Source organism: Marmota monax, unplaced genomic scaffold (assembly GCF_021218885.2).
Source record: "Marmota monax isolate L192 unplaced genomic scaffold, Marmota_monax_Labrador192_F-V1.1 WCK01_AAM20220418_F8-fsc00055, whole genome shotgun sequence".
NCBI classification, from domain to species: domain Eukaryota; kingdom Metazoa; phylum Chordata; class Mammalia; order Rodentia; family Sciuridae; genus Marmota; species Marmota monax.
In genome coordinates this window covers 11,527,597-12,094,419 of record NW_026695205.1, presented here as the reverse complement: position 1 = coordinate 12,094,419, position 566,823 = coordinate 11,527,597, and the positions used below count along the sequence as shown (strand labels likewise).

At 55.5% G+C, this 566,823-nt stretch overlaps 2 protein-coding genes and 2 long non-coding RNA genes across 11 annotated transcripts; 1 reads left to right on the top strand and 3 right to left on the bottom strand.

The window, feature by feature from the left end:
* Positions 1-82,068: 82,068 nt before the first annotated feature.
* Positions 82,069-313,562, top strand: Pbx1 (PBX homeobox 1). 6 transcript variants are annotated; one of them, XM_046430263.2, is made up of 10 exons: positions 82,070-82,469; positions 82,662-82,944; positions 86,156-86,229; positions 266,867-267,111; positions 272,243-272,433; positions 278,993-279,128; positions 283,180-283,339; positions 289,868-289,980; positions 291,153-291,242; positions 313,095-313,562. In XM_046430263.2, exons 2-10 carry the CDS (start codon positions 82,754-82,756, stop codon positions 313,185-313,187), a joined length of 1,293 nt encoding a protein of 430 aa, XP_046286219.1. In that variant the 5' UTR covers positions 82,070-82,469; positions 82,662-82,753; the 3' UTR covers positions 313,188-313,562. The 6 variants fall into 6 exon arrangements, 5 of the variants coding, with proteins under 5 accessions (XP_058430397.1, XP_046286219.1, XP_046286218.1 ...); XM_058574414.1 differs by having other exon boundaries at positions 82,069-82,944; positions 291,153-291,255; XM_046430262.2 differs by having other exon boundaries at positions 82,070-82,944.
* On the bottom strand, positions 94,115-96,959 carry LOC124083538 (uncharacterized). Of its 3 annotated transcripts, none has more exons than XR_006848791.2 (4): positions 96,596-96,959; positions 95,535-95,682; positions 95,201-95,423; positions 94,115-95,113 (listed from the first exon to the last, which is right to left on the bottom strand). It is a non-coding gene; the product is annotated as an uncharacterized LOC124083538 (long non-coding RNA). The 3 variants fall into 3 exon arrangements; XR_006848793.2 differs by having other exon boundaries at positions 96,781-96,959; XR_006848790.1 differs by having other exon boundaries at positions 96,729-96,957.
* Positions 313,563-316,212: 2,650 nt separating the features above from the next.
* Positions 316,213-323,351, bottom strand: LOC124083537 (uncharacterized). The gene is made up of 5 exons (XR_006848787.2): positions 323,138-323,351; positions 320,387-320,922; positions 319,579-319,674; positions 318,172-318,326; positions 316,213-316,992 (listed from the first exon to the last, which is right to left on the bottom strand). It is a non-coding gene; the product is annotated as an uncharacterized LOC124083537 (long non-coding RNA).
* A 199,846-nt stretch (positions 323,352-523,197) lies between these two features.
* Lmx1a (LIM homeobox transcription factor 1 alpha) lies at positions 523,198-527,992 on the bottom strand. The gene is made up of 3 exons (XM_046429975.2): positions 527,923-527,992; positions 525,519-525,689; positions 523,198-523,359 (listed from the first exon to the last, which is right to left on the bottom strand). Exons 1-3 carry the CDS (start codon positions 527,990-527,992, stop codon positions 523,199-523,201), a joined length of 402 nt encoding a protein of 133 aa, XP_046285931.2. The 3' UTR covers position 523,198.
* Between the last annotated feature and the right edge of the window lie 38,831 nt (positions 527,993-566,823).

The following is a 566,823-nucleotide window of genomic DNA, read 5'->3' as shown; positions in this document are numbered from 1 at the left end:
GAAGTTCTGGCCCAGTCAGTGTTCACGTTCTGAAGTGACTTATCAGTTAAGGATCGAAAGATACATAAAGAAGGGAAGGAAGGGGGAAAGAAGGATGGATGTCAGTCCACACCCGAGAAAGGGGAGGGTCGGGGAGTCTCTATGGCAGACATTAACAAAAGCACACTCTTGCCCAGCAGTTGTGATCTCACATTTGCATATGAGTGTGCACACACACACACACAAATTCATCACCATGTTTCCCTAAACTCACCTCTCACGGCACGCAGGGTGACATGCCTGGGTGACAATGTGGCTTCCGCTGGCCTCGTGACCCTCCCCTGAGGCATTTTCCTGGGGCCAGCAGTGTGGAAGGGGAACCAGCACCAGGGAGCAGGGGGCTCCTCCACACAGAGCTGTGCCTGGTCCCTGACCGGCCACCTCTGGACAGTGATGTGCTCCTAGCTGCCCCCTGCTCCACCACATGACTGCAAGGAGCCTTTGCCAGTGTCCCGGGTTTCTACAGACACATTTAAAGAAGGTTATAGGTGAGCAAAGACACACTAGATTAGAGCTCGGAGTCCTTGTCTACCCCAGGACAGTAGGCTGCTTCACCCTCTGAGAAACCGCAGACGTTGGACTCCCCCAGTCTCTTTGATTTTCCGAGCCATTGTCCTGCAGATTCTTAAAGATCACATGCTCCATCATGAAATTCATATGGAAAAACAAAAGACCCAGAATAGCAAAAGCAATTCTAAGCAGGAAGTGTGAATCTGGAGGTATAGCGATACCAGATCTCAAACTATACTACAGAGCAATAGTAACAAAAACAGCATGGTACTGGTACCAAAACAGGCAGGTGGACCAATGGTACAGAATAGAGGACACAGAAACCAATCCACAAAATTACAACTTTCTTATATTTGATAAAGGGGCTAAAAGCATGCAATGGAGGAAGGATAGCATCTTCAACAAATGGTGCTGGGAAAATTGGAAATCCATATGCAATAAAATGAAACTGAATCCCTTTCTTTCGCCATGCACAAAAGTTAACTCAAAATGGATCAAGGAGCTAGATATCAAATCAGAGACACTGCGTCTGATAGAAGAAAAAGTTGGCTACGATCTACATACTGTGGGGTCAGGCTCCAAATTCCTTAATAGGATGCCCATAGCCCAAGAGTTAATAACAAGAATAAATAAATGGGACTTACTTAAACTAAAAAGTTTTTTCTTTACTTAAACTAAAAAGTTTTTTCTCAGCAAGAGAAACAATAAGAGAGGTAAATAGAGAGCCTACATCCTGGGAACAAATTTTTACCCTTCACACTTCAGATAGAGCCCTAATATCCAGAATATACAAAGAACTCAAAAAATTAGACAATAAGATAACAAATAACCCAATCAACAAATGGGCCAAGGACCTGAACAGACACTTCTCAGAGGAGGACATACAATCAATCAACAAGTACATGAAAAAATGCTCACCATCTCTAGCAGTCAGAGAAATGCAAATCAAAACCACCCTAAGATACCATCTCACTCCAGTAAGATTGGCAGCCATTATGAAGTCAAACAACAACAAGTGTTGGCGAGGATATGGGGAAAAGGGTACACTTGTACACTGCTGGTGGGACTGCAAATTGGTGCAGCCAATTTGGAAAGCAGTATGGAGATACCTGGGAAAGCTGGGAATGGAACCACCATTTGACCCAGCTATCGCCCTCCTCGGACTATTCCCTGAGGATCTTAAAAGAGTGTACTATAGGGATACTGCTACATCGATGTTCATAGCAGCACAATTCACAATAGCTAGACTGTGGAACCAACCTAGATGTCCTTCAATAGATGAATGGATAAAAAAAATGTGGCATCTATACACAATGGAGTACTATGCAGCAATAAAAAATGACAAAATCATAGAATTTGCAGGGAAATGGATGGCATTAGAGCAGATTATGCTAAGCGAAGCTAGCCAATCCTTAAAAAACAAATGCCAAATGTCTTCTCTGATATAAAGAGAGCAACTAAGAACAGAACAGGGAGGAAGAGCATGAGGAAAAGATTAGCATTAAACAAAGACTAGTGGGGGGAGAGAAGGGGAGAGAGAAGGGAAAGCATATGGAAATGGTAGGAGACCCTCAATGTTACACAAAATTACATAGAAGAGGATGTGAGGGGAAAGGGGGGGCAAACAAGGGAGAGAATTGAACAACAGCAGATGAGGTAGAGAGGGATGATGGGAGGGGAGGGGAGGGGGGATAGTAGGGGAAAGGAAAGGTAGCAGAATACAACAGTCACTAATATGCCATTATGTAAAAATGTGAGTGTGTAACCGATGTGATTCTGCAATTTGTATTTGGGGTTAAAATGGGAGTTCATAACCCAATTGAGTCAAATGTATGAAAGATGATATGTCATGAGCTTTGTAATGTTTTGAACAACCAGTAAAAAAAAAAAAAAAAAAAAAAAAAAAAAAGATCACATGCTGCATCTGAAAACGGTCCACCTGGTAAACATGGCATTTCTAAAAGGCAAAAGCTACGCTCCCCTTTGGTGCACCATTCATTTTAAATCAGTGTCCAGCGATGGCAGCCAACATCTCCTCTGGTGTCCCTCCCCTGTGGCTCCTGCAGGTCCTCATTGCTGCCAGTTCCTAAGCAGCTTCCCACCTGCCCTTGCCTTGGCCCTTCCCCAGGGTCCAGTCCTGCCCACTGCCCTCAAGCCCCAGCTGCTTCTACCCTCAGCGCTGCTTCCGGGTCCTTGCAGCCCGCTGTCCACTGCCCTAGCCAGTGCTCGCCTCAGCAGGAGCCCTCCGCCCTGGGCAGGCCCGCTCAGTTCTCTCCTTCCCCCCTGTGGTTCGTGCTGGACACAGAACACAGAAGTCCCTGTGGTTTATGTTTGTACAGTCAGTAGGTGTCCAGCGCGTAGTAGGTGTTAGATTGATATTTGCAAAAGAAATGAATCCTTGATTTTTAGAAGCTGTGATCTGTAAGTACAGCCAACTGCCTGAAGCCCGGGGACAGAGAAAGCAGCGACACTGCTGGTGGGTCAAGGGGGCTGAACACTGTGGGGCCTGGAGGAGCCCCTGCTCTCTGTGATCCCGCAGATCTGAAAGGAGGAGGAGACTTGAGGCAGCTCAGCTCTGGAGAGCGTGAGCGGTCCAGGGTGCACACAGCAGAGCAGACAGAAGCCAGAGAGGAAGGGCGCTGGGGTGCAGGAGTGAGGAGCCGGATAACACAGGAGCCAGGGCGCTGGGATTGCAGAAAAGGGCCAATGGCTGTGAAGCCTCAGAACTGCAAGGAGCACTGCCGGGTTCGGAGCACGCCCCTGTTCCAAGGCACACGCCCTGCGTGACGGTGAAGGAGGGATGCTTACCTGTGCCAAATGGGAACCAGGGAGTGCAGGAGAGCTCGCCGCGCACGCGGGGCTAGAGGGTGCAAAGTGCGCGCGCTGGACTAGAGGGGCTCCCCGCTCACGCTGGACTAGAGGGGCTCTCCGCTCACGCTGGACTAGAGGGGCTCTCCGCTCACGCTGGACTAGAGGGGCTCCCCGCTCACGCTGGACTAGAGGGGCTCTCCGCTCACGCTGGACTAGGGGGCGCTCGCCCTGCCCCCTAGACTAGAGGGTGCAAAGCGCGCACACTGGGCTAGAGTGCAAAGTGCGTGAGGCAGTGCACACTGCCACAGAGTACCAGAGGAGCAGGAAGAATAGGCTACAGAGGGCAGACCTGGCTGCCAGGGCCTCGGGGGCCTTGGAGCCTCAGAAGGCGGAACCCTCGGAGGGGCGTGGAAGAGGTGTTCCCCTCCGCTCCTCAGCACCGCCTAGTTCGGAGTCCACACCTGTTGGGATCTTGAGAACCGCCTGACATGGCAGCGGGCTTGTCCTGTGCCCCAGGGTCTGGTGGAAGTGTGCCGGGAGGCTCTCTGTCTCTCTGGACACCTGGAAAGGCCTCTTTGGGGCTCCGCTTTGGGTGAGGTCCTGTAGATGCATTTTCTGGAAGAATAAGTAGCATTTTAGTCTCTTGCTGAATAAAGGGAGCATCAAGGGGGATGACGACAGCTGGCAGAGAGCGGGTTTCACAGGACACAACGGAGGTGAGGCACCGGTGTGGACAAGAGCCAAAGGAGGCAGAGGCACAGGTCAGGTGCGTCCTCGCCTGGTGCCCACGGCCACCGAGGCTCTGCGTGGCCGACTCTGGCCCTCCAGCACGTGTGCAAAACCTGCCAGCCCAACTCCCACTGCCGTGGGGGACCTTGCTCTGGACCCCGACTGTGGCCGCGGCACTCAGCAGCAGGAGCAAGGAGGCCCAGCAGCCACCGGAGGTCCTGCAGCCTGGCCGGGGAGACGGCGGGCTCAGAACCCTGTGCTGCTCCACTCTGCTGGCACCGCGTGGCCACCTCAGTGCTCCGCTGGGAAGCGGTGAATGACAGGCTCCCACACCCACTTCCCATTCCTGGCTCCTGGGTGTCTGTTTCCGACCTGCCACCGTGGCCCTTCTCTCCCTCCTTCTGTAACACTTAATAAGCTTTTTAAGTACAATTATGCACAAAATAGGCCCTTACAGTGGACACTCCGAGGGGTCTGCATCCAGCTTCCACTTATTTTTTCTTTTGTAAGTAAGCTTCTGTTTTTGAACTCAGCCGTGCCCATTTGTTCACATGCTGTGACAATCCGTGTACAGACAGCTCTGTGTACAGAGGTGGAGTCCAGCCGCAGGGGCAGGAACGGGCAAGATAAGCACGCTCTGATCGTGCTCCAAGTTCCCACACACCCCTTCCCGGGAAGTCCACCAGGCCACCAGCCAGCTGCACACGCACCTTTGTCATCAGACCAGATCTGCCCTTCATGCACTTTTCCCTAAAGGGGATCTCGAGGTGTGCCCTCGGTGCCCCTCACTGTCGCGGCCTCTGGGCCCCATCCCTCCCCACAGCAATGTCCCATATATGAACACCTGAGCTGCGAGGCCTGGGCCCACTCAGGGGCAGTGCCCACGGCAGCACAGCCATCCTGTGCCCAGCAGCAGCTGAGCCGGCCTTGCCCCTGGTCCTGGCCCACTCTCCACTGGCCAGTGCTCCAACGCTGGCCATTCCGCAGTGTGTGCGGGGATCTTCATGGTCTTACTCTAGCTTCCCTGAAAAGCAACCACCCTGAGATGGTTTCTTGTCAGGTGGACCTTTCATCTTTCTTCCTTTGTGTGGTATCTGCTCATCTTTTGCTCATACGTATTAGACTGTTTTCTTTTAATTGGAACAGCTCTTCATTTGTTATTAATGTAAATCCTGTCAAGTGCGAGTGGGTGTATATGTAAAGAGATTTAAGTGTCTACAACAACACTTGTTTGATTAAATTAGTGGACTGTTAAAATAGCATCATTGGTGTGGAATTCTAAAATTATTAAGTAAATGTATCTCAGTGAACACTGACTACAAGGAGCCTGTGATTTACAGTTTTGGGGACTACCATCTCCAATGTTTACCATCGATGTTTTCTCTTTCACCTGTATTCTTTAATATTTTTCTAGGAAAATAAAACACACACTTAAACACCTTTACCTGATGAGTTTGACCTTTCCGGACTGGCAAAGAAAACCACCCGAGAGGCAGTTGTTAATTCCCTGTCCCCATGGGAGCAGCTGGAGTCAAGGTCCGGCAGTGAGTGTGTCAGGGCCCGAGGACCATCACGCTCCTGTCCCTGTGGCTCGACTCCACCTTTGTACACAGAGCTGTCTGTACACGGGTTGTCATAGCATGTGAACAAATGGCACGGCTGAGTTCAAAAACAGAAGCTTACTTACAAAAGTGGCAGCTGGACTTGTCTTCCTGACCCAAACTGCAGCATAAGACACACATAGACACTCAAAAGTATGCCACAAGTAATAATGGAGGAGGGAACTTTAGCTTTTCTTTGCAAAGTATGTTCCTAACGGTTCTCTCTATACCTCTGCAAAAGTGGTCAGACTTGGTGGCTGCCGAGGCAAATTTCCAGGTGCAACTTCAGTGTCATCACTTAAGTTTATAGAGAAAAAAAATTCTGTCGTAGGGTCACAAACTGCGGTTAACTCTGATTAGATATGACATAAACCCAGCCAGTCATCACAAGGGAAACTGGGTGGATCGATCTCACCAGTCCCTTCAGGAAAGCCGTTCTGAATGCGTGAGAGTCTGCAGGAGCAGAGAGCAGGCCCCTGCAGGCAGAGGGCCACCTGGAGCTGGGGAAAGCCACAGGAAGCAACTGTCACTGAGAAAGAGCCTTAGACTTGCAAAGAAGTTCTCTAAGATGCCGCTTTCCTTTCAGGACCCTGCAGTTTCCGCGATCCACCTTTCACACCCAAACACCTAGAGGCCCTTGATGGGAAGCTCAGAAGTCACTGTCTGAACTTGTTCTCTAGCAGAGTGTGCCACTCGGTTATTAAAATACTAATTCCTCTTTACTGCCCTGACCTGATTCCACCACAGTCCTATCAATCTTCTGACAGAAACCCTAGTTTTGTGCAGAGGGCACAGGAATAAATTGAAAGTAGGATTTATTTGGGGGCAACTCAATAAGTCCGTGGTCTGAAGAACCAAGATTATTGGAGACATTTCATACCACTGTCAATTTTTACCTCTGCCTTAGACTCAATGTCTGTTTTTATTTTATCAGTAAATACTTATGATCTGGGCACGATGTTACTAGATTTGGGGTTTTTAATGCAAGATCTATCTCTTTTGATCCTTACAACATATAATAGCTGTTGATTATTACTGCAGTTTTAGTTGGAGACCGAAGCTCAGAGGAGTCAGCCAGGGTGTTCCTGTTTAATAGGTGACTGGAGACAGGTTCTGGGGGTAAAGCCCCAGGGCACCAGGAATTGGCCACCTGGTAGAGCCCACAGGCATGTGCAGAGCTAAACACGGAGGGAAACCGTGCCCTAGAGGTGAAGCTCCACAGAGAGCCATGGGCCAAGAGGCACAGCCGCCCCCTGGACGGGCTTCTGCTTGGTAACGTGTGCCTCCAGGTCAGCAGGACAGCAGGACGGTGGAGCTAGCTTTTGTCCCAAGCTGTTGTGCCTTGGGCCTCAGACGCTCCAGGTGGGTTTCAAGAAGACAGGTTTAAATGGAGCTTGATGTAGAGGTGCAGGAGCAACACGGTCACAGACACAGGACCCCTGAGGCCTCCACCACAGTGGCACAGGAGCTCACGCCGCTGCCACACGCACAGGAAAATCAAAATGCGGTGAGGAGAAGGTCCCCATCCAACTGTCCTGGCCTATGTGTCTGCCAATGTGGGTGAGTAACAGCTCTGAGACTCCCAGGGCCAGCGGGGGTCTCCAGGTCACATGCAGTCTCCGGCCACCCCAGTTCCTCCAGATCCTCTGAGAATCCCCCAGCAGCCGCCTCAGCCAGCAGTGGCACCTCTGTCAAATGCTTCACGTGCTGTCACCAAAATGTTTTGGCAGAAGCATCATCTTTAGGTTTTGACATGATTCCGAAGAGAGATTTTGTCAATTATTACTAATGGAACATTTCGCTCCTCTTTGGGAACTCCTGCATGAATAAAAAGGGTCATTAATGACATCTATGCTCAGCCTGGAACCAGGAGTCGGGCGGGCGTGGTGCGAGGTGCTCCAAGCACCAGCATAGCCCTCGCGGGCCCTCCATGGCCCACCCGCGGTCACTGAGCTGAGCTCCAGCCAGCCAGTGTGGCGGCCCCTGCAGGTAGCGCCATTCGCTCTCCCGCGATCCCCGTCTCCTGCTCCCTAAGGTCTCGCGTTCCGGCAGCGCTTCTCACCCTGAGGCTTTTCACAAGGGCTGCTGTTTCCTGCCCCGCAGGGGAAGGAGCTGCTGTGATCATTTCCCTCTGGGAGAAACGCCTCAGGCCAGGAAGGTCAGCCGGTCCACTGTGTCTACAGGACAGTGGCTAGGCAGACCAACGGCCAGCCTGTGGCCAACCCAACATCCAAGCCCAGGCCAGGAAAGGGCAGCCATCTTAAAGAGCTGCTTAAAATACCTAAGGCGATTCCCTCCAGTGAGCAACACCACGCGGGAGGAGTGGTTCAGAAAACGTGAGACTGACATGGCATCTCCTAATTCGGCTAACGAAGCTGTGAGGTGGACAAATGTGGTGGAGCCCTTAGACCAGGGTGTGCAACCTCCTCCCCTACGGTGTTCAGTGTGTGCAAAGGACATGGGTAGAGGTCGTTCCTGGCGATTGTAACTGCTCATCCCTTCCAGATCATGGAATCACAGGAGCACGGCGAACAGTGGGGTTCCACAGGAACACTGCATCGGCCACAAACTTTGGCCCTGTGCGGTGGTAACAGCTTGTGTCTGATAACCTCTTACGTCCCTCACCAAACACATTGCCAAAAACTGCAGGCTACGTGGAGACAGTGGCCTGTTAGCTCAGCGTCAGTGAGACCCACTGATCCCTTCTTCTCCACCATTTCCCTGAGGGTCTGACCAGGCAAACAAAAGGGTGAGTGGGAGCAACTGCACGTGCAGCCGCGGTCTAATCACATGAAGGTGTGCTGGGCATGCGTGACTTCAATATGTTTCCTTAGCAATCAGCAAGAAACCAGGCATCTTTACAGCAAGAAGGGCCCCCAGGCTGGAAGGAGGGCCACGTGGAGAAGATGGGGCACAGCATCATGGGTAGGACGCAGACGCAGGTGCAGACGGCCACGGCTTACTGTCTGTATGATGTCCAGCAGCGTGTGAGACGACCACACCTCCTCTCCTCCCCTGCAGTGAGAGGACAGCAGCAGCCTGGCTCTTACGTATGTGTGATATGGCTCACTGCAGAGCACACGGAAGACCCCTCTGCACACTCGGTGACAGTGGACCACGCCATCACCCAGGTCTCCTCCCAGCTGGGAGGACTCCAGTCGCTGAAAGAGTGTCCCGTCCTATTAGCTTTACTCCAAGAGTCCAGGCCCTGAACAGCACTTGTTCAATGAAAAAAATGAAAACTGGAGATAACATGCTTTTTTTAACACATTCCCCATTTAATAATCCAAGAACAACTCTATGGATAAATATGATTGGTTGAAGAGACAGATTGAAGCAAGATGTTCTGTATATACAGTTTGTTATCTAACTTGGTACCATTTCTAGATGTATTTTATGCACTATAAGGATAAAAGTACCCTAAAATTTGCGATTTTCAGACCAAATAAAGAAGTAATGTATATGCTTTATATATATTTATGTATATGTGTGTGTGTGTGTGTGTGTCATTTTCATGTAGGCAGATCATAATCAGGGAATTTGGAACCTTTTACTAAGGACAAGGAGAAGACATGGTATTGAATATACCACATATATGCCACCGTTGGGTTGCTAAGAGGTTATCTAGAGTATGAATTTCTGCTATCAAATTTCATGTTTATAATTTCTGATATGCAATTTTATATATTCCAGGTATAAATACTGATATAGAGATGATAGGTTTTGGCAAAATATATTTAATAAATATTACTTAACCACTTACTATATGCACTATATTACAGTCAGCCCCAGGAATAGAATGGTAAATAAAATAATAACATCTCTTAATTTACTTAGAATTTAGAGAAGTATGTGGATAAATCAACTGCTAATTGCAGAAAAAATTACAAGAAAAACAAGTATTTTATTTCTGTGTATACAACATGAGTTCTATGACTGTGAAATTGGTGAAAATCATTTTTTTTTTTTTTTGAAGAACATAGATTTACCTACCTAGAAACCCTGGTAAAGGTATATGGGAAATGAAGAGTCATTTATTCAATAAAATCAAGTCTGATGTTTGAATAAAGACCTGCCTCCTCTTCCCTTCTCCTGAAAACTCAAGGAGATGGCATTCCAACCCAGACTGACCAGTGAGACCCTGCCTCCTGCTCATGCAGCCACAGTTGGGAACTGTATTCCCTGGAAGGCAGATGTCAGCCTTTCCCACCAGCCCCAGCCTCCTGTCGCTAAGACTGGTTCCCAGGGAGTGCAGCCAAAAGGCAGGGATCCTTCTTGGGGCCACCCCTATCATGTGGTGGAGGCCCTACTGTGGAGAGCATTGGTGAGTACTCCACCCTGGGGGAGGCAAGCCTAGGCCACTGCCCCCAGCAGTGAGGGCTCTGCTCCTGAAGCCAGGGAGTCATCAAAGGGAAGAGAATCCTCATCCCCACCCAGGTCCAGAGCCAGAGCTCAGGAATTTGCCTGGGGGAAGAAGCAGACCATAAAACAGGCAGGTCCCAGTGTCCTCCTGAAGGGACCCACTTCATTTGGAGCAGACTGTGAAGAAGTTCAAGGACATGCCCCAAACAGTGGGATATAATAAAAGGCAACTGGTAGAACTGCAGAAACTTGGGAGATGTAAGCTGACCCATGGACCAGCTGAGTTACCCAACAGAACTGGGGAAAGAGACCGCAGGGAGGAGCTTCCCAGGGTGAGAGCAAGTCTCAAGGAATAAACCCAACAATTGTCTTTCAAAGGAGTTTAAATGTGAAGCAGAAAGGCATTGTAGAAAACAATAGAATTAACCAGCAATTACTGGTCTTATCATCTTGGAAAAGAAAGCCCTGCAAATCCATAAAACAAATAAAAACCAAATGAAAGTGGCAAGCTCCAGAGAATGTTACCAGTGGCCAGTTTCCACACATTTTCTAAACTGTCCAGCTTCCTACAAAAGCACGAGTCTTGAAAAGAAAATGAAAATGTGACCTGATATCAAAAACACAGCAAGAACAGAAACTCAGAGAGAGCAACCAGATGTCAAATTTAAGATGCAAAGATTATATTTCATGAGAAATATGGCCTCAAGATCATTACATATGTTCAAAGAATGCAAGTTAACAAGATGAAATAAATAAATGATGGTATGATAATATCACCTCAATTAGATGATATTAACAAAGAGATATTTTTTAAAAAGAATTTGAAGGAAATTCTGGAGGTGAAAAGTAGAATAACTGAAATTAAAAATCCATTAAAGGGCCTCAACAATATATTCAAACTGCCAAAAATAAGAACCAGTGAACTTGATGATGGACTGATGGAGATTATTCAATCTGAAGAACAGAGACAAAGAGCAAGAAAAATGAATAGAAAGTCAGAGAGATGAAGGGCATGATCCAGCAGACTGATATGTGATGCACTGAATGTATTTGCAGAAAGAGGAGAGATAAGGAACTGGAAGTTGTTTAAAGAACTTACATCAGAAATCTACCAAAATTTGTTGAAAAACATCAATATGGACATTCAGGACATTCAACAAACTCCAAGCAGAAATTCACAGTCACTTCATAGTCAAAATACTTGCATCCAAAGCAGAAAATCTTGAAAGCGGAAAGAGAAAAATGACCCATCACTTACCTGGGAACCCCAATAAGGTTAACAGCTGACTTCCTATCCAAAACAATGGGAGGCAGAAGGCAGTGGGATAACAAACTCAAAGTGCTCAAAGAAAAACTTCGAGGATTCTATATCCAGAAAAGCTGTCTTTCACAATTGATGGGGAGGTAAAATAATGTTTTGGCTTTTCCCAAGCTAAAAGTGACCACAGATAAGGTGTACAAAGAGGTAAAGTAATTATTTATGTAATTATAAGAGACAGCATAAACATCTATTTCTTTACCTTTATTCTCTTAACTTATCACAAAAACTATTGTTCAATACATAGAAAATATTATGTTGTGGCTACAGAATATATAAATGTAATATTTACCAATAACTGCCGCAGTCTGGCTGGGCACAAATCACGAGCCACTCAAGCAGGAACAAACTTTGTTTCTGAACTCCACGAGCACACTCCACACACGCTCCCCGGGAACTCTCCCGAATGCCATCCACGCGGTTCCTCCAGGAACCACCTACCGGAAATCCCTCCTCTGGCACTTCCCCAACCAATGCAAATTCTCCAGGAATCCCTGGGAGAACTCCAAAGTAGTGGGCCGAGGCGGACAGTAAAGTTCTAATATACAATTGAATCAATCCAGCATCATCTTAATGGCTCGCCTCTCAACCAATACTATTGGCAAAATACCAGGGTCCATTCCGACTCAGCTGTGGCTCTCAGCAAATAACTGTACACCATTTAGGTGAAAATGAAAAAGATGTTAACTTGAATCCACAGAAACAAATGAAGAGAACTGGAAATTATAACTATAGAAAATAAAAAGCAAAATGTACTTTGCTTTTTCTATCTTCTCTCATTGAAAATCAGAAAATTATGTAAAGTAATTATAACAATATTTTGTTGAGTCAACACTTATGAAAAAGTGGGAGATATAATCCACTTTTATTGATAATAGCATTAAATTTAAGTGAATTAAAAAATTCAACCAACAGTCAGAGAATATCATACTAAAAAGTAAAAATGAAAACTAGATATTGTCTATAGTTGTCTAACTTCAGATTCAGATGCAAACAGAGTAAAGAAGATAGAAAAAAACATGTTATGCAATAGAAATCACAAGGATGATAGGGTAATGATAACAATATCAGACAAAACAACAATTTTTAAAAGTTACTAGAGATCAAAAAAAGGTATCTCTAAGTGATAAAAATCCATCAGGAAGATATAATAATAAATATATATTATAAGATATATATATGCATATATGCATATATATCTCAAAACATATAAAGCAAAAACTGATAGAAATTAAGGAAGAATTCAATAATAATGGTGGATTCCTTAATACTCCTTTTCAGCAACTGGTATAACAACTAGCTTGAGGTCAACACAGAAACAGGAAACTCAAAGGACACTTTTTGTAGCATTCCACCCAAACAAGCAGGGTGTACATCCTCTCAAAGTGAACATTAGAAAATGCTTTGTGATGGATGAAAATGAGGACTCAATATACCAAAATGTGGGATGTAGCTAAATAAAGTCTTAAAAGTAATTTTATAGTCATAAATTTCTATATTAAAAAAGAGGAAAGATTTCAAATCAATGAATTAAATTTTCACCTTAATTCACAAGAAAACTAAAAGCAAACTAAACTTTAAAAAGTTAACAGAAGAAATTATATATATATATATATATATATATATATACACACACACACATACATATATATATATATATATAAATGAAATAGATCATAGAAAAATAACAAAGGAAAAAATCTAAATAAAAGTTGGTTCTCAGGGGAGGGGTGGCAAATTAAAGAAATTAACAAATATTTAGTTTGATTGGCCAAAGGGGGAGGGGAACAGACAAGAGTCAAATTACCAGAACCAGAAATGGAACAGGAGACATTACTACCAACCTTACAGCAATAATAACAACTATAAGAAATAACGTACGTATTGTATAGATAAAACGCACAGATTCTTAGACACAAACTGCCAAAAGTGTCTCAAGAAGAAATATTTCATTTAAATTGACCTATAATTGAATTAATAATAATAAACTACTCGCAAAAGGAAGCTCAGACTCAAATAAACTTATGGGTGATTTTTGCCAAACATTTACAGAAGAATTAATACCAATTCTACAATTTTTTCAAAATATGGTAGAGAAAACACTAAACAATTTGTTCTATAAGAACAGTATTGTTGAAACCAAAACTAGGCAAAGCATTACAAGAAAACTACAAACCAATATCTCATAAAAACAGATGCAAAATTCCCAGCAAAATATAAGCAAACCAAATTCAGGAATATACACGATGAAATAATTATGCAACATAACCAAGTGGGATTTATCCCAAGAGTATAAGTTTGGTTTAACATCTGCAAATCAGTAGAATCTAAAATTAAAAACTATCTCAATAGATATAGAAGAGGCATTTGAGAAAAATCCTAAACCTTTTCATGACAAAAATACTCAACCATCTAGGAATAGAAGAGACCTCCCTCAGCCTAACAAATGGAGTCCACAAAAACCCACAGGAGAGACCACCCCCTCGTGGTAAAAGACATGAAGCTTCCCCATAAGAGACGGAGGCCAGCATAACCACTCCTCCCACTCTGCATCCTGCTGGAGGTGCTAGCCTAGGGAGTTGGCAAGAAATAAGAGGCATTCGCATTGAAAATCAAGAAGCAAAATCATCACAATTGGCAAATGGTACATGACCTTGTATGTAGAAAATCCTAAGATACCCACAACTACAGCTAGTAAAATAATTCAGCAGGATTGAAGTGTACAAGACTGGTATATAAAAGTTCATTGTACCCTTGTACGTTTGCAATGAACAACACAAAACTTAAGCTAGGAAAATAATTCCATTAACAAAAAAAATCAAAAAAGAATAAAATGATTTGGAGTGAATTTAACAAAAGAAGTGAAAACTTTCTACTTTGAAAACTAGAAAACATAGTTGAAAGAAATTTAAAAGTCAGTAAATAAGTGAAAAATCATCCCTATTCATGGGCACTGAGAGATGGCAATACTCTCTCTCCATCCACCTACAGTTTCACCTATAAAATTCCAGTTGGTTTCTCTGGAGAAACTGAGCTGATTCTACCACTCATACACAATAAGAGACTGAGCGTTCGAAAGAGTTAAGAAAGACACACAATCTAGAGACCCACACTTCCCACATCAAACTGGCTGCAGGTTTTCCGTCTGCCAGGACGCAGCCACCCACCAGGAGCTGCTTCTCCAACCACGCAGCCCTCTCCAGGTGTTGGCACGGTCCTGCCCCAGAGCTCCAGGACTGGGGCTTGCCCTGGACCCTCTGCTGCAGCTGGTCCCACCTCGGCACCTCCAACGCCACCGCGTCGGTGACTGCTTCCGACACCAGGTTCATTCTGCGAATAGGTCTGCCGCAGATCTGCCCTCCTATCCCAAGCCCTCCAATTGGAGGGTCTTCTCCATCACAAGGGCCAGACAGTATTCACCGGCCTGGAGAACGTCACGCTTATGATCCAAAAGGCCTGGGAAGAGCTGTTCCTCCCTCTTTGAGGTCAAGATGCCCCATGCCCTCGAGACCCCACCACTCCTCCGGGCAACCCCGGAACCCTGGTACGGGGCAAGTCTCCATGTGTGCGTTTCTCTCCCATGGTCTGCAGTGTGTGCTCTGCCATCCCCCAGCGCACCAGAGTCTCCCTGTCCCGTCAAAGCATCATGACCCATTGATGACGTGACTCAGGAGATGCCCTGTGGCCCTTCACACTGTGCAGCGCTTAGATGAGGACTGGGAGCCGAAGAGGTGACACAGCTGAGAAAGCTGGAAGTGAGTGTCTTTCACCCATCCCCCATGGCTGCAAACTGTATCTGACCCTTTATCTGATCGGAATGGGAAATACTACGGCATCCACAAACCAGCCACAGCCAGCAGGTACGGAGGCCTTCATCATCTGCTCTGCCAAAGGCGGCACGCGCCGGACCGCACAGCAGCTGTCAGGAGCAGTGTGTGGCTGAGCCTGTGGGGGTCTACCCTGATTCTCTGGCATCCCCCCAACCTCTGCAGGGGACAAACCAAGACTAGACACAGCACAGGGCCCGGCACTGAGCATCCTCGGAAGCAGGCCTCGCCCCACCCATGCATACCACGTGCTCTTTACTCACCACCGCAGTTTGGGGTGGGGAGGCAGCAGTGTCTAGAGTCTCTACTTAGTCTTGCACTATGACAGGTTTCCCCTGGGGCCAAAGACCCAGTGTGAGAATTCCTCCAGCTACCAAGCACACCAGTCCAATCACGGGGCCTGAGGCTGTGGTCATGTCCACCTGGTGGATCCAATGGCGAGGAGGTCCACTCTGTGGAGGATCTCTCCAGGCCTCCATTCATGGCCTGGCCTCCACAAATCTGCACTCTAGTAGAAGGTCATGGTGACACTTTGGGTCCTTGGGAACAAGTGTGACGTTTAGCTGTCCTTGAGCTGTCCAGGTATCTCTCTTCCCGTGGGTATGGCCCTCTGAGTAGGAGGCCATCGGTCCCTCTGTGAGGACAGGGCCATCGGTCCTGCACATACTTGCAAGAAGATGCAGAGGCCTTCACCTGGGAACCCAGATGGCACTTTTCTTTCAGTGGGTTTCAGACCTGAAAATTGGCTTTGACCCCGACACGGCACAGGAGCCGGGGGTCTTTGATGGCTCTGCTCGGGCTCCTCCACGTGGCTTTCCTCTCAGTGGGATGTGGTCTAGAGTCACGTCACTGGCCGCCTGTGCCTGGTGCCACGTGGGCGCCATGCTCCCCGTCTGTCTGCACTGCACCCTGCAGAGCAGGCCCTGGGCTGGCGTCCCCCCCAGCAGTCACTCTGCTGACCGTCCCCACTGGCTCTCCAGCAGCCGAGCGCACCGCCTGCCACTCATCCTCTGGAGCATTTCAGGTTCTGCGTCCCCCAACGTGGACCCCCAGAGGCAGAGGCCAAGGTGGGATCCGATGGTCACAGCGTGGACTGGAGGAATCACTGGGAGAGAAAGGGGGAGGGAGCACACATCTCTAGGCAGGACTGAGACCCTGGATGGAGCGGGGAGAAAGGGAAGGCCTCAGGGTGGAACTCACAGAAAGCATGGGGCAGGCACTGGCCAAAGCCCTGTGTCGCCAGGACGGCTTCCTTGCTCCGTCCTGGCTGAGGACAGCCCATGGGAACCACAGCTCCGGAGAGAGCACACCCTGGATCCCGGGGCCCAGGAGCCAGTGGAGAGTGATCGGTGGTGCTGCCAAGGCAGGTACTGCAACGGGGATCTGGGCAGGCGTTTCCAAGCCACCACCAGATGGTACCTTTCTTCTTTGTCAATCTAGTGCAGCCCCATGAAAATGCCCATGGAAGCACTACAGATTGTGTTCACTTGAAGGACCATTTTATGAAACGTTACCTTCTGGGCAGTGGCACACCAAAGTCTGCTCACACAGCATTTGGAAAGTCAGTGCTGGGTTTACATAGAAGAGTAAAATGACAGAGTCTATCCAAGTGCCTCTGAGCATTCTGTCAAAGCTCTGGGCTGTTTAGCCAAGCTGCATGGAGCGTGGTGCCAAGTCCAGCTGCCAGGATCGGAGAGCGGATGAGCCCTGAATGAGCACGTCAGACGGCTGTCTCACCAGTGCCTGCCCTTGGTCACAACAGGACCAGGAGGGGTCATTTGACACAAACCTACCCCTTGGATGGCGAAGCTCGTTAGCACCACGCCGTGAGCAGCACCCAGGCAATTAGCTGTGCACCAACAGTCTTCTGCGTAATCCACTGTCTGTGGCAGGGCAGACGCCACAGTCCCGAGGACTCCCTGGTGTCACTAACAGATATCAACCAGCGGTCACACCCAAAAGCTGCATTTTGCACATCTTCTGTCTCAACTGAAAACTAATGTCCACTCCATCACTGCCCTACGGCTCAGGTTTGTGGTGTCAGCCAGCGCACAGCAGGCACCTGTTCACACAGAAGGAAGTCATCCCTCCTCCCATGGTGGTGTCAGGCAGCCCTGATGGGCCACCATGGTTAATGACCTGGTTAAATTAAAACCTGTTCCAGGAAGCTTGATTTAAAGTGACTCGTGATTGTCTCCCCAGTCCTTATTATGAAGAACTCTCAAAGGGCACAGCCAGAGTCAGCTGGCCCAGGGGAGCAGGAAATGGCAAGACCCTCTCTTAGGAGACTCCTGTGAGACCACAGACTCCACAGAGAGCCATGTTAAAAATCGGTCATCAAAGTAAGTGTGCTGGCATATTCTCCATGATTATTTGAGTGGCAAGTGATAAGAATCATATTTGATTAATTATACTTTAAGAGAGAGAAATCCAGGGCTACTCTAGCTGGCTTCAGGCATAGTTGAATTACAGAACTCAGCAATCTCTCTCCCTCTGTCCACTCCTCTCTCTCCTCCCCCACCCCTTTCCCTCTCCTTCTCTCCTCTCTTGACTCCTCTCCTGTCCTTCCTCTGCATGGGATTAATATTAAAGTCCAATCTTGCCATGTGGTCATTCCAGACAGGGAAAGAAAAACTAGACAGGTAGACATTTAAAATAGTGATATATAGTCAGATAGATATAGACACACACACAGAGACACACACACAGACACACACAGACACACATACACACACACACATACAGACACACACACATACAGACACACACACAGAGAGAGAGAGAGAGAGAGGGAGAGAGAGAGAGATCCTGAAGTCTTAGGAGGGCATGATCTGCTAGGCTGGACCGGGGTCACATGCCTGTTCCCAGGCCAACCGTGCTGCCAGGAAGGGGAAGTGCTTGGCACTAGGAAGCCAACTGGGTGGCATGCTGATGGAGATGGAGTGACCCTGGATGACCACACAGACTGAGTGACGGAGGTGACTCCCCCAGAGAGAGGATGAGCAGGGGAAGGGCTCCCGGCCCTCGCACACCCATGGCGATTCAGCCTGTTCTTCATCTCTGAAGCAACCTCCAAGCGAGGGCAGCAATGTCCTCATCTCTAAGGAGCCGCAGGCCACGTGAGGAGACACCTTCTCACGCACCACAGTGGGATTCAGGGGATAGAATGTGCATTCCCATAACTAAGTGTAGGTTCTAGCAGGTGAAGGCTGGAGAGCTCAGAGCAGCTTCGTGAAGCCCTCTGGGTTGGGGTGAGTGACCTCTACCCTAAAGTCAAGGAGACATGGAGATGTGCATTAAAGGAGTTGGATTTCAATCTGCGCAAACCAGAAGTGTCAGAAGTGTCTAGATGTTGAAGGGGCAGAAGTGTCTAGATGTTGAAGACTCACACTTTTTAGTCATAAAATCCTAATTTTATTCTAGAAACTTCCTCCTTGAACCTAAGTGTATTGTTCAACAACAATACCTATAGTAGAAATAGTTGACTTTTATCAAATTCTTTGCCTGCTCCCGAACAATAATGCACACTTCACGCATTTACCCATAAGCTATCCACAGCAGTTCTGAGAGGCAGAGCTCTGGTTAACATTGGTAGTTAGAGAGCAGCAAACGTCCCAGCGCTGGCCACAGAGAAGGCTGGGCCTCCCCCCAGGGAGGCTGGCTGGGGACTGCACTTCTCAGCACCTGCCCCTTCACTCTTCTGAGCCTCATTCACATAAGTGGAAACAAGAAGCTGTACTTAGCCCAGAGGAATTTTATAAAAATTAGATAATGCCAGTGACCCATGGAACGGGAGGAAGTCAGCAGGGGTGCTGATTAGGACTGTCGCGTGAAGGGACTGCAGTGTCCTTTTGTGGTGGGCAGGGCGGGGGCCAGGAGTTTGAGTTAGAAGGGTTTGTAACCTGTCATCGATGTTGACTTTCCCAGTGGTTTAACTTCCCTTCCCTTCATCTGCAAAGTGGGAATTATATCAATGCGAAAATTCTGCTTGTTTTTGTGAAACATTACCTAAAATGAACCCTGAGATGGGGCTGGGGGACTCCAGAGGAGGCACACATGAAAACTTACCATGACGTGCAGGTGCCCAAGGCTTGCTTGTGGCTGTGGGGCAAGTGCAGATGGAGGTGGTGGGTGGCCCCTGAGGCCAGTGCTCCACCCCTGCCCTGCGTGGGCACCTGCGTGCCTGAGGACCCCTTGCCAAGGCTGTTTGCAGATGGCCAAAGCAGAGGCTCTGCGACCCGTGCACCATCCCCTCCACCTGGGTCAGGCCTCCTGCTGCTGTGGACTTGGCCTGTGGCCTCCCGTGGTGGCGCACCTCGTGAAGAGCTGAGGCAGGTCGGGCTCAGGACGCTGGAGTAGGAGCAGAAGCCTTGGTGACTCCCCTTTCCTTCTCATGGCTGCATAGTGAGACAAGAGGAAGGGCCCAGGATGTAATCTGGAGTGGTCACAGAGGTGGTCTGCTGGCCCCAAACAATGTTTTAGACATACACACACATACACACACACACAAAGACTATTTGTGGCTCATTTGAAATTCAGATTCAATTGGGTCACTAGTATTTTCATTGCATGGTTCTGTGACCACAGTGCGCATACACAGAGGGTGCAGTGATGGCTGATCTGTGGAAAAGCCTGCACTCCTACGCCACTTTCTGAATAAGATAGACAAAACAGTCTCCATCTCAGAGCACAAGCTTTGCACGACGCCACCATCACACTGACCTGAGTCCTTAGGACCAGGTCTGGTGAGTGCACAAGGCCATCTCTGCAGATTGTTCAGCCTGAGGTGGCCTGTTATGGAAACACCACCAGCACCTTGTGCTGTAGTGAACCTGTAAACCTGGATCTCTCCTAAAAATGGTTAAATGAACACACAACTTCACAGCAATTAGAGAGGTAGAAACAACACGAGAGCCAACAGACTGAAGTCACGGAGCCAGAGGAGGTACGAGAGGGCAAAATCCCGGAGGAGACAAGGACACAGTCAGTTCGGGTGAAAGTAGAAATTTGGGCAGAGACAGGCAGAGCTGCGACCTTGGAATGACAGGATGTCGTGGGCCAGCCAGTTCTAGCAAAGACCTGAATTTGAAGGGACAAATACTAGAGATACTCTTGGATTTGAGAGCTGCTATTTATTCTGCAGTGAGTGAGCCACATTCCAACTCAGTGAAATTTAACTTTGAGGGTCAGGAGACCATGCACAGTTTTTTTATTTCCCTGTGTATCTTTATAATAAGATGCTGTCAGCAGAGGTTGCAGCATGTCTGTTTCTGGAAACCTTAAATAACATTATGTCCACCTGGATTCTCTAAGAGAACAGTGCCTCCAAAAAATTCATTCTGTGGGAACCTGAGGGTGGCTCCAAGTGGAGTGGTGGTGCTGGTGGTGCTGGTGGTGCTGTGGTGATGGAGGTGATGGTGATGGTGATAGTGGTGGTGGTGGTGATGGAGGTGGTGGTGATGGTGATGGTGGTGCTCTGGTGATAGAGATGGTGGTGATGGTGATGGTGGTGGTGATGGTGGTGGTGGTAGTGATGCTGGTGGTGATGGTGATAATGGTGGTGGTGGTTATGATGATGGTATTGGTCGTAGCATTAGTGATGGTGGTGGGGTGGTGGTGGTATGGAGGTGGTGATGGTGGTGGTGATGGTGGTGCTGTGGTAATGGCGGTGGTAGTGATGGTGATGGTGGTGGTGGTAGTGATGCTGATGGTGATGGAGGTAGATATGGGGATGATGACTGTGGTACTTATGATGGTGGTATTTTGGGTATTGATGGTGGTATTGGTGGTATTGGTATTTTTGGTGGTAGCATTGGTGATGGTGGTGGGATGGTGGTGGTGATGGAGATGATCGTGGTGGTGATGGAGGTGGTGATGGTAATGGAGGTGGTGGTGGTGATGGAAGTGGTGGTGGGGTGATGGTGGTGATGGAGGTGGTTGTGGTGGTGATGAAAATAGTGGTGGTGATGGAGATGGTGGTGGCGGTGGAAGTGGTGGTAGGGTGATGGTGGTAGTGGTGACGAAGGTGGTGGTGGTGGTGATGGAGGTGGAAGTGGTGGTGAGGGGTGGGGGTGGTGAAGGAAGCGGTAGTAGCAGGTGGTGGTGGTGGTGGAGTGGTGATGGGGTAGTGTTAGTAATTAAGGTGGGGGGGGTGGAGGTGATTGTGGTGGTGAGGTGGTGCTGCTCGGGTGGTGGTCCTGGTGGGGTGGTGGTAGTGATGAAGGTGGTGGTGGTGATGATGGAGGTAGTGGTGGTGGGGGGGTAGTGGTGGTGGTGGTGGTGGTGGTAGTAGGGTGGTGGAATTGGGTGGTGGTGCTGCTGTGTGGTGGTGGTGGAGATGGGGTGGTGGCGATGGTGGTGGTGGTGGTCGTAGGGGGGATGTGGTGGGGGGGTAGTTATGGTGGTGATGGTAGTGATGGCCATAGTGCTAGTGTTGGTAATGGTGATATTTTCAGTGATGGTGGTAGTGGTCCTGACAATGTGACAGTGGCACTGACTTTGGTACTGGCCTCTGCTAGTTGATGAAAGCCTGGTCTCGGTGAGGGAAGGAACTCATCGTGGAGGCAGTAAAAGTGACCCCCTCCCTGGTGCTGCTCTGTGCTTTGTGTCCATTCCCAGAAAAATCATTTGAAGGAAGGGTGAATCAGCGCCCCAAAGGAGTACAGTGAATCACTGGCCACCTGGTGAGGGAGAGCAGAGGGAACACGGCATCCTGGAGCACAGACGGGAAAGCCTCTATGCCCTGGAATGACCTATGGCACCACTATTTCTAACTTAGAAAAGTGGATTCCTACAGCCAAGTGGGATGATGTCTGCATGACCAGCTAGGCCACCATTGCATGTTCTCAGAGCACTGGTGCATGCACCAGTAAAGACGCGTCACAGGCACTGGTCACCATGATCCGAGGAGTCCTGGCTCATGCACACCGTCCTGCGGGTGCTCAGTGTACACACTGCCCTAGGGTGCCCCGTGTGCACATGGTCCTGTGGGTGCCCAGTGTGCATGCTCTCCCAGGTGGTGTCCCAAGCACTGGTCACCATGATCTGAGGAGTCCTGGCTCCTGCACACCATCCTGCGGGTGCCCAGTGTGCACACCATTGTTCGGGTGCCTGGTGTGAACACTGTCCTGCGAACGCCCAGTGTGCACACCATCCAGCAGGTGCCCAGTGAGCACACCGTCTGGCAGGTGCCCAGTGAGCACACCATCCTGTGAGCACCCAGTGTGCACACCATCCAGTGTGCACACCATCCTGAAAGCGCCCATGTGCACACCACCCAGTGTGCACACCATCCTACGAGCTCCCAGTGTGCACACCGTCCAGCAGGCACCCAGTGAGCACACCATCCAGTGTGCACACCATCCTATGAGCACCCAGTGTGCACACCGTCCAGCGTGCACACCATGGTCCTGCGGGTGCCCCATGTGCGCGCTCTCCCAGGGCTGTTTGGAATCCAGGCTTGTGCTTACGTGGTGACTTCATCCTTGCCTCTCAGTCTTATCTGAATTGAGGTAGAACCTATTAAATTCTTTCCAAGAGCTGATTTCTAACAGATATTGGGACAGGTAGGACAATGCTGTGCCTGGATTTGACACCAAAGAAGTGTCATCCACATGTCAGCTGCAGCCAGGTGGCAGGCAAGATCATGGTCTCCAGGGCCGCATCAGCACTTCCCTAATGACCTCACGTGTTCCCTGAAGAGGAGGCTGCAGCCCTAGCTTGTGGAGCTGAGGGCCCTGGGGGCAGAAGAGCCCTGGTCTTGTCAGGAGGGAGCGACTGCAGCCATGTCGGCCCGAGGCCACGTCGTTATCTGCCTTCCTTGCTATATCTGGCTCACTCAGCTGTCTCCGCGGTGCACACTCTATCCCACATCCGCTTTGCAGAGAAACACGGACACCAGGGGACTTGCGACTGCTCTCGCCTACAGCCTGCATGTCTGGGGGAAGAGGGAAAGAACTCGGAACATTATGAATTCACACTTACACCCCAAAATGGCAGTTCTCAGCATAATGTCACGGAACTCGGGTAAATCATGATTGATCCTGAAGTTTATTCAAAGTAGTCTGTTACTAAAAATAAAGTACAGACACGTGCAAATAACTTACCTAAAAATAGAGGAGATAGAAAATCAGTCCAATAATAATATCACTCTCACCCACTTTCATTCTGATATGAGTCATGAGGTGGAGAGAAGGAGCAGGGTTTGAAGGGACCTCAGGGTGAGATGCAGAAGTCCCTGCCGCGTGCTTGCCAGCTGTGGGTGAGGGGCACACCACAGCAGGGCCACAGCCAGGGGGAGAGTGGGGACAGGGTGACGGGCACACCACAGCAGGGCCGCAGCCAGGGGGAGAGTGGGGACAGGGTGAGGGGCACACCACAGCAGGGCCGCAGCCAGGGGGAGAGCAGGGACAGGGTGAGGGGCACACCACAGCAGGGCCACAGCCAGGGGGAGAGCGGGGACAGGGTGAGGGGCACACCACAGCAGGGCCGCAGCCAGGGGGAGAGCGGGGACAGGGTGAGGGGCACACACAGCAGGGCCGCAGCCAGGGGGAGAGTGGGGACAGGGTGAGGGGCACACACAGCAGGGCCACAGCCAGGGGGAGAGTGGGGACAGGGTGAGGGGCACACACAGCAGGGCCGCAGCCAGGGGGAGAGTGGGGACAGGGTGAGGGGCACACCACAGCAGGGCCGCAGCCAGGGGGAGAGTGGGGACAGGGTGACGGACACACCATAGCAGGGCCGCAGCCAGGGGGAGAGTGGGGACAGGGTGAGGGGCACACCACAGCAGGGCCGCAGCCAGGGGGAATGCGGGGACAGGGTGATGGGCACACCACAGCAGGGCCACAGCCAGGGGGAGAGTGGGGACAGGGTGAGGGGCACAGCACAGCAGGGCCGCAGCCAGGGGGAGAGTGGGGACAGGGTGAGGGGCACAGCACAGCAGGGCCGCAGCCAGGGGGAGAGTGGGGACAGGGTGAGGGGCACACCACAGCAGGGCCACAGCCAGGGGGAGAGTGGGGACAGGGTGAGGGGCACACACAGCAGGGCCACAGCCAGGGGGAGAGTGGGGACAGGGTGAGGGGCACACACAGCAGGGCCACAGCCAGGGGGAGAGTGGGGACAGGGTGAGGGGCACACCACAGCAGGGCCACAGCCAGGGGGAGAGTGGGGACAGGGTGACGGGCACACACAGCAGGGCCGCAGCCAGGGGGAGAGCGGGGACAGGGTGACGGGCACACCACTGGTCCGGCTCTTCAGAAGAAAGCGTGAGACTGTTGTGCTAAGGTACACAGCTCAGCTTGCGTGTGGATCGTGTTCCAAAGGTGTCTGTGTAACTTGGGTGTTCAGAACTGGCAACCTGAGTTTTCTGCAAGCCAATGGCTCAAGGCTACCTTCAGCTAAACTTACCTTGGGTTTTGATTTAGAAAGACTATTGAAATTTGTCCTTCTGTGGGGACCGACGTGATGCACTGAGGAGGAGGAAGGGAGGAGCCAAGTGATGGAGCCCATGAATCCACGGGTGGTCCTGACGTCCATCTGCCCGGGGAACCTCAGTCACATATGGAACAGGAAACTGTTTTGTTCTCTAGAAATGCTCCATGAGGATCATCCACAAGGAAAGGAGGGTAGCAGAAAACAAGCCTTTCTTCTTCCAGCAGGGCCGGGCCAAGAGGAGTGCGGTGCCCCTCAGGCAGGAGCAGAGGTTGGGGAAGCCACTTGTGAGCTCGGGAGCAACATGGAGGCTTCACAGAGGAAGCAGAGTTGGGGGAAGAGCTAGGCTGACGGGAGGCAGCCAGGGTCAGCGAGGAACTTGGAGGAGCACAGGCATCATCTAGAGGGCCTCCCGGACAGCCTCCTGTTGGGGCTTGGTGAAGCCCCTCTTGAGAACGAGGTAAGCCGGATGCCATCTAAGGCTGGAGCGGTGCCCAGGCTGGGCCCCTGTGGCCCTGCTCACAGTGAGGCCACAGAGGCCTCACCTTTCACATGATGTGAAATCCTCCTCCACGTGAGTAAGGGAACCTCCTTCAAGAGGGCTCAGTGTCTGGACGCTGGCGATTTTCCAGGTCCCACCTCATCCAACTTGCCAAGACTGCGGCTACGTACTAAAGAAAAGTGGACGCCCCATTCTTAGGATCTCGGTGTACATGTGTGGCACAGCAGGCTCCACCAGGCTGAAGACATTTCTTGTGCATATTTGCACAGTGGCACAAGCGGTCAGTGAGTTTGGATCTCCTCTGTTATGTGGAGCTTACAATAACCTGGGACATAGGCAAGGCCAATATTGCAAGATGAAAAACTGAGACTTCTGGAAGTTCTGCTGCCTGCCACCTTCACCATGGTAATCAGATAGAGAACCGGGCCAGAAGCCGTCACTAGACTCCAAATACAGTGACCGTTCTGCCATGAAAAAAAAAAATGTTAGGCTAAAACAGATGGAACCGTGGACTCGGGGAGACAGAAAGTTCTCCCAGTTAGTGAGATTGGTGCAGGTTCGGACTGCCACCCTCTTTTCCACATGTGACCCCTGAAACGGGCCTGGAACCTGAACTGGCTGCCCAGTTCAACTCACACCCACTAGACTAACCAAGGCCTCTCCACTCAGAAGCACTCGTGCCCAACAGTCATGACCTATTGCCAACTGACCTGGATCCTCGGGGCCTTTCCACCACGTCCGACCTCCATCTGTTCCCAGGACCTGCACGTGAACAGAAAATGACCCATAACATAAAGGAGCTCATGAGTGAAATTTCTATTTTGATCCAGCCAAACACTAAATGATCAAGACTTCACCAGGGAACTAATGTCATGTTAGTTGTGAATAAGTGTCTTAAGTGTGTGTTTGCTTTTATACCTCTGGATGCCACTGTGGTCCTCTGGAGCTGAGCTCGATCAGTGGCTCGGTTGATGAACAGCCTGGTGCAGTCTGACCAGATCAGCTAACATACCGAGACTTGTACAGACTTCGCCCAGACCCGTCGGGCAACACTCAGCTTCCCCTTACGCAAGTCAGCGAACAGCACCTAACTTGAAAATTTGTAGACAATTAACTGAGCTCCTATTTGTGAAATTACCTAATACTCCAAGAAAAAAGGGTTGCTCATAAATACAGTGTTGCATAGCTAGTCTTTAGGCTTTTTTCTGGGAAAATAGAAGGTTGGTTCTAGAATTACAACCAGTTCTATCTGTGATCACCCTTTCCTGACCACAGTACCGTTGAGCACAGCGTCTCATTCCCATCCCGAATCCGGCGTGGTGTTGCCTGTGAGCCTTTTATTTAGCTCCGGCTCCCTCCCTTGCAGGGGTCTGAGTGTGCACCAAACTGTACTTCCTTGTCCAGATCTATAAGAGACTGTGTTCCCCTGTGGGGAATCTGTGTGGGTGGACACTCGTTACGGTTTAGACACGAGGTGGCCCCCAAAAGCTCATGTGTGAGACGCTGCGAAAGGTTCACAGGTGACATGATTAGCTCATGAGGACTTTAACCAGTTAGTGGATTAATTAACTGATGCGGGTCAACTGGGAGGTGACCCTAGGCAGCTAGGGTGTGGCTGGAGGAAGTGGGCCACTGGGGACGTGCCAGCACCTCCACCACGCCCTTCCACTCAGCCTGGGCCCAAAGCCATGGACTCAGCCATCAATGGACCGACCTTGAAACTGTGAGTCAGGATAGACTCTTCCCCCTCTGACTGCTCTGGTGGGGTCTTCTAGTCACAGTGAGCTGGTGCTGACCGACAGCCTCCTCCCAGGACCCACGCGTGGCATTGGCCACACTGCCTTGCAGATCCCATGACCTACCTAGTTAAAACCTGTGTTCCAGTGGGCACACTTAATAGTGGGTAAACCGAGGAGATCATGGAGGGAAAGTCCAAGAAAACCAAGTTTTCAAAACCGTGTTCAAAGTTCGGTCTCAAGCTGAATTCCACAAACACAAAAACCGAGAGAAGCTGGGAGAGTGCTCACCTTTCCCACCCAGTCCCGGTCCTCCACAGCCAGGCCGAGCCCTCCCCGACAGACGGCAGCCGGCGCATTCAATGTAAAAGTCCTCGAATCCTCATCTACCGAGGGCCACGGGACCAGGACTCCCACTTTGTACCCAACACAGACCTTCCTGAACATTCTCCAGCACTGAGCCTGTCGCCCAGCTCAGCCCCCACTGCTGTCTGGACGCGGGGTGCCCCCACTGGGGCCAAGGACAGCATGAACTCAGAGCCGGGAGGCATGGAGTCTAGGTATCACACGTCGGGCCACGGAATTCTTCATGTGGATCTTTGGGTAGAGTGTCGAGGACGTGAATTAAAACTCTGCTCTCTGATGTCAAAAGACCTGAAGTTTTCAACTCAGGATATGCTGAAAACAAAATGGGGGCTGGGGGTAGAGCTCAGTTGGTAGAGCGCTTTCTCGCATCATAAGGCCCTGGGTTCGATCCCCTGCACCAAAAGGAAAAAAATAAACATTAAAAGAAAAAGAAAATGGGTAGGAGGCTGTGGTGGGCCCCGTGACCACCTGCAGGTTCTTCTAGGACTGCAGCAGAGCCCCTGAGACCAGGGAGAGACCACTGCCCACACCTGACAGCTGGTCACCCTGGGAATTGTGCTGGCTGGCGTAAGCCACCTGGTCTGAAGTGACACCCCCTCCCTCCCAGACAGCAGCACCTGCTGTAGGTCAGCCTGGAGCGGTCCTGCAGCCTTGCCTGGCTGGGGTTCAGCTGCCGGCTTCGGCTGCTCCCTTCTCCTCACTGTTCTGCAGGGGCCTGCGGCACAGGGTGTCCTGCTCAGGCAGCTGCCCAGGGAACGGGACCCAAGAAGGAGAGGCCCTGTCCTCCCCCCGAGTGCTCTGATAGTCCCAGGGGGCCTCCCCCTTGGGGAAGGCGGGGGCTGGCACAGAACACCCACCACACGCGTCACGTTGTGCAGAACACAGGCTGGTTCCACCCGCTCACCCACAGCCAGCCTGCGCCCTGTTGAAAGAGTAGGAAGCCCTACCTGATAAGATGTTCGGTCTCAGCCACCAGTCCCAAGTCCAGAACTTCAGGTTGCTTATTTTGGGAGCTGAGCAGTCAGGTGCCCCCTGAAGACCCATGAGCAGTGGGGGCATCACAGGGCAGGGCCGCATGCTCACTGAAGGCACCACACTGGCCAAGTCCAGGTCTCTGGCCCACCACTGGTGACCCTGTGGTCTGGGGAGTTGCTCGACCTAGTCTCTGTGTCCTCGTGTTTAAGATGGGCCTAGTGACAACTTGCCATCAGGAGTGACGGGTAACACACAGGAAGGAGTCAGCATCCATCCAGGGACGGTGGGCTCCCAGGGAAGGCTCCGCTCCACTGGGCATCCCTCCTCAGTGTTAGCCATGCCTTGTCCACTGGTGGCCTTGCCTTTCCTTGCTGACCTGGGCACCCGCCTGCCTTGGGGCCTGCTACGTCTTTTTCTGCATCACTGACACAGAGCGGTCCTTCTGAGTCTCATTCACGCAGCTATTTCTTTCTCCTAGAATTCATATTCTTTCCTTGTCTTTAATGACTTTCACTCGTCTGCGGGGGACTGCGTCTCACTGACGGGCCCTCTTTATTGGGAAATAAGCCCGCAAACCCTCTCCCACTTACTGGTCTGCACGGTGAGCTCGGTTCCGGAGCTGCCCCCCTTTTCTGGAAAGGGCCTGCTAGTCAACATTTCAGGCTCCACAGGTCTGGAGATCTCTGTCGCAGTCACTCAACATGGCATTACAGCGTTGGGGACAACGTGTGAACAGATGTGCTGGCAGTGTTCCAGTACAAGGCTATCTTCAAAATAGGTGGCAGAAAACACTTAGCCTCGGGCTGCAGCTCGCTGGCGGCTCCTCCTCCTTTTCCTGGGAAATTGATGTTTATTAAACTCCCCAGGACAGACGACCATCAACTTCATCTCATGGTTTCCTCTTGGCCCGTCTAATAATTGTTTGGCTTAGAATTTATTGATTGATGAGAAGTTTGTGAAGGGCAGGTTGGAAAGCCTTGGAAAAGTTGAGCTTAGGTTATACCCATGATGCCTGCAGAGCCCACCATCCCTGGGAATGCGTTAACAGGAGAGTATAGACCCCGCCACCCAGCGTCCAGCCCCGGCTCCCCCCCACCCCGGGAGGCATGTGTTCCAGGAACGCTGGGGACTTGCCACGCTTTCTCTGCTCCTGAGCACTTGCGAGACCAACTCCACTTGGAATCCCCTCGTCAGTATCCTAGGCCCAGCGCCGGCGCCTGCGCACAGTTTTCCCGAGTTGCTCCGTGCGGAGCCAGTACACATCCTTCCTGTCTCTTGGTCCTCCGACACTCTAGGGGCTTGTCACAGCTCTGGTGAAGACGCAGAGGGGCCAGACATGGCTTCCTGGAGGGACATTCACAGGGAGCGTAGCTTGGTGCACATACCTCTTCTAAAGACTCAGTAAGTCCTGTTCTTTAATCGAGAATTTTTTATGGTATAAACTCTAACAAAATAGCTGTAAACCATCCTATGAAGTGTCTTGTGAAGAGTCCTCTGTTCTCCAGAGAAGCACACTGGCGTTCAGAACAGGCACTTAGAGCCTTAAGAGACCTATAGCCGGGTCCCCGTGCTGCTGTGTGGCTATGCGACTCTGGATAAGCTCTCTCTGCCGTGACTCGGTTCTGTCCTGTGTAACATACATTAAACGCACAAAGCATCCCCCGGGGTGCCCTCTGTGTGCCAGCTACACTGCTGGCCAAGGCCAGGCGTCGGCCGCTTCTCGGTGGTCTCTGCTGGAATCCTGGGACCTGACCGCAGGGCCTGGACCCTCTTTTCTCCTTCCCAACTCCAGGGCTCCTTTCCTCAGGATTGTCCTTGGTGGGAATTCTTTCCAGCCACTTCGGCATGGAAGTCAGGAGCTCGGAATGCTCGAGTGGCTCCTCGGTGACATTAGGGGCCTGCTCTGGGAAGGAAGCGTGCTCCAGGCACGAGCTGCCGGCAGCGGAGGTTTCCTCAGCCCCACGGGGCCCTTTCCAGGAGAGACCCAGGCTGTACCCGCTGGGACAGAGGCAGTCTCCACGGAGTCGAGATCAGGAAGGGAGGGCTCTTCCCGAGTCAGGGAGCCAGAGCAGGGGGTGGTGGCAGGGAAGCGAGAAGCTAAAGGGGAATAAGAGGAAGCAGAGCCAACTGGGAATACAAAAGGCCTAATGGAGCAATGATTGAACACCGAGCCTCTGCAGGGAAGGCAGATTGGAATTCCACAGAGCTCCAATCTTCCTCTAAACGCCTGTGATTGCAGAGACTCCCCGGGGTGCCGCTGCCTCTGGAGAGCCCCAGCAAGAGGAGCTCCCCTACCCTCTGCAGGGGAGGCTTCGTGCAAGGACCTAGGACATCCCACACCAATGGGAGCAAGGACGTTGCCGGCTTTCCAAAGAGGGACTCGGCCGGAGAACCAGGAACAGTCGCCCGGGCTGTTCCAGGCTGCGCCTGATCCGGAAGTTTCACCTTCACTGCGGTTGTCAAGGCAACCAAGCACCGAGAGAGAACCCACGGACAAGCAGCGTGGGCCTCACCAGAGTCTGGCCTTTACCTGCTGACTGCAGTGGAAGAAGTCTGGCACACCCAGACCCGAGCCCAGGGCGCAGGCCGCGGGAGCCGAGGAAGGCCCAGCCACCGAAGGCACTCTGCATGGGGCCTTTCACAGACCCCCAGGGACCTGGACCCCCGAGATTTCTCAAGCAGAGCAACCTTTACAGATAGTTGTCGTTATCAACCATTCCTCCGATTTGGGGTTGGCGTCCTGTGAAGTCAGCCCTGTTCTGAAGAGCAACCAGCCAAGGATCTTCAGAAAATGAAGAGTCTCGTCTGCTTGTTTGTTTGCTTCCAGAACAGAGACCTGTGCTTTCTGAGTTGTGAGTTTGGACATTATGAACATTCTAACTGAAATGGGCCCAACAGCCTGGATCCACGTCCTACAGAGCACAGTCTCGGGACAGCAGCCTGTGAACAAGAGGAAAGTACCCTCACCCTTACAGGAACCAGCCTGTGGGATCCCAGGGCCCTCATAAAGGTGAAGGTCAACGGACACCCAAGTCCCCTGTGTGCAAAGGACCTAAGCCATCCTGCCGTACTGGGTCATGCTCGATTACTCCCCATACCTGACACAGAATAAATGGTGGGTGAATTGTTGTTACACTGTATTGTTTAAGGAGTAAGAACAAGAAAACTGTTCGTGTTTGTATAAATACGATTCTTTTTTCTAATATTTTCACTCTGCAGTTGGTGAAGTCTACAAAGGCGGGGCCCGTGGTGACCAAGGACTCTCTGCCTTCACCTGGCAGTGAATCCCTGCACAGCCTGCCCTGAGGCGGGCAGGGGCTCTCGTCTCGGCAGCCTGAGGGAGCAGAACCTTGCGGCCCTCCTGGGTATGGCACAAGAGCCAAAGATCCACCCTATTAATTCATCTTTCAATGTGGGGAAGAGACTAGGAAAACTTTACATGTTAAAAGCAGATAATTTGCTTTTAATTCAACTATGTGGTCTAGACATGAACTGGAAATGCCATAAAAAGGTGCAATTAGTTACATCCCTGGTTCCAAGGACAGGGGCCATGCAGACCCTCGCTGAGCTCCCCACTGTCACTCTGTACCCACTGTGAGAGCAGAAGCCGCACCCCTCCCAGCATCGAGGCCATTGGGTTTCATGTCTCTTTTGGTCACGCGTCCTCTCTCCTCAGAGACTGCAAGTTCCTAAGGGGCAGCGATGGCGTCCAGCCGCCCTTGCAGCCTCCTCGCCGGCTTCCTGATATGCTCTTCACCTGTGAGTCCACTCGCTGCCCACGAGGCCAGGTCTGTGCCGAAGCCTCGGTGCCAGGAGGAGAGTGTGGATGAGGTCCGCTTCGCGGTACCTGCTTTCCGCAAGGGGGACGCGTCAACCAGGTGCGGGAGTCTCCCGGAGGGCAGCCCGTGTGGGCACTGCGCCAGTGGCAGCAGCTTCGAACCCAGACGGGTCTGTGGACCACCGAGGGCCTAAGGATGTCATCTACGTCCCTCGTCGAGTGCTCCCCGGGCCTCAGCCCTGTGTCCTGCTGTCACCATCCCAGTCACAGAGGAAGCTCCGGGACCAGAAGAGACTCAGTGACGCGGAGGGCCCCCGCCAGCCGGGCCCTCGGTCCTGTGTTCAGGCTCTGGAAGGACAGAGACCGTGGGGAAGGGAGCTCGTCTCCTGTAGAGACAGCAGTGGAACCCAGGCCTGAAGGGAGGAGGGCTGTGGAACTGTAAAGCCCAGGACAGTGTCTGGAGAGGGCTCAGCAGCGGAGGCGCAGGGGACCTCGGTGGCTCTCAGGGGGTGCTGCTGTGTGGAAAGGTGAGGCCAAGGAGGGCCAGGGCCACTGCAGCCTTCTCGGGTTGGCCCAGGCTCTGCGTCTCTTCCTGGAGCCCTTTCCCACCGAGGAAGGTGACTGCTGAATACACGCACACCTCTGGCTCGGCCGCGGGTCTCCTCATCCCCAGAATCCCCTGGAGGGGTGGAGAGATTACTGCAGCCAGAACTCAGGTGCTGAGGTTTGGCTGGGTCCTTCCTGATGGGCATGGTGGGCAGAGGCAGCTGGGGTGGTAAAGGGTGAAGGCCTGGGAGCCAGACACACCGGGGAACCAGCCTCAGTGCTGCTGTCCATGGTCCATGGCGGGACAGGAGGCCCTGCCTTCCCCAGGGGCTAGCTGCAAGGTGAAGCTAGGCGTGACTCTTACCACGCAGCCAGGAGGCCAGCGAGCTCGCCATGGCCATAGGAGCATGGTGCTGGGTGCAGAGGAGATGCCACGGGTGGCTCTGCCCACCTCTGCCCGTGCTGGCCAGTGGTTAGTGAGCATGATGGCGGAGTACAGGCCCCTTTGGCACGAGGGCTGTGTGGCCTGTGGAGTGGCTGAGGTGGGGAGAGCGAGGAAGCAGATGGCCCACCGCCTCTTCCACCCTCTGCGATGCTTGGGCCCCGGGACTCTTGTGCCACCCTTTCTGGATTTCCCAGTCTTCAGTGTGGCTTCCATCCTACCCGAACTTCAAGTGCATTTATGGGGTGCCCACCAGGTGTCATCGATCGAACAGAAATGACGCTGCACGACGCTCCGGGCCTCAGGGGACGCGCCTCCCCGTTCTCCGAGCCGCTCTTTGTTTGTGCCCACGTATGTTCTCTGACTCCTGGAGCACCAGGCCTGAAGTCCCCTCACCCCTGGAAGTTAGCAGACACACGCTGGTAGCTATGGAGAAAGACAAGGGGGCAGCAGGGCCTTCCTCTCTCCCCGCTCAGGAGCCGGGGCTTGGTTCTGTGGCTCCGCCTTCATCTGCAGGACCACCACAGGCCACTTCCTCAAGACCGGGTTCTCACGGTGTGACCCAACACCGGAGGGGTCCAGGTAACCGCAGACTTCGTGTGAATCAGAAATGAACCTTGGTGTGCTAAGCCACGAAGATCCAGAGTGGCTTCTGCGGCAGCATGGCCTGGCTGGTGCTGGCTGTGACATCAGATCAGGAATCTGCAACTCACATGCTCTTCCTCTTCTCAGCCTTCCGTCTCTGCGGTCAATACCGGGAGCATCAGCTGGAATCGGGAAAGGCTGTTGGGCTCATGTTTCCAGGTATCCGTCCACGGGCACTCAGCTCTGCTGTCCTGGGAGTGTGGCAACCAGGCACCCGATGGCAGGAGCAGGTGGCAGAAGAGGCCTGTTCACCTCATGGTGGCCAGGAAGCAGAGAGGAAGAGGGGGGACCAGGGTCCCAAGAGCCCCTGCACAGGCAGGCCCCCGGCACCTACATCCTCCCACTGAGCCCCACCTCTCCAAGCACCAGGTGCCACAGCCGGCCACACGCAGAGCCTTCAGCCCCTGGGAAGTCAGGGGCCGCTGGTCCACACCAGCAGACACTCCCGATAGAGGCATCAGGTCAGACAGGTGCATCAGGAAGAGCTGGACACCAGCACGGGGCGAGAAAGGTGAACCCCAAGAGCCAATGCCTGGATTCCAGACTTGGGAACGCAGCAGGGCTTGGGGAAGAAGACCCTCCAGAGGACAGCTGCCTCGAGTGCCACTGTCTCTGGCAGGGTGGTGACAGGACATGGTGGTCATAGAGATCAGCAAGGTCAGGGAGTCACTTTGGGGAGCTCTCAGAATAGCCATTGTGTCCTCTTTCCCTTCTGAGTTTGGAGTCAGCAAGAGAGAGTCCTAGGAGTCAAATGGAGATTGAAATGCCAACTATAAAAAAGGTGGATTGGGAGGTGTGGGTTGGTCTGCAAGAACAGTGTGTTGTGTGTTGTTTCACTGAAGAATTAAACTGACCCTTGGAATCACAGGTGGATGGACAGCGTCAGCCCTGCCCCTACAGAGGCAGTCCCAGAGCCCCCGGGGTGAGCAAGCCCTCAGAACACTGCATCAGCAGGGTCTGAGCCAGGTCCCCGGGCTCCGTGCCCATCCAGCCAGGTGGGTCGCCCCTTCCCGAGGCCGAGATGAGCGCAACGAACCTTGTCTCCCTCCTGCCTCAGGTGTTCAAAGACGGGGTGGATGCAGCTCTTTCTGGACCTGTGACTCTGTGTGATGTTTAACGTTACAACCAAGAGAAAGCATTCACCTGCAGACAATAGTGCAGCCATTGGGTAGGTGAGAGAGTGCTCACTGGGCTCCGACAGGGCAGCTCGAGGGCTCTGGACAGGCCACCCCAGGATGTGTGCAGAGACAGGCGGTCACAACAAGTGCTCCAGAGCCCGTGGAACTGTAGGTTAGGAGCAGGACTTGACCTGCAGTGGGCAAGAGGCCCAGACTGTGCACTAACCCAAAATAAAAGTTCAAGGCCAGAACACAGCCCATCTGAGCCAGCAGGAGAGATTTATGACCTACTGTAGGACATTGAGACGTTATTTACCATCAATGTATGTGCCTGCTGGTGCCCCCGGGAGCTACCAGTGCTGCCTCACACCATGGAGCTGGTCAGCCTGGCTGACAGACATGCTGTCTGCACCCTGTGATGAGGCAGTGAACCCAGAGGTAGCCTTCCCTCTCTCTGGAAACGGTGCCAGTTACTCAAGTTCTGGGGGCTGACCCAGAGATGGGGATTCACAGCGAAAGGCAGGTTGGCTAGAATTAGACCATAACAGCCTTCCTCCATAGTTCTCATGTGAAACTTCCCACAACAGCTTCCTTCTGCAATTCACCTTTAAAGAACATCTTTACAGAGCAGCTTTGGGTTATCTGCACATTTACTATACAACTTCCTCAACACATTTCTTCTTTTTTTAAACAATTTTTAATGTATTCTAATTAGTTTTACATGACAGCAGGATGCATTTCAACTCATCGTACACATTTCTTCGAACACTGATACAAATGGAATGTCAATAAAGGTAAGCCACTAGTCTAGATGGTGTTAGTCCACTCGCGGTTTAAACCCAGTGATTACGCCATGTGATCTAGGGATGCAAATTGAGAGGATAGAGTGTGAGATAGTTCCTTTCTATAAAATGTAGAATAAACCCTTCCTTGTCCTCGGGGACTCCCTCCTGTGTGGGCAAGAGAAAGCTATTCTTTGATCAGAAACTTACGATCCAGTCCTCTCTCTTATTCCCATGAGTTGGATGAGTTCGACAGAACCTCTCACTCAACACCTCCGCACGTCTCCCGATGCCAACAGCAGCACTGCACACAGCACCCTCAAACAATCCGTAAGACCACCCACCGCCAGGCCAGCAGCTCCCCGCCTCACCCAGTCCACCCTGAAAGGCCCCTTGCCCCTCACAGGACTAGAGTTACAGGCCTGCTGGCCACTGGCTCAGCCTGCTGCTCAGGGAGGGGTCCACCTATGGTGTGGCCCCTGTCTTGGGGCTTAGTCTGCCTGCTCTCTGATTGGCTGCAGCAGGCTCTCCAAGAGGCCCAAGCCCAGACCCAGGTGCTGCTGGCCAGCTGGGGTCCAGCTGTACACGGGCTCCTTCAGGGACGGCTCAGTGCAACAGATTTAGTAAGTGAAGGCACATTGGTCTTTGATCAGGGCCAACGTTAAACCTTAGTCTTGTCAAGTCTCCTGCTGTCACCAGATGGAAGGAGGAGGGAGGACTTTCCATCTCTCCCAGGTGCTGTTCTCCTTCAAGGAATGCATGCCAAAGCAGGTCCCTGTGGTTGTGGTCCCCAGGAGCAGACAGTGAACCCGGGGTGGAAGGTCTCCAGCAATCGCCCTGGGTGTGTGTCCGAGGAGCCTGTGCCCTCACCAGGCTGTCGCCCCGCTGCCTGGATTGCGCTGAGGCCGTGGCTGCTGGATCCGAGAGCTCCTACTTTCCAAGATTGCGGGGAACACAGGTACTGCTGCCTTCCTAAACCTTACACTGGAGTGTTGGCAAGCGATATCCTAGCAGTGACAGCCGGGTCGCAGGCTGTGGCAAGCACCGGGGGGGACAGGGATGTGGTGCCGTGGGAGACAGCAACCAGGAGCCACTGCACCCGAGGAGCAGCGGGAGGCTTCCTAGGAACAAGGAACTTGAGGGGGCACAGAATAGAGCAGAAACCTGGGGCTGACTGCAGTGAAGATGTGGGGGGAGGAGAGCGGGAAGGGCACAAGGAGCACACTGCAGGCCCAGCCTGGCGGCGCTGATGCGGGCGGTGGGGGGTGGTCAGCCCAGCAGCAGCCGGCCTTGCGCAGCCTGGCCCCCCGAGCACCTCTTCTCTCTCTGTTTGCGTCACATCTCCGTCACGAGGGGCCAGATCTTTCCTTGCTCTCAGTTCTGTACAGTCCCTCTCCCCAGGAGGAGCAGAGAGCCTGGGCGGTCGTGTGCCGAGAACTGAGGGTGAGGCAGAAGAGGACACAGGAGGAGCCGTCGGGACCAGACCTCGATGGCCGGATTCTGAGTGACGTGTGGGCCTTTCTTGCACCACAGAGGGAGCGGGTCAGGATACTAGAGCTAGCCAGTGGCCTGCTCCGTGGTGGCCACACGTCCTTCTCAGAATGTCTTCTATGGATTTTTACCACGTCATCTATTAATTACCTAATTACATCGTCTAATTATGGGATTCTTCATGTATTTGCACTGATTACGTAATTGGGTACAATTACACTAATTGGGTTAATGAGACAGGATAACAGACTATAAATTGCTTTAAAGGGACACTGGGAAGGCTGGCAGGCCAGACCCTTTGGAGGTGGGTCAGGATCTATCAGCAGCTCAGAGATCCCCTCTCCCCCATCCTGGTCCTGACCTTTCAGATCTGTTCAAGAGAACCATGTGGAGGGATCAGCCAAGCTTCTGGCCAAGAGCAGGAGGCCAGGACAGAGGAATGGGCAGGCAGGTGACAGCAGGGATCCCCTCTGTACGGACAGAATGACACCTGCCACCAAGATGCCCGTGCGCTAGAGCAGTGCCCCAGCCTGCTCCAAGAGGGAGTCTGCAGACGTGTTAAGGGCGAGGCCTTAGAGGGGAGGTTACCTTGGTTGTTAAGGTCTTCCCTGATCACCGTCCGGCTGAGCGGCAAGACGTGACCACCCAAGGTTCAGGATGAGGCTGAGGACCGCTGGGTGAGGCTCCAACACCCCATTGCTGGTTTAAAACATGGGTGCCCCAGGCAAAGATCAGAGTGTCCTCTGGAAGCCAGGAGCATGGCCAGCAGACGGCCAGGAGGAAAGGAGCGCCTTGTCCCTCAGCAGGAGGAGCTCAGGTCCACGTCCTGGACGATGAGAAAGTGGACTCTGCCCTGGAGCCTACAGCAGGAGCGCAGCTCTCCCAGCCCCTCGGCTCAGCCTGGCCGGTCCCAGGTCAGACTTCTGACCAGCAGAACGGCGGATGATGGATGGCTGTTGTTCAAGACCCCAGGCCTGTGGAAACCTGTTGTCACAACAGTGGGAAAGGACAGCCACGCCGCCCGCTCTTCCCCCTTCCCACCCGCTCGCCTCCTTCATGCCAGCGACTGCCACGTGGCTTCCTGCCGCCCCCCGCCCTTATCAGAGCCTGTTTCTAGGAAGGTCTGATAGCAGTCTTATCCCCACAGGACATGGATCAGGGTCACTGCTCTGTGACATCTGGGTTTCCCTTTGGCTCTAATCATATCATAAAACAAAAATTTGTCCATGAAAGCAGAGACCTTGATCTTTATAGGTAGGTCCATGTCATTTCAGAGCCCAGGTCAGTGTCTGCCAGCTCACAGGCAATAGTGGGAAGGGACATGGAGTGACGTGAGCCTCAGCTCCCCTACAGTGAGCCAGGAGTGACAGCATCACCTGTCAGGTGTCACATCGGGCCATGAGGCACCCACGTGAGGCCTGGTCACTGCCTCACCCATAGGCAGCATTCCATGAACGTCCCTCCTTCCTCTGGAGAGAGGCTGAGCCACCAGTGACCACCATGGAGAAGCAACCGGCACAGGAAAAGCCCAGGGCATTCCACAAGGCAAAGCCAAACACAGGCGGAGCTGTCTGACGTGGCCACGGAACAGTGGAACTAGGAAGAATGAGGTCCAGCCTCCAGGAGGCTGGCTCGAGGAGGCCCCTCAGTCCACACTCCCTGATTCCAGGTCGGAGCTCGGCCTCTCCAGGAGCAGCCAGCTGTCCGCTCTGGATGTTCCCACGGCAGTCTGGAGCCGGGGAAGGTGGACAGGCCCCAAATCTCCACACCAGCTTCAACTTTGGCACAGTCCAGGGAGACAGCAGAGTTCTTGGGCCCAACCTCTGGTACCAGTTTTAGCTCAGTTGCTCCCTAGATGCACAGTCTTGGAGATGGAACTGCTTAACCCAGTTGCCACTGGTAGAACTCGTGGTGGGGTCTTTGAGGTGAAGAGGGGCTCACACATCCCTGGGAGACCCCCATGAGATCTTGTGTGAGCCCCTGTGGCACTGTCCACAGCAGCTGAGCTGGCATGATTAGAAGGAGGCCCAGCCGCCCTCCTCCACCCTCCACGGTGAGCTTGACCTGACGTCAGATCTGGGCCCTGTCCCTGAATCAGGATACTGATGGCATCACTGTGCCTGGACTTCAGGTGGCTGTGCAAGGTGCACCTGTTAGTTGTGCCCGTGGTGTGAACTCCCGGCTGGCCTTGTTTCTGGTGTGGTCTTGCCCTGTGTAGACTAAGGATGGTGATATTCAGTACACGGACATGGTTGGTGTCCATGCACTCTGAAGGGTTATCCTGAGGGACATGTGAACTGATGCGTGTGAAAACTTCTGCAGGAGAACTGCTCTCTGATTCGGCTCCACCTCTCCTGGGGGTCTTCAGGGGACCTTGGACTTGGAGAGAATTGTCATGAACTCCTTTTAGGGAATTCGAGCAGGAAAAGTGGAGATTAAAATGTCACAGCACAGGAAGAGAGAGAGCCCAGGTCCCCCCATGACTGAACGTGCCCCAGGGTTCTGTGACCACCGAGTTCAGTCATCTCCGTCTGACCTTCCCTGTTGGCCCTGTGTGTGCCCTGCACACAGCATGTGCTCGGCCAGCTTTCCCTGAGAAGGAAAAGCCGTGAGCCTGAAGACCACGGGGTGGGGGTGAAGGCTCTAGATGGAGACTTGGCCCGTCTTTGTCCCCTCTCCAGCTCCCAGACGCCAGGCTGGTGGGAGCCCGGCTTCTCTGGGCCCCAGAATGCCCGTGGCTGTCGGTCGGCCATGCCTGGCTCTGCCCACAGCCATCTCTCTGGAGCCGCGCTGGCCCTCCTCACTGCTCCTGGCAGAGTGGCCCTCTGGGCAGCTTCATTAGCAGTGCTGGCTACCTCCTGTTGCAGGACGGAACAGAACCATCTCACTTCCCACTGACTGGGCAGGGAGAGGGCTTCAGAGCCAGGGAGGGGAAAATCCATCACAATCTCTGAGACAAACCCAGGTCACCCTGCAAAGAGCTGTGCCCATACAGATGTGCTGTTGGAACAGATGTTCCTGCAGACAAGCCTAGATTGTTAACAAGATTGCCATCTCCCCGGGGACAGCTTGCTTTGTAAGTGGCTTTCTATCGTGCTTGGGTTTGGTTTTCAGAAGGTGAGGGAGAGGAGGTCCATTTGGGGCAGACATGTCTGCTCCCGTCCTCCACCCGCTCCTGCTGTCTAGGCAGAGCTGGAGGACATGGACAGAGCCGCCGTCCTAATAGGGAGGCCATGTGCAGATCGCCCAGCTGCCCACCACGGACTCTCACTCGTCAGAGCAAAGGGAACCTTTCAGACCATTTCCCTGGGGTCTCGGAGTTCTGGCTCTCAGGGTATGAAGGGAGCTAGAAAGTGAATGTGTGTCCCCTCCTAATTCCTAGGGTGAGCTGATCCCTGATGGTGATGTTTGCAGGAGGGTATTTAGAAGCTCTTAGGTCAGGAAGCCAGAGCTCTGGAGGGTGGACCAGTGTCCTCCTGGGAAGAAGCTCTGGAGCAGGCCACTCTCTTGGTCAGGAGGGGAGCAGGGAGACCTCGGCAGGCTGCAGCCCAGGAGGGGGCCTCTCTCTTGGTCAGGAGGGGAGCAGGGAGACCTCGGCAGGCTGCAGCCCAGGAGGGGGCCTCTCTCTTGGTCAGGAGGGGAACAGGGAGACCTCGGCAGGCTGCAGCCCAGGAGAGGGCCTCTCTCTTGGTCAGGAGGGGAGCAGGGAGACCTCGGCAGGCTGCAGCCCAGGAGCGGGCCCTTGACTGAAGCTGATAACACTGCAGCCAGTCTCAGGCTTCCAGCCCCAGAACCGTGAGGAATTAAGCTCGTTGCTTATGAGCTGCTCAGTCTGGTATTTTGTTAGCAGCTCGGATGGACTTACCCGGGAAGAGCAGAGCAGCACCGTGGTGAGCCCTGGTCAGCCCTCTGTCTCTCGCCACCAGGACTTAACTGCCATATATGAATTATAAGGCTGCATTTCAAAAAGGTGCCCATGGTGAAAGTATTTCAAAGCTGAATCTAAGCCCTGTGTTCAGGGGTTGTCACTGTTCCCCAGGCTGCGCTCACGCCCCACCGTCTTTACAGGCACGCGGCTGGGTGGCCCTCCTCCTGCACAGGCGGACCCCCGTCCTACAGGGGTCCCATGCTCCTCACAGCACGTCCTCTCTCCTGGCTTCAGTGTCTCCTTCTTGGCTGAATCATCAGTCACATGTGAACACCTTCTAGTAAGAAAAAGAAAATCTCCTTGGACCACACCCTACCCCCCCTCTCCTAAAGCTCTGCCCTCCCTGTACAACAAAACTCTTCAAAAGAACTGTCCAGGACCAGAGGGAAAGTGGGGTGCTGGGGAAAACCTGTTCAAACTGTGTTTTGTGCCTGTGCAAACATGTCACAACTTGTCCTATAGCTGTGTACAATTATGACGTGCTAATAGAAACAGAGGGAGGGAGGGAAGGGGGGAGGGAGGAGGGAGGGAGAGAGAGAAGGAAAGGAAGGGAGGGAGGGAGAAGGGAGGGAGGGAGGGGGAAGGGAGGGAGAGAGGGAGGGAGGGGGAAGGAGGGAGGGAAGGAAAGGAGGGGGAGGAAAGAGAGGGAGGGAGGGAGGGAGGGAAGAGAAAGAAATGAAGGAGGGAGGGAGGGGGAAGGAGGGAGCTCTGTTTAAGGGCAGGCAGGGCATGTCCCCACTCCAGAGCCTGGGCTCCCCTTCTTTCCTGGCTGTTCTGTCCAGGCCCTGAGCCAACCAGACTGGGTCCACCCCCATGAATGAGGGGGTCTTCCTCAGTTCACTGGATCTTCAGAAACACCCTCTCACACTGCCCAACACACCTTGAGGTCCCCTGGCCCATCGAGCTCCCATGTCAGATCCCCGTCTCGCTTCACTGTGGCCGTCAAGAGCATGTCGTGTTTAGGGAGGGCTGCTCCTGTGAGTTCCCGGGGCAGATGCTCCCTCCTCGCTTCCCACCTGCCCTGCTCTGCCCCTCTCCCTTTCTCCCCCTCCTCTTCCCAGTTCTGGTTGCTGAGATGCTCCTGAACCGCCTGGGCTCGGCCCTTCTTGTTTTCCAGGTGTGACTACCCCAAGGCAGCCTCGCCTCACCCTAGAGATCACCTGAGTGCTGATCCCTCTCAACTCCACATCCCCAGCTCCAGGGTCTCTGATGGACCTTCTACAGCTGCTCGACCACTGGAGATGTCAACTTGGATATCGGATACGTAAATGGCTTCTGCAGCTCAGCAGGCCCCACACTGAGCTGTGGACGGCTCTCCACCTCCAAACACGCTCCTTGAACAATCCAGAATAGAGGCTGGCAACAGGGGGCCAAGCCAAGACTCCAGAGCCCCCGTGGCATCTTGTAATACCCTGTACCACCCACACCGAATCCGTCAGCAAGTCCTGTTGGTTTGACCTTCAAAATACACTGAGACACAATGCTCCCCCCTGTCTTCCTCAGCCTCTGGTCTGAAGCGCCCTCTCCCTCACATGGCCTGCTGCAACGGCTTCCAAACTGTGACTCCTGCGTCACAGCGCTCACTGGTCAAGAGCCTGTGTCCCCTGCCTCACAACACTCACCTGGTCAAGACCTGCCTGGGGCTCCCAAATCACAGAAGCATGGAGAATCCTCATTGTGGCTACAAAGTCCCCTGGACTCCAGCTCCACCTTGACCTCCAATGTGCTCCTGCTGACTCTCCAGGATCCTCTGTGAGGCCCAGGGGACATGCTCTGCAGACAGGCAACCCCTCGACTCGCCACCAAACCTGGCCTCACACCTCCAAAGCTGACCTCACCCCGGGCAGGAAAACTCTGCATCAGGACCAGCCTCACAAAGGGATAAGCATGTCCCCTCTGGCCCTGATGTAATGGGCAAGCTTCATCCTCAGCCTGGTAAATGCCACAGCCACAGGAGTGACCAGCCCCATCTGGTCAGCCCTGAGAATTCTCTTCCCTGCAGCCTCTTGGCATTTTCTCCCTTGCGGTTTCCCCAAGCATGGCCACGTGCCTGCTCTCGGGACTCCTGGCTCCTGGCTGGGCTGCCTTTGGGTCTGAGGACTTCTCCAGAGCTGGCCTGGTGGGGGAAGGAAGCTGGCTTAGGTTCTCTGGCCTCCCCAGTCACCATCTTGTAGCTCACAGCCTGGCTCTTCCGACCTGGTCTTGGGCCCTTGTGACCTCAAGGTGAGTGACTTCTCCACTAACCTGGGCCTTCCTCTCCTCTGACGGTGTCTTTCCCACAAGCCACCTAAGGTTTGCCAGCTAAGCCCCAGGCTGGGCCCTGAGTTTGGAGACTCGGTTGTCCATCACACGTAATACTCCTCACATGGAAACCGCTTTGCATCCTGAAGCCGCTCAGACCTGGGTGATCTCCGCCACTCTGCTGGTCAGGGCTCTCATGCACTGTTGCCAGTTCAGAGGACACAGATGGGGTGTTGCCTAGGGTGGGGCAGTCCTTGGCCACTGGAAACAAACTGTCTGCCTGGAATTAAAACTGTCCCTGTGCCATATGACAGGCACAGGACTCAGGCCAAATTCAAGCTCAGGCCTCAATTCAGTTCCCTTAAAAGCCAGGCTCAAATGTGTGCTTGTCCACCTGTGGGGCACATAGGAACTTTTACCTGTGCATTGCCACTGGGAATCTCCCAGGCAGAAACAAGTTCAGCCGTCAATCCCAGTTAATGACTTGGATATCGAAATGTGGGAATCTAGCTGGCAGTCATCAAATTAGACAGCAGTAACAAAGAAATAAAGGAAATAAATATCTGGAGGAGCCTGTCATAATTGCAATACAAATTAAAAACAAATCTTCACCAGCACGGATCTCAGAGTGGAATACTGAGGATGAAATCATGGCACTACACGAGTCATCCAGCACACCTCTAAGAGGCTGTCACTCGCCATCACTCCCAGGTTGCAGCCGGAAACTGCGGCATCTTACAAGGTGGGGTGCCTTATTCAGAGCCACATGGCACACTGGGGCAAAATCGGAGTCACAGCCAACGGATCTGTGGTTGTGGAAGTGTTATGTCCAGCTGTGAGGTGTCCCCTGAGAGCTCCGGCAGGAGGCGATGCCAGGAAGTGAGAGGAGAGAGGCAGAGGCTCGGAGAGCTGTGACCTGCGGGTGGATTGATCCATGGACGTGGGTAACTGGGTGGTCACTGAGGGCAGGGGGGTGTGGCTGGAGGAGGGGGTCACTGGGCTGTGCCTTTGGGGTTTGTATCTTGTGCCTGGTGAGCAGAGTGCTCTCTGCTTCCTGGTGTCCTGTCCTGAGCTGCTCTCCCCTGCTGTGTCCTTCTGCCATGATGCTCGGCCTCCTCGGCCCAGAGCAGGGGGGCGGCCGATGGCACCTCTGAGCCCCTGAGCCAGAGTGAACTTTTCTTTGTGTTGCTCTGCTCAGGTCTTTTGGCCTCAGCGATGGAAAACTGACTAACACAGGAACCAACTGCTGAGTGGTACAGATGTGAGGAGGTCAACGCCTGCACACGGCCCAGTGCATTTAGTGGGTGCTCAATAGATGTCACGAAAGGACTAGAAACAGCACAAAAAAACATGTTCTACTCTGCCCGGCCACCGTGCATGCTGAGGACCTGCAGGAGCCGGTCAGCGTGAGTACAGGTGCATCTGGAGGGACGTGTCCACGCCTCATGTCAGCTCTACTCTCCCAGGACACACAGCGCATCCGTCCATCCAGGCAGATCCCTCTGACCAGCGGTGCAGCACACTGGGCACAGTGGGCTTTCCCAGGCCTGCTAAGGCCAGCTCCTCCGTCCAGGAGGTGAGGAGGGCAGGAAGGTCCTCAGACACCAGGAAAAGGGTGCTTTAAACGCGGCTCTCTACACAGGCTTGTCTTTTCCTTGTTGGTGGCTAGTGTGCTCTGTTCTGAGGGTTGGCTAAACTGTCCGGCCATCAGTATGAGTGACACAGAAAACGTCAGCCCTTGGAGTTGCCGGCGGACACTGACACAGCCGCACCCCTCTCTCCTGAGGGTCTTCAGTGCTGCCCGATACCATGGCACCCCGTCATCACCCCACCACATCTGACAGCCCTTCGATGGCATCCTTTACGCCACATTTCCGATGCCACTTCAAACCTTCCTGGGAGTCTATGAGGACCTGCTGCATTTTGTTCTTTTTTCATGGAAAAACAAAAAACAGAACAACGGTACTTTGCAACTCTTTCCTGACCCTGTAGAGTCCTGGGGTCCCCAGAACCAGGCTGAGGGAGGTGACCCCAGGAGTGAGGAGCCTGGCATGGTGAAGACCTGAGGTCCGAGTGGTCAGGACACGGGGAGAGCGTGCCGAGCGCCGCCCTGACCAGAGACCCCAGGATCACCTCCCCGTTCTGAGGGACATTTGATAGTGACCATTTCTCCTCAGGTGCAAGTGGGAGCCACATAATAATAACAAAACTCACTTAATTTAGCTGTTAGTCAGAAAATTTTGTTTTGTTGGATGCTTTATTAGAAAATTGATGTGAGGTTTTTCTGTCTGGTTTATAGTTTCATAATCAATCTAACTGCTGTTGAGTGAGTCAGTACTGCCGGGTGGGCATGAAGCCAGCATCAGGAAGGACAGCTAAGGAGTGGACTAGGGAGACCCTGAGTGCGGCCAGGGACGGTGGTGTTCCCGTGAATCAGTGAAGACTGACTTCGTGGGTCTTTAAGGAGCTTTAAGGAGCGTCATGATGACCCCAGAAGCCTGCTGCCTTCTCGACCGTCCTGCTGAGCCGCACTTCAGGCCTGTCCTTCAGGAACGTGGCAGGGACAGAGACGTGGGGCCTGTGGAGGCCAGTGAGCCCAGACCCTCTTGACCCTGGCCCTCCTGGCCCTCGGCCGTGTGCACAGGCCGATTTTTAACCCGGCAGCTAGGGTCTGAGGTCTGGCTTCCTCTTCTGTTTCTGGAAATGGACTGTGGCTGAGTGAGAGAGCCCGGCTTGGCCATGGTCCTGTCCCACCCGATGCGGCAGGGCCAGCTGGCCTCTCTGTTCCCCTGCACTGCTCCTGAGTCTCCTCAGTGTCATAGAGACTCCCTTCCTGGACCAGGAGATGAACTTCCCAGACCAGCTCTGGAGAAGTCCTCAGACCCACAGGCAGCCCAGGGAGTCCCGAGAGCAGGCACACGGCCATGCTTGGGACATCACCGAGGGAGAAAACGCCGAGAGGCTGCAGGGAAGAGCGTTCTCAGGTGCTGCACAGGACATCAGTCTTCCATGGGGCTTCTCAGCCCTCCGGCTGGGGTCGTGCATGACCATCCCTGAGAGTCGCTTGATGTGCCTTAAGATGGAGCTGGTCACACCCGTGGCTGTGGCATTTACCAGGCTGAGGATGAAGCTTCCCCATACATCGGGGCCAGAGGGGACATGCTTATTCCTTTGTCTGGTTGGTCCTGATGCAGAGTTTTCCTGCTCGGCGTGAGGTCAGCTTTGGTGGCGAGTGGAGGGCTGCATGTCTGCAGAGAGTGTTCTCTGGGCTTCATCGGGTATTGGACCTGAGTGCTGTGCACACTCCCGGGGAGACGTGGCGGAGACCCTGACCTAATGGGGACATTCCCAGCTAATAGAGGGCATCAGGCCCCACCCTGGCCTACAAAGTGATCACAGTCCCATACACTGGGGGCTTCTACAACCCCGTCCTGTGAAGAGCCATTCTCTGTCCCACACAGAGGGAACCTCCCTCACTCAACCCAAAGCCAGGCTACATGGAGAGAACCTAAGATCTCAGCCCACGCTGTCCCAACGCATGCATGGAGACAGGGCGTGGACGCCCTGCGTCAGCTCTCGGGCGTCGCTCCAGTTCTCTCTGTGGACCCTGAGCTGCCTGGCAGCCCGTGGGGAGGAGCCTGCTGCAGACCCTGGCCCTCCTTGCTGCCTCTCGGCAGACGCACAGGCGCTACCTCCTCTCTGCGGAGTGCTCGGCCCCCACAGGACAGGCTAGATTGGATGCCACTTTTGGTGACAGGTTGGGGAGGCAGCTGGGTTTGATGCAGACTGACAGGTCCATAAATTTGGCTTCTAATTTTATGTATTTATTTCTGTTAAAGAAAAGAGGGAGAGAGGGAATACTCAGAGTCATGAAATCATTAAAGCCAATTCCCTTTTTCTCCCCAGCCCTCCCCTGCCCTGAGTGTGTGCGGAACCGTCTTTGCAGCTCCGGAGCCATCCGATGGTATTGATCCTGGTGTGGAAATTGGTATTGACTGCAGCTGATGCTCTGCACACTTCCCCGGCTCTTAAAGACACAGCATAGAGGTGGTTCCACTCTGCACAGGACATAGCTCTGGAGACGTTTGCTGAGACACACTAAATAGTACAAATTAAAACCTGGGCTTTGTGTCTGGCTCTCCTATGTAAGCCAAATGGGAGTTTGGAGAACTCCCAAGCAGGCACCATAGAAAATGTGCCAGCCTCTGAGGACAGACAGGACACCTCCTTGCCCTCTGCATTCACCCTGACCACTGGAAATGTCTGAGTACCGCCCATGTTGTTCAATCTGTAGAGGAAGAGGACCCGAGTGGGAAGCCGGGTTTGCTGGTCAGAGAGGCTGTTGTTCGTTTTCTTTTGCTACCTAAGAGGTTGTCATAGACTCAGTGGTGTTTAAATGCAGATCCATCTTCCCGTCTCTGGGTCAAAAGTCTAGTTTTCATCTTCTTGAACTAAAATTAAGGTATCAACAGCTTTTGCTCCTTTTGAGGGGCTTAAGGGAAGAATCTGTTGCTGCTCCTGGGGATCATTGGAGAATTCGATTCCTTGACATTTTAGAGGCCCACACGCTGGGTACACCCTCCACGGCCCAGAGCGACTCTCTGTATCTCCAAAGTCAGCATATGGTCTCACTCTGACCCACTTCCCCTCTCCCCTTCCGTTTTTTAGGACTGGTGTGGTCAGTCTGTGCTGGTCAGCTGTCCATCACTGAGGAAATACCTGAAGGAATCAACTTAAAGGAGGAAAGATGTATCTGGGCTCCTGGTTCCAGAGGTTTCCGAGCGTGGTCCACTGGCTCCCTTATTCCGGGGTCTGTGGTGAAGAACCTCACGGTGGAAGGCAGGAGGAGCAGACTGCTCACCTCCCACAGCCTGACGGCAGACAGAGAGGACTGGGGACAGAGCTCACCTTCAAAGGCACACCGCAGTGACCTGCCTCCTCCGACACTCCCCTACCTCCCAGGAGCCTCCTAACTTATGGCTGCACCGGGCATTCCTCCCGGAGGAGTCAGAGCCCGCACCCCAATCTCCGTCCCGACTCCCCACCTCTGAAGAGCGCCTCAGGACCCGCCAGCACCTGAGCTTTCAGGGACGTCCCAGCTCCACACCCTGACTGTCTTATTGAGCAGAATGGCACAGGACAATCCCCGCCGAGGTCCTGCAGTTTAGGTCTAGGCAGGCCCTTTCCTTGCGAGAGGCACCTTCCCCGGCCGCGGGGATCAGGAGATGGACACACTGGCACCAGCCAGGGCTCTGCCCCTGAAGCCGTGGAGTCTGCGACTCTCAGCTGCTTCAGGAGAGTCTAGGAGAGTTAGAGGCTGGCGTTTGACTTTAATAATGGACAGCAGTGTCACTCACGGATTGCGTGCCAGTGCGCCTGTGTTCACAGAGTGGTCACCTGTCCAGCCACCCAGGATGCCACGTTCTAATACCAAGCCCCAGTCTCCTCAGAGGCCACGGGGTTGAAGAGGCAGTCACCATGCTTACCAGCGGCCATGCATCTCTAATCCGACTTGGGTGGCCACAGTGAACACGACCGAGTCTGGGTGCTCCAGACACCCGCAGGTGAGAGGAGAGATGAACACGGAGAAGACCCTGAGGGCACAAGGAGAGCCATGTGCTGTGTGGCCTGCACAGAGGGACTCAGCAACGGGCAGTGTGGGGAAGCTGCTGTCGGTCCTGCACCACAGGGTGCTGAAGGGGACCTAGGGACAGGCCATCTACTGCCCCGTCCCATGTGGCAGACAGAAGCACAGAGGCAGGTGTGAAGGGCCTGGTCCTAGTCCACTCGCACCTCGAGAGCTGCTCCCCACAGGACATCAGGTGCCCGTGCTTTACTCAGGCACTCCGGAAACGTTCTGCCTCTTCCTGAGGGGACCATGATGCTGTGGCCTCTGTATTAGAGAGGCCATTTCCCTGCGGCTTCAGCCTATGGGCCACCTTCACCTGCTCTCAGCCACTGCAGGCAAAGGACCTGGCAGAGTCCCGTCGGCCAGCATGGCTAATGGAGACCTCAGGCTGAGCTGTGGGGAGGGCCAGGAGTGCAGCCCTCCAGACAGGGAGGGAAGGCGAGGCCTCATGAATACTTAATCAGATACAAGTAAATATTAATGAAACAATGTATCTTTAAGTGCTTAGATTACCTTCCAGCTCCAGTCCATCTTTACTTCACCATGGCTTATGCATGCCTGTGCGTGCATACACGCGCACGCGCACACACACACACACACACACGCAGACACACACACAGATTATACATTTTTTTACACATCTGTTCTGATAATTTCTGAATGTGATAATCCCCATTTAGCTTAATCTAACCCTTTCCAAGTTCATTCCTGAAGCTGCAGAAGTGTGATTCTGCGTGAAATGCACAGCTCACCCCTTGCTGGGATCCCACCAAGGCCCGAGCCTCGTCTGTGCCGCTGCCGTGGCGCAGAGCGTGAGCCGAGGGGAAGCAGGGAGCTGAATTCGAGCTCACGTGTGGCAGCGGCTCTGTTCTGCACGCAGTTGCTCCCAATTCCCCAAATGAGCCCCGGGCTTGCTCTCCCAGAACAATGAGGACTCTCCTCCCTCCCACAAGTGCCGGGAGCTGCCCAGGGAGCGTTTCCGGACCCTCTTGGTGAACTTTCAGCCAGCTATCTGCGAGTTTCTGCTGCTGCTCTGCAGGACCATTGCCCCGGAGTCGGTTCCCGCTTATCATTGTCACACTGTGTCCCGTCCAAATTGACTCCTTCCATTTGTTTGGTCTGTTGTTCTTTTATCCACTACAAAGTCTTCTCTCTTTAATGCTCCTGCTTTTGCCCTGCACTTTGGTTTCATAACATTTTTCAGTTCCTGAATTCCAGATTTGCATTTTGCATGGCTGTGTTCAGCCCCTTCCAGGGGCACCGAGATGCCAGAGCCCCTTGCCTGCCCCTGAGCTGCAGCCCCCCTTCCCTGCTGGCCACGTGGCCTCAGCTTTGGCTTTCCACCATGTAAATGCACTGCTTTTCCACAATCAAGTAGATAGAAGTCTCTGACCTCCTTGGGGTCCCCCCACCCCATGCTCTGCTGAGACCACACCTGTAGCCCAGCCGTGGTGGAAGAATCGAACCACTGAGGCGAAGCCACTCCTCCTCAGGAAAACCCAGGCCATTTTAAAGCCAATGCTAATGATCCTTTGGATTTTCTCTGCAAAGAAGAGCATTTGGAAGGAGAAGATGTTGTGGCCCCGTGTGCGTCAGAGAGCCTTCTAGAAGGCAGGAAGGAGGAGGAAAGCACCTGACTCACTTTCCCACCTGCATAAAAGCCAGCCCCCCTAGCTCAGTCCTGGACCTGTGGCCATTGCCTCTGCCTGTCCCCATGGACATGACGTCCTGTCTAAGCCAAGCTGCTGGAGCCGCAGTGCACCAATGGGCAGTGCAGGGGATCAGAACGTTCAAAGTCAGGACACTTTCTTCAGCCCAGCTCGGACACAGAGGTCTCCTGTAGGAAGCCGGTAAGTGGGAAGTCTTTGGTGGAGGACATGGCTGCTGTCCAGACAGAATCAAGAGTCAGTCCTGCAGATCTGAGAATCTGTACAGTGAAGTCAGCGTGCTCACACAGAAGCGTGTACAGGAGAGTCAGCTTTCAGAGTAGAATCCTGCTCGTTGAGTAGCCTCACAGTTCTGAGTGGGTCTGTCTTCAGTTGTAGGGTTCTTCATGTGCACGGCTCCTCGTGCCCCCTCTCTGAGCCCCGTGTCCCTCTCCACCCTGCTTCACCTGCAACCTCCTGGTTCTGCACCTGCTCTGTGCTCACATGCCACCAGTGCCTCTGTGACATAAGAGGTTTTCTAAATACTTCCTTTGACCTTAAACAGGAAATTATATTTGATTTGAGAAATGCAGGAAGAAAACTGATAAATAAGCCTGTGCCCCATCTTCTAATAAAATAAATATTTAGCCCTTGGGGAAGAATAACAAGAAAACTATCTCCAATGCATATTTGCTCAATGAGAATGAAGAGCTCGTGGCTGAGCCCTGCAATGGCCCTTCGTCTTTGACAGACACCTGGCCTGTCATCCTTGCCACCTCGGCCTTGCCACATGCTAGGATAAAATCACTCCTGAGTGGCTTAGCCATTAACTCATGCATCAGGCCACCAGCTACGGGGCTGCATCAGGTGACACAGAGCCGATAAAGCTCAGCCCTGGAGCACAGGGGCTGCCAACTCACGCTGGGTCGCAAGACCCCGGTATCTAATCATGGTGAGCACCAATAATTTAATAAGCCCATGGAAGAAGCCTCCCAGGGAGGCAGAGAGCAGCTCACTGTGTCCTGGGGGACAAAGCAGAGCCCAGGAGCCTCCCCTGGGAGCTGAGGCTGGAGTCAGGCTGGGTGGCGTCTCCCCAGCACCTGGCCAAGGGTGCAGGGTGGCGTCTCCCCAGCACCTGGCCAAGGGTGCAGGGTGGCGTCTCCCCAGCACCTGGCCAAGGGTGCAGGGTGGCGTCTCCCCAGCACCTGGCCAAGGGTGCAGGGTGGCGTCTCCCCAGCACCTGGCCAAGGGTGCAGGGTGGCGTCTCCCCAGCACCTGGCCAAGGGTGCAGGGTGGCGTCTCCCCAGCACCTGGCCAAGGGTGCAGGGTGGCGTCTCCCCAGCACCTGGCCAAGGGTGCAGGGTGGCGTCTCCCCAGCACCTGGCCAAGGGTGCAGAGCAGGAAGCCACCGACAAGGAGGCCAGATGGAAGTGCATCTTACCTTCCCCGATTCTACAACACGGAGGAGTTCTAACTCAGAAAGCAGCATTCAGAGCTGCTTGGGAAAGATCTCCTGGCTGTACTGTCAAGGGGGGGATTGGGGAGCAGGGGAGGTGGGCTAAGGGCCCAGGGTCACTTCTGGTCTTGACTTGAAACACTTCAGAGAATAAATGCATTTATTCTAGAGACATTATTACAGCTATGAAAAGAAGGTGGTCAAGGAAAATGCTAATGTGCTGGCTTGGATGACTGGGTAGAGGGCCAAACCCTCAGAAATTAAGAAATCCAAAGGATAAAGCCATTTCTACAGGTAGTTATGAGGAGTGGTGGAGAAAGCGTAGGAAAAACGAGGGTGCTTCTCAGTTGATTTCTTTAGAAATGCGTCTGCATGTTCCCCTTGAGATGTGCAGAAGTCCTGGTCCTTACCTTGGTAGATGTGCTCCAACACCATCAGACGAGGCCCAAGGAAGCAGGGTCAGCCTGGGGGGAGGGAGCCATTCCCTGCAGCCAAGAGAGGCTGCTCTGCGTGCAGATCACAGGAAATTCAGAATGTGGGGAACTGGACTGAGGCACATGGAAGAAATTAAGCTAGAGAAATAAGGTCCCTTAAATGACCTCTGCACCAGCTGACGGCCCACAATCCCAGAACTCGGGGGGCTGAGGCAGGAGGATGCAGGTTGAGGCCAGCCTGGGCACTTATCGAGACCCTGTCTCAAAAGAAAATATGAAAAGTGCTGAGATGTGGCTCAGTGGTATAGCACCCCTGGGCTGGATCTCCTGTACCCCCGGAACTCCTGTGTGTGACAGGAGGACTGGCCTGAGAGTCTGGGTGCAGTGGAGCACCCAGGCAGCACTGAGGAGGGACGAGGGGCCGGCCAAGGGACAGTGGTGGACGGAGAAAGCCCATCTGTCTTACAGGACAGCCTTGAGGAGCAACGAGGTAGGAAAGGTCAGGTGCGTGGCGTGCGCGGCCGTCCCAGTGTGCTCTGCAGGCCTCTGTCACAAAGACGTGTGCTCAGGCCTGTCACTTTGGTTATGTCAGCACTTGTACTTTCTGCTAAGCAGACTCCACTTTATATAATTCCCTTCAAAGTCACTTGTTAAGTCTCAAGTTTGTCACGGGAAGCAGCAGCCGCAGCGACCAAGCCTGGTGTCCAGGGCCTCAAAACTGCTGGCCCTGCCTCGCCAGGGGCCCAACACCCCTGTCTTATTCCAAGGCACCAGTTCCTTTTCAAGGCATGATTTATTACAAAATTAAATCTTGCTGTTCATATTTACCTAATTAAAAGATGACTTAGGATCCTTTCAAGTATCTAAGTGTCATTATGTTATGCCAAAATTCTGCCATATTCAGACTAGCAAAAAGAAGGCCATGAAATGGGCTTAATGGTGCTTTGGTTTTCACAGGAAAAAGGAAATTCAAAATCAAAGTGCTTAAAAAGTGGTACAGGGCTAAAGAAACCAGACCCTTAGAAAGCACCTAATTCCTGAATAACTATTTTGGCAGATTTTTTTTGGAAGTGCTGCCAGTGGCTGGCCCGCATTCTGGCTCAGAGGTGCTGACCCACTGTAGAATCCCTTCAGGCAGGGAGCGGGGAGCAGCAGGGACACCTGGAATCCCAGCCACCCAGGAGGCAGAGGCAGGAGGATCCCAGGCCCGAGGACCCCGGGCCAATTAGGAAGACTGTCTCAGAATAAAAACTCAAAGGGCCGGAGTGTAGCCCTGGCAGAGCAGCCAGCCAGCACCGTGAGGCCCGGGTCTCAGTCCCAGTAGTGCACACACACACCCTCGTGAGCATGCTTATGCAACTCTTGGGGACACTGAGCGTGGGAGAGCCACCACCGGCTCTCCTCCACTAGCACACACTGCAGTGCCGGCCTACGTGGGTCTTCTCCACTTAACCCAGCACCCAGTGGAACAGCCAGGGCTCCTGACTCAATCCAGCATCCACCCCGTCTGCCTGGAGACAAGTCAACCCTGCAGGTTACCATGGCCGTCCCATGAGACCACCCGTCAGGGCCACTCAAGCTCCTCACCGCCACCTGCCTTCCCACAGACAGCTGTAGATCCACCCCTCCCTGTGGCTGGCTGACTTGCAGAGCGGCTCAGACGCAGGTGACCTTCTGACCTTTACCTGTGTATTTAAAGGGTGCACCGCCAAGGTCACCGCCTGCTGTCCAAGGATTCCAGAGCTGAACTCATCCACACACACACATACCTGCATTCACACACACACACCCTCATTCACACACACGCACACACCCCTGTGTTTACACATACCCACACACTTGTATTCACACACACACTCTCATTCACACACACACACCTGCACTCACATACACACACACACCTGCATTCACACACACCCTGCATTCACAAACACAACTGCACTCACACACACACATTCATACACACACCCCTGTATCCACACACACACACACACACACACACACATTCACACACACACCCCTGTATCCACACACACACACCTGCATTCACACACACACACCCTCATTCACACACACCCCTGTGTTTACACATACCCACACACTTGTATTCACACACACACTCTCATTCACACACACACAGACACCTGCATTCACACACCCCTGTGCTCACACACACACACACACACACACCTGCACTCACACACACACACACACCTGCATTCACACACACCCTGCATTCACAAACATAAATGCACTCACACACACACACATTCATACACACACCCCTGTATCCACACACACACCTGCATTCACACACACACACCCCTGTATCCACACACACACATACTCACACACCTGCACTCACACACACACATTCACACACACCCCTGTATCCACACACACACAAACACAACTGCACTCACACACACACATTCATACACACACCCCTGTATCCACACACACACACAAACACAACTGCACTCACACACACACATTCATACACACACCCCTGTATCCACACACACACATACTCACACACCTGCACTCACACACACACATTCACACACACCCCTGTATCCACACACACACACAAACACAACTGCACTCACACACACACATTCATACACACACCCCTGTATCCACACACACACATACTCACACAACTGCACTCACACACACACATTCATACACACACCCCTGTATCCACACACACACACAAACACAACTGCACTCACACACACACATTCATACACACACCCCTGTATCCACACACACACATACTCACACACCTGCACTCACACTCACACACACACAGCAAATGTACGAATAAGAACCTGGACTCAAATGATCCAAGACATCTCTTTTTCTTTTGTACCAGGGATCAGACGCAGGGGCACTTAACCCGGAGCCACATCCCCAGCCCTTTTGTATGTTTTATTAGAGACAGGGTCTCTGAGTTGCTCAGGGGCTCACTAAATTGCTGAGGCAGTCCTCCTGCCTCAGCCTCCCGAGTCGCTGGGATTGGAGGCGTGAGCACCACACCTGGCTCAAGACATTTAAAATGGATCATTGGTTTAAGATAGGTTGCTGTAATTATGCTAGTAAATAGAATGATAGAAAAATGTATTCTATCCTAAAAATGTAATATGATATTTGACAGCAGATTAACAAAAAGTGGATGCTCTCCTGCTTCTGCCTGATGCAGACTCACTGAAACTCCGCAGTGACACATGGCCTATGGCCTATGACTCTCCTCCCCTTTCAGAGACGGGGGACATGCACAGAATCCCGTGACATCTCTAGCTGTCCTACCCAGGTGCTGACACCCGGACGAGCAACGTCTGAAGTATTTTCTTCCCTCTTGCTGCTTTTCTTTTCTTTTTCTCTCTTTCTTCTTCTTTTTTTTTTAACTCTCTTTGTTTCAGTTTGTATCTAGAATGTCCCCCCAAAACTCATGTTGAAAACAAGGTCCCAGTGCAGCAAGGTTCAGAGGTGGGGCCCCTGGGAAATGGTCAGCTATGAGCACCGGGACCTCATGGGTGGACTAACCCCCTGGGGAGTCGTGATGAAGGGACAGCGGGTGGTGACCAGGCCAGTGAGGAGTGAGGGAGGACTGCAGGGGCTGCCTTGGGGACCACATCTTGTCTCTGGTCCCTCTCTCTCCCTCCTTCCCAGCTGCCGCGAGCGGATCTTGACTCTACTCAAATTACTTCTAGGAATCCAATCCCTTGGCCTGAGCAGAAATCGTGGGCTCCAGATCACACCTGGGGCATCTAGCTCGCCTCACCACCGAGGTAGTAAATTATCTGAAGAAGACACAAGGTCAGTCATCCCTCAACCTGCTGATTATGGGTCACGGCCTGGTGGAGAAATGCAGCCACACATCTGTGGAATGCATCGCGAACCCCGGTGAGCACAGCTAAGCCAGACCAGGACTGGGTGGGTGTGGAGAGAAAGTGCCGGAGCCCCAAGTGGCAAACTTTGGGCCAACTGCCCTCAAACAGGAATCGCCTGCTGCGTCTGCTCAACCTGTGTGAGTGCTTGTGGGAACCGTCTTTCAAGCAGTAGAAAACTAGCTTGCCAAGAACTGAATTCCACATATGCCAGCCTTCCTGATAGAAGAACGGGAACTTCCGTAGGCTTAGCATTTAGGAGAAGTGGAGTGGCGATGGTGTTTGTCAGCCCAAGGAACACATTCCACCAAGCAGAGGGTCCAAGGCCAAAATCACAGCACACACAGTTGTCTGAGTTTGCCCTGAAGGAAGAGTAGGGCTTGACAGGTGTGAGAATAAAATCTAAGTGCAGACGTGAGTTTACTGGTGTCTAAAATGCTCCAAAGGAAACAGTGATGCAGAGGGGGAAGGGTGTTAGGGAGGCCCACAATGGCCCCGACCCGGGGAAGCCCCTGCGGTCACTGACACAGCAGCAGAGGAATCTGCAGCTGGTGGGGACAGGGGAGCCGGTGCGGGAGGGGCTAGGGGTCAAGTTGATGAGACAGGACTAAAGGCAGGTAAGTTAAGGAAGGCCACATCATGCATTGTCTGGGGCCCGAGAGCGTCCTGAGTGCATCGGGCACAGCCCAGCCCTGCCAAGGTGAAACTTGGGTCCAGAGCCCAGGTAGCTGAGTCCAGCCACGTGCCCCGAGTGAGAGGGCTGCAGCAGAACTTCCTGCTTCATTCTGCAGAGCTTAGGGAAGGCGGGAGAAGTAACCGAGAGAAGCATTCCCACGGTGAGCAGCAAAGACAAAGGTGGAGGTGACCGGCCCAGGAACGGGAGGGTCCATTAGCTCTTGCTCAGGGTGAGCTGCGGGGGCCGCTCACCTGTCCTGAAGGCAGGGCTGTCTTCAAGAGGACACTGAGCTCAGAGCTCAGGGGCTGGCACCTGGAAGGTCTCCGTCACACCTTGGCCCTGGCCGTCTTGCATGGGACCGACCCTCAGGGCCACCACACCCCCCCGCAGACATCCCTGGAGTTGGCATGGTGCTCCGGCCACCTTTGGGATGGAGGTGGAGGCTGGAGACAAGATTCAGGCAGTGCCGCAGCCGTGGAAACGCAGACCATGAAAGGAAGGAGAGGAGGGGAGGCAAAGGCCGGCCTGGCACGTTCTGGAAGGGTCTGTGCCTGAACAGGAGGGAGGGGAGCGGAGGAGAAGCCAGGGGGCCTCGCAGCCCTGAGGAACTGCTACCTGCGTGTCGCTCTGTGTGTGGCTCCTGCCTTGGTCTTCCAACAACAAGGCAGAGAAGCCTGGCCCGGCACAGGAGGGTTCTCAGCAGGAACTGGCCAGTCCTCCAGGCGTACCTCTGAGGTCTCCCATGTTGGCTACATTCTTAGGTCCTGATGTGTGGATTCCAACCTCCCCTGACCTTCGGGGTCAACTTTAACGTGGACATGTTCTGACCCTCAGCTGCCACCAGATAGGATCTGACTGGACTTGATGCAACGTCCCCTCCAGTCCTCAGCAGTGAGCAGTGGCCAAGTGTAAGGTTGAACAGTGACCAGTGGCCCACACTTGTGGCAAGATGTCTCATAAGGAGAGAGGTCACTCCATTCCCTGACCATGAGTGCTGGCCACCCCTCTGCCCTGCTGCACCTCCAGGCTACTTGCTGCTTACACCCTGCAGACCAGGGCATGCTGGAGAGGCCCAGGCCCCACCAGGCCGGCTTTGGAGACACAGCACTGAAGGGACGTGCATCTGGGCAGGGGTTCCGGGAGACCAGGCTGAGGAAGGGAGGAGAATTCTGCATGGGGCCCTTTCCATGAGTAGCGAGCCCCCTCCACGGGCCCCTTGTGGTGTGCTCGGATCTCTCCTACAGAAAGAGAACCACCACAATGGACTTTCCACCCCAAGCCCTGGCCATCTGTCCTACACAGTGTCTGGGAGAGCTCTCTAGCTCCTGTCCCCAGCCGGCCAACTGCACTTGCCCTTGCAGAGAGTGCCAGTCTCTTCTGTGCTCGCCACTCTGTGGGAAGCGCTGTCACCAGGGGACTCACAGCTTCTGTCCCTGAAGCCAATGGGGATGTTCAGTCCTTGTCATATTTGACCTATAAGCAGCATTGAACTTTCTGCTGAATAAATCCTCTTTCTCAAAACACTCTTTCCAAGGCTCATGGGACAGGACACCTCTCTGGCCCCCCTCGAGTGAGCCCCACATCCTGGTTTCTCCAACCCCGTCTCAGTTCTGCCCTCTCCTGACTCCCCTCCCTGGGCAGTCCACACACGCTAGCCCTCATACCTGAGGACCCACGCTCTGGCCCAGGGTCCCCCGTTGAGCCCAGGACTTGCCTAGCCAATCTACACGCCAGCTCTTCTTCCCAGTGTGGAACCCAGGGCCTGTGTGTTCTGCTCACCACGGAGCCACAGCCACTGGGATCCTGAGAAAGGGTGTCACGGACATGCCCAGGCTGACCTTGCACAAGCAGTTCTTCCTGCCTCCAGTCATGCCCTGGGCCCAGCCACCCCTGGGCAGCTGTGTGTGCTGGAGCACACGGTCACCAGAGCCCTGCACAGAGGGCACCTCCTTGCACTCAGAGCCTGTGCCAACGCCCCAGGGGTCAGCCAGGGCAGGAAGAGCTCAGCAGTTGGCAGGCTCCTACCAATCCAGGTGCCTCCCTCCCTCCCTCCCTTCATCCCTCCCTTCCTCCCTCCCTTCCTCCCTCCCTTCCTCCCTCCCTCCCTCCCTCCCTCCCTTCCTCCCTCCCTCCCTCCCTCCCTCCCTTCCTCCTCCCTCCCTCCCTCCCTTCCTCCCTCCCTCCCTCCCTTCCTTCCTCCCTTCTTCCCTCCCTCCCTCCCTCCCTTCCTCCCTCCCTCCCTCCCTCCCTCCCTCCCTCCCTTCCTTCCTTCCTTCCTTCCTCCCTCCCTCCTTCCCTCCCTTCCTCCCTCCCTCCCTTCCTCCCGCCTTCCTTCCTCCCTTCCTCCCTCCCTCCCTCCCTCCCTCCCTTCCTCCCTCCCTCCCTCCCTCCCTCCCTTCCTCCCTCCCTCCCTCCCTCCCTTCCTCCCTCCCTCCCTCCCTCCCTCCCTCCCTCCCTTCCTTCCTTCCTTCCTCCCTCCCTCCCTCCCTCCCTTCCTCCCTCCCTCCCTCCCTCCCTCCCTCCTTCCTCCCCCCCTCCCTTCCTTCCTCCCTCCCTCCCTCCCTCCCTCCCTCCTCTCCCTCCCTCCCTCCCTTCCTCTCCTCCCTTCTCCTCCCTCCCTCCCTCCCTCCCTCCCTCCCTCCCTCCCTCCCTTCCTCCCTCCCTCCCTCTCCTCCCTCCCTTCCTCCCTCCCTCCCTTCCTTCCTCCCTCCCTCCCTCCCTCCCTTCCTCCCTCCCTTCCTTCCTTCCTCCCTCCCTTCCTCCCTCCCTCCCTCCCTCCCTTCCTCCCTCCCTCCCTCCCTTCCTCCCTCCCTCCCTTCCTTCCTCCCTCCCTCCCTCCCTTCCTCCCTCCCTTCCTCCCTCCCTCCCTCCCTCCCTCCCTTCCTTCCTCCCTCCCTCCCTCCCTCCCTCCCTCCCTCCCTCCCTTCCTCCCTCCCTCCCTCCCTCCCTCCCTCCCTTCCTCCCTCCCTTCCTCCCTCCCTCCCTTCCTCCCTCCCTTCCTCACTCCCTCCCTAACTCCCTCCCTAATTCCCTCCCTAACTCCTCCCTCCCTTCCTCCCCTCCTTCCTTCTCTTTTTTCTGAGACTATCGTCAGTCATTCACAGAACACTGCTGTTAAGCTCTGCAAACCCACTAGTCCAGACCTGACTGCCCTCTGCCCCTCCTGCTCCCAGCCCAACTCTCCTGTGTGAGCCCTGCCCTGTGAATGCAGTGCCGGAAGTCCAGCCCACAGTCAGGCTTGTGGTCTCCTCTCCTCACTCTCCACACCACCTGGCATTCCCGGACATTTCAGTTCTCTACCCAACACTTCTTTCCATTTCTCCCCGTCTCCACCTTGCCATCACCACTTCTAAATCCACCAAAACTATAGCCTGATAAGTGGCTTCCCGCCCTTGGTCCTCTGGCGCTTTCCCCAAGACAAGATGGGAACTGCTCTGATCAAGCCACCCTCTCATGGGACCGGTTTCTGGGTAAGGATTGACTCCTGGCCCGGCCCTAGGTCCTGTCTGGCCTACCCTCCCTCCTCTCCCCTCCCACATCCCCCACTTCCCTCTGACCCACAACCTCTGCCTCCCCTTCAGCAGCCGTCTGTCCTCAGGGCCACACGTGCGGCTCCTGCTGCCTGTGCCACCTTCCCTCCCTCCGTGGTCCCTCTGACGGGCTCCCATTCACCCTCGAGCTCAGCTCAATGTCCTTCTTCAAGGAACTTCTTTGAGCCCGGGCAGAGAAGGCCCAGCATCTTAGCTCCCATTCACAGCCTGGCCACGTCCACTTCTCTCCACGGTGATCACAGACAAAGCCACGCGTTCTTTTCACATCAGCCCCTCCTACCAGAAGTCCCCATGAGGGCGGGCACGGGGTCCCTCTGTTCAGCTTTGTGTTCTCAGCAGCAGGCACAGTGCGTGCACACAGTGGTGCTCAGTCCACCCGAGGAAACAGGCATTTCCAGGGGATGATGGCCTCTTCCTGACCTCCTCATCCTTTCAGAGAACAGCCCAACCAGTTCCCTCAGCCCAACTTCAAGGTACGCAGAGGCCACAGGGGTGGCTTTAGAGTAGATGTTTCTGCACCCAAAGTAAAAACAGCATGAGCAGGAGATGTGGGCACCGTGACCATGTCTGCACCCACAGGGACAGGACCGCGCCAGAAGCCTCACTGAACACCCTAACTGGGCTTCTCCAGAAGTCTTCAGCGTGGCTGATTTTAGGACTGTCAGCAAAAGAGTCTCTACAAAAGAGTTCCATGGAGGTAAACTTCCTATTTTCGAGTTGCCCTCTTTTACTTGGCCACTGGCCGGGAAGAAATCAGCACTCCAGGTGCTGAACGCCCCTTTACTTGCTTTTCACAAAACTGTATCCAGTATAGTAGTTTGCAGAAGTGTGTTTGCAAGTGCAAAATATGATAAAGAAGACAGATCCTTTAACAAGGCCTCTGGCCTTGAGCTGGGCTTCACAGAGAGGTCTATATTTTTAAGATAAGTTACAATTGGGCCCATGGTAACAGCTGGCAGGGGAGGGAAGAAAGGGAGAAGAGGCTCTCCCCTCCTCAGGAGCTGTCCTTGAAGGGTTAACTCGCCCAGAACAGTGAAAGCAAAAGCTGCTTTTATGTGAACTTCTGCAGACTGTGAACTTCTGAGCCCCTCCCCTTACACGCTGGGTATAAAACTCTGAAACTCTCTGAACTCGGGGTTCAGGGGATTGATTGATTACAGCAAAAGCTGTGCCCTCTGAACCTGGCTGCAGCCACATAAAACTGTTCCTGCTCTCTTTGGTGCCTGGCCTCGTCTGTCCCTACAACACTGGGGCAAGAGCATGGTGGCAATTGTAACAGAACCAGCGGTGACCACACCACGTGGCCTGCATCCAAAGAACTGGAAATGCTGCATCCTACTCCTGGGAGACTCTCAGAAAGCCAACTCACTGTGGCATGTCACCCAGCAATTCTGAACAACTCAGATGGGCGCTCTCCCTGACCACACTCCTAGCACGTCTCTGAAAGTCTGAAATCTGGAGAGCTCTGGGAGGAGTTGCCAGGGTGGCTCAAAGGTCCAGCTGCCCGGTACGTCCTGTGTGCCACATGCAACAACACCATGCCAGCTGCTGCTGTTTCTCTCCAGAACCTGCTAGAATCCGACCTACCACATCATTGCTAGCCACTTTGGATATAAAGGAAATGACACTAATTCTGATAATGACGGCAGTCCTGATGACTTCTTTAGATGGTGCTTGGTGTGCACCGTGCAGTCTTGCTCAGGTGGCCTTCATGGCTTGCCTTGCCCTGAGGACACCCCTGCTCAGAGCGTAAGTCATCGGCTCAGGGGCGATCAGTGTGCCCCAAACCCCACAAATCCAGATGCAGTGCGGATCTTAACCCAGGCATGCTAGCTGCAGAGCCCACGTTCTTTACCAGAACATGAGAGCGCACATCTCTGCTTTCCAGAGCCTGGCCTTGGTGAGACCTATCTGGGATTAGAAAGAAAGTCGGCTCCGTCCCTTGGCAAGCAACCATCCTAATCTTATATATGTCTTCCAGCCGCCACCAGGGCTGCAGGGCTTGTTTGGTTGGATGCTGTCTTTCCTTCCCGTACCCCATGCCTGGTCGCCACCCCTGGCATTAGAGTCACTGCTACAGCGTGGGAATCCGACGCTCAGCTGCACAGGAGACCTGGGCTTGCTGTCCACGGGAGCGAGACTGAAATGCCAACGCCCTGGCTGTCAGAGCCCTCCTGGCGCCGTGGCAGGGAAGGAGGTCACCGACTGGAGCCGCCTCCTTCCCCAGCCCAGGACTTCAGCAGTGAACTACACCCACTGGTCAGTTACCCAGAGGCCCGTGAGCAGAAGGGCACCGCCTTGCCAGGGTTGGAGGGTCTCTGCTAGAACGTGCCTTTTAAAGGGAGCTGCTATCTGGTACACACAGAGCCCTCTTCCTCCTTTCATGGGCCGCGATGTTTGTGTTTTGAAGAAAATGATATGCGTTCTGCTCTGTGGTTTTGCTAAACATTAAGAGCACAAAAGAGAGTCTTTCTCCGATGTAACTGCAACAGAAAGAGTGGAGAAGAGAGCTGCGCAGAGGCTGGCAGAGGCTCCTCCGAGCTTTGGGCAGGAGGATCAGGCTGAGGGGACCAGGAGCACCCACCAGGGCGACGCAGCCCGGTGTCCAGCAGCCCCAACAGGCAGGAGCCCGAGTCCCGGTGGCGGTGCCACACAAGATGTGCTGAGTCTTTTCAAACACGTTTGGGGAACCACTAATGAATGTGACAGGGTGGACGCACAGACTGACGGCCTGAGTTCACTAGGAATCCTCACATCTCTGTGTGTGTGTGTGTGTGTGCGTGTGTGCACGCTTCCTCGGTCACGTGGGCTGCTCGCGTCGGGGCCCTGCTGAACAGCCTCAGAACATCCCCGAGAAACCCCCGCCTCCCCAGGACCGAGGCTGGCGCTTTTCAGAGACTTTTATTAAGAAACAGAGGAGAGGAAGGAGCAGGGCTTCGCGCCGTCTGCCCAGCGGCAAGAGCAGGACCCGCGGAGAGCTCTAGGTAGGCCGGGCCCCTGAGACTCAGGCCCCCGGCCCCACCTCGGCGATGTTTTTCCTTCCACGTGTTCCTTGTTTTGTTAGCAAAATCGCTGCCCTGAGTCTTCCCCATCCAGGAGGAGCACAGCCGCCCGCCCGCCCGCTGTCTGGAAGACGGACACACAGAGCCCTCTCCCTCCTGAGCTTCCTCGTCGACCCCCGTCTGCTGGGCTCCTAACTGCATCTCCTTTAGTTCCAAAAATTGATCCTTCAATTTAGGAAGAGCAATGAACTGGGAAGGAAAAAATCTGAAGTCCGGGGCGGCCGCTCAGCCTCTCCAGCAGGCAGGAGCCATGCAGCCCCACCAGCACCTTCCGGGGGTCCGCTTCCGCCCTGAGTGACAACCTCAGGGACACACGCACTCACAAAGGTCCGACTCCCTTCTTCAGTCCCCAAACCTCCCCTGTGGGCTTCCAACGCCCAGAACCACGACACAAAGAAGGGACTTTACTGCCCTGCTTTCACTGGCGTTGGTACTAGACTTGCTCCATAAAGCACCGCGGGGTTTTATGTGATCTCTCACCCTGTAAACAGTTACCACCTTCTCGATACACGGCCTGCCTGGCCCAGAGCCTCAGCCGGCCGGAGCCGTGACAGCGCCCCGGGGCTTCTGCTTCAGATGCGGTCCCCAGGGCCTCTCTTCCCAGGTGGTCTCCAGAGACTCCTGGACCTCAGGCAGCTGGGCCGCTCCCTCCTCGGGCAGCACACCAGGCCATTCTGAGGGGTTGAGGGACGCTCACTGGGGGGCTCTTCCCAAGACCTGGCCTGGTGCTGGGAGCTACTGACCCCCTAGGGAAGCCGCTCACAGCCGCTGCAGGAGCAGCCCCTGCAGAGAGGCGTTCCTGATCCAGCCGCCATCCCAGGCACGGCTCAGGAACCCTCGGTTCTAGTGGTTTGGATCAGTGTTTCCACACTGTGGGTCACTGAGTCAGTTTATTGGCTTATGCAGCATATTTTTTAATGGAATGAGACGGAATAAAAGGGAGTAAGAGAGAAGAGCATTTTGGAGTACACAGCACATAGTAAAAATAAGTCTTCACAGAATTTTCACTTCAGGTGCTCCTATGAACTTGATTATGATGGGACAGATACCAGATATGTATGAATAATATTAAAACGCTCCTCTTAGAAGCCTTTTCATTACTAATATGATACATTTCCAGAGAAGCACTCAAGTGTGTGACACCATCCACATGCAGCCAGGAGGAGACAAGGCAGAGGCCCGGCCTGAGGAGAGCCTGCAGCGTGGCCGGCTCGCGGGCTCGGCCGCGGGGCAGGGAGGCCGTCCTCAGGCTGCCTGAACGTCTGCACCTGTGTTCAGAGCTGCCAACGGGAAACAGCAACCCCAAATGCCATCTGATGCCACCAGGTAACAGCCAAGGTCTAAGAGGAGGGGGCAGCATGCCGGGCACAGCGAGGGTGTGCAGGAACGGGCAGCGGCACTAGGCAGAGCAGAGGGGACACACGCACCTTGGGAGCACTCACTCCTTAGAGCTGCCAGTCCCACTCCTAGGAGCACACCCAGGACAGTGCGAGCACGTGGGGCAGGTGTGGCGGGACATCACGTCTGCATGACGCGTTCCAGCCCTGTGTCGGAAACCACTCAAGTGTCCAAACAACGCCATGGACAGATCTATTTATATATTCACCTGCCGGACTATTATATGGTCATGAAAATTAGAGCAACAGTGAGGATGATCTGGCAAAGATAAAACTGAGTACAAGAAGTCAGACCCGTGGAACGCTGTGTATATAAAGCTCCAACTATGAAAAGCTCCACTGAACTAACCAGGCACATCATCAAAGCAACTTAAGAAAATCAGGGAGTCACCTCTTTTTTCATCCGTTTGTAGGAATTGTTAGAATACTCTCTCCCTTTGTCGGTCGTGTACATTGCAGATATTTCCTCTTACTGTAGAACTTACCTGTTATTCTCTGCACGTAATCTGATGAATACACTTTCCTGACTTGAACAGACTGAGGTCTCCCTTATGACCCGCACGTGCTGTGGCCTGTTTAAGAGTCTTCCTATCCCAACTGCAGGGAGACCCACTCCTGGTTACCTTCCAGCAGCCACGTGGCTGTCCCTTGCACTTGGGCACAGTCCACCTGAATAACCGGTGCGAAGTCTAAGTGGAGCTTCCCGAGTTTCCCACGGCATGTCCCTGTGCCCGGCTTCGTCACAGCTTCAGGAGCCCCTCTGCTGTGGACTGAGACCCGCCCTCCCTTTACCAGGCAGGAGAGACCTGTTCCTGGCCAGCTGCAGGCCCCACCCATGTTCCACCTGACCTCCCTTGGCACCTGCCTGCAGTACCCACCAGCGCCACCGGGGGCAGGGCGGTGCGCTCTCCTCCGCCCCTCCCCACCCCTGCAGGGCTGCCTCACAGACCCTGGGTACAAATTGTGAACTGAGAATCTGCCCCAGTGTTTCTCAGAAAGTCGAGGTTTTGACTGGGATTACATGACTGTGTGGATGGAAGAGAAAATAAGGTGACATTTTAAAATACTAGCTCTCCTAACCCCAAAACACAGTGTGTATCTTTACTAGGACCTAAATTCCTGTTTAACATGTTTTAAAGTTTTCTGCAAAAGGATCTCAGACATATTTGGTTAGATCTAGTCACTGACTGTTTTTTATGATATTATAAATGGTAATTCTTTACAGATTTTAATTTTTGTTGATTATAGCGGTATATTTGATTTTTATTTATTAAGTTTGTATCTGCTATATCCATCTATCAATTTTAATTTATCTGTGAACTTTTTCTGGAATCCGTGGGTGTGTAAATGTGAAGAGTTTGTTTCTTACCTCCTACCACTGCTCTTGCTCGATTGCCCCGGGGAGGACCTGGGGGTGGAGGAAGTCTGCGCTGACCTCCTCCTCTGGCCTCGGAGGAGGCAGCTTTCACACAGTGGGTGGGCAGGACGTCTGGGCACAGAGCTTGCCTGTGCTCTGGTGGGGCCATGGGATTGCACTGCAGCCTTCAGCCCACCACTACTGTCCATTAATGCCAACACTCACCAGTGGCCACGGTGCCTTCCTGTGCCTTGCAGGACTTGCTCTACGTGGGCGTCTCCTTGGGGTTTCTGAATGGTCTTGGTAAAGTGCCCGCCATGGTCTCCCCTCTTCTGGCCTTGGTTGCCATGGCTACCAAGGGTCTGGTGACAGGAAGTGTTTACTTTTCTAATACACTGGAAGACTATGTGCAGGACTGGTGTTCTTTGTTCTTCAAGTGGGAAGCAGAGTTTCAACAATGAAGCCATCGCTCAGAGGGTCTGTGGAAAATGTGTCGGGCAAGCCCAAGTCCTCGGTCAGTTACAGGACTGTGTGCACTCTCCGTTTCTTTTGGAGGCAATTTTAGTAAATTCTCTTATTATCCTTTTAGTAGCCACTTAACCTATGTTTGTAGACCCTTTTAAAATTCCACCATTGGTTATCCGCACCTTCTTCCTTTTCTCTTGATCAGTCTTGCCAGGAACGTGTCCATTTAATCACACTTTAAAATGTCTGGCACATCAGTTGTTGAAGAAAATGTGTTTAAAATCTCCGCCCAAGATTGTGTGTTTATCTTTGTACTTTTAATATTTCATTTCATATATTTTGTGACTATTTGCATTTGCATACAAATTAGAGACAACTGAATATCTACTTTGAAAAAATAGGTTGGGGTCTTGGGCTGTGGCTCAGTGGTAGAGCACTTGCCTAGTATGTGTGAGGCCCTGGGTTTGATTCTCAGCACCACATATAAATAAATAAAGTCTATTGACAACTAAAAAATCATTTTAAAAATAGATTGGATCCATGTCTTAATTATATATCAAGATAATAATCAAAGAAAATGTTGTAGGAAATAATGGGGCATTGCTTTATGATCTTCTTATGAAAGCCCTTTGAACTATTCCAAAAAACTAGAGTTTCTAAGGTGAAATGTTGATAAATTTGACTATACAAAATAAAACTTTCCTGCCTAGCAAGACTGCTATAAGTAAAACTGCAGAGAAAAAATAAACTTGGAAAAATTGCAAATCAGATCACAAAGGATTTGTTTCTCCAAAACATAAAAATCAATCCTACAAATCAATAGCAACATAAAAGAAAATGAGCAAAGGATACTAATGAGCAGTTCAAAAGAAAGGAAATGCAGACGGCTTAGATCGGAGCCACACTCGGCTCCTGCTGCTGGAAACACCAGGCCGGTCTACCTGGACACGTGGTCCTCCGCAGGGTGACAGACACCATGAGGATGGGTGCATCATTGATCTGTGGAGGAAGGAGGGAAATAGGCTCTCAAACATGGGTAGGTGAATTAAACTTGATGGGACCTTCACGGGGACAATCTGTCAATAACCACATAAATCAGGATTTTCTTTTGACTCAGAAATTCCAAATTGAGAAATTTATGAAACACATAAATACATCTGCAGAGTGAGGGGTAGGAAAGGCCTCGCAGCTTGCTCACCCGCAGGCCCCACAGACCGGCTCGGCCTGCACAAGGACCAGGCGCAGACTCCTGGAACCTCCGCATCGGGTTTTCCTCCTCGGAGGCTCACAGGCGAGGACACTGGCCTCCAAAACTGAAGGCCTCACTCCACAACACCAGGGAGGACAGCGAGGCCACAACCAGGAGACTAGGAGGGACCTGGAGAAGGAGTCCCTGAGTCTCAAGAAACTGAACAGCAAATGTTACCCGTGATATCCTCAAGACCATGGGCAGAAATGTAGGGGAGGGGATTCACACTTCTAAATATAATAGAAACCACCAACACAATAGAAGGTTTGAAAAATCAAATAAAGTGTTTAAAAAGCTCAAACAAGAAAAAAAGAACACCAACAGAGACCCAGAAGCCTGAGGCCGAAGAATCGCAAATTCAAGGCCAGCCTCAGCCACTCAGAATACAAAATACAAAGGGCCAGGAAATGGCTGAGTGGCTCGGCCCCCAGGGTCAACCCCTGGTCCCAGCAAACCATCACTTAAACAAGAACAGTGTGGAGGGAGCGGAGCGCCGAACCAGGGCGCCATTCGGGGGAGTGACACAACTGAACGAAGGTGCGCGGGAGAACTCAGCGGACCAGGTCCCCAGGGGAAGACAGAGACACCTAGGACGGGAGGTCGGTCTGGAAGGGCCTGCGAGCACCAGGGGCCCAGGGTGGCCAGCAGGGTGCCGGACCAGAGCAGGCCGCCACAGCAAGGACACAAGGATTTTCATTCCCTCGGTGGCCTTGATGGAGATGAAGAGAGAAGGGAAGGTCTGGGCGGTCGAGTCCAGCGCACACAGGCTCAGGTGGAGGGAGAGCATGCAGGAGGGCCACCGCGGACCTTGCCGGCTCAGCTGTGTGGTCCGGACACCTGCTCCTAGGCCAGCAACACAGAGGGCACCAGCCGAGAGCCAGAGCCCAGAAGCACCAGAGGCTCCCGGCGGGGCGTGCCCCTGGGTCCTGTCCGAATTCTCTTCTGAAGGAAAGATCACTCCATTTAGATCTGCGGCCTCTCCAGGCTTTGGGGCCCGTCACCACCCATAAGAACACCAGGCAGGCGAGAACTCGGGTCACCAGGACTGATTCACATGCGCACACACACACACACACACACACACGCACAATTATGTCTGTTACACGGTGGCCCCCATTCAGGCAGGTTGACTCACAGTCGTTTGACTTCACAATGGTGCAAAACACCATGTATTCCCTGGAAACTGTGTGCCTTGTGAACAGTGATGTGCTGTAGAGCTAGTGACTCATGGAGCAGGGGGGACAGGGAGCTGTAGTCGTGATGGTGAACTGCAGGTCACAGCTGTCACATTCAGCTAGGTCAGCGCACACAGTGCAGTTTCAGGTCACCATATTTCAACTGTCGATGGGTCTACAAGGACACGCCTAGTGTAAAGGATCCCTGTACACACACACACACACAGTCACACACACTCACACTCACGAGCTGCATGAGGACATTGTGACCAGTGATAGAAAACACATATGAAGAGGTCCCATAGGTGACATCCCCAGTGATGTCACAACTGTCTTGGTTTTACGTGAGTAAATACTGCGTTTGACAATGGGATTGCCTAATAACACACTTCCCAGAATGTGCCCCATCCTTAAAGGATGTAAGACCGTGTGTGTGTGTGTGTGTGTGTGTACGTGTGTACGTGTGTGTGGACTTGCGTGCATGTGTGCGCATATATATATATATATATATATACACCTAAGTAAAATGGGTAGGAAAAAAAACAATAACTTGGGCACTCTTGAATGAGTTAAGATACTTAGAAATAAAAGCGATAATTTTTGAAGTTAAAAGTCTATAAATGAATGAGATAAAAAGCGCCACTGCACACCCCAGCGCGTGGGGAGACGCGGGAGGAAGCGGCCTGGGGCCAGAGTGGGATGGGGAAGGACACCTGCCGCACCCCTCACAGAAGCCAGGAGACTTGGAGTGGATATTGCAGAACTCGGACGGGATCATGAATGGAAGACACAGGCCGAGGACCTACACCAACCGCAGTACAATGACTGCGGAACTTCAGAGAGAGAAGGAAGTTTAAAAAGTATATGAAGAGAAAAACAGACCATATACGAAGAAACAAGGCAAGGAGCACCAGCGTAAGAGGTCTGTTGGTCGGTCGGTCTGTCTTCAACACAAGATGGCACTCCCGTGGGAGGTGAGGCGAGGCTTTGCATAGGAGAAGAGCACCATTGTGCTCAAAGGTCCCGGTGATACTTCAGCTTTTGACCTGTGTGGTATGCAGATACGCACAGGAGCATTCACTTTAATATTCTGCTCCATGACTACTTATAACACATTATTTTAAGGATTAAATAGTACAAAATTAATTAGGAGAAGGTCCTGGAAGTTTCAAGAGAGGATTGGCATCTGCGTATATACATCTCTTCTGAGTAACAGCAGTGGCTGTGGGATTAGAGCACAGTGTTTTCAAATTCTGAAGGTGGGTGACTTTCAGCCTAGAGTTCCACCCCGGCCAACTGCCAGTCAACAACTAAGGCCGTATCCAGAAGGCCCGGAGCGCTGGCCTAGCGCACGCGGGGCCCGGCTCAGTCCCCAGCTCTGCCAACGGATGAATGAAGGCAAACACATACCACACAAGACGTCAAGAAATTCCCCTCCAGGGCACTCCACGGAAATCCGTGACTGAAGTAAGAACAGGAAGACAGGGGATCGTGCCAAGACCGGAGCCCACAGAACACAGCCAAGGGCACGGCCAAGGCGGCTCCAGCTCTCCCCAGTGCCTCAGTAAGCACCTACTCAGCAGGAATACAGAAGGTCCCAGTGCCTCAGTAAGCACCTACTCAAAGCGAGAAGCTATCTTTCTTTGGTCTTGCTGTCATGTAAAAAAAAAAAATAAAACAGTACAATCTAACGTATCAAAGCTGCTCTTAGTTGGGATTTCTTACTTGTCTTCTGATTGAAAAAGTTGCTGAGACTCGTATCTTACAAACGGAGTCGTGGAGGCGCCAGGCAACGTCCACCTCCTCGCTGTATATATTGCTCTGATTACGTATTACTGCAGGAACAGAGCCAGACCCCGACGGGGGAGAGCCAGGTTCAGACCAGTCTACTCTCGTCCTTTGGTGCTTCTATGTCCTTGCGTCCCTTGATAGTGGGCTGAATGTCACAGTTCCCTGAAGGAAAGCAGAATTTCTCACGGAGGGGAACTTGTTGAGTGCTTCCTTCCTGAGACTCCCATCATCCAACCGCCCTTTCCTGACTGTATCCGTGTGATTTTATCCTTCGTCCTTTTACTTATTACTTTTGAATTCCTGACCTGGGAGTTTATTCCCCATTCATCAGAGACCTGGCCGCCGTTATCGGAAGAAGAAAGTTCAAGGGCATCGAGCCGCGACTGTGACCGAGCAGGTGTCTCACAGTCCTTGCCCGTGGTACCTGTGACGGTGACCTTATGTGGAAGTCGGGCTCTTGGGAGACATGAACATGCTCACATGAGGCCAGACTACATCAACTGGCCTCGACTCCAGTGACCGATGTCCTCAATTCCATGACCGGAGAGCGAGGGGGTCCCACAGGTGCGCACGGTGAGATGGCCACGTGAAGATGGGCAGAACGTGGCTACAGGCCCGAACACCAGGGCCTGGGGAGCCTCCGGAAGTCGCAGGCCGTCAAGGAGACTTCTCCCCCAGGCTTCGAGGAGCACTGTCTCGCCGACACCTTGACTTTGTTCTTGAAACTTCCATAACTGAAAGACAGTCTCTGCTCTTGCATGCTACCCAGTCTGTGGTGGTTGGTCACGGAGGCCCTTGGAAACTCGACTAGGGTCACGTGATTCTCTCTGTTCACGCGACTGAGTAACAGGCTCATGAGAACACTGCACCGCACTGACCCTGGGGCCATCAGTCTCCCCTGGTGTGGGATCGACACCAATGAAGACACCCAGGTTCTTGGTCTGCTGTCCTGTCGGGGGCATCTGGCCACTGTGCGTCTCAGCAGAGTCCTGGCCAAGAGCTCCCGGACCTGATGCTGTTCAGCGGAGCAGCGCCGGCTGACCTTGTCCCCTGCTCTCCTCGCCTGGACATCAACAGAAGTCACTTTTTCTGGGTGTCTGACCTAGGAGAGCCCTCGTTTCCTTCAGCAGTCTGCAGCTACCGTTCCTGTCTTCTGGCTTTGAAAGTGCCCACGGGGGTCACTTGCCAGTCTTACAGGAAGGAAGGGCTTTCCCCACTGCCCTTGGGCTGCCCTTGGGCTTCGCTGAGCGGTCAGCAGGGCCCAGGTGTGGTTTCCATTACTTCCTGCAGCCCACAGTCCACAGCTGAGCCTGGAATTTGTCTGGATGCCTTCAACCAACCTCGGGGAGTTTCACGGACTTCTCTGCGGCCCCGTCCGGGCCCTGACTCCCACTCCTCTGCCCCAGGACTCCAGGGCGTCCCTGCGGCCACCTCCTTGCTGTGTGCAGGTCCACCAGAGGCTGGCCTGCACCCCACCCGCTCTCCGTGGGTGCCTCCGTCTCACATTGCCTCCCGCCCATCTCTGGCTCTCGGGCCTCTCTTACCCTGCTTTGCTGGTGAACTCGTCTACTGCATTCTTATTCGTATTTGATTTGATTCTTCAACTCCAGAAGTTCTTTTTGTTCACTTTGCTCATGGATTAAAGTCTCCGGCTGCAGGTCTCTGTGTTTTTGATACTTGTCTGGAACAGACAGATCCCTGTTGCTTTAAGGCCGCGTACTGGACCTCCAGTAGGCGCGGCTCACACTCCCGCCTGCTCTTCCTCTTGGCTGGGTCTGTCTGGGCTGGCCTGGATGCCTAAGGATTTTGAATAATGGCAAATGTTGCCTACATAAAATCATAAAATGATTTGAGATTCAGGTTGATTTTATTTACTTCTAGAGAGGATGTCCTTTCTCTCCTGAGACGTAAATAGATAGGGTTGGGCTGATTTAGTCCAGTCTAGAATTGTGCTAATTAGAACCCAGATTCGTGGTTCTGTGGGGGCTCTTCTATTTCTTGTTTTACCTCCACCCCCAGAGCGACCTTGAGGTATACAAGAAAATCTCCTTCTTAAGGGCCCTGAAATATAATTTTTATATCTTCCTAGCACCGTGAGACCATGCAGTTTCTCAGCCTCTTGACAGCCACTTAAAATCAGCAAATGACTCACAGGAAATCGAGAGCTGGGAGCCCGGCTCCCCCTCTGAACCGCCCTCCTCCCCTGGGTCTGGAGGCCGTGGGTGGGTCTCCCCTGGCTCAGTCCCTCTCAGGTGCCTTCAATCAGGCTCTTGTTTTACCTTTGTGTTTTGATTTAACCCTTTCTGGTTGCCGCTGTCAGGTGTCTGTGACAAGAGCTCCCTGCCCGGTGGCGCGGGGAGACCCAGAGCTGGTGACGCGTACCGCTGCCTGAGGATCCAGCTCAGAGGTCTCCCTCCAGAGGGAAAAGATGCAGCAACTTCAGCTTCTCCTGCTCATGAAGAAGCCCCCATTACTGGGCACAGCCACCTGTTGGCCCAGGAGGACAGAGGGCCACCTCCACAGGAGCGCGAGGGGGAGCGTGTGCGTCCGCTGGGCCTCGTGTGCAGGCTTCCTGGCTGTGCAGACTCAGAGCAGGGTCCAGGGGAGCCGAGAGGAAGTCCCCTGCCACCCGCGCCCTGTGTGACCAGTGGTTTCTTGCTCTCAGCTCTGTCATAATTTGGGATGGTGTCAGATAATATGATCCTTTAATCCCAACTAATGTAGGCACTTAATATCGATTGACAAAAGACAGTTGCTATTAACTTATATATTTGATATTGACTTTATGAAATGTGATGCAATGAAGAGAAACATAAAAGTCTCCCATCCCTCTGTCATCATTACTCAGTCTATTAAACTATTTTATGCTGCCTTGAAAAACGTTGAGATCCAAAGTGCTAATTTGGGAATGTAAAGATCATTGATTTCTCTTTACTTCTATCTACATATAAATTTGAAGTAAAGGGCAAGTTTCAGGTAATTAGTTGTATAGTGGAGTTCTGCTAATTTTTATTTCCAAGTATTTTGATGCAGCAATTTTAATAAGATGCACAAAGTTTTAGAGCTAGAAAGAATCTTAGCTGTCTCTGAAGTTCAACCTTTTTCTGAAGCATGATTATCTCATCCCCAAAATATGTGGAAATAGTTTAGTTTGTATATGAAGAGTCAGTTCTTCTTAGAAAAAATCATGAAGAAGAAAAGAACTCTGATGTGAATTCCCCTCCTCTACCTTCTTAGCCGTGGGATCTGGAACCCCCCCACACACTCCTCTCTATGAGCTAGTGGACATGCTCCACCTGCCAGTGGTGGACGTGCCCCTCCAGGGCTCACAGACACCGCCCACACAGAGGACGTGTGCGCTGGAGGACACCGGCACCCCAGGGACCATCGATTTTCCTGGGGAACTCAGAAGGCCTTTGAGCTGGAGTCAGCCAGTGACCGGAGACAGACTCCTGTAGAAGTTCAGGGTAGAGACGTGATCAGAGGTAAAGCTGGGGACCATCTGGTGGTCTTGAAAGTCCCGACTGGCCATGCAGAGGAATCAGAGCGTTATCCAAGCACAAAGCTTCCAACATCTAAAGCCAGAGAGCGCCGCGGTACGTTGGGTTCTGGGAAGACCTCGGGGCCTTGGTGGAGATGGAAGATAGGAGCCGAGACGGCTGAGAGCTGGAAGCCTGACGCAGTGGTCCAGGACAGAGGTAGAGATGCGCTGAGCTGTGACCCGACTCTACGTCCACGTGGGTCACCAGGTCTGGTGTCAAACAGGTGTCCTGGTCAGCTTCCCGTGGGATTTCAGGGCGACGAGCCACTCACGTGGAGGCGCCTTTGGGAGGCTCAGCAGCGCTCCCTTTCCGGAGCCCTCTTCATCCTGCCCATGCAGCCGCTGCAGACCCATCCCTGGCCGCTCTGCAGGTCCGGCCAGACTGGTGATCAGGGAGAAGCAGCGATTCTTGAGGGCAGCCTGCCCTTGGGAGAAAGTCGCTCTGGGCTTCTCGGAGTCACTTGCTCAGCCAATCGTGTTGTACCTTTGTGGGCACCTGTGGTTCCACGCTGATGAAGACAGAGCTCAACTCACACATGAATAAGCAATCACGGTGACCCCAGCACATGGGGACCCCCCCTTCCACACCAACAACCCAGAGTGGGGGGCCAGGGGTGGAACGCTTCCAAGGCACCCGCTGGGGGTCCAGGGCATCTCGTTTCCTCTCCCACCGTACAACACTTGTCATTCTCAAGGCCCAAAGACGATCGTGTTTTCCTGCAGACGTCACAGCAACATCCCAGGCAGGAAGGGAAGGGAGAGGGCAAAGCCTAGGCAGGCAGAGTTGTCCATATTCAGCACCAAGAAAAAAAAAAAAAGTTTTCCCAGAAGTTGAGCCTAAGAAATCTCTTCTTATGTGTCCTTGCTGGAACTGACATTGGACCACACCTAAGTGCAAGGAAGCCTGAGCACCGTGCCATGGAGTCGGGCACACTGTGGTCAAGACAAGCAGTGAGCCAGGCAGGTGGCACACGCCTCTGATCCCAGCAGCTGGGGAGGCTGAGGCAGGAGGATGGTGAGTTCAAAGCCAGCCTCAGCAATGGCGAGGTGCTAAACAACTCAGTGGGACCCTGTTCCTGAATAAAATACAAATAGGGCTGGAGATGTGGCTCAGTGTCAGTGCCCCTGAGTTCAATCCCTAGTACAAAAAAAAAAAAAAAAATTAAACAACAAACAAAAAATAGTGACCAGAGAGAAAGATGGGGGGGGGGGTGCAGCCAGCTGGATGTGCCGGCCACTGCTTTCCTCTAAATATGGGAGGCAGAGTGACTTCTTCTAGGTCACAGTTTTAGCTTGTTTTAATGTACCCGAGATGGAGGAAGAGCAGGGAGAACCGTCTCGGAGACAGTCTGGCCAGGTCCCTCTGCAGCCCCCGTCCCTCCACTCTCTCCTTCCACTTTTCGCCTTCACAGGGGACAGGACAGCTTTGGGCCCCAGGCAGCACTGCTCCAGGGAGGCTGGGCTGCAGGAGGGCACTCAGCTGGACAGGTCCTGCTGCAGCTAACAGAGCAGGCTCAACTTCCCCTGTCCACGGCTGGAGGACAGACGAAGGGCATCCGGGCCGCGGACTGCCCCCGCTCCAAGGCCATCCCAGTTCCCACTCCAGCTTCCCCGGCTCCCCACTGCCTTCCTTCACAGTGGGACCGTGGAGGCCACCACCAAGAGGAGGGGTGCGTAGTGCCCCCTGTCCAGCGGGCCTTGGGACTCGCTTGGTCGACAGAGGGCTGTGGATGTGGCTCAGCACCAGGCTCAAGACCCAAGGGATGCTGTGTACCTTCTTTCTTGCCACCACGCGTCCCTCACATAAGCCAGCGTGGCCACGGCTAGCCCATGGGAAACTCCCACCCCGGCCGGCTGTGGAGCGCATGAGTCTGGATCCAGCTGTCTCCATGAGCAGCACCAGCTCCACAGAACCACCTCGCTGGCCTCAGTCTTGTGAGCAACAGAAGGGGTGGTGTTGGTGTACGGTGACAGATCACTGACACTGACAACCGAAATTCCCCCAATACAGCTTCCTTTGGGGGACTCCATAACTATCTCAGGGGTCTACACTTACATTTTATTTATATTGTGAGATGAATCCCTTGAGTCAGGTCTGAACAGAAACAGTCTCTACTGAAAGCAATTTGGGACTGGAGAACACAAGGAGGAAAGATGGCCAGGTGTGGTGGCCATTCCTGTGATCCCAGCGACTTTGGAGGCTGAGGCAGGAGGAGCTCGATGTTGAGGCCAGCCTCGACCATTTAGCAAGGCCCTGCCTCAAAATTAAAAGTGCTGGGGTGTAGCTCAGTGGTATAGCACCCCTGGGTTCAATCTCTAGTACAGGAAAAAGAAGAAGAAGAAGAAGAAGAAAATATTCAGACCTCCCTCAGATCGAGGCAGTCCTCATTGCAGGTAAATCAGCGTGGGCGGAGGGGGAGTGTGTCTGTTGAAACTTAGCGTCCGTCTATGAAGGGGAAATGGGAAGTCCACCTTCTGGAGGGATGCCACTCCATTCAGTGGTGGCTGAGCTGACTGTGTGGGGGTGGGACTGGCACCCGAAAGCAAGCTGCCATCCTTCTCCCCCTCCTCCGCCGCTCCCAACTCATGTCACACCACCCTCCTTCACACCCCGGCCTCCAGGCACCCCCCCACCTCCAAAGCCCATCCAGCTCAGTCTAAGGCAGGCCTGGTCACATTCATCTGCATGTGCAAACCCGACTCACCAAACCCCTGGTCCAGTGTGATCATCATGAACCTCTGAGGAAGTCCGTGGACACCTCTGCTCAGCCTCCTCCCGTGGACTCCAAGGACGGCAGACTCCAATCCCAGATCCCCGCCCTGGCCTGGGAATCTCCTCCTCTGACTTGGTCTTCATGTCCTTTTCTCTTGCCCCTGGCTCCCTCCCTCCCGGCCTCCTGTTCGGCCATGACCTGTTCCTCCCTCTGCCTCCCTCCTCCCCAGTCAGTGTCCCAGGATCCCTGCTGGGCCGGCTTCTCCTCCTTACACACTAAGCCCAAGGTGGGCTCTGGGAGTGGCCTTCCCTGACGACTGTCTGAGGCCGCTCCCGTCCGTGTCACACCACCCTGTTGTAGGTGGTTTGCAGACCTGCGACTCCCTGAGCTTGGGTAGCTCTTGCTTTGACTCCTGCTATTTCCTACACCAGCTGCAGACTCTGGAGCTCGGGAGCCAGCTGGTCTCCCCACACTCAGCCCCGCAGGCCTTGAGGAATGGCACCGTGCGGATGTCCACGCCCGCCGCAGCCCCAGCTCCGTTATGACGTGCTTCCGGGGCAGCCTTGGCTCAGAGCAGCAGTCCTGACACGGCACTGACCACCTCTCAATGGCCCGTCCTCACGGGCTGGTGGCAGCCTGGAGCTTGCTCACTAAGGTAGTAGAAACAGGTCTTTGATGCAAGCTTTTACCTGCCAGAGCCACAGTTTTCCCAGCCCAGCAGGGTGACATTGAGGCATTTGTGGCTGGGTGATCTCAGGCCAGGAGACGCTGCCATTCTTGGGTCTTAGAATCTCTGGAAACTGATTCTGGACCCTATTGCAAGGGATGTGAAGCAGCAGGTCTCACCAAACTCTGGACACAGCTTCCAGGCATTCGGGGAGCTGAAGCTCATACAGACCCTGGGAAAGGACCTGGTTCCAGACGGACTTGCCTTAACGGGTGACTTTGCTGGCCCAGGCAGGCAGGAGGTCCCAGCACAGCTAGGCTTACCCAGTGCGGACCGAGCTAGAGCGCGTCAGAGGAGTGAGATGGCAAGGAAGAAGAGGGGCGGGCGGAGAGTGAGCAGGGAAGTTTAAGAAGAGCCAGGGACCAGGCGTGAGAACACAGCTCATGAGAAAGACAGGAATCCTCGGAAAGAGCGAGCGCTCCTGCCAACGGTCTCAGGCACCATCCTGACCCTCTTGGGTGGAAGAAGCTGCTTGTCCCCTTACCTTTGAGACTTACAAAGACCAAGAAACTAATTCAAATAGATCACAATACGCTGGTGTCTGCTTAGATGGTATAACACCATGCACACGGCAACAGATTCACTTCCAAGACCACAGCAAGGGACACGTGTCTTTGAAACCATTCTATTTGCTAGGGGAGGGACTGGGTCCTTGCACACATTCCCTGTGTCCCGTAGTGAAGACAAGAGTACGTGCGAGGAGGCTAACAATGGAGTTTGAAGATCATCTTCAGGGCAACCAAATCTTGTCAGAGGTAATGTGGTAAGATGACGTGGGGGTCTGTTAGAATAAGGTCTGTTAGAACAAGGTCAGACGGAGAACTACTTTGCTAGTTGGCCAAATTTTGATGATGACACACATCCTTAAGTATAATTCAGTGGGCTTCTGTTGTTCTCCTGAGAAATTCAGCACGATCATTAGCATTTTTAATGTTTTCAAAGCACATTGTAAACCGTCTACAACCTCAGAAGTGTTGCTGAGATATGGAAGGTACAGAAAGCACAACCCATCTCTCGTCACTGCCCAAAAGATGTGGAAATTTCCTATGTAAGTTTATCCTCTGAGCCCACTTTAATAAGTTTCTTAGGGAAAATATAAGAAGATCCTGATTTTTGTTCCATTTCACTGAAGATAGTTCCCCCTTTTGACTTCCTTTGTTCTCTGTAATGCATTAAAATAAGACTTTCTACAGCACCCAGTCTACTACGTGCAGGATGAAATCTCAGTCAAGGACAGACGTGTGTGTGGACCTGTGACGTCACATCTGTTTTAGTGTGTCAGGTGCACTCTGCTCACACGACAAAGAAACCACCCGCTGGTCCAGCCACTGAGCAACGGATGCTCTGCTGTGCCTCGTCTGGCCATTGCTGTGCAACTCAGAACCTGGGGGTCTCCGTCTGCAGGCAGGAATGGTTGGAAGTGGTGCTAAATTGTTGAAAGCAAGTGGCAGCATGTGACAAGGGCCTGCGATGTGGTCAGCACTGAGAGAACTGCCCCACCAGCCACAGTTGTTGTGCTATCACACTCCTCTCTGATTCCTTTATCCTTCCCACTCACATAAAGTCAGTATCCGATTCTTTTGGCTTTACCTCAAAAAATATTCTCGTAATCGTCCCCTCCTTTCCATTTCTGCTGTCACCTTCTGAATCTGTTTTGCTAATTTCATCTCCCCTTTGGCAGGGATTGGCTACGGGAGGATTGTTGTCCTTGGGTGGGGCGACCAGGTGACTCTTCCTGGAGGGAGCCTTTCTGCTCCCCGTTCAAAGTGGACAGCCGTCTGTGCTTCCTCAGTGTCCACCAACTAAAAGCAAGACTGCTGCTCTTCAGCGTCTACCCAGCCATGCCTTTGCATACACACCCACTGTGTCCAGAGAGATGCATTAGCCTGTCCTGGGATCCACTGCCCCCAGGCACCCCTCAGAGTCCACATTCCCTGCTCTAACCAGGCTTCTCTCGCCCCTGGTGGAAACTCTGCAGCGTGGTAGTCTGTAGTGTGTATTTTATATGGAAACCTTTGGGCAGCACTGGAGAGTGAGGAATAAAAGCAGGACGGTGCTTCTGTGGTGGTTGTGGAGATGCAATTAACAACGAACCATGACTAGAATAGCTCCCTATAGTAAGTGCTCAGTAAATATTAGCTATTCTCATGGTCTTCTGGTATTGATGGCTCCTTTTCCAATACTTTTCCTGGCAAGTGTTTATTGGACTTGCATTTAGAATCAATTACTCCCAAACCTATTTCTTATAGGCACTGGGAGGAGTTCTTTTCATGCTTTAAGATATATGGTGTCTGCTAACTCTTACCTGCTGTGATTGATACATGATTTGAGTAGATAATTTTGTGCTCAACTTTTTTGATTTAAAAATAGTTTACAAGTCAACCTAGTATGTGAATAAAATAATTGTTGTTAGGTAACACGACATTGCAATTCTATTTAACGCTCTCTACCGCATACCCTCATACCAGCAAGTGCCAAGTAGCTCCTTAAGAACTGGTTTCAATGCCCCTTATCTTGCCAAGCTTTTGCACAGTGATTGATGAAATGAGAAGAGGGCTGTTTTACGTGAGGCTCTCCAACACCTGGCAAGGCTGCCCCGTTTTGCCGATTGGCTGCACTGAGGTTTACACCAACCTGTTTCCTGTGGCTGCAGTGCCATCCAGGGAGAGGGCTATGCCCTAGAATGCTTCCGCTCCGAGCTATGCTGGGCCACTTCCAGGAGTCCCTCCCGCTGGTTGACCTCACAGGTGTTGTAACTGAGTCCACCTGGATGCTCCCTCCTGTTCTGCCTAATGAAAAGACTGGCAGCAGGTTCACGGTCACTATGCAGCTATGGTGTCGGACTCTAGCAGGGAGTTTCTTACTGGGTTTCTTCCTGATTCCATTTTATTGACTTATTTATTTAATTAATTCTTTCCTACTCATTTTTCTATCTGAGCCATCTTGCTCAAGTATGTCCTTGATTATCTTAAATCTGTTTTCAAACAACATAGGGAATACATAAAAAGAAATTTTTACATTTGATACACATTTCTGTTAGCCTTGAAGCAGATTGACAGGGGAACAAGAGGTCTTTGGAGGGAGTGGCACCGGGCTTTGAGTTCCAGCCCTGACACTGGATAACTGCGGACTTGGAACAAGTTATTCAACCTTTCTGTTTCTTCTCTGTGAAATGCAAATAAAAAGCCGCAACTCACAGAGATGTCTTGGGAATTAAATAAAATGACTCATGTAAATTACTCTGTGCATAGTAGGCATTCAATAAATGTCCATTCACTTCTTATCCCAGTTAATAATGCTTATTAGACTGTATTAAAAACTAGAGCCAGACTGTGATAATGCATTTCTTTATTAAGTATTTAAGCCAAATAACTAATTTCCCCCAGGGGCAAGAGAAATGTTGAGTTAGTCTCACTTGGTGAACTTATTTATTCATTTCTTTTTCTTCAAGTTTGTTTGGTTTCATAGCCCATAATTCAGTTTTCAGGCCACACAATTGACACAGGCTGGTGTGCATTCTAACTTTGTTATGATAAGAGTTTTTTTTTTTATCTACTATTACTTCTTCCTTTTATTAGAGAGCGTTATTAATCACATTAACATCCTGGTTGTGCTTCATAACTACTTGGTGCTGACAAACTTGCTCTCAACTGTTTCCTTGAGGTCTAAGGATTGAAAGAATCAAGTTTTAAATGCTGTGCTGCAGCAAAAGAAAACCAGGGGAGAGGCGGAGGGATCCACACCGTCTGTGTCCTTTCCCGTTAATTTTATAGGTTTGCATTTAAGAGGAGCCACGTTTTCCTCACAGACGCAGCCCAAGAAAGAGCGGCGAGAAAAGGGGGAACCCGCTGAGCCGGAGCGGGCGTGCCAGGGCACCTTTAAGGGCCCGGCGCCGGCGCTGCCTCCTCCGGGCCCACCTCTGAACTCTGATTGACAGCGCGCCGGGCGGGGAGGAGCGGCGGCTGCGGCGGCGGCGGCGGCGGGGGAGGCGCGGCGGGGCGCGGGGCGGGGCCCTCGCTTCCAGGGCGACCAATCAGGGCTCGGGGCGGGGCTCCAGGGCCCGCCCCACCCCGCCCCGCCCCGCCCCGCGGCCCCCTCCCCTCTCCTCCTTCCCGTCCTCCTCCTCCGCCGCCGCCGCCTCCTCGCAGGCTGTGGTTTCTGTATATGTTTCTGGAGTCCTGAGCCTGAGCTAAACAAAAGCAGGAGGCTGACGGGGCCGCCGGAGTTTGCAGAGACGCGGAGGAGGAGAGAGCCGGTGCTTTGCCTGCCGGCGGCCGGGGGATCTGGCTTTGGCCACAGCCCACCCCCTTTGAGATCACTCTGGCCCGGAGTGGGGGCGGGGGGCAGCGGGGGGTGGGGGGAAAGTTTGCCTCGCAATCCCCCCGCCTTCCTCTCCTTTCTCCCGATCAATGCATATTTGCAAAAGGATTAAGCCACAGATTTAAGCGCCGGGAGCCCATTTCTGCCTTGCACTGGAGATCGGACTGAAAACCAAAAGCCAGCTCTGGTTTCTTTTCGCCAAGTGGGAAGGTGGTTTATTTTTCTTGCTTTTTGGAGTCAACACCCTTCCCCATCAGCTCTTATCCCCACCCTCACCCCGCAACCCCCTCACGCCCCCTCCCCCTCCCCGCTCTCCATCCTCCCACCAGCCTCCAAAGAGGCAGAGGGATTTTTTTTTTTTTCTTTTGGTCTTCTTTCCCCGTCCCTGATTATCCTGAAAAGGATCTGAAGGCAGCTTGAAGGATCAGAAGCCTCGGTGCTCCCGGAGCCGAGCCGCGGAGCAGCGCCGAGAGCCGGGCTGCCAGCCTTCGGAGATGGACGAGCAGCCCCGGCTGATGCATTCCCACGCCGGGGTCGGGATGGCCGGGCACCCCGGCCTGTCCCAGCACTTGCAGGACGGGGCCGGCGGGGCCGAGGGGGAGGGCGGGAGGAAGCAGGACATCGGAGACATCTTACAGCAGATCATGACCATCACCGACCAGAGTTTGGACGAGGCGCAGGCCAGGTGAGATGGAGGCTTTCCTTCTCCTTTCTTGGGTTTTGTTTTTCTCCCTCTCGCAGGGAGAAACAATGGGGACCGAATCTCCACAGCGCTTTCTTTAAAAATGTTATTTCTCTCCCCATTTTGACAAGCAACTGCATGGCGGAGGAGCAGAATTTGAAGGAGCCTTGTTATGGAAAGTGTGCTCGCCCCTGCCGAGGGTGGCTGTGCACGTCGTGCGTGTGTGTGGACAGGCATCCGTGTGGACCCACACCAGCGGGCGTGCCGAGGGGCTGCCAGCTGACCCCGAAGCGGCCCTCGGCACTTTTTACTGCTTTAAAAAAGTGTAGGAGAGCACCATTGTCAAGTTCTGAGCAGCAGTCCGTGCCTTCGTGTTGAGGGATCGCCTAACATTAGAAATAAAATGTCCCAAGAACACTTTATTTGCAAATTTGGCTGACTCCCTCACTAATTCAGTGAGTTTGGTTTTCTCTCTCGACTTACCCCTCCAAAATCAATTTTTATCTTTTTTTTTTCTCAAGCCCCCCCACCATACAAAACCACCAGAGAAGAAAAAACAGGGCATTTCTTTGTCAGTAATCGTCAGCTACACAGAAATTATTTTACATTCACTTAATTCTGTTTTTAGAAAAAGCTAATGGGAAGAAAGAAAAAAGATAATTTTGCTTTTAGGCATGTTTGCTAGTTTTATGAGACTCGGATTTTCAGTTTAACTTTATTGTCTCCTAATTTGAGTAGGTTTATTAACCTTCCATGACACAGTTATGTACGGTCCTTTAAAAAAGGGTGGGGGGACAGAAATCCAGCTTGCTCCTTCACCCCTGCTGCTTGCAGGACTACGTAGGATGCAGCTGAAGAGAAACGAAAGCAGCGTGAATGTTATGTATTTCAATACTACAGGACATGAAGCTCTTCATTAGAGAAACATAATAAAGAAACTGGAGCCTCCGAACTTGATCCACCACCAGGCTACAGTTCTCATGTATTTTATAGGAATTTTCTTTCAAAATAAAACCCAAGTAAAGTAGCAACCCACTAACATCTTGCCCAAGGCCAAACTCCAAAGAATTTAAAAAATTTAATGACCACATATGCCTATGCAGTTACCCAGCTTTGTTAAATCTCCACAGTATTTTTCCTGCTTGTGCTTTGAAAATCTTTTAAACATGTATTTCAAATTTCTATAACTCGAGTGACTTAGTTATCTGGAGAAAACATATGTAGTTCTTTTTTTTTTTTTTCCCCTCCTAAGGGAAACAGGATTTTGAGTTGAGAGAATGAGAGGGAGCAGATAAAAACACAAATGTGTGAATGCACGGTGTTGGAGCTGCACACACGCGACGCGTAAACTCAGAGGACTCGGTTCACGGGTGCCTAGAAACTTGGGGAGGTTAAAGACTTAGACTATTTTATTTATTTTAATAGAGGAAAGGGTTTTTTTTGTTTTTCTTTTTGTTTTTTAATTTTGGGTGCTCTTTTTGAATTTTATTTCCTAAAGAAAAGCTAATAGGTATGGCAAATGGAATGCTTGCCACTGGCCAATCTCTTTTGAATTGGAACAGATTTCTCCATTACATTGTTCCAGAAAAATACACTCAGACATACCAGTAAACTGCTTTACTAACAAGTTGGTGACATGGAAGGGGCCGCAGGAGCAGACACTCGGCTACTTTTGTAAGACTCAGTCCCTCTTTTTAGTGAAACTGAGGACAAACAGCTCTCAGCAGGTTCCCCTTCAATGGCCTAAAAGCTGAGAGGCCAGATAAAATTTGGGGACAGGGACATGGTCAGTTCTCCTTCTGTAATCCCCTGTGTGTGTGGGGGGGAGACTCACTGTTTCTACATAGCTCTGTGGAGTTTTTGTTTGCCTTTGGGCCTGTGCATATTACACAATTAGTACAATTAGTGAAAACTATTTCTAGAGACTCAGAAAGATCTCAATGCAAGAGTCTTCTCATCCCTTTTTTTCACCCCACATGAGAACTGACTGAATCTCGACTGAGCTTTCTTTTTGGTTGAACAATGCAACTCTACTTGGCAGATGAAATGTCCCTCTTTCCCTTTTTCTTTTTCCTTTCTAATGTATCTTTGTTGATTCCAAAGTAAACTATTACTGTTTTGGATGCCAAGCATTGTGAGTTTATTACTCCTCTGCTGTGAGGTGTAGAGGACATACTTGTAGTCTGCTCTTCTGGAGGCTGTGTGTGTTGTGTGGGTTTTTTTGTTTTGTTTTGTTTTGTTTTTAACTTTCAAAAGAATTAAAGAAGAATTGCATGTGTTTTAAGTGATAGGGGTTTCCACTTATCTTTACACATGATTTTAATTAGTAAACAGAATTCCCTTAACTAAGAGCTGATACGATCAGTATTTTCTTTCTAAAGCACTATCATTCTGCTAAGTGATTCCATGATAAAGTAGAGGGAAGGTATTGTTTTCTTCCTCGAGTGCATTCTGCATACAAACACTCAGACACAAGAACCAGGTCAATCGCTAATCTAAAAGGCAAAATTGTATTTATTTTTTCCCCAATGGGTGGAAGGTCCTAATTGTAAATAATTGAATTTCAACACCTGCAAATAAGCAGTGTGTGCACAAGAGACGTAATGTGAACACAGAGAAATGAATTTATCCCCATATGGGTATGTTTGCCCCCTGGCAATGCATTTCCATACTCTTTAACTTGGGGACTGAAATTTTATAAATTGACAGTTCTGCTCAGAAGACCTTTCAAGCATCTTGTGTTTATGAGAATACAGGGGCATCTGCGGAATGAATTCAAACACATGGATGAATTAAATTTGAACACACGCAGACGGAGAAGCAGGCAGCTTCTAGGCTGTGGTCACTGCGTGGATTTTGCAAAACTGTTAACCTCTGTGTTTGGCTCTGTGTATCCACAGTCCTGTAAGGGATGATTGGTTTCAAAATTCCACTTTGATTACACTACTTTTAAAAATTCCCTAAATGGGCATAATTTAGGTTAGTTCTGTTCTGTAGTTAAATCCCTACTCTCTCACTGCTAATTAGCATTATTTCTTTTTCTGTGGCGGGACTTCGCATATTACGTCATAAAAACAAGTGAAGCGTGCCGCAGGGTTGGGCTCGGTATATGATTTTGGCTAAATGCACAGATTCCCCTGTGCCATCTCAGCAGTTTGGTGTTGGGAGTCCACCTAAGCTACCATGTTGTTGTTTTGTTTTTTTTTTTTTACAGAAAACATGCTTTAAACTGCCACAGAATGAAGCCTGCCTTGTTTAATGTGTTGTGTGAAATCAAAGAGAAAACAGGTAGGAATGAGAATCCAATCTTTTGGCATTTTCTTCGGCCAGTTGAATCACTTAACCTGCAATCATGAACGTCGTATTTAAAATTAGAATTTCAGAATGAAAGTGCTGATTGCCCAATCTCTAATACCAAGTCCTCGTCCTGCTTTCTGTAAAGAAGGAATCCAGTTTCTCTGACGCTGTTTTCCAGTAGTACAGGTTTATTTTCCTTAACTCTTTCTCCACCCTTTTGGAAATTGAGGCTAAAATGTAGGTTCTGAAGGAAAATTCGTAGAATGGTGTGTCTTTGGGGAAAAATATGAAAGTGTCCATTTCCTGAAAGAATGTACTTTGGCCCATAATTAAAACCCCAATCTATTTTGTGGCGTTGGGCTGGGGCGGAACTGTTTAAAGTTTCTTTTTTCCCCTTTTTTGCTTATACTTATACAAAGAGCCGGCTAGAGGCTGTCCACAGAAAGTGTTGTCAAATACCTTTGTGGGAAGCGCCTTCCAACAGTACCTCTCTGTCTTGGCCTGGGATTTCCTAGCGGGTGAGAGGTAGAGCGCACTGCCTGGAGAGCCCTGGCTCCTGTTCCACTCTCCAGGCCTCATATCATGGACTAACACACTTAGAACACACCCCAGGAGGGCATTTAAATTTTAAAGCAACAATTAAAAAATAGCAGTCATCAATCAGAGGTGTTCTTAAACAGCAGGTGCTGTGGGAAGGACATTTAGCACCATCCTCTTATTTGTTTACTTTAATCCTTAATTTTCCAAAGTGGCTAAATCTCTCCCTTGTAAGGAGAAAGAGTTTGAAAGGCGATCTGAAGCCATGGCATAGAGATGAGAGACCTGGCTACATACAGGGGCAGCTTCTGCTGGGCTCTGACTCCTGCTCCCTTTGAAGCAGCGCAAAGTACCCGACATCCTACTTATTTATTTATTTTTTACAACAAGGACTGTAACAGTCAATAATTCATATCTAAACCATATAAGCAAGGGCATGACACGAATGAAAGTGACGATAAATATGATGGCATGCCCAGTTGATATACATTGATAGTCACACAGAAACGGGGCAGGGAGGGCCGGCGCCAAGGTGGCTTTCTTTTTGGGGAGCTTTCTGTGTTTCTCCTTTAAAAAATAAATAGTTTCAAGATGTGATTGTTGATTGAGTTCATGATTACTTGGGCTTCAAATGTACGTGGGATCAGCAAGCGGCTCTTTGCTGGGTGTTCTTTATGGTGTGCTGGTATCCAGACAAAGCACCTGGGCCGTGCGGCCTGGACCTGCTGTCCACCAGGTCGCCTCGACAGCCAGGGACCTATTGCAAAACGGCTAGCTGCAGTTTTTGGCTGGGAGACACTTCTTACGAGACTCATGGATTGTGCATACGAATATCACAAGGGCTTTTCTCAGTTCGTAACCATTTTTAGTTTTTTTCCCCCCCCTCAGGAGTAAATGTATATATATATATATATATATATATATATATGTCTCTCTATTTTTCTCCTCTCTCCTTTTTTTTCTTCCTTTTTCTTTGATCAGTAATGCTCATTCACTTTTAATGCTGGGTTTGTTAAAATTTGCTTCTAATTAAGTATGAGTTTCTTCTGATCTTGGATCATAAAATGCAGAATCAAATAGAAAGAAGTATGTAATAGTTCAGACTGAGAGAGTTTATTTTTGAAGATACTTTTTTTCAGATTTTCATTGAGAGGCAGCCTGTCAGGGCACTTAATGTACACTGTGGCGAGAGTGTTCCATTCTAGCCTCGTAATTAAAACCTACCGAGGCAGTAGATCAAAGTGGGTGGGTGGGAGTCAGGTGGGGGTCAGGAGTTGGCGCCTTGTTGTTACGGGCTAAGGCCTGGAGGGGCAAAGCAAGTGTGGTGGCCTAAATAACATTTTAAAGATGCAATTTGTGGCTGGAATACATATTTTGGTTTTTAAAATTCTATGTCGACACACTTCATGTTTGGAAATTCAAAAAAATATCTAAGTTGTGTGTGTTGTGTCTAGAATAATGTATTTAGAAAATAGCGTATAAAATGATGTAAATCAAAAGTTTAAAGATACTTGTGCCCTCCGTTAAGAGAGAAACACGCACATGCACACAGGCGTCGCACACACGGAGTTTGCGTCTGAGGGGACACCTTGAGTGAAAGTTAGAGAGAGAGCAAGACATCCCCCCCCTGGCCTTCAACTTGAGTGGGGAGGGCTGAGGGGAGGGGCACTGCTGGGGAGCCTGAGAGCTGTGCTGGACATAGGCGTCAGCCATGGGTGATCCTCCAGGGGCCCAGCCACCTCTGGGCTCTCAGAGGCTGCAGGCCCCTGCTCCAGGCCAGCGTGTCCTCCGTGTCCTCCGTGTCCTCCGCGGGGTTGGTGTAAGTCCATGTGAAGCCCCCTCTGCCCTCTTGGTGCTGAGCTAGAAACATGGAAGGGCGGCTCCAGCCAGCAGCTCCCGCCTCCTGTGCCTGGCCCTTCCCGGGCCTGGCCTTCAAGCCCTTTGGTGGGAACCGTGCTCCTGAGCTCCACCCAGCCCTGCGGAGGTGGCCCCATGTCATGGGCTCGGCACTTGTTCTACTCTGACCTGAAGTTCACACATCGGCCTGGCCTTCAGAGCTCTGCCGGGGAGCCGGCCGTCCTATCCACCCCTGCTTTTGGTTTTAGGTTTCTGCAGTGACTTTAGTTGGGAGACTCAGGAGTAAATGGGGTGTCTTCCCCACCTTTTGGAACTTTCAAAAACAGGCGCGATACCTGAGGTAGGCAGCGGGTCTGAATTACAGTTGATTGATGGGTGTTTAAGTCAGAAATTACTGTGGGGACGCTTGAAAAAGAAGAACCCCTGTGTCTGCTTGCTTCAGAGTGTGAGTAAGTTTTTATTTTGATACTTTTTTTGCTTTTTAAAAATAAATGCCAAGATAAAAGAAAGCCATAAAGAAGCTCAGGGAGCATATTCCAGACAGCAGCAAGAAAGCCCTGTCAAGACCACGGTGTGAAGATTTCAAGTGGCTTTGATCTGCACACTCATTCGGGAACCCAGAGACTCGACATGCAGTCTTGGGCCATTTAGTGGCACATTTTCTTTTGTTTTTTAAAGAACGGTTCCTGGTCTCCTGATACAGGGGACCTCAGGCTTGCACAGGTGTATGTGGTGGCAACTGGGCTGGCGGGGTGCAGGGGAAGAGGAGAAAAGCCAAACACGTTGCATTTCTTTAATTAAAAAAAAAAAAAGAAGAAAGAAAGAAAAAAAAAAGACTCAGAATATATTTTTAAACATTGCTTGGTTTTTAAATTTTTATTTCTGGGTCAAAATCATGCAGGTTTACAAATTGCAAAAAGAAAAAAAATAGATGTCATTTACTAAGAAGAATATTTATAGATAGCAATGAATAGTTGCAATTGTTGTGAATAGTTTTTAATTTTAGAATATAATAGCTATATATGGCGCTTTTCAGCCAATTTTCCTCAGTGCATAATCTGCACTGAAGTTAAGTCGAATAATTGGAGGAGGTTAAAAAATTATTTTTTGCTTCCTCAACCCCCTTTGTTCTCTCTCTTTCCCTTTGCTGTGTTCAATTAACACCCCCATCACGGAACTGTGGGGTGTTTTTGAGTCTACTACTGTATTTCTTTTTTGACACCTCCCTTATTATTCTTGCCTGACTCTTCTTTTTAATATGGCAATTACATTATGGGACTTCTACTCCTCTCCTCTCCTCTCCTCTTAAAAGCATTGTAGAATACTGTGTGTGTGTGTGTGTGTGTGTGTGTGTGTTGGGTTCCTACGGAAGGAAGCTGTATATTGCAGGGAGTAATTCTGATGGCTTTAGTCCGTGAGCAGAACAGACTGAAATGACTTCAGGGAGGTTAGAGCAGCCCAGATCAGATTCCTTTCAGACTTCAGGCAGGACTAACTTTTTGTAGAAGCTCATCTGTAGCAGGTAAATGCAAATCTTTCTTTTTCTAATAAGAGAATACAAGAATTTGGTCTTTTTAAAAAATTATTTTAATAATAATAATGAGGTATATAATAATAATATATTATTATTATTATTATTATCATTTTGGTAGCAGGGTCTAAGAAGAGAGAAGGCACACCTGAGGGAAGGTACGAGCCAGTTTTAGCTGTGCGCCCCTCCTCAGGCGGCAGGCGGTGGCAGTCCTGTGGCCGGGCACTGCCGTGTAGAATGGCGTGGACATGCGCTGTACACCTTTAGTTGTGTCTCAGAAATGCAGGGACAGGATGTGTGCTGAGCTTGGGACCACAAGGCCCCTTCTCTTCGGGCACTCTCCTGTACTCCATGTTTTAGAAATGGGTTTAGAAAAATGCTGCTTTTGAGAGGTGGGGAGAAGGATGTGGAGAGGGCTTGGTCAGCTGCCAGGAGATTCTCCTGGACTCTAGGAGTGGCTTGTGAGGGAGGGCAGGGGAGCTGTAGCCGGGGGCTGTGAGCCAGCCTGGCTGGGTGGAGGGGTTGTCACCTGCCCGAGTTCAGCTGCCTCTACCCACTGAGGGCTTCTGCTCGTCTTCTATTGACACCAGGAACTTTTCCCTGTTTTTGGCAAATTTGCAAAAATATTTACAAATAAAATAACCAAAACCTGGTATGAAACACTCGGAAGTAGAAAGCCCTTTTGATTTTAAAGCATAAGCCTGGCTTCTTCTGAAACATGGTTTACTTCCTGCATGCCTTAGGAACGCTGATCCTTCATTTTGTTTTCAAACATCTTTTAGATGCTGCTGTGTTTGAACTTAGTGAAGTAGATGTCGATATATGTTTATTGATTTTCTTTAAAAAAAAAAAGTTTACCCCAAGCACCGTGAGCAAAGCACTCTACCAGCCTCAGCCCCAAAGACACCGCCATTCGCTCATGACCTAGAGGGGCACCTGCCCAGGTGCTGCCCGACCGACCTGGGCTAGAGGACAGTAGTGGCCCCGGCCCACATCTACCCCTTACCTGAGACACTGTGTGAGAGCCAAGGAATGCAGTAATTGATGAATAGCATAAATGGAGGGTTAATGAGTTGTTTGCAAAGCTCTTGGAGCTCCCCGGGTTATATAAATAAAAGATGCTGTTTCATATAATAAATTATCTCCAAACTCATCTTCTACTCCATTTCACAATCTGTCCTTGCATTAACCCTTCCTGGCCAGAGACATATTCTCTAGCGGTCCATAACTAAATAATGGGGTAGGCAGTTCCCGGTCTGCAGCTTTGCCCATCTGCGTCTCAGGGACCTCACTTCTCAGAACTGGGCAGAGTGACTCCCAGAAGGAGAAGGAGAGTCTAGGTACAGACGGTCAGTTTTACAGAACCCGCTGCCTGTTGGCAGAACAGGCCGGCCAGCTCCACTCACCAGGTCTCATGCTTCCTAACACTGTCGGTCTTCGGTTACGCACGGAAGTCAAGACCCCAACAGGGGGAGATCCATCCTTGGGTTCCCACTGTAGCTTCACCTGGGCCCCCCTGGTACTCTGTCGCTAACTGGGCCTGGGGGTAGATGGGTCAGCCCATGCTCATTCTGGACTTATTGCCGGGTAGTTCTGACCCACCGGCAAATGGCTGGTTTTAGGAGGAACTACCACAGTGATGTAGGAACTTGACCTCTAAACCAGAGTCCTTGGTTTGTGCCCACATCTGTGACTTCTCATCTCTGTGACGTTGTTCATGTTACTAGACCTCTCTGTGCCTTTCCCTTATCTTTGAAATAGAGCTCATCGGGATGAGTGTCTCAAAGTGTGGTTGGAGGACTAAATGAGGTCATGCATGTAAATTACAGTGCCTGGCACAGTCCATGCTGTTGGCTTTTATCATTTCTGTCCTTGTTTTCTTACATGAAAAAGAGGCTTACACCAGATGGTCCCTAAAGACTGAGCCAATTCCAAGACTCTGATTCCATGCCGAAAAGAGACAAAAATCGCTGAATTTAAGATTTGCTCCCTTTTGTTTTTCTTGCTATTCTCCTAAAGTGAAAGCTGTATCTGGCCAGAAGGCTAGGACTAGGGTGGAAGCCGCGGGGGCAGGAGGAGGGAACTGGAGAGAAAGCTTCTTCTTAGAGGTCCTGTTCAGACTGGACAGGAACCACCTCAACAGCTAGAGGTGCAGCCTGAGCCCCGGCAGCTGGAGGGGCCCTGTGGTCTCCGTCCTGAATACTTCCTCTCTGAAGTCACAGAGGCCATCCGTGCGTGGGACCTGCCGGGGCTCCAGGGAGGAAAAGCACATGAAGTAAGTGCAGGGCAGCTCGACCTTTCCTGTGTTCTGAGATGTCCCTTACTTAAGAAAAGTGATGTCTTTGTCATAAGGAGAGCTTTGACACAAAACAGGAATATTCTTCGTTTTTTACAGGTTTCTTGAAGTATGTTTTTTACCCCATGAAATTCATCCATTAAAACAACAACAACAAACAAACAAACAAATAACAAAAAGAAAGAAAAACAGTTCAGTGGTTTTTAGAATATTCACGAAGTGGTGTGCTCATCACCACAATCTAATGTTTGGACATCTTTATCACCGCCCCCCTCACCCCCCCCCCCACCAGTCAGTGCCTGTTCTCCTTTGCTGAGCTCCTGAGGAGGGTGTGTCTGCACTGTCTCTGTGGATTTTGCCTATTCTGGATATTTCCCATTGGACAACCATACCACATGTGGCTCTCGGACTGTTCTGCTTAGCGTCCATCCAGGGCCTATCCATATGTGGCAGCACGTGGCTGCACTTCATGCCTTTTCCACAGCTAGATAATAGGCCACTGTGCAGGCTCACTGCACTTGTGCCTCTCTTCACCAGCGGATGGGTGCACAAGCCCTTGGGAACGATGCTGTGGATGTTTGCAGACTGGTTTTGTGTGTGGACATGCTTTCTCTGGATGTAGGAATGGAGTTGCTGTGTCATATGGTTATGCTACGTTTGGGTTTTTAGGAACCCAGACCCTCTCCCAGATTGTCTGCAGTGCCTGCCACCTCCTCCCCCTCCCCCTCTTCCTAATGAGCACAGCTCGAACAGTGGGTGAGACGGGTCTTCCCAGGTCACTTTGCCAGTCTTAGTGCTCCCAGCATTCCCTTTCCCCACTTTCTCCAGTCAAGGACATCTCTTTTCTTATACAGTGAAGGACTATGTTGTGTTTTTCGTCTCCTTTGGTCAATATTTACTCTAGGGGAAAATATTATGAACACATTTTTTGATTTGAATTATGCATGGTCAGGATTTATGTGAAGCCTCTCTCAGAACAATTTGCATTGTAAAGAGGTGAAAAGTAAAGTCAAAGGAATGAATCTCTAAGCTGGAATGTCAGTGTCAGGTTCCTGGAGAGGAAGACACTTTGAGAAAAGAATGGAGAATTCCGAGGAGCAGTCTAGTGTGAGAGAGCGAGAGACCCCGAGTCCCACGCGTGGTGGGACTCAGCTTGCAGTGTTGTCATCTGACCTAACTGGCTCCATTGCCTCCACTAGACAGTGACATGGTTCTTGCTGGGTAGGGTGCTTGACCAGCTGAACAGGACGCTAATGCACAGAACGGGGTTCAAGATGTGCTCAACTAATGGCAGCCACGCTTGTTCTGAAGCCCTGGCTCAGATGTTTGGCCACTGCTCTCTGCCCTTGGGCCTGTCTCTTGGGTTGGATGTGTCACCAGCCCTGCTCTGGAGTTTCGTGGCTCACTGGAATGCTTGCTCACCTGCTTTTATGAGAAATGCTTGTCTGTAGAAGAGAAAAATAAGAGTTGGACAAAGCTCAGCAAAAGGTCCCCGACACTCCCTCCTCTCCAGCTGGAGTTCTGGGAGAAGTCCTTGGGACTTCAGTGAGCCCTCGTGTAACTCCGAATTTAATGATTGACATTTTCTGGTAGCCCCTATTATTAAAATAAATAAATAAATAAACAAACAAAAACTAAACTGAAAATAAACAGAATTAATCTTAATTATGCATTTAATTTGGCCGAAATATATCTAAAGTACCTTAACCTGCAGTCATCGTGAGCATTTTTAATGAGGTGCTTTGCGTTCTGTCTTGCACTAAGGCTTTGGAGTCCCCTGGGGAGTTCACACTTACAGCACACCTTCCTTTGGTTGTATTTCAGCTGCTCAGGAGCCACGTGTGCTGGTTGCTGCCATTCTGGATGGCACAGCAGGAGGGTTGTTGGGTCATAGAGCTTGCTTTCTTCGTTTTTTGGCTTGGTTTTGCATTCCGAGGAAGACACATGTTGCTCCCTGCTCAAGCCTGATCTGGCAGATCTGTAGCAGGTGTGGTTGGTTCCTGGTGGACAGCACCAGAGTACCAAGCACCCAGGCACCTCTTCCTGGCAGGGGCCTCCCCAACACACTCCAAGGTCACAGGGTGCTGGGACCCAGTGGTCTGGGGCATGTCTTCTCTTTTCATTCTTTCTTGACATCAAACCTCATTTTATGCTTTGTTTCTATATCCTTAATGAAATCTAGAATGCACCCTAAAATAGGCTGCGTGAGCCAAACAGCCACTGTGGGTTTTTTAGCCAAAACACAGAGAGTAAAGTATAGAAGAGTCCATGGTGTGACAAAAGTTTGCAGGTCCCACACCAGGCATCCCCAGGCCCAGCGCCAACGAGTCCCTGCTGGCATGTTATTCTGAGAACTCCATTTAACCTCTTGGTTTCAGGTTTTCTTGTCCACAGAATGGGTGACTCTGGAGAGCCACTAATCTGATCCCCTTTCCTTGGGTCATGAGCCCCAACATGATCCTTGCTGAGACTGGGTTCATAGGAGGGAAGGCAGGCTGAGCGTGTATAAGAGGAAAGTCCTTTTTGTGTTATGGCAGTTCTGAGCCTAGGAATCCTGGTATCTTTTTGTGGACAGTCATGTAAAACTGGTTGTGGTGATGGTAAAGCTTCCATCAATCAAGTCCATCAGAGAATGCAAACAGGGAGGGAGAATCCTAGTGGAATTTGAGAAATGCTCATTATTGACACACTCAGCATCACAATTGCAAGGCCAGTTTGAGGCCAGTCCCGGTCTAACCCACCTTGTTGATGGTGTCTGAATGCAAGTAGTGCCTCCACACACTCCTCTGAAGCTGTTGGAAATTGCTTTCCACTGCCTTTTAGGATGCACAGGGGTTTGTGGCTGCAGGAAGTGCAGAAGCCTCTTTGAGTTCACGTGGTGGAGGGCAGGACAGAGGAAGATTGGTTTGGTTTTCACCTTGGAATCATGGCGTTACTGGGCCACCATTTGCCTCAGCTGAAACACTGAAATAATTTGTTTCCCACCTACATGTCAGCGAGGCTTCAAGTGAGGATATTTAGAAAGTGTTTGCATCTCTAAGAAAGGGTGGCCAGGGAGTGAGAGGAAAAACTTACCTATTTGTCTTGCTTTGAGATGATTGAATCTGCCAGTAGGTCAAAGGAATACATTTACCCAGTGGCCTGTGCGGGCTGGGTGGAGGGAGAGCAGCCAGTCCTTCCTTCCGAGGGCTTTAGGTGATTTGAGACCTCAAGGGTTGTCGCCCTAAGGGAATCCTTATAATTACCATTGTTAATAGAATTAAAACTTTGCATTTACCCCTTGTCCCTGACAAAGAAAGCCTCTCTGAGGCTGGATGAGCGCAGCCTGCGCGGTTCTGAAAGGCCTGCTGGGTGTGGGCTGCAGACCCTAATCCCCCTGCACATTTGCATGCTGAGGCTGGGGGCGCGCACCCTGCGTACATTAACCAACATTTAAAAACAAAGGACGGGCCGCTGGCGCGCAGCTTCCTTTGTGCGCCTCCCTACCCGGGCGCTGTAATCCCTCACCCCTTTCCAGGGGACCGCCTGGCGGGGCGCGGCGGGGAGAGCTGCGGCCCGGAGCAGGCCGCGCCGTGGCCACGTCGTGTAGGAATGCTTTAAGCCGCTTGGTCCTGAGGCCAGCTGGGGAGGACGCGGGGAAACCCAGGAAAGAAAAACCCGACCGCACGCCACAAACCCCCGAGCGCGGGCGCGCGTTCGCTCGGCCCCGGGAGGAGACGGCGCCGAGGTCCCGGGCGTCTGCGGGCCGGATCGCGAACCGAACTTCTGAGCCGGCCCCGCAGGCGGGCGGAGAGAGCGGCGGGCCCGGTCTCAGGCCCGCGGCTCCTGGGGCCGAGGCCGAGCGGGGCGGGCGGCGGCGAGGCCCGGGACCCGCGGAGGCCCGCGCACCCGGCGCGGCGGCCCAGGAGGCCGCGAGGCCGGCGCTCGCCCGCTGGCTCCCCGGCCGGCCGCGGCTGCTCTCCCCGCGCGCCCCGAGGCCCGGCGCGGCCCGGCGCGTCTCCTCCCGCCGCTCGGCGCCTCGCTCGGCCTCGCGGGGTCCCAGCGAAGTACGGCCGCGCCACCTCCTTCGCCACCGCGCTCTGCTCCGCAGGAGGGAGAGGGCCGCGCCGGGAGAGCCTGGTCCGGGGCTCACCTACCGACCCTCGCGGCGGCCGTGCGCACCAGCCCGCAGCGGGGCCTGCGACGCGCCCCGAAGGGGTCCTGCCCTGGGCCCAGAGCCCCGTTTCCCGCGGGCAGAGTGCAGACGGCCCTGGCCCTGGTATTACATACGGAGGTGACATTCAGAAGCTGCGTGTGAGCACGTGGGCGAGTGTGTGCTCACATGCACGCATGTTAATTTGCAGCTTCTTTCCTGGTCGGCCTCTGTCTGTCGGCCCCTTTCGGTACACACTCCAGCTGCCCGCCCGTTACGGTATTGAAGTGGGTTAACACAATCCCAAGTTGCCGCGGAAACCCTCCCTCTTTCGCTCCATGGGCTCTTGCAGGGAGCGCAGTCATCCTGCCCCGGGGAGATCTTTAACCCAAGAACCTTGATGGACTTTAAACAGCCTTGACGTTTGTTTTTGTTAAGCTTGGTCTGATTTCTTGAACACTCCAAGGTTTGGGCCTTCCAACATAACATACCTAGTCTCTTTATTTGGTGGCCTGTCTTGTTTTAGAGGAACGCATAAAGGGGGCCTCAAGTGGCCTGATTTTCTCCAGTCTAAAGAAAATAGAGAACCGATGTTGGTCGTTGGCCCTGCTGTCGCTCCCCTCCCCCTCCGCCTTCTGGAGCCCACAGGAAGGGGCTGCATGTGCTGCAGCCTAAGCCATATTACTTTATTTTCGTCTTAGAAACTTATGCTAGGAAAGGCGCTCTGGATGTGGGATTGCTTTCTTCCATGGATTCTGTGCCTTCCCAGTGTTGTGCCATTGTAGCTCCCAAGGACACACCAGGCCTTCCAGGAGACCCTCCCCAAACTTTCCCTAGATAAATGTGGAAGCCATAGGCAGGAAGGTGGCCCTTCCTCCATACTTGAAAACCCTATGAACTGGTTCCCTCTATAAACTCAAGCAGAGGGTCTCCTCATGGGTGTTTCTCATCCCAGGATCTCTGGGGAGAGGATGGCGGGTATTAGGGAAGGAGTTTGTGCCTCTCCTGCGGCGTCTGGTTCTCATAGACACTATAAGTGTAAGGGCAACAGTGGTAGCAGAGGCACTGGTGACAGTAGGGACAGGAAGCCACTCTTTACCTGCCCCTCCTGGGTCCCAGGCTGGCACATCCTGGTGACTTCCCTGGGCTGAGGGGAGAACATCTCAGGTGGCTTCTTTCTGGCCAACGCATGGAAATTGATGGACTTGTCCACATCCAGCTGAAAGAATCTTCTCACCTGTTGACCCTTCTGGAATGCTGTCCTTCTTAGTAGAGGACATGGAAGCTTGATTGTTTTTTAAGTAGATTTCATCAGATATTTGTGAACTTCACTTGTTCTGGAGATGGTAGGGAAAACTCTTCTCCTCCCTAGTCGAGAGCCAAAGATGAATGCCAGGCCTGGCTGGGCCCGGCAGGAGAGGCCGGCCTGCATTCTAAGATGGGGAGATGAGATGCACAGGTGAGACCTGGGTTCCACCCTCAGGACCACCCCAAAAAACAAAACAAAACAAAAACAAAAACTCTGACCTCACAGGTTGATTTTTCACTCCAGAAAATTTTTCACTTTGAGTTTTGGGAGGGCATGAAGGATCAGTATTCTGTTTTGCTCTATCCATTGTTAAATCTGCAGCACATGTTTATGAAACTTCTGTGTCTGAAGCGTTATGAAGACAGCAGGGCCCTTGCTCCAGGACCTTCTGGCCCAATGAGGGGCCTGAGTCGCACTTACAGTCATCCCAGCACGCCAGCTGACGTCGCTCAGAGCGCTGTGCCAGGAGTGTGGCTGCAAAGGTCACTCTGAACCAGGACAGTCCTCAGTTGGGTGTGCATGCAGAGGCGTCCTTCCTTGAATGCAAGGACTCCAGGTCGACCCTGGCAGCTGGGGAAAGTGCTGTCCCTTTGGCCTTCCTGCCTTTCCCTAAACACCGTGGCCCACACTTCCCTCTGCCTTTCCCCCCTCATTCCCTTTGTCTCCCCCCTCCCCAGTGCTATTTGCCAAACTTGTGACCTGAGACCACTTGGCATTTCCGGGGACGGCTGGAATTTACCAGGCGCTGGGTAGGCATTCTGTGACATTTGCTCACCTGGGCAGCTTAAGCTACATGGTCTGTGTCTGCCCGAGAGGTCGGAATTTACCTCTGTGCTCCAGGGTTCTTGCTAGCAGGGAGGCAAACACTGGTCTTCCTAGCAGCTGGAATTAACTCTTATCATGGCGCACATATATAGTTATATATCCGTTCCTACACATGTTTATTATGTATTCAATAAATGCATGTAGACAATTTGTGCATTATCTGTCATTCTCTAGTCATTATTTTAACAAATTAAATTTTCATGGTTAGCTTCATCTTTCACATCCATACCCTCTCTTCCACAGCTACCTCGTTTCTTCTTCCTCTCCCCCGGCTGGTGGAGGACACTGGGTTAGCTGAATGCTCTTTAAGGCCTGGTGCCTTGAGACCGCCTGTCTCCTTGAGGTCTGTGATACTCTGGGTGACGGCTTTCCGGCTTTCTCACGGAGGCTGTCCAGCCCCTCTGCTGCTAAGGAAACACCTGCCTGTCTCTTTGGATCAAACTGGTCTGGGAGGCTGTTCAGTCCAGTTGATGGGGACAGGCCAGCCCTGGAGGCATCTCTGGCTCTCAGAACACACACTCACTTCTTTCTGTCCTGGCTGTCAGCGAGCGAAGGAAACAGGCAGTGTAGACAGTGAGTGTTGCTTTGTCCTTGCTCCTCCAAGTGACTTCAAGGGGAGAGTACTCTTGATTGTCGGAGGAGGCTGAGCAGAGACCGTCAGCAGAAGTGAAGTCTGTACTTCACTGAAGCTGGGAACTCTCCTGTCCACAGTTGGTGCACACAAAAGGTGCTTACTGCACGCAGAGGTACTGCTGCTACTCTAGCTTTTAAGATGAGGAAATTGAGATGCACAGAGCTAATGAAATGCCCAAGTCACACAGCAATGGAGAGGCTGAGGTGGGACTGGTTTTACTCAGTAAGTTTTACCAAATAGATTTTTCTACCAAAATATTCATCCCCACTGGGTGACAGCACTTCAAACTGATTTGTCCAAGAAAACCTGGTGGAATCCTCCTCTGCTGTCCAGGTAACAAATTTGGCTGCTCATGTCTGGCCCCATTTCTCACAAGAAACTTACCATCCTGTGGCTGTGCTTGGCAGCAGACAGGCAGAAGAGGAAGGTCCCAACCCCGCCTTGGCCCTGCGTCCTGGGTTTCACTGCCCTGGGCTTATTTCTCTTCAGAGTTCACCTGCTTTCCTCTGGGGAGGAGCCTGACCTGTTTCCAAAGTGGTCTAGAGCTGGGCTGCCCAGCACATGCGTCACCCTTTCTGGTTCCTTCTCAGAAGCCAGGTGCTTTGACAAAAAGCGAAAGCAGGGCTGAGCCTGGTCCTCGCACACCCTCCCTGTCCTGCCCTCCTTCGGCCACTCCCCACAGGCCAGGCGGTCAGGGCCCTTGGGTACCTCCAGCCTGTGCAGGTGGCGTCTGGTTTCTCCAGATGCACAATTGCATGGGGCAGCTGTCCTTTGAAAAGTGAGTGTTCTCAGCTTGGACCCTCAAGAGTGGTGTCACCCTGAGATGCCAGTCGCGGCCCGGTGATGTGGGGACCTGTGAGGCCTCACTTGCAGGGCCTCCTGCTTCTCGGCACCAGGCGATGCGGGGAAAGAGAAGACCGTTCAAGGTGTGCCTGTCCACCTTCCCTGCCCAGGAAGCAGTGCCCCTGGAAGGCCGCAGGGGAGGGAATCTTACAAGAGGGACAGACGGGGCATGGGCCTTCGGGTCACCACCCTGGAGGAGCACCTCTTTCTGGTTTCCCCTGTATTTATGATACCTGCTCCCTGCCATTTTCCTTGTGGTCACATGAATTTCCCACTGCTTGGATGACTACACACTTAGGGATAAAAATTTCCTTCTACTCATAAGCAGAACTGGCTATGTATCTTTTTTATTTTTTAATTTTTAGTGGTAGATGGACCTTTATTTTATTTATTTATATGGGATGCTGAGAATCGAACCCAGTGCCTCACACAGGCCAGGCAAGCTCTACCACGGAGCCCCAGCCCCAGCCCTGGTTATGTATCTAATCTATTTATTTATTGCTCATCTGATTTCAGAGAGGAATTCAGCAGCTCACACAATGTCCAGGTAATGAAGGGGATGCCCTAACAGACGAGGGTGTTCAGACCAACAATAAAGTGCACACTAGGGACCTTCGTTCCTGTGGGTGGAGGGAGGCCCTTCCTCCTATAGCCTCCCAGCTCCCTGCTCCAAGGAAGAGCTGCCTGACTCAGTGTCACACAGCAAGGTCCTAGAGAAGATGGCTGCAGTTTTCATTCTCTTTCCTAGTAGCAAAAGCAAAAGAAGAAACAGGACCAGTTTTAAATTTCAAAGCATTTGGGATTGCAAATGTATCAGTTGTTTAAGGGAAAGCAGATTTTTACCCCTTGGTATGAAGCCACATGCAAATTTTCCCGCCATAATTTCTAATGAGAAAATGTTAAATGATATAGTGGACATTGTCCCCAAGAATATGGGACACATATCAGTGTATTTTGCCGTAACTCTTTTTACGAAATCTCTGGCACTCATCACACTTCACTGTAATCATTGTCTAATGATCCAGTTCCTTCATAAGACTATGAATTTCTTGAAAATAGTGATCAGGATTTCTGTGCCTGGCACACAGCAGTTGTTCAATTAATAGTTTTGAATGAAACACTTTGTTATGTTTAGCCAAAAGGGGGCGTGTATTAATGGTTATTGAGCATTCACTACTCTTGGCTCAGACTTCCAGAGGAACTTGGGGTCAGCTGGGAGTAAGCTCACAGTGCCAGGCACACTGGACTCTGGCTTGATAAGGGCTCCCTAGTGGAAACTCAACTTGTCTTCTGTGAGACAGTGTGCGAGGTGTACTCTTGGTGCGCGGTGGCTCTCAGGACACTCTCAGTGCAGTTAGCTCCTCCTTCTGGAGTCTAGGGATTGGTGCCTGTTATGGTGTGGATGTGAGGTATCCCTCCAAAGCTCACATGTGGGGCAATGCAAGAGGTTCAAAGGAGAAATGACAGCATTATCACCTGCTGGGATTACTTGGTACCTGGAGGCAGGTGGGGTGTGGTGGAGGAGGCAGGCCCTGGGGGCGTGGCTTTGGGGCGCACATTTCTATCTGGAGAGTGGATTCTCTCTGTGCTTCCTGATCATGGTGGGAGCTGCTTCCCTCTGCCGCCCTCTTCTGCCAAGATGTCCTGCTTCATTCACCTCGAGCCCAAGGAATGGAGTCTACTGTCTGGATTGAGGCCTCTGAAACTGAGGCCCCTCATAAACTTTTCCTCCTCTACAGTTGTTCCGGTGGGGTGCCTTCATCACAGTGGTGAAAGGCTATCTAAGACAGCACCTTCAGCCAGGAGGGCAGGGGAGCCCTGAGGGTGGAGACAGCCCTGGTCCTGTGGACTTGCCGCCCTTCCACACCCTCTGTCTTAGGAGCTGATTAACCCTCCCTTCTCTAGTCCCCAAGTCCTTGGAGAGAGGGGTGGTCCCTCCTCCAGTCCAGACCTGGCCTGGCAGCCTGGGCTGGGAGAGGCTGTGGTTTCTGTCAGGTAGCCAGGGCTGGGCACCACTGCGATCCTGTAGCTGAGCTACAGGGAACCCTGATCCCAAGACCCGAGGGGCAGTCCCTGGGACACGCATGACCCCGCCCGGCTCCATCCCAGTGCTGAGCTCGCCCACCAGTTTTCCCTTCTCCTCTGTCTTCCCTTCACTCCCTCATGTCACTCAGTGTAGACGGTGAGCCAAAGGCAGGGAGCACCTGTCCTCCCATTGCTCACGTTTGCGGGAGAAAGATGGAGCTTCAGGGTGCTCTGATGGGCCCTTGGAGGTGACCTCAGGTAGCAGAGTGCCTCACCCACAGTGAGCACCCTGCAAGGTGGGCCCAGCCTCCTCCGCACTAGGATCCTGCCTGGAGGTGGTGAGCTCCTGACCCTTCAGTTCCCATGTGGTGCTTTTCAGACACAGAGCTCCCGGTGGCCGCCATGTGCAAGTGCGAAAGATTTACCTTTATCTTACCTTTATCTACTTGGGCTTACTTATGAGCATGTTAAGAAATGATTTCCAAAATTAGTACTCCCTGTTTTAGGGATGCTGGCTTGTGGATCATACCTGTGTTCTTGGGTGATGTGTCAAAGTGAGGAGAAAGGATGGAAACACCTCTCGGTCTCTTGGGCTGCTCCTGGTGCAGGCTCAGAGAGAGGGTCTCTGGTGGGGATCAACCAGCTGTGAAGCTCTTGACTGGCTCCTCTGTGTTCTGCATTGTGATCCAGGATGAGGCGGGGTGAGCGGGCTTTTGGGAGGAGACAGTAGAGGCTGGAGGAGGCGGGGGCGGGGTATGGAGAGAGGACAGAGATTCCAGGCCTCCAGGGACAGTGGAGGTGGGGGGTGCAGCTGCCTCTCTGGCAGCGAGGGACCCTGGCTCAGCCAGCACCTTCCTTGATCCCACCACAGATTGTCCTGCTTCCTCTTCTGTGAGGCCTTTGGGGTCTCCCTCTTCCAGGAGCTAAAATAGCTTTCTGTCTGATTACGCTGCGTCTAGGCTGTGGGCCTCATGTCAGGTCCACCGAAATGTCAGAAAGGACTCTTCCTTCCAATACCACCACCACCCACCACACACACGGCCCAGAGGCTCCCAGTGGGGACTCAGGGTACTGGCTTCTCAGGAGGCTGAGGGGGTAGAGCTTCAAGGGAGCATTAGCTGGTGGCTCTAGCAGAGGCTGCCCCTCCCCTGAGCCCCCGGGGAGGAGAAGGAAGGGTTGTCACCCCGCCATCCAGTGGCAATTTCTGGCTGGAGTCTGTGATCTCTCACACTTGGCTGTGGCCGTCAGGGTCATTCCCTGGGAGCCCTTGCTCAGTCACAGCACCGTCTGATACCGCTAAGCAGGGAGTGCTAGGTAGCTCCGTTGGCCTTAGTGGCTTTGCTGTTCAGCTTTCTCCTGGGGATGGTCCGAGGGAAGGGATCGCACCACAGGCCTGAGGAAGGCGGTCAGGCATGGGGCCCACATGTCTTGATGGGTTCCTCTGGCTTGGTTTGGAGGCCACTAGAAGTGACTCCTTTCTTGGGCCCCTTTCACATTCCTCCTCTGGGCTCCTCTGCATGCCCAGGGCTTTTACGCTGAGCTGGGCCTCCTGATAGCTGGTGTATGTAGCCCTGGATTTAGCCGGAGGAGCCTTTGTAACAATGTATATCTAGCTAGGAAGCTTTTATAGCAGTGTATATTATACCTAGCTGGGAAGCTTTTGCAACGATGTATAACTAGCCAAAGAAGCTTTTGTAACCATATATATCTAGCCACATATCTAGCCAGAGAAGTCTGTGTAACAATATATATCTACCTGGGAAACTTGATTGTTTGGTTTGTAGACTTTTTTCTTCCCACTCCCCCTTATGAAGCAACATATTTTGCAATATATAATTTCACCTCTTTGTTAAAACATCCCTTAAATAAGTACTGCTTATAGGTATTCATTCATTTATTCACATGTCCAACAAATGGCTTTTTCCAGGGGTACTAAGGAAGAGAGAGAGAGGCAACCTGGGAGGCTGCCAGCCCAACTCGGAGGTGCATGGGAAAGACGTGCTCTACTCCCAGCCTTGGAATTCAGAGCGTTTTTTTTAGTACATTTGAAAGAACCATAAATATAGATGATGACTCTTATAGTCCTGCTGGCAAATCTGGATGTCAGACCAAATAGGAAAATGTACCTAACAGCCACCTCTAAGCATATGACCTCTTGTTTTAGGGGCTTATATTGGTGGAGTTATTCATCTGATGTGTTCAGGGAAGTCAGAGTGAAAAGAAGAGACATGTGCTGTCTGTAGAGCTCACACATAGGTGTTTCATTGATGTCCTCAAGGAGGCTGCTCAGAGGGGAATGTTGACATTTCCCTGCTGCAAAAGCAAGCATGGAACACAGAGCTTGGCTCATGATGGTGCTCAATTAATGCACATGTCCCCTATTCATCTCCAAGGCAGAATGGAAGCATCCAAGCCCTCTTTGAGCACCATGATGACACAGGTCTATCTTGGAGCTGAGCAGTGGCCAGGGTGCTGGCTCAGGACGGCACCTCTCATGTCCAGTGGTGCTGACTGTACTATTTCTCCAGGGGAATTATGGATCTGCAGAGTGTGTGAGCCTTGCTGGTAGACTGTGAAGCTCTATGCCACTCCAAGATTTCCTTCCTGCACTGTGCTGTCACAGCTGCTTATAAAACCGAAGCAAGAGCAAGAAGCTCCAGATTGGCAGGCACGTGGAAGGCTGATTTAGAACATGGCATGGATTTAGAAATCTTGTTGAACACAGAATCAGTGGGGCATGCAGTGGGTAGGGAGCAAGAGATCCCACAAGACTTGCAGGGAGGTGTGATTGAGAGTGAGCAGATGACAAGACCATTATCCACAGAGGGAGCTTAGAAACAGAGACTACCATCCACAGGGAGCAGTAGCCAAAGTCCACCAGGACTTCGTACAGAGAAGGAAACTTGAATGTCAGCTCCCTGCCCAGTTTCACAGGGCTGAGTGGTGAATGGAGAGGGTGACGGGTGCATGAGGCGATCGGAGTACGCGTGCTTGGGGTGCAGGACTGCAGCCTGTGCTGGTGTGTGTCCCCATTTCCCATCCTCTGCTTCCCCCCGGGGCTGTGGGCGGCCACTGCTGTGTGTCCTCAGGTAAGGTGCTGTACTGTCTTGGCTTTTGTTCCTCGAGCATGGGGGCTTGGTGTGAGTGGGCGCCTGAGCTTCAGGGAAGGGTGTCGGGAGATAGGGACCTGGAGACCCTGACACGGGAGGCTGAGCTCACCTTTACATGCAGGGGCTGGGAGGTTGGTGCTCCTGGGCTCTTACTGGTGGCTCCTAACACTCCTTTTGTGGGGCGGAGAGCCCTTTTGGTAATGCGAGTCCTTCCTCGCCCAGCATTTTATCTGCGTTTTCTGTTGTTAGCTGTTGATCTTTGTGTGTTGGATTTCTTAGAGCAGAGACATCATGCACACATGTTCAAAGTGTTGAGTTGTTCTCTAGTCAGAGGATGCAGAATGAGAGGCTTTAAACACATAGGTTTGCTTCCAAATCCCAGCTCCAACCTCTCTTCTTCACATAGCTTTTCACGAGGAGGGACTGAGCCACAGAGCTCGCATCTGCAGTAGCCCTGGGCACATACTGCCCTGGGGGCCAAGCACACACTGCACCAGGGGATGTTCCCGGGGAGTAGAGCAGCAGGTGCCAGATGTCTCAAGCACAGCCCCACTTCCCTCCACCCAGTCCTCTGAGCCCACTTCCTATGCAGGAGCAGGGGGAAGAGCCCCGGGGTTCAGGGATGCTGGTCCCCTCTCTTCCCTGCTGGGATGAGCACCTCATGTTTTGGAATTGAAATATCGAGTCTGAGGCAAAGACCAAAGGACAGAGGCCAGCCCCAAAGGGCATTCTTGCATGCAGACACAAAGTGACTGAATGAAGCCATCATGCCCATCACTGGGAGCCAGAAATCCTCAGTCCAGATGTGGTCAGCGGTTCACAGAATGGAAGCCTGGCCGGCCAGTGAGAGGCAGTGCGATCGAAGGATCACCAGTAAGTGGGGGCGAAGGAGGCCTGGCTGGGGTCTGTGAGCACACAGGAGGACTGGCCTCTGCAGGGTCTCAGCCGTGTCGATGGTGCTTTCTAAAAGCTCCGGATTAGGGTTCTAGGCAAGGGCCACACAGGAGATGCTGCCCACTGGCACATCACGTGCACACGCCCTGCACACCCCGCACTGAGCATCGTTGGCTTTGAAGCGTGTGGTAAAGTGCACTAACATTTTACACACACACACACGCACGCACACACACACGATCCTGGACCTTCAGAAAGCTGTTTGACCCGTCTCTTCTAACCCCTCATTCTTTTCTTTCCCAGAGCTCTCTACCAGCCCACTTTAGCTTTATTAGGAATTCCTTTGCTTTAGAAATAAATAAGAGGTGGTGGGGAGAGAGACAGACAGACAGAGACAGACAGGCTGGAGGGGGGAGAAGCAGAACAGCGCTCGCTCGGCTGGCAGCCCGCGGCCTGGGTCGCGGCTTGCAGGGAGCCTTCTGTTTCCCTGGGCTCAGCCCTTACCCCCACCTCAGACCACCCTTCCTTTTCCTAAGGGGCCCCGGAGGCTGTTTCTACCTCCAACCCCTTTTCCCTTCTGTTGTCCAAGGAGGATCTCTTTGGAGGCTGGAGCCGCCAGAGTGGCGGGGTTTCTCCTGCTGGCCTCTCCTCTCCTCCCCCAGCCCCCTCCCCGTGAAGGGTTCATCCAAAGTTCGAATCCAGACTCTGAACAAAGTGGCGCAGACCTTTTCCTGACTCCTCACCCTTTGTCCTCATCACTCAGTGACAGACAGGAATCAAATGCGGACCCAGCCGCCAAGGGGCAGTGGGGGAAGGCGGGGAGGGGAGAGAAGTTCCCATTAACTAGCTGGGCCTTGAACCACCCTAGGAGGGGAGGAGGGGAGGAGAAGAGGAGGGGGGAGGAGGGGGAGGGGAGGAGGGGGAGGAGGGGGGAGGGGGGAGGGGAGGAGGCTTGGCCCTAGAAGGGTTTTGTGTAAGTTTCCCGAGGCGCACACTGAGCTTCCCAAGTTGTTTGCAGATGGTTTCATCTGGTTTCTGTTTGAGCTGAGAGCAGGGGATGATCAGGAGGGAGAGGGCCTGGGATGGGAGGGAAGAGACTGTTGTGGTCTAGGAGCTGAAGACATTTCGCCTTGGGGTCCTCCTGCAGAAGGTGACATCTCTGGGGCTTCAGGTCACCTTCAGGAGATGAATTGTCCTTCCAGGACACCTAAGGACTGCAGAGCAAGTCGCTTCTGCCTGGTAAAGGACACCCTGGTGCCTGGGAAGAGCCCATTGGTCTCCAGAAGGCTGTTTACTGCTGACCAGGAGAACACTGGTGCTAGTGATGGTTTGTCTGTCCTCTCGGTCCCTGCCGGCCTTAGTGAAGGTGACATTGCCCACCTGTCACCACCCACAGATACCTTTCTGATTGCCTCTGACAGAATCTCCAGGGAGGGAGGAAGGTGACTTCCCCAGGGTCTTGGAGGAGGCCCCTGAGGGGAGTTGCACTTCCAGCCTGACCAGAGCTCCCTTCCTGGGACACCAGGGTCTCTCTCTGGTGTGCAGTCTCACCTGCAGGGCTGACTCTCAGGGGCAGAGGCCAAAGTGGGACACTGCCGTGTGGTGCAGCCTCCTCCTCGGGCGCTGAGTGAACAGTCACTGCTCTGGGCTCCGACTCGCTTACTTGGACTTCTGGCTCCCACTCTGCCTCGGGCTGCCCAACCCGCCCCCCCTGGATTGAGCAGAGGCCTAGTGTGGTGAGGAGGAGGCTGAATGGGGACAGAGAGTGCATTTGGTGAGCCTCCACGGTCGACCCCGAGAAACCCCACTGCGCCTCAGGATCAGGGCTCGCACCTCTCCTCCCGGACAGACAGCCAACGTCATGGGGAGCTTGTGACCCAAAGCCCTCCCGGTGAAGTGGCTTGGGGACTCAGGGCTTGGTCATGGGGCAAACAGGAAATGGGTCTAAGGTGTCAGGATCCTTGAATTCTGTCTCTCCCTCTGACTAGGGAATTTTAAAACAAACTAAACCAAATAAGGATCAAAATGTGCTCTTTGCAAGGATGTTGAGAATTTTTAGTGTTATTTAAAAAGAAGTCTCTGTGGCACAGTGACCCTTCTAAAGGTGTACTGAGGTCGCATGGGCCGTGATGGGTAGAGCCCCTCGTGTGGGCCCATATCCAAGCCACCAGCCCTTCCATGGTGGGCAACCCCTTTCCTCAACAAGCCACCCTGAGGTATGGGAGGTTAGTGGCCTGCTTAAGGTCAGCTTAGTCAATAGTGACATGTGTTCTCATGGAAATGAAATATCTTTGTAAATTAGTTCTGCTTACAAAAATGTTTGAAATCAAGGGGAAAACTTTATTGATTATAGTCCTGGATAATTTGGATTTTGAATCATTTCAGGCTAAATTGAATGAAAATGTACCATTTCACATGTGAAGAAAGTGCTCTGCGTAAGCGGTGTTCGTATGAGTGTTTATCCTGCTTAAGAGAGTAAACTTATCCGATGGAGCTGCAACATTTGCATACAATAAATGTTTTAATTACTAATGATCCTTGCCAATTAATTAAAAAGTATGTCTGTCATGGTACTGCTTTCTTGGCAGCATTTGTACTGACGGTGAGTGTGTGTGCATATTTAAATGATCCACTGACACTTCCGTGTTTCCTCACCCACCCCTTTGGCACGCTGGTGCAGGTCTTCCTGTCCTGTGGGTAGAGAGGTGAGACCTGTGCCCACCTGGGGCCTGCTAGTCAGTGGGTGGGGTGTGCCCACACTCCCGCTCTGTGCCTGTGTTCCCTTGAGTTCTTGCTTCTCGTGAGCTTCTGAAAGCAATCTGCAGAGTTGGGGCCCTTGGTGAACAGGGGTGCTGTGCTGCTGCAGTTAGATGCAGTCTAGACTTTCCACCTCCCTGTGGCACTTTTGGCAAGTTGACAGGTATAATTGATGAGTTATTCTAAGAATGTGATTCCTGAGTAAGTCTAGAGTGGAGTGACTGTGCTTCTGAGTAGTTAATGTGGTTAGGGGGAAAGGCTGACGAGGGGGTGGGGGCTGGGCAGCTGCAGGGAGGAGAGGAGGGGCCTTTGTTCAAACCAAGTTATGTACTAAGTGTGATTCTGAGGGCCAGGGAGTTGCAGGCAGGACTCTGGCTTGGGCGAGAGTCTGGAAGGGGCGTTTCCACTTTGCCCTGGTGTGGCCTAGGAAAGGGACTAGAAACTGTGAAATGTGCCAGCTGCCCTGCCAACCGTTCCAGCTGACTGTCAGGAATTCCCAAGACAGCCCCTTAGTGTCCCGTTGCCTCCTTGCCCACTGTCCAGTGTGGCCCTCCCTGGCCGGCCACTTATTGCTCAGCGTCTGCAAGGCTGGCTGGCCTGCAGAGGGAGGAGGTGAGGTGGCCAAGCGGTCGTCGATCCTCCTGATTCTGAGGTGTGCAGCTTCTGAGGGTGTTGAGCTGGTAGTGGGGGGCCTTGGGACAGGGTCTCCCTGGTTCGGGACACTGAGGGAGATGAAAGGCAGTGGACTTGCCCATGAGTTAGGGGGCTGTGCAGGAGTTGGGGTGGCCAGCAGGTGCTGGAGCCTCCTGCTCCTGGGCCTTGACTTCTGTGCCTAGGGGATCCCCCTGCTTCCCGCCCTGGACCTGAGTGGGGTCTCGGCTGCTTCCCACAGTGCCCCAGCGGCCCCTGCTTGCCTTGCCCAGGCGACGTGGCCCTGTGATCTGAAGGTGCACTTGCATCTGCCTGTGGAGTGGTGCAGCACAAGGCCCTGGCCTTCTTTTCAAAGCTACCTACCTACCTACCTGTTCAGCTCCAAACACAATTACATTCTCGGATTTTGACTGAGTCGCTGAGGTGGCACTTCTGTCTTCCAAATGCGAGGGGGACCCCGGATGCCAAGAGCACTCCTGAAGAGAGACGTGCCTCCCCAGCGGTCAGGAGTGTGCCCCGTACTCCCTCTCTCTCCTGCTGGGAAGGATTGCCTGGCTCTGGAGATGCCACATCATTTGTGGTCTTGGTGGTCACAGGCATGGAAGGTACCTAACTTCTGTAGCTCTGTTTCATTTTGTTTTGTGTTCATCTTAAAAATGGGGCCATCTGGTTTGTTTATACAGTTGCTGGGAGTGCTAAAAAACAACAATGGCCAAAATGCACTGCCAGCATCTTCTTCCCCTTCCAGTTCCTCTGAGGCTGCAAGCAGCCTTGGGGACAAGGAGCCATTCACACACCCTGCCTCACCTGGTCCTGGCTGCTTGGCCTGTGCGGGGAGGGTCCTCTCTGCTGGGGAAGCTCCATTTTCCCCACTTCCTCCCTCCTTTCCCGTGATTCCAGGTTACTGCCGAGTGTGGAGCCTCCTGGGAATCCGCCGCAGAGGGGGATTATTATAATAACTTAATTTGTGCAGCACTTGATTAATTTTGGATCACTTTCCTAAGTCGTCTCACATCAAAGGCGGCATCGTCCCCATTTTAGAGATAAGGAAGTTGCCTCTGGGAAGTGAGGGCTTCAGCCCGCTCCTGCCTTGCTGTGGGAAGATCCCTCAGAAGTACAGAATGAAACAGTGTTGGAGTCGCCGCAGAGACTAGGGGTGGTGCTGCAGAGAAGAGAGATTTCAAACAGCAATCTAAAAACTTCAATCCCTTTTACTTGAAAAATCTCACCCACATTTTGATTGTAGACCAGCCACATTCGAAGTGCTCAGCAGCCACCTGTGGCCACCAGCAGTCTGGTTGGACAGTGAGATCTGGCCTGAGCATTTGGTTCTGTGGATTAGCCACCGAGGCCCAGAACTACCATCAGCCCCTAAATTCAGAGAGGACAGGTCTCCTCCGGAGCCCTTGTGAGCTGTCTTCACTCAGCTCCTGTGTGAAGGCCAACTGACCAGGTCTCTGCTCCACCCTCTCCGATGACCCCTGGCTCAGGCTTGGGGAAGCTGCACCGGCAGGCAGGGGTTTTAAGAGGGAGCTGCTCTGTGCCCAGAGCCCCCCTGTGCTCCTCAGGGGTCTCCTCCCCTCCCGGAGCCTCCCTGCACATGGCCTTTGGTGGGATGGTCTTTGCTGCTCAGAACTTCCTGGCACAGCCCTGTGCACGGGGTGTGATGGCGCAGAGTCCCTGGAGCCGTGACCACAGCCCGTGGCAAAGCGTACTGCTGTGCCTGGTGGGCAGCGACTGGCCCAGGTGACGGGCTGTCAGAACAGCAGCAGAGGACGGCGTGAGCCTGCGCCTCGGGCTGAGAGAGGAGGACAGGGACAGCTGCCTGCTGCCTCCTGAGTGGAGCCTCCTTTTCTAATCCCCACGTTGGCTGCTCCCTGAGGGTCACTTGCTCCTCATCACACCCAGCCTGGCTTCACCTGTGGCAGGGGACTGCTACACCACAGGTTGGCCATGCTTCCCCCAGCAGGGAGACCCCCAGCAGGACGCCTTACTTATGGAGATGAAAGTTATAGGTGTGCTTATTTGCAGCCACTGTCACAACATCATCCCCCACTGTATGAAAGGTTCCAAAGAGCACAGAATCAGACCTGTCCTTGCAGATGGGCTCTTAAGTAACGAGTGACAGAGGGACACCTGGCTGGGAGCCACCACACATAGCTCCAGTGGTTGGGAGTTTGGTGGAGGCCAACATGGCACCTTGAACACAGGAGAAAGATGGAAGCAGAATTTCCTGGTAAGGAAGCTGGCTGCTTAGGTCTGGCTTTACTTTTCGAGTAAGTTATAAAGAGCAAGCACAGGGGAGAGAGAGGCTGGGTATGGTTTGTTTTCTCTATTGGCACACAGACAACTTTGAATGTTAATGCATTAATAAATCAAATCTCTTCAACAGCTAAAGTAGCCCCTGAAATATTTGCTATGCAGAAAGGTCAAGAGCATTTGGGTCTCAGGGTGACATAGAAATCCAGGCTCAGATCTGGCAAATCGGCTTGGTGCAGTGGGGCCACGGTCCTGCATGATGACATGCCTCTCCCCAGTGCTGTGTGAGCTTCCAGGTTACCATGGCCTTCCTGGGCACACCCCTGGCCCTCACCTCCACAAGCCTGGTCCCTGCCAAGGCATCGGCAATGGCAGCCTGTGCCCCTAGAGCAGCTGCTGCATCCAGGGGCCATTTCCACCCCAGGGGCCCACCGGCAGTGCCTGCAGACGCATGTCCCCACGCTGGTTTGTTTCCACGGCATGTTTTTGCTCATGCCGTGTGCTCTGAGCGTTGTTGTATTGACCTTTACCAGTCACCACCACAGCCCTGCCTTTAGGTCACGGGTCCTGAGGGAGGAGTGCCTGGGGGGGGGCAGGGGCTTCTGCCCCATATGTCCTGTTGTAGCCGCAGCTGTGGTTCTCCCTGTGCAAACACAGGAGAAAGGACAGCACCGGTCTTACCCGGCGACTCCACTCTCCCTTTGTTTCCAGTTGGTCTTTGAGCCTTTTTACTTACTATGCTGTTCAACTTTTCTAAAATTAACAGGAAAAAATATCACCCAGGACAAACTCATGGCTCAGAGAAGTTAGTGTCTTGCCCAAGAGCAGAGACCAGGTACAGCCAGGTGTGAGACCTTCGAGCAGGCTGACTTAGGTGGCCCTTGAAGTCCAGGGCACCCGTGAAAGTGTCAGCTAGGGTCTCGCCGTCAGAGAGCAGTTATTGCTGGTTTTATTGTGTTAGTTTTGGGTCAATAAATTGCCCAATGGCGTAACAGATCTTTCCGGAAGCCTGGTCCGTCAGAGAGTCTGGAAAACTGTGCCACGTTCCACCTGCTGTTCCTAGGATACAAACAGCCCTTCAGCCCTGGCATCCTGAGGCTGTCCAGGAAGACACTCCTCTCCCGTCTCCTTGGAGCAGTGGAGTTGGTGGCTCACTCTGCATAAGAGAGAGGGTGACCTCAAGACCCCCCTAGTTGGAAAGTACAACAAAAGGCTTAGAAGAGAGAGAGCCCTCCAGCCTTGTCTGAAGGATGGCACATGGGGACCTCTGGGGATGCAGAGACGGTCCCACCACACTTCTAGATCTCTTGGCCAAAGAGCAGGGACTTCCCAAATCCCCATGTGGCCCTCAGAGGACCCTTGTGCTCGTGCACACTAAGGCCATAGCTGTCCTGAAGCCGGGCCCCGGGGGGTACTTTTCCTCCCTGAATAGGTTTCTTCTGTGTTTCAGGACTTTACCCCCAAGAATGGGCTTGTCCTGGCCTCGGTTTGGGTCTTGCAGGCCTGTTGCCTCAGGGCGGTGTGTGGCTATGATTCAGGGCCCTTGGCCTTTTGAGAAAGTCACCAGTGATCCCATCCATCTCTGTAGGGCTCCCAGTGCTTGGGACTGGCGTTTTATGATTCTTTTATCTGATCCTAGATGAAGAGTTCTTCTCTTTTCTCTTCTCCCTCCCTACTTTCTTTCTTTCCCTCCTAGCTAGGGGGTGTTGAGCTGGATGGCCTTCAACCGGGGTCAGGTGCAGACCCAGGCCCTGCGACCTCTGTCCTCCACGCCAACCCAGAGACCAGGCACTCTTGGAGCCCAGGGGAGACCTGTTAGAGGCCAACCTGGTCACTTCTCAGAGTGTTCTGATGAAATGTGTGTCCACTGGTCTTTGGTGGGGGGACGGGAGCCCTCGGTGTGTGGCAAAGTCCTTGACAAACCCGGTCACATTGAGTTTGTCCCCGTATCCTCCTGGCAACCAGCCCGCCCTCCACAACAGCACTCTCTTCTTTTCCCTGTGACTTTTGAAGGGCTACCTGGGCAGCCACATGTTTTCATAAAGAGCCTCGTACCTGAAATAGCTTGACATTTGTGGAGTCCCCTGAACTGTACGGCGCATTTCATTTATAGGATTGGATCTGACCTTTAAAGCCACTGGAGGTAGGAGGCAGAGGTATCCTTACCCCCTACCTGAAAGAAAGGAGGTGCCGTCGCCCCAGGTGGTCCAGCAGGCACGTGGCCCAGTCTGAGGCCTGGTTTGGCCACTGCAGGGTCTGCTGCTGTCCCCTGCTTCTAGACAGCACCTGTGGGCTCCATGTCCCCAGTCTGTCTCCTCTTCCTCTGGGATTTCATTAAAGAAGTGTGTTTCTGCCCGTTATTCACTGGTGTGGATTCTTCTCCTTTCCTTCCATCCCTGAGACCTCACGTCCACACCACGCCGTAGCTTTGCTCCCCAGATGCCAGCGTGAACCCCAGTTCTTGTGATTCTTTCTTGACAGATCTCAGCTTGACCCATGGTCTCCTCCTCCTGCTGGCCGCAGCCTGCCCTCCATTTTTGCTTCCTGTCTTCAGGCGAGTGCGCGGCGGCTGGGCACATGTTTAGCTTGTTATTTTACAGGATTCCCCTGTGAATATTTTGTCAGTGGCCTCCTCTTAATTTCGGTCCTTTCTGGGGAAGGGTTAATAGTTCAAACCCATCATTTTTCTTTCAGGAGTTGAGAGTTACAAAAGCTGCCTGGAGGGGCCTGCCTTGAGTGGGGGGAGGTAACGGGGGCCAACGTGGCGCAGGATGCCTGGCGACCTACTGCGTGCGCTGTTCACCATGGCGAGGCTCGGGGAAGCCGAGGCCGGAGGGCCAGACCTCCTGAAAGCCGAGTCCGGGTTGGAACGCGCCCCAGGCCTTCTCTGTCTTGTTTCCCATTGGTTTGCTAAGCAAAGAGCAGGCTTTATGTAATCTCCTCCCCCATTTCTTTTCTTAAAAAGCTTCAGTGCTCTTGGAAAGAAGCCAACAAACTAAGCCAGTGAGTGCACAGCTCAGACCTCAGGACAACTCTTTTCCAAAGCGAATTTTAGCTCAGTGATGCTGGTTCAGAGGCAGCCCATGGCCTAGACCCCCAGGCCACCAGAGCCATCTCTCCACTGCTCGGCACGTGATGCTCCTGTGCCCCGAATCCCAAACACCACAGGTAGAACCGTGCAGAACTTGGGTCCTTGAGCAGGGTACTGAGTCAGGACGTGTCACCACCGCGAGGCTAGACCACGCTCATGGCACCTCTGCCTGGCACCCGGCTGCCGTGGAGTGCTCTCGGAGGCTCCGGGGCTCCGACTGCCACAGTGTCCACGCCCAGGTTGGGACATAAGATGGGGGTCCACTCCCTCCAGGCCACGTGTACTGCATGCCTTGGCCACGACACCATCCCTCGGGGCCCAGCAGTCCCACACGTGTTGGCCTTTGGACAGCCCATTCAGGCCACACTGTGGTTGGATTGTCACCTTGGTACCTGCAGGATGTTCAGGTGTCCCACAGAGGGTCCCTTTCTCTCAGAACGGCTGGCATATTGGTGAACTTCTGCAGGGCTCTTGTGGAATCGCCCAGGTTCACAGTTCAATGGTAGCCCCCGAGAGCCCTCACAGGAAGGACTGAGGACAGAGCCCAGTGGCTCTTTCCCAGCCTCAGGGGAGCTGCTGCGGTTTCCCAGGGGGCCTCGTTCACTGGCAGACGAGCCTCTGGGAAGGGGGAGCAGGGAGACCCTTAGGTGATGGTGGGCTTGCCTGTCACTTCAGCAGAGAAGCACGCCACTGGCTCTTTCTAGGAGAGGTGGATGGAAGGAGGACGGGTAGATGGGGACCCTCCTCCGACTGGGAGGAGGGTCCCGCCGTTGGAGCTAGGCCCGCTGTCTCACCTGGCACCAGGGCGCAGGAGCCCCGCAGCCTCCCCTGCCTCCCTGGGAGCAGCCCGGGGGCTTCCCTGGTCTTCAGGAGGGCGAACTGGCCTTAGAGGTCGTGTGGATGCCCTGAAGTTGGTGCGCCCTTGCCTCTGGGATTCATTTCCCCTAAGTCCATTCTGGAGGGTCTTGAGCACCTTTAAAGGGGAGTGAGTTACCACACTGCCCTCCTGCACACCCAGGGCAGAACCAGCTCCTTGCAGATCCTGGCTGGGAGCCCACCATCTTCCGCTCAGCCATGCCCCCAGCAGCCATCAGGACCCAGTGGTGACCCATCCTGGTGCTGGGGAAAGCTAATCCTCAGTGGTAATCCGTTTAGGTAAAGCTGTTAGTTAAAAAATAATCTGTTTAGCCTCCCTTCTCCTGCTGGAAGAGAAAGAGTCTTCTGTCCGAGGCTCCGAGGCTCCCCTCCTGGCTGAGTGGGTTCCTCACTGTGGCCTTGGGAGAGAAGCTGCCTGACCAGTTCTGTCCCCTGTTCACAGGGCAGCACCCAGGTGTGTGCTGAAGGGAACAGCTTCTCAGGATGGGGAAAAGCTTGCTGAGATCAGACCACACCCACCACCCGGCCACGGCTCAGCTCTGCCTGGGCTTTGTGTCCTTCTCTTAATCCTGTTTGACTTCAGCACTCCAGGAAAACGCTCCACCAGGGCTGTTAGAGTGGGGGTTTCATTTTTTAATGTTCTTGTTTATTTAAATTGCTTGAACAGGGTTTGGCTGTGCAGGCAGAGGCCCTGACTGTAGCTGCAAACACACCCAGCCACTCACATGCTCCTTGCCCACGCGCGTGTGCCCTTCACACACAGGGCTGCAGGTACCTGGCCCTGGCCTGGTCGGCCACCCCAGCCCTGACTTGCTGCCTCTGGGCTCTGCCTCTCCCACCCCACTCCAGAGCCTCAAGCATACCCGCTCAGAAGTGCGCCAAACCGCCGGCCTGCAGGCAGGGGCTCTGGCCTTTGAGGGGAGCTCTCTGGGCACCTCATTTCTCTCAGACTTCTTTCTGTCCTCAGAGGTCCCCAAAGGTACTTGTAGAATGTTTGCCGTTAAACGGTTGTAAATTAGGGGCTGAGTGTGTGGAGCCTTAATGAAGGCCTGATTGGAACCATTCCCTCCCGCTGACTGGGCTGGCCCAGGCGTCCCCCGCGGAGGCCCCAGTTCCTGAGTGTCGGGTTTCAGCGTGCCTTTCTTCTCCTCTTTCCCTCCTTCCCCCTGCAGCGGTTTTCCGTCCCTTCTTACTGCCCGTGTCTGTCCTTCCTTCCTCCAAGCACTCCCCATCCTCTCCATTTCCTAAAAGCCATGGTGAGGAGCAGACAGAGTGGGAGTACACACAGGGAAGCAGCCTTTCTTCCTCCCCTGCCGGTGGCAGGTCCACAGAGCTCGGCCATTTTGGGGGGGAGGGGACGTGTTTACCTCATTTCTTTCTCTTTAAGCCAAGGCTGGGATTGATGCCTGTAAAAGGAATTTTGAGTAACTGCTTGAGTGGAAAAGAATACGGAAAACTTCAGCTCTGTCTCACGTATTAGGGGTCAATGCTGGAGAAGTACAAGGCAGTTGGTCCTGCAGGGCTCACCAGAGGTGCCCTGGCCCACCCCAGGGCTGGTAGATCTTATTGATATCTTGCTCAAGGGGAGTCTTCGCTTTAAGCAGCTCTGTTATGTGAGCCAGCCGAGAGAGACCAGGCCAAGCACACTGAAAAGATTCCCGTGTTTCCAAAAGTCTGCATGCAATTCAGCGAGGCCTGTTTCTCAGCAGTGCGAAGCCACGCAGGGCAGGACGGGTGCTTGTTTAAGGTGCGATCGCCATTATCAGAACCCTCTTCTCTCAGAGCACTGCCCAGCAATTGCAGGGACAGCTCCTACGCACTCCTCGCCTCTGCACCCACCGTGCACCACCCTGACCACACAGAGGTCCCCTCACTCTAAAGCTTGCTGTGTGGCTTCCGAGGTCCCTTCTGCTCTGATAGCAATGCATTCACCACTTAGTAGTCACATGTATTGAGCACCTGCTGGGTACCAGGAATGCCCGCCCTGCCACTCAGGGCACTTGGTGGCAGCTGCTTGTCACAGGAGCTCATGATTTAGCCTTAACGAATCAGGAGAGGACCTGGCCTCTCACTCTGTCCTGTGAGGTATTGCTTATGCAGGCCACTTATTACTGTGGCATAAATAACTTATCAAAATAGTCATAAAGGACTTGGCAGACGAAATGAACTGCTGGGAGACTGCATTAAGTTTTAATAGGAAGGAGTCTAGCAGGGAGTGGAGGCGTCCCGGCCTGCAGCTCCGTCCTGCAGCTCCGTCCTGCCTCCCAGGCTCTGCCTCCCACCTCCACACATCAAAGACTGATTTTTTTTACTCATTTATAAAATACTGCACTTTTAGGTAGATTGTTGAGATTTCTCAGTTTTCAAATAAGAAAGAATAGGAAAAGGTGAGACAAGCACCCTCCTTCGTTGCATGGTAGAGCGCCTTCTGTGTGCCGGGCAGTGTGCCCCATGCAGGACACTGGTGGTCCCAGGGTCAGGCTGATCCCAAGGAACTTGTGTGCTGGCAGGCAGACAGGAAGTAGTCCCAGGATTTGGACAGTTATGGGAACATGCAGGACCTGTGGGGTCCAGCCTGGCAATGGTGAGATGTCATAGAAGTCTCTTCTAAAGACGGGACACACAGCAGGCATCTCGGTATAGGTGGGAGCCGTCCAGGGGAGGGCTGCAAACAGAGTAGCAGGACACTTTTGTTGGAATATTTCTGCACTCTGAAGGAGGACAGCTTTTCTCCTGTAGCATGCCACAGCTGAGCCCCCAGGACTCCAAGATGGGTCGACGGTCCTGGAGCCAATGGGCGCATCTTGGCCAGCCTGGTGGGTTGGGCCTCCAGAGGACTCCTGAAGCACAGGGCTCCCTGTGGTCAGAGCAGACTCTCCTGCACTGAATGGCAAGACCGCTGGCCTCTGCTCTTCATGGAGTAGGTACAGTGCAATCCCCGGATCCAGACGCCCCGGTTAAGATGTTAGGAGATTTACAAAGCCTCCCATAAAAGGCGGCCAACCAGGCACGTGAATGATAAGACTATTAAATTGATAACTATGTATGAGCATTTGAATGTGTAGGGTCCTGGGTTTATATACTCCAGATGGCTCTGGGGGGTGGATAGCCAGTTTAAAGAAACCAACTTTTAAAAGGCTTTATAAAGTGAGAGCATTTACCTGCACACCAAGTCCCTCTTCTACTGTGTTCTCAGAAGCAGGTCTTGGTGGTGCCTCGTGGTGGAAGCAATTTATCAGCAATTAGCATTCATTTGTCATGAAACTTCAGTTTTGTTTTCACTAAATTCTTTACATTCAGACCCGCTTGTCATTCGATTCATACCTGCGTTCCAGTTCCCCTGGGTCAGGAGGGTCTCTCTGTAGTTGCACTTTTTTCTACAACAACAAGCATATTGATGGTGAATATGAAAAAGCTGTGAGCAGGGTGAAATGATTCCTTTCAGCTTTAAGGGATCTTTAGAAATCACTATCATCCAAGAATCATAGCTTTCTGTGTGTATTTAAAACAACTCTTCCAGGTACCAAGTGAACTCGGCCGACTCTGGGACACCGAGGACTTCATGTTCTGCTGGCTTGTTGACTGTCCTCCCCACTGGCTCACGCCTGCCCCGACGGCAGGGGCTTTGGCTGGTGCCGTGTCCTTAGCAGCCACATCCCTGCCACATGGTGAGGGGTGTACTTGTTTAATGAATGAACAAAATGTCCATTCCCTTTTTTTTTTTTGCGGGGAAACTTATGATACTTGCAAATATGATAAAATGGATCACATCCACATCAGCACTGCCTCGTGCCTGGCTTACTTTTTATTAAAGAGGAATTTCAGAGTCCTGCAGTCATTTATTTAGTGAGTAATGGGGTGACTAACTCTGCCCTGAAGAGTTGGGAGGTGGATAAGGTGACGCTGGCATCAGGTGTCTGGTGTCAGGGTGGGGCAGAGGCCAGGCCGTGGCGCCATCCTGAGCGGCAAAGGCAGGGTCCATGGACTCTCCAGGGCCATGACTGGCTGAGCAGCCTGGGGTCAGCTCAGGCCAAGCTCAAGACCTGACCTTGGAGGCCACGTGGGCAGTGTTGTCAGACATCGGAGGACAGAGGGAGGGCAGGAGCTTGGGGTGGTTTGGTGGCTGTTCAGAGGGTGGTTGAGTGGTGGGGAGAGAGGGAAAGGAGCCCAGCTAGGGGGAGAGAGCGGTGGTGTGCAGTGAAGGAGGTTGAAATCTTGTGGTTTTGGTTTGGTTTGGGGATTGAACCTGAGAGCACTTTACCACTGAGCTATTCCCAGGCCTTCAGGCCTTTTTCTTATTTTACATATTTTATTTTGAGGCAGAGTCTTACTAAGTTGCTTAGGGCCTCACTCATTTGCTGAGGCTGGCCTTGAACTTGCAACCCTCCTGCCTCAGCCCGCCCGAGTTCCTGGGATTGCAGGTGTGCACCACCATGCTCAGACAGATTTAAAAGGTTTGCTACTGGGGAAAGAAGTTGAGGGAGAAGGAAGAGTTGATCTGAACAGCATGACTTCTCTTCTGGAAGGCGAGTGTGTATGTCTTAATGGAGGTCAGGATTATAGGGCTGCAGAGAGCTGCCCAGGAGTGTGGGAGAGGGAGTCGGTGAGCTTGGTGCTAAGTGGCCTGCTGGATATTGAAGTAGAACTGTCTGGAAGGCAGCTGGACGTGAGTCTGTGCTTCAGAGAGAAATCAGGGCTACAGACATCAATTTGGGTGCAATCGGCTTACATATGACAATTGATGTCTTAGAGGGAATTTGACGACCCAAGAGAGTCTAGGCAGGAAAGAACCAGGGCAGAACCCAACCCTGACAGTGCAAAACCACAAGGCAGGAGTGGGGAGAGTGAGGAGGAGCAGCGGGGAGGAGGGAGGAGAGGAGGGGGAGCAGTGGGGAGGAGGGAGGAGCAAGGGAGGAGGAGCAGTGGGGAGTAGGGAGGAGAGGGAGGAGGAGCAGTGGGGAGGAGGGAGGAGCAAGGGAGGAGGAGCAGTGGGGAGGAGGGAGGAGAGGGAGGAGGAGCAGTGAGGAGGAGGGAGGAGAGGGAGGAGAGCAGTGGGGAGGAGGGAGGAGCAAGGGAGGAGGAGCAGTGGGGAGGAGGGAGTAGAGGGAGGAGGAGCAGTGAGGAGGAGGGAGGAGAGTGGGGAGGAGGGAGGAGAGGAGGGGGAGCAGTGGGGAGGAGGGAGGAGCAAGGGAGGAGGAGCAGTGGGGAGGAGGGAGGAGAGGAGGAGGAGCAGTGGGGAGGAGGGAGGAGAGGAGGGGGAGCAGTGGGGAGGAGGGAGGAGCAAGGGAGGAGGAGCAGTGGGGAGGAGGGAGGAGAGGGAGGAGGAGCAGTGAGGAGGAGGGAGGAGAGGGAGGAGGAGCAGTGGGGAGGAGGGAGGAGCAAGGGAGGAGGAGCAGTGGGGAGGAGGGAGGAGAGGGAGGAGGAGCAGTGGGGAGGAGGGAGGAGCAGGGAGGGGAGCAGTGGGGAGGAGGGGGGAGAGGGGGGAGGGGAGCGGGGAGGAGGGAGGAGAGGGAGGAGGAGCAGTGGGGAGGAGGGAGGAGAGGAGGAGGAGCAGTGGGGAGGAGGGAGGAGAGGGAGGAGGAGCAGTGGGGAGGAGGGAGGAGAGGGAGGAGGAGCAGTGGGGAGGAGGGAGGAGAGGGAGGGGGAGCAGTGGGGAGGAGGGAGGAGAGGGAGGAGGAGCAGTGGGGAGGAGGGAGGAGAGGAGGGGGAGCAGTGGGGAGGAGGGAGGAGAGGGAGGAGGAGCAGTGGGGAGGAGGGAGGAGAGGAGGGGGAGCAGTGAGGAGGAGGGAGGAGAGGGAGGGGGAGCAGTGAGGAGGAGGGAGGAGAGGGAGGGGGAGCAGTGAGGAGGAGGGAGGAGAGGGAGGAGGAGCAGTGGGGAGGAGGGAGGAGCAAGGGAGGAGGAGCAGTGGGGAGGAGGGAGGAGAGGGAGGAGGAGCAGTGGGGAGGAGGGAGGAGAGGGAGGAGAGGGAGGAGGAGCAGTGAGGAGGAGGGAGGAGAGGGAGGGGGAGCAGTGAGGAGGAGGGAGGAGAGGGAGGGGGAACAGTGAGGAGGAGGGAGGAGCAAGGGAGGAGGAGCAGCGGGGAGGAGGGAGGAGCAAGGGAGGAGGAGCAGTGGGGAGGAGGGAGGAGAGGGAGGAGGAGCAGCAGGGAGGAGGGAGGAGAGGTCAGGGGAGGCAGACGCGTGTGCCCTCTGTGCCCAGGTCGGGAGTGGCAGACGCGTGTGCCCTCTGTGCCCAGGTCAGGGGAGGCAGACGCGCGTGCCCTCTGTGCCCAGGTCAGGGGAGGCAGACGCGCGTGCCCTCTGTGCCCAGGTCAGGAGTGGCAGACGCGTGTGCCCTCTGTGCCCAGGTCAGGGGAGGCAGACGCGCGTGCCCTCTGTGCCCAGGTCAGGGGAGGCAGACGCGTGTGCCCTCTGTGCCCAGGTCAGGGGAGGCAGACGCGTTCACTCGTGTGCCGAGTGCCCTGAGCTGAGCCCACTGGCCCAGAGTGTCGTGCCAGCCCCTGAGTCAGTGATGCTGGTGCTCGCTCAGGACGGAGCTTGCCGCCTTCCGTGTCTGTTCGGAACTGGTTCGTTCATTATTCAGCAGATATTTACAGAGCTCCAGCATGCGCCAGGTACTGTGCCAGGTGCCGATAACTCTTAGTGGATAAATGCTGAATGGTTACGAGCTCCGCAGCTCCCTCCGATGGCGGGAAGGAGCCATGGGGAGAGCCCTGCAGAGGCTGGCCTGGGCCCCTGCACCCCTGCAGAGGCGGGCACGTTCACACCCAGTGCCACCAACAGAAGGCTCATGCTCATGATTTAAAGAAAACTGCGTTCTCTTGTAAGTGAGTAGTGCACACGTGCCCTTGTCGCATCTTTGCACCCAGCCAGGAGAGAGGCTGCGTGCTCACCCCCTGTAGGGAGGTCATAGCGACGCTCACTTCTTAAGCGGTGAACAGAGCAGACGTCCAGCCAGGAACAGAGCCCAGGCCTGACTCCACTCCAGCTCTTGAGGTCACGACCCAGGACCAGGAAGAAGTATGGCTGGGCTCTTGGGTGCCCAGGAGACCCTGGCACCCTGGGAGTCAGCAGAACTGTCCACAGCATCCAGAGGGGGACAGGCGGGGCCTGGGCTGGGGGACGGTTGGTAGGAGGAAGGAAAGAGTGACCGGCTGCCGAGGCTTTGTGGCTCCCGATTCATGATTCATGATTTTTCTCTGTAGCTAATTTTTGCTAAGTATAAGAATTCCAGGAATCTTTTAGGAACTGGGGGAGACTGCTCTCTCCTAAAATATAAAACATCTGCTCTTGGTCTCCTCGCAGCTCCACTGTCTGGGGAAAACCAGGGAAAAAGCGTTGATATAAAACAGACATTGCCTCAAACAATAAATCCCCCTTTACTGATTAATGAGAAAATAAATTGAGGGCCAGAGGTGTGGGACTTCTCAGGAGGCCTCTCTGGGCACTGCGTTTTTTTCCTTCCTGAGAGCCATAAGTTCAGGACGGGAGACCAAGTCACCAGAAGACAGTTGAGGTCAGGGTAGGCGGGCGGCTCCTCATGGCCACCCCACCTCGGCCCCGTCATTTATGACCAGCGCCTTTGTCCTGGTGGTCATGGACTGAGCACCGAGGGCCGGACAACAGGGCAGGCGACTCGGGCGTCTGGCATTGTGCAGGCAAATCCCGCAGCACCCCGTTCCCGTCCCCAGGTCTTCTTCCCGTCTCCAGCCTTTCCCAGCCTCTCTCAGGCCCCGTGCTGCCCCCCACGTGGTCCCAGGTTCTCAGCCTCTCCTGTGGTCCCACCAGGGTGACCCCCTGCGTGTCATGAGGCCACCCATGGCCTTTCTGTTGAGTGTGGCCCAAGCCTTGGGAGTCGGGTGGGAAGAGGAAGGCCACCGCCCTCGGCACGGCTGTGCACAGGCGTGTGATCCAGGGTCCCCGGCTCTCAGTCTCTGCTCCACGGACGCGGCAGGCATTGGGGGGTCTGGGAGAGAAGAGAGTCGGGCAACTCTTGGGCATCGCCAAAGGAGCAGGGTGGTGCGAGCTGAGGTGTCCACGCAAAGCCCTCGCTGCTGGTGGAGAAGCCACCAGGGCTCCAGGCCTGGCACTGTGTCCCTGCGGGCTCGGAGCAGCCCGTCCTTCCTGCACCTTGCCCTCTGCTCTGTGCGGCACAGTGCTGAGGCCCTCAGCGGCCACCTCCTCTGCCTGTCCTGCCCGGGTCCGTGCTTGTCCTCAGCCCCAATACGGCACACTTGGGGGCCAGGAACGTTCCTGGGCACTGAAAGACAGACTTGGGGACTGACCCTGGAGGAGTCAACAGGAGCTTTCCGGGTGGTCCAGGCCCGCCTCTCTCTGTGGACGGGGAGGGCTGTGTCCAGGCCTCTGTGGGACAGCACTTGGGCCACAGGGCACCCATCCATTTCAGCTGAGGGGGTTTCTGTTGTGTCCCAAAGAACATCTGGTGAGGTTGACATGAAAGCAGAGTTGAGCAACCCGAACCAGAGGTCTGTGTGGCTGCTTTCCTGACTGCCGTGAATCCCAGCAGGACACACCAGGGTGGCCGGCGGCCTCTGTGAGCAGCGCAGGATTCGCAGCCCTGGGTGGGACCCAGGAGGGCCACCCTGACCCCGTCTGCTGTGCCCGAGCTCCCTGGCTGCGGGGGCCTGAGGCCTGTCATCCTGAGAGCCACAGGACTGGCTCCCCTTGCTGAGGACAGGGTGGCAGCCACAGAGCTTGGCCCTCCTGTCAAAAGTGCGCAGTTGTGCCACGGGTGGCCCCTGTGCCCACACCTCGCTCCTCGGCCGAGCTGGGAGACGGGGAAGAAAGAAGACAAAATCCACTTGATGTCCGACCGCAGAGAGGGTTCTGTCCCTGGCCAGGCGGCTTGCGTTTGTCTCGCCCTTTATTTTCTGAACCTTCTCTCGCCATCAGTCTTTCTCTGGCCTTTTTATCCCTGGACCGTCTTTCATCCTCCTCCTGGCAGGCCCTCCGCCGTGGCTGGTCTGTCCGTCCACTCCTTGCCCTCCGCCTCCTCTGTGCCACTCCACTGCCCCATCCCACCCGCCCTCCACGGACGCCCTTTGTCTCTTGCAGCTCGCCGCCTTTGGGCTGCACGGCTGGAGGTGCCCTTGGCCCTTCTTACTGCAGGTTCCTCCCCCACCACTAGGGCATATTCACAGTGTCTTTCAAACATGGTGTGGCCACCAGGGGCCATCGGGGGCCATCGGGGCTCCGTTCTCTTTTCGGTTGTCTGTTTAGAAAAGTGAGTTTTGCTCAGGGAAAACAAAAGTGTCCCCTGAACTTCGCCATCCTGGACCCACTCCTTCTGTGCTTTGGGGCCTGGAGATCAGAAGGACTCGCCCATCCCCTCTGCGGGAGGATGGGAGCAAGGGTGGCGCACCTCCCAGGAAGGGGCAAGTGGAGGCGCCCGTCCTGAGGGGGTGGGCGTCAGGCCTGCCCTGCGCTGGCCTCCAACTCAGGCAGGATGGAGCTGACAGTGCAGAACAAAGGCCCCTTTCTTCGCAGGGCCCGTGTTTTGATAGCGTCGGCTTACCCCCAGCCCCCCCATTCATGACCTGACCAGGCAACATGATGTAATGTTATTTCTGAGGGCCTCAGTGAGGGAACTCTTTGCCCAGGTCAGAGGAATGCTAGTTGATTTTTGCTGGAATGAACCCCAGCATGGTCTGATATATGGCTCCCAGTTCACAAGGAGGGGCCCCAGGCGGCGCTCAGGCTGGAGCTGGCAGCGGGTCCCCACCTCTGGGTGCAGTTGGGAAGTGCCCTGGGGAGCAGGCTCACCACGTCTCCCTTTCAGTGTGTGGCTCCAAGCCATTGTGTGGCTGAGAGTGGCAACCGTGAGAACAGGGCCTGGCCTCCCGGGGTGCTGGGGGTGCTGCGAGCCTGGCCTCCCGGGGTGCTGGGGGTGCTGCGAGCCTGGCCTCCCGGGGTGCTGGGGGTGAGCCTGGCCTCCCGGGGTGCTGGGGGTGAGCCTGGCCTCCCGGGGTGCTGGGGGTGAGCCTGGCCTCCCGGGGTGCTGGGGGTGAGCCTGGCCTCCCGGGGTGCTGGGGGTGCTGCGAGCCTGGCCTCCCGGGGTGCTGGGGGTGAGCCTGGCCTCCCAGGGTGCTGGGGGTGAGCCTGGCCTCCCGGGGTGCTGGGGGTGCTGCGAGCCTGGCCTCCCGGGGTGCTGGGGGTGAGCCTGGCCTCCCGGGGTGCTGGGGGTGAGCCTGGCCTCCCGGGGTGCTGGGGGTGCTGTGAGCCTGGCCTCCCGGGGTGCTGGGGGTGAGCCTGGCCTCCCGGGGTGCTGGGGGTGCTGCGAGCCTGGCCTCCCGGGGTGCTGGGGGTGAGCCTGGCTGCAGCAGGGCTCTTCCCTCTGCCTCCCTCAGTGAGCTGCCCTGGGTCTTTCTGTGGGCAGCGCCGGTTACCCTGCAAGTCTTCACAACAGCCCAGTTCTGAGTCATACACTGGCTGGTTGTGAATCAAAAGGTACAAGAGATTCTACGGTGAGAATTGCCTGGCACTCGTCAGGAATGGGCAGGGCTTCCACCTCTGTCCCAGGTCCCCTCTGCCCATGAGCAGCAGCACAGCCCTAGGCAGAGAAGGACCTGTCCCCAAGGACCTGTGTTCCCATGGGCTCCTCGGCGGCCCTCAAGCTGGTGGCTAAGAGCACTGGAGAGGAGCCCAGCCTGGCTTCCCAGTCCCCGCCCTGCTGTGATTGACTGCAGAGTGACAAGCAAGCTCCGGAGCTCTCTGCCAAGTCTGAGGAGCAGTCACCCTTCCAGAGTTGCTGGGCAGGTTAAATGAGTTAATGTGCAGAGTTTACAACAGCAAGGGCCCCTGGAGCACCACAGGAGGCTTTTCCTAAAGGGCCCCTTCCAGGAAGTTTTCACAAAATATTTTTACTACTGTGTGTGTGTATACAACGCACACACACGCACACACACACACATATATATGTGTATATATACACACACACAAACACACACATATATATGTGTGTGTATATATATATATATATATATATATATATATATATATATATATATATATATGTTGTGGAGTTTTTTTGTGTGTGTGTGTGCCAGAGATTGAACAGGGGCACTTTACTACTGAGCCACATTGCCAGCCCTTTTTAATATTTTACTTAGAGACAGGGTCTCACTAAGTTACTTAGGGCCTTGCTAAGTGGCCGAGGCTGGCTTTTAACTGGAGATCCTTCTGCTTTGGCCTCCTGAGCCACTGGGATTATGTACAGGCGTGCGCCACCTGCCTGGCTAGTATATTTTAAAAAGCAAGTGGTAGAATTTGTGCGTGTTGTCCTAGACTTTGTCTTTTTTAAAGAATATTTCTACCTGCTTGTTTCTCAGCAGTGTGTGTCTCAGATTCAGGTGGCCCCTGTTCAGGTCTGTGTTCTGCTTTGTCACGCTTCCTGTGGGCCGGTCCTCGAGGCCAGCTCCTAGATGTGTCAGCCATGGGTGCAGGGAGGGGGTTCTAGCCCTCGCCCCCCACCCTTCTCAGAGCAGGCTGTGCCCTCTGCTGACGCTTAGCCTCCGCAGGTGTCCCCTGCCTCCAAGTGTGTTCCCTCTGCCCCTTGCAGACTGCCCGCCCTCCCGCCCAGCTCAGAGGCCAAGCTCCGTGCTGCCGTCCTAGCCTCCCCTAGGTGTGTCAGTCTGCGCTGGCCTGCGCTGTGCGGTCTGCGTATGTCCGCGGGAGCCCCAGCCTGGGTGCGCACCAGCAGTTGGCCCAGTGCCTCCTACCCAGTCCGTGCTCCATGGTCCTAGCTGATAAGCAAACGAGGACTTCTTGGTGACAACGATGAAGATTCCCTGGCCTTGCCTCCATCTCTGGGAGGTCGCCTTGGGGAGAAACAGGGAATGGGCTCCTCAGGCGCCGACCAACTTTGAGCTGACCAGGACGTGGCTCTGACTAAGGTGGGTTGCCAGTGGGCTGACAGAACCACAGAGGGCCTTGGGGCAGGTCTCTGAAGGACTTCAGCAGGGGGCCCCGCCTGCCCCAGGGGTGGACTTCCAGGGACATTCTGTGGGATGGCCGGTTGGGGTCGAGGAGCTGGGCGCTGAAGAGCCAGGCACAGCACGGCTCCTGGCCTGGAGACGCGGGGGACGCGGTGCGATTCTGTCGTCCTTCTGTGTGGCCACGGCCCAGGGTGATGCGGGTGCTGTGCTCTGAGGTGGGCTGGTCAAACCCACCCAAGATACCCATGGTGAGCGTGAGCCCGAGGCTGCAGGCCTGGCCACGGACACAGCCCTCTCCTGCATCACGTCTGAGGACTGACACCTGGCTTGTGGCACTGGCCGCCTTCCCTCCTGGCGCCTGGCGTTGGCCACCAGCTGGCGGAGGTTCTGCCGCCTCCCGCCCTCCACGGTGCCTGTCTGCGCCCTGACTGTGGAAGCCGCCCTGAGCCAGGGCTTGCTCAGGCCCGCCTCGCCACACTGGGCCTGGTGCCACGCGCACAGGTCTTCAGGGCGCGGCCAGTGGCGGAGGCTGTGGCCCATGTCCCTGGGGAGCGGAGACTCAACACTGCTTACTCCCCGGGGATAAGGGAGTTCATGGACCCCACTTCTACATGGAGCTGCCCATAGCACAGGGCTGGCTGGGCCTCGTTTCTCCCTCTCAGTGGCCCTGAAGTTTTGCCTGCCCTTGTTGAACACGGCGTTTCCATTTCTACTTGTGGCTGAAGTGACCTTTCAAATAACTGCATGGATTTTTAGGAAACCAAGTCCCTGCCTTCCTTCCCCAGGCTCAGTTTTCTTCATCCCAACGGATGCAGAATTAGAAAAGCGCCCTTTATGTTTCTAGATCAGTGTCTCTGCTCGGGCTGGGCCTGCGCAGTCTGGAGGCTCCTGTCTGCCCTTGTCCATGTTGGGCCCCACTGGCCTTTCCCGTCAGCCGGCACCCTGAGTGGACGGCCGTGGCTGGGATGTGAGGTGCGCTGAACGTGGCCAGGTCACGGGCCATCGCCGGGCTGGTTTTTGTCTTCTGGACGAGGACTCTCTGTTACTTGGGACGGCATTTACTTGTGCCCACCAACTAGATAAAACCCCAGGACGTTGGCAATGACCCGTTCCAGAGGGGACGACCCAGCACTGTTGACTCCCTGTGTGGCAGGTACCTGGCAGGGGCTTGCAGGTTGAGCCGGGAGTCAGGGTTGCCCAGGGTCATGGCAGTTTGCTTATGGTGGCCACCAGGGGGTCACGATGGGTCTCCAGAGGTGAAAACCCAGGCTGTGTCCCCTGGGCTGGGAATGGCCTTGTGTGCCTTGGGTCGGGGCAGAAGGTTTGTCTCTTTCCACAGGGGCCCCTGGAGCTGCTGTGGGCCACCCCAGTGACCTTTAGAACGACGGGTTTCCAAAGCTGGGGCTGTGGGAACAGGGTTCAGATGCAGACGTCGGTGCCTAGGCAGGGGGGGCCCTGCTGCCCTCTGTCCACCCTGCGACTCCTGCTGCTCCCTCCCAGCTCCTCCCCCCCCCCATTCCCATTCCTCTCATGTGGTGGAGACCCAGGTTCTGATCTGCATTTTAGTGTTGGCAGAGCACAAGGGCCAGGCCAGGCAGGAACACCCTGCAGTCACAGCTGTGCTGGGAGTGCCTCCTGCACAGCCTCTTCCCAGGAGTACAGTGAACCCGAAGAGTGGCCTTCCCTAGCCAAACCGTGTTTCAGAGCTACTGAGTTATTAACTCGGAAGTCTGCTCTCAAGAACAGAAGGCTGACCAAGGCCACCTCCACCTTACTGAGATTTCCAGGGAAGGTCAAGAACCATATTTTCTGACAATTTACAAGGCAAAAACATTTCATGTAACAGGAAAGCACAAAGGCAAAACTGCGCTCTGATGCTGAACCGAGACAGCTGCGTTTCGAGGCCACCAGGTCCTTTTAAGTAAAGTGAGAGCTGCTGAAGTTTGAGACTCATGTGCCAAGGCCCAGGGCTGAGTCCATCCACAGACTACCTCACATGATCCTCATTGTGACTCTTTGAGAAATGGAACATCTTTATCCTGATTTGCAGATCTTGAGACGGAGGTTCAAATGAAATAAGTAGTTTGCTCAGGCCTAGGGCTAAGGATGGAGGCTCCTGGGGCCTCCCAATGCCCTTTCCTCTCTCCCCGTGGACACACAGCCTCCACCTGAGCTGCGACCCTGACCCTGCTGGAAGTCACACTCGTGCTCGGCCCACGTGCTCATGCTGGCCTGTCTTGACTCCCTGGGAGACGGTGGCCCAGACTCTGTCTGTGGCTGGGCTGTGTGGTGGGTAGGGCCTAGGGAGCAAGGTGACAAGGTCCAGCCCCGGGAGCCTGCCCGCTGGCTGCCTGGAGTGGACCTTTCGCCTTAGCCGCTGCCTTCAGCTGCAGGTTGTCCATCAGATAGGGTGGGGTCCTGTGGACAGCACAGGTGGCCTCCTGGCCAGCCCTGAGGCTGTGGCTGGTGGTTTGCCCGTGCCGTCTCTCCAGTTTGGAACTAGACGTCATTGCCATTTTTAATAACCCTGTGCCATTTCTTCATGTGCCCGTGTTTGGGAGGGAAGGTGGCATTGTCACGGAAGTTTCAGAGCTTTCTCAACGGCAGGGCGCCTCCGAGCTTGACAAGTCCTCTCTGCTCTAGCACTCCTGGAGGGTGTGCTGGGGCAGGATTTGCTTGGCCTGGGGCCCTCCTCCCTGGACCAGGATTTGAGGAAGACACTGTCTGAAAGTGCACAGGCCTCCCACAGTTCCTTGGGAGTAGATTCCAGAACCCCCTCCCCCTGCCTTTTCCAGGATACCACAATCCAAGGATGCCCACGTCCCTGTGTAATGGCATGGCTAAGTGTGTGCCTGTCACCTGCGCCTGCCACCCTTACGCCCTCAATCGCTGTGAGGACTTTCAATCCCAAATGCAATGCAAATGCTGGGAAACGGCCATGCTGCTTCTTTATGGAGTGACACGAGGGGCACAGATTTATGTAGATTTATTTACTTAGCACAGATCCAACTTTCTTTATACTATTTTTTGGTCTGTGGTTGGTTGAATCTGCAGATGCAGAATCTGCAGATACGGACCATTGACTGTGTTTGCCCCGTTGTTCAGGCTGTTTGAAGTCTCCATAGCAGTGTGGTCCCTTCCCATCAGGGGACAGTGAAGCATGAGTTTACACGTTCCCCAAACTTATGCATGTGTGTCCTTTCTGCAGGCTCCACCTTCACCCCCAAGTGCTTCACCATCTCTCGCCTCCTTTTCTCTTTGGCCAGGATTCTGCTGCTGGTGGTGGCACACTGCTCAGCAGCCCTGCAGGGACTGGAGCCCAGGTCCTGGGTGCCGGCCCGTCCCCTCCTCAGCCTGTGCTGCCTCCCAGTGGATGCAGCTCACCTGGCGCAGGCCTCCTGGTGCTGACTTCTGGGAAGGGTTTGCTAGGGGCCTGAGCCTTTCCTCAGCTCTTCGTTGGTCTTCATTGTGAGGAGTGACATTGTCTGAACTCTCCAGCCAGACTGACAGCCCCACCCAGATGACTGACGTGCAAGCACTACTCCAGCTTCAGAGAGCAGATCTAAATTGACTTCATACCAAGGCGGGGCTCAGGGTGACAGACACCTTCAGCCTTCCCCAGGCTGGAAGGGCTAGCCAGGGTGGGTGTGCCTGTCTGGCTGCAGAGCTCACTTCTCCTTCGTTTCTCTTGTGTGCAGCTGCAGTGCAATGTTGTGATCTTATGATTCGGAACATAAATGAAAGAGTGAAAGAAGAGAAGAAGATTTTTTTTTCTGAAGAACTTTACATCACCTGAAGGTCTGATGCTCTATCCCCCGGTAGTATTTAGGGGCTATCCCCAGAGGACAGTAGGGGCCGCACTCTGCTTATCCTGAAAAACCATTAGAATGGAATGGAGGCCTCAGGAGCTCCTGGGGTTCCACTCTCCAAACTCCAACACCTGTGAGGGAGTGGGGTTCCCAGCCTGCCAACAAGGGGCCCATAGCTTCCAGCAGACTGTTTAAATAGGTGTGGTCTGACCTGCCCACGTGTAGACAGGATTGTTCTCCAGCCTTCAGAAAGCCGCCTGAGGCTGGGTGCGGTGGCGCACACCTGCCCTCCCAGTGGCTTGGGAGGCTGAGGCAGGAGGATTGTAAGTTCAAAGCCAGACTCAGCAACTTAGTGAGGCCCTATCTCAAAATAAAAAGAACAAAGCTGGGGATATAGCTCAGTTGGCAGAGAGCTTGCCCTGCGTGCCTGAGACCCTGGGTTCAGTCCCCAGCACCACCAAAAAATAAAGAACACAGGTCTGGGGTGAGGCTCAGTGGTTGAGTGCCCCTGGGTCCAACCCCTGGTACAAAAAAAGAAAAAAAATAAGAATTAACAGAAAGCGACCTGAGTACCAAGATGGAGTGTCCTGGCTTCTACGTGAAGCACTTGCTTGCAGCTGGCCACCAGCTCTGTTTTAGGGCTCACTATCTCCACCAAGATCCAGTGGAATGGGGAGGGAGTCGGCCAGAAGCAGAGGAGGGCGTCAGGGTCAGGCGAGAGAGACACAGAACAGGTTCCTGGGGAACCGGCTCCTTCTCTGACTGCCAGCCCCGCCCCTTTGGAAAGCACCTCCTGGTCCCCTGGACTCTGAGTGGGACACATGTGCGCCCTGTTGCTGACATCCACCAGTTTGATGGCCAGCCTGACCTCCCCCGCCCTCCCCCGCCCTCCACTCAGAGCCAAGCAGTGGGCAGGGATTGGACACTCCTTGCCCAGGCTTGGCAGGGAGAAAGACCGCTAAGTGAAAGCTAATTTGTAGCTTCCCCAAACCACACTTGGTTGGGCTGCTCACAGTACCTTTCAAGCAGCGACTTACAGGGCTGTTCAGCTCAGGGGCTGTGCCTGGGGACGGGGGACCAGCTTTGCACCAGCGGCTGGGGTCTTTCTTAAACTCCAGAATCAACTCGCTCTGCTTTCTTCTAACCAGTTCATGTGCTTGCACGTGTGCGTGTGGCTGTGGGTGTGCACGTACGTGTTATCTGTCTGTGGCCAGGTGTTGTTCTTCCGGTTGCACCTCCCTTTCCACGGACGTGAGACAGGGCTTGTCTGCGCTGTATCCCCATGGCCGAGAATGAGATCTGGTGCAGTCGGTTCACTGTGCGGTTAGCTTTGCGATTATTGACTCGGGTTCAGAGATTAAGTCAGAGCATTTTTTCTTTTCCATTTTTGTAACTGCCTTCTCTCTTTCTGTTTTAATTCTCTTTTTATTTATTCCCCATGAGGGAGAGAATTGGGATCCTAGCACCTGTTCTGAGCATTTGCCTGGCTGGAAGGGGTGTGAGGGCCTTGCAGGAGCTGCCTGGGGAGCCCTGGGACCTGGCCTGGGGACAGGCTGGCCTCCTGCCGGCCTCGCTGGGGGCCAGTGCGGGCTGGTGGCTGGTGGGGCTGCCTGTTTCATATGCCACCCAGACTTCTGGGCTGAAATGGTTATGAGACGTGGCCATCTCTCTTGCTGCCTGTTCTTTCTGGTCATAATTAAGAATTGTGGGTGTGCATTTGCCAGTGGGGCTTCACAACAACTCTCCAAGGGAAGCACAGGGGAACACATCTGGTCAGAAAGCTGTGGTCCTTGGTGCGAGAGTCACTTCTGGACTCACAGGCTGCCCCTGCTCCTGCCCACGGAGAGGCGTGCGGTGTAGACACTCTGCAGTGACTGTGCTCTGGTCTGTAGAACCCGCAGCCTGTTCTCTGCAGACCCATGTCGAGGAGCCCTGACCTCAAATCTGGGACAGGTCTCATCGTGGGAGGGCTGGGGTCACTGTCAGCCGCTGTCCAGACGTCCTGTGGGTGCCCTGCAGGAGCTCTTCTGTTTGGGCACCGGGAGGCCCACCCAGGCTCTCGGCACAGGTGCTGGCTGAACACTTGCACGTTCGGGGCGGGTTCTTCACCTGTGGGTCTGGGAGGCGAGGCTGGGCTGGTAACGTGGCCAGGTAGGAGGACCCGATTCCAAGCATGGTGCCGGGCCCTGCTGCCCAGTGTGCCTTGGTGCTGGCCGTTCCCGTGGAGCCTGTGCCAGCTGGGCCATCCGCATGTCTGTGGAGTCCTCTTGCGCGGGGACGCCAGCGGCACTCTTGGACTCCTGTTTGTGATCTTCCTGTGTAGCTGTGACTTCAGGAGCACTGAGGCTGTCACAGAGCCATCCGCCTGGGACCACGGTGCCGCTCCCCCACTCCCCCACTCCCCCACTCCCCCCGGTTCTCCTCCCACCACACCCATGCTTCCCACTTTCCCAAACCAAACCCGTGTTGTCTTCTTGTCCCCTGCATCCTGGCAGCCAGTGAGAAACAGTTCAGTGACAGACACAGTCCAGGCCTAACAGCCCTTTGGAATCAGCCACAAACCACCTGGAGCACCGTCTTGCTGACTGACACCTGTGGACAGATAGTGCTCTCTCTTCTTCCTTTCACATCCACTTCCATCTCTGTACACGCATCCCGGTACCTCCCAAGGTGAGCTGCCCCACTGCACACAGATGGTCGTCACCAGCACAGTGCACACACGTGACAGCCAGCAGCAGGCTGATGAGGGGCCAGGCAGGGAAAAGAAGGTGCCGTTCCAGGTGACCCTGTAGCATGCGGTGGTGATTGCCCACCGTCTCCTGTGCCCGCACCAGGAGAGAGGAGGATGGAGTGGAGAAAAGGGCCACACCCAGGTGCGTTCGTGTGAGGTTGGAGGACGGACTTCGGCGTCTTGCCATCGTCCTGTGCCGGAAACGGAGCCGGGCAGTTCCTGTCTGGCAGCCGGGAGGTGTGCAGGTCTCACCTCGCGCCAACACCGCCGTCCAAGTGCCGCCCGGGTTTCTGGTGCCTCTCTGCCTGCTGCTGGCGCTCTGCTTTCCCCGCGGTTGCCAGGTCCGCCACTTCTGCCTGCTGGGCAGGCGTGCCCGTGCTTGGTGCCCGTGCCCGGGTCGCCCACCTCTCTGTGCTGCTTGGTTGCTGAGAGTGTGCCTCGTGCCTCCCATCAGCACGCTAACAAACTCGAGTCCTGCCTAACGAGGACGCCTCGTACGTTATGCTAATGATCAAGAGACATGTTAATGATATTTTAGAGGCCTAATTAGTGGAATATATAACTATATGCAATTTGGTAATGGACTGTGACAACAAGTTGTTAAAAGGGGCTTGACAAATCCAGTTGCCTGTGGCCTCCGACAAGCAGGAGCTAAGAGGGGAGGAGTGGGACGCCAGGGCGGGCGGGGGCATCCGCATGGGGTCAGTCTTCCTCCTGGGCAGCGCTGTCCCACCACCGTCCACTGTGCTCCACCGCCCGGCGGGCTGCGGCCCGAGGAGTGTGTGCTCATGTTTCTCAAGCCGTCGCCGCCGTCGCCATCGATCGCAGTCCCGCATCTGTGTTAGGACTCTCCACAATGTCCTCACCTGCGATTCAACAGGAGGCCCGTTGGGTCCTATGCCACAGAGAGGTTTTATCGTTACCAGGCCACATCAGACCACGTAAACTGGACATGGTCTGCCACGTCTCCACAGTGTGGGCCAGAGTAACTCGAGGAGCCGTTTGCCTGCAAGGTCCAGCCACAAGTGTGCCTTCCTCTGAGAAGGAGCTGATGAGAGTCCCATGTCCCCCCAGCACAGGGACTCTGAATTTGAGGGTCCCGGACCCTGGGGACCATGAAGCTGGTGGAAGGAAGGTTTGGTAAATCAGCACCCACAGAAAGCCTTGCCTCCCAACAGAGCAGTGTCCGTGCACACGTGCACACTCACATACACGCCCACGCACACATGCCCATGTCTACACGCCCAAGTTCATTGAGTGCATGAGATGCGGTTAGTTCATGAAACACACGTCCACTTGAGGAAGCGAGTGTCCGGGTCCTTGGCTTCGGCCCACGTGTCCTTCCTCCACCCAGTGACTCCGTGCAGGTGCCTGTGAGTCCGAAGTCAGGGGAGGCTGCGCAGGCCCAGGGCTGGGAGCCCCTGCCCTCCCGTGGCTGCCAAGCTGCCTGTGAGGATGGAGCGAGGAGGGCGTGGAGGCTCCCTCCGAGTGCTGGGAAAGTGCCACAGGAGAGCAGAGCCCTGGTCCACGGTTCTCATGAGCACGCACACCAGCCTGCACGTGGAGTCTGGGACTGCGTTGGCGGTGGCACCAGCCAGTGGGGGGTGTTCCGGAGACTTCTGTCTCTCGCTGTTTGTCCTGGAGCTGCTGAGAGAGCTGGGCTGGCGGCATCACGCTTCCCCAGCCAGAGAAGCGTCCAGAGCGCGTCCTCGGTGCCGGCGCCCCAGGTTCGCAGCCTCTCGGTGGGTGAAGGCAGTCCCAGCCACAGGGACTCTCAGCCAGGAGGCGTGCTTGCTGTCTGCGTCCAGCTGCCCGTCACAAGGTGGGGTGCCCACCATCAAGTGCCCCTCCTGGTGAGCTCCAGGCCTGCGTCGGCACCCTGCCCAGTGCTCCCTCAGGGCTGTTGGGCTCCCCTCTCATAAGGTGACCTCCTGCTAGCACTGGCCGGGGGCTCTGGGCCTTCTCACCTCTGCAGTGGCTGGGTCCCTGGTTTTAAGTTTGGTAAAGGATGCCCTCTTGGCCCCCAGGGCATTTGGGGAGCCGAGGTGTGCTGGGTCCTGTCGGCTGGGGAGGGAGCCCGCCGTTAGCCACCTGCTCGAGGACCCCAGGTCAGGAAGCTGCTGGTGGACCTGGACCTGTGGGAGACCCGGGTTCTTTCCTGGAGACCCCATGGGGAGTCCTCTGCGGCCCATGCCTGGACCCTCATTGAAGCTGAGCCCTGGACTTTGTTTCTTCCCTTCTCTGTCCTCTGTGTATCTACTGACAAAGTAGGGAAGGGAGATCACCTCTGAACTCAGGACTCTGTCAATTACGTCTGATATTTGTTTCAAATTAAAAATGAGAACTAATTTTGGGGAGGGAGACAGAAAGGGGGAAAGTTTATGAGAGAACCAGTAGGAAAAGCACATTCATTATCAATGTCTTTCTCACTGAGTCGTTTGAAGCTGGGAAAATTAGCAGCCGCTTTGAAGCTCAGCAGATCTTTCATCTTTGTGTGTGTGAGTGTGTGTGTGTGTGTGTGTGTGTGTGTTAATATTAAGTTGAGATTCTTTTTCTTGCCACTTATTTGGTTTTTCTGCTAATAATGAAATTATAATGAGATCCCTGATGGGATTTGGAAAAAAAAAAAAAGAAAAAACACCTCACATGAATTACCCCTTCCCTCACCCTCCTGCCTTTCTGTGAAATCTATTCTGCATAATAGGTCTTTGTTTCTGGATTTGAGAGAACTGAAGGCGGCCAGGCCTGGGAACTGCCCCCCATTGTTCTTTTTTTCCAAATAGGATACAAAGTTGTGTGAGGCAGGAAGTGCGGCCTCCACTTCCGGAGGCCAGTCCAGCCTCTGGTGTGCCCCCAGCACCCCAGCCCGGGTGGGCAGCCAGGTGAGCCAGCCACGCTGCAGGTGGGGTGTTCCGTGTCTTTGAGGCCCGCTCACCTCCTTCCTCTTCCTAACTGTGGGACTGTGGGGTACTGCCCCGCTGATGTGATGGGTGTGGAGGGCTCCTCTGTCCTGACTGGCAGAACTTCTCTCTGGGACAAACCCGCTCAGGACAATGGCCTTCTGCAGGCAGCCACCTCCCTGTGTCCTCGGGCTCCTGCCCCATCCGCTGTGTCAGCCACAGCTTTCAGACACGCCGTGACCAGTGAGGGCCCGTGGCCCAGGCCCAGCGTCCCTGCCCGGGCCTGGTTTTACACCTGGGCATGGCTTGGAACCCTCCATGTCTTCAAGACAGACGTACGCTTTTGTAACTTAAAAATTGCTGTCTACGGTTTGTTCCCATAAACAGTATAAGCCTTGACACCTCTCAAGTCAGAAAGCTCTCCATGATCCCCCCTAAGTCTCTTCTGCTTCAGTGTTTTGTCTTAAGCCAGAGACTGCCTGCTGCTGTTTCCTGATACTAGAAAAGCAGTGCGTAGAGACATTTGTGTGTGTGTGGTGGTCTGTGTGCCACTGTCTGTGTGTGTGTGTGCCTGTGTGTGGCTCTCCATGTGTGCAACTAGCTGTGGGTGTGTGTATGGGTGTCGCTGTGTGTGTGTGTGACTCTGTGTGTGTGTGTGTGGCTGTCCCTGTGTGTGGTGGTCATTCGGCAGGGCTGGCTGTGTGCACAGCTGTCCTCGGGCAAATATAGTGTCCTGCATCTCCCACGTCCAGGGTTCTGATCAAGGCTAATGACCAGCTTTGGGGCCTCACTCCCCAACGTGTCTGGGTTCCCCCTCTCCTTCCTCCTCACCATTAAACAGGTATAATAAGGCTGGGGAATCTTTACAGTTGGTGATTTTATATCATAGATCAAAGATCAAAGCAGAGGAATACACAGCAACCATAAAATTAACTGCTTTTCCAATTTTACAATGCTTTCAGTGATAGAGAATCTTATAAATTTAATATTAATTAAACACTTAGCTTTTAACCTCCTCCTGCATCTACTTTTGGCGGTGGCTGGAGAAACTTAACTGGGCATCTTAAATCTTGCACCACCAGCGCCGTGACGGGAGGTTTCAAAGCCCCACTCCCGCAACGAGCTCTCGCCTGCCTGGCCCTCCACTCACTTAGTGGGAAATGCTTTTTTTTTCCTTCAGGAGGAACGAGCCATTGGCTGATCTTTAGAGGAAGTGCAGCTTGCGACCCTGTTCCACGGTGAGCGACGCCTCGGGCCAGGCACCTTGGCACTCAGAGTGGAGCCTTGAGCTCCTCGGTTCTGAGTGCTGATGCAAATGCGAGGCTGGGGAGGCTGGCCCGCGGCTGTGCCCCCGCAACTCCAGGGTGCTCAGCCTGGCAGCAGTCTCCTCCCGCCTTGGTGGGAAGACAGGAGACGGGCTCCTGTGGCCTCCACGGGTCTGCGCGGTGGTGCTGAAGAGCTTCAGCATCATGAACTGGGAGTCAGATGGCAGGAAAGGGGGCCTCAGCAGGGAGCCAGCGTGGTGACGCAGGTGTTCTGGAGAGACTGGACCATGCCCAGCTCTGGAGGGAAATGGCCATGACCTTCTGGAGGGCAGGCGCCGTCCCCAGCAGCCAGGCACAGGTCCCTGTGGGCTTCAGAGCTGCCTCAGGAGACATGGTGGTGCCACCCGTCACACCCCCTGGTACCTTTCCTGTGAGCCACTTTCAGACCCGTGATCTCACTTTCTCTCCTCTCTCAGCTGGAGGGACTTGGAGGGGGCGAGACTCACCCATGCCAGTTCCCTGCCGTGGCCCCCGTTTGACGCTGGGAATTGCAGTCGATGGAGCCTGGGCCCAGGAAGGCAGCTTTCCGGCTGCCTCTGATCCGGGACTGGAGGGGAGCGTCACTGCTCTCTGGGGACATGCTCTGAGCTCAGGGCCTGGTGAAAACCCTGGTTCACGAGCCTCGCACTTTGAGAAAACCTACAAGAGACTAAATTTGGAGGGGAAGCTATAGAAGCCATTGTCTGCTGTACCCAGAGGTCCTCATGGTTCTGCCTCACAGTAGTGTACTCTGGGTTGACTTGGGGTCACTAAGGTGTCCACTCCTGCTGTCTTCTGGGTGCCCATCGGTTCCTTTCTGGCTGATACCCCAGAAGCATATCTTTGGGGGAAGGTGAGGAATGCGGAGCGTGGAGCGTGGCCATGTCCTGTCCCCTGCTGCGGGCTCCGGCATCGCCTTGGCAGTCCCCGAGGGCAGCGGGGAGCGCTGTGAGGGAGCAGTGAGCTGTAGAGTCGCCGTGGCGCCAGGAGCCCTGGCTTGGTGCACCTGGCTGGTCCGCCTCTCTGGGAGACTCCGCTGCTCCTTCGACTGCAGCTGAGCCTTCTGAACCTTTTAAGAACAGAATTGATGAGATGTGGAACCTGATAGCCGATAAATTAAGGGTATTGGTAACTTAACGACTCTATTAGAAGATGGCATTTCCAAGATCAGTAGCAACATTTGCTTGCGTTGTCTGGGAGGGCGTCTGTGGAACCCTTTATATATGGATCTCTCTGTTCCTCCATCTATCTGGATACATATGATATGTGGGGTGCTGTAAAATTTTTAGTGCCTTAGTTTGGGCTGACCGCCTTATTACTCACGAGTGAGCTATACAGGTCTTCCTTAACAAGTGGCAATAAAGGCTTTACAACACCCCTTGCACCGTCACATATTTTTGTTTAGGCCACATATTGTCTTTTTCTTTTTAAGTCTCCCTTTGCTCATGTCCCTCTCAAGTACCTCGGTTGCCATGGCGACCGTTCCTCGTTGCCTAGGGTGGAGCGATGACATCCTCACGCAGGCTTCTCTAAGTCGATGCTTGTTTGGACTGACCTCAGCACTCAGCTGGGGCCGGGGCTGTGGCCCTGACCCTGGTCATCTGTGCACTTTTTCTCTTTTATGCCTGAAGTTGTGTTTATTAGACTGCTGTGCCTGTGCTGTCCCTGCATTAATCATTCCCCGTGTCCCCGAGGACCTATTCTGCAAACAGTGTAGGGAAGCTGCCATGGCCTGAGGATCGAAGACGAGGAGGAGGAGAAGGAAGAGTTGGTGGTAGACAGGCGGCCATGTCGGGGGGCGACAGGGAGCCTGGGGCTGGCTGAGTGCGGCCCCTGCACAACACACTGCTCTCGGGGACAGACACACTTCCCACAGACTGCCTGGGTGCCCTGCGGTCCTGTGTATCTCTAAAGTTCTCCCCTCCAGCAGGATTCCTTCTCCTGACTGTAGAACGTTAGTTCCAGAGGACAGTTGTGGACTTAGGTCCCACCCTCCGAGTGCACTCAGAGGGAAACTGAGGCCCTGAGGCCACGGGTTAGTGCCAACGACCCCAGTGGGCTCAGCTTTACTGTGGTCAGTGGCCTCTTTCAAACAGAAACTCTTCAGGAGGATTTTGCCGTCGTGCTCATTCCCCAAGAAGCAGCCGTAACTCCTCAGTAGTCCTTGGACGTGGAGGCGCATGGTGGAGGCCCTTGGGAACAGGGCCAGGGTTGGGGTGGTGAGGCCCAAACTCCTGCTGGCTCAGCCCCTTCTCCTGCAGGAGGCTGGCTCCCCACCCCAGGTGCCCTGGAGGACCTGGACTCCCACCTCAACCGCACGTGGAGCTTGGGCGTGGACTAGGCGTATTCAGGTGTTCTGTGTGGCCAGCGCAGGGTCTATCTCTGCTCGGGAAGGCAGAGTGAGCATACAAGACCCACCGTGGTGTGACAAATGCCAGAAAGGTGAATGAAAACCCCACAACCTCTTCCCTATGCCATCTCGTGACAGGTGGAGTCCTACACCTGGAAGGAGGTTTGTTTTAGGGCCTGAGTATTTGACCTAGGTGTGGACAGAAGGACCAAGCCATTCATTCCTGGTGGCAGGGGAAGAATCTCCTTTCCTCACATCCAGAGTCTGAGAGGATCGTCACAGGACACGGGTGAAGCACTCAAGGACCAGGTGGCTCTCTGCGGGTCCCCGTGACCCGAGGGTGGTGCAGCACGCCGCCGCGTATGAACTGTTGTTCTGCCCGCACACACAGCAGTCTGCCTTCACTCCACCACCAACCTGGGCACGCTGCACGGTGCCCCTCCACATCCTCCTCCTGTTACCCCAATACTGAGGGAGAAAAGGCGATGCTCCCTGGGCTCCTGCCCGCAGGTGACGTGAAGTAACCGCATGAAGGTTACGGGGTGACCCGGAAGGGGCTATCGCTCCCAGTGGACAGCCCAGGAAACCCAACGCTGGAGATTAAATATGGTGCCCATCTCCTCCAACCGGCGAGTGGGGAAGCCCTTGCGGAGTTGATGGCCCCTGCCTGTCCCTGCGAGTCACGTGGGCCTTGGTGGTGGCTCCCTCGTGCAGTCTTGGGTCTTGCTTTGATTGACCCCTTCTCAACTCCGTGGGCAGTCCTCCCTGTGTGTGGAGGCACCTCCCGGGACCTGGATGAAGCTGGCCCTGGGAAAACGGCCTCAAGCCAGAGCAGCTTCCTTTCCGTGCAGAAAGTTCTACTTAAACAGAATAAATGGTTTCATAAATGCGGTGGGGGTTTCCCCGCCGTGTTCACAGTGGGTCTTGAACACGCTGAACGGTCTTTGGGTGTCCGTGAAGCGGCCGAGAGGGTGCACAGCTCTCACTTGCTAGGGAGCCTGGGGGCTGCGGGAGCCGCAGAGCCGCAGCAGGAGAGCACAGCTGCCGCTCCCCACTGACCCTCGCACCCAGAGACAAAGCGCGAGCGATGCACCCGGAGAGCCGCAAGTCCACTGTTAACCCGTTACTCGTCTTAGTTGTTGGGGAGCCCGTTGCTGCCCAGCCTCCGGGCATATTCACAAGCGATAGGAAAAGGCCAGCGCCTGCCTGCACTGTTTACCGTCCACGATGGAGAAGGCACAAGCAGGACGCGCTGGTTTCCGCCAGACACTTGCATCTAGAGCCACTTGGAACAAGAGTGAGACCATGTGCATTGAACGCAGAAAGTCAAGTCAGTGTGGTGGCAAACGCAGGAAGACAGCCCAGACGAGGGGTTGGAAGCAGGTCTGGCCCACGTCAGACTGTTTCCCGTGTGAAGGCATTATCCGAAGGCCGGGACGGACGGGCGGCACCCACTCCTGTCACCGTCCTGCAGAGAGTGGTGGCGTGGCCACACATCACAGGCTGTTGCTACATGCAGCTGACCCTGGGCGTCATCGTGCCTGAGTCCTCTGAGTTCAGGGTGACGCCCTCTCTGACAGATGCCGATATTTCATTATTACTGTGTTTACCTGGGGCGGACCTGGACCCTCCTGGCCTGAAGCCAGAGGCAGTGGCCCTCACAGCACCCCACCCACAGGGCTGGCTGGAGTTGCACGGGGAGCACCCTCCAGTGCCCCGCCCTCATTGTGCCCCGGCTCGCCGGTTCCCAAGGAGTCAGACTCTCAGGCACGTGGGTCTCACAGGCAGGTTGGGAGGAGGCCAGGCCGAGCTCAGGGAAGTGGTGCCCTCTGGGGCCCAGCCGGCCTTTCTCCTCCTGGACATGGCAGTGCTGGATGGCAGCCGCTATGACCGCGACTGTGTGGATTTTCATAATCCACACATGATTCCAGGAGGATAGCGGGTCAGGACCTGGAGGAGGCCTTGTGTTAGAGCAGGTAGGAATTCCCATGAGTCAGAGTGACTGGGTGGCAGAGCTGGGACCCAAGCCGGTTTTCTGACAGGCCCTTTAGGCACCTTCGTGCAGCAGGGAAGGAAGATGAACGTGGTCCTTCCTCCTTGAGCCCTGCCCACGCCCACACTGGGTTCTGTACCAGCGTCTGCAGGGCCAGCTCTGTTCTCTGCCTCCGAGGTCTCCTCTTGGCTCCATCTGGGCGCTGGGAGAATTCGAGTGGGCACATCATCTTGAACTGAGGTGTTTGGGTGCCTCCCTGGAGAGGCCACCGCCAGGAGGCCGTTGCCCGCGGTCCCTGAGCGAAGACTGCCAAGGTGGAATCCCAGCTCCCCGCTCACAGGCCCCGTGGCTGGGCCTTCTGTTTGAGCCTCTTTGCCTCAGTTTTCTGTTGACAGGAAGGATGTGTCTACTTCAGGTGTCCACCTGCAGCACACGGACACAGTCGGGGGGGTCTGGCACACGTGGGCCTCAGTGTGGGTGTTGCCGTCACTCTCTGGCAGTGCCCCAAGCCGCCTCCCAGTCCTGCAGTTAAATCTCCCTTCCACTGAGAAGGAGCCCTCTTGCAGCCGCCTGGACGAGGCTGACCAGCTCCGTGGGCCTGCAGGGCAAGCTCCTCCTTGGAGCCCACACCTGCTGCCTGGCCCGCTCCTCCAGCCCGTCCGCCTCCCCCTGCAGAGGAGACCCTTCCTTCTTGCTGTGCACAGAGTGGTCCTCCTGGGTCCTGAGCCTGTGGTCGTGGGGTTCGGGGAGATGTGGCAGAAGCTCTTTGAGGGTTGCTGTGGCCAGTGACACCCAAGACTGAGATCAGTGCCAGGGGCCTCCTGGGGACCCTGTCTGGTTCTGCTCCTGGCACGGCTTGCCTTGGGCCAGCAGATGGCTGTAACAAAGCATGGGCCCAGAGAAGAGCTGTGGAAACAAGATCTACCCTTTCCCTCTTCCTCCTCACCTTCATCTCCCGAAGGCTCGGAAAAGAAAGCTCTTAGCTCTGCTTCCTGTTGAAACTCTGCCCTGGGCTCCCTGGGCTGTGCCCACAACCCACTTCTTCTTCTTCCCACGCAGTGCCGTGGGAGTGCCATTTGTGGAATATGAGTTGCCCAAATTAGCCGACCTGTCTGGTGCGGGACTGTGGGCTCAGAAGGGGGTCCCCTGGCTCCAGCTGTGGTTGCCCAGCTGCCTGTGGGGGTCAGTGTCTTTGTTACAGGGACGCCCTTCTCTGCCAGGAAGGGCCCCAGCTTTTTCCTAGCCTGTCAGGACTTGGAGGGACTGAGCTGTGGGGCCGGGGCCTGCTGTGGCCAGACCCTGAGAGCCCCACGGCTCACCATGGGGGGGCTTCCTTGAGCATCTGCCTTGGTGCTGCGGCTGTGGGCGGCCAAGCAGGTGAGCTGTCCCCAGTGACGGAGCGGGCAGGAGCTCCCCTCCAGGCCGCGGATGCCCTGCGCCCAGCCTTCTTCCTTCCCCTTCTCCAGGAGGGTGAAGTGCGAGTGTGGGGAGGGGTATCCTGAGGGTGGGGGGTGGGCAGAAAAGGAGGAACAACTGTAAAAAATGTTAATTTATTAATCACTGAATATATAGCAGTTCCTCTGAAGTGCTGTTGCTATGCCAACACCCTGGGAGTTTATTTTCTTAATCCAAGAGAGGAGCCTCAGTCCTGGATCCCCTGCTGCGCCATTTGAATTTGCTGCTGCCAGGCTGCCACCCTGGTGTCTGTTGTGAGGCGCGGGGGTGGGGAGGCCTCCAACCACCAAGGCAGTCAGATGCAAAGCAGCAAGAGGCCTTTCTCATGCGACTTAGTAAAAATGACACAAATTAATATACTCTACTTAAACCAGACCAAGATTAATGGTTCTCTTTCAGTGCGGCTTAGCCTAACTGTCACTCCACAGGCGTTTGTCGGACAAAATCAACACTAATCAACATTTATTCGTCTCTTGCCCTTGGGTCCGGGGAGCGCAGCGGCTGCGCGTTCTCCGCTCCTCTCGCCACGCTCTTCGCCCTCCATCCAGCCTCGCCATACATCACCCTTCCTCCCAGCGCCTCTCCTCGCGCCATCCCCAGACTCAGCCATCAGGGCACATTAGAGGCATGATGGATTTTCTGTTTTAATTTACATCTATTACATTGCCATGCAGCCCATCTTGATTCAGTGGAGACCAGCGTCGCCCATTGCCAGGCTCCCTGGGCGGGTTCCTGCGCTCACTGCTCACTTATTAAGGTTCCTTAGGGTGCCGCTCCGGGTGGCCTCCGGGCCTCCCGCCTCCCTGGGACCTGCTCAGGGATGACATCTGGGCACACTCTTCACTGCTCAAGCCTGTGGGCTTGGCTTCCTGTGCACCACCAGGTGGCCGGGTCCTCCCTGGCTTCCTGGGTGGACTTGCTGGGCTCTGGCCTGGGCACTGGAGTCAGAGAAGCCCTCTAGGCTGCAGTCCTCCCATCTCCATTCTCTGTCCTTTCCCTCCCATCTTCACCACAGTGAGACTCAGAGACGGAGACGGAGGGAGGCCGAGGGAGACGGCACAGCGGGCGGGCGGCCAGGGGGTCTGCAGGAGGCTGGCGGGGGGCTGTCCTCCAGGCCCCGTGTTCCTCCCGGGATGAGCCCTGAGCATGTGGGGTGTGTGTGTTGAGGGCCCCCTTACAGAGCGTCTCCCGAAACTGGCCTCTGCCCTCTTCTCCCCCAGTGTCTGAGCTCTACTTGTCGACATGGGCTGTGTTCCCTCCCGAGTTGTGGTTGTTGGGGGCATTTCATTTTGTTCATTTGTTCACTTATTTTTGTGTGTGGCACCGGGAATCGAGCCGGGGTGCTCTACCATTGAGCTACATCCCCATCCCTTTTTAATATTTTTAGTTTATTTTTATTTTGAGACAGGACCTTGCTAAGTTGTTGAGGCTGGCCTCAAACTTGTACTCTTCCTGCCTCAGCCTCCTGAGTCACTGAGGTGACAGGTGTGCACCAGCGTGCCTGGCTCTGGGGTTGTTTAGGACTACTGACTGAGGTCACATTGAACTTTGGATATGTGCAGAAAAGAGCTTACAAAGGGGACATAAGTCCCCCTGTCTGCTCATACCTTTTCACCCTGTGTTGCTTTCTGTGGGGACATGGTGGCTGTCTGGTCCCCCGGGATACCCTGCCTTTCTTCTCAAATTGCCACAACCCCAAACCTCCCAGCCACTGGAAAGGCCCAGATTCTTCATTTGCTGCAGCAAGCTGTGGCTTCTGAGCTGTAGTGAGATTGTGGCCAGACAACAGAGCAGCCGAGCCTGGCTGGGGTGAGCGGTTGGTGTGCCTTTGCCTGCGGCTGCTGACGTGTAGGAGAGTGGGGAGGAAGGCTCAGGACTTCCACTTTGGTTTCTTACTACACAGCAATAAAGTAAATGGCGCTTAGAATAACTCTGCACGTGGAGGACTGCAGCTCATTTGAGAAACACAACTCCACCGACAGGAGTGCGTAGTATCTGGAGCTTGGGAAACTGACCTTGTTAATTTTAATGAGGGGAAACATCCTGCAGCTGGGCCTAAGAGGAACGAGACACCAGTGAGGTTCTCACTTGGGGTGATGGCGCTGAGCCTGAGTGTCGCTGCAATGAAGCTTGGAGAATTTTCAAGTCTCTGGAGAGATGGAGAGGAGAGGGCTTGTGCCCTTGGTAGTACTGAGGGCTTTTCCCGGTAGGCAGGGCAGTCCTCTGTGTGGTCCCTCCTGCTGGGCATATCTGCCCCTGAACCAGGGTAAGAGTGAACCTAAGGTGCTTCCTATGCATCCCGTGAGGGCCAGCCTGAAGGCAGGGCCGCTGTCTGTTAGGCGCCAGGGCCCCGAGCTCCTCTGTCCACCGGACCCTAGCTTCCTATGGAATTTGGACACTGTTTCAGTATCACCAAAGACAAGGCAGCTATTTGATGACATGAACAGTAAGTTGGTGGCCTTGGCCTGCTGCTGAGGGGCTGACGGAATGACCAGTGAGCTTGCCTCGTCCACTGCATGGCTGGCCCTGAGGGCACATGTGCTCAAGGCCCCTCCGGGTGTGGGTGGACAGCCTGCTTCTCCTCCAGACTCCCAGCTTGCTGGCCGCAGCGCCTTCCCCGTCTCTGGCAGGTCCCTGCCCTCAGCCGACTGTGCAGCCAGGAGGTACAGACTCTGGTTACAGGGGGCCCACTAGCTCTAGGGCTTCCGAGGACCAGTGGAGTACGGGGTCCACTGTGCTCACGTGCTCCCCTGACGTTCAGCCCTGTTCTTGGAGAGGTCCAAGACAGCAGCGAAGGGCACTGGTGCTGTGGTTGTGGCTGTGTGTGATGGGAAAGCTGGTTGCCAAGCAGCAGGGATTGGACAGATCGCGCTGCCTAGCAACCGCGGCAGCGTGGTCACTTGCACAGGCTTCTGTGCCTCTTCCCTTTTGGTCTGCGTTTGGCTTCTGTGGGCAGCTCCCTGCCCGGGTCGCTGTAGGACCAGGAAGACGCTGTGAGCAGGGCCTGCGTGCACAGAGCATGTTCTAATGGACCCTTCCCAGAACCTCGATGACGGAGCAGGACGTCTGCCTAGTGCTGGTCCCTTCGGCCGTGAAGTTACCGTGCATGGGCACAGGTTGACTAGGCCGAGGAGGGACCTTAGGAAAGAGCTGGATTCCTGGGTGCGGTCCTGCTGGCCTGGCCAGCTTTTCCTCTGTGTGTGGCTAGAGAATAGCCAGTTTCTGATGGGCACACATGCCCACTCACCCCAGCAAAAGGGGCACGTGGAGCAGAGCCCGGAAACCTGTCATGGGGGTGCCTGCTGCCCGCCTTTTCCTGGCTGACCATCAGGGTGCCACTCTTGCGTGAGGTCACCTGCTCACCGCGGGTTCTGAAGAGGTGGGCGGTGGAGACCTCCCGGGTGAGAGAGAGGCCTTTGCTCTTCTGGGTGGTGGCTGGCACGTGGAGTACCTAAGAGAGGAGTGAATCAGAAGCCGGGAGAAGGTAGTGCACATTAGCCTGACCCTGTCCTCCTGTGAGGGCCGGTCACTGTCACTGTGCAGGCGTGACATAATAGAGGCCAAGGTGGTCCTTCCCCTGCCTGCCAGTGGTGTGGCTTCACGAGAGCCCTGACCCACCCAAGCCCCAGGGAGAATGATGGCCTACTTTTCAGAGTGGGGTGGTCTAGGGCTGACCACAATACTGGGGCTCCCCTCTGCAGACTGCTCCCTGCCCTCTGGGACACCAGCCGCACGGCTCCCCACCCCTGGCCAGCCCTCGGAGCACGGCCCATGGCTGTACTCTGGGATTTTGAGCAGAGAACGTGGGCAGTGGGCTCTACTTCCAGGCCACGTTCCTGGGGTGTGGCCTCTCTGACCTTCCTCTGACCCCCATGCCCTGGCTGAGGCCATCACAGCTGTGGGGCCCATCGTGGTCTTCCCCTGGGCTGGAGGGAGGAAGGAGCGGGCGGGGAGGAGAAGGAGACTGGGGCCAGCCAGAGTTCCCACCCTGCATGCAGGAGCTCAAGGCTAGAGAGCAGAGCAGCCCAGGCCTCCTCCTGGCCAGACGCATCCCCTGTGCACCCATGGCCACCTGTGAACCAGGCCAGCCTGCCTGGCCCCACCCTGCCCCGTGTGACCCTGGCAAAGGCCCACTTGTACCAGAGACCAAGTGGGTGTGGCCTTGGCTCTGGCCTCAGCCTCAAAGCCGCTCACTGGGCGGGCCTGGGTCCAGGCCTGGACAACTCCTGCCCTCCCTGAGCTTCTGTCGGCCTCTGCTGGGGGCCGGGGAGCCCCTGAGGGAGGAGCTCTCGCCCATGGTCTCCGCCCCTCAGCACCTGCAGCCTTGCCAGGGCGGGTTGCTCCAGGGCTGGCCTCCGCAGGCCAGGGTGGCTTTGGTCCTCAGCTCACAGCTGTCCTTTAAGGTTAGAGCACTTGGCCCATGTCGACTGACCCTTCGATTCTGGGAAACCGAGGCCTGTGCTGGCTACTTACGCCCTTCCATCCCCTCCCTCTCCTCCCTCTCAGCAAAAGCTCTCCAGGCCCAGGGCACAGGCCAGGGCTCTGCCTGCCCCATGAGCCTCACCCCAGGTGTGCGCCCACCACACCTGCTTCTCAGGGGTCTCCCTGGGCTTCTGTGTCTCTGGCTCCCTGAGAGGGAAGCTAGTTAAGATCTACTTCAAAGCTGAGGGAACCCGGCTGATCAGGGCCGGGCGGGTCTGGCCGAGGTGCTGGCTGTCGACAGGGAGTGGCACTGAAACAAGCCCCCTTGTGACTCCTGACTGCTCACCTGACCCACGATGTGTCTCCTTTACGTCACAGACCAGGACACTCCAGGCGTCTCTCCATTTTCACGTGGAGGAGTCCGTGCCTGGCTCCGAGGCTGAGCCCCCTCAGAACAGCTCCTAAGCTGCTGAGACTTGGGCCGACCACCGTGTGCCCTTGTCCCCTGGCATCCTCGGTAGACAGCGAGGCTTGGCTGTGCATTTATTCACTTGACCGAGTGTCTGTGGCGATGGACACGGTCCCTGTGATTCACCCACAGGAAACAGACGTGCTGGGAGTGGACGGGAGTCAGCAGCACGGCCTGCTTTCAAGGAGCGTGCGGTCGGTGGTGAGATGCACTGGGAGCCTGCGCGCTGTGCCGGGCTGGCGCCACTGTGCTCCTTCAGGGTGACAGGCGTCCCTGAGCTGTTCTGCCAGCCCAGTGCTTGAGAGCAGAGGACGGCGGGGCAGTGTCTGCCGAGGTGGCGGTGGTGCTTGGTGGGAGATGAAGTGAGGAGGACACTGACTTGGGGATGATGAACTGGGAGGTCCTGACGGGGCTTCGTGCTGGGGGCTGCGGTGTGTTTCTGGGAGCCTCCTGGACATTAATTCTGCGTTAATTTTGTTATCAGAGACCTAGCCAAACAAAGGGAGGTGGCTGGCTCCGGGCTGGCTTAACCTTGATGAAACAGTGATTTCACCAGGATGATGTTCCCCATCTATCTTCATCCATCAGGGCTCTGCTGAAATATGCTAATGAGGCCCGAAGACAGGAGCACCACCGTGAAACGGGGCCTTGCAGGCGCTCTCTGCGCCCCCCACAGGGCGATGCCCCTTGCCGTCCAGCTCAGTGTGGGCAGGAGGGCAGGCAGACGTGGCTCAGGACTGATGGGCCAATGTCCACTGAGTCCCTGCAGAAAGGAAGGGTGGGACGCAGAGGCACACGCGCAGGACCGGCCGGCCAGCTTGCTCTTGGCGAAGGGTCGCAGCTCCGTTCCGTGGGACCCACTTTCCGGCCGTCCACCTCAGAGCCAGGCGTATGGTGAGCTGCAGAAGGAAGCATTTTGTCTGTAGGTCCCAGCATGCGACCTCCCACTTGGTGACAAATCAAGTTGTCTGTCACCATGTCAGTTTGTGTCCCTGTGTCTGTTTCCAGTGGGTAAATGAGAGAAAGCCCGGAGCTGCAGCCTGTTGGGAAGTGAGGTATTCTGTGCATGCAAACGCGTCGTGGAGCTGGTGTGCCAGGGTGGCTTCCTATGCCCTGACCTTGGTTCTCACGCCACCCTGAAGAAGTGACGTTGGCTGGTATTCACAGAGACGGCTGAGAAGCCACCTCCGTGCCCAGATTGTAGCTGGTAGCTGCTGTGGCTGGGGTTCAGCTGTGGCAGGAACCCCTTGTGGGCTGACGCTCTGTGCAGGGGTCGCCGGACCCTCTTGGCTCGCGTATCACATCTGTGCATCAGGTCGACTTTCACTTTGGTGTGCTCTGCACAATTCTTTCCTATTAGACCATAAACTCAGGCCAGGCCAGGACCCCGCTCCTACCCTCCAGTGCTGGTAAGAGCTCCTGACCTTCGGCATTGTGCTCCTGGTGGATGCGGGGAAGCTGAGCAGCTATCTTCTGGTCTCGCACCTTAGGTGACGTCACTGGGATTCTATTTGGTTTTCCAGGTCACCCCTAAGGCACCACAGTAAAATTCTGGTTGCTTGAAGTTTACTGCTAGATCCTACTCGAGGTTCCCGCTAGTCCCCTGGTGACATCCTACGGAGACTTTATCTGGCCACACAGAGAAAAAGGAGCAGCAAGTGGATTTTCTTTTTTATTTAATAGCATCTTCAGGCCAGTCTGTGTAAGGAGTTGTACACAATCCTGTTGAGCCTAGGATACTGGACGGCTCCCGCGAGGTTGCCTTCCAACCTTCTGCCAAGATGCAGACCCCGAACTTCAAGTCGGTCTCAGTGGCAAAGCAAGCAGAAGAATTCCCCAATCTGAAAGGTGTCAGCTTTTTTCTTAATGGTGATGGAGAAGGGTAGAAAGTGGAATAAAACTGTTTAAATAAGATGCTAATTTCCCTGAAATAAACTGTGCCTGAATAAAAACGCTCCATCTTGGCCTAAAAGTCTCCTCTGCCGTTTATTACATCAGGTGGGGACCTCGAGGCTCCAGACGGTTATTCAAGACTTAATAACCAGAGGCCCGTCTGCCCAGGGTGTGTGTGGGTCAATGTGTCTTGCCAAGAGGTAGCATTGGCCGTGGGGTCGGTTGGCCTGCCGTCTGCCGGTCTGTCTGTCAGCTTTTCCTCCCGTTTCTCGTCTTGGAGCTCACATACAGCAGATCTTCTTAATAAAGCCGTTTTTCAAATCTGACTTTGGACTAGGGACTGCTTTTTCTCCAAATGCAACAGCTGTTAAACATGGTGCATTGGGCACGTGTGTATCTCTTTGTTTAGTTTTGGGTTTTCAGTCTGTGCAGAGACAGCAAGAGTGGGAGGACTCTATCGATTTCTTTCTACCCGAGAGGCAGCCACTGGGTGTGGGAATGAGTCTTCCGGCCTCTCAGGGCTCAGGCTCGCCCTTGAGAATGAAGCCTATTGTCCCCAAGCAGGCAGTGCAGGGTCCCCTCCTTCTGGTGAGAGAGAGCTGTGGAGCCCAAGGTGTCAGCCAGCAGAGGTCAGACCTGTGGCCCGTCTGTCCCCGCTGGGTGGGGAAGGCATTTCTGTGCCTCCTCTCTGGGCCTGCTGTCACCGTGGCTGTCCCCAGTGCTCTGGGAGCATTAACTCCCTGCAGGGAAAAAAGTTCACAAAAGAAATGAATTATGCATACGGAATTCATTTCCTTCACCAACAGGGAATCCAACAAACTCCATGGTGTTTGATCTTAAGGCCGAGGGGAGGGGCTGGGGCTAAGGAGTGCAGTGGGGGCCATCAAAAAGAAGCCGGAGAGGAGGGGTGGGGGACAGACGATGGCAGGACTTGGAAAGGATCAGGAAGCAACGTCCGTGGCCTTTGGAATATTTTGTGGCCGATTAACCTTGCCAGCACGCGTGTGCACACACGCACCTCGCTCAGATCACATGCGAACTTGTCCCCAGGGAAACTGGAAGGTGGTGAGGTCCTCTGGGGAGAGGGACAGCAGCACAGGGCCCTGAGCCTCCCGCAGGGAAGTTGTGGCTGCTTCCTGACGGACGCCTGTGCAGGTGCTGGAGGCAGAGGAGCTGTGCGGGGAGCACCCTGCCTTCAGACAGAAGGTTGGGTGCAGGCCCCAGGACCCGGGCGGGCCCACCTTGGTGAGTGGCTTGCCCGCAGCCTCAGCGTCCTCTGTCAGTGGGCGCCATGACCACTGCCTAGTGCAGACGTTACCAGGCTCGAGCAGAAAAGCTTTGATGAGTAACACAAAATGCAAACCCACAGGTCTCTGTGCTTTCCCCATCCGTGTCTTCTGCTTGCTAGCCTTTAGGTCTTTGGACTTAGTCTTTGTAGCCAGCCAGAATGTCTTTGGAGTGGAAGCAAGAAGTTGATTCAAGAGAAGTGAGACAGTTAAAATAAACACAAAATTCTGCCATAGCACTCATCTCCGTTGTGAAAACCATTTGAAATAATCACTCTGAAGTGTTTTGCGAGTCAAGCCACAGGATCACTTGTGGTGGCTACAAACAGTGTGACCAGTAGGGACAATCTGCAGTTGATAGCACCTGCACTATGGAGTCACCCTGAAGGTTTGGGGGTTTCCTGGGTAGGCCATGACCCAGAAGCAGTGGCTTATCTCCTGCAGCACTGGGACACGTCCCTGTGCAGTGAGAGTCCCACTTGAGGCTTGAGGGGCCTGCCCAGGTCCAAGCCCATGTCTGTTTTTGTCTCCCCCTGACTTCAAGGCACGTGGACATTCACAGGGGTTCCTGGTTTGTAGCCAGCCCTTCCTCAGGGTGAAGACATGCCCTGGGGTATCTGCCCGCCACAAGCAGGCCCGCGCATGTCCTGTAGGCCCTTGTGAGGGCCACATTTGTGTGGCTGTAGGCCTCCATGTCAACTTCAACCCCACACCTGGGCTTCATGGAAATTTTTTGGCATTATGAGTAAGAATCTGCTTTTAAGAAATGTTTGAAACTCAGTGGTGCAGAGAATAGCCCAGTACCTAGCATGAATTATTTATTTGTTTATTAGGGTTTTCACGGCCCCTTCTGTCTTAAAGCCCAAGACACTATTTGGATCACTTCAAACTGATGGCATTTCACATTAAAGATAGAAAATGGGGCCAGTGGACCAGAGGACACTGGGATGGATGAGCAAAGAGGACAGGGGACCAGAAGGGAGAAGGGGTGGCTCTCCAGACCCCAGACACCCTGTAGCCCAAGGAGAGAACAGAGACTGCAGGCCTGGCCGCATGCTGTGTGGCTGTACTTTCTGAGCCTGCTCCTGAAGGGGAGGCCACCAGCTTGACCTCACAGGCCACTCCCAGTACGAGCCCTCAGCAGGCCAAGGGGCTTTCCGTTTAAGGTGAGCAGGCCTAACCCTCCTGCCAAGTCATAAAGGCAGTAAAAATGGCAATAAAAATGTTTTTTTAATGTTATGCATAAACCTTTCAATAACAAGTACATTTGGTGCAGAGTGGTTCTCAACCCTGGCTGCACATTAAAGTCACCTGGGGAACTCTTACAGAGCACCGCCACGTGTGTGCTCCGCGCTGGGACAGTGAAAGCAGCACCTCTGGGGGCTGGTGCTGAGCGTCCCTTTGCCTCACAACCCAGCTTGTCGTGTTGTCACCGGGGTGGTGGGACAAGGGACACTGCTAGGGAATGGTGGGTGCGTGAGGAGGTGGCAAGCCAGAGAGCGTCCAAAGGGGAGAGAGGGCTGTGGATATGGTGCGCCAAGTGCTCCTCTCGTGCGTGGTGGGCAGGGGCCTGGGCTCTGCTGCGGGGTCCTCAAGCTGTAGGGTGCTCTTGGGGAGTGTCACCACAGGTTGGCATAGCTCACTGCTCACGTGCTTCAGGCTGGGGACTTTAGAAGGGCAGTGTTCTGGCCCCTTCCTCCCCTCCTAGTTCCGGTGGGCAGGCTGCCACATGGTCTAGGGATGTCACGCAGGATGTTCTCCGTGGCACATAGCAGAGGTCCGCCTTTCCTGCCCATTCTGCAGAGGGGACACTGAGGCCCAGAGAGGGTGACTCTGTGGTTGGGGTCCCCATGTTGTCACCTGCTCCAAAGCCACCCGTCCTCCCACTGTCTCCACGGAGGCCTGGCCTGGTGGGGGTCGGCGCTGCGCTCCCCGGGAAGGCCTTGGACTTTCCCCTCTCAGACAGTGAGGAGAGGAAGCCACCTCTGCAGCGATGCCTCAGAGCCCGAGCAAGGCCGCGTGGGCTGACTGCGCGAGCGCTGCGGGCCGTGACGATCAGGAACTGCTCCTGAGAAATAGTGCAGGGCAGGCGCAGTGGGGCAGGGGGCCTGGCCACCGCTCTCTGGCCTCTCGCTTTCCCGCACAGGAGCCCCCTGCACTCTGGGGGCTCCTGGGTCCAGTCTCAGAGGGCCGTGCTGGGATGTGGTGTCCTAGCCAGTCCCCTCTGGATCCCTCCGTCTCTGTCTTCCTGAACAGATGGGCTGCGTCTCCTGCCCACGACAAGCTTACCCCATGTTAGTCTTACAGATGGAACATGCTCTGAAGCCCTCCTGAGGCCCTCTCCTTGGGTGATGGCACTGTTGGGGACACCTTCCCGCACTCCTGCCTCTAGGAAGGAAGGAGGTGACCGTCTATGATCCAGCAAAACTTCTGGGGGAGTCTAAAGGCTTGAAACCCCGTACTTGCTGGACAGAACTGCCTGCCCCCAGAACGACCCACACCTGTCTACACGTTCGTCCAGCAGGGGCGGTGACAGGCGGTTTTCTGGTGTCTGGGTTGGTGCCTGGGACTTAGTGTCCCTGCATGTGGTGGGCCTGGTTGTGCCCTGCTGGGCTCGAGCACTAGGCACCCCCACACTGCTGCACGTGTCCTCCCTGGTCCTCTGCCCAGTGGCAGCTCCTGTCACATGCTCAAAGTGGCTCTCCCACCCCGCCCTGGATGAGACGGACAGACCTACACCTGGGGCCTCTGCCCTGCTGGGTGTGCCGCTTGAATCTGGCCTCGATCCAGCCCCCGCACACTCTGCCTTGGGGACTCTCTTCAGTGCTCGCTCACACCAGGATGACGCCTTTCCTCTCCCTTCTTGTAATGATTTGCCAGCTTCCGGGGTTCTGTGACCACAGAAGACATTGATGTGGCTTTGGAGCATGGCTTTGGAGCATGGCTTTGCTCTCCAGAGTCCTCTCTGTACAAAGGCAGCGCAGGAGTCCAAGGTTTCTGGGAAGGTGCAGAGGAGAAGGTCGCCCTGGCCTGTGGGTCTGCGGCCATGCTAGGGGAAGGGCCGCGCTGCCAAGAGCGGCCACCTCACCTGTGCCCGGCTGCAGGGAGCGGCCCTCTCTGGAGACAGGCAGAGGCAGAGCTGTCTGTGTGGGAGAGGGGAGTCCCTCTGTCTGGCCCCCAGCCTTCTCAGCCGTGTGGGGAGAGAAGTCCCTCAGCCCCCGCGGCCACCTCTTTGTCCCCTGACAGCTGGTAACAGGGTCGGCCGCCCCTCGGTGTACACGCCCACTCCAGGTGGATGCCGCCCAGGCCTCTGTGGCTCCAGGAGGTGCGCCCGAGTGCTGGCCTCCCACCCCCAGAGGGGACAGGGAGCTGGCGCAGGGGCTGCTCCTGCACACTCTGCTCTCCTGCGCCTCCTCGTCCTCCTCCTCCATCTCCCTAGTAACAAGGAGAGAGGGAGTCGTGGCGGTTGAAGGTGCAGAGTGATGCTGCTCAGAGGAAAGAGAGAGAGAGAGAGAGAACATCGCAGGGAGCTCCGGAGGGGGCGCAGGGGACACCGCAGCACTGCGCCGGCACCCCAGGCTCCTCACACCTCCCGGCTGTGAAGGAGGCTGACGAATTTGGTTTCCGCCAACATTAAACTGATAAATGAAATTTGTATGTTAAAACAATGATGATTTAATTGTGTTTTCTTTCCTTCTTTCCATCTGCACTTCTGCCTCACCCTCCCCGTGCCGTCCCGGCTTTCGGGAGGCAGGGAAGCTGGGGAGGCTTTGCAAGCTGTCGGTTTGCATTGTGAGGACGGGGAAAGGTCTCTGTACCTGGCTCATTTTGTCCCCTTTGCTCAGGCTGTCACCGCTGACAGTCTCATGTTTATTTCATCTCGCGTGGTGGCTGTCTCGTTTCCCTACCCTCCGATGTCATTAGCGCACAGAGAGCGGGCCCTGCAGTGTTGAGCCTAATGAATTCCGCTGTGTCTGCTGCGCTCCCCACCTTGTTACCAAAGCTCAAGGTGTCAAATTAGACCCAGCCTAGAGAGAGGGAGAAAGTGCTGGAGAGAACCAGAGCCGGCAGGCGGGAGGTGCGGACGACAACAGCCCTCCGAGCCCAGAGCCGAGCAGCCGAGGTGTGGCGAGAAGGACGAGGGCAGAGGGCTGGAGAGGGCCTGCAGAGGGGACTGCGGCCCCTGGTGCCCTCGGAGGGGACACCACGGCGCCCTGCAGGACCTGACGCCTGCTCCTGGCCCCATGGGCTCGTCTCAGCCCTGGTTGTGGAGTGGGCTGCTTTCCCTCATTGCCCGGCTGATTTATTATCATGGCTTATGCAGATTGTGCACCTTGCAAAGCAGATAGTAGCTTCAGCATTGGGGCAGCCACGCACGCGTGGAGGGTGCCTGGGAGCTCCCGGCTCGGTGGCTCTGATCACCTGCAGAAATCCAGGTTTCAAAATGGCGGCAGGAGGCACTCACCACGGGCTCCAGTCATCTCAGCGGGTGCTCCCCAGACACCCTCCCCCAGTGTGTCCGGGAAGGCAGCGTCGGTCCCCCCATCTCTGACTCACAGCGAGGTGTGACTTACTTTGTGTGTAGGTCTGGCATTTTGTCTTTGGAGCACGTCGTTTGGTGAGAGCTTTGGTGGACTCTCCACTTTAGATAGGAGGTGGGGGTGGAAGCCCTGACTCTGCTCAAGATGACAGAGGCCGAAGGGGAAGGAGGGCTAGGATTCAGGTCCTGTTTCCAGAACTTGATGGTTTTTCCCTTAGGCCACTAACTTCTCTAGATTTTGTGAAGGGAGGGGAGACTGGTGAAAAAAAAAAAAGGAAACTTGCAAAATTAAAAAAAAAATAGGAAATCGATTTATACGCAGTAAAAGGGATAGATCTGAAGTCTGCCGATGGTGTGTTTTGTAAGTGTAGCTAGTGCTGCAGTCAAGATGCTAGACGTCCACCACCTAGAAGGCTTCCTTCCACCCTCTCTGCTCAGACAGCCCCTCCCAAACACAACACAGCACTCACCTTCCGCTCTGTGGATACCCCACGGTTGTCCAGCCTTGCTTTTTATAACAGTTTGATGTTGAAGACATAAATGTTGGACAAGGCAGCCAACTAGCCCTGTTTGCCCTGGACACAGTGAGTGACCAGGCTGCCAGGCAGGAGGGAGGGCTAGCTCAGGCACAGGATGCAGGGGTTTCCGGGCCTCAGCTCTCGGACCGCAGTCCACAGAGTGGCACTTGAATGGCCTGGGGCTTGTTTCCTCTTGAATCCGAGTCCGTACGTATCTCCTGCTGTTTATGACAGTAAGTATGATGATAGAACTGCATTTCCCTTCCTTCTCCGAGTTTTCTTTGTTGATTATTTGATTTTAAAAATTCCGTTCCTTCTTGGGATTAAAATAGGATTTTACTTTTGAGAAATTTACACCCTTTTCTTTCCAAATGGAAGAGTCTGCTTAAGAGTAGAAATCTCTGCCAGGTGCACTTAAGCCCCACTGCACTGGGAGGAGGGCTGTGGCCACCTTGTGGGCAGCACAGTCCGAGGAACTTCGTCCCTCTGCTAAGACTTCCTGGTGCTTAAAGTAGCAGTAAAACCCAGGTCCCTGGCTTATAATCCAGTGCGGTTGCTGAACCGTGCTTGTCGTGCCCCGGATCCCTTGGTCCACTCACAGGGAGAGAGAAGAGCCGGGTCTGGGCCTCTGTTGGAGCTGACATTGGGGCAAGACCCTGTCCTGGGTTGGGGTTGATCTAAGCTCTGCTATGTGCGTGGGTCCTCCCTAGAAGTCTTTTTCATCCAGTTCTCTGCTGATCACGCTGGAACAGGAGGCGGATGGAGAAGGGTCTGGAAAGACAGTGAAGCAGAAATGCAGGGATTTGAATTCCCGCCCCCTCCGAGCTTCCCCGGTGGGGTTCCTACTTTCTAGAGTCAAGACAGGCAGGGGACCCGTGAGAGTGCAGTATGGACAGCACACCATCTTCTACTTTCCCCGCCACCCCAACCGCTGAAAATCCTGGAGATTCAGGTGGGTAGCAATTCAGGCCTATTCAGAAGGGACGCAGTTGTGGTCTGTCAATGGGAGAACCAGGGAGTCAACGGAGTCTAAAGCATCGTGCATTCGTTTGGCATCATCACACTGGAGGCACGGAGTAAATGAAGCAGGCTGATGTGGTGGCTGTGATCCAGCCACTCGGCAAGCTGAGGCAGGCGGATCTCGGGTCTCGGGCTGGCTGGACAACTGAGCAAGATTCCTCCAAAACACACAGCTACAAAGAACTGGGGCGGAGTCAGAGGTAGAGGCTTGCCTAGTGGGCTGGAGCCCCGGGTTCAATCCGTGGGTCCGTGGGCCGCAGCCCACGTGAAGGAGCGGTTCACTGGTTCAGCATGCCTCCGGGCCAGGCTCCCACCTCCCGGAGAGCACCTTCTGCAGGGCTTCCTGCTCTGGGGGTGCTCTGGCTTGAGAGTGGCGAAGTCCTCCGTTGAGTGGACAGAGGTGGGTGAGGGTCCTGGCTGTTGAGACCACTCTGAATCTCCCAAGGACAAGCTGCTTCCGAGGGGTCCTGGTGGCACAATCAAGAGAGTGTGAAGCTTTCCCATGTTTCTGCTGACCCCACAAGCCTTCTCCCTGTGGCCACCTGGGCTCCTGTCTGAGCCAGGCACTCGGTGGCCTGGACTGTGGTCATGTGTTGTCTGTTTGCACTGGGCCTCCGGTTTGTGAGCTGTTTTACACAGTGGTGGCGCGCAGCTGCCCTGAGGCGGTGCTGCGTGGCCCTGTATTTTACATGGTTGGTTTAAATGGAACTGCTGCGGTTGTTGGAGTGTACCCTGTGTAGGACTTGACAGGGGTTTCGTGTGTCGGATGAGGCCAGGGCTGTCTTTCGGGTCAGCAGGAAGATGGAGCTGGGAGGAGTGCAGCTGCTCACCAGGACACGTAAGTCCTGGGGATCTAATGCAGACAGGGAGCCGTCAACGGCAGGTGGGGGTGAAATCAACAATTTATATCCTTAAATACTTCAGAAATGATATTTTTAAGACACTCTTTGCCTGACTAATTGACCAGGAATTAGACTGCTTAATACAGCTGGCTCACTCTTAGGATCCGTGGTCGGGCCACTTGTGGTAGACGAGTGCCGTGGTCGGGCCACTTGTGGTAGACGAGTGCCGTCACCCCTAGTTGAACACACACGCAGCTGTGCAGCTCCAGCCAGGTCATCCTGGATGGTCACAGCAGGAGCACTGGGTCCTGATGTCCTCTCAGCTGCACTTGAACGGCGGCCTGAGTCGCGGCCTTTCCCAGGCAGGTTCTAAGCAGGTGTCAGTCTGTCCCTGACCCTGTCTGCCCAGCTGCACTTGCCAGCAGAACGTGTGTTCTTGTGATGACTTTGATTCATGTTCTGCAGAGTCAGGAAGTTAATAACAGGATTCATCTCATCGGAGTTAGTCTCGATCGACTCTCTGGTCATGTCAAGACTTTTCCCTTCCCTGAAAGCGAAATTCCAAAACACGCCTCCTCACAGCATCTCAGAACCCCGAGGCTCCCGCATCCGCAGAGGACCCCAGCACAGCTATCTCCTTCACCTTAGACAAATGACCAGAAGAAAACCGTCTGGAATTTGGCCGAGACACGGCATGCCACTTGATGTCACTGGAGGATTTGCAGTGTCAATTTAGGATTGAGTGATGGACACAGAGGAAATGAAGGGAAAAACCTAATGTGAAATAGAAAGTGTAAAGGACAATAAAATGCCACAAGGTAAGGCAGCCCTGGTGGCATGCCCAGCCGTGTGTGTGGCTTGTGGAGATGAGTTCTGCCCTAGTGTCTTTATGATGTGTAAGCGATAGGTGATTGCATCATGTTGTACCAAGCTCGGGTGGTCAGAGCTGTCCTCAAGTGGTGACCCACACGTGAGTCATGGAGGGGTAACTGTGGGCAATACACATGGTAGCAAGCCTGTGTCCAAGTAGAACTCCTATGCAGGAATTTGACTAACCAGTCCAAACCAGCTGGTCATATGCTCTTTGATAAAATACAGTGCCACACAGGAGGTACTGGTGACGTTTTCCACAGGGCCTGTGCGGAGACCATCAAGAAGTAGCCTGCTCCCCAAGATGTGCTTTTGCAAAACATAGTGTCTGAGGGGCCTTGGTGTGGGTGCCCACTGTGGCCAGGGGTCGCACTTGGGAGGTGCGTCCCGAACTGGTGCCTCTTCAGGGTGGGGGCACCTGCTGTCTGTCATGTAGTTGGGAGATGTTTATCTTGATGGTAGGTAGTGACAATACGTAACCAAACCCCGTATTTCACAATGCGCTATGACTGGATTATTGAGCAGTCAGATCAGAGAGGAGCTGCTGCTTGGCAGCGTGTGGGGAACCTTCGCTGTGGCAGCAGTGGGCAGCAGCGGGTGGCAGCGAAGCCTCAGCTAGGCACACTCCCCGGTTCCTGTGACTGCCCCGGATGCCCAGGCCAGCCTGCTGGTTCTGAAATGCAGGGCACTTGCACTACCCGTCCTCTTCCGCACCATTGACCTGAGTAGCCCTGCTGGTCTTTTTCTCCCTGGGGGGTCCTGCTCAGACAGAAAGCACCCCCCAGGAGCCTCGGCTTTGAGGTGTGGTCAGGGAAGACGCATGCTCCCTGCTGCCGAGTCGGCCTGCTGGCTCAGTGCCTCTGCTGGCTCACGGGCCCTGCGTGGCCTGACCCTCCGCCGTGGTGTGGCCCACACCCTGCCAGCCCTGGGGGAAGGCGACGTGATGGGTGGGGAGTTTCACAGGCTCCTGATGCCCCTTCACCGTGGCTCCCCATTCGTGTCCCAGTGGTGGCTTGGGGGCAGCCTTCTGCTGAAACACCTGGAGAAGCACCTCCTGGTCACTTGGAGTCCCCGCCAACACTGGTTTGTGTGTCCCACAGTCAGGCAGGTTCCACGAAAAACGGGGAGTAGGAGCCATGGTGGCAGGTGATGTGGGTGGGGAGACCCCTGGTTGGGCCTTCTGCTCCCCACTCCTTAGTGGTTAGTCACAAAGAACAAGCAAGGGAGAGGGAAGAAGTCCCCTGGCCACCCTTGTTGATCCTGCTGGTTTGTGAGTGCCTGTCCCTGGCAGCAGTGGCCGGCCGTGGTCACAGGAGTTCCTGGCGATGTCAGTTCCTGTCTGTCTAAGAGTGATGGCAGTGAGTACCCACAATCACTAGAGGCGAAACACTAGGCCGACGACACCTGCCCACGCCGTGGAAAGAGATCCGCATCCCCGGGGCCACAGGGTGAGAGTGGCGCGCAGCGTGGTGCCCTGGAGGTGACATTCGTCTTCAGCTTCCAACCCAGTTTGTGCTCTGGTTCTGCAGGTGGCCACGTGGAAGGTCCAGCCTTACGGCCTTGGACAGGCTCTCTCCCTCTCTGGGCCTCCAGCTGTGCACTGTACGGGGTTTTCAGCGGGTATTCATTGGGCAGGTTCACGCAGGACAACAGGAGTGAGGGACACGTGAACTGTGGGATAGCACTTGGTGCAGGGAGCGCTGGGGCAGTGTCGATCCCTTTACCAGTCCTTTGCCTTGCGAGGGACAGTGTGCTATGGACACAGAGGAGTTTCTTCCCTTAGAGAAACGGGAATTAGGTTTGCTGCTTTGAGCTCCAGAAATCCCATCCTGGGAACGTGCCCAGGTTTAAAGATGTACCGTGATTCACACCAGCTCAATGGGAGGGCAAAGTCCCCCACTCACATCTGCCTTACAACGCCCCAGGAGGGCAGGTCCAGAGTGTCCCCGGACCTCTCCTGAGCCATCAGCATGGAACACGTTTCCCTGCACCTCTGTCTGCAGCCGCCCTCCTTTTCTCCAGGGCCTGGTTCTTGGAGAGCTGGGACCACAGTGTCTAAGGTTCTCTTGTGTCACCTTGAAGAGTACCAAACATGCCGTCTACTCAGAAGGCATCTACTGAACAAAGCGGGGTCCTGGAGAGAATGAGGGGGACGGATGTGTGGTTTGAGCCAAGGAAGCAGGAGATGAGCCTGGGCAGAGCACTGGCCTGCGCGGGTTCCCTCGCTGTGGGGAGCTCCGGCAGCTGCAGCGCCCGGCTCCCCTGTGGACCTCACTCCTCCCTGGCAGTACCTAGTATTTGCCTTGAATTTTGGAGGGGTTGAGCAGAAAGACAGAGCCTCCCGATGCTCCGGAGGTGGCGTGGTGAGCCTCCGAGGGCCAGTGCCGGTGCCTGTCCCAGGCAGACTTCCCGTGGCCACCGGGCAGTGTTCTCCACGGCAGTGCTCTGTTCTGAGGGTGATTCCCCGGGCTTCCTGTTGACCTTGGGCAGCCCTGCCTGCTGTCCAGCAAATTCCTTCCCTGGGTAGGTGAGCCAGAGTCCATCCCCCTGTTTGCAACCAGCCCCTGGCTGGCAGAAGAGCTCAGGGGAGAATGCCTGCCGCCTGGACCCTGCTTCCCTAAGGGAAGTGAGGAGGGGACAGGGGACTCTCATGGGGGCAGATGGTGATAAGGACAGGGTTTTCTGGGTGACTAAATAGTCTGTTGTAAAGCATGGTTGGAGAAAGCTGCAGAAAGATTGCGCCTGGCATTGAAATACAAGGGGTGCTGTGCCAACCTGAAATACTGGTTCCGGCTTGGAGTGAAGCCCTTTGGGGCCTGTGCCTGCCTGGGACATGCTGGGGCCTGGTGCTTGGGGGAACTTAGGCTGGGTTTGAAGAGCAGCTGCCAGGAGGCCGAGGAGTCTCCACTGCAGCTCACAGGGCAGAGCACACACAACACCTGCATGGAGGTCGGCTGAAGGGCAAGGCTCCGTGCGATGGCCTCTGGGGTGGAGTGCAGGCTCTGGGCCATGAGGGGAATTCCTTGCTGCTCCTCGTTGCCTTCTGCTAGAGAAGTGAGTCGCAGCAGCACCAGCACAGTAGGAGCAGGCTCTGTCCAGAGGTGGCCCTGGCGGCTGTGCTGACACCTGCTTCCTTGCTTGGCTAGCACCTTACTCTTGACACTGAGCTCAGAAAGCCAGCAGGGGGTCTTGGGGGTGACACTGGGGTCTGTGCCTACAGATGCACAGCGCTTTGACTGCCGATCCTACTCATGCTTTTGCTGGGACCTATGGACCCCTTCCTGCAAGCCTCTTCTCACACTCCCTTGCCTACCTCACCCACGGAGCCAGGCACCCGGGTTGATATCTGCTCTGTTCTCATGTTGGGAGGCTCCCAGACGACTGCACGTCACAACCGCAACGCCGTTGGAGGTGTCACGGAGCTGCACACCTTCCTGACTCAAGGCAGGCTGGCTGGCGCCAAGAGGAAACTCCTCTGTATCCACTACTCTTCTCTCTGCGTTGCGTCTTCTCTCTGGGGTCCCTTTGCTTCTCGGCATCATAGAGATCAGAAAGAAAAAGGGTGCCTGTGTGTCACGCATCTGTGAGTGAAGCCCGCAGAGGCCCTCTCCCCAGGTGTCTGCAGGGCCTCCCGTCCTGTGTCACCAGCGGGAAGAGAGCTGAGCCTGTGTCCCTTGGTGTGGTCCAGGGGCTACTAGCACGTTCACCGCAAGCCGGTTTCCTCGACTGGCCTTTGGGATACTTGGTGTTGGACAGTGTATGCGTAAGCATCATCGCGTTGTTGACAGTGGAGAAAAAGTAGTGCCCGCTTCTACGTCGTGTTATATTGTCAGGCAGTGGTGGTTATTGGTCACAGATCACAAAGGAAAAACCGAAGACCTAAACGCATCATGGACAGCCTCTGTCATCTCAGAATTTTCTCCTCAGATACTCTCCAATGCTACCACATCATTTCCTCCCAGACTTTAAGAAAGAACCTTTTTAAAAAACTACTCCTTTGTCTGCTTTGAGACTTTCAGCCTGACCAGCCTTCAGTACCTCTGGGAAGACAGGTTTAGGCAGCTTATTGAGGCCTGCAGTGTCCCCGAGGCCTGCAGTATCCCCAAGGCCTGCAGTGGCCAGGGCTCCCTCTGCACTGCTCAGGTTCCATATCTGCCCTGAGCCACCAGGGTCAGCTGACGGGAGGCATCCCTCCTGATGGCTCAGGGCCAGAGGCCACAGCAGCTCCCACCAGGCAGGCCTGGGCCCACTCAGCCCATGGACTCTCGTGGAATGTAGATGTGTGGCCTCAGCACCATTGGGTTGGGGCTCTCGCGGGGCCTGGTGGCAGGGGTTCACACACACATCCTCCAGTCTGGACTTTGCCTGCTTGGCCATTACGGTCCCTCTTCCTCCTGTGCCAGTCTGCGTGTGCAGTGGAGGCTGACCATTCCGAGTCCTCCCCGACACCAACATGAATGTGAGGTGGTTTTTTTTGGTAATGTTGGTTAATGTATAGAATTTGATCAGAAATATAGCTTTCCTCCTCTTGAACAGGAAACATCTTCTCCTCTAGCCTCTGGTTATTACTGGGAGGGTTACTGCCCAGAGCTGCAGCTGTAAATTCAGAAGGGCACGGATGCTGACATTCGCTCAGCGTGTGCAGATGCGTCCTGCCCAGTCTCGCAGGGTTCAGAGGGCTCCTGTGGGCAGAGGAGCGGCTTTGGCAACACCTTCCCATCTCCTCCGTTTCTTCAGTGAGGCTTTTATCCTGGGATGTGGACGTGGACAGGAGGTATCTTAATGGGGACCATTCCCCATTGAGAACAGGGTGGCCCAGTGCACCACTGTGCTCCTGTTCATGAAACACAGAACCCATTCAGCACCTGTCTGGCCTGTTGCCGGTCCGATGTGGGCCCTGAACATCAAGATGCCTATCTCCACCATGCTGTGTTCTTTAAAAGTATAGCTGTATCAAAGATACTTGCGCTTAATGAGATGATTGCACCTGTCTGTCATCACAATTAAAACATTTATGAGATCATCAAACACCTTTTTGAGTGCTCCTCAATGTACTGCTCTTGGTGTGATATCCTATCCATCATAGCACTCTGCAAATAATTACATTAGCAAAGTATGGCGAGGTGTGTTGGCGCCGTAAGTGAAATATCAATTGCCAGGTGAGTTTGGGGTGAACGCTAGGCCACCCTTCACAGTGCAGCTATGACTAATCCAATGGCGCTCAAGTTAATTACTCTTCCCAGAAGCCCAGCACCGAGGAAGGGGGTCCTCTGGGCAGGCGTTGAGCACTGCTGAACAGGCCTGAGGTCCTGTCTGCGGCAAGCGGATGTTGAGAGGGCAGGAAGGCTGTGTCTGCCAGGGCTGGGCACCAGGTGTCCTGAAGAGCAGCACAGACCCACCCAGCCAAGGGAGGAGGCCAGGTGTCGGAGAGGCACAGGTGTCTCACCCACGGCAGCCTGACCGAGGCCACAGCTGTCAGAACCTTAGGCTTCCCTTGTGGTCACACACAGAGCTTTCCCTTCTCCCTGTCACCTGGCCCTAATAGGGGCAGGTGTCTCGGTGTCTTGACCTTCTGAGGTCCTTACCTTCCCTTGTAAATGAGGGAGCTTTCCAGCTGGCGCCTGTCCCTCCCGTCAGTGTCCACGCTGCCTTCAGAGCAGGTGCAGACAGCGTTAGTGCTGGTCCCCGTGCAGTAAGCTGTGCGCGGGGCCTCTGGTCTGAGCGAGTGCCGTCCGAGAGAGACAGGACTGCCCTCGCTCCACCTTCCGGAGCTTCTGGGCGCGTGCCACGGAGCTTCGTGGCAGTGTGTGGGAAAGACACCCTCCGCCGTGGGTGAGGGTGGCTGGGAGCCTCCCGTGGCGTTTGCATCCCAGTGGCTCTTGTGAACTGTCAGTTACGGGGCTCCTGTCAGTTACGGGGCTCCTGCTGATCTCTCGGGCACTCAACATTAGCAGACAACTGAGGTTCAGGAGGTTTACTTGCAGTAAAATGATCCACTCTGGCAACTTGAAGCAGAATAGAAGTCGTAGTAAAAGATACTGCGTTAAGAAGATACCTGAGTGGACCCTGGCTAGCTCACAGTGGAGGCCGGCAGCCTCTGGCACCAGCCACCTGCGGCTCCTCTCCTGGGGGCTCAGCACCTGCCCCAGCTGCTGGTGCACTTCCTGCCCCCAGGAGGCCTGTGCCTGGTCACCCTGGTGTCAGGACAGTCCCCTTGCCTGGACAGCCACTCTTTACAACCCAGGGCTTGCGAGGCTTATAAGACTGGCAGGACACGCCGAGTCTGTTCCTAGTTACATGGGGGTCCGGGGCTTCCCGACTTCTGGCTTGGCCTTGGGAATCGGCACTCATGACGTAGGGACTTGTCCACACTGACGAGGCAAAGACACGGCAGGTGTCACGGGTGGGGTGTGGCCAGGGGTCTCTCCTGGAGGAGTGCTGAGTGCCCAGACAGAGCCCGTGGAATGTGGCTCCCAGGGGTCCCTCACCTCAGAGGTGTCCCCTCTGGCCTTTATCTTGGGGCGTGTGTCCAGCCCAGTGGTGTTTCCTGTGGCACCTCGGCTCTCTCCTCAGAGCCTCAGAAGCTGGGTGGAGAGAGCAGCTCTGATCCTGTCTGCGTTCAGTGGACACACTGTGAATGCTAACAGGAGGCTTAGGCCGTTGTTGTCATTATTCTTATTTGGTGCTATTGTATGTAAATAGGCCTAAGGTCTCAAAGATTCGGTGATGTATTTAGCTGAGGCTTATGTTGTTATAATGTACCAGTGTGTTCGCTTCTCAGATCAGTCTGAGAAAGAAAAATGACATCGTGATCATTGCCCCGAGAGCCCGAGAGCCGCCCAATGCTGGAGCGGTTATCCTGCAGCTCGAGAGCTCACGGAAGTGGGGCTGCCTTGAGGCTGCTGTAGGCAGAGAGGTGTCCCTCCTCTAGTGGCACAGAGTGCAGGTGGGCCCAGGAGAGGAGTGGAGACCAGCTGGAGGTCAGACGTGGGCGTGAGAGGGTTCCTGAGACTCTGAAAGTGGAAGGATTTCAGAGAAAAAACGTCCTGGCCTCCGCCCCACCCCCAGAAGGAATGAGGAGGGTGATTATTGCATGATGATGTGATAATCGCGACCTCCCCTTTTCCTGGATGAGCAGACTAAGGCTCAGAGAGCTGAGAACAGCCTTCGGCCCGGTTCCTCCTGGGCTGAGACAGCACTGAGCTGGTGTCAGCATCCAGTGCATCCTGTCTGGGGAGGTTCCGCCCACTCCAGGCTGTTCTGCACCCCCTGCCTTCTCCACCCACGGACGCGGCCTCTGAAGGATTTCAGGCCAGTTTCTCTGTCCTCCTGAAGGCCTGCTCCTGTGGCCTTGGCCTGGCCTTACTGACGTCACGCTCTTGTGCTTCCTCTTACCTGGCAAAGAGCTAAATAAAAGGCCATGCAGAAAGCTCCTCCTGACTGAGGTCCTTGCCTTGTAGAAGTTTATAATCTGAAAAAATAGATATTGGCAGAGCCATAACTCTGATGTTGGCTGGACGACAGAGTGCAGAGAAGCAGGGACCTTTGGGTCAGGACGAGCCTGTGTTATGGTGATCAGGAGCTGCTTCAGCCTCCAGACATGTGGACAAGGACTCTGTCACAATCTGATAAGTAGTCGCAGCTAAGCATGGTAGGACGTGGGTCCTCAGCTTTGTGATATGCCCGGTTTCCTGTTGAAAAGCGGCCGTAACTGCCTGCGAGCCGGTACCCAGCTGTAGCTTTGCTCCGGTGTGGATCTGAAGAGCTGCCCGAGAGCTGGAGAGCCCAGCTGGCTGCCCGCGTCCCTGGCCCAGCGGGCTTCTCAGGGTGCCCAGAGGCCTTGGGACTCTGGCTGGCTGCAAATGCAGCTCGTATGCCTGCATTTCTGTCTCCTAGCCTGTGCCAGTGTCGGAGGCCCGAGGAGTGGAGTCCTGGAGGCCAGCAGGCTGTCCTTCTGACTGGCTCATAGACAGCCTCCCTGATTGACAGGCTGGTCTGTGAAGAGTGACCCACCTGCCTTGCCACGGGCCTTCCGGGTGGACGCCTCCCTTACGTTTTGGTCAGTCCTGTCACCACCATCATCACCCCATGGTCTCTTTCCAGAGGTTGACCCTCAGCACACGGTCCCAAGCTCCTCTTCCCAGGACTCTGAAATCCACTGCAAGGCCCGCCCGAGGGACCCGTCTTCCTGGGAGTTTTGTGTTCTAACCAAGCAGTTGGTAAGGGCCGGTGCGCTCTGAGCATCCAAGCTTTGCACCAAGCCCGACTGCATCCTCCTTGGGGAGGTGGCCTGACTGCAGCGCCACGGGGACAGGGGTGTGCCTGACCTTCCTCTCACACCAGCTTCCTCCTCCACCCGCCCACCTCACCCGACTGTGCTCACAGCATGAGGATGCCCTGGCGCCCCAGGAAGGTCCAGCTGGGCCGTCCAGGGGATCTCAAGATAGGGGTAGAGGGCAGGCACAGAGCCGCAGCCCCAGATGACATCTGAAGCCTCGCGCGGGAGAGTGTCAGCGCATCGTCAGCTCTCCCTCGCGCACCTTCCCCTGGCGCAGCCGGCTCTTGACATCTTTTTATCAGACGGGCTTGGCACTGCCAGGACTGGCTCCTCGCGCTTGTTAGAATGAAAGAATGTGCCGTTTTAATTAATGATATGTAAATATCCTTGAATGGGCCGCATTTGCATATTAAGAGAGATTTGCGGAATCTGCGGAGTAATATATTTTAATTAAGGATTAATTAAAAATAATGGGAATTTCATTTCGCCTGGCAGAATCCGTTTAGATTTTAGCACACGTCTGCTTGGGAGTCTGGTAGCAAGGCTCCTGGTTCCCATTCCCGCAGACGGAGGCCCTCGGTGCTGATCCTGTCAGCGCCCCGCCCTGGGGAGCAGCGGGAACATAAAGGGTGGCGCTCTCCTCTCCCCCCCGTGGCCCACCTCCCCTCCCTCCTGGTGGTGGTTTAGGGCTGTTTTGGTATTCTTTATGGTGAAGTAAGTAAATGGCTCTGAGACACGGAACACTAGTCGTGCTGGCAATTATGCTAATGGGTTGCTATTAGGCTATGATTCTATATGAGCAATTGGGGAGAAGAAATGCCTTACTGAGAGAGAATGATACAACAGACGTCTGTCTTATTGATATAGCTCCAGTGGTGCTTTCTGCATAATTACACTCGGCCACTTCTCGAGGTGGGGGAGAGGCCGCAGCGTTGGGGAGTCAGGCGCAGGCGGTCAGGCCGGGGCGCCCCTGGTGAGTGCACAGAGGACACGCAGGGCGGCCTCTGCAGCAGACCTGGGTGGTGCAGGTGGGAATCTGGGTCCCTTCCTCTTCCGGGAGGCCTCTGAGTCTGTGCTGCTTCTGGCTGCAGAGGTGGGGTTCTGTGGCGCGGAGTGACTCTCCCTGGCCTTCTGTCTCTGAGCTCTCCCCTGCCGCCTTTCTCGGGTTCATGTCATGAACCCTTGTATCTTAGGGCAGTCACTGTTCTCCCCCCAGCCCCAAATACATGTTCACGGCCTTCCTGTGCCCTTGGCCACCCACTGAGTTCTGTGTATTTGTCTGTTCGGGAGCTTTTCATGAAGTCTCCTACTAGTGATCGCACTGCTGTCTATTTCTCCCTTCAGTTCTGCTGAGTTTGCTTTATGTATTCAGGAACTGTGATGCTGGGTGCATATGTGTTTCCCGTCGTGTCTTTCTGATGAATTGTCTTGGACCCTCATGGTCTGGGCTTACACAAGTGCTTTCCTTTTCTCCCAATTCCAAAGGTGGTGGCAGTATGAGGATTGGGCAACCAGCTTGTAGCATTTCTCCCTGAACTTTGTGGCTACAAGATAGTCTAGTCTCTGAGCAGAGCCTCAGGAAGTGAGACTGCTTCAAGCGACCTGGAGCAGGAAGCTGACCCTCAGAGCCTCCGCACAGGAAAAGGCACTTTGATTTTTCTTCCCTTGTATTAACACACGATGGGGGGATAGCCTCGGACCTCTTTCAGAGGCCGTAGATGGCCTGACTTGCATCTTAAAGGAAATTTCCTGGATTATTTTGATGATTACTATGGGGAAAAGATGCTGGGGACCAAGGGGCCAGGAATTTTAGCAATTACGCCTCTGCACAAAATCCCTTTCCCCTGGTGCAAATGTCAGTATTTCCACATTCTCCTTGCTCTCATTAAGGAATGTGTACATAAGCTGTCTCCTCTCCACCCCACCCTGTGACTCCTGCCTTCCAAACTCAGGGAGCCCAGCTTCAGGCCGTTTCCTGCCTGGCCCAAGGCGGGTGGGGTCCCCTCTAATGGAAGATGGGCATGGGAAGCACTGGATGCTGCTGAGACCCGGGGAAGAGAGGGGCCCGGAGAACCACCAAACCACCAAGCAACTCTGAGATACAGAATCCCGAGAACAGCAGGGGGTGCCCAGGGCGCGGAGTCCTGTGTCCAGGCCTGCCTGCGCCCAGATCCGGGCAGGGGACAAAGCGAGGGCAGGAGCAGAGCAGCCTCTGTCTGCGCGTGTCTGCGCCTGTGCCTGTGCCGAGGCCGCCGCACTGTGTCTAATGCAAATGGGGGAAATGCAGTTTCTGGTAAGCGTTCCCTAATAAATAATGTCAAGCCTTCCTCCCTATCAGCCGGTGACATCCGCCTTTCTCTTCCCTCTGCACTAGCCCAAGACATTTAATGATGTGGTGCCCCGCCTGGGATGCGAGGTCCATGCTAATGTCCCCACTCACAATATGGTGGGAACGGCTTTGGAGCGGCCCGTTACTCCACACTGACGGAATCACAAAGTGAATGTCAATGTAAAGTCCGTGTACTCCAAGTACAAAGAGAGCCCTCCTGCTTGCTTGCTTGCTTTTTAAACTTGGAGAAGTTACTCGTATGTTTTGCTTTTTTCTTTTCCTTTCATTATGTATAAATTCGTCCAGGGCTAGTTTTGGTCGCTGGAGGATTTCATTAACGAAATGAAGTAAAAATAATCAATTTCAGATGTTCCCAGTGTTTGTGGTAATGGTTTCTCTAACAATTCTGATTAGCCGTGTGAGATGGAATTTTTCTTTTAAATTACTGCCGCTGACATTAACTGGGCCACTTGTGAGTGGCCCACTCGGGCCTGGCCTCCCTTTGGAGCTGAGCCTCACCTTCCCGCCCGCGCCCTCCCCCTGCCGCAGCCTCCCCTGCCTGTGGCTCCTGGAGGTTTTCCCTGCCCTGTGCTCTCCCTGCAAGTGTGGGCATTGGGGAAGCCGACTTCCTTCTCCTGCATTTGGTGGGGAGAGAAGCTGTAACCAGCCTTCTGATCTGAGGCGGGGCTGGCGTCTGGGGTCTGCTCTGGGGGCGGGGTCTGGCTGGTGGAAGCTCCCTGCCCACACCCTGCCTGGCCTCCCTTCCCACACCTCTTCCAATTTCAAAGGAGGACTGACTCAGATGAAGAGCGTCCACCGCGGACTTTCCATTATTAATTCTCCTTTTATTTATTTTTCATGCATTCTCTTGATCGGGTTGCCTGTCCTTCTCTCGTTGCCCCTCTCCCCTCCTCCTGCGGCACACCACATAGACAGCTTTCCGTCCCCTGCACAGCAAGCCGTAGACAGCGGTGTCTCTGCAGCATGGGCCTCCACGTAGGTGCCGTGGATGTGACACAGCAGGGCCTGGTGTGGGTAGAGCCCCCACCCTTCCCGGTGATCAGCTGTCATCTGCGGACACTGCTGGGGATTTGATCCCGGTAATCTCTCGACCCTGTGGAAGACACTGAGCACCCTCCAGGACCCAGCTCTGCCTCTGCTGCTGAACCTTTCACTCTCCTTTAATGAGAATCTCTCCTAATTATTTCCGTGGCTGCAGCAGAGGGACTGCAGTGTACGTAGACCTCGATGCTGGGACGTGACTATCATGCTGATCAAGGCAGGAGATCAATAATTTAGGCCCCAGCTTTAACGGTAAAGCTGGGAGCTCAAGTGTCTGCATTCAGGTGCCGCCTGGAGGTTCAGGAGCGTTAACAATTCCATGGCAGCTCCCCCCTTCCTGCCAGGGCTGCGGCTCCTCACACTCCTGACTTGGCAAGCAAGGCCTGGCCCTGTCCCTTGAGCCCTGTGCACCTGAACGTGCAGTGCCGTGCATCTCACAGCTTGCACACGTGTGTCCAATGTCTCCTGGGCTTTCTATTTTTGTTCTTATCTGGGGAGTGTCCCTAGGCACATCGTCCTTGGCTTTTGGACTACCCATATTTCGTCCTTTCAAAACCCACCTGGTAATATGCAGCCACTTCAAAAGCAAGGGTATAGTGACATTTTTTTCTTCTTGTCTTTCCCCCCTTTCTTCTCGGCCTGATATCCCCTTCTGCACCTCAGCTGCACTTGAGGGAAGGGCAGCGCCTAGCTCTGAGTTCACAGCTTACACAGATGCGGGCACATGCCGTTCGGCTCCTACATGGGGCCCTTCTGTGAGGAAATCCAGCAAACTTTCTGGGTGCCAGCGATTTCATACCATGCATGTGTACTACCCAGATAGATAGATGCTGCAAAAATGATCATGGTATATGACAGGGAAGGGGTTTTCTCAGAGATCAGTCACTGGGGTATTCATCACCTAAAGCAACACAGGGCTGAGGCAGTGGTCAGTGCTCCCCCAAGGGTCAGAGTGGGACTGAGCAGTGACCTCGGAGTCCCCCCGAAGGGAGCTGTGCCAGTACTCCTTGCCTGCAAGGTCAGGCTTCAAGGTCATGTTCTCTGCCTTTGAGAGTCCAGCTCTGTCACTGTTTCTTCTGGAAACTACTGATATTTTAAAGTTGCTTTAGGACACTCAACTTTTATGAATTTGCTTATATTTTGACATGTTAAATTCAGTAAAAAACATCCTTCCACCCTAAACGTCCCAGCTGAGAGGAACTTTAGGAGAATGTGGACAATTGCCTGGGATTCCCAGCCCTGGAGACAGAGGGGCAGGCTGGCGGGCAGGCTGTGAAGAAGCGGCCCGTCCCTGTGCAGAAACAGACAGTGACTGCTTCTCCATTCCTCACACGCAGGGCAGGTGCCGAGGCCCCGAGAGCCACGGTGCACACTCTCCCTGTGGGAAACAGGGCACAGGGACCAAGTGACTCTGGCTGAACACGATGCTGGAACGCGTACTTTCCACCGTGAGCCCGTCTCCCATCCAGCTAACGCTCTCCGTGGGCCAAGGCTGTTCTCGTGGTGGTCAGTCCTGGTCAGGGCTGTTCCTGGCATTCACCACTGTCGGGCTTGCGAATCGCACAGGAGATGGTATTGATTTTCGGTTCCTAGTGGATTCCCGTGGGCCGCAGCAATGCTGGACACACTACCTGGTGGAGGAGGAGGTGAGCACTGGACCGCGGAGCGGACACCTTGGGTGGCAGTGTGGCGCTCCTTGGTTCTCTGGCCTGGGGACACCTGCAGTGCTCTCCTTCTGTCCTCCACTTCAGGGTCACCACTGCTTTGTTATCTCGGATGCCAGCCCTGCCCTCTGGTGACTGCCACCCAGGCCCATTTTCCAGTCAGGGGCACAGCCTAGGGACTCTCATGGAAGCTCGCAGGCAAGAGACAGCTAGAAAAGGGCGTGGAATGTCCTGGAAAGTTCTGTGGCAACAAGCTGATTCTGAACCACTAAGTGCCAGTGAGGACTTGGCCCAGCTACCCAGGCAGACACCTGACCGCTGCTGCCAGGACTGCAGACCCTCCCAGTGCCGCAGCGCCAGCGGGGCAGGACCACCTCACCTGGAGGAAACGGGGCAGTGCCCCCAGTCTTTGTCCAGCTGCTCCTGGAGGCCACTGGTCCTGGCCTGACCACAGGAGACCAGGTGGTTGGCCAGGGGAAGGCCCCACAGCCCTCCGGGAAGGTGGTCGAGGTTGACGCAGCCCATGGTGCTTTCATGCTGCCTGTGGCAGTGGCCTGGCTGTAGGGTGTGGGCGTCCCGGCCGGCCAGTGCTCTCAGGTCGGTGCCGCTGTCCTCCCGTGGCCGTGTAAGGTGAGGACAGGGAGGCTGAGCGGTCAGGGCGTCTCGTGTCACACAGCTGGCAGATGGCGGAGCCAGAGCAGAGCTCCTGTCCTCAGTTCCTGGTCCAGGGCTGAACGGTGGCCTCAGCAGGTCTCTTCCCCAGGAGTTTTGTTGAAAAAGTGTAAAGCTACTTCGTCCATGAAGGTGGCAGGGGACAGGGGTTCTCCTCCAGCACCTCTGCTGCAGCCCCGGGTTGGCGAGAGCAGGAGCTTTCTTCCTCTTCCTCTTCCTCTTCTGTGGGCCTCAAGCCACGGCCTCGCTCCTGCCTGGTGGCGGGGGGCTCCTGCCTGGTGGGTGGGGGGGGGCTCCTGCCTGGTGGCGGGGGGCTCCTACCTGGTGGCGGGGGCTCCTGCCTGGTGTGGGGGGGCTCCTGCCTGGGGGTGGGGGCTCCGCCTGACAGCTCCACCCCCTTCCCCACCAGAGCAGGCTGCGCAGGTGGCACTTTGGGCCCATCTGACACAGTGTTTCTCCCTGCCCACTGTTCCGAGCACCTGGCACCTCACTGGCTTTTCCTGTCATGTCCTGCCTTGTGGCCACATGTGCCTGTTGACAACTGTTGCTCCTGTGGAGCACTAGCACTGTCATCAAGAGCCACACCAATCACAGACTTCAGGCTTCTTGGCCCTGCATCCCCCTGCACCAGCCTGGACAGACTGTCAGGCGGAGCCCCGTGGATGGGGCCTGGTTTCCACGCTGCCTCGGGTGGGTCTGTGCAGTCTGTCACACCCCACCACAGCTGCAGGTGGAGCCTGCGTCCTCGCAGGTCGCCTTGTGTGCACCTGTGTGCGGCTGGTGGGATCAGGCTCCGCGCCCCAGTCTCGAGCCTGTGATAGAGGGAAGCCGGAAGGAAGGGCCTCTGCAAGGACGGGCACGAGGCAGGAGGGGCGTTGTGATCCTCGTGCCCCCACCAGGCAGTCTGGCTGGGGATATCTCTGGGACTCCACGTGACATTTGCCAGTCCAAATGGCTGGGTTCTGCCTTGATTCCTAGTTCAGAGCCTGCCCTGAACAGGCAGCTGGAGTTGGGCTGGAACTAGGGACAGGTGGGAGCGCCCATGGGGGAGGGGGGGCAGCTCAGCCCGGAGCCCAGACGCTGCAGACGCCAAGCTCCCGCCCAGTGCTCTGCTCTAGCACCAGGCCTGAAGTGCATCCAGCAGAAGTGGATCCAGCAGAAGTGGATCCAGCAGAAGTGTTGGAAGCTTTTCTTTTTGCACAGACAGGTGGGCCTTGTCATCACGGCTACACCTGCTTGGACTCCACGTTAGGGTTCCTGGCCGGGCTTCTCCTCTCCCGGCTGACATACAGCCACTCCCGTGGTTCCCATGGTGTGGATCCTCCAGGCACAGGTGCTCTGCAGGGCTCAGCGCCTCTGTCTGCACCACTCACAGTTCAGGAGAAGGGGGAAGACGCATCTCTGCCCCAGTGGAACTTCTAGTTTCTAAAAGAAAAGGCTGAAATACATGGACCGCAGATGAAGATGTTCAATGGAGTTGACGATTATGTGTCATGGATTAAAAGTGCAATGCTATTTCAGAGACAAAAGCCGTGGTTTGGGGTTCATGCTAATTAGGGCTGACTTCAGAGAGAGGAGGTGGGGGGGGATAAGGAAGTGGGCCAGGGAGGGATACCCAGAAATGGCAGTGGAGGGGGAGACAAGGACTGATTCAGTGAATGAGTGGCACTGAGGAGAGTGGGCAGGGTCTGGGCGACGAGTGTGGAGTAGGTGCGAGACTCAGGACCACGTTGTGGAGAGAAGGCAGAGGGAGTCAGGAGGCAGTTCACATGGAATCGCCATTTAATTCTCAAAATGTGCCATTACCCGTTCCCTCGTGCGGAGGGCGTACCTGACAGTGCACCCCCACGTCTGTGTACAGGTGAGCTCCTCCGGGGCAACGTGGTCCTGCATGTGCAGCAGGACTGTGGGCTTGAAAGAGCCGGTGAGCGGAGGGTGGGGCCTAAAATTCATTTGCATAAATTCACCTGTTTGCATCGGGCAAGGGGACCCTTTATCGGAACAGAGGTATGTTATGAACCCAGCCCGGCGTCCGCGTCTTCTGCACATCCCCGGTGGCCAGCCATGCTCCATCCGCCCAGTGCTTTGTGCCTGCCACAGCCAGCATGAGAGGCTGATCCTTTGTGGCTCTGTGTCTCTATCTTCATGATGCTGGATCACCAAACATATTCAGTTAGCAATGAAAGAAAACAGTGTGGTGCTGTAGCCCTCTGTGCATGGGAGATTGCATTTTTGATGAGTGAAGAAGCTGTTGATCCTATTCATGTGTCTGGTGGCCAGGGCCCTTCTCCGTCCTGGGTCTGCGGGGTGGCTGTGGACAGTGGTGAATGTGGACATCTGTTGATCAGATGCCTGGAGTTCCAAGGCAGACCTTCCCCAGGCAGAAGCAGGAGCTCTAAGGGGCCATTTTCATTTAGATGGACCTAGACTGCAGAGAAGTCAGGGTAAGGAAATTGTCCTCACACCCTTGGGGGGTGGGGACACTGAATTCACATTCGCATGTACCTTCCTGTGTCAAGACCAGTGTTATGAGAATGGCTGGCCAACAAGTGTAACCCATCCATAGGTTCTCCTCACGCTCCGCCTCCCCAACAGCTTACACAGGGTCTCCCACACCTAATTAACCACATCAGGTGATCCGCCTCCTTGGCCCGGCTGATAGGGTGAAGGCTTGACTCAGGTGGTGAGTGACGAGGGGGATCCCTCAGGAGGGGGGCACTTTGCACTGGTGCACACTTGGGAAGGACAGAGGTCCACAGAAACCATCTGCTGCCCCGAGCCCTGCGGGGGCCACTGGGGGGCCTGGGAACCTCAGCAGGACACAGGGACAGTAGAAAGGCTCCTTAGAACACAGGCTGTGGCATGCAGGGTGAGCAGTCTCCGGCTCCTGTCCCCCATTGGCCTTCCATTTACAAACTCTCAATCTGAGATCATCATTGTCACCAGAAACAGCAAATGCAAGGTCCTTGGATCCGAGACCTGATGTTGCTTCTTAAGAAAAAGTCAAAAGCAGGCTGCGTTCATCCAGCATTGTTTGAGTGACTGAAAGACAGATCCTAAGTGACCTAGAGGTCGGTCACCCCCACGAGCAGTACTGTAGGTTTGCACCCATGTTTATGTTCTCATGTGAACCTCAGAACCACCCTGGAAAGTGGGTTTGTAGGCAAGCACCTATCTCATCTTATAGACGTGGAGTTCGAGGCTCTGGGGAGTTCAGCCATGGACAGAGGTTGCAGGTCCCCCACTTGCAGTTGGTCCAGTCTTGGTATGGAGGGTGTGGTGGGCAGTGCCAGAGGCCACCTAAGACCCTTCTGGCTGTGCAGACTGAGAGCAGAGCAGACCCATCAGCCTGCCCGAGTGGAGGGCCTCTGCCCATGTGTGGCTGGGGCTGGGCCTGCTTGGTCCAATGGGAGCAGGAGCGGCTGTGACCAGACCCAGGGTGCTTCACAAGGACCTAGAACTTCATTGCGAACAAAGTAAATGCCAGAGGACCGTCCAGCCGACGGGCCTCATCCCTGCCTGCCTCGTTCCTTTGGAAGGCAAACCGTAAGCTGGTCTTGGAATATCTGAGAGAAGAGACCTTCACGACTTGGAAACCCAGGTTCAGGAGGGACCCAACTCCTACCTGGTGGCCCTGCCATGCCCGTGCTGTCCTGGGATGGCGGATGGCGCCTAGGTATAGAGACAGGTGGAAAGACCGCAGAGCCATCTTCTGACCTCAGGGAGGCTTCGAGACTAGTATTTGACAGAACAGCCACTGGGCCCTGCGCACATCGAGCAGCCTTCTTTTTTCTCCTGATGAGACCTGCCTGGCCGTCTGTGGACGCCACGTGAGCCGTCCTGCTGCTGCGCTGCCCCAGGCCCGGGGGTCATCGCAGTTCAGCCTCGTCCTCACCTCCCTAGGCCGAGCACACCCGTTCCCATGCTCAGCCTTCATTTATAACCCCATTCACATTTACAGAGCACCTACTATGTGCGAGCCTAGCCATTTTATTTGTACATCTTCCTTATAATAAAAATTACACCCCGAGAACCAGGGAAAAGAAAGCTAGTCACGTTCTCTTAGTGGTCAGGTAATAGTGAAATTGTGTGTGTGTGTGTGTGTGATATATACACCTACGCCACATATGAACATGAACGTGTGTGTATAGAGAGGAAAAGAAAAATCAGTTGCAAAAAAAAAATAGCATTTGCTGGGCACAATGGTGTACAGCTATAATCCTAGCAGCTCAGGAGGCTGAGACAGGAGGATCACGAGTTCGAAGCCAGCCTCAGTAACTGCGAGGTAAGCAACTCAGTGAGACCCTATCTCTAAATAGAATACAAAATAGGGCTGGGGATGTGGCTCAGAGGTTGAATGCCCCCAAGTTCAATCCCTACTACTACTACTACTAATAATAATAATAATAACATTTAAAAAATAGACACAAAGTAATTTAAACTCTGTTATTAATGGTTTGATCTGTTGTCCTGGGGGATTCCAACTTACCTTTATTTTACTGGCAAAAATATTTATCTAGAAATACAGAAACTTAATAATAAAAAGAAGAATTCAGAGGGAATATTCAAGAATTCAAAAAAGCAAAATAGCACCTCTAAGGATTTTCTTGGTGTGTGCTGTAAATGCTCAATAAAAATGTGTTAATGTCTTGTATTAAAACATAATTTACACATAATAGAAACATAATTATAATTACATAACTTTCCCACAGATTTATTAAAACAGATGTGATATGCCAAGGATGTTGCAGACCTGATGGGAAGAAGTGGAGTAGAATTCCCTTTAATGTACTATCGTTAGTTCAGACAGGCCCCCTGGTTATTCTGAATTGGTAGGAGAACAGGCACCTAAGTTGGATTTTGGATTCACCACTTTTCTTTGCTGTTATTTAGAAATAAGTATGTGGTTTTCTGTTGTTTTTTTGTTTGTTTTTGAGATGGGATCTTGCTGTGCTACCCAAGCAGGCCGGGGCTCAACCGATCCTCCTGCCTGCACACCCTGCCTGGCTAAGTGTGACTTCTGTACAGCTTTTCCTGACCTCCAGGGAGAGACCTACCACCCATCCATCTATCCACCCATTGCTTGAATAAATGCTTACTGCACATCTACGAGGGGCTGGACGCTGTTCTTGGTGCTTCGAATACATCAATGCACACAGCAAAATAGAAAGTTCTAACTTCAAGGAACTTGCATTTTAGGAATCGTGACTCCTACTCATTCATCCGTTGCTCTTCTTGTCAACTCTAAGTGCGCCATGAACTAGACCTTCAGCCTAATCACATGACGTCATCACAGGCCCTAAGGATGACTAGTCCCAGGTCTGCCCCGTCTTCCTGCTGTGCGAGTCGCACTTCCTTCCTCCTGCTGCTGAAGGATGGCCAGGCCAGCGTGCTCCAGGACATGGTCCAGTCCACACCCCAGTCCCCATGGGTGAGCCGTCGCTGGACCCCTGAACTGGAGTCCGAGCCTCCTCCCTGGCTTGCCTCCCGCCTTCCCGCCCCACGAGGGCACCGTGGCCAGCAGAGCTGCGCTGGCAGCTGCAGGCCGGTCCTCGTTGTCCTGTCTGCCCACCTGCTCCGAACCCAGCTGACTTGCGATGGGCAGAGCAGCTCACCGAGCGCCTTGAGGAAGAAAGTGGGGAGCGGAAGGCTCCAGGGCGTGGCCTGCCCGCCGTCGTCACACTGTGGCTGACAACGCAGCTGCTGCGGTGGTCACAGCCCACGTTGGAGCAACCCGCCTTCACCGGCAGCCTGAGCCGTTTCCTAGGGGTGGGCAGCTCTGTGCCTTGACTGGTCACCTGTCAGGCTGCCCTGTGGCAGGAGTCCTGCTCCAAGCTCACAGAGAAGGGACCTCCAGGAATGTGCCAGGTAGAGAGTGTCCCAAGGAGACAGAGCCCCTTCCCGCAGGCACCTCACCCCACCTTCCGCCTCACCTGCACTCCTCGGGCAGCTAGGGTCCATGCCCTTGTCCTCCCCGTGTCGTCGATGCTAGGACCGAGGCTCGCGCAGGTGGAGGGTTCCACGGGGACTGTGTGGACGGTGTCAGACAGCGAGGGAGGCGGTGGACCGCGTGGGGGGGTGGCCTGGGCTTCAGATCCAGGTCACCAGAGGGGAGTCTAGTCTTTCTGCTGTTTCACCTCATCAGGCCACCAGGAGCCAGGGCCCCACCTGCCCACACGCATGGGTGTGCCCTCACCAGGGTGGACCGTCCCTGCTGGGCTGCTGGAGGCCGCTGAGCCCGGGCCAGGAGCCCTGCAGGGAGGCCAGGCTTCATTTCCCATAGGTGCTCGCGCTGCTGCTGCTGCTGCGGACACCCCTTCCTTTCAGCTTCGAGGGGGTGTTGGCTCTCTGACTTCTGGTCATCCTTCAGGTTCCTGTGCTCGAGCAGGAAGTCACCTAGGGCCATGTCCCGAGTCACCCTGGGCCTTGCACTCACAGCTTGTGCTTTGCAGAGAAGTCTGGGAAGATCTCGCCTGTCTTTGGCAGACAGCATTATCACCACATGATCATCATGGCTCGCGCTGTTTGATACTTAGACCTTGCAGGAATAAAAGAAGGCTTTACTCTTTGATACCTTATGCTGTATGAATTCTGAAAAATTGAGAAGGGAAATCCATGTGTTACTGCCTTTCCTGAGTTTTGACACGTAGGTTTAAAAAAATGCATTGAGAATTTTGGTGTCAGAATGGACAGACACTGAAGGTGAGGACCCCGCGTGGTCAGGGCGGACCAGGACACTTCTCTGACCTCAGACCTCCTTTCTTCTTGGGAAACCCGTCTTTAGGTATTCCTCCAGGTTTGCTCGATCCATAGGCCTGAGGGACCCATGTGTACGTGGACATGAAGATGTTGTGGGTGTTGCATCCCAAGGACAGTCGGTGTGGAAAGGGAATCATTACCCTAGGCTTCAGGAATCACTTCTAGGCGAGACTCAAGCTCCCAGGACAGTCCTCCTGCCCCCTTGCATGGGCACCTTGCCAGATGGTGACACTTGGTCCCCTGCAGTCGCACTTGCAGTGTGGGCTCCTCTTGGCCGCTGCTCACACCCAGGAGGTGGTGAGCACCTAGACCACATTGGCCTTTCCCAGTTGAGCTGCTCAGGCCTGTGTCGGAGCTTCAGTGAGAAGCGCAGGGAGTCCACCTTGGACGCAGTGATTCATGTGATCCTCACCCCACCCTAGCAATGGATTTAAATTGCTAAGCCAGTTGCTGCTTGAGAAGCAGTCTCAGAGAGGTTGAGGACTTCCTCAGGGACGGAGGGCCGTCTGTGATAGGACCCTATCCTGAGTGCAGAGCTGAGCTCTGTCTGTTAGGAGAGGCCCAAATAACGCCAGAGGCTCATCAGTGTATCCACACTTGGCTGCAGGCTCTCCTCCAAGGCTCCCTGCTGTCATGGCTGCTCCTGGGAGAGGAGAATGGATTTTCCTGGTCTCTCTGCACTATTGTTGCTTTTATTCTTAGTTCTGTTTTCATGAAAAACAGACTTTAGCCCACAAGAAGAGCACAGCAGGGGCTTATCGCCTGTTCCAGATAGGAGGGGCTCATCTCACCTAGGAACTGGGGACACCTTCATGCTTCCTGAGGAAGGGATGCAGAGCCAGCCTCCTGGGGGGGGGGCGCCTGAGGTCACCTCCCCATCCTGTCCAAGCCAGGCGTTGTCCTCCCCTCCTTCCTTTACAGCCAGGAACAGAGTGGGTCTGCTTCCCTGCAAACGAACAGGGCGTCTGGAAATAAGGGGAGACCAAATGTTCCCTGAAAACCTGCTCCACGAGCAACAGGTCAGGGCGTTCTCAGCTACTGGGGCAGGTGTGACCCCGTTTTCAGGAGTCCTGCGGTTGGCGAGAGGAAGTCCGCCTCCCACTGCAGGGACGGTGGCCCTTCTGACCTCAGGCCATGCTCCCCCAGCCTCCTGTTGGGGACGGCCAGAAACCCTCTCCCAGGCAAGCCTGCATAGTGCAGCCCCTCAGGGGGGACTGAGCTCAGGTCCTGCCTCAGACCCCTGCCACCCAGCTCCCCCGTGTTGCTGGTGCCTCCAGGACCCCATCTCCTCACCTGTAAAGAGGAGGCCACCTACAGGTCAGGGAACTGGTGAGGCTGGCAGGAGGATACCTGCAAACCCCTAAACGGGTGAGGTGCTCACTAACTGGCGCTCCTGTTATGACGGTGATGACCATGATACTTTTTTTGGATCAAAGTGTCAGGTCACCTGGAACCCGTGTGTGCTATCTAACACCTGCAGGCTTTTGGACCTGTCTCTGAACATTCAGTAATTTTCCAGTGTGTGGGTTCATTTTCTGTTGCCATAACAGAACACCTGAGAAGAGACCATTTATAAAGAAAAGGAGATTTTTTATCTCATGTTACTGAAGGCTTGGATGTCCATGATTGGGCAGCTGAATCTGGAGGTGGCTTTCATACCACGGTGTGATGTGGGGGGTAGTGGAAAAGCAAGGGGTGCAGCATGCAGAAGGGAGGGCATGCGTGTGCCAGAGGAAGGGGTGCCGAACTCCTGGGAGGGCTAGCCCATGCTCATGAGAGGCATCGTCTATGCATGAAGGCCCACCTGGTGTCCGACACCCCAGGCCCACCCCCACACTGTGGCAGTGAAGGTCCCAGCACATGCCCTTCTGGGAGACACTCAGCACAGTAGCAGAGGTTCTGCTGGCAGAGGTCGGAGCTTCCCAGACTTCTCTGTCCCTGTCGTCTGTACCTGGTGTGGCTTCCTGGGAGTGTCTGGCTGGTGGCACTTGGGCAGGGTGAGGACAGGCAAGTGCAGCAGTGGGGCCCCAAGAACAGCTGGACTATGGGACTTCCTGGGCTGCCACAGGAAGAAGCCTGGGTCAAGGCGACAGAGGGCAGAAAGCAAGGGCAGGGCTGCCCGGCAGCTGCTCAGGCCCTGCTACCTCCCTAGAGCTGGGGGTGACCTCCTGGGGTGCACAGAGGTGAGCCAGTGGAGAAATAGGGGTGCCGCTGAACTTCCTGGTCTCTTAGGCACAGCCAGGTCCATCCTCGGCTCTAACAAATGAGCCACGTGTAGCCTTCCCTAACTCTGGGTGCAAAAGTGATATTTGAAGTACTTCTCAAGAACCAGATGGGCACCAGTCAGAGTAGTTCTCAAGACCACTGTCTGCATGCGAGGTGCTAATGCCCCAGCTGCTGGGTCCAGGGGAGCACAGAGGAGAGGGTGGAGCAGGGAGGGCTGCACCTGGAGGTGGAGAGGTGGGCAGAGGCACAGCTGTTTGTCAGCTGGTGCACAAGATGTCAGCCTCCGAGCCCGTGGTCGGCTTGTGTGGGTAAGTGCTGCACGGTGCCTGCTGGTGTGACGACAGGCGTTCTCAGGCGTTCACATCCGAATGAAGCCCGAGTCGTCCCAGGGTCTCGTGCATGTTCTGTCTCACTGACAACTTGAGGTGAGCACTGTGCAGCAACCCTCACCTGTAGCAGCTTCCACAACCTAGTTCTGCGATCTTGAGAAACCTCTATGGGGAGACAGTGGACTTAGCGCTCACTTAGAAAAGAAGCGCCTTTAGTAAGCACCAAGAGGGTCTTCTTTTTATCAACTTCACATTTTTGGGTCTCACAAGTCCCCACTGCTCTGCTCTGGGGACCTGTTTGAATTCTTGCATGCTGATGTCCCCTGGGCTCTTCCCATGGCCCCTGTGGTGCTCTCTAGGGACTGATCTTTGTTGGCAAGGCCTTGGAGGACAGCTGCCCTCCCAGCTCACCACCCCTCCTCCTAATGCTGTGCCTCTGCTGTCTGTCCACCCCAGTGTCCTCAACCTTACTTAAGCTGTATCCTTGAAGCACTCAACAGCTTGTTAGACGACTGTTCAGGTAGTCCTTTGCACTGGTGTGTAAAGGTTGTGCTAGTCAGCTCCTGGAAGCAGATTTTCTGGTGTGTTTGTGTATATGGAGACGATAAGGGCTTAGAAGAGAGGTTAGCACATTGCTAAAAAGTCCCAGCTGAGGCTGAGGTGCCACAGAGGGTGGAGCTGGCTCTGCAGAGCTCCCCGCCTCCTCTCACAGGACCCCAGCCCAGATCCCCTGCAGGACAGACTTCCACCTACTCTCTCATGAGCAGCAGGGACCTGGGAACTGCCACCAGAGGGGGACTCCAGCTGCACCAGACCACAGCCTCTCTCAGATCTGCTTCAAGATCTGACCATGCCGCCTGCAGAGCCATCCTACAGGATGCAGGACCGCCTGTTCTCCTCTTCTCCCCCTAGGCGCCCTTCCTAGGAGACTCCGTTTTGCTCTTCTTCATTGCGTGGTTGGAATCCTCCAGTCTTCTGGACTTGGGTCTGTACCCTGGGGTGCAAGAGGGAGTCCCCTGAAGAGGCCCTTCCTGCCACCCTCTGTGGGCCGCAGTCCCCCTCCTCTGCTCTCCTCCTGGCTGGAGGGTGGGCCGCCTCCTCTTGCTGGCCCCCTGTAGAGCCCACGACCTTCCTCGGGGGCTCCTGATATTGAGCTGGGAATGAGTAATTGGGGCTCGCCAAAGTGTTTAAACACCAGAATTGAAATTAATGTCCCCTCGTTGCTGGGTGCGCCGACAATACATTACAGCAAACACCTTCCTAAAGTGAAATGAATGTTTGTTTATCCTCATGAAATATACATCACACGTGTTGGGAGAAGCTCTATGAGGGAAGGGGCTGGGCTCCTGCTGACTCCAGCCTGTAGCTGACCGAGCCGAGGGTCTCCTTCTTCCCATTTTCCCTCTTTCTTTCTTTTCTTCTTCCCTCCCCCACCCCCACCTTTTTTTTTCTTTTTTCTTTTTTTTAGAATAACCTGTCCACAGCTGTGTATCTAGGACATTAATATGGGTTTAATGAAAACTCCAGTTGATCTGTCCAAAGATATTGATGAGCAGTGCCCAGCCGTATTAATCATCTCCTTGAGGGAGGAAATGAAGGGAATGGGTGAGCAGGTTTCTGTCAGATGCCAATCCAGATGCAGAGACGTGGAAAAACCCTCCTCAACCCTCCATAGCTGCTTCTGGGATGTGGGCTGGGCCAAGAGGGACAGGGAAGGGCCAGGACAGGGCCGGGGATCCGGCGCCCCCCCAAGTTGCGTCTTTAAGCGTCTGCCAGTGAATCCGCTATTGCGGATTGGGGCGCGGTGGCCGGCGACCGGCTGACCCGCTGACCGGATCCCTGCGCTGACTTGCACCACGGGGACGTGTGCGGCTGGAGTCTCTCCGTGCGCCCCTGCGCCGCCCCCCACGCGCCCTCCCCTCCGCGCCTGCCGAAGTGCAGTTCCTCTCCCTGGTGATGCCGTTCTCTCCCTAAGTGCCAAATGTTTCTTGATAGGAACAAGCTACATTTCTTTATGGCTTATGGCAAACTGCCTTGATTACTTCTACTGCTGTACCCATTATGTGAATTAAATATGTATTCAGTTGCATGCTGCTCGCGATGTTATTGCGGGGTGACATATGGTACTGACTCAATTAGAATGAAGCTCGCATTAGATAACCCTTCTGATTACACGCATCCTGACCGGCTCCTCGGCCGCCCTCTGCGCGCTCGCTCTCTGGTGTCTGCAGGCCGCAGGTTTTCATTATGGTTTATCATCTCCCTCCTCGGATGGGGGCTGGGCTTGGAGAGGCGGGGCTGTGGGAAGGAAGCCGGATCCCAGGGAGGACTGACGAGCGCCAGGGGTGTGGTGGGCAGGGAACCCAGGTCGTCTGCTTGCGCTTGGAATGGGCCTTTGACATTTATTTTTTGAAGGTGGTCGTCGGTCCTGCTATGAAAGAGGCCGGAAAGGTCTCTCTCGAGTTGGGAAGTGACTGCAGAGTGTGTGATCAGAGACCGGCATTTGGAAAAGGACACTTTGCTGTTTTATTTGGTTTAATTGGAGAGCTGATCCCGTGGTAGCAGCAGTGCGTCTTGCTTTTGTGGCACTCCTGGGTCTGACGTGTGCTAGGCCACTTGAATCTCATCAGTAGCCACAAGCCGCAGGCCCCATGTTATGGATGAAGCGTGGAGACACACACGGCCACCCGACACAGCAGTTCAGGTCACAGCGCCCTCAGTGCCCAGGTGGGAGGGATGCTGCCACTGCAGGGTCTCCGAAGGGCACCTCAGGGATGTGCCGCCAAGCGACCCGGGATGGATCTCGAAGCCAGAGGAGCTTGCGGAGTCTCACGTCCTGACCGGCATCAGCCAGACCAGGGAACAGCGCACCGAGCACTCCCTGGAGGGACTGGGACTCCTTGCCAGAGTCCCCCTGTTCCAGGTGTCCTCACCTCCCGCCCAGCGCCTTCCTGCTCTACCATCCCGCTGGCCAGGCAAGAGCCTAGAGACCCACTCTGTGTGTTCCCCTGGCCTCCCCTCCCCAGCGACCCTGCAGGGAGCTTGGCTCTCCTCCAGGGCTGGGCGAGGCCTGCCAGACCCAGGAGCCTGACGGGCAGCTGCACCGCTCTCCAGCGGACCCTTGCCAGTGAGCAGCTCACGGTGGTGTGTTTGCTCATCTCCCATCCAAACTGTGTGCACCACAGGCCCTGCGGGGACACCAAGGTGCACACAGCTGCTGGCCACAGGCTCATGCTGGACAGAGGTGACGGCGGGAAGGCCAGGGTGCAGGTGCTTGAGGGCAGCGGACGCCCAAGAGTGCCGTAGGTGCGTCTGTCTGGGTGCGCTTCACAAGCTGCGAGCCCTGCAGGCCCTGACAACTGCTGGCTCAATGGGCCAGTGGGTGCAGGAAGTGGGCCCTGTGGCCTGTGGGTCTGGGCAGGTGCCTGGGGGAGCCACCTACAGATAGCAGTGCCCTGCCTCTCCTCCTTCCCCCTGCGGTTGGTGATAACGCACTTAGAGGCCCCTTTCAAGAAACACAGGAAAGATAAACAAGCAGTGAACACAAGTGGTCATCTTGGAGGCCAGGTGTGAGTGGGAACAGGTGAATGGGGCAGGGTGGGGCCGAGTGTGGTGTAGATGTGGGTGGTCCTGTGAGTGTGGTGCCTGTTGGAAACAGTGCCAAAATAAAAACGGCTTTCAGGAACTTGAGCTACCTGCTCTTCACAGCAACCCTTCCAGGGGGGCATTTTTGTCAGATTTTTGTCAGGTTCTAATTGCACTTGAAAAATCAAGGCTTAAGGGCTGAGGGCACCTGCCTAGGGACATGGACTTAATGCCAAACCCAGCGGGTTCTCTGCCACTGCCCAGGCCTCTGTGAGCTCGGCCCACCTGCGCTGCTCCCCAGGGAGGGCCTGTGGGAGGGACCGTGTGGTGAGTGTCCCGGAGGCCTGTGCAGGAGAGGTGTGGGGCACTTGTCGTGCCAAGTTTGAGCTGCTGGCGCCAGCAGGACGGAACTGGAGAGGTGCTGGCTCCCTCTTGGCTCTGCTGCCGTGCTTACCTCTGGGAGGACAGGAGGCGGGAAGCAGATGGCGTTCGCCTGATCCTGGGGTGGCCCAGTGCCTGCTGAGTGGTGGGGAGCAGTGCTGGTGCTGCAGCACCTGCAAGAGCCCCGAGGCGGGTCTGGCCGGAGACGCCAGAGCTGGGGGTCTTGTGGACGCAGGACAGCCCGGCAGTGCTTCATGGCCCAGGGCGACAGGTTTATGGCCTGCCTCAGGGAGGGGCCTGACTCCTGCCCTTCCCTGCTGCACCACTGCCCCTGAGCCTCCACCTGAGCTGCCTGGCTTGGCAGAGCAGGGCCAGAGCAGAGGTGGGCCGTAAAACTGGGCTGTCCTGGCCCGCGCTGGCATCTCTGCCCTCTGCTGCACACCCTGTCCCTGTGCCGCTGCTGGGACCTGCTCGGCAGGCAGGACGTGCTTGCCTTCGCGCCTCTCCGAGCCCTCGGGGGCGGCTCCGGGTCAGAGCTGCCGTCCTGGATCTCGGTGTGGGGCCCCGATGGGCTGTGAAGTGTCGCAGTGATCGAGGATTGCAAGTTATCTAAAAACGTGAACCAACCCAAATTATCACCATAAAATGTCCCTTTCACTCACTGGAAGTCCGTGTGCCTTCCTGAGTGGAAGAGAAGGAGTGGCAGGCGTTCCCCGAGCCCTGGGCCTCTGGGCCTCCTTGCTGCGTCCTAATCCCATCCCCATTGGGGACCACGGGCGAAGTCTGCAGCGTGAGCTCTGAACGCTGACGCGTGGCCACTGAGCCATGGTCCAGCCCTGCCCACCTCGCCCGGCCTGGGCTGTCGCCGTCCCCTAAGGCTGTGATATCGACACGGAGCCCCTGCCGTCCCTGAACCTGCTTTCTCAGATACTGGAAGCTTCTCTCTTCCCTGGAAGCTCCTGCTGCCGTGCCCGTGGGAAACGCCTGCTCCTTCCACTGGTGGGGGCCTTCGCCTGGCACCCTGGCGAGTCTTGGCTCTTCTTTCCCTGCGTCCACTCTCCTGTGGCCCTCACTGCACCCACGTGGCCTGTGTCCACTCTCCTGTGGCCCTCACTGCACCCACATGGACTGTGTCCACTCTCCTGTGGCCCTCACTGTGCCCACGTGGCCTGTGCCACTCTGCTGTGGCCGTCACTGTGCCTCAGGTGACCTGTGTTTACTGTCTTGTGGCTCTCACTGCACCTCACGTGGCCTGTGATGTCCACTCTTCTGTGGCCCTCATTATACCTCACATGGCCTGTATCCACTCTCCTTACTATGCCTCACGTGGCCCGTGTCCACTCTCCTATGGCCCTGACTACGCCTCAGTGACTTGTGTCCACTCTCCTGTGGCCCTCACTGTGCCTCATGTGACCTGTGTTCATTCTCCTGTGGCCCTCACTGCACCTCATGTGGCCTGTGTCCACTCTCCTGTGGTCCTCACTGCACCCACGTGGCCTGTTTCACTCTCCTGTGGCCCTCACTACACCTCATGGGGCCTGTGTCCACTCTCCTGTGGCCTTCACTACTCCCACGTGGCCTGTGTCCACTCTCCTGTGGCCTTCACTACTCCCACGTGGCCTGTTTCACTCTCCTGTGGCCTTCACTACTCCCACGTGGCCTGTTTCCACTCTCCTGTGGCCCTCACTGCACCTCATGTGGCCTGTGTCCACTCTCCTGTGGCCTTCACTGCACCCACGTGGCCTGTTTCCACTCTCCTGTGGCCCTCACTGCACCTCATGTGGCCTGTGTCCACTCTCCTGTGGCCCTCACTGAGCCTCACGTGGCCTGTTGTTTTCAGCATAGTCATTTCGGCACGGGGTGAAGGCACTTTGAGGCACTCCCAGTCTTTTAGGACAGGCCTGGACATAGGTGGTGCCCGTGATGGCCATGTTCTCCAGAGACAGGAACTGAGTACCGTGTAACCGGAGGGGCTAGCAGAATTCTGACAGCCCATGGGAGGTCCAGGAGCTGGCTCCGGAGCAGCCACAATAGGAACATGGCCCTCAACACATCACACAAACACATGCCACTCAGCTCCTTTGTGCAGGGTCTGCTTGTGGGACTGTCCTGTGAGATGGTGGCTTAGGTCAAGTTGGGAGATGTATACTGGGAAGTTGGGATCAGCCTCCCGTAGGAAAAGTGAGGCCCGTCCGGCTGCCGTTCCCGGTCCAGTGCTGATTGTCTAGCAGGTGTTCAGGCTTGCGGTGAGCAGAGACCACAGTCATGGAGGGCAGGTGACGTGGGCTGCGTAGGCTCCCAGGGCTTTGGTCTGGTACGTGGGGGTGACAAGAGTGGAGGCTGAGGAGGGATCCAGTCAGGAGACAGAGGACTGGGTGGGGCAGGAGGATGGTGCCTTGGGAGTGAACAGGATCTGACATTTTGAGAGGCTTTTAAAGGGAGATTCACGGGGCTGGGTGGCTGTCCGGATATGGAGGCCAAAGGGAAGGACCAAGTGGACAGCAGGATCGTTGAAGTCCTTGGAGTCCTTCAAATGTTGGAGACACTCTCACAGAGAAATCCAGCAATGGCTGGTTCCCAGGGGCTGAGGGCGTGGTCACGGATGCCACATGGTCGGATTGGCAGGGCTCTCCGGGTGGTGCGGAAGAGGTGCCACCTGTGTGGGTCAAACCAGACCCAATATCGTCTTCTCGCGTGTCCTTCTGTGGGTTCTCTGACCCGATTGCCTGGGAGGATAGTTTGGTGTTAACGGAACAAGGAAAGGCAGGATTGGGACAGCCGTGGACTGTGCTCTCAGATGGACAGGGACCTTTCAGCTCAGTGGTCACTGAAATGACTTTGCTGTCCTCGTTGACTTTGATCCTCAGCTGGGGAGGGAACCCAGGCCTCTGCTCGCAGGGCCTGCACGCCACCAGTCCCGCCGGCTGTACCCAGCCCTCGCTGCCGGCCTGGCCTCTGTGGCTCACCTCCCTCCAGAGCCGGCTGCTAGAGCTTGCTGTGCCTTCAGCCAATTCCTAGCTGAGCTCACTAGTTCTCAGACCGTCCTCTGGCAGGAGACCAGAGTTTATTGAGTAACAGTGGACCAGAAAGAAATGGACAGTGGGAGTGGACTTGGGTTTCTGGGTCAGAGTGACCTGAACTTGTTTTGTGTGCTGTGTTCTTTGTGATGCTGGGCAGGGCACCTAATTTTTCCCATGTCTGTTTCCTTGGTACTGAGAGGGGACCGTGTCACCTTAGAATTTTGTGCTGGATTGTAATGATAATGGCTGTGTTAGGTGAGCAGTCGTGTTCCAGCTGTAGTACTTCAGACCCATCATCTCCTTTAATGCTGCCTGCAGAACCCGAGAGGTCCGGGCCGCCGTTTCCCCAGCCTGTTCAGAAGTATCACAGTGCAGCCCCCAACATGCTGACCGGTAAATACGTGGAACAACTTGCCCCACGTTGCCCAGCCACAGGCCGCAGAGCGGATTGAACCTGGGTTGAGGCTACAGAAGCTGGGCCCTTCCTAGGGGGAGCCCTGGAGCCCTGGAGCCCTGGAGTTCACCAGGCCACGCGCCCCACCCGGGTTCTGGGTCCTTACAGCAGAACGCCTGGCGTGTAGGCTGGCACTTTGATCCTTTCCAGGCTCTTCACCGTCAGTGATGACCATCTGCTCGCGTGCCCCTCTCTCTTCGCCGTTCTAAACCTTGAACACAAGGACTGAGCCCACGCGCCTTTTCCCTCCAATACCTTCTCTATACATTACAGATCTCTGCTGATTTGCTGGAAAGAAATTACATGGAAATCACATTAATAGGGGACAACTTTAGCCAGGTGGTGCCATGAGGTCACCTTCACCTTTCTGTCACCAAAATAGAAAAATCAAGGTGTCAAGAAGTATGTCATTACATTATATTAATTATGATAATTTAAAATAATGAAATGACTTCTCTTCTCCTATCCAAAAAAATAGCGGTCACAAGAGCAGAAGTGCCCCTTCCCTGGACGGCTAGATGGCTGTGGTGGTGCAGTATTAGGGAACAGCTCCTCCTTGCCTTCAGGCACCAGACCTGCTGTGTCCCTCTGGAACTCTTCTGACTGGCCCGTGGGGCGGAACGGGTGCCTCTCTGTAGCTTTGTGGAAGGGCCTCAGGTGTGCAGGCATCCAGTTCTTCCCTTGTGTAGTCGGAAACCCGCATGAGTCAGGCTCCCTGGTCCCTGTTGTCCTGCAATGTGGGTCCTCAGCACGTCCCTTGCTCTGTCCCCCGGGTGGACAGAACTCCACAGCTCTGGGCAGAGGTTGAGCCCATGGGGGCCCCGTGGAAGGCCTGCAGATTCAGACGGACGCTCTGGGGCCCAGAGCTGAGTCAGACCACCGTCGCGTTGGTAAGAACGCGACAAGGCACAGAGCATTCCTACTTAGAAGCTTTGCACAGGGCGCCTCTCATCCTGCCCTCTGAGAAGCTGCCTTGTGCTGGGATAGGAGGAAGTGCAGGGTGGCCTCTGCCGTGTTCAGGGAGAGGCCTTCCGCTGTTCACTGGACCCCTGGGCCCCTACTCCTTCTGTATCCCCAATTTGTCTCTGCAGCTGCGCCCACCCTGGGAGCTCAGTGTCCACCTGCCGCCGTCCGCTGAGGCTGCCGAGAGTCAGCACATTAATCTAGGGTCTCCAACCCAAACAGGCCCACGTCCTCACACCTGGGGGCTGACTCATCAGCATACCCCACAGCCGCCCCTCACGCCCCTTCCCTCCTGTCTCACTGTGTGATCATTTGATTTCCTGGCCTGTGCCGGAGCATACACATGGCAGTCACCACCATCTGCAGAGCACTTGCCAACGGAGACACCGTCCTAAGTGCACGGAGGTATCTGCCCCTAAATGCAAGTGACCCTTGCATTTGACAGATGAGGACACAGCCCGAGGCTCAGAAACAGGGTCCTGTGGCCAACAGATGGCCAGGCTTGGCTTCCACAGTGTGAATCATAGCCCATGTTCCCTGTAGCACCACACTATCTCAGAACCTCAGAAGGCAGCAGAGTCTTGAAGAAGAAACCAGGGAACTGGAGAAGCCCACGCCCAGGTCCACACAGAACAGGCGTGGCGGTCCGGCACAGCGTGGCCTGGGTGAGGGTGGCACAGGTGTGCATAGCGGCCTGGGTGAGGTGGCAGTGTTATGATAAGTGACCTGAGTCATGAAGAAGAGGCCAGATGATGTCCAGGGCTATGTCTGTCCTGGGTAGACATTTCTAGAAGAAGGAAGATGGAAAAATAACAGGTATTCAAAAGATTCCCATCTGAAACGATGGCAATGGAGGCAGCCTTGAGAGAGCCTGGTACCGGAGGCAGGGGCTAGGGTGATCCGTTCCCCCTAGGGAGCCCTTCCCTCCTCCTCCTGGCTCCCAGGGTCTCTTCCCTGCAGCCTCCCCCTGAACAAGGGCTGTGGCCAGGGGCTGCCCACTGCTCCTGGCACCCTGCTGCAGCAGAGCTGGCACTTGTGTGCCCCCCCCCCCGATAAGTGAGCACCACTCCCACTCGGTGCTCCTGGCAGTGGGCGGAGGGAGTGCTGGGCCTGTGTCAGTCCCTGTGAAGACACATGGGCACCAGGAGGTGGTGGCCGGGGCCCAGGAGAGGGGCAGCGGTGCTCCCTCTGCAGGGGAGCCACGGCCGGACGGCCCCTCCAGGCCGGCTGGGAGTCTGCAGAGAGGGAAGGAGAATGCTCTGCTCTGCTCCCACGGCCCCTCATCCCCTTTATGTTTTTCTCTCTTTGTAGAATAATATAAAATGAAAAAGCCCAGCAGAAAGGGAGCGTGAAGCTGTCGTCCGTGGCGTTGATGTTATTTATTTTCCTCAGTTGCTGCTCTGGAAGCCTGGAGTTGACAGAGCGGTTTTGTAGAATAGAAACATTATAGACTGTTACTGTCAGAGTGTTAAATGTGATGGATAGAGAAATAGAGGCGAAGGAGGGGACTTAATACTGAGAGCCAGGGTGCTCATGGGAAAATAAACCATCCGCACATAAGAAATGAATGAGGTAATGTGGCGGGAGGTAATGGGCTCTCGCGACACCGGAACAGAGACAGCTTTGCAGGGTGTGCTTAACCCTGGCCATGCCGACTTCCCTCTGTGGTCCCAGGGCTCTCGCTGGGTCCCCGGAGGGAGCCGTGCATGGCTTCTCCGCAGGGAAGCCGGTGCGCGCAGGGGAGCGGGGACAGACGTGCTCTTAATAATGCCGCGTTAGCAGCCTGTACATCAGAGCTTGGCAGCCTCTGTGGGGCACGGGACCTGTGGCCGTGGGGTTCAATGTGCCAGGAGAGTGGGTCAGGGAGCCGCAGGGAGGGCACGTCCAGGAGCACTTTAATTGCTCAGAGCAGGGGGAGACTTGTGGTCCCTTATGACCCCAAGGTGCCTGCCACCACCCTGGCTGCTTTCTGCTGGCCACAGAAGGATGACCCTGTTGCAGCAGGAGCCGTGGCCACCCTTGTCACCTGCTTGTCCAGCACAGAACTGCTGCACAGGTGATAGAGGGACGCTGCCAGGGGAAGGGCCTGTAGCAGATGGGACCGTGGAAGGGACCCAGCCAGCCAGGGTGAGAGGGTGCCAGATCCAGTGTGGCCAGGTTCCGTGAGAAGCTTGTATCCGGCCCCATGACCCACCATGGTGTCCTGGGGCTGGCCGCCCTGCCCTGATCGTGACAAGCATTTGGTAAATTATGGGGACTCAGTGGATAGGGACCCCGGATGGCCCCCTGGCTGGCAGGCCATTATTGCTGCGCAGCCTCGAGCGAGCCCCTTGGTTTCTTCATTCATGACACCAGGATAATGCCCTCGCGTAAGACTATTAGCAAGGTTCACCGTCAAGCTCATCAAAACGCAGCCGACTGTAAAACATCAGGCAGACGGCAAAGTGTTACTCTGAGTTACTCTGATCATTCTGTGGTCAGTAACCAGCCTGCAGGTGCGCACGGAGAGGTGGAGGGCAGGTGTCTCCCAGCAGCTCTCTGTGCGTTCCCACGTCGCCCTCCCTACCTGACGCCAGGGGGCCTGTCCTGGCTGAATGCTGGCATGAGGTTGGCCCTGGGTCAGAGGGAGCATGCAGCACCCATGCGGAGGCACAGGCACCAAAGCCGGTCCTCCCCTGAGGAAGGTCCACCCTTGTCCAAGCCCCATTGAGGCACAAACCCTGCCTTTGGGGCCTCCTGGTCTCTGCCTGCAGCTGCACACCACAGATGTTCCTCAGCCCAACCTCATCCTCCCAGGGCTCAGGTGCCCATGCCACCTGGCAGCAGGGCCCTGTCCTTGCTCCAGCGACAGGACAGTCCACATCCTGCACACCTGTGATTGATGTTTTGCTCTCACAGGGGCTCAGTGTTTCCACGAGAGTAGAAGGACCTTGGCTGGATGGCATCCCGAGACTTGGTCCTGACTCGGGTCAGCATGTGCCACTGGTCAGGGACAGCCCCTCGTGACCCTCTGCCCTCTTCTCCCATTTTCCTTCCTCACACATGGTTCAGCCTTCCAAAAAGTGGGGCTCCTCGTCTCCCCAGACATGCGCTGTGCTCCCACTCTGCAATGCTTCTCTCTCCTCGTCCTGTTTGCAGTCCCTGGCCACCCCTTCAAGCTTGCTTCTCACTGTCCCCAACAATGATGGAGTTCCAGTGGGCCCCAGGTCTAGACGTGAAATTCGTCCATGTTTCTTGTGCCCCTCATACACGTAGGTGTAGGCGATGGCGCACACTATTTTACTGATGTGTTCATGGAGCCAAGGTTCACGGTGTGGAATTTTCCACTATTGGCATCATGGAGCATTTTGGGTGTCCAGACGGAGGCGCTCCGCCAGTGGCAGTGGTGATGGTGACTGAGGAGCCGCGGAGGCAGGGGCACTAGGTCAGTGCCAGAAGCTCACTCCTCTGCCCTTTTTGTTCTAGGTAGAGTTGTGCAGTGGATAGGGTCTGTGGGCTGGAATAGCCCACTGGGCTGAGGCCCCCTCCTTTAGTGGGGTTGTCTGCTCTGCACCCTGCTTGGGGTCTTCCTGTACTGTGTATCAACTGTACTGTGACAGACGACTCAAACCTGAGGCCGTCTGGTCTACAGCGGAAACCTGCTGAAGATCAAGTCATTGTGAACCCTGGCCGCACAGACCAGGTGCCCAAGAGGGGCTTCTCATCTCCAGCTAGGGTCCGGGTTTCCAGTAAGCGCTGCACTGGGAACCACTGAGGAGCAGGTGAGTGCCCTTTGTGATGGGGGTGCGACACTTCTGTTCTGGAGGCTGGTGAGGAAGGGCACGCTGTGCTCCTTGTCCCTCCTGCCACCACAAGCTGCGAGGGGACTTCTTTACATCTGCCATTGTAGCCTAGAGTGAATGTTTGGGCCAGGAGACTGTGTGGTGCACGGCCTTGCACTAGTGTAGACAGGCATGGTGAGGACCTCCGAGTTCACGGGTGTGAGCCCAAACTCGGGCCTTCTTCAGCCCCTGGGGTCAATGCAGTGGCCCATGGCTGGCGCCTCCCCTGGGTGGAGCTGCTGTGCCTGCAGACAGCGGGCACCCTCACCCATTGGCAGCACAGCAGCTCTCCTTGGGGGACTCGTCTTGACCTGAGTTGTGTTTACAAGTGTGTCACGTGGCTGTGGATGTCTTGTGCATGTGCTGGATGTGTGTGCCTGTGTTCTGGGACTCTCCTGTTCTGTGGGAGAGGTGTTGGCAAGTCAGTGTGCAGAGACATTAGCTAATTGTGCCAAGTCCATCGATAGCCAACCATGAAACGTCTCCTGACTTCAGAAGTCCTGGTGTTTCCAAGCGTCCACTCACTCCTGTCTTTTGTCTGCTATGCTTAGAGGAGGAAGGCAGAGAGCCCTTTTGGCTTTGCAAGAGAGGAGACTATTTGGTGTGGCTGGCTGGTGGGTCGGGGTTGCTGGGGAGGCCACGTATCTGTTGTTGAGCTGTGTGCAGGGGCTGGAGGAGGAAGGGCCTCACCAACACGTATGCACACGCACACGCATACACGTTCAAATGGATCTGTGCTTGTTCTCATGAGCCTAAACTCGTCTCGGCCAAGGAGGCCGGGCGGCTGTGAGTCCAAGTACGAGTAACAGCTGGGGTGACTGCCCTGCTGGCTGTGTCATGGGCCCCTGGCTGGAGACAGCCCTCAGCCTGGGCTAAGGCTGAGGCCCAAAGGTGCTGTGAGAGGTGGGGAAGGGCACACTGGCCCCTCCTGCCCTCTCCCCCACCCCATCTGCACACCAGTGCCACCCAGAAGGACCCAGCCACCGTGCTCTCCGGGCTCGGCCCCTGAGCAGCTTGCTGCAGATCCCTTTTTACTGGCATTTCCTCCAATTTACCAGCCTTGAATCGCGTTTGAATCAGTGAAAGAAAGAGCGGGAAGAGAAGGGAGGAGCCCTCCCTTGGAGAAGCAGCTCACAACTGGCTTTATTTGGTAAAACGCTGCAATAGATGCTTGTCAGAAATAATTTATTCCTGTTAGCTGTAATCTGAAGGAAAACAGATACAAGTCCTATAGTTAAAAAAAAAAGTAAAGTCGACTTGCTTTCGCTGACAGTACAAAGGTGTCATATACAAGAAGGATTGACACAGACCAAGGGGTCTTGTGGGAAATATGATAATAACTATAAAGAAGACAGATTATTCCCCAGTCGCCAACATTCAAACCTTTTTACAGTCAGTTCAAACATATAAAACTTTATTGCTCTAGCAGAAAGGGGAACAATTTCTGGTTGCACAGCTTTCCCAGGGCTGGGTTTATACTGTCTGTGTTATTGCTCTATAGTGGCATTTTAAAGTTTATTGAACAAGACTTTTACAATTGAAGGAAGTATATAAAACTGTAAATTTATTAGATTTTTCAGGATAAGTGCCCTTTCTAGTTGTGCTCAAGAATTCGGAGCTTGAAACTGCTAGTTACAAGACTTATTAATATTAAAGACTGAGAGTGTGCACATTTTATACTGTAACAGATCTCAAAAATAACATTATTGCATTACCGCACGTCACAGCTCCGATGCTGTGGACTCGGGTGGATGCACCCGTATGGGACTCTATGTTCCAGATGGTAAAAAGTTAGCTTCTGTGGAATCTTGTTGGATTTGATGTTAGCTGTCGGCCAGGGTCTCTGCTCACTAAAGGGCGTCTCGGGTGAATGTCCCCTCAGCCCCTTGGTGTTCTGCTAGTGCCTCTTTGCCTGCAGGTATGATGCAAGCCAGGTGGTGGGCTCTAAGGGGTTTTATGGTGAAGTCATATGAAGCAGCTGTCCTTACCATAAGCAGGATGCTCCTGGAGGGAGATCTCCCCCCAATGTCTCACTTCTTGTGTCTTAAAGTTGTGACCATGACTCGAGCATTGCGTCTTGGTGGTGATGATCTGAGTCTGGCTTCTAAGCCTGGGCACATTCACCTCCAGGGTCAGGTGGCTCTGAGTTGCAGGGTGTCCTGTGCACTGTCTCCCTGGCTCCTTCCCAGGAGGCCATCCTTGTCCCTTTCCCAATGTGACAGCCAGAAGTGTCTTCAGACCTTGCCTCCTGTCCCCTGGGGGCAAAATCGTCCCTAGTTAGGAGTCACTCACCTACATAATATTACAGTGTGTCCAGAAAAAATATTTTGTACTGGAAGTAACTCATATGGGTTGTGTTGGTAATTTTAAAAAGTTATTGTTACCAAACACAATGAATTGCAAGATTATTTACTTTCAGAAATATCTGACTGTGGATTTCTTTTAAAAAAATGTGTTCCCAAGGGATGTAACAAAACTCAACCTTCACAGATTTACCTACGAGGACCACCTTGCTGTGTAGCTGGAGAGGCCCTGTGATTTGCAAGAGTCTGAGGCGTGTGTTTATAGGCAAATGCACAAGTGAGACTGCATTTCACATTCTCTTTATATTATCTTATGATTAACCACTGATATGCTTTGCCTTTTGATTTTGATATGCATATGCAGAAACACATGTATATGTATATCTTATGCGCCTAACAGTGAAGGGTTTCAGGAGCACAGAGGCAATTTTGATTATAATTTTCTCATGTGACAGGTTTAATTTTGAGATACCATCAACTTGTCTTTAATTTTCAATTTGTATTCTAGGATTCTGCACCCTCTTCAGAAGGTCTCGGTGGCGGGTAGATTAGAACATCCAAGGGTGCTCCTGGAGCACCTGTCCACCTATACCTCCCAGACACTGGGTGAGCGCCTGGTGTATCTTGGAACGTTGGTCTGGGACTCAGTGCTGATGTCCTTGTGGCCACAGCATTTGCTGTAATGATGAGGTGGCGGGTTTCCGGGGGACTGGATCATACTAGGCGCTTGCTTTCTGATCGCCTGAGTTTTGGAGCCTACCCTTGGGTCTTCCCTTCTTTCTTTAAATCCCAGATGCCTAGTTCCTCCCAAGGGGCATCGTGAGCAGGCCTTCCCTCTTGTATCTGCAGAGCTGCAGTCCCGTCCCCATGGCTCAAGTCACATGACTGCTTTCTTCGTGTCTCCCTGTCTCTGTGGTCACCAGGCCCCAGCTGTGCACGAGCTGTGGCTCCTCAGCTTTATCTACCAAGTGACTTTCCGGTGAGCTGGGCATGTGTAACGTGACGGGACAGCAGATGACTGGACTCTGCTAGGGCTCTGCCTAGGACACCATGACCTGTTAGTGAGCCATGAGGTACACTGTGTCACCCCTTTTGTCACATTTGGCTCCCCTAAGTCATAACATGCCTTGCTTGAGCTTTTGACCTGCTGATCGGCATGCCCAGTGTGGTCCCCTCTCTGACAGCTCTGTCCCTGGACTGGGGGCGTCATGCTCATTCAGAGTATGTGTTCAGAGGTGTCTTGGCCAGGGCCGTTGGGGAGCTTGCGCGGTGGGTGAACTGCCTTGCCCACCAGGCCCCTCCCCCGGGCTTTGAGAGCTTCAGATGCACCACCCTGGGAATGTGCCCCCTGAGACTTCGGGAGGTTCAAACCTGAGCCGTGTTCATGCCATCCCATCTGCTATGGAGGAGAATCTTCCTGACGTCTCCTTCACCTTGTGGATTCCTAGGTCCACTTCTAGTGGCCATGGAGGAGACCTCAAACAAAAGAGACGGCCTTAAGAAAGGAGAAGGTTCTCCGGTCCCAGCTGAATCCTGGGAGACTCGCCCTGAGCTGGTGAAGTGTCTGAGCCGGTTGTCCACCTGCACCGCGGGCTGAGGGAGGAGCAGGAGCACAGGAAGCAGCGCACGTCAGGGCAGCAGGCAGCCTGGATCTTTCCTGAGACTTGGTTATTCTGGCCACAGCCCTGCTGACACTGGGGTTGGAATGCCGATTACAGGAGGGAGCGTCCCTGTCAGAAGCCCAGGCTTACATCTTCCCAGGCTTTAGTGGGCCTCTCCACAGTCCTGTTGCTGTATTCGGCAGTGTTCCAAAGGGTCCCGGAAGGGGAGTGGAGGAAGCCGGGGCCAGGGTGGGCACCTGGAGTGATGGGGAGATGCCCACCCTGTCTCCCACGAGCCCAAGTGCTGGAGCCACCGGATTTGCTTAGGATTTGCCCCAGCCTCCTGGAGAGAGCACGAGAAAGACCCCAACAGAAATGAATTTATGCCTAAGAGCATGTCTTGGGAATGCAGAGGGGTTTCAGAGTCTCCAAACCAGGACTTCCCTTTAGGGAAAGAGGGAAAGAAAAGAAAAAGGTGAGGAGGAGGGTCTGTGGCTCCCAGAGGGGCGCTGTGTTCTGTGGAAGGTGCTTTGTGGGACAGACAGGCTGCTGGGCATCAGGTTGTCTAACACCCACCTTTAGAAGTGCAGAAGGACCATGGCCCAGCCACACCTTCCATGGGAGCCTTCAGTCAAGGCCTGCATGGCCTCTGGGCCCACAGCTGACCTCGCCACAGACGTCCCTGCCTTGCAGGAGCTCCACGTGCTGGCGTTCTGCAGCCAGCGGCGCCTGTCCATGTGCCCACATTGGGGTCCCTTTGTTTCAGCCAGCCGCGTATCATCCAGGCGAGTTAGAGAGCCTCAGCCCGACACAGGCCGCGGAAGCTGAGGCCAGGCCACGAAATGGCCGGTGGAGTCCCAGCAACATGAGGACTGTCAGGGTAGGGCTGTCCCCTCTCTTCTAGAGCCATGGGCTGGCCCATGTGGATGCGGTAGGGGCTCATTCCTAAGTTTTTTGGTGGCCGTGGGTGCAAAAGCTGGGCTCAGAGCAGCAAACACACAGTCTTCACAGGAGTTTGCTGCCCGGGGCCCCGAGCCCTTGACCCTGAGGCTGAGGGCCAGGCGAGGTGCAGCGGGGAGAGTGCCCGGGGCTTCAAGTGCAGCTTCCCTGCAAAGCATGCAGGGCCTCAAACTCCGGGGCAGGTTTTTGCTGTGCATCCTTTCATTTCAGCCACCCCTTATTGAGTGCTTGTTGTATACCAGGTCTGGCGCTGGGTGCTGTGCATAGGCTTGAGGAAGGTCATCCTTCAGTGCTCATGTGTTGGGGTCTGAGAAGGCTGCGTGCAGCACTCAAGGGGCTGCCGGCCCAGTGTCAGCAGCACCCAGAGGCAGGCAGGCGCCGCTCACCCAGTGCCTTCGGTCACTTGTGTCACCATCTCTGCCTGAAGGCTCCACCTCTCCCTGTGTTTGGCACAGAAGTCGGGGCTCATCGGGGAGGGGCTGTGGATAAGATGGGAAGCAGCCCCTCGGGGAAATGGGCCCAGGGCTGGATCAGGAAGCCCCGCAGTCTTGCTGGCCTGCAGTTGTGGAAGAACAAAGCTGGGCTCAATGAGACAGAAAGAATAAGGAAACAAAAATAGAAAAAGCGGGAGCCCCCTCAGGTTGAATTAACTACTGCGGGCTCGCTCCGAGGGGGATTCTCAGGTTTCCAGGATATTTTCAGATTCAGAAGGCAATTAGGGAAAGACCCATATGATCTTGAAACACAACCTTGAAAGTGTCAGAGGCTGAGTGCCGACCACCAACCAGGGAATGCAGACCACCCACCACAGGGCCCCACGGGGTCCCCTGGCCCCTCCCTGGACTGTCCAGTGCAGACCACCCAGTGCAGAGCCTGGGGCCCCTGGCCCTTCCCTTGATGATGCTGCAGAACAACCTAAGCTGCAGTTTGTTGGGGGAGTGTCAGAGCAAGGCAGGTGTCGAAAGGCCACGAAAAGAAGAATCACAATGAACATGTGCCTGGGGCTGGCATCAGCGGGCAGCAGAGCCTCCCGTCCCCCCTCTTGGACTTGACTGCTGCAGGAGCACGGCCCTGGACACTGACCACTGAGACACCACAGTCCCCTCCAGCCAGGGTGCTCTGTCGGCCCAGGAGGGACAGCATGGAGATGGAGCAGGTGTCCAGCTGGTCAGGGACTCCAGAGCCCATGCGGGCTGTGGCCTGGATGTGTGCCCTGGGTCCCAGGAGCCCCTGCGGTGGCAGAGGAGCCATGGTAGACCCGCTTTGACATGGTCCACGTGCCCTGGGGCAGACGCTGCTTGCCCTACAAACCTGGGTGGCCCTCTGCACATCAGGAAGCCATGCCCAGAAGAGAACAGCGGCCCCCCAGGGGTGGCCTTCTCTCTGTGTCACTCTTCTTCCTTTTTTCTCCTGTTGTCCCTTGTCCTCCTTGGTGGAAAGCCACCAGAAGTTGAGTCTAAACCGAGGAGTCCCCAGGCTGAGTCCTGTGTGCATGGCAGTGGACGTGGCGGGGTTCCTGGGACATCAGGGAGAAGATCCTTGCAGGTTTAAGGAGGAACGGGTGGGGTAGAGAAGAAGGTCAGGACAGAAGACCGAGTCAGAGATGCTTCATCATTCGAGACATGGCGAGTGTGGGTGTTGAGCTCAAGGCTGAAGGGCAGTGCCGGGTGCAAGCTGGGGCACCGTGCCATCTTCCTGAGAGGCCCCGTCCCTCCCTGTCCCCATCCAGCCGCCGAGGTGTGAGCCCTGGCAGCCTGCTTGCTGTGCCCTCTTGCGGGGCCCACAGCTCTGGCCCTGCTGCTTGCACACGTGTGAGCCCGGCCAAGTGCTCACCATCACGGCTGGCTCGTCTGGTCCCCTCCTCTGCCCTTCACGCCAGTCAGGCGGCTTCCTGTCAAGAGGCATGGAGAGGCCATGGGCAGTGCTGTCAGGGTGCAGATTCTCCACACTCGGGCTTCTCCTCTCGAGCTTGGTCTTGTGTGGATGTGGGTGAGCCTGAAGGGAGGGGCCAGACCCCCGTTGGTGAATGCCCAGTGGCTGGAGCACGGCTGTGGGGTGTGACCACAGTGGGTGAGAGGACAGGTGGCTGGACATGAGCTGGGCAGACAGGGCTGTGAAGGTTCCCCTTGCTGACTCCTTTCTCCCTAAGAGAATCAGAAACCCCATCGGCCTTTTAGGGAGAGGTCCTGCCTGGTGACAGGGAACGTGGAATAGGGTCCAGTTCGTTATGCACCCGGAGAACCAACACAGCCCGCGCTGGAAACCAGGAAGAAGGGATCTAAAAAAAAAACAAAACACAGCACCACTGCCGTGGTCGGCGGCCCTGCCTGCTGTCTGCAGGCTGCTGCTACCCACTCGTCACAATTAAAATGAAGTGTCCGTCAGCGGCTATCTTCTCTGTGTGGCCCATATGTTTCTGAGCTGATACTGTCCGGATTATTCTGTTCGGGAAAACGATAACGGCTGTTTATAACCTTGGCAAAGGCTGAGGCCTAATCAGGCTGGAGCACATTTTCACCGACTGGCTGATAACAGGCTGTTAGCAGCCTTATCGCTGGGGAGAGAGAGGCCAAAATAAGCAGATCTCTGAGCACAGGAGCCCAATCGAGTGCTGCACACTCCGGCCCGGCTTTATTTTTAGATTCCCTTTTGCCGGTTGATATCAGAAGGCTCCGAGGAAGGAGGTGGGGCGGATGGTAATGTGTGCCCGATGGGGTCGGAGCGAGGTGGGGGACGTTAGTCAACAGGAGAGGCAGAGGGTCAGCCCCGCTGCTGCTCCGGGCTCCCTTCAAATGAGGGAAACAGGAGCAGGTCCTGGGAGACAAAGGAAGGGAGGCGGCCGCGCTGGGCCTGGTGTGTGGCCGCCCGCCTGCCTGCGCGCCTCAGCACCTCCCCGTGGAGCCTCCAGCCTGGCAGCCAGAGGCGCCCGCGCTGAGACAGGCGCCCAGCCCTCTCCTGGGTGGGAGTGCGTGGTGGTGACTTCCCTGCCCCACACATCCTCACTGCACAGGTTACAGGAGAGGACAGTGAGAAGCTGTGGCCTGAGCACAGAGGCCCTCGGTCCTGGCCCCAGGGCTCCCAGCAAGTCCTTGGTCATGGAGGAGACCCTCCCCAGGGACGGGGTGGTGAATTCTCTGTCTGCCTCTCCTCCAAGCCAAGGAAAGGCCCTTTGAGAGCCAAAGCTGGAGCTGGCTTTTGCTTACACATTGAAACAAAAAGTAGGAGGTCCCAGTGCACAGTGGCTGCTGCCTTGGTCACACCGAGGGGGAGGCCGCAGGGACGGCCTGCAGTCAGTAGCCAGCAGCCTGTGGTGGAGGTGGTGCTGGGTGGAGCCAGGCCTCCAGAGCCCGGCAAGCTCTCCACCCCCGCCCTGAGCAGGGAAGTCTCATGTTTCCTTTGCGCATTCTGCACAAACCTTCACATGGGGAATGCTGTTAGGCCTTGGACTCCCTGTCCTGTCTCTACTCCTCTTCTCCCCCTTCCCTCCACTCTCCACCTCTGGGCAGCTGCTTGATGGAGAAGTCACTTTGTCCCTCTGGAACTCCAGAGTGGAGTCAGGTGGTGGGGAAGAGGGGCAAGGGCCCAGGGCTGGAGGAGGGGGCACTTTGAGGGGCACACAGAAGGCCGCGGGAGCATTACCATTATCATGCTAATATATCTACAAGGCTCCCTTTATCCATTAATCTCTGAAGAGCAGGGTCCCTACCCTGTCACACGGCCCCAAATGACAACCACCTGTGCCTCCAGGACAAAACAGAGTCTTTAGGACCAAATGGTGCCCTGATGCAGGAAGGGGAAATTCAAACACGCAGGAAAGGATTCAAGTCCAGGCCTTCGGCAGTGCAGACCTTTATGTCTGACTTCCCAGCTCACACCTGTGCCATGGCCAGCTGCCGGGCATTAGGGTGCACCACACCCAAGTCTAGGAAACCTCTCCAAGGAAACTCAAAATGCAGGGAGATTATTAAATGTCTGTTTTTTAAAATCCGAACTGAGGTTTTCTACATTAATTTCTATTTTTCCTTTTGGAAGTTAGTGCTGATGAACTAAATATAAGTGACTTGGGTTAACACTTTCGATTCACTGACGAATTCAATGGAGGAGTCTCTTGTGCTATCCTCCCACAGTTGGAGGGCTGTGGAAATCTAGCCCTGGAGGGGGCTTGCGTCTGCCTGGGCCACGGCCGACTTGGCTACTAGACCTTTGATTATGAGTTCCTTCCATGCAGGCTGGCCCTTTTGTCACATCATGTGAAAAGGGTCCTTGGGTGTCCGCCCAGGGAGCGAGGTAGCACTTGCCAACACCTGCTACCCTGTGCCTCAGAGGCTGAGTGGCGGCTGACGGGGGCAGGAGTGGGCAGCACTGTTCCTTGGCTCTGTTGTGAAGATGGCAGGAACGGAGGTCAGAACGCCGCACCAGGGCAGCACTCACATGTAGGTCTGAGTGTCCTCCCAGGAGAAATGGCCAGTGGAGCAGCTTCCACCTCCAGGTAGGACGCTAGCTCTCTAACCACCCTTTCCCATGCAAACCCATTCCGTCCAGAGATGCAGTCTTTGGTTCTAACCAGCAAAGCTCGCTGGTCACAAGTGTTCGAATCATGCCGTCTTAGGGCTGGAAGGACCCACTCTGCAGCACACCTCCTCATTTTGCACGAGAGAGTGGGTCCTCCAGAGAGGAACTGACTGGTCCAGGGAGGCTGAGCCAGGGCTTCACTAACATCTCCACCTCTCACTCGGAGATTTTGCATCTTTGGGTGACTTAGGTTTAGTCATAGGAGGATGCATTTAAAGTAAACCCCTGACTGGCCACGCCACTGCTCACCCCTCCGTGAGAAGAGGCTTGTGGCCTCCACGCGGTTTCTGAGTTCCTCAGAGCCAGGGCTTCTGTCGTCTCAGGGTTCCCAGGCTCCCCACGTGTGGAGCTGCGCACCGTGCTGGCCGTGGGGTCCTTGAATGAATGACTGACGTGGCTGCCGGTTGACTCCTTCCCTGAAGGACCCCTCTGGGTGTGTGCATTTGTGGCATGCGGTTCCTCAGTCTCTTCCAAGAGGGGCTTCGCTCTGCAGAGCCCCTTAGCACCCAGGGAGTGGTGTCCACTTCCTTCACAGTTGGTTGCTCCTGAGGGCCTGGGAGGACCGGTGATCCTGTGGGTTGGTTGACTCTGAGATTCTCAGTCACAGCAATCATAGTCTTCTTAGCTGCCCAAGACCCTCCTGAGGGCATTGCTATAGAAAAACACCTTGTCATTTGTCCTGGAGAGAAAGGGACTCGCAGGGACGTTATGTAAGATGTCTCCTGTGGTACTGCAGGGCCTGGAGCAGTATTTGGATCAGAGGAGTTTTTGTGAAGTGGATCATACTTGAATTTTTGCTAAATGAATGAATAGCCATGATATGTCCACTTATGCTCAACTGGTCCCTGCTTCCAAGTATAGAACTGGACCCAGTCATTGTTCATTGCCTTGCAAAATACACAGCTTCGCATGAACAGGGTCCGAGCCTCCGAGTCGGGAATCTCCGCCAGGATAAACTCTTGCCCTCAAAGCATGAATTCTGCAAGTCCCCTAAAGGTCTGTATTTTCAGACCTGTAGCTTGCAGTGCCAGGACCACTGGTGTCCCAGGTCTCCTCTCATCTCACCCCACAAGATGGCAGCCACAAAGGCCTGAGCCCATGTGAGCTTCTCAAAGCAGACACTCAGGTCAGAATCTAAAGCAGAGAGACTATGGGGCGGGGGGCGGCGGGGGGGGGGGACGACAAAACTGCTGTTTTATTGGATCTAACTTGCTCTTCAGAGGCACGTGACTGGCATATTTGGGTCATTAAATATAAAGACATTCTGCTTATGAATTATGCCAGCAAGATGTTTTCAGATCATACAAAACGATGGTGTAGGGATGGCCAAGATGTGCCTTTCTGTGTGTCTGTGCACAAGTCACCCCTGATCTATGGTGTAGGGATGGCCAAGATGTGCCTTTCTGTGTGTCTGTGCACACGTCACCCCTGATCTATGGTGTAGGGATGGCCAGATGTGCCTTTCTGTGTGTCTGTGCACACGTCACCCCTGATCTATGTAAGGCAGGGGTACTCTGCACTGCAGGCAGCATCGTTCACCTGGGGTTACAGACCCTTTCAAAAACACTCAGTCACTTAAGACGCATGTGAGCTAAATAAATAATAAGCTCCTTGCCCCTTGAGCAGAGTCTGAAGCCTAAATATTGAAAAATTAGGCAATTTAGCTCAAGGCAGAATGTGCGGAGAAAGCATGACCCGGTGAGCCAGACCTAAGTGCCGGCAGCAAGAATTTTGATCTGTAAACATTTTAATAATGGCAGGTCGCAACGGGCCTTGAGAGAGTCTCTCGGTTAGTCTGCAAGCTTTTATTCAGCACCTGGTATGTGCCTGGTACTGAGAAAGTATTCAAAGAAAGAAAGAAAGAAAAAAGGCTAAAACATGCACAATTCCTTACTAAAATACGTTCTTTCAGTTTGGTGAGCACATTCTAGGTGCCAGACAGTTCAATATGGACCATAATTAAAACATTAGCTCCTGGAATACAGACAACATCAGTTCTGGGGGCAGAGAGCAGTGAAGTTCCGGGCTGGTGGCGGGGAATTGACAGCGAGGCAGAGGAGTTGGAGCTACAGATTGAAAAATGGGTAGGATTGGAGCCAGAGGAAGGGGGACAAGCACACACGACATTTATTTGCAAACCACTAAATAAGCAAAAGCAGAAAGGTCGGAAAGAGGGTGCCATTTTTGTAGCAGCAGCCTCTGCGTTTGTTTCCTTCTGGTAAAAATGGAAGAAATGATGTCCGTGAGTGTGTGCCCCCACCTGAGAGAGCGTGGCCAGCCTGTCAGCAGGACCCAGCCCTGGTTCTCAGGTCCCCTGAGAGCCTCTGTGTAGGAACGTGGCCTTGGGGGAGACACATTCACCTGCCTGGCCTGTGGGATGGTCAGGCCGCAGGCTGATGGACCCTGGCAAACCCAACCCTGCTGGGGAGGAGTGCATAGGTGCCCTGCGGCTCCTCCTTTCCCAGTCTGAGCTCTGTCTAGGATTGTCAGGCAGGTGTTCAAATAAATAATGCAGCTAAAAATACTTCCAGCAGCAGCTGGGACTCCCTTAGCCCTGGGATGGGGGAGCACAGCCTCCCACCACGTGGGCAGGTGTGTGCTGGCCCCAGAAAGGCAGAGTAGACACTGCAGACACAGCCCCGTGTGGACAACGGCCTCATGTCCACTGGAGACATGAATGAAGCAATCATTTCATCCACCATTGCCTGGAAACAGGTGTGGGGCTGAGGCCCGAGAGGTGTAGTCCACAGCAGGCCCATTAGCAGCGTCCACTAGGGGGAGATGGGGTTCCGGGAGTGAATGGAACCCCAGGAACTGCTGCCCATCAGGCGCTGCCCACCCCTAACGAGAAGGGCTGGTGTGACCTCAGAGACCGTCAACTGTGTGAATAATCACGGTGACGACTTTTAACGTGCTAGCTACCTATTATTAAGTGCTTCCTATGTGTCAGGTGCCAACTGGGCTGCTTCATGTAATCCTCAACAGAATGTGGGGGTGGCAAATTATATCCCTGTTTGCACAGATTCGGAAACTGAAGCTCAAAGTAAAAGGTCTTGCCCAGGGCCACACTTCTAAGTCGCAGAGCTGACAGATGCAGCCTCTGATTGCTGAGCTGCAGCTACCTCTGCAACACATGAGTTTCTTTGCAACCTGCCAGTCACATGGCATGTTTGGCCTTTTCCTGGACCCTAACCTTTTTGTACCTGTGGATAAATAAAAACAGGTTTGTGTCGTTGGTTTTGTAGAATATACAAGGTAATTCTGGAGACTCCGTGTCCCAGGAGCAAGCAACTGGCTAGGAACCATTTTTCCATCCACTCTCGCTCGGGGTTCAATCTGAGGTAGGGCCAGGAGAGATTGTGCTATCCATCCCCTTAGAGGAGGTCAGGAGCTTACGTCTGGGGTGTATCCTTGGGATGTGTCTCCCCACCCTCCATAAAGACAGTCAGGTGCCTTCCAATGATACCATGCTCAGGCCTCCGGGGAGGTGGCGTGGTGGTCCCGATGCACCGGCCTCCATTAGGGGTGCTGTCCCCGTAAGGTGAACTACAGAGCATTTAAGTCCAACAGGAATATTCGGCAACCAGAAGTACTTGGGATTTGGGTGGCGAGTGCAGTGTTTAAAACACTTCTGCGCTGTCACTGTCACCTGAGTGAGTGTTCATGTGGCTTTGACCCAGGAGCACGGGGGCAGCCAGATTCGGAGCTGCTAGGATGTGCGGCCCCTGCAATTCCTGAAACCGAGGCTGTTCATGGGGGTCGGTAGACTGGGCAATGCCTTTGACTCTTTGACCAAACAGAATTTCTGTGGAAATGGTGGGGATGTGGGAAGGGTGCCCTCTGTGGTGGGTGGGATCCAGTTTGGAAAGAGGAGTCTGTCTCTGAATTTCAGATTTCCAGATGTCGTGACCTGTAGGGGAGGTAGTGGAGGGTCTTCTGAAACAGAGCACGAGGTCTTATTTTCTCAGTCAATCTGGCCCGCGTGCTGAATCACACTTAGACCTACCGAGGAAGGGCTCGCCCTCGGGATCTGGACTGTGTGACAACCTTTGGTTGATAAGGAAAGTGTTCCAGAATTTCCCTCAGCCTGGCTCATAGCGGTGACCCCTACTGACCTGATGGACTAGCAAGCGGGTCTGCAGAGGAGGCTTGCCCAGGAATGCTGGTCCGTGAGGGAGCGTGGTCAGGGAGGTGTCCCAGGAGCAAGCAACTGGCTATGAACCATTTTTCCATCCACTCTCACTCGGGGTTCGATCCAAGGCAGGGTCAGGAGAGATTGTGGTATTCATCCCCTTAGAGGAGGTTAGGAAGCTTACATCTGAAGTCTAGAGTAAAATATAGAATGAACCATGGTCCAAATGACAATATCCAGCCTGAATCTGGACACCACTCCTGCTTGGCCTGAGTATTTGAAATCCTCAGGCTGTAAATCAGAGTGGCTTCCTTTACGGGAGGTTAGGGGTAGGCGTGTGGCATAGTGGACCACTGGGGTTCTTTTAAACCTGTGTACGTATCTTGGATCAGGATTTTTGTGTGTGGAAGCCCAGGCACGTGCATTTTGTGCAAGCTCCTCAAGTGAGTCTGTTCCAGGTCCTGCTGGGCTGAGACCGTGGGGTTGCTTTAGACGACTCCACGGCAGCTTTGTCTCCGGCCTGTCCGACACGCATTCCAGCAATCGCGCAGTATTCCTGCCATGAAATTGGTGATGTCTGGGCTCCAGAGAGCGGGTGGGGTCCGCGTGTTTCTAAAGTGTGTGCATGTGGGCGTACACTCCTCTGCACTCTGATGCACATGGTCTGCTGCCGGCCCTGCGCCTTGTGATCAGAGCAATGTGGACGTGGCAAGCCTGGGCAAACTGACCCTCCCTGTCTCACCCTCCCTGCAAACCGGGCTAACATCCTCCAGGTAGAGCCCTGGAATCCCAGGCTGACCTTTTCATCAGGCATTATGATCAAGTTGAGCGTCTCCAGTCCTACCACAAATGCCTGCCCCGTGGGAAAGTACTTCCCCACATCTCGTGACAACTGACTCTGATTCTGAGGAACTAATTTGTACTGAATGCAGAATAGCCGCTTCCCGTGGAGCCTGAAGAGTGCTGCGTCCAGCTGGGCCGTGCCCCGTTCTTCTTGCCCAGGCAGGAAGGCAGCAAGAGAGGGTGCTTTCTGCTTCAGACAGTCCTTCCCTCCTTGTTCTGCATATGTTCTATTTTTCTCCAGTCTTGTGGTTCAAAAGACCACTTGGCAGATGTCTGTGTTCACGGGAAGCCACCCTGGGTGATGCTAGGCTCCTGGATGGTGGAGACTGCTGGTCTTTGGGGGGATGTGAAGTCCCTGTGGTGCTGAATCCCTGTGTGGACATGCCAACCCTTTCAGGGGCACAGGGACATGAGTGACAGTTTATATGGCAATCAGAGTCAGCACCGTACCCCACCCCATGGCCCTGCCCATGAAGGCAGCCGAGCTCCGAGGACTCTGGTGTATCCAGGAGCCCTGGAGCCTTCTGACTTCCCTGGGAAGAAGTCACAGACAGAAGCTGTCCTTCTCAGGCTGACATCTGCTGACACAAGCAGAAGCCCCTCCAGGATGTCTTCAGCCAGTGCCCAACGGGGGGCTCACACGGAGAAATGCCGTCAGTGGCCTTGAGTGCTCCTGCCCCCAGGCCCCGCTACGTCTCATTTGGCGTGAATATGTGCGGTGTCTGGGTAGGAGCGGGCAGCGGCCTGCTGGGTGGTAGAGAAGCCCAGTGGAGCCCTCCTGTCTGGTCTTGGACCTGCAGTCAGGAGGTGCTTTCTTCCCAGGGACCCAGCATTCCGGCGGTTCCCTGCTGAGGTGTGTTCACAGCCACCGCGTCTACCGCAGCAGACGGGGGCACCCTTGGGCAGAAGGAGGGAGCCCCTCTCCAAGGGTGACGGGATCTTTAGGAGCATCCTGTTCTGCTGGCCGGAACCCGGGAGAAGACGTCAGGCAGGCGAGGGCGAGCACGGGAGCCCTGGGCTTCCTTCCAGTCCCTGGGGCGGGCAGTGGACGGCTGCCTGTGAACTTGGGAGCCAGAGGACGCGGGCTTTCCACTTGTGTCTCACAGTGACGGCAGGGCTTCGAGTCTCAGTGACTCCATCTGCAAAACTGGTGGCATGTTTTCCTGCTCTGTGCAGCCCTGGGGAGGAAGGGAGCCTAATGACTCCTCCACGGAGGGCTTCGCTGAGCTGTGGCGAGTCAGGCTCTGCTGCCTCTCTCACGCCATCTGCCCGCTCTGCAGACTTTCAGGTCTAAGTACCTGCTGGTGACCTAGTGGACGGTGCTGGACAGCTCCCTTAACTCCATCGATCTGAAATCCCACAAGGTTCAGGGTCCTTAGATTTGTGAGGCAGCTAAATGGAGTGTCTAGATTCCAGCCTTCTCCTTCTCTGATTGACGTGCCGCAAAGTTACAGGAGGAAGTGCTGTGGTTTTATTTAGTTGAAAGAGTGTATTAGCCCTCAGAAGACTCCTCCTTCCTTTCCTTTATTTTTAAGGCTAGAGCATGAATCTTTTACTGAATTGTTAACATTTAACTAGATGAACAAAACCCAGACTAAGAATCCAGAGTGTTCCTCCCGACCTCCTGGCCTCCACCCACCTGACTTAAATGACAAGAGTATTTCCGTGAGGCACGTGGTCTGGCACACGGTGCGGGTACTGCTCAGCCCCAGGGGCCCAGATCAGAAGGCCCACCATGGCCCAAGGCCCAGCGCAGCTGCAATTGCACTGGTGAGCTTAGGTTCTGGCCCAAACGTGGCAGGTACAGCCCTGTGAAGGTAGTTCCCTCGTCGTCACCATCCTTAGCAACCTGGGGACTGCAGACAGCAGGCAGCCATGCTCAGCTTTGATGGTGGAGGGCACTGCACTCCCAACTGGGCCTTCCTGTGGACAGTGCAGAGGAGAAGGGTGCCTTGTCCTGTCCTCCCTCCCCGACCTCCATCCCGCAGGGACCCATCCTCAGTTATTCCCACACTTATTCCCACTGTCCTTGCCTGGCCAAGACTCTACCCTCAGTTCTTTGAAGAAGGGTTTGACCATCACCAAGGGTATAGGTGCTCTGCCGAGTGGTGGCCCCAGGTGTTGTCCGGGAGGACGCGGCTAAACCCTATGTGGCCACCCTGTTGAGTCATACACACCTGGTGTTGTGTTCTCCGTGTTACCAGTAGGCGTGGGGCATCTGGGGAGTCGTCACTCCTCGGGGCCACATGGTTTGTAGGAATAGTGAATCTTCCAGGCTGAAGCTCTGAAATCCGTGCTGAGAGGATCTCAGGCCTCTCATTTATGAAGGAGCAGCTGGAGTAGGTGAGCTTGCACCAGTTGGGCGCACTTACAAACCAGGCCCTGACCCAGGTGGTCTTCCCATGAGACCTTGGGGTGGACGGTCACCCTAATGGCCTGGTCACATCTCTTACACACATCTCTGCCCAAACACCAGGCTGCCGCTTTTTAAACCAAGCCCAGAAGGACAGCTGAGTGCATAGGGCTTTCTCAGGCCAGCTCTCCCCAGGCTCACGCTGGGCTCTGCCCACTAAGCTGGCAGGCGCTGGGCGGTGTCCAGCCTGGTCCTGTTTAGAGCTTTGGTGGTCACCAGGGTGTTAGTGTTGTGTGAGTGGCAGGCATGTGAAAGGGGCTGGAGGCAGAGAGGGACAGCTGCATGTGCAAGCCCCCGTCAGGCCGCCTGGCCATCTGAGTCGTGTGCACGCTGGAAGGCCAGAGCACGTGGTGAGGATCATGGGCTGGCCTGGAGGACCTCCCCTCTGGCTGGGCTGTCCTGCCGCAGAGCCCGTGCGCTGCCTGTGGCTGTGGAGGGCCTTTGCTATGTGCCGGAAGCGTGGTGTTATTATTGCTCTCCCCCATTTAATGTCTGTCTCTTAGGCAGCTGGTGATGTTTTAATGAAGCTGGAATTGTATAGTCTGTAGCGGTGGATAATCATAAGCTGCCGAGTCAGAATCAAATTAATAATTCATGAAATTAAAGTGTATAATTAATTTGAACCGTGCAGATGAGAGGAAGGGCCGGAGCCCACAGCCTGGAAGGAGCTCAAGTGTGGGGAGTGTTTATTTACTGAACTCAGCGTCGATTCCCAAACAGCGCAGACCTGCACGCAGCGTGGGCAAGTCTGTGGGTCGACCTGGACGCTTACGCTCCCCCAGATCAGGGATGTGCACCCCAAATTTGGAATGAGTCTCTTAGAAGCTGGAAAGCATTTTAATCAGTTTTGATTTGCCCTTCTCCGGTGCCAGAAGAATCTTATTCAAATGGTAACTGAGATGGCCAGGCGTCATAGCAACGTGGTCCTTTGTAGCATGGGTCCTGCAGAAGTCCCTGTTAGAACTTCCGCTCCTAAGAGGGTGCTCCATCTGTCTGTCCCCGTCTGTCCTTCTCTCTCTCAACAGCCAAGATGCCTGTCTTGCTCTGGACGTGGGGATGACAGCTTCCCCTTCACACAGGTGCCCTTTGCAGTAACTACAGGAAAACATAGTTTTGGTGTCATTACAGAAACAAGTGAAGGGAAGGCTGCCCAAGCGTCCCTCAGGGGTGGCGCTGGCCAGACTCCCGACGCCCTCGGCCTTTTCCTCTCTCTGTGTCTCTGTGTATGGGTTTCTGTGGTGCCAGGGGTTGACCCCAGGCCCGGGCACTCCAGGCAAGCGCTCTGCCACACCTCACCCCTGCGGACGCAGTGTGCTGTGACAGGCAGGGTCTCGCCCGTGACCCCTTATCTGCCAGGTGGCTCACGTGAGTCTAGATGTCTGCTGGGACCCTTCACTGCTGCGTTAGGGGTGCCTGTGCAGGTGGTCCCCGTGTTCTGACCAGGACTGCAGGACGCCCTGAGAGCACAGCAGCTTCCCGCCCCACAGGGACTTGCAGGGATGATAAGAAGGAGCAGGAGTCTGCGCCCGCCCGTCCCTCCGTGTCAGGCCTTTGAGAGTTCTTGTTCTAAAGGGACAGTGACTGGGAGCCCTGATGTGAGTAACGATGCCAAGGCCCCCTTGGTCTGGGCTGGATGGAGGCTCAGCCGGCTTCCCGTGCTCAGGGCTGCAGAATGTTCATCTGTCCCTCATGTGGAGGCTTCCCCGTCTGCCTCCGCGGGCACATTTGCCAAAAGCACCTCCAGCAGGAACTTCTGTGAGATGCTTCTGTGGGATGCAGTGCCTCACGGGCGCCAGGCCTCGTGTACCCGTGTCACTGCTCCTGGGGCGGGGGTCCCTGCTGAGCTTCCCCTGGCGTGGCCTTAACTCCTGCAGGACTGTCTGCTGCCCCGCAGGTAAGGCTTCAGCCACTGGTTGGTGTCTGTCGAGGGGGCTGGTCACCCACCAACACAGCTCAGGGTCTTGTTTTGCTCTCAGCAGTCCTGAAACCATTGCATTTCTCAGGCTGATGCACCCATCAGAATCATCTGGGGCCCACCTTTAACAAGTGCTTCTCAGCAGGAAAAGACAGCAGCCCTCTGGAGTGGCTGGCTTCCTGTTTTCTTTGCACATGGGACCGAGTTCTCTCTGTGCAGTAGCTGTCCATGATTTGGGGGGCAAGAATGCTAAGACAGAAATAAGGTGACTGCCCAAGATGAGGAGCGTGATGGGCAACGTCCTGCGGTCTCTCCTCTTACTTTTCAGTTGGTGGCTGGAGCCTTTGGTGACCCCAGGATTTTGCAAATGAAATTTAGCTTCCTCAGAGCTTCTGGAATCTCCTTCTCTTGTGTTTAATTGAAAATCATCTTGTTTTTATTTTCCTATCCTGGGCGAACTACGAGTCATCTTACTGGGAAAGTATCACACTACATGATTTTCTGTACAGCCACTGTAAACTCAAAAGTTTAATCTGTGCACAAGTGATAGACCACTTGGGAGCCTGGCTGAACGTGCAGAATCTGCGGACAGCATTTACCTGTGCGAGCTTTCTCTCGACAGACAAAGGTCTGGGTCAGTCACAGTTGCCTCTTCCGGGGAACAGGATCTTTCTGATTCAAGGATGTTGATTAGAATTTGCAGGCACCGTGGCTTTTTTGTGCCCTGGGCTTACTCTAGAGAGAAGAGGAGAGCAGGGCATGGAGTCCTGCTCTGCTCACACGTCACCTACATACCTGGACAGTGACCCTCAGGCCCAGTTATTTTAGTCCTGCAAACAGTGATTAGCGTGGCGTGCCACTGCAGGGCTTAATCAGCCTAGTGGCATCCCGCCACATGGACAGCTGGAGCCCGTGGATTAAGACAGAAGCCCAGGCCACATCTGGATGTGGATGGTGAGTGGTGGCGAGCGAGGGAGCAAGGGGGTGTTGTAAGATCGTGGGCGCGGCCGCCTCCCTCTCCATGGCTCAGCACCGTTTGACACTGTTGAGTGTGACATAGAAGCCTGTGCGGGGTAAGATGGTCTTGGGGAAGGAGCACTTCCTAAGACCTGGATGACTAAAGCGTGCTTCGGTGGTGGAAGCAGCCACACTGTGAACAGCAGGACAGGAGGCCTGGAGGCTCCAGGGGCCCGTGTTGTCCGAGCTCCTCCCCAAGGAGGCAGAGTCGGGAGCTGTCTCAAGGGGCCACTCTTGGGCTACATGGCACTGGGAGAAGCCTCTGCTCTCCAGGCTTCCTCCTCCTTGTTTTGTTGTACCAGGGATTGAACCCAGAGGCACTTACCACTTTACCCTTTTCACTTTTTATTTTGAGACAGGATGTCACAAAGTTGCTCAGGGCCTTGCAAGTTGTTGAGGGTGCTCTTGAACTTGCAGTCCCCCTGCCTCAGCTTCTGGAGCTGCTGGAGTTACAGGCGTGGCCGCCTCACCAGGCTCAGGGACTCCTTTGATCATTTCTGGATCGGATGCTCCCGCAGTGCTGGATGGTGTTAGGGATTTGCTAGAGCTCAACACCAAGCTTAGGCCTGACTGGGTCACACCTCCAGGGGTAGAGATGTCGACCTTTAAGCAGCCCTGGAATGAGTTACTGCGCTCACCCCCTGGCATGTGCATGATGAACATAATCAAATGTGGTCATTAACTTGTGTAATTTATGCGTTTGTCTAATGTGTGCCCTCAGGGCCTGACTTACAGTCTTAGAAAATCCCTGGGTTCTGTGGGTCCGACTGCAAGGCTTGGAGAGGGGCTGTGCTCATGTCATTGACTGACCGCTCGCTCTGTCGTAGATGGAACCACATTTGGTTCCATTCAGAGAAGCACACTGGGCATTGCAGTGAGGCACACCTGCAAGCACTCCCACAGTGGGCCAGCGAGCGGCCAGACAACCTGCCCTTGTGGTTCTGCAGCGCGGAGCAGCGGAGCTTGGTCCTTTTGTCTCCTGTCCCCCACAGCTGTGCAATTACGCAGTCCCTCCGCTTTAGGGATTGACTCGAGTCACACTCATAGGGTGGGAAGGGGTCTTGAGTCTAGTGGAACAGAAGCCAGTGGTCCTCTCCCACACACCAGAGAGCACTCGTGGCCCCATTGCCCTGGCACGTGAGGTGGTGGCCACAGCCTCAACTGCTGCTGGACTCGGGTGCCCCCAGGTCCACAGGCTTCCCTTTGTCTGCACCAGAGGCCCTGGGCCCAGCTTCCAGGTGAGCGGTTGAGCTGCTCTGCTGACCTGAAGGACCCCTTGGGTTGGTGGCCAGTCTGCGGGGGAGCTCTTCCCTCGGGGGTGTCTCCAGTGTGACCACCTGTGTTGACCTCCTTGTTTACCGTTTGCTGAGAGCCCGAGGAAGGAAACAAATGAACAGAAAGTGGTGTTAGCTGTGAGATTGGTGTGGCTGCGGCCCTAACAGGGGACCCGGTGCAGGGCGGGCCTCCTGCAGAAGTGGACACAGTGCCCCCAGGGCTGGAGAGGTCTGCACTCTCCTCCTGTTTCCTATGCAAACCAGCAATTTACTTGTTTTACAAAAGGGTAGAAGTAATTTACAATTTTCAGAAGTTGTTTATTATCGTCATAACATTTCACCACAGGCAGCAGATAGCCCATTATTCAGAATTATAATGTATTTTGATTTGGACAGGGCAGAATAATGAAATTGGAGGAAGTACGGAAATACGGCGTTAATGCTAACTAAACATACTTCACTCAGCAGAAGGGGGACACTCTCTCAGCCAAATAATTGCTTATTTTTCCAAAGATGTGTACCTTTTGCTCAGGCCTCTGTCCCAGCGTCACCGAGTGACTTTTAACTGCAGGATGCTTCTCCGTCCCGAATGTCCCCCAACCAACACAACGTACCTGACAGGCTACATGGACAGTCGTTCTCCCTCAAAGCCGCATCTCTGCCTGGGTGCAAACCGCAAGGCCAGTCAGCAGGAACTGGAGAGGCCAGGCGCGTCGGCTGGCTGTGACCTCCAGGAAACCGCCCGGTCGGGTCGGTTGTCCAGGGCTACTGCGGCAGGCTCCTGGGCCCTGTGCTAGGCGCGGACGGCCACTGGTCAGCACATCTCTCGGCGATGTACATTTTCAGGTAACATACAGGAGTGTCTGCTAGCTAGTAGCAGTTTACAAAAAGCAGAAACAGAAGTATGTAGTGAATTCTTCCAGTGAGTAAGACTTAACCCAAGATGACCTGATGGAAGGACTCCCCCCAGTGACAGATGACCTGCTGGTGGCCGGCTCAAGGCAGGCCTTGACCTCCTGGCCCTCCTCTTGCCACTCCCCACGTGCTTGGGCCGTGCCCTCCTTGGTTTTTCTTCCTTTTTCTCCTCATCTTTGTCATTAAAAACCTCCACTCAGAACTGGTCTCTGAGGGCCTCAACAGGCTGGGCCTATTTCTAGGACTCACCAGGTATCACGCGCTTGTGTCACGAGGAGTTCAAAGGTGCTGTGTGTGTTCACACGTGTGTGCACATAGGGTTTGAGAGCAACACAAGGCACTTGGCACTTGCTGGGTGGCCCGACCATTCCCAGCCCCTCTCAGGAAATTGAACCTTTTACGAGGGGTGGGTGAGGTCTGTGTGGTGGGCGTGGTCTTGTGGTGGGCGTGGTCTGTGCGGTCCCCGCCCTCTCACCCTCAGAGTTCCACAGCCCTCGATGTGCAACGGCTCCTGCAGCCACACAGCCCCTCTGCAGTGTGTTTGGCAGCCGAGGCCGGCCCTCGGGCCCACTGTGCCTTCCCTAGCCTGCCGCACAAGTGCATAAGGCAAGGACAGATAATAGGAATAATAGCAATTGTTACTGTAATTACATAAGCAAATGTTATCAATGCTTCTTGCGCATCAGACACCGTGCAAACACTTCATGTTCATTGCTTCATTTAATCCTTCCAATAATGGGATGTGCAATACCACCATTACCCCACATCAAATATTTAGAAGCAGTCTTAGCTTCTAGACCTGCCCCGTGTATGCTGCCAGGGATGGCAGAGCCATTGACTCTAGGGTAACGTCTGGAGGGCCTCAGGACATCTGGAGGCCACCCCGGGGTTGGGAGGTTAGGAGCGTCAGGCGGGTGGAGTTGGCACATGTCCCTGGTGGCTTCCCGTCCGGTCAGCTTCACTCTTCCTGGAGTCACAGCCACTGGCTGTTGGACCAGCATGGATGGCAACCTCAGGAAAGAGAGGCCGTGGGCTGGCACTGCTCAGTGGCCTGAAGCCCATGCTGCACCACCCAGGACCTGGTGATGCCTGCTGTGCCCAAAGGCCAGTTAAGTGGCCGCTTGACCTCCCGATAATGCCTCGGAGTGGAGACGTGGGTCTTGGGTTCAAGACGCGTGGCCTAAGGACTGTCTGTGAGGGGGACCCGCCTGACCTGTGTCTGCTCCTCATCTGACGAAGGTGAAATAGCGCCAGGTCACTTTCTCATCCCGGTCTTCTGACCCAGTCAGCTGTAAGATGCAGAGGGGAGAGAGTGCCCCCTCACCTGTCTCCCTGGGCCCTCCCGTGGCTCTGGCTAGGTTCAGCACCCCGCCTTTCCCAGTGAGAGATGCTGCTGAGGCGGTTACTGGGGCTCCTCCTGTTCTCTTCTCTTTAGGCCTCACAGCTGCGCTGGGAAGTGACCAACAGGCAGGCCAGACTCCAGATGCACAAGCCGCCAAAAGTACTGCTTTCTCCGAGCTTGATCAGGACCACAGCAGAGGTGACTCGAGGCTGGGGGTTCTGCGGGCTGTGGCCCTGGGCTGCAGAAGCAGCTAGAGTAGACATGCTCTCCTCCTTTGAGGCCTGCCAACACCTGTCTGTGGCTGGTAGCATTCGGGATGGCTTTTGTTTTCATCACTGTATTCGACGGCATGTTTAAATTCTCCGTAATGCACATGCATTTTTTTGTCTTATGTGCATAGATGGGCAGCACTCAGCAGAACGAGGTCAGGGAAACGGAGATTGCGTGTGTCTTTGCCAGTGTTTTTTTTTTTTTGTGTGTGTGTGTGTGTGTGTGCACGCACACTTGTGCCTGACACGTGGCCTGAGGACCGTCTGTGAGGGGACCCCTCGACCTGTGTCTGCAGTCTTGCCCTTCCTCACCTCTGCCTCCCTCCCCCGGCAGGCTTGTCAGGGCCCATGTCATCTCCCCTTCTCATCAGGGAGAAGAAACACACCGCTTGGCTCCTCTGATTCCAGCCTGTCACTTGATGAGGTCCCTGCTATTTACATTTTTGTTAGGAAGAGAGGAAACACATCAGTAGGACCCAGGCTAGCAGCCGTCCTGCTGGGTGCAGGGGCTCCCTGCTCGGGATGCGGGGACTGCCCAGCTGGTATCTGAGCAGGGACCAAGAGGTCCATGCTGTGAGTGCGTGGAAAGGGTTACTGGGAGCTACAAACAAAAACAACATGCAAATGAGGCCGCCAGCAACAGGTAGACTTAATCAGATGCTGTCAGATGAATTCAGCGTCTCCCATTGTCGCCTCTCCTTGCCTCGCGTTCGGAAGCCCTCATCTGCTCCAGATGTGGTTTAATTTACTGCGACTTGGCTAATTACTGTAATTAAGGATTAATTACTGTTAATTACTTTCACATAAACTCAACGCCAGTCAAAGAGCGGAGCCTTATGAAGCCTGCCACAGAAGTGAGGAGGCTCTGCGGCCTGCGTGAGAGCTCAGGTCTCAGCGTCCCTGGGCCCCCCTCTTGGAAGCGACCGACCTCCCAGCACCACCAGTAGGCAGGGAGGCCAGTGGTGCGCCAAGGGTCAGTGCTCAGGCCCTCTCTGTGTGCCCACCGGCAGGCCCGTCCCCACTCAGGGGCAACCAGAAGGACAGGGCCAAGTTGGGCCAACAACCCGTGTAGAGATGAGCAAGGCCCCAGCCCTGCCCAGAGAGCAGGGCCAGGCTTGTCCTCTCTCCATCATTACCTAGCTGGCGTGGAGCTGGTCGGAAGCCAAGAGTCCATGTTGGCGGGGAGCACGGGAGATGTTGGCCACAGGCACGGGCAGCAGAGATCAGGCATAGGGAGCCAGCACTGGGCCCCCCCCGCCCCCCGCCTTCTCTTCTGCAGCCTGGTCTCCCGTAAGCAAGGAGCCGGTAAAGGCACGCGGAGGCCACAGTGCCAGGCTTGCAGGCAGGAGGGCGCCCTGCTCTCCGCTGCCTGGGCTCCCAGCTCTGCCAATCAGGGCTTCCTCTCTCCCAGAGGGGCCAGTTACGTTAGCCTAGTGGCTGCTGAAAACCTTCCCCTCTGCTCAGTGCTGGGTGCAGCCTCCTCCGGGCACCTTCACCTCTGCACTGAGAAGGGCACAGATCCCTTTGGTCCTGAACGCACCTCCCCTACCTTGCCTTGGAATGTCTCTGTGCCCTTTCTCCCTTCCTTCTTTCCTCCTCAGTGGGCCGCCCTGTCTTTGGTGCAGGTGACGCTGCCCTGCCTCTGGCACTAGCCCCCTCTCTCCAGTCTTTGCTTATCTGTCATCATCCTGAGGCACCCTTCTCTGCAGCCCAGGGACACTGCTCCAGCCGTGGCGCCTGCAGGATGTGCAGAGCCTTCCCCAGCCCCAGTGTGCTCGGCTCCTCCCATGCTCCAGGTCCTCAGTGGAGGAGTCGGCCTGCCCCACTCAGTCTCGCTCTGCCGCCCCCTCCCCTGGTGCTCACGGGTGCCCACGGTGATGTGTGTCCTACCCTCCTGGCCTTGCCAGGTGTCCTTATCTGTATTTGACACACTTCTGCATGACCCCTCCAAAGCTCTGCTCCCTCGGCCTGTGTCACCCTGGATGTCTCATGGGCATCTCTTCCACTGGGTCCTGAGACAGTGGTGTTTCCATGGCGACTTGGCCTCACAGACACCGCCTGTTCATCTCCCTCTACACTCAGGGTGTTTAAGACACACCCAAGAGACTGAGTGCTCTTGATGTCAGATGATGGTCCCACGTTGCCGTCATATTCCACAGGGTGCAGGGCTGCCCTCCACACAGCAGTGCCTCTGCTTGCTGCCCACAGGCCTGAGATCCACAGGAAGGTGTACGCGGCATCTCTAGGAAGTAGGTTTCTCTGCTGTGAGCCAGGCATGTCTCTGAGGCATTTGAGAAAATCCTGGGATCAAACTGTTTCAAAGTAAGGTCCAAATGAGGTCTTTTTTGATGGTTACATTTCAAAGCGTACAGAGCGATCCCAGTGGCCTACTCTGCACTCTGCTGCTGCTCCCTGTGTAGAAAAGGTAGCCTGTGTGCACCTCAGTAAGGTTGCCCTCAGACTGACTAGATGAAACCACTCAAGTATAAAGGAACCTTAATTTGGGACTAAAGGAACATTGAAATCAACTTTTAATATATCCAGTTAAAAATTCAATAAATTAACAAAATTAAGCAACCTTATATCTGAGTTAATTCTAAATGAGATTTTAAGTTTTATTAAATAGTTTTAAGCCTTCCTCTTGTTGACCAGCTGAAGGACATTAACCTCTATACAATCGAAGTGTGTTTCCATTTTTGATAGATGTCTGTGTGTCTGTTTCTGCTGAGGCTGCAGCAATGTTCTTTGGGTATTTTTCTGTGGTTGGCTAATTCAGATGGACCGTTGGGCTGCAGCTCCACCTGCCTGCCTTTACCCTTTTTTATCCGCTGCGCTGGGTAGGCCTGGGTGTATTTCGTATGTGTGCTTGTGTCTGCTGTGTTGTTTGCTGAAGAAATTGATAGATAGAAAATTGTTTGATAGAAATTAACATTACACCATAATCAGATCCTACCACTCCCTGCTTGGAACCACCTGCCTGATGTGTTGTGCTGGAATGCTGTTGTGAGGAGCATTACTGCAAGTTCAGGTTCCCAGTCTGGGTGGGAAGGAAGTGTCCCTTGCACACAGTGAGCCCAGCTCAACTAGATTGGTTACCTCATCTGCATGTTTAAAATACAGAAGAGATAAAAACTGCCATGCTGAATCACTTACTGTATCCTGTTATTTCTTGTCTGAATCATTAATTCACAATTTGAATTTCTTCTTTGAAGTGGTTTTTCGCTTTGTAAGCTGTTGCCATCCAATAACGTGTTGGCTGGCCTTCACCAAACACTGACCAAGTTAGGGACTGACTGGGTGTTTTTATCCCAGAATGTGACATGGACGTACATGGTGCACTTAACACTTATTGAATGCCTGCTGTATGCTGTGCACAGTGCTAGGCCCTGAGGTCGACAAGTATTTATCCTCTATGGTGAGGAATCACAGAATGGGGGCGTGGACGAGATGCCGTTACCTGGTAACAAGCATGGCTTCACAGAGTGAGCACTTTTCTCTTTGTGGTCACATTTCCTAAAGTGCCTGAACAACAGGTAGAAGGAGAGAAAGGGGGAAACACGAATCTTCTACAAGGTACGTGACCTAGGGAGGGAATGTTCACATAGCACCTTTCTTCTAATGAAGTCGGTTCCTTCAGGACTAACTCTGCAGTGAAGGGCATGTAGAACAAAGAGAACACCATGGCTTATTACTTTACAATCTGGATAGCAAGAGCTGTGGATAGGAAGTGAAAAGAGGGACACAGAACATGCCAAATGCTTACATAATTCATTAATGCTATTGCGAAAATACTCATCTCCTGCTAAAATTCAATGTAAATGCATAATTTGTTTGATTGCATATATCATGGAATTGCTACATTACATATTGCATATGCTATATGTGCACCACAATTTTAATTCATCTATATTTCTATTATAATATAATATATTCCATATTCTCATCACTGCCATTTGAAAAATACCACTTTTGTAAAATAAAGTATTTAGATATAAGTTTTCATTCAACATGGGGAAGCACAAAAACTTACTAACTGCCTAAAAATAAATATGCCTGGCTATGCATAGTCTGTGTATGAAATTAAGCTGTGGATAGATTATAAGAGCCTCATAAATTTACTGGGAATATCATAGATGTGCATGTGCTAAATGTCAGGTGTGGTAGCACACAACTATGATCCTACCAACTGCTGCAGTCTGGCTGGGCACAAAATAACCGAGCCGCCATGGCTCTCAACAACCAACCTGGAAGCCTGAGGCAGGAGGATCTCAATTTCCAGGTCAACTTGGGCAACTTAGTAAACTCTGTCTCAAAATAAAAAGGCTGGGGTGTAGCTCAGTGGTCGAGCACCCCTGGGATCCAGCCCCATTGCCCAAAAATAAATAAATGAGAAGATCTGCACGTGCCTGTGTGGGTGTACAGGACCCTGGGTGTGCAGAACCGTGAGTGTGCAGGACTGTGGGTGTGCAGGACCATGGGGTTGCAGGACCGTGGGGGTGCAGGGCTTGGGGTTGCAGGACCCTGGGAGTGCAGGACCTTGGGTGTGCAGGACCTTGGGTGTGCAGGACCTTGGGTATGTAGGACCCCTGGTGGTGCAGGACTTGGGGGTGCAGGACCCTGGGGGTGCAGAACCGTGAGTGTGCAGGACTGTGGGTGTGCAGGACCATGGGGTTGCAGGACCGTGGGGGTGCAGGGCTTGGTGTTGCAGGACCCTGGGGGTGCAGAACCATGGGGGTGCAGGACCGTGGGCATGCAGGACCTGGGGGTGCAGGACCTGGGGGTGCAGAACTGTGAGTGTGCATGACCCTGGGGGTGAAGAACCGTGGGGGTGCAGGACCTGGGGGTGCAGGACTCTGGGGGTGCAGGACCGTGGGGGTGCAGAACCGTAAGTGTGCAGGACCCTGGGGGTGCAGGACCGTGGGGTTGCAGGACCGTGGGGGTGCAGGGCCTGGGGTTGCACGCAGGGGCCTTGCTGGTGATAGCAGGAACAAGCAGGCGGAGGGACAGGTGGAGGAAGGAGCACCAGTGGGTGAGCTGTGTTGTCCCATCCAGGTCGTAGCTGCCGGCATTGTTTTCCTGCATTTGAGGATGCAACATACTCATTTAGCTTTCAGAACGAATGGCTTTAATAAGGGCAGAGCAGAGAGGTGAGTGACACTGATGGCTGTAGAGGCCCATCAAGGCCGCCCCTAAGGCCATTGCGCCCGTGCCCAGGACCACAGGACCATGAACTCCACAATCAGGACAAGTTTCAGCATGCGGGGTGCCCTTTGATGGCAGGAAGAGCCACTGGGGGCAAGGGAAGGTGTTCATCAGCAGTAAGTGGATGCCGGCCAAGGCCTTCGGGAGGTATTATCTGTGGTGAGGGACAAGGGGCTGGACGGCCGAGGCTGGACGTGACTCCAGCCTCCACAGGCCTGGCGAGGGTCCGGCACAGCGCACTGGGCCCTGAGGGCTGTCTGAGCAGTCAGCGACCTCCGTCCCCAGCAGGAACAGGGCTCTGAGCACCCTGCAGGAGGAGACCTCAGACTCAGGAAGGAGGCCCTTCTGGCTGCACAGAGCTGCACAGAGCTGCCCCAGGCCTCCAGTGCCCCACCCACCCCTTCCCACCCTGCCTCTCCTCCCCCAGCACCCTGCCTGACTGCTTCATTGCAATCTGCCTCAAGGCCGGAATCGCCCTGCTTAAGCCTCAAATCATTATAATTACCATTATTAGAAATAGCTGCGGGGGAGGCCTCGGAGGCCAGTGAGGGGGAGCGGGGTGCTGGCCAGCGAGCTCCTTTGAGCTCAGGGACCACAGGCACGTGGCCCCACAAAGATGCGACGGCTGTCAGCTCCGCTGGCCCCACCTGTCAAGCGGGGGATGCGGCGGGGCTCATTTCTTTAATTGACATCTTCCTCTCTCGTGCCACGCTTGCTCATCTCAACCCCATTCCTCCTTTCATCTTCCTTCATTTCTGTGAGGAAGATCCATTCCTCTGCAGCTCAAAGAAAGCAGAGGGGGAGCCGCACAAGGAACCGGGGCACATAAAACACAGATCGGGACCAAGGCACACACCAGGAGATGAGGAAAGACGGTGTTGGCCAGAGAGGGGGTGGACGGACCGGCAGGCGGAGGGGCAAGGTGCAGGAGGAAGGAGGAAGGAGGAAGCAGGGTGGGAGGAGGAGGAGGGAGAGGGGCCTGCACAGGAGCAGGGGTGGACAAGCAGCGAGGCCGTGCTGCCCGTGCCTGGCCCACTCCTGCTCCTCTTCAATGCAGCCTGCTGGCTCGTTCTGTGGAAGGACATTGAGCTGGATCATGGAAGAGCCCAGGATGGGCATCCCATGGGTGCCTTTTAAGTTCACAGTGGGGACTGCAGAGGACTGTGGAGGTGTCCTGGGCACCGTGGGTGGTGTCACCATCAGCAGAGGCCCCTGGAGAAAGGTCTGTGTCCAAGTGGCTCCTACCCCCCACCAGCCTCTGCCTGCGGGACTTCTCAGACTGCTGCCCACCCTGTGCCTCTTCACTCCTGAGGCAAAGCCCCCTGAGAAAGCTCCTCGCCTGAGCCTTGGGCTCCACACTTAGAACCACCATTATTTGGAGCTTATTTGGAGCTAGAGCGACTACTCACACATGACCTTAGGAGAATTTAAAGATGGGCTGATCAATCTCCTGAATAATGCAATAAATCAGGACGAAATTCAGAAAATATCCCAGAGTTTTTTAGTAAAGTTATTTATTGTTGTTTTTGAAGTTTTTATTTTGTGTCACCCTGAGATGTCATTTTCAGAAACTAGTTGGTGCGTTTCATGTGTGGTTGGAGGGATGGACAAACACTTCCTCCTCCCCAGCTGTTCCCCTTTGTATTTGGGGGCTGGAGTGTCCCCCCAAGGCTGTGCTGAAGGCATGGTTCCCTGCTGTGCACTGAGAGGAGGTGGGGTTTCTAGGAGGGGTTGGGGAGGGCCGAGTCCTGAGTATGCCTTCCAGGGGATTCTGGGGTACCAGTCTCCTTCCCTCTCCAGCTGCCCAGGAGCAGCTGGGCTCCTCCAAATGCCCCCACCACAATGTGCTGCCTGCCACTGACCCCAGAGCAGGGCCAGCTGACCATGGACTGGATCCCGCAGACCTGTGAGCCTCCACCCTTTTCTCCTTATCAGCAGCTTCCCAAGGTACTCACAGGAGCAGGGGGCTGACCAACAGAAAATGTGCTGTGTAGTTTGACATGTTTTGGCAAGTATGGATTTCCTCCTCCCCAGCAAACCACCCCAATCAAGGCAGTGAGTCTGTAAATGTCCCTCAAGTCCCATTGGTAGGTCCCCACCATCCCTGCACCCGGCAGGCACCCACCAGCTTCCTGTCGCTGTGGACTAGCTCTGCGAAAGGTGCTTTCTGTAAATGCCATGACAGGCTGCAGTCCTCTGTGTCAGGCTCCTTATAGGTGGTTCTGCACACAGACACACCTGCACACACCTGCACACACCGGGGCTTTTTATACATGACCCAGAATAACGTTCTGAGATGTTTCCCCTGGTTGTTTGACTTGATAATTTGTGCTGTTTTGTTGCCAAATAATCTCTCATTGTGGGAACCGAGCACTACTTGTTTATGCTCCACAGACTGCCAGACAGCTCGGGATCCATCTGTGAATGCTTGTGCACCCGCCTCTGTGGGACACGTGTTCTCACCTCTCTTCGAGGTGCGCCCAGGCCCGGCATTTCAGACGCGCACGGTAGTCACGTGTTTCCTTTCATCAGGAACTGCCCGACCACCTTCCCAGTGGCTGCGCCTCTCGCTCGCCTTGGGCATCTTCCATTCGCACACAGGATACGCTGGCAAAGCCGTTTGTGTGGCTGTGAATGCTGGGTCCGTGCCCACGTGGAGAGGGTGAATCACTCAGTGGCATTAGAGGAATACCGTCCTGAAGATTCCCAGAGCCGAAGCAGCATGGGCCTAGCTGAATTGTGCCGTTATTTCAGGAAACATCCACAGTTCCGCTGCCAGTGCGTTACTCGTCCCTACTCCTCTGACAGCCCGAGTGGGTCTCATCCGCTCCAAGAAGCCGCCCCTGTAGGGCGCCGCTGGTTTCCCTTCCCGCTGCTGTTCTTACCCAGCCCTACGGCACTGCCGCCCAGGGCCAGCTCGCCGCACCCACGCAGCTGTGTGGACCTGGGGATTGGGCGCGTCCTGGCCGCAGCGCTTGTGAGGGGGCTCCGTGTGTTTGTGTGCGTCTCCTTCACATCAGCACTCATTCACCTTAGGTCTGAGAGAAAATCAGATCATACGGAACTCTCTGACTAACATTTCACATTTTAATCCTACCCCCCCCAAATTAAAATAAGCAACTAAAACTAGAACATGCACGACGGCAACTGGCCTCATCAGTTTAGAAGCGAGCAAGGCAGGTTACACGGCGAAGATTTTACAGAAGACAAAATTTATCTCAATATGGGGACGGGAAAAGGGACCAGTGAGGACCAGGGTGGAGGTGCTGTTGACAACCGCTGGCTGTGGGCAAGGGTCAGCAGAGCAGGCTGCTCGGGCCACGCCGTGGTCCAGGTCCTGGCTGCAGCCATCTTGATTGGGATCTGCGACCATGGCAACAAGACCTGCTGAATGCCATACACTGTGTATGTGCCGAACCATATGATGAGAAAATGCGTCTTAAATTATAGTACGCAAAGGCTAAAAATATAGAAAGATTCCGTTCTGCCTGTGAGGGTGCCGCATTCTGGTGGCCGTCGACTTTACCCCCCATTGTCAGCACAGTATTGCAATGAGGTCACCACGTCAGAGAAGGAACCGGGGATGCAGAAAGGAGAAAGCAGGACCACGTTTATTTGGGGGGAGTCCAGTGCCCAGGCCCCCTGAGGAGGACTTGTGAAACATGTGGTTAGTGTCTTTACTGGCTACCTGCTGTGTGCCAGGGATTGAGTTTGGTGTTCATAAGGCAACAATGAATTCATTAATTAATTCATAAAATATCCAAGTGTGTCTATTATGTATCAGGCATGAATAAGACATCATCTTTGCTCTTGGAACTCACGATTAATGTGGAAGACAAATGTATGATAATCAGCTCTTCTTAGAGTAATAATGTAATAACATACATAGTTGCAAAATTCTCTGGGAAGACGGCCCAGAAAGAACTTATTCTGCCTGTGGACATTGGTATTGACCAGCTGTTCACTAGACATAGGGTAGAGATTTGGAAGCTGCCGCGGGAGGAATACTATTAAAGGCCCAGGCGTGTGTGTGTGTGTGTGTGTGTGTGTGTGCATGTTGGTGTTAGGAACGCTCCTTTCCTCTGCTCCACCTCAAGGCAGGAGTCCTGGTTTTGCCTCACTAAAGCATAGATCATGAGGCACACTCCCAAAGCATCAGTGGAGAAATTGGCCCTGGAGTCCCTGTGGCCACTTGGCTCTGTAGTGTGACATGAGGGCGTCATGGGTGGGGCATGAGGAAGGCATCTCTGGGCTCAGGGGCCTGGGGCAGTAGGTGTTAAAACTCTGAGTGGTAATGCCGAAGGCGTCGGGGCAGGTGAATGAGCCAGTATTCTTGACTCTTCTGAGGTTTGTAAAGTTGCAACCTGCAGTTTCTGAGAACAAGCCTGACCCCACGGCAGCCAGCGAGCCAAGTGTGTGTCCCTGTTGGCTGTGTGGTGGGACAGCAGCCAGACTTGGCTTCCTGCATTCTGGCTGCCCTGCTGCAGTTAGTAGGGAGAGTGTCTCAGTAGGGCCCTGGCCACTGTAGACGGCGGCGTGACCCAGGAGGACAGAGTTGGCATGCAGGCACGTGTGTGTGCGAGCGTCATGAATCACAGAGCCTCCCATAAAGTACTAGGTCGAAAATCACCTACGACTGCAGCAGAAACTGTCACCATCCATTTCCAGAGGGACTTGTGAACCCAAAGCCAATGGCCAGTGGTCAGGTGGGCTCATGGCAGACTTTCCTCCCACCATGTTTAGGAGAACTATGTCCCACCTGGCTCAGTACAGATTCACGGGCCAGAAGACAGCCTGAGAGCTGGGGTCTCCCGAGTGTGAAGGAGACTCCCAGGGGTTGTCGGGAGCCGGGTCCTTTCCTCCTCACCGTACGCGAGCCCTGGAGAGGCTCCGACGAGAGGAAGCCACAGACACAGTGGTCTACTGGGGTAAGGCGAGAAAGACCTCCAGGGCTTCTACCACGGGCGTCTTCACGACTCACGGGCTGCAGAGCCCATACTGCCTGGAGTAGGAAGAGTCCCACCCTGGGTTTCCAGGGTGCAGAGACCCATTTAGACAGGCAGACAGGTAGATGACACATTGAGGACACTATCTAGGTTACAGCTCAGGTGTCTGCTTAAGGAAGCGGTTATATAAAAACAGCCTATTTTTAACTAACCTTGTCCTAACCTCCGACTTTTAAAATACAAAATCAGAGACTTGCAGCTTGACCCCAAAAAATACCACATGGAGATCAATCTAACTCAACTTGATTCAGCTTTTATTTAGCTGTCTCAGAATGGGCGTTAGCTGTCCCGACCCATTGCGGCTTGGAAAGCCGAGGCCCGGCTGCTGAGGGAGGGACGGCCTGCGGGCGACAGGGACGGAGGTGCAGTGGTGGTGAGTGACTTCGTAACAGCAGAGAGGCCCCGACCAGGGAGTGGCTCCCGCAGCAGGACGCCTCCCCAGTGGCCGTCAAGCAGCAGCACAGGCAGTGGGCACGCAGCCCCCGGGCCAGGCCCAGCGAGGGAGCCCAGCCAGCCTGGGGCGGCACCCAGGCGCTCTGTGGCAGCCGCCCTCCCACTCAGCCAGCGGCCAGGCAGGCAGGGGCCACAGGGCAGGATGAGAGCCGTCACGCTGGCAGGCTGCATTTCCCTCTGCACTCAGTCTCAGCATCGGGGGCGCCTGCTGGTGCTCCTGCCCCTTTCCCGTCTCCCCCTCAGCAGGGACCCTGCGCTCCTGGCACGGCCGTCTTTTCACTCCAGCCCTTGCCTTGCTCTTCCACCACGCGAAGTGGCCCGACCTGAACATTTGCGCAGACCCGAACACCACGCCCTCGGAATCCTTAGGTCGTGAGAGCCTGGGTCGGCTTTGGGGGACCTTCCGCGTGTTTCCAGGGAAACCCAGGCTCCAACACTGCAGCCCTTGGGACCATCCTGTCTCTAAAAACATCAAAGGGAAAGAAGACTCGCAGCTGGGGGGACACACAGCTCGGGGAAGAGAGCGCCAGGAAGAGGCAGTGGACGGACCTGAAGCGTCAGGGAGCCGTGAGGCCGTCCTCAGGAGCCCTGGGTAAGCAGCATGGCCGCCAGATGTCAGCTGTCATGTGGGGGAAGGAAGGGCGCACTTCTCCCCTGAGCTGGCTCCTCCCAGAGCCTTGGTGAGACTCCCACGGCGCACCCCAGACCCACGGCCATCCAGCACCTGCGCATGACCACCTGGCTGCAGTGGAGGCTGAGAGGTGGAGTCACTTCCCAGCACACTCTGGGAGCAGAGCAGGCCTCTGTTTCTAAGGAGGAGAGGACAAAGGGTGTTGGCTAGATTAGCAGAGATGGGTGGGATCCGATGGGTGCGTTGGATTAATCTTGAATCGCTTCATTCCCCATGTGTCTGCTGCAGCAGAAAGTCCACCAGGAGACAGGGTCATGGCAGGAGGAACCGGGCAGGAGCCCAGGAGCCCAGCAGGCCAGGACCAGGTGTTCGGTGCGGGGAAGTTGGAGTCAGAAGTCCAACCCCGCGTGTCTGACGTGGCTGCAGTTGGGTTTCCTGGGTTTACTTCTGGCCTCCCTTGTCTCTTTGGAAGACTCTCTCTTCTGTTTCACGTTCCTTACGGCCTTGAGTTGGGTTCAGAGGTAAGACCCATGGTGACTTCTCAGTTCCCAGCCACGACATTGTGTCTAAGGGTCATTGAACAGAGGTGCTCCCATGTGAGACAAGGACATGGTGGTTACTGCAGCCTTCTGCAGAACTTGCTTGGCCCCGAGGGGCAGGGGCAGCGTCTTGCCTACGGGAGACATCCTGATCTGCTGGCTCCCTCTGCCTCCCAAGTGGCCACAGCAGCAGATAGGTCTTCCCCACCTTCCGTAGGCCCTGTGTGCTCAGGCAGGCCCTGGCCCCTGCTCTTAGGAGCTGTCAGTCAGAGGAAGTGGATGGATAGGAGAGCTGAGGACGTTTCACTCAGCAGCACAGCAAGAGTTTTACACAGGCCCCAAATCTTGGCGCTCTCTGGGCTAGGATCTTACCTAAGACAGGAGCACAGGGACAGAGAAAGGAGAGGCCTCCTGGCTGAGGGATTGTCACCTGCCTGACTTGGCGCCACGTAAGAGACTTAGAAGGTGATATTTTTATACACTGCCTTAAACTTGGAAGGCAACACTTTTATTCTTATTTTAAGGACAGGGAAACTGAGACCGAGAGATGCAGAACCTTGTTCAAGGTCACCTAGTGAGTGGACGGAAGAGCTGATGGTCAAGTCCATATTTCCCACGACGCCACATTGCCTCGCCAAAGAGAAATATCAGAGCAGGGGATTTAAAGTCTACAGTGAAAAACAGAAGGAGCGCATGGGCCACAGATTGAGCAATGGCCTGGAAATTAGAATTACTGAATTCTGTCTCTTCCCGACGCTGCCCTGGGACCTGCTTTATCATCGGAGGCTGGTGTTAAAAGCACTTGGTAAAGGATGAGCCCTGTACAAATGACATTTCATCTTAGTAATGACAGTCGTAGCCACATCTACATTTCCGCCCTTATGAAATCAGACTGAGACTGTTGTTTCTTCAACATGCTGTAAGGATTGCTATTTGGGGGCTGGGAGTGTGCTCAGGGGTAGGGTGCTTACCTAGCAATGGGTGAGGTCCCAGGTTCACCCCCCAGCACTGCAACAGAATGATAATAAGAATGCTAAAAGTGCCTTCCAAGTATCACTACCGGTCAACATGGTCACCTCGTAGAGTGATTTGGGGTCTGTGATTGAGCTGCATCGTGTGAATTTGGAGAACCCAAAGAAGGTGGTAACACCAGTACCACAGGCCACCACCTCTACTGGTGGCTGACACTACTCCGAGTGAACTTGAGTAGGAGGTTGCCGGGTGCTGGCCCAGAGCTCCTTCTGATAGTCCAGCTTGAAGTTCTGTTTTCTTACCAGTAAAAACTGCAAATGCCTTTTTCCAGGTGTACAGCATGCACATTACTGAGAGTGCAATGTGGGTGACTCTTGTACATAGGGAAACGTAGCACCTATACTGTGTGAGTCGTGTGTGTCTGTGTGTGCGTATTTCAGAGCATGGAAGGGTAGGGCGGAACCTTCTGAGGAAGGCTGAGTTGGGTCATACTTGTATTTATATTCTGGGCCTTTTATCAGGCAATGACTATATCTTGTGGTCTCCTGGATGGGCCTGAGGGTCAGTCATCAGTGACCTTAAGCAGGTCACTCTACCTCTCTGGATCTTGAGTGGCTGTGGGCATACTGGAAATAAAAGTATTTGCCAGTTTCCACATAAAAAGTGGGCAAAGCCATGTCTTGCTCTTTCTTCTTGGGCCCGGAATTAGACAGTTGTAGGGTAATTAATAATCCTCTGAGAGGAGGAATTTGCTAGATGTGGTATGCTTCCGTACCCTGGAATGTGACCTGAGCCACAGTGATCACGAGGCAGTGACTGCCTGCCTGCTCCTGGGGGATCCTGTCATGCCTCAGGGCTCACTGGGGCAGAGCGCGCAAGAATTCTGTCTAAGGTGGAGGTTAAGTGCTGAAAAAGATTTACAAATCAAAACAGCAACATTTCATACTCCACCTCTAACGTCTACACAGAGGATGAGTGTTAACTGATGCAGTCCAAGCCCTCCATGGGAAGAGGCTGACCGCTCCGCCTCCAGAAAGACGGGCGGCAGCCACTGGGATAGACACACAGGGCCCATCCTCCGTCCTCTGTTCTCTCTCTCTTTTTTTTGGGGGGGGTGAAGGGGATAGTACTGGGGATTGGACTCAGGGACACTCAACCACTGAGCCACATCCCCAGCCCTATTTTGTATTTTGTTTAGAGACAGGGTCTCACTGAGTTGCTTAGTGCCTTGATGTTGCTGAACCTGGCTTTGAACTCTCCATCCTCCTGTCTCAGCCTCCTGAGCCTCTGGGATTACAGGTGTGCGTCACCACACCCGGCGTCTCTGTTCTCTTTATTAATCTGTTGTTTTTCAAGCAAAATAAAGGTACTGCTGATTGTACAAATGGACTAGCAGGATTTGATGTGGGCTAAAGCCTAAAACATCAAATATTTTATTCAAAATGCAAGAAATAGATCATATTACTGCATAAAAAGTAAGATAATTATACAAGACAGTGTGTGCACGTGTTGTGTGCCTAGGGTCAGTGTGAGGGCCGACCTCTTCTGGTCCGTGTTTCCCAGCAGTTTCTAGAAGCAGTCATGTGGACGGGGGACAGGCCAGAGGATGATTAGTAAAAATGAGAAAAATGAGTAAAAATGAGAACTCTGTATCTGGCCTCCTCAGAAAGAGCAGTGCAGGTTCTCGCTGCCTTGTGGCCCAAGGTCAGTTTCAGTCCTCAGAACCGGCTGCGGCAGCCTCTGTGATGGCTGCCATGCGAGGTCAGTGGTGGTCATGAAGAGGGTCCACCGAGCAGAGCAGCTGCTTTCCAGATCACTCACCCGTTGCAGGAGGCTCTGATTCTCAGAATCCCCATCACCCGCCTCGGATCTCGGGGCAGAGAACCTCACACCAGGGTTCCGCTGAATTCACAGGAGGTTGCCTGGGAGCTCGGATCAGAACAGGAGCAGACGGCCTTGCCTTCCGCCCCCACTCCTCATGAGATGAGCAAAGGGCCCCACGTCACACCAGGCCCTGAGGAAGGGCTTGGAGATATCTGCCCAGCCACATGGGGGCGCCACCGGGGGTGCGTGGGCTGGGGCCTGGTGGAGGTGGAGAGGAGCGGAGTGGCCCTGCTCTACTTCAGGGTGGGTCAGACGTGAGGAGGAGGCCGAAGGAGCAGCTCCTGTTCTGCAGGGGTCTGATGTTAGAGGGTCCTGGCTGTGGTGGGGACCCCACAGGCCACCAGAGCCCAACCCCCCCCAGGGAGGCCTCCCCTCTCCTCCTGACCATCGAGACAGCACTAAGCTACCTCTTGGGCAGTGGTAACTTGGGAAAGCTTGGGAAGGAGAGGAAAGAGCCCGAGTGTGCCCCCCAGGGCAGCGCGTGCCTGCCTGAGTGTCCCCTCTGGCTGGCGCCCGTGGCAGCTCCTACCCTTGTTAGACAGCTGAGGCTGCGGCACACGCTGTACCTCACGAGACCGTCGGGGCACCTTTCTTGATGCTAGATGCTTTTCAATAGTTACTCTTAACAATCGCTTAATACTCCTCAAAGTTTTAAGTGTCATTACCCTAAAAATAGTTGAGAGTGTGATGAATAGCCTTTATTAATGTCCTCAGTCCTGGGCAGACAAAGGGAGAAAATGACATCTATTTTTTTTCTCCTTCAAATTTCACTGAAGCCTCTCGGCCTGCAGGCGGCAGGGATGTGAGGTTAACACTCACGTGTTTGCATTCGTCGTGGGGGATTCTGGTAGCTCCACCTTCCAGTGGTGAACCTGCTCGACCAACAGGGCTTGGGCCCTCTGCACAGCAGTATTGTGCTGGGGACAGTAGCTGGGGACTGCGTGACATGGTGGGCAGCGCACACATGTGGCTTAGCACACGGAGCAGTGGCAGTGCCGCGGCCCAGCCTGACTGGCGGTTACTGACGGATGGGGTCTGTCCAGTGTGAGAGGAGATCTGCATGCAGCCACCGGGTCCAGGCCTTTTACACAGAAAAGGGAGGATCCAAACCAAACTGCATAGGACAAGAAAGGTACATTCGCTTTTTAAAAAGGTCTTTCATCTCTTTAAAGATACTCAAAATGTGGTGGCGTTTATAATGGAGCCAGGGCAGTATGTGGCCTCTCTGGAGTCTTGTTCAACATGCACGTGGGTGTTCCCGCCTCCTGCATGCTCACGCCTGACCATGTGGTGGCCTTCCTTGGTAAATGCTTGTGTGTGGCTGTGTGTGCGAGGTGTGTGATGACACACTCTCTAGGCCCCATCAGCGAGGGTAGAAATGCAGGCAGACTATCAGTCGTGGCTATGGTGTGGCTATTCTGACAGCTGCTTCATCTCCACTCTACCTGAGTCTACAATAAGAAACTAGTCTCTTAGCAACTAAAATGTATTCTCAATCCGGGGCATTAAGAAATAAGAAGGCCCACGGTAGGAAAACACACGTGCGCAGCGGCGTCTGGGCAGCTCCTGCCGAGGGGGCACGGGCGGCCAGGGAGCAGCAGGCGGCCCCTGCCATCCAGCCACCCCTGGCCAGTGCCCCTGGAGAGGAAGCCCTGCCTCAGAGCTCTGGCAGCCCAAGCGGAGAGCGGAGAGTGAGCAGGAGTCCTAGGAAAGATCTTCACTGAGCCTTTACATCGTCTTTAAAAAAATCCACTCCTTGTCTTCTCTCCCAGGCCAGCAGGTCCACAGTGGGATGCTCCAAGGGCAGGGGAGGAGGCCCAGCCTCCTGTAGGTGGAGCCATGGGGCAAAGGAGTGCCCCCTCCTCAGGTCCACAGCATCCTGTCTCTGTGACATCCAGAAGTCCCCCAAGTCACGTTCTCAAAAGGTGGCTGGTGAGCCGACAGCCGCTCTGAGACCAGCGGATCAGAGGGGCCCAGCATCTGCTTCCCACTGGGTCTCTGAGGGTTGTGCCCTGCTGATTTCCAAGGGCCCTGGGATCCCAGAAGTGAGGACCCAGCTGTCCCCCGTGGAGCTAGACAGTGGGAAGATTTGCAAGCCCACTCTTCTTACTGTTTTTGTTTCAAACGTATTATTTTTCCTAAAAATATGTTGTGCATGTAAACATGTCGTGGGTGTTCTTTTTAATGAATTACTAAACATTGAAACTTTTCTTATTCATTTCTAATATACTAAATATCAATAGATACAGCCTATATAAACAACGCTCTTTCAATTTTCAGATTTTAGGAGTATACAAGGGTCCCATGACTGAAATGTTTGAGAACCAGTGCTTCTAACTCCGCCTGTCTACACCCCGTGTGAGTCCTGAGATGTGGTGGTGTTTCTGCACTACAGCTTCAGAGTGGCTCCCGGAACACGAGTGGGTCTGAGGGAGGAGTGGAGCTGGTGTGTCACTGCAGGGTTCCGTGCTGGGGTGCTGCGGTTTCTGGCACGCAGAGGCGCCACTCTTGCAAGGCGGGGCGTCTCTGCCACAGCGCTCCGCTGGGGCCTGTCAGTGCATCTCCGGGAGCCGTGGCCTCTGGTGGGTCGTGCCTCCTCAGCAAAGCCTGGCAGCCCATCTCCACTCCACGTCAAGACGGAGAAGCAAGACGTAGGGGAGACTGCCACGGGGAAGGAGGGGCTGTTAATTAAGCTCTATTAAATATTAATTGGAATATAAATTCAAGCTCACCAACTCTTGGCAGTTATATAATCTAATTAAGTGGTAGGCCCTATTGTCCCCCACTGTCACCCCGTGTCTGAGGGAATAAAGTGACCTTCTGCTCGTAAACACCACCAGGGCTTTATGAATCCGAGGCATTTGCCAATAAAGAGGACGGGGAAGCCGGCCGTACTAGTCAGTGTACAGAACGCAGAGGGGCTGACTGAGGGGCCGTTTCCCTGGGGGAGAGCGGGAGGCCGTCCTCCAGGGTCTGCCAGGGTCGCGGGACAGACGCGGCCCTGCACACCAGTCCACACTTGTGCGGGTTTTCTGCTTAGAGAGAGGAAGATTGGATCACTGGGACAGTTTGGATTTCAGAAACTCCCCTTAAGGGGAGAAAGTGTGTGTGTGTGTGTGCTGTGCATGGAAGTTCCAAAGCACCCAATAGGAAAGGCTGGAAGATGAGCGTGATTTCTTACTGGCAAACCTGAGAGGGTCCAGGTTTTCTGCTGATGGTTCTGGTGAGGGGACAGGAGCAGCCTCCTGGGGCCTGAAGTCCACCGGGCAAACGGCCTCCGCCCCCGTGTCCTCCTGCTCTCCAAAGTCCTGCCCTGCGTGTATAACGGACCACAGCAAGCCCACCTTACGCACAAGTAGAAGGAACCAATCAAAATAGACAAATAGATGAGTGAGTGGGGGGGGGGTGAACTGGGAAAGAGCCGGTTCCCTGCAGCATGATCTTGTTGGGATGAGCCGACTACTATGTGCAGCTATAATGCTCGAATAAAAATGCTCTAATAAAAAAGGAGGAAACTTTTAAAAAGGAACCTACCAAGAACTTGAGAGCAGATCAAAGTCTATAGTAAACATCTATTTTAATAGTGTACATTGGGGAAATTGATGATTTGAGGTTATGTACAGAGGCTGTGTGGAATCACATCCTACTTCTTTAAAATAAAGTGCACATTGAGAGTGACAATCAACAAGTTCTCCAGGGAAGGCACACACCGGCGGCCTTTGTCTCTGGGCTGTTTCACAGTCAGCTGGACCGTGCACCTGTGGTCTGAGGCGCTCTCCGTGGGGCATGAGGTGGAAAGTGTCGCCCAGTTGGAAGCCTGGAGGTGCTGGCCACGCCGCCCTGGTCCGGCTCCTACGCATGCGTGCTTCTCCTCCTCCTGGATGCTCTGCCGCTGCCCCCCACCCCAGGCCCTGAGCTGGGAAGCGCTGCCTTTCCTCACGGTGTGATTTCTGCGCCTCTCCCTGACTAGCTCTGGTGCTTGGCCCCCAGGGGTGAGAGATGCTGGTTGGGGTTTAGCAAAGGAGATTTTGGCATTTAAACGTGAATTTTGCAAGACCCTGCAGCTGGTCCAGAGGCCCTAGGGACACGGCTCTTGTGGGCTTTGACCTCCTGGGGTCTTGGAGGGCGGGCGTGGTTTCCCGGGGGCACCTGGGCCGCTGGCTGGCTGGCGGGGGAGTGCCCTGGAGTCGTGGCATGGATGGCCCCATGTGTTAGCAATTTCACTGGGGTCTCCTTGATTTCCTTTCCAATCTGGGCCTTGCAGGCTTCTAAAGGGATGTGGGTAAAGGCCCCCAAGGTTGGGATCATTGTGCAGTTTAAGCAGCTGCTCACCCTCTGACGGTGGCCAGAGCCATCTTGAAAGGCCCAAGACCACTGTTGAGTGCAGCTGACACAAGTCCCACTCTTGGCCTTCCGTCAGTCTGTATCAGATGAGAAAGGCAAGTTCCGTGGCCGTGGGAGGCTGAGGTGCGGAACGGTGGACCCCAGCAGGGGTGGGGTGTGCAGGCAGGAGCTGGCCGCGGTTCCGTCCCCGGTGTCTACACGCCCTGCTGGCTTGCAGGAAGGAACGCAGGGACAAGCAGCCCGGGCACCTCTCAAGAGCTTGGCACGGGCTCCCCTGCTCACTCTGGAGTGTTTCTTTCTTGTGCCCGCGCTGGGTCTCGGGTCTGTGCTGCTGACGTTTTAGAACATGAGAAAGAGCCGCAGTCGGAGCCAAGTATCTGCCAGAGTGTGTCGGGAGAACTTTTATCATTCCTGTCAGATACATCACAACTCGCTTGTCTCACCATACATCTTCCTAAACGTGACAGAATATTCAGCTGTTATTAATTGAATACTCTCTAATTTAACTGCTTAGCAGGAGAAAGAGTGACTGGTTTGTTTCAACATGTAAAGCTGGCACCAGCCCGAAAGTGGGCTTCAGTGTGGCTGCGTGGCTTCCTGAAGAGCCATTGTGCAGGGAGCCGTGGGCCCTGCTCTCCAGCAGGGGACGGGCGCCATCGGAGGGTGTGCGAGGGACCCATGGGTGACAGGGAGGCTGTGGGCCTGGGCTGCGTCACCATTCCGCCATCGGCTGGGGGGCCGGTCCTGCTCCCTCCAAGCTTCAGCTCACCTCGGGCCTCGTGGCAGGGACCTTTCTTCTAATCTAAAAGCTTAAAAGAATGAGCTTGATGTCCAGCCTTCATCTTTCCAGTCCATAAAACGCTGGGCGCTGCACTTGTGTGGGGGGATCTGATGCTGAAGCCACCACCTGGAGGAGGGGTGACCCGGGCTCAGCTTGAGGAGCCCAGGGAGAGCTGAGCCTGAACATGGATCTCTCCCTGGACTTTGGGAGAACAAGAGCCAGCCGCCCGTCAGCCTGGGCAGCTTCCCCCAGAAAGCAATGGCGGATTCCAGTTCACGGACAAACCCTGGTGTGAACCAGACGCCCTGCTACCCGCGTGTGCATGTTAGATGTTTCAGTAGACGCACTTCCGTTGTCTTTTAAAAGAAGACGTGGAAACGTCTCAGTTCCAGAACACCTCTAGGCTCCCACACCACGTGGACTTTTTTCCTAACAAAATGAATTCAAGACACGAAGACACACAGAAGCCGCTGGGGTTGGACGTGATGCCTCCACATGTAGTGGAGTGGACAGTGGGCAGTCCCTGTTCTGCCACCAAGGCCCACAGCGTGGAGGGGCTTCCCAGGCCAAGGAGAGGCAGAGCCACCTGCAGGCCCCTGAATCGCCCATCATGGGACTATTAGCTGGCGTGTTCTGGAAAACGTTATTACCCCCAGGGCGCCATGTAACACCCTGGCTCCGCGGCCGCCAGCCAGCTTCTCTGGGCTGCACAGCGAGAGCTCCCCGGCAGGCTGCCAGGGGCTTGAGAAGGCTCTGGGGCCCAAGGTAGCCTCCCGGTGCCCGTCAGCGTTCATTGTAAAACCCAGTTCGGGGGAAGCCCACTCCCCTGCTTTCCCTCTGCACTGAGCGAGCTGGCTGGCACGGGGGACACAGTGCTGGCACACGGCCCCTCACTGTAGGGCTGGCTTTGCTTCAGGATGGCATGGAGAAGGGGATTATTTGCACTGTGGCTTTGATGCAAGCCATCATTGTCATATTACATGAATAGCACGGCACAGGGAGGCTGGGCACAAAGACCAGCCCCTCCTTTCCTCACACTGACCTGTGTAGCCCACGTCCCGTCACAAAAGGGTTCCTGATCCTTTCCCCCTCATAGTCTTGGGGAAAATAGTGGCCTGCTTAGAAGCATTGATTTTTTTGAAAAAGCACACTTTATTTCAAGCTTTGCAAAACATCAAATATGGGAAGCGTTTTTTTTCCAAGAGAGAGTACACAATAAATGCTGTGTGCGTATGCTCACGATTGTATTTACAATTATTCTTTCCTGCAATTTTAAAAAATGCAGGTGGCTCCAAGACCTGCAGGTACTCTGGCAGTGCAGGGAAGCATCCTATACAGTTTGGGAATTCCAGGTAGAAGCACACACAGTGAAAATACCAGAAAAGCTATGCACTAAAAGAAAACTGATCTGAGAATTCCTGGTACCTTTCCGAGCTCAGCAGGATCAGGGTTTGCAAGAAGACTGGGGAGGGCAGTGCACTGAGCCCAGACCGTGGGTGTCTGGGCAGAGAGGAGGGTGCAGGCCTTCAGGGTTGTACCACACTGGCATGCAGAAGGAGAGGTGGAGGCCAGGTCAGAGAACTGCTAGCGTAATGCCAAGTGAAAATCACGCGGTTTACTATATAGGATTCAAACAAGTGTCAATCCATTGAAGAAGTCACCAGGCTTAGCTCTGTGAGGCCCTGGGAGTGTGGGAGAGGGCATGGACGAGGAAGCAGAAGTGGTATTGAGCCATATTTTTAAAACTAATCTGGATTTTGTCAAGAGAAATTGCAGCAGATACTTGTAGGGCCCCTGGTTTTGCATCAAGAACCGAGGATATTCCTATGGACACATCGGGAGACAGGGCCACCTCCCTGGAGCCTGGGTTTTTGTAGGGGAGTCATGGAATGTGTTGGGGTGCAAGCACAGAGCTTGATGGGGATGGATGGAGTCAGTGGGTGACCATGACTCTGAAGGTCAAGTTCAGGGAGTACAGATAGGAGGTCAGGAAATGCCGTGACTTAAGACAATTCAGGTGGCCCCAGGAATTAAGCCTGTGGCATTTGAGCCCGACGGAGTCATGTTCCTTCACTGAACATCTGGATTTTTGATCATTGTCTGAAGTTTGAGCAAATAAGGACGACAAAGGCGTTGATTAACAGAATTTAGTAGCCACTACAGAGTGAGGTCTTCACTTTCCAAGATGGAAGGGCTTGATGGTGCCTCGTCCACCCTCTGAATCGAGAACGTGGCCCATTTAGCATGGAGCCCTCGAGGTCAGCTGTTGCACCTGCAGTCAATGGAGTATTGACAAGGAGTGAGAAAGCGGTTCTGAAAGACCTTCCGGGCTCCCTCAAGCCTGCTTTTCAGCCTCTAAATCATGCTGATACCATCTCGCAGCCCGGTGTTTCCATCAAGGCCCCCGCACCAGACTGGGCTGACCCAGTGAAACTCACCGAGGTCTGCCAGTGCCCCCCGCCCAACCCCCGAGGCCCCAGGGTGCACCCGGGTGGTCACATGAGCCTTGGCATCTGGTGAGACCCAGTGAGCTCTCCTGTGTTGTTTGGTGTTTTCCACTTTAAAATTGTATTTTGTGGCTTTTGGTGTGGTTAGACTTCTGGGTGGACTGAGCCGTGACGAGCTGACTTTCCTCTGGCAGCGCGCCTCCCCACCGCCACAGATGCCTGCGAGCACCTCGCCCAGCAGCACGTGCCTGGTCACAGGGGTGGGGGGGTCTAGTGGCAGTTTTCCCTCTTGGACCCTCCACCCTCTCTCCCCAAGCCTGTGTCAGGGCTCCCTTGCCCAAGCACAGCTCTGAGTAGAATTTGTGCTCACGGAGCGCTGCTGGCCACTTGTACCACGGGGACAGGGCCTCAGACAGCGGAGTTCTAGTTCATGGCTGCTTCCCTGTGTCAGTGCCCGGGGCCAGGGCCTGTGCCAACGCAGCCCCTCCGTGAGCCACGTGGAGGGAAGTGACCTCAGGGGCTGCAGGGAGACTGAAGAGCAGACTGCGGGTGTGCCTGGCACATCTGCAGGATGGCACAAGAGCCCTCCAGAGGGCGGGCGAGGGAGATGCCCCATGCCCTGCTGGCAGCCTGCCCCATGCCCTGCTGGCAGCCTGCCTCTGCTCACCCCAGGCCGGGGTACAGCTCGCCCCTCTTCCTCAGGCACCAGCCAGAGCACACGAGTGTGCAAAGCACCACGCAGAATCAGAGGTGGCCTCCCCGTGCCAGTCCCCTGCTTCTCTCACGGTCCCTTACCACCAACAGCAGGAAGCCCTGAGTGCCACTGAGCACACAGACAGCCGCTTCCCCTGAACACTGCACAGTCACTGCCAGAGGAGGGTGCCCGGCCCAGGAGGCCTTGAGGAACTGCGAGGACAGGTGTGGTTCAGACGGTGGAGAGCAGGCCTCGGCCGAGGAGCAGGCGCGTCTGCTGAGAGGGGCTCTCAGGGGCCGGCTGGGACCTGCGGTGACCCTGTGGGTTCCTCAGACCCTGTTCCGATGCCAGGCTTCAGGGGTTTTGAGCAGCCTCACCACGCTGCAGCGCCCTGTGGGTGCTTTCGTTAATGTCCTCTGTAGCATGGGTAAAAGCCGAAACGGCCAGGTCTGCTCTCAAGCAGCTTCAATCCCGCTGCACAGGAGGGTGGCGGGTGGTGTAGACACCGGCACAGACAGCAAGTCGTAACACCGCCTAGCTGGATTGAGTTCCAGAACGCCATGAGGGTGGGAGAGAGACTGGCGCCAAGCTCTGCCTCGCTTGTGGCATCCACGTGGATTTCTGGGGCAGGTCCCTCCTGAGCTGATGTCCCCGTCCCACGCACAGGAAGTCCTGGCAGGGTACCAACAGGGGACGCAGAGCCCCAGGTGGCTGGCTCAGGAGCATTCTCTGCTGGCTCCCATTTATGATTTTTTTTTTCTTTGTAAAGAAAGAAACATAAGGAAAACATTTGCTTTGACACCGAATCCACCCCCACATGTAACAGTAATTGCAGGGCCTGAAGGGAAAAAAGTATCACTCCAATTTGGGGCCAACCCGCCTTGACAACAGCGCGTTGAGCCCTCTGAAGAGATGACGCCAGGCTGCAGCAGGGCCGCCCTGGCACAGGTGCACAATCAGAGGGCACCGAGAACTGGGGCCCGGAGCGGGGTCCTGGGCAGAGGCACGAGGGCTCCCAGGGAAGTGGTGCATCCAGGCTTGGCCCATGGTGCGGCCTGTCCTCCACCCTCTCTCCCCAAGGAGACACCTTAGGGATCTGGCCAGGCGCTAGTTAGGCGCCCGCTTCACAGGACAGATAGGACCACCGAACCTCCACCAGAGCCACCAGACCCCCTAACTGCGACCGCCACCGAAGCAGAGCAGACGCAGGAGGCCCGGCAGGCCCAGGGCACCGCCTCCCTCACACGCCTTCTCTCAGGCTCAGCCTCCACGTGTCTGCAGAAGTTCAAATACTGAGTCAAGTTTATTGTTTCTATCTCGTTTATTTTAAGTATAGTTTTACACTTTATTATGTGCAGTGACATCTTAAATGGAGCCTGTCACTCCATCTCGCCTGCTGCCAGGGCTGCAGCCACTTACCCTGTCACCCACTGGAGCAGCCCTGACTGGGGCTCACAGAACCAGCAGCGCCGGCTCCACCCTCCCAAGCCAGCACCCTGTTCCCGGAGCAGGGCGCCAACAGGCCCTCCCCCAGGGAGCGTCCCCATGCCGACGGGGGCGGGTGCCACCCCTCTGGGTCCTCATTTCCTTTCTTGCTCTCCATGCTCTCTCCTCTGAGGTGGTAAATAAACGAGAAGGCGTTTTCCCCGCTCTTCCCACGTGTGAGTTTCTGCTCCCTCCCCTTCCTAATAGTGTTTTGTTCACTTAGCTCACGCCCTTGCAGCAACGATGGAAAGACAAAACCTCACCAGAAACTTTCTTTCCGTGTTCCCCTCCCAGGTGACCAGCGGCCGGCCCTGCCGCCGTGGCGAGGTGGCCCAGAGTGCTCTGAATATTTCATTCCCCGGCTGCCGCAGCAAGACCTGCAGATGGTGCTTGCCGCCTCCTTCTGGACCCGGTTCAATTATACATGAAAGTGGGGAGCTGAGATTTGTCTTTTTGTCTCTGCTTAGTTGGAATAACACAATAAAGCGTGATGGGCAGGAATTTCCCAGGCTGCTTTGCTCTCAGCTCGGACATCCCCAGCCAGCTCTCCCCAGAACCCTGCGCCACTGACATTCAAGCCAAGGGTGGCCTTACATTTTGGAGATTTTCTTTCTGATTTTCTTATCTGCACTAAGCCTTTCTGAAAGTGTCAACAAGCAGCCCGCTCCCCAGCCCCTCGCCGCCCTCTTCCTGATTCCATTTCTTGTGCACTCCTTGGCCGTGAATACAGGTTTGCTCCAGAAGCTGGGGTCAAACCCTTCCCTCTTCTGTGCCCCTAAAAGTCCTGCCCCATCACGTCCTGCTGCACAGGGCCATGTTGGTGACCCGGGAATAGGACTTTTCCTCACAGGCGGCGTGCATCCACAGCCTGCTGAACCAGAGTATAAAAATAGAACACACGTGTATAGTAAATTATGCAAACTTGTGAACTTCATCTCGCATGCACATATTATTAGACACCGGTAGTATTTTAAGTGTGTGGGGGTATGTGCTTGCATGCCAAAGGGCTGCTGGGTTTGGTGTGTTTTTGAAAATCCCAAAATTGAACTTTTATTGGGGCATAATTGTTATGAAATTTTGGAAAACAATGGAGCACACTGTTTACCTCAGGCTATTTGGAGGGACTAATGTGAAACATTTCCCCTTCAACCCCAAGCCCGTAAGCACTGGGTTCTGGATTAATGCAGGGTTGTGGAGACCGTGATAGGATGGCTAGTTCCGTACCCATTATTCATCTCAAAGAGTGGGCAAAGCAGCCCGTTTCCCTTCCTTCACTGATGGATAGACATTCCAGCAGATCAGGGGGTGCTCCGTGAGGACTTCCTCTCCCTTTGTTCCCACCTAAACCTCATGTGGGGCATCCCCCCTGCAGGCCTGATTCTGTTTCCACCTTGTTTTGATCTGTCTTTGCGAAGTTCAGCAGAGTTGTAATTCATACCATGTCCTCACCACCTATACTGCTGTGTGTTAGTCATTAAGATGAAGTCAACGTGGCCTCCAGAGAAATCACCAGCTTTAGAGAAACCCCAGGAATCGGGTGAGAGCTGCAGCCCCAGGCCAGCCCGGCCAGCAGATCTCGGGCCTCTTTTCTCATGTTCTGTCACGGTCTTCCACGTAGCATTCCACTGCTCTTTCTACTTAGTTAAACAGGACCCAGGGTAACTCAGAGATAACCATGAAAATGAACCCAAACCGAGAGTTTCAGAGAGTGTGGGCTGGGGCGTGGCTCCGTGGTGGAGCCCTTGCCTGGCGTGCAGGAGGCCCAGCACTGCAAATAAAAAGAGAGATAAAATGGGCAGCGGGCTTCGTTTTCACATTGGTGTGTGATAACTACCCGTTGGGGCGATGCAATTGGAGATGCAGTTCTCACCCCAGTAGAGGGACTCTCCCTGGACAGTCCACCTTCATTTCTGGCTTAGCTTCTGTTGTCCAAAGGGCATTAGGTGAGTGAGGGGTAAAAATTTGGAACCTAAGTGGAGTCAGAGATGCTGCTGTTCTATATTTTTCAGGAAGTTAAAATGACATCTTTGTAGCAAATTTTCTAGGAACCAACAGTAGAAATGCTTGATCACCTGTGGTCACTCTCTTCAACTAATTACCCGGGACTCATTTTCTGCTGATATAAAATCTTGCCAGAGTAATGAAATTGGAGTTCCTATTTTCAGCTATTTTTAATTTGTCGATCACTGACCTACTTTTATCGGGGAATTTGGAATAAACTGAAACACGATAGCAACATTACGAGCATTGCTACAACAACTTTACACGCACAAGGTACTTCTCAAACACATCATCTTGATGTTGACCTTCACAGGAACTCTGAAGGGAAAGGAATTTGGTTTTTCTTAGTTTACAGATGGGCACAGCACCTTGGAGAGCTTGAGTGACTTAACCAGTGACAGCTCCTCCGATCCAGCGTGGACATGTTAGGGTTTTACTCAGTGCTGAGCAGCACAAACCACCTCCCTGCTCCCAAGAAGCAGAAGGAAGAGAAGCTATTTAGAGCTGCCTTAACATGGGCTCCTTCCTGGGCTCCACTTCCCACCCACGCAGCGTGATCCAAGGTGGCTCTCGGGGACCAGACGTTCCTTTTCCCATCCAGGCACCAGAGCACAGAGGGGCAAAGAGCAAGTGTACGCCTCTCCTTTCAACCCGACTTCTGCCACTCTGCTCAGACCCCTGCTTGCCTCCCTGTGCCACGCTGACCTGACCACACCGAGTTAAAGGCGAGCCTTGGACGTGCAGCTGGCCGACAGGCCCAGTGTCCGTTAGAAACAGGCAAGCTTCACAGTGTCCCTGTGGGTGAGCAGCCTGGGTAGTGATGTCGAAACCTCGGTGTGAGATTGCACAGGGAGCCAGGCTAAGCACGCGGTGCCAGCACTGTGAGCATGTGCTGCACTGAGCAGCGGGCGAGAGCCGGTGGTGCGCTTCCCAGAGCAGCCACCACCAGGAGGCTCTGCCGCAGGAGGGACCTTCAAGCTTGGGTGCAAATTCTTAAAGATTAATTTGTGTGCTCCCAGCGGAACATTTTAAGCGTGTGGCTGCTAAATTCACATGCCCCCTGATGTCACTTCTTACTTAAATCATAATAGCTGATAAGATCTTGAAAACTTGTAGGATCAGCTTCTTTGCTCTTTGTTGTCAGTGGTCAGGGAACGTGAATGCCCCTATGACCGCAGTAGGGAGTGTTTTGTATTACCACCTCTATTTCTGTTCCTCAGCACTGGGGCATGTATTCGTCCTTGTCGATACCCTCTAAGTCCTTGTCCATGAGCAGGGCAGGTGGGTATGCTTCTGTCTACTGCCGCAGGCCCACTGGCTGAGGGCGTCACAGGGCACACACCGCCCAGAGGTACTGATGGCTGGCAGCTATCTTGTATTTATTTGTACTTTTTTAAACAAAAGATGGAGGTAGAGTGCTTGTCAGTCCACAGCAGGGGCATCTGTGTGTGTTTCTGTGTCTGTCTAGATATTTTATGTATTACTTTGGCCTCTTGATGTGATTTCTCTGAGGTCACAAATCCATTCAGAACACTTGACAGTGCAGCCGGCTCCCACGCCTTTGTTGCAGGAATGTGGGGATGACCACATCACTCATAAGTGAGCCCTGCAGGTCTCACTGGGACGTCAGGAGAACTTTGTGGGGTCGCCTGGACCACCACATGTTTTATTTAGGCCACAGATGTTTGGTCTCCTAATTTAGTCATCTTTCTTGGTTACATTTTTGCTGAATTTCTTTCTTTTGCTTATCTTGCCTTCCTGGTTTCATAGGAATCTGCCTGACTGGCCCTAGTCCACCTTCATGGGAAACACTATTATTGGTGGCAACTTTGACCCCAGATCTATTCGTGATACAATTTGGAGTCTGTAGTGAAGTGTCATGAGATAGGAAAACCTTTCCAAAATCCTTTGTGCAGATTTTAGGTCCGTGCATTTATCTACCACTGTGGAAACCCCATCTGGGTTTATTGTAGCAACACTGGCGACAGGCGTTAAAGACCTTGTTCTCATCGTGGGCTTTTGTTTTGTTTTCGTAACTCAAGCTGCCATTAAATTCTGTCCTGAGTTGGTCTTCTTTGGGAAAGAAGGAACTGGAGGAGAGACTAAGACCCCCAGCCCCACCCAGGCTGCAGCCCACAGACAGCATCTTGGGATTGCCCCGAGGTAGCTCCAGACTGCGGAAAGCGCTCTCATGTAGACGTGCAGCCCTGCCTTTAATTCTCCCCGTGGATTTACTGAGTGGTATGCTGGACCACTTGGGTGTGTGTAAGTGTGACATGGACGTCTGATGTGTCCATGCACAGGTGCAGCGGCCTGGGCACCCACTATCCATTTAGGATTGAAGCAAATGGCTCACTTCTGTTCTGATTTATTTTGGAAACTTGGATGAAAAGGGGAAACTGCTTCATCGATGAAGTCGGTGGGATCCTAAGGCGGGTTCTCCTCTGGGGCCAGGTTCAGGGGAGGAAGCACAAGTGTCCATGGTGAGTTTCACTGGGACAAGGAGGTGAGCAGACAGTGAGCACTTGCTTGATACCTCTGTGTGCCCCACAGTCCTGGAAAAGCTGTCATGTGACCTCACAACTGTGCTCCCTTACTCCAGGGAACTTGTTATGAACACGTCCCGAATCCCAGAGAAGCTCCTGATGCCGTGGGGAGAACACAACTCTGCCCACAGATGCCCGCCTCTCGGCTGGCAGTGGGAAGGAGTACAGGGGGCAGCTGGCGGCCCTGGAAATTTCTGGTTATTGTGACTGTTCAGGTGTCACCAAATGTCAAGGAACTGTGTGGCACCATCAGACAGATCTCCAGCAGCAGAGTGGTGCACACTGCTCAAGTGGAGCGGCAGGGACAGTGGCAGTGAGGCTGGACGGAGGGGGACAGGCAGACCTGGAGGGCTGGGGCAGACCTGCTGCAGGTCACCAAGAGGCGTCGGCTGTACATCCCAAAGCCCTTGGGTTTGCTTCTCGCTGTCCTCACTTCCGCCCTCGTCGTCCTTATTGTCCCCCTGTTGACTTACGGGGGCCGTCAGGCGCTGCTCTTGCACAGACCGTGCTCCACGGAGGACACTGGAGGGGACACACCAAACCCGAGCCAGGAGGGAAGGCCGAGGACACCGTGTCCGTCCGTAGCCAGGGAGAAGCAGGACGGGCGTCGGGCCACGCGCCTGATCCCGAGTTTGGAAACCCAGAAAGGGTGCTTCCTCGAGTGTGATGCTCCCTGCCCGTGGAGTCCGCTCTCAGACGGCTCACATTCTAGACGTCTCCTCCTCACATTTCCTTTCCCTTCTATTCTGCTTCGCCCCGTCGCACCTTCCTGAGCGTGTTGTGAAGCTGGGCCCCACGTCCCAAACCTGGATGCCTTTGGTCAAATGCACGGTGCCTGGGGTGGTCGTGCCTGTCCATTTATAAAGTCGTTCCTGGTTAAAAAGAAAACAAAACACATACATTCTGGGGCGCGCTGAGGCTGACTGGAGAACTCGAGCACCGTAGACGCCGTGACGAGGTGGCCCCTTCCTTCACGAATCTTGAGCCCCTACAGTGGAGCCATCAGAGCGCGACACCAGACGCAGGTCCTCAGGGACCAGGAACCCCTCTCCCTTCTGCCTGGAGTGGGGCGGAGGCACGTGGCCGCGTTGGGTGTGGTGTCTGCATTCATCTGCGTTAGACAATCCTGAAGGCGAGGAACGGTCGGCTCTTGGTTCCATAAGGAAAGATGGCTCTGTTGCTCATCTTGGAGGAATCCTGGTGTGGAGTGAGGAGAGACGGAGAGGGGAGAGGCAGCAGACCTCACGCTCTGGCCTCTGTGCGCACTGCCAGCTCAGCTGGTTCATCATGGTCAGCACAGATAAGGCCCACCCTGCACGGAGCCCTGGCACCTTCTGCATATATTTCTGGCACAGAAAGCCAGATGGGGACAGGAACTAACACAAGAGTCACATCTGCCATTCCGGACAGTTAAGCAAAACGTGAAATTGCAGCTAACACCCCGGGTTCTTCAGAACAAGACTGCAGGGAAGGGTGGGCGTGGCTTGCCGAGGGGGCTCGGCTCTGGATCCTGAAGGGGAGGCATGTTTGCTCTTTGCTTACGTGGTTTTCCCCACACCAGGGAGTCCCTACTTAACAGAGACGGCGTTCCTCATTCAGGAGGACAGAATGTAGTACTCCTTGGAGTCCTATGACCAAGGGCACTCAGCAGGAGGGAAACCACCGCTGATGTCCCACCCGCCAGCTCGCGTCCAGTGAGCTCCCCGACAAGCACAGGCGTGATTCACAGCTGGGGAGGCAGCTCTGAGCCTGGCTAGGCCCCGCCGGGAGTGCTGGAGGTGGACGGAGGTCTGTTCTCAGGTGCCCATCGTCTCGGGACCCCAGATCAGCCAGCAGAGGACACCACCGGAGCCCTGGGGCACCCAGCCCCTGCCCTGAGGGAGGTCCCGCTGCTGGCCCTCGATGGCCCTCGGGAGCCTGCTTTTAACTCTGCTTTGCTTCCTTGTTGTCTCTGAAACTGGACTTGCCTTTCCATTGTGCAGAACCACTGGTCCTCATCGGATGGCCGCGTTTCAGAGACCTGAGACTGGCGGGCCGCCCCGCCTCGGGCTTGGTGCTGTGGGTCTGTCTGTGTGAGAGGAGCACCCTCCCCAGGAAAGCCACCCGTCCAGCTGACCTGGCACTGCCCTTCTGGGCCTGGGCGCAGGGGCTGCTGCCATGGTCTGCCTGAGGCTCAACAGGACGTGAGAATCTCACAGAAGCTGGAGGAGATGCTGGCCTCAGACCACGTGCCATCTGGCCCCTGGTTCGTCACGTTTCCTGCTCACAGAGCCGAGCAGCAGAGCCTTCCCTTTGAGGTCAGCAGCAGCCTCGTCTGTCTTCGACTATGAGCCAGAGGGGGCTGTGTATGGAAGCAAGGAAGAGCAAGGCCCGACAAGAGGCCTGAGCGGGAGGGGTCTTGCCCTCCTGAGGCCCTGGGCCTCAGTGTGCCTGTCCCCACATGGCAGGGCTCCCTGTCCTTCATTTATTGATCCCTGGGGAGCCCGACACCTCAGTCACATGGACCCAGACCAGGAGAGGGGTGCAGGCCCTACCAATGCAGGGGACATCGCCGTAGCCAGGAAGCGAGCCAGACCTGGACCTCAAGCCAGTTTTATCACGTGGCACGGCGTGAAGGACCTTGTAGGACAGCGTCCGTGATGAGAGGCTCTGCTGCAGCCGTGTCGCGGGTGTGGCTGCTCCTTTGGCCTGTGAGCCCGTGTCCAGGCGTTCCCCTGGCTCTGCCTGCCCTCTGCCACCCCATCCCTATGATTTCAGCTCACAGGGTGGTAACCAGCTTGGACCCACACACACCCAGGCAGTGCCGGCTTCTCTGAGTTGGGGGCCAGGCCAGGGTGATGCGGAGGCCGTGGGCCCTGCCTGAGTGGAGCATCTGTGTGACTCTGAACTTGTTTCAACTCCTCTGAGTCAATTTCCTGAAGAATGGCTATCCAGGACTTACTGGCGAAGCTGGCCATGTGGGTCAGCTCAGATGGTGCTCCGGGGCTGCGGGACAGCCCGTGACAGACGGCGGGCACGGTGGAGGAGGCGGCCGTGGGGCTCCATGTGCCTTCATGGAAAAGGCGGGCTTTCTGGGCTCACATGTGAGAGCCGAGTCCCACAGAAGTGGTCTGAGGAACCCTCGAGCTCCCCTTGGTCTTTTCAAGACAGGTGACTGGCCAGGATCACAGATACCAAGAGTCCCAACCAAGGACACAATCTTTAGTGAAACCAGCACTTTTCCCCTGTGGCCACCTGCTGTAGATCCCACCTCTGCCATGCAGAGCGCTTTGTCCCCGTTGCCTGGCCCTTGCTCCCCGTGGTCCCCAGATGCCCCCATGGGTGAGGGGCACCTCTGAAGCCAAGTCCCAGAGCCACAAGCCCTTCCTGCCTCCGTCTCCTTTCTCAGAGGGGCAGGAGGTTTGGGTGCTAAACACCTAGTCTGAGAGGTGAGTGGAGAAGGGTGGGGAGGCAGGAAGCGCTGGAGGAGAGGCCAGGCACCACAGGTGGTGTCCCTGCACCTTCCTCCTTCAAAAGGCGGCTGCCCTCGTGAGTGGCCAGTCCCGGCCTTTGGCCAACCGAGGGGCTGCAGGGGGATGTCAGTGTTTATTGCTTTTTCCTCTGGGTAGAGAGGGCACCAGCCAGCAGTATTTGAAGATGCTCAATATTAAAAGAATGCCGAGCTCTCCCGCGACTGATGAGAACTTGCTACCCTTGCCCCGGGGTGTGTGGGCCTGGCATTGGGTGCTCACCTCCTGGGCTTCATCTCCTGAGCTTGGCAGCCAGGCTGAGTCTGGACCTCACCAAGGAGGACGGCTGCCTTCTCTGAACACACCCTCAGTGGCCATCTCCCCCCACACACACCACCACCACGTCCCTGCGCCCAGAGGGTCCCTTGCTGTCAGCCGTCTGGGTCCACAGGCTGCATTTCCTCCTGGAAAGTGGAGCTCCCTGCTTGACAGTCGCTACAGTCTTTCTGCCTTTTCTCTTAAACAGCTTTTTTAAAGCCCCCAGAGACCCTTAAAAAAAAAAGGAATGCAAATGGAAATTGCGCTGGGAGCTGAAATGAACATTGTTGCGAGTCATGAGATCCTGGCCACTCGGGGACAAACTATTTTTTATTTTGGGTCATATTTCTTCCTTGGCATTTATTACACCTCTGTTAAACACAGCTCATGTGACACAGTGTTACTCATACGCAATCAGAGAAAAAGCTGTAAGTTGAGCCATTAGCAGGGCAGGGCGGCCCATTGTTAATAGCAGCCATTAAGGCTGAGGGAAATTGCTGTCTGACGCCGAGCCAGGCCTGTCTGCAGATGAGACTGGGCCTCCGCGCCGCAAGGGGGCTGGGCGGCGGGAGGGAAGGAGAATGGAATGCAGCAGCCCAGACCTCTTGAGGGAAGGCAGGGTGGAAGGCAAGCAGGGCCCTGCCCAGGAAGGGGGCAGAGGCCCTCCTGGCAAAGGGGGCAGCCCGTCTGCTCTTCCTTCCAGGGGAATCACCTGACAGCTCGTATCCAAGATCCTCTGCCAAGTCCATTTTAGCTGCAGATAGGAAACTCAGGGTGCAAAGCCTCCCACCCCAGCATGCAGCTGATCGCAGATTCACTCCGCCCAGATTCCTTGCCATCAGACCTCAGTGCGGCAGCACATTTTCCCAAAGTCTACATATAAAAGAAGACATGCCAAATCCTTGCCAAGATGCAGCGCCATGACCCGCTCTGACAAGCCACTCTGAAGCATGCTTGTTTGACGGGGTCGGGTGGATTTGAGGGGGCTTGGTAGAGAGCATGTTTATGGACAGCTCTGCCAGGGGAGGCGCTGGCCCGTTCTACGGATAGTGCTAACTCACTAGTGCAGAGAGGGACTGTTGTCACAGGACGGCATGTCCATTTGGAAAACGGACCTGCAGCTTGGAGGATGGTCCCTGGACAGAGCGGCCCCTGCCCTGCCCCCACCCCTCTGACACCTGTGGAGGGTGTGCTGGGGGGAGTTTGCAGCCCTGTGTAGTTTGCAGGTAGAGACAGCAGAACGAAGTTGAAAGGCTAGCTGGATGGCCCCCGGATGAACTCGGGGCAGCTGGGAGTCAGAGCAGCACCGGAGGTGACTGGCACTTGGGCACCCCCGCCCCATGCATGCCCCGTGCACGCCCCGTGCACGCCCCTTGCATGCCTGGCTCAGGAGAAGTGGTGGGGCCTGTCAGAAGGAGGAGACCCTGCTGACTCAGACCCAGAGAGGCATCTCCTACTCAGTGTCTGCTTTCCCAGAACATCAGTCCTGGGCACAGGCCCGAACCTGTTCCTTGCTCCCAAAACCACTGTGCTGTCAGGTCGTCTCATCACACAGCCATCCCTGCTAGACCTGGGGCACTTCTGTGGCTTTGTCACGTCAGGAGCAGCTGCACTCAGCCTCTCTGTCGGTGGCGCCATTCTGAACACGAGAACCACTTGGGGTGCAGTCTGGGGGGAATTTAAAGGCCTCTATAGGGTCCCCAGCACCGGGAGCTCCTTGCAGAAAACACTCTCTTCCCGTCCAGCTCTTGCAGAGCCAACATGCACCTCCCTGTTTTGCAGCTTCTCTGCCCTGCTCCTGGCAGACTGCGTCCTGGTGAGCTGTGTATCTGGGTGTGCTGGCACTCGCACTGCGGTCTAGTCAGTTGCCTTCATGTCAGTCTCCTGACCCATCCGTTCCTTGAGAGTGCCGGCGTGGGCCTCAGGGTTTGCTGTCCAAGACTGTGGGTGAAGATCACGGCTGTAGGGTTCTGTGCTGTGTTTGTGGTGTGTGTCTTTCAGGATGAGATGGTCAGGAATGGGGTGGGACAGGTGGCCTGGGCACTCCCACCTTGCAGGCCCTGCTGCTCTCTCACTAAGGGGTTATCTCCAAAGGGAATCCACCTGGGCTACCTGCTCTTCCCAGGTGTGCAGGAAAGAGTCGGGGGTTGGAAGGCACTGAGAAGCAGGTGTTGGAGAGAGGGGTTGAGTTGGCTGAGGCACAGAGGTGGTAGGGCACTCGCAGCCCGTTAGGGGGGCAGCTCGTTGCAGTGTGAATGCTGGGAGTCTTCGAGAACCCGGGAAGTCGGGGGTCTCACTCTTCCATGTTGGGGGAGGCCATTTCCCAACATGTACGTCTACCTGGGTTCTTGGATCTTTAGGAAATCTGAGTGGGAGGAAAGGGCAGGTGGAAAGGCGATGGTGACTTCTCCAGAGAGAAGCGAGCAGGAGTGGAGGGGAGCAAGAGGAGTTCTTCCCGAATCAGCAACCGGCATCCTCTCGAGGCACAATGCCGTCCTCCTCGAGCACAGCCGAGTCTGTTAGGGAGCTGCACCCCTCAGACTCAGGCGGCTCCTGACATGGACTGACTCAGAAAAGAAAGTCCTCGTGAGAGGGCGTCATTAGCCCAGCATCTCCAGCGGGACCAGTGGTTTCCTCGGGGAGCTGACAGGGTGCCTTGGGTTGGTCTTGGCACCTTCAGGAAGGAATTCCTAAGCCGATTTGCTCAGCCACGTCCTGGTACAGTTCCTTGGTGACTTTGGTGGCACTGGGCCCTGAGCTGTGCCTCCGCAGGCCACAGCCATTGCTGCGTGGGAGGCCGTGACTCGTCCTGCAGACTCGTCCCAGGGCCCCGGGATGGAGGACCTCACCCTTGGTCAGGATCCTGGGGTTCTTCTATTTCAATGAGTCAGAACAATGTGTCTCACTGCAGTGACTTCAAGACTGTCCCACCCGTCCACAGGCTGGAGGAGCAGAGGACACGGGCCTCAGCTGTCGACAGTTTTCTCCCATAACACTCGCTGTTCCCGGGTCCGAGTTGCCACCTCCTGGTGAAGTGCCCGTCCCCTCAGGTCCTCACACGCTGCCAGCGACCCGGGGCCCAGAGGAGCGTACAGTGCCCTCTGCCAGTGCCAGCCAGGCCTTGATCACACTTCACGCTGTAATTCAAGCCTGCTAATCCTGCTCTGTGGTAGGAAGAGAGGCCTGTTCTGTCAGATAAGCTGATTACTGTCTGGTGTGTGCTTCGTGCCTAGCAAGAGTTGTTTACATGTGAAATCGTGGCTGGTTGGGGTCCCTGCCTCCCACACTAGGAAGCTTGGTCAGGGTGTCAGCTCCACCTCGGACCTGGGAGGGGAAGGAGGACAGCGGCCATTCAGCTGCGTCTCTCTCAACCTCAGTGCTGGTGGCCACATGTCCACTGCTCTTCTCTGTTAATGCAAAGAGCAAATAAGAGATTCAGAGCCTGAGACTTCTGTCCCCAGGACCCCTTCCAAAGACCACTGCCCAGACGTTCCACATTCTGAGACGGTCTCTAGGGTGCTCTGAACGGGGGGCTGCCTTTAGGGCTTTGGTGGGTGTGTGACGAACCAGCAGGCGGCAGAGGGCCAGCCACAGGGAGAGGGGGCCGCAGCCACCAAGAGTGCGTCGCACACTCAGGAGTCTCTTCAAAGGCACAGGAGCCTAAAAGCAGATGAGGAATTTCAGGGCATGGTGACTTCATCATCAGCTGGCCTCTCCCTGTCAGCTGCCCCTGGCACAGGGTGCCCCTGGTGACTGGCCTCTGTACAGCCTCATGCCTGGTGGGGAGGTGCACCTTCTGCACGTCTGGGGGTTGAGGGGCTGCGTGTGTCCCGGGGACTGCCCTGTGGCTCTCCTGCTCCCAGACACAGAGCAAGGTCTGTTCCGTGGTGGCTCTCAAGTGTCTAGATCCTGCACACACCATCATGTTTCCTGGGAGGACACTAGGAGCTGGGAGACAGCCGGTGGGCAGCTGGACCTCCCTGGTCCTTGTCGGCCTGGTGAGCATTTGTGGGGTCTGCTTGTGCATGTGAACAGGTGGCCGCCTGCCCTGGAGTGGGGAAGTGGGTGACCGTCAGCACGCTGACCTGAGAGGGCATTGTGGTCGCAGTCTGAGTCACCTCCCACCTCCCGCGGTGCCCTGGGGTGGGCCGTGGTCCCCTCTTCCTCGTGAAGCCAGTGTGTCTTTAGGGCAGGAATCTTACCTGTTTTATTTCCGTGTCCTCGCTGCCAGTCTGACACCCAGCGAGCGCTCGCGGAATGTGTGTTTTTAATTTAATGACTGAATAGACGGGTTTGTAGTTCAGTGGGGAGGGGGCCCAGCAGAGTGACACGGGGTGAACCCCGGCCTGTTTCCCGGCATGATGGGCTCCCGCTCTGCTCCTCCCGCCTCTCTGAGGCCAGCATCTGCATCCCCAGGGCCTGCTGCTCCTCGGGTGCTGCTCAGCATGGTCCGCAGAGGCCGGAGGAAGCCTCCCTGAGACGGGGTGTCGGGAGGGCCCGGTGGCCTGGGGCGCAGGAGGAAGGGACCTGGGTGCACACGCTGCCTCTGTATCCGTGGAGTCGTGAGGCTTGTTTCTCCCTCCCCACTTCCCATTCCTGCCCCCCAACGTGCTCAGCCTCACAGGACAGCGGTGCCCACCACAGCACCCGCAGAGGAGGGGAGAATTAAGACAGCCCCGTTTCCTGCTCATAGTTCCTCAGACCCCTGTTCCTGGAGGGTGGGGACTATCCCGTCCCCACGTGGGCTGCCTCAGAGTTCCGAGACCGGCAGCCTTGCTGCTTGCTAAGGTGGAATGGAGCCTCCCCCGACTCAGGCCCTGGTCCTCCAGAGGAGGAAGGGCTCAGAAGCACAGGTCCAGGGCTTTGCCGAACCCTGTGTCAGCAGCTCACCTTCTGAGGTGTCGTGTTCCTCCACCACTGGAGAGGACTTTGAAGGTGAGATTAGGCTAAGGTGACATCATGACCTTCCCAGTGTCCGTGGGGAGAGAGACACATGCCATGTTCATGACCCTCTTACCTGCACAGGTGTTTTCTTTGTTGGAGGACCGTGCTGTGCCCTTCCTCTGTTCCTTCTGGGACCTCAGGTGTCCTGTGGCATTCAAAGGCAGAGAGGGCCACTTATCCCTGGCTTGCAGACTGCACCTGGAGGCCCACCTCTGGGCCACGTCAAGCTCTGTGCCGGGTCTGCCCAGCCCAGTGCTGCCCACTTCACCTAGCAACAGCTCAGCAACTCTGCCTTCCCCCCAGGTCTCCTGCCACCAAGTGAAGCCACATTCAGCTTTAAAAAAGCATGTGTCCAACCATAATTTTTGATGCTGTGGAGTGCAAGCAATTCTGAGACTTTTTGGTTCACTTTGGGGCACAACAGGTCAAGGGCGATGAAGCTGGAAAGCCACATGATTCCCTCATGGTTCTCTCTGGCTCAGCGGGCTGGACGGCAGAGAAACGAGGAGAAACGGCCGCCTGGCCGTCTACAGCGGCCCCTGCCCTGGGAAGGCTTCCAGCTGCCCTGAAGGCCCAGCCATCTCTGCCAGCACCTCGCCAGGACTGGAAGCAGCGAGGGAGCCCAGCCCAAGTCAGCTGCGGACCTCCCTGTTCCTGTGCCATTCAGACTCCGCTGGGCCTCCGTTTCCCCAGCTGAATAAAGGGCTTAGTGAGGAGCAGGGCGTTTACGTGAAGAGGAAACAGTGAGCTGGGTTCCAACAGTTCCTTTGTGAAGTTCACTTCCCACACAAGAAGATGCCTGGCTGCTTCCCCTGTCCCAGGCCCACGTCGCCATTCTTCATCTGGGCACTAACTCCTCCCCAGGAGGGAAGCCTGCTGACTCCTGCTGGGTCTCCCAACTGGCCCTGGCTGAGGGTAGGCAGTCAGTGCATTTGTTGTGAATCTCTGACCACCACACCCACCTGGTCCTTGGAGAAGTGGGCTGTGGGTGAAATTGTGCAAGCTGAGAAAATTCTAACTGAGCTGTGAGAGTCTCCCTGGACACAGGTGGACGTGACCTGCTGCAGAATCAAGCAGAGTGCTTCTGGAGAGCAGGCAGTGCCGGAGACGAGCAAACCTGGCTTCAGCACTTCTGTAGGGTTTACCCCAGAAACCACGAGCCCCGCCCAGGCTTCTGCTGAAGTGGGGACACAGTTACAGCTGGCTCGGGGCTGCTATGGTTGGATCTGGTGCCCCCCCAAGGTTGCATCCCCAGCAGCAGAGTTCAGAGGTGTGCCTTAGGGAGGTCAGACCACGAGGACCCTGACCTCACAGTGGGTCAACCCACCATGTTCTCCCAGCGAGTGGATGAGGGAGGGGCCTTGCTCTGGAAGCCCACTCCCTCTGCTGCAGGCCACCAGGAGCCGGGGCCTCGGCTCTACCACACATTCCTGGCCACCATGTCCTGCCTCTCGATGGGCCAGAAGCCCACAGCCAAGTGGCCACAGACCAAAACCTCTGAAACCAAGAGCCAAAAGAAGTCTTCCCTCCTTTAAGTTGACTTTCTCAGCTGTTCTGTCACAGGATGACCACGCCAGGGCTCCCCCCAAACCCAGAGAGAAATGTCATCACAGAGTGCCTGCAAGCCAGCTGGCCCTGGCTGGAGGAGCAGCCATGGTGTGGGTTGGAGAGACGTCGGCTCTCAGCAAACGGGAAGACCAGGCGCTTCGCTGGGACACACAGCAGGACGTTGTCAAGAGGCCCAACCTCTTCACAGGAGAACCGAGCCGGCTCCTCGTCGGTCTCCCTGTGAGCCACCTAGGTTTAGCCAGCACCTTATGCTGGACACCATCTGTGTTCACGGTGGTGGTGCCTCTGTGTAAGGGTTCTGGTCAGTCTCCATTTCCCATGCACAGAAGGAAGGAATGGGCCAGAGGTAAGTCCTTTCTCTCCGAGTTCCTCCTTCACAGGGAGGCAGAAGGAGCAAGTGGAGGCAGACAGCAAGCCCTTCTGAACATCAGAGCCTAATGGCTCCATCTGCTCCCGCGCCGCTTCCCCTCACTGCCTGCCCGGGAGTTTGCTGCAGACGCTAAGTAGCACATTATTTTCGATAAGTCGCAATCATTTACTCGGAATCTACTTCTTTAACATGTCCCCTTGGAAACTGGAATCAGCTTGAGAAGCCCTGACCAGGGTGGAAGGAAGGCCGGCGCCCGTGCTCGAGCTGAAGAGAGTCAAGCCGTTGGTCACCCCGCATTCAACCTCGGGGCTCTGCCGGGAGGAGAGGCGAAGGCCCCGCAGAGGACAGTACTGAGGGCAAAGCCCAGGAAAAGGCACAGGTGCCCTGATGGGAGAGACAGGAAACAATGGCCGTGTGGACGCAGCCTCAAAGCCGAGATGCCGCTCATCTCCTCAGACATTAGGTCAGCAGCTTCCTTGGTCCTCATGAGACATTCGCTCTTTGGTGCAGACTAGGCCCGTGACGGGGGCCGGCTCATGCCTCAGCCTACTCAGCACTCCCAGCCAGGTGTCTCACTTAGAGCGTCTCCTCCAGGCCCCCGGCCCGCCTGCCAGAGGCTGAGGGCTTCCGGAGGCCACAGGGAAGTCCCAGGAAGCAACAAAGCTCCTGTCCGTCCTGCAGCCTGTCTCCTGCGCATGCTGGGCTGCTCATCTGCGGATGGCGCCAGGCGCTCCTCAGCGCAAGGCCTGGGCTTGGGAGGTTGGTAATGAGCAGTGATGGATCACGCACAGCTCCCTGAAGGGCCCCGCTGACCTCACATGCATTTGCAAGATGACTGTCTGGGGTCACAGGTGTTGTTTGTGGTCATGGAAAAAGGAAAGCTAATTGGCATGGGCTTTGAAATGGACCTGGGGCACCCATAAATAGACCCCATGTCCTGCAGTGGGGGACGGCGCTCAGCACAGTGCAGAGGTGGCCTCTGCCCTCAGGAGGGCTGCCCTGGCTCTCCCTGTCTGTGCTCCTGACAGCTCAGCAGGCTGCAGGGCACATCCTTGTTCCACTGTAGTGTGGGGAGCTTCCCAATGTCAGTGACAGAAGGTGGGCACGTTGCAGGCCCTCGGCCCAGAGGTCTCCCTCCAGGCTTGCAGCTCAGCAGGCCTTACTTTCTCTGGAACAGTAGAACCTTGCCTCCTGCCCTCTTCATCGCCAAGTGGCAGAGTGCTCTTGGCAGACTGTGGCCACCCCAGTGCTCCTGGCCCAGGCCATGGCCTCCAGGCCACTCCCTACCCTGGCTAGGTGGCATCTCCGTCACCTATCACCCCCCCCAGATTCCTGAAACTTCTCCTCCTATGCTCATCACCCTGTGGTCCCCAAGAGAGGCCTCCCCAAGGACAGAGCCTCTTACTGACTGGTCTAACCCTCTTCCTGCCAAGAGAACTTCTCCCCTGTGGCTACTCAGGCTTTTCTGAAACTTGCCTCTGGGTATTAAATCTGCTTCTTTCCCATTTCCTTTATCACCCTCTAACCAACGCAGAATCACTCTCCCTTCTGAATTCCTTTTTTTAAACATTTTGCGTTAGAAAGCAAGAAAATCTCTGAAGCCCTTAAACAAAGCAGAAGCGAATGTTTTTGTTTCTCTTTTGCAGCCCAGAGGTGAGCATGCAGGCTGGCCTGAGGGTGTGGGATTTCCACTGGGCATCCCTCCTGTGGCGGCCAGGCCCCCGGTCGCAGAGGGGCACATGCTTCCTCATACCGTATTAGTGGAGCTAGCAAGCACATACAGGCAGGATGCCCTCGCTGTCACTGTGGCAGCTGTGTGGTAAAGGGAGTCCTGGGGTCACTCGGTCCTTTCTCCTTGTCTCCTTCAAGGAGCACCCGCTGTCCTCTGTCCCGTGCCCCACCCTGCATCCTTCCCCCAGGCCCTCACGGTTCCAGTGCAGAGGGAAGCAGGGCTCGGCCGAGGCTGGGTGGCAGTGGGTTGAGCACTGCACCTCGTCTCCTGACCCCGCCCTCACCTGGCCCTCACCTGGCAGAGATCCCATCTCCCTGGGAAGGAGACTCTGCAGGGAGCAGGGTGCCAGCAGCCTTGGTCTCCTGGAGCTGGGCTGGAAGATGTCATGGATTGCATGGACCGAGTAGGACCAAATCATGAATTCTCCAAGGTCAGTAGCTCCATTGTAGGAGGAACTTTGTGCAAAATTCATCCTTTTTGAGAAACTGCGAGAGATTTCTCTATGAACAAAATGGTCTTTATTTCCAACTGTGTTCTGATGGAATTGTTTGCGAAGTTAGAAAACAGATATTTCTGCTACTATTTAGTTTTAAAATATGGGCAAGAAAATTCCACTTCTCACCAGGAGCAGGAAAGAGATCTGTCATCTTGAGACGGTGGCCATGCCAACGTGGGAAGACCACACGTGACGCAGGCGGAGCAGCTGCCCAGGGCACCGTTTCCAGTGTGTGCTTCTCTGCACCTCAGTAGAGGCGTGGCTGAGCCCTGAGCCACCCGAAGTTTAACGTGGACAAACCTCCCCTCACCTTGGGTGAGGACGCGTCCCAGCCTTTTCTGGTTAGGATTGTCCCGTTGTGGGAGAGGGCTTGACAGCAGCCCACGTGAGCCCAGGCCAGAGGAGCACTGAGCTTCCTGCTCTGTACCGAGGCGGGACAGTGCAGTCTGCACTGTGTGGGGAGCAGGGTGCCCTGGACGGAGCACAGAGAGGGAAGGGGCAGGAGGAGGGAGACATGCTGGATGGCCGTCCACTGCAGAGCACCCGTTGACGTCTTGGCCTGCCCTGGTTCCGTCCGAGCACCTCTGGAAGCACAGGAGGGGCGTGCAGTGTGCACGTGTGTGTGTTGTTGTCTCGTGACCCTCAGAAACCAAGCGTTAACCCTGAATGTGTCCTGCTTCTTCCCTCTTTCCAAGGGGACTCTTATCCATGAGTTCCAATTTAACCAACAGCTGGAAACCTACCAGTTACCAATCACTGACCTGCTTTTGCAAAAGAAACCTCATTTAATCCTTAATAAGAATCATGGCATGGCTGACTCTCTGTCACCTCATTGGTGATGAGGAAACGGCTTGAAGGAGCCTAGGCCTGGTGGCAGGCATCTCCCCTGGCTGTGCCGGGTGCTCTCTGTGCTGTGCCGCGGGCTGAGGAGGGGAGCCCAGTGCGCTCACTTAGGCTTTGCTGGGTGCAGGGCTCTGGGACGCTCTTGCACAGACCAGGCGACAGGCTGGGTGCCCCACCGAGGCTCCATGCTGCAGGACATTTTTACGTCAGGCAGGAGAGGACCGAGGAGCTTCTCTTCCTGTGGTGGCCTCCCCTAGGAGAGACGCTTTCCTCTCACTTCCCGGCCAAGGGCAGGTGGAGACCTGGGGACACCCCCATGCTTGCCGGTCACTCCTGGGGAGGCCCACAGCACACGCTCAGTGCCAGACTCCAACAGATGCCCCTCAGGAGCTCAGCCTTGCTGGCCAGATGCAGGTGTGATGGTATCCCGAGGTGCCCTGCGGCCATGGTGTGGACAGTGTGCTGGTGGCTCAGGAGCTGGGGACCTCATATCCGAGGTTCTCACGTGGGAAGGTTTCTTGCAGAAAGAGGTTGAAGTGAGATTTAAAATGGGATGAGATGAAACTTTTTGTGTTTTTTTCCTGGAAATGTGGACTGAAGCCAGGGTGCTCAGCCACTGAGCTAAAATTAAGTGAATAAATAAGTAAACAAACAAATAAAATAGATAACAAGCAGGTTGGGACTGTGAGGAGCGCATCTATGGGCAGGAGGAAAGAGCACATCCTGCCCCAGGCTCAGGGCTCTGCCCATCCAAAGAAGGACCGGGAGGTCGTGGGAGAGGACCCAGATCTGCAGGAGTTAAGGAAATCAAGGCACCAGTGTAGGGAAGTCCTCTCACCCTCCTGTCTGGCTGATGCCCTCTTGCCACACACTGACCACGCTCGGGCATCAGGAGATAAAGACTGTGTACGGGTGCTCCTGGGCCCGCCCCATGGTCGCCTGGGTGTCGGGAAGTCACCTGGCCTCACCTTCTGCTCTGTGTGTGTGTGTGTGTGTGTGTGTGTATGGGTGCTCCTGGGCCTCATGGTGGCCTGGCTGTCGGGAAGTCACCTGCCCTCACCTACTGCTGTGTGTGTGTGTGTGTGTGTGCGCGTGTGCGCGCACAGGTGCTCCTGGGCCTCATGGTCACCTGGATGTTGGGAAATCACCTGGCCTCACCTTCTGCTGCTTGCCCTGGGAGCATGGCTGCACAGGAATGAGGCCCCTGAGAGGCAAGCAGTTTGCCGTGCTTTAAAATTGCAAGGACAGCCAGCTTCTGTCCCATCCTGCCTTCAAAGTCCTGCCAGACGGGGAGGTGGCAGAGGACTTGGGCTGAGCCCCGGAGCTGCATTCCCCGCGGGCCTCCTGGTATTTGTGCGAAGGCTCACCCTGTCTGAGGTGTGCCTTCGAATCACAGAGAAGGGCCTGCCCTCGGCACACAGGCCTTTCCCAACCACCTGTCTGCGTCGATCCTCAGGCTGTCTCTCCTCTCTGCTCTGCATCTCTGAGTTACTGTCCCAATCTGAAAACCTGGGCTCTGCCTCCTGCCCACCTGCTCCTCCTGTGGAGGTTTGACTGAGCAGGGCCATTTGCCCCAGCCCTGGACCCTGGAGACTGTGGGACCCTCCAGGCCAGCTGGTCCTTGGTGGGGGGAGAGTGCCCTCTCGTGGGCACTGGCTGGAGCTGCTCCAGGCCGCGGCTCAGCCAAGGACTAAACAAGCCTCCCTGGGCCTCCACCAGGCCCAGCCCTGAGTGTGCCTTGGAGTCTGTCTGGCCTTTCTCCTGTGTGAAGGGAAGGAGGAGCCGCAGGAGACCCCGGGGAGTGGCTCCGCAGTGCGGTGGCAGCCTGCTCCTCCAGAATTTACCTAAGGACAGGCAAGCGGTGCTGCAAGGCAGATGTCCATGTCTGGACAGGCTTGGGACAATTTCTGCACTTACCTGTCCTGACTCCTCTCAGGTGAGGGGTAGATTCGTGGGAGGGAAATGCCTTCCTGGAGGCCTCTTACTAAAAGGGCCAGCGATCTCAGTAGCCACCTGCAGCCCACGGGTCCCCTGGAGCCGGACGTTTCCTGGGTGGTGGATGGTGCAGGCCTGCTGGCCGTGAAAACCATATGCCAGGTATAAATGGGGATGGGCCCTTTAAAACCTGCTTCAGTGGAAGCAGTGGGTCTGAGGAGGGCGGGTGCGGGCGCCCATCAGGGAGGCAGGGACCTGATCATATGTGATGGTTGCTGGATTAGGTAACAGCTCCGCTGGCTGAAATTGGATCTCAGAGGATGAGCGTTAACATCTCTGGTGTCCTGGCGAAAGGTTCATTTGAGTCTTGCATGGTGCCGCCGAGATAAAAAGGAGCTTTTAAATAATCATTTTGTCTCCCACTCGCCAGCGTGCTGGCTTCAAGCAATAAATAGGTAGCCTCAGTTCTGCTTAGACACACCACCCTTCCGCTTATTTATTTAATGTTGGTGGGACTTTATTTTAACTGACTGGCTGAGCAGTTTCCGTGTCAGTGAATCCAGCGCCTGTTTTCACAGTGGTGCGCTGGCGTCCCCTGGCTCTGGGTTGGACCACAAGCATGCCGCCGCCGCCGTCCTTGTTGGGCCCTCCTTGCCCCGTGCCCCATAAACATGCAGCCAGTGCACCAGAACCAGACCCTCCCGTGGACGGAGCGGAAGGTGAAAGTCTTGCCCGGAGCTATCCCTGCTCACACTGGCTCCTGCACACGTTCTGACGTTTTCCGTTTTCACGATTTGAGGATGATTAAACAGGGCAATCGGAGAAACTTGGAGAGGACTTCTGGGTTTTCTGCTTGTTAACTTTCCTTTTTTTAAATTTTCTAATCTCTAGGGAAATGATTACATTAGTTTATTAATAACTCAGAGCCTATCTTTCTTTTTTTTTTCAATTTTGGGATGACTCATAAACATCTTTGTTTGTAATGGAATTAAAATTGACCAATAAAGACCCATAAACCCCACAAGTGGACATCCTCACCCCGGACAGTCTCCTGGACCCCGGGGGGTGGGAGGGCAGAGCTGCAGGGCTCTGGTGGCAGGTGCCTTGGGTGGCTGGATCCCTCTTGGCACCATGAGGTCCCCGTCGCAGGAAGGCCACACAGTCACTCTGCACAGGAGGCCTTGGTGGTGGTGACAAGCTCCTCGGGGGACTTGGGAGACCTGAGTACATAAGCTCAAGAGACAGAATCCACGGCTGCCTCTTTATCACCCAATGATCCGTCCGACGGGCAGCTTCCCATGGTCTCCTGAGCCTACCAAGGAAGGCTTCCCTGAAAGACAGCTGTGGGGCCTTCTCACCTGTGCCGTGACGTCGACAGCAGAACACGCGGTGTGGGAGGAAGACTCGGCCGGGACTCAGCAGGGGGTTTTCCTTCCTCTCTCTCCCACCTCCCGCTCTCCTTCCTCCACCCTCCCTCCAGCCCTTTCTTAGTCCATCAAGGCCACAGGTGTCCCTGCACTTTCATTCTCTGTGCTCCTCATGGCCACAGCTGGTCCACACGGCCACCCCTGGTCCATGACAGCCCTGCTGTAGCTTTTCTTCGGAACAGGATGTGGGATTTCTTCCTAAACTGCTTTCAGCAGTGGTACCTGTCATGGTCCTTGGAAGCCAAGCGTGTGGGCACAGCCGACAGTGATGCTGGAGTTGCTGGAGACGGAAGGCCCTGGACCTCTAGGTGTCCCCAGTCACAGCCTGGCAGGGCCACCTGGCTCGGTTCTGCAGGCAGCTGGCATGGGCCCATCCCCCTGGGGCTCACGCAAGGCACCTGCCCTGAAGCACCCTTGACTCTCATGGCCCACGAGCTGTGTATCCACCAGGGACTTAGACCCTCCACCTGCAGCCCTGAACTCGATTAAATGCTGGCCCCCTTCCCCTCAGCCCACAAGTACCTCTCTCCCTTGCTACCCCCCCCCCTCAAAAATCCTCCTCAAGTTTTTTAAATTGAAAGTCCCCTTCATGCACCTCTCAGCCAAGGCTTGGCTGCCGACTCTAGCTCAGGTGAGATGAGCGCTTCCTTATACGGCAGGTGGGATGCAGCAGCAAGGAAAGGCTGGATCTCTGGGTCTCTCTGGGCCCAAGTCACCCCTCACCCAGCGTCTGTGGTGTCTGTAGAGATGGCCATCCCCTGTGCAGGAACCATGCCTTCCCAAACCCCTTGACAGGTCTTGTTAAGGGGCCTCGCCCTTGTTTCCCCAAAGGACAGAGCCACGTGGCCTGGAGCGCAGGGAGCCCGGCCAGGGGGAGAAGTCCTGCCCCAGGGCCTGAGATCTCCTCCATTCCCTCCACCTATCTAGCTCAGGCCATGTTGGAAATGAAAATTTCCTTTAATCAAATGTTACAAAGAAAGTTGAGTGAAGCCGCAAGCTCGCGGAAATCTAAAATTAGAAATAAAGAAGGAAATGCTTCTCCTTCAATGGAAATTCGGCAGTTGGAAAATGAAAGCAAAAATATATTCTCTTGTAATTAAATTTTGTCATTCTGGATTTTTTATTGTGGTAAAACGTACACAATAGGAGCTTCACTGTTTGGGGTCTTTTTGAGTGTGCAGATCAGTGGTGTTACGTCTTTCACCGTACAGTGGTCCTCAGGGTGCACTGAGACCCTTTCACCACCCCAAAGCTAAGCTCTGCTTGGTGCACCCACCTGCCACCCCTGGCCTCCCACCGTCTCTGCCTCTCTGAGGCTGGCCACGCTAGAGACCCGGTGTGGGTGGAGTGTGATTTGCTTCGAGCAGCGCCACCTCCCCAGGTTTCTCCCACCACTCCTTGGGTGGCCCCTGCACCGCCCTGGCTGAAATTCTCCCCAGGGCCTTCTGCTCACCTGCCCGTCTCTGTCTTTCTCCTAGTGTTGAGCATCCGGGGAGCCCAGGAGGAGGAGCCCACGGACCCTCAGCTGATGCGCCTGGACAACATGCTGCTGGCCGAGGGGGTGGCCGGGCCCGAGAAGGGCGGTGGGTCTGCGGCAGCAGCAGCAGCTGCCGCAGCCTCTGGAGGGGCGGGCTCAGACAACTCGGTGGAGCACTCCGACTACAGGGCCAAGCTGTCGCAGATCAGGCAGATCTACCACACGGAGCTGGAGAAGTATGAGCAGGTAAGGGGGCCTGGGCTCGGCACGGCCTGCGGTGCAGGGCTGTCCCTGGGTCACAGACGCTTCGGCCAGCCTTGCTTCCACAGGCACTGTGCCTAGCACTTCCTTGCTGGCCAGAAAGCCCAGTCGAACTGGAGGCCACCAAGCCCCTAGGCTCAACCATGGAAGAACAGGCGTTCAATGAGATGCAGGCATAACGCAGGGGAAGTTGTGAGTGGTGGTCTCAGGACACTCCGGCATCCATGTGAGGAACACCCAACACCTGGCACTCCGTGGGCGCTGCCAGGTGGAGTGGCTCACACCTGGTTGGGGCATGTCAGTCACATCACGGCCACTGGCTTTGCCCTTGATCGTCCCTTATTTAGGACGACTGCTCTTTTGATGCTGATAGACTCCTGTGCGAAAGGACATTAAAACTTGTCCTTACAGGCCCTTTGTCCACAGTCGCAGTGCCATTAAGGCAGACACGTTCTCCTCTTTACATAACATGTGGCGTGCAACAGGACTCACGCCTTCCTTCCAGAAAGAGTGGGGTGCCCCAGTAGACCCCAGAGCCTGACCCCTGGAGAGCAGGCCTGGCAGGTGGCTTGCAGGCGGCTCAGAAAGCTGCAGGTGCACATTGGCCGTCCCACAGGTGAAGGACCTTTACTGTCCCACAGGTGAAGGACCTTTACTGTCCCACAGGTGAAGGACATTTACCATCCTACAGGTGAAGGACATTGGCCGTCCCACAGGTGAAGGACATTTGCCTTCCCGCAGGTGAAGGACAGGAGGCTGTGGCATCAGGGCTGTGCCTGTCCTTCAGCTGCCACATCTGCGGCCTCCTCTTGGACACACGTGGTGCTGAAGTTCTACGTGAACTTCCTCCCACCAAATATTAGATGTTCTGTTCCTTAATTTTTATGGATCAAAAAAGAAAAGGGAGGAAGAGCCAAAGGTAGAAAACGCCCTGCAGCCCACACAGGACTGTCTAGGTGGGAGGCAAATGAAACTTAATAGAAAATTTAAATTTTAAAATAGAAATAGGCATTTTAAAATTTAAAATGAAGAAAGTTTCATTATAATACTCCTGTCCCCCCTTGAAATAGACTTCTACAAAGTCCCCCTGCTGGGTGGAGAGATTGCCGTGAAGCCCAAAGCCACCAGGGTCAATGCAGGCCTCCCGGGCGGAGGGCGAAGGAGGGATGGGAGCAGGCCAGCCAAGGCCCTGGAGCGCCACCCCCGGGACCTTGGCAGACATCCCCGGATCCCAGCATTGAGAGCTTCTCTGCTCACCCAGTTTCCCCACCTGCGCCTGCTGGAAGCTAGGGCTGCCCTACCTACTGGGCACCTTAGGTTAGGTGACGGGGGACACTGCCGTGGAGACGCTCTGGCCTCGGCTCTCCTTCCTCAGGACTCTTCTACACCTGCACCAGGACACCTGGCCTCTGGCCTGGCCTCTCTGGACACTCCTGCCAATCAAGGGGGGCACTGGAAGAGCCAAGTGGGTCCTCACTCTGGGGATGGGAGCGTGTCGGGTTGGAAGGGGCTGGGAGCTGGCTGTGTCTAGCTCAGGATGCCGGCCGCTCAGGAGACAGACTCTTCTCCCCACGAGCCCCTTTGTCACTCCATTCTCCTGTGAGTGAGCAGGAGCGTGTCCCAACCACCAATCCCAGTGGCTTCCCTGGGGCTGACTTGGCTGCCCTGGCTCCTCCAGGCAGTTCTGGGGTTGGGGACCTGGACAGGAGGTGCCATCACATTTCCATGTAGGGTAGGAAGGGGAGGTCAGAGGTCAGAAAGTGCCTGGTCCCATGTCCAGCCAGAGCGCCCTGAGCTCTGGTGCTGACCCTTGACCAGGGCACCCTCTGGGATACCTGGCTGCACCTAGAACAGTGTGATGTCTTGTCCCCTCTGTGATTTCCTGGGCTAGATGCTGGCACCCAAGGCAGGTGGGTACAGAGACGTTCTCTGGAGGAACTTTTCCCCGGCACTGACCTATTCTAAATAATAAAGATGTTAGAAGTTAGAAACACAAGAAGAGCCCCTAGACACCGAGCAAACTGTGGGCATGTCATGGTAGTTGTTGGTATTTACTATTTTAGAAAGTACCGAAGCAACCTTTCCTTCTTTGCAGGGGCACTTTCTGCTTAATAATTTATTAAAATTAGCTGTGTTGTTAATGATAGGAAGTAGCAGGTTATGGAGAATCTGGTGTGTCTGAGATGTGTCTTCTGAAACAACTCCTCATGGGCCTTTGTCAAAGCAGGGCACCCTGGTCCAGTAGAACATCGCCCTGTGGCCTACTGGCTCCCGAACGGAGTTACCAGGTCTGTGGTTTACCAGCTGACGCCTGGATTTCATTTTGTTTGGGGAAAGTCGGCTGTCACAGCCCTCCTCAGAGCCAGAGGCTGTTAAGTACAGAAGCTTCTGGAGGCTTTCAGTGGAGTGGAAGAAGTGTTCTGTCTGTGGAGTGGGGCTGGAGGAGGGCACTTTCAGCAGGTGCTGTTGGTGGCCTGTTGGGGTAGCAGAACCTCGGAGCCGGGAGCCTGAATGTATCCCCAGGGCTGTGTGTGAAAATGATCCTCCGGCAGCTTTGCAGGATCCTCCAGGTTTTGTAAACACTGCCGCTGGCGAGCTCCATCTCGATGCTGAGCTGCACTGGGTCTACTTGGTGCACAGCTAAGCAGCCCCCAAGATCCCTCTTGGTTTTTGTTGGGACAGTGGAAGGAGTGGAGGGAGAGGCGGGAGGCCTGGAGGCTGGAGAGCAGGATTCAACTGGACCTCTGCTGCAGGTCTCCCTGAGAGGCCGTCTTCTCTGGTTGCTCTTCCCAGACCTCCCTTGTGCTAGAACCCGGAGCCTTTTAGAACCTCCCGTGCCCTGGGAGGGTGGGGGGGGGGTGGCGACTAGAGCTCCAGTGTCCTTCCTCCCGAGTCTGCCGTGGAAACCCTGGGTCTGGGAGGGCTCTACTAACTTGCTGCTTGTAGCCCGGATGCTGGCACCCCGTGGAGTTGAGACCACCTGACCTCCCGGAAGCAGCCCACTGTGGGGACCCCAGGCAGGGCTGTGGGCATCGGGCCCTGCAGCTGGGGCCACCTCTCCGGGGCCTCTGTCACTCCTGGGCGGCTCTTCAGCAGCTGCCTTGCTCCCCTGCAGTGTGCCCAGTGTCCATGGGCAGAACAGGAAGGCCTGGGGAGGCACCTAACTAGACCCCAGTGAAGCACAGATGGGCCAGCCAGCACTGTGTCCCCAGCTGAGAGCTGGGACACCTAACGGTGCCCCCCACCCCTCCTCCCTTGCAGTCTGTGAAGCCGGCTGGGGGCCTCAGCCCCTGGACGGCTGCTCCTCCAGCAAGATGGTTGGGGTCCAGCCTGTGCCTCCCTCACTCTGCTTGGCCTCAGGGGTGAGGCTCACTGGCAGCCATGTGTAATTTCTCTCAGTTCTGGGCCCGAGGTTGGCTGGGGACAGCTGCTAGGACAGGTCTCGTGTTTGTATCACGCTTTCCTCAGTTCTGCATGGGTCCCAGCCGGAACATGGAAGGGAGGCTGGTGTTCATCACACTCTGACTTCCCCCAGGAGGGAGGCTGGAGGCGGCCACAGTGGTAGACTGGGTTTCCAAGGACTCTGTTTTGAAGCCATAGTTGTGCCAGGACTTTGTAGGGCCAGGCACACAGAGAGAGACGCATTTAATGTGCCACACCCTTCAAGGCTGTCATCCATTTCACCAGGAAGGAGGAAGACGCACAGAGAGGTTGAGGACCCCTCTGTGATCCCACCCCACCTGAGCGTCAGGGCAGGGAACAGGCAGCCTGCGCTCTCACAGCCCCTCCTAGGCCAGGTGAGCGATTTGCTCCAGCTGCAGGTGGAGCGTGGCACAACTGGACATGCCAAAGGATTAGGAGTGGGCAGAGCCAGGCTCGCGGGCATGCAGAGGCCTGCACAGTGCAAGGATTCCTCAAGTGCTCCCAGAGGCCGGGCCCAACAGGCTGCTGCTCTCCAGTGCAGACCCAGCCCAGTGGGTGCGTCTGCGGCTGCCTGGCCAGTCAAGCTGGACGTCTTCCTTAGGTGAACAGAACGTGCACCACTACGTCCTCATTGCACCGTTGGCGCATGCGAAGGCCTTTGGGCAGCAGCAGCAAGCGCAGCACAGCACTGCCGACCTTAAGGGTGCTTTGCTGTTAATGCTGACTTGGGCCTTTGAGTTCAGGTCTCTTGAGCTTTCTCACTACGGATCTAATACAGTGTCCCAGCGTCACTGAATCAACCTGTGAAGACATGTTTTATTAACTGTTCAGCTAAAGAAACCAAACTGTGGATGCCAGCAAAGGGCCCTGGTCTACAGAGGGACAAGTGGGGCTCTGAGCCTCTGGCCCGTGACATGAGGCATTTGGGCCCTGCTTCTGCCTCGCTTTCCTTATTGTGGGCCTTTGGAAAAGTCCCTTTGTCTCTCTGGGCCACAGTTTTCCAATTGTAAAGTAAGGAGGTAGAGAAATTTGATTTCCAGGCTTACTTCCGGGCTGGTGGAATTTTGTTCTATAACCTGAGAGGATCCTGGGTCCTCCAACCTTTGTTGTGATGTCATTTTTATGAAGTCCCTGGGGTCAGACTCCCTCTGTGTTATGGAGTGTGGCTCCTCAGAAGGAGGCTGAGAGTGTGGGCGTTGGAGTAAAACTGGAAATGGCTGACGGGAAACCTCCCAGAGTCTGAAGCTTTTAATTCCGTGTTTCCTCTTGAACTCTCTGGGTTATTTATGCATCCCAAAATTGAATATTTGGAAGCGATAGCACATCATAGATAATGAACAAGGCAGAGAGCTCCCGATACCTTTGACCCCAGCTCTCACTGTGGCTGACACTGGGGCCAAGGGTGGCGCAGCGAGTTTTATACCAGCATTTACGTTCTCACCTTTCACTGTAGCAAAGTCCAGGAAAAAATCAATTAAGGATTTCCTTTTCCCTTAAATAATTGAAATCATGGCCAAAACTCGGGGCCACCGAGCTAAAAGGAATTCCAGGCAGTCGTTTATCCCACCATCTACTTGACAAGATGCCGTGCTCTCCTAGTTTTCTCCACTTGCACAGGTCCGTAGCAGAGTGGCCCAGCTCCGCCGCGCGGGCCTGCCTGGGCCCTCAGGACCATCTGTGCTCTCCATTTCAGGCCTGCAATGAGTTCACCACCCACGTGATGAACCTCCTCCGAGAGCAGAGCCGGACCAGGCCCATTTCCCCAAAGGAGATCGAGCGGATGGTCAGCATCATCCACCGCAAGTTCAGCTCCATCCAGATGCAGCTCAAGCAGAGCACGTGCGAGGCCGTCATGATCCTGCGTTCCCGGTTTCTAGATGCGCGGTGAGTGTCCTGGGGCTCTGCTGGCCTCCTGAGCCACTGAAGAGGGGGGCTCTGGTTGGCGCTCTTGAAAGGCTCTGGCTGTACCACATTACTGCTGAGCCAGGCCGTGACCCGAGGATGGCTGCCAGGTCTTGTGTGGCAGGCTGGGAGAAGGGTGGACCGCTGGTCTCAGGCAGGCAGAGGGGGCAGTGCTGGGAAGCTGCAGGTTTGGAGGGACGGTTTCCTCCCTTGGCTACTCCCTCTGGTGAGCCCCAAGGATGACAGCTCTGGTTGGGGGCGGGGGTTCTCCCAGCACTGAGCACCTGTCTCACGTGCGTCTCACCTGGGGCCCCTGGTCAGCTGACCAGCAAGGTGCAGTCAGCATGCCCTAGTGCACCCTGCTCTAAGAGCGCCAGGTTGGCCTGTTTCGAGGCGCGGTCTCCTCCTCCCACACAGGCAGAGAGCAGCTGAGTTCAGTTTGGCAGTATTTGTTAGTTGATTAGCATGTGCCCGTACTCCGGGCTGTCTCGGGAGTTCAGGGACAGGGAGGTCTGGTCCCTCAGGCATAGAGAGGAAGGAGGCCTCCTGCTGTGGGCCCAGCTGGTAGACAGCATCTGCTCACTGTGACGTTATGAGCCCCGTGCACCCCACTGAGAACACGCCATGAAGGTCCTTTCAGGTGCTCAAGAACCAAACAAAGGACCAAGGACAGGCCACCCAGCCCTGGCCCTCCTGCGCTGGAGCCAGGACTTTCCCAATTCCTTGGATTCTGCCCACTCTTGGCATCTGGTTTGCAAGATGGTGATTACCATTTCTCATCTGCTCTGGAAGGATATCCTGACAATTGGCCTGGCACATGCGTGGTCTGCAGTTCATCTTGAACAGGGATGCTGCCGTCCAGCTCCCCAGGTCCCGAGGGTGCCCCCATGGGTGGTGCTTCTCACGGGGGGTCAGGTGTGCCTGTTAGTCCTGCCATGGGACCCCTTTTTCAGTCAGACAGAAAGATGCCCTGCTGCTCTTGGACCTCCACCTTGAAGCCACAGAGCTCTACTGTGTTTCTCGTCACAGTTCTGTTCCTGGGGCCATGGGCCCCGCAGGGCTCTGGGCCTTTCCTCCCACTCCCTCCTCCGTGACCTGGCTGCATGGAGTACTCGGTGTGGATACCAGCTAGCAGACCCCGCCTCAGGATCAAGGGAAGACGAAGGCAGCACTTCCAGCTGGGTCCAGCGAGGCAGTGGGAGTGGGGGGTCAGCTGGCACGGGACCCTCTGGGCGTCCCCCTCGGCCCACGGCCCGCGCCAGCCTGGCTGCGTCTGTGTGCAGGGCGGGGATGGCGGCCTGTCTGGGCCCTTCCTGTGCCATAGCCGACTCGCTGCCTGTGCTGCTCACATCCCCATGGTAACTCCCTAGTTAAAATGCGGAGTTGGCGTTTATGTTGGCAGAGATTGAAGAAAGAAAAGTCGGGCCCAGACTGGGTTCTTTTCAAGAAAGAGATGGGAGAAAAGGACGGAGCAGATGCATTGTCTCCCTGGGTTTCTTCCTGCAGTGATTCCCCTGTGCCCAGCTGAAGGTCAGACTCCAGGAGACGCCAGGCAAGGCTGACTTGTGCTCAGGGCTCCACCTCCACAGCCCCTGCCTGGATTGTCCCTCAGCACCAGAGGACAGTTGCTTTAAGACAGGGTCTCTTTCTCTCTGGGGCTGTGACCTTTGAATCATCGTGTCTGAGCCAAGATTGGAAACCGAAACACTGACCCATTGTCCTGTTGGGATCATCTTACACTGTGGATGTGCTCATTATTGGAAGAGCATCGCCCACATGCCAGCCACATTGGGCAAATGCCTTTCCCAGCCCAGAAGTAAATATTTGCCCCGACTTGCTGACGGGGAGGTCAACAGCCCGTCCTCCAGGACCACTCACCATGATAGGGAGGGAGAGGGAGCAGACCTTACTTAGAGCCACTATAGCACTCTCTGCCAGGGACCTGCTACTCCACAGGGGTCTGATGGGCAGGGCCTCATCCAAAAAAGATTTCATGGAAGACAAATAAAACACAAAGAGGGCTTGCCTTCATAACAGGATTAGTGTCCTGACCAGTAGGTATGTGGAGGCCACTGCTGATACTTTGTTTGGGACACGCCTTGTATTAGCTTTCTAATGCTGTGCAGCAGATTAGCACAGATTTAACCGCTTACAACAACCAGTTTCTGCTGGTGGGTCTGGGCCGGGCTCTGCAGGGTCCTCTACTCTGGTCCTGCAGGATGAGAGGGAGGTGTGGTCTGCTCAGGCAGAGGCCCGTCTGCCGCTCAGGGCCCCTCCTGTGCTCTTCTAGCTGTTGGCAGATCCTTGCGGTGGAGGAGCCGAGAGCTGCGTTCCCAGACGCCTCACCTCCATATGCAGGTCACAGTGGTCCTCCTGACGGCTGGCAGGAGAAACTCCACATTAAGGCTTAACCCACTCTCCCTTCGCATTGACTCCACGTTCAGCTGACTGGTCACCTGGTCCAAGGGCCATATCCCATCGGGTTCCCATCCCAGCCTCTCGCCAGGATCAGGCCCTGGGTTCCTGTCACTGTGCTTCTCAGCAGGGGCCTGGGCTGGGCCTGTCCTGCATGGGCTGCATCCTTTCTCTCTTGCCTATGTTGACCAGACTGCCAGGAGAGCTGGCCTTGGAAGCAGCACCCCGCACTCCCTCCACATTCGGCATCTGTCCTCTCATGCTGTGGACAGCACTGTGCCATACAACCAGGCATTGCTCAAGACAGGAAAAACGCTTTCCTTAAAGAGAATGAGCAGAACTTACTAACCCCCTAAGGTTTTTCAGCAAAAGTGGGAACGATCTTTCTGTAACATGTTGTGGGAGACAGCGACACTAACACAGACACTCACCGCTGCTCTTGAAGGGAGTGACCTAAGGAGAGGACGCCGGATAGGAAGGCAGCCAGCGAGGTCTGTCGGACTGTCTGACTTTCTCGTGTCCCTGACTGGGCTCATCACTGGTGGGAGCCGGTGTCAACCACTGGAATGACAAAGAGGATAAAAATACATGTGAACGTGGGCCCTGCTTTCACAGAGCCCCTGACCTCTTGGGACAAACCACACTCAAGAGGATGGGACGTGGCAGGTAGAGTGATATAGTTCAACCACAGCAAGCCCCGCCCCCTCCCCCGCCCCCGGCACTTGCTCTGCATCAAGCTCCTCTGAGATGTGGTTCCTACCCTGGAAGGCGCTGCCTGTGGGAGGCGTAGCTAACCTGTGGCACTTACAGTGGAGAGAGGTGCACAGAAGAAGCAAGGTGCCGAGAGCCTCCAAGGCGCTGGTCACACAGAAGGCTGTGCTCAGGCTGCAAAGTTCTGCAGAGGGGGGTGAGGCCCGAAGGACAGGACAGAGTCGCCAGGAACTTGGGCTCCGAATCTGCCTCCTGACCTGCGAAACCCTCAGTGCCGGTGAGGATGGGGGCACGGGGACACTTCGAGAGTTCTGTGATTGCACGGAATTGGAATTTCGGCTACAACCTGAAGACCCCATGACCTTGGATGAGTGACTTATCTTCCCAACAACTCAGCTTTATTTCTGTATCAATGGGCCAATTCTGTAAGCGGGAACAAATAGGATACTATGAAAAGCAAACCGCAGAGAGTTCAGATCACGGTCTGCGCACCGCCCTCTGCTGCAGGAATGACGGGCCACGTGCTTTCCACGGGCGCCTGCCACCTCATTGTGCCGGTCAGTCATTAGCGGCCTGAATGGATCCTGGCTCAGGAAGCTTCCTCCAGGGATTCTCCTGAAGACCGCGGAACTGGCCGAGGCTCTGGGGGAGCCGCTGTTGAGGCCGGGGTGCCCGCTAGGGCAGATGCAAGTCTGAAGCACCTTTGCATCTGTACAGATGTTCAGGGGAGTGTTCTTACCTGAGACCTTCCTGCCACCCTGCACAGGGATGCAAGTAGGCTACCACAGACCTCTGTGGTCTGCAGAGTTCTGTCTCCAGAGTGCTGCTTGGCGCTGTCTCTGAAGCCGTCTGTCTGCAGCTGCACTGTCTGTCTGTTACATGACTACTAGTGTGAATTAATTAAAATATCAGATAATAACAACATTCTAAAAACTAGTCCTCAGCTGCACCAGCCGTGTTTCAGCTGCAAAGCAGATTCGAGGCTGATGGTCACTGCATCGGACAGCACAGACATGGAAAAAGCACTGCTGGACAGCCCGCCACCAAGATAGCAATGCCCCCAGGGCTGGAGCAAAATGGCCAGATGCGAAAGGACAGAACTGGCAGGACTGGCTTTGGGGACAGCCGTTCATGAGGCCCAGGAAGCAGCAGAGCTTAGTCACACCCAGGATTGGCACCAGCTGGGACTGAAAGAGTTGAGTGAATGAATGAATTAGCAACCACGGAAGTGGAGTCGGAGGGGCCACCCAGTAATTTGGGTGAAGGACAACAGAGCCGGCTTGGTGGAAGGTGGAATTAGTTTTGGAAACTGTTGGGAGGTGCCTGGATATGCAGTGGACATGGTGATGGCTGCCTGAGATACACTTATGGTCTGCGACCCCCTTGTGTCTCACCACCGCCAGTCGTACGAAAAATGTCTACCGGGGCCCTGTGATTCCAAAGGTTCCTGTCCCTGGAACACTGTGTTGTCCAGCAACATTGTTCAGCATCCATGTTTCTTAAGTTAAAAACCAAGATCCTCAACTGTCAGAGCGTCCCATGGGTTTGAAGTCATGGGTGTCCACTGACTGTGCTGGTCAGGCCTCCAGCCACCACAAGGAAACCAGGTGCCACCCTCTTACCTTCAGAAAGGGTTGTTCTCACTGTCTCCTGAAACTCTGAAATGTCCTGATCCTGGGTCCCTCAAGGGCCTTGAAAGAGACAGCTTCCGTACAGGTGGTAAGCGCGTCCAGGGGCGGGGGCCCTCTTGTGAGACGGCCCCTCTCCAGCTGTCCACTCCACCCACAGCACCGCCATTCCAGAGGCTTCCTGGAGCGCAGTTGGAAGAGTCCCATCATGCTCATGCAGACAGGGAGGGAGGCCCGAGGCTCTCCCAGGCAGGGGACGTCGGCCCGTTCCCCAGGCCTAGGACCCCTGCCTTCAGCAGCAGCCAGGGGGTGTCTCAGGAGCAGCTGGAGCCGGAGCCACGCGGCTGCCTTCCTCAGAGTCCGGCCTGCAGGAGCTTTTATCACGTGCCTCTTCTTACTTGGGCTTTTTAATCCAATCTGTCCAATTTCTGATGCTGGGTGACCCGGAAACTCAGCATGATTTGGGAGAGTGACTTGGGCTTGGCATAATCTGGACAGATGTGGTTAATACCTGTGGACAGATGGTGTTCATCCGGTAAAATCAGGCACTTTATTGTGTTAATTAATCCAAGTGGGACCCTGGAAACACAATATTAGCTGAATTTCCTGTCTAGCAAGGCCATCAGTGCTTTCTGTTGGCTAAATTGGGAAATTCTGTATCCGGACATAACCAGGAGGTTCCGGAAATCTATTCCATAAGGAAAAGCTTTTGATAAAAGCCAGAAAGACTAAAGTGCTAATAGAGCTAATTTAAAGATGAAGGGCCCACCACGTCAAGGAGGCCACGCAGGTCTGCAAGGAGCACAGCCTCCCTAAGCAGCTCCCAGCCAGCTGCAGGCCTTGGCTGGGTGGAAGTACAGGGATTCTCACTTCAAATTAGTTCAATTAGCACTTTTTGTGAAAAGGCAGAAAAATGCTTTCATTCAGAAGTGGCCTCCTTCCTTTTGGCAACCTGTGTGTGAGAAAGGTTTAGTGGGCTTTGTTTTACCACTTAGCAGCTGTTCTTGCTCAGAAGGGCCACTTCTCTCCTTTTGAGGGAAGCCGAGCAGTCAGGGGTGATTTCAGTCTGTCCCCTGCCCTCTTCCCCAGGTGCCTTTTAAATGCTGCATGCATTTGCACGCGGATAGAGTGGACAGAAAGCGATAACTTATCTTTAACTGTGGCTGCAGGGTCTGCCTAATCGTTAGGAGGCAGTTTGCTAGAAGGAAGAGGCTGCGTTTGTTCCACAGGCTGGCAGACCTGAATGAACCCGGGGCCCCACGGCAGGCCAGCCAAGACCTTGCAAGCAGTCCTTCATCTGTGCCTAGGAGGAGCCGGTCCACCTCACTAGCTGAAAAAAGAGAATTCCAGGGCTGATAGCCAGCCAAGCAGAGAGACCTGGGGCCACCCAGGGCCAGCTTCAGCCTGCTGGGCACTCTGCCGGGCACTCATCTGGCTCCTCCTGTGCTCACCTGGGGGCTCAGGACGGCTCTCTTCACTGTTGTCAGTGAAGCGAAGGCCCAGAGAGGCAACCCGAATCACCAGCCTGGGGTTCCACACCAAGAGGGCCCCACCTCTGAGACTTCCTGCTCCTCGCAGCTCTGTGCAAAAGTGTCTGCATCCCTTCCTTTAGACCCGGTGAAGGGGTGCACACTTCCAGGGGTTCTGGCATCCAGTCCCCGGCCAGTCTAATTCTCCTTTTGCTCAATAATGTGCCTTTCCCCAGAAGTCAGTCCTATTCTCTCCCTTCTTGTGCTTATATGGGGTAAAGGTTTTATTGTTCTTACCTTTCCTTTCTCTTTACAAAGGCGGAAGAGACGGAATTTCAACAAGCAAGCCACGGAGATCCTGAACGAGTACTTCTATTCCCACCTCAGCAACCCTTACCCCAGTGAGGAAGCAAAAGAGGAGTTAGCCAAGAAGTGTGGCATCACGGTCTCGCAGGTGAGAAGCCCACCGGCTGCGCGGTGGGTCTGCCCCTCTGGGTGTTTGAGCCCCATGAGGCCAGGTAAGGAGGAGGAGTGCAGAGTGGAAAGAGCACCAAGGCCCTCCCCAGGGAGCACTCCTGCTGCAGAGGGAGGTCCTCACACCTGGGAGCTCTGGGTCTCCCCTGTGACCTGCTGAGGTCTACACTGCAGAGGGCGGTCCTCACACCTGGGAGGTCTGAGTCTCCCCTGTGACCTGCTGAGGTCTTCAACACGCCTCCTCCACCAACCCAGGAATGAAGCTGGTCATCAAGTAGCCATTTGATACAAAGGACCGAAGTGTCTTCCCCACCGTGCTGAGCCCACACCTGTGGACTGAAGGCCTCTATTTCGTCACCACCACACTGGGTGGTTGCACATGTCATGAGTGCCTCTGCCCCACCTGGCAGGTGCCTGCGGACTTGGGAAGGCACCTCATGTCACCCTGTTAGGCCTGGAGTCCTCAGTGTCACTGTGAGGTAGCCAGGTGGGAGACGCAGTGGACCTAGATCTGGATACACAGACGATGCGGACACAGGACACACACTATGCGTTTCCTTTTCCTTTCTCGGAGGATCCACCCAATCTCCTCCTTCAGTCTGAACCTCAAATATCAACCAACTCCAATCTCATGGCGACCAGCGCGATAGCTCTGAAATCTCCCAGAGAAACTTCCTCAGGATTCTATCACTCACAAGAGAACAAAATGTATTTCCATCAGGAGCAGGATGGGAGGGAACAGGGAAGGCCACTGGGGCAGATGCTTCACGTGTCACTTTTCGCTGAGAGTGGGTGCTCCTTGGCCCAAATCTCCGGCTTCCACTGCTCCCCACAGGGGCTGGGCCCGCCACCCAGTGCGTGTGCAGCTGAGCACACAGGCACCGTCAGAACCAGAGCCCCATGAGAGGTGCTTGGAAGGGTAGGACTGCCGAGGCCCCGCAAGCCCTGGGTGGCTGCTGTGGTGAGGGCCCTCAGACCATCTGTCAGCTGAGGCAGAGGACAGACGTCCCTAGGTGCTGTGACCCAGCCGAAGGTCGTCTCCGGCCTCAACAGTTCTGGGAAAGCTGGAGTGGGGACCACACTCACGTGGCCTAGTGTTTTCCTAGGGCTGCAGCCTTCTGGTCCAGATGTAGACCCTGGTTTGCAAAGCACAAGCGCTTTCCTGCTGTTGGCTGCAGTTTGCTGAGCGAGGGCTTCCAGGATGAAGCACCTTCATTGGAAAATCAGAGAAGTTCAGTCGTGGCCTCTTCTCCTTCTACAGAAGGACTGAAGGGCCCTGTGCATGACGTCCAGGTCTGGGGTGCAGAATTTCAAGCCCCTCTCACAGTGAAAGGGATTGTTCCAAGCTGGTCTGTGGGAGATCTGCAGAGACCTGGCCTGTCCCGCCGACTGGCCTTCGTGGTGGAGACTCAGTGCAGTGCAGTGCTCATGGAGATGTCTCCTGCTCCGCTGCCCTTCTCTCTCCTCGCCACCCCAGGGCCGGCCTGCTGTTCCTTCCTCGTCACACCTGTCCCTCCCACAGCAGCCCAGCTGTCTGCATGTGCCAAACAGCCCTGCTGGGAGGCACCATGGCTCGCACTTCACAAAAGACCACGAGGCAAGAGCCCATTTCCAGCACCGTCGACTGGGGGACTCTCGGGGTTCACTCTTCCCTCTGGGGTCTTAGCTGAACCCTCTGTCAGTTAGGGTTGGTTGGATCACGTGGAGTGTCGAACTGGCCCCCAGTCCCCAAGCCAAGGGGACTCACTGCCTCCTCTGCCATTTCTGGCTAGCACCGTCCTCGAGAGTCTCCCGCCCTGGCCTCCTCCCTGCCGTTCTCCTGGGTCCTCCTCCCTCCTGGTCACTCGCTCTTCTTGGAGGCCCGCTCCCGACCTGCTCAGGAACTGTTTGTTCTCTCTTTCACTGGAAGCCCTACAAGCCCTACCCAATGGCCCTTGACCTCTTTTTGACACCGGTTCTTCGGCAGTCTGCTAAGAGCTATCGATTTCTCCCATGACCCAAAGCAAAAGCATGCTCACAGACCCAAGTCCACCTGAAGTGCACCCAGCACCTCGCTCCCTGGAGCCCAGCCAGCCTCCTCTCACCCAGCTGTTCCATGCAGGGACATAGAGCCACATCAGCACCGCCCAGGGCTGGGAGAAACCTCGATCCCCAGCCCCGGGGCAGACTGTTTCCGCAGCTCTCCTGAGCACTTGGCTGTGAAAGCTCTCTCTGCACGCTCAGCACCAACGGGCCTCTGCTCAAGTGTCCGGAAGGGACTTCTCTCCCAGGACACCAGGCTACACCTCATCTGCCTCCTTGGCTATTGCTCTGCCCCCAGGGTCTTCCAACTCGGCCCGTTCACGATTCAAATCCAACTCTCCCCAGGAAATCTGTACTTGCCTCCGTCCGGCCGGGTTACCTATGCAGCCCTGGCCCTCGCCCACTAGGCCTCCATCCGTGGCTGTGGGACGTGAATGCAGCTTTGACATTCGACCTTCCGGGTCGCAGTGCAGATTGTGCTAAACTGACACCCACGTCCCTGCCGGTCCTGCCCTTCTCCGTCACGAGGGCGTCGTGACGTCCCTGGCACGTCCCTGCTCCCTCTTCCTCCTGTTCTCACACACAGCTGATGACTTGGACCTCGGGCCTTCCTTCTTCCTGGAAAGTCCTCCTGAACTGCTTCATCTTTCCCTTTCTTCCAGTTTCCTCCCTTTGTGCTTCCTCCCTGTCCTATTTATAAGTAATTAAAAAAAAAAAAAGATGACCCTGATTGATTCATGTAAGTGGCAAAAGTGACATTAAGGAAAACCCGAATTTCAAGGTGGCATTAGACGGCAGTGGCCCTGCGTGGATGTGCCCCTTCCCTCCTCCAGTGTGACTCTTTTCCTGCATCAACAATGAAACAAGCACTTGGTTGTGGAATTCTCTCTCTCTCTCTGCTGGTATCACAGTGGTGCAGTTTGATCTCTATAGCAGAGACTTGGAGTTTCTGCTCTAGGTTAAACTGTGCAGGCCTCCAGGGGCCACCTTACACGATGTTTTACCTTTGTGGATGCACTTAAAAAGTAAATACGACTTTGCACAAATTTTCTTTATCTGCCATTGTTCAGGGGCTGAGTATAAATCACATGTAAGCTGTGCTCCATGTGTGACCGATTCACCTCCCCTCACCAAATTGTGGTTTGTTTTCTAATTACACAAGACCACCACATTTTAGTTCAAGATCTCATCTAAAATGTGGGGTTTGGCGCTTACCTCCCCAGCAGGGGTGGGGGTGAACTTGAGCTGCGCTGAGTCTCCATTTGAGCCTGAAAGAGGTCTTGGTGCAAGTGGGCAGAGACCCCCAACCAGGCCCGGAACGCTGCAGGGAGAACACTGAGGGGCAGACTAGCAAACGAAAGTGACTTGGGATTGTGGTGTTTATTGGCATCTGCCATTAAAGCCTGGAATTCAAAGGAATCAGCTGTGGGCTTCCATTTCTCTTGTGTGTCCACCACCAAGCTTCGCAGGAAACACCCAGTGAAATGTGCTGGGTTGGGTTATGGGGATCCTCAGGGGCAGCACATGACAGCTAAGAATCTAAGTCCACATTAGAGCTATTTAACTTCCAAGCCATTGAAACCAACCTGTGCATGGAAACACCCGTATGTCGATAGAGACTTATATGGTTATTTAAAGGTCTTTGTGTTTTGATTGTTCGAAGTCAGCTTTGGCATTGATAAGAAACAGGCATTCCTCCTGATGCATTGACTTTAGTGTCCTAAATTGGGAGGTAAACAAATTTAATATGCTTACCCTAAGCTAAAAGAGTCCTAGCTTAAATGAGCAGATTCTCTGTAGAACAACTTCCATCAATGGTTTTGCTAAATTTCAGTTGCCTTAACAAGGGGATCTTTTGTGAGGTTGCTCCTTCTGAGCCTTTATTCAGATCCCCTAACTCATGCTGCAGCCTAAGACCCTCGCCTGTGTGTCAATACGCCCTTCCTTCCTTCTGCAGAGCTTCTGAAGGATGAAACATTAACTTTGTGACTTCTCTTAAATTGCTCTAGGTATCAAACTGGTTTGGAAATAAGAGAATCCGGTACAAGAAGAACATAGGTAAATTTCAAGAGGAAGCCAATATTTATGCTGCCAAAACGGCGGTCACTGCCACCAACGTGTCAGCCCACGGAAGCCAAGCTAACTCGCCCTCCACCCCCAACTCCGCTGGTTAGTGCTTCCTTTGATTTGGGGGCTCAGTCTCCATTTACACTCATTTTCTATGTTGGGTTTTGGTTTTGTTTCTGTTTTTGTTTTATTTCTATTTCTTTTCTTTTTCTTGTTTAAATGAAGAATTTAATAGTCCCTAACGTTCACTGGTAAAATTTTCAAACAGCATAGGTGAAAAAATCATATTCTAGACAGCTCCACCCTCCCTTCCAGCCATCATCCCCTCCCAAGACCACACTGGGAAATCTCTAACTTATTCCATATCAAGGTGTGATTTTGAAAATTAAGTGAGACTGTGAGAAGCATTTTGCACAAATGAAGGACTCCACAAACATTAGTTGTTATTGCTGTTGAAATTAAAAGCGCACCATGAAGTGGGCCTAATAGTTGATTCACTCATTTCTTTCTTCACGGGTTGTGGTAGAATTTTATTCCTCTTTGCTTCATTAAAATAACCTTCTCCCTAGCATTCTATTTTTAAAACTTTTAAATTCTACAGAAAAGTTGAATCTGTATATGCGTTTGGCTATATTTCACAATTGACAGCTCTCGGGCTCATCCCTAAATCTTCCTCTGTGAGACGTAGCATGACCTGCGGGCATCACATGAAAGTGGCAGACACCGTGGCCCGAGACCTCTAAAGCACCAGCAGGATCACCCGCGAACAAGATGCTTTCTTACAAAACCAAGAGCACATCACCAGGACCCCAATCCTACGCTGACATGCTGTTAATGTATAATACGGAGGCCGGTTCAGATATACCTAACGGTTCCTAAAATGTCCTTTTAAAATAAGCTTTCGATCCCACTAACTGTGCAGATTGATGGGTTCCAATGAGACATCCCCAACATGCACATATCAGGCTCTGACCCTGTCCACTTGCCCACTGCCCTCCCTCACTCTCTGTCCCCTGACCCTGGCTCCTTCCCCTTCCCCACAGAGAGGGGGATGAAAGAACTCTTTAGGTTCTTGGTTTAGGATGGGCTGACTTGTGGATCTAACTGCTCTTTTTGTCGTTGATGCCACTTTGGGGGGTTACTTTCACATGGAAGCAGCAGGGTGCTATGTGCAGTTGAGTCCGTCTGAGGTTTGCATTGACGTGTGTGCTGGAGACAGATGCACGGTCTGGTCTTGAGGAGACCTTTAAGTCCAGAGATTCCAATAAATAAGATAGACTTGAGGCTTCACCATGGTCCCTTGGGGTTCCATCCTCAGGTCTTTTCCGGGTTCAGCCTTGTCTGTCTTGCTGTCCCCCATGTAGCACCTGGGCCCTGGCTGGCTTGCTGCTCTGCAGGATGCTCACTCTGTGGCACATTCTGATCTGCAAGTCAGGTTACAGTTATTTCTATACCATGTTTATAGCTATTATCCTTTATTGTTTTATTTTGTTGGTTTTCTTTATGCAAACTGCAAAGAAAATCACCAGTTGCTAATTCAAATTATTCCTATTCCAGTTTCCAAGTTTCAGTGTCACATGCTGTGCTGTGCACTTTATTTTGGTGACTGTGCATAGTGTCACCAATTCCTGAGCTTAGGTATTTCTGAGTGTGCTTCAAGCCATGAGTACTGAATTTCCACCGTGCAAAAAGCCAGTAATGCATAAAACACGACCCTGTTGCTGTGTACTCTGGAAGCATGCTGGTGTCTGTGTGTGAGGGAGGAACAGACTCGGTCCCTTATTAGATGCTTGGTATCAGGTTCTGCCCTTCCCCGTAGTGAACACAATGCATGGATTGGCTGTGAGTCACATCCAATAAGCTGATGACAATAGAATGAGGGTGAATAACAAATTTAAATACACACCACCATGATGTGGTATAAAACCTCCCGTCTAACACTTAGAGGAAGTGGTGTCTTTGACCCAGACCTTGTTTGTCCACTACGATGGGTTCCCTTCCTGCCTGTTGGAGACACCTAGGTCTCCACACAGTAATACCTCCTGTGAGCATCTAGATACGCTAGTTTGTCACCACTAGGCTACCCAGGCCAGTGGCTGTGCCACCACCACCTGCTGTTTAGAAGGAACTGTGTCCAGGAGCCGAGGAGTGCCTGGGCTTCGCAGAAGGCTGTGGAGAGCCTTGGTCCGGCCCTGCAGCCTGGGCCACTGGGAGGAGCACGCTCCAGGCTGGAGAGTTTCCGTCTTCCCTGTCTGGTCAGCTGTCACGAATTTCAGACCCAGCCACATAGGCCAAGCTGCACTGCTGGACAGACATTTTCAGTGGACTCTTTGGAAGAAGGCAGTTCTGTCCACATTAGCAAAAATGCACTCAGCACTCTCACAAAGATTATCACAATGCAAAGCAGACATCAGAACGAGTCTTCAGATCTGCATCGCAGATGGCTCAGCATGATTTATGACTAGTCCTAGAAGGGCCCTGTGGACTCCCTTCATTTCTAAATCCTTAACTATTTGTTCTTTCCTGAAGCCCTTAGAAAAGAGAGAAGTAAGCATTTTAACGCCCTACTCTGTGTTTAAGAATCATGTGGCCTTTCACGGAGTGTCAGTCTGTGATTATAGCTTTCAAAGGAATTTTTCTGGTGGCTTAAAGTTCATGTGACTGTTCTGAGCACAGAGTCAGTCACTGTGGAAAGCCTGAGCTAAGCCTTCCAGTCGTGCCTGGGTTGTTGGTTCTAGCGTGCAGGGGAGCCCCTCACAGGGCTCATTCTAAAGCAGAGACTGAGGAAACCCCCTCCCTATGTGCAGTAGCAGGCGGGTGGAGAGATAAATACCTCCTCAGGAAAAGCCGTCAGCGGGCGTTTCCTTCTGCTCTTAACTCAACCCAAACCCCTGCCCAGAAAGACATGAGCAACGCTCCAAGTGGTGGGCAGGTCCATCAGGCCAGGCACTTGCTTCTCGGGCATTTTAAAGGAGAGATGGCGTGAAGAGAAGGGTTGGCGTGTGATAAGACACCAGGATAGCATGAAGGTAGCGCTCTGCAGCCTAGGGACGCAGGAGCAGGCCTTTGTCCAGAAGCATCACCAGGGTACTCACGCCTCCTGCAGGTAGAGTCCTCCCCGCCCCAGGGCTGCGTGGGGAGCAGCGCTCAGGGCCTCTGCATGTCCCTGTTTGCCACCTTCTCTTCAAACTACTTCATCCACGTCACTGAGGAGAGGACCTGGGTGTGGTCAGCAAGGTCTAGGTGATCCATGTGCTGTAGAGTTCACACAGCAAGAAGGCACAGATGGGCACCTGTTGGAGCAGGTGTAAAGCCCTGGTCCTTCCCTCTTCTGCAGAGACCTAGAGTGCTGTGTTGTGCATTTCCTGTTATCCATGAGGTCATGAAGGCTCGAGTTGAGACCTCCTCAGACATCTAGAGCCCCACCTTGGGAGCAAGAGTGAGACATAATCAAGCCGACACACAGGGAGGAGGGTGGGGGTGCAGACAACCACACGTCCTCCTGACCCTGGACTCCCCACGACAGCGCTGAGGCCCTGTTTCCCACACAGCCGCTTCACTGAAATCAGTGAGAAATGCTGAGCTGATATTTTGAAGCTCTTTTGAGTTTCTTTAGAGGAAGAGCAGCCCAGTTTCCTTCTGGGTCATTGGTTCTCCACGGGGAGCACATGTGCACCCCAGGAGACCCGTGTTGTCAGCGCTGTGCAGGGAGCGCCTTCCGGGCTTCCTTGTGCAGAGATGGGAGGACGCCCCCCGCCCCCCCCCCGTCCCGCAGAGCACACGCCGAACGTCAGCAGTGCCGGGTCCACGGCGCTGCCCTAGCTGTAGGGCTCTGGTTACTATTATTCCTTTTTGTGTGTTTGAATTATGAAGTCAACAAGTTTTTTACTTTGTTGTTGCCATCATTATGTATTGAACAAACTCAAGTCTCCTAAAGGGTTTTTAGGGAAGAAATGCAACCTTGGGGAAATTGCTTTAGGAAATGGATATTAATGACTCCAGATCATGTGTGTTCCCAAGCAAATGTGTTAGGGTCCTGGGCCACCCACTGTCTGTCCTCCTTGTAGTTGAGGGCTGATATATCTCTCTGTACATGTCCAAATATCTGTGTGGCAGTTTAACTGAGCCACTTGCCTGCATTCCTACACCAAATCCAGAAAGTTCTACCTGACAAGCACATCTTACCATGTGCTCGTATTAATTGCTGATCGCCCCACAGCCTCCTGCAGGTGAGGCTCCCAAAGGATCTCAGCAAACCCGCCCTCCGGCATCAGCCCCATGAGATTCCCACAGCCTCTCCACAAGAGCCCACGCTCTCACTGGGACCGTGTGCCTCTCGGGGGTGATCCACTATGTAACAAGCTCCTTCCAACCCCCAGTGCTGGGCACAGAGGACTTGCCCTCACTCCTAGGTTTACAGGTGGACTTCTGCCTGGCTGAGGTATTAGCTGCACCCAGCCTCCTCCTTCAATGCAGCTGCTGCCCTAGGTGCTTATCGGAGAGTCGGGAGCCATGATGGTGTTGTGCCCGGCGTTCAGAGACACTGAAGTGCTGAACCAGCACAACAGAGAGCACTCTGCAATCACGCTCTGACACAGACGCACTCGTACATGGAGGGCATTTATATGCGCATATTTACCTCTGTGCACGTTAGGCAGCCAGGCATATTTACCATGTATCTATGCACATATATTTTTTAGATCATCTGTGACGATTGTGGTGTGTGTCTTGTAAGTGGTGTCTGCTCTGCCTTCAAGGCCCATGGATGCCCTGTCGCTTGGCACAGTGCAGCCCTTTGGGGGCTCCCATCTCTCAGAGTTGTACTGATTTCCCATAAACCACCAGCCAGGCATACAGCCTGTGTGCTGGTTCTGGGGAGACAAGTGCCCGGCACCCTCAGGGCCAAGGCAGGGCGTCAGTCACATCAGCAGCCTTCTGGCTGGGGAGTGAGCAGTCTGGTGGAGTGGTCACAGTTCTGATCTGGGTTCTTGGTTCCAAGTGTGAGCAGGTATAGTGACGATTACTGCAATGGCTTCTATAGTGCGAGCTCCTCTCTGAGGTTACAGACAGACTTCAGGGGAAGTAACTAGAGTCCTAGGTGTTGTATGACTTAACACAAGAGTGGCACCCATGCTGCATGGTGCTTCCTCTCAGGCTGGGGAGGGTACTTGCAAAGGTTTGATCATATTAATGGAAGGAAGTTACACATATGAGCCACACCTGGTCGGACCTTAGGCCTGTTTTACTAAGCCCCAACTTTCTAATTCCTTTTAGATGAGCTAACAAACATGCCAGAGGAGGTGGGACTGGTGCAGAGCTGTGGAGATGCCACAGTTCTGGGGTTGATGCCTGAAGAAAGCATTTCCTCTTCCTTGGGAAAGCAGGAGCTGCCGATACCTAGAGGATCCTTCTAGTAGTAAACAGCTAGTTCCTTGCAGGCAGAACAGTTTGTACGCCATCTAGTTCCCCTAAGTGGCTCTTGCTTTTGAAGTGTCATGGTGCTGTGGGTGCAAGCAGATGGCCTAGTGGCACAGTTCAGAGCAGAGAGCTTAGTGGTCCTTCTGCAGGGAGAAGCCTCCTGCTTGGCTGCAGCCCTCCTGCCGGCAGTGTGGCTCTGCAGCAGAGCCCAGGGCCAGCCTGGGAGAGGAGGGAGTGCCTGCAGAGCTGAAGCACACACCGTGAGGCATGGGTCCTCACTGAGGGTGGCTGTCCTAGAGGAGGAGGGCCAGAGCGCAGGGCCCGAGCCCTGGGGTAGCAAGGCAGTGGAGCGTGGCTGACCTGGGTCCCTGGGGTCTCTCCTCTTCAGGCTAACGTGTGTCTTAACCAAACCTTGCACGCTGAGCTTTCTTTCCTAATGTGCTGAGCTGCACAGCAACTTCGGGATAATATTCAGCTTCTGCAAGCCCTTGCGTTGAGCTGAGGTTGGGCGAGGTTTGCCACTCTGCAGCCAGCGGGGTCCAGGGAGTCCAGGATGGACCTAAAGGCCACGTCTTGGAGGAGCCTCCGTCTCTGGGAGGTGGAAACCTGGCCGCTGCCCTTTCTCAAGCCACTCTATGATCATCGATGTCGTCACCTGCAGCGCCTCTGACTTTGTGCATGCTTGACTTCCTGGCCTGTCACCATCTTGCCCTCCTCAGCTCTGGCAGGTTGTGGGGAAGGTAGACCGTCTCCACAGGCTCCTGAGCTCATGATCCTCTGGGGTGCTGGCCACCCCGCGAGGAGCTTGACCTTCCTCCTAGAAGTCAGGAATAACAACAGACCCACCCAGGGCCACAGTGTGACTGCCTGTCCTCCCTGGTGCTGCCTGCCATGTGGGTTCTCCACCTGGGCCGCCCGAGGACGTTGGAGGCATGGGACAGGCTCGCAGCAGGCCGGGTGAGAGGACGGGTCTCCTCTCCCTGCTGGAGGTGGCTGGGAGGCGGCAGCGCTGCTGAGCCCTGAGTGAGGTGTGCTTCCCTAACACCGACCGCGTGCCCGTGTGACCTGCTGTTTCTCCTGCTACTAACCGGGCTCTGGACGCACTTCTGTTTGGTGGTATTTGGGGGCTTTGCATGCCGCTCTCGCTCCTGGCCGTCAGTGCGGGGGCCTTTTCCTGTCTGTCATTCAGGTGCCTCACTCTTTCCTTTCCAGGTTCTTCCAGTTCTTTTAACATGTCAAACTCTGGAGATTTGTTCATGAGCGTGCAGTCACTCAATGGGGATTCTTACCAAGGGGCCCAGGTTGGAGCCAACGTGCAATCACAGGTAGGGACCAGCCACTGTGCCACCAGGTGAATGCGCTAGAGTCCCAGAGCCTAGTCATGCTGGCTCCCTGCGTCTGTCCAGAGAGGGAGGAGAGGGGAGAGCCCCGCAGCCCCACGTGACCACAGCAGTCCAAAGACAACCACCGTGGTGGGTCTCTCGCCCACACTTGGTGGATGCGTTGGACTGTGGTTACCAGTCACTCGGGGAGGGCAGGAAGGGAGCGTAGGGACAGGGACAAGTGACCACAGCAGGTCAGACAGAAGGACAGTGTGCTCTTTATTCACCAAAGGCAAAGAAGGAGGACTTCAGTGTCTCCATTTCCAGTCTCCCTCTCATCTGTTGGTCAGTATTCTCCAACATGAGGCGGTCAGTGATGAGTAGGCGAGGACGTTAGCATCTCGCGTTTCCACTGTAAGCTTTAAAAGCACCAAGCCAATCACTTCCTCAGGCACCCTTGAGGTCAGTGGGCTTGCATTTCTGAAGACAGGTCCATGTCAGGAGGCCAGCACCACATCCTGTGTAGGTCCTCAGAGCTCCTAGGAAGCTGGTCGCCTTCGCAGCTCTCAGGAAGCCCTCTGGTTGTGGCAGGAAGCCTGTGAGAGGGCAGAGGCAGATGCCCAGGTCGGGATGGGCAGATGCCCACGTCGGATGGGCAGTTCTGAACCGGGTGACCCAGGTTCCCATCCCGGTGTGGAGCAGGCCCTGTGCCTGGAACAGACCAGCTGGCCAGCAAGCTGGCCCCTTGCTCAGGACACACAGTGGAGACTGGTGGGAGGTCCTCGGTCCGACGTGGGCCTTCCTGGGTGTCCTCACCACCACGGGGTCATGGGCGGTCTGCTCTCTAAGCTGGCTGCCCAGTCAGAGTGCCGCAGAGTGTGCTCACAGCAGAGCGCAGGGAGGCAGAGCACCCACCCTCCTCTGCCTCCTCTGCCGCCCCTGCCAGCCCGCACAGCACCGAGGGTCGGTCTCGGGCCCCCCTCCTTTCACCGTCTTGCTGTTTTGCTCACTGAACGCAGCCTGGTCAAGGATCTGGCCTTCGGAGAACTGCCCGCCTCCTCCTCACAGACTTACCAAGAGCACGCCCGGAGCCACCGCGCTCCTTGGCGACCTGGGAGAGGACGACGCGCTGGCCCGTGTCTCTGACTAACTTCCTCTGTTGTTCCTCTGTCTAGGTGGATACCCTTCGCCATGTTATCAGCCAGACAGGAGGATACAGTGACGGACTCGCAGCCAGTCAGATGTACAGTCCGCAGGGCATCAGTGTAAGAAAACAAGGTCCCCCCACCCTTTGTTTCCATTCTATCACTACCAATTACTTCAAGGCCACAGGGCTCAGGATGCCACTTAGTAGGACTCGCCTGAGCTCTGCGGTCGCCTCGTTCTTGTGCTGCGTCGGCTGCGCCGTGGGCAGCATCGTACCCACAGAGCGTGGCGGTTGGCGCACGTCATGCAGGCAGCTGGCACGGGGCTGTCAGACACAATCAGTGTTTGCATGACACCTGCGGCCACATGCATCCAGCCGAGAGGAGCTGCTAAACAGGTGACACCCCGCAAAGCTGTGGTAGGAAATGTCACCGGGAGCTGGGGGGGGGGACAGGGGAAGAAAACCAGCAGCCAGATCCCCTGTGTCCCGTTCTGTGGCCAAAACAAGGACCCTTCCCAATCTGTCAGTCGACAGTTGAAGCAGCCCAGCGCAGAGGCTGGGTGTGTCTGAGGGACGGAGGGCACGGAGCGCCTTCTCCTTGGTCCTGGGTGCACTGGCGGCTGCTGACTAGCATGAAAATTCATAGCGACAAGCTGTGGCGCTCAGAGTGAAATCGATCAGACAGACCAGGGGAGCCCAGTGCAGGGCTGGGACAGCAATCCAACTTGATTTCCCAGATCAGCCGTCCACTGTCTCAGCAGTGGTGACAGCAGGCCAGGACAAGGGCTGCCTGGAGAGGAGGCCGCTCCCAGGTAGGGCGATGAGTGGGCTCCTGGAGGCCACAGGCTGCCACAGGACCACCGGCCCAGAGCTCCTGGGGGACGCGGGGCTCACCGGGTGGGATCCTGCACGCTGCTTGTTTCTGTCGCTCTGGTTACAGCAAATGAGGGGCGGTGGGCGCGGCTTGTTAGCAAGACTGAGCGGCCTGGACTGAGGAGTGATGTCGGCAGCGAGGGCGGCCTGGCCCCTCTGAGTCCGCATCCGTCAAGTCAGAGGTGGCTGCAGCCCATCTGAGGAGTCCCAGAATGCCACCTTCCATGGGCTGAGCTCGTGGGAGAAACCACGACTCTCAGATGTGGCTGGTACATAAGGGTTGACCCTGCTGCCACCCGAGATGGGGGCAGATCTCAAGGGGTAGCAGGGGTTCCCGGAGAACCGCTTCAGAGTAGCGGGTTTCACATCAGCTCATGTCAGAGTTCTCCAAACGGCATTGGCTACCTGAGATCGAGAGTCCCCATCCTTGAGAACTGGAGTGTCACTGGGTAAAGGCTTGGTGAGGACACTGAGGAAGGGGGCCGTCCCCAGACTGAGGCCATCCTGGTGACTCTTCAGGCCACTCATAGTCAGGAAGTCCAGACAGTCCACTTCCTCAGGCAGTCTACGGTGTCTGTCCATCTTGGGGAGCAGGGAGGTGTCGGCAGCCCCCTTGAACATACGCCACGTTCCGAGGACAGCGCTCCTTCCCCCTTGCACTAAGCTAGCAATTCTGGGTGTCTTCACTGCTTGACGGCTAGGTGCTGAGGAGCCTGCTTAGCAGCCCTGGAGATGCCACACTGGGGAGGTGTGTCCTTGAAGTGAATTCCAGGCTGAGGTCACAGGGTGCACATGTGGCTTTCAGCACACATGCCTCTGGGTGTCACTGGGATGTATAAGACAGACTTCACAGAGAGCCAAGCTTTGTGCTTCCGTGGAAGAGGAAGGAGGGCAGATGCAAGCCACAGCACAGTGGGAAGTGGGCGGCCATGCCCACGGAGGCAGGAAACGGCTGGGGGTCTGGGCTGGGGGTCTGGGCTGCGTCTTTCCTCCTGCCCAGCAGCCCTCAGGCTCCACCCACCCTTGACCTTCTGACGTCATCCAGGGGCTGGGAGTCATTGCTGAAGCCCTGTGGCCACACATATGCAGGTGATCGTGTCCGATTACACGAGCTGGCCACAAAAACTGGCTTGAAAATGCCACTTGAAAGACTCTCTTTTGCATTGATTTTTTTCCCATGAATCATGGTTATTTTATTTCTGGGTCTTCACTATACAAGTAAGTGAATCAAAGGCTGTTCCTGGTCTGAAAGGCTCCTGGAGAGTCAGTCTCAAGTTGTACCTCCTGTAGGAGGCTGAGCCTGCTACAGTGAGTGCATGTTTAGATGGTGGCATTGGAGGTGAGACGTGCATGCGCAGAGTAGGGCCGCACAGAGAGAGAGACGGGGGGGCATGAAGAGACAAGGACAGGAATGAAAGGTTTGAGCCAAGAAATAAAAATAAAACATTAAAAAGTTAAAAATAAACAGTCCTCAGCCCTCAGCAGTGGTGGGATTTCCTGGCTGTGCCTCCTTGGGTGGAGGACACTTTCTGGGCAGCCTTTACCTGCTGCCCTGGCTAGGTTTCTGCGGCACCATGTCTTCTCCAAGGAGTGTCTGTGTAAGTCCTGAGAGGTGCAGACCTTTGCCTTCGGCCAGCACACAGGCTGACCAGGTGCAGCGTCAAAGGCCCTTGCAGGAGACTTGGGAGGCACTGGGTGCCAGCTCCGTGCACACCCGGCATCTGGCCTTGCCCAGCACATGGGACCAGTGGTGCCAGGGACCTGGGGCTGCTGTGGGAAACAAGGGAGCAAGCAGCAGGGTGCGGCAGAGCTCCGTGGGCACCCGTGATGCTGAGCGGCACACGTGGCACCTGCCTCACTCGCCGACCGCATGCCTGTGGAGGCAGGTTCGCAGCAGGAGCAAGACTCGGGGCCACCACCTCTTCCTGGTGTGGAGTCTGAGGCCCACCGACCCTTCCTAAGGGGCTGGGGCGGTGTCACCCCCTGGTGCTAGAGTGCTTGCGTGACAGCGCAGCGCATGCCGTAAAAGAGGGTCCTGGAGGGAGACCCCTCCCAGCCCTGGACGGACGTGCTCCCACGTTGCCCAACGTCGCCGTCTCCCCGTCTCCTGACACCATCCTGGTGCTCGGGATGGTGCATCAACCAGACGTTGCCACGAGTTCCTAGTCACCGTGGCTGCTGTCTCCTCGTCTCCCTGTCTGTCCGTGCTCAGAAATCATCAGTGGTCCTTAGCGGCTACCTACGCAAGCTCCAGCCCTGGATGCAGCACTGGGGCTCCTCTCAGCTGGCCCCGAGCTGCCTGTCCTTCCACCACGCACCTGTCGTGGTCCCCTGCCTGTGCCAGCCCTCAGACGCCCTTTCCCTCTGCTCGTGCATGTGTCCCCACGTGCACACATTCACTGCTGACATGTCCCTTGAGTGAAGAGTTGAGTGAACAGGGAGAAGGAAAGATACTACTGGATTAAAGACATGTTTTAATGGCCATGACCACATCCAGCATATCAGCCATAACTTACCCGTGAATGTACCGTCTTTTCAACCCAAAAATGGCACTGAGTCTTCCTTTTTTGGAAAAAGTTTTCTAAACTCTTTGGCCCATGTATTTTCTCTGAGAATAAGATCCAAATCAGCCTTAAATATATGCAGTTACAAGGTGATGTTCCTGGGAGAACTCTCTTTTAGTTCCTCCAACTCTTCCCGTCCTATGGGAACACCTGTCTGTGGGGCGGCCTTGCTCCCCTGGGCTCCCAGGTCTCCTTCCCGGCGGTGGCTCTACAGCCTCTGAGGACAGCCTGGGAGAAGGTGATGTGACTGGGGATTAGAAAGCCAGGACCTTCTGTGATCTTTCACCTGGTGCCACTTCATCTGTAAGGTGTTCCAGACAAGCCGTCTTGAGAGTCCTCTCGGCTGGGTCCTTGTGGGCTCTGTGGGCACCCTCAGGGTTCTCACTGCAGCTCGAGCAACACGGAAGGACCTTCCAGCCACCAGCCTCCCCTCGAACCGTCTTGAAGACCTAGGAGGGACGTAGCAGGAGCCGTCACCCCAAGAGCTCGTCCCTGATGCTCAGAGGTGGCGGGGCACTGCCCTCCAGGGCAAGGCGATTTACGTGGTTCTAAACTGGGGACTGAGGGACTGAGTTCCCTGCAGCCGTCTTAAGTGCAGAGGCCCCAGAGATCTGGCTGTTGAAGAGTTTGGAGACAATGGAAATGAATGTCAGTGTTATCTCCGTAAAGCAAAGCATGCCATTAGTGTCAATGTGTGACAGGAAAAGCTCACCGGTTTGCTCTGTGATAATTATCGTAGTAGAAGAACAGAGCCCAAGCTTTTATCTTTGCAAACCGTAATATAGACGATTCTGTTTGTTTTTCTTTTTTCCCATGTTAGGTGAAGGGGAGAAAGAACATTCACTGAGACAATAAATACTATATAGACCATCAGGACAAAACACCCACCTGTCAGCGAACACACTTGGGCACTTGCACATCCTGGGGTACCTGGTGGCACTGGGCCGTGTGCTGTCCTTTTAGGTTCTTGAGGGACCTCCTCCCACCTGCAGCTTAGATTGAGAAGATGCTGCCACTGAGGAGACCACAAGAGGGGAGTGAGGTGGTACCTCAGGTCCTCGTGGGCACCTTTAAGCTGCCCCTGGAGGTCCACGGAGTCGGAGCTCCTGTGTCTCAGCAAACTGAATCAGCATTCGGAAAGGATTAAGGAGACCCACAGGCCCTCCCCAGTGCGTTGCCTCCGATGCCTCCTGGTCACAGGGCCAGGGAAGAGCCGCAGGCTGGGGACAGAGCCTGCAGGTAGCTGAGTGCTCTGCACCTGGTGGACAGGACTCAGAGGGTTGAGGGCAGAGCAACAACGAGACAGCAGCTTGGGCCCCTTGTGCCGAACCCTTTGCTTCTTATGTTAGAAGAGCTTCCAGAAGAGTTGGAAGTCCTTCAACTCCTGCATCTGACACCAGAAGAGCACATCTTTCCTCCCACGGCAAATAGAAGCAGCAAAAGGACCCCAGTGTTGTGACTTCAAGTGCAATCCTTCAGTTGTCCCCAGCTGCCACATGAAGCCCTTAAAGGTACAGAAGAAAAACACAGCTAGGACACTGGACTCACGGTGGCGTTCAGTGAGCACAGGCTTCTGACCAGAAGCATGAGGCCAGCTCCTGTTCTGTCCACCTCCGGTTATGGAACTCAAGACCTGAGACGATGAAGTCCCTGCTGCTGTTGGGGACAGTTTTCCCTGTTGGTCTCACTGGACACTTTCCTGTGCTTGGAAGATTAGGATAGGGGAGCCCACCAACTCTGTGGTCCAGGAGGAAACTTGAAGTCAAATTATGTAGCAGAAAAGCGGAATTCTGAGCTAAACAGTAACCGCTGAGGAAAGCACTCCCCGGCCAGACAGACGTGCTGGGCTAGAGGAGGCACAGCTAGTCTCCTTCCTGGAGGCCCCTGACCTCTAGGGTTTCCCATAGTGGCTTCTGTTGCTCTCACGCCTGGCCATGTGTCCACACATCGCCCGGTTCATCCCGTGTGTCCCACTTGACCTGGGTGGTGACGGACACCTGAGCTGGGATCTGTTTTAGGCCTCTTCTGCTGTCATATTCTATTTATGAACAATGATTGTTTTCCACTCTGAATAAAATGCAAGAGGGGGTACTTCCAAGCCATCATGGGGAAAACGAGGCTGCTGGCCAGGGTCCTGCCCTGAGCCCGTGCGCCCTGCTGGCTGGGACCTGAGCACTGCGCCAGGACTCTCAGTCCCGCCTTCTGCTCTTTGGAGAAAGGGCACCCTTGGGAGGGCATGTGTCTGAGTGCTGCTCCTCGAGAGTTACAGCCCTGAGACGTCAGTAAGCCCTGCACAACACAGGAGCAGAGTCTCCCCTTGGGAAGCACTCAGCGTGTCCCAGGGTGGTCCCCCGCAGGCCCAGCCCTGCCCTCTGAAGGGAGTGCCACCCTCTTCAACAAGCTGTTCTCAGAGAGCGCATCAGACATCTGTCCTACAAAGGCCCACTGCCACTGGTAAAGGGGTGACTTTTAGAAATCTCTACTTAATCACTGACTGTATTTGAGTTTGGGGAAGTACATTTGCACATCAATATTAAATATTCAGGTCTGTAATATAATCCCGTTTGACAGAACGGGCAAATAAATGAATAAAAAAGTGTTTATTGAAAACCTTCTAATATCCCACACCAAAAAGGCAAACATGAACAGAACAGGGTTCTTCCATGCCATCATCACAGACACTGAGAGGGCAAAAGTTACCAGGCTCAGCTACCCTCTTCTCTGGAAGAGAACTACCCACCCAGTGTAATCAGCACAACGTGTGATCTGAAAGGGATATGGAAACAGTCATTAGCAGAGGTATTGACGTGTGTGTGTGTGTGTGTGTGTGTGCGCGCGCACATATATAACTATATTTCCATATATACCGTATCCCTTTCAATAACATGTGGATCACTTACACACACGATTGATAACACCATTCTTTTCTAGATTTTGCTAATAACTACTCTAGCAGAAACTATTCTGTCCTTCCAGAACCATGCTGGTCAGCAGGATTTTCTGTACTGATAATGGTGCATTTCAGTGTGGCTTAGGGCTTACCTAAGAGAAGGAATTAACATTGTTTTCTTTGTATTAAGGATTCTCTTTTTTTAACTTCCAAAATTCCATTTTGAAGTTTTGCAAGCACATGAAACGTTGAAAGAACCTAGACCCTGTCACTGACGTCCACTCTCCGGCTTCTCCTCCACACTGCCCCTTCCAGCCTCTGTCCATCAGTCCGTCGTGGATTGCTGGCTTTTTTCTTGTTTTGTTTTACATTTCAAAGTAAATTGCAGACAACACTACGTTCTCCTCACATAAATGCTACTGGCATGTATCATCAACTAGAGTTTAAGGTTCATTTAGGTTCTTTTCCTTCTGAGGCAAAATTTTGCACAATTAAATGTGCGACCCCGCCCCCAAGTGTTGGAGTTTTGGAATGTAGTCACCATGTTTTGCTCACTGCTCGGCACTTCCTTGCATCCACTCAGGCAGGGTCACCCACAGCACAGTCACCCTCAACACGGTCACCCACAGCACGGTCACCCGCAGCACAGTCTGGCCATCTCCAGGCAGGGTGAGAAGACCACTTATGAGCACAGGCTGCGACCTGCTGGACTTACTTTTAAAGGGCGGCCCCTTTCCCATGGCCTTTGAACTACGTAGCAATAGGGACTCAGGCTGTTGGAAGTTGAGTTCCAGCGCTTCCCTGTGAGGTACCGGGCCTCTCCGCTTGGGTCTGGTGTCACTTGTCCCCAGGCTTCTCTGGTGTCCTTTGGCTTAAGCCCCACTCACACTCCCCTGCCTTCCCAAACCCTCGCAGACTCCGCAGGGCCCACACCTGCCTGCAGTGTGCTCGCGCCTCCCTAGGAGGTGATCTCTCACAGGCACATGGAAGCCACCCTGGCCAAGTCTTGCTCTAAGAACACCACAGGGACAGAGCTGGACAGGAAGCCTCAGGCCCAGGGCATCTGGAGAGTCCAGAAGAAGTCCTGGGCGCTCTGTGCCTTCTCAGAGGAGAGCGATGGGGAGCACCACCAACTGTGTGCCTTGAGTTCCACCAATATCCCAGCTGAGCCTAGGCCTGTCTTCATAAGCGCTGTCACCCCCACTTTACAGATGACAGCCTGAGCCTGGGAAAGGCAAGACGGTTACCAAGACCAAGTGGCTGGGAAGTGGCCGAGCCAGAGTAGGGACGCAGGCCAGCAACTCCTGCGCCTGTGGTCATTCCCTTCCTCAGATGGACCTTGCGCCCCTGGTCTCCAGGAAGTGAAGGAGCTACCACTGCAGAGTGGGGACCTACTGTGTTGCCTGGGATTGAGGATCCCGGAGCTGGTGATGTGGAACTGAGCCGCAGGAACTCGCTGTGGTATTCTGCTGGGATTGCACTGGGGCCACACAGGAGGCCTGAGACGTTCGGCTCTTTGACCAAAATCAGGTCTGGAGAATTGTAAACCACCTCCCAGGCACTGTGCTCTGCACCTCCAGAGGGTTGATGCTGACAGCCATAGCCAAGTCGGAATGACGTGTGGCATTTTTGCCAGAATGGAGTGGTTGAGAGGTGACCCCAGCAAGCCATTGAGATGATAATGGTTATGTTAAGCTGTGTATTCAATTGTAATATTAGACCCCTGCTGTCCACCTCCACCTGCTACTTTGGAGTTCTCCAGCTACTTTGGAGTTCTCAGGAGGATTCCCGGAGAGTTCCCATTGGTTAGGGAAGTGCGGGAGGAGGGAGTTCCGGTTGGTGTGGTGTGTTCCTAGAGGAGCCACATGAGTGGCGTGCGGGAGAGTTCCTGGGGAGTGTGCTGGTGGAGTTCGGAAATAAAGTTTGTTCCTGCTTGAGTGGCTCGTGATTTGTGCCCAGCCAGACTGCGGCAGATTGCAGCTGGTTAGTCACCTCCACCAGTGACCCATGACGTTCAGGACTGGACTTAAGAGCAAGCCCTCTCTGGATGGTTCTGGTTCACCAGAAGAGAAGGCAAGACTTGCCCAGCTATCATTAGAGGTGGGTCTCTTCTAATCAGGGGGGCAGTGAAATGGAAGAAAGAGGAATAGTTTGCCTGCGAATTTGAGAGAGTATACACACTAAGTAAGAGTTTTAGAGTGAACAGCTAGTAAGTGGTGGCCTCCCCTGGTCCACGGAGAGGACAAGGAGGAGCCACTCTGCCTAGCCAGGGCTTTGGTCACGGCTGTCCATTCTCTGTGCCACATGTAACACTTGTCATTTCTAAACAGTTAAAATTAAAATGTGATGGAGGACAAAGACATTATCCTACGAACCAAGTCAGAAACCATAAGTATAAAAAATGAATGATGAGAATCAAAACTTTAAAAGAAGAAGATACTAAGAAAAACAAGTAGAAATAAAGAATCATCAATTACAGAGCAATGGAAAGACAAGATGGCTGCACAGAATCACAATGGTATGTGCAGTGACAAAATGCAGGCTAAAAGCAATAACGTGCACAGTGCTAAGAGGAACAGTACAATCTAAATAAGCAGGTGGGCGGTCAAAACAGCATCAGCTGCAGAGCATCGTGCAGAGACTAGAATGGCAGGGTGAGTCCTGATAAAGGAAGGAAGTCCTTTAAAACAGCAACTTAAAGAACAGTCAAAAAACAGTAAGAATGGAAAATCAACAGGCCGAAGTGACACTTAACAGTCGTATTAATAGCTAACCTTACTGACTTCCTTCTACGCGCTGCGCACTTTACATGCAGATCTCAATTCAGGCTCATGGAAATAATCAGGACATTTTCAAACATACTAGCAGAAACATCACGGGGCGGGGAGCAGACACCAGACCAGCAACACCCACACCACAGACCTCTGCAAGAGCGGATGGACCTGCGGCTGCTCGGGGTTGGCTGTCGAAACCTGCCAGTACCTGGCCAGCTGCTTTTCTCTGACTCTCTGAAGTGCCAGGGCTGTGGGGGTCTCTCCTCCTCCTCCATCGTCCTGGAAACTGGCCCTTCCTACTCCTGATGGTCGAAGCTCCGGCCGTAGAACCTCAGCCCAGCCCGCGGCTGCTGAGCACGTGCTCTGCTCACCTGGTGGGTCTGCCTCCTGGAGGGGCATCCTAGCTCCTCCCAGATGTGCCACCCCGCGCCCCGTGGACTCGGTCCTGTGGCGGCTCTCCTATGCCTAGACTGGGGTCTGCATAGGTATCTGAAAAGAGGGATCATGGGCTGTCCCGCTCCTCAACTGGGCCCTGGGCAGAGTGGTTAGATGGGTGCGTCCTACGAAGGCCCAGCTGGACCTGCTGTGGGTGGGTTAGATGGGTGCGTCCTACGAAGGCCCAGCTGGACCTGCTGTGGGTGGGTTAGATGGGTGCGTCCTGCGATGGCCCAGCTGGACCTGCTGTGGGTGGGTTAGATGGGTGCGTCCTACGAAGGCCCAGCTGGACCTGCTGTGGGTGGGTTAGATGGGTGTGTCCTGCGATGGCCCAGCTGGACCTGCTGTGGGTGGGTTAGATGGGTGTGTCCTGAGATGGCCCAGCTGGACCTGCTGTGGATGGGTTAGATGGGTGTGTCCTACGAAGGCCCAGCTGGACCTGCTGTGGGTGGGTTAGATGGATGTGTCCTGAGATGGCCCATCTGGACCTGCTGTGGGTGGGTTAGATGGGTGTGTCCTGAGATGGCCCATCTGGACCTGCTGTGGGTGGGTTAGATGGGTGTGTCCTGCGATGGCCCAGCTGGACCTGCTGTGGATGGGTTAGATGGGTGTGTCCTGCGATGGCCCAGCTGGACCTGCTGTGGGTGGGTTAGATGGGTGTGTCCTGCGATGGCCCAGCTGGACCTGCTGTGGGTGGGTTAGATGGGTGCGTCCTGAGATGGCCCAGCTGGACCTGCTGTGGGTGGGTTAGATGGGTGCGTCCTGCGATGGCCCAGCTGGACCTGCTGTGGGTGGGTTAGATGGGTGTGTCCTGAGATGGCCCAGCTGGACCTGCTGTGGGTGGGTTAGATGGGTGTGTCCTGAGATGGCCCAGCTGGACCTGCTGTGGGTGGGTTAGATGGGTGCGTCCTGAGATGGCCCAGCTGGACCTGCTGTGGGTGGGTTAGATGGGTGCGTCCTACGAAGGCCCAGCTGGACCTGCTGTGGGTGGGTTAGATGGGTGCGTCCTGCGATGGCCCAGCTGGACCTGCTGTGGGTGGTTTGATAGGTGTGTCCTCGATGGTCCAGCTCATCCTGCTGTGGATGGGTTGGATGGGTGCGTCCTGCCATAGATGGACCTGCTGTGGGTGGGTTTGATGGGTGTGTCCTGCGATGGCCACTTGGACCTGCTGTGGATGGGCCATCATCCTTGCTGCCCTGGGGGGTGTTTCTCTTTGCCCCAGCGGCTATATGGTTGTGGCTGGATTTTCTGGGAACCCACAAGCGTGCGTCTCTGTTGCCAGAGAGTCTCTGCCCCAGAAGACCGGCATGTTTGTTCTTTTCCTTTTCTCTCATTCGCCATGTCTTGGTACCCACCTCTACCTTCAGCTACATATTTATACCTGGACTCTGCACTGGTCACCAACTCCTGCCAGAAGGTCTCTCCAGGTGCTCTAGAGACCCGGCAGCCCCACCCTCTCCTCTCCGGCCTCTCGTGGCGCGCAGGCGTGCTCTGAGGCCTGGAGGACGAGGCCTGAGGGTCCCTCTGGCTCCCTTCCTCTCTAGTGCAGCAGGCATTGTCTTGTCATCTGGGTGGAGAGGTGATGGCTCTGGGCTTGAAGGCAGAGACCCTGGGAAGGAGACCCAGCGTCCATTCTGCAGCCCCTCACCCACTCCTCCAGCTGAGCTCTGGGTCTCACTGTGCATGAGCCCTGGTTTCCAAGAGGGGGAACTGCAGACTGATAGGTTTCCCAGGCAGCGGTTCTGTTCTGAAGAGTTCAGACTCACCTCTACTTTCTCTATGGAGCCCGGCCTGTCCCTCAGCCTTCCTACCCTGGACCTGCCCATGGCTCAGGTGCCCCAGCTTCCTCCTCCACTGAGCTCTGAATCCTGGCGTACACCCCGAGACCCAACAGGTGCTTGCTGGCCTCCTTTCATGTGCTCTCTTTAAATCTCACATTTACTATCATTCTGATTACAAATTAATATTCAACACAGAGAATTTGAAGAATGAAGGAAAATTAGAGGAAAATCCTCCTTTCTGTTCTGTACCCTTCCGGCCTGTTGTGTGCAAGTGTATTTTTCATGTGGCCGTGGAAAGTTACATTCCATTTTGTAACCCACTTATTTTACTAAAAACACGTCATGAATGTTTTCTGTATTATTGAACATCATTTTTAAGATGACTGAGTAACTGTGTTGGAAACCATCTCAGGGCAAGTCCGCCATTTTCTTTTCATTGTTAATCACACCATGGGAAACTCCATACAAAAGGCACTGAACGTTTTCTGAAATTTCCTTGGATTGATTTTTAGAAATGAAACTGTAGATCAAAGGATCTACAGGAATCTGACATCAAAGGATCTGAGGATGTGGGAAATGCATTGTGAATTTTGATCTGGAAGTTTCTACTGTATGGTCACTGGCAACTCCCACTTGCCCTCTCCCACAACATCAGTCTTTCAGCCTTTGGGAGTCATCCTGTTGTACCTGTGTCTCTCTGATGTAGTGAACCGGGGCGTTTTCCCCACGTTTACTGGCCTTTCCAGTCTGTTCTCGAGACATTGATTTTTCCTCATGGATTTCTATGACGTCTTCCCGAGGGTTGCACCCGACCAACATTGAGAAAGCAGAGAGGTTCTGCTTCTGAAGGGAGAGAACTCAGGAGAGCCCGAGGATCACCCTGTTTCCAGGTTCCCAGGCAGTGTTTTTGAGAGCAAAAGCTGGATTGCTTGTGATACTGGTGTTGGTCTTTAAAGGGGAAAAAAAGTGGCCCTGAAGTCGGAATTAGCTTGACATTTCCTATATTTTTGGTCTATTAAAAACTCAGCATTGAAAAGTATCTCCCAAAACTTACTAAAAGAACCTAGAGACATGTTGTTTGGTTAAAGATTGGTTGAAGTTTTACCTAATGCCTAGTATTACCCTAAGCTACTCTAAGTACCTTCTTCCTTCTGAAGGACGAAGAAATAAAATCCATAGACCCTTAAAAAGCTTCCCATGGCTTTGGGGACACTTCCTCAAAGAAACGCCCTTCCAGAGGGGGGACGTTTCCTGTGCCTCAGATGTGCTCAGCCTCCGGCTGTCTCCTCCCCGTCTGTGAGTGGCGCCTGCGTCTTCCAGGTTGCTGATTGACATCTCCCCACCATCTGGAGCTGCCTTTCCCATTACCAGCAGCACATCTGCAAAAGCCAGGTCCGACTCCCGGGCCCTCGGTGTCACAAACCCCCTTAGACTTGGATGAAAACCTCAGAATGAGAGAAGGCGCCACCTCTCTCATTCAAGGGCTCCGCCGGCCCTCCCTGGGGTGCTAAGTGGTGGATTTGGAATTCTTGAGAACACAGGTTGTTTTCAAGCCCTTGCTCTCATTTCCTTAGTAAATAGAATTTCTTAAATGATAACATCCTGCCCTGAGTAAAGGAGGCACCGTTGAGGCCAGCGCTCATTCTAGCACATTCCCCTCGGCACTCTCTGCACCCCACTTCCCACTGTCCCTCCCCCACCCTTCTGCTAGCTGTAATGACCCTGTAAACACTAAATGGCATTTGAGTGCATTAAGCAGCAAACTCTCCAGTGACATAGCAATTATGGCTCTGAAATAGATTTGGTGCGTCACGGAAGATAAGGGTTTTGAAAGTTTCTGTTGTGATTATAGCCTGTAACTCCCACAAATAATAGGCTTCCAAATAAGAGGCTGCCAACGGAGCCTTTGTGGCTTTGTCTTAGTGATGGCATGTAAATTGCTATTAATGTCCTGAGTGTACTTGAATATGCCAGTCTTGGGGGTGTGGAGTGGGCTCGGTGTCTCTCTTTACGCGGCTCGTCATTGTTGTCCTGATAATCCGGGGTAATTGCTGTCTCTCGGATGGTCAGGAGCGTGTGAGAGTTCAGCTTCCTGTGAGAGGGCAAACGGCCTGAGGGTCAAGGTAGGAGGGCATGTGCAGCCCGCTGCTGTGTCCCGAGTGCAGCCCCCGCTCTGGGCGCTGGTGTGCACGGGCTGTGTGTACGCCTAATGAATAATACTTGTCAACAAAGCCAAAGCAAAATCAAAGGTTATATAAACGAAATGGAGAATTGAGTTCTGAAAAGGATCAGCCAACTGGGTAATTTATACTGAGAGATTTTTAAAAATACCCTCTGCTTGAGCTATCTAGATTTGGCTATGTGAGTAAGCACAATCATCTTGTCTGACGTGCTCACTCTCTTCCAGCGTGAGTAGTGCGTGTGTGCATGTGCTTGTGGGAGCATGTTCTTTAGGTGTTCTGCGTGCTCTCTGAACATGCACTGGCCGCCTGGGACTATCAGGAAGTGTGGGGAAATCAGGCCTGATCTGAAGGCTGTTGTCGAGTCTAAGTGTGTGTGGGCGGCTCTGAGTATCGAGGAGGTTTATTCAGATATAAACAGAATTCTCTGCAGCAGGACACCTCTGTTTAGCTGAATGAAGCTAAGCTTATTTTAACTAATTAGTTATTTATTTTGCAGGAGATCAAGATAACCTTTGAAAAGTTCAATTAAAACCCACTTCAGGTTGTAACCTCCCGCTCGGAGGACACCATGCGTCTGTGGGGTGTGGAAACATTATGTGCAATGTCCTCTTTGAAGTGTAACAGGGCAGCAATCCTGCCCCCCCTAGAAACGAACCCCAGCCCCTCCCAGGGAGCCACCTCGGGGCCCAGCCAGAGCCTTCCTGTGTCTGGGTTTGGCAAATCCTGGATTCCGAGTTCTAGTTTCCCTCCTGAGGTAGGACAGTCCATACCACACGTGGGTACCATGGTGTATCTGTGGTCTGCAGCGTGGCCGAGCAGCTGTGTGGGGCCAGCCTCCAGGGCCTGGGCTCCCAGGAGCAGGACACCCAGGGCGGCTCCAAGCCTCCTCATCACCAGCTCAGGGGCAGGCCTAGTCAGGCAGCTACCGTGCTGGACACCCCGGCCTTCTGAGGGCTGCCCACCCTCTCCCTGGGTCTCCCCTGGACTTCGAGCCTGGGCATGTTTTGGGGCTCCCTGTCTTCAGCCATCTCCTTTGCTGTCCACCATGCTCCCACGTGCTGCCCTCCCTGGGCTTCTTTGAACTCCACAGGCCAGTGGACAGGCTTCCCTTCCTCCCTCGGCCCTCTGCCCCACTCTTGTCTGTCCTGCTCGCAGCGGGCTGGTCCGCGAGAGCCCCAGGAGGCCTCGTCTGCCTCCCTCCCACTTACACCATCCCAACCCCACACACGCTCTTTTCACAATTTATCAAATGTCTATTTCCATAAACAGTCAACTTCCTGATAGCAGAAACCAAGAGTTTTTAAAAAATTCATCTACCATCAGGCGCCCTGCAAATAGCACAAACCCAGCACTGCATATGTATGCACAGAATCAAAACCGTAATGACCACAGTGGACGAGACCTGGTGCTCACAGGAGGTTGATGACCACAGTGGACGAGACCTGGTGCTCACAGGAGGTTGATGACCACAGTGGACGAGACCTGGTGCTCACAGGAGGTTGATGACCACAGTGGACGAGACCTGGTGCTCACAGGAGGTTGATGACCACAGTGGACGAGACCTGGTGCTCACAGGAGGTTGATGACCACAGTGGACGAGACCTGGTGCTCTCAGGAGGTTAATGACCACAGTGGAGGACACCTGGTGCTCACAGGAGGTTGATGACCACAGTGGAGGAGACCTGGTGCTCACAGGAGGTTGATGACCACAGTGGAGGAGACCTGGTGCTCACAGGAGGTTAATGACCACAGTGGAGGAGACCTGGTGCTCACAGGAGGTTGATGACCACAGTGGACGAGACCTGGTGCTCACAGGAGGTTGATGACCACAGTGGACGAGACCTGGTGCTCACAGGAGGTTGATGACCACAGTGGAGGAGACCTGGTGCTCTCAGGAGGTTAATGACCACAGTGGAGGAGACCTGGTGCTCTCAGGAGGTTGATGACCACAGTGGAGGAGACCTGATGCTCACAGGAGGTTACTGAGGATTCACGAAAGCTGCAGGGGTTAAATGTCACAGCGAAGGGCAGGGAAGCCAGTGGGATGAGCCTGCAGAGAGGCAGGTGGTGGTAGAAGGAGGGACACGAGCTGGGAGATGCACAGACTCCCAGGGCCAGAGGAGGTGGACAGGCAAGGGCAGAGGAAACTCGCCTGTCCTTCCTGGAGTCCTCAGTGGGAGACAGATTGTTTCTGTGCAGCATTGTAAGCCCCAAGTCTTTGCAGCAAGGGCACCTATTCTCCACCAGAAGTGGCCGATGGTGTCACCAATCTTCCTGAATAGTGAGGGCCTGCCCAGCAACAGCAAGAGGCTCAGGAGGCTGTGGTCAGGACCAGATAGACAGGAGCGTGACAGGGACATGAGGCCACCAGGTCTGATTCGTGGGAGGTGGCAGCCTGGGAGGTCCCCTTTGCACCCAAGGGGCCATGGAAACAGGAATTCTAGATCAGTGCATGGGACAATGCAGGCAGAGGACTCACTGGAGGGATGTGGCAGGTGGCAGTGACTGAGGTTGCAGAGCAGAAGTCCAGTCCTGAGAGTGGGCGGCTCTTGATGTCAAAGGACCTACAATCAATGCAGGCGACGGAGCAGAAGAAGGCACAGGCTGGTGGAGATGGCCTCAGCCAAGACAAGTTCCTGTGTGAGGACACGGGGCAAAAGGTCCAAGCAAGACAAGCCACAGAGCCACGTCTGAGTTTCCCGTGGCCCCAAACAAGGCCTGGATGGTCCCCTCCCAGAGTACCTGCCGTCCCCAGGTGGAAATGCTGCATGCTTTAAAGGTGATTTTTTGTTTATCTAAAATCCAAATTTAGCAGGGTGACTTGTGCTTTCTGTGCCAACTTTATGCCCAGATCCTAAGGCAGAAGCTGAACCTGCTTGTGGGTCTCAGCCCTGGAAAGAAAAGGAGGGAGATAATTTCCTACCAGCCACTTGGGAACCGCTTCTTCCCATGCACCTGCGGCTCCCATAGGCCTGAGGTGGCGGCTGGGCAACTTTCAGGATGAGCATCTTGACAGTCCTCATACCCTTGTGGATGGTGCCTCCTGTTGAGCTGGTGCATGAAGTTGTGTCTCTGTGTCAAAGCAAGATTGCAATGAATCACCAAGTGGACCTTAAAGCAGGAGAAGGAAACTTTATTCCCCAGTTGGTGATCTAGATCCACCAGCTGGTGGGCCCAGGAGTAGGCAGCAAGTCTACACCCTTCAACCTCCCTCTCAGGGTTTGAATACACCGTTTATAGTCCAAAACCATATTAAAGCACAAGTGGATGTTGCTATGATTCAAAACCATAAACAAATGTCATGAGATTATAAGCAGAAAAGAGAGTGGTCCATAACATCCCTAGTTGAGAACAAGTTAGAGAAGGGTTTCTAACATCAGACAATCAATCTCTGACGGGATACACTGTCCAAGAAAAATGGGCACCAAAGAGAGAACACTTTCACATTGGATAAGAATTGCCATTTTGTGTTGCCAAACATGTTATGCTAAGAACTGTTGCTGGGCACCGAGGCGGGGCTTTCCCTGGGACGTGGAGTCTCAGGGCAACATGGAGTCTGCAGCCTGGCCCATAACATCTGCAGCAGCTGGGTCCACCATCTCTCTCAGCCATTTTCCCTGAAAACAAACAGAACCTTGCAGACATCAATCAATCAGAGTCACCTGATGAGAATACAGTGTGCACTGCCGGATCTCCCTCATGGCGAGTTGGTAAGAAGAGTTCAGGGTCTGGCTGCCAAAGTGCCCGGGAACCAGGCCCTGCTTCCGACACGGCGGTTGCCATGAGGTCCGCGGGAACTGTGGAGCCAGGACCTGACAACGCTTCTCCTCCGCAGTGGAGGACAATGCTTCCGTCCACTGTGTGTTCACTTGCTTCTTCCTCTGTCCCCCGAGAGGCGTTATCAAAACGGATGCTATGGCAGGCATTTGGAACCAGAGACGAAGGTCACGGCCCTGCCTCGGGGTCTGGCAGTTGAGACAGTCCTGGGAAGGCACAGGTGCAATATGGCGGCCCAGCATTGCCATCAGGGACCCAGAGGGAATCAGGGGCCTGCAGGGGAAGGAGGCCCTGCCGGGGGTCAGGTAGGGTTGCTGGGATGTCCAGACCCTCTGGAAGGTGACCAGTGTCAGTGGGTGTAACTGGATGGGGAGAGCACTGGGCTTGAGAGGAAGTGGGAAGCAGGCTCGGCTGCAGGAGGTCCTCGCCTGTGGTTGAAGTGCTGACTGGGAGCGTTGCCTGGAGAGTGCACACAGCCAAGGACACTGAACCTTGTCCTGAGGCCAGTGGGAAGCCACTGGAGGTCTACAACCGGGGGTGACATCGTCACGCTTACATTTTTGAAAGATCCCTCTGGTGACAGCTGGAGATCACCACTGTAACATTTCCAGGGAAACTTTGAGTCAGAAGAGGACCCTCAGGGGACTCTCCAGGAGCGTCTTTTCACCCCAAAGCATCTCTTGGTAAGTGCTCTCCGTTTAACCTCCAGGAAGTGTTGAGCGGATCTGGAAAATGTTTTCTCTGAGCTTGGTAGAACAATGTGGATCTGGGGCGTGGCCTCCCTCTTGTGAGCCGTGGTCTCTGGAAGGCCCTAGTGGCTCTGCGTGTGCACGGTGTGGTGGCCCCTGGCGTCTGGGTGATGGAGGGCCTGGAGCGGCCCCTCTCACCCTGTGCACGAAGGCCTCTGTCGCGATGGCATCTGCCGCTGCTCAACCAGCTCGCCCAGTGCTGACATCAGCGGTTCACGCACCTCAGTGTATTTCTGGGCTGTGAATGAGAGTTTCCCAGAGCCAGCCCCCACTCGGGCTGTCACTTCAGGTGATGGATCCTCTGCATCAAGGGGGTGCTGCTAAGGTTAGTGCACAGCACAAGCAGAAAGGGGCAGAGCTGGGCAGCACTTCCCAGCCCCGTGGCCAAACCGCAGCCAGGAGAGGCAGCTGCAGGCACTCCGTGCCCATTGAGGGGGGTGGCAGAGAAGGAAGAAGCTGCTTGAGCTGCCTCTGGGCCTACCGTTTGTCAGGAGAGACCAGTGGACCTCCCGCCCTGCCTGGCCCCAGCCTTGGCCCCAGCTAGCTCCAGCCACCTCTGCTGTGCCTCTCAGCCACACAGAGTTCCCGCTAAACTTGTCCACATCACATGTCCATTAGGGCAGGAATACATGGGCATTATTGTTCTGGAACATTTTGTTCCAAAAGGTCTTGGACTGGTTTTGAAGACGCGGGCCTTCTGCTCTTGGAAAAATGCCACATTCTGTCCCCATGGTAAGCTCCCTTCGCGTCCCCCTCGGCAGGCTTCCAGGTGGAGCCTGGAGGTGTGGAGTCAGATGGATCTTGCTTCCAGCCACAGGATCACTCACTGGGTGCCAATGTAGACTCCCTGACATTAGCATTTTGAGAGCAGGTCTGTTTTGAAGCACAGTTTGCATCAGAGAGTGAAGGGACAGAGACATAGAAACAAAGGCCTCCTTTCCTGCCACCCCAAGTCGTTGACGAGACCTCCTCCCCTCCCACTGTGCCCAGAGACAGACCAAGACCTTCCTACGTCACATCCCCTGGCAGCCAGGGCAGCATGAGAGGACTGCTCCCCAGGGTTGACCTGCGTGAGCGAGGTCGTGTCCCAGGACCACGCCGAAGGCCTTGCCTCGAGGTGGACGGGGGCGAAGCCGCGAGCGCAGTTCACGGGAAGCAGCTGAGCTGGGTTTGTCGTGACCAGGCAGAGGTTGCGGCAGAAAGGCAGAGAGGCTGCACCCCTGGATAGAACACCTCCCGAGGAAAGAGCTCGAACCCCAGAGGCCACCGTGGCCTAAAGAGGCAAGAGGTGGGGGGTGAGAGGGCATGTCCTGGGGTAGGGAGACCTGCAGTCCCACTCTGTGCAGGCCACGGGGGTTTGTGGGAATGTGGGACTCCCGGCTGACAGGGAAGGTCTGGGGCATGCCGCCCCGAATGGGTGGTCGCTAAATGTGAGGCGTCTGTGCATGTGTGTGTGAGTGTGTGGAAGGAAGTGAGAAGCAGTAGAGGGGTTTGTTTCACCTCTGAGTTAGGAGGTTTTATCTACCTTCCAACTAGCTGAACCCAAGGGCTAGTTCTGATATGAGGTGGAGCTCATTCCTGCCTCTGTCACCTGTGACGTCTCCGTCCCTCTGCACTTTGTGCCCTGAGGAAACAGAACTTCTAAGAAAAAAGTTCAAATGTGTACTATTTTAACCCACAGAAGTCCCACAGAAGGTCCTGGGCGATATAGAAAGCCCTGCCTCCTCCTGCCCAGGGCTACTCCTCAGGGCTGGCCTCAGTACCATGCTGTGCAGGCCACGGGGGCTCCCTCAGACACCCCACTGTCTTTCCATGGACCATAGTACAGCTCCATGATGTGACGTGGTGATTTGTGACCAGTGTGATAAGACTCCTTCGTGCCAGGCACCACGGTGGGCTTTCCTACCCACCTGACTCACCAGCTGAGGCTCAAGTGCCGGACTTCCCTCTTTCCAGCCATTTGTTTCATGACACCACCTCAAAAAGTTTTATCAGGTTTCCTTAAAACCCCACGGCACTCAGCCAACACCCACTCACACCCCCGCACCATACACACCTGCCTGTCTGTCTGTCTGTCATCTAAGCATCTATCTGGTTGACATACACCTATAAAAAGATTATTAAGATAGACAGATATCAAAATGCTAATAGTAATTATCTGAGTTGTAGAATTATGGGTGTTGAAGATTTTGTTTTTATGTTTTTATATTTTCCAAATATTATAAGATACAGGTATTTTACTTTTCAAGAAAAAAAGATGACTGACACTAAAGATCTTCTTTGGGAAAGTGTGGCTGTCCCCAGTTGAGCTGACATGCAGGAGGACATGGGTGCCATGGTGGGGAAGGAAGCCACCCTACCGACTGCCTGCGCAGACCTCTGGCAGGAAGTGCAGTCCTTCTGCCCTGGGATCCGGCTGTAGGAGTCTGGGCGCCCAGGGGACGGGAGGGCCTTCTGTTTTTCCCGCTGTGCTCTGCCCCGTCCCCATCACAGACAGCCGGCAGTGGGGAGGGCGAGAGCTGGCCGTCTGCATTGGGGGCAGGGAGGTGGGAGCTGGGGACGTTGCTCCTGGACCCACCACTGACAAGCTGTGCTCCTGACACTGTCCAGGATGAGCGAGGGCCCTTTGGTACCCAGGGCTACTCTTGAGTATGCGGTGGACAAACCTCCCCTCCTGCAGAGTGCCTGGAGGGAGCTGCTCCGAGTAGCAAGCCTGGGTTTCCTGGGGAACTGGAGCACACTGGGGTGAGCCACTGGAAACCAAAGCCGGGGGATGGAGGGTCAGAGGCCGGGAGGCCTGCACAGCCTCTGCCCCAGGGGGGGAGTCGGCTCCTCTTCTGCAGGCTCGGTCCGGCACTCTGCTGTGCTGTGGGTGGAGCAAGAAGAGAAGCTGGGGTCCTCCCAAACGAGAATGGCAGTGCCTGCCCTGTGTTCCAAGTTTTTCAAAGAATCAGGTGAAAGAAAAGAACAAAAGAAAGTATTTTACCAGGAACACCAACACCCGCTCTAATCGACATTGATGTTCCCGGCGTCGAGGTATATTAGCTCCAAAGAGCTCAGTGACGGGGAAGGCCTTGCGTCCGGTTACTTCAGGGCTTTGACACAGGGGCAGCTGGGAGCTGTTGACCATGACCATTCTTCAACTGTCTGAGTTCTGGGATGCTTTTTGAAAGGGTGGGTCACTAAGTGAGTCCACGGCCTGGGTGCTTCTGGATCTAGCCTCAGAAGATCGACCTCCCAGGTCCAGGGAGGCCCTGGCTTCCCGGGCCATGGCTCTCCTGTCTGCTCACAGAGCCCAGCCCCGTGCCCCGCCGCCCTCTTTTGGCTGCCGTGGAGCCTGGATCGCCTCCCCCTTCCCAAGGCCCACCTCAGGGCCTGCCACTCCATGGGGTGCAGCGACGCCCCGGCTCCAGCAAGCTGTGGTCTGTCCCCGTGGGAACCTGGAGGCGCCAGGCTCGCGTGCATGAGGTTCAGCCTGGAGTGAGCTTGAGAACGGGGCCTGGAACCCCAAGAGCAGGTGGGAAGCCTGGGGGAGGGACTCAGGAGCCCTGGGGCCCACCGTCCTGTTTTTTCTAAAGGGGAGACGGAGGCCCCAGAAGTGAAGATGCTTCCCCACCGCCAACAGCTAATTGTAGCCAGGTCAGAACCCACCACCCCAGGCCTCTTGACCTGCAGGACCCCTGGCGTTCCTCTGGGGCGGAGACCCAGTCACAGAGGCTTGGGTTGTCAAGCATATCACCCAAGTGGGAGGCGCAGGCGTTGAGTCCCAGGGCCCCGGAGGGTCTGAACTCTCTCAGGGTGGGGGATACGAGCGCCCCAACAGCAGCTGCCAGGATGAGTGTGCCTTGTGCTGGGCCCTTCTCTCGGGCTCCTCCGCATTGTCTCATCTGGTGCCCAGCCCCCGGCTCACAGAGGACTCACTTCTCTCCCTCTCTCCTTCCAGGCTAATGGAGGTTGGCAGGATGCTACTACCCCTTCATCAGTGACCTCCCCCACAGAAGGACCTGGCAGCGTGCACTCCGATACCTCCAACTGATCTCCCGCCATCACACCCGCTGGCCCCGGGCCCCCTGGGGCAGGGGCCGGAGGGAGGGCTTCTCTCCCCACACTGGCGCCGTCAGACGGGGGTCGAAGCAATCAGCAAACACAATACGAGTCTCCTCTCCTGTCTTCTTTGGGATGCTCTCTCAGCCAATCTGGACACTTCTTTATACTCTCTTCCCTTCGTTTCTGGGTAGACGCGCCCCTCCCTGCCTCCAGCTGCCGGCCTGGCTTCCTGCCCCCTCCCTCTGTCCTAGGCTCCCCGGGTCCCTGCCCTCTAGTACATCACTGACGGATACTTTCAACAATTAGAGGAATTTGAAAGGAAGCAAATTACAAAGAAAATAATAAAAGCGCTTGTCTGTCTTCACGCTGTGGTTTGGGGAGCTGAATGCCCTCTGACCTGCTCCTGGTGCTGGCGGCCAGTCCTCCCGTTCCTCTTGTTGCTCTCTCTACCTCTGAGCAGGAAAAGCCACCTGCCCTGCTCCCCCCTCCCGCCTCCTCGGCTCCTCCTGTTCCCTGGGTGCTGGGGACTGTCCTCCGGCCTCCCGTGGGTTCCCAGGCAGGAAGTCCAGGGTAGGGAGGGGTGGGAGCAGCCAGGGAGGGTCCCCTCAGGCTTTGCCCCATCCCCCAACACTTGGTTGCAGAAACTCTCTAGGACCATTCAACGTTTAGGAAGCCACCTTCAGCTCCGGCCGCGGACGGGCCTGGTCTGGGCACAGCCATGACAGCATCAGTCAGGGGGAGAAGGCTCTGTCCTGCAGCATGTGGACTGTCCCTTCACACCAGGCACACACGGCACATGCCAACGGCGCAGTCTCACCTGCGCTTTCCCAAGACCATCTGAGCAAACGCCCACGCTCACAGCCACCACGCTCTGGCCCGCCAGCCAGGAAGGGCATTGGCAGTTCTGAAGGTCACTGTCAGGCCAGCAGTGAGTACCTGGTCTCTGGAACCAGCAGGTCCACCAGCAGGTGCCCCAGTGCCATGGCAGGACCTCACTGGTGAAGATCAGTGTCCAGTGGAAGCCTCTACCCCACCGTGAGCTCTTGGGAGCCACAGTCCGCTCAGGAAGTCCTGGATGGAGGTCGCCGTTGTAGCTGGCTGTCACCCTAGGTGCCGTGTATTAGCTGTCCTGACCCTGACCTCCTGCTATAGGTGAGCTTGTTGCTGGCCTGATTTGAAGAGACAAGAGCCAGGGGAAGGGATCGTAGCGTTTTCATGGAAATCATCTCAGTGGTTTCTCCTCCCTGGGAATGTCTGAGAGAAAATAGCAGGTGCCAAGAGCTCTTCTCAAATGTCCCCTGGGCTTGCATTCTTCCCAGCTGACCTGCCAGCTGACCTCGGGAAGGGGGTTACGTGGGAGGCGGCAGCATTGTCTTCACCCGGGACACAGGTTGCTGTGCTGGGTCCCAGGAGGTCTGTGAGAGACTGAGATTGACGTGCTCACGCCCCATCCGTGAAGTCAGGGAAGCAGCATCCCCAAGATGAGCTGGTTCGTAGCACGTAGGGACAACAGTGGTTTTCTTTTCCTAACTTCTGGTTCCTTCAGTCCCCTGTGTCACCACCATGATGACAGAGAGTTGGTAGTAGAGGTTTTTGGCTTGTCTGTTGTGCTCTCGGGTTTTGATTTGGATTTTGGTCTCTGTGGCTTCCTATGGGAGAGAAAAGCTTCCAAATTTAAAGACGAGGGTCTGATCTGTTAGCTCGTACTTAAATTCAATACGTGGCCTTGCAAGTGCTTGTCCCCGCTCCGGGGAGATGTCAAGACCCTGAGGTGAGGAGGCCTGCCCAGGAGGCTGGGGGACTGTGCCTGGCACTGAGTACTAAGTAGGAAGCCCTCTGTGTGCTCTGCAGAACGGGGACGCTGCCCAGGAGGCTTAAGGGTGTGGGCCTTGAAGGCAGTGCAGAGCGGACGCTGGCCAGATGCAGCCACGCTGGAGGACGAAGGTCAGGAGAGACTGCCTCTGCTACCCCAGGCCAAGGTCAGAACAGGCTGACGGACAGGCCTCGGGGAGCCTCGAGGAACTCGGGGTGAGGACGCGTGGCCCCGTGTCTCAGGGGCAGGGATAGGGATAGACTGAAGGTGCTCACACAGGAGCAAGGCTTGACTTGGGTCACAGCACAGAGGAGGGTTCCCAATGCAGATCAGGTGACTGCCACCTAGGTCAGTGAGCAGCTCAGAGCAGAGGCTCACAGAGCTCTTCTCCTGGCAGGAATCACTCTGGTGACTCCCGGCCCAGCACTTCCCCAGGCCGCCTCCCGTCCCACACCCTCCTGAGGTCCCCTCCCAGCCACCGTCATTTCAGCATGGTGGCCAGGAGATCTCCCCACCAGCACAGAGGGGTCCGCCGGCCAGACAGTGTGAGGTGAAGAGCCACCGGGACCTCAGCTTCCTGGGACATACGCTGGCCAGTCCCAAGACACCAAATGTCCCCAGGGGTCCTGCCGTTCCTACTGGAGGTGGGGGCGCGCCCCCCCCCACAGCAGATGCCCCCAGATGGTCCTGGAGGTGGGACTGCCCACCTTGCCCTGGCACAGCCCCTGGTCCCGGCACCCAGCCGTCGCCTGGCGGTCCCCGGGCCACCCTGTCTGCAGGTCCCTGTGTGGTGGCGGTTCTACCAGCTGGTGGCCTTTCCCCTCGCCCATCTTTCCCCCGCTTTCCTTCTGCTCTTTATTTTTCTGCCCAGAAAAACCTGACTTCGATACCAAAAAAGATGAAACTACAGAAACTCAAATTTAAAAAAAACTTAAAAAAAAAAAAACTCAATGATTCTTTCAGCTTTATTGACATATCCCATTGTTTCTTGCGACTGTGTCTCATTCTTTGTAGTATTGATGACGAACATTTGATAATGAATGTTCTTGTATATTCAGATAAAGAAAAAACCAAAAAAGCGGTCTGAATTTAATAGTGTTTATAATAAAAATTTTACAAATGACCCTCATAGCACGCGAAACAGGGCGGGGACGTCCCCTCCTTTCTGTGATGTCGCGCATCGTTCCTGCATTTGTTTTTAACACCAAACTACCTGCGTTCCTCGTTTCCCACTTTTCTTTCATTTCCTTGCATTTGTGAGTTAGGTCAGGATGCTAGGAGAGTGTCATTGTGCACGTCCATCTCTTGTTTCACGATGTTTAAAAGTGACAGTAACTCATTTTGTAAACTAAAAAAAAAAAAGGTTGGAATAGTGAACTTAATAGTTACAACCTAACACATCATTGTTTATTAACTTTGAGACCCAGAAATAAATTCCTTTCTTTTCTTTATTCCTGCTCTTTAAAATGCCAAAAAAAAGAAAAAAGAAAAAGGAAAAAAAAAAGTTTTTTGTGCTATTTTCAGTTTGTTTATTTGGGGGTGGGGGCTTTTTTAATTGTCAAGATTATGATCTTGCTGTTTTTGTTCCTTAAACATGTACACAAGGTGATGTGAAAAGATGGCAGTGTCCAGTCCCTGTCCCCGATCTCCTGTGCTTCAGAGTGCAGCTGAGCTGGGGAGCGAGGCGGAAGCCGGGCTCACCTGCGCTTCCAGAGCCCTGAGGAAAGCCCAGGACCTGCTGCTCCTTTGGGCTCTTTGAAAATCCGCAGAATGAGCCCAGGGGTCTCTTTACGCTGTAGGCAGAGGGTTTTGCCTGGGCTGGTCCTGAGTGCCTCGACCGAGGGCTTGCTTTCTCTGTGATGAGTGACGCTCCGTGAGGTCTTCCAGACAGCCGGCGAGGTGCCGTGGGATGGGCACCAGAGGCCACAGAGAGCAGCCTGGACGCAGACCCTGGGTCCAGGCTGGCTGCTGGTCCGGAGTCCTGATTTGGGGTGGAGAACTGGTGAGATACTGAGCCAGATTCATGCTGTCATGTCCCTGACACTGTCCCTGACAGTGCCCATCTTGTTGACCTGCGACCTGGACGGCTGCTTAAAATCGTGCAGCTGGCTTGGTGCGGAGCATTCTTATTGGTTATAGGATAAAAGGCAGCACTGTTATCCAGAAGGGACTTAATCTTAAACAGACCTCACTCAGCAAATTAGGTGTTCAGAAAGCAGCCAGAATTTCTGAAAAACGAAGCAAAACTGCAGAGGGCTAGGGCCCTGCTTCAGGAGCAGGCGGCGGACCCGCGGCTGCGCAAGTCCTCGCTGAACAGGGACGACCTTCTCACATCACCTTCACGGTCTCCATCCCTAGCTCAAAGCCTTCTGGAAACTTTATTTGTTGTGAATGTTTTTCTTTTGCTCAGTGTTTCCCCTTTTCTCTGTTACCTCGCTCTCCCCGGCGCTCGTCTGAAGCGCTGCCCTTTGGTTGCTGGTTCATGCTCCCTCCGCCCTCCCCCTCTTGTTTTTCAGAGTGTAGGCCTGCACAGCTCGGCTCTGTTTGGAAAGGTCAAGCTTCTCTGCTTCCAGAGCACAGGCTTCTGTCCCTTTGGGCTCCAACTGAACTTTTGTGTTCTCTAATGATACTAACACGGTGTAGGTTTACAGTCTCCTAATTTGTACTGGTAATGCATATTCCAAATAAATAGTTTCTTTTGTTGCAAAAAAAAAAAAACAGTATATATTTGTGTTTTGTGCAAATTTCTTCTGGCAAGTCTCTGCCCCCAGCAGGCCTGTGGTGGTGTCAACTGTGGGTAAACTGCTGCCCCAGCCACAGTGAAGGTCTCCAGGCCACAGCAGCAGGGCCAGACCTCGGGGCCTCACCTCACCACAGAGGAGGGCGGGCGGGCCAACCCAGCCCTGGATTGTCTGAGACGGTGCCCTCTAGTCCCTCTGCCACGGCTGTCTGCCCCCTGGCCCTGCTTTCCTTTTCTTGACCTGCAATGATCAGGTCCCAAGAAAACTGTGGTTCCCCAGATGTTTCCATGGAAGGAACCTAGGCCACGAGTGGCCCTCAGGTGTTCCAGCGGTGGCCCAAGAGGACTGCCCGCCTGCTTCCTGTTGTCTGCCGTCCCTCAGGAACACCTTTCCCAATTCTTTGCTCCACCGAGACTGACCTTGGAGGTGATGTTCTGTCACCAAGTGGCATCACCAGGTGTCCATGGCTAAGGCTGCACCTGGCCTGCAGCCTTCCCGTCTGCTGTCCGTAGGTGGCTCTCTAAGGGCGCTTCTCCTCTGGATGGGTGCTGCTTCTCACTTTCATGCTGTTCTCCTAGGAGGAGGGGAGCCCCGGGGAAGCCAGTGAGTCCTAGAGGCTGAGGTGCCCGGAACTGACGCCCTCATTCCCATCACCATCTCGGTCAGTAGGAACTGGATGACAGAAACTCAGCCCAGTGGCACCAAGTCACCACTGTTGTCACTGGACAAGCTGAGTTTTCCACTGCTTCAAAAGCATAAGGCTCTCTTCTGAGGACCTGACGGGCACCCCCAGGGCCTCAATGGGAGCTGCCTGTTCCCTTCGGACCTAATCTGGCAGCCTTTGATGGAGCTAGCAGCTCCGACCACGCCCCTTCCCGCTACAGGGAGCGTGCCAGGCCTGGGACCCACAGAGCATGGCTCAGTGCGCTGCCCCCAGGATCCCGCATGCCTTCTCCTGAGCTGCCCTGCAGTTTGATCATGGAGCTCCCAAGGACCAGATGACCACGACTTGAATCCCAGCTCTACTCCTGCCAGGCTCTTGCTGACGTCACTTCTGATACCAAATGAGAGTTTTCCCAACCAACCGCTTCTCCAGCTCTCCATGGCCCACTGGGTGTCCTAGGATCCAACTCAGTCCTGACCCTCTTCATGTGGAGTCCGTCTGAGGGCTCAGTCCCAGGACTGCCTCACGTCAGGACCAGCCTGGGCATGGGGTCACCCACAGTTCTACAGCCAGCCAAGACTCCAGTGGAGGGACACTCACAGTTCCTCCTTCATTCTGAAGACACCAATGAACAGCCAGCTGAAGCAGCGTCTCCGGGGAGCCTAGGGGACCCTGGGAGCAGCCACTGTCCCTGTGGAGCTGGGTGCACCACTTCCCTGTGGTACCTGTGTCCACCCCGGCTGGTGGGGTAGGGGCTTTGTGGGGTCCCAGCATGGCCACCGTTGGCTAAGCCACTCAGGGCCCGGGAGAGTCACTCCAGCTCCAGCTCCTCACTACAGAGCTGGAGGGAACAGGCTCAGGGCACTGAGCTTCTAATCAAGGCTTGTGCCTCCTGCCACCAGCTCTGTCCTGAAGCTATCTGTGGCCTGCCAATAGTTCCCCTAGAACAAGGCTCGGTCCATCGTCCTTATCATCAGGAAACCCCTAGGGATCTAGCTGCCCTGCCAGGAACCAGGGGCAGAGACCACCTAGAGGCCGAGCAGCTCTATCCTGAAACACTCAATGCTCCAAAGTCAGACTCTGAGCAGGAGCATGGTGCCACACCTGGCCTCATGCCACGGGCACCGCCCTGCACCAACACAAAAACACACCGTAAACTCACCTCCAGGCTACGAATCCGAGACCGAGATAGGTGATTGACAGGTGACAGGACTTGGACTTGGGTCCCAGCCCCCCAAACACTCAAATATTCCCAAATCTAAAGAGATAAAAAATATCAAAACCACTGCAGGTCCCACGCATTTCCGAGAGGGGACAGTCAGCCCCGTGTGTCTCCCATTTTACCCACTCCCTGCCGGCCACGTGCCCGTGGGTCAATGGCTTCGTCTCCGTCTCCGTCCTCTCATGGGATGGAGTGGACACTGTCCATCCCAGAGTCTTACACTGAGCTAGCCTGCAGCAGGCCCTTGGAACAACACCTGGCACCTGGGCACTGCTCACGTGTGACTGTCATCAGTGTTGCCTCCCATGTGGCACGGGCACCTCCGCCACCCTGGCCTGGCAGCAGTTAGGGTGTCCTCCCCCCTCCTGGTCCCGCTGTGGGGAGCCATTAGCTCTGGGTGGGTCTTCGTTTTTCTCTCCTCTTTCCCCCTCCTTCTTCCTCTGCTCTTCGTCTGTCCATCCAGCTACCACCATCGTCCCCTGTGAAGAAATGGCTGCCCGCTCCCTGCCTCAAGGGCGTCATCCCTGACCCCTCACTCACTGCTCCACCTCCTACTCTGTCACAAAACCATGGGTTTAAAAAAAATATGGATCCCTTTTCCTCTTGAAAATCTGAGTGACCCCGGCTCCAATGGACAGGGTAGTCTGGGCGCCTCGGGTTTGTGGGGACACCATTGTTTTGGTCAGCTTTTTCACTGCTGTGACTTAAGAACAATGTTAGGGGAGTAAAACTTCATTTAGTGACTCACAGTGTCGGAGGGCCCAGTCCACAGACAGCAGGCTCCATTCCTCGGGGCTGGGGCTCGAGGTGAGGCAGAACATCATGGCGGAGCGTGTGGCAGAGGGAAGCAGTTCACATGATGATCAGAACGCAGAGGGAGAAAGACTCCATTTACCAGACACAAATATAAACCCCAAAGCCAGCCCCCAATGCCCACCCCCTCCAGCCACACCCCACCTGACTCCAGGGAGCACTCAGTTGGTCCCTCAGGGACACCACACCTGAACCATAACAGCCACTGAAGCATGTCCCCTTAACCCTATGATCCTCCCAATGATCACCCAATGATCCTCCGCATCAGGAAATGCTCTTCCACCGCCAGAGCCCAGGGTCAAAACACACACGTGTGTGCACACAGACACCCACAGAGCACCCCACGTCTGCAGACAAAAACGTGGCTGAGCACAAAGCTGTTTCTGCACCCCTCACGTCTCACAGGAGCTCACCTGCCTTCCTCGGCCGACTCCCAAGACCACTTGTGTCTCCTTCGTGGATCCTGTGTTTCTGCACAAGAAAGAGGGGAGTCCGTGAGGCCCAGGCAGCAGTTTGCCCGTGCTGAGTGCAGACATCTAAGGCAGCACCAAGTGACCACAGCTGCGGAACCTGGAAGCGCTGGACGAGGCTGGCGGGGTACCCAGGCCACCAACATCCAGCTCCGAGCCAGGAAACTGGGGTTTTCAGACACTTGACGTCAGGAGGGAGGTGGCCAGAGCTGGGCTGGGCCGGACCAGTGAGGCCTCTGCAGCAAGCTCCACAGGCGAATTGCTCTGGCTGCCCACCCGCTGCTGGCCATCGCTGGGCTTCTATCCCGAGGGAGAGAGGATGTGTGAACTGCCCGGAGGGTAAAGTCCCCTCAAGGGAAGCTCTGCCCTCCAGATGCCAGCTGTGGCTCTGTTTGAAAGTCCTCAGATCCAAGTCAAAGGCCAGGGATCTCCAGCTCCTTGGCCATCAGTACAAGGAGCTGAGAGGGAGTTGGCTCTCAAAACGCAGGGCTCATGTGAACCCCAGGGTAGGCAGCAAGCAAGACGGGCCTCTGTGCCAGCCTCTGGCACATCTAAGAGGCAGTGAGCAGAGGCTCTGGAGAGCCCTGACCTCCTGCGTGTCCACAAAGCCTGGTGGCTCACACAGGGCTCCCGGCACTGGTGCCAGAGAAGGAGAGAGTGTGACCTCATCAATCACTGACCACTCGCCGTCGGCGCCCGGATTCATCCCAGTCCCATCAAGCCTCTCGACCCTCAAGGACACGAGACCAGCCTGCTCCAGCCTGCACAGCTGCCTCTTCAGCCTCGCTGCTCTGCTCAGAGTACCGCACTCCCGCCTGGGACTCGCCCGCATTGACAATGCCCCTCTGTGCCAGCCGCCACTCCGCTGCGGCTCCTGTCCTAGGTCTTGCTGTCGGTGACTTGCTCTCTCAGGGGCTGTTTGGCACACGGGAGCCCATTACTAGAAGGCAGCCGTCCGCAGACCAAGCCTGAATCCTGCAATGAGCAGGCATGTGCCTGACCACCCTGGGTGCCTGGCACACCTCTGCCCCCCAGCAGGACAGAAGACTCGCTCAGAACCTTAAAGATCAGACAAGAACCAGCTGAAATCGCCGGCTCCTTGGGGATGAAGGCCATGGCTCATCATTGACAAGTTTGGGCGAGAACTTGAAATTGTGAAGTCCATTAACAAAGCCGTGAACCAAAAGGAAATAGGATCAGGCTGGGCTTCTGGGAACAGATGTGGGTTACCGTGAAAGGCTCTTGCTGTTGGTGACTTGAACTAACTCATCTCCTCAGAGGACAGAACAACAGGAAGCCCCAGGAAGCCATGAGCATGCCATCTAACCTCGAGGAGAGGGACGAGTGCTGGCAGGAACCCCTGCCCCGAGGTCAAGACAGTCTGATGGGAAGCCCCCAGGCCTGGAGGAGCCCTGGCACCTTCCCCGCCACACGGGGCTCCGTTCCAGCAGCTGACCTGCGGATTCCCACCGGCAGACGAGAGCACAAGACCCTTGGGGCCCGCTGGCAGGGCTCCAGCTACATACTGGGGGCCAAGATGACGGTGGTGAGGACCCTGAGAAACCCGAGTGTAAGCCATGTCCACTTGACTTTGCTCTTCCTGCCCAGAGTGGCTTTCCCTGCTGTGACGTTGCACAGACACCACAGCCCCAGTGCGCTGCCCCAGTCCCCAGGGGTTATTGCCCCAGGCCCTCTGCCTGCCCCCCCCCCCCGGCTCTGGCCACTGAGCTGAGGTGCCTTCCACCCTCTGCCTCCCCTGCAAACTGAGAACACGGATTCCAGCTCGGGCCACAAAATTCCTGCTCTGTGGGAATACGAAGGTGAATAAGAAGTTATCCCGACTCCGACGTGGTGCAGTTGGAGACTGAACAACTCCTCCCACGCTTACTTTTCCTGTCAAGTGGGCCTTCACAGGAGGGACAGTGGCTGTGGTTCTCAAAGAATGTGAACTCTGACTCGTTCCTCCCAGCTGCCAAATGAATAGGTGAACACAGAAATTCACCAGAGGCCAAAGCCCCAGGCCGGGAGACACGTGTCCCAGAAGACCCTGCTGACAGTGTCCCAGCACACAGCTTCATGGCTGCTCCCAGCTCTCGTACCAGCCAGGACAGGGGCCCACAGAGGCTGGGGGTCTTGCTGGGGGGCAGAGTGAGGCTCCGTGGAGGACACCAGGCACCAGGCAGAGTGAGGCTTGGAGAGTGGTCAGCTGTGCTTACTCTTTCTGCAGCAGTGGCTGCTGACGCGAAGCTGTCTCCCTGGGGTCTCCGGGTGACATTTGTTCCTTGACTCCTCAGTCCTCGAGCAGAAGTTCTGTCCTTTGACTGACTTCCTCCTCCCTTGCTCATGTTCCGTCCCCCAAGGCCCAGGCAGAGCGTCTGACATTTGTTCTTGGTACAAGAGCACCATGTGCTCAGTGTGACTGAAGGAAGTCTCCCCAGGGTGGAGGTGAATGATTACCTCGGACTCCCCCTTCCCTTCCTTCAGACGCGGCAGCGTCCAAGCCACGCGGGGCCTGGCGGGAGCCACGTGACGGGCTTCCGTTCCAGCATGACGGTGATCGGGAGCTACAGTGACCACAGACCCTGCAAGGAGGAGGACAAAGGGCGGGAGGTGGTGGTAATGTCACGGGAGGGCCAGGGTCCTCCTCCATCACCAAATGTCCCCTGCCGTGCACTGAGTCCCCGTGCTGGGATGGAGGGCGTAAGGCAAGGCCTGGTCCTGCTCCTAGGTGCTGGGTCTGTGAGGGTCCATCATCGCCCCACAGCTCACGGGGTCAGTCTGCAGCTGGGGTGAGGTCTGAGCAGGAGCTATGAGGCCCGAGGAGAGTCTCCCCCGGAGAAGTGGGTTAGACGGCAGGGGCAGCCGCGCCTCAGGACCTGCCTCTCGAGCTCAGCCTCCGGGTTCTTTCGCGTACGTAATGACAGGACGAGTCCTGGGCAGAGAGAGGCGCGGGCGTCAGGGCTATGGGACAGGAGGGGAGCTGACAGGAACTGGGACTGGCGGTGGCCTGGGACAACAAAGGAGCGTCCCAGAGGAAGGGGAGGAGGCCAGAGAGGTAGAGGATGATCACCCCAGAGCACCACCCAGAGTGCAGTTGGTCTCCGTACCCACCGGTCCTACCTTCATAAACTCAGTCAGCTCGGACTCCCCCTTCCTGGGCGTCAAATCCTTTTTTTCAAAACTGTGTCTAGACTGAACATGCAGCGACCCTTTTTGTCATTATTCCATAAACAATAGTGTAGCAATTACTGACACAGCATTAGATGGTGTTGGTACCATGAGGACCCCAGAGATGATCTCAAGGACACAGGGGGATGTGGGCAGGCTACATGTGGCCCCCGTGACTTGTTAAGTAAGGAAGTTATTTAAAATCAGTAGTCTGGATTTGAGCATCTGCTGGGGTCCTGCAACCAGACCCTGGAGGGACAGTGGCTGTGGTTCTCAAAGAATGTGGACTGTGGTCCCTTCCTCCCAGCATGTGCTTACAGAGGACCAACTCACCACCAAAGATGGGAATCCTGAGAGGAGAGACCCACACCCTCTCCCCTTAGCGCAGATGAAGACAGAGGGGACGCCCGTGCGGGGCAAGGGGGATGGTCAAGCCACGTCCAGCTGCCTGGGTGGAGCCCCCTAGCTGTGGGGAGTGGGGTTGTGGAGGTCCTGGAGGCCTGGGAGAGAAGGGAGGGACAGCCTCCCGGGCTGCAGGCCTGAGTTAGGCCCCTCTTTCAGCTGTGAGCCCCCGACCTGGCAGTTCCCCGCCTGTGCTCACGGGCCCTTCAGCTCCAGTGCCATTCCGTGTAAATCTTTCTCAGAGAGCCGTTTCTCCTGGTGGTCATACAGTAACAGGCTCCTAAACCCGCCTGGGGGGTGAGTTACGAGCTGGTCCCTGGAGGCCCAGCCTCTGTTGCCCACAGAATGAATTGTGGCACTCCAGGCTGCTGGGCTTTTTATTTATTTATTTGTTTGCTTTAGCATATTTTAATCTGATCATTAAATCGCAATCTGCCACCCATGCCCAAGCCCGACTGTCCTCAGATGGAGCAGATTTTTCACAGGTAATGACACCTATAAACTTGGGGATGGCAGCACCAGAGCAAGCTGGAGGGGAGGGGGCAGAAGCACACCCCGCTGGCTGGGCCTTGGCTGTCCTGCTCGGTGCTAGGCCGGCCCGACCCAGCCCAGGGCAGCTGTGTGGCTGTCCGCGCAGCCGCCATGGCCTTTGCCATGGGAATGTGAGCCGGAAGGCAGAGGCGAGCCCCTGTGCGGTGTCCCTGCACGCTGTCACCCTGCTCCACACTGTGTGGGCAGCGAAGCCGGCCCTCAGCCTCCTCAGAGCGTCGCAAGGAGAGGCCTACAGGGATAAATCCCAGCAGCGAGGAGGCCAGGGGGTACCACGGAGACGGCGCTCGGGCCATCATCTGCTCAGGCTGCTCTCACTGGGGGACTGCCGTCTGATGCAGGGCCCGGCCCTCCTGAGGCTAGCAGCCACCAGTTCACCCCGCGTTGCCACCATGTGCTGATGTCCCTCCGGAGCTTCACAACCACTCTGGGGACGAGAGGGGCAGGTGTCACTGTTCCCCATCGGCAGGCGACGAGACAAGGTGTGGGGTGTGCAGTGAATTGCCCCAGAGGTGCCTGGCTCACAGCAGGTTCTCCACAAGCACATGTGGACCAGCAAATCAGCTCGTGTTGCCCTGAAACAGCTGCAATGCCCAAGTAGAGGTTGGCTTCTGGAAACCGTCCTTGCCAGAGGAAGATCCAGGGTGCAGGCCCCGGAGCCCACCACTTCCACATGGCCCAGCTGCTGAGGACCCCCCCCCCAGTTTCCCCCCAGTTGCTCTGTGCACACCAGAGGGCTTGACGCTGGAAAAGGTATTTGACGGTGGTGCACTGGAGGCAGGAGAAGATGAAGACGTGCCCATGTGGTGCTGCAGTGCCGAGGCCTGGCTCTAAGGGCTTGGCAGCTGTTCTGTTTAACCCTGACATCTTTAAGTGGGTTCTGTCATCCTGTTCATTCCAAAGAAGAGGCTGCGTCCGGCTCAGAGAGCAGCTTTCCAGAAGGCGGGAAGACACAGGGCAGAGGAGCTGGAGTCTGGCTTCAGAGTGGCCCAGCAGGACTCCACACCACCTCTCACTGGGGCTTCCTCTAGAACATGCCAGGACCCAGGTACAGCCGGGAAGGAGGACTCCGTTCTTGTCTAGTGTGGGCCTGGGAGCTCAGAGAGGGAGGGAGAGGGAACACAGCGCAGCTAAAGAGCACAGGGCTTCCCAGTCACCAGCCATCGAACCTCGAAGCACCTCTGAGCTGCTTGTGGCTTCAGGACAGGTTTGGAACATTGGAGGTGAAGCTCAGAAGCCCAGGTCTGGACCCTACACAGGCCACCAGATCACACAACAACCAATTGCATATGTCCATCTATTGTCCTGAGCCTGGTTGGGCAGCAGGACCTCACTGCATCTCAGTGAAAGAGCTGATTTACATAAAGCAGAGGAGTCAGAATCTCACACTGGAGCTCCGTGCCTGCAGCTCGCGTCTGCCGGGGTGGCCTGGACAAAGGGCCAGTCACAGCTCCTTCCCACTGCTACCTCTCGTCCATGTCACCTCCATATCATCCAGCCACGGAGTGTCAGAAGATACCAGGACACCCCAGGAGGACACAGGACAGCAGCTGACAAGCTGTCCCCTAGCGACAGTCCTGTTGGTGCCCCAGATGATGAGCGCCCAGCAGCTCTGCCCTTCCACGTCCTAACCAGCACTGGGACTGGCACCAACACGGCTCCACGGGACCCTCAGCTAACTCATCCACCACCCAGATGCTACTCCCCACTGCTGGCTCAGGGTCAGTGTTGATTGTTATTGTTTGTACTCTTACCACTCCCAAATTGAGCAAAGTGACCTCTAAGTCTGAAACATCATACCAAGACCAACATTTTAACTAATAAGTCAAAATTTAAAACAAATAAATAAGTGATTTGGCATCTGAGATTCAAAAGGGACCTCAGAAGTCCCCTGGCCAGCCCTCTACTTCACAAGCTGTGCATGGACCTGTGCTGTCCATTTTGTGGGATCTGACTTCTGATGGTCTTCAGCAGGAGGGAGACTTCCTGAAATCCAGGACTCCTAAGAAGCCATCTCTGGTGACTGATTAAAGGCAGAGGACAGCATCCAAGGAAATCAGCCTTGGAGATTAGGGTATTTATCAGGCAGCATGAACTTGGTCCCTTTTCTCGTCCTAAGTAACCCACTGAGCCTCCTGCCGTCTCCTCCCTCTCTGTGGGACAGGGACCTCAGCATCCCCAGGACTGTGGAGATGCTGCATTCAAAGGGCCCAGCCCAGCCTGGGTGTAGCTGGTGCCCCCGACCCCCTGCTGCCTTCCCAGCAGGCTGCACTTGGCTGCACACTGGGGACAGGCTGTGACACAGGGCTTCAGGGACGCCACGGGAAGACAGAACACCCTGTTGGGGACAGCGTGTTACTCTATTGAGGATGAAACCTCTGTGAGTGGAAGATGCACGCACAGATGCCCACGGCATTCTCAGGTGGGTCCAGTCTGCAAAGTCAAGGGTCCCCTCTCCAGTGGTGGCCACTCACCTTCCCACCAGCTCTGAGCTCTTGGGAAACACTGGCAGAGAGAGGAGAAAACAAACCAGGGGTGGGCAGATCCCGGGGAGGGAAGGGTGGAGCCAGGCGCAGCCACTGCTCAGCAACTGCTCCGTGTCCCCCTGGATTCCTTGTCAATGATTACTCAATCTCAGGCCTGACCTTTCTATTCTAAATAACACTGCAATATCAGCGCGGCCCAGCGCGCAGCCTTCGCAGGAAATTAACTGTATCTGGTTCTCACAGGAGACCCAAGAAATCCCCCCAGTCACTAAGCCCAGACTGGTTTACAGAAAAAAAGACCCAGTATTATCTTCTTCTCCTACATTCCTCCTAATTCCCGTCTAAATATCACAGAGCTCCCAGCTGTTTAATTCTAATAAATACTCATCTATTCTCAAAACAGACAAATGTTAGGTCTCAGGTGGGCCCCACGCGTTCTGTGAGGCAGGAAGATGGAAAAATGGAGCAAGAAAGAGCAGAGCGGCTCCCAGCCAGCTCCACATTCCCCACGGCTTACAGTGGAGCAGGGCCCATGGTGACCTCAGGTGGCCGTTGTACAGCCAGTGGCCAGCACTAAGAGGGTCTTTAATACCTCCATGCGTCTGCAGCCGGAGGGCTGGAGGCGGGGAGCGGCAGGAGCCCGGCAGCCCAGGCTGCAGCTCCTTGGGGAGTCTGCCTCCCTTCCCTGAGTTGGGGTTTGGACCTGGGTTCAGGTGGCCACGCCCTGTGCAGGAAGCCCACGGGGAGAACAGGAAGATGGAAAGACGGCTGGCCGTGACTCCGGGAGCTGGCTTATTTACAAATGACATGCACCAGCAGTGGTGGGATGGGGAGAGGAGGAACCCTCTGACACTTGGTTTAGGAAGCGCCTGGATTGGGGTCAATGGGTACTAAGACGTTCCTGTCCTGGTCTCTTTGACCCTTGAAGAATCCGAGGACTCTAAAGCAGACACAGTGGCTAGAAATCAATGAGAGGTTCTCATGGAAGGTCTGGGCTCAGACCAGAGACCCCCCACTAGTCTGAACCTGGCACAGCACCTGCAGGTGACATGCAGCTGCCACCACACACTCAGTACCGGGAGCCAGGCCTGGGGTTTTGACTCAGATACTTGGATCTCTCCAAGAGCCCCTTGCAGCTACCAAGGCTGGCTTGTTCCCGGGGTGAGATGTTCCGTAGTCGGAGAGGCTGCGGCTGGTAACTGCCTCACGCCTACCCTGTGTTCCCTCCTCAAAACAGCAGCCCTCCCAGTGCTGTAGCAGACTCCTGCTGGCAGGGGAGGGTTCTCCTGGCCGTCAACAGATGGCTTCTGACAGGCTGAAGGTTGGCTCTTGAGTCTGGCATAAATTAATACCAGGCTGTTATCGTAACCAAGTTGGAACACCACCTCTGGTGCTATTCCCTTGCTGTGGTGTGTTGGAACGATGTGGGACCCCTGGTCCCCGTGCTCCAGGCTCCCGTTAGGCCACCAAAAATCCTCAATTCTAAATCCCTGATTGAACCCACTTCCTTCTGCTGGGCTCATCAGGGAGACGGATGACCCCACGGGCCAGGGGGATGCAGGGTACACCTGGGACTGGTTCCTTGTGGCTCTGACAGGCTTCCAGAAAAAACCCAAGGACCAGAATATGACTACCCATATGGCTACTGGCTCACCTGTCCCTGAACCTCATGGACAGTCCAGGGCTCTGGCTCGTCCATCAGCAGGAAGTGGTGGTCCGGTCAGGTGGGAGCTGCTGCTATCCAGAGCTGGAGGAGAGGCACCCACCGAGGCCAGCTGAGGAGCTGTCCGGCAGGGCAGCCGTGGGTGCCCAGTGCGAGGGAGGCAGCGTGGTGCTGGGGGGGGGGAGCAGAGTGGTGGGCGAGCCAGGCGGGAGCCGGGAGGGTTTTGATGGGAGGTATTACTGCCTCCAGTTTATTGACTTAATAAAGCAGCCTCTACGTGGTGGGTAGATGGATGTAGAGGTCCCTGGCAGCTTAATGTGGGCGCACAGATGCAAGCAGCTGGTGATTTGAGTTTTCATGAACCCATCAAAAGTGTTTGCATCTCAGTTTAGGGTTTCCTAGTGACCCCGCTCCTCACGGACAGGTGAGGCAGGGTCTTGGGGGAGGGGCAGGTCTGGAGACAGGTGCTTCCCAGAGCTCCGGGGATGCTCAGAGTGTCTGTGCTTTGCCAAGCCTGCATCCCCAGGAACCCTTGGTGAGCCTCTTGGTAAGACTCACCTCCAGAAGGGCCAGCGTCCTTGCTGCCCAGTCGCACTCCGTTCTCTATCGCAGAACGGTAACGGGACGGTTAAAAGAATGCACCAAACTGGGAGTTGCCCTTCCCAAGGACAGAGACCATTTCCTGGTCATCTGTGCCCCGAGCCGTGGCCCAGTGCAGGCAGGCAGTGTCAGTGCTGTGAGGAAGCCATGCTTCAGCCCACTTGGCCTCCGTCTCCTGGTGGACACTCAGGCTCCACAGAGGCTCTGGAGAGGGCTGCTCTGTGGGCCACCTGTAGGTGGCCCTGTGGTCTCGGGCTGGTGGAGCCTGCTGCAGGGCTCTCAACAGTCAGGGTTTGGTGACCTTCAGGCTGTCCTGTGAGGGGCCCTTGCCCCTCAGCTTGTGAGGCAGGTGCTCACTTCTCAGCCCCATCTGGAGCCTCTGCCTGTCTTCCTCCGTGGGCCTCCCGCCCCAGCCTTGTCCTCCCCGCACAGCTTCAAGTGGGAGGGGGAGCTCGCTGTCACGGGTCCAGTCCACCAGCACACCTGACTCTCAGATGCCCCTGGACACATGTCCAGGCCCTCCCTGGGCCTCTGCTGCCTTTGGCCTTGGTGGGATTTACGTCTCCTCGCTTTCCCGATTCTGTGCCTCTGGGGAGGGCCCAGCTCGGCGCCACCTGCTCACTGAGAGACCCAGAGGGGACAGAGGAGACAGACGTCAGCTCCTCCTTTGTCCCAGAGAAGCACTCTCTCTGCTGCCTGGGGAGCCCCTCCCATGCTGGCCTTACGGAGTCAGCCAGGCTGGGCCTTCCCCAGGTGAGCTGCTGAGGCTCTGTCTCCCCACCCGGCACCGTGCGCCCTGCTGCTCAGACCCAGCGCAGTCCTTGTACATTCATCCTGTTCAACGCCATCCTATTGGGTTTGGTCCTGTGTCCAGCCTGGCAAGACCTCTCTGGATCCTGACTTTGTCCTCCAACGCCGTAGCGTGTGGCAGAGAGCTGCTATCTTTGGAGCGTTTCTTGACCAGACACTGTGCTGTCCCCGCCACGCAGCCTTTGTCCCGGGCTGAGGTGTGCTACGACCCCTAGTTCACGTAAAGGAACTCAGAAGGACGAGGAATGCACCCAGGCACAGGACAGTGTGGAGTGGAGTTGGCTCCGTCTGAGCCTGAAGGTCCCCAGCACACCAGCACCTGCTGCCTCGGTCTCCATGCACGAGCCAGGCTGGACCAGCGGCTGGCGGCAGCAGCCCGGGCACGGCAGGCCAGGGCCATTCGCTTGCCTTCCTCAGCCTGCTGCCCCTCGTTGCCCCTGAGGTGCCAAGGTCCATTCTGGAGAGGGTCACAGCAATGCCAGGCTGCCCAAGCCCTCCCTAGCCAAGCAGTGGACCATGCCAACCCAATGGCGTCCCCCGTCAGTTTGTGGTGATCTCGGTGTCCCAAACTATTTCACTCCACATTCTGAAGCTGTCTATAAAGAACGGAGCCTGGACTCGGCCCAGGACCGTTGCGGAGCCCTGCCAGGTGGCGACTGCAGAAGGACCTTCCCACAGGCCTTTGGGAGCAGCCCACAGAGGACAGTGAGCTTCCACACCACACCCTCCTGACGGGCCATGTGCTTCGCCAGCTTTGTGTTGCTGTGACCAGAGACTTGACAAGAACAATCAGAGGAGGAACGGTTTACTTGGGGCTCAGGGTTTCAGAGCCGCAGTCCACAGACAGCTGACCCCACTCCTCAGGGCTCAAGCTGAAGCCGAACATCATGGCGGAGGAGTGTGGCGGTGGGCAGTGGGAACATGGCACGAGGGGCAGAGAGGGGTGACGCTGCCCTCACCAGGGACAGATATACCCCCAAAGGCAGGCCAGGGACCCCTCCTCCTCCAGCCACAGCCCACTCAGCACAGCCACCCCTGGGCACCCCATTAGGGGATTCACGCAGTGACGGCCGAAAGCCCTCGTGACCCACTATGTCACCTCCAAGGCTTCTTGCATTGTCTCTCACGTGAGCTTCTGGGGACACCTAGTTTCTAGACCATGACAACATGCCTTCCCTCATGATTGCAGCCAGGCGACCTCCACCTATGAACTTGCGTGTGTGCATCTCAGCGCTCTGCCCAGTGCTAGCTTCTGTCTCCACGGTCTCTCCAGGACTACTTTAGTTCTTGTGGGTCTGACATTTCAAAACCCTAACTGTGTTGCATAATGATTCAACTTGTGCAGATGCCTTTGCAAGAAGTTGGGCTTTGCCTTTTTTCTGGATTCCTTGGTGGTGTTCAAAGACTATTTAGGAAGCAACAGTAAAAAAGAAATGAAGGAAGGAAAAGACGGAGAGAGGGGCAGAGTGGGCCCAGGGAAGAACAGGGACGGGAAGGGAGGGGCGCACGTAGGCCCGCCTGTCACACTCTGCCTCTGTGCTGCCTGCATGGGGCAGGTCTGGGCAGCCAGAAGGGAGACTGTGCCAGAACTCTGAGGTGGCCCTCCAGGGAGCCGCCCGGGGCAGCCAGTGAGCTACTGAGCACAGGTTGGTACTCAGCTGGGCAAGGGTCTGGTCCCTGAGGTCCATCAGTGAGACCTTGCCTCCCATTTCTCTGGCTGCGGAGGTGCACCCTGAGGGAGCGAGGAGGAGTGGCACGGGCAGGCAGCTGCCAGGGGGGCAGCCGACCCGGGGGGAGTCGGCCAAACCTACTCGGAGCTCTGGAGCACAACCCCCACGATGAAGAGGGAGCTGGCAGAAGCGGGCAGCCCCGGCCACTGCCACACCCGGTCACTCCCCGAGGAGGTCTTGAGGGAGCCAGCAGGGAGGCCACCAGCTAGCCGCGCTCCTCAGAGCTGGGCAAAGAGCCGGGAAGACATGCACAGCGCGTGTTAGCCCACATCTGCGGACCACGGGGTAGGATCCGTGTCAGTTCTACACGCGGTCCAGCACAACGTCATGTCAGTGGCTCTCAATAACAGTGAGGCTTACTTTTATCACTGTAAAGCAAGAGTGTTGTTTTGATATGTGATAGATGTCCAAAAGCAAGGACCTGCGCACAGGCACACACACACCAAGGAGCCCCATGGCTTTCCCTTGACACATTTTACAGCAGCATTTGGGCAGCTATTTATTGGAAACGGCCCGAGGTGCCTCCAGAGTGGAGCCCGGTGAACTCAAGACCACCCTGGAATTTTCCGTTAGTGAGTAGTTAGGTGGAGTAATAAATGAATCATTATTAAGCACTTTGCAAATAGAGTGTTATGTAAATGCTAAATAATCATAATAATGCGGTGGTGTGCTGATCTCAGGAACAGGTCGGCTTCCACATCATTTAAAATGGACAGCGCAGCACGGTCTGCGGAGATGCCCAGGGTCTGCGCCAGAGCTGGGCCCCGGGTCACCTGAGATGGCTGCATTCCCTTCCCCTGTCTCTGAGGGATGGTTAGCCGAGGAGAGGGATTCTGGCCGGATTGGGGGGCAGTAAAAAGCTCCTGTGCCTGGCTCTTGAAAGCGGACCTCGGTGCGCACAGGGATTTGCATTCTGAGAAGTCAGGGCTGATCCATAAGGGCTGGGGGCAGGGCATGAACATTTGTTGAGCGCCTCCTGTGACCCAGGCGCTGGGCCCATGCGGTGCGCAGTGTTTATTATCTCATCTGTCCTCCAGGCCAGCACATTAAGGTAACAGGAGAGGAACAAAGCGGAGCACGTCACTATTTTCTGTGGAAAAGCCGAAAGGTCTGCCCGGTGCTTGCAGCTGCTGTTCTCCCTTGGCCTTCTGAAGAGGGGCCTGGAGGAGGGGGAGTCTGGGGATCAGAGAGAGCCTGACCCAGAGGCTCATCCCAGCCCCAGGTGCTGGCTCCCGTAGGACACATGGGTGTGGGAGTGGCATCCTCCTTCAGGACTGCTCCCGATCCTGCTCCTCATCCATGCTGTGCCCCTAAGGTCCGCTGGATACCAAAGCCTGGACAGGCTGATGCAGTCCTTCCTTGTGCACGGCAGGGGACCCATCCCTGGGCCTCCCACTCGCTGGGCAAGAGCTGGGCCCCTGAGCTGCCTCCCCGGCCCACGTCACACGTTTCATACTCCTGAGCAACATTAGCAAACAGTGACACAGGGAGAGCCCCGCACCCACGGCTCCCAGGGGACCTGGGTCCAGGCTCTCATTTAATTCTTGTGAAACCCCGAGATTCGAGTTTTACTGCCTCCTAGGTGAGAACCCTTGATAACTCCTTCAGTAACTTCCCCTAGGTCACGCGACTAGTGCAGTGAGAAGAGGACCTGAGACCAGGCTGGCCCACAAGGTCGGGGCGGGGGACTGCCGGCTGTGCTCAGGGGTCCTGAGCCTCCTAGCCATCCCCACGTTCCTAATAAGAGCTGATCAATTACCACTGGCTTCACAGGCCCGATTTTATTTTATTTTATTTTATTTTTTTTTCTCCTTACAAGCATTTATTTTATATTTGGTTTAGTTTCACTTGACATTTCTTAATTCCAAATATATATTATTATTTTTCTTTAAACAATTATTTATAAAATAATGAAGAGTCTTTTGTACTTGTCTTCCAATGCTGTTCATTCCTTTGGGTAGATTCAGATTCCATTTGATATGATCCTTCTGAAAAATGTAAGTTATTTTTTTTTTAAATTTTTTATTGTTGGTTGTTCAAAACATTACAAATTTCTTGATATATCATATTTCACACTTTGATTCAAGTGGGTTATGAGCTCCCATTTTTACCCCATATACAGATTGCCGAATCACATCAGTTACACATACATTGATTTACATGTTGCCATACTAGTGTCTGTTGTATTCTGCTGCCTTTCCTATCCTCTACTATCCCCCCTCCCCTCCCCTCCCCTCCCCTCTTCTCTCTCTGCCCCCTCTACTGACATTCATTTCTCCCCCTTGTATTATTTTTCCCTTTCCCCTCACTTCCTCTTGTATGTACTTTTGTATAACCCTGAGGGTCTCCTTCCATTTCCATGCAATTTCCCTTCTCTCTCCCTCTCCCTCCCACCTCTCATCCCTGTTTAATGTTAATCTTCTTCTCATGCTCTTCGACCCTACTCTGTTCTTAGTTACTCTCCTTATATCAAAGAAGACATTTGCACAGGCCCGATTTTAAAGGCACAAAAGGAGTGGTGTTTGTGAAGGGCTTCCCCGAGCACAGCTGACATGAAGCGGACTGCACAGGGAGGCCTTCGCTCTGGAAGGAGCAGACACACAGCGACACCATCCCCAGACCTGGTGACCAGCATGTCATCCCCTCCAAAGTTCACTCCTCTGCAATCCGTCCTTGCCACACCTCCCCACCTTGCCCCTCGCAAGGCCACTACCGGTCAGTTTTCTGTCACTGTGTGTATCAGTCAACTTTCTTTTACTGGGACCACAGGCATGACGAGAACAACCTACAGGGGGAAACCTTTATTTTGGCTCATGGTTTCATTCAGTCCACGGTCAGCTGACTCCATAGCTCTGGGCCCCAGGTGAGGCAGAGCGCCACGGCTGGAAGGTGTGGTGGAAGGAAGCAGAGAGCGTCCACTCAAAATATAAACCCTCAGGGCGCACCCGTGATCCACCTCCCCCGTCCACACCCACCTGTGGTCACCACCCAGTAGGGAAGTCCTTGCAGACCACTCATCCATCTCATGGGTTCATCCGCTGATTGGGTCACCGCTCTCCTACTCCAGCCGCACCACCTCTGAACGTTTCTGCACTGTCTCATGTTTGAGCCTTTGGGCCCCAGATCCAAATCATAGCACGATATTTAGCTTGAGTTTCCTACAGTTTTATGCAAATGGAATCACACAGTACATACTAAATTTTTTCTGGCCTCCTCCATTCGACATAATTATTTGAGATCCATCCAAGGGTTTTCATTTTCTTTGTTTTATTTACCGGGATAAGGACTTTGAATTATTAGTATGTGTATTGTTTAATTTTAGCTGTGACTCTCCCCACAGTTGAAGTTCCAGTTCTGTCATGTCTCGTCTGCTCACGAGTGGCAAGTTCCTTAACTGGCCCGAGCTTTGTTTTCTCATCTATGAACTGGGTAAACTGCAGATCACAGAGACGACATGTGAAAGGTGCTTCCCTCTGCAATTAAACTTTTAAATAATAAAAATAAGTTTTTCATCAAAAGCCCCTTGCTGTCTCCCGGTCTTTGATATTGATGTAACAGCAACTTTCATCTGTTTTTCCAAGTCAAACACTTCCGGTGACATCTGAATCCTCCTGTTGGTCTTCTTGAGAAGCTCGTGGTGTGTGGGCCCATTACTCTCCATTACGAACGAGGACACTGAGGGGAGAGGGGGTAGGATCAGGATTTGAGCTGAGGCCCTCTGGCTCGGGACCCTGTTTATTTTTCACTCCTGTATGCTCACGTTTCAGTGCACAGTGGCACCACCCACGAGGCTTCTGGGCATCACTACAGGGGAAGGAAAAACTTGATATAAAGACATGTCAATAACTAAGTGACTAATAACTAATAACAATATATAATAACTAATAACAATCATAATAACTAATGACAATAACTAAGTGACTAAGGTAAGAAGATTATTATTGGATCGCCAATTATAATTAAGGAGTCCCAAACGTTTGCCTGCATGACAGGCCACACCGCCTAGTTGTAGGGTGGCTACGAAAGCCCAAGGCCAGACTCTGCGAAGAAGACAAGAAGACCTAGTGCCAGCCTGAGCATGCTTCCTGGACGCCCGGGGTGGGACGTAGAGCAGGCCCAGGGGCAGCCCGTCCTGCAGGCTGCATAGACCTGCTCCGTAGACTTGCTCCCCCACATCCAAGCTCACTGCCCCTCAGAGTGGAAGGCATGGATATCTGCTGCCATGCGACGGGAAGGCAGTCACCCCTCAGCTGGCTCCAGCACAGTGGCCGCGCGTCCTGGATTCTGGAGCTGGCTGGAGCCGAGGACGTGGAATTGCCACTCCCGTCAGGGACCAGTCCTTTCTTACCCATCTCATATGCCCACATCTCTCCGACTGAGAGACTTCTATTTGGAGTTGGAGGGACCCGCGAGGAAAGATACAAATAAAATGATTTCAGCATAAGAAAGACCTGGATTCCAAAGGTTTGGAAGCTGAAGAGACAGAGACAGCAACTGTGCAGAGGGCCTGAGGGGACATAGAGCAGGGCCCTGGCCTTAGACCACCCACCAGGAGGGCTGAGAAAGGCAGATTTGTAAACGCATTCTTCTTTCTGACACTGGAAAGGGAACCCAGGGCCTCGTGCATGCTAAGCTAGCGCCCCCCAGGGCCCCAGGTTTTATAAACAGAGGGTAGGGCAGTTTAGGGACTTTGGCTCAGGGTGTACTGAGAGATCTGGGGGAGACTTCCAACCCCTGGTTGAGTTTCCCAATCACAGCCCAGGTGTGAGGTCAGACTGAAGATGAATCTCATGAGTCTTCAGTTTGGAGAGGGTTCTGTCCGAAGGTGTCCGGCTGGTTGTGTGTGGACCTCCGGGTACCGTAAACGTCCCTACGCCCCTCCTTGCGCTCTGTTCCCCTGTGGTACAGCCTTCAAGGTGTTAGTGCCTTCTTGCGCAGACGCTATGTCAGGTCCTGGGAGGCGAAGAGCAGGGTCCAGGAAGCAGCGACCCCCCGTACGCTCCCCGTTGGCACACCTCCACTCCACATCGCCACCCTAGCTGCCACACAGCTCTGCGACCTGGGATGCCACCACCACCAGCCTTCTGGTGCTGGGTCACAGGGGAAGGCCAGCCTGGCTGAGATGCAGACCCCCTGGCCAAGGGCTCTTCTGCTAAGGGGCTGCTGTGCCCAGCCTCGTCCTGGGCACCTTGCCTTTGCAGTTTCCGGGTTGTCTGTCTTATCTCCATCGGCTGACCGGCCTGACAGGCCCTGGGGGGTACTGACTTTAGGAGAGCTGCCTTGGGTCAGGCCTAAATCCCACAGGTGCCGGGGAACCGGGAGGACTCCCACCTCGCTGCCCCTCCCCACCCCCTGTTGGTCCGGAAGGAAGTGTGCTTATCGACTCTGCCTGTGCCAGGGAGCAGCACCAAACCAAGTTAGCTCCCTGGCTGCCTCTCAGGCCAGCTAATTAAATTAGCTATTGTTGCATCACTGATAAGGACACTTTAGAAAAGGAAAGAGCCACTCATCCCAGCAGCTGTAGAGCTAAAGCCAAGAAAATGCATTCATAGGAACTCTCTGAAAGGAAGCCCTCGGGTGGACGGTTCTGGCCATCTGCTCCCAGCCCAGTTCCCAGCCCTCCCTGGCCCCCATCCTCATGAGTGCTGCTGCTGTCTGACTCCTCAGTGTCCAGCTGCAGCCAGGAGAGCAGCTCTCCTCCTCTCGCCAGGAGCAAAATCCTGCTGGGGGTCTGCAGAGGACTGGGGGTTTTTCTGGGAGAGAACAATGAACCCTTAGGTGCTCTGGTCTCTCCATAGTGTGACAGTCAGTTCTTATTTGGAAGAGCCTTAAAGAACTGGGGAGAGGAAGGAGGCAGAAAGGAGGGGGAAAGGAAGGGGAGAGCAGGGAGAGAAGGCCCGCGTCCATGCCTGGGCTGCTGGGTAGGCGCCTCTTGACCTGATCACGGCCACCCACCCCGGGAAGGTGTCTTAAGCTGTCTGCTGGCTTCTGCTTGAGACCTGGATGCAGAGTCCCCCTGGGCCAGGGAGTCGGAGCTTAGGACAGTGGATTTAAGCAGCCAGCGAGATGCAAGGACAAAGAACGTTGGGGCTTATTGGCTTATAGTCATGACCAGGGAGCCCGCCACGTGGCCACGAGGATGAGGATTCCAGGCTTCTCCCAGGAGCACGCCTCGAGGCGCCCGTGTTTCTCAGACGTGGTGAGCAGCTGCCCAGCCGCACAGGTGTGCCGAGGCAGCGGCCTGGGCTCCAGCCCTGGACCTGCCGATCGTCATCTGCGTAGAGAGGTCCAAGGAGACCACGTCTGTCCTGGCTCCACACTTTTCCTGAGACTAATTATCCTGGCTTCTTAAAAGTCTGTGAGCTGCCTGGTGTCTTTCCGATTCACTCTTTTTCTGCTTAAATTAACCAGTCATTCCCACGCAATCCGAGTGATTTAAAGAGGCCTAAGTCCAACTACCTTCTTTGACAGATGAGGCGAAGACCCAGAGATATTGAGTGATTTTTCTCAAAATCACACAGATGACAACTGGCAGGTCCAGGGCTGGAGCCCAGGCCTCTGCCTCCACACGTCTGCGCTGCCCGGGCAGCAGCTCACGGTGCACTCGGGGTGCTCCTGGGAGTCCACAGGAGAGCCCCGGAATTCTCACCCTGTCCTGGTGTTCAGGGCTCCCTTTCCCGCTGAGTCTATGGACCCTGCTTCTTGTTGTCAGTCAGGGGAAGGCTCCCTGTGGGGACATAGCAGGATGTCCACCTGGGAGCCCACACCTTGCCGAACCTCCTCTCCACCCACCGTGGAGACTCTGGGCTTCAGGTTCACTCTCGAGCCCCCACTGCCAAGGGCTGGCCCTCTTCCTACTAGACAAGTACACTGCGTGGTGTGACCAGGTCTGGCACCTCCAGGGGACAGGCATGCCTCTTCACAGGGCAGCCCTGCCCGCAGATGGGGGACACCACACAAACTGAGCCCCTCTGACACCGGGACGCACTCCTGAAGCCTGCTTTCTTCGTCTCAGACAGAAAAGCCCACGTCCTTCTCTCCTCCAAGCCCGGCTTTTCCAAGATCAGAGGATAAAGCTAGTGAACTAAATAAGAAATGCCAACCGTTAATGAGTCGGGGATATTTACCAAAATAATCAATTTTAAAAATCTTCCACCCTTTAAAGATGCAAAGAAAAGGAAAATCGTTACTGGAGGAGCTGTGCTGAGACTAGCTTCTAAAAAGTCCAGTTTCAGTTTGGTGTTCATTATGGGAAGTACTGGACAAAGCAGAGGCCATGTCCATTATGGGGAGTACTGGACAGAGCGGAGGCCATGGCCCTGGGTACAGGGGCCAATGCCACAGGCCCAGGTGTCATTGAGAAGAGAAGCTGAGGCCGTGGCCCTGGGTACAGGGGCTAAAGTCACAAGACCCAGATGTCACTGAGGACAGAAGCAGAGGCCATGCCCTAGGCACAGGGGCTGAAGCCACAAGACCCAGGTGTCGTTGGGAGAGAAGCTACCTGTTGCACATGCTGACCAGGAGGAAGCCTGCCAACGCGAGTCCCTCGTCATGCACACAGTGCTCTACAGGGTGGTCTGTAAACACTCTTCCTCATGCACAGTGGAGAATTTCCCCTGTGTTAGGAGACTGAAGACCTGACTTCTTTGGTGGCTGCAGAGCCATCTGGACCCACCCTGGCCTTTTCCTTCCCTCCCGTTTCCAACTGGTCAGAGCTCTCCGAGACCCTGTCAGAGAGGAGGCAGAAGAAATGACTCTTGGATGTCTGACTTTTGCATGGCGGTCCTGACGGCATACTGTGGGCAGGGGGTGAACGACCTGAGGGAAGCTGCAGTTTTGCCCTCCCACAGGGAACTGCAGGAGCCCACTGGCCATCTCCAAGTCTGGCGGTGACAGCTGCTCCTCCTCTCCACCTGACTAGTGAATTCCCCGGGATCACTCTGGACTCTGCTGGCTGCTCACTTCAGCCCAGCCACTCGGAGCAATGGCTGCTGGACATGGAGACTCGGGGACTGCGTCGGAGTCCCAGGGCCAGACCCTCTCTTGTTCCGGTTCATCACTTCAGCCTTTACTGTGCTCCAGCCACACCTTAAGAAGGGGTGATGGACAGATCTAAGATGGCCTCTCACCTCTCAAGTCATGTAAGATAGGGATGGAGTAGCCATGCCCGAGAAGACCCCGTGGTGTGGGGAGAGGTGTGGTGCCTCCCACAGGCTCCGTGTGAGCGCTGTCCTCTAGGACTGCACACGGTCCCTCCACGCTCTTCCTCCTTCAGCTCTGGGCGCAGCGCACCTTCAGTGGCACCTCCAGGAACACTGGGTCTAAACTGGCACGTCCCTGCTCCCCCCGTAGACTCCAGGCTCTGCAAGGTCAGGGGTTCTGCACTCTACCCCTGCCGTGAACGAGCTGGTGCTTAATAAGAGCTCCTGCAGAAACAACTGCTTACTGTGAAGATACTGTACATGAGGTGCCGTGCCCGGCACATAGTAGGCGCCACGGCGTGTGTGCTTGCTGTGTTATCTCTTTGCCCTGCCTCAGTGGAGCACCCTGCTCTCTTCCTCTCCAGGGAGCCTGGGACTCGCACTCCGGCTCCTTGGTGATGCGGGGGCTCTCTGCCGAGGCTAGTGCAGAAGCGGGAGGAAGTCCTCACTGTGAGGGAAGAGAAGGAGGTCTGCATGGTGGCCACCTCTGACCCCTGAAGGTGTGACAGGCGGGAGCAGATTCCAGGGGCCCTAGTTCTGGGGCCTGAGAAAGGACGTCGCAGAACAGGAGGCCTCCTGACGGAGAGGGCCGTCTCAGGAGACGGTGGGCTGCCCTGCCTGGGGGTCTGGAAGCTGGGTAACTGCATCTCACAGACCCCGGGATAATCACTGTAATGAGTTACAGGTTGGAGTGTAGCCAGAAGGGACCAGACTCCTAGAGATCTATGAAGACGGTCATTAGAACTCGGCATCCCTGGGGACAAGATAAATGGATGGCCCATGAGAGGATGGTTTAACATGTTCAACAAAGAAATCAAGGGCCCGCGGTCAAGAGGCTGAGACAGCTGCCCCAACCGAAGTCCAGATGAGTTACCAGCTTCCTGACCCTAGTCAGCTTTCAGATTCAGAAGCCACCGACAGAAGGAAAGGCTGGGTCCCCGAGGGAAAGAGCCTTTGAACGGTCGGGAATATGTGCATTGTGACGCTTGTCCCACCATTCCCCCACGCGATTCTTGGCATTTACTCAGGTAATCATACCTGGGGAAAGAGGACTAACGTGCAGGTCACAATTTGACAATGAAATCTGGGGCCCTGACAGTCATCAGGGTAGGTTCTGGGGCATTCGTCAGGTGAAATGCTCACAGGGAACCCACTGGGTCCAAAGACCCACTCGGAAATTTCCCCAGCCCTTGAGTGAATGACTGAAAAGCCTATGCTTAGTAGTTGGTAGAAACCTCACAGAATCCCTAGGACCAGGGGGAAGGAGCCATTGCTCCAAAGGTGACCAAGTTCGAGCTTCTGAAACCTCTCCCACTTCACCTCTCCACCAAATAGTAAACTCGGTGCTCCAGAGAGAGCGGAAGACACCAAGGCAATGCTTCAGGACGTGAAGGACGGAGGAGGCTGGACCCCACTGAATCCCCAGTGACCTCACCCGATGGCCCCCACCAAAGCTAGAAGGGTCCGGGAGGAAGACAGTGGATCACAGCAAGGGCAGGTCCGTGGACACTCTCTGCTTGCCCAGACACAACCCCAGCTGCAGCTGCCCTGCCAGGCCTGGGGTCCTAGCTGGGGCTCCAGCACAGCACCAGTCACCCAGAGTGGACAGAGGTCTGTCTCATCTTCCCCTGGGGCCAGCTAGTCCCTCTGCCCTCCTCATCAAGGGTCTGAAGGACCTCAGGCTGTCCAGTCATCCCAAAGAATGTCACATTCACCTGTGAGGGGACACTAGGAAGGAGGAAAGACCCAGGAGGCCTTGAATGAGAGGCGTGTGCTCCCCAGGACAGGAGATGAGCGAGCGTGTCCAGGCTCCTGCCGCAGCAGAGAGCACTCGAGAAGCTCGGTGGTGAGGGGCACATGGGACTGCCCTTCCAAAGATGACTGCAGATTATGTCAACTCATTCCCACGCGTCCTCTCTGGGTCCCGGAAGCTACAGATTCCACACTGGAGCGCACTGCTCAGACCATTTGCCAAGTGACAGAAAATCCCCTTTCCTGTGGAGCCTGGAGTTGGAGAGGGCTCTCTGCAAGTTTTGGGTCACAGTTCAAGCAGCCCAGCAAATGGGACCATCCATCCAGCAGCCCATGCTATTAAGGGCCATGGGGAGGATGACCTTGGAGCTGTGGGAAGCCCAGAGGACAGGAGAAACCCTGAAACGGTGAAGCAGACCCCAAACCCTTCTCCAGGGTCCCTCGGGGCCCTCATGATGGGTGTTTGTGATGGCTCACCGGATGTGTCCATTAACTTCTCTGCCAGTGCCCAGGTGTTTGGATACCCTTATTTTTGGATGTGTCCGTGAGATGCTTCAGAAGTGACCAGCATTTGAAGCAGTGGAGAGAGTACAGCAGAGCCCTCCCCGGCCCGGGTGGGCCTTGCCCAGTCCATTGAGGTCTGAGTAGAACAAGAGACCGAGTAGGCAATGTTGCTGTCTGCCTGCCGCTGGAGCTGAGGCTCGGGGTCCTGCCTCAGAGGGACTTACGTCACCTGCACTCCTGGTTCTTAGGCCCCAGACTTGCACTGAAACCCAAGGCCTCCCCTCTGGTTCTCAGGCCACAGACTTGACTGGCCCCACACCCCAACTTCCTGGATGTCCAGCTTGCAGACCAAAGGCTGAGACCTCACAGCCTCCTAGTTAGGTGAGCCGACCCCCATAATAAATGCTCCTATTATTGTGGTTTCTCTGGAGAACCTTGGCCAACACTTGACCTCTGGTCAGTGCCCAGGGATCCCCCACCTCAGTTCGATGCACATGTGATACACATGTTTTTTCTGAGCTCAGAGCTTAGGGAAACTTACACAGCCCCATCTGTGGGGGCAAGTTGATGGGGAGGCTGCGAGGCGTCCTCAGCCCCGTCTGCCCTTCTTACCCAGAGCTGCGTATTCTCCTTGGACCCGGAGGAGGCGGGTCTTCTGTTGTGCAGCAGCCCCAGGGGCTTCAGCAGAGCCCCCCTGCGCCGCTGAGAGACCCCTCCTCCAGTGCCGCCTGTCCTGGGTACTCGCCTGTGGACTACCCCCTGTCTTTCCACGTGACCTGACATTCTTTCCGACAGCACGTGTCCCCACTGGCAGGAAGGTGATCAGCACAGAGCAGACCCTATTAAGCTTCACTCTCGCATCTTCAGCAGATTTCCCGTGGAGACTGTGCAGTATTTTACAAGTCAGTGCTCATGGGGCGGAGAGGGAAGCGCACGGCAGGGAGGTGACTGGCTGTGGGCCACTCGGGTCATTCCTTTTTGATTGTTTTGTTCCACTGATGCCTCCTTGGATGCTGTTTTAAGTGTGATGGGTCTGGCAGAAATGGTCTCTGCTGATCAGGAAAAGGTCACAAACTTGCAAGGGGTTGTCTGAAAGCTTCTGGTTCACCTGTGCGAATAATGAAAAGGAGGGAGACTCTGCCTAGGGCAAGAGCCCGGCTCCCTGGCCGTCCTGTGGAACCTCGCGCTTTGCCCTAAGAGAGCAGATGGGAACCTGGTGTTGGCAGTGAGGACCTTCTCCAGGCCTGCTGTTTCAACTCTGCTGCCCACTCCAGCCCCCACTCACCTTGAGCTGCTGAGCACTCGTTTCCAAGTACCGCCATCTGGGGTTGGATGGGGCCCCCTTGGCTGGCGAGAGCCTTGGGTAGGTTGGTGTGGAGGCCGGAGGTGCCTGCCTCTATGTCTCTTTCCTAGGGAGGGCGGCTGAGGCCACTCTCGCTGGCGTGCTGACCTTCAGCTGCCCGTGACTTTGGAAGTGTGACCTGTCCCACCTTACCTGGTGACACACCAAACTTGGGATCCTTTAGCAAGCTGCATCTGGCTTGCTCTGTCTTCCCCGAGGGGCAACACAGGCTCACATCCACACACACACTTGCTGCTCACAGCCTTCCTTGCGTGACCCTCAGCTGCCAGAACCTCTGGCGGCCAACGGGACTATCCATAAATGTGCTCTTCGTGAAGAGGCTGGGCTGGGGCCTGGTTTTGTGGCAATGGGTTCCAGAGACAGATGAAGTCCAAGAGTGCGGCAGAGACCGGGCCATCGACGCACCTGTGTCAATCCGGGCACAGGGCACGAAGCCTGTACTGCTGTTATTCAAGATGCCGCTCCTGCGCGGGCTCCCTGCCTTACCTACTTAATGCAGGAGTCATCTGCATGTGAGGGAGGGGGCGCAAGCTGGCCCACACGGGGAGCCTGGGTCTGTTCTTCCCAGCTCTTTCCACTGCCCCAGCCCCTGGGGGCAGATGTGGAAATATGGTAGAGCAGGAAATGGATGCGTCTGGTACAACGAGGAGGACGCAGGGAGGGCTGCTGTGTCCTGGCCCTACGGGAGGCTCGCTCTCTCAGGAAAGCATTCCTTCTCTGAGACATCCTTTGTGGTCCAGCCAGGAGGGTCAGCTGCTCTTCTGGAATTGTGGATGGTAGAGAGCACTCTCAAAGCTCAGGTCGTCTAAGTGCCTGGTTTAAGGTGTGAGGGATAGGAGCCTCCTCCTCGTCCTTCCCTCTCAGATGGCCATTCAACCCTCGGCTGGGACCACTGCTCCATCCTGTGGAAGGCCGAGGACCATGAAGCTGGCCCAAGGCCAGGTCCATGACCAGTAGTGGGGCTGGGGTGAGCCGGGTGGACCGAGACCCTTCCTCCCTGATCAGGTTCCTGCGTGTCCACCTCAGGACCACAGAGGGGGGTGTTATTATCATGATTTGTGACCGAGCACAGAGCCCATGTCTACATCCCCCTGCCGACTCTCTGGAGCATGCCCCTCTTTTGTACTGAGACGGTGACTCTCCTCCAGTTTTTGCATTTAAAGATCCCTTCTTTATGATATGAGAGTGATCATGAACGGGGTGGTTTGTCTACTTGCTTGGTAAAACTAAAAACTGACTGCTATATGAGAGTCCTTAGTGTTTCTTACAATTAAAAACCCCAAGGTCTGGGGACATACCTCAAGGTGCCAGCAAGGGTGAGCAGAAGACTCTGCCAGCACCTGGCTCGTCCACAGACCTTGGCACCACTGGGGCAGGACGGTGCACTGGTGGGTCTCCAAGCCACTGTCTGGTTCAGTCAGCAACCTGCACAGTCTCAAGATGTTCTAGGACATCTGTGAGGAGGGGGAGTGTGCGGCTGCAGTGGCAATCTGTGGCTCGGGAAGCAGGTGGCTGCTTGTCTCTGTGGTGATCTTTCCTTTCCGTCTCTGGGATGCCAGACGGAAGAGGCTGGTGCAAGAACTGAGCTCTAACCTGGTGTGCCTGGCCCTACTCTCCTTGCTCCCGGTGGAGAAGTGGCTCAGAAGGAAAAAGGGCTGAGGAGTCAGCCAGACGAGACCCAGGGCCACGACACAAAACCTTGATTATTATGAGCAGGTTCTTTTGAGTTTTGCAGCAGTGTCGCGGCAATAACATCATTCAGCATAGCCCCCACGCACTGATTTTGCTCTCCAAGATCGCAGTCACCTGTGATTGACCACGGTTCCAAAAATATTAAATGCAAAGTTTCAAAGTTAGACAATTTATAAATTTTAAATCATGCACCATTCTGAGTAGAACGATAGAATCTTGTACCACCTGGCTCCAACATACACAGGCAGAAATCATCCTTCGTCCAGTGGTTCCACCCTGTATACCCTGCCTGCCCTTTAGTGGCTCAGCTGCCTCAGACAGCAGATTTGACTATCGTGGTCTCACAATGTTGTGCTCAAGTGACAGTTTTGTACTTAACAATGGCCCCAAAGTACAAGAGTAGTAGTGCTGGAAACTCAGATATGCCAAAGAGGTTGCTGAGGTTGTAAAATCTACAGTAAGTTACTGTTGCCAGTCTCTTACTGAGCCTGATTTATCAGCTACACTTTATTGTAGGGATGCATGTTTAGGAGACGTAGCATTGAAGGTGTGGGTGCTGTCTGTGGGTTCAAACATGCACAGGGGGCTTGACCTCCATGTAGGTGGGAACCACCGCTGCTCATGCAAAGCACAGGCCAGTGTGCACTTGACACTCAGAAAACGCTGGCCTCCGATTCCTTTTTGCACACGTTTCCTGTGCACTTAGCCTCTCGGGGCTGCAGCAGTGGAACCATAATTCATCTTGTCTTTGTTGGCTTGTGCCTCCTCTTTCACACCAGGGAGAATGCAGTGTGGCACCAGGTTCACAGGGACGCCGGTCTCAAGTGGAGAGGGCAACGCTGAAGCAAGGGAACGTGGCCATGGTGCTTTGACTCCTGGGCACCACACGGAGCCAGCGGCAGACTCTCTGGCGCACTGCTGGGGTCCACCCCCACTCGCAGCACCCCCCATCCAGTGCCAGGTGGGCCAGCCCAGAGCTGCTGCTTTCACTCCATCTCCCTCCCGCTCCGTGCACCTGGGCTGCAGCTGATGCTGATCTGATACACGGGGTCCCTGGGGCAGGTGGGCAGGGTGGGGTAAGCACCTGGCCATCACAGGCAGGTGAACATCAAACCCCATCCCAATTTCCACAGATGTCCACCGTGGGCCTAGATCTGATCCAGATCCCAGTGTGTGCCCAAGTCCAGCGGCGACTGGACTTATCTGGCCAACTTCTCAGGCAGGTTGTGCCCCCGTGGGTCCAGGTCTGGGGGCTGCTGCAGGGACACAGGCGTGGAAGGCAGTGCTGCTGTCCCTCCACCTGTGCTGGCCTGTGCCTGCCGACCCTGGAGCAGATCCTACTTGGGTTAACTGGCCGGGCTGCTTCATTTCAGCCCCTGTGAGTGCGTAGACCACTGCACAAAGGTGGCACAGTGGTGACTAACGGCACAGTCACTCACCTAGCAGCAAGGGAGAGGTGAGTCCTGAATGAAGGGGCGTTTGTGAGGCAGCGTTGGGTGGGGGTCCAGAGCTTGAGCCTTGACTTCACACAGAGCTGGTCTGAACTCCTGCCCACTTGGGTCTGGCCCTGGGCAGCTCTGCCTGTCTCTGGTGTGGGCTGGCTGCCTGGTACCTTGGTGATGTGACCTACACACTGTGCGGGGCCGCTGATGACTGAGTGGACACGCAGGGGGCGGCTCACCAAGGCCTGGAGGAAGGACAGCGCCCGTGGTTACCAGAGGTTCCGATCTGCTGCCATGGAGAGTCCCACTCCACGTGAGGCCTCGTTTCACCATCTGAAATTCATTAACCAGAGGGTGCCAGAGGACAGAGTGGGGGTCCCAGGTCTGGCAGAGGCGACCTGCTCCTCCAGGCGCTTCTCGGAGGGAAGTCTGCGTTCTGGAGAGGAGGGGGCAGGCGCTCAGCTGGTGGGCTGACAAGAGAAGCAGGATGTCACTAATAGAACCCGGTTTCTGCTTTCTCCAGATAAACACTGAAACAGGATCATGGCGGCCAGTGTAAGGAAAGGCTCATGCTGCCGTCCACCGGAGGCGGAGGGCTAGAGGGAGGGACGACCCAGGGCACGAGGCCATGGGGCCTCCAGCATCTTGCTCTGTCCCCAGGCCGCAGCAACCTCAAGCAGGGCTCCCAGCTTTGGAGAGTGGAGGGCAGCCCACTGCCTGCATGGGCTGCAGGAAGACCAACCTGGAGGGTCCAGGCTCGGCGGCCTCAGAGAGCGCAAGTCCAGAGGAGAGGACCGGGCCGGACACAGGCGGTGGAAGGAGCAGGCCTCCAGGGTGGCGAGCGGGAGCTCTCCTTGCAAGTTTCCATGGAGCGTGTTCAAGCATGTTCACAATCACAGCACACGGCTGTCACCCGCTTCCCAGCATCGGCTTCCCTCTAGGAGCCCCTGAGCTTCACCATAATGTGCACCTTAATGTGCTCACACACCCAGGGTGCCATTTTCAGCCTCTACCAAATGTGACAACTACTCATTCACAAAACCCAGTCTTGCACCACTCAAGAAAGCTACCAACGGATCTAAAGAAGGCGCCCGTGCTTACAAGCTAGTGTGTGATAGAGGTGACAGCTGTTTATTCACTACTGGGACAATTTGGTAACTTGCTGGAAAAAGTAAAGCTCAAGATGAATTTCAGGTGAACTAATGCTTTATGAAAATATCAGGATGGAAAAAGTTTTCTAAAAAGCCAAATTTAGGAAAGAATATATTTGGCTACCTCAAAAGCTACCTATGTCCTGTTGGAAGGAAGGAAGGAAGGAAGGAAGGAAGGAAGGAAGGAAGGAAGGAAGGAAGGAAGGATGGAAGGAAGGAAGGAAGGAAGGAAGGAAGGAAGGAAGGAAGGAAGGAAGGAAGGGGAAATGTCTATGGTTGGACCCCAGTTTCCCCAGAGGCTCTGATGGCAGAGCCGTGGTCCCCAGCAGTCACTATTGTGCACATAGGCACCTTTAAGAGAGGGCCTAGAGGGAGGTCTTTGGTCATCAGGTGTGCCTTGAAAATGGACAGGGGGATGCCAGGCTGGGCCCTTGCTACCTTCCTGATCTTCCACCAGGTGAGCATTTTTCTGTCAGGCACTTACGTCATCGTGGGCTACAAAGTCACAGGTCCAAGGCCACAGGGACAACTCATCAGGGACAGCATCCTCCAAAACTCTGAGCTCAAACAGAGCTTTTCTAAGTAGATGGTCTCAGGTATTGTTCACGGTGATGGAAAGTTAACCACACAGGGGTAGTGAGAAAGGCCTGAACAGATCACACATAAAATTTATATATATATATGAATATTATACATATAATATAATGTGCCTATGATATATATGAATTATATGTAAAATTTCAATGCAAATCTAAAGTTCAGAAGAAAACACCCTGCATGAGTGACAGTCACAGGTTTAAGACCTTTAGCACAGAGTGCTCATGCATTCCCGAGAACCCAGCCAAGGACAGGCGATGGAGAGAGTTCTGACTCACAGCATGGATGTTCCTGCTGCCATCCACCCAAAGTCCCCAGGCTGCTGACAGGGAGCTTGGGGATAGGCCTAAGTCACCTGTGCTCCAAGAGCTTATGTGGCTGTTGCCCCGTGGCCCTTCATCTTGTCCCACACCAAACATTTTATGAACCAGTAGTGGTTTATAAACCCCTAGACCAGCACACTCTCGAGGCAAGCCCTATCCCAGAGCGGCAGCGTGGTGGGCGGGGAGCAGGTGGTGGGTGAGCAGAGCCCATCATGCAGGTGTGGCCTGAGGCACAGCAAGCCCATGCAGAGGCAAGCCAGGTGTGCCCATCTGTCACCCTGGTACAAACCTGCTCAGCCTGGGCCCCGTGAAAACACCTGCTCCACACAGCACACCAACTCTGAACCCCTTGGCATCTGGATCTGCGACCTCCCGCTCCAGGGAGCTGGGACTGCAGCAGGTGAGAAAACAGAAGTGGGCAGACCTGAATGGACGTTCAGACTCCAGGGTCGACCAACAGCCTTGGTGCCTTCCCAAACCCTGATCAGCAAAACTTTGTACCAGTAGCACTGACCCCAGTGGTTTATAAACCCCTGGACCAGCACACTCACGAGGCAACCTCATACTGTTTCCAGAAGCTCGGTCCTCACCCTCGATGCCAGGCTAACAAAAAGACAAGGTCTTGAGGAAAGGAGAAAGAAGGCTTTTGCTTTGCTAGCAAATGAGAAACACAGGGGTCTCCTGTCCCAAAGGCTGTGATTCTGCCCATCAGTAGGAACAGGGGGCTTCTACAGAGGTGATTCAGAGAAGATGAGGTCAGGGAGGAGAGATCAGGAAGGAGAAAGAAGATCAGGGAGAAGTTTAGGGAGAAGAAGATGGGGAAAAAGAAAAAAAAAAAACATGTAAGTTTCAAAGCCACAATGAATATGGTCCAAGCATCAAGTGAACCCGTTACAACACGGGGTCCCCCTTACCTTGTGAGATTCCCGATTATCCTTTCACTCTGGAATACATCCCACTCTTTTCACTTTGCCTTCTGTTGGCCTGTGGGTTTCAGTCTTTGGATTTGTGGGACAAGAACCCAGAAAGAAGTTAGCTGGTGGTGAGCTGCTGGGGTCCATAGCAACACGGACCTTACCGTTGAGCGCCGCTCCACTGGGAGCCACCACAGGCCACTCAGTGCTGGTGGGGAAGAGTCCAGGATCCATGGCTGTGACCCTGGGGCCCCACTGTGAGGAGCTGCCAGCACTTAATCAGGGGTGCTCGCTCGCTCTCTCTCTCCCCCTCTCTCCCCCCCTCTCTCTCCCTCTTTCTGTCCTCTCTCTCCTCTCTCTATATCTCTCTCCTCTCTCCCTCTCTCTCTCCCTCTTTCTCTCTCCCCCTCTCTCTCCCTCCCTCCCTCTCCTCTCATTCTCTCCCTCCCTCCCTCTTCTCTTTCTCCTCTCTCTCTATCTCCCCCTCTCTCTCATTCTCTCTCTCTTTCTCTGTTCTCTCTCTCCCTCTCTTCTCTCCCTCTCCCTCCCTCCCTCTCTCTCCCCCTCCCTCTCTCTCCCTCCCTCCCTCTTCTCTCCCTCCCTCCCTCTTCTCTCCCTCCCTCCCTCTTCTCTCCCTCCCTCCCTCTCCTATCTCTCTCCCTCCCTCCCTCTTCTCTCCCTCCCTCCCTCTCTCTCCCTCCCTCCCTCTTCTCTCCCTCCCTCCCTCTTCTCTCCCTCCCTCCCTCTTCTCTCCCTCCCTCCCTCTCCTATCTCTCTCCCTCCCTCCCTCTTCTCTCCCTCCCTCCCTCTTCTCTCCCTCCCTCCCTCTTCTCTCCCTCCCTCCCTCTCCTATCTCTCTCCCTCCCTCCCTCTTCTCTCCCTCCCTCCCTCTTCTCTCCCTCCCTCCCTCTTCTCTCCCTCCCTCCCTCTCCTATCTCTCTCCCTCCCTCTTCTCTCCCTCCCTCCCTCTTCTCTCCCTCCCTCCCTCTTCTCTCCCTCCCTCCCTCTCCTATCTCTCTCCCTCCCTCCCTCTTCTCTCCCTCCCTCCCTCTTCTCTCCCTCCCTCCCTCTTCTCTCCCTCCCTCCCTCTTCTCTCCCTCCCTCCCTCTCCTATCTCTCTCCCTCCCTCCCTCTTCTCTCCCTCCCTCCCTCTTCTCTCCCTCCCTCCCTCTTCTCTCCCTCCCTCCCTCTTCTCTCCCTCCCTCCCTCTTCTCTCCCTCCCTCCCTCTTCTCTCCCTCCCTCCCTCTTCTCTCCCTCCCTCCCTCTCTCTCCCTCCCTCTCCTATCTCTCTCCCTCCCTCCCTCTTCTCTCCCTCCCTCCCTCTCTCTCCCTCCCTCCCTCTTCTCTCCCTCCCTCCCTCTTCTCTCCCTCCCTCCCTCTTCTCTCCCTCCCTCCCTCTTCTCTCCCTCCCTCCCTCTCCTATCTCTCTCCCTCCCTCCCTCTTCTCTCCCTCCCTCCCTCTCTCTCCCTCCCTCCCTCTTCTCTCCCTCCCTTCCTCTCTCTCCCTCCCTCCCTCTTCTCTCCCTCCCTCCCTCTTCTCTCTCTCCCTCCCTCTCCTCTCCTATCTCTCTCTCTCCTCTCCTCTCCTCTCCTCTCTTCTTCTTCCTCTTCTTCTTTTTCTTCTTCTTCTTCTTCTTCTTCTTCTTCTTCTTCTTCTTCTTCTTCTCTTCTCTCTCTCTCTCTCTCTCTCTCTCTCTCTCTCTCTCTCTCTCTCTCTCGGGCAGACGGCCAGAGGCCTGCAGATCACACAGCCTCCCCATCCCCACCCTGGCTAGCAGAAGCAGATAATGGAGTCCTGTCTCAAACCTGGACTTCACTGTGATTGTGTGTGTGTGTGTGTGTGTGTGTGTGTGCTTTTCAGGTTGTGGCTTGTGTCTGTGGTGTTTTGTTTCCTTACACAGGAAACTTGCTCATGTTTTAATTCTTTCATTATTAAAAAAAAAAGTGCTAATTCCCATGGCTTAGTGACCTCAGAGGAGGGAGTGAAATGAAAACACCATTTTTAAGATTTACCTCCTTGATTTTTACAGCATTTTTTACACTTTGTGGACAAGTATTGAAGCAGTGCTTTCTAGTTCATTTAGGAAAACCGACTGGCCCAGGTCAGAATAAGAACCCTACATTGACCAGAAGGACGCAGGGTGGCCGCTCTGCGGAGGGGGAGCAGTGGGGCGCAAGGCCGGCCCAGCTGCGGGGACTTCCTCAGAGAGCCAGGGGCGGCCCAGCCGCACCACCCACCCGGCTCTCTGCCCATCTGCCTTTCCTTCCCGCCCTCCTGCAGGGGTGGTTAGTGACCCTCAGAGCCTCCTTGTGAGGGATCCTCGAGGGGAGAGAGAAGAGGGGTCCTGAGGACACATCTCGACACCCCAGATGTCCCTGGGCCAGATCTGCAGTGAGTGCTGCTGATATTTGTGCCCTTCAGCAAAGTCTATATTTGATTCTTCGTCCCCAGGGCTTTTGTGACACAGGAGTACATGTCGGGGGACAGCTGCCTCAGCCTCCTCCCCCGAGGGGGGAAGAATCTGGGCGACCCCAGAGCTCAGCAGAGAGGGCCAGAGTTCCCCACCACCCAGGAGCCCACCCTCCTCCAGAGCTCAGCAGGCAGCCGGGGGACCCCCGCAGTTCTAGGGCTCCTGGGAGCTGGAGGCAAAGCGTGAGTGTGTGAGTGTGTGCTGCACGTGTGTGTGCACGTGTGTGCAGTGGATGATTCTGGCTTTTCAAGTAGTTCCTCAGCATGAGCGCTGTTCACTTGCAGCTTGGCAACGACTTTTGCTGTTCGTGGTGGAGAAGAAACAAGGACAGCCTGGAGTGCATCAAAGGGTGACCGTAGTCCTGAGGTCAGGTGGAGAAGAGTCCCTTCACAGCTACCCCCCGTGACGGCCTGGAACTTGCTGTGCTTCCTCCTGCATGTGGCCTCCTGTGCCGTGCCCCGGCCCCAGGCTAGGTGTCTGGGCATTCTCCTCCAGTCCTCCCACGCTCCGTCCATACCTCACCACCACAGTCACCACGAGAGCCAGGGAAGCTGCTCCTGTCTGTCCAGCTCAGGCCCTCTGCCAGCCCTGCTGCAGCTCCCCAATGGACCCCGGCCTCCATCCTCATCCCAGCTCCTTCCAAATGCAGATTTGGTCCTGTCAATCCCCGGAGCCCTCGGGGACTCCCTTCTGTCCTTCGGATAAACTTCAAGCCCCTCAGCCTGGGCCATCCATCTGGGCCTGGCCTTCTCTGACAGCCTTCCACCCACTGTGCCTGCTGTGGCCACAAGGAGACACTGCATGGCCCACGCCCTTGCCCAGGGTCCATTCCTGGCCCTGGTTCTGACTGCACCCCTCTCTGACAGGCTGGCTTCTTCCTTCAAGATCCAACCCAACGTCGCTCTGCCTTGGAAGCCATTCTCGATTCGCACTCCTCCATGCCAGGCCTTCCCCAGGCTTCCCCAGCACCTGTGCAAAGCACCTTCGAGCACCATGCAGACGTTGTCTTGATGCCCTGGTGACTGGCTGGTTCCTCCGTCAGTGGAACTGAGATCCCCAGTGCTGGTGGGTTCCAAACGGGATCGCCAACACATTTCAAGGAGGTGGTTGAGAATTAAGAATCATGTAAAAAGTAGAAAAGACCTCAAATATCTTCTGCTTTTCTGAATTTACCTCATCCCAAAAAACCTCAAATTACTTAAAAATGGAGAAATATGTTAGCAGTTTTATAATATAATAATTTGCATTTGAAATTGGTTATCCAGTAGAATTGAATTGATTATCCAATAGAGTAGATGATAAATACTGCTCTTCCTGCTATCTGACCTGTGCATGGGGCACCATCCAGTCATGCCCAGCCTGGATGGCCAGAAACAGTCCAGTCAGGATACCCCGCTCTGTCAGGGCTTCTGTCCTACCACTGGGTCAGGGTGGTCGCCGCGGACTCCACTTCAGAGCAAGATGGTTCTACGTTCGAGTGTCGCCCCACCGCACACAACTTGGTGTGCTGCAAAAGTCACCTAATGTCCTTGAACATGATCGTTCTCATACCAAGGTGGCCGTTGCAGGAATTTAACGAGATAAGGTACAGGAAACAGAGCAAACACAATCTTGTTATTAAAAGACGAAATCCAAGAGGAAAGCCGCGCAGATGTTGGTCTTAGGTTGGCAGGAAGTCAAAGAAGATCACGGTTCTTGTGACCCTTTGAACATGACACCCAAGTTGCACGGCTAGTCCACATGGTACTCTGCCTGGAACCAGACGCAGGTAAATATGTTTCCCTTATATTGTGGTCACATCGATGTCATTGCTTCAAACCCAACAAGGTCATCCTGTTGGAACCCGGGCTCCTAAAGGGTTTTTCTGAGACAGACCACTCTGAGGCTTACTGAGCAACACCTTCCTAAAAGGCCAGGACAGAGGTAGAGGGTCTTGGGGACGGAAGGGGAGGGAACATTAGCTGCCCTGGCTTCCAGCCTCCGAGGTTAGATGTCGGGAGCTCAGCAGACACCCGAGAGAAAGATTGAGGTCTCTGACAGGTGATGTGATGTCCAGTGGCCCAGGGGGCGCACTGTTCACCAGTGAGTGGCTTCCAGTCTACAAGAGGCTGGGGTCCCCCACACAGGCAGACCCCAAGGGAAGACGCCATTCAGAGGCCCTGGCCCTGCCTGGGAAACCCAGTTGACAGTACAGGAGCAAACTTCCCACACCCACACCCACTCTACCGTGGAAAGCTGCCTCAATCAAAGAAACAGCAGTTTTCAGAGTAATGTGCAAAAGATGTTCGCATGAGTAAAGACCCAGTTACGTCCTGGTAACAGCAACGTCCCTCTTTGGCCACTTTGGGTGTGCCTGCTCTTCCACGTACTTCCTGTGGGCCGACCCTGCGCCTGAGGGGACGTCCTTAGGGGTTATCTACAGAAAGAGAACCAGGAGAGAGTAGAGACGGACAAAGCGATCTGTTGTAAGGCATTGGCTCACAGGGTCGTGGGGCCAAGGTGGTCCCCAACCTGCCAGGTGCCTGCTGGAGACCTGGGAGAGCCGGGTGCAGTTTGAAGACCCAAGAGTCAGGAGCTGATGGCAGATATTCCAGTCCAGGCTGAAGGCCGGAGGACCAGGATGCCGAGGGCAGGGGGGCGGGGCACCTGGCTTGGCAGAGGCCAGATTCACCCTCCTTCCTCCTTCTGTCTCCCAGACCCTCAGCAGATAGATGGCAGCACCTCCCACACAGCAGGGGATTGGCCACCACAGCCCAGGAGGCACACCACCATGACTCAGGGGGGTCAACGTAACAGTAACAGTCACCTTAATAATATTCTGAAGCTTATTTAGTATTTGTCATGAATTGACGTAGAGCAAAGCAATACATGGTGTGTGGAAACCGCAGTTTGAATTTTGAGTTCGATCTTCTCCAGGCCAGTGAAGTGCAGTTCAATGCTCCCTGGGGACACAGGACAGCGCAGGGACATGGCTCCCAGTCAGCCCATGACCACCAGGGTACACTACAGGGCGCTGTCATGAAGCCTGATGCGGTCGGTCCGTGTACTCAACAGCACGTTTGCCCACAGTGTTCTCAGGTCGGGTAGGTGTTCCCGGGAGGAAACCTGCAGCAAGCACCGGCGTGCGTGCATCAAGAACTTAAATCACGCTCTACAACGCAGTCCCGCAGAGAAAGCCAGTGTGCAGAGCTGCTGCTCAGGCACGTGGCGTCGCTCTCAAGGTGAAGAGACAGCCATAGCAATGGGATGCAAGTCAGCAGTCGGTCAAACCGCGGCCCAGAAGGCAACCGAAGACCCCTGATAGGTTCACGCTGCTCTGTGAAGTGAGAGGTCCGGGCCACAGGTTGGTGGCGGCCAACACGCCACCTTGAATGCCATGTCTATGTGTCCTGGGAACCAGAAGGAGTGGCTTGAGGACCTGTGAGCTGCAAAGGTTGAGCCGAGACCTGGTGAGTCTCGAGTCAAGGAAGACAAGGCGTGTTCAAGGTAGCCCCCGTCCATCCCCAATTAGGTGGCACCGGTTCAGGGAGACCAGGCGCACCATGGGGCCATCTCCTCAGGAGCAGCAGCACCAGTGGTGAGGAGGCTGCAGACCCAGAGCTGTGCTTCCCAGCACATGCGGGACACCAAAGGACCAGGGCCCACGTGAGGCAGGCACCAAGGGGACCTGAGGTCTAGGTGGCCACGGGGATCTGTCCCATTGTGTTGGATCTCATCCAAGACAGGGATTCCTGACCTTGCTTGTGTTGATGTTTTCTGTGCCATTGAGAGTCACTGTGCTGGTGGCAGGGAGACCAGTAGCACTCCTGGCCTTTACCCTCTTGGGCAGACGACCAGCCCAGTCCAGTCTCCAGATGCTGCCAGATCTCTGCAGGCAGAGGGCCTGGGTAGAGTGGGACTGAGAAAGCAATCTCAGGATGCTGGGAACTGGTGCAGGCAGCAGTAGCAGGGCTGTGTGTTTTAACTCTCTCAATGCTCACATGTCCATGAGGTAGGTTCTCTACCTGTCTTCATCTTAAAGATGAAATAAAAGCACAGAGAGGTTAAGCAACTCTCCCAAGTCTACATAGCTGAGACATGGCCGAGCTGAAATAAGAACCCATCCATTATGGCCACAGAGGCCTTGTTCTTCAGAAAGCTTCAACAAGATGTGGACTGATCATGAGCGTGCTACTTTTTGGAGGTCTTTATTTTTGTATTTTCAAATTTTCCACAGGTCATCCCCACCTGAGCCCTGGGTTCCACAGGCCATCCCCACCTGAGCCCTGGGTTCCACAGGTCATCCCCACCTGAGCCCTGGGTTCCACAGGTCATCCCCACCTGAGCCCTGGGTTCCACAGGCCATCCCCACCTGAGCCCTGGGTTCCACAGGTCATCCCCACCTGAGCCCTGGGTTCCACAGGTCATCCCCACCTGAGCTCTGGGTTCTACAGGTCATCCCCACCTGAGCCCTGGGTTCCCGCATGCCCCCCACTGAGCCCTGGGTTCCACAGGTCATCCCCACCTGAGCTCTGGGTTCCCGCATGCCCCCCACTGAGCCCTGGGTTCTCAGCAGCACACAGTGAGGTCACGTCACCAGGAAGGAGACTCCACTGTTCCATAGAAGGAGCTTCGTTTTCAGCAAGGCAATTACTGGGGTCACATTTTGATTCTTCTTAGACAGAACCCTGTTTCCCTGAACCCAAACCCAGCCCCATAATGAGGGCCAGACACAGGCCAGAAGAGCAGGGTCCTTGGCCTCTGTCGCTGTGGGCCACCTGATAGCAGGGCCTGTGCTCCTCTGTCCACACTCCACCAGGGGCACAGGGGCCTCGGCCTGCACACCTGGTGCATGCGGGGTCTTCCCATGGGGGCCTGCTCCTCAGAGCTGCTTGGGGTGGGCTGGGAGGCTGGGATACCATTCCCGCATCCCGCAGGGGCCTGACTGTCTTCTGAGGGAAACTGAAGACTGGTCATTCCTTGGGCCCTGAGGTCAGTGATGGCAAGATTCCTTTGTGGTCGCAGAGGTTGAAGAAGAAACAGGTGTGTGTGTGTGTGTGTGTGTGCACATGTGTGTGTACCTGTGCGTGTGGGCGGCCCTCTGTGGAGGCCCAGTTCCCAGCCCCTGGCCGCCGGGCTGCTCTCACAGCTGATGGAGGTGGCTGGGTGTCCCTGCCTGGCTCTCAGCTCATGGAGTGCTGGGGGCCTCCGATGGCGGGTCTGGGCACTGGATGCTCTCTGCCGCCAGTGAGGGAGGAGCCTTCTCTCGGTTGCTCCCTTTGTGGGACTTCAATAGGGGACGTCGACGTAGTCCCTCCAGGATGGGGTGCTCACGGCCCCTCTGGGCCCCTCGTCTGCCACACGTGCCAGTCACCACACACGTCCTGCAAATGAGGCCTTCCCTGGGTCACTAGGTGTAGGACCCCAAGAGAAGGTTGCCCGAGCGGGGGGCAGCAGGGGTGCAGGGATCTGAGAGGACCGCTCAGTCCACTCTGAAGAGGAAGAGCAGCCAGCAGGGGCTCTGCTGGCTCCAGGTGAGGATGGTGGCTCTGTGCCCACTCCCAGGGCTGATGACAGCAGCAGAGACAGCCAGGATCAAACGGCCACAGGAGAGGGGGACACCAGCTCCAAGAGGCGGCAACTGTTCCCCGAGCCTGGATGGAAGGGTGGCCCTGCTGGATGCCCCCCAAGACTGGATGTCCCCCGAGACTGGATGGAAGGTGGCCCTGCTGTGGCGTCCACATCAGCTCAGGTTTTGGCCATTGGGTGGGGCTGCCCGCTCCTCTTTCGCCTGGGCTTGTGGCCTCACATCGTCCCTTCCTAGAAACCTGCGAAGGCTCCACCTTCCTGACGGTGAGTGTCACACTGTCCCCAGCTCCAACCCTTTGCTCTGATGTTCCCTCCAGCAGGTGCACGGACGCTCCCTGTGGTTGGAACCAGGCCATCCATCACTCAGTGCGACCCACTGCCCCATTTCCCAGGACTGGGGGCTCCCAGAACAAGGGCCAGCTCCGGCACTGCAAGCCGGACAAGCAGGGGGCCTGCCGGGCCCTCCAGGCTCACCCAGGCTGACAGGTCCTGTTCCATGTCCTCCCCCTGCCTGGAAAGCCACCCTCCTTTCTCTACTTAACAGAGACCCTCATCCCCCAGGGTCCCACCAAATCTCCTGGGTGAGCTTCCGAGATCCCTGCAATCCCAGGAGCGGGTTACCTGGCTGACTCAAAGGGGGAGACAGGTGGAGTGGGTGGGAATGTGCACTTAGGAGGGGAGCAGGAATGATTCCAAACCTGTGCCGGTCGCTGACTGGGTACGGGTTACCTGTCCTCCGTGCTTCCCCCTGGAGGTCCCCTCTCAGTGGCTCACACCTCAGGAAGTGGGAGGTGCTGACGGTGGGTAAGAACAGCGGTGATGGAGGTCACCACACTTGGTTTCTTCCATCGTGAATACTTGCTGCGTGCCTGGCCCTGTTCCATGAACATGGAGCTCCGGAAGCTCTGGAGCTATGGGTGGGTGGCATCTAGGAAACTGTGAGCGGTGGCAACTGGTGGCCAGAGCTGGAAAAGGACAGGGATGGGGCAGCGGCACTCGAGGGAGGGCCATGCTCATGGCCTGGAGAAGGGCTTCAGGAGAAGGGACAGCAGGCGCCCTGCTGAGGTGGCCCTGCCCACACTTCCCCAGGTACCGGGGCACCAGGTGGGTGGCGAGGGCCGGCCTCAGGCTTCACCCTGCATGAGGGGGTGGCGTTGGAAGTGTCTTGGGTGGACAGGTGACGGTTCTGACAGCACTTCAGGACCACCCTTGCTGCTGGGCTCAGGGTGGACTGGGGGCAGTGGGGGGAGATCTGCCAGCGACAGTCGTGGAAAACTGGGTGAGAGAACCAGGTGCCCAGACAAAGTGTGGACAGGCAGGTCCTGGTGGGCACGAGGCAGGGGCCCTTTCGGGAGGTCGATCGACAGGACTTGCCGACAGTGTGCTCTGGCTGCAGTCAGGAGTGGCTCCAGGACCTCAGTCTAAGGACAGCTGGACTCACTGTCAGCAGATGAGGGGTGGGGCACCTCAGCTGCGTTCAGCCTGGGGCACAGGACGGGTGATGCCCCCTTGGCAGCTGTGGGGAGTCGAGGGAGTCTTCCTCCTCTAGCATCTCAGGGTGGAGTGGTGTGGGGAGGACAGAGACCCTGGGAGTACTCCAAGTGCCTCAGTGTCACCAGCCAGGCCGGGAGCCCCTGAGCTTCTTTCTGAGTCCCCCGCAGTTCTCAGCACAGGATTCAACACTGACTTCCCCTGAGCAGCAACAGAAACCACAGAGCAGGAGCTGGTCTCCCCTAGTGCCTTCCAAACAGACCCTGAGCATCCCAAGCCCAGCTGGTGACAGAGCACAGTCCTCCGTGGTGACACTCCTGTGAGCACCCGGCACACTCCACGGCCCGGGGTGATCTCCACGGGCTCCCAAGCACACAATGCTGGGTGGCAGAGCCCCCACTCTTCTGGGTTCCCCAGCAACAGAGAATAAAAGGCAGAGACAAATGGCCTTTGCCTTGGAAACAGCTGCCGCTGCTCCGCATCTGCATGGCCAGTTGGTTTAGAGATTTGTGGAGAGAGCCTCTGAGCCCCGGCTCCTGCCAAGCGAGCTTCCAGGAGCGTCCCCTGGCAGAGTTATGGTTCTGCTCCAGGTGCTGCAGGACAAGCGCCCTGGAGCTGGAAGATGAAATACACTTGCTGCTGGCAGGACCCACAGATGCCACTGGGCACAGCCCAGAATACGAAGGTCACCCTGCTCTAGATGCCGCTCTCGGCCACTTGCAGCTCAGGCAACACTCACTGAGGGCTGAGTCCAGAGGGGTGTGCCCGGGACCTGCCCAGGCTGCAGGACCTGGTGGCACCTCTGCCTCCGCACTGTGACCTTCAGTAGTGGGGTCCGCACAACAGCTCAGTCGGTCCAGACGACGCCGGACCCAGAACCAGTGGCGGACAGGGCCAGTTCTCCAGCCGCCTAAAGGAGGGTTGATACAACAGGATGTGTATGGAGAACAAATCTGAGGATCTCCAGGTAAAGAAACAAAACCGGTTCTCTTTGTGCAGAATGTCTTTGGACTCACGGTGCTGCTGAGTCTCGTGACTTTTGCAGAAGGACGAGCAGGTGCAGCAGGGCAGGAGCACAAGGACCACTCTCTGGTGGCTCCCACAGAGGCAAGTGCTCCTCTGACCAGGCTCAGAGAGGCTTCCCCAGGCCGACATTAGGATGGTTTGCGTTCTCGGAGGCCAATGACGCTTGGGGACGAGCCAGGAGGACTCCTAGCACTGGCTCACGGGTGCTGCAGGAGACCGGGGAGGGAGGGAAACAGGGTGAGATGCTCATGCGGGGCTGGGGCAGCTGACCCTGCCTGGCCTCGGCCCAGGGCCCTGCTCTGCTGCGGACTGTGCCTTCAGGAGTTGCAGACGGGGCATTTGCCCTCCGACTGGTGTCCTGTGCCGGTAAAGGAAGGAAACCCTGACAGGGAACCAAGAATCCTCCCCAAGGGGCTTTCTCCTGGGGGCAGGGTAGCTACGAGAATTTAGATACTCAGAAGGCTTCGCTCAAGACACACTCCTCAGAGATGGTCTGCTGCCAGTTTGGAGGATGAGATAATTCTGTGAGGCCCGTCAGCCGACCCCTTCACGTAGTCAGAGTACCAGGGACCTGGGCAGGAAACTCCAGGAGCTCCACCTGCCTCTCGGGCAGCTCCCTCTGCAGTGTCCAGGCACACTGACCTGCTGCTTGGACCCCCAGGGGTGGGTCTCACCAACTCCTGCAGCACAGTGCTCTCACTGGCCACGGCTGGCCAGACGGCCACAGTCACAACCCTGAGGGCGTGCCCTTGATGAAAGAGGACGTGGGGGAAAGGCTCAGGCTGAGGCTAGGAGAAAGGAGGGCAAGCTGGGAGGCAGGGAGGGGCCCTGGTGGGAGGGAGTGGGTGAGCAGGCTGGCCAGAGGCCCTGTCCTGGAGGACGGGTCAGCTCATGGCAACGTCCCAGGGCCACCACACACTCCAGCCTGCCAAGGCAAGCCGAGGTTCACCTGACCCTCTTGTCCCTCATGACCCGCCTGTCCTTCTGTTCCAGCCTGTGAGTCCTGTGCACAGGAGTGTGTGTGTGTGTGCAGGGCAGGATCCTGTGAGTGTGAAAATGCCTGTGCCTGTTTTCAGGAGTCTGTACATATGTGGGGCAGGAATCTAATGTGTGTGTGCTCACATATGCACACATGCACAGGAGTGTGTGTGTGTGTGTGTGTGTGTGTGTGCAGGGCAGGAATCTGGTGAGTATATGCTCATGTATGCCCACATGCACAGGAGTGTGTGTGTGTGTGTGTGTGTGTGTGCAGGGCAGGAATCTGGTGAGTGTATGCTCATGTATGCCCACATGCACAGGAGTGTGTGTGTGTGTGCAGGGCAGGATCCTGTGAGTGTGAAAATGCCTGTGCCTGTTTTCAGGAGTCTGTACATATGTGGGGCAGGAATCTAATGTGTGTGTGCTCACATATGCACACATGCACAGGAGTGTATGTATGCGTGTGTGTGTGTGCAGGGCAGGAATCTGGTGAGTGTGTGCTCATGTATGCCCACATGCACAGGAGTGTGTGTGTGTGTGTGTGTGTGCAGGGCAGGAATCTGGTGAGTGTATGCTCATGTATGCCCACATGCACAAGAGTGTGTATGTGTGTGTGTGTGTGTGCAGGGCAGGAATCTGGTGAGTGTGTGCTCATGTATGCCCACATGCACAGGAGTGTGTGTGTGTGTGTGTGTGTGTGTGTGTGCAGGGCAGGAATCTGGTGAGTGTATGCTCATGTATGCCCACATGCACAGGAGTGTGTATGTGTGTGTGTGTGTGTGTGCAGGGCAGGAATCTGGTGAGTGTATGCTCATGTATGCCCACATGCACAGGAGTGTGTATGTGTGTGTGTGTGTGTGTGTGCAGGGCAGGATCTGGTGAGTGTGTGCACACGTGTGTGTGCCTGAGCCAGTGCATACGGCAGAAGCCAGTCACAGGTGCAGCTTCACACCTTCCCTGCTGCTACCCCTAGGAACCGGGTTCCCTGCTGTGGCCCAGAGTCAGGCAGTGGCTGCAGCACGCAGAGCTGGTGTTACCGTGTGGGGACTGGGAGCCTGCGGATCTGTCTGCAGGCCTCCGAGAGCTGAGGGCCTCTGTGTCCACCCACAGCCCATGGGCCCAGAGCTCACCGCGTCCACCAAGTCAGCGCCTTGTTAGCCTAAGGACTGTGGGCCTTATGTTTCTAGATCTTTCCCCTCTGTCACCTCTCTGGATGCAGCATCGGTCCACCTGGTAGCAGGTGTCCACTACAAGGACCTCAGTAGGAAGTGCCAGCTTTGACGTGTAAACCAGTGTGGGGCCAGTGGCTACTGCACAGGGCCACTCACCAGCATTACAAGTGCATCTCAGGAGGCCATCCCGGGCTGAACAGCGCTGGGTGGGCAAGCGGCTCCCTCGTCGGTCGCAGGACGTCCTGGAGCCTCCTCCATCTCAGCACAGCCCACCTCCCCAGGGCTCTGGAACCAGAATGCCAGTCCTTCCCCCTCGGCCCTGGCTGGAGGCTCCAAACGAGCCCCCAGATAACGGGTGCCTAGACTTAACTGCTACCCTCTCTGGAGAGGCCTGTTTGGGCCACCCTGAGCTCCCACCAGGCTCTTACCTAGACCTGGCCTGGTTCCTCTGCCTGCATCTGATGGGGAGAGGCAGTGACTTCATCTGTGTCTCGGGGAATAGAAAGGGCTCGGATCTTAGCAGGAGCTACGACCCTGAGACTCACGCATTCCACCCCAGGGCAGGGCGGATGTGGTGTGAGAGAGACGTGAGTGTTGGAATCAGACCCGGGTCTCAGTCTGCCACACACAGCCTTAGTCTCCCCGACCTTCTTGTGTGCAGCTGATGATTGCGATCACTGAGTGAAAAACGTGTGGGTGTGCCCAGCAACCTGCTTGGCACACAGGTGAGGACTGGTGAGCACCCCAGGATGCGAGGGGCTGGGTTAGGTGGGCACCTGTGAGGCTGTCCCACGTCTGGCCCCGAGTCCAGACTCTGATCACCATGTTGACAGTGCTCTGCCCTGGCTGACCCCACCGTCACCGGAGAGCCTTTGTGCTAATGACAAACTTCTGACATGGCTTTAAAAGATTCTGATTTATCAGATTCTAATGAGCATCAGAGACTGAGAAGGACTGTTTACAGAGTAGGTGCATTTGGCCACTGACCAGTAACTCTATTTAAAAAATAATTATTAGTGCTTATTGATTCTACAAAATAATGAGCTTCATCGTGACTTTCTGTACGTGTGTAACAGGCTCTGGGAATCGGTAATTCTCAAGGACGTGGTGATAACAGAAACTGGTGCGGGGCCAGGAGGTGAAGACGTTTTCCGATGTGCACACTCGAGCACCCCCTTCAGTCCAGGTCTGGGGAAGGGAGTGAGAGTGTCCTGAAGAGCTCCAGCTGCTCCTGGCCACTCCTGCTGAGCACTCCTGCTGAGGACCACTGCTCGGGCTTCTCCTCGGGGCAGCAAGCGAGGTTTTTGCATGGAGTGAAGAGATCCCACCCTCAAGAGCACAGTGTGCCAGGAAAGGTGACCAAGAACTCCAGGAGCACCTTCCCCACCGGTGGCCCTGGGGATGGACCATCTGCCAGGATGAGGGAGCCAGGTGCCTCCGGTCACCCTGGGCCTCCACACACACACAAGATGAGGGCAAGTTCCCTCCTGGGCTGGCCCCCACCTCCTCACAGAGGACACAGACAGCCTGGGGTGGAGGTGGCAGCAGAACGCCTCTCACAGGGGTCCCCGCACAGGTGCAGAGGGGACTCTCTTCCCCTCTCCACATGGGGACAGAACCCAGACCTTCCAGATACATGTCAACTGTGAGGCCAAAGGTGCAGTTCAAGTCTCAGAGCTCACAGCTCTGGTGGAAGTGGGTAGGCGGGTCCTGGCCACTGCACTCTGGTAAACAGGTGTGAACTGCTGAGGAAGATTCAAATCGAGGGCCAACCAGTAGTGAGCATTCATCAAAGAAAGAGCCTCTGGGATTTGTACAGATTCACCACAGTCAGCTCATGCACTGTGAATGCACGTCCTTAGTTTGCCATGATCTTTAGACCACAGACAGGACAGGGAAATGCCTGTTTTGACAAGACTTTTTTTTTTAATTTAAATTATTAGTTAAGCTAAGTCTTTTTAAAAAGAAATATTTATTTTTTAGGTGCCAATGGACACAACACAATGCCTTTATTTTTATGTGGTGCTGAGGATGGAACCCGGGTCCCGCCCGTGCTAGGTGAGTGCTCTGCCGCTGAGCCACAACCCCAGCCCCTGGACAAGACTTTTAAAATGAAATCCTTATGAATAAGACGAAGAAATGTGAATTGACTGAAATTCAGTTCTATGAATTTCTTTTAAAATTCTAATAAAGATACACACTCCTGGGCAGATATCACAATGGGGGAAAGTCTAATATTCATGGTACAAAAGTAGGTGAAGTTTGTCTATCGATAGTCCTTCCCATCACTCTCTCCCTCGCTTCCTCTGTTGGCTCAGCCCCTCTTGTTGAACATTTCTGGTAATCATCTGGGAACACCACGTCTCCAGGTACGGGTGAACAAAGCTAGCTAGGTTGTTTAACTCACAGGCACTGTGGAAAGTTCCGGGCTCCTCACGCTGCCTCACAGCCCGAGACATCTCAAGGAAGTCCGTGGGAGAAAATGTAACAGAAAAAGACCGTGGCTCAGACAAGGACCCCCAAAGCACCACAGAGGCTCCCGTGGGGCCAGTCTGGTCAAAGGTGGTGGCGGGTGGTGTCTCCTTTCCTAAGGAAGTGGCAGGCATCAGTCCTGGCCCCGAGAACGGTGACCTGAAAGTCAGGGTGGAGGTCCCCAGCCAGGTGGGTCGTGCAGAAGCAGCCGTGGGTCCCCGTGGGGGCAGGTGTGTGGCTCCAGGCACAGGCAGGGGACTCTCGTGCACAACTTCCCCCACACGGCCCCCGAGAGCAGCTGGGAGCCTCCCCTCCCCTCAGGAACCCAACCCACAGGCCGCTGCTGCCGGCTCCCTCCTCAGGCAGAGCCCAGGGAGAGCACGGCTCTGGCTGCAGGCTGTCCCAGGTGCCGCGGCTTTGCCTTTCCCCACGCTCCTGCAGCAGTGAGAGGGGGCGCCTGTCCAGAGCTCACCCCTCCACTGACCGCAGCTCCCCAGCCCGGAGGGGGCGGCGTGCCCAGGGAAGACCATTTCTTAAGATGACCATGGTCGCGTCCTTTGTAAAACCTCCTCCAAATGAGGGCGCATTACCCCAGAATGGCCCCTTACTGTGGTGACAAGTCCAAGAGATGGTGGTGTGCCCGTGACCACCTGTCCTCCAAGGGTGGCTGTGGCATCTTGGCTGCACCTCCAGGGCCCGTCGGCCCCTCTCCCCTGTGGACTGGGACACTGCCGCCCAGCAGAGCTCGGCCTGCTCAGAACTCTCCCTCGCTCTCTCCCCTCACCACAGACAGGTTGGGGGTCCACGCTGCTGGCCAGGAGAAGAGGAAAAGGACGGCTGGTGTGAGCGCAGAGGAGAAGGGCCCGGGCCTGGGAACAACCCGGCATCTTGCCCTTGTTACTAATAATCCTCCCAAAATCACCGAATGGTTTCTGGGCATTAAAGTTATCGTTTGCCATAAACCCCTTGTCTGTTTTCTGGAGAGTTTAATATATGGCAGGAAGCTTCACCCATAAAAGGTGATGGCAGTGCTCCTGTGAGTGAGCCGGGCGTCTGTAACTTATGACCTTCATAAATGTGAGTGGGTCTCGCGAGCGGGTCCATCAGTCTTTGGAGTGATTCTGCTTCCTAGTAAAACATTTCACTGTGCACACGGCTGTCAGCCTGTGCCTCGGCGGTGCGCAGACCCGTCGGCTGCTCCCGCTCCCCCACTCTCTTCCCAACCCGGACTGAGACCCGGAGAGCCATTTCTGCTCTCTCAGAGCTGCAGCCCCGCTCGGCTCACGGGCTCCCTGGACCTGGGAAGCCGCAGAATCGACGCGGTGACATTTATCACCAGGATGTTCCCAGCAGTCTTCCCTTACAGAACTGGAGGGCGTCTGCTGGAAGGGTCCTCGCAAATGGGACTGCTGGAAGGGGCTCCGCAGGCTGAAGGTACTCCAGCAGAGGACACCTTTGTCACCTGGTGGGGCACAGCAGCGGATGTTCTTCTTTACCATCCAGAGACCCAGGGGCCTCTACCAGCCCCAGACCCCACCAGTCCCACGCCCTTCCAGCAAAGGACAGATGCTCTCGGGGCACTCGGAGGCACAGGGAGCATGCGCCTGCCAGCAGGTCAGGCTGGCTCCACCACGCTGCCCGTGTGATGCCGGGGAATGACTCACCTCTCCTGCGCCTTGGTTTCCCCAGGCATGATGGGCCTTTCCCCCCCACCTCAATGTTGTTGCAAGAGCAGACTGAATGCCTTATAAACCAGAGGCCACAGCCCACACTTGGGTCAAAGCACACATGGCAGCATTTGTCAATAAAAATAAATTAAAAGTGCAGAAAGTAATCAGCAAACCCCCAGGGAGCTGGCGGGGTCTCTGGTAAGGAACGTGGAGGAGAAGGGCTTACAGGACCAAGTGTGATTGACAGGTTAGTGGAAAGAATTGGAGGGAGAAGGACCAGGTCAGGGGGCTGCAGGAGGCCTGCGGCCGTGCTTGCGGTGGCCCAGCCGGGTGAGGTGGGGTCGCCATGACTGGGAGCTCCCTGGCCCTCTGCGGCTGGTGGCAGGGCGGCTCAGTTCACCTCCACTTTAACAAATGTTAGCCGACTGTCCAGTGCGCTGGGCCTGACTGAGTTTTAGACACATTCGTGTGTGGGGTGAAGGCCTCTGCCCTCGACCAGCTTTGTCTGGGGCCCTCAGCCTGCTGGTATCCACCTGGGGTGACCGGTCCCTCACCACAAATGGGGCTCAGAGGAGCTCAGGCACCAGCCCAGTGGGTCCCCTGTGCCCAGTGGGTCCCCTGTGCCCAGTGGACATGCAGGAGGCTTCCCCACATGGGGCTGAGGGCCCCTGGACCGGCAGCTCTGCAGCCCCCGCTCCTTCCCTCGGCCTCTCAGCAGCGGGCAGTGAGGCCAGCGCGTGCTGTAAGGCAGCCGCGAGGTCGCCCCGGCCCCAGCAGCTTCGTCCAGAGCTACCCTCAGATCTGCTCTCAGATCTCGTCCTGTGGAAGCACAAGAGCCAGGAAGAGAGTGAGCAGAGAATGGACGTGGAGTGGGGACTTAGAGGGAGCACCGCAGCCACTTGGCCTTTCAGGGACCTGGCCAGCACCCCCAGCTCCTCAGCCCTGGAGGCCCCTCCTGCCCACCCAACAAGACTGGCCACGAAGAGGTCGCTTCAGCGGCACAAGCACCACAGCTGGAACGGAGGCCGGCAAGGAGGCCAGCAAGGCCCCGGCTGGAGGGTGATGGCCGGGTCTGTGAGGAGGCCACACTTTAAAAACCGAAGAAAGAAAAGCAGTCGGTTATCGGAGAGACACTGCCTCGGCTCACGTCCCATCCGAGCATTCGCCATCGGCCAGCTGTGGCTGTGTGACCGCCGCTAGCCCCCGGTCCTGCTCGGCAGACGGCATGGTGTCCCCCGGGCACCTGCAGGCTGGGTGCCAGTCCCAAGTTCCACTCTCCCCCTTCTCAGTCTTTCACTCTGAAATTCACGGAGACTGTCTTGGAAGCCCCTCGGGTGCAGATTTAAAGTGAATGTTAGATCCCCTCACACCCGTAGGTGGTGGGGCATACTTACGCGCATTAGAGTGTTTAGAAAGCAGCACGACCTTGGCCCGGGAGTGTACACCCTGGACGAGAGGCTGGAGGTGGGGGAGGAGGAGACCTGGTCCAGGAAGACCTGGTCGGGCAGCAGCACAGCACCTGGAACTTGCTAGGGTGCAAATTCTCTGACCCCTTCAGACCTGCCAACCTGGGTGTCGGGGGCTGGGTCCAGAGTCCGGGTTCATGAGCTTCTCCAGGTGCTTCTGCTGCCAACGTTGAGAGCCACGGTTCCCAGCTGCAGCTTAGACCTCTCCTCCCCCTTGGGGCCACAGCTGACCAGGAATCTTCTCATGACAATGGCAGAGAGCCAGCAGGGGCAGTGGAAACAGGTGGTACCTCTGTCCCCTGATAGACGGCCCCCCTTCTGCTGCCCAGGCCAGTGACATACGGGACCCCCCAGGAAGGGATGAGGCACCGAGACCAGGAGTGCGTCCGCCGCAGACGTCACGGCAACACCAGGTGGCATTTCTTGTAGGGTCTGTGCCTTGTAGCTCTCCCAGTAGGGTCTGTTAAGCCTCATAACACCACTTGGAGGCCCCTAACAGATGAAGCCAGGAAGTCTCCAGGGTGACAAGGTCGAGGTCACAGAGCTAACAAGGCCAGGTCTCCCAGTCCAAGTTGAGGACTACTCCATTGCATCCACGTCCAGCCTGAGAACCCACCAGGGCCAGCCCTGGGTCCTTCTCATGACCCATTTCAGGGATCCTTTTCAGCACAGACCCCACTGGCCCTCCACACCAAGGAGAACCCGAGACGGGGATGTTTTAGCCCTAATCAGCCTCACAGGAACGACCGGCTCTCTTAATTTCAGAGTCTCCGCGTGAACTGGAGTTTAATAACCTGCGTCCTCAGAAAGGCACCAAGGGCCCCCAGGAGACGTCTGGACCTGTCTGTGAATGTGATTCTGCTGGAGTCAGGAGCGGGCCGAGGTGGAGAACATCACAGACAGCAAGGAGGAGAAGTGAGCCTCGGCGCTCCACCGGCCTGCTCCCGGGAACAGGTGAAGGAGGAGAGGCAGAAGAGGAAAGCCAGGCGGGCCAGATGCTGCCGGGTGTCGGCCATCTCATCACCGCCGAGGGACGTTGGGGGTCTCTGATGACCTGAACCTGACTGAAAACAATTTAACTCAGACTAGTATTTGTTTTCAACAGTTCAGTAGATTAAATGAGAGAGGATACGTTGAAGACCTCACAGGAGTTTGTGAAGACCCGCTTTCCCCCTCCACGTGGAGGGCAAGCGTCCCCGTCCCACAGCCCCCGCCCTGCCGCCCATGACTCTGCTCAGGTGAGACACCTGGGTGCTGTAGCAGAGAAATACGACCCAGCCTGGGCCTGATCCACGGGGAGCCTGGCTGCACACCTTAATTGTCGCCGCAGAGCAACACTTTAATGGCTCTGGCTGGGATTGATGAGCCCTCCTGTTCCTGGAAGCCCTGCTGGCACCACCTGACTTCCTGCGGAAAAGCAGAGGGTGCCCTGGGGCTGGCCTTGGGCAGCAACCTCCCCAAGGAAGAGTCCATATGTCCATCCAACATGTTTCTAAACAGGACACGAGCGCTGGCCCTGCCCTGCTTGCGGAACCCGGGCTCTCCCTTCTCTGAGGCTGGTGACTCCTTTACCTGCATTCCTACACCAGGGTGCTGAGCAAAGAGCATGTCACCAGGCCTGGGAGGGGCAGGGGACGGTGGCAGGGTCACACTGCAGCCATTGCCTCACAGTGCTCTTTCCCATCACGAAACGAGAGGCAGCGCAAACCGAGAAGCGCAGAGGCGCAGGATCAGCCCTGGTGACAGGCAGGCCTGGGGAGGGCTCCCAGGTCTGCAGCTTGGGAGAAGGCCGGGAGGGCTGCTGGAACATGCTGGTCTCTGAGCAGACCTTGTTTTCCAAGTGGCCACCCAGTCACAGCCCTACTCAGTAATAAGCAGCTTCCCGTGAATCACATTGCCCCCAGGGTCACTCAGGAAGCCCAGCACTCCGAGCCAAGTCCACCTCCTATCTCGCTGCTTGTTGTCCTCAGTGTGTATGAAAGCCAGTGTGCACACCCTAAGGGACTGGGTGACAGTAGTTGGGAGAGGTCCCCGGGTCGGGGACAGGAAGTGCCATTATAAAGAGATCGAGAAAGACAGGCGCCCTATGAAGACAGGGAGTGGAGGGGCAGGTCATCCGACTCGTCCACAGTCCCGTGACTGGTGTCTGACACTGTACGGGTTTGCAGAGCAGAATGGAAAGGCGCTTGGGCAAGGCCCGAAGGTGCAGTACCAGGCACTCGCGCTGTCCACCCAGCCTGGGGCGGTCCTTGGCAGAGTCTCCCTGGCTGAACCATCTCAGGGAGGCAGCACCTTCACACCTGAGACTTCTTTAGATCCAGCAGGGAAAAATCAGTATTGAAGGCAGCCCTGGAAAATGGCATGGAGCTGCACTAGAGAAACCGTTGGTACCGAGCCACACCACGGTAGAGAGTGAAGGCATGGTACCTGCAGGGGCTTCTCAGCTGCAAAGGTGTAGAATAAACACACAGTTGGAACAGAAGCCAGTCCTACTCAAAAATCCACAGACATGGCCCAAGCCAAGGCTGCCCGGAAAGCAGAGCCCGAGGCCAGAACCTGAGTGTGATGACTCCACCATGGACTATGAGCACTGGCCAGCAAGGGGAGTGGACCTCGGCAGGGACGGAGCGAGGCCAAGGCCAGTTCCCGCTGCCCTGCTCTATGTGTCCAGGAGGCGGCTGGCTCCCAGGATCTTATCTGCACAGGTAAACACTGCAGCAGCAGGAGGAGCAGGCACCGGGCTGCTGGGCCTTCCCTTGGTGGTCGAAGCTCAGCTGTGGGGAGTGGACCCTGTTCTTCCTGGTCACTTGTCCCTGGGCAGCAGGTGAAGGGAGCAGAACAGGCCAGGAGTGAAGGCACATGAGGACAGGGGCCGGAGCACAAAAGGCAGGAGCCAGCGCAGCCACTGCAGGGCCAAGGCACCCTGGACAGGGCCAGAGGAACTGGGGACAGGACCGTCTCTGTCACAGCTCGTACAGGACAATTTGCTCCACATCTCAGGGAGAGAGTGGGCATTTCCTGGAAACAGGAGGCTTTCCTCAAGAATTCCGAACAGTAAGTGAGGAGGGGGTGAGTCAGGCATGCGAGGGTCACAGACCCAGCCGCGTGGGGAAGAGGTGGTCAGCGTTCTTGACATCACAGAGGGAAGCCAGAGAGACTCGTGAGGCAGCAAGCGCTGGGAGTGACAGTCAACATTGACGGGGTCCCGCGGTGGGCAAGGCTGTGCTTTAGGGTTCGGCTTTGAGCTTTTGCATGCACAGCCAAGACACAGAGAAGCTGAGCCTCCGGCCCAGACTCGCAGCAGCTACCTGCTTGGACTGAGGTGCACGTCCGCAGGGTCTGACTCTGAAGCATGTCTGACACCTTATATAGGTTTGACATTTTATTAGAAAATAAAATTGAAATTTCTTCTCTTTTCTAATATTCATGCCCACTTCTGAGAAGTCCTGAAGTTTCCTTAAAATATAATTAGAAACACATCTATTTCCCAAATAATATCCTAACACTGCAGCCTCCGGGAAACAGTACAATATAGAATCATGTTGAAAGGGACCCCTGTCACAACTTAGATCTTAGCAGTGGCGAGGGTGAGGACCTGTCCCCACTGGGGGGGCACAGAGACACCCCAGAACACATCCCCGTGACAGGGAAGCGATCCTGCTCTCTGGGACGGGGTGCAGGCATCAGCCCACACTGGTCTCCAGGCCCAGACACACAGTAAGCGAAGGGCTGGAGCCTGGGGTCTGGACCGAGGGCAGAGAGCCCCCTGGGGGGCCACGGGGCGTCCCAAGCAAGCTTCCTGCCGCTGCCAGCCTGCTCTTCATGCTCCGCAGCTGTCCGTTCTCACAAATCCAGACGCACCTGCACGTCCCAAGGTGAGTGGTGTGCTCCGTTTATTGCAGGCAGTTTGCAGACGATGGATGTGACACTAGGAGGACACGGCTCTGGCCGCGCTCTCGCCGTGCCCGCGGCTCCCGCTCCTCCCCTCCTCCCCAGGGCCTCTGCTCTCTGCACCTGTGTGCTGGTGCTTGGCACAGGGGCTCTGGGGACCCTCCGGGTCCTTCAGCTCCCTGCCCCAGTGGACAAGGACGTCTTTCTCTACAGCCTGCCTCCAGGACGGAAAGGGCCAGAGACCCCCTGAACAGGCGGCTTCCTGAGAAGAGCGTCCCCTCCAGGAGAAAGGCAGATGTGGTTCCCTGCAGACCGCCCAGCGCGGATGGGCAACTTGAGCCCCCAAACAACTGCTGGCTTGAACCGGGAAGCAAACCTCCTCACCTTGAGTCCTTCTCTCCTCTCACCGGGGTCACGGGCCGGGGTCTCCACCTGACCTCTCCTGCCCTTGTTGTGAAGACCTGTGAGCCCCCAGCTGGAGCAGCTGCCCGGCACTCCTGGTGGCTGTGCTCAATGCACGGGCGACTGAGGGGACACGGTTCTCTAGACCCCCCCCCACTTTCTCATTCTTCTTTCTGAGGGAACCCCTGCATCACTGGGGCCAGAATAAGCTACGGTGAAAGGCGGTTTCCCACCCTGCAGCCGCCAGCAGCCAGTCCAGTGGACCCAGGGCACTGAGAGGTACTTAGAGGAACTTCTGAGGCAGTGTGAGCGGTCATCTGGGAATCCCCCCCCCCCACCCGTCTTCCCTCCTCCTGTGGACCTGCAGCCGGAACACAAGGCCCTTCAGACCCACGGAGTGACCGTGAGGAGTCTCAGGGAGAGGGTTTCAGCAAGGGTGGCGAACAACAAAGAAGGCAGGCCCTGGTTCCTGGTAATGGGCACTTTCATGCCCGCCCTGAAGTGCCCGCCACTGTTCCACGTTGCCCGTGCCGTTCTGTCCCTGTGCCTCTGCAGCACAGCGAACCCCACCTGGACAGTGCCCCTGTGAGGAGAGGGTGCCGCAAAGCTTGCTCCCAACGGCCCACTCGGGCCTCCACCACCATGTTTGCTAAGGGTTGGCAGGTGGCAGGCCACAAGAGCCCCATGGCCCGGCCTGCGCACAGGGAACCTGTCGTGAGGAGGCTTACTCTGACTGTCCAAGTCTGGCCTTGTCAGACTCCCTGTGTGCGTGGGGTGCTGGGTGCTTGTCCCCCGCTTGGTGCCCTTCGTACAGTGCCCTGCAGCTTCACATGACGTGGACTGGGGATCCCATGGCCTGTGCCATGTCCTCTCTGTGCACACCATTTCCTTCCTTCCCTCCTACCTTACCTGTGGGCATGAGGCTTGCTTCCTGGCTCCTGTGGATAACACTGGGATGGGCTTGGAGTCCAGCTGTGTCCTTGGGTCCTGACCTCAGTCCCCGTGCGTGTGTTCAGAGGTGACTCTGCCGCTTCCCACGGAGGCTCTGTTTGTAGGTCCTCGAGGAACCGCGCTGTCCTCTGCAGCGCTGACCAGCTCACTGAGCATGTGCCGCGGCTCCCCTCCACGCCCTCCCCAGGCTCACCTCTGGCTTTCCAGTAGCCGCTGCCCCCCAGGTAGAGGGTTTGATTGCCTGAGGGCTGGGAGGCTGGGTGCCCTCCCACACTCCTGTTGCCACTCTGTGCTCCTGTGAAATGCCCCTCAGTCCCTCTGCCTGTTTGTAACCAGATTTCTAAAATCTCTGCTTTTCAGTTGTGCCTGATGGGACCTTAGCTCCTTATCAGATGCAGATGGATGGTTCTCTCCTGTCCTGTGTCCACCTTTTCACTCTGTGGTTGCTCGCTGTGCAGAAGTCGCCTCTCAGGTCTACTTTTGCCTTTGGTGCCACATCCGAGGGACCGTTGCTGAGGCAGAACCCCCACGTCCCCTGGAGGTCTTCCGAGGTCTCAGGTCTGACTCTCACTTCCTGTCTGGGGAGGTCAGGCCACCTTCCTGTTCTGCACGTGGGCACCTGGAGTTCCAGCTTATTGAACCCTCTTCCCAGGTGTATTTTTTGCACCTACTGGAGATTCGTGGATGGGTGTACTTCTGAGGATGGTTGGCCATGATTGGCACTGAGTACAGGTGGCTGCGACTGGCCCTGTTCAGGTCACAGCGTCTCTAGGCCTGTTTTTAGATCACCCTGTTTTGATTACTGTAGCTTTGTAACAGACTTCAAAATAATGAATACGGTGCCTCCAGCTTTGCTCTTCTTCCTCAACATTGCTCTATTTGGAGTCTTTTTTGTTTCTATCTGAACTTTAGAATGACTTTTTCCTATTACTGAGAAAACTATAAGGGGCATTTGACAGAACTGGACCTATTTACTTGAGACCCCCTGGGGGCTGGGAACCTGGGTACTCACTTCTCTCCCTGGATTCCAGAGCCTGCAGCCAACTTTTTTCATGTGAGACCCCCCCACCCCCGTCCCGTTCGCTTCTTCTATACATCCCCAATGTGCGGCTGGCCCGTTGGTGGTCCCAAAGTCCCACAGACTGTCCTAGCTATCTGCGTCTTCTTCTCCCCCTCTGCCTGGCTGCTCTGAGTCACCTGCATTCTGGCTCACGGTCCTGCCACGGACGAACGCTGCTGTCGCGGCTCTCTCTCGGCAGAGCTGCACCTCGGCCACTTTGTTCTCCAGCTGCTTTCCTTTTTACGATTTCAGCCTCTTTGTTGAACTTCTCGTTGTTGTTCATCTCTTGATTTTTTAAGTGTTGTTTGAGTCTGTCTGTGTTCCTGGTGGTTCTCTGAAGCGACTGTTCTGTGTTTCTGTCAGGCAGTTGGCAGACCTCCGTCTCTGCAGGAGGAGCGCGAGAGCGCCACTCTGTTCCCGTGGCGCCGTGTTTCCCTGGCTCTCGGTGACCCCGGGCAGCCTCATGTCATGTCTCCATGTTTGAGGCATCATCATTTCCAGGCTTTAGAGACCACCTTCAGCTTAGGAGGACACTCATCGGTCTCCACGGCCAGAGATTCTGTGAGGCTGACTAGTGGAGTCCGGGCAGGCAGGCCTGGCACGGTGGCCCCTGGCAGGTGGGTCTGCTCTGGGTGTCCACAGGTGAACAGGTCTGGTGCCAGGGCCACTGGGTGGCCTGCTCTGATGCCTGTGGGGTCTTCCAGCTCCCCCACAGGAGCACTTGTGGGCTCAGGGCTCTCTCTTGGTGCGACGCTGCACAGCGTTTGGGAGGGGTGACCTGGGCAAAGTAAGACTGTTCTGGTACTGAGAACACTTCACCACGGAGCTGCACCCCAGATATTTTTACTTTTTAAGTTTGAGACAGGGTCTCACTAAGTTGCCCAGGCTGGCCTCAAACTTGTGATCCTCCTGCTTCAGCCTCCAAAGTCACTCAGATTGCAGGTAGAAGCCATGGCACCCTGCAAGAAAAACTATTCTGATCCTCCTCAGTGCAGCCTCTGGTTTCTGTGCACCACCCAGGTGCTATAACTTCTCACCTGGATTTCAGAACTCTCAGATGAGTAATGAGTGGTTGTTGAATCATATTTTTAATTTTTTAAAAATGTATTGAATATTGAATTCCAATTATTCAAGTCACCACAAACCCATTTTTAAGACACAAAATGAGGGCTGGGGATGTAGCTTAAGCGGTAGCGCGCTCGCCTGGCATGTGTGCGGCCGGGGTTCGATCCTCAGCACCACATACAAACAAAGATGTTGTGTCCGCCGAAAACTAAAAAATAAATATTAAAATTTTTTAAAAAATAAGACACAAAATGAATAAATAAATGAATAAAAATGTTTTTTAAGTACAAAAATGTATCTGAAATCCTATTTATTGAATTTAATTTCATTTTCAAAAAAGCAAGTATTGAGAAGTGCATGCTCTCAATACATAAAATGCCAGCTAGCCCAACAGGAAGCTGGTCAGTTTGCTTTCAGCAGCTGTCCCTGCCCAATCCCCTGTAATCAGTCTGTCGCCATGAGGCCATGTCCAGAGGTGCTGGCCTCCCTCCTCCCGCTCGGCCCTGACTGTGACCGATGTACCCACTGGGCTGAGCCCAGGAGTTGAGAAAGGGTGATGACCAACTTCACTCTGACCCTACACTCTCTGTCCCACTCCACAGAAGAGAAACCCAGGTGGTGCCAGTTGGTGGCCATCTTTGGGTCCACGTCTGGAGAGCCTGCCGTGGTCGGCACCTCCAACCCACAAGACCAGGCAGCCGACCACAACCAAGCCCGCCCTGACCCCCTTGTGACTTCCCCAGGGTTTCTCCGGTTAAAAAAAATACAATTACTACACCGTCTCTCTTAATGGCAATTACAACTTCCAAGTCACATTCTCACTTCTTGCATCAAAGACCCTTGTTAAAATTGCCCTTGTTTAATAAAGTGGCGGTTCTGCTGATTTACGCGCTGGCTGTCCGAAGCTCAGGGATTGAGAGGGGGCCTGGTTTTCATCAAGCGCGGCACTGTGGACCCCAGGGGAAGGACATAATGTGGCCGGTTCTCTGTTGGCATTTCTGAGAAACCAGGGGTCTGTTAGCACTTGGATGTCCCCAGAGCAGAGTGCTGCGGAGACGCCCTTCCCTGTGGGAAACTCAGCTAGGCACCATGGCAATGACACTCCTCTCCAGTGACCACTGCCAGTGCCACCCTTGCTGGCAGCCCTGCTCCTCCACCGTCACTGGTAGACAGAAGGCAGACGCCGTCCTGAACCTACAAGAGGCTCACCCAAGCAGGATGGGTGCAGCTGATTCTCTCTGCAGACCGCGGGCGAGGCTGCGCGAGGAAGTGGGTCCTGGGGCGGCTGCTCGGGTCGCCGTGGGAGTTCCCAGAAGCCTCTTCTTCAGAAGCCTTCCGAGGTCCCTGGGGAGCTGCCCCTGCAGTGGCCTGTGAGCTGCCTCTCCTCTGTCCACCACCCAGGGAGCACAGTCCTGGGGAGTGGCCGTGCATTTGCTAGAGGAAAAGCAGAGATGACAGCCCAGACCTCTGCCCTCCCGGCTCTGGTAGGGACAGGGGCTGTGCAGATGGACCACGTGGGGTGGAGGGCTGGGGTAGAACGGCCAAGAGCCTGCACTCAATAAACAGCGGCCCTGGTTATTTTCTTACGATTGTTGAATAAAATAAGATTTGGCCAGCGCACATGCTCCCGCCAGAAGGCCTTCTGGAGAGGCAGAGTCCAGCTCCTCTCTGCGTGGTCCACGTCCTCCACAGTTCCACACCAGCCTCACACCAGAATCCTGTGTTCTGGAGCTGGGGCTGTAGGCAATTCTCAGAAATTATTCAAATGCCCATGGAGAAAAACTGTTCACAGGCAGAGCTTCAACCCGAGTTCAATCTGAGCATCTCTCCTTCCAGCCCAGCTGATTAGCTCTCATCAGAGGAATGAGCTAAAAAGTGCTTTCATTTAAAAGTCATGGTCAGAACACGGCTTGGTTCTTCAGCAACAATAATACTTTACCTCAGAGTTGACATTTATATGCCGGCAACTCATTTGTTACAAACTCTAATTGCAGAGCAACAGCCCAAAAAAGGCGAACAGAAAAAAGGCTCAGAAACCCTTTGAGATCCCATCTAATTAAAAATGCAAATTAAGAAAGAAACCTCAAGTCATAAGTCCTGCTCAGTCTTTTCAAAGGCACCAATTACGACTGACTCATTGGGCAAGGGCTGTCTTTAATTTTAAGACAGATTTCTCAACATCCCATTGGCAGGAAATTAAAACGACTACAGCTTAGAAGTACAATGAGCATGTCGACCTTTGTTATCCAAACTTTACTCCGTCTTGTGCGGTTTCTCTAGCAACCACTGGAGCGGATGACCGCCATCGGCTTGCTCTGAGGGCCCAGGAACGTTTTGTTTTCAGCGATAAGCGATCTCATCTGTGATCTCATGCAACCCCTTCCCATGAAACCGTACTGAGACCTTCCAGAAAAGAACAAGCTGCTGTTGGAGGAGTCACTAGGCAACTTCAGAAGGCACGAAGAGAGGGTGCTGCTGCAGAGCACGGGTCCCAGGGCAGGAGATGTGGGCCGCTGGAGGACCATGCTCACGTTGACCTGAGCACGCGTCCCATGTCCAGGACCCGCTGTTGTTCCATCCTCGGGTATTAATCACGACATGTCTGTCACATTTGTCCTGTCGTGAGAAGTAATAGGTCATGGAAGAGTGTCTTGCAAAGTTTTCGAGCCGGGAGAGGAGCGCGAGGGTCATCTAGGCCAGTCTCTCAGCCTGGGCTCCCCACCGGACTCTGCTGCTTGTGTCTGTCGAGGGCTAACAGTAGATGAAAAGCACACAAGAACTCGAACAGGAAAGATTCAACATGAGGAATGTCTGACCACAGTAGGGGCTGAGATGACAGGGCAGCCACGGCCACACAGGCAAATGCAGAGTGCTCAGGACAGACCCCCCCCTGCCCCAGCCTGAGGTCCAGAGAGGGAGCAGCCCAGCCTCACTGGACAACAGAACTTCCTGAGGTCAAGCTCTCCCGGGGAGGCTGCCTACAGTTAGGCCCTGCCCCTAAGAACTCGCAGGAAATCCCACAAGGATCAGCCAGGGACCCCTGGGGTGGGGGGGGTTCTTGACAGTTCATGCCATTGTAAAGACTCCGGGAGCTACAGGGGTCATCTGCTGGCCACTGGGCGTGCCTCAGAAGGTACGGGCTGGAGAAGCTGACCACTCACTGCAAGAGCCAGGCTCAGGAGAACTTCCACGCTGCAGGAGCCAGCGCTGCCGAAGCTGCCTAGGCTGCAGGCCTCGGAGCCCGGGAACCACCCACCCCCAGGAAGCTGGGCTGCAGCAGGAACCTGGCACTGGAAGGACGCCACACTGCGGGAGCCAGCACTGCGGAAGAGGCACATGCTCAGGACACTGCCAAGAAAGCACAAAGGAACCAGGAAGGGAAGCTCCGTCCTCCGGTGTCCTTCTAGCATCCTCTACTGACAAAATATCGCGTCTGCTGGCACGCAGTATTTAAAGGGCCCATTTCCACTTCACAGAGCCAGCAATAACGTTGGAATTTAGAGCTGAAAAGCAATATGCCAGGTGCCAATGCACGAAGCCATGTTCCCTGTACCTAACTTATCCCCGTGGTGTCTCTAAGGGAAGATATCGTCACTCACAACCCACGGAAGAGGAGAGGACCTGAAACTTGTTAGAGCTAGTAAGCAGCAGAATGAGAATTCAAACCCGATTTTAGCCAACCCCAAAGCCCATGGTCTATGGATACCAGGTTCTCTCCAATGAGGATCAGACTGTTGGAGGAGCCGTGGTCTACGTGGACAAATCCGGGGAGGGTCGGGACAAGGAGGAGTGCAGGTGGCAGGTGGGGATTCCGGCAGGGGCTGTGGGGGAAAGAGGGCTGCACTCACATGAGTTGTGAGCCTGGGAACCCTGAAAGGTGGGGTCTGGAGGAAGAGGGAGGCTGGGACCTGAATCAGCCCAAAGTACAGGTGCAGACTGAGAAACCGACACCAGTTCAAGCAAGGAGGTGGCACCTGGGCAGGGACACATCAGAACAGAGAGAGCAAGTCCCAAGCAGGCTGAGAGGCCCTTGGTTTCTGTCACCAGCACTGGCTGTAGGTCCACGCGGCCATGTCTGCAGGCAGAGACAGCTTGGCTCAGATACGCTGGTAGGTGAATGACCACACCAGGGCGAGAGCCTGTCTTCTGGGAGAGGGCAGCCAGAGAGCTCCAACCTATCAGGTGACCAGAGGACAAAAGGCAGAAGACGTTGACCAAGTGCAGTTCGGTGGAACCACGGGATGATTGGCAACCTTCCAACTCTCCCCTTTCCATGCACCTTGGCAAGTGGGAAGACCCGGGAAGCCTGCTCCAGCGGAGCCTCACATCCTCACTGAGGTCAGTCAAGGCCTTTGGTCAGGGGTTCCCAGTGGTGCATCACCTGAACACTGGACTCACCTGGAAATGTCTTAGAGCAGCATCGATCCCTGGGGCTGTGTCAGGCCTACGGTGAGCGATGAGCGTACACCAGCAAGTTCCCAGGATTCCAGGGCACATTCAGGGCCGAGTACCACTCTTTTCCTGACTGTGGTAGAATGGCATCAAGACAGAAAAAAAATGACTTCACCCTCTTCTGCCCTCCTCTCCTGCAGGACTTGCTGGGCAGAACTGCCCGTTGACTTCTCAGCAAGAACTCTGCCCTCCACACTGGTCGGGGGTTAGCGACTCTGCAGAAAGTCGCTAGCGAGGTGCGCCGGCGTCAGAAGCTGAGGGAGCCCTCCCTCGGCTGGCAGAGCAGGCCTGTGGGCGAGGAGGCTGAGGCGGGCCTCAGGGAGCTGGCGGAGGCAGGTCTAGCCAGGACATCCTAGTCTTCAGCCATGGTTGTGATGGGGAAGCCCAGAAATCCTCCTGCGTGGCGAGGGGTGAAGCCCGGAGACGCGTCTGGTCTTGGTGAAGGTCCAGGAACCCGGGGCGCTCTCAGCTGGGGCAGGGGCTTCTGCCAACGGCGCGGCTGGGAAGGCTGTGGTCTCCCGCCGCTCAGACTTGCTCAGCTTGGGTTTAAACAAGTGCCATGACCTGTCCTGCTGTCAGTGAGGCAGGCTTCACCCCTGCATCCAGACGCCACTTCTGCCCAAATGTTTTAAAAATTTGTTGGGCCTTCATTTTCTCTGTATCATGTCATTACGCATTATTCAAAATATCCCATTAGCTTTGTGACAAAATTCCTTTAAACGTTATTCTGAAAAATTTCAATCATATGCACAGAGTGCTATGATGGGTCTACTGTGTGTGTCCCAGGGCTGTGACCGTCACCCACTCCAGCCCACTACCACACCTCGATTCTTGTGAATAACTCCAGACGTCACATCATCCCACCCATAAACATTTGAGTATGTAACTCTTAAAACAAGATGTCTGAACTTTTAAACGGCAGCACATATTTTCACAGCTAAAATGTTAATAACTGCCTAATATCATCAATGGCCAGTGCTCACCTACCAGTTTTGTTACTTTATATCAATAACATCAACTTTTTATGTAGTTTACATCCAAATCCAGAGGAGGTATATACATTGTAACCAGTTGAAATTAAGTTTCCTTTAATCTGTAAATTCTCTTGAATTTACAGATTTCCATATACTTTACTCATTGAAGGATCTGAGGGCGGCTGCAGACGCGGCTTCTCCTGCTGCACCCTCGCGGTATCTGTTGGGTGTGCTCGTGACTGGGTCCTTGGATGCACACGTCCTCGTTGTTGACAAGACTCCTGCAGAGGCTGCCTTGCCTTCCACCGCCAGGCGGCACCTCCGGGCTGGCTCCGCTGTTCTGAGTCCTTCCCAGCCACGGATCAACAATGCCCAGATCCACGGATCACCTGGGATTGGAAAAGAGCAGACGCACCTCTACCATTCCTCCGTCATTCTCAAAGTTGGAAGGCTTGTCTAAGAGAAAGCTCCTTCGCCTGGACCTGGAGACCCAGCGAGACCATCTGTGTGGGAAAGGAAGGACGAGGTGTATATGTCACTCCCTTGATTTCCCTTCTTTTATTTACTAGTTTTTAAAACTATGGGTGGGGCTGGGGATGTGGCTCAAGTGGTAGCGTGCTTGCCTGGCATGCGTGCGGCCCGGGTTCGATCCTCAGCACCACATACAAACAAAGATGTTGTGTCCACCGAAAACTAAAAAAAACAATAAATATTAAAAAAAATTCTCTCTCTCTCTCTCTCTCTCCTCTCTCTCTCTCTAAAAAAAAAAAAAAAAAAAAAAAAAAAAAAAAAAAAAAAAAAAAAACTATGGGTGGCCCACAGGGTTCTCCACTGGTGATCTGTCATCTTTTTAAACAACTTTGAGTTATAACTGATGCCCGTGAACGCACTGCATGAAGTGTGTGACTTCGTAGGTCTGGGGATTTATCTACACCCACGGAACCGTCACTACAGCCTGTGCCTCAGGAAGTGTCCTGCTGCCCCTTAGGAGCCCCTGGCTCCTGTTGCTGTGCCCACCTCAGACTCGGAGGCACCTACTCACCCACTTTCTGCCATTATAGATTAGCTTTTCTAAAACCTTATATGGATGTGGCCTAATGCAGTGTATTCTCTCTCTCCCTCTCTGCAGGGGAGGATCTGCCTTCTTTCACTCAACCTACTGATTTTGAGACTCATCTGCATTACTGGGCGGTTATATAGTCCATTACCTTTTATCTCTGTGGTTTCCCACTCTGTGAATCTGTAGGTTTGTGGTTTCATCAAGTTTGGGAAAAAATCAGCCATTGTTTAATTTTTTTCTGAAAAAAAAAACAGAATAGAAAAAAATTCAGAGGCTCCAGTTTCCTGTGTATTAGGCTGAAATGGTCTCTCAATGCTCTTCCTCTTATTCTAAACCTCTCAGAGTTTCATCTTTGATAGTTTCTATCTCCGTGACTTTGCCGTGATTCCCTTCTGCGGCGTCTCCTGCACCACAATCCCACCCTGTGTCCCTCCCAACGTGTGTTCACAGCTGGGACTTTGGCTTGCCCCTCTCCACCCCCATTTCTTCTCAGTTTGGGGCTCTGTTGTACCATGACGCTCAGTCATAGTTACTCTCAAGTGTCCCCTCTCCTCCTCTGGGCCTGTCCCTGCTGCTCTCTGTGCCTGGCAGAGTTTTCCTAAATGCCGGGCTGCGTGTGGACGTGCGGCCATCCCTGGCTGCTCTTGGGCATCGTGAGATTCTGTTTGTTACTTGGAAACAGTAGGTCCCCTTGGGTTTGCTTTTAAGCTATTCCACTTCATCCATTATTTGATTTACTCCACACAACAGCCTAGGAATCTTGTGAACAGCAAATTTCCACACAACTGAGCAAAATCCCCTATGAGTTGTGAGGTTTTCACTCTGGCTGGGGAGAAGAGGCAGTGCCCAGCCTGTGTGGGCAGCGGGGCCATTCCCTCTTATCCTCAGGATTCCCTCTCTCGAGCACAAGAGCCTCCCACACCCACATGCTGTCAGTGCACGGTAACACTGGACGGCAGAGCTCAGCTCCAGTACTCAGGACTCAGGGGCACTCGGCTCAGCACTCAGGAGGCATATGCATGCTGGGGTAGAGGCCTAAGTGAAGACCCCCATTTTGAATATGTGCATTTAATTGCTGTGAGAGATCTTCAAAATGTTGGAGCGAGTTGGAGTCTGGACAGAGGAGATATCCGGACCAAACAGGCATGTACCTCTGGGAACCGTGACTATGCAGAGGACCCCAGTTACGGTGATGCGGAGATCATCTGGGAAGTTTTAACAGAGGAAGGCCCAGGACTGGGTCTGCAGAGTCCTGACATTTTCAGAGTGAAGGAGAAGTCACAGAACAGAAGTAGGGAAACCCCCAAAGAGGTGTCATGACAGTCAGGGGGACGTAGAGGAGAGTGCTGTGGACAGGCCAAGGGCTGCCTAGAGAGCAGGAGGAGACAGAGGTCCACTGGACCTGCTAGGATGCTCTGAGCACCGAGGAGTAGAGGAAAGAGGACGCCACGTTCACCCAACGCCTCCAGACACGCGGCTCTGGAAGGAAGGAGGGCAAGAAAGGCCCGAAGCAGGCACAGATGGCAGCGCCCGCCTCTCCTCGGGGCTCTCTGGTGTGGGGAGCAATTTGTGCACGTGGCTCCTTCTACTGTGAGTCAACAGAGGCCCCTCAACATCCGGGCAGTGTGGTCTGCCAGGCTTTCATACTGGTGAGCTCGGGACTGTGTTGCTGGGATGCCGTGAACCGCAGGCACTGGGGCCACACTCGCGATGCCCCTCAAGGGCTCTGCGCGTCCTGCAGAGTGAGCCCAAGCAGGCCTGCCAACAGTCCAGGCCAGCCGGCATGGGCTCCAGGTGCCCTTCCCCTGTGCTGCATGCATTGCCAGAGCTCGCCTTCCCCAGGCTCATCTTACCTTTCACGGCCCCTCTCAGGTGCCTTCTCCAAACCTCACCTCCTCCTGCGACCTTCCAGGGAGCTGCCGGCGAACACCATCCCCACGTCATGCTGTATGGGGTTTTAAAATTATGGTAGTTAGACACAGATTGGGTTCATTTTGACAGAACAATGCGTGCGTGGATTCTGACTTACTCCTCAGTTCCCATCGCCCTTTCTCTCTCCTCCTCCCTCCCCCCGTTCTCCTTCCTCTACTCTCCTGGTCTTTCTTTACTCCTTTATCCATCTCTTTAGATTGGTGCTTTCCACAATACCCAGAGGTGGAATTCCCTGGGGCGTATCACATATGCAGACGGCGTGATTTGTCCAACCGTCCCACATCTCTTCCCTTTTCTGTCCCTCCTTCCTCCCTCTCCATCGCCTCTTCTACTCCTCTAATCTTCCTGGTGTCTTTATGATACCAAATTCCCCTCCTTTTTTCCTTATTTTGCTTGAGCTTCTACACATGAGAGAAAAAAATTGATCTTTGATTTTCTTAGCATGATGTTCCATTCTCATCCATCGATGGCAAATGTCATAACTACGTTCTTCTTTATGGCTGAATAAAACTCTGTTGCATATATGTTTTCTTAATCCATCCATCTATTGACAAGTACCTGGACTGATTTCACAATTTCCCTATTGTGAATTGTGCTACTATGAACATTGATGTGGCTATATTGCTATAATATGTTGACTGGAGTTCTTTGGGGTATATACCAAGGAGTGGGGTAGCTGGGTCATGTGGTGGCTCCATTCCTTGATTTTTGAGGAATCTCCATACTGCTTTCCAAAGTGGTTGTATTAATTTTCAGTCTCGCCCACAATGTATGAATGAACGTTTTTCCCAAATCCTCTCCAGCATTTATTATTATTTGTGTTCTTGATAACTGCCATTCTGTCTGGAGATGAACATTAATGCCAATTTGATTTGCATTTTTCTGATTGCCAGAGATGTTGAACATTTTTTTCTTGTATTTGTAAGCTATTGGTGTTTCTTCTTTTGAAAAATATCTGTTTCATTCATTAGCACATTTACTGATTGAGTTATTTATTTATTTGTTCATTTATTCATTTTGGTGTTAAATACATCTCCCAGCTCTTTTTACTTTATTTTTTGTTTGTTTGTTTGTTTTAAGACAATGTCTCCCTGAGCTGCTTAGGGCCTCGATAAGTTGCTGAGTCTAGCTTTGAACTTGGGATCCTCCTGCCTCAGCCTCCCGGGGCTCTCTGGTGTGGGGAGCAATTTGTGCACGTGGCTCCTTCTACTTTGAGTCAACAGAGGCCCCTCAACATCCAGGCAGAATTACAGGCATATGGCACCATGCCTTGCTGGTGTTAAACTTTTGAGCTCTTTATACATTCTGGATATTAACCCCCCTATCTCAGCAACAAGTGGCAAAGATTTTCTCCCATTCTGTAGGCTCTCTCTTCATGCTTTTAATCATTCCCTTTGCTATACACATGCTTTTTACCTGATACCATCCCACTTATTGACTCTTGTTTTATTTCTTAAGTAATGGAGCTCTTGTTGAGGAAGTTGGTGCCTCTAACAATGTGCTGGAGTGTTGACTCTATGTTTTCCCCTAGGAGTTGCAGAGTTTCTGTCTAATTCCTAGGTCTTTGATCCACTTTGATGACTTGTGCAGGGTGAGAGATGGGGATCTAGTTTCATTCTCCTACATGTGGGTATCCAGTTTTCTCAGTGCCATTAATTACAAAGGCTGCCTTTTATCCAACATATGTTTTGGTACCTTTGACAAAGATCAGACGGTTGTAAGTATTTGTCTCTTCTATTCTGCTGGTCTTCATGTCTGCCACGGGTCTTCGTCTTCATGATGCCACGGGTCGGAGTTTTTAAGGCAAGAGTCTATTTCCTCCACTAGACTATGGCTCCTTGGGAGCAAAAGTGATGCCTTGTTCTTCTTTCTCTGCACTTTCAGCCTTCAGCCCAGTGGTGGATAGAATGGAGTAGACCAATAAATAAGCTCATTGGAAAGCAGGAAGACCAGGAGAGAGGTTCAGCAGAGCACAGGCTGATGTCAGTAGTTGGTGGCTGAGGCCTTGAGTGGGAAGGAGACTTGGCCCACCCTCCCACTCCCCGAGCAGCAGGTGGAGGAAGGGTTCTGTAGCAAAACCAAAGCAAGACCACACCTGAGAGTGTGAAGACAGAGCTCCACAGCCAGGCAGAACATTTGAAGGCAACTGGGCCACAGGCTTGAGTCGCTAAACAGGAAAAACATGATGGTTCAAAGCCAGTCGATGTGGTGGGGAAAGTCCAGAGCAGCAGACACTGCTCACCAAGGAGAGCCAGCGGTGCTTTCGCGGCTAGCTTCACACGGGGCCTTAGTCCGCGGGGCTGCGCCCTGCTCTGCTGTTTCCCTCCCAGCTGCTACGGGGTGACTGCAGGGAGTCAGGTCCACATGGCTGAGTGCGGACCTGGGAGCCCAAAGGCTGTGTGAAAATGAGCTCTGCCCCTTACTGACGGTGACTCCGTGGGAGCTACTGGCACCTCAGCTTCCTCACCTGTAAACCAAGGGTCTGCCTGCGGGCAGAACTGCACGGAGGCCTAAGCCAGGTGTATGGGTACGAGCTGCTGAGAACTGCGGCTAGCACACTGAACACCTCGTGTGAGTTAAATTAAAAACTGACGTGAAACAGGCTTCCTAGGCTCAAGGAGGCAGTGAATGTGAAGAGCACCATCAGGGAGGGAAGAAACACTGGGCTCAAGAAGAGATGCCGGGGTCCCCTGGGCCCAGACAGCAGGACTGACGGAGCAGGCGGTGGAGCGGGCTCTGGCCGCCGGTGCAGTGCCGGGGGAGCGTGGTCTCCTCTCAGAGGAACTGGAAAACATCTAGGGCTGGACGAGCCCTGAGGTGGAGGGACTGTGATCAAGGCAGTTTCTGAGAGTCCCATTAATAAGGGTTTCTAGAAGCTGCCAAAGTCCAGCTCTGGTAATTATCCAGTTAGTTTGCTGAATCAGCGAATATAAGCTTCCCAGGCCTGGTGCTAATTAGGCTCCAGCCTCTCATCTCATTAATAAGCTTCCAGTTCATTTGCATGTGAGGAAAAATTGTGAGTGTGGGGGAGTTTAATAGGAACCCAAATCACTGCCAACGTGTGTCTTTTTTATTAAAATATTTAACCTTTTATTATGACTCAGAAACATCTGTTGGCGTTAAGCTCTGTGAAAGGGCACCAGAGTCCAGCATTAGCCAGCAGCTCCTGCGTCCCTCCCCTCACACCTGGCTTAGTCCTGACCAAGGAGCAAGTGAAAGAGAAACGGCCAGTGAACTCAGAGCCAGGCCTGGGCAGGTGAGGACGCCAGCCGGCCCGGTTCTCCCCATCTGCCCACTAGGTGCCAGCGGCCACAGGCGCCAACTTGCTCAGGACCAGCCGAGCGGAGGCCGGAGCTCAGGCCCCCTTCCTCTGGCCAGTGCTTCTCACTCACGGGTGCCAGGCGCACCAAACACGGGTGATGGGCTCATCAGCGGCAGAGCGCCCTCCCTGATCCTGGGCTGCGATCTCCCCCCACCTCAGCCCATTTCCCAGAGCTGGTATCTCCTCTCCTTCCTTAGCTGGGTGATAGGGGAGCCCAGGCCTCTGCCTCTGATGTCATGCCCCTGGTCATGCTGTGTTAGCTGGCAAAGGGGCCTCGAGGACAGAGTCAAGTTGCCGTGAGCTGCTGTCTCATCCGGGCTGGCCCAGCGTGGCCACATGGGCCTTGAGGACAAAGTCACAGTTGCCATCAGCTGCTGTCTCATCCGGGCTGGTCCAGCGTGGCCACATGGGCCTCGAGGACAGAGTCACAGTTGCCATCAGTTGTTGTCTCATCCGGGCTGGTCCAGCGTGGCCACATGGGCCTTGAGGACAAAGTCACAGTTGCCATCAGCTGCTGTCTCATCCGGGCTGGCCCAGTGTAGCCACATGGGCCTCGAGGACAAAGTCACAGTTGCCATCAGCTGCTGTCTCATCCAGGCTGGTCCAGCGTAGCCACATGGGCCTCGAGGACAAAGTCACAGTTGCCATCAGCTGCTGTCTCATCCAGGCTGGTCCAGCGTGGCCACATGGGCCTTGAGGACAAAGTCACAGTTGCCATCAGCTGCTGTCTCATCCAGGCTGGTCCAGTGTAGCCACATGGGCCTTGAGGACAAAGTCACAGTTGCCATCAGCTGCTGTCTCATCCAGGCTGGCCCAGCGTGGCCACATGGGCCTCGAGGACAAAGTCACAGTTGCCATCAGCTGCTGTCTCATCCAGGCTGGTCCAGCGTGGCCACATGGGCCTCGAGGACAAAGTCACAGTTGCCATCAGCTGCTGTCTCATCCAGGCTGGTCCAGCGTGGCCACATGGGCCTCGAGGACAAAGTCAAAGTTGCCATCAGCTGCTGTCTCATCCAGGCTGGTCCAGCGTGGCCACATGGGCCTTGAGGACAAAGTCACAGTTGCCATCAGCTGCTGTCTCATCCGGGCTGGTCCAGCGTGGCCACATGGGCCTTGAGGACAAAGTCACAGTTGCCATCAGCTGCTGTCTCATCCGGGCTGGTCCAGCGTAGCCACATGGGCCTTGAGGACAAAGTCACAGTTGCCATCAGCTGCTGTCTCATCCGGGCTGGTCCAGCGTAGCCACATGGGCCTTGAGGACAAAGTCACAGTTGCCATCAGCTGCTGTCTCATCCAGGCTGGTCCAGTGTAGCCACATGGGCCTCGAGGACAAAGTCACAGTTGCCATCAGCTGCTGTCTCATCCAGGCTGGTCCAGTGTAGCCACATGGGCCTCGAGGACAAAGTCACAGTTGCCATCAGCTGCTGTCTCATCCAGGCTGGTCCAGCGTAGCCACATGGGCCTCGAGGACAAAGTCACAGTTGCCATCAGCTGCTGTCTCATCCAGGCTGGTCCAGCGTAGCCACATGGGCCTCGAGGACAAAGTCACAGTTGCCATCAGCTGCTGTCTCATCCGGGCTGGTCCAGCGTAGCCACATGGGCCTCGAGGACAAAGTCACAGTTGCCATCAGTTGTTGTCTCATCCGGGCTGGCCCAGCGTGGCCACGTGAGCCTTAAAAGCAGAGGAGGACGTTGGAGAGAAACAGCAGGAGGACATTAGGGACTGCAAGCAACAGAGGGCTGCAGCCCTGATGTGGCTTGGAGAGGAAGGGGTCACGTGGGAACAGGGACCCCATCCTACCACCACGGGAACTGAATTCCTCCACAACCTGGGCCAGTGTCATGCGAATGCTCAGGGCCTCCAGAAAAGAGCCCAGGCCGGCCAGTACGTTGACTGAGCCTCGCAGACCCGGGCGGGGGACCCTGGGCTGCTCTGCTGGGCTTCTCACGGGAGGGAAGTTTGTGCTGATCTGTTATCTCAACAAGAAACATTAACGCAGCTCGGATCTGTCAATTCCGCTCCCTCTCCATGGGCACCTCCCAGTCTCGCCACACCTCTCAGCTGGACCCCTGAAATCGGCCACCACTCCTCCCACAGCCTCTCCTCATCTTCCGTCAAGTCTGTACCCTGCAGCCCCAGGGATGGGTTTTCCTGTCCCAAGCCCCACACATGGATCTTCCTAAGGCACGTGACACCCCTCAGGGTCTTTCCATGGCTCTCGGACGCCCTCTGCGTGGCCCACCTGTGGGTGTGCTGCCCCTGCCCAGGCTCCAGCCTCCCCTGACCACCTCCCTCCCCGCTCTGCTCCTCCAGTGACCTTCCCTATCTCCTGTCCTCTGCCGTGCTCCCCGTCACAGGGCCTGGCAGACACCCTCCTGCCTCGGCCACCTGGAGTCCACTCGGCCTGTTGCTCTTGAAGCAGGAGAGGCTTCCTTGTGATGGGCCAGGTCTGCTTGCCTCCCACCCTACGGCCCTGGGTTTCCTTCTCAGCACTCGTTGGAGTCTGTATCTGTGCCTTAAATCCTGTCTCCATCCAGATGGACTGCCCCCGGGGAGTGAGCCCAGCCGTGCAGACTAGGGCTTCTCTGAGACAACAGATCGAACACACATCACAAGCCCAAGAGAAGAGGAGCACTCAAAAATGTGACAATACAGCAGCCCCCCACCCACCTGTGGTTCTGCTTCTCAGGGATTCAGTTATCCTTAGTCACCTGCCATCTGAAAATATTAAATGAAAATCCAAGAAACGGATAGTCCATAATTTAACTTGCACAGTGTTCTGAGAGGAATGATGAGATCTCTCACCATCCGGCTCTATCCCAGCCAGACACAAGTCATCCATTTTTCCGGCATATCTGCTCTGGAAGTGCTACCTACCTGGTCACTCAGTAGCTGTCTCAGCTATCAGATGGACTGCATGATACCCCAGGGCTGGCATGTTCCATTTGCCATCACTGCTGTTCCGGGCACTCACGGGGATTTTGGAGCACACCCTGTGCAGATGACGGAGACACCTGTGCCACCAGGACTCCATCAGATGCAGGAGTGGTGGGAGAGAGGAAGGGATTCCTGGAAAGGGGGAGCGTGGGAAACCACGGGCAGGAGCCCCAGCCTGGTGTATGTGGGGACTCCGCTGCTGGCACGAGTAGCTACAGACCCCATAATAGGCAGGCTTTGTCAAAGCAGGTGTCCAATGCCTGCCTGGGGTGTAATTTGGCACATGTGCACGCCCAGTCAATGAGCTGAGTGTCGCCCACATAATTCCTAGTGCCCTCCATCCAACTTGGCACACTCTGCAATGCCCCAAAGGGCCCATCTGAGCCTGGCACGGCAAGGCAGAGGCAACGGGAGCCACGGCGTTCAACCCCTGGCATCCGGTTGAGACTTGGTTATTTATTTATTTTTTGCAACTGGTCGACAACCATGGTCTGTGGAGAATGTAAAGTCAGCCTACAACCTGATCCTGCTATCAGGGCAGTGGTTGACCTAATACAGGGTTGGTATGAAGACATATGAAGACTGCTGAGAGAGAGTGTGCCCAGCGGGGGCCAGCTGCTGCTCAGCAGCCGTCCCTCCACCTTCCTGCTTACGCAGCTGCTGGCTCTCAGGCACAACAGGAGTGCAGCACACTGTGGCTCCAGAGACGGTGTGAAGGGCCATGCTGACCACAGACCTTCCACCCCTCACACCAGCAACGGTCTGCGTGAGGCACGGGAGCAGCCCCAGGGCCATGAACAGGGGATTTCTCTTCCACCCCGTCTTTCTGGACAAGAGCCTGTCGTGTGACCGAGGTACCTGCAGTCTTTTGACAATGTTAGGCAGTTGGCCAAAGGACGAGGCCAGCACACTGAGGATGGCCAAGGAGAGAGACCGCACTTGGGTCGTGATGACATCTGGCCCTGGCGTCCTCCGTGTCTTGAATTCTTGTGATAGGAGATAGCCACATTTCTCCATTGTTGGCCTTGACCAGCTCAAGATGTGATGGGCGCCATGAAAACAGGGTGGAGTTTCCAGGAGTTGGAGACAGGCTCAGGCACCGGCTCCACCACTCAGCCTGGGGGCCGTGGGGCTCACACCAGCTGAAGGGCACTGCCAAGGCTCCGAGGGGGCGCATGGATGAGGAAGCTGCTCCTGGACGTCACAACCCAGCAAAGAGACATGCTTCGGAAGCTCGGTCTAAACCGAGTGGGTGAGCGGAACGTGGGGCTGGTACACAGGTGTGGACCGTGAGGCCAAAGCAGGGCAAGGGAAGAACCCAGCCTGATGCCATCTTAAGATCGGGGGCCAGCTCAAAGTCATGGAAAGTTCACTTCCGTTTTACTGTAAAATACTAGGACTTCTATTTCTATCTGACCATAGTTTGATGTTTCAAAAAACTTGCTTGGGATCCTGCCTGTGCTTTGAACTCACCCGTGCCCTGATCTCCTTGACCAGACAACAACCCTCCCGGAAATCCCAGCGACTCCTCATTACCTCTGATGTTGGAATCTGAGTCTGCTCCCTACCTGGAGGGGGTAAGCCACGTAGGTCATAACCTGCTCTCTGCCTTGTATCACGCTTGCCAGAACCCTGCTGGTGTAAGTTCCCAAGACAACCCCTTTGTGACTTTTTGTGCTGTCATAACCTTTTTTTCCCCTCAGGCACTGGGGATGACGCCCGGCACACGTGGGGGTCCAGGCACTGGACCGGCATCACGTCCGAGAACACATGGCTAAGTACAGCAGCAATTCAGACCCAGACCCGTTTCTCGCTGCTGTCCTTACCCTTAGGCTCCTTGTGTCCTGCCCGAGGTTGTGCTGCCACCGAAGCCCTTGGTGTCAGGCAGGCCTCTGCACCTGACACCATGCTTGGCCACTCTGCCAGCTGGATTTATACCTGGAGTCACCACAGTGCTGCAGGAGTGGGCAGAGGCCCTTCAGCCAAGGGACCAGTGGGAGTCCTAGGATGGGAGAGCTGGGGACCAGGGAGCAGAGGTACAGGGTGAAGGGGGTCAGGGCAGGACCTCTGACCTGTCCCTGTGGAGGGGAAAATCACCACAGCAGCTCACACACAAGTCAGGCAGCTGTGAAAAGCCTTGTGTTCCGCGGTGGGAATACAGACTTGAATTTCAAAGCACAGTGGCCAGGCTGCACTGGGCAGGGGCACAGACCCCAAGTGTGCTGCCTGTTCAGAGCACAGCAGAGCTGTACCCTCTGGCCCCGGGAGCAGACCAACAAGACCAAGTCCACTGGCTTGCCCTGAAGGCCCCCAAGGAACATCTAGGTTGCATGGTGTGTGTGTGTGTGTGTGTGTGTGCATGCACACACACGCATGTGAAGGTGTGCCTATGAGCTATGAGCAGCCGCCACACGCATTACTGTGCCTACTGCCTGCACAGGCCTGTGTGGTCCTTGACACTAGAGGTAAGTTACATGAACAGATGCCTGTGAGCCACTGTTTCCTACAGTTAAGCAGGGCTCAGGCTTGCCAGTGGGTCCAGCAGGTACTGCAGCCTGGACACCTTCCAGCAAGGGTGTGCAATGGCCGCTGTTTCCCAGCTACACCAGCTCCACTGCCAACCCCCGATACCTTGTGCTCTGGAGGACACAGGCAGAGGGGAAGTATCAGACTGGAAAATTGCCCCGTGATCTGTTACAAACGTGTTGTCGGCTGCTGGAGCCTCTGGTGGCTGACCCTGCCGAGATGGGTGAGCGCCGTTCCCCTTGGCTCCTTGGGAGCGGTGCCTGCTCTGACTCATGCTGCCCTGAAAAGCATCATGCCTAGAGATGGGGCGTTCAAAGGCATGGGCACATGGCCTGAGAATGAAAGGCATGGGGCAAGGGGCACAGTGGGCGTGGTGTGGGAGCCACCTCCACGTTCCTCTCCTGTCACCTCCACCCTCTACTTGCCAAAGCCCCATCCCTGAGTGGTATCTCCCATCTGCTCTATTAAGGGGCAGGAGGTTGGGGGCCCTAGAAGACCATTTGCAGTTTTCACCTCCATTAGACCTGCAATTACCACAAGCCTGGCATTCGGACGTGCAGGCACAGCAGCCAGACTTCCAGACATGACGAGAGGGTCCAGAAAAGTCCCTCTTTCAAACCATCTACCCTCTTGGACCTGCTAATCCCTTCCTCCGTTAACTCAGTTTTCATCTTAAGGAAAGAAAAGCATTTTTATTTAATTAAGACCACTTGATCATGAGGCAAAGGTCACACGTGAGACAACTAACACATCGGAGCACCTCCTTTCATCAATCCCCGAGTGCATTAACCCTTGGAGGAGACGTGGGAGTGGGACACACCCTAGGTGGATTTTGATGAGAGTACCTATAACTTAATCAAGAGCTTTGCTGCAGTTGTGTGTGCACCAGGAGTGAATCGGAGCTGGAAGACAGGTCGCTGGCCTCCTCCGCCCCGAGCTGTGGGTACCCAGTGGATCACGGGGCAAAGCACTGAAGAGCATCAGACATGCGCTCCCACAACTCCACAGAGACACAGGCATGGGAAAGTGACAGGGCCAGGCAGGGTCCTTCTGGGCACCCTAGGACAGCTGCAGAGCTGAGCCGTGAGGGGCCAGTGGTTGCTCAGCCAGAGAGCAGCAAGATGCTGGTAACAGAGGTCCTAGGAGGACAGAGGGAGCAGGGTGGCTGCGCTGTTCCCAGGAGCTCAGGAAGGGCATGAATCAGATGACGACGCCCAGAGATGTTAGCAGCCTGGGGTGAGGCACATCAATGCGCCCCAGTACTGACCATAGGAGTGGTCAGCGCTGAACTACACACCTCTGGCCCTCGCTCTGCCCCGGACTCCTCAGCTGTGGAGGTGGGGGGCATGGTCTTCAGAGCACGACCCACCCACTTTCCTGCAGCTGCAGTTTAACTTCCTCATCACCCTGCATCAGGGGAAGGTGGTGGTCTCTTCCTGGCGGCTCATATCCCAGCTGGAGCTGTCCGTGGCTGGAGACATCAGGGCCATCTGCACTGCAGCCAGGGCCACTGTGGAGCATGCACTTTGGCTGGCACGGCCTGCACTTTCCCCAGCATCGGTTGCCCAAGGGATTTAATTCTGAAAAGTCGCTGGGCATTTCCTAAGACCTCGGGCAAATCCCTACTTCTCCTGACCTAGAGAGCCGGCTGGGAGTCACGGAAGACCCAGCTCTAGAGTGAGATGGAGCAGGTTGTTGAATTCTCCTGCCCTCCCTCTGCTTTCTGCTGCAGGGTCCTCATAAAGAAAAGGGGAAGTCACCTCTACCCTGCAGAATTATTTGCAAAGACTAAATAATTAATGGACACTCACTAAGCAATGGTCATGCAGCAGGCACTGAAAGTGCAGAACTGTATCAGATGTGCAGGGAGAAGCTATCGATCTGGGTTTTGATGAACTATTGTAGAATAGTAAACCACTCCCAAACTTAAACTCACAACCATTTCATCACCTCTTACGGTTCTGTGCATTGGTGGGGCTCAGCAGGATTCTTCTGGGGGTCTGGGGTCTCTCTGAAAGCAGGCCCCGGGGCACCACTGGCGTGCTGAGCAGCTGGGCTGCTCTCTCCTTGTGTTCTCAGCACCTCACCTCTCCACGGCCTCCCACGTGTTCCTCCGGAAGAACAGGCAGAATAAAAAAGCAGAATAGAAAAATTAACCAGGGGTAATGATTATTGATGTTTTGGCATAAGGTCTCCTTATTCTCCTATCAATAAGTCACATTTTTATTAAGAGCATACTATGTGTCAGCTAAATCACATACTTGCCCCCAGTTTTTTCTTTTACTTCACAATATACCCTGAACATCTTTCCAATAAACATGAATGTGTGCCATCCGTTATACTGGTTCATTACATGCCAATATGTAGATACTGCATGATTTATTAACTGGTCACCTATTATTAGATGCCTGATTTCTCTGCAGTTAGAATTCTTGTAGCTGTATGTGTGTGAATATGCTAAACATTTCCTAGTATCAATTTCTCAAGATGAATAGACTCTACCAAAATGTGCATATCTTTCAAGTTTTTGATTTGTATATTCAAATTTGGAGAAATCGCACTTACCAAAATACCCAACACTGAGTGTGAATTTCATACTCTAACCAATAGTGCAGTTTTTAGCTGGGGGAAAAAAAAACCTGCTATTTTGAAAAGCAAAAGAAAATATCTTGTTTTAATTTCACTTGCGGTTATTTGATGATGTTGGGGTCCAGCATGGACGTTATCCTGACTAACCCTTCTCCTCTTGCGTACGCTGCCTCTGCCTCCCGGTAACCAGGCTGGTTTCTATGAGGGGTGCTGGAGCTGCAGGACCTGTGGCTGGACGGCCGCGGTGCCTGGGCGAGGCTCCCAGAGACCTGCCTGTGCTGACTCCCTCTTGTCCTGCTGTGCTGGCCCAGCCTGGGACCGCTTCCTGCCACCTCCACTCAACCCTTCTGGCGCTGCAGTGGGTCCACCTCCCAGCAGCCTCAAAGCTGTCTGCTTCTGGAGCACCCTGCCTGTGGCATGTGCCAAGCCCCACCCCAGCTGGGCCTCTGAGGTGTCTCCTGTCACCTGACCCTTCTGCAGAACTCCTACTTTCCCTCAAGCTGCCTCAGGCTGGACACTAGACCTGGCCAGGCCACTGGTCTTGACCTCCTTCTCCCCAACCCAGATGTACTTCACGTCCCACCTTAACAGATGGCACAGAGAGGCCAGAAAACTGGCTCATCCAAAGCAGGCTGCCAAATAGCCCATGGGACCTGGAGGCCCAGCCTCTGTCCAGGGGCTCCTCATCAGAGGTCCGGATGACAGGAGGTCTGCAAAGCCCCGCGATCTTGCAGATAACTGTGCTTGTATGTATGCGCATTTTTCTTTGTGTTTCCATCAGTTTTTATGCCGCTGTGACTAAAAGACCTGACAAGAACAATTTTAGATGGGGAAAAGTTTATTTGAGTCTCACAGTTTCACAGGTTTCCGTCCATAGACAGCAGACTCCATTCCTCGGGGCTCCAGGTGCGGCTGAACCCCAGGTGTTGAGAGCCACAGCCCAGTTGGGATGGCGCCTAGCCTTCTGCCAGTACTTTTGAGTTCTCGCGGAGTTCCCGTTGAGTTCCCGTTGAGCTCTCGCGGGGATTCCTGGAGAGTTCGCGTTGGTTGCTGAAGTTCCGCTGGAGGGAGTTCCAGTTGGTGTGTGGTGTGTCCCGGAGAAGGCCGTGTGTTCCTGCTTGAGTGGCTCGTGATTTGTGCCCAGCCAGACTGCGGCACCCAGGGTGGAAGAGTGTGGAGGAGGGGAGCAGCTCACATGATGACCAGGCAGCAGAGAGAGACTCCACTCACCAGACACAAAATACATAGGCCAGGACCCTCCCCAATGTCCCCCCTGCTCCAGCCACACCCCACGTGCCTTCAGTGGCCACTCAGTTAATCCCACCTGGGGTTAATCTGCTGATTGGGCTAAGGCTCTCCTAACCAGTCATTTCACCCCAAGCCTTCCTGCACTGTCTCACACATGAGCTTTGGGGGACACCTCACATCCACACCATGGCACTTTGGGTGGGCAGCCTTTAGCTTTTGCAAGATTCCCAAAGAACTACTGGTCCGCAAACACTGACCCCACCAGGACCACCAAGGAGATTCCTTCGTAGCTGAGGAGCATGGCTGGCGCTAACGGCACTACTGCTACTGTTTCTAGAATTGCTTCCATTAGTGCATCATAGTTATGCATAATTGTGGGCTCATTGTGACGTAATGGACAAGCTTGGAAAACCACCTGCTCCACTTCAGCCCCAGTACTCTCCTTTCCCTCCCCTCCTCCCACTCCCTGTCCTTCCCCTCTATTCTACCAGTCCTCCTTCATTGTTTTGTTTTTTTAATTAGTGCATTGTGGATTTACAGAAAGGTGAGATTCACTGCGGAACATTCAAGTATGTACGCAGGAAAGTTTGGTCAGATTCATTCCCCGTCCTTCCTTTCCCGTCCCTCCTCCTCCTCCTCTATCCCCTTTGTCCACTCCCTTGATGGCTCATCCATTTCTTCAGAATCCCTCCTTTACCCCTCATTTTGAACACTTGTCCTCTTATGAGAGAACACATTTAACCCTGACCTTCTCATCTGACATACCCAGCATGATGTCCCCCAGTCCCACCCTTTTACCATGATTTCGTTTATTACTCTACATTTTTATTGGTGCGTTACAGTTGCACACAGTGGTGGGGTTTGTGTTACGTATTAGGACATGCCGCGGTGTGACAATATAATGTGGCAACACTCCCTCCCCCGCCCCCTCCCCTATTTGACTACTCTCCTGCTTTCTTTTCCTTTTTCCTCTCTACCTTCCACCTATGAGGAAAACATTCAACTCTCAACCTTCTGAGTTGGGCTTACTCTGCTTCACGCGTACACAGGAGCCAAACTGTGCAACCAGCCTAGGTGCCCAGCCACAGCTGCATGGATAAAGAAAATATGACACACACACACACACACACACATACACACACACGAAGTTTTATTGATCCATGAAAAAAAAATCATATAATTTGCAGGAAAATGAATGGAACTTGAGACCTTAATTTCATTCTTAATAGCTGAGTAAAACCCCACTCCATTGTGTTTTATTCAATATATACATATATATGTTTCTCTCTCTCTCTCCCTTCCTCACTCCCTCCGTCTCCCTCTCTTCTTCTTCCTCTTTCTCTCCCTCCCTCTCTCTCCCTCCCTCTCTCCCCCCTCTCTCCCCTCTCTTCCCCTCCCTCCCTCTCTCTCTCCCTCTCTCCCTCTCTCTCCTCTCTCTCCCTCTCTCTCCCCACCCCTCTCCCTCCATCCCTCTCTTCCCCTCTCTTCCCCCCCCTCTCTCTCTCCCTCTCTCCCTCCCTCTCTCCCCTCTCTTCCCCTCCCTCCCTCTCTTTCCCTCTCTCTCTCTCCTCTCTCTCTCCCTCTCTCCCTCTCTCTCCCCACCCCTCTCCCTCCCTCCCTCTCTCTCCCTCTCCTCCCCCTCTCCCTCCCTCTCTCTCTCTCTCTCCCTCTCTCTCTCTCTCCCTCCCTCTCTCTCTCTCCCTCTCTCCCTCCCTCTCTCCCCCCACCTCTCTCCCTTTCCAGATTGTCAATGTCCTGAACTGCTTCTCTTACACCATGATACTCTGCCTCCGCTCAGGCTCAGAGCAAGGAACTGGCCATGTATGGACTGAGACCTCTGAAACCATAAACTGCAAATAAACTTTTACTAAATAAACTTTTCCTCTAAAATTGTTCTCCGGAGGCCTTTTGATCGTTGTGGTGAAGCAGCTGATTAAAATGTGTTCATCTTGTATCCTTCTATTCTGCTGAATTCATTTCTCAGCCTAGAAGTCTTTCTCTGGAGTTTTTGGGTTGTTCTAAAAACAGGATCACATCATCAGCAAACAGACATGATTTGACTTCTTTTCCTATTTGTATTCTTTAAATCTCCTCCTGCTGCCTGACTGCCCCGGCTGGAGATGCTGACTGGGAGTGGTGTTCGTTCCTGTTTTCACTTTTCCCAGTTTCCTGTGATGCTGGCTTTGGGTTGCTGTGTAGGGTCTTCACCATGATGAGGTTAGGTCCCTACAGGCAGTCCCTCCAGTGCTTTAAACAGGAATGGGTGCTGGACTGCGTCATAGGCTTTTCGGGTTCTGTTGAGATAATCGTGTGATTCTCCTCCTTAAATCTATTTATGTGGTGAATCACATTTATTGATTTGTATATTTTGAACCAACCCTGGGATGGAACTCACTTGATTACAGTGTAATATCTTCTTAATATGGTCGTTTTTTGAGAGGACAAGGGTGGGTACCAGGGATTGAACCCAGGGGCACTTGCCACTGAGCCACATTCCCAGCCCCTGAGCTGCTTAGTGCCTCGCCATTGCTGAAGCGGGCTTTGAACTCTCAATCCTCCTATCTCACCTCCCAAGCCACTGGGATTACAGGCCTGTGCCACTGTGCCCAGCCCCTGATCTGTTTTTGAATGCAGTTTGCCAATATTTTATTAAGGACTCTTCGCCTGTGCTCATCAGGGATCTTGGTCTGAAGTTTCCTTCCCCGATGAGCCTTTGTCTGGGTTGGGTGTCAGGGTGATACTGGCTTCATAGCATCAATCTGGCACTTTCCTGTCTTCCCCACTTCATGCAATAATCTGAAGAGGATTGCTATTAATTCTTTTTACAGTCTGGTAGAACTCATTTCTGGTCCTGGGCTTTTCTTTGCTTACTAGAAGCCTTTTAGTAGATGCTCAGATTTTATTACTTGATATCAGTCTGTCTATGTCTTCTGTGTCCTACGCCACCTTGATACAGTCTGTCTAGGTCTTCTGTGTCCTATGCCACCTTGATATCAGTCTGACTAGGTCTTCAGTATCCTAGGTCACCTTGATACAGTCTGTCTAGGTCTTCTGTGTCCTACGCCACCTTGATACAGTCTGTCTAGATCTTCTGTGTCCTAGGCCACCTTGATACAGTCTGACTAGGTCTTCAGTATCCTAGGCCACCTTGATACAGTCTGTCTAGGTCTTCTGTATCCTATGCCACCTTGATACAGTCTGTCTATGTCTTCTGTGTCCTACGCCACCTTGATATCAGTCTGACTAGGTCTTCAGTATCCTAGGCCACCTTGATACAGTCTGTCTAGGTCTTCTGTGTCCTACGCCACCTTGATACAGTCTGTCTAGGTCTTCTGTGTTCTACGCCACCTTGATACAGTCTGACTAGGTCTTCAGTATCCTAGGCCACCTTGATACAGTCTGTCTAGGTCTTCTGTATCCTAGGCCACGTGTGCATTGATGTAGCAACAGCACTGTGAACTTGCCTCTTAGACAGGCCCAACTTGGGTGAGTCGTATGTCTCTAGGGATCTGTCAATATCGGCAAGATTGTCCAGCTTATTGGAATATGAATTTTCAAGATAGTTTCTGGGGATCCTCCGGATTTCAGAAGAGTCTGCAGTGATATCTCTGTTTTCATATCTAATTTTGTTGATTTGGGTCTTCTGTATCCCTCTTCCAGTTAGTTTGGCTAAGTGTTTATGAATCTTGTTTATCTTTTTAAAGAGTTAACTCTTTGTTTCATCAATTTTTTTATTATTTCATTAATTTCAGCTCTTAATTATTTCCTGCCGTCTATTAATTTTTGTATTAGTTTGTACTTCTCTTTCTAGTCACAATAGGTATAACATTAGATTATTTATTTGATGTCTTTCTATTTTCTCAGTGCAGTAATTCAGGGCTATAAATTTTCTTAGAACTGCCTTCATGAGAGAGGTGTTGGAATCACCCAGTATTATTACATTGTGGTGTATTTGATTTTTTATTTGAGAAAGATTTATTTTATGTACATATTTGCACCATGGTTTGGGGCACAAACATTCACAGTGATTCTATCTTGTTGTTGGATGATTCCTTTACCCATGATGAAGCGGCCTTCTCTGTGCCTTCTGCTCACTGTGGCCTGAGTCTGTCTCGTCTGACAGGAGAGTAACCAACCTGCTTGCCTTTCATCTCCACCTGCACTCCTTGTCTCTTCCGGTCCTTTCCCTTTCAGTCTGTGGATGTTTTTGTGGGAAAGTGGGTCTCTTCTAAACAAAATATGATCGGGTCTTATTTTCAATCCATTCGGCCAGTCTATGTCTTTTGATTGACAAGTTTAAACCATTTACACCCAATGTTATTAATGAGAAAGGATTTTTATTTCCTGCCATTTAGATTTATTTCTAATGCTTACTTCAGACTTGATTCCACGTTAATTGACTATTTTCCTAGTGCAACTCTTCCCGATGCTGGTTTTCATTTTTATTTTTTATTTCTTCTGCATGAAATATTTCATTAAATATGTTTTCTAGAGAAGGCTTAATGGTTATGAATTGTTTTATTTCATTTTCAATTCTGAAGGATAGTTTTTCTGGATAGAGTGATTTTGATTGGCGCTGTTTTCTTTCAGGGTTCGGTATATATCATTCCAAGCCCTCCTGGCTTTTAGGTTATGGGTTGAGAAATCAACTGAAATTTGGATGGTCTGACCTCTAAATATGACCTGTCATTTCCCGTTGCAGATTTTAAAGTTCTATCTTCATTTTTTTCTGTCAGGCGTTTTCATTATAATGTGTCTTAGAGAGTCTCTTTCTGTGCGTGAAGGCAAGGTCAAGGGTGTGCCAGACGGCCCCGGTGCTGGGACTGCTCCAGTCCTGCCGGCTGCGCCACCTCAGCCAAATTGATGTCTGGGGGTTGCACCTAGATCTGTGCTCACGTGACTTCAGAAAAGTCCCCTCTCCATCCCAGGAGGAAGCCTTCACTTTCTCACGAAAAACCTAGGACCTGGGAAAAATGACTTCTGAAGTCCATTCTCCATCCATAATCTAATGATTTTATTATTCTTTAAAATAGTAGCACTCTGGTTCTGACTGTATCACATAGTGGAAGCCTAAGGGTAAATATCTGAAAGAGATGACAAAAAAAGTTTGATACCAAAATAGTGGGCTATGACACTCCAGTCCCCAATATCCCCAGGGAAACATAAAAAGCAACAACAAGAAACTGGCTAAAATAGCCGTAGAGTTCTGGAAAAACAGTCACTGGTCATTTGCAATCAAGCTAATGCCCCAGTCAAGGAAAAACTACGTTCAAATAGATAGGAAATGTCATGGTGTTTACTTGCACTTTGTCTTGGGATTCAGATAAAAAAAGAATGACCTATTTATTGAGCCTCTCAATCCCACGACAGGACAGCAGGTTGGAAATGAAGCCTTTGCAGCAGATGATGAGGGATCATCTGGAACGTCAGGCTTTCAACAATGATTCTCGACTTCTCGGCAACACAGACTCATTTGACCATCTGAGGAACGCCTTGAATGTTCTCCCCAATAGAATTATCAAAGTTCTTTTAAGATGCGCAGATTCACAATCCCACTCAATCTCTTGGGAGTCATATTCTTCAATGAAGAAACGTAGGTCTGGGCATGGGTAACTCCCTTGCAGATAATTCTGGTGTCATAAAAAATGCCTTGTATTTTAAGGTGTTCATGGATCTCCCAGAGCCAGTCCACAGACCATTTCCTTCTGTTTCCTTCAGCAGGAAAATCCCTATTTTAATCAACAGGGGCGACTGCATCCCAAGTAAAACAAAGGACACATGGCAGGCTCAAGTGATGTGTTTTGAAAGAAGATTCCTCTTTTGTTTCAATATCCAGAGTCTACAAAGACTCACAGGGCTAAAGGAGGGAAATGCAGAGTCCATGACAGACTTTTTCAGACCCCGGATTCTGGTGGGAAGCGACTCACATTTCTGTAGCGGAATCACCGGGAAACACCGGATCACTTGTTTGTGATTCCTGCTTATCATCAGCATTGTCTACAAAATGTGGCCCTTGGATTCAGACAAGGGGTTAAGGAGGAAGCAGGGGACGTCACACTCAGCTGGTCTCATCAGTGTTCCTTTCTCAGGGAAAAAAAAAAGAAAATTGCAGCTGCTGCTTCTTCCTTAACCTCAACGTGCATAATGCCAGCAATTTTGGAAACGGAAACAGGCCAGTCTGCCTAGAAATCTCCAGAGCATTGTGGGCTAATACATTAAAATTAAGGAGAAGCAGAAGCCGTTGCTACAAATTGCAACATTATTGTTCAAGCCAAGATCATCCTAATTATAAACTAGCATTTTTATAGATGTCACAGGGGCTGTTTTAGTGCTGCTTTGCTGATGCTAAAAAGATAGTGTGGAAATGTGATCAGGGATCCTCACACTACTGTCTAACGGGAGAGAAAAAGTTAATTAGACCCTTTTTGGCATATTAGTGAAGACAGGCTTATTAGACACATTTACAAGCTAATGATATGCCTATACTCTGCTATCAAAAAAGTGCATTTAAATAAACTGATTTATAGTTCCGCCATTTTCATCTCTTTAACCAGCATATTCACAATCCCACTGCCCACATTTAATTGGCTTGAAGTTGGAGCAATTCTGGGGTCCATTCTGCTAGGTGGGGTGGTATTGTGGTCTCTGCTTGTCCTGCCTTCCCCACCCTGCCATTCTTGACTTCTAGATGCACAGCCTTGGTTTGACTAAAGGCAATTAAACCAACACTGATGGACGTCAGAGCTGTCACCAATGAAGAGAGCAGCTCGAGATGTGGCACCAGGCAGCAGAGAGAGAGAAAGCTCTGCTCATCAGAGATGGAATATAAGCCCCGGTGACCTTCTCCTTCCAGTCCCACCCCACCTGCCTACAGTTACTACCCAGTTAATCCACTTAAGTGGATTAATCCACTAACTAAATTACAGTTCTCCTAATCATTTCACATCTAAACATCCTTGCATTGCATCACAAGTGAGATCTGGGGGACACCTCACGTCCAGACCCTAACACCCACTCTCCGCAATGCTTTGGTGATCTTCTAAACAGCCACCGGAGCCAGGCACAGCTAGAGATCCGGCTCTGCCACCTCAGACCACCTCAGCTCCCTAACTCTTGTTTCTGCGTTCCTAAAATCCTTTCCTCGGGCGCGTTTCACCAAGTTGACTGAGCTGCTAGCATGCAGCGTGGCACCTGCCTGTGGTAAGTGCTCAGCAAACACAGCCTGTTGTCAACGTTGGTTAGCTCTGTGGATGCACCTTCTGCTACAGGAGAGCATCATCCAGACCCTTAACACGGCCCTCAAAGCCCTCCAGGTCCTCATCCTCACCCCTTTCCAGCTTCCTACCAGCCCCTCCTCCTGCCACACTCTCCTCCTGCGTCCCAGGAAGGCCACCCTGCCCCCGGCACCTCAGTCCTTGCTCACACTTGCCCCACGGCCTGCCATTCCCTGCTGCCGGCCAGCTGCTGTCCTCTCCTGCTCCTGGCTCAGCCCCAGGGATCCTCCTGACCACTGCTGCCCACACCTAGCCTCCCGGTGGGCCGCCAGCTCCAGCCCCGGCTGCGCTGTCCCCTCCACCTGGTGTGCGTCCCCTGCTCGCCAGGCTGAGGCTCCAGCCGAAGGCCTGAGAGAGACAATTCCCAGCCCTGTTTCCATCCCCTGTGTCTGGCACGGTGCTGGGCACAGACAGGCACTGAGTGTTCACCAAAGCTGAGTCCAAGGAGGCCGGTTTGAACTGAGTCTGGCCATCTCATTTCTGAAGTGCCTGCGATGCCACGGATCCAGGATTCTGTAGGATGGTGGGTCCAACACTCTGAGCTTCGGTGGCCTCACCCGCAAGACAGGAGTGACCACCTCACTCTCAGGGCTCCTGGGAGACTGGGATGGGTCAGCTCCTGAGGGGAGACACATGGAGCTCCACTGCTTCACAAGTGGCCAGCTCAGCGTTCACCTGATCTCTCCACGCGCCCCCAGGAGAGGACGGGACAGTGGGAAAGCACTGTTCTTCTGTCAGCATCCTTCCTGCTCCGGTTCCCTGCGTAAGGGAGAGCGAAGCGTCCCTCCCCTCCTGGGCCGGAGCAGTGCCTCCTGGACGGCGCCTGGGGGTGCTGGGCATGAGCCCTGGCACAGCCTTGCCTCCAGCCCCATCTGGGTCCTGCGTGGGATGGTGGGAAATGCCTCTTCCACCAGTTCCCCCCGCCACACCCACACACAGCCAAGGCCCAGCCACCTTTCCATGATCCTAACCCTCATCACAGCCACCACTGGGGCGCGATGCCTGAGAATGACTGTGCCCACCAGTGACTCACAACGTGAGGGACAAGTATTTCTTTTGAAGGTTACTGCCTTGCTGTCAAAGAAAGGGTCTCTTCTGCAAGCTGATAAGCGTGGATTCCTGGGCGTGGAAGCACTGAGACCCTCGTTCACTTCCATAACAGCTCACCCTCAGCCAGCCCTGGAGGTGACGCCACTTCTTGAAAGTACTTTCCCAACATTTCCTGACTCCCTGCCTCCAGATGACGTCTCCTTATCTGCAAAGCAGACCTTGTGGGAAGGAGATTCCCTCCAAGAACAGGACTGAGGGAGCCCACGTAGCACAGCGGTCAGCGTCGTGTCCTCGTTTCTGAACATGCGAGAAGCTGCTCTTGGCCCCCAAAGGAGCATCCGGGTGGGCGTCCTGGTAAATTCCCATTTTGCCCTAGATGAGCTCAGGAGACAGACAATCACCTCAGGAGGACGACAGGGGTCACCGGGTGGAGCAAGGTGAGCGGCACTGGTCAGCACGGGCAGTGAGTCAGAGAGCTGGCGGCTGCGTGGCCGTGGGCAGGGCGCTGGACGTGCCTGCTGTGTGCCACTCACATTTGGGATTGTAATGATGAACAAGTCCACGGAACAGCCTGTGTTTGTTTCTTGGATGTGCGTTTCATGGGTTTGCAGCGAGGGGCTCAGCGTGTTGAAGTCAGAGAACCCAGACCCTCAGTTCAACTCTGAATCCGACACTCATGGCTAGTTGGAAAGCCTTGGGCAAGTCCCTTAATCTCGAGCTTTGTCTCTGCAGACTGTGAACTGGAGGTGAGTCTGCCCTCCTGGTACTGCCAAGATCGGATGAAACCCCCTGCGGGAGGCGTTCCGTGGAGTGCCTACCCTAGGGGGAACGCACGGCAGTGGCTATCGCGGTGGGGTCGGGTGCTGCTGTGAGAGGCCGCAGGGGCTGCAGCAGCTCCCAGCTGCCCGCCCAGCACCTGGCACAATGCGGACACACAGAGGAGCTCAGCAAGCCTGGATTTACGGGGGCCAAGCATCTCACACCCTCCCCTAAGGGTGTGGGCATGGGCGTGACACACACTTGCCTGCCTCACCGAGAAGTTACCACACAGGTCTTCCCTGGTGGCCTGGAAGCTGTGGTGACCTAGGGCTCCACAGGGATGAGACCGGAGGCCTAGGAAGCCGAGCTGGAGGTCAGGCACGGGTCGGCAGAGGTTTGGGTGAACGGCTGGGAAGACGCCCCTGAATCCGGCTCCACCAGCTCTCCTCCTCTGTGAACTGCTCTCTCCCACCTCTGAACCGTACCACGGTGGCACCCCACCAGGGAAGGGGAGCCACGGCAAAGCTGAGAGGAGAGACTAGAGTTTTGGTTTACGCGCCCATCAGCCACAGTGCTTGCGTGAATTATTTAGAAAAATAATCGTCTGCTCACTCCACACCACACAGGGAGGCTGGGAGAGAGAACTCTGAGCTGGGAGTTGGAAGACCACAGGCAACGGGAAGGCGGGACCCCCATGTGAGGCTCTGAGCAGGAGTCTACCCAGGCACCACTCAGGTCTGTCCTTCAAGGAGCATTGCTGGGACAGGCAGCCTGCTCCTCATGGGAAGGCCAGGAGAAGGAGCCGCAGGCCACCTGGACAAGGCCAGGAGGGGGCAGGAGGTGGTCACCCCAGCGTTCCCCAGCCCATCAGCATGCTGAGCAGCAGCTGCCGAGCACAAGTTGGAGAAGGAAGAGCCCGAGAGACGCACCTACCTGTGTCCTGGGCCCTGGGGGCTGGAAGAGTAGCCACGCTTTCCTCTAACCTGCCCACCCAGATAAGCCCCGGGGCAGCAGAACAGGAAGACCAAACAGAGAAACAGAAGCAGCACACTGAGGTCCCCCAGTCTTGAAAGGGGGCGCACAGGGGAAGCCAGTGCACAGACCAGAGGAGAGGCGGAGGCCTCGGCAGAGCCTCACAGCAGGCGCAGTGATGACCAGGAATGCACAGCTCTGCCCATGGACGGCAATGTGTATCTCGGCATGGACACCTGCAGACTGCCCCCGTGAATGTGCTGCCGTGGGAATGTGCCCTGCCGAGCTGTGTGCCACCCTGTGAAGAAGGGCCAGTGGGGACCCTGGAGTCGGCCGACTTTCAAACCCAACGGCTGCACCTATTCCAAGAGGACCAAGGTTGCTTTTCAGGCAAAGAGTAAGTCAGGACCTAAGGAGAACGCTGTTGTAAAGCATGACATGCATTTCTAAGCCCCAAGGAAGTGACTTCGAATCAATACCACTGGACTGGCAGGGCCCAGGTTCGACCTCCAGCACCACAAAAATAAAATTAATGACTATGACTTTTCTCTCCTGAGGTGCCAGGGCAGTGGCCATTAGGCTACATAGTATAGTCCATTCTGCCCAGGTTCACTCAGTCTGTGGAGCAACCTGAGCAGGCCTGCTGGACTTGGGTCAGCACTCAGATGATAAACAGGCTTTGCAAAGTGCCTTCACCCCAGCAAGGCCACTGGTGGTGTGACAGTGACACTGGTGAGGACCACACACACTGGAACTACAGAACGATTGGGGGTAAAAAGCACTGAGTCCCCACTCAACACACCCACACAGGTCGCGGGGCCAGGCTTGTATGTGCTTCTCTCCCAGCTGTGCATTAAGTCTCCACTGCCTGACACCAGTGTGGCTACATTGACCCCCCTCCCCCGGTGTGGCCCACACTGACCCCAGGTCCCTGGTGTGGCCCACAGTGACCCCTGACCCCTGGTGTGGCCCACACTGACCTCTGGTCCCTGGTGTGGCCCACACTGACCTCCGGTCCCTGGTGTGGCCCACACTGACCCCCCATCCCTGGTGTGACCCACACTGACACCCCATCCCTGGTGTGGCCCACACTGACCCCCCATCCCTGGTGTGGCCCACACTGACCCCCCATCCCTGGTGTGACCCACACTGACACCGCATCCCTGGTGTGACCCACACTGACACCCAACACTGGTGTGACCCACACTGACCCCCCACCCCCGGTGTGGCCCACACTGACCTCCAGTCCCTGGTGTGGCCCACACTGACACCCAACACTGGTGTGGCCCACACTGACCTCCAATCCCTGGTGTGGCCCACCCTGACCCCCCATCCCCGGTGTGGCCCACACTGACCCCAGGTCCCTGGTGTGGCCCACACTGACGCCCCATCCCTGGTGTGACCCACCCTGACCCCCCATCCCTGGTGTGGCCCACACTGACCCCCCATCCCTGGTGTGACCCACACTGACCCCCCCATCCCTGGTGTGACCCACACTGACACCCTGTCTGTGTGTGGCCAACACCTGAACGCACACCCAGCACTGAGCCTCTGAGCCCCTCGCCTGCCCTCAGCAGGCCTGCAGACCTGGCCCATCTCGGCCTAGGGGGGGTCGCCCTTCCCATGGCTAGGTGTAGAAACACCAGCCACTGGCCCCTCCTCTCCCCCACCCACACCCAGCCTCCAGGAGCCCACGCTCTCCTTCCTGCACAGCACACCCAGAGGCCCTCTCCCTCCCTGAGCCCACGCTCCCCTTCCTGCAGAGCACACCCAGAGGCCCTCTCCCCCCCCCACTGTGCTCCTCTCTTAGATGCTTCATTATTCTTATTTTCTACAGACACGGGACTTGTGCGCATTTATGGGGCACTCTTCCACCGCCCTACACACGGCCAGACTGCTCAGTCCACACCATCTCTCACCCAGGACCTCTCAGTGGTCTCCCGCTGGCCTCCCTCTTCCACCCTGGCCTTGCCCTGCAGCCTAAGCTCCATGGAGTCAGGAAGATCCTTCTAAGGTACAAGGGGCCACGTTGTCCTCTGCTCAAAGCCCTGGGGGCCTCCTCTCACTCATCAGATCCGAGTCCCAGATCTCTCTGCTGGCGGCTGCAGGGGCCATCCAGCTCCTGCCTCGGACTCTGCCCGGCGGGCCCCTCTGCAGCTGCCCTGGCACAGGCATCCGGGGCCAGTGTCCCGCTTTGTCAAGGGTTTGCCTGAGTGTTCCCTTTAAAGTAAGGCCCTGCGGAGTCTCCATCTGAAACTGCGAATGCCGGTCCTCCTCCACGCTCCTGGGGCCCGCGCCTGCAGGCTCTGCCTGGAGCCTGGGCCACCTCCCCCCCTGCCGCCATTCACTAAGCTGCATGTTTACTGCTGCTTCACCTCTCCTCGCACCAGGACATGAACTCAAAAACGGCCAGGGTTCTCCTCCTCCTCCATTTTTATTGTTCTGTTTTATGTGCTCCATGTCCCAAAGCCACTGCTAGACCATGGGCAGACAGGCACTCTGTCAAATTGCAGGAGCAAATGAGGGGAGAACAGGAGCCCAGGATGTCAGCACTTGCCCTGGGCTTGCTCTGGCCCAAACCCCTCCTTTAGGTTAAGAAGCCACGCATTGTATCCCAGAAGATGAAGTGATTTGTCCAAGAAACCACAGGGAATCAGCTTCCTGCCTCCCAGGTCTGCTGCTCCAGCCATCGCACCTGTCCTCCCTCTGGAGACAACGCCTGTAACTCATGGCCCGAGGCAGACCTGGCCCTGCCCCACGCCCGAGGCACCTCCCCTGGCGCCCTCCTCCTGGATTAAAGGGGACGCCCTGCAGCAGGACATGGCAGGGCTGTGCTGCTCTGAGCTGGAGCTTGGTGGACGCAGCCCCTCTGGGGGACGCGCCGTCTGGTCTTTCCACCCTGCCTGGTGCAGGTCTTTCCACCTGCTGTGTACGCTGTCCCCGTCCCTGGGGTGAACCCACCCAGTCTTCTGCACACACAACTCCACAGCATGCACCTGCTGTCCCTCCTCTTTCAGGGTCGCCAATCAAGCCATTTTCACGAACAAGGAGGAAGCTGGGAGGGACAGCACTGACCAGGGCAGGTGGGGCACTGGTGTGGCTGGGGTGTCATGTCCTCGGCATCACAGACTCTCTGTGGGGCTTGGGAAGTCACGTGCCCCTCCTGTGGGGCCTCCCTAAGTTGGTGACTGTCACAGCACACCCTGCGTGGGTGGAGCCTGCAGCCGCCCTGGTGGAAGCCCAGAGGTGCAGTAAGGGCGGTCACCCCGCCAGGCTCTCCTCCAGGGCTGCTGTTTTCATGTGAGTCGACCGAGGACGGCGGTCATCTCTGCTCCCCGAGACGTGCAGACCGGGAAAGGGGCCTTCTTCCCTTCAACGGGGTCTTGTCCCACATCCTCCCCCGTGTGGCCTGGGGCGCGTCTTCCCCGCAGCCCTGAACAGGTCCTCGAGGGTCTTCTGCCAGTTTCGTGGCCGCGGCACCTGGGAGGGAGGCTGACATGGGGCAGCCTGTCCTGAAAGCAGCGAGGCTCTCCTCTTTCAGAATCCCCTGAAACTGCCGTTTGCTCCTCAGATGCTTCTGGAAGCATCAGGTCACAAAGAATCCCTGAAGGTATGAATTTCAGAGCCTAGGAAAACAGATTTCAAAGGCACAGAGAAAGCACCTGAGGAGCCAGAGCCTTGGTGGACTCGTGAGCGCCGTGGGAGGAGGGGCGCCCAGATGAGCAGAAGCCCCCGGCCCGGTGCTGCCAGGGAGTGAGTGGAGCAGCCCAGGGACGCTCCTCGTCCCGTTGCGCAGGAGCATCCCAGGGGAAAGCTCGGCCTCTGGGAACGAGGAGCAGGCCTGCAGAGCGCAGCCTGGCTGTCCAGCAGAGAACACCTGAGGACACACACAGGCTGTGAGGGGCAGCCCAGAAGAGGACGCCCAGGACCACGAGGGACTTGGCTCTGGGAGGTCTGTCGGGGAGCCAGGTGCCACCTAGCAGCTCTGCTGTCCCCAGCATGTTGGCCCCACATGTAGAGTAAAAGGGTCAAAGGTCACTGCTGTGTTCAATTCCAGCCCCAGGAAGGGCAGAAAGATGGAGAGGTCCCTGCCCAGGCTGCCCCTTACATGGGAGGCCCCTGGCACGAGGATCTTTTCTCTGATTTAGCCCAAACATTTCCCTGAAAATCTTGTTACTGACTCGAGTCCAGCTTAAAGAACCCAGAGACCTGGGTAAATGGTCACTTTCACCCTCAGTGACGGGCAAGGTGATCCTAAGGCACCCAGATTGACAGGCCTGGACCCGCGCTGCACAGCGTGGTCAGGTAATCGTCTCTGGGGATCCACGGTCTTTGTTCTTCCCTCCTGAGGTGGAAAGAGGGGTCCGGGCAGGAACTGGACAGCAGATGCAGGAAGCGGAGTAGACACCTTTTTATAAAAACAGACACAGCGATGCTGCAAAATCTTTCCCGTCTAGAAGTCCTTGGGCTGCTAGACACGGATTTTTTTTTCTTTTTTCTTCTTGTTTTAAATGGTACTGGGGACTAAACCCAGGGGAGCTCTACCACGGAAAGGGCCTCACTGTTGCCCAGGTTGGCCTTCAGCTTACCGTCCTCCTGCCTCAGCCTCCCAGGTCACAGGGACTTGAGTGTGAAAGAAGGAAGCTGGGCCCTGTGTCAATGTGGGCGCAGAACACTGCTGCAGGGAGCGTGAGGCTGAGGAGCACGCCACCTGCTGTCGGAGAGCTCGAGGTCCAGGACAGCTGCCTGGTGCAGCTCAAAGACCCCAGAGAGCCAGACAGGCTGCTGGGAGTCCAGTGCAGTGAGTCTGCAGCTTAGCACGCAGCGGGCAGGAGGCAGAGAGCCGCTGCAGCCTAACTCACTTCCCCGCTCCATTCGGCCCTGAATGTTCACCTGTGCTGGGAGGGCCTCGCCTCCATCCAGTCCGTGAATGCATGCTCTCCTCTCTTCCCCAAACACCCTCACAGAGACCTCTAGCACTATTTAATCTACTGCGTGAGCATCTGCTGATCTAGTCTAGTTGGCACTTAAAATGAACTGTCATAGGCCCTATCTCACGCTATGTTTAAAAATTAATCAAAACAAACAAAAGACCTAAATTTAAGAGATAAAACTCTTGGAGGATAACATTGAAGTAAAATTTCATGACCTCAGCTTTGGTTGTGGCTTCTTAGATACAACACCAAAAGCATCAAAGAAAAAATAGACAAATTTAACCTTATCAAAACTAAATGTGTCATATACCTGATACAAGCCTAGCATTCACAAAGGACTCTCACAACTCAACCACAGAGATGACCCAACCAAACAAATGCATAAGAATTAGAAGAGAGATTTTTCCAAGGAAGATACAAAAATGGCCAAGAAACGTTGGAAACAAGCTCACATTCAGGAAACTCCAACCACGTGGAGACACCACTCAGGCACAGGCACAGGCACGGCTGTGGTTAGAAAGATGGCCAACAGGAAGTACCGCAGGAGGAGGGGAGGGACTGGGAGAGACTGGCGATGGCAGTGTTCCACAGGAGGCAGCTGTGGAGAGACTGGGGCGGCCAGTGTTCCCAGGGAAAGAGGGACTGGTGCAGCTGGGCTGGGACACAGCTGGGAGCTCTCTAAACAGTTACGTGCAGGTTACCAGAGACCCAGGGACTGCTCTAGGCATACGCCCCAAAGAATTAAAAATGATGTTGTACGAGTATCCAGATGGCCGAGCTGGGGAGATGACGCACACACCCAGCAGCAGACAAATGGACAGGACGGTGTACTGTAGCCATACGATGGCGTCTCATCTGGGGATGAGAAGGAGGGCAGGCTGATACACGCTGCAACCTGGGTGAGCCTCAGACGTCGTCCTAAGAGGAAGAAGGAGACACGAAAGGCCACATAGTCCATGATCACGTGTAGACGGAATATCTAGTGTAGGCAAATTCAGAGTGAGAGGAACATGTCAGTGACTCCTGGGGCCAGGGACATGGGGAGCAGGGCCATCACTAATGGGCACAGTGTTTCCACTGGGTGAAGGAAATTCTAGATTTACATAGTAGTTGGCACAATGCTGTGAGTATGCTGAAGCTCCCACGTTGCAGGCTTTAGAAGTGTGTTTTCTTGTACACAAATTGCATTTCAGGTTCAGCATATTGGGCTTTCCTGCATAGTACTTCCCCTGCACAGTACACCCCTGCACCATGCACCCCCACAGAGCACATCACTGCACTGTATGCCTCCCCTGTGCAGTACCTCCACTGCACAGTACGCCCCCTGCAGAGTATCTCCCTGTGCACCCCCTGCACAGTACCTTCCTGCACAGAGCCTCCCCGTCTCCAGCCCCCCCACGCCTGCCCTCCAGCCTGCAGACCCAGTGCCCCAGGCCCATTCTGAAAGGCAGAAACAGCTCCTGCACCTCCCCCATGCTTGCCCACAGAGAGGCCAGGCCAGGCCCCTCCTGCCTCAGGACCTCACACCAGCTCTGCTCTCCGGTCACCAGCCGCTCCCTCTCTGCTCGGCCATTCCAGTTGCCATAAAACACACGCTGAGGAAGGGCATCTCGTCCTCAAGGGCACCTCCCCTGGAGCTACGTACTGACCACCGTCCATCCTCCTCCTCTGCACGCTGAGCGTACACACAGGGCTGGCACTCGCCATTTCCACCTCCCCTGTGACGCCCTCTCCAGTAGCAGCCTGGCTGGGCCTCCTCTCTGCAGGACTCTGCCCGGGCTCCACCCTCTCCCAGGGCAGCTCTGCCCTCTTGCACCCCAGGGTCTCTCCTGGCCACCAGAGCCCACCTGCCTCTGCACTGCAGTGGGCCAGCCGCCATGCTGGACCAAGGGAGGCAGGCTTTCAGGAGTAAGTGGCGCCCGTGGGGTGGGGCGGCCCCTAGGAGGGCGTTTTGCAGGGCCAGGAGCAGGGGAGTGTGTCTCAGGCACCAGAAGGACAGGCAGTTTCCCTCAGATCTATTAGATACCTGCTCACATTTAACGGGGGTAATTTTTCTGGTTTATTTTTGGGTCTATAAATGCTGCCAAGTTTCTTCATTTTTCTTGGACATGTATCCCCCCGCCCTTGGGGGTCCTCGCTACATAAAAGTTGATGGCACCCACCTTCCTAACCCCCCTGGCAAGGAGGGGCCTCTAGAGAGCTCTGTGGTCTCTCGGGGAGACTTCCTCAGATGGTGACAATTTTCCATTTGCACAGACCTGGGATTCTGGCCACAGGAACTCTGTGAATGCATCTCTGTTAAATGTCCACCCGTCCCCATTAAGGCTATTTATTGTTCTGTATCCAGAGCAACTAAACCCAAGGCTGCATCTATGCCAAAGACATGAATAAGAATTGAAAAACACGCACAGGCATCCAGATGTTCTTTGGCAATGACAAACACCCCGACATTTGGAGACATCTGGGTGACTGACCGACTCCGCCAGTGTCATCTGGAGGAGGAAGATTGTGCAGACGCAGCGTGATTACATGCAGGGTAATAAACAAGCCTCCACCACCGTCCACAGGATTACAAGCAGCTGGGTGAAAGAGCTGAAGACTCCAGCCAACCCTCCAAATGTTTGGCATCGTTTAAACAAAACACCGGACGGCAGGAGATGGGCCAAAGGTACACGAAAGAGGCGGGGGGTCCCGGAGCCTTGCTGCCTGCGTGAGACCTAGGAGTGTCCAACTCTTAGCAGTGGCAAGTGATGGTCACAGTGCACATTCTAGAGCCTCCTCCTCACTGGGGTCTGCGACCTACCCAGCGAGAGGCCTCAGGCTCCCTTGGTCAGGGTCTGGTCCACTCACCCTGGGCAGGAGCTCGGGAAACACAAGGACCAAAGTCGAACGTCTGTTTCTCGATCTACCTAAAAGGGGGCGCCTCAGGACTTGCCAACAAAGGAAGGGGAGGCGATGCCTACCTCGCTGCCCAGGGGGAAGAGCAGGGTGCCTTGGGAACCAGAGGGCTGGCCTGGGGGTCTGAGAGCCCTGGCAGACCGGTGACCATTTTGGGCTTCTGGTTCAAGGTCGCCAAAGCACATCTGAGCAAGACAGTGAGAAAAGGGTATGAGTCCTCCCCAAATGAATTCAACTCTATTATTTTATTGGCAAAGGAAAGAAGCATCCTACACATGGGCAAATGAAATAAGTGTTGATCTTGGGCTGAAGAACGGTCCTAAGAGGGAAGTTACCTTTTCCTTTGTGTCCAAGGTGGCCTTTGGCATGGTGACAGCAGCCGTAAGAGTGGCAGTGGCATGGAAGCAAGCACCGGGCGGCAGCATCAGACAGAGTCCACGAAGCTGCAAGAGCAAGCGGCAGAGCAGGTGTGGGGCGCACAGAGCAGGCGCAGGGCACAGAGCAGGCCGGGGACACACAGAGGAGGCATGGGGTGCACACCTGCAATACCAGCAGCTCAGGGGGCTGAGGCAGGGGGAAGGCAAGTCCCAGGCCAGCCTGGGCAGCTCAGCAAAACCTTGTCTCAGGATACAAATAAAAAGGGCTGGGTGTGGCCCAGTGGTAGAGCAGCCCTGGGTTTAATTCCTGCACCACAGCAGAGAGAGAGAGAGAGGGAGGGGGGGGGAGAGGAGAGAACACCTGTGGTAGAGATGGTGAATGGCAGTGTCCTTGGAAAGGCGAGGCCTGAAGAACCTGCAGGTGCAGAGGAGCAGGCCCCAGGCAGAGAGGGCCCCTCTTTCCTGGCCGTGACCTCAGCCCCGACGTTCCTTTATGTGCTCTATTCCAGGAAAACAAGGATCCTGAGCCAAAGGAAACTTGAGGCATCTTGGTCTGATTTTTTCATCTGGACCATGTTAAGGAAAATGTAATAAAATCTCCACCTTTGAGCTGCCGTGCTAAGCCGCCGGGATGTCTGCTTTCTGGCTGTTCTCCTCGACATTATCTGGGAACAAATGTTTGCTAGAGTGTGAGGAGGGAGTGGAATTTGCAGACCAAAAAAGGGAAAAGACGCTGGACTCAAATAACGCTCACACAGAAACATGGAGCACAGCCGACAGTTGGTGATCTCACCAGCAGCTCAGCGCTGAGCTTCGTCGTGCCAGATAGCCCTCCGGTTCATGTAAATTAGAAAACCATTGTCCAAAACCAAAGGACTTTCTCCAGAAATGTCTGGCTCTTGATCAGCCATCAAGAGAGCGGGAAGAAGCACCCACCCAAAGGCCCCTCGGATGCTGGGACACACAGCGCCCTGCAGACTGGCCAGCGCCTCAGCCCACTGTGCTAGCAACGTCTCAGACCAGATGCTGGCTGTCCCCGCCTCGCTGGAGGGGTTTCTGTCAACATGCGTTGTTTCTGAGAGAAGCTTGAGGCCAGGCGTCTCTAAGTCCTATAATGAGAAAAAGTAAAGAAAGGAAAGCACGGCACAGGGTTTTGACTCACCACGTGTTACACAGAGGCCCAGTGGGTGACAGAGACGTGACTTACAAGGTAAGGGACACCACACCTATACATGGCTCCGACATAGGTCCTCGAGCAGAGGGAGGGCCTCACATGCTGAGCCTCACTTTCCCCTCAGCAAAGGGCAGGTTTGGACCCTGTGGCCGCAGGGTCCCTGCTGACTCTGCAAGGCTTCTCTAGGGGTGGACAGCTGAGCCACCACAGGTGCACTTTCCTCTACGTGCTCCATTCATTCTGCACATTCTAGAGCCTCCTCCACACTGGGGTCTCCAACCTACCCAGCGAGAGGCCTCAGGCTCCCTTGGTCAGCGTCTGGTCCACTCACCCTGGGCAGGAGCTCGGGAAACACAAGGACCAAAGTCGAACGTCTGTTTCTCGATCTACCTAAAATGGGGCGCCTCAGGACTTGCCAACCAAGGAAGGGGAGGCGATGCCGTTGTCCAAAACCAAAGGACTTTCTCCAGAAATGTCTGGCTCTGGATCAGCCATCAGAGAGCGGGAAGAAGCACCCACCTCTGCGCTGGCGGTGTGAGGAAAAGAAGGTGGCGAGGATGGAGTGCCCTGGTCCAGTCTCGGAGTGGTGGCCTTAGGAAGTCTGGGGATCTCCCTGAAGAGGTGTGGACGAATGCCGTGTGCAATTTCAAGGTACCCACCAGGAGCTCCTCTGTGATTCCCCTGCAGAACCCGCCTCTCAGGTCCTGTTTACTAACATGTAACCGTGGGAAGACCCACAGGGGGGCGGGCATGAAGAGGTCCCCGTCTTCCTGGGAGACAGCAGGTACCAGCAGGGGCACGGCAGAGGTCTTGTTGTCACAGACTCAGGGACCTACAAGCTCACATGTGGCTTCCATGACAGCATCCTACATCCAGGGTGGAGTCCAGCCGGGATCTTAGTACGAATGCCACTTCCCCTGTGGCTGCCCACGATGGGACCCCGAGTGGAAACCTGACTCACAGAAGCCAACCAGTTCCCTTCCTGAGAACCTGAAGTCGGCCTTGAGAGGCAGGGAGTGGCCCTGCTGTGTCCAGCTGAGCTGAGGTCATCCGGAGTTGGAGTCCCCGGAGACGAAGGTCATGGAGCAAGGCTCGGCTGCCTGGGGTGGGGAAGAGTGGGAGGGGCAGGGGGAGAGAGAGGCGCAGAGACCACCTCTGCAGACTGCCCAAGCCCCACCAGCCCCCCACTCTGGCACCCGGGCTCTCTCTTAGGCTAGGTTTATGTTCATTGTAACTAAGAAACTTCGTTCCATGGGGGTCAGCAGGAAGGAGCGCAGGATGCCACATTCAGTGGGGTGTGCTGAGCACTGCCTAAGTGCCCGGGCTGGGGAGGTGGAGCTGAACCCAGCCCTAACCCCCACCAGCACCACCCAGCCCAGGTCTGCACCTGCCTGAGGAAGGGGCGCCTGTTTCAAATCTGCTGGGAGGCGCTGCTGGCCGGATTCAGCCCCGCGAGAGAGCTGTGTGGTCGCAGTGTACCGCCACCCCACGGCTCCGCCAGCGCCGCCCTGCCTCCCCCACGGGGCCTCTACCAGCCAACCTCAGCCTGCAGGGGCTTCATACCATCCTCCCATCTTGACTTTCTGCTTAGAAGATTTCCCTCCAGGCTAGAATTTCTCAAGACATATTCTGGGAAACTTGATCCTGTGTGATAAGTATCACGTGGGCACCCCCACGTGCCCGTGAGCTCCTGGCATGTAAGCCTGAGAAGAGCGGCACATCCGTCTTCCCCCTGGGAACAGGCAGCGCACACTCCTCAGTGGAGTCTCTGGCGAGTCCTGCAGGTGAGACCCCAGCCGACTCGAGGAGGCCGAAGCTCAGCACTTCCCCAGAAGACAGCCGGCTCAGGCCTTTGTTCCTCTGCAGCAGGCGATTCATCTTCTTCTGCTTGAGACGTGTCCTTGGACGTCCCTTTTCCCATCCACTGAGTTCCCACTGCTTATCACTTAAATTAAATAGCACAGGGCGCCTTTGTCTTCGTGGTGCCTAACGCAGAAATGCGTCTTACGCTCAGCACATAGACGCTTAACGAGGGAAGGACCGGGACATGGCTAAGCGGCCTGTACCAGAGGACCATTTTTAAACACTCAAGCTCGCACTTGGGGTATTTGTGTGTTGCGTGGGCACAGCCTGGTGTCTGGGTGACTGGCGCCCAGGGTCGTGGACACCCTTCCCCGCAGCCTCAGCGGCTGCAGGCCCCGGGGTCCTCATTAGCAGAAGAGGCGGAGTGGCCCCACTCCCTCTCATCTCAGCTTGTGCCCTGTCAGGACTCATCAAGATCTCCCTTGCTCAATTCGTGGGCCGTCATTATTTCAGGACCTGAGATAGGAAGGCAGTAGATTTTATGTGATTAGCTGCTGAGATAAACGTTAATTAGTTTTCAATTTCCATAAAGTACCCCACTGACAGAGAGATTTGTTAAGTAAGTTAATGGCTGCAGATGATTGTTCCAAAATTGGGATGGGGGATGAGGCGCCATGGGGACCAGGGCTGAGGCCGGTGGGCACCAGGCAGGCTCAGTGCCAAACACTAAGACAGAAGGCTGGTGGGGGCCCATGGACCGCCCCATGTCCCGGGAGTCCACACCGTGAGGAGGCTGGGAACCGCAGGGCAGGAGGCCAGGACGCGAGTGGTGCTCAGCCTCCGAGAAAAAGCACAGTGGAGGCTGAAGTCCAGGAATCAGGGTGCCCAGCTGCACTGGCCCCAGTGTGAAGTCCAGAGAAGGCCTGGTTCTGTGTCAGCCCAGAAGACAGGGGAGTCCCCGGCTCTCCCTCAGGTCCTGCTCCTTGTTCTGAGTGAGCCAGGACAAGAGAAGGAAGCAGCCAGGCCCAGTCAGGGGGTCTCCTGTCCCCTGACGGGAGGCCGGAACCCTGCCTTCCTCTGCCCACGCACTGGACAAGCCTCCTGTTCTGGGGGCCTGGGCCCCTCTTTAGGAGAGTGGAGGGGGAGGCAGTGAACCCTCCATTACATCGTGCTGAGACTTTTTCGGACTCCACCGCAGAAGTGCTCCAGGCCTTGCTGGACTGCTGGTCTGCAGGGTGAGCCGCTGGCCTAGGACGGGAAGCCTCTGCGTCCCGCGATGAATTCTAACCCTTATCTCCACACCCTGCTGCTGCACTCGGGCTTCTCGGAGCCTCGCCAGATCACGCCAAGCTCTGAGTCTCGGGCCACACCCAGCCCTCTCGCATGTCCACTGGGCCCCCGCCAGGCATCTCCCTGTGCCTGGGGTGGGGAGGCTGCCAGGCCACCAACACACTGTCCTTTCTACTCCCGGAGAGTCTCGCCCCTCCGATCCCTTTTCCTCCGACACCACAGAGTGAACGAGAGTTCCCCAGAAAGACGCCGGCCGACCCTGGCTGGGTCAGTGTGGCCCTCCTGCACCAGCCTCCGCCCGAGACAGCAGGTCGGATCCTCCTGGGACAAGAGCATCCAAAGCCAGCCTCCGACACGTGGGTCCCTGTCCTCACACACATCAGGCAGTCCCTTAGCCCACTCCTGCCGGGCCAAAGCACGAAGCTGCCGGGGTGGAGTTTTGCCCACATGGGGGAGCTGAGGAATTTGAAGGAAGGTGGTCAGGGTAGGTGTGTCCAGGGGATGGGCCTGCACTCCGGAGCCAGGATTCCGTCACACTCCAGCACTCCTAGCTCAGCCAGGCCCCCGTGGATACAAGAGACCACAGCAGTTCCCACGGAGGGCACCTGGACGACTCGGCGGAGGTCGGTGCCGGAGGTGTGGGCCCACGTCACCCGTGATTTCCCAAGAACCCTCATTTCCACATCTGGGACGAGCACCCGCGTATGGGAGCTCAGTATGGAAGGCCAAGGGGAAAGAGAAACTAGAGGAGATCTCCCCTCTTTGCAGCAACAAAATGGAGACATGGGGGAGGAAACGTCTCACTAAATCACAGGAAAATCAGCCCTAGTTGCCAGAGCTGGTGATTTACAAGGAGCGATTCTTCACCCTGATAATTCACTATGCACTGAAATTCAGATGTTCCATTTTTTTGTAATGGAATTTCTAAAAGTCAAGAAATCTGTATAAAGCTGAGGGTTAGAGCACAGTTTGTCTTCACAGGAAGAGATAGTATCAGGGAAGATTCTCTTCTTTGTTTGTTTTTATGTTTAACACAAAGAATGAGAGGCGTGAGACCCAGCTGGGGGACCAGCAGTGACAGTGCGTTCCTGGCTTCCTCTACTCACAGGGCCATGGGCACCAGCAGAAAGGTGACCCCTCGCCACCCACCTCCTGAAACTCCCACTGCAGATAAGTGACCATGCATGACTGCACAGATCTAACGAGTGGACGCTTCTGAAAGAGAAACTCCACGCCATTTTCAAACTCAACCTCTTTTCCCCCACTACCCCTGTTATCGCTGTGGCCAGTATAATTGAGCCCTCTGTCTGGGAGGAGCCATGCGACGGCTGTGCTGGCCGCCATCTGTCCCTCATTCCGAGCAGCCATGCATCTTCCTGCACCCTACTCTCCCCCAGCAGCCTGACCTGCTTCTACCGTGGAGTATGATCGACACAGGGCGTGTGGCTCCCCAGGGACCTAGCAGTCACAGGAGAGAGTGTGACTTGGTGATTCACCATGGGAAACATGCATGTGGCCTTCCCATTGCTGACCCAGGGCTGATACAGCCCCGGGGGTTTCCTCAGTGACGAGAGAGGTAAAGGCAAACAGCACCCCGCCCCGTTCATCCAGCCCCTGCACCAGCTGAGTCCCTGGCCCTGTGGGGCTGGCTGCAGGGGAGCAGCCCAGGATAGCAGGCCGAAACTTTCACACCCCTCCCCAACCCACACCTCCACGGAGCGAGAAGGGCTGGAGACCGACTTCACCCGTGACCAGGACAGTCGTGCCAGCGTCATGGAGCCTCCATGAAACCCAAGAGGACAGATTCACTGACTGTTGAACACACACCGTGCTGAGGGAGCCCAGAGAGGGCCTGGACATGCCGTGCCACCTCCCAAACCTTGCCCTGTGCATCTCCTCATCTGGCTCTTCCCGAGTCGCAGTCTTTACGACAGACCAGTCATGGAAGGACAAACCTTTCCCAGGTCTGCGAGCTGCCCTAGCAGTGAGTGAGCTTGAGGAGGAGTGGCACCTGCACCGGTCAGAAGCACAGGTGGCCATCTGGACTGGAGAGTGGCCTCTGAAGTAGGCAGAGGCTGAGTCCCCCACCTGTGGGGCCTGAGGACCTCTCCCAGTCACAGATTGCAGGACACCCCTGTGGTATCTGCGTCAGCCACTGGGGTGTTTCTTTAAGGGTCTGAACCACGTTTTTGCCGAAACTTTCCCCTGGGGCCTACAGATGTCCCCTGAGTGAGGCCTGGTACAGTGGGCACACTTGTGGTTCAAGCCACTCTGGAGGCTGAGGCAGGAGGATGGCAAGTTTGAGGCCAGTCTGTGCAACTGGGTGAGACTGTCTCTCCGTGGTAGAGTCCCCAGGACTGCTGTAAAAACACATTCCCTGGGTGACCGGAAGGGGACGGGAAGCCCTGGCCTCCCCGACTTCAGGGGGCCTGTCCCCTTTGCTGCCTTGGCCTTCCTTTCTGATTCTGCTCAGCTCTGCACGCGGATCTCTTGAACTTGGCCCAGACCCCTTGGTCTCCCGCGACCCCCCCTCAGGCGCCAGGACAGGAAGCCACCGACCACACAAGGAGTGGACATGGAAAGAGGTGGTGTCTGCGTCCCTGGGAGCCTCTGCCCACTCCCAGGGCCGGGTGAACGTCCTCCCTGTGCACCTGTCCCTGCCCACCTGTCACCCTCCACCCAGGAGGGGGAAGCCGGCTTGTGAGACAGCCCTGCTCCGCTCTGTCACTGAAGGAAGCCTCTCTCCTCAGCTTGTCTCCTCGGGGTGAGCCTCCAGCCTGGGGGTCCCCTCGGGGTCCCATCCGCCTGGCTCTGCTGCCCTCCTTCACCCTCAGGCCTGCTCTGTGGCTGCCTGCCCAGGTGCCGTCCCCCCACACACACACATGCCCCCACACTCTCCTGATGTGAGGGTGCCCTCGGCTTCTCCTCCATACGGCTCCTAAGCTCGATGGTAAGGGAAGGAGAGACTGGATGTGGACAGCGTCCCCACTGCAGCTACATGGGCTCCCTGGAGCTGGCCCTAAGCACTTCCAAACTCCTTTCTCGTGGGATCTGAGATCATTAACGCTCACTGGTCGAAGCTCATAAGTCTAAAGTGACTTTTTGTCTGTCTGCCATACCGGGGACTGAACCCAGGGCGCTTGCCCCTGAGCCACACCCCCAGCCTTTTCATCTTTTGAGACAGGGTCTCACTACGTGGCCCAGGCTGGCCTGGAACTTGTGGTCTTCCCGCCTCAGTGGCTGGGTCACAGGGGTGCAGCACTACCACACCCTGCTGAAGTCGTTTGCTCTAAACAGTAGGCCTCTGATGTCCCCGATACAGCTAAGAGAACCTGGATGACAGCAGAGCTTGGTGGACCCTGGGGCTCACGGTGTCGGCCACTGTGCTGAGCATGCCCTTAACCTCCTGCATTCCCTGCAAAGCCGGTACTGCTGTAGCCTCACTGTAGAGCTTGGGAGCCAAGACACACTGAGCCCACCATGTCCCACGGAGCCCAGAAGCCCATTCTTCACATTAACCCTCTGAAGTCAGGGGACCTCTCCCGGTCACTGATGCCACCCGGCTGCTGGAATCAGGCAGCAATCTGATATGACTGCAGCGTGCACAGGGGTGCAGCTGTGTCATCCCGTTCCTGCTGTGACTGCGTCACCTGGGTTACAAGCATGGCACTGACCGGCTGCCTGAAGTGTTCCCAACAGTATACGATGACTTGGCTTCAAAACTCAGAGTCACCATACAGACAAAGATATAAAACTAGAGCAGCAGATCATACATTTTATATTTGAGAAGCAAACATCACTGGGAAAATAAACGCAGTTCAGTTTTTTTCTTGCAAAACACCAGCCCAATCCCTTTTTTCTCTACATTTTCTTTGGTGCACGTAGTTGCACATAACGATGGGATTTGTTGTTACGTATTCATACATGCACTCAGTACGACATTTCCCAACCTTCCCCCTCCTCCCTCCCTTCCTCCCACCCCCTCCCTACCTTTCCTTTCTCCTCTCTAGCTTCTGCGGATGAGAGAAAACATACACCTCTGGACCTTCTGAGTTTGACTTATTTCACTTAACATGATGGTCTCTGGTTCCACCCATTTTCCTGCAAATGCCAGAATTTCCTTCTTCTGTATGGCTGCATACAGCTCCAATGTGCACCACATTTTCCTTATCCACTCTTCCATTGATGGACACCGAGGCTGGTTCCCGAGTTGGGCTGCTATGGGTTGTGCTGCTGTCAACATGGGCTGCCCGTCATCACTGTCGTAAGGAGACTTTGATTCTTCAGAGTAAGTTCCTAGAAGCCTACCCAGTCCTTTATGGGACCTAAGAAAGGTGATGTCCTTGGACAGCTGAAGGCATTTCTCAGGTTCCTGAGACGCAGGCAGAAGTATGGTCCACCCTGTGCTGAGTGAGGCTCGGCGCTAAGTGCCCAGATCCCCTGGAGAGACACGGCAGTGTGTGGAGACTGAATCCGGACACTGCTTCCTGGTGGCCCTGGCAGCCTGCTCCTGTGCTCTGCAGGGCCGTATCTTCTGATCCAGGGGTCTTTCGATGTTCCAGGTGGGGGTGGACCTGTGACAAGACTCCAGGGTTCACGCTGCACCGCGGTTCACTATGGCCTGGCCGACGGAGTTGTAAAGCATTGACGACTTGAGTGGAGAGCCAGACACAGAAGCCAGGTGTCAGGTACGGATGATAAAGAAGCCGAGTTTGTGGAGAGCACTTTCAGTCCCTGATTCCTGGAGTCTGCGTTGGGTCTGGCTTGGTATCACAGGTGCGGCCAGGAAGCACCCCTGTCTGAGGCACTCCCTGAACTCCCCGTCCAGCCCCTCAGAAGCAGGGTGGAGGGGACCCCTTCTGGCTGGCCCCATGTGGTTTAATAATCCCGTATGCACCTGGAGGTCAAGGGTGAACTCCTCTCTCCCCTCTGTCCATGAAGCAGAAGGACGTTCCGCAAGTTCCTTTTCCCTCAGCATCAAGCAGCTGGGGGGCGAGTCCGGCCCAGCGGGAGTGAGGGGGGAACTGCCCGTCCCGCTCCTCTCTGCCTCTGCACCACCCGAGCTGCAGCGGGGAGAGGGTGAGGACCAGACGCCCCAGAGCCTCAGCTGGACGTGACGTGGCAGAGAGTGGGCAAGGACAGGGAGGTGAACGCAGGGAGGGGCTACAGCACCTGATGGGTCACCTGGAGACAGGGCCATCTGTCGTGAGGACGGCCGCAGGGAGGGGGGCAAGCTGTTCTCCACGACCAGTCTGCACCAGTCTGCACTGGGAACAGAGCCAAGGGAGTGCTCAGGCCACCGAGTCCCAGTGCTGGGCTCACCTGACCACAGCTGTCAAGGGTCACCTGCCCCTACCCGACCCGAGGGGCAAGCAGGGTGGGCACAGACAGAGGAGCCACAGCAGAGGAGAGGCTACAGAAACGACCGTCTCAGGGTGGAGGTGGCCATGGAGACATCACAGCCAGAGGGAGGACCCGGCCACCTGTCCATTGTTCACAGAGGATGGAATCCAATGGCTCCTCAGCTCAGTGCCTGCTTCCCTTCTACAGAATGGAGTCTGGCTGCCACCGCCTCGGCCTCAGCTTCCTCCACCTCCTCCTCCTCCTCCTCCTTCACCTCTTCCAGCTCCACCTCCTCCTCCTCCTTCTCCTCACCCTCTTCTCCTCCATCTCCACCTCCTCCTCCTCCTCCTTCTCCTCCCTTCTCCTCCTCCTTCTTTCTTTCTTCCTCATCTATTTACCTCTCATTTTGTGAGCATCTCAACATGGAAGGCCTCCAGATTGCACAAAATTTTTCCTCTTACTGATTTTCAGGTGTTTAATGTTGAATATGTATTATTTTGTAATCAAAATTTCATGGATTAAAAACAAATTAATGCCTTCTATTGCCTTTATTGGAATTAAATGCTGCCTTTCCAGAACTTCCAAGCTAGTAAACAGATAGTTGTTGAAATACTTATTTAAATAAGCTCCGCAAAGTGCTTTAAAGGCAAAGAACGATGATCACTTGGTGGAGTAGCATGGAATAAAATTGGAAAGTCCTCTGTGGGAAAAGAAGACGGCTGGAGGACACCGAGGCTGCCGGGCAAGAGTGACAGCTGAGACTGTGACACGTCCACAGCTCGCATGCAGGTGTGGAGAGCTTGGCAGACAGAGAGGAGGACAGGTGAGAGCCAAGCCCCACCAGTGTCCACTCTACCACCTCCCACTCTCCTGGACGGGGCTGTCCTATTGGCAGTCCCCAGGGCCAGTAGCAACCTGTTCTGCTGCTGGCCTTCCTGTCCCCTGCTAGGAGGGGAGGTGGCAGGGAGAGGAACAGCACACGTGCTGGGTCACTGTGTCCACGGTCCCCACTGGGCAGCAGAGGAGGGCGCTGGGAGGCATTGGGTGGACTGAGGCTCGTTGTCAGGACCTTGACGTTATGCGGCTGGACAGAGGGATGTCGGTGCGGATCATTCTCAGCGCTCTTCCACCCTGACAACGGACTAAACATAGTAGGGACAGGGCTGGGGGGCACAGGCCCCTGGATGGTCATAGTGGATGATTCCCATGATGGAATTAAATGCCAGCCCAGCTCCTCTGCTCCCCGGGGACACAGAACTCCTGTCCCCCGCCTCAACCCAGGGTGAAACCCATACGCGATGGTCAGATTCCTCCCTCCCTCCCACCGGCGACCTCAGACAGCATTCAGGAGGCTGCGCGTCGCTCCATCTGTGGAGAGGGACCTGAGCAGTCCCCGGCTGGCCCTGCTTCAGTCCCCTCAGCTATCTGTGCCTCTTCCCACACCAAAGCCCAGGCCTGACCTTCATTAAGGGAGAAGGTCAACGTTTCCCGCCCTGCATAGGAGGATTAGCAATGCAAGGAAGTGAGAACCAACAGGTGAGCCTTGTCCCAGGACACCATGAAAGGCAGCCTGGAAGGGCCCATCCCACCCGGTGGCCATGCCTTGGGCATTGAAGGTCCAGCACGAGTCTGCAGGATGGGATTCAACACCGACCCCACGCAAGTGTGTCAGAGTCCGATTCAAATAAAGGCAAGAGAAGGTATTAATTCGTTTTTAATTCATGAAACATATTACACATTTAACATTGAACACCTGAAAAAAACAGTAAGAGGAAATACTGTGTATAATCCACCATTCCAACGTAACCACTGTGAAAATGTTGTCTTTCAGCCATGTTTTTATGTACGTGATGCCTTGTTAAGGCAATTAACTTTAAAAATCTCCCGTGTAGACAATGTCATGTAAGCACACGTAGTTTACTGTTAGCATTCACGTGAGGCCATCCAGAAGCACTTAGCACATGAATATTCACTGCGGAGGAGGTCGGCATCAGTACATGTGATGTCACCTGTGACTGCAGAAGTCAGGTAGGACGACGGTGGTGTGCAAGACATGGGCTCTGGGCTCTAACTCTGTGACTCTGCGTTTCCCAGAGTCCCCTTGGGCACGATTCTGGGCCAGAACGTCCCTAGGTCAGGGAGGGCAGGTGAGCCTGCCTCGCTGAGTCCATGCAGATCCCTGTGGACAACAGACTCGGAGGTGCCTCGCCAGCCCTCGCTGCCCCTCCTGCCCTCGCGCCCAGCTTCTTGGCAGCAGACCACAGAGGCGGGCACCTGGGGCTCTCCATGAGCTTCCCGACGTGGTCCTGCTCTGGCCACTTTCCACACTTGGATTCCTGGGATCCCTTGAGACGTCCGACTTGCCCGCCAGCACAGGCTCTTCCTCTGACCCTGTCATTCCCAGGCCATACTTCCACAAACTTCTCTCACATTGTGTTAAATGTCATTTTGGTGATAAAAGCCTTTCTCCATTAAGTTCTGCTTATCTAACTGAGGCTGAAATGACGGGTATTTGTTCCAGGTAAACAGGACCTAGGGATTGGGAATCTCTGAGCCGATCCTGCTTCTTGTTGTAAATGGAGACATGAATAGTAGCTGTCCATGGGATACGTAGCAAGACAGCTATTTATCCATCCATGGTGGCCAGGTGTGCAGGTACACGCCTGTGGTCCTGGAGACCGGGGAGCCTGAGACAGGAGACAAGGCTTTGAGTGACCAAGTTGGGAGGAGATAAAACATTTTGGTGGAAATAAAGAGTATAAAACAATGGGACTGGCTATCTGCATCTAAGCATACTGCAGAGGGCAGAGAGAGAACCTAAGGAGCTCAGAACTTCACATTCCTAGGCCCAGGAACAGACTCAAAAACATCCCTAGCTGCCCTAAAAGTAACTCTTCTCTCCGAGCATCCAGCTGAGAAAAACCAGTGTAATCCAAGGGTTGGCTGATCTCAGTGCGACTGAACTGAGGAGCTCACAGAATCTCTTTGGTTAAACTTAGACATTAATCGGTAGAGAGCAGAACACCCACATCTCCAGGGAAGATACACGAGTCGATTCAAGCAGAGCCAAGGGCCCGCGTCCCCCTATCATGCCAAGGCATGATTGTGACCAAGTGGAGCCTTCCTCCCGCTCTGAGGAATGAAGCTCCTTCCCTGAAGAACCTGCCTTGCGGGGAATTCCGATCGCCCCCAACACTTTCCCTACAACTCCTCTTCTCTCTGAGGGCTATATCCAGACCCAAGTCCCAGCAGGCACTAGCAGCTCTGGAGGACTATAGTCAGGAGGTGTCACGCACAGGGGGCAGCACGTTCTGGCAGGAATGTGATCAGATATCCAGGAAACACGCAGGAGGAAGGGCCTAAGACTGGAACAAGGATGAGGGGATGCGACTCGACCTGCATGGACCTCCTGACCCCGGCGAGTGGAATAGTGACGGTTCCAGGTCCAGTGCGTTGGGCCAGGTAACGAAGAAACCCCCAAGAGCATGTCAAGACCAATGCCAATGACACGCTGTCTACTGAGGGGCACTTCAGAGCAAATGCAGTGTATCAGCCGACCTCAGTGCAGGTCTTCAGCAGGTCATAAGATCAGCCTTTTGAAATTGAAGAGATACTCCTGGCTCAGAAAAGGATCTATTTTGCTCAAAGACTAGATACTGCAATCTTTATGCCGTGTATAGTGTTCTATAAATACCTACTAGGTCAAGGTCATTTATTTCACAGCCTTTCAGATTTTTCATCTAGTTGTTTTATTACCCAGAATGAAATGTTAAGATCCCAAAATATAATTTGTACTTTTTATTAACATAATAATGTTAAATTACAGATACCAAGTGAAACTTCATAGCAATAAATTTAACTTAGATGAAATAGACAAAGTCTATTAAATATCACATATCAAAACGGACACAAGAGATAAGAAAAGTGTAAGTAGTCATATCTACTTTAAGTACTAAATTGATAATTTTGAAAACACTTTTCCATAAAGAAAATACCATATCTAGATATTTCAGTGGTGAATTCTACCAAATATGCAAAAGAGGAGATAATCAAAATCTTATGTAAGCTTTCAGGAAATGTAGAAGGAAACTCAATTTCTTTTTAAGGCTCACATAATTTTAATAATAAAATCTGATAAAATATCACAAGCAAAGGAAATTGCAAGAACCATTATTATATGAACATAAAATATCCTTAATAAAATATAGCAATTCTTCTCAGGACAAAGTGGGTTTTCTCCTAGAAATGTGATATTGCTTTAACAATAGAAAGTCAATTAAAATAATTCATTGCAATAACAGTAAAACAGAAAAAAAATCTGATAATCTCAATAGAGCTTGGAAAATATATCAAAACCCAACATATATTTATAGAAAAACACTTATAAAAATTTTTTTAGGAAATGAAAGAAGTACTATCTTCAACTGGACAAAGGAAGTGTTTTACAAATAGTGTGGCCATTATTTTTATAGTGATAACAGTAATTCAGTGAATGATTTCCCCTGAGGCCTGAAAGGAGGAGGGCTGTCTGCTCTCATCCTTGTTGATGTTATCCATCAGAACAAGATAAGAAAAAAATAATGGAAGTTTTATAAAGGAAACAGTAAGGTATTCATGGATGAAATAACTGTTTCTATAGAAAACTTCACAGAATCTTTCTGAAAACACCTACTAGATCAAATAAGTGTAATTATGTTACCAGATTCATGGTCAATATTCAAAAAAAGCAAAAAATTGGATAATAAACCTTTAAAAATGCCATTTACAATAGCATTAACAAGCATTTTTAAAAAGTAAGACTATATTTAACAAAAATTATGGAAAAACCCTACTTTCAAAATCTAGGAGTAGTGAGATAAGTTGAAGACTTACACAGAGAGATGTACTATGATCACAGACTGGGATCTCAGCACTAGAAGTTGCCAGTCTCCCCAGATGGACCTATAAAGTAAACACAATCGGAATCATCAAATGTCAGTCTTTGTAAACAGAAATAAATGAACTGATGCTAAAATATTAATTGACATGCAATGACTCAGATTAGCCAACAAGAGAGAGAGAGAGAGAGAGAGAGAGAGAGAGAGAGAGAGAGAGAGATATCAAAGTTGAGTGCCAAACCCTGATTTCAAGAACTGCAGTAAAGCCATGTTCGTGGTGTTAGCGCAAAGATATACCAGAATTGAGGGTGGAGAAACAGAATGGGGGGGGGGGAGAGAAGTGATTTTCAAGCAAAGATAAAGAAGTGAGGGAAGGAAAAATCTTATGACTCATTCTGCTGAAAGAAAGAACTAGCCAGTTTGGGGAGAAAAATGACCCCCTCCTCTATATCACTGTTTATTAAACCTGTAAGGGTCCGGCGAACGTTGGAGGAAGAGACCACCAAGAGACCGACTCATGCAACCGCAAAAGGGGGTTTATTGAAGAATCCAGCGCGCTGGGGCTCCGTGCTCACTCAACAAGGGAGAGCGGCCCAGAGCCCCAAGCAGGGGTTGAGCAGTGCTTAAGTACACTTTTTGGGGAGGCCGGGGGCTTTGCATACATCAGAGCAAATCATCATGAGGCACGGGAAAATCTAACAACAACTCTCGAACATGATTAGTACATTCATTGGCGGGAACAGGTCGGGCAGGAAGGGGGGTACATTCAAACTGATTGGTTTGGGCCCTAAATGCCTACGTGCCAAACTGCACAGGGTCCAGGTTATTTATCTACTGGGCAGTCCCGGGAATTGTTTTAACAGCTACAGGAATTTCAGGTTTTGGGTGTAGCATAGGAACTTAACAATACCTGGTCCTTTACATTTTAACTCAGGCTTTGCAGCTTAGAAACTTTACAATACCCGGTCTTTTACACTTTAACTTCAATTTCTTTTACTCTTACAAACCTATAGTCCATAAATATTGCTAATGGTAGAGTCAGGCTTGGTTTTACAATTGCATTTAGCTTCTTATAAATTTTACTTTTTTATTATTATATGTTACACAATTTTTTTTTCATTTACATATTTTTGTGGTACTAGGGAGTGAACGGTGAGGATGGCTGAGGCCTGAGCCTAAGCAACTCCGTTTTAAAACTCCAGTTTGAATCCTGCAGTCTCAGCAAGCGCACCTACAGAGCCCTCCAGGGTGGCCCTGAGGCACAAACAAGTCACTTCCCTCCCTGACAAGCTCCTGGGGAAGCCTCTGGCAGGCTGTGCTCGCCTCATAAGGGGGAAGATCAGGGTGGGACCACCAGACTAGATGCTTTAACCCCAGGGTAAATGACCTGAGAGACCCCGTGGCAGCTGATCAGGTCTGAAAGGGGGGTCAACAACCCCCAAATTTGGTATAAATAGTGGAGCAAATGAACACTCAGCCAGCCGACCCTGATGCACACAAGCCCGAGAGCCTGGTGAGGACCTGGAGTGACATCCCAGCTCTTCTCATCTGCCTGATCCTCTGCGTGGTCCTCACCGCTCTCAAACCCTACAGCCACATCTTGACCCTGGTGAGAACCGCGACGTCTCCCTGTGACCCTCTCCTCAGCCGGCCCTCAGCTCCACCCCAGAAGCCTGCCTTCTTCCTGACCTGATCGCCTCCGTCTGAGTGAGTGGGCGTCTGTGGACTGACAGCCTAAGGCTGGAGACTTCTGATCTGACCTTGAGCTTAGCACGCACAGGGATTGTCTGTCACGATAAGTGTGTCTGCAGTGCTTAGGATTGATCTAGAACTGTTTCCTGTGAATTAAATAATCTAGAACCGTTTGCTGTGAATTGATCATGTCTACTGCAGGGCCCAGCATTAGGGACTGTCGTTCCTTGATTAAGAACTTATAGAGTGAAATTGTATTGAGTGAGTTGAGTGAACGAAGCATTGAAAGGGGCAGAAGCGCGTGGACGTTCTTTACGTCTCCCTCGACTGCATGGGTCACCCCTTTGCCATGGTGACATGGACCCAGGTGCCCTACCTCTGAGCTACACCCTGCTCTCCCAGCCCTCTGTGTGTAATGGTTGTATTTTGAGGTGGGGTCTTGTTAGTTGCTGAGGCTGGCCTCGAATTTGTGAGGCTGGTGCCTCGGCTCCCCAGGGCTGGGACCCAGGCGTGGCCGCAGGGCTCCCCAGGGCTGGGACCCAGGCGTGGCCACAGGCCGGTCCCCTACCTCTCCCTTCTGGATTGTGCTACTCCAGGTTAGAGCTTGCCGTCATCATTTCCCTCCCTCTTCCACTGAACCCACCCAGTGCCACGTGCTCTGGTCTGCGCTGTGGGGCAGGTCCTTGTCATGCCTCTCCTCCCGGGACCAGGTCTACCAAGTACCAGGAGCCTGCTCTTCTATGACAGTGAGGACTATAAACGGGGACATCAAACGCACAGCTCCCTGGAGGCCCCGCAGCGTGGGGCACTCACCGTGGGTGGGACCGTCACCTGGCCCCTCGCTCCCGTCTGCCGCAGGCTGGAAGCCCTGCTTACTGCAGGGACGGAGGGGTGGGCCGAGGGCAGTGCTCCTTCCTGAAGGCCATCTTTCCTCAGTCATTTGAGGCATTGCCCTGCTGACTCCCGGCATCCAGAGCTGCTGGGAACCCCCGTCTGTGTGTAGTAAGCGACCCTCTCTGAACAGCCATCTTATCCCTGGTGTGGGCGTGCCGACGGCTTTTCCTCCATTCTCCTTGGCAACAGGGGGACTTTCCACTCAGACACACAGCCCCCCTTCTGGGACACACCTGCGCTGGTGTCTAGGCCTGGCCTTTTAACTTGCGTCCCATCTGGACCTATTTTTCCTACATTTTGAGGAATTGCTGCTGGCTCTCTTTCCTAAACTTTCAGTTAAATATTTTCCTTGAATATATTGATCAAAATGCTTTTGACCTTCCTCTAAGAGAGGGCTCAACTCACAACTGTCTAAACAAAAAGAGCACATCAAGTACTTCCCACGGCCCAGCCCGGGCTGGGGGCACAGCCGTTAGTCACCTACCTCAGCCGCTTAATGACGGGGCAGTGCCACGGCTCCCTGGGCCACTTCATCTCTGCCTTAGAGCTGCGTGGTGACAGGACGGCTGTCGCCGCACCCTGCTCTCATGGGACAGATTTGAAGAAAGAAAGGAAATGCCTGTCTTGAGTCCTTTTCAAGAGCGAAAACTGTCTATGTTGGTCAGCTTTGCGTCACTGTGACCAAGACACCTGACAAGAGCAGCGTGGAGGAGGGAAGAGTGCTGGGCTCAGTCCCACATCTGACCTGTCCATACCTCCAGGCCGGAGGTGAGACAAGAATCAGAGCCAAGGACACGGCAGAGGACTGCAACTCGGGACGTGGATACCAGCAAGCAGACCGCCACAGTGCAAGGTCCCCAAGGCACACCCGGGACGCTTCCTCTACCACGCCCTCCGGCCACAGGCACCACCCGTTAGTCCACCCAGTTCCCAGCCCCAGATGGACTGACCAGCCAATCAGGTCACAACTCTGCTGACCTCCTCTCTTGACCACGCCCTCCCGCCACAGGCACCACCCATTAGACCACCCAGTTGCCAACCCCCAGATGGACTGACCAGCCAATCAGGTCACAGCTCTGCTGACCTCCTCTCTTGACCACGCCCTCCCGCCACAGGCACCACCCATTAGACCACCCAGTTGCCAACCCCCAGATGGACTGACCAGCCAATCAGGTCACAGCTCTGCTGACCTCCTCTCTTGACCACGCCCTCCCGCCACAGGCACCACCCATTAGACCACCCAGTTGCCAACCCCCAGATGGACTGACCAGCCAATCAGGTCACAGCTCTGCTGACCTCCTCTCTTGACCACGCCCTCCCGCCACAGGCACCACCCGTTAGACCACCCAGTTGCCAACCCCCAGATGGACTGACCAGCCAATCAGGTCACAGCTCTGCTGACCTCCTCTCTTGACCACGCCCTCCCGCCACAGGCACCACCCGTTAGACCACCCAGTTGCCAACCCCCAGATGGACTGACCAGCCAATCAGGTCACAGCTCTGCTGACCTCCTCTCTTGACCACGCCCTCCCGCCACAGGCACCACCCATTAGACCACCCAGTTGCCAACCCCCAGATGGACTGACCAGCCAATCAGGTCACAGCTCTGCTGACCTCCTCTCTTGACCACGCCCTCCCGCCACAGGCACCACCCATTAGACCACCCAGTTGCCAACCCCCAGATGGACTGACCAGCCAATCAGGTCACAGCTCTGCTGACCTCCTCTCTTGACCACGCCCTCCCGCCACAGGCACCACCCGTTAGTCCACCCAGTTGCCAACCCCCAGATGGACTGAGCAGCCAATCAGGTCACAGCTCTGCTGACCTCCTCTCTTGACCACGCCCTCCCGCCACAGGCACCACCCATTAGACCACCCAGTTGCCAACCCTCAGATGGACGACCAGCTGACCAGGTCACAGCTCTCCTGATCGGGTCTCTTTGCCTCTGAAGCGTACTGCACTCTCCCTCCGTGAGCTTCGGGGCCACCTCAGGGCCAAGCCCGACCTCTGCCCCAAGCCCCACACCATCTTTTCTTGGAACCTCATTAGCTGGCACTGTATCACACCCAGTCCTAAGCCCAGTCACATGACAGATGGCACACACCTGACAGAGGGCAGAACCACCACCATGGCTCGGGCTCATCTCACGCCAGTCCTGGTGCAGCAGAGGGACAGGGTGCCTGTTGCACACACACCAAACGTGACACTTAGGAGTCAGGGACGTGCACAGCCAGGCTTCTGCAAGAGGGCAGATGTGCCCACCGCAGCCAGAGAGCTATGCCCAGCTGCTCCTTCCTGTTGTGGCAGCTCCAACCTCAAAATATCCCTTCTTTGATAGACGCTGCTGTTCTTATCGCCTCAGAAGATCCCAACTGAAGTTCTGTTGTCGTGCTCTCAGATTTTTCTTACAAATTGTATTTTTATGAGTTTGGGGGTTTTTGTTCTTGTTTTTTGCAGTGCTGTGGATTGAACCCAGGGCCTCGGGCATGCCAGGCGAGCCTCGACCCCTGTGCTGCACCCTAGCCTGTGAGATTATTTTATTCTCTCCCATCTACATCTTGTCTTTCATGATACTGGCATCCCGAGACTGTCTTTCTTTTAAAATTTTAAATTACCATGTAATAATTGCACAGTGTGAGAGTTTGCTGTAGTATGAAGCATGGAGTGATTAGCTGAGAAGTCTATGTTGGGGGAGAAGCCTGCCCAGTCCTGGAGGGAAGAGGATTGGGTGGACTGGACAGGGCCTTCCAAGGCCAATGGCCGAGGAGGAGAAGTGTGAGGCCTGGGTGGATCCTCCCTTGGTCCCAAAGTCCTGCCCGGTGTAGAGGGACCTCAACTCTCTCATCTATGTCTATGTTGGCAGATCTGCAGCCTCAGGAAGTGGTCAGTGCACTCAAAGCCCTCTGGTCTAGCTACTAAGACACCTACAGTCTCGAGTAAACCCCAGTGCTGTGCGATAGAACACAGGTACCGTTCCTCTCTCTGCATCTGTGAGCCCCTGAGGGCCTCTCCCCACCCGTCCACTGCCTGTTGGTCCTCGTGTGTCTGTATCTCAGATGCAACAGCCAAGAGCCTGCTGGAGGCTGGACACCCGCAGGGGGCTCAGGACGGTTAGGCCAGAGGAGTACGGCTGTTCTCCAGGGAGATCCCTAGAGAGGTACTCAGAAGCCTTGTTTCTAAAGGACACTCAGTTTCTCAATTTAGGAAAGAGCAGCCTGTAGGTCGGTTCCTCAGAGAGGGCGGAGGAGGGCCTGCGGCGGCTCCCTGTCTGCCTGTGCCTCCGGCAGTGCCTCCTGCTGTAGGCCTACCCTGCCTCCCGACTACTCCCACCCTGCCCGCCTCCTGCCCACCTCCAGGCTGCAGAGGCCAGCTCTGTCCCTCCTCAGCCTCAGCCCTCTACACCGGGCAGGACTTCGGGACCAAGGGAGGATCCACCCAGGCCTCACACTTCTCCTCAGCCATCGGCCTTGGAAGGCCCTGTCCTCTTCCCTCCAGGACTGGGCAGGCCTCTCCCCAGGCCCCAGAGGGGACACCCTGTGTGGGGTGGGTAGAGCAACAGCATGCCACCAAGGTTGACCCGGCGGTAAACACAGGAGGCCCGTGGTGCAGCACAGAAGTGGGAAGGGAGAAGGTGCTGCTAGGCTGGGGACCTGTGCCCACCGTCACCCTGGGGCCCAGGGACAGCAAGAGGGAGCTCGCTTGCCTCCACGGCCTGCATGCCCCGAATCTGCAGATTCCACACCCCAGAGATGAGGCAAGGAGAGCTTCCCATGGTGTCCCCCTGGCCCTCGCTGACTTCCCGGTGCTCAGACCTGACTAGCAAGTTGAGCATCCCAGACCTGAAAGTCCCCAAAAGCTCCACAGTGGATCCTCTTAGTGCCCACCCCATGGCACAAGTGGGGAGTTCCACACTATGGAGTGTGTGTGTGCGTGTGTGTGTGTGTGTGTGTGTGTGTGGTGCAAAATTACCACAGGCTATGAGCATAAGGCATATTTGAGAGATAAATAAATTTTGTGTTTTGACTTGGGTTCCATTCAATTATGTATCTGCAACTATTCCAAAAAAATTATTTTTAATCTGAAATCTAAGATAGTTCTAGCCCTGAGCACTTAGGATGAGGGACGCTCACCCTGCTCAGCAGTCACCTGAGCTTATAGCTGCCCACCTCTGTCCCTGCCCCTGGAGCCCGGGCCTAGGGAGGACGAGGGCCCTGGAAAGCTTTCCCAGCCAGCTTTGGGCACTGCTGCCGCTGACCTGGACCACGGGCAGTAGTGACCCCAGCAGGGCCCCTGCCATCCTGCTCCTACCGCAGAGCCCACCGCCGAGCCCACCGCCCCACACCCAAAGTGCATGTAGAGTCTCCATCTGTGACATCTTCTTCTCTGTTGTTTATACTAAATTTTTATTAACCATCTTTTTAGTGGCTTCTTGAGAGAAAGAAATATAAATAAATAACTGTGTATGATCAGTTGTATTTTGTGAAGTTTTATAAAAGAGTTTTCAAATTGGTATTTAAAGGGGTAATTTCTATTTAACTGAAAATTAACTTATGTGACCTGCCTTTCCCTTCTGATGGTGACAGATAAATGGAGTGTCACGGTATTATCATAAAATGATAGTTTTCAGTCTAAGACTCCATTTGACCTCTACTTGACCTAATGCACATGGATAGCACTTTACCCCAGCAGCTTCATCTGTAAAATGTCAATATCATAATTATATTTGATTTTCATTTAATAGGAGTATTTTGAGGTTAAATGAGAAATTATTTATGGGACATTTAAAGACCTACTCCACAGTGATTAAGTTCCATGTGATGTGGGTCTTGGCTCTGAGTGGCCTCGGACCCAGGCGAGCACTGTCTAACCCACCCTCCCTGGCACTCAGGGGAGAAGCCAGCGGGACTGGAAGGGAATGCGCTCCAAGGCAGGTGAGCCTCAGCTCGGCTTTGATCCGGACCGCTGGTCACGGGGCCTGAGTACATCTGCAGAAAGGTGCATCAGACCAAGGCCCAGCAGCTCATGGAAAGTGCAGGCCGAGGGACACGGAAAACAATAGAACCCGGAAAGATGACAACATGGACCAGCAGTTAACTCCCAAGGGGGCAGAACCTGCTAATAAGTCAGCTCTCTGCCCGTGGCTTGCTAAATAAGACAGAATTTCACCTATGAATTAGAAACGACTTCTTTAAGTGACTATGTATGACTAATCAGTAACATATCTACTGTCTGTGACCTTGTGACACTGTGTCACAACTGGACACTTCCGTGAGGTCCCTTATGATGGTTAAAGATGTCACCTCCCTCCATGCAGCAGTCGCCCTTCTGTTCCTGCGTGTGGGACACGGTACCCAGGGGCAGCATCCTGTTTATCCCCTGCTTTCAAATGCCCAGACCCCAGGTCTGAATGCATCACATTCTGAGGTGTTGAGGACTTCTAGCTTCAACATATGAATTTTGAAGGGACACAATGTAGCCCGGTGGTGACTGGTAAGGCCCTCCCACACTGCCCTCCTGACCACACCAAACAGTGCTCTTCTTAGACCCCAGGCCTACATCTCCCCTGGTCAGTTTAAGGCAGATGCTAAAATACGAGAGGCCACCACCCTTGGCTTGTCCAGCAAGGGCCCTGTGGGTGGGTGCACCAGTCCCTCCTGGGGACCCTTACCTCAGGCTCTCCCGGGGCTACAGCTCTGGTGTCCCTCCCTCGTGGCAGTCATGCAGGGCATCCCCCAAGGTGACCAGCACTCTGCTCACAGTTCCCTGCCTGAGCACCTAGTGAGGCCATAGTCACCCTCGCAGCAAGCAGGGGCAGGACCCTGCCTTGCGTCCAAAGAAGGCGAGCAGACATGTTTTGGAGCTGCAATAGTGAGCTTCAACATGCATGTCAATGCATGCTGGACCGGCCTCTCCAACTCGCTCAGAGACGGGCTGGGGGCTTCCGCCTCCTCCAACATCATCCAGCGAGCCAGGGCAGAGCAGAACGGGCCCCCCACCCTAATGGCAGCCTCGTGGCTCTCCATGGCAGCAAGCTCCACCTTGGTTAGCCAGACAGCCGTTTCCAGCCCGCTTACTTATCACGCTCTCCTGCCTCCAGAGGATGCTGGAGAGACACCGTGGTCCCACGGGGGCACCAGCTCCTCCTCTGTCTCACACGGAGCTCTGGTATGACTAGATGGCAGAAGCCACAAGTCGATGGTCATCTGGATTTTTTCATTTATTTTAATGACCTATTACAATAATGATATGGTTGATTCATTTAATATTGTTGAAAATAATGATTTCTTTGAAGGAAAAGCAAAGCCAATTCAGAGGTGGCTCTGAGTGGGGGCGGCTCTGGAGCACAGTGGGCCACCACACGGAGCAGCAGGGGGCGCTCCGGGGTCTCCTGGAGGGTTTCCATCAGCACTAGGCTGTCACAGCACCAAGGGACCCTTGGCCAGCAAACAGAGCCTTTCTAGCTTTCTCTGCCAACCAGTGAAAGGCTAGGTGACCACAAAAGACCTGTGACCCAAACACGGGGAGCTTGGATGGACTCTAAGACAGCCAGGCAGTGCCTTCTCTCAGTTTCACCACGTATTGTTTTCAGTTAGATTTTAATAAATTCCTTAGACAATTGGCATCGGTCTTTGGTTAACAGACACATTTTCATGACAATAGCCAACGCTCTCCCAAGTGTGTGTGTGTGTGTGTGTGTGTGTGTATGTGTGTGTTAGCTAGGGGCTGTGCTTGTCTCTGCTCTGTGTGTGTGTGTGTGTTAGCTAAAGGCTGTGTGCTTGTGTCTGCATTTCTGGGGCCCTTGGGATAAAATTATAGTGAAAAATTCAGCAGCAGTCAATTTTTCTCAACTTGCCTGAAACTGGTTTCACGCTTCTTCATTTTAATAGAAAGCAAATGAAGGGTGCTGACTCATTAACAGGCTGCACCCAGAGGTGTGAACCCGGCCTGGGCCAGGCATGGCTACAGGCTAGTATTTCAGAAGGTGAGAAAATGACTGTACTTAATGCTAAGGAATTGCATCTGAAGTGCAGATTTGGAGGGTCTGTTTACGAGGGCTTTCCAAACTGAAGAATATTCCAGGCTGTTCGAGCACTGCCAAGATCAAGAATATATTTTATTCAAAAGGATTCAGCAGACAAAAAGAGTGCATCTATTTTGAATTTATTTTTCATTGTGCAGAGAGGACAAGGATGATTGCCTAGCTCAGAACATCTGGTCCATAGTCACTACCGCCACCACTGGGGTAAAGCTCTAACACACTGATGGCTTTCAACCTTTTTGATTTTTAGTCACAGAATTCAATATGTCAACGAGATCTAAACTGGAGCCCTCTACATGAAATGCTTAAGAAAACCGATGCTTTGGCTGGGGACAGCAGAAGCCTGGACCCTCCGACTGGGCTTCCTGGGGAGTGTTGGAGAGTCGTTGTTTGTCCTTCAGTGGTGTCCCGTGTAGGTAAGTTCCCGACCACACCACACCCCACACACCCCAGCTGGGAGTGGCGGTACACCAAGGGCAGCCAGGTGCTCTCCCGCGGCAGGACTGTGCTCATCGTCTTTACCCTATCTGGCTCGGCAAAATTGGTATCATTGTCCTTAATTTATAAATGAGGAGCGGGGACACAGGACGGAGCTGGGGTCAGAACAGGAGTGGGCTTTTCTGCAGGGCTCAGGCTCCCTCCAGAAGCCTGAGCTTCCCAACCAGGTGTCTACGGAAGCCCGTGCCGGACTCGGTTTTCAACTTGCAATAACCCCAGGCCCGAGTGTGCGGATGTTCCATGCCGTCTTGGTGTGCTTCACGAGGGAGTAGGACACTGGTATACCATTTAACAATGGTATTGTGGCAAAGGGTTGATTTTCAGTCCCATTTACTAACTTAGATAAACTCCTCCCGGCTCCTGGTAGCTTTTGTTAGGGATTACCTGTTGCCAAGTGCAGCACCTGCAGGCTCCTCCTAACCAGCAAAGAACAGAGGTGACCCGAATAGTCAATGATGAGGTCGTGCCTCAGGAAGGCCTCATGACATCACAGCAGGAGGTAGGAGCAGATCAGGGCAGCCACAAGTGACCAGGAGGCAGGCACAGCCCCTAGGACCAGCCCTGCAGTGCCAGCACCACACTCGGGTAGCCACCGCTGAGTCTCAGCCAAGTTTCCATCTCTGCCCACCAGCCCTGCCCCCTGGACTCCCCGGGCTTGTGCCGGGTTGGTGAGTTGCGTTGGGAGTATTGGAGCAGTCTCCATGCACAGTGTGTCTAGTTCATGTTCAACCTGTGTAAGCCCACAAAATAATCAGACACAGCAATCCTTGAGATGTGTTAAAGAGGGTCTTGCTGCCTTGCTCAGGTCTGGGGAGCACTGCGCACAGTGAGGGTCCATCTGCAGCGTTTGCTTATGAGAAAACCTCACGTGAAGGACCTAAAGACCAGTCAACTGCATGGAATGACTGGTTAACCGACTTTTTTTTCTTCTTTACAGATTTACTGAAACCTCATAAGCAATCTAAATATAAAATCTGCCAATCGCCAGGGGTGTGTGTGTCTTTCAGGGTGTTTTTTCGTTTCACAAAAGTCCAATCGGATATCTTCTTTGGCTATAGTATTAATACCGACTGCATTAGCATTTATTTTAATTTTATTAAAAAGTAAATTATTAATTTTATTAGTGTTAATCCAAAACCAAAATCCTTCCTTAAATTGTTCAGTTCAAGTTACAAATGTTGTTATTTTATCACTAAATTCAACAAAATTTAACAATGGTATTCTGGCAAAGGATTGATTTTCAGTTCCATTTACTAACTTAGATAAACTCCTTTACAAATTTTAAACTACACATATAAACATAATAAAAATTCAATTTCCTCAATGATCTGACTGAAACTTTCCCTGTATTTAAGTAACTTTATAAGTCTACTAAATTAAACTTTTAAATACAATGAACCTTAAATTTGCTTTAATACTTAATAAAAATATTTTTAAATAAAAAATTATATGGCTAAGTGAATTACTCCATTACACATTTAAAATTGGAGTACAAAGTTAAACCTTTGTTCTAATTGGTCATTGTTGGTATTTAGACATTGCTAATAACTAAAATTCCAAATTTTTCTAGATTCCTGATACAAAGACACTGATAATATCATTCTGGTCTTTTAAGCATTTCAGCAGTTAATTCAAAATCTTATTTTTGAAACCCACTTGCACAGTAAGGAACAATTATTCTATCTGCACATTGAGGAAGCTGCTCTCTGACCCAGCTGAGGGCACCTGAGGGCCCAGGGAGCTGGCGGAGCTGGTGCAGCTGGGCTGGCCCACCTCATGGCCGAGCCCAGGGTTCAGCAGGGTGCTCTCCTAGGCCGTGGGGCACACATGATTGTCCATTTACCCCAGAGGACCACATGCCCAACCACAGCTTGCCTGCAGCTCAGGATCCTTCATTTTTCAATTAACCCATTAGGTCCCAAGTTCTCAATTCCACAAGCTGATAGTTATCTCAGTCACCACAAGTGATGTACTTATGGCTCGACTAAATCTTTCTCAGTGTTTCTCATCGGGGACAATGGGACAATATGGGTTAAAATGCACGAAGGCACTTTCCAGCTAACTCAAAGACATTTGGACCTGTCAGGATCCTGCGTTCCTTTCATATATTTCCCGTCGGCTAAAGTGGAATTCTAAATATCTCTTATGACTGGCACCCTATCAGTCACGGCTTTTAAAATTATTCCTCTGACATGACCCATTTGTAAGATTCATAGAAATTAATTTGATTAATAGCCCAGTTATTTTCAAATGTTTATGTTGTTTGGAACTCTTTGTTCAGTTATCATGCTATTCAAAAGTATGAACAGATAAAGCCAAGACTCCAGGAGTGAGATTCCAGGGAAGGCCCCTGCCCTCTCGCCTTACGGCCTTGGCCGTCAGCCCCGCACCATCTCCTGGCCCTGGCTGAGCGGTCAGGGTGAGGCCTGAGTCTTGGGGGCAACACACCATGGTCCTGGAGCTTGGGATGATGACGGGGTCTTAGAAAATCCTGGAGCAAAAGTGGCAGGGAGCCGGGAAGTGGAGGACTCCAGCTTTGTGTAAAATCCATATTTTAACTCCTTTCCAGCATATGCTAAACCCCATTTCCCAGCTCCTGTGCAATCAGAAATGTCTATGAGATGGGAGTCTAACCAAAGGACCATGGATTGATATCAGGTGCCCATGTTCAGGCCCACCACACAGTGGTCTTCTCCATGTCCTCTCCTCCCATGGCTGGCAGGGAGGGTCACAGCCCTACCTGCAAAGTCCCATCAGCTGGTCAGTGCAAATCCACATGGACAATGGACACTCCATCACCATGCTCTGTTCAGCACTGCACATCAAAAAACAGACCTGTCCTGTGCCAGAGCCAGTAGGCATCTGGGGACTTACTTGTTATGGTGGCTCCCTTAAACTGATACAGCCATCAAAAGAACCAATCTCCCCGTGTCCCTTTTCTTGAACTTCTGCCCTAAGGCTCTAGTCATTATTGATGTCTCAAGTCCGTTGAAGAAGGTGCCCATTGACTGTGTCCACTCAGATGGACACAAGCTGGTGGCCAGTTGACCGTGGAGCCTACCACATCAACACACAGCTCACTGAGGGACGGGGGGTGGGGGGCTTCTCTAGACTTGTGAGTCCGGCCCCTCCTGAAGGCCGAGGCGATCGCAGGGGTTTCAGGGCAGGACAACTCTGCAGAGAGTGGCCAGCCTCCTCACAGCCACGCAGGTCACCTCACTGACGCACAGAGGCTGCTCAACAAGTCAGCAGAAGACACGGACCATCAGGGAAGGAGCCCTGCTGGGGTGGGCTGGACGAACCGGAGCCAGAGCCACGCGATGGCCATGTGGGCTGGCCTTTGCCACTGGAGCCAACTGGTCCCGCGAGGGGTCCAGTTCAGACTCCTCCAGCACCGTGTGCCTGCAGGAAATGCATCTCCGTGCTGGCAGCCCTTCCCGCCCACTGCAGGGCCAGCGGTCTCGGCCAACGGTCTCCAGCACCTTCGGCACTCGGCTCAAGCCTCATTCCCTCAGGGAGGCCCAGGGGCCTTGGGTGAGGGGCGCCTCCTGGCCACGTCCCAGGGCTCCACAGCATGCTCTGAGCACCAGGGAGTTCTCTTCTCTCACCGGACGGTGACTTGGGGCCGAGGTGGTGTCTTCCTCCTGCAAACCACCTTGCCTTCAGCATCACACGTCCAATAAGATCCTGCGAATGAACCAGTCAGCCCTTCTCTGGCGTCATGACGACTGAAGAGCAGACTCATTAGTGGAGGCTTCAGTCCCCAGCCTCCATGTCACCGTGGAGCGAGCACAGGCACTGTCCCCGTCATCTCTTCCGTGGGGGTCGGCTGCTCCCTCCGGCAATGGAGCTCGCTCTCACCTTCTGCTTCATTTCCAGCCTTAAGACAGAGTGTGGAAGGCAGGAAAAGGTTAAACATGTAGCAATTTGTTTGACATGAAAAGAAAAAGATACGAAGAAATTTTAATAAAAATACAACCCTACCAGGACTTGGACTCATTACCTCTGCAATATAAGGAAGACACCAGGCAACGTGAATTTACAGGTGTTAATTAGCCAACAGAGGGCTCCTCGATTGTTCCCCCAGTACCACACAGACAGAGAGGAAGGGAGGATCCAATCCGAGAGCAGCCCCTGCCCCGCAGGAAGGACTCCAGTCGTGCACAGTGTCGGGCAAAGCAGGTTAATTTACTGCTTGTTTTTCTGCTTCCACCAAATTTGTTGAAGAAAATGAATCTCTGCTCATGGCCATAAATTCCTACATCATCAAAGCACACTCACGGTGTTTCCCAGCTGAGGCTCCACGCAGAGTCTCAACGGCCACGCCCACCCTCCTGGGCAGGTCCTCCCGGAACTGGCCACCTGCTCTGTGGACAGGTGCCCTTGGAAACAGGCACACATTCTTTCTTTTGAACCTGACCAGTTGATCTGCAAGGAATTCCTGTTCCCTTCCGAGATTCTGAATCACCCTAACTGTGCGCATGAGGGTGGTTCAGAATGTACCCTTCGGTCACAGTTAATTAAACCACACTCACGCCCACACATAACAACACTCAGGTGTTTCCACAGGCACCGACCAGCAGCCTCATGCCTTCCTGCTGGTTGCTGCGAGCTGGGGACACAGGCACAGGTAAGGCCAGCCTATCATTGCAGCTGTGACAATCCAGCCACACTGTTTTCTCACCCAGGGCACCATTCATGCAGCCCTGGTGTCCCCTGGATGTGTGGTTCTGGGCACGCGGAGTGTTTGGAAGACTCAGACAGGGGGGCACAGACACAGAGCACGTTGAAGCCAGCAGGTGTACAGTGCCTGCTGCCGGGAAGCACCCAGTGAATCCCTCCTACAGGATTCTTGTCTCCTCGTCCTCACAGCAAACCTACTACTCCACATAACAGACGGGTCCACTCAGGCTCCAAGGGCACAGTCTGGCTCAGGATCCTCACTCAGAGCCAGGACTCTGCGTCTGTCCAGTGCAGATGGCGATCCAGGAGATCAGATGGCGAGGGTCCCCTGGCTCATCAAGACAGGGGCGGGGTTACCAACTCCCAGCCAGTGGGCCGCCGTCTGTCTGCAGTTCCTCCAGCTCTTGGGCTCTGAGAGTTCTGGGACAAGGATGCATTAGCATTGGTTTCTGGTCGGAATCAACCTCTCCTGAAGTCCAGCCGCAGCTCCCTGGTGCACCCGCCAGAAGAGCTGCGTGTCCTCTGCACACTGCACTGGAGGTGTCCCGACTCCTTGGGGTGATCAGGTGCAGGGAAAGGGGGTGACACTGGCTTTTGAGGTCTCAGGTGCTGCGATGGTGGTTCTCGGCCTCAGACTTCACAGCTGCCGATGTCCAGGGGTTAGCACGGGGTGAGATCCTGGCCAGCCGTGAGGGAAGGAGTGCAGAGACACAGGCCAGCTCCCCAAAGAGGGGTCATTTCTGACACTGGGAGGACAGGGTTTCCAAGAACAGTACCATGTCCAGCTGGGAACTGGTCAGAGGGGAGGAAACCGACAGGGTCAATTCACACGTGATCTGACAGCTGGACCTTGTTGGGAAGAACCATGAGAAATTGTCAGCTCTTGATCATTTTTGACTTAAAAAATGGCCGAATTGCATTTAGATCACTCAGACAATAGCAGCTCCTATACCAAATATGAGCACCACGGTCACTCATCTGTAAGACTTGGGGGCAATCCTACCAACAGCCTCAGGTATCATGGAGAGGCAGGTGTGCAGGGCCCGCTGGTGAGGGCTGGACAGGGGCACAGGATGCACTGACAGGGGACGTGGGCAGAATGGGGGTGCACCAGTATTTGCCACAGGGCTGTCCAAAGCCTCCGCCCACACTGCCTCCTGGTGTGAGCTAGCCTGCACCCACACTGCCCCAGGAGTGAGATAGCCTGTACTGACACTGCCCCCAGAGTGAGCTAGCCTGCACCCACACTGCCCCAGGAGTGAGATAGCCTGCACCCATGCTGCCCCAGGAGTGAGATAGCCTGCACCCACACTACCCCAGGAGTGAATTAGCCTGCACCCACACTACCCCCAGGCATGAGATAGCCTTCACCCACACTACCCCCAACAGTGAGATAGCCTGCACCCACGCTGCCCCAGGAGTGAGATAGCCTGCACCTCCCTGCTCTGTGAACACCTGAATCTGTCTTCTCCTGGGTGCCACAGGGTGGAACAGAGCCCTGTGCTCTGGAGCATCCTGATTCTCTCACAGAACACCTGCATGTGCCTGCCAGGGGCCGGGACGTGGCCTGAGTGCTTGGGGGTCTTCAGGCTCACAACAGGGTGGAATCCCTGTCCTTAGTCATGCTCAGGAGCAGACAGACAGCAAACTGCAGGTGCAGTGGCTACAGACTGAGCATTGTGTGAGCAGCTGACTCCACCCTGCTGCCGAGGGTGCTGCCCCCCAGGGGAGACGGGTTCTGTGCACTCTCCAGGACGGCTCCACTAGTCCAGAGCCTCTGTGTACCACAGTGATAGCCACTTGGTTATAGAGGAACATTCGACCAACTTTTGCATCACTGTGGCCTGGATACCTGCCGTGGACTACTTAGAGGGGGCAGAATTTGTGTGTGGCTGGGGTGGGGAGGTCACAGCTTCAGAGGTCTCAATCCATAGACGGCTGACTCCATTGCTCTGGGCCCAAAGTGAGGCAGCACATCAGGGGGCAGAGAAGGAAGAAGAGGAGGAGGAGGAGAGGAAGGGGCCTCAGGGCAGATGTGCCCTTCCAGGGCAGCCCCCAGGGCCCACCTCCTCCCTCCACAGCCCGCCTGCCCACAGTCACCACCCAGTCAGTGCATTCAAACTGGGGTGGTCTCATCAGGTGGCAGCTCTCATAATCTAACCATTGACTTCTGAACATTCATGCATTAGCAGGAGCTTGGGGGGACACCTCGTATCCAAGCCACAACAACGGTTCAATGAAACATGCCATTCAAGTACGTTCTTTTTAACCGCTTCCTGTGGGTACTTCATTACACTGTGTCTGTGGCTTGCGGTGTGTTTCTGTTGGGCAGAGAGAGTCCAGGAGTTGGACACATCCTGTGCCCTTTCGTCAAGCAGCAGTCTTCCCCACCCCCTCAACTCTCCTCCTCTGTGGGTTACCCACGGTTGGCGACTCGTTTCAGCACATCCCTGTTCCAAAACGTCTCTTACCAGAGTTAGGAACAGTGTGCATTCGGACTCCATCAGGCTGATGACCCAACCGGTTGCACAGTCATAGGCCAACAAGTGGCTGAAAAGTGCGGTTTTGGTACTCCACTCCACAGACCCATGAGGAAACAGCAAGCACCTAATACACGCACCATGCTCGATGCTGTGGGTAGTAAGCTAATGAGCAAGAGACAATGTCCTCCAAGGGTCTTGCACACTTCCTGTCGTGACACAAGGTTTGCTCTTTGCTCTGAGGTCCCTGTGTGTCTATTGAACCCCATTTCTGGTGGCCCTGTCCTTGCACCAGATGCCTCCCTGGTACCATCCTGACCTCACCATCCTCCACCGGAGCCGCTCACCGAGGCCCCATTGTGTCCTCCACATGGAGAGTGCCTTCAGGGCTGCATTCCTGCTCTTCCCCTGAGAAGTCCCCCGTCCTCCAGCCACAGCGGTCCCTTCTTCCTGCAGCAGTAGTCGTCCAGGGCGGGAGCCGTGTTCATTGGCAGTTCCCCTCGGTAGGCCACATGCACAAGGGGAGTGGTCAGGTGTTCAGCTTAAAGACCAAGCTCCCCATAGACCTGCACACCTCCACCACCCTGCCCAAGGGCAGGCCAGAGGAAGGAAGGGCCACAACCCCAGGCACTTTTTGAGTCTGACACAGGAGGAAAGGGAACTTAATTTTAATGGGAACCGACATGACGGCATTTCCAGATCAGGGTCGGCTTCTCTCCAGGCCACTCTGGTGTGAAGGGTCGGATTAGGACTGCTCAGACGCAGGCTCGTGGGACCCAGCTTGGGCTCTGTTTACCTGTGACTGAAGAAGGCCTGTGGGGACTCAGTCCAGAGCCCGGAGGCTTCTGAGGTTCACTTACTCGAACTTCAACAGCTTTCCAAAGTGGAGCTGCCCTGGTCAGCAAGTGCCGGCAGACATCGCCCAGACCACGCTAGGAAGGGGCAGAGCCCCAGGCACACGCCAGCGTCTGCACACGTGGGGAGGATGCCGCCGGGCCTCCGCAGACCAGGACCAGCCTTTGAAAGCTGAGACCCTCACCACTCAGGCTGTGGAGCCAGAGCAGAGCCGCCCCTGGGCACGCTTGCCCTCTAGCTGCCCGAAGGACCAGAGGCGCAGAGAATGGCCCCAGGAAGCGCGTCCTCAGGGGCCCAGGTCGGGGGCCTTCACGCTCTCCGCCTGCTCAGGTCAGGAGGCCCCGCAGGAGAGCCCCACTCGGCTAGTCTCCTCTTGGGTGCTCTCACCCCACATTAATTAGCTGATAGGATCCTTATGGTGCAACGCATCAGTGCCATCGTAGAGTGCCCATTGGCACAGAGACCTGTTTGGGGGACTTGTTAGCACAGATATTATTTAACTAAATAGCTCTTAATGGTTCCTTCAGAGCCTGCTGCATCTGCTGGGTAATTCAGTTTAGAATTGGGGACTTTGAAAATTCTTTTTTTTTTTTTTAACTTGGCCAACCCTGGTGACCTGCCTCTAGACCAGGGAGGTTAGGAGGTATCACTGTGTTTAGAACAGATTTTAAAATAATGCATGATTTATCCTGGAGTAAAGAAAAGCCCCAGAGTGAAGTATAATTTTATTCCATTTTGAAGACTCTTAAAATATATATTATTTTTTCAAACAAATTGCTTCAGGGGAAGAAGAATTTTGAATTCCATCAAATACCTGGCTCTTTTGAAAATTACCTGTTGGATTCGATCAGCAGAGAGTGGGTGTGAATTGTGTGCACAGACTGAGTGTGAGCCTGGGACCAGAGAACTCGGGTTCTGAAGGTCCTTCCGGTGAGTTCCGTGGCAGTCAAGTCGGCTTGACGAGCAGATCAAGGGCTTTGGCTGCTGCAGCGATGCCTCTGAGCATCCCAGGCTCCCCATGTCTCAGCTGGAGCCGCGGCTCTGTGTGTTCCCTCAGGGCCACTCGTCAGCTGGAGAAGTGGAGGTATGGGTGTGACAGCCGGGCTGGGGGAGCACTTCATTGGTGATTCTGAAACCCCTCGGAGGCTCTGATGGTGGGTAAAGGGGCGCCTCGACCATGTGGTCAGAAGCTGCATGAGTCCTTCTCCTTCCTGCCTCAGGGAGAAAGAGTCCTGGAGGCTTGTCTGGGGAGAAGCAGCTGTCCGTGCGTCAGCGCACCAGCCCAGGGCAGCGGCTTGCCCTCTGCAGGGGCCAGGTGTGCACACTCGGGACACTTGTCCCAGAGCTGAGGCCTGGCTGTCTCAGGAAGCTGATGCCCCTCTTGGAGACAAGGGTCATCCCCTACTTGTTGATGGGGTCTGATGGGAAATGTGCAGGGCACTCACTCCCACAGAGGGTTAGTAGTCCAGAAAACAGAGAGAAACGGAATCAGATCCCCATGCCCACTGCCCACGAGTTGTGTGCACAGGTTATTTGGCTTCTGTAGTGTAAATGGAATCGTTGGAAAATGAAGACAGTAGTCGCTCATCCTCAGGGAGGTGACAAGAACCTCATCACGTGATGTTCAGAGGGCGCTGCTACTGTTCTAAGTGCTGAAATCGGCCACCGGCCCTCCCAGGCTGGTCCTACCTGTGGGAGAAGTAGGGCTTCCTGGAAGGTGACCATAAGGCGAAGCCCATGTACAGTGACCACTGGATATCCTCAGGTGATGCTTCACTTGCATCACAGAGCTTGCAAACTTCTTCCCTGAAGGGCCGGAGGGTGGACACCCCAGGCTCTGCCCAGTGGGGCTCTGAGCAACCACCTGACCTCTTACTGCAGCACGGGGGCAGCCTGGACAAGGCACACACAAGTGGGCACCTGAGGCCCATGGAATGTTCCAACCGGCCAGCAGCCTGCTGCAGGCCACACACCCCTGCTCTGAAGAGGAACAACTGTCAACTGTCTGACAAAGGATATGGTCTAAAATTCAAAGAAACAAAAACTCAGTCCAGATCCTATTGTGTCCACACCCCAGTCCAGCCCACAGCCCTCACAACAGAGTGTTGGACTGACGGTTTGAGACCTGATTTTCCAAAGGAACTTTGGAAACGTGCAGGTTGGGGCCATAATGGCGCCCACTAGATGGGCTGATCAGTCTTGCGGAGGAGACAAGGGGGAAGCTGAAGGGGGTTAAGAACCAGAGGTTGCTCAGGAAGAGGAGGTGGCCCACATCGGAGCCTTCATACACGAGCAGTGGGTTCTACTGGCTCTCTGGTGAATGCATTTTAAAGGTCCTAGAAAACTTTTGAAGGCAGGGTGAGAATTGGAAACTTCAACAACATCAAAAAAAAAAAAAAACCTGCCTGAATATTCCACTGATTTCAAAAGAAGTGTCACCTTAGAAATCACCGCAGGACCCATCCCAGCTGCGTCCGCACACAGGCACCTTTCGAAAACAGGAAAGTGGTCATGTTTGAATTCAGTCCTTCCCGACTAGGCTGGGTGGGGAAAGGCGCACACAGAGGTGTCCGCTCCAAACCGCCCACCAGCTCTTCGCGCCCAGGGAGCTCAGCCTCTCCTCAGTTCCCACCCTGCAGGGCTCCTTCTGTGTGTGTTTGTGATAAGACACACCCCGCACTGCCCTCCTGCTCCTGCCGTCCTGGTCCTGAGGGATTCCTGCTCCACACCTGTGCTCCTTGGTCTCCACCAGTATCCCCCGCCTCACCCAGGTCCGCCTGGCCACCGGCTGCCCCTGCCCAAGCTCATCTCACACACACGCACACGCACACACACGCAGCCTAATGCACTTCTGCTGGCCAGGTACACCTCTGCTCAGAACCCGCTCCCTCAGGGAGTCCTCCTGCACCTAGTCAGCGGTCGAGGGAGCCACGGGTCCCCAGCCTCCGCACTCCGCGGCAGGTCCTCAGCAGAAGGTCACTGGGGTGATGGTTTAACTAACGTCTGCCACCCCGGCCATGGCCCTCCAGAGCAGGAAGTGCACCCGTGTCTGCACGGCGGAGGGCTCTGCTCAGTGCCCACCACGCCGGAGGGCCAGGCTGAAGAGGTGGCGAGGGGCCAGCAGGACACAGGCCTGAGACCGGCATGAGGTCAGAAGCAGGAGGACTGCTGAGGGGTGCAGCGGCCACTGTGGCCCAAACGCTGCCCTATCCCACATGACACAGGTTCCCCTCCACGTGGCCCTTGACCCTGATGTAGAGGCAAGTTGACGGACTTTTCTACAAAGTAAACATGGAGGCTTTGAGGGCCACAGAGGTCCTGTGTCTGCCTCTGAATGCTGTTATTGTGGCCCGTGTAGGAGCCAGGGCAGGGCAGAGGCCAGGGTATCGGCTGGGTTCCCAGGAGGCCAGGGATTCTCGCCCTCCCCACTCCTGACCTAGGGCCCGTAGTTCGTTGCTGTGGGACTGTCCTCCTTGCAGCAGCGTCAACAGATCCCGACTCAAGTGCCCAGACACTGCCACAGGCTCCTCTGGGAGAAAGCCACCCTGTGGAAAGCACTGCCTGAAACCTCGCAGAAAGAAGCCAGCAGGCTGGACCTGGCCCGTGGGCTGACCCACCCTGTTGGCCTGGAGGAGCTGGAGGGCACTGAGGACCTCAGGGAGTGCTCCGGTGGCCTCCCTCACTGGGAGGGCCCTGATCCACCGCTCTGGCTTGCGCGCACCCGGGGAAGGCCCTTGAAGCAGGGGACTTGGGGCGTGTATCTGCGCCCTGGGTCTCAGGTGGAATCGGCCTGCTCCAGCGAGGGACGCTGGTCCTGGGCCCGCGGTTCCTCCCCACCCGGTTTGATCATTTCTGTGACTTCTTAAGAAGTCGCCTTCAGTGAAGTGTGCGCAAGGCCATGCAGGAGCCCAGGTGCAGCCAGACGGCAGGCGGGCGCGGCCAGTGCTAGGCAGCAAGACAGACCCCTTTCCTCCTGTCCTTCTGGGTTGTCTTTCCCTCTAGGTCTGGTGCACCCCGTCCTGTGTCCCCCACTGGTCTGGGCACTGCCCCTTGGGCTGTGGTTCCTATTGTAACGCCTGTGCCCTGCCCTCCAGTGGGTCGTGTGCCTGGCCCCCAGGCCCTGGGTGCTCTGTCCCTGCCCTCTGCCCCACTGCAGGGAGCAGAGCCCCGTGTCTCTCCAGCCTCCTGCTTTGCTTCACAGGAGGTGCCCTTCTCCCTGGGGCGGGGGAGGCCATGAGCGCCCCCTGCCTTCCAGCCCTCCTCCCGCCGTCTCCGCGTCCTCACAACAGCCATCTATTCTCACCTCTGAGTGGGGCTAGGAACCCGGACAGGTCGGCTGGGGGACACAAAGACAGACTTCACTGCCTGCACGGGGGGGTCCTTGGCCGAGTCCTGTGGGAAGGAGCTGTGGAGAGATGCTTGTCCTCTCAGGGCCAAATGATGTTTTAAAAATACTGGATCCGGTCCCCTTCTTGGCCGTTCTCTGTTCCCACCCCAAGAGCGCCACCATTCACACAGCCCTGCAGAGGCCACTCGTCTGGGTGCCCGTGGGCGGCAACGCTGGGAGGGCCTGATTCTAAATTCTAAAGCCCACCTTGTGGGCTTTGCAGGGTCAGGCTGACCCAGGCGAGGCACCCTGGCTGGGCCGGGGCCTGGATGGCCGGCAGGAGGCCGGGCGGCGCTTGGAGAAGAGTCGCCCTGGGGCAGGAGGGAGAAAGGCAGCCCTTCACAGCATCCCGTCACTGGGCAACGCGGGAGGAAGGGCACCGCCGTGGTCCAGCCACGCTTGGACGAGGCTCGTGCGCCCTCGCGTGGCCGTGCGCGGGAGTGCATGGGAGCGCCCGGTGCCCTAGAACACGGGCCCTAAGCTGGCCTGTGGACCCCTGGCCAGCCTGTCCCGGGACCAGGCCAACCGGTAGAGGGACCCTACTCACAGAACTCCAGGATAACCAACAAAGATTCCAGTCGTGATATGAAAAACATCCAAGAACAGTGATTGTAAGATAAAATAAATTGACCAGTACATAAAGTGAGTTAAACAAGACCTGCGTTTAACACTGTCCAGATCTGAGAGCTGGAAGACACGGTTCCCCAGGGGCTCGCCTGGGTCTCCTAGGCCCTCCAGAGGGTGACGGCAACACACCGCAGGGCTCCTTGGTGGTGGCTGCATCCCCACAGCCACGCGGACACAGCAAGCTCCCTACCGGGCAGGGCCTGTGAAGCCTGGCGCGGCTCTGCCACCATGTGGGGGAGAGGCTGTGGCCCACCAGCCCACGCAGGGCGGGGGACAGCCGGGTGGTGTGAAGCCGGGCTGCTGGACGGGCCCTGGACTGGCGGGCGTCTCCCCACTGGGCTCTGCTCTGGCAGGATCTTCAGTTTGGGCATCTGAAGGACCACGGCTCCATGTTCCATGACTTTTGAAATAAATGAAAATTAGTTGGCAAAATTCTGAACGAGACCAAGAAGAGTCCTTCCAAGGTTGATTTCTAAGAAACGTTGGGCATGTGGAGTTTCTCCAGGGGAGCCCGCACTCCCGGGCTGCGGCAAGGAAGGCCTCCCCGCCCCGCAGCCTCACCGCCTCCCCAGCTGGGGCCGACCACTGCAGTGCCACCTCCTGCCGAGGTCCCTCACCTCCTGCCGAGCAGAGCAACACGCCCCGATGGCCTGGGAAGAGCCAGGTGTGGAGGACACGGCGAGGCCTCCTCTGGCCACAGAGGAGCTCCCGCCACACAGCCTTCAGCTGGGGCGCCCTGGGGACTACAGCTGTGGGCCCCCAGCTTCTCCCTCGACTCGGGGGACTTGGGATGCTGTGGGTGCCCTGAAGGAAGAGGAAGCTCACGCCGACCTCGTGAGGGAGACTGACTCCGCCGTCTCCCTCGGCACCAGCCTGTCCAGCTCCGGGGGTGGGGGCCAGCCCCTGGCCCTGCGTAGGACACGTCCCTGCCATGGGGCAGGCTGCCCACCCAAGCCAAGGCCCCCATATGCGTGTGTGCCACCCCCTCGCGGCCCTGTGCCACCTCCTCGCGGCCCTGTGCTCCCCAGCTGGCTGGGGTGTGGCCTGCCTCTGAGGGGGGAGAGGAGGGTCCAGCCGCGGTCCTCTAGGAGCCTCTGTGGCAGCCACAGCACAGTAGGGAGGGGCAGTGTAGGGCAGGGAGAGGAAAAGTCTGACCCATAAACAGGGAGTGCACACAGCCCCGAGCAGGCACCTTTGGCCACCCTGCCGCTGGCCTGGGCTCCTCCAGGGGCTGTCCCTCAGTGCAGGGGACAGCCGCAGGGCCCGCCCTCAGGGAGAGCCCTTCATGAACACAGGACGTGCCCGCATTCACCCCAGGGCATAGAGCAGGCCCTGCCGGGGGAGCGCCCTGGCCTCTCACTGATTATGGTCAAGATTGCTGTTACCACGCCGTGGTCCTCCCCACCACCTACAAGAGTCATGCAGGAGCGTGAAACCAGGACTGTGATGAGGCCAGGGCCGCAGGGTGGGGAGAATCTCGGGGAGCTGGGGACGGGAGCTTGCTCACCACGCCTGGGAAGAGCCACCTCCACCAAGACCTGTGCTCCAGTGGTGGTGTAAGGTGGTGGTGTGAACACACCCACCGGGTGACAGCACTGTGCTACTCCTCCTCCCTCCCTGGGCTTCCCGCCCCCCTGCAGGGCACCTGGAACCCAGCTGCACACGGAGCTCCCTCCGGGGGCTGCAGACATGGCCCACCCCGACTCAGTTACACAGAGCCCCAGGTGGCCTTGGCGTCACTCCAAACTCCCTGATGGTGACTCAGTGAGACCAGGTCCCCAGCCCGTGCTCCGGAGCAGGGCCTGCGCCTCGGCTGCCCCCGGGAATCGCCTGGGGGTTCCAGAAGCACTGAGACGGGGTCCTGTCTCTAAAGATGCGGTTGGATGCGTCTCGGGGAAGATCTGGGCGTTAGAAGTTGCTACCACACTCAGGTGACTTTGGCATCCCACCAAGCCTGAGACCACCGGGTCCCCGGGGCACACAGAACAGGACGAGGAGAGGAGCGAAGGGGGCAAGGGACTCCCAGAGAGAAGCCGCTGCTGCTCTGGCCCTCAGGGGGGTCTTGCCTCTGGCCCTGGGAACGGAATGTCCACATCCACCCAAGCTTGGTGACCACCGGTGATGCCAGCCTGGCTCCCCTTGCTCATCTGGAGGCGAAGGCCTGTCCACCCCAACAGCAGGGTCCCTCTTGGATGCTCCTGCCGACCCACCCTTCCCCTCACCTCCTCCCAGACTCCCGTCCTGCCCACCTGCACTTGCTCCAAAGCCTGCCAGCGCCCAGGAGTGGGCCAGGAAGCCCTGGCAGTAAGAAGCACAGGCTGGGGCTGCCTCCTCCCCGTCGCGCTCCGGGAGAGGCGGGTAAAGGCCAGGTGGGAGGAAGCCACCGCTGAGAACGAAGAGCTGAGGCCCCAGCCCCACATAGCCACCCCCACCTCACCCACCTGGATAGCCACCTGGGACCTGTGGAGATGGAGTGGCACCCGTGTCAACTGAGCCACTCTAACAATATTTGTCTTCCTACAGCCGAGCAGCGCCCCCGGTGGAGAGGCTTGAACGCAGTTCTTCATTGTTTCACGCTACCCCGTATGTGAGAGCCCTGGCTTCCTCTGACGGACAAGTGTGGGCATCCACTCAGTAGGTGGCTCTGCTCTCAGAGGATCCAAGCTCTTCCTGCCATTTTAGGTCACCATAATCCGTTTATCCAGGGTGTCTCCCCTTGTGATGCAAGATGGCTGCTGGCGCTCTGTACAACACACCTCCTTGAACAACAATATCCCAAACTGGAAAAGAAAGAGAAGATTCTCTGTATTTCTCAGATGCTGCCCAGAAGTTTCCAAAGGACTTCCTTCCAGGTTCCATTAGCCATAGGGTTAGGGTTAGGGTCACCTACTGAGCCCTCAACCAACTGTCTGCAAAGGAGTGTGGATTGCTGGGATTGGCTTGGACCGAGGTCCTTGGGCTGCAGGGAGCCCACCGACCCTAGCAGCAAGGCAGGGTCCTCCTAGCGAACAAGAAGGGGGGGCTGCTCTTTAGGCCAGCAGGAGCCTGCCAGATGGGCCCAGCCAGTGCCAGGGAGAAGGTGCCAGAACAGGGAGGCCTGTCCCTACCCACAGCCTCTTCTTGCCAGGCCTGCACCCTCCCGCTCACCATGGCGCTAGATGGCCTGCCCGCTATTGTCATTTTAGGAGACTGAAGCAGAGGAATTTAAGGGACTTACACACCAAGTCCTGGAGTGGCTGATTGCTGGGCTGGGAGTCCACCACGTCGACGTGACTCCATTGGTGATCCCAGCTGCTGTACAGACTATGGCGAGTCCTTTCCTTGAGGGGCATAAGCATTGCAGCAGCTGCCCCGCGGAGCGCAGTGCCCCTGTAAACCCCCAGCTGCGCTGTCCAGGCCGTCAGCCACCTCAGCTGGCCGGTCTCAACCCTCGGAGCAGGTGGACATGGGCAGCAGCCCTCAGGGGAGGACAAGCTGCACCATCCTGGCGGGAACACGCAGTGTGACAATGACAGTGTGAAAGCTCGCGCAAACGCCACCAGGCTTCCAGACCAGGGGAGCGCAGGACAGAGAGATGCAGCCGCCGCCACCCAGGAGGAGGCCCGAGAGCCAGGCCCTCAGAGTGTCCACAGCTTGGCTCTTCCCAAGTGAACTGCGGGGAAGGGGAAGGTGAGAAGGGAGGAAGAGATGCCCCCACCCTCCCAGCGCGTGGCTCCCAGCGCGTGGCTCCCAGCGCGTGGCTCGCTGTCTTGGTTCAAAACACCTGCAAAGAGCACTCACCACAGAGAGATGCAAACAGGGCCACAGGGTGAGCCTGGGCCTCGCGTGGGTCACAGGAGCTATGACACCCTGACTTCCTGCGACCCGCCTGCGGCCTCACACACACTCTGGCAGGACTCTCGGGGCAGAGAGGGGAATTCCTCTAGGCCACAGGAACAAGTCTCTGGGGGTGCAGGACACGGCAGCTGGACCCAGGGTCACATACTTCTCAGGAGTGCTTGGAGAGATGCAGGAGCCCACCAGGGAGGGAGGCCCTTGCCCATGCCCGGTCTTCCCAACGGTGGTCCTGCAGCTGGCCCTTGAGGACCCAGCTGGGAGTCCCCCACCCCAAAGGCCATGGGATTCCCAGGAGCAACTGGAGCTTTGGGACCAGTGACCTCCTACCACAAAGCTGTGCTCCTGTTGGGGACAGTGGTGGATCCAAGTCCCCCTCACACGGCCACTCGCCCAGGAGACCCTCTGTGGGGCCCAGTGGACCAGAAAACAACACTCAGCCTAGGGCGAGAGCCAGAGGCCCTCAGGGAGACCCTGGCCTTCTGTTCCGACCCACAGCGTCACTGGGACTTTCCTGTACAGGAGGGACGGCACCACCCCAGAGAGCCACCCTGTAGGGTCCCTGCCAGAGCTCACTGACCTTCACCAGACGGTAGACCACCTAAGCCCACCTCAGGAAACCAACACAAAGCAGCCCACTTACAGCCGGTCCTCCTGATGCCCATCGAGGCCTGTGCCAGATGGGATGCCCCAACAGGGTCCCCAAGGCCTCCTGGTGCCCATCCCCCCCTGTGCCAGCTGCGATCCCACAACAGGATTCTTGAGGCCTCCTGGTGCCCATCCACCCCTGTGCCAGCTGGGATCCCCCAACAGGGTTCTGAGGCCTGCTGGTGCCCATCCACCCATGTGCCAGCTGGGATGACCCAACAGGGTTCCTGAGGCCTCCTGGTGCCCATCCACCCTTGTGCCTGCTGGGATCCCCCAACAGCGTTCCCAAGGCCTCCTGGTGCCCATGCACCCATGTGCCAGCTGGGATCCCCCAACAGCGTTCGCAAGGCCTCCTGGTGCCCATCCCCCCCTGTGCCAGCTGGGATCCCCCAACAGCGTTCCCAAGGCCTCCTGGTGCCCATCCCCCCCTGTGCCAGCTGGGATACCCCAACAGGATTCCTGAGACCTCCTGGTGCCCATCCACCCCTGTGCCAGCTGGGATCCCCCAACAGGGTTCCTGAGGACTCCTGGTGCCCATCCCCCCCTGTGCCAGCTGGGATCCCACAACAGGGTCCCCAAGGCCTCCTGGTGCCCATCCACCCCTGTGCCAGCTGGGATCCCACAACAGGGTTCTGAGGCCTCCTGGTGCCCATCAACCCCTGTGCCAGCTGGGATGCCCCAACAGCGTTCCTGAGGCCTCCTGGTGCCCATCCCCCCCTGTGCCAGCTGGGATGCCCCAACAGGATTCCTGAGACCTCCTGGTGCCCATCCACCCCTGTGCCAGCTGGGATCCCCCAACAGGGTTCCTGAGGCCTCCTGGTGCCCATCCCCCCCTGTGCCAGCTGGGATGCGCCAACAGCGTTCCTGAGGCCTCCTGGTGCCCATCCCCCCCTGTGCCAGCAGGGATCCCCCAACAGGGTTCCTGAGGCCTCCTGGTGCCCATCCACCCCTGTGCCAGCTGGGATGCCCCGACAGGGTCCCTGAGGCCTCCTGGTGCCCATCCACCCCTGTGCCAGCTGGGATCCCCCAACAGTGTTCCCAAGGCCTCCTGGTGCCGATCCACCCCTGTGCCAGCTGGTATCCCACAACAGGGTCCCCAAGGCCTCCTGGTGCCCATCCATCCCTGTGCCAGCTGGGATGCCCCAACAGGGTTCCCAAGGCCTCCTGGTGCCCATCCACCCCATGTGCCAGCTGGGATCCCCCAACAGGGTTCTGAGGCCTCCTGGTGCCCATCCCCCCCGTGCCAGCTGGGATGCCCCAACAGGGTTTCCAAGGCCTCCTGGTGCCCATCCAACCCATGTGCCAGCTGGGATCCCCCAACAGGGTTCTGAGGCCTCCTGGTGCCCATCCACCCCTGTGCCAGCTGGGATCCCCCAACAGGGATCTGAGGCCTCCTGGTGCCCATCCACCCCTGTGCCAGCTGGGATCCCCCAACAGGGTTCCCAAGGCCTCCTGGTGCCATCCACCCCTGTGCCAGCTGGGATGCGCCAACAGGGTTCCCAAGGCCTCCTGGTGCCCATCCACCCCTGTGCCAGCTGGGATGCCCCAACAGGGTTCCCGAGGCCTCCTGGTGCCCATCCCCCCGTATGCCAGCTGGGATCCACCAACAGGGTCCCCAAGGCGTCCGGGTGCCCATCCACCCCTGTGCCAGCTCGGATGCCCCAACAGGGTTCCCAAGGCCTCCTGGTGCCCATCCACCCTTGTGCCAGCTGGGATGCCCCAACAGGGTTCTGAGGCCTCCTGGTGCCCATCCACCTGTGCAAGCTGGGATGCCCCAACAGGGTTCCCAAGGCCTCCTAGTGCCCATCCCCCCGTGTGCCAGCTGGGATCCCCCGACAGGGTTCCCGAGGCCTCCTGGTGCCCATCCACTCCTGTGCCAGCTGGGATGCCCCAACAGGGTTAATGAGGCCTCCTGGTGCCCATCCCCCCTGTGCCAGCTGGGATTCCCAACAGGGTTCCTGAGGCCACCAGGTGCCCATCCACCCCTGTGCCAGCTGGGATCCCCCAACTGGGTTCCTGAGGCCTCCTGATGCCCATCCACCCCTGTGCCAGCTGGGATCCCCCGACAGGGTTCCCGAGGCCTCCTGGTGCCCATCCACCCCTGTGCCAGCTGGGATGCCCCAACAGGGTTCCTGAGGACTCCTGGTGCCCATCCACCCCTGTGCCAGCTGGGATCCCACAACAGGGTCCCCAAGGCCTCCTGGTGCCCATCCCCCCATGTGCCAGCTGGGATGCCCCAACAGGATTCGTGAGACCTCCTGGTGCCCATCCACCCCTGTGCCAGCTGGGATCCCCCAACAGGGTTCCTGAGGCCTCCTGGTGCCCATCCCCCCCTGTGCCAGCTGGGATGCGCCAACAGGGTTCCTGAGGCCTCCTGGTGCCCATCCCCCCCTGTGCCAGCTGGGATCCCCCAACAGGGTTCCTGAGGCCTCCTGGTGCCCATCCACCCCTGTGCCAGCTGGGATGCCCCGACAGGGTCCCTGAGGCCTCCTGGTGCCCATCCACCCCTGTGCCAGCTGGGATCCCCCAACAGTGTTCCCAAGGCCTCCTGGTGCCGATCCACCCCTGTGCCAGCTGGTATCCCACAACAGGGTCCCCAAGGCCTCCTGGTGCCCATCCACCCCATGTGCCAGCTGGGATCCCCCAACAGGGTTCCTGAGGCCTCCTGGTGCCCATCCACCCCTGTGCCAGCTGGGATCCCCCAACAGGGTTCCTGACGCCTCCTGGTGCCCATCCACCCCTGTGCCAGCTGGGATGCCCCAACAGCGTTCCCAAGGCCTCCTGGTGCCCATCCACCCCTGTGCCAGCTGGGATCCCCCAACAGGGTCCCCAAGGCCTCCTGGTGCCCATCCACCCCTGTGCCAGCTGGGATGCCCCAACAGGGTCCCCAAGGCCTCCTGGTGCCCATCCACCCCTGTGCCAGCTGGGATCCCCCAACAGCGTTCCCAAGGCCTCCTGGCTCCCATCCACCCCTGTGCCAGCTGGGATCCCCCAACAGGGTCCCCAAGGCCTCCTGGTGCCCATCCATCCCTGTGCCAGCTGGGATGCCCCAAAAGGGTTCCCAAGGCCTCCTGGTGTTCATCCACCCCATGTGCCCGCTGGGATCCCCCAACAGCGTTCCCAAGGCCTCCTGGTGCCCATCCACCCCTGTGCCAGCTGGGATCCCCCAACAGGGTTCTGAGGCCTCCTGGTGCCCATCCACCCCTGTGCCAGCTGGGATCCCCCAACAGGGTTCTGAGGCCTCCTGGTGCCCATCCACCCCTGTGCCAGCTGGGATCCCCCAAAAGGGTCCCCAGGCCTCCTGGTGCCCATCCACCCCTGTGCCAGCTGGGATCCCCCAAAAGGGTCCCCAAGGCCTCCTGCTGCCCATCCACCCCTGTGCCACCTGGGATCCCCCAACAGCGTTCCCAAGGCCTCCTGGTGCCCATCCACCCCTGTGCCAGCTGGGATCCCCCAACAGGGTCCCCAAGGCCTCCTGGTGCCCATCAATCCCTGTGCCAGCTGGGATGCCCCAACAGGTTTCTGAGGCCTCCTGGTGCCCATCCACCCCTGTGCCAGCTGGGATGCCCCAACAGGGTCCCCAAGGCCTCCTGGTGCCCATCCACCCCTGTGCCAACTGGGATCCCCCAACAGCGTTCCCAAGGCCTCCTGGTGCCCATCCACCCCTGTGCCAGCTGGGATCCCCCAACAAGGTCCCCAAGGCCTCCTGGTGCCCATCCACCCCTGTGCTAGCTGGGATGCCCCAACAGGGTCCCCAAGGCCTCCTGGTGCCCATCCACCCCTGTGCCAACTGGGATCCCCCAACAGCGTTCCCAAGGCCTCCTGGTGCCCATCCACCCCTGTGCCAGCTGGGATCCCCCAACAAGGTCCCCAAGGCCTCCTGGTGCCCATCCACCCCTGTGCCAGCTGGGATGCCCCAACAGCGTTCCCAAGGCCTCCTGGTGCCCATCCACCCCTGTGCCAGCTGGGATCCCCCAACAGGGTCCCCAAGGCCTCCTGGTGCCCATCCACCCCTGTGCCAGCTGCGATCCCCCGACAGCGTTCCCAAGGCCTCCTGGTGCCCATCCACCCCTGTGCCAGCTGGGATCCCCTAACAGCGTTCCCAATCCTCCTGGTGCCCATCCACCCCTGTGCCAGCTGGGATCCCCCAACAGGGTCCCCAAGGCCTCCTGGTGCCCATCCACCCCTGTGCCAGCTGGGATGCCCCAACAGGGTTCCCAAGGCCTCCTGGTGCCCATCCACCCCTGTGCCAGCTGGGATGCCCCAACAGGGTTCTGAGGCCTCCTGGTGCCCATCCACCCCTGTGCCAGCTGGGATCCCCCAACAGGGTTCTGAGGCCTCCTGGTGCCCATTCCCCCCTGTGCCAGCTGCGATCCCCCAACAGGGTTCCTGAGGCCTCCTGGTGCCCATCCACCCCTGTGCCAGCTGGGATCCCCCAACAGGGTTCCTGAGGCCTCCTGGTGCCCATCCACCCCTGTGCCAGCTGGGATCCCCCAACAGGGTTCCTGAGGCCTCCTGGTGTCCATTCCCCCCTGTGCCAGCTGGGATGCCCCAGCAGGGTTCTGAGGCCTCCTGGTGCCCATCCCCCCCTGTGCCAGCTGGGATCCCCCAACAGCGTTCTGAGGCCTCCTGGTGCCCATCCACCCCTGTGCCAGCTGGGATTCCCCCAACAGGGTCCCCAAGGCCTCCTGGTGCCCATCCACCCCTGTGCCAGATGGGATCCCCCAACAGGGTCCCCAAGGCCTCCTGGTGCCCATCCACCCCTGTGCCAGCTGGGATGCCCCAACAGGGTTCCCAAGGCCTCCTGCTGCCCATCCACCCCTGTGCCAGCTGGGATCCCCCAACAGGCTCCCCAAGGCCTCCTGGTGCCCATCCACCCCTGTGCCAGCAGGGATCCCCCAACAGGGTTCCTGAGGCTTCCTGGTGCCCATCCACCCCTGTGCCAGCTGGGATCCCCCAACAGGGTTCTGAGGCCTCCTGGTGCCCATCCACCCCTGTGCCAGCTGGGATCCCCCAACAGGGTCCCCAAGGCCTCCTGGTGCCCATCCACCCCTGTGCCAGCTGGGATGCCCCAAAAGGGTCCCCAAGGCCTCCTGGTGCCCATCCACCCCTGTGCCAGCTGGGATGCCCCAACAGCGTTCCCAAGGCCTCCTGGTGCCCATCCACCCCTGTGCCAGCTGGGATCCCCCAGTAGGGTTCCTAAGGCCTCCTGGTGCCCATCCACCCCTGTGCCAGCTGGGATCCTCCAACAGGGTCCCCAAGGCCTCCTGCTGCCCATCCACCCCTGTGCCAGCTGGGATCCCCCAACAGCGTTCTGAGGCCTCCTGGTGCCCATCCACCCCTGTGCCAGCTGCGATCCCCCAACAGGGTTCCTGAGGCCTCCTGGTGCCCATCCACCCCTGTGCCAGCTGCGATCTCCCAACAGGGTTCTGAGGCCTCTTCGTGCCCATCCACCCCTGTGCCACCTGGGATCCCCAAACAGGGTTCCTGAGGCCTCCTGGTGCCCATCCACCCCTGTGCCAGCTGGGATCCCCCAACAGGGTTCCCAGGCCTCCTGGTGCCCATCCACCCCTGTGCCAGCTGGGATCCCCAAACAGGGTTCCTGAGGCCTCCTGGTGCCCATCCACCCCTGTGCCAGCTGGGATCCCCCAACAGCGTTTCTGAGGCCTCCTGGTGCCCATCCACCCCTGTGCCAGCTGGGATGCCCCAACAGGGTTCCTGAGGCCTCCTGGTGCCCATCCACCCCTGTGCCAGCTGGGATGCCCAACAGGGTTCCCGAGGCCTCAAGCCAAGCTCTCTGTGTGCCCCAGCAGGTCAGCTCTGCTCACACAGCCAGCCTGGATGTGCTCTCGGCAAAGCTCAGCTGTGAATGAAAGGACACACAGAGCAGCCGTGGCCAATGGAGGCCGAGATTTGTCTCTCCTCCTAGGTCACGTCCACGCTCAGGAGGCTCCAGTGAGCAGCACATTCACCCTCGGCACTATTCACATTTTGGCTGTGTCAGGCTTTGAAGGTGAGGTGTCCCCCAAAGCCCATGTGTGAGAGGATGCCCATGTGTGTGAGGTCAGCAGGGAGATGCTCAGATTGTGAGAGCTGTACCTAATCCGTGGAGAAACCCTGGACATGGATTAACTGGCTAGTGACAGAGGCAGATGGGGTGTGGCTGGAGGAGGTGGACCTCTGGGGGCGTGCCTTTGGGCTTTTATTTGTCCCTGATGAGCAGAGAGTGCTCCCTCTCTCTCCCTCCCTCCCGCTCTCTCTCTTCTCCCTGGCTGTCCTGTCCTGAGCTGCCTCCTCTGCCATGTCCTTCCACCATGATGCTCTGCTCACCTGGGCCCGGAGCCATGGAGTTGGCCAGCCATGGACTAAACCTCGGGAACCATGAGACCAAATAAGCGTTTCTCCTGCACCTTGTTGCCACCCGTGGTTTGCTCACAGCGAGGACCATCTGACCTGAACACACTGGGCAGGTCTTGGTTCTGTGCTCTGGTCAGCAGCCTTCCCAGCTCTGCTATTAGAGGCCAGCAGCCCTCTTCTGTTGTCACAACCAACAATGACTCCAGACCTGTGTCCACCAGGACGGCTCCACCTTGAACCCGTGAGCTGTGAGTGACAGGACACACAGAGTAGCTGTGGCCAACAGAGGCCGTGACTTGTCCCTCCTCCTGTTAGTGAGGTACATGGGCAGGCAGCACGGCTGGCCTGGGGAGACCATGGTCCCGAGTGACCGGGTCTCTGTCCCTCCATTAGCAACACGTGACTTCCTCTTCATGGCGCAAAAGCCCCGGCTGCGCCACAGAATGCAGCTTCCAGCCCAGGAAAAAGAGTGGGGCCAGTGTGCTCTGCCTTAAGGACACTTCTGAGGAGGCACAGCCTGTCCTCTGGCCACACTGACCGCAAGGCGAGCTGGAAATGCAGGGGTAGCTGGTGGCTGCCAGGAAGGACAAGCACACAGGGGTTAGCCAGCCCTCTCTCCTGCTCCGGGACAGCACGGCCACACCTGTGATCATGCTGACACCTCATGGCTGCAGAGAAGCAGCTCTCTGCACCTCCCTGAAAACACAGGGCGCCAGCCAGGCCCCTGAGCCCTGTGCTGGGCTCACCATCCCACCCTTTAGCTCTCCAGGGGCCGCGGGTCCTGCATGAGAGCGGCTCAGAGGAGCTGCAGTTCTGCACTCTGCCAGGAGATGGCGACGTTGCCCCATAAACAGGAAGAAGGCTCCAGGATGTTTGGGGTCACTAAGCAGAGCTGGGGCTCCCCCAGTGTCGGGGCTCAGCTGGGTTTGGTCCAGTGCAGTGTCACCTGGAAGCTTAGCTTGTCAACTGTCCGTCATCTTTGCTGGCTTCCATCTTGTGAGTTTACAAAATTTTATTTTATTTTTCAGACTTGCTGCCTCCTGTTTTCAGTTTCTTGCCCCCAGTTTTTTAATATCTAATTGGGTTCTGAATTTTATGGCCAATTAGGAATAAAAACTGTATCCAAAAAATCACTTAGGGCTTACTGAGGAACAGGCCTTTACTCTCCACTGGCTTCTGGCCTTTCTAATCCGCGAGCATGAGTTTAGCTTCAGATGCATCCAAGGGAGACATGGGGTGTCTTTGTGGGCTCCTGCAGGCCTGTGGGGAGGGCTGCTCCGCTGTCCACCCAGCCCTGGAGCACGCCCATGCCATCCCCTGGTCCTGAGCGCTCTTTGTTCAGCCCCCTATCACAGCCTGTGACCACAGCCACACCCTTCCTAAGGCACGATTTGTTCTCTTAATCTAGACGCCTTTGCCACGTATTTTAAGCTACGAATTCCAGACATATTTTAACTATCATTGTTGTTTACCTTTTCTGTCACTTTTTACAAATGTTTTTGTGTGCCTTTCTCTGGAAATGGGCAGCCCCAAGATGTTAACATTTGGTTAGAGAGGTATTATCAAAATGTTCTCTTTCCTCAGAATTTCTCAGTTTTTCAGAGCCACACAGGTGTCAGAGGTCAGAGCAGCAAATAAAACCACCTTCCATTTCACTGAATGTTGCAAGAATGCCAAGCGACCCTTGTCTGCCTGGAGATTCTGCCATCCATGCACCAGTGGCTGAACGGAAGGGGATACTTTGTCAGCGCCTCCCCTCCTTGCTCCCAGCTGCCCCACCTTCTCACGTGACAGAGGGACCTGTCCCTTCTAAGTGATTTCTATGCCTACCTTCAAGCCCTTTTCTAGATTCAGGGGAGTCAGTGTTTAGCAAATGGACCAAAGGCCAAGGTGCCTGGACGAGGGAACAGGCTGTGAGGGACAGACTGAAGGTGGAATGTGGGCCCGGCCCGGCCAAGAGGGCCCTTGCCCAGCTAGGAGGACAGGCGCCATGGTGACCAGGCTCAGGTAAGGCCCACAGACCTGGGGATCACATGCGGAAGGACGCACCTGGTGGGGGTCCTCCTGCCTGGGCAGCTTGCCAGCATTCAGTTTGAGGGACGAGGAAAGTGTTCTCTGCAAGGCAGGCGGGTCTTCCCAGGAATAGGTCATGCAGCGACTGCCTGACGGCCACAGCTGTCACCGAGAACTTCAGTAGAAAGCGTTCACCCACTGTTCCCACGGCGGCGGCTCCCACCACGCAGGGGCCCCGTGCTTCGTGGCTGAAGTGGGTCTGGCTCCTCTTCTCTGCCCTCAGCCCACTGTGTGGCGACAGAGCCTGATGGCTGCAGTGTGACCTGGTGTGCCCAGTGCCCAGCAGCTCCAGCACCTTGAAGATAAGGGCCACGCTGTGCTCACGTCTCACGACACAGACACACTGTCCCGGGTCATGGAGTGGCACCGTGGACGTGCATCGTCAGGGTCCTGGTGCTCAGTAAATAGCCACCTGCAGCACAGCATCTGTAGGGCTCCGACTGGGGCGGCACCAACCAGAGAGCCCCGTGGGCTCGAGGCCGGCTGCTTCCTGGAGCACGCAGCCCCATCATGGTCAGGTCCAGGTCCCATCGAAAGCTGCACACAGCAGGTAGCGCAGGACGGTGGCCCCAGCACAGGGCTGCAGAGGTGGCACAGGACGAGGGGCTGCGCTGTCTGGAAGGAGGAGAGGGCCAGGCGGCGCCCAGGCTGGCTGGGCAAGCCCTGGAGCAGCCCCTCTCTCCCGGAGAGAGCCCGGGAGTGCACCGGAGAGAGCCCCTCCGTTGCGCCTGTGCGTGACGTGACGCCCTTGACTTTAAAACTTCCCTCCTCTTCTCACACCCTTCCCGGACCCTCGAGGCCTCAGTGGGAGATGGCCAGAAGCAGGCCTGCCTGGCCAGCTGCGAGGGACGCCGGGCCCCGCCCGCCACGGGCTTGGTGGAGGTGATTAATTAGCGCATGCCACACCAGCCCGTGACAGCAGGGGCCGCGTGCGGTGTCACTCCTCTCTCTCGCTCCCCCGAAGCCTAATTGGCGGCGACGCGTGGGCCAGCTGCCGGAGACCTGAGCTCAGTGGGCGCCCGGCTCAGTCTTCCTGGCAGAGTCTGTGGGGCTCGCAGCCTTCCAGAGAGAAGATGCTCCAAAGGACACCTTCCCTCAGCAGCAGTGTCCCCAGCAGTGGCTCTGATGGCGCTTTCTGCAAAACGACAGACTGGCAGGCACCTCTGCCCCCAGAGCATGCGACCCAGGTGCCCCCAGAGCCCTCCCGGGTGAGCTCGGAGTCAGCCCAGTGGGAATGACTGCTCCGTTTATTTCCTTCCTCCAGCGACAGGGAGGGGCCGACTCTGCAGCCGGTGATGGCGTGGAGCACAGCACGGCCGCAGGAGCCCACGCATGGGCTGGCAGGGCCACTCCACCCAGGCAGAGGACGGGGTCAGGCCCCAGGCTCCGGAGGAACGACTCCTGAGCCGAGTCCAGGGACCCGACAGGCACCAGCCAGCAGCCACCTCTAGAGGGGCAAGGGGCAGCCCAGGGGTGATGCTGCGGACACCACGGCCACCACCCTCCGCTCCCCTCTCCTCAGCCTGGCACCCGCGGAGGCTGCGAGCAGAAGCCTCAGCTGAGCAGGTGCAGGCCGTTGCCCCTTTCGCCACAGGGACGGACGGACGGCCAAGACCCCCTGCCCTGGAGAGCCCAGGGCAGCCGGCCCACAGCTGGGAAGTCAGGGGGCTGTAAGGGCCTGGGTCCCCCCAGCCAGAGGGGCAGTAACAACCTCATTAGGAGGGGCACCTCTGTGGCACAGTGACCGCAGCCAGCGCTGCCAGCCTGCAGGGGCCGTGCTGCCGCAACCTGAGCAGGGCTGCTGTCCCGCCCCCCACCTAGCTCCTCATTAGCCCCCCGCCAGGCTGCCACCCTGGCAGATGAGGAAGTGCTGCTGCTGCTCCGCCCAGCCCCGTCTCCTGGACCACCCCCGTCCCGCCCTCCCCTGGCCGCCCATTCTTGGTCCTCCAGTCCAGGTGGGAAGACTCAGTTCATCTGAAGCCCCGAGTCCTTCCGTTCTGCCATCCCTGCCAACCCGGAGGGACCGCTCTCGATCCCAGGTGCAGCCAGAAGCTCCTTCCCCCTGGTGACCGGGGGCCACGGTGCACATCCTGTCAGCAGCTGGGCAAGGCCCCTGCGGGGAGCCACGGAGCTCCCCAGCTGCTTGCATCTCCCTGGGGAGGGCCATATCACGAGGAGTAGAGGAGATCCATGACATGCCGTGCACCTGCTGGGTGTCCAGCACAGCACAGCTGGACAGAGCCCAAGCAGACACCCACCAGCCCAGGGTGCCACGGACCAGAGCTGCAGAGACCCACCCAGGAGGCCTCCCCAGCCTCAAGGAGGTCACAGTCCAGGGGAGGTGAAGGCTGGGGCCTGCACGGTGGGAGCAGGGTCAGCGGGTGGAGCCAGGAGGACAGGAGGGACAGTGGGCTGCAGACTCCCAGGGCTGGCTGGGTGCGGCGCCTGCTCCCCGTGGCAGTGCCCGCCCATGCCCCCTCTCCCTCTGTACCGCGAGCAGTGGGCCCGAGGCTGGAGCTCCTGGCAGCTGCGCCAGGCTCCCGGCTGCTGGCTCTCCTCTTCCTCCCGCGAGCCCCACGGTGGCTCCCCTGGCTTCCCGCCCCTTAGCCTGCTCAACCCCGAGACGTCACTGAACTGCAGGAGGGTGGGCTTTGGGTAAGGTCGGGGTCGGCTCTGAGTGTGGCATTCAGCTAGCTTTTCCTACAGCAGCTTTTCCAAAAACCCGTCCAGTGAAGACCAAGATGCCTTGGACCTTACTTCAATAATAAAAATAAAATGCTGGGCAGGTTCTCATCCCTAGTCGTGAAGTTTGGGGAACAGTGCACTCTGCTCCCGAGGGTTTGCTGTGCACATCAGCCTATCAAGGCCCTGAGAAGTCCTGCACCAGGAAGGTCTGCCCAGCTGATTGCTGCAGCAGTCCGGCTGTCACTCATCACACGGAAGCCGCTCTTATGCAGCACCCATTCCCTCTCCTGGGACCCTTGGCTTAGAGGATCATCCGTGACAGCTCAAGGTTCACCGGGCTGCTCAAAGAAGCCAAACCTTCTGGAACCAAAGAAGTGTTGATTTCATGACAACAAAGGGCAGGCAGATGGCAGCCCGACTGGTACCTCTGAAATCACATCACATGGGTGGCCACCTGCTCGGTGCAGCCCACGAGCGCAGAGCTCCCGTAACAGGGTAGAAGGAGACCACTGCATCTCTTCAAAAGTCAAATGTATGCTGCCGCTGACCCAGAAAGCAGGACGTTGGAGCAGATCTCCTCAAACACATCATGACCCACCTTCCACAACGGACTCGGGAGAAGAAGTCCCCAAGCACACACAGAAAAGGCAGGAGGACGGGCAGGGCACCTTTCATCTAATCCCATCCGCACTCGGCACATGGCTCAGCCAAGGAAGCACCAGGCCACCACGGGAGGCAGGCACTACTGCCCATGCACGTGGCTCCTCCCCACACCAGGTGGAAACCAGGCTAAAAGAAGCCAGATTGCAGCAAAAGATTACGCTTCATCCCTTTTTTTCATTTAGTAAGCATGCATTTACTTGGTGCCTAATGTATACAAAACACTCTTGCACCAAGGAGAAAGAGAGAGAATTTAGGTGAGAAAGGTTCCTCAGTCCTGCCCTGAAGGAGTTGGCAGATTCACGGGAGAGTGGCCTGGACACTCTAACCCATAATCGCATAACCACAGGCTTTACAGATACGCCCCTGACGGGTCGTACAACCGGAGCCAACTGTGGGTGCTGGGGGAAGCTCAGGGAGTCTGATGGATACAGTGAAGGCCACACACCTTCTCAGTGACAAAGCCCAAGCGATGCCCCTCAGGTCTCCTTGGACTCCACGCAGTGTGGACAGAGCCCCAAAGAGCAGCAGACCATGCTGTGGAGGCTCAGAGCACAGGCCCCAGAGGCCAGGTGTGTGGCCTGGGGCCTGCACAATGCACAGGATTTCTCTGGGCTGGAGACACAATGAGGATGGAAAACCGTGCCGGAGGGTGGAGCAGGAAACAGGAGTTCACAGGTGAAAGTGCAGGGTGGGTCTGGATGTCAGGACAACTGGCCAGTTCATGGCCAGAGACCTGGTAGAGGGAAGGAATCTGGTAGAACTGACCCTGAAAGTAGAGCCAAGACGCTGGACAGCCCAGAACCAGAAGGGCCCGTCAGGACACTGTGAGGAGGTCTGAGTGCAGGACCCGTGGAGGTCAGTGTGCCATCCAGCCCAAAGCGTGGCACGTGAAGAGGAGGGGAGAGCGGCGGCAGTGCTGGGTGGAGGAGTCATCCGCGAGGAGCGCTCGGGTGTTGACCAGGGCGTTGACCAGGGTGTTGGCCAGGGCTCTCCCTGTCTCTGAATCGGGGATGCAGTTTCCTTCCCATCCACAGTTCTAGTGTGAGCAGCAGAGGGGCCGCCCGCCTGCAATCCCAGCACCTCGGTGGGAGGGCTGAGGCAGGAAGATGGACAGACTAGCAAGACCCTCCCTAAAAGGTTAAAAACTAAACACCTGCAGAGCTAGCAGCAGTGTCCACAAGCCCTCACCAGTGGCTCTGGGTGCGCCCTGGAGTCGAGGGAGGAGTCACACCCCAGGGTCTTCCAGCCCTGGACAGGGAGTTGCCCCCCGGGCCAGGGACGCCCAGTCTTGACCTGACTCTGGCCCCGGAGGCCTTACGGTCACTGCTTGGGATCCTTCTCCTACCCCACACTCTTCCTCTCTAATACACAGCCAGAGTGTGCAAGGTGCTCGCAACTCTGCCCGCCCAGGGCCTCAGTGCCCAGACCTCTGAATCTGCAAAACCTCTTGGCATTCTTTGCAATACCACTTTGCCTAAAGGAAGGGGTGCTTATGAATGAGTGTTTTAATACTTTCTCAAGCTGATCCTTTGGGTCATCTCAGATGTAAATAATCTCACTCAGATACCCCGATGTTCCACATATTCAGACACCTGTCAACATAGCGTCCAGACGATGGCATATTTTACATGGCGACTGATACGGCAGCTGGTTCAGAAGCTGCAGCTCAGTCTGAAACCCCGTCTAGGTGCTCCCCCAGTTGCTCTGTGGTGTCTGCCGTTCCAGCAGGGACTCTCCTGTCCCAGTGCGCACTCTCCTGAGCAGGCCTTCCCCAGAACGCCTGGCACCGCGAGCACCCCGCCTTCCCCAGACCAGGCTGCCCGCTGCAGCTGAGCAGGAGGAGAGCTGATGGGCCAGCCTGGCCCTGGCCGGTGTCCAAACAGGACATCGACAAGCCCTTCCCCACAAATGCAGGAGGAATGTAAGGAGAGGAACAAAGGAGGGAAGAGGGAAGGCAGAGGAAGAAGGCGGTCCCTGAGCAGCTCGCTCGGCTGATGGACGCTCCGCGAGACGCTGGGCGGCACAGGAGCCCGGCCGAGCGGGTGTGAGGAAGTCGTGTGAGTCTCACATGGCAATTAAAACCTCGTGGTCAGATGCCACGGAGAGGCTGGTTGTCACATTGTGTTAAAGGAATCCTTGCCTGTTCCCTAGAAGGGGACTGACTGCCTGCCGTCCTGACATCTGCTCCTGAGCTGAGCCACCCTGCGCCAGAACGCCTGGCTGACAGGTTCTGAGGCACAGGAGCACTGCAGCTGTGAGCGCGCGGCCAGCCGGCACCTAGAAGGACCCCCGCACCCACTCCTCCAGCCTGGGCTGCAAAGCCCGCGCCAGGTTGCTTCAGCTAGGACCTCACAGCTGCTTGGAAACTCTGCCTCTCCAGCCTCGCCTTTCAAAGGCAGCAGGAGCGCTCCCGGCAACCAGAGGCAGGCCAGGGGGTCTCCGGTTCTCACCCCCCAGGCAGCACGGAGCCCTAGGGGAGGCCTTGGACTTCCTCCTGTAAACTGAGGGGTCGGGTTCTAGCTGTAGTTCCATTACTCTAACCACGCAGAACGGATGATGAGGTCAGTGAGCTGAGCCAAGAACCACTGGTCAATTTTTCTTTACCAAATAGCCTGTCAATGCCCCCAGACATTCTGCCAGCCTACTCAGCAGGAGATCAATCCACCCAAATCAGCTTAAAACAGAAAAAAACTGACTGCTACTTGGATGGGCAGATTCTCGGGCCTCCATCACCGCGGGGACCAGGGGAACTGGGGCCTCCATCACCGTGGGGACCAAGGGCACTGGGGCCTCCATCACTGTGGGGACCAGGGTAACTGTGGCCTCCATCACTGTGGGGACCAGGGTAACTGTGGCCTTCACAAGAAGTATTTGATTCTCCTCCTGGAGCTACAGACGTCTGCAGGTCTTTTTTTTCCTGAAATTGATGAGCTCAAGAGTCAGCTCAGAAAGGTTGACCTCCAGGAGAGCTGGCTAGAGGGTTGGGGACAGGGACCCAGGTCTCCTGATACCACCCTTTCCTGTCATTACTCTGCATTCCCCTGAGAGACTGGACAGGGTCCTCTCACATTCAGTTTCAAGATGAACGAGATGTGAAGAAAGTCTTTAGCGGCTGGGTGCTGCCTCCCTGGAAGGCCCTCAAGTTGTATTTCTTACTTATTTTTTTGTTTATTTTTACTTATGTATTTATTTTTGATGATCATGATGTACTTTATTTAATGCAATTTTTTCTCCTTTCTTTTTCCCATGGTGAAACATGCAGATGACATTGCTCTAATCTGCCTTCAGGTGAGTAATGGACAGTGTGCATGCACCCTTACTGCCGGGCCACCGTCACCACCTCCCACCCATTGGGCGGTACCCCTCACCCCCACTCCCCACTCTCTGGCAGAGCTCGGCAGCTGGACCTCCAGGGAAGCCGGCCGTGGTGAGGAAGGTAGGAGAGGGCAGGGAGGAGGCAGCCCAGCGGCACCCTGCACTGGGGGCCAAGGCTGCTCCTCTGCCACGGGCCACGACCAACAGCAATCAGGACGGGCCAGCTGGTGCCCCGTTAATCACATGGGCCCGCAGGGAGGACAGGCTGCAGACTCGGTCACCCTGGAGGCATGACTGCTGCCCCCACCTTCTCAACTTGCTCTCCTAGGTGCCTGTGACATTTATTTCCTGACCTCAGGGTGACATCTCATAATGGCAAAATTATCCCATCCCAGTGCCATTGAAGATACCAGGCTTACTCCACGGAAATCACTGCTGTACGAGACAGCGGCCATCACAGACAGAGCTGGGGGACCCAGCGTCCTGACCTTACCACTCGGCGATTGTCCCAAGCGAAATGCATTACTTTCTATGACGCGATCTCTTCTGTTAGCGTGACTCGCCTGGTACAGACAGCGCACGCAGTTTACAGAGGTCGCTTTGAGAGCCAGAGAGCACTATTGCCGGGGTGGACACACACAGGGAAGGTGCGGTGGCCGTGGACAGCAGCGTTACTAGCGGTGCTTGTGGAGCGGCTCGCTGAGGTACTGATGCGCAGCCAGTGGTCTCTGCACGAGGACCCAAGGTGGCAGATTCAGGAGGATGAGGGGACAGGCACGGGCAGTCTGCACTCCACCCTGGGGAGAAACTCCGACACAGCAAGCACGCTGCGGCGGTGTCCTGGCCAGTGAGTTGCCACAGACCAGCGAGCCTGTGGACGTCCCGCAGGGCCTCGGACGTGGAGGCAGAAGCGCTGTGCAGATCCAGGCTCCTCCGGGACGAGCTGGGAACCTCGGGACACAGCTGAGCCGCCCTCTCTCCTTCAGCAAGATGGACGTGACACGCTGCCCTGCCTTCCTCGCGGGATGCTGAGGACCAAGTGCAGTAATGTGCCCTCACCACAGAGCGCCCACCAAGAGTGCAGCGCGTGTGCAGAGGCTGGCCCCGTGCAGTCACATGCCGGCACACACCTGCACACACCTGTCCACACCCCACAGATCCACAAATGGAAAGGGAGGCAGAGCGCTGTCATGCACCATCATTAAGGGTTCCTGGGCAGTGCTTGGAGGACCCTCTGCCTGCTCTCCGGCCCTGCGTCCATTCCCCACATTTGAAGAAACAAATGCAAGTTGCAGAGTCGGGAGTCATTGCAGGACCCGAGTGCATCATGTGGGGCGGGCAGCAGGGGGTGCATGTGCTGCCAAGTTGTCAGGGTGTCCCAACCCCTGGAACACCAGACTTCAACTTCTCAGGGTGCAGCAGAGGTCTGCAGTCCTGGAACCCCAATGCAAGCATCTCGTCCGTTATCGGGAGGCCAGTCCTGGGGTCCACAGGCTGCAGTGTCCAGTCTCTTCATGGCCCTGAAGCCACACAGCCCAGGAACCCACTGGCATCAGAGGTGTCACACAGGGAGGGTCCATAGGTGGCCAAGAAATGCGTTGCCAAGACAGAAGATCAGTTGGGCCCGCTCCCCGCACCTGAAAGCCAACGATGACACACAGACCGGGAGCCGCTCACAGGGGTCACGCACAGGCTACCCTCAGGCGAGCAGCACGCATGGGTGCTCTGTGAGGCACCCGGGGATAGGCTGGCTCTCCGAACCCACAGCGCTCCCTCCCACAATGCACTTCCTGCTTGTCATCTCTCCCATGGGGGCAGAGCCCCAAGAGGACCACGTGGCACCCGTCACGGGATCCCCAACAGTAGAGGACTGCTGAGCGCGATAAGTATCAGTAAAGTGAGTAAGGATGAGCCTGTCCACACCCACCCAGGGCTGAATCATCAAAACCCAGCTGTTCATTCCTATGGACAAAACTGACAGAACCTGCAGAGGAAGTGTGGAAATCCTTCTTTTGGGTGCCTTCAAAAGTAGGAGAGAGGCCCTGATGGCGTCGTTAGCGTCATGTGGATGGAGTGTGCAGGCTAGGCCTGGGACCACCTGTCCCAACCAACAAGGAGTCCCAGGAAACACAGGTTCCGGGCCCAAGCCCCAGTGGCTCCTGACTCAGTAGAGATGGGGAGTGGCCCTGGGACAGCCGCATAGATAGCTTCCTCCCTCTTCAGCCACGAGCAGCTCCCTAGGTGATCTCCCTGCCGTCCAGGGGGGGCCATGGTCCTCTTCAAGGTGCCCGAGGGAGGCTCTCATTCAAGACCCATCCCTCTCTCTAGTTTTGGCCAGCGAGCCAGTCCTGATGAGCACAGATGGAACGCAGCCCTGAACAGTGAGCTCCTCCATGACTGCAAACACTTGAGATCAGAGAGCAGGCTTGGGCCCTGAGGAGGTGCCCGTTCATTCTCTCTGAAGCTCAGAGATGAGAGAGCCATCTGCAGCAGCTGGGATGGAGCAGGAGGGTGGGTCAGAACCTCACGGGCTGGGATGGAGCAGGAGGGTGGGTCAGAACCTCAGGACCTGGGATGGAGCAGGAGGGTGGGTCAGAACCTCAGGACCTGGGATGGAGCAGGAGGGTGGGTCAGAACCTCAGGGGCTGGGATGGAGCAGGAGGGTGGGTCAGAACCTCAGCTGAAATGTATTGATACTGGTGAGAAGTGAGCAGCAAAGGGCACAGGGAAATTTCAGAGAGATACATAGCAGAGTTTCCTTTAATCATTTATAGGAAACCTATAGCGAATTTAAATCATTCACACCCCAAGTTTTCTGCACTTTACCCATTCAGGAAAAGTTGCTGTTCGAAATGTGGCAGAGGAGACCCGCAGGGCAGGGGAGGAGAGACATAGGCCACCTGCTGGGCTCCATCACCTGTGAGTTGAGCTTGGCAGAGGCCTCCCGGACCAACTCTCAGGGGCATAGCTCCAAACCTGTGCAGCAAGCCCCGGATCATTCGGCAGCGTTTGTTGGGCAAGCTCTCCGCCCTCTCTGCCGGGCAGTCTGCTAAGTCAGAGGCAAGGTTACGTGGCCCTCACCCTCTGTGAATTCGATAACTCAGACCCTGTGGATGGCACAGAGTCTCTGCTTCCATTTCCCACTGCTTTCACCTGCTTTGAGCCAATGTGACCTGGCCTTTGTGGCCTTTGCCGCCCATCATCCCCCAGTCCCTGGGGAGCACAAGCACCCCTGTGGGGCCATGGCTATTGTCTGTGGTGCGCATGGAGAGCCCAGCTCCCGGGCACCGCCTGCAGGACCACAGCCTCACTGAGGGTCACCGGGAGGGTCAGGCCCAGGCTTCACACCCTCACAGCACCCTGAGGGCAGGCTGCTTGACCAACGAGGCTACAAGGCTGAGGAAGCCTCCCTGAACCGCTGGACTCGGGCCCATCTGGACAGACTGGGTGGGCAGAGCCTCCGGGCGAGACCTGGAGAGGGCTGGGGGCGTGCAGTAGGGGCAGGCTCTTGGTTCCTGGGGCTGCTGTAACAAATTCCCACCAGCAGGTGGTTTAAGACAATAAAGCTTTATTCCCTCAGAGGTCTGGAGCCCAGGAGTCTGAGCTGCAAGCCCCAGCAGAGCCACACCCAGCTCTGCAGGAACGCCCCGCCCCCATGGCCTCCTCCTCCTCCCTGCAGGTGACCCAGCGGCCACCTTCATCCTAGTTGCTGGCCTGCCCATGGCCTTCACTCTGTGCCTCTCTCTGTCCTCTCCTCCTCTTATAAGGACACTTAGCACCAAATTTAAGGCCCACCCCACCCCAGTACACCCTGTTCTGAGCTGTTCCATCTGCAAGGATCCTATTTTCAAATAGGTCACGCTTTGAGATTCCAGGTGAACATCAGCTTAGAGGGACATCATTCGTCACATTTGCCATCTATGATAGAGTCCACAAGCCTCCTGGACTGGTCAGTGTCCCACTAGGCGCCCAAGTGCTTTTTACAGAACTGCTGTCACAACAGACCCTTTCCCCAGGGGGCTGCCCAGGAACCGTGTCCAAGCAGCCCTCTCCAGCCCTGACCACCCCAGGGGTCCACTGCCGCAGTCCGGCTGCAGCAAAATAACCCGGGGGGGGGGGTGACGAACAACTTGTGTACGTTGATACAGCAGGAGTGGGAGCCGTTTACTGTAGGACAGCAGAGGTATTTATACATTCCACACAGCTTATCTAATTAACTAGATACAGCAGTCAACCAATAAGGAATCTCCACACTTAATGGCTCCCTGGCGTTACTTCACAAACCACTCCCTCTGGCAAAATTCCAGGCGCCATCCAGACTTGTTTACAGACTCTAACAGTCCACCCTTGTACCAAATGTATGGTCAGCAGAACAGCAGCCTCCCGAGGTCGTCTGTGCGCCGACCCCTGGAGCAAGTCGCCTTGCACAGAGAAGGGACTTTGCACGTGTGATGAAGCTTAAGGACCCTGACCTAGAGGGATCGTCCTTGATGACTGAGTCACATGAGCCAGATCCACCCAGGTCCTTACAAGTGTGCGATCCCCTAAGGGCCCCGCAGGCCACCTTGCCAGACTCTCTACCACAGGCCAGGAGCCGTGGAAAGCCTTTTCCTGACCCTCCGATGGAGTCAGCTGTTGAGTTCAGGGTATTTTGATCTCGATGTACCTTTGGGATCCAGTCCCCATCCTGCGCTTGAGTTAGCGGGCCCCGTCAATCTCTCCAAGTTTGTCAGAGTGTCCTCGACCACCGTGAGCCCCTCTGACATCCCTGTCCTCACACCGTCAAGTGCAGGCAGCTTCCTGACCACTGACCTCAGGATTCCTCCAGAGGTCTGGGCTCCAGCAGCCCACACCCGCCCTCCCCAGCTGAAGCCGAGGCTCTGGCTGGAGCTGTGCACACAGAGCAGCGAGTCTCAGGGCTCGAGCCTCCTGCCCCCGCCAGTGCTGGTGACCCAGGTCCTTGTACTGTGCGTCCAAGAGGGCGCAGAAGAAGTGTCCCTCTGCTGCCCGCTGAACTGTCACCTCCTCAGTACTGAGCTTCGGCAGGAGCTATCCTGTTGCGGCTACTGGGCACCCTGCTCAAAACCTAGACTGAAATCTCCCATCTTTTGTCACCTGACACTTTGGTCTACTTGCAAACTACCCCCACACACATGCACGGCGAGTGACAGAAGGCTGTCCATCATCGCTGTGCACCTGGCTGGCTGTCATTGCCCACGTGCACCTCTCTGTGCCTCTCTTACATCTGATCCTGCAGATTCAGCCCCTGGGTGACAAGCACGTCACTTTTTCTGAGTATCCTTCCCCATTTTTCTTCTACTCTGAGAATTTTTTGAAAAGCTCTGTGTGAATGAGTCTTTTCACCTTGAGCTCAGTGGATGGAATTTTTCCTACTCTCCTCTGAACCTTTTGAATTGCGTTCTGGAGCCTGAAGCATCTAACTCTGCCCTACACTTTTGGGTGCCACAAACAGGCAAGTGCTAAAGTATGGAGCCCAGAGAGTGGAGTTTTTTCCCAACTCTTCAGACATGACATTTCGCTGTCACCTCCATGCCCTCCACCCCACGGAGAGGCAGTGGATCTCCTGTCCTCCCCTTGGTGGCTGGGGACTCTCCTTAGCCCCAGAGGGGGACAGACTGGGGAGGATTGCAAGAAAAGGCGAGGACTCCGCGGCTCCTCCTGCCCGGAAGAGCTCAACTCTCTGAAGCCCAGAGGAAAAGTGCTCCCAGGCCAAACCCACAGTCCCCTCTTGAGTCCTCTCTTCATCCCCTTAGTCAGATACCAGGTGCTGCAGGAGCCCCGAGACCTCGGGGCAAAGCCCCTGGGCTCAGGAGCAAGCAGGTGGAGCTTAAGGCGCAGGCTCCTCAGCCACAATTTCTCACCTATAAAAGGCGACGATAACAAAGCCTGCCGGGGTGACGCTGCGAGAGCTGAATGAGAATCCATCGAGGTGCTGCCCCAAAGCCACTGAGTCCAGGGTCTACGAGCTAACACCTTCCAACTAATAGCAGCCATTATGTATTCTCTGGAAACGTCCCCCTCCGTGTAGTCCAGCATGCCTCAGAGCTGGCCGGCCACCCCACAGTCCAGGCCACCCAGGTGGAGGGACACTCACTCCATCACTGAACGGAGACAGAAGATAGCCAAGGAGCAGAACACGGGGTGGATCCTGCTCCCCCATCTACACATTCAGCCTTAAACCAAGCCGAGTCTCCCCAGCATGAGGGCCAGAGCTCAGCTGGTGCTTCCCAGGGAACCGGGGGTCACTCCATCAAAGCTCAGGAGCCAGGTCTCGACTCCATTCTGCAGGTATGTCTGGGGAAAGCATTGCCTGCCCTGGGGGACTCTGCAGCTGGTCTGTTTGCACAGAGAAAGGGAATGGTGAGAGGTGGTGTTTGCCTTCTAAGTCTCGGCACAAGGGTGGGTTTGAGCAAAGAGGAATCCAGTCGAGGAGGACAGAAAACACAGCTCCCCTTTGTGCCTCTGTCAGAACTGGCACTGGGCGTTGGCAACCTACTGGGAACCTCTGTTCTTGGGCTGGGTTAACTTGGCCTGTCCATTTAAGAATATTTGATTTGATTGCAGAGCAAAATGCTTTTGAAAAGCTGGGCTATTATCCCTGAAATAGAAAAATTAAAAAAATTTGAAAAGCACCTTTGAAGTCAGCTATCCAAATGAAACCTGTGACATCAGAGAGATGGCAGATAAATGGGGGGCAGAACAAGGCAGGCATTGACCGCCAGGCGGGCCAGAAGGATGCCACAATTCACGCCCTACCAATATAAGCCCGAGATGAAAGATGCTCGGGACGGCCCGCCTGACCCCTGTGCCTCTGTTATCTCCGACTGATTGCACAGTGCTTGGCTCGGAACAATCCCGCACTGTCTACCTGGCGCAGGTGAACCTCAGCAGGACAGGGCCAGGGGGATGCCAGGCATAGCAGCCCCCGGAGGCCCCGCCGTTGAAGCGAAGCTTTATCACTCCCCTCGCCCCCAGGCCGCGGCCGGGGTGGCTAGGTGCAAATCGAGGGCAGAGGGAGACCCAGCGTGTGTGCTGACAGACAGGCAGCGCCCACTGCGGCTGAAGCACGTCAGAGCCCAGCTGCCACCCTGCCTGTCGCCCCTCCCGTGCTGTGATGGGGAGCGGTGCCGTGGCGAGGTTCACGTGACCTGGGTCAAGCTGCGTGTCCCCTAGTGTAAAGGCCCTGGTTTCTGGAAGAAGTCCCTAGGAAAGGTCCCTCACAGCTGGGCACCCTGGGCTGGCCTCAGTAACCCCTGGAGGGCTGGCTGGTCGCAGGTGGCTGCCCCACCCCAGTGTCCCAGAGGCAAATGCACTTTCAGACAGTGGCCAGGGCGAGGTGATGCTGGTCTCCAGAGCCAGCCTTGGGCTGTGTTCAGGGTGAACACCTTGTTCTTCCCCCTGCAGAGGAGGCGCACTTAGGCTAGGTGCAGTCCAGCAGGGCTCAGGGCCTGAGCTGGAGCCTCAGAGATGAATCATGGATGCCAGGTGCACGGCTCGAGCGGCCCAGGCTCCCGCCCACACAAAATGGGTCCAGGTAACCCCTCAAATGGCATTTCTCCCCCACAGAGTGTCTGCAAGTAAGCAGAGGGGGTCTCTACTAGTAAACATGCCTTCAGGGACCGGGGGAACAGCACAACAGGGGTGACTTAGGAAGGAAATTTGGCAGAGAACTCGTTTACCTTTTAAGACACGTTCAGGACAGAGCAGAGCCAGTCTGCGTTTCCAGAGGCCGCCCTTCTGTGGGAACCCGGGAAGCAGAGGGCGAAGGGGCGGGGAAAGAGGAAGGGGCAGAGGAGAGGGGCCCGTCCTTTCCACCAGAGCCCGACTGGGCCTGGGAGGACGACTCAGAGGCTCCGGCCTCCTCCCTGTCGCGACTCCCCTCCTGGTTCTTCCTAAGTCACCTGCTCAGCCCTGCGGCTTCCCGAGGAGAGGAGGGACCTCGGGCTGCCCTGCGGCTTCCCGTCCTCCTTTCTGAGCTGCCCTCCACTCGCCCCCTCGTCCCCTCAGCAGACTGCCCTGAGCCCTGCTGTCCTCCACTGGTCCTCTCTGCTCAGGAACAGAGGCACCCAGCGGGGGGCAAGAGGAGACGGTCCTTGCCCTGGCTTGAGGGCACCGTGTGCTGCCCCACCGTCCCGGGTTGGGAGCACCTGGGGTTAGGGAGCAAGCAGGGGTCAGCTGGCCCAGGGCTGCGGTCAGCTCAGGCTCTGACCCTCCCTGCAGAGGCACTGCTCCCCCTACCTGGCCAGCGGAAGGCTAAGAGGTGAGCTCCGTAAGACAGTGCCCCCCGAGAGGGAAGAGGGCTGGACCACTCTCAAGTGAGCAGCAGAGACTGACATTCCCAGAGCCACCCACGTCTCGGAGCCAGCAAGTGGTCTGATAGCACAGCTCCTTCTACGGGGAAGAGCTGCCCACAGCTGGATGGCTCCGTGGAGCAGTGATTCCAGCCAGGCTCTGGTGCAGCCCAGTCAGCAGCAGCCTGGTCTCCGCCTGCTCCTCCCACTGCTGAGCATATGTCCACCCAAGACAGGACCTGGCCTGGCCCGGGACTCTGCGCTAAGTGGACCTGGGGGTGACATGGCCATTTCTCCTGCGGATCGGCTTCTCTTTACAGGCGGGACCTCCAGTGTGGCTCTCCTCGGCTGGATCCCAGGTCCCTCTGTGCCCTGTGTAATCAGGAACCCTCTGACAGACAGGTGAAGACCACTGCTGGTCCTCCTGCAGGTGTCGGTCAGAGTCCCTTCCCTGTGGTGAGGACTCTCTTTGGTCAGAAGCGGCGTAACTTGAGAGCTGGTCAGGGATGAGGGCAGAGGCAGGCACGGAAGAGGTATTGAGCTCTCAGACTGCGTCTCTGACTACACGACCCCGCGGCCACCTTGTTATTAAGTGTAATTATCAGCCCCAGGCAGAAGAAAGAGGGCGAGGAGGACCTGGGCCTGGTACCGTGGGGACGGCTACACGAAGCTACACTTTTGAGTTCTGAACCCGAGTGATCATCAGGTCAAGGTGACCCCAAATGCCAAAGGACTTCTATAGGATCCTAAAGAATATAAAGCACCTGTCATTAGAACCTTCACAGCTACGTGCACCAGGTCTCACTGACACAGTGGAGACGTGTGTAAGGCAGGCTGCTCCCCCAGGATTGGTCATTGGAAGGTAACTAAAGCTGCGCCTCCCCATGGGCCGGCCTCAGTTCCAGGCTGACCCATCTGCTGAAGCCCTGGGCGGCAGCAGGGGCCCTGGTGGGAGAAGAGCTGGCCATTCTCTGTGTCAACCGCACCATCAACTGTCGTCTCCATGCACACCTCACATGTTCCCTGGGAGGTCTGCAGGAGGGAGTGGGAACGTGCACTCTGGGGGATAAGAAGATGGCTGGGGACCGGGACCAGGCCGAGCAGGCCCTCCCTCACACGAAGGCGTTCCAGGAAGACGCATTCTTACACATTCACAAGGATGTCACAGTTCGCCTCTCTGCTGCACTTCAAATAGTCACTTATACTGCCCCAAAATGGAGCTCCGGAAAGGCTCAGGGTGACCTGTCCAGGGATGTCCTGTGCCTTCCAGAGGAAGGGGCCCAGCCTGAGCAACATGGTCACACAGGGCCCCGAGGCCTGGGGAGGAGAGGCCACCTGCCTCATTCCTGTTCAAAGAGAAATCAGCCCCATCTGGGCTGCAGAGGCCATGGTCTCAGCGGACGGCCAGCTGGGCTCAGGTCTGTGGCCTGACTGTCCCCTGCAGCAAATCATCCACCCGTTTCCAACCGCCTGGAGGTGCAGATGAAGAAGATGAGGTACCTGGTTGACAATCAGAGGCCTGATGGCTCTAAGGGGCGCAGTGTGTGTGAGTGAGTGTGTGTGAGTGAGTGTGTGTGAGTGAGTGGTGTGTGTGTGTGAGTGTGTGAGTGAGTGTGTGAGTGAGTGTGTGTGAGTGAGTGGTGTGTGTGTGTGAGTGTGTGAGTGAGTTGTGTGTGTGTATGTGTGAGTGAGTGTGTGTGTGTGTGAGTGTGTGAGAGTGTGTGTGAGTGAGTGTGAGTGTGTGTGAGTGTCTGTGTGTGTGAGTGAGTGGTGTGTGTGTGTGAGTGTGTGAGTGTGTGTGTGAGTGAGTGTGAGTGTGTGAGTGAGTGTGATTGTGTGAGTGAGTGTGATTGTGTGAGTGTGTGAGTGAGTGTGTGAGTGAGTTGTGTGTGTGAGTGTGTATGTGTGAGTGAGTGTGTGTGTGTGAGTGTGTGAGAGTGTGTGTGAGTGAGTGTGAGTGTGTGTGAGTGTGTGTGTGTGTGTGAGTGTGTGTGTGTGTGAGTGTGTGTGTGTGTGAGTGTGAGTGTGTGTGAGTGTCTGTGTGTGTGAGTGTGTGTGACTGTGTGAGTGTGTGTGTGAGTGTGAGTGTGTGTGAGTGAGTGAGTGTAATAGTCTGTGTGTGTGTGTGTGTGTCTGTGTGTGTGTGAGTGTGTGTGTCTGTGTGTGAGTGTGTGTGAGTGAGTGTGAGTGTGTGTCTGTGTGTGTGTGAGTGAGTGTGAGTGTGTGTGTGAGTGTGTGTGAGTGACTGTGAGTGTGAGTGTGTGAGTGTGTGTGAGTGTCTGTGTGTGTGAGTGTGTGTGTGAGTGTGAGTGTGTGTGAGTGTGTGTGAGTGAGTGAGTGTAAGAGTCTGTGTGTGTGTGAGTGTGTGTGAGTGAGTGTGTGTGTGAGTGTGTGTGTGTGAGTGTGTGTGTCTGTGTGTGTCTGTGTGTGAGTGTGTGTGAGAGTGTCCTGAAGACGACACTGCTCACTCACTGGTGGAGGAAGTGGTAGAAGTCGGGGACCTGAAGTACCAGGACAGGGACATGGAGCGGAGCAGGGGGAAGGGGAGCACCCTCTGAAGGCAGAAAGTGGCGAGTGGGTGGGCCAAGGCGGGGTGAGGCGAGAGGAGTGGGGTCCCCAGTGCATTGCGCTGCCAGAGCCACGAGGACCAGCCCTGAGGGCACAGCCTCCAGCAGAGCCTCAGAGGGGCATCACAAGAAGTTGCGTGACTGAGCGCCTCTAGGGCCACGTCACCACCCCACCACCCCAAAGCAGGGCCACTCCTGATCCATCCTTCAGTAGACCACCCCGGGACCCAAGAGACAGCCAGCTGCCAACACCACCCTCCACTCTTCTCAGCCTCCTTCCGCTCCTTCTCTTCCTCCTCCATCTCCCTCCCTCCTTCTCCCTCCTTCTCTCCCCCTCCTTCATTCTTCCCTCCTCCCTCCTTCTCTCCCTCCCTCCTTCCCCCTCCCTCCTTCCCCCTCCCTCCTTCCCCCTCCCTCTTTCCTCCCTCCCTCCCTCCTCCCCTCCTTCCCCTCCCTCTTTCCTCCCTCCTCCCTCCCTCCTTCCCCTCCCTCTTCCCCCCTCCTTCCCCCTCCCTCTTTCCTCCCTCCTCCCTCCCTCCTTCCCCCTCCCTCTTCCCTCCCTCCTTCCCCCTCCCTCTTTCCTCCCTCCTCCCTCCCTCCTTCCCCCTCCCTTCCTCCTCCTTCCCCTCCCTCTTCCTCCCTCCTCCCTCCTCCTCCCCTCCCTCCCTCCCTCCTTCCCCTCCCCCCCCCCCCCCCCCTCCCTCCTCCCTCCCTCCTCCCTCCCTCCTTCTCTCCACTCCTCCTTTTCTTTAAGTGCTCCATGTTGTCCCTCAGTTGCAGGCACAGCAGGGAACAGGAGGCAGGACCCACCCTGGGCCGCTGGTGTCCTAGTGGCGCTTCGGGTCTGCCCAGCTGCCTCTGCTGCCGTGTGCCCGCTGCTGCCCTTAGCTCTGTGCCACCTCAGACCTTTCCCAGCCCCCTGAGTACTGAGCAAGACACGCCACCACCTGGCCCTCTGTTCCTTCAGCTGAAATGTTAGGGCTGAGATAATTGTCCTCTAAGGACCTTTTCAACTCTTAATTTCAATGATTTGTGACCTACTCTCTATGATGCAGGAAAACTGTGGTAGGACCATGGGTGCCTCTTGTTCTTCCTACAGGAATTTGTTTTGCGATCTTGCCTTGACAGTTCCAAGCACTCTGCTCTTGTGCCCAGAAAGAATCGAGGCACTCTTTCATCATTAGAGCTGGTTGCAAACTAATGTGAATAAGGTAAAGTTAAAAATTTGGTTTCTTGGGAAAGTTTGCTGGTTCCTCATGAAGTTAAGCAGAATCACTACTGTACAACCCGACAAGAGCACTCCAAGGTGTGTGTGCAAGACATAGGCAAGAGGAGTTGGGCAGACCCTGCCATCCACAGGAGCACCCTTCACAGTAGCCTACAGTAGGAGCAAGCCACATGCCCATCAGCAATTGGATAAACAAAAGGTGGTATATCCGCAAAATGAAATAGTATGCACCCATAAACAGGAGTGAAGTGTTGATACATACACCACAAGATGGGTGGGGCTCAGAATCCTGAGGATAAATGCAGGAAGCCAAGCTCATGAGGTCAGCCGCATTCTTCATCCAGAAGAGACAGCCCAGGGAGACAGGAGGATGGGGGACTCCAGGGATTGAAGGGAGGGGAGCTGGCGTGGGGTTTCTTGGGGGTGATGAAAGTGTCTTGGAGCTTGCTGGAGACGCTAGTGGCACACAGTAGGAGCTCCAGGCCCTCCGTGCCCTGCGCCTCACAGAGTTGCTTTGTTAAGTGAACCTCCCCTCCGGGCCAAGCGGGCCTCCTCAGTGCCACTAGCCACACGGAGAGCTCCCGTGCAGGACGTCTCCACCCGGGCGCAGCTCTGCTGGGCACTGATGTAGGCAGCGTGTGCTCCCTGGCACCGAGAGATTGCACGGGGGGATGGACAGCGAGGTGGACCCCGTTCCCTAAGGTCCCTGCACCAGGCCCTTGCATCCTCCCCACGGCAGAGCCCGGAGCCCTGCGGCGCTCACTGCAGGCCGATGCCCACCAGAGGGCACTCTTGCCCCTGAAAGCAGGAGGCTGCGGGGCAGAGCCTGGCCTCCTCCAGGGCTGCAGCGGTGGGGGAGAGACACCACCTGGCAGATTGCAGGGGACCCTAACCCTCACCCGACACTGCAGGTGGGGCAGGTCTCTGCCCACTGTGAAGGCGGCCGGCCTGTACGCAGCTCGAGCTGAGCAGCCCAGCGGTTCGTGCCAGCGAAGACAGAATGCGCCATTTTCACAGGGCATGGATGCCGGGCACACATGCCCCACCGGTGGAGCCGAGCGCGCGTGCCTGCAGACACAGACACACAGACGGGCACGCCCACCGCCCAGGGTCTCCGGCCAGGGTGTCCAGGGCCTTCCTGCCTTGCTGGCACTTTCCCAGAGCTGCTGCTGGGGCTGGGGTTGTCCACCCCAAGTGCCCACAGTGGACACAGGCAGGGAGCCTTCCCAAACGGCTTCTGTGCAAGAGCAGGAAAGACCCGCAAGGACCCCTGTCTCCCGGGCCTCAGGCCAGTGTGACCTCAGACACATCTCAACTGACTTTTTCATGGATCTCCTTAAAGTGCTGCTGCGAACAGAGACGTGGCCAGTCCCAGCTGGGTTTGGACATGGCTGCTGTCCTGGGAGTCAGATGACAAAGCCCGTCTGGCCGCCTTCAGCTGCAGCACCATGTTGCCCCAACTCGACTGCTGCAGCTGCCCCAGCCCCTGGGCAGCTAGGACTCCCCCTGCCTGCTTGAATTGGAGCTGTGTGGGTGGCCAAGGCAGACTCACAGCGTGGAGGTCCGGGAGGGCTGAGCTGCCAGGGCAGGGGCTGGGCAGGAAGCAGCTGCCTTGGGAGGGGTGGCCGGCTGGGCCAGGGACATGCAAGGAGGTATTCTCCCGTCCTCTGCCCCACCCTACTGCCCATCTCCCACCCGTGTCTGAGATTGACTGGCTAAGTACAGAGCATTCTTTCTTAATTCTCAGCCCCCTGGACAACGTAGGCAGAGCCAGGCCTCAGCCTTGGGTCAGTGACTGCTGAGGGGTTACAGAGAGAAAAGCACTCCAACTTGGCCAATTGTTTAGAAAGGAGAGATCTTAAAATTGTCCTTTTATCTAGTGCCTTGTAATTTTTGTAGTTTGGGCAGGTGTAAAAATTTCCTATCTACCTATTTTGCTGATCTTTAAGTCCCTAAAACACAAGATCAAAATGCCTCTGAGTGCCAGAGGCCCATGACCCTGTCCCTTTGCCCAGGTGACGTTTAGTCAACCCTGTTGCATGAAATCAGCCACACGCAGGCCGTCGGGCAGGGTGTGCTGGAAACGCACCGATTACATAGCGGATGTCTCCTTGAACACTTGAAAGTGTGCGAGAGCGAGCAGTCTGAGAAGCCTCGAGGGAAAAAGTGTGTTCTGTGGCCACATTAACCTTAAAATGCTGCGTCTTCGGTGTTTTGCGTGCCATTCTCAGCCCACATCCGGGCAGTACAGGATTTCAGGGTCAGCAGAAGCTGTCAGGGCTGCGTCCCCATCCCTGGAGGGCTCTGTCCTCATGCCCATCCCCGGCCCTGGGCTTCACGACTTCCTTCAGAACAGTGAGAGCCCAGGAAGGCAGGGGGTCTCCGAGTTCAGGTGCCGCCCAGGACTCCTGGCCAGTGATGGCCGTGGTGGACGGGAGCCTGGAAGGCTGGCCCTGGCCTGGAGGCAGCTCAGACAACATGAAGTCATCAAGGTGCAGAGCGCCGGGGACTGGGTCTATCACTGACACGTCCCTGGATCGCACCCTTTGGGGCATGCCCCTTCCTGGACCCACTTCCTGCCTCCCTGGCTGGTTTCCACCGGGAGTTCCCTCTGCCTGAAGTCCTCACCACGGGGTCTGCTCAGGTGCCTGACCCACCACTCGACAGAGAACCCCCTTGCTAACTGGTGGTCCATTCAACACACTGTCGCTGAACTCCCGAGACAGGGCCGCACACCCCCGAGGACTCGCCCCAGGGGCTGACGCTGGCTGGCCAGGTCCACCAAGCAGGAGGGCGGGTTTCCTCTCCACGTCACCCCGTCAGACCTCTGCACAACAAGATGCCAAAGAGCTTACTTTAGGCGAGGCTGGCATCCAGAATCAGACTCGCACATGCCAGCCTCCCTCCCGGTCCCCTCTGGGCAGAGCCACGGCTGCACTCCCTCGTACCTCTGTTATGATCGTGCGGCACGGGTAGCCCTGAGCCTTGCTCAAGCAGGTGCAGGGGCAGATGCCCTGGACGGGGGTTGTGTCCTGCCCTCTCATCCATGCTTGTGAAGCGAGGGAGAAGTGGAGAGACACCCTGGTGATTAAGACGTGACCCTGTGAGCCTGGGCAGGCCGACCGTCAGCTCTGTGTGTTGGCCACCTGGCCGTTCTGGGAAGATTTGCAAGAGAGGGTTGGGCAATAATCTCTCCAAAGAAGCTCAGAGTCCATTCCCAGAGGTGGAATAATCCATGTCCAAACATCCCTCTGAAGCAGAAAGCATTTTAGAGGCTCACAGTGGGATTCTTAAAGACAAGTCTGCCCGGTATCGGTGCAGGTAACTTGACCGCCCGGTCTGATGCTTGGACCTCTGACCCGCAGGGGTTCTGAGGATGGGCCGAGTGGTGGGAAGCTCTGCAGGTGGACACTGGGTCAGGAGACGGGCTTCCTGCCCGCACCGCTCATCTGCCCATCTTCCGGGTAGACATAGCTCAAGAGAAGCCTAATGGGAGGGGCTGTCACTAAGCCAGGCCCTCTCAGAAACTAGGTGTGGTCAGGAAGAAGAGGGAGGCCTCAGAAGAGGGAGGCCTGCTGCCTGCCACCAACGTGGACACGAGGCCCGCATGGGCTGCGCTCCTGCCCACAGCCAAGCGTTTGAGCCTCTGAACTTCATGGGGGAAGGTGGGGGGAGGAGCAGGGGAAAGGCCTCTTCCCAACGCTCCTAAGGGGAGGATCAGAAGCAGTGATGGACACCGTGGGCCAGGTGGTACCTGAGTGCTGGTCTGCACTCTGGTCATGTTCTCAAGGATCTGAAGCCCTGCACTAGGTTCGTGGAGGGCAGCACCTGGCCTTTGGAGCTGGCAGCCAGTTGCAGGACAGGTTTAGCAAAGCAGAAGCCTAATGTCCAGCTGAGGGAGTGTGGGGCCACGTGCAAGCTCTCAACGAGCTCCAAGTAGCACAGATGTGTGTGATCGAGTCAAAGGCAGGAGGCACATCAGAGAGGGTTACAGGTCCAGGGCAGGGTGGAGGCCAGGAAAGGCCACAGGAGACTGCAAGGGAGCAGACCCACGGCCGGGCCACAGGCCTAAGGGAGGCTCTGTGACGTGGGGACAGTCACCAAGCATCTGGACCCCAGCACCCAGAACCACTGTCCCCAACTCCAGCTGCAGAGGTCAGAGGCAAGACCCTGTGGGAAGGGGAGTTTGACCCACAGGTGGGAGGCCCTGTGCAGGCAGTGAGCGTGCGACTCTGTGGTTCTGCCACTTTGGGGAAGCTCTCTCCCTGGGTCTGCTGTGGAGTCAGGTGCACGGGACACCTGCCTGTCTACTCCAGGGAGACTGGGGACCCAGGGAGAAGCCTCGAGCCGACCTCGTTCTCCCGGTTCCCCAGCAGCAAGGCAGGGCAAGAAGCACACGTGGGACCGGGCAGAGCTTGCCTAGCACGTCCAGGCTCTGGGTTCAAGTCTCAGCACCGCCTACAATAAATAAACATTGACAACTAAAAGGAAAAAATACCAAAAAAAAAGTGTTTGTATCTAATAACAGAAAAAAAGAAAATTAAAAAAAAAAAGAATCACCACTGCCATGACATTGCATGTCTCTCTCCTCTCGTGACTTTTTAATCTGATATCATTTCACTCGTGAGTGACGATTCCCTCCTCCACATGTTTTCCAGGAGCCACGGCCGGAATCCCCGTGTCCACTTTGCAAGGCCGACCTCGGGGACTGGGACCGTGGTCCCCCTCCTTCCCCCCAGCAGCTGCAGTCTCTGCGTCCTCCTCACGGTTGTCGGGACCCTTGTGGGGAGATGATGTGAAACCCTCTCCCCGTGAACAGACGTCCCTGCTTCCGCCTGCGGTGCCGACTCTCGACTGACCCACGGTCCCATTGGTCACCGTGGAATCCCCTGGTCCACCGCCTGTCTGCCTCTTCTGCTTGGACGGCTAGCTGGGTTGGCGCGCTCCTCGCCCACTCACCGTCGTTCCTGCCTCCGTGGGCCTCCGTCCTCTCGGTCAGCCGTGGGCCCGGGAGCCCCTGTGGGCACTCCTGGCCGTCCTCGGATCCGGCCCCACCCTCCTTCCTGTTCCTTGCTTTCTAGTGCGACGGGCAGGTCCCTTCACTTTGTGCCTTTGCTGCCTTGCTTCCCCCGGAGCCTCTGGTGCAGAGAGGTCAGTAGCAACCCAGCTCTGGGCCACCGTGTGCTCCTGCTGCTGGACAGGGCGCTTCCCAGCCCCCTGAGCAGGCACCTACCAACTCGGGTTCAACATACCCACGGTGCACGTGCAGAGAAGCCCGCGCAGCTCCTCACGCTGAGCACGATGTCGGCATGGTGGAACCCGAGTCCTTGTGGATCGGCCACTCAGTCCCACGCGGCCCCTGCACACCCGCCCCGCGCCTGGCAGGGAGACCTGTTTCCACCACTGCATTCTTCCCGACCTGCCTGGTCGGAGAACACGCTCACCGGCATAGCACCATCATCAGACCTGCTCCGAAAGGAAGAGAAACAGGCCGACTACTTTTGTATTTGCTCACGGTTCTTTTTATTTTAGGTGGAGGAGACATGAAGAAAGCGCCATGTTCGAGATCCCTTGCATGGATTCCGTTTCCTCCTTCCCTGGGGTTATGTTTTTCATGTGAAATGGAAATAGATCCCATTGTTTCTGTTCGTATTTCATTTCACGCTCTCCCCATCCTGACTAATTTGACTTTTTTGAGTAGTAAAAAATTGACGTTTCCAAAAATTAAAATTGTGCAGGAAGGTATTTTTGAAGCAGCGTCACCCAGCTCAGTCCTCCTAAGCCCCCACCCAGGGCTCCGATAAATCAGCAGAGCCACCAGGTTCTGGTGTGTCCTTCCTGTTTCTTCCGACAGACAAGGAGAGGCCCGTATTCTCTCTGCACCAGGGAGCATCAGGATTCCTCCTGGCTTGAGGCAAAGGTGCATTCTGTGCACATCGCAGTCCATGTCCATGGGATCTGGTTGCACTTTCGACTGACTCGGAGGAGTCTGCAGGGTCAGCTGGGGACGCTGAGCCAGCTCTCCGAGCGGAGTGGGTATTACAAGTTCGCTGCAGCCTGAACCCTCATCCATCAGCTGGCTGCTAATCCTCCTTGACAGACGTCTCAGAAGAAGCCTGGAGTGCTAACTAGTTCCAGAGCTTTACCAGTGTGAGAGCCAAGGATTTTATTTTGGAGACTGGAAGTTAAGTGATTTACTCCTACATCTGACTGACCATGAGCAGTCACCAAAAGAGTGGCTGGACTCAGTTTCCAAAATACCCTCTTCCCAAAGGAAAACCCTAATGCTTAGCTTTCTTCACTTGCAAATCCCTCCCGCTAAGTCTGTACTTAGGAGAACCGAGCCCCGAGCCCCGAGCCCTGCTTAGGAAACATTCGATATACCACCCCAGCAGGGCGACAATAGCAGGTCTGTCTGCCCACCTGTCAGAGGGCCTCTCAGCCCACAGGGGAAGAAAAGCACGGGGCTCCACCTGAGTGCACCTGCACTGGCCTGATCAGAGTCAAGAATGCGAACGATTCAAAGTTTCTCCAGCGAGAAGCTCAGCTGCGCAGACCGGGAGGACAGCTGGGAAGGGTGGCTGGGGTAGGCGGTGGGGAGGACCATCCACGTTTCCTTTTGGTGCTTCTCCTTCTCTGCACTGCTTTCTTGGCAGAGGGCATGGTCAGCGCTGGACAGCAGCCAGAGAGCCTCAGATGGCCACCTTGGCTCTGCCAAGCAGGGCTCCAGCAAGGAGCATCCAGGAGCAACCTGAGGGAGCCCTGTGCCCTGGGCAGGGAGGAGCGGGCCCCCTCCAGCCCTGCTCACAAGCGCTCTCTCCTGATCCCCTTCCCTCTGCCCACTCAGCTGAGGAGCGTGAAGAGATGCTCACCCTAAGGCAAAGGAAAGTAAATCACCCCATTTCCCTGATTTAAACCCCTGCAGTTCAACAAGGCAGAGAGCTGGGAGTACTGTGCTGACAGATGGTGACACAGTGTCTCCCTGCTGTGACTCTTATAGAATTCAGGGTTTGGAAGGGCCTTCGAGGTGAACCAAAGTGCTCGGTCCCTCTGGCGATCCCTCTGCAGCACCTTGACAGGAGGTCATTCAGCCTCTGTCTGAACATTTCCAGGGACAAGGAGTTCTACAGCGCTGAATGGCAGGCTCCTACCCATCCTTCAAGACCCCGATCAAATGTCACCTGCTCTGTGAAGCTCTCCCGGCACACCCAGGCAGATCGGTTACTGCACATGGCGGGGCCTCTCCCCCCGGCACAGCCTGGCCGGGAACCTGTCTGCCCCTCCTGTGGTCCTGTGGCTCCAGGCAGAGACGCACGTCCTCCATGCTCATATCCTCCACTGTGATCGACAACAGGACGAGACAGTGCCCAGCGAGGACGGTTGAGCATAGTGGGCACGTCCCCTGAGGCAGCCCAGACGGGCCAGCCAGCCACAGCCACCAGGACACCCACTCTCAGGCTGTTCTCTAGATGCAATTCCGCAGCAGCCCTTATTCTGCCCTTGGGCAAGAGGACAAGAGAACGTTGGAACTGAACTTTCCAGTCTTTGCGGACACTCTGCTCAGCGATTTTACACAACGTCCACCTACCCTTCATTGATGGACCCTCCGAGAGCTGCCAGCCGCGGGGCCTCCGTGCCCCCGTGAGCTGACCCCCTGCCCTGCTGCGCTTCCTCAGCCAGCGTGGCTGGACCTCAGGTTTCCACTAACCCTGTCCTGGATGGTTCGTTTTGAAGAACCCGTGTCTTGTCCCACCCTCTGTGCTCAGAGGGCAGGGTCTGCTGGATGGGCATGAGATGTCTGCTGCCTGAGAGAGGCAAGTCCAGGGGCGAGGGAAAATGGACCACTCCTCAGGGCTGGAAAGTGGGCCAACGCGTCCTTCCTCCAAACCAGCCACCAGGGAAGGTCCTGTGCATCATCCAGCTGCTGAAGCACTGACCCCAGAGCCGAGGTGGCCACCCCGGGAATGCTGAGGTCAGCAGGGGGCAGCTCTCAGGGGCAGGCTTGTGAGGGGTAACAGCTAACCTTGACGTCTAGCACTGCTTGGACCACTAGTGACCACAGCCCTCAGCCCAGCTCTGCCAGGATGTGCGCCTACCCACGTCTGTGCTCACCAGCTTTCCTCTGGGAGCCCTGGAGGCAGGGCGGTGGGTTAGGGGCAGTGACCAGAATCACAGAGGAAAACGTGCTGCAGGTTCACATGCCCAACTGCCTCTTGAGCCTCCGTGTGGACACTCGATAGGAACCACAAGTCCAGTGTGCCTGGGCTGCCTCTCTGCTGCTGTCCTGTCCCCCCTGGGTCCCCGCAGTGGGCAGGCCACCCTCATGAGCAGGGCTCCCCTCTGTTCAGTCTTCTCTGGAGCACACAAGTCGCTGCCCCAGGCAGGCAGCCCTGGACCCTGCCACGCTGGCTCCCAGGATCGGGCATTCTGACCCTCATGGGGAAGAGAGTCCAGACCCCCAGGAGAGAGTGTGTTGAGGGAACGGTGTGCATATAGCGAAGGCAGGTGACAGCGGGGATGACAGCCGCACAGCGTTGGGGAGGCCTGCTTTGGCCACGGGCTCCGAAGCCATTTCTGTTTTCTTTTTGGCCTTTTGATGTTGCTTTTAAAAAACCACCAATATTGTGCATGTATTACTTTTGTAGTTGGGGAAAAAAAAGGAATGCCTTTATTTTTTTCTTTTTATGGAAAGAAACCTTTCGGTTTCCTCACAGGGCACGCATCCAAGCCTTTAATCATATCCACAGCCATGTCTCAATTTTTTTTTAAGTCTTTAAAGTAGTTTCCAATAAAGAGTGATTTTTGAATTAGGGGAGAAAGCAAGCATATCCGCTCGTGGGCAGTGGCAATGAGGTAAGGGGCAGGGCTGGTAATGCCCCCTGCAGGCCGTCTCACCTGGTTGGGGTCAGTGGGCACCAGGGCAGACCAGCCCGGGGGGGGCGGGAGGAAAGATGAAACTTCACTTCCACAAGGTCAGGGATAGAGCTGCGTGGGGGAAACCTGACCCTTGCAAAGATGAGATGAGCGGAGAGGGCTGCGTAAAACAGCGAGCCTCCCACCCAAACACCACGCGGCTCCATTTCCCGCGATCACCCCAGCAGCCCTTCCCTCTCCAGGCCCTGGACTTGGCTCCAGTGCTCCAGCCCAGCTGGCCGCCCTCTGGTCTGGACGTCACCTCCAGCTGCCCACTGCCTCCATGCTGATCCCCGCCCTGTGGGAAAGGTCTGACGACCAGGTGGAGAGTCGGTGAACTGAAGAGACATCAAGGCCAGCACAGGATGGTCAGGAGGAAGGTGCTGGGCCGACTCCAGGAGACTCAGCCAACTATCGAACCCGTGCACCTGAAGCAACCGCCCAGCCCCTTGGTCTCACCTGCCCCCACTGGACAGCGAGGACGACGGAGCAGCTGTGCCTGCACCACCAGGAGCTGGGTCACATGGGTTCATGGACCCTCCGACGCAGAGCAGGGGAGTGCTCAGTGCTGGGGAGTGCTGAGTCAAGAAGGCTTGGAGAGCGGGGAGTGCTGTCCCTGGTGGGCAGTCAGGGAGGGCCACCCTGCCCCCAGGCCACCCTCGGGTAAAGCGTTCCAAGAAGCAGGAAGAAGAAGCACACCCTGAGTTTGTGAACTCACTACCATGCACATTTCCAAAGAGACCAGGGCTCCCAAACCTGCTCCCCGGCCAGCCCTGCTGTGGAAGGCCAAGCATGGAGACCCAGGGAGCAGGACATCTCCCCCCATCCTCGTGCCCTCAGCACCAGCTGGCCCAGACTTGCCTGTCTGTGGGAGGCCCCCCAGCCCAGCCCACATGAGCCCTCTGCTTCAGCGAGCTTCTCGTGCACAGAGCCCTGGAACCTCTCCACCGTGGTCCTTCCTGCTGCGTGGAGGGCAGCCACGCTCCTCCCACAGGAGCTCAGAAAAGATGGCTGCCCCTCCTCAGGGGCCACAGTCTCTGGCTGCCAGGTCGCCAGAAGCATGTCTCCCTGAGTGGCACTTAGAGGGCAGGGTCTGGGTGCACTGGAGGAAAGGAGCCCTCCCGGGCCTGCCGCATGCTGCCTAGAACCCCCGTGGCACTCTGCTGAGTTAAAACAGGGAGTTCCACTTCTAAAAATGCAGGTGTGGCACGAGTTGACGCTACCCTGGAATGTCACCTGCTTTTAACCCTTGACGTGGGCCCAATCACAGCTCCCCAAAATATATCTCAACATCCTGACCCCAAAGCAGTGGAGGTGACCAGGCCTGGTAGGTGAGGAAAGACGAAGGCACAGGCCGAGGGGAGGCCATGTGGGGTGGAGGCAGAGATGGGCAGCGCAGCCCGGCCAGGAGCCCAGGGCCACCAGGAGCGGGCAGCACTAGAAGGGGAGGCCTCTCAGCCCCCAGCAGCACCTCAGCTTAGGACTCCTGCCACCCGGACGAGGGGGACACTGCATCTCTGTCATTTGAAGCCACTGAGCTTGTGGTGACCTGTTCCAGCGGCCTGGGGAGGCCGAGGCAGCACCGGAGCACCAGGCGTTCCTTTGGCTTCCCTGACCCTCAACCCCCGGCCTGCGCACCAGCACGTGGCCAGGGAAGGGAGGGGCAGCAGGGAGCCGTGGAGGGCAGAGACATGTTCAAGGCCACTCCAGAGCACAGTGAGGACGATGGGCACCTGGGTGCATGTGGTCAGGAGGGAGGGAGCAGGCGGCCAAAAAGGTGACAGCAGCCAACCCCATGCCCACACCCTGGCCTTGTGTTCATGCTGCTGTGTTTCTAGCCCAAGGCTCTGAGAATCAAGTCACCCCCAGAAAAGTCACCCCCAGAGGAGCGGCTGCTCCACCTCAGGCTCCAGAAGAGCCCCGGGCTGGGCGTGGAGGCTGATGGACATTTCTCAGGCTGCATCTCTCTCAAGCGCAGCTTCAAGAACCATCTGACTTGCTCCCAGGCAAATTCATAGCTGGGGCTGCAGAAGAAGCGGCAGTCCCCGGTCTGGCTGCAAGACCTTCCGCTGTGATTTGTCACACAGCCAACGCTCCAGGGACAGGAGCAGCCTGCACGGCGGGGGAGGCAGTGGCTGGAAGACCTTCCAAGTGCCTTACTTGGCGGCCGGATGGTGCAATCAGGGGATCCTTGGGAAGCACCCCGAGGCTCCAGGGGAGAAGAACGTTCCCTTTGGGTTTTCCAGAACACCCCTTTCATGCCTGTTTCCACTCAGTCACTGCCTCCCCCGCCCCAGCCCGCGCTGCATCCTGCCTGCCCAGGTAACCGGAGCCCTGCACCTACACAAAGCACCACTGTGCCCCAGTGATGTTATCAGGCGGGCCTGGCCTCTCCACGCGGTAAGACAGCGGCTGAGCCAGGGTGGCCAGACCCGGGGCTGAAACAGGACCCCCAGGCTGCTGGCTGAGGACAGAGTGGCCTTTGTGAGGGACAAATCACACTCAGTCTCACTCCTTATTAACGCTGCCGTCATCAGAGCACTTACTTTCCTGACTCCAGCTCCGAGGGCCTGTGGAGGCTTCCCTGGGACACGGTCAGTCCTAGAGTCGACACTGGATGGGGACTCTGTGGCTCTCCTGAGCTCCAGTGCTCAACGCATGAGGAGGCTCGAATCACAGGGCTTGACGGGGGTGTGACGCAGGCCAGAAGGGACTTGGTCATTGAGAGGGAAGCAGCTCTGTCAGTAGGGACACTGCAGAACTCGGAACCGCGGAGCCCAGATAATTATCTACACCTGCCACAGCTCACTGTGCAGCTTTGGGCAAGTCTCTCGACCTGTCTGAGCCTCAATGTTCTCACCTGTAAAACGCAGATAATACAATCTGCTCAGTAGAGTTGACATGGTGATTACAGACAGTCAATTAAAAAAAATAATCAAAACCCCGACACACACAAACACCCAAAGAGCAGTAGCTTTAACACACCTGTTAACAGCCCCCTATACCTGAGCTATTAAAGTAGGTCTCCACAGCCCTAGCACACAGGCGGAGATGCATCTCAAGGTCTTGACACACCATGGTGTGGAATTTGGCACAAATCAAGAGAAAGTAAGAAAATCAACCAACGTGAGTTTGGAAAGGCAGTTTACTTCCACGGCCTCTCAGTTCCGGGAAGTCAGGCCTGCGGTTGAGTGCAGGGCCAGGCCTGGGAGGTGGCTCTGTGGGGTGTCCCCAGCCTGCTGCCGGGCCCTGGGGGACCTGCAGAAGCCGTCTTGCCCAGTGGCTGGAGAGGAAGAGGCCGGGGCGGCAGGGTGCTGGGAGCTCAGCCGGGAAGCGGGCACACCAGGTCTTGCTTCTCTGCCAGATGCCTGGCATGTGGCCCCCCTCTTGGAACCGCAGTCCTTCTCAGTGAGATGACAGTAGGGAAGACCCCACGGCACCAGTCCTTGTGAAAACGCAGGGGCGGCCCATGAAGCAGAGTGCAGCAGCTGAGTGCAAGGCTCGGTGAGCACTGGGGTTCAGGAGGGCAGGCCAGTGACGGAGACAGCCGGGCCCAGCGCATCCAGGCATCCTCAGGTCACACTGGGGCGGTGGGGCAGCGTTCCCTGCAAGACCTTCTGCTCGTGTGGGAGGAAAACGAGGCGCACTGAGGCTTGACTAATTAGCAAGGGCTCCTTTCGCTGGAGAGGAGGGAACATTTGCTTGGTGCCCCCCACACTCAGGCCCAGCCGGGGCTTCACCGGGGCCACAGTGGGATCCTCACAGGGCCCCTCCAGCCTGTGGTGACCTGTTGGGTCTCAGAGTGGGTGGCAGAGATATGAAGTAACACTGACAAATAATTATTGAGCGTATGTCGTGTGTCTATTGATCCTCTCCATCACTTTAATCAATTATCTCCTGTGATGAACCTCAGGGACCAATCAGGCACTTAAAAAAAAATCTTTATTTTGTTTATTTATTTTTATGTGGTGCTGAGGATCGAACCCAGTGAGTGCCTCACATGTGCCAGGCGAGTGCTCTTCCATGGAGCCACCACCCCAGCCCCCAGTTAGGCACTTTTTGTCCCCACTTTAGAATGAGGAGAGTGTGGGACAAGCCTGGGCAGTGCTCTGCAGAGCCGGGCATGAGGGCAAGGGCCAGACTCAATGCCAGGGGCTGGGCTCCAGCTGTGCCTGCTGCCGGTCACAGCAGGGGCACGTGGCAGGAGGGAGGGTCACCTCCTGGGCTGGAGCCTCCACACCATCTCGCAGGTGCATTCTGAAGAGAATGGTCCCCTTGCCTGGGCTGGGTCGGTTGTGCTTTGCCACCAGGAAGCCACCTGGTAGGAATGGGGACGGGGGCTCTGGAGGAGGCTGTGGGGCACCCTCCCAGCCGGCTGCTCTCCTGTTCAAACCCATCCTTCCCGGGAGAAGCAAGGCACGAGGGGTCCCCAGGACTGTTCCGGCTGCTCCTCTGCAGTCTGCGGGGGGCTGTGACGTGACTGGTCACAGTCCTGGGCGGGGATGCTCTATCCACCTTATCACACGGTGTGGTTATATCTAATTTTTCACATCTTTCATGAGTTCTGTCATTATTTCCTTTGTTCTGAAGTATTCTTCACAGTGGAAGAGCCCCGATAGGTTTGACTTTTTTCTCCACTGCTGATCATTTGGGGTGTTTCTAGTTTGGGCCATTCTGGGTGGTATTGATGCCAACGGCTGGCCACCAGGCAATTCCTGTCCCTCCCGCCGTCCCTGTCCCACCCTCCCTGCCTGGCTTGCTCCCACCACCACCCACGTCCACAGGCTGACTCTAGACACGGGCAAAGGTCTGTGAAAGGCCAGCTCCACCTTGAAGAAGCTCGTTTTCTGAGGAGTGCGGCTGTTTCCAAGCCCTCAGGTTACGGCCCGGCGAGTGGTGGAGGGAGACACTGGGTGAAATGCGGGGACTGGCGGGGCCACACTCCACACACTCGGGCTGTGGCAGGCAACTTCAGGGGACAGAGTCCTTGGCTGCCCAGCACTGGCCCTGGCCAGGACGGAGCGCAAGTGTGGGATGGGCCTGTTTTCACTGCAGACCAGCCTCTGGGCCGCCTTGCCCTGTGTCAGGGCTGAGTCCCCCTCGGCAGACAGGCCCGGAAGAGCCGCCAGTCCGCCCCTCCTGTGGCGCAGTCCTGTGGCTGTGCTGGGCCCGAGGCGGCCTGCACCCTTCAGGCTGTGCAGGATCCACTCCTGGTTCTGTGACAGTTTTCATGGTCAGGTCACTGGTACCTCACTGCTCAGGACCTTGAAGGAGAATGTGAATGGCTCCAGGGCACTCCTCAGCCGGGCCTTCCCGAGCCAGGACCAGACCAGGGTGGCGTTCGCTGGGCAGAGGGACCCAGGTGCTCCTCGCCACACCCCTGGTGACCGGCAAGGGACCCCGCCAACGCCCGCACTCACCCTGACTCGTGAGGCCCTTGCTCGTCCCTCCCCCACTCGACGACGCCCACCCTCCATTCTTGCCCCCAGGGACTCCTCTCTAGTGCAGCTGGCCCTGGCTTCTCCCAGATGTCCTCTGGAAGACTCGCTGCCCCCTCCCCACTGGCTTAGCCATCTTCTGGTGGTCCTGCGGACTCCACGCAGCTGGCCAAGTGCCCAGCACACTGCCCTGTCCCTCCGCGGCATCCTGCCCTCTCTCTGCTCGGCACGTGCATGACTACTGCCTGCTGGTCCTGTCTCCTGCCAGCCTGCAGCTCCTGAGGACCTCGGTACTCGCTGTTGTAGACGACAAAGTTCAGTCACCGTTGGTAAAGAACACGCTAGTGGGAGTGCAGAAGGAGCCGCGTCTCCAACCCCAGGAGCCATCCAGAAGAGGTGGCTCAGGATGGGAATCCTCTGGGGATGATCCCTGGGCAGTGGGCCAGCTCAGGAGCAGGACAAACCTGCCCCTATCAGAGGACAGAGGTTGAAAGGCTCTCTCCCTGGGGCACTCTCCTGGGAACATGGACCCCATCTGCTGAAAGCATTGACCCCAGACCCTGCAGGGCTCCAGACGTGGTCCACTGAATGAAGGAAACTTGCACAGGTCAGGGACACGTTCCTGACAGCACTGTACAGGTGATCAGCACACAAAGGCGCTGCAGGTGGCTGGAGAGGTGTCCTGTTCTCAGGTGGGCTGGCCCTGTGGCTGCTCAACAGGGCTCTGCCCCTGTGGGAGGGAAGAAATGGGTCACTAGTCAGAGGACAGTGGCCTGAGGTCAGTGTGTTTCCACCTCAGAATATATCTCCCAGGTGCAGGACGTAGCTTGCAGGCCAGCCTGTCCTGGAGGAGTGTCCAAGCTGTGCCTGGGTGGCAGCTAGCTCCCAGGCCCTGGGTCTTGTGCCTTTCACTACAGCGCCAAGGGGAGGCCCCTGGGCCCATCCTGACTGTGCCCTGTGTCCTGAAAGTGGACAGTATGAAGTCCCGGCCTGGATCCCATCAGCCATCTGTACTTCACATGTGCTGATCAGATGCGCTCTCAACCTTTGAATAGCCCCGAGTCAGGGGAGCGGGGAGATGCGAAGAGAACTTCAGGTCCCAAATCAAAGTCACTCCTTCTGGTCTAAGTGTCCCGCCCCCGCTGGGCCATCTCCACAGCAACCCACAGGCCTATGACCCTGTCCAGCACGAAGCTCTTTTACTTTTTCTTTCTCCACCTTTCCTGCTCGTCTTTCTCCATGATTTCTCTGTTTTCAGGCAGTGTCTGGCTTCTTTTCCTGCTCGGCTGGCCCTGAGCCTGCTCACGGGCTTCTTCAACACACAGTGGTGTGGCAGCCAATGAGCAGACAAAGGCTGACTGCAGAAAGACCCGGCTTCCGATCTCCCTGTGTTCAGTGGCTGCGTGGACCTGAGAGGTCGCAGTCCTGTCCTCCCTGTTGCGAGAAGCGGAATCAATGATGCCAACCAGAAGGGAGCCGTGGAAAGCAGGCCGGTTCCACGGTGTGTCTGGCCCGCGGCCCTCCCTCCAGCCCTCGCTGGGTCTGTGGGGAGCAGGCAGCAGCCCATACAGCTGCATGGCTGTGGGGACTCCGTTTTTCTCTCCAGCCAATCTTACCTTCTTGTCCACTCTGGCCTAAACCTTGCCCCCAGAACAGTGATCTCATTGTGCAAGAAGTCTGTCACCTAGCAGCCTGATCTTGAAAATACAGGTGGCTTCTCTCATCAATTTGCCAAAATTCAATGGAAATCCTACAACTTTAGAGTGAGGCTTCTCCAAACACCCTGAGTCCAGTTCCTACACACCACGGTCTCCAAGTCTGTCCCCGGAAGTGCAGCTCCTGGCCCCTCCTACGGAGCTCCTCAAGACATCCCTGGGAACGTGGCCTGGAACCCAAGTGTGACAGGACAGGAAAGCACTCATCAGCTCATCCACCTATCTCCCTGGCCATTGAGACCCTAGGAAGTGACCTCCCCGAATGCCCATTGCTGCTCAGTGGTAGAGACAGAGGAAGCCCAGGTTGGATGTGCCTGTCCTCCCTCTCTCCAGTGCCCTCAGCCTCTCCCTCCAAAGAGTTCCCATCACCTAACGAAGGGTCCACAGCAGTCCTAGAACCTGCAGGCAAGAGAGTAAAATAAGGGTGTGTGTGTGTGTGTGTGTGTGTGTGTGTGTGTGTGTGTGAGAGAGAGAGAGAGAGAGAGAGAGAGAGACACCCCCTCCTCTCCCTCCTGTGCTCCTTACATTCCAACCCACCATGGTGCTTAGATGCCTGACCTGTTCTCCCTGAGTTCCTAACAATGCAGCTCAGGTGAGTGCAATCATAATTAAATTCCATTACAGGGCAGGAATTCAGAAGGCTAATGGCATTATTTTTAATACTGAGATTTGATCTATATACCCATTTAGGTATCTGGTGCACTTCCTATAGCGGGGAGCTGTTCGATCAAGTTTCAGGCTTCCACCTGATAAAAGACGTTTGGACCCAGGTAGTCGTTTAAAACATGAGCCGCGCCTGACAGAGAAATGAGCGTGATGATGCCCGGGTCGAGTGCAGAGGAGAGAGCCGAGGTCCCTCTGCCAGCACCGCTGGACCTCCAGCCCCTCCTGGGCCTCACTTTCCCCCTTGGAAATACAAGAACATTTGAGTGTGCCTCAGATCACAAGTGGCATCCCTAGCTCACCTCCCCTTGGGGCAGGTTACATCCCCATGTCCCCTTAGGGAGTCTCACACGCGTTATAAAAAAGGTCCTGAGGAGTTCTGAAAGGAAGCGTCCAGCGCAGTTTCTCCCAAGCTTGATTCATCCTTTCATTCTAAAAGCACATATTGAGCACCTACATTGTACCAGGCACTGTTCCAGGAACAGAACGCAGCCATCCCTTCCCACAGGGCACTTGGAGGAGGCGTCCCAAGCAGAACAAGTAACAAGAGAGTCACCCTTTAAATGTTCAGGCTATGGCACGGAAGAGTGCCAGGCTGGGAGGCGCCCACATCTCCCAGAACGATTCTGATTAACGCCTTTGGATTTGATCTTGGGCAGGAATGTGGCCCGGAACCCATACTGGACGGGGCTGAGGTCTGCCGACTCTTGGAATCATCCGCTCCCTGAGAAGGAGCAGTCAGGCCTCTGGCACCCTAACTGGCCTATAATCCATTACTGCTCAGTGTCACAAACCAGCATGACACGTCCTCTTGCACTGGTTGCCGAGTTCTAAGCCAGATGCTTGACTCGTGCCCTGGGTGGCCGAGGGTCTTCCTGGACATGCCCATGAGAAGGTGAGTGTAGGTCAAAGTCTGCAGCACTGTGGCGCACAGTGGTGGGTATCAGGGGTCCCGAGGCTCCTGCCCTGCTCTTCTGCCCTCGCTTGGTGACTTTGTGCTGTCACCACCAAGCTGGACCTTGAGTCTGTTACCCTCACAAGGCAGACATTAGCTGCCTCCAAAGAGGCTCCTACACATGTGTGTAAGGCTTCATCTTTTCACATAACAAACATCCCTTAAGTTCTGGGGGCTGCTGGCCCTGGGGCCAAGATCTGGAATCCAGAACCTTCTCTGAGACACCCCCACTGGGTACTGGACTTGGCTGGCCTCACTGTGTGAGAAGACCTCCTGCACTCACAGCAGACACGGTCACACCCTGGGGCTTGATGCGCGTTTAGCTGTACCGTGGGAGGCAGTCTCCTGGGTGGCCCCGGCCTCATGGGAGTAGAACTTAAGACCGACTGGCTCTTCATGAAGAGACTCAGGGCCCTTGTTGGCCTGCACCGTGGAAGGGCTACAGATGAGGGCCACTCGTGACCACAGCACTGCAGCCTACAGGGCAGGACTCCTAAAGCCCAGTGGGTCTGGAGACTTCTTTCGTTGGGTCCACAGACAAGAATGCAGATGGCAGATGCCCAGCCTCGTGAGACCCTGAGCAGCGAAGCTGTTCACACTGTGCCCGACTCTGCCCGCACAGCTGGGCACCAGGAAGCGGGTGGTGTCCGTCGGCAGTGTGATGGTGGCAGGTCTCCATCTGATGTCTGTTGCTATGACAGAATAGCCAGGCCTGGCTGACTTATTAAGGAGGAAAGTTTACACAGGTCATGGTTCTGGGGGCTGAAAGTCCAAACCCCGTCAGGACACCTGCCAGGGGCCTCTCTGCGTCACGGCATGGCAGGAAGTGGAGGGGAGGATGGGAGGCCTGGCCTTGCTTTGTAGCCCCTCCCTCCACAGCAGGCACCCAGACTGTGTGCAAAAGGTCCCTCCTGACACCCAGGCACCGCTTGGAGGCTGCAATCCCACCTCGATGGCCGTCAACGTGAACGTGCACTATGAAGGAGAAGCCACACTCAAGGCAGAGCACAAGCAACTGGGAGCCCAGAAACGGACCCGTGTACAGAAGGCTGCAGAGGCACAGGCACAGGACCGCCCAGCCCCCAGGGACCAGGGGCAGCGTGAGCCCGGACGTCTGCTCCCAGGCCCTTAGCCAGAGCTAAGCCAGCACTCAGATGACAAAGTGCTGAGGACTCGGTGCTGGGCTAGTGCTTACGGAACCCGCTGAGCTGGGGGTAGACTGGGGGTCCTCTGCAGGCCCCTGTTAAGTGGTCAGGAAGTTTGCATTCGGTCGTTAAAGAGTTGTCAGCTTGAAGCTGGCCACGGTGGGGCCCTCACCTCAGGGAAGGGCAATGCTGCGGGCCGGCTGGGCACTCCGCTGGAATTGATGACTCCTCAGATCCCAGCCGACAGGAAGTGGAGGAGCGCAGCTAGCACCCTGCGCGGGAAGGGTCGCTGTGTGACGGGCAAGCGGTCCTGAACTCGGAGCCTGCAGCTGGTGGGGAAATGCATGCCGGGGAGGGCCCGTGAAGTAGGGCAGCACATTTGTAGATGGCCCAAGGTGGGAGGGGTGCCAGCCTGAGTGAGGAGCAGGGAGCCGTGCTGGGCACATCATTCTCCATCATGAGAGGCTGGCACGGCGCCGAGTCGGGACAGCAGAGTCGCGCTGCGTGGGGGGGCCTGGACAGATCCCAGCAACACACCAGATGGGGCAGGGAGTGGACGCTCACCACTGTCCATCACGCAAGACCCAGAGGCTCAGGGCACAGTATACAGGAATGGGTAGGTGGGGATCCTGGCCGCATCACAAAAGAAGAGCGCTAATATGAGCTCAGCTTGAGGCCAGGGTCCCCTCCGCAGGTCCGGGGTGGGCGCAGCTGCTGAGGTAACAGATGCTTCGCTGGACCAAGAACTGCCTGGAGGAGTTGGCTTCGGTTTCAGTCCCTCGCCTACTAGTGGGAAAACACAGAGTCATCGGCATTGGTTGTCACCGTCTCTGAGCCCTGCCGTGCGGTATCAGAACAGCTGGTTCAGGGCCACGGACAGCCCCTCACCCAGGTCTGCTCTGCGCACCAGGCACAATGCAATGAAAACGTCCACTGCGGGCTTCTCCGGGTCCTCTGATGGACCCACTTGCACCCAGGTCCCCCAGGAGCTGTGCTTCAGTGAGCTGCACACCAGGGGCTCACGGGCCCCCTCCAGGCCTTCGCCTCCAGCCTCTGTTGATGCCACCTGCACCCCCAGGGTTCAGGACACTAATGCCCATGGGCCAAACTCTGCCCCGTGGCAGGAGCCCTGGAGCTGCTTTCCTTCACACTCCGCAGATGACCCCGAGGCGCATTTCTCAGGGATTTTAGACTGCGGGGATCAAGGGCCACCTGGGTCAGGGGCCTGGGCCTCTCCTGCTCGGCTCCCCCGTCACATCTGAGGCTCAGGTCTGCTCTCCGGGTTCCCACAGTGAGACGTGTGCCGCTGGCTGTGTTGCTGTCTGGTAGACGGGAAGATGGGGCCCTACTGCCCAGCCAACCTACAGCACGGAGGTGGCCCAGATGCGGGGGTCTTAGAAAACCTCCAAGTGAGAAGTGGCGGTGGTTTATCACCCTTAGATTGTCCAATTCCCCCAACCCAGACCTGTTGGATAGGTCTGGGGAGCACGTAGCTCACCCACCACAGCTTGGAAGAGATGAACCTCCAAGGCTTTGCTGATGGGACTCACCTCTGTGTTGTCAGTATAGGAATGTCCTGTTTGGGGTCCACTGGTGACCACGTGCACGGCGCAGAGAGCCAGTTCTAGTGGAGAGAGGAAGAGGGCTCACCTTCAGGGGTAGCGCAGGGTTTCTGACGTCCGTCTGTGGGCTGCACTCTACCGCCACCAGCTGTCCTTGTGCTCCAGACCTTCAGTAGCTGACTTCCTGGGAGGGCGTCAACATCACCGGCTCTATGCCCAGTGCTTTGTCTACACAACCACTTCCAACTCTGCACGCCAAGGGGACTCCAGGGCCACTGTTGCAGGAATCCGACAAGCAGCAGCAAACGGCACCCGAGAGTGGGGAACTCAAACTTTATGGTGGGCCCAGAGGAGATCGGACTCCAAGTTCTGGATAAACCCCTGCCTTGAGCCCTAAGCCTCAACAGGGGTGTTTATACTTCAAAGCAGGTAGTTGGATTCCCAGGAGTAGTTATTTACAGTCCAAACGGCAGGGATCCTTGGTGTTGATCAGGTTTCCTGAAGACGTGCTCACTAGACAGGGAGGGGACCTCTGCTTTCCCAGGCATGAATTCTCTAATGGCTTCCTTCACATCCAGCCTGGGTTTGCCATTTCTCCTATAAGAAGCCCAAGGCCCAGAGCTGTAAAGTGTCTTCCAGAAGGTGGCTGGGAGGGGGACCAGAGGGGCTGGCCACAGCCTGTGCTCTCGAGGGTCAGCATCGGCCTGCCCTGTGAAGCCGTGGTCCTCAGGCAAGCAGAGGAAGGCTGCCCGCGTGGCTGGGAGTTGGGGTTGAGGTTGCACACTGGTCAGCTGGGTCAGGTGGGCCCGCCTGGTCCATGATTGACAGTGAGGAAGAGAGCCAGAGCGGCCCACTTCTGCCCGGAGGTGCGGTGGACTCCACAGCGTGCCGCTCTGTGCCGCTCCACGCTGCTCCGACTTGGCCCTGTTCCCTGTGGGCTGAATTGTCAGGACCTGTCCGTCTAAAAAGCACTAACTGAACCCACGAGTCCGTTGATAAAGTCCCAGCCACGTTTTGGCATTTTGAGTGACGACTTGTCGTGACTAGGAAGCAGGTGTGGACAGCTCTGGAGTCGTGTCGTGATGCGAGTGGCACAGACCTGAGGGCAAGTCTGCGCTTCCTCGTCTCTGCTAAGGGACGCTGACCCCAGCTAGCTGACCTTGGGAAACCAATGTTTTTTTCCTTGAGAAACTGCAGCCCTTGGAAGGCTGCTTCCCGGCATCAGCTCAAGGGCCCTCCAGCCCCCAGGCCAGGCCACTTGAAAGCCCGAGATCAGACCCTGAGGTCTGCGTGGAAAATCAGTCCCTCTCTTATTTGTGAAAGTAGAACTAAGTCTCATCGTCTCTTCTTAATGTGCTTGAATAACTGAGACCCAAGAGCCCGTCTCTTTTTCTTAGTTCTGAGAACCCGTGACATTGGAGCTCTGGTCCTGTCGTTTGGTGGCTCCAACAGGGTCAGGGCACTGGCTGAACCCTGTGTGCTCACTAGAGTGTAGATGGAGGGGTCCTGATGTGGTTCCAGCTCCTGACTTGCCACCTGGCAGGGAGCAGACCTGCGCCTCTGAGCATCCCTTCTCCTGCTGTGTGAAGTGGCACAGGTCACGAAGGGGACAGGAGGAGATGGCACTGGGGCTGCACAGGGGAGCTTTCGTGATGTGCTTTGTGGCCAGCAGAAGACAAAGCCCCAAGGCAGAGGCTGAGTGGGGGCCCACGTCTGGATGCCTGGAACCATGGGTGTCCCTGGATGTGGCCAATGAAACTTAAGCTAAGGATCTCAAGATGGAGAGACTATCCCCGTGACTCAGGGGGTCTGGGTGCAACCACTAGTGCCCTGCTAAGGTTGGCAATGAAGCTTCAACTCAGATGCACTGTCAGGCCAGGGACTGGAGTGTGCTGAGCCCGGGATGCACCAGAGCTGCAGGGACACAGGGGACCCAGGTCCTCCAGAGACTCAGGGAGCCGCCTCGCCCACACTGAGACTCATTTCAGATTCCACATCATCACAGGGAAGCTCGAGCTGTGTTCCTCACTAAGACTGGGAACCAGCCGTCGTCTCAGCAGTGACAGGAACCCTGGAGCCACGGCCAAGACCTTCCTGTCTGCCCTCTTCAAGGGGCACTCTGCACCCAGGGCCTTCACGCCCGCAGCGGTCACATCCTCCCTGAAGCAAACCCTCGTTCTGGATGGTGTTGGTAACAGCACCCTGGAGTCCAGTGCAGATTCTCTCAGTCAAAAGGCATCCTAGTGCGCGTGCCGGGGACGCTGAGAAGAACCCTACCTGCCGCAGCTGCGCAGGTGCTGGACACACCCCCACGTCTCCTGCTGCTCCAGGTCGCGTGCATCACGTGAGCCTGCGCCCTCCGCACACCCACGGTAACCTAAGGGGACGTCTTACTAAACGTGCGTGCTTGTACTACATTTCGGTCGGGAAGCTGAGGACTGGTTGTTGCTGCCTTTTTCTCTAAACAAGTGGTCTTACCGAGGGGGGCGACTCCCAGAAACGCGGCAGGCCTGCAGCTTCCCTCCGCTTGTCTGAAAAGCAAGGAGGAAGGGACTATCAGCAGACTTGAGAGGGGCGGGCGGGGACTTCGGGGGAGAATAGAACAAACAATTACAAAAGGGCTGAGTTCCCAGCAGCTCGGTGGTCACAACCCTGAACTGACCCTCCACTAAATACAGTGAGAATTGCCAGCCATGGTTTTAGCCCTCTTCAATAACGGCAAAGCTGGGGATGGCTTGAGGAGTAATCAGGTCAGTACAGGAGAGAGGCGCAAACCCAGGACGGTCAGCAGGGACCAGGCCAGTCAGCAGGGATCAGGATGGTCAGCAGGGACCAAGATGGTCAGTAGGAACCAGAATGGTCAGCAGACACCAGGCCAATAAGCAAGGACCAGGATGGTCAGCAGGGACCAGTCCAGTCAGCAGGGACCAGGATGGTCAGCAGGGACCAGGCCAGTCAGCAGGGACCAGGATGGTCAGCAGGGACCAGGATGGTCAGCAGGGACCAGGCCAGTAAGCAGGGATCAGGATGGTCAGCAGGGACCAGGATGGTCAGCAGGGACCAGGCCAGTAAGCAGGGATCAGGATGGTCAGCAGGGACCAGGATGGTCAGCAGGGACCAGGCCAGTAAGCAGGGATCAGGATGGTCAGCAGGGACCAGGCCAGTAAGCAGGGATCAGGATGGTCAGCAGGGACCAGGATGGTCAGCAGGGACCAGTCCAGTAAGCAGGGACCAGGATGGTCAGCAGGGACCAGGATGGTCAGCAGGGACCAGGCCAGTAAGCAGGGATCAGGATGGTCAGCAGGGACCAAGATGGTCAGCAGGAACAGCCAGTAAGCAGGACCAGGATGGTCAGCAGGGACCAGGATGGTCAGCAGGGACCAGGCCAGTAAGCAGGGATCAGGATGGTCAGCAGGGACCAAGATGGTCAGTAGGAACCAGAATGGTCAGCAGACACCAGGCCAATAAGCAAGGACCAGGATGGTCAGCAGGGACCAGTCCAGTCAGCAGGGACCAGGATGGTCAGCAGGGACCAGGATGGTCAGCAGGGACCAGTCCAGTAAGCAGGGACCAGGATGGTCAGCAGGGACCAGGATGGTCAGCAGGGACCAGGCCAGTAAGCAGGGATCAGGATGGTCAGCAGGGACCAAGATGGTCAGTAGGAACCAGAATGGTCAGCAGACACCAGGCCAATAAGCAGGGACCAGGATGGTCAGCAGGGACCAGGCCAGTCAGCAGGGACCAGGCCAGTCAGCAGAGGTGAAGGCACAAGCCCAATTTTCCGGTGAGACCATGATTCGGGAAGGACAGGGCTTCCGTCAGAAGTAAAACCCGAGGACAGCGCCTGGAACATGACCTCGCCGTAGGTCTAAGTGGGAACGGAAAGCTTCTCTTGACCATCAGGTCCACGTTGGTCACAACCAGGCTCCGCCCTCCGTGGGTGACTCTGGGGAGTCCCGGAGACAGCCCACTTTGCCCCAGCGTGGCCAGGTGGCGGCCTGCTGGGCGTCCTACAGTAGGAGGAGGGCAAACAAGCAGCTCTAGGATTCAGTGCACCTCTCGGCCCTAGAACAAACCACAGCTACGCGTGACTCCAGGGACGGGTCTCAGGAAGATGGGTGTCCCGTGCAAAACCCAAGAGGCACACACAGGCACAGTGTGGTGCACGCCGGGGAGTTCTCTAGAGGAAGTCGGGAGTGTCCTGGCACCGTCTGAGCTTAGCGTAGCATCTGTTGGCTCAGCTCCCTGAGGTGGCAGGAGGTGCAAATGGAGGGACCTCTACAGTCGCAGACGCCTGAGGAACTGCGCTCCCTAAAGAAATCTCCAGTGGTTCCTTCCAAACGGAGAAACTTCACGGGACGGCTTTCCTCCTGGATGTGTCCTCAGCACCCACAAACCTGGGGCTTGGCGTAGACAGATGCTCCTCAGCACCCCTGGGGCTGTGTCCCAATAAATCCGTCGTAGGTCAAAACTACACCACTGCACCTCAGGACGGAGCCCACGGGGCCTGGGGAAGTCCCTGTTCTCCAGAGGTGGCTGGCGGGGAGTGGTGTGTATTACCAGTGAGGAAAAAGAGCAGAATTCAGAGTAGCTTCCATTGAAAGTGCCTCGGTTTTGCACCATTGTAAAGTTAAAAAATTATAAGCTAAACCGCTGTAGGTTGGGGACCTCCTGTAGACACTGAACCTCGGGAGCGAGGGACAGACGGACAGCACAGATTGCATCCAGGATCATATACCCGGGTCCTTGCTCCCCTCTTCTGGGGTCTGCGGAGGGGGTCCTGCTGAGCCGAGTGGGGCCTCAGGCCGGGGAGCATGGTGGGAGGACCCAGGCAGCAGTGCCTGGAGAGGAGCAGGTGACAGTCAAACTTTATCCAAATGTGGTTCCAGGGGAAATTTGGCCCAGGTCTTAGGCCTCCCTGTAAACAAGTTTCTGGGTTATTGGCCCCCAGCACTAGGAGCCCTCCCCGTGCTCCTGGTGCCTGACCCCCTCGACTGATCGGTGAAGTCTTTCTCCTGCCATCAGAGATAAGGACACAGAAAGGGTGTTGACAGCAAGCTTCACCCTCCTGTGGGCGCCCCGGCTGCTGAGTGAACTGAGTGAAGGCTGAGGGGAGAAGAGCACCTGCTTGCCTGGGGCAGAGCCCGGTCAGCAATGCTCAGGTCAAGAACCTGAGAGGACCCTGGGGACCGGGCAGTCGCTGGAATCCAAACCACTCTTCGCGGGAGGAACAAGGCTCCACTTGAGCCACTCACCGGCTCATGTCCCCTCCCGGGCCTCCCCAAGTCCAAAGGTCCGAGTTTTGGAATGTTGTGTAGCCTGAGCAGAGTTGCAGAGGGGCCTCGAGGACAGTGACCGAAGAGCCATCCCTTCTAACGTGGCTTCCAACCTGCCTGACCTGAGAGGCATGGGAGCCCTCCGGAGCCCCCTTCCCGGGCAAGGTGGACCAGGCGTTTCTACCAGAGACCGATGGGCAAGAACCCTGCCCCTGCCTGCACCCCGTGGGCCCTGGCCCAGGTCTCCACAGAGCACACAGGCTGGTCCGACCCAGCCAAGAGCAAGTCCAGTGGCAGCAGAGTGACTGCCCGAAGTTGGTGCTCAGTGACCTTCAGGGACTGCCAGCACCTCTGGCTGCCTCCTGTCCCCTCCTGACCAGTCAACCCCCACTGCTGCCAGAGGGTCCAGTAAGACACACCTATCCTGTCACGGCTCTGCTTAAGGGTCTCCAGACAGTCGGGAGGCTCTGGAGCCCTGAGCATGGACAAGACAGCTACACCCCACCTGGCGGGGCCCGGCACCCCCACACCCCCCTGCTCAGGGGCTCACAGGAACCCTAGGTTCCCTGCTTCTGATCTACTGATCTTCCTCTGTTTTCATGCGGTCCCTCATTTTTAATTCCTTTTTTTCTCTCTGGCTTCCGCCTGTGAGAGAGACCGCTGACCTGTCTTCTGGAGTCTGGCTTATTTCCTCAGCATGCTGTTCTCTGGTTCATCCATTTACTAGCAAATGACACAATATCATTCTTCTTCATGGCTGAGTAGAACTCCCTTGTGTATATAGACAACATTTTCTCTATCCATTTGATGGGCACCTGGGATGTTCCATAATGTGGCTATTGTGAATTGTGCTCCTACAAACATTGATGTGGCTGCGTCCCTATAGGATGCTGATTTTAGACCTTTTAGATAAATACCCAGGAGTAGGATAGGTGGGTCATGTGGTGGTTCCATTCCTAGTCTTTTGAGGAACCTCCACGCTTCTTTCCAAAGTGGTTGTTGTGATTTTCAGTCCCACCAACAATGTATGAGTGTACTTTCCCCCGACATCCTCACCAGCAATTGTGATTATTTGTATCTCGTGTTCTTTCACTGGTGTGAAATGAAATCTCAGTGTAGTTTTTATTTGCATCTCACTGATTGCTAAAGATGTTGAATATTGTTGGCTAAATATTTGAATTTCTCCTTTGGGGAAGCATCTCTTGAGATCTTTCACCCATTTATTGAGTGGGTTATTGGTTCTTTGGTGTTAAAATTTTTTGAGTTTTTTAAAAGGTATTCTGGTTCTTAATCCCCTGCGGGAAGAAAAACCAGGAAAGCGCTTCCCCTGTTCTGTAGGCTCTCTCTTCACATTCTTAATGCTTCCCTTCACTGTGCAGAGCCTTTTTGATTCAATGCTGCCTCGTTGTTGATACTTGATCTTACCTCTTGAGCTGCAGGAGTCTGACCGGGGAAGCCAGTGGCCGTGCTAACGCGTGGGAGCCCTGCCTCTGCTTGCTTCTGGAGGCTCCTTGTTGGTCTGATTCCGAGGTCTCTGATCCACTTCAAGCTGATTTTTGTGCAGGAGGAGAGCTGGGGATCCAGTTTCATCCTTCTCCATGCGGATTTCCAGTTTTCCCAGAACCAGGTGTTTGAAAGACTGTCATTTCTCCAACCTGCGCTGTTGGCAGGTGTGAGGGGTCAGGTGACTGAGGCGCGTGGAGGTCTCTGAGCCTCCCAGCCTGTTCTGCTGGCCTTCGTGTTGTGAGGTCAAGGCTAGGCTGTTCTGTGACTGTGGGGTGATTTGAGGTCTGCTGTTGTGTTACCTCCAGCCTCTCATTGCTCAGGACAGATTTTGCCATTCCGGGTCTCTCATTCTTCCTTGTAAATTTTATGATTGTTTTTCTGTGAAGAACATCTTTGGGTTCTGATGAGGATCGCAGTCCATCTGTGGATTGCTTTTGGTACTGTGGCCATTTTGGTGATGCGAATTCTGCCTATCCATGAACACGGGAGGTCTTTCCATCTTCTAAGGTCTTTAGTTTCTTTCTTCAGTGTTTTATGATGTTAATTGTGAAGGTCTTTCACCTCCTCGCTTAGATTTTTTATTTTCTGAGGCTATTGTGATGGGATGGATGTTTGATTCCCTTCTCAATGCATTCATTATTGGAATATAGACAAGTTATTGGTTTTCACGTGTTGATCCTGTATCCTGCAATTTCTCTGAATTTGTGTCAGCTACACAAGTCTTCAGTGTGTAAGAAAGGGCCAGACTATTGCTGTCTCCCTCTCTCACGGGTCTGGCCCCTGGCCATCGCATCATGTTGATGTCACTTACAGTATGCCCTGCCCCTCCTCTTCCCCAGCTCCCTCCCTCCTCTCAGACGCAGCAGGGGATTTGCCATCCTGCCCTGCTCTCCTGAGGGATCTGACTTTGCCTCCCTTGTATCGCATGCCCTGGCTGCCCATCCTCTTTCCACATGTGTAGAGCAGTACCATTCTGTGTCTGCTTCTGCTGTGAACCGGGGCAGGGGCTCGTCTGACTCACCACCACCTGTCGCAGAGGGCAATGCCGGCATATATTTAGTGCCCAGGTATGTGTGCTGACGGAGCCAGTGGGCAGCTGACCCAGTGACAGTCATCTTTTCCAGGGACGGGCCAGGCTACCCAGCTGACGCTTCATCTGAGTGGATATGTGTGTTTCCTCCTCTTTTAGGACCCAGTGTCCTGTGAACATTTAGTTTGACTAAGTAAATATTCTCTAAAGGTTGTCTACATAACAGGCACTGTGCTGGGTACTGGAGGTCTGGCGCTGTGCCGGTCACCTTCAGGTCCTCCCCTCATCTGCCCTCTGTGGTCAAGGGCACGCAGGGTCAGTTCATATAGAGCAGTTCATATAGAGCTGCTTTCCAAATTTAACCCTGATCCTGGGGCATCAGTAAGCCACAGAGCAACTGTCTAGTGAATTCAAAAAATGGTGACAGCCATCCTCAGCAGAGAAAGTCACACAATAGTGTGTGCAGGTGGGCGGCCGGCTGTGTCCAGACTCAACCCTGTTCCCGGGAGTCCTCTGTAATCGGTATGCACACAGGACCAAGTCGCCTCTTTTAGCACTATTCTGCGGTAATCAGGGTAAAAGGAGGTAGAGAGAGGCTGCTGGAATGTTAGAAAAGGCAATCTGTGATGTGCTTAACAGTAAGACAGGCAGGTGCTTCTGAGTTTAACCGGCAATCAGGCCTCTTGTCTCCATATTTCAAACGAAAACCACCGACTTCATTTTTCCATTGACCTAATGTATAAAATTCTTTTTTGGCCCATGTTGTCTGAATGTATACCGACCAACACAGTAGCCAGTCCTGCGTGTGGCCGTCCACAAGGTCCCACATGTGGCTCTCAGGTGCTTGAAAGGTGGCTAAAGAAACATGTGAAAAGAGCATTCTGGATAATAATTAGTACTTAGTTTGATGAAACATATTATCGAAATAGATATAAAACCATGTTTTAAGCCTTTTTAACTTGGCTACTAGAAAGTCATAAGTTGACTGGTGGCTGGGGCTGGCTGCTGCGCAGGCCTCCACCAGCCTCGGGTCCCCACCTGACACTTGTCACAGAACCCGCTGGAGCCATCCCTCTGCCCTGCCTGCCTCTCCCTCAGCCAGAAGCCCCTCGTGTGCTCCAAGCCACGGCCTCAGCCGGCCTGTGCAAGTGCGGTGATCCCCACAAGGTCCCTCAGAGCCGGTGATCCCCATAAGGGTCCTCCGTCTCCTGAGAGCACTGGCCCGAGCTCCCACCTGGAGGGCAACTGCAGTGCATCTTAGGCTGGCCGTCGGCAAGAGCTCAGGACACAGGGCTTGTTCGCGGGCTGTTCCACCCTACAGAAAGGTCAGTCCCAGTCCAGCCGTCCTCCTGTGCTCAGTGCCCTGCCCCTGAGCAGACCTCCACTCCCGGCCAGCATTCCCCCAGAAGACCCCTCCTCTCTGGGCCGGCCCAGCTTCCTGCAGGCCAGAGCTCTCGTGGCAGACACAGGGCAAGGCAGGCACAAAGCCGCCCTTGCCCCCAGAGAACACCCTCCGAGAGCTCCCGACACTGGCCCTCTCCCACAGTGGCTGGCCCAACCCCATTTCCGCATCCTGTGTCCTATTTGTCAAAGGTGATCTTTCTGGACAACGGGAGGGCAGGATGTGGTGGGACTTCCTGGGTGTCCCTGTTCCCAAAGGCATCTTCCTGTTCCCCGTCTCTTGGTCTAGAGGCTGTCTCCTGACCCGGGTACCCAGGAGTCCCATCCTGTGCCTGCCCCCGAGACTCCTCGCCCTGCCGCCGCTGTTCTCCCAGCCCCAGTGCCCGCACCGGGCCACGGCTTCACGCACAGAGGACTGGCCAGGCCACCACGCTCCATGCAACTGCGAGTTTGCATTCTGCTTCTCGTCCCATCTAGCAAGAGTCGTCTTTGTCCCCCACTGCTGTGGCAGGACCCAGGGAAGACTGTGTGGCATTAGTGTGGAGTCACAGCCCAGATATGCGTGAGTCCACACCTGCCTGGAGGTCATGAGAGAGAAGGCCAAATCCACGTCTGGGTGCTGTGGGTTCACCCACCCTCCACGTCTGCGTGAAAAGTGGACATGCTCCAGCTCTGGGTGTTCCCAACGTCTGCCTCTGGGGCTCATGGGACAGCGTGACAGTCAGCTGACCTCAGAGGCTGGCTCATTGGGATGCGTCAGGCCTGGGTGACACACCAGCTCGGCCTTGTCTTGTTCAGCTGGGGAGGTTCCCACATTTGTCCCATGAACTCCCTGTAAACATTACTAGTGTCCCTCATCTGCCCACCGACTTCCAGCTGAGGCTAGAAACCCCGAGTGTCCTGCATCCCGGGGTGGAGCCTGCGGAAAGGTGCTCAGGGAAGGCGTGTGGCTTCAGTAACAGCTGGGCCCCTGGACAAGAGCCCCCTCTGTTAGGGAGGCAGCGGCCCTTCCCAGGAAGCCAGTCCAGTCCCGGCCTCACGGCCCACCCGCCCCTCCCAGCCCTTCCTCGTGCCCCAGTGTTGGCCCCAGGGGCTGTGTCCCCTGCACAGCTGATTTTGCTCAAGCCCTGGCCACCTCTCCTTTCTGAATCGTGCAGCCCTGAATCCCTGCATTCCCCTATTTCAGAGCCCACGCTGGGTATCACCTCCACAGGTCACTGCGGGCCCTCCTCCCGAGCCTGGTTGGAACATGTACACGCCTCTGTGAAGAGCCCAGTGTGTCCTCAAGGACGGTGTGGCCTCCTCTCCCTACCTAGAATGACACTCTGGGAGGCTGATCATTTCCGGAAACTGGGGTGGCAGGAAAGGACGCCTCTAAGACATCATTGTACCCAGTCGCAGCTCTGAACAGGTCAGGAGCCAGAGGTCAGAGTACCGACACGTCTTGGTCAGTCCTAGGACGAAGGACAGCTCTCCCCCAGATTGAGAAGGGACTTTGGCCCCAGGAGGAAGAGAAAGGATGGGGGCCACAGGCTTCTGGAAGACCCAGGAGAAGCCACGTCAAGGTGTGCCCAGGCGGGCAGTGAAGGTGGCCCCTGCAGGTGAAGACATCAGTGGTGACTGTGACCGACTCCACAGGGCCCCCTCTGACCCCTCTCCCCACCAGCCACCCCAGCCCAGCCTGGAGGGAAAGGGACACAGGACTCCAAAGCTGAGTTTCCACACTCGCTGTCCCACCCAGTGACGGCAAAGACAGCGCCCAGTGGTCAGTCCTGAGCGCTGGACGGATGGATGGCTCAATGTGGATTCACCGCAGGACTGCTTAATGGTTCATGTCATGCTCAGCAGCTATTCAGTGACTGGAGTTTTAGGGGAAATAAACAGTGTCATTTCCCAAGATTGGCGCCAACTGGCAGATATCACAGGGAACTGGCCAAACTGAGATTGTTTCCTTAAAGATCAGATTTGTTGGTGACTGCACAAGCACCCAGGTGGACTCCAGGACAAGTGACCTGCAGTTCCCACAGGCCTGGTCAGTGCTCGCGCTCCTCTTCCCACGGAGAGAGTGGCCAGAAGCCACGGCAAGCCTCTCCCAGAAACGGGAGGTCAGAGGAATGGAGGCCCCACTGTAACCCCGCCCGCGGGCCGTAGGTAGGACTGTGTTCATGGTGAATTCAGCTCCATGGCCCTTCCAAGTGCCCCACCCTCCCCGGGACTGTCAGAGTGGTCCTCGGCGGAGGCTCGTCCATGGCTCGTGTGGTAGGCCTGGTGCTGGTGTCCTCAGGGTAAGAGGCTGCGGGAAGCGTCTTCATGTTGCAGGGCCCGACAAGGCGCTGGGCTCTCCGACTCCCACCCCGTGGTCCCCAGTCACTCCTGCAGCCATCCTCAGGCTGAGGACTCACCGGCCTTGGAGCCGGGAGGAAGGCCACCACACCGGGCCACCACAGGAGCGGCGTCTGGCAGACCTCCTGGTACGCAGTGTGCACATGTGTGCATGGACATGCACCGCTGTGCATTCAAGTGTGTGTCTGCGAACCTTTTGAGTGTAAAGCTCCGCTAGCGGCCGGACCCTGCTGGGGACGCAGGTGCTGGGGGCTGTGGGTGGAAATTCCTGCTCCTTCCCCTGCAGGAGGCGTCGGTGGACTTCCAGGTGGGCTGTTGCCGACAGATACACAGAGAAGTTCACCGAGACAGGGAGCAAGAAAACCACGGGCCTGGTCTGCCTTTCTTTGGGGACAGGACACCAGCTGTGAAGGCCGAGCCTCTTGGGTCATCTGTACTCTCTAAAGCCCCCCCCCAGCTGCCTTGTCTGGTTGACTCCCTTTGCCTGGGGCATGTCGCTGGGGCCCTTTGCTCTTCACTGAGTAGCAGGAGGGGACAAGTGTGCCCAGAGAGCTTCCTAACCAGCTCCGACTGGGTGAGTGCGTTGAGATCAGGCTCAGAGTCAAAGAAACACAAAGCCCAGGAGCTTCCAGAGACAGGTTTATTTCTCACTTTTATCAGCCTCGACAGCTCGGGCCAGCAAAGGCAGCTGGGTCCCGAATCCTCGGGAAGCCAGGCCCTCCCACCTTGTCCTTCCCCCTGTGTGGCTCCAAGCACTGCCCACCCCCTGTCCCCATGCAGTTGTGCTGGCTCTGGCCATCACATCTGCATCCCATCCAGGAAGAAGGAAGCGACAGAAGCAAAGGGCACCTGCCACCTGTCTCGGAAGGGAGGTGGCCACATGATGTCTCACGGCACCTCTGCCTGTTCCACAGGGAGCAGGGCTGCACAGGCCTGGGAGGTGTAGGCTGTGTCCCAGGCCACCTTGTGCCAGGTAAAGGCAGAGCCTGGTTTAGGGGACACGGTGTGGGGTGACAGCAGCCGAGCCACACCTGGACTTCCGTGTCTTCCATCGCTATCAGGCGATCCTGGCCACACACTCCGGCCGTCAACCCCTTCAGCATCAGCCTCTGCCTGAGCTCGAATTCCTCCAAGAGTCAACCCACCGCCCCAACCGAGAGCCCCCTGCTCGCCCGCAGGACAGGCCTGGTGTCCAGTCTTGCCCACGCGAGCTCTTCGGTCCAGAAGGCCCTTCCTGCTCCCCACCTCCTGACCCCCACCCAGCTGTGGAGGCGAGGTCAAGCCCACCTTCCTCCCTCCTTGCTCCCAAGGGCCTCTCGGGACTCTGCAGGAGACACTGCAGCCTCTCGGGACCCTGCGGGGCACTCTGCAGCCTCTCGGGACCCTGCGGGGCACTCTGACACCTGGTAGACATGGACAGCTGTGAACCGGCCACACACGTGTCTTTGACCTGCAACACGGACGTGGGCGCCTGGATGGAGGGAAGAGCCCTCCCTGTCCTCTCACAGCACCTGGGCACCATGTGATCCTAAGGCCCCCATGTGCCTGGCCACTTAGAAGGCAGGGTAGGGGGATGCAGGACCAAGGGCCAGGGGAACCATCCTGAAACTCCCCTCTGGCCCTCACTCACTCCACGGCCTCCGCAAGGAACTCCACTCCCTGAGCTTTAAGCTTCTCATCTTGAGAAGAAGAAAACCTGTCTGACCAAATCCAGGGGCTGTTCTGAGACCACCACACGCACACACACGCACGCATGCGCACGCACACACACATGCACGCACACGCACTCACATGCACACACATGCACATGCCCTTTGTTCAATGCTTAACACCACGAAAACTGTAGGTGGGTGGCTTTTGTCGGAGTTTCTTGACTCAAGCAAAAGAAACCCAAGGTCAAAGTTACCTGGAGGTTCAGCTTGGAGACAGGCGTGGGGCAGCCCCGGGATCTGGCAGTGGAATGGCCTGACCCCCCCTCCCAGGGCATCTCTGGGGATGACCCGCCATAGCCGTATCTCAGCTGTGCTCCTCCCTCCACGTCTGGGAGACAGGTGGCAGGCTCTGGTTATGTGCCCTGGGCCCTGGGCTGCAGCAGCCCAGGTCACCCTGACTGAGCGTCCTGGGAAGACACTTGGTGCAGGAAGGTCAGGGTAGAGCAGGTGGCCTTGTCAGAGAGGCTGAAAGAGCACCTGTGGCCGAACACAGCAGAGCCCCCTCGGGTTAGCAGGCACGCAGTGCCCGGGGGGCAGGCCCTGACTGGTTCCAAGGATGGCCTGCACCGTTAGGAACTGCAGGTGGCTTCCTAGACCTGGCGGTGAACCCTTCAGATTCCCCCCACCTCCCTGAAGGCCAGGGCTCCACTCTGTGGCTCAGTGCCAGGCACATCAAATTTCTACAGGTGCTTGATTGTGGTCAGTTGCAATTGCTCCCTGGGCAGGGCCAAGGTCCTCTGCTCACCTCTGTGTTTCTATTACCTGTCCCCCAAACTCACAATCCCAGGTGCTTAATAAATGCTGAATGAAAGGAGTGGGCGATGGAAGAGGGTCTAGGAGGGCCAGATAAAATGGTCAGCTGCTCAACGACCTGCGAGGGCCTCCCCACCCAAGGCGCAGGCTCCACCTGCCCTGTTGAGCCAGGGTATGGCAGGAAGGAGGCCAAATACACTGTCCACCAGGGCTCCTTTTCCAGAACCCCCCTGGAGGGCAGGAGGCTCACCAGGCAGCGGCAGCAGAATCTCAGCACCAGGGAGAGGCGCTGGTCACTGTGCCCTGACCTGGGACCTGCCTTGCTGCAGCTGCTGAGCATGAGCACAGTTCACTGTGGTCAGTTCACCCTACTCCCCAGGGCTGCTCTGCTGTGCCCCGGGACAGCACTGGGAAGGCCTAGTCACTGGCCCCACGTGGAGATGAAGAGAAGGCTGGAGCCTGGCGGACAGTGCACGCGGAGGGACGTCACGTGACACTCCTGCAGGCCAGGTGGGCTCCCACCCCCGTCACTCCTGTGTAGAGGTGGCACTTTCAGCGCACTGGTCTCCAGGCTTCTGGCCATGAACCTGTTACACCACGGGAAACAACGGGATTCGGGAACGGTGTGTTGATTTGGTTCTGAGTGGGTTGTGACTCTTGCTGGCAGTTTTATCAGTTAAATCTCAACACTTTCACCTCAGTTTGAAACTATTGGTAGAGAAAGAGAGGGTGAGGAAAAGGGAGGGAAGGAGGGGGGAGAGGTTGAGGGAGAGACTGATTCTGGGGCAGTTCACTCAGGTTCTCTCTGCCTCTGGGCTTGCAGCTGGCCACACCCATTCTCCTCCCCCTTTGGCTGTCCAGGGGCTCACACCTCTGCAGGGCACCCAGCCCCACCTTGGCCCCAGGCTCTCTGCTGTCAGACCAGCCTCACGTCTTCCCCAAAGCAGGCCACCGGAGGAAGGAGAGGGCCCGTGGCTGCAGAGACCCCACCACCGGAGCTCTGGAGATTCCTTGCCACGCTTGGTAATTGGGATTGATCTGCATGGTTTTCAGTGGCCAACACATAAGATCTGTGTGCCTTAAAACAACACCCGACCCCTGGCTCAGGATGGGCAGGACCCGCAGAGAACCCAGGCACTGTCCCGTGGGGGCTGAACATGGGGGGCTGACAGGGGGAAGCAACTTCCTTGGCTCAGGGGAGCCAGGGCCTCCGTGTCTTTGCCCGTGATCTGAGATTCCACTCACCTGGTCAGTGACCACACCTAGAACAGGCCCGGCCCACAGCAGGGCACCAAGGCTACCCGCCAGGGCAGGGCTGGAGCTCCGCAGGGCTCACCCCCTGCCCTCTGAGGGAGGAGCTGGGCCATCCCTGCACCCACACAGAAGCCAGCTCAGGGCATGAAGCAGCCCAAGGCCACACAGCACACAGGTGAAGGGGCTGTGGCTCAGGTCTAGAGGCATCCAGAGTTCAAAGGAAAGAAGGAGGCAGCCAGTCGTCAGGGAGAGGGTGGGAGCCCTGTACAGCACTCACTGTGCACAGAGGAGAGGGACCCTCACAGACTGGCCTGGACCTTCACCTGAGGACAAGCCCACATCTCTACTGCGCCTACATTGTAAGCCCTAAGGTCTGGTTGAGGCAGCAGGCAGCAGCAGTCCGCTCCCCATGTGGCCCCACCGGCTCCTCAGGTAGGCCAGGCCCTGGTCCTGCAGGACGCACAGGTGTCTGTGGGTAAATGTCCACTCCTAGCTCCTCTGGAAGCTGCAGCTGGGAGCTGAGGCCCACGGGGGGCTGGGGGCAGACACAGGCCTCCCTGGGGCTCTCCTGGGCCTGGTCTGTGACTCATCTCTCTCCCCCCAAGCCCCAGCATGCAGTGGTGAGCCCAGGGGGAGACAGGTTTGCATAATTAAAGGTGGTGAGAAAACAGAAAGCAGTGTCCCCTTTGAGCATGCTCCTGGGTCCTGCAGCATTCGGAGCTCCTACTCGTGTCCCTCATAGTCATGGCCCGCCCATTCTCTACACTGCAGGTGACTGTAGCTCTGCCCTCCCATCCTGGCCGGCATCGGCCTCCAGTCCTGGGCGAGAAGGCTGCCCCAGGCCCACCCTCACCGCCAAGCCAACGTGCTCATGGCAGGAGTGCACGCCATTCTGTGCCAGTGAACATGAAGCCAGAATGACCACGCCTCTGCCTCCGGGGCCTGTGAGGCCGTGCCCTCGCCCCAGGGAGCGGGAAGCCTTCCTCGGGCTTTGCTTTGGCCCCCCCCCCCTTATGTTTGCTAAAAGCTTCAGGTCAGGTCGTGCCCTGGGGCCCCATGGACACCACTCTGGAGCCCTGGCCCTGCTGCCCTCCCGCCCTGGAATGAACACAGCTCATTTACAAGAGGTCTTTAATTTCACCGTGGCCAGGAGGAAGTGCAGTTGACCTGTGTTCCTGTTCACTCACATGATGTTGGCCACGCCCTCCAGCTGAGCTTCACACAGAACCCTGGGCTGTCCACGTCTGCGTGATCTCGCTGGTCGCACTGGTGTGGCTGACTTGGTGGTTTGCATAAATCATACACGAGGGCACAAAAATCACAGGACACAGACTCTACCTTAAGGGACATGCTCGCTCCAGCTCACAGGGAGTGGAGGGGACCTGTGGCTGTGTGCAAGGCTCCAGTGATGTCCCCGCAGTGGGACCACACCTGTTACAGCCCCTCAGAAGAGTCCAGCCCACCCTCTCTGGTTCCCAGAAGCCCTCCTAGCACAGAAGACCCTTCCCAGCACCCACTGGAGACCAGGGAGTAGAAGCCCCGTGCACAGGGCTGCTGGGTCTTATGCACTCAGGGCCAGACCCGTGGGCTGGGCAGACCCCCATCTCCATGGGTCCTCCCAGCCTTGGAGAGCTCCACGGGCTGTGCAGAAACAGCACCTGGACTACAGGGGCCTCAAAACACTGCTGCAAAGAGCCAGATGCTACAGGCAGCATGTCCAGCTTTCCGGGCCACACAGCCTGCCACATATCCTCTCTCTTATTTAAATGCCACTTTAAAAACCAGGAAGCAGGCCCTCAGGACATAGCTGATCAGCCCCTGCTCTGGCACACCACCACACCTGCTCTGTCCCCTGGGCCTGAGCCTGTCCCACTGAAGGACTCCAGCCTCCTCCCGAGCTGCCACCTCTGCCAGTATGGGCTTCACAGAGGTATGGGCCTGCCACCCTCAGCTGTGACACAGAGGCCTTCCTGCCTGCAGTCCCAGGCAGCCTGCTGCACCAAGTAGGTGAGCTGCTTCTATTTTAAACAAACACCAGATCTTGGCTGCAGCCCTACTATGTGTCCTGGCACCTCAGTGTCCCCAGGGAGGTAGGTCCACATGGTCAGCCTCACCCACACTTGTGAATGCTGAGGGCCCCCAACCGCCCAGCAGCATGTCAGAATCTGAGGGAAAGCCCAAGAATCTAGCCACATGGCTTCTAAGAACGTGATCAGAGATTGTTCTGTCCCCCCCAGACCCAGTGATTGGACCCCCAGGAGCAGGACTCCTCCGGAGGAGACTGGCAGCACAGGGAGCTGCTTCCCAGGCTCGCAGGCTCTGAAACAGACGGGCTCCGGCACCACGGGGCAGGAGGCAGCCGCTCTGCCCTGCTGACAAATCTCTTCAAACTAAAAATAAAGCTTATAAAAAGTAAATTATCTCATTTTATAACTTAAGTGCATCAAGCATTTCCTTAAATATAGTTCACACTGAAAATAAAGTTACTTTTGCTGTACAGTTGGAGTCTGTTATAATTATGAATAAACTTTGATGACAAGGTATGAAAGGTTATGCAATCACGCACACAGCTGTCTGTCTGTCTGTCGTGGGTGTACAGACAGACAGATATATGCACCTGTTCACAAGAGCTTCCCCAAACTGCGGGAAGTTGTTAGGAGCCCCTAGGTATCTAATTTGCATGAGTGTCTATATTAAAGTCCCTGTCCTTAATGATAAGCACATCTTCCTATCTAATCCTAAGACTCTTATTAGAAACATTGAACTAGGCAATCCGTAACACACTCAGTCTTTGGAAATGCTGAGCTACGCCAAATCATTATACGACAGCACCCCCACACACCTCCCTCCCCAGCCCACCTCTGCCCTGGCCTCCCCGTCCTAAAGCCAGAGGCCCCTCGCAGAATATGGTGGTTCCACGTGGGAGCCTAGCCACAGACGCTGGGAAGACTCAGGAGGTGAAGTACGAATTCTGCATGGAGTACAGGTGGTCAATGGGGTTGCCCACTCTGGACTGCAGGGGCCCGGATTCTGAGGTTGCTAGGAAACAGTCACCCAGGTTACTGAGGGAAGTGTCGTCACTATCCAGGTCATGGAACAGGGGCTCAGCACCTGAAATGGAGAAGAGACACGGACATGAGGTCTGGGAGGAGAGACTTGGCACATCCCTGTGACTCTTTCCACAGGGGGAGGAAAAGCAGGGGCTGGGGACAGCTGCAGAGAGAACCAGGAGGGACATGATCCAGGGGTCTGTCATCTCAACAGGGGCTCCTGTCCAAAGTGCAACACGTGGAACCATAAACCAGGACACACGGTGCTAAATGGAGTGCAACAGAGCAAAGGACAGCATGCACAGAGAGCAGGTGTGGGAGGCAGGATCCTCGCAGAGGCTGGGCCAGAGCCTGCAGAGGCTGGGCCAGGGGTCTGCAGAGGCTGGGCCAGAGGCCTGCAGAGGCTGGGCCAGGGGTCTGCAGAGGCTGGGCCAGGGGTCTACAGAGGCTGGGCCAGGGGTCTACAGAGGCTGGGCCAGAGCCTGCAGAGGCTGGGTCAGGGCCTGCAGAGGCTGGGCCAGGGCCTGCAGAGGCTGGGTCAGGGGTCTACAGAGGCTGGGCCAGGGGTCTGCAGAGGCTGGGCCAGGGGCATGCAGAGGCTGGGCCAGGGGTCTACAGAGGCTGGGTCAGGGGTCTGCAGAGGCTGGGCCAGGGGTCTGCAGAGGCTGGGCCAGAGCCTGCAGAGGCTGGGCCAGGGGCCTGCAGAGGCTGGTCCAGGGGTCTACAGAGGCTGGTCCAGGGGTCTGCAGAGGCTGGGTCAGGGGTCTGCAGAGGCTGGGCCAGGGGTCTACAGAGGCTGGGCCAGGGGTCTACAGAGGCGGGATCAGGGGTCTGCAGAGGCTGGGTCAGGGGTCTGCAGAGGCTGGGTCAGGGGTCTGCAGAGGCTGGGCCAGGGGTCTGCAGAGGCTGGGTCAGGGGCCTGCAGAGGCTGGGGGCCAGGGACCCTGTATACTTGGCCTCAGAAGTGGCTCTCGAGAGTCTGACAGGAGTGTCCAGGATGACCACTGCGCTCTCCAACGGAGCACGCAGGCCGAGTGCCTTCTGTTTCCCAAGCTGCGTGGCGCAGGACAGGGAGGGTGGTGCACCCTCAACACAGAAGCCAGGAGGGCTCCTCGTGGGACAGCCGAGGGATGCAGCAGCCAGAGGGGCGGCAAGGTGGCCTTCACCTGTGCCTGAAGTAACCAGGGGCAAACGGTCCAACCTTGTGAGGTCACCAGGGGCCTTCGGTAACATGGCCCCTGAGACTCTGAGAGGAAGAAGGTGACCCAAACCTCCTCTGCCTGCTTACCAAGGCCTAGTGTAAAGAGGCCCCACTGGACTGTGCCATCTGAAGGATGGACATCAGGCAGGTGCTCGTGTGTCCACAGGACATCAGGGATATGCATTGTGTGCACAGATCTGTGCATGGATGAGGTCAGCCCAGAAAGACCCCGCGAGGTCCAGCCTGGTGAAGGCTGGCTGAGTGTGAGGTGTGTGCAGGCGGCGCGTCTTTGACAAGAGAACTCATCTGGAGGGGTGGGGGACTGGGGATTGAGGCCAGGGGTGCTTAACCACTGAGCCACATCCCCGGGTCTTGTATTTTTCATTTTCAGACTGGGCCTCACTAAGTTGCTTAGGTCCTCACTAAGTTGCTGAGGCTGGCCTCAGCTTCCTGAGCTGCTGGGATTTTAGGTGTGTGTCACCACACCTGGCCATGAATTTTTTTAAGTGAGGGAGAAATGTGGACAGAATCTTCATGAGGATTTTGTCTTTGATACTTCTTTTTGGAAGGCTTGCTGAATAAAACTATCGTTTAGCTATCAGAGTAAGAGGCACAGTGATTCCATCTACAGATCAATGCATTGTACTCCTCCGAGACTCTGTGAGTGGCCCACAGCCACCCTGAGGGTGAGCTTTTAGCCTTGCAGCCCTGGGCTCACCCTCCTCGGGGGTCCCCAGGCCTCACCTCCAAGCACTGGCTCACAGAGGGAGCTGGAGGGGACATAAGGGATGCTCAGCGAGGAGGCCTTGGGAACTCTGAGACGAACCTCACTGGTGAGCAACAGGAGCCTTCCCCCTGCAGCCACCAGTAGCGGACCCTCGGGTGACTCTAGCCCTGCTTTGTGGGGCACTTGTCATGCAGGGGAGCCACAGTGAGCATCTGGGAGCTGCGCAGGTGCGTCTGGGAGGGAAGGAGGGGCCACGGCAGGTGGGAGGCCCGTGGGGCTCGAGTCCTCTTACCATAAGGGTGCATGTGATCTCCGGGCATCTGGGGTGGGGTGAGGCCCTGTCGGAAGGGGTCGGAGCTGTAGACGCTCTGCTCGATGGCCAGCAGCTGCTGCGGGGTGGGCAGAGCCGTGTAGGGGTTCATGATCCCTTCCATCCCAGCACTCCCGCCACCATTTGTCTGAGCTGCGGAACAGAGAAGGTGGCAGATCATTCTCGATTTGCAGCCCCGATCCCCACCCGGACCTCACACCCCTCACTACCAGATGCCCATGCTGTGATCCAGGACGCCCCAGGCAGACACCACCACATCTCTCGGGACGTTTGGAAATCACACTCCAGGTCAGACCTACACCGTGTGGGAGTGACCACCGAAGGGTGCTGAGAATCACAGAGGCCACCTCGAGCTGCCCCCCAGTGACTGTGTGATGGTGGCTGCAGAGCTTCATGCCTGGGCCGTATCCCACCTTTACAAGACGGAAGGAGCTGAGTTGACGTTAGTGGCTTCAGCCTGTGCCCAGCCAAAGGCCCTCACCTTGGAGGTCAGGGATGCAGTGGGATTGGGCAGTTGAATTTTCAGCGCACCCTTGCAACATGGCATTTAGACAAAGGCTTGGATCCACACTCAGGTGTGGCAGCCCTGGAGGATGAACATACAGGTCCACCAATCACCCATCATGAGCCCTCAGTCCAGGGGGAATCAGGACACCTGACCAGCAGACCTCACCGGCTGACGGGAGGACTCCAGGACACTGTGTGCTGCTGGTGCCCAGGATCTCGCCTCCTCCGCCTCCCAGCCTCTGCTTCCGGAGTCTCCCCAGGAGCCCCCCCGGGAGCTCTCTAAAGCCAAGGATTGGAGTCTGTGTTCTCGTAAGGCCCCCTGAGTATATTCTTCTCCCCATGAGCTTGTCGCCTAGATGGGATCAGCTAACACCACCCCAGGCCCTCCGAATATCGCAGGGCCCTGTGAGACAGAACTGGCAGGGACCGTTTCCCCACCTGAGGATGCACAGCCCGAGGTGTGAGGGGATGGAACAGCTGGTCCCAGGCATCAAGGAAAAGCCGAAGCAGCTGTAGCTCCCGACCAGCCCGCTGCCCGATTCCCAGCTCAGCGCATCCCTCTACTAGCATCTCTCGTTGTTCAGTGAGACTCAGGGAACTCTGGGCTGCAAGGGCCAAATTATGGGTCAAGCCTGGCCCAGACATCAAGCAAGCTCAGGGTCTAAGCAAGGACGAGGACCAACGTCTGGTGGCACAGCCTTCAAGAAGCGGTCCGTAGGCCTGCAGCCATGGCCCCCCCCCTCCCGAGAGCTTGTTAAAAACCTAGGCTCTTGGGGCCATACGACCTTCCTTGAAAAGCAGAACCTGAACTTCACCAAGATTGCAGGTGACCTGTGCGCACACTGACGTGGGAGACCCAGTCCAAGGCACAGGCCATTCAAGGAACCCTGGTGGGTGCTGAGTCCTTTAAGAATGACATGGCTCTAGCACGTAAGTGTGGATGCTTTCTCCCTAGCACTTCTTGAACACAGACTGTCCGTTCACTCCCCTCCCAACTCCTCATTCCTCCCCTATAAAAAAAAAAGAAGGTACATCCAGCGAGGGGTGAGGGGTGGGTGGAAAGCCCAGCCCAACAGAGGTAGTCAAAGACGACTCCCAAACTGGCTCCAGCCCTCGCCGACGTCAGAGGTGAGACTGGCGGAGCCTTCGTCCTCTGCGAGGGGGACCGTAACTTCGGCCCACCTTGGGGTTTATGTACTGTCATTATTTTATGCTATTGTGAAGGGGTTGCTATGGTTTGGAAATGAGTCTCCTCCAGAGGCCGAGGCTAGAGGCTTGGTTCTCAGCCTGTGGCACTGTGGGGGACGGGGCGGCTTCGGGGACCAGTGGGAGGAAGCTGGGTCACTGGCACATGCCTGGAAGCTCCCTCTCTGTCCTTCCAGACCCCCCTGCCTGACGCTGCTTTCTGGTCCCCACGGGGCAGGCAGTTCCTATGCCACACACTCCCCACGGTGCGCTGCCTCTCACGGACCCCAAGGCAACAGGCCCAACATGGACGGGAACCCCGAGCCAGACCATCTCTCCTCCGCTAAGTCGATGGTCTCAGGTAACTGTCACAGGGATGACGGGGAGTCTTCTACCAAACTGGCCATCCTAGGAGGAGGGGGACTGGACATGAGAAACAGGACCCGCCCCTGACTCCACGGACGTTCTGATGTGTGCCCCAACCTTGCCCGGTCCAGACCAGGGCTCTGCACAAGCCAGAGCTCTGGAAGTGCTGCTTGGGGCCCACATGCTCTCACGGGCTCCCCCTGGCTCACCGCCATTGGTGGGCTTCTCTCTCAAGTGGGGGGGCTGGACTCCACCAAGTGCCCGTCACTCATGGAGCTGGGCAGGTGCCGGCCTGTCCAGGGCTTACCAGAACTCAGCCGCTGCGTGTTCTGCTGGTCCTGTTGCTGCTGCTGCTGCCGTCGGGCCAGCTTCTTCATCTGGTGGGAGAGACGACCCTTCAGTGTCGGCCATGACAGGCCACTCACCAGGGGCAAGGGAAGGGCCTGCACTCTCCGCTGACAGGCACGTGGAGGAAGCACCTTCCCCATATGAAGCCAGGCTGAGGAAGAGCACCCCAAGACCCCTTCACAGCTGCTGGGGAGGACGTTCACCCCACAGGAACAGGGACTCCCTCTCAGCAAGGGCCCACAAGGTGGCTTGGATGAGCCAGGAGACTATTCCTCCCCACTGGCCACCTTGAGTTTGAGACCCACCCAGAGCCTCAGCTAAGACACTTGAGCCCCACGTTTCCCAAACTGTGTTCTGTGGAACAGTGGAACATTGGTGCCCTATAATATGTTAACACATGGGGTGTGTGTGTGTGTGTGTGTGAGAGAGAGAGAGAGGGAGGGGAAGAGAGAGGGGGGGAGACAGAGAGAGAGAGGAGAGAGAGAGAGAGCGAGAGAGAGAGAGAGAGAGAGAGAGAAACACTGCATTTTAAAACAAATGTCTGTATTGCAAGGTTCCCCGGAGGTCTGAGTGCTTCTCTGCTTTATGCCTCCGTGGGGAAGGGAGCCTCTTCAGTGCCTGCTCCATGGAGCCCATTCGGATGACTCACCCACCCCCAGCCCCACTCTGGGGAATTCGGCTGCAGGAATGGTCCCCTCGTCCACCCGGAGCAAACGCAGCAATGCAGCCCCTCAGCAGACCAGGGAGGAGGGACACAGGCACTTTCAGGGGTAGGAAAAGGCAGGGGCAGAAGTTCCAAGAGGGCCCACGACAGGGCGGCAGGCCCTGGCCAGCCAGGAGGGCAGGGTGGCAGGGTGGGCTGAGCTGGAGGGGAGGGCCCACCACGCCAACAGGCGGTCTTGGGCCAGTCGTCAGAGTGCTTTTGGATTTCTCTTTGAAATCTCAAAAATGAAATGAAACAAAACAAACAAAAACCCCTGGTATCTGTAGTGCACAGGTATACATTGAAACAAATGTGAATTAAAGAATATGGTTTTCCAAAGACCTGATTGATACCGATGGCTGGCTGGATTCAGAGGCAGGGCCACCAGGAAAACAGACTTTCCCCCAAACAGATGCCTCAGTGGGCCTTCCCCGGGCGCCTGGCTGAAGCCCCGCGGCAGCAGGATTGCTGCTGGAGAGAGTTGCTCTCTAGGGAGCTCGGGTAGGTGGCCAGGGCACAGCCCTCTGCTCCCGTGGCAGGAAGGGCGACACGGAGGAGACGAGGAGCCTTACCTTAGCCCTCTGGTTCTGGAACCACACCTGCACCACGCGGACGCTCAGCCCCGTCTCTGCGGCCAGAGTCTCCCTCACCTGGAACAAGCAACCGTTATTCCTGTAGAACCTGCGGCAGCGCAGTGCGGTAGGAGGCAGAGCGCTTCCTGTGCAGCCCTGGGGAGGCCAACAGGCCGCGCCTGTGCAGAGCCCAGGCCTGATTCATGCTCAGCCAAAGTCAGAGGCCAGACAGGCTTCCCTCCAGGTGGAAAGGAGTCCAGGCAAACAGACCCCAAAGGCCGCGTGCTGAAGGCCTGTCCCCGTGCTGCACGTCCAGAGGTGGGGCTCTGAGGACTGGCAGGATCGCAAGGGCTCCAGCCTCGTCGGAGGATCAGTCCTGGTGACTGAATGGACTGCTGGAGGGACCTGGCGGAGGAAGTGGGTCTGCCCTTGGGGACTCTATCTTGCCACCGGCCTCTTGCTCCAGCCCTCTCTGCACCCCAGCTGCCAGGAGGTCGGTGGCCTCCTGGCCACACTCCCACCAGGACACACTGCCTCACAGCAGTGGAGCCGGGGGACCCTGGATGAGGCTAAATAAGCCGCCCCTCCTTTAACTGTCAGGTCGGGGACCTGGTCGCAGTGATGAACGCTGGCCAACCCCAGCCACTCGGGAACTCAGACCCATGCTCCCAGGAGAGCTGCAGGCGTCCCCCGCTCTGGAGTCAGCCCTAGAAAGTGCCAGATGCTACAGCTGCAGGCCACCGGGGGAGGAACGGGGTGAAGACCGCTTTCCCAGGGCTGTCCACCCTCCCTCCTCCCACCTAAATCCATGGACCTTTGTCCCACTAACTCAGAGACTTTGGGGGTTCTGCACTGTTACCCTGACGGAGCCCTTCCCAGAAAGAGACAGAAAATAGGGCCACCTGGAACCCAGCAGGGCCAGTGGACACATGCACTGGGGCCAGGTAGGGATGAGGATGAGGGGGTCCAGATAATAAAGAGATGTGTTTAAACATCTGTCGGCCATCCAGGCTCACAGTGAGGCTGGCAAGAGGGCGGGAGAGGAGCGGCCCATAAAGCAGATTTGCAGAGAGGCCAGAGAGACATGGCCCCCCCTGGGAGTCTCCAGAGAAGATGGGATTGGAAAGCGCCCTGAACAAACACGCAGAGAGCGAGCCCCGGGCCTGGGAAGTGCTCCCCCTAATCATGCCACTGGGCTGAGCTTACATGGGGAGGATCAGGCTGGACTCTCAAGGTCCATCCACCCTCCTGCTAAGCGGGGCCTCTGCACCTGCTGAAACTCTATCCATTGCTCAGAGGCCCAGCTCGGAAGCCACCTGTTCCCAGGGCCTCGCCTGATTCCAGAGTGGACGCCCCTCCCGTGGCCCAGGGCTCCTTTGTCCTCCTGCTCACACCCTGGAGCTACAGTCCTGGTGGACGCCACTCCTCGCTGTTGGTCTGAAAGGTGCCCAGGAACAAGCCTCCAGCACATGACCTCACGGAGGCTGGGAAGCCCTCAGGGGAGGGACAACCTGTCCTGAGCAAGCCGCCTCGGGGAAGCCGCTTCCTACCAGTGCCCCCGCGGAGTGCACCTCTGTGAGGGCAGGGAAGGAAGGGCACCTGGTGACAGAGGGCACTGCTGTTCCACCAGTTGTGACCCTCAACCCCTGCCCTGTGGGGCTGCGTCCGCCGTGGACCGCGGGCTAAGCCCCAGCCTCGACTGGCCTGTGAATCAGGGTGACATCCAGCAAGAGGACTTCCCTGGCTCCTTCTCTGCCCTGGCCTCTTGCCTTCGGCCACCTTCATGAGAACACGTCCCAGGAGGGCACTGCTCCTTCAGCCTAGACCACACAGGAGCAGGCGGAGCAGCCCACACCTGGACCCTGTGGGGCCACAGCCCCCCAGCCCAGAACAGGAAATGACTGTCTGCTGGGGTGACTCAGACTTCGGGCTACCTCCTCGCTACAGCAGAGGCTGAGGAATTCCAATAGGAAGGAGAAAAAGAAATGGTGACCTCTTAGACACGGTATTTCCTTTACAAATTTCAGAAAGAACGATCACTCTCCTTTCACTGTGTAAAAGACAGTGCCCAGTACATGGCAGGCAGCTGGTCAACCATGAACGCTCAGTGACGGCCACAGTCATTGTGGCAGAGCCAGGTAACTGTCCCAGCACCCACCTCCTCCATCCCACAGTGAAGTCCTGAGCACCACAGGACACGGGGTCACAGGTGGGCTCAGCCCCAGCCTCTCCTGCAGGACTGAGCTCCGCCCCCTCACATAGGGAGTGGCCGAGCAAACCTGGGAACCGGCGCCTGGCTGCACGGCCCCCTCCCCTCCCTGGTGGTGGGAAACAGGGTGACAGCTGGACAGCCCTTGGGCCCCGTGTGATGGACAGCACAGCTGCCGTCAGCCTCGGCCTGCTCTCCTTTGGACTGTGGTGTAGGGAGAACACACCCCTCTCTCATTAAGGCCCGAGTTTCTTTATACCAGGTTCACTGCAGCCCCCTGGTCACGGCCCCTACAGGCACCGAGGGGGCTTTCAAAGCCAGGGTCCATCTGCACAGAGCCAGGCCACTCCACCAAAGGAAAGCCTATAGCTCGAAGGGGTCCCCGGCACACAGCAAGGAACAACCAGGCCACTGCCTCCCACATTTTTTGTCACAGCGTCTTAGTCTACACCAAAACGAACGCTTCTGTGTGTGAATTGGCACCACACACGGAGGCCACCCCAGAGACCTCAAGCCCTCTTGCACAGACTGACCCCTCTTCCCCACCACCGGGACCCCATGTGCCAACCTCCAGAGGAGCCTGTCCCCTGCCCTCCCTTCTGCCCTCCTGTACCTTCCTGCAGGGCTTGGAGGACACTTCGAACGAGGCCTTGAATGCTCTCCTTTGCTGGGTGGTCAGGATGGTTCTGGGGCGTTTGGGGCGCTTGTGGTCCTTGCCGTCCTCAGAGGCTCCCTTCCCCGCCCCCGGGGCGGACTTGCAAAGGCTCTCCTCCTCGTCACTTTTGCCTGAAAGAAGGAGAAGTCGCTGCAGGGAGTTCCCAGAGGTTCCTGCAGGGGGGTGCACACCCCGTCAGGACCACCTTTGCATGCAACAGCCCGCGGCAAGGACCCAAAAGCTCCCAGGAAGAGCTAAGGAGAGCACTTCGAATCCAGGGCAGGAACCAGGAGGTCCAGGCTACACCCTGTGTGGCCACAGTGCTCCGCCCTGGCTGGTCCAGCCTGCGGCCTCCTCGGCAGGAGAGCCTGCTCATCGGCCTCCCCTGAGCGTGAGGTGAGCGGCTGCTGCTCAGGCACCAGAATGCTGCTCGGCCTGCAAGTCGGCAGTCGGTGCTTGTCATCAGGAGCACCTCCCAGGCCTCAGCTCAACACTAGTGCACCGCGCTTCCCAGACACCATGAAGAACTCTGCTCCAAAGGCCATCGAGGACCAGCACTGGATTGATCACCTGCAGGCTGAGACCAGTAACCCCGATCACCCATCAAAACTGCTGTCCATGAAATAAATAACCCTTCACAGAGTAACTGCAGACCAGGTGAACTGCTTCCATTCCGTAAGCAGCAGGCAGCAGGGTGACTTTTAAAGGGGATCAAGACCTAGTACCCAGGCTACCTCTTGGGAAGCTGCGCCCAGGCTCTGCAGAGCCCGTGTGAGGAAGACTTCCTGTACAGGGCCCCAGCCACGTGAGCCTGGTCCCTGACCACTTCAGCTGCCACCCGAGCAGCTCCTATCATCTAGCTATCACCGAGCTCCCATTTTGGCTCCACCAGGGCCTTCTCATCTGAAGCTCAGAGGCCCTGTCCTCCTGCAAACACGTGAACCACAGCTTGGGCATGAAGGACACTCAGCCGTGAGTCCCTTGGGCTAAAGGGGCACCTAATGCAGGCACAGCCCAATGCCAGTTGTCACTTCCCCGCCGCTTCCTCACTTGCAATAATGCCCACCCAGTGGGTGTCCACGGAGTCCTTCTGTGCAAGCAGCTGGGATCCTGCCATACAGGTGGTGCTTAATAGGCGCTGTCTTTTTCCTGGGCCTCCCTTCCTCAAGAATACAAATAAGAGACACTGAAAGGTCGAAAAGTGTCCCAGCCAGGGTCCTCCTGGCTAGGAGGCTCCTCTGGCACCGTCTCCTCTGTGTGCCTTCCTGGGGACAATGCACCTGGTCTCGGTCACGCTGGGTGAGGGGCTTCAGGTCCTCCTGGAAGGGGGAGACTGACCCTAGGAACTGAATGCCTCAGGAAGGTAAGAGACCCTCCCAGAGGATGAGAGGTTCACCCTGCAGGCCTGGTCAGTCCACTGCTCAGACCCACCCCCCACCCGTCCCTATGTCCAGGGAGGCCCCCTGGCCCCAGGGAACCTCCAGTGGCATTTCTGAGGAAACAGGCTGACATCCCACCCAAGTGTCCTGTGGAGCTCCTGCCAGGGTCACGCGGCTCAAGGATGAGTCTGCCGGGCTGTGAACACTTCTCCAAGACCTAGTTTTCTCATCAGGAAGAGTAACTGTGCCTAGCATGGTGCACTCGCCTGTACTCCCAGCCCGTCGGGAGGCTGAGGCAGGAGGATCACAGGTTTGAAGCCAGCCTCGGCAACTTAGTGAGGCTCTAAGCAACTCAGCGAGACCCTGTCTCAAAACAAACAAAAAACAATAAAAAGGGCTGTGGATGTTGCTCAGTGGTTAAGCACCCCGAGTTAAATTCCTGTTAGAAAGAAAGAGAGAGACAGAGAGTGAGAGAGCGAGAGACAGACAGAGAGAGAGAGAGAGAGAGAGAGAGAGAGAGAGAGAGAGTTGTGACTACTGTTGAAAGTAAATGAGGGCTGCATGGGAAGGCTTGGGCTTCCTGGAACATGAGAATCGCCAAAACTACTTCAACACAAAGGACCTGTCCTCAGCCCTAGATGCCTGTTTTCAGTTGCCAGCAGCCTCGTGTCCAGGGGAGGGCTGGGTTCTGGTTCTGGACTCTGGCATTTCTCTCTCTGCAGAACTGACCCCAGCCCACAGCGAGTGGGCTTTGTGCACTGTCCCCGATGGGGACATCACAGCTTACACACTGAGACCCGTCCCCTGGGTGCTGGCTAGTTCTGAAGGTGGTCCAGGGACAGGATGGCTGCGGCCCTCTGGGGCTCTCTGTCACTGTGCTCACCTTGCCTAGGGCACATGCCTATTCCCAGAGAGCTGCTCTCCTCCATGAACCCACAGGGAAGAGGGGCAAAAGAAGGGCCCAGCAAGGTGGTGCCCCGCCCCTCTCCACACCCTGTCACCCTGTCAGGAAGCTGGCTGTGTCCAGAGGGAGGAGGCGGAGGGGGAAGAGAGGGGGAGAGCCTGCCCTGGAGTCTCTCGCGACCCCTCTGCCCTTGGGCATCTCACCCCCTTCTTTCCTCAGCCCCCATTTTCCTTCAAGCAGCCCCAGAGCGGGGGTCTCCAGACTCTCCATAGCACACCAGAGAGTGAGTCTCGCAGGCTTTGCCCTGACCCAGAGGGCAGCCTCAGGCCGCTTGAAGGCTGGCTCTGTTCACTGGGCGAAAGTGAGGGCCACACATGGACGGGGCTGCCCAGCAGAAGAGAAAGGGAGCCCTTTCCAGGCGTCCCCTTGGCACCAGGCCAGATGGGGCTGCATGCTGTGGTTTGCTGACCCCTGCCCTGGACCTCTCCAAGCTGCTCTCCATCACAGCTTACACCTGCGACCCCTCCCCTGGGCTGACCCTCGGAGTCCTCCTGGCACCGTCTGAGGTGTGCTCCCAGTCAACAGCACACATTCACTTGGCAGGACATGCCTCTGCCCGCCCCACCACCCAGGGACTCTCGGGTGTCCTGGCAGGTCTGGGTGAGAGACTCTGAGGACGGAGGGGTGGAGGGGCACGTGGCACCTCCCACATGCAGGCAGATGCCACACCCAGCTGGCCAGGGTCAGCTGGCCATCGCTGACCCTCACCAGCTTCAGCCACCGTGTGTAAACATTAGGGGCATGTGACATCCTCCACTCTGCTCCTGGGACGGTCTGAGTGCCCTGCTCTTTCAGCAGTGCAGACCTGCTGGACGCAGGTTCCCATTTCTCCTTGGAGAACAGGTAGGACCTGGACTGTAGGCTTTGAACTGGCCAAAGAGAAAGGGAAGCTCCCACGAGCCGGTGGGAGTGCTGCGAGTGGAAGATGAAGGAAACTTTCAAACAGCAGAGGAGCGGCTGCCAGAGACTCCCACACCCAGATGCGGGCTGTGGCCGGGCCTCATAATTTAAGCCGACACCCCTCAGTGGAGATGAAAGGAACACCACTCGCGCTCTCCCACAACAAATGTCAACATCCCCGGAGGCCGTTGAGACAGGCCCAGCATAAATCTGACTCCTAGAGGGGAGGCCAGAGAGCTAGTCTCCACGCACGGCCCACCAGAGTGAAATGAACTGGCTTGGCACCAAGTCCAGACATGTTTCTCGGGGCCTTTCTTGTAAAAAGAGTGTCTGCAACGGCTCAGGCTGCCACTCCCCCGCTGCTGTGCCTCCCACCTGCCTCGGACCCAAGCAATCGCAGATGAAAGCCCCCGGCGTGGTTTATGGCTGGGAGACGGAGGCGCACTACCTGTGGGGCCTTGTGGATTCATCTCAGGTTATGGGAAAAATCCCAGCAGCCCATAAACAAGAGATGTCCGAGGGTGAGGGAGGGAAGCAGAGACCTCAAGCCAGGGAGGGCAGAGGCAGGAACAGCCGGCCACAGACGCAGTGAGCCTCATAAACGTCGGGTAGGCGGGGAATGGAGGAAAGGTCTGGGGTTCTCTCTGGGTGGAGGGACAGAACAGGGAGGAATGTATGAAGACAGGAGGTGTAGGAGCTCTTCCAGCCGCTGCCCCGCAGTGCGAGGCTGGAACTCCATTCTTCCCTGAGTAATTGTGTCACCTCTGGAAGTGAGGAACTCAAAGCAGCACTAAAAATCCAACAGGCCACAGTGCAGCAAGTTCAGAGAAGCAAGACCCAGGCAGCTGCCGCCTTGCACACAGCTCTCCAAGGAGGCCTCCACCTGCCAGCAAGAGCTCCCAGAATACTCCACCAGGAACCTTGCACTTGGTCACTCCTCGATGAGCCCCACGGAGGCTCGTGTGCAACACTCTGAACAAGGACACCCCTGGGACAACGCTCCTCCCTGCCGATCAATCGGAGGACAAAGACCCAGCAGCACCTGCTGAGGGGAAGGACACCAGGGCAGGTGTCACCTGTGCTGACAGTGAATGACACAAAAGATGGACAGAAGAGAGAAGGGATGCTTTGCCAAGAGGCAGGTCACCTGTGACAAGCAGAGCTGACCTGGGATGGAGACGCGACCAGGGAGACTCCTCGCACTGCACTGCACGCAAGGCCAAATGCCCTGAGCACAGGGGCAGGTGGAAGAGTCCGTGCTCCTAAGGAACAGAAGCTGACCTGGGGAGGTGGCCTGCAGGGTGAAGGACACCTACAGCGTGCGGCGAGCTCCTCGGACATGGCAAGGACGGAAACCCGCCATTAGAAAAGAGAAGCATCAAATCACCAGAGAAGTTAGAGAAGGGAAGGGGCCCGGGGTCAGGGAGCAGGTGTCCGGAGAGGGGCTTAGCCGGCCAGGAGAGACGCAGGAGAGCGCGACAGAATGAGTGGGGCGTGCCATTTGGGGGGAGGAGGGGTGCCACCTGGGCTTCCTGGAGGGGTTGATGTTGGGGAGCGGATGTCATTAGGAGGATGGACACGGGTGCTGGGGAGGGGCTCTGAGGCTGCCTCTGCACAGGAAAGCGAGAACCCGCGACACAGGGCATGGTGTGCCAGGACGCACGGGCCTCGGCCTCTGAACTGTGGTGCTCATGCTCACACCTGGGTGGCAATGTCAGCCTCAGGCCTACTTTGTACCTGGGCTGAGGGAACCTCTTGGGTCCCAGCACTAGACATGGACCCTGAAAAGATAAGCAAATGCCCATGTCCCAAACATCAGCTCTGCACCCAAACACCAGCTCTGCGCCCCAACACCAGCTCTGTGCCCAAACACCAGCTCTTGCCAGGTGAGAGAGGACAGGTCTGGTCCCATCTGCACTGCAGCATGGCACGGACAGTCTTACTGCTGTCCTCCTAAGGGGTAAACACAGCCTCAGAGAGGCCCAGGAACCTGCACAACATACACAGGCCTCTGCGGCAGGCCGCTCTCACACAGGGCTGACCAGTCCAACCACCCCAGAGACACCCTCATGCACAGCGAGGAAGCCAGCTTATCAACCAGCACCTCAGCTATAGCAAATGACCGTCCCCACTGTGGGTTCTGACCCAGGTAGGGGGAGACCAGGATGCCCCTTCTCCCAGGAACACTGGACGGCTGTTCTTCATGTCAGAAGAGCACGTGCAAAACCTTGGACAGGAGCTCTGACAGCAAAATCAGGAATAGGTTCTTTTCGTAAGTTTGCTGCTGAGCTGAGCACTCTTGTCTAAAACTCTCACATCCCAAGGCCCAGTCTCTCCTTCTGCAAAATGGCCTAACAATTCCTCATGCGTGGCCACCAGTTGAGTGCGGCGTCTACATCCGCAAGGCCCACCGGCTGGACCCCGGCTCCAGGAGGCAGGAGCCTTCTCCTGCACATGAGTAAACTGAGGCCGGGTAGGGGGAAGGGGTCCCCTGCCCAAGGGCACAGGGCTGGGACGCTCCTCCTTCCCCGCTCCTCCCCCCTGCCTGTCTGGCCGGCCTCCCGGTGACTGTGAAGCTCCAAGGACACCTGGCCCTGCAGAATGCCCTGTGACCATTATTAAAGACTGTGGAAAGAAAGGGAGGCTTCCTGGGTGGAGTCCACCTGAGCTCCTGCTGGAGAAGGGACAGACCTCCTCCAAGTCCCCATACCACAGCCCCGCCCTGCAGTTCCCCTGCCTCCCACTGTCCTGCCCGCCGCTGCAGCCCCCAGAGGGCAGGCTCAGGAAGACCTGCTGGCGACCTCACCAGCAGAGCAGACAGGAGCTGCGCTGCACTGTTGACAGGGGCCACAGGTGAGGTGTTTCAAGAAAGGCCCTTTGTTCAGAGAGCTCCTCGGCAGAGGGGGTTCCTGTGCCAGGCAGGGGCGGGGCTGGGCGGGTCAGAGCCAGGACATTCCCGGGTCACGTCTCCAGTCTGCACTCCCGAGCTCCGGCAGCCTGCCCGGCTGGGTGCGCCCTTCCTCGCCCTCAGCAGCTGGTGCTCCTGAAGGAGCCCTTGTGTTTGGAGGTCTGCTGGGACCCAGGACGCGGCACAGAAGGTGGCGTCCGTTTTCTGCCCCAGTCTCAGGCCTTCTCACAGCTGAACAGTCACACCTGAGCGCCCGCGGCCCCACCCCACCCACACCCGCACCCTTCCCACATTTCCCTTCCCCTCTGACAACAACAGCCCACGCAGCCCAGGCTGGGAGGTGCAGGCGTGCAGCTGGGGCACCCACCAGGGCTCCGCCACACGCTGCAGACGCTGACAGTCCCAACAGCAGGAGACCCTCTCACCACCATCACTGCATTCAAGCCAAACGTGGACAAATACGAAATGCAAACCGCTGCCCACTCTGTTCTCATGTGGCCAGTCTCCGAGGCTGACTGGAAAGGGACGCGCGGGGCTCGCGGCTCAGTCTGACAAAAGCCACCCGGCCGGCTGCCTGGTGGTCCACGAGGCAGGCTGTGTGTGTAGCCACAGGGCCTTGTGTTAGGGTTCTGGTAATGAAGTCTGAGTGTGCTTGCTCCAATTTAGGAAGTGACCAGTGCACTGACTGCCACCTCTCTCTGGAGTGGTCCCCTGCATTAATCACTAGTCTTCAAGAGGATCAACCAAGAGGAAAACTACATTGTTTCTAGGAAGGTTTGGAAGACAAAAGGTTAATTATTCCTCCAAATTCAAAACGACCAAGACAGTAATCTCTGGGTGCTGGGCAGGTGGCTGAGTCGGCTGGTGCACCTCTCCTAGTCCTCCCTGGTCCATCTCTGTGGGCTTAGCGTGCCCATCTGACCATGCTGCTTGGACCCTGTGCATCCTTGGCTGGGATGCCCTCTTCTGATCAGGCCCTCTGCTGGCTTGGAAAGTGAGAGAGGCCAACAGCCCTTCAGACTGCAGGGCACTCCATGCTGCTGGCCACGATGGGCCATCTGAAAAGATGAGGGGATCATTAGCCACCTCCGTTTGGGCTCAGCTGGGTGAAATCCATTTCACTGGAGCTACACTCTCAACATCTCCTTCACGTGATATGGATCCCAGACCGTCCACGGCTACGACAGCATCCATGTGGCTATGCTGCCCTAAGCAGGACAGCAGAGGGTCACGAAGAGAAAAGCCCGGCTGTGATAACTAGGGACAGAAGCCTGGAGAAGAACAGAAAGTGACAGACGGCAGGCCACGCTGTGGGGCAGCCGCAGGGGCACAGTCTGGTCCAGCAGGTGTGGGCTGGAACATGTAGTCTCCAAGGACAGCTTCGTGCAGGTGGAGCCATGGCTCCACAGGGGGTTTGCAGGGAGCACTTCCCCAAGTCAACTACACCCTGGGTATCGCTGCATGCGGCAAGCCCCACTGCAACCACGGGAAACACTTGTGGATGTGCCCTTAGGTGGCACTGGGTGTCCCGAGATGGTCCTACCTTGATGAGCCATTGCTAAGAGCACCCCACTTCACATCAGCCGTTAGCCTGAACTTGTACCCCTGACCACTCCTCCTCTCCCCTCGCTGCCTTTACTTGTAAGGCATGGAGTTTATTTGGTAAGGAGGGGTTGGAGGGGTCCTGGAGGCCCAGGACCGCATTCTCCAGCCCAGCAGCCCTCCCAGGCACCGTGGGCGCGGTGACACAGCCAGCTGGCCGCCCGGGGCCTGGCTCAGCAGGTTTGGGAGGGGGTCTGTGGCTTTCCAGTCTCACAGTTCCTCCTGGGACACTGATGGGCTGGCCCACGGCCACACTGGGAGAATCCCTGACCTCGAGCGTGCCTCCCTCTGCCTTCCCGGGGCCCTGCCCGCACACACAGGAGGACTGGTGAGGGAGAACGACAGACTGGACCTTCACACCTTCCCAACTCCTCCAGCCAAACCTCTGGACTCCTGCTCGCTGTCATGAGTAGGGAGGAATATCAACTATGTTTAAAAATCTTGTTTTCTGCTTTGAAATCAATGGCGTGATTCAGGAAAATCAGGGTGACAGGGTGACCCAGGGTTGGCACGGACAGAGCTGGCCTGGTAGGCATGCTGTGCCCGCCCGGCACTGCCAGGCCCAGGGGCGGGCTCTCCCTCCATTCTGGCAACACAATGGCCACTGAACGGAGAGCGGCACCTGCCTGGTTGACAAGGGAGCAGGGAGTGTCTCTCCTTCCCCTCAGGGCCCTCCCTCCACTCTTCAGTATCGCCTCCGCCAGGGTGGGCAGGTACTGAGCAGCCCTCTGTCTGCAGGGCCCCGAGACAGCAAGGCCATGCAGCTCCCCCAGGCCGCCAGCCGTGGCCACCATCACGCAGGCCTGTGTGGTGCAGCAGCCCAGGTCAAGTCTAATCGAGTGCTCCCTCACCGTCAGTGGCTGCATCTCCGCTGATGCCATTCTTAGGTGCATCAATAGAGTATCAGGGTGTTTGGCAAAGAAGAAGTCACTTGACACTGTGACACTCTGCAGGAGGCCAGGGGGCTGTGACATCTGCGGCTGCACAACCCTCCCACAGGTTTCAAGTCAATGCAGCCTCTCTTCACATCACGCACCCTGCTCTAAAACAGTGTGCACCTGAAGTTGTGCAGAGACCATGGTGTCAAGTTGGATTCTCTTCTCCCCGTTGGGCCTGGGGACATGGCTCAGTTGGTAGAGTGCTTGCCTTCACACACAAGGCCCTGGGTTCCATCCCCAGCACCCAGAAAAGAGAGGAGAAAAAGAGAGATCTTCATTTTATAGAAGGTATAAACAAACATTTTTCAATATACAGAGGGTCCTCGTACAGCCACCATTCGTATATCCACCGAAAAATGCCGGTTTTCAAAGTGCTTAACATCCATCTGTGGGCAGGACAGGGTCCCTGCCTCAGTCCCCGCAGCCTGGTGCCTTTGCAGAGCAGGCCAGGTGTGCTTCTATCGGGGTCAAGTGCAGGGATACAGGGGAGGGCGAGAGAGTCCCAGCCCCGAGTGGAGCACAGACTGCAGAGGAGGGGAGCAGAGCTGACCACAAGGGCCGGGGGCAGCAGCGGGGCTGAAGGAGCAGTTAAGTGTTTGGGCGACCAAGAGCCCCCAGACTCCATGATGATTCTTGGGAACAAATTCCTGTTTCTGCAACTCTTGGTGTCCTGTGCAGGGCCACCATACACTTTAAGGATTCAGACCATGACCGTTCCCAGGCTCAACAGCAGCACCACGAAGTGACACCCCGCTTATTAATGTGAGGAAAACCCACAAGTTCTTTTCATCTTTACAAAAAGGAAGGAAAGAAGAAGGGGGTCTTTGGTCACCAGTGGGGAAAAGTCCCACAAGCAGATGATTTTGGTGCCATGAAGGGACCCTTGGGTCGCAGCTGCAGAAACCTGACCCATGTGGTTGGAGCCACGGCGTAGGTTGACAGCCCATGATAGAAGAGACTCTCTCAAGAGCAGCTCCTCCTTCAGCTAAGACGCCCCAGAGAGTCGGAGAGGGAACTAAGAACTTGTAGAATCTAAGTCAGACTTAGACAGGGGTAAGAAGGGATGGAGACAGGGCAGAGAAGTGACTGTGGCAGAGAAGTTGGTGGTGACAGTGGCGTGCTACCTCACACAGCAGCCCGCGCTCGGGCGGGGCGGGAGGGTGTGTGACGGCCCTGCTGAGAAAGACACTGAAGGAAGGAGCCAGGCTGCAGCTGGAGGTGAGGTCCGGCCCTGCAGGCTGGGTCACACCCAGCGTGGCATGTCCCTGGAGAGGAGGAGGCAGCTGCCAGGTCAGGATGGCCGCACCGGCATCTCAGCGCGGCGGAAGCTGGGGAGCGGAAGCCCAGCCACGCCTTGCCGCCCTGTTGGGGCTTCTGCCCACCGTGGCTCCCCTCACATCCACTCTGGGCCCAGACACCTGTGCTCTGCTCAGGACACAGGAAGTCCCAGCTTGGCTGAGTTAACGTTGACTTCTAAATTCTCTCTGTCGGTGCCTCTGGTTTCTTTCCTGCCCATGTTACAGGTTTCCTAAGTCAAGTGCCATTCTTTGATGCTCTGATTTATTCCTGTTTTCCCCACCTGCTCTGTCGCCTGGGCCAACCCCTGCACCCACCTGGCTTCAGCCAACCGGCAGTTAGCAGACAGTCTGAGGACACAGAGAAGCGGGAGGAATCGCAGTCCCGCCTCGACCTGCCTCCGCCTCGACCTGCCTCCGCCTGGTGGTGTCTTTGGCCCTGCTGCCACCTCCTCCATCCAATTCACACCTGCTGGCTGGAGCAGCTGCAGCTTCCCCAGGTGCTCTCCACCTGCTGGCCCCGCCCTCGGCCTGGGTGGACGCAGCCTCCCTTTCCTGCTGAGGGTCTGCAGCCCTCATCTCACCGGCCACACCCTCGGCTCTAGTCTTGCTGCGGACAGCGCATCTCCTCGCTGGTTGTCCCCGGCTGACTCGGCCCTTGAGACTGGCTAGGGAGTCCGCAGGTGTGGCAACTGTCCCTTCACTGGCCAGGCGTGTTCCGACACTCCATGTCCCTAGCCTCACTGAAATCAAGCCAGCTCCAGCCAGCTCCTACTCCCTCCGTCGTCCTCCTCAGAGCCAGGGTTGCAAGGCTGGTGCCAAAGACGGCAAGGTGAGGGGACAAGCAGAATCGACCCCAGGACTCCAGTCCAGAAGTCACTGGACAGAGTCCCGAGGTGTGAGCAGTCAGCACCATGGCCAGATCCAGGACCAAGCTGGAGGCCAGAAAGACCTTCAAAGGGGGCTCATTCGAGAGGCTGAACAGAGAAAGTGGACAGCTTATCCTTCTGCCTGTAAGTGCCCTCTCCACTCTGTCTCCAAGATCCGTGCCACTCTGCCCCGTGCAGACCTCACAGCTAAACAGACAGGTCGGCCATGTCCTCACCACCTCCAGGGATCGTCAGGATTGAGACGTCCACAACCCGTGCTGGAAACGAGCTGTAGTTCGTGATTTTAAAATGTGTGACTATCTATTAGATCACCACAGAGAGAAAAAGGATACATGCTTTCTCACCACCCCAACTGTGCCACATCCCAATTTTAGCTACATTATAATGTAACTTTATAAAGTGACCCAAAAGTGTCTTAGCAGATGAAATGTGGCATGAGTTCTGCTCTAGGCACCTGAGTCCTCCTGAGCCAGTGAGCTGCTGAAAGCACCAACACCCCGGAGTCCCCAAGCTCAGGGCCTTGGGGAGCCCACCCACCACCCGGGGTCACAGGTGGCCCCGTGTTATCAGTCATGGCTGCTTCATGTGTGCGAAGCCTCTCGTGGCCGTGCTCAGACGGAGTCAAGGGAGGCAGCACAGCGGGTGGGAGAAGCCGACACCCTCCACCTGCCCAGCAAGGACCAGGTGGCCCGGGCAGGGTGCCCAACCTCAGTTTCCTCACTGTGAAATGGAGGTGATGCAGCAGATGTCTTAGAGGACTTCCACCTTGACCAACCCTGTTCAAAACCGAGAGGGGAAGACATTTCTGAACCTGCCATCACAACCTCTAACTTGACCCACTAGGTCAGGAATGCTCTGTCCCCAGGAGCACTGGCCAATGGAGGAGGCACTTTTTTCTAGTTGTCAGTGGGGGGCGGGGCACAGATGCAAAGAACAAACTGTCTCACCAAAATGCCGACAGTTTTCCTATTGAGAAGTGCCAACTAAGACAGTCATGGAGCACTTGGGTCCCTTCAAGTTGATGTGCTAAACCCCAAAACCCAAGGTGACCGTTCTAGGAGCTGGGTCCTTTTGGGTACCTGGCCCTGTGGCAGAGTCCTCATGAAAGGGTCAGTGCCCTATGAGAGGACCTGGAGAGCTCTGTTCCCTGGCCCTTGTGGGTACAGGAAGTCTGCAATCAGAAGAGAACCCTTGCCAGATGCTGACCCTCTGGCACCCCAACCATGTCTTCTGGGCACAGGAGTACAGGAAGGACTGTTTCTAAGTTGGTGGATGGCATGTGTGACAGCAGCCACTGTGGACTGCCTCAAATGCAGTGATCTGTCTACAGCTGCACCTGCAGAAGGAGGAGGAAGTCGGCTGGGTGAGGTTAGTGACAAATGCTTCCCCCAAGGTGGCTGTCTAAAAAGAATCCTTTGATGGTGGCTAATTATTTTTCTAATTTCTCCCTTATATTAACGGAGGATTCCAAATGATGGATCGTGCCTGATTGAGATTTCTAGTTAATTGGGTCCCTGTGAACCTGGTCTGCCCATGCTCACTGAAAAATTACAGTTATTGTTCTTATGTCTGAATAATTACTTCTTCCCTAGCAAAACTGGCCTAATAGGTGCTTTTACCTGTTCTGAAATCTCTGAACTCTAAAGCCTACAGTTTGAAGCTAGTCTTTGAGACAGTCTTCTACAAGTTACTCATGACGTTCTGGGACCTAATGACCACAGCCCTGTCCTTGCTGGAAGTCTCCCCACACAGATGACACATGCGCATTGAGGGCACCACAGACTGAAGCTAGTGTGTCTCACATACCCCAAAGCGTCCCCACGGGGGTTCTCAGCTCACTGGTCCTGGGTGGACCCAAGGACCATGGAAATCAGTGTACATAGGGGAGCAGGGCTGGGAGGCCATCCTCCAAGGCCCAGGGAGTGGGGACGGCAGGGAGACAGCCCTGGGTGGGGTGCAGAGGGCCCCAGATGGGGTGTGGAGAGGCCACTTTGTCCCCATGCCCTGCCTTCCCACTTGGAGCTCCTGCACCCTGGTTCAACCAGCTGGGGGTTCATCAAGGAGGGACGAGCTTCCCACTCTGCTTCAGCCTTGGAGAGCATCAGACAATGCCCGTGCCTGGTTCCACCAGCCTCTCATGGGAAGCCAGGTCTCAGTAGCTGTCCCTAGAGAAGGTGCACAGCCCCCCCGAGAGACACTGCAGAGGGAGTGGCGCAGGGGACGCTCGTGCTTGCTCCGAGGGAGGCTGCTGGCCTCACTGAGGTCTGCCTCCAAGCGGCACACACCTCTGCAAAGGCCAGGGGCTCCAGGTTGTAGGCCAGACTTAAGAACCAAGGCCCCAACTGCACAGATCCAAAGACAGTCTCAGGAAAGTGCTAGAATCAATGTCACATCCTCTTTCCATGCTCCACTTTGCAGAGACTGCAGCTGGTGTCCTTTGTCCCTCCTTCAAAAGCCCAAAATCCCTCTGGTCACACCCCAGCTGTTAGATTAGGTAATGCCAGCTGTGGCTCTGTGTCACAGTCACGCATCCTGACATGTGAGAAGGGCACTTTGGTGAGTCGGAGGGTGGCCGCTTCTTGGGCCCCTGGCCCTCCTTTGCCAGTGCATGAGGAGATGCTAAAGGCGCCAATGAGTCCCTGATGCTCAAGTTTAAGGAGGCGCTCCCTTTCGTGAGCACTGCTTAGAGTCAGGCACCACCATAAACACCCGTGTGCTGGGTCCACCCACCTCACCCACCCCAGGTCACCAGCCCCCCGTGGGAGAAGCGGAAGAGAAAAGTGAGCCATTAACTGCTCATGTCCTCACCAATTTCTCTCCTCTCTCAATCATTCAAAATGGACACACTAAACAGTCGCCAATTTATCCACAGACAATAAATTCTTGTTTTCTGATTGCATCAAGTGTGTAGAGGTCTGTATGGACCATAGAAAAAGTATCTTTTGTGGACTTTATCTTCCCTGGGTGGCCAAGGATCTGGTCACAGAGGAGAGACTCGAGTGTTGACCGAATGAACAACACTAGATGTGACAGTAATCAGGAGGGGTGTGTGGAAACTGTGTGTGTGTGTGTGTGAGAGAGCACGTTTGTGTGTATGTGTGTGCATACACGTGTGCACCATTTACACCACATTCAGAGGCCAGAGGGACTTCAGAAACTGTTGTGGGCAAACCTTAGCTGGTGCCTAAATCCCCTCCCCTCCATCCACTCACCATGTGCTTGGGATAGAGCAAAAACTAGCTAGAGCCCCGGGTCGGTCAGTCCTGGGTGTGCAGGATGAGGGAGGCCCCAGGACAGCAGGGATCACTGTAGGAAACAGGTGCTGTGAATCACTGGGCGGACACTGGGGCTTGCTCAGAACTGCCCAAGATGCCCAGGGTGGGAGACAGTGGTCACTAAGACACGCAGGTGCCCTGCTCAGGCCTGGGCTACCCTTCTGTGACTGGTGTCTGTGGCCTGGGGGGACTGCTCTGGCTCAGCACCTCTCCAACATCACGAGGCAACCGGGGGCACAGACTTGTGGCCCAGAGTGCCCAATGTGGTCGGCCCAGCATGAGAGTGAGAACTCGATTTCCCACTCGCTCCCAGGAGATGCTGCATGCTGGCCTTCTGGCCCCAGGAGAGACACTGAGGACCACTGCTGTCCTGAGATTTGTTGATGAATTGTGTGTGTGTGTGTGTGTGTGTGTGTGAGCCATGCAGACCCAGACAGCCGCAGGGGTGGAGACTACTACAGAACTACCTGGTTTTAAACCCTTGGCTCTTCTGTGATTGCTGAGTCCATGTCTGACCTCCCCCTAGAGCCCCGGGTCCATGTGCTCAGCCTCCCAAAGGATGTCCGATGCACCTCGTTTACAAAACCAGACCTCTCCGCCTGCCTCTCCCGAATTCATTACCTAGGTCCTTGTTCTTTCCTGAACTTGCTGTCTCTTCTCAGGACAGGGATGTTCATATAATTAGAAATCCCAACGCCATCCTCAAGGTCAACCTCTCTTCCTAGATTTTAATTCTGGAATTTAAGCTCCTGGTGGGAGGTGCTTGGCCTATGCTGTTCATGACTATACGTCCACCACTCAGAATGATGCTGGCACATAGCGGGGAGCCATCAAGTGTTGAGAGCACCAGCAAGTGACGATTTCCCTGAAACCTCTAGCGTGTGCTTTGGCCCAAACCTTTGTCTGTCACTGGAACGCTGCAGTGGTCTCCTTATCCTCTCCCCATCTGCAATGTCACCCAACTCCAATCCACCCGCCCACCTTCTCTTTCCAAAGATCAGACTGGTAGCTTTGCAACCCTGTTCATTAACTTCTGATGGTGATTCTCACCCCAGAATGTGTTCACGTAAGATCCAGAAAAGCCCTTCCCATTTTGGCCTGTGTCTTCCCACTCTCACGAGGACCTCAGTCCCTCTGGGCCTCCAGTCTAGGCCTTCCAGCTCAGGACAGGCTGAGCTACCCCCTTCTTCCTCCCAACAGGCCTGCCTTTCACCACCAGCAAGCACCCTCCAGTGCCAAGCCACAGTCACCACGTCACATCCACTGGAACACATTCTCCACACAGTTCCTAACACATACCCCAAGGACAAGCACCGCTTCCCCTGCAAGACTGCACACACCATGTGGCTCTACTCTGACAATCGTGCATGTTTTATTGTAATTATTTTCTTACAGGAGTTCCCTATTCACTGGGGAACCTGGTGTCTGGGACACAGAGGTGGCTTTCTTGGCTCTGGTGGTTGCTAGTGTCTGACCCAGCCAGTGTTGGGCAGAGAGATGGGCCCTCAAAATGTTTGCTGAACTGGCCTCAGTTTAATTTAGTGAGCATGAATCAGAGAGCGAGAAATAAACAAACAGCCTCATTCTCTGAAGTCCTCACCTCCAAGGCCAAACTCAAAACTAAAGTAATTACTTGGGTAGATGATTCACGAAAGGAGGAGAAGCATTTGCATTTGAATGAGCTGGTGAGGATTTTCTGCTTATTGATGTTTCTGGAATTTTGAAGATAATGGCTTCAATTCTTTGATTCTTTCATGGTATAGAGAGTAGGCCAGAAAGTTAATCTATTCACCCCTCTCCTATCTGAAACCAGGCAATTTTCAACCAGTTCTGCTGGACAGAAAACATCAATAGAAACCAAGTTTTCAGAGTGTCGTGATACAGAGGTGAAGGGCCCATGATGCTCAGATTCTGCGCTCTCAAGAGCTCCTGAAATTAGGGAGGCCTGTTGCTCTCCTAGTATTTAAATAACCTCACATCTGGCCTCCATTTATTCATGCCCTTAGATTCTCAAGATTGGGGCACCAAGAAGGGGGAGGGGCCACCAGGCAGAAAATGGTATCTGCATACAGCCTGCAGGGGACCTGGGGCTGAGGCCCACCAGGACCAGCTCAGGAGGCTGTGTGCCTCTCTCTGAGTGAGTCCCTCAGTGGGAGGCCTGAGCGAGGGAGGACACCTCCTTCCGAAATAGACAACCTTTTACTGCAGAAGCACACACGGGGGACGCACATGCCCCCCATGGACACACATGAGGCCACACACACCACGTGGACACAGGGGAACACGCACACACACAGATCCCCAGCACCTGCCTCGCCCAGCGGATTTGCGGGCGCTGCTTTAATTAACTCCATGCAGCCCGACGCAGCGGCCTAATCCCGCGCTGACGTCACCTGGGAAAGCAGAGGGGACCAGGACGACCCCGCCGCGACCCGGCCGCGCCTCCGCCTGCGCGGGCTGCGCTCGGCGGGAATTAGGGAAAGAGAAATGTTAGTACACTTTTAATTGGAAACCGAGCTCTTCTTTCAGCGCGCTGTTTACTCAGGAGCGGGCACTGCAGCTCAGGGAGGCTCTAATTGAAGTGACGGCTTTGGAGATTACGGGGAACATATGGCCCTACCGCCGGGCCCTTTATCTGCATTTTCTCATAAAACTGCCGTCCGTGTGTGTCTGCGCGGGCCCCTCTCTCCCGAGGCCTTTGAAGAGGAGCGGGATGCGCGGGCGGCGGGCGGCCAAGTCGGTGCGCCCTGCGCACCTGAGCGCCGCGCACCTGCGCACCAGCGCACCGACCCTGCCTGCCGGCCCGCAGACTGTGCCTACCAGAAAGCAAGCAGGCGCGGGGGAAATTCCAGCTAGGAGTCCGTGGCAGGAGGGGTTGCCAAGGTAACGGAGGTCCTGCTGGCCCTCGCCTGGACGCAAGCCTCTCCAAGCCCAGGCAGGCGCACAAGGCGAGTGAGCACACAGGTGTCCTGGGCAGAATGACATTCCTTTCTCCCTGCCATCAAACAATCAAACATCTAGCCATACACCCTTGCAAGTTCCACCACCAATGGCCACCCTATGAGTCCCCCACAGCTGGCATGTTCTTACTCTATCTGCTCACGGCAGACAAAATACAGGACACATAGTTAAATCTGAATTTTTGACAAACAGCAATATTTATGTTGCAGTGAGCATACTTATTGGAAAACATCATTCATTGCTTATCCAACATTCAAATTATCTGCTCATCCTGGGTTTGCTACTCTCACAACTCCAGCTACTCTGGCTCACTCTAAGGAAGCCCTGTCCCCTCTCCTAACTCCAGACTCACTCTGCCTCAGCACCAAAGCTCTGCAAGGAGGAGCCACCGAGGAAGGCACCCACATCCAGGTCCCCGAGCTGCACTGCCTCTGGTGGTTCTCAGCCTTGGCTGCACCCGAGGCTCACATAGGGAGCTTTACAGAACCCCCAATCCCAGGCTGCATCCTAGTTACATTACTAATGTCCATTTTCAGGAATCCAATGTATTTTTAAATATGTAAGAGCAAGTCTTATAGGGAACAGCTTAAAGGGTACCCACAATCTTTTGCCTGCCTGTTTATTTGGTTGTTGGTGGTCTCTACTAGAATACTACACTTTTAGGAACACAGCTATCTCACTCCAGCATCTACAACAGAACTGTTACACAGTCGGTGCTCAGAAACAGTTGCTTACTCATTGAGCCCTGTGTATGCAAGTGTTCAGCAAATTCCAGCACGGAACAGGTGCAGAGCTGCCTCCACCAATGTTTTCCTACCCCCACTGATCCTCATAAGGAATGCTACTTGGACTCTGTACCTAGAACACAATCAGGGTCCATGGCTTCTACCTGTCTTGTGTACACATGCACACAGGACTCCCATCCCAGGTCTGATCAGGAAAGAACCCCAGAGAGCACACTGCTGGCTTTCTGTGTGTAAAGTGGACTCGGAGCACTAAGATCCCAAGTGGTGTTAGCTACCCTGTCATCCATGTCCATTTAAATCACCAAATGCCACAGTACTCGGAGGAAGCCATAACCTGTCTTGCCACCAATTCCTAGTAAACTGGGCTTTGGGGTTTTCTGTGGTCACAGACACCGGGCACGGGGGAATATCAGAGGTGATTCTTCTATTTGCTCACTGAACTGTCTAAAGTATCTCGAGATCCATTTTGAAATCCGCTGGTTGGAAATCTAAATGTGGGTGGGCTTGGCTGGAATGTCAGGGCAAGAAGACCAACACCTTCCCTACAGGTCACCCGGACTCTTATGCATGAGAGCGAGAGGTGAGTCCCTGGCCACTTGCAAAGTTGGGTAAGGAGAGGTCTAAGTCATGAGCTGCAGTCCTAATGCTCGCCAGGCACACTGCAGAGTCCTGCCAGCGTGCCCACAGAGGACCCAACACAAAGGTGGCAGACAGTGCGTTCTTCTTGCCTGTCACTTGCCATGACGCCAAGAAGAACGTACTTGCGTCCCTGTCTCCTGAGAGTAGGTCTGTGGCAGAGGCGGACCTTCGGGACAGCATGTAGATTTTTATACATACCAACTCGCTCCACATCAGACCTTTGTTCGTTTGATTAATGAGGCTGCGGTTTGCACAGCTGATACCACTCATCTGAAAAACCAAGGTCACTTGTTTTTTCCTGCTACCATCAAATAAGCCACAGGAACAGAACCAGAATTTGGCTGAATTGGAAAAACAGGACAAGACGCCCACAGTGGTCCTGACATGTGCTTTAAAGTGCTGGCCCATCTCACACCATGTGGTACTGGGCCACTCCCAAGCCTCCACCGCCTACGGGAGGTGCCTGAGGAGCACAGTGCTGGTGGTGAACTTGAAGGAGGAGGCCAGGGGGGTGGAGCAGGGCATGCATTGTGACTGACCAGAGGGGCTGGAACCTGGTTCAGATCACCTCCTTCTTCAGCTGGGGTCTCTCAGGTAAGAAGTCCTACTGCCACAGCCAGCCAGGGAGAGCTGTGGGTGTAAGGTGAGCACAGCTGTGAGGTCCCCTGCCACACCCAGAGCCCCCCGACGGCTGGGCACCTCAGCGCAGGCTGGATGGTTAGCTCTGGAGCTGGGCGGCCTGGGTGGAAGGCTAGCTCTGGCCCTGTCTGTAGGACAGGAATGATCACAACCCGGCTTCCTCATCCCGACGTGAATGCTGAGTGAGCTTACTTGCGGAGAGTGCCTAAGGTGGGGCTCTGTAGAGAAAGCCTTCACAGCCCTGAGCTGCCCATCTGGCCAGCTTGCTCTCGTGGAGTTAGCACAGGAGGAACGATAGCCCATGGACAGCACACTACGACATTAACGTGCCACCAAGCAATTGCTTTTAAACTATGGTTTCTAGCTCTCATTTTAATCAAAACTGTTAAGTGTAAATGCATTTCCAAAATTAAGTTACAGTCAATGGAAAAGAGGTAATTTATTGTCTAAATCTGTAGACTGCCTGTCACTTTTTAAGCTCCAAAGATAACTACCCACCTCACAGTCACCGCCTTCTGCCTCAGTATCATGTATCCTGTCTGGGTAATTGGTAGAATTAAGTTCTTACTCTGGCTTATCCCTGATTTGGGTATCCTGTGTCTTTACCTCTCCATCTATTTTATGAAGACAAAACAAATACCCTAGAAGACAAAGGCTTGGTACAGAGGAGTGCTGAGCCTCGGACGAAGGGCACCGAATAATCCTGATGTCAATTTTATGGCTGTGACACTAATGAGAGACAAAACTATTGATTCTGCAAAGAACCAGAAAGGGTCAGCAACGTCACTGCCTCTCGCCTGCTCTCCAGAGGTGCCATGTTAATAAATCAGAAGGTGTCCAGAACGCCTTCCTGCTGGCCCAATGTGCGCGTGTGCTCGACATCTCGGATAATAAGACAGCACTGCATAGATACCGCAGCTACCACGCACTTACTGTACGGCAGCATGCTACCGAATCCTCAGGGCCACAGATGGCATCTTCATCTCATTCTTCACCCTCACCCAGGATAGAAGACTAAATGCACCTATGGTCCTGAAGTTTCAGGGGTTTTACCAGTTCCAAACCTGGGGATCGCAGTCCGTAACTGCTGTCTGAAGCAGTATCTTAAACTTCACTCCTCCATCCTCAGGAGTGACCAGGATGAGCATTAAACATAAATAATGGCAGATGTGGGAGTGTGGGGCAAGCAGTTAGTCAGAAAGTGCCGGAGCTTATTTCATAGACACAGACGAAAGCTTCGCCAGGTCCTGGTGATGTGCCTTGTGCTAGGCTGCAGTTGGCGTTTTCTGAGGAGTGCTGCTGGAGGCTTCTGGATGACTGTTGAGAAGGAAATATGACTTCCCACTGTTCCACATCAATGCGCTCTTCACCAGAGTCTTCTCACCTACTCAAACTTCTCACCCATCAGCTTCCCAGGGAAGAACGGCAAGGCGGATCCCTGTGGGCACAGAGCTGCCTGCTGTTCTCCTGGGGTCAGGGCTGGGCTGGGCTCGTTCCTTGGCTGTGCTGCTCAGGATTCACTACCTGCCTTACGCTTTCTACAACTGAGACAGCATTTAGCGCAGAGCCCGACACAGCCCGGCTGTCTGTAAGAAATCCTTGCTGAACTGAAGGCTGGTACAGCACTGTCTGGAAGGGCGCAGGCGGGGGCGTGCAGGACTGCAGGGGCCAGACCTCTCAGAAGAGACAGACTCTGGCCCAGCAGTGCCTTCGCTCACAGGAACTGTCAGGTTCATCCTTGCTGGACTCAAAGACCCACGCTGCAGGAGAGGAGTCTCATCCACTCCAAAAGGGATCCTCAGAGACACGGGACGCAGCCAATCAGACCAGGGGCAAGACAGGTCCACCCTAGAACAAACAGCTCTTTGCCGTGAAGTTTGGTTCAGAAATCAGACAGCACCTGAGCACTCAGAGGCACTCAGATCATGACCACAGTGACTCTCTATTTCCTAGTCTATCAAAGAAGCACAGTTAAGCTTGGTAAATCCTTCCCATTCTTGCCTGGAATCCTAATTAAGTCCCAGAGATGACTTCAAGACGACTCCTCATGGTTTTCTGCACTGATTGTCCCAGATGCCACACCAGCTAGAATGTCCCAGATGCCACACCAGCTAGAATGTTCAAAACTGGAGCTCAATATCTGAATTGCAGAGCCCCAGGCTGTGAACCCCCTATCCCCTCTTTATGCACCCTGCTACCCTTCTTCTGCGGGCACAACCCTGAGAGGCCTCAGGTCAGCCACCTAGGGGCATCTGAGACAGAAGAGCACGGAGAGGAGAGGTGTTGGTGAAACGATGGGTCTTTGAGCCTGGAGCCACCCAGAGGTGCAGGAGGCCCTGCAGCAGAAAAGGGCGACGGAAACTGCCACTTGCTGGCACCAGCCAAGCCCTGGTTTGCACGGCCTCTTGTCCTTCACACAGCCACCCACACAGGAGGTATTTCCAGCCCCTTCCCTCCAATGAGAGGTAGAGTGCGGGAGAGGGGACGTGGCTTGCCTGGGGCTGTGTGGCTTGTGGGGGGGGGCGAGATTCGCCTTCAGACCTGTCGTCTCCAAGTCCCAAGACCCCGGCACTGCAGTGCAGAGAAGGAGACCTCCCACGCCCCCTCCTCCGGCTTCTACACCTCGTGTCGCGCAATCCATGACCAAGAGCTGACAAGGTGAGTCCCAGGAGCCATCAGGCATTCCCAGGGCTCGTGAGGTACCCACTGCCTCTCAAGCCAAGTTACTGGAAAACACGAAGAGCCTCAACACAGACCCAAAGAACTGCTCCTGTAGGGAACAGCAGGAACCCAAGCTCCGGGGCAGGGGAGGAAACCGCGTCGCAGGCCTAGATGCCAGTGCTGTGGAGTACGGCTGAGAAGAGGAGAACCCAGCAGTCGAGCAGCAAGGAGACCGCGGGGCCTTCAGGAGCAGCAGACCCTGTGCCCAGGGAAACCCCAACGTGCATGAGCAGTCTCCTTTGGGCTCTAGTAAGAGCAAGGTCTCAAATCCAAAGCTGGCAAGGACTTTAAAAGGTCACACAAACAGGACACAGTTCCTTGGTCCACACAAGACACACACACACTGTGCTGTGCCCGCTGCACACCAGCCCCACGCTGCGGCCGGAGAGCCACACCCCACGTCTGCAGCGCCAGCCACTGTGAGGGTGTGAGCCGTCACACCCACCGGCTCTGGGAAGACCCTCCAGAAAAGCCCGGGTGCTGGGAAGAGCCACATGCCAAAGAGCAAGTCTCAGGAACACCCTAAAAGTCACGCTGTCTTCAGTCAGGGAGACTTCCAAGCGGGCAAACCCACACAACATGCTGACCCACCAGGGACCCCAAGGTGAGAAGTGCAAATGGGTAAGAGGAAAAAGCCCAGCCGGGGATGGGAGAGGACAGGGAGTTCTGAGGAGTGGTTCCCAGAGTACAAAAGGAACTCAAAAGTCACCTAAAACCCAACCCAATGGGGTACGGCTCCCGGGCGGGATGAAGACACTAGGGGAAAAGCTCACAAAGTTGAATAGTGCTATTGCTGTCCCCCTCCTCCTCCTCCTTCTCCTCCTCCTCATCATCCTCTGGCTGTGTGCTGGAGAATGAGTGGGTGCGGGAGGGACCCCACACATCAGGATCCAGTGTATGCAGACTGGGGAAGGAGGCTCAGGAAAAGCACTTTGGTTTGTCCCAGTGTTTGGACCCCATGAATGAAATACCCACACAGAGGCCAGAGGAGCCCCTGGTGTGGTGTGGGCTGGATCACCTCCCAGGCACCCACCAACCCACCACAAGAGCCTGGGGTTCTCCCTGGTCCACACTGCCCAGGGAGCCAAAGGAAACTGTCCACTGCTGGCCACCAATTCCACCTGTCTGCTTGGGCAGCTGCTCCCAGGCCACTGGCAAAGCAGGACAGGACAGGAGGGGCCAGGCCTCGTCAGACAAGTACACCCGGCACTGAGAACCTCCCGTGCAGAGCCCCGGGTGGCCGTGAAACCAGGAACCCTGGATGGAGGCTGCCCAGGCACCGCTGATTCAGTCCTCCAGCACTGTCCACCGAAGCGCAGGACCAGCAAAGGCACTCCCCACGCCGCGGGCCAGCCTGCACCCTCTGACACGCTCTGTGACCACCATCTGCCACTTCGCCCTCAGCCCTGCCTGCAGCCTCGGCTGCGGCCCCTGGGTCTCCATTGGCCTTGCTTTTAGGAAGCTAATTAGACCTCCTTTGCTAGTTAGTCGTCATTGACAAGCCAATCTCTCTCTACGGGACCCTCAGGTGATCGGAGACCTCCTAAATGCATCATTCAAATCCAGCCCAAATGTTCTGAATGTGCTCTGACCAAGGCACAGCACACCAGCAAACTATGATTACATGTGAGGGACACTAGAATTCTATTAGGGACTGTATGTCTCTTTGGGATCCTACGGACTCTGCAATCGACTACAGACCCACAGGGAATTCCATTAGAACAGTCCCTGTTTAGACAATTACTTGAATTTAGGGACCTGTCAACGAGATGCCACCTTGCCAACCTGCCCTGCTCTGTTAGCTCGTCAGGGTCCTTCTGAACGTTGGGTGTGCCACGCAGCACTCCCTGCCAGGACTGTGTCATCCGCACATGGGATAAGCCTGCCTTCTGTGTCCTCAACCGAGTCAGCCCGTCGATGCTTCACTCAGCAAACGCTTATAGTACTGCTCCCTGAAGCACCCCACTCACAGAACCTGGGGGCACTGCATTGTCCTGGACAAATCCTCAAACTGTTGGCTTTCTGTTCGGCCCTCATAGGAGGCAGGTGTCTTTCCTTAAAGGTGTGATTCACCTCCTCAGGTATTTATAGATTGCTTGAGCTTCTCCCAACACCACGCCAGCTCTGTAAGGGACCAAGGAGCCACCGGATTGCTCCCTCGCGGTCATGGCCGAGGTGATCTTCAGCATACAAGTCATTGGCAATGCAAGACAAGCGGCCTTTATATAATTGACAAAATTCTGGTTGAGACGCTAATGTCACCTCATCCAAAGCTGCACCAACAGTCCAAGATTTTAGTGCTGAAAAGGACAACAGGCTCTGCCAGAGCCGCCTCCCTCCCACCTGCAGAGCTGGTGCCCGCCCGAGGCAGGTCTGTCTCTTGAGCAACTGGCTCCTGGGACCTGTTAAGCCAAATGACACTCCCAGGTTCCCCGTGTGAGGTCAGAACTGCCTCCTGGTGCCCGTCCATCTGTAGTGCGAGGACCTGAAGGTTTTGTTCCATGGCTGAATGAATGAATTCTTATGTTCCCCAAAGTGAGGAAACACCGAGGGGTGCTCTGACCACTGAAGCTGACATCTGTGCCCCACTTGGTCTTTACTTTCTGCCTAAACCCCTGAAATCCCTTCATCAGGAAGGTGAGACCTCCCCACCTGGCCCACGCTCATCATCAGGCCAGGGTTCCACACGTGCATACAGCAAGCACTGGAGCTGTGTCTCCCGGGCCAGCGTGTGAATGCAGGAAGTGGCAGGCTCCAGAGGGACAGAGTGGGATGAACATACGGCTGTGAACATGGCCAGGAAAGGGCCGTGCAGCTTCCAGGCTGCGGACGTCATAACTCTATCCACATTTCTGGGCCCCACTGTCTCTGCCCTGCTCGAGGTGGCCACAGTGCAGTGGCCCCTGTGAGGTCAGCTAAACCTGCCAACCTTTAGAATGTGGCCCACTGAACGCCCAGCAGCCAAGCCCCTCAGCCCTGTGTCTGAGGATGGCCTGGCCACAGGCTTATGTCCCTGGAAGGAGGACTGTGGCCCTCTGGGTGGGCACGTCCCCCTTAGGTCACACTGGCCTCTGACCACCATGGCCCCAAAGCCTTTGGGACTCTGAAGATTTTGCATCACCCTGAGGAGAAGGCCTCAGTGGGTGGGTACAGCAAGACAGGTGACAGGGTGGCGGGTGAGCCCACCTGGTCCAAGCAGACACCACGCAGCTCAGTTTGCAATGGCCCCGTTGCCCCAGGAGACCTGGACTGTGTCTGGGAGATGTTTCCCTCCAACTGAGACAAACCCGGAACATCAAGCCCGGCAGGAGCTCTCTGGTACCAGCAAGTCGGGCGGCAGGTGGGGTGGGCAAGGAGAGCCCACTGGGAGGCAAAGCAAGCCCACAGCAGCTTCTGGGAGGAACGCCCACCCCCGCCAGCCGGTGCCCGACACTGGAGAACACCAGGCTTTGCCCACACAGCCTCCCTCACTCCTCGACAGAAAGCCTGCTGTTGAGAGGCAGGGGGTCACCACCACGTCACCACCCTGGAGTGGCACTGACAGTTCAGGAAGCTTCCCAAGGTCAGATGGAAGTGCCCGCTGAGGTGCCCGCTGGCCAGCGTCTGGCTCTCGACCCCAGCAGCACACTTAGGCGGCTCAGGCTTGTTCCTTCTTTAGGAAACAGTGTGTCTAGTGAGGTCCCGGGCTCCGGCCTGGCTGATCCCTGGGCAAACAGTGGCAAGTCAGGCCCGGGAGGACCCTTGTGAGGCTTGGCTCCAGCGGGAGTGACGAGCCGGCAACACGACGGCAGTGCCTGGCCCACGTGGCGGCCGCTCGCCTGCTGGGCGTGGACACCGTCCTGGGAGGCGGGCTCCAGAGGCAAGACCTGAGGGGACCCTGAAGATCTGGTGGGAGTGGGGCATGATGGGAGCTGCAGGACAGGGGCGAGGGCACAGGGTCCCAGGGAGGCCAGAAAGGAGCGGTGAGGACACAGGCACTGGCACGCAGTCTGGGGTCGGGACTGGACTGGGATGCACAGCAAGACCTGGCGAGGTCCCAGGAGGGTCACCTCACAGGACCTCGAAGGCTCTCGAGGGAGTCACTGTCCCAAGGGGGCGGCACCCTGAGCACATGCTGTGCCCGGCCAGTGTCCACTTGAGGTCCATCTCTGGCCCCTGCTCTGTATTCTGCACTGCCCACCTCCTCAGCTTCCCTGCCCTGGAGGCACTGGGGCCAGGGCAGGGCGGGTGATGAGGGAGAAACGCACCCTGGCCCGGGTGAGACTCCAGCCCTCTCACCGACAGCTGAGGACACAGGCTCAGAGCAGGCCTGCGACTGTCCCCTTGCATGTCCAGCTCCAGGGCGTCACGTACAGGGACTCTGAAGCCCAGCAAGGGTCCGTGCTGTGGGGTGCACACCTCTCCTCCTTGAGGTTCCATCTGGAGCCTGCTTTGGCCACGGGAACTTGGTAGACATGACATGGGGCTGGGCACGCTGCCCACACTACTGCCACACAGAGCAGGACCTGAACCTGGTCTACACCTGGCACGAAGCTAAGGTCAGCAGACGCTGCCAACGGAAGTTCCTCGGCCCAAAGCAGCTGCTCCAGCTAACCCAGGGACTTGGGAATGCACGGTCCAGGGCGAGGACCACGCGCCAGGGGATCTGGGAGTAACTGGTTACACAGCGTGTTCCAGGCGTTCGCTGCCTGGTAAGAGATGACTCCAAGCTTACCAGGAAAGTTCCTGGGCCACACAGAAGTGTGGCCAGCAGCAGGGCTGTCCGGGGGCCTCCGCGAGGAAGCTCTGAGCTCGCCCTGCTGCCCCACTCCACCCCCACTGCAGCCCCTGCCCCCGCTCGGCACTCACCTGAGTCTGAGGCTGCGGGGCTCACCAGGCTGAGCAGCTCCCGCTCCTTCTCATAGTCCCCTTTGCAGAGCAGCTGCCCCTCCTTCAGGACAAACTCATCGCCCTTCTGAAGCTGCCGCTCGCAGACACAGCAGCAGAAGCAGCTCAGGTGGTATACGCTCTTCTGGGCCCGCATAACAAACTCGTTGGGGGCGATGGCCTCAAAGCAGCCCCCGCATTTGACAGCAAACAGCCTGGCGGCAGGGAGAGAGAGGGGGGACAGCGCTGTGAGTGGGGTCTGGGGTGGCCCGCGCTGCCCTTGGGTCAGCAGTGCAAGGGCCTTCCAGACCTGGGGAGGGATGCCTGCCCTGCAGGGGACTTAAATCCGGGTTACTCAGTCTCCTCCCGGTCACTCTGATCAGCAGCAATCCTGGGTGGCCTCTGGAAGACCTAAAACTGAAAGCGGATCTCTGGGGTTTCGCCTTAAGCTGCCTCCCACACGATAGTGCCTTTGTCACGGTTCTGGGACAAGCACTCACGTTCCCGAGAGCCATCTCTGAAGTCCGTCCTTTGCAGCACTTGTTTTACTATTTCCAAAATAAAGACTTGTTTTCCTTCCTAAAGTAATAGCACAATGGTGGGGGTGGGTTCTCTGAAAAACACTCTCTCTGTCCCCACATGCAAGACGAGTGGGTGGACGTGGGAAGGTCACGTAGTGTGAGGACAAAATGGCCACTGTGAGTGCGAGAAACTGCATGTCACTCTGCGTCACCAACACAGAACCAGGTGGCTCCAGGGGCAGCAGCTTGCTCCAACAGCAAGCCCCCTCGGCAGGGGCTTAGCGCGTGTCTCCCTGCAGCCAGGCCAACTCCACAGTGGCCTGAGCGTGGCCAGCCCCCTCCAGGTGTCCCCATGTTCACTCAGCCGCAGCCCTTCCCAGCGCCCCTTCATTCACTCAGAGGCCTCTGCTGTGCACCCTGCACGCCGCACACTCTGCCCAACAGGAGGGGAGGGAAAGAGCCAGCTCCGGCGGCAGGCTCGCAGAGGCCAGTAAGTGTCCAGTGTCTGCGACACGCCGGGCACCAGCAAGCACAGACGAACGCCCGTGCAGCACCATGGCCTGCCTGAGGACAACCAGCGAACACAGTGTGAGTGAGCCTCGTCCCTGGGGACGTGTCTTCAGGAAACAACACGAGAACAGGACAAAGCAACGCTCCGTGAACACAAAAGAGGCTGACATCAAGCCATTGTACGTTGACAGATCAGAACGTGCGGTCCCTTCCCAACCACGGAACCACACCAGCTAGGGCCCAAGGCCTCGCCGCGCGTGGTCTTTATCCTGGAGGCTTCCTGGAAGAACAGAAGACTTGGCCTACAGGGAAGAGGACGCAAAGGAAGCAGGTCCAGAGTGGCAGGAGACAGGGACACCACCCCGACGCTCGGAGTGAAGGAAGCAGGACTTGAGGAAGGGAGTAGAGCCCGCTGCCACAGTCACGCTGGGGACAGCTCCCAGGATAGGACAGTCTGCCGTCCTACCTCAGACAGGAGCCTGAGTCACCACCCCCGTCTGTCTGCCCTGTCCTGATGCGCCTCCCACTGCCTCTCAGCCCTAGAGGGGAGCTGGCGGCCACACATGGGTGACCACTCATCAGGTGCACAATGCCCCAAACCAGAGCTCCAGGCCCCAGCGCACCCCCAGTTGCAGGGTTTCCTCTGCGTCTGACCCTCTGGGCCCACCAGTCCTTTCACTCCCTCCTCCAGTGCTCGGCCAGGCTACCACTTCATCCCTGACCCAAGTCCCCGGTCACCCTTGCCAACCTGAGCCACCTCATCCGTGCTTTTCCAGCAGCTGGTCAAAGCCCCTTTGTCCCACGCCACGCTCCTCCTCCCTCCCCTGGAATGGGCTGCCTGGAGGCCACGGTGCCCAGGGGCCGCCCACTGCGGAACCCCTGAGCAGGTGGCAGCAGCTGGGCTGGTCTTTGCTCCCAGCCTGCTGACCCCCCGCTCTTCCCTTTTAATCTACCCCACTCCACAACGCCCCCAAGTTGAAGGAGCTCAGCAAAGAAAGCCCACCATGTTGACCCAGGAAGGCCGCAGGAAGGCACAGGGGCTGCCTGCCCGGGTCCTGCTGGGGTCCCCTGGGGATGACGACCTGAAGGGGCCAGCACTCGGTTCCTGCGTGGCCTCTGAGGGTTCTGATTCTGAGCCAGGTCAGCCTCCTCACTGCCTGGGCACCCTCACCACCCGGGAGTGCTGGAGGCACACAGTCCCCCGCCCATGTGCCAGATGTGTGCACAGCTGTACCCGTGCCCTGTGGTCCCAGCTGTCGGATGCACGGCTCCCACACCTTGTTTTCTCTCAGGCTCAGACTAGCCAGGAAAAGGACTTGTTTAAAAGTCCAGGTCATAATTAAAATACAGCCTGTCTCCTCTAGTGTCTTGGATGTGTCCCCATGGTCACCTCCCCTCTGAATGCTAATGAGACCTTGCCATGGGCTCTGAGCCTGGCCGGCGGCTGGCCCAGGGCGCCCGGCCCCTCCAGGCATGCATGGCCATGCCGGCTTCCCCTAAATCTCCTCCCCCTCATCTCACTCCCTCACCTTCATCCTCCCAAGGAAAAACAGCTGTGCCCATTTCAGAGACCCAGCCCTCAGGGCCACCCTTCCTGGACTGGTCATCCCGGGTGGGACAAGGCAGGTCAGAGGCGGCTGCCCCTGTCGTCGGAGCCCTCATGCTCTCAGGCAGCAGGCTGGAAGGGAGTGGCCTTGGTGGGCGTTTGGGGAGTGTGGGGAGAAGCCGCTGGAAGGGCGCCCGGCACCTCCGTCTTCTCCCCCTCCTCTCCTCCCCGCCCCTCCTGCCCTTGCCCACAGGCTCCTCCAGGCAGGAGGCAGAGCCCCCCGGCACTCACCCGGTGCCCGGCTCACGCCTCTTCTGGTACAGCCACGGTCCTGGTCACAGGCCCTCCACGGCCACCGCTGGCTGAGCACCCACTCCTCCCTGCCATGGTGGCGCCCATCCCAGGACCAGTAAGGACCGATGAGGAAGTGGTAGGTGGGCCTGGACAGGCAGGTCAGCCGCTGACCCCGCTCTGTCTTTTGACCCCCTGGTTCTCCTTCTTGCTCCTGAGAAGTTCTCGGTGCTTGAGTTGTCCAGAGCCCGTCCTGGGAGACGGTTCCTCCTCAGCGGCAGAGGCCCTGGTGTCCAGGACCCTGGCTCTGGCATGACCTCAGGGCACAGCGCCCTGCTCCTTAGACAAGCCCAGGCCTCCGTCCTCGACCACCAAGGGTCAAGGTCACCCAAGGTAACAGCCCTCCTCCCCTTGCCTACGTAGGTGCTACAGGGAAAGACAAAGACCAAGAGGAAAAGCCACTGACCAGGGAGGGAACAGAGGAGGTGGAGCAGGGTGGGCTCAAAACAGCCTTTCCTGGGCCTCATCTTTTTTTTTTTTGGTACCAGGGATTGAACTCAGGGGCACTCAACCACTGAGCCACATCCTCACACCGAGTTTATATTTTATTTAAAGACTGGTTCTCACTGAGTTGCTTTACTGAGGCTGGCTTTGAACTTGTGATCCTCCTGCCTCAGCCTCCCAAGCTGCTGGGGTTACAGGCGTGCTCTCATCCATTTTTAATAAGCAGTGCTGCCCAAGGCAGACTGTCCAGGAGTTCAGGGACGAGCAGAAGTGACCCTATTCCCAGCCCAGGAGGACTCTCCAGGAGTTCAGGGACAAGCAGGAGTGTCCCTGTCCCCAGCCCTGGGCAGACTGTTCAGGAGGGTAGGGACTCCAGGCCTGACAGGTAAAGGTGACATCAAGAGCTGCCAGGCCTGAGTTCTGGGCTCAGGGTAGGGTGTGCATGCGCCCCGTCACACGGCTAACTGTGACGGCTGACCCCAGGTGTCGTCTTGACAGCACTCAGGGACACGCAGGAGCTCTGTGGGGAGAAGGCAGTTTGAGGCGTCTGTCGTGGGCACCATCGGCCTGGGCTGGGCTTCCCCCTCCAGCTCCCCGGGGCTGCAGCCTCAGGCTGAGTGTGCTGCCCTGCCTCAGGATGGCATGTCATGGGAGCCCCGTGACCTCAGGAGCCAGGTCCCCTGTGAAGTACCCTCTCGGTTATCTGGCTCTGCGCTGTTGTTGTGTTTCTCTGCAGAAGCCTGGCTAATGTGCCCAGTGAAGAGTTCTGCTGGTGTGCCGAATGCCCTCCTGTCTTCAATCAAAGGGAAACCAAGAGGTGAACTGAGGCCTGACTTCCCCTCCGGGTCAGGACACTGCCATGTCACTCATGAGTGGCCATGGCTTCCTCCAGTCTCCCTAGCCCCTGACCCAACTCCCACAAGCCCCATTCTCCTCCCTGCCCTCCTGGCTGCTGCCCACTCCCCCATGCAGGGACAGCACAGATGAAGCAGCCTCCTGCCCCTCAGAGCTGTCCCAGGGCAAGGCTTCAGGCCCTCGAGGGACAACAAGAACAAGAGGGGCGCTCCAGAACTCCTGACCCCAGGCTGTGTCTGGAGAGGCCAAGATGGTCATTAACCTTGACCCAAGTCCTGCAGACTTCAAGGGAGATTCCTGAGGCCTCCACACCACACCATCAGGTGGAAGGAGGGAGGCGGGGCTCTTGATTCCAATCTGAGCTGTGTACGACACTGTCCCCCCTTCAAATGATAAATCAGAGCCATCTTTGCCCCCGGAGGTAGCTATTGCAGATCAGGCCCCATTTCCACACTGAAACTCATCCATCAGGTGTGAGGAGCCTTGGTGAGGAAGCAGAGGGTCTGTGCTCGGCTTCCCCCCTCTCCACCAGGGGGCAGCATGGCGACACTCGCCAAGTGCCATGTTGACTTGGTAACTGAGGCCATCCTCGCAAAGACAGGGACTGGCCAGGAGCCAGCGATGTCTGCAGGCAAGTCTGCTGAGGGGAGTCTGGGAGAGCATGTGGCTGAACTGAAGGAGAGACGGTGGGAGAAGAGCTTTCAAAGGCATTGGGAAGCGCGAGGTGGCTTGTGGCCTGAGCAGCGGCACATGAGCCGCCTTGTCAGCTGGCTGCAAGCTGTCCTTGAGGCTGGGCAGCAGGCCACAAAGAGCGCTGAGCACGGCGCGGCGGTGGGAAAGTCTGCAGGCACAATAGCAGTGGCAGGGTCTTCTGCAGGAGACAGTCTCAAGGCTCACAGTGGAGAGAAATGGAGAACAATACCAGGCCAGCGGGGCCAGGCAGAGCCGCTGCCCCCCGCGGCTCCAGGGGAGCGTGGGGAGGCCCGCACAATGGGCTGGCGGAGCGCAGAGCGGGCTGCGAGGGTGATGTCTGCACGCCCCAGAGGCGCCGGGAGGCCTCATCAGGAACACAGGGCTCCTCGCCTGTCACAATGCCACTGCCAATGGGTGGTCACCCTGCAATGGTGGGCAGAGTTCTTGTTCTCACAGAGCCTCTGTCCCCGTCGGGAAGACACGGTGGAAAGCCTCTGCTTCTTAAGTGTCGTGGATTCAAATCTCAGCTTTGCCTGTAAGCCCCTGAGGGAGCTGCAGACTCGTTGGGGGTCTCGGCTCCTCTGTCTGCAACATGACGTCCCCCATCTCAGGAGACACTTTGGAGGTTAAATGACGTGCTTGAAGGACCCAGTACACGAGCTGCCCTCCGTCAGTAGCTTCGCCCCTGCACTGAGGCCAACGTACACACCTGCCCATGAGAATACCTGAGACACTTCCAGGCAGCCCGCTGGCCTACACAGAGCTCGGTGGCCTCAGGCCCTGGGCTTCCTCACCAAGAAACACTAGGTCAGACGCCAACCAGCCACCGCACAGCACTGGGAAGAGGTCAGCAAACACGAAGGCCAAGCACTTGAGAGGCAGCCCTGGCCCTGGCCTTCCCTGGGCCACAGCAAAACAGCAAATATTGACCCACCGCCTGCTGCTGAGCGACACCGGTGGCCACCGCCTGGTGCCCAGCATATGCTCAGGACGTCAGGGCGCGGGGGCTGGCCTTGCAGGCCAACAGCTGCTCCTTCTGCTCACAGACACCGTCGGGCAGATATTTGGAACAGAACCTTCCCTACATCATTCAGTGCTCAGGTGTCGGCTTCCTTCCCAGGCTGCTGACCACGTGCGGACCTGCATCGGGACCCCCAGCTGTCCCCAAGACATCCGTCACCTTGCCCCTCATCTTGGAAATGGAAACCCAGGCCCCAAAAGAGCTGTGGCCTGGACACAAAGAGAGCCAAGACTGTTGCGGGACCAGCCAGGCCTGAGGCTCAGCCAGTGGTGGAAATAAAGAAGCCAAAACCCGAGCAGAGAGTGGACACAGGGGACAGTGAGTGTCTCCTCCTGGCAGCTGACTTTCCACCTGCTTCCCCACCACCCGGGAGGCCATCTCCAACCAGGCTGGATCCTGGAGCTGGGGCCATGTGGCACGGCCTATGTGGCAGTGTCCTGGGTGTCATAGACACGCAAGCACAGCAGGAGACAGAGAAGAGACACAGGACAGCACACGCCCAGGAAGCTACCGCTTGGTCTCCTCTAGGAATGCCACTGTCCCTTCCCTACCCTCGCGGCCTCCTGGGACTCTCCCAACCATCCTCAGCAAACACGGCGCAGGACGCGGTATTCTTAGCTGATACTCTGGGCACAGATCCCTATTGTTCCTCCATTTTTGGCTGGGCCGCATGGCACGTGGCCAACGCAATGGACACTCCTACAAAGAATGCGCGTTTCCTGGCTGCGCGGGTGCACGTGTGAGCGCGTGCGTGACGACAGCAAGGACAAGGGCGACACGGGTGGCGTTTTGATGGGAACGATTCTAGGATCCCGACAGGGCGGCTCTGCACGCTCCGTGCGTGCTGCTCATTTTGGTCACTGTCGCTTCATTCATGAGCACCGTTGCACCATAGTGAACACGAAAAGCAGAGACGCCTTTTGTCACAACCCAAGGACTGCCCGTAGCAGCCGCTGACACCAGCAGCACTGAGTGGGGACAGAGGTGGGCGGAGACCAGAGAGCACATTCCCAGCAGGCTCGGTGCCCTGGCATCTCCACCTGGCGCTGCCTGCCGTGGGAAACCTGCTCTCCAGGACCACCCGCCTTCCAGGGGAGGCAGAGAAGACGTCCACTGACAGTCCATGAAGGAAGCCCACCAGGGCCCCGAAGGGCTCTGCCTTCCCAGCTGCAGAGAGGAACCCTCTGGTCATCGGGTTTCCAGAGGGCACTGAGCCTGAGAATCACACAGGTCAGTCTTGTAGGACATGGGGTGGGGGGCAGCGGCAGCTTCTTTCATCTGACCACTGCCCTCCTCCCGTAAGGCCTGTGCCAAGGACCCTGGCAAGAGGCAGGGCCGGACCCTCCACATAGCCCCTGCCCGAGCATCTCCCGCTCCTCCCAGCTCTCCCGAGGGTGAAAGGGAGCTCCCAGGGTGGACCAGCACCAATGGCCCCACCCTGTGTCTACACTTTTGAGTTGGCCCTTCCTGCTCTCCCACTCTCCCACCGTCCACCTCAACTCCCTGCTTCCCATCCACAGCTGGGTGGCACCACACCTGCTGGGGTGGCACGGCACAGTCAGTGCCACTCACTGTCACAAGGCAGGGGACTCTGACTTGCCCTGCCCCACCAGGAGCTGGCAGTGCTGAGCGCAACCGGCCAGTCCCAGAGCACAGTGCTATGTGGTCCACTTGAGGATGAGCAGGCAGACTCAAGAGGCCCAGGGAGCCAGGAAGAGGGGGCACTGGGTGGTGGGCAGGGTCACTTGTGTAACAGGAAGAGGCCGGATGGGTGACAGGAGCAAGCACTGAACGTGTTCCGCGTCTCCAAAGTGAACACACTCAGCGGTGGAGAGGCTGAGGGTACATGTTACCACGACCACTTAAAGTTCCACAACACAGAAAATGTTAAGAACCTGGAAGGTAAAAGATCTGTGTTCACACTCTGCCTCCTGCAACCCAGACCTAGGTCGCTGTGTTCCCAGCAGCTAGGGCAGCCCTGCCAGGTGGCACGTAGGCGGCTGGGTGGGGCTGAGGGACTGGGGATGCTGGGAAGGCCGCTGCTTCCCTGTGAAGGG

Coding starts and splice junctions, on each gene's coding strand:
- Pbx1 (XM_046430263.2), top strand. CDS start 82,754: ATGGACGAGCAGCCCCGGCTGATGCATTCCCACGCCGGGGTCGGGATG. Junction 82,945..86,155: donor TTGGACGAGGCGCAGGCCAG/GTGAGATGGAGG, acceptor TTTTTTTTACAG/AAAACATGCTTTAAACTGCC. Junction 267,112..272,242: donor AGCTGGAGAAGTATGAGCAG/GTAAGGGGGCCT, acceptor TCTCCATTTCAG/GCCTGCAATGAGTTCACCAC.
- Lmx1a (XM_046429975.2), bottom strand. CDS start 527,992: ATGAAGAAGCTGGCCCGACGGCAGCAGCAGCAGCAACAGGACCAGCAG. Junction 525,690..527,922: donor CACGCAGCGGCTGAGTTCTG/GTAAGCCCTGGA, acceptor TCTGTTCCGCAG/CTCAGACAAATGGTGGCGGG. Junction 523,360..525,518: donor AGATCACATGCACCCTTATG/GTAAGAGGACTC, acceptor TCTCCATTTCAG/GTGCTGAGCCCCTGTTCCAT.